Consider the following 558,415-nt stretch of genomic DNA (forward strand, 5'->3'; position numbering starts at 1 on the left):
TGCTGAGCAAAGAAGTACAAATCACATTGAAATAAAGTAAATCTGATTATCTTCAAGCATGTAATTTCAGCAGGAATTCTTTTGACTCCACCGTAATATCTGAGAGCAAGAAATGGATTTTTCCTGGATTCTCTTCTCTTTTCTGTCTACCTTGTCTCCCAAGGTCATTTCCTCCAGTCCCATGACTTTTAATACTGTCTATGTGATATATGTCACTGACAGCCAATGACTCCCAGTTTTGCTTCTGCAGTCTCAACTTGTCCTTGAGCTCACTCTGATGTTTCACTGATGCCTTCCTTGATATTGAGTAAGCATGTCAAACTTATGCGAAAAACAGAACCTGTGAGTTGCCCTCCCAAACCTCTCCTGTCCCACTCCCATACACCCTCTATCAGTAATCATTATCCAACGTTGTTCCAGCCAAAACTCAACGAATTACCCTTGATTCCTCTCCTTCCCTTACGAATCCCTCTCATACTGAGGAAAACCTGTTAGCAAGGCCCAGTAGTTCTTCCTGTAAAATATATCCCAAATCTGTCTAATTCCCTCCATCTCCATTGCCACACTGCATTTCGAGTAACACAAACCCTTCAATAGCTTCCTGTTACACAAAAAATCCAAACTTTCAGTATCCAAAAATGCAGTATACAATGGTATAGACAATGGAATGTAATCCTGCCTTAGAAAGGAAGAAAATTCTGACTCATATGTTAGATGAACCTTGATGATATTATGCTAAGTGAAATAAGCCAGTCACAAAAAGACAAATGCTGTATGATTTCCTTTATATAAGATATCTAGAATAGTAAACTTATGGAAATAGAAAGTAGAATTGTGGTTGCCAGTGGGAAGGGGCAATGGGGAGTTCTTGTTTAATGGACATAAAGCTTCAGTTTTGCAGGATAAAACAGTTCTGGAGTCTGGTTTTACAACATTGTGCAAATAATTTACTGAACTGTGCACTTAAAAATGGTTAAATGGTAAATTTTACGTATTTTGTCACAATTAAACAAATAAACAAACAAATACATGTCCTGACTGAACTCAGTGCATTTATTCCCCAATCTGCTTCTCTTCTGGTTTTCCGAATCTCAGTGACCACTACTTAGCAGTTATCCAGCCAGGAAACTGGGTGTGAACCTGGAATCCTCCCTCTATCTCATTCTCTTTGCCAACCTTCGTAACATCTTTTTATATACCCCACTCTGTCTAGCTGCTTTGTTGGTATCCTTACCTGTTCTCACCCAGAGTTGTTTCTGTGACTGTTTTCTTTTCTTTTTTTTAATATGAAATTTATTGTCAAATTGTTTTCCATACGACACCCAGTGCTCATCCCAACAGGTGCCCTCCTCAATACCCATCACCTGCTGTGACTGTTTTCTAAATAATCTCCCTGTCCTAAATCTTATCACTCAAACTGTTTTCCATTTAGAATTCTTTCCCCCCTAAAACTCCAGATGTGAACAAATTATATCCACTCCTAACAACCCTTTAACTGTACTCAATTGGCTGCTACTATTTAGAATCAAAAGTAAGACTCACTCTGATCTTGTTCCTTTTTTCTAGTTCCTAGCTCCTGTTTCAGCTTGGGCCTCTCTTCATACAATACACTCCAGCTATACAAAACTGTGTGTATTTCCAGAGAATGTGTTGTATGGTTTCATGTCTCTATACCTTTGTCCATGCAGTCTCTGCTTGGGACTGCCAGGAATGCTCCTCCCCATCCTGTCCACCTGGTGAACACCTGGTTTTCTTTGAAGACAACTCAAAACTCATGTCTTATATGCAACTTCTTCTGACCACTTCCTTTTTTCCTTAATGCAATCAAAATTTATTTTTCCTCCTTTGTAACTCTTATCCATTAAAAAAAAATTGCTTCTGTAACTGTATTGCACTTGCTTTCTTTACATGTGGGGGTCTTTTTATTTCAGATTCTTTTGAAGGCAAGGCTGTGCCTTATTTCTATTTATATGATCAATGCTTAACACAGTGTCTCAAGTACTGTACATGTCCATTAAAAGTTCGTTGACTATATCATTTATTATATGGATATGAATTGAACACTTATTGGTCATTTAATCAACATTTATTAAATACGTGTTATTTTCTAGTGTTGGATATACCAGGCCTTTAAGTGTATAATGTTGTAGGAAAACAAGATTGTTAAAAGTTACATCATGATATGGCAAATACTTAGCAGAGGTGAAAATTCTTCATGGATCAAGGAATTTATTTCATTAACCATTGTGCCTTTGTTGCCTAGGTCAGTGATTATACCTAGTAAGTGCCTAACAAATAGTGATGGAATTGAACTGAACTTGTGAAACATTCTGGGCTCAATCTATTGACTTAATTGTGCATGCATATACTGTTCTAGGCAGGGATTAGCTGGGGAGAAATTGAGAAATCATGAAGGATTTGTGCCATTACAAGGAGTCTGGCTGTATGCTATAGGCAACTGGGCCAGACTTGGTAGGACCAGCTTAGTTCATTAGGAAGAAAACTGAATTGGAGGGAAAAGAGATGTAAAACTGGGAAATGATGGGGGATCATCGCTAGTGGCCAGTTGAGTGGTGACGGTGGATTAAGCCGGTGACGCCAAGGATGGGTGGGCCGAAGGGGCTGGATTCTAGGATTTTTGAAGCAGATCCAGATTTAGTGCCAATGAAATGAGGGAAAGAAGATGGAGAAAGTGAAAACGAGACCAGTAGGTTTCTTATGAGGCTTGAGCGCTATAATGTATGTGACAGCAATCTATTAACTACAAAAATTACACATCACTTGGTTGTTTTCATCTATTGGCGGCTCTGAGTTTAGATGAGCAAACCTGCTTTTAGAGACGTGTAGAGGATCCAAGGAAAATGCCAAATTTCGGATTCGCTTTTATTATTCCAGAGATTTCTCAAGACGCAGGGAAAGGTAACCTGAGCCCAGAGGGAGAGGAAAAAAACAGTTTAGCGAGGCCCAGCCCTTCCGGATCACCCAGGAGCCACACAGCCCTGCCCTCTACTCCCCAGCCCCCACCGTCCTTCCGCAAGTTCTCCGCGCCAGCCAATCACGCTCCGCTACGTCATCAATGTGCGCGGACGCTGGACAAGTCAGAGGCAGCACCACGTGTACTGTGTTGACTGTCAAAGCCTTCAGGAGCCCAATTCCCGGAAGCTGTGAGTTCTGAAAGAAGTTCCTGCACACGAGCGCCCGGAGTCTGCGAGCCCCCAGCCATGAGCGCCCCGGGCGTGCTGTCCTTTACCCAGCAAGGCTGGGAGCAGGTGCTGGCCAAAGTGAAACGGGCTTTGGTCTACCTGGACGCCGCCTGCGCCGAGAGCCTGCACTGGGGCTGCGGATCCACGCGGCTTCTGGAGGCGGTGGGAGGTCCTGAGTGTCACCTGCGGGAGTTCGAGCCCGCCGCAGTTGGTGGTGGAGCCAAGCAGCCTAAGGCGGTGTTTGTGTTGAGCTGCCTGCTGAAAGGCCGGACCGTGGAGACCCTACGGGATATCATCTGTCGCAGTCACTTCCAGTACTGTGTGGTGGTCACAGCCGTGAACCACGCTGTCCACCTCACCGCTAATCACGTGCCGACGGCTGCAGCGGCCGAGCTGGAAGGGCAGCAGCCGGTGTTCGAGCAACTGGAGGAGAAGCTGTGTGAGTGGATGGGCAATATGAACTACACCGCCGAGGTGCTGCACGTCCCGTTGTTGCTCGCCCCTGTGGCTCCCCACCTTGCCTTGACTCCAGCCTTTGCTTCCCTTTTTCCACTGCTCCCCCAGGATGTGCATCTCCTTAACAGCGCCCGACCGGACAAGAGGAGGCTAGGAAGCCTGAGTGAGGTGGATGCCACGGCCCTGACCCCTGAGCTGTTTCTGCAGATCAGGTGCCTGGTGTCAGGCCTCAGTTCTCTGTGTGAGCATTTCGGGGTGCGGGAGGAGTGTTTTGCCGTAGGTTCCCTCAGTCGGATCATCGCTGCAGATCTGGCTAATCATGCCCCTGCCAAGAACAGGAGGAAGACTGCCACAGGCAGGGCATCAGTGGTCTTTGTGGACAGAACTCTGGATCTCACGGGTAAGTGGGGTTGCTGTGGGTCTTCCTAACCACTCTCCAAAGTTTTGGGACTTTCACTGATTCAGCATATGCTTTATTGACCTCTTACTATATGTCAAGTTGAGGATACAGAGATCAACTAGATGGATACAGCCCCTGATCCCACAGAGTTTGTCATCTAGAGGGGAATACAGACAAGCAAATTAGCAATTACAGTAGTCAATTTGTTAAACGCTGTAACGGGTAAATACATCTTTAACATGCACTGCTTTGTTAAACAACAACTACATCTAGCTAAAGATACTGGGGACATGGAATTATGCCGACATGGAGGAGAACTGTACACCTGGGAACCTTTTAGAAATGTGCAGATGCACGTGGATGGAACTGGAGAGTGTGATGCTAAGGGAAATAAGCCATACAGAGAAAGACAGATACCATATGTTTTCACTCTTATGTGGATCCTGAGAAACTTAACAGAAACCCATGGAGGAGGGGAAGGAAAAAAAAAAAAAAAAAAAGAGGTTAGAGTGGGAGAGAGCCAAAGCATAAGAGACTCTTAAAAACTGAGAACAAACTGAGGGTTGATGGGGGGTGGGAGGGAGGGGAGGGTGGGTGATGGGTATTGAGGAGGGCACCTTTTGGGATGAGCACTGGGTGTTGTATGGAAACCAATTGGACAATAAATTTCATATATTGAAAAAAAAATAAAATTTTAGCAGATTTCAAAAAAAAAAAAAAAAGAAATGTGCAGATGCCGGTATTCACAGTAATGCTTCATAAGACGGCTCTAATTTGTGGGAGAGATGTTGACAGATGAACCAGTGCAAGGGAAACTGCACAATACATGAAATTATCACAGATAGTTTAGTTTTAGGTCTCTTTAAATGAGTGTTAATAAACACTTAAATATCTTGAGATGAAATGCAATTGTATTTAATTGAATATCTTGAGATTAAATGCAATTGTATTTAATTGAATATCTTGAGATTAAATACAGTTGAGACCAACCACAATTGTAGAAAATATTTTCAAATGTTCAGTGATTGATTCTTAGCTCTCATTCTATTGAAGATTCACTTGTATTTAATTGGATATCTTGAGATTAAATACAGTTGAGACTAACCACAATTGTAGAAAATATTTTCAAATGTTCATTGATGGATTCTTAGCTCTCATTCTATTGAAGATTTGGTAGGTCATCTCAAATTTTAATAATGTATCAATCATTTATATGTGTAGAGAACAAATGTAACCCTTAAAATAGATGAAGAGAAAACACTTTCTGATAGTGACATGTGCAGATTTTCAAAGGTCAACTTTATGATTCTCTAATTAGGTAGATGTAATGTTACTAGTAGTATAGTCTGGCCACACCCAAATTCAGGGAGAATGATCATGAAACTGACCTTGGCAAGCATTCTTCTGAGGAGATCGGAAAAACAGTGGAATGAAGTTGTAAAAACCACAATATCTGTATTTGAGTCTTTGACCTTGTAAGATTAATTTTCAGATCATAAAATAGAAAATAAGCTAAATGAGAATACTGAGATGTCAGCTTAATTATGTGACCAAAAAAACAGGTGTCTAGTCTGTCAGTGCGATTTAAGTATAACTGTAACCGCCCAGAACTCTTAAAAGGATTAAAAAGCACCTGAGGAGTTTATGCTTGTTGAATTTTTGAGTGTGTGGTGTATACTGTTTATAATTCTATTTCCTTACGCCCCAAATAGGACAGATTGTTTCACAATGAACTGTCACATAGTTTTGTGCCCCTCCCCCACCGTTCTGACTTCAGTTAGGCAAACTTTAGTGTCCTGGCTGTCCAGCATCATAGCGACAGTTCTGTTAAGTCTTAGGCATCTCTTTCTTGTATATGACTCTTGAAAATATAAGCCATCAGAAAACTTCCATGCATTCCCATCACCAAATGTGGTATATCTGCACCCACATATTTTTCTTTCTTTGTATTAAAAAGAGAGGTACTGTCTCTGCTGCTATCTAATGACAACTTCTTCCCCTTTGCAGACTAGGTCCTTTCCCTTTTCACTTCTCTCAAAGATTTACCTCTGATGCGTACCCTCCCCTATTCCTAGATCATCATTAAAAAAAAATCTTTTCTACTGGATTTTTCCGGTCAATGTACAAACAGAATGTAGCATCTTTTTTCTCAGCCCCTCATGGTCCTCCAACTTGTTTTATTTCTTGCTCCATTTTATAGCAAACTTGAAAGAGTTGTCTGTACTTGCTGTCTCTACAATCATCTGCTCCAATTTTCCCTTGAGTCCCCTTCAGTTAGTCTCCTTCCCCTCTAATTGCCCCCCCCCCCAGTGCTTCCCAGCAATTTCAAATCTCCATCAAGATCACTAATGGCCTCCATATTGCCAAATCCAATGTTCAATTATCAGGATTCATTTTACTCCCTCTCAAAGCAGCATTTGACACGGTGGAGTAGAGGACGCAGAGAGTTAAAAATATAAAAAAATATTAAGACATACAAAAGATACACGGATAATACAGGTTCTTGTGTAATCACCATGAATATGGAAATCTGACATGCCATGTGCTTGCTGACCATCTTCCCACAGCCTTCCATCACACCCTCTGTCAAATCCGAATTCTTTACCATTGTTTTCAAGGCCATTACAAGACCTGCCTGCATATACCTCTCCTACCTCATCTCTCATTGATCTCCCTTCACACATTAGTCTCCCACCTCACTGGCTACCTGGCCATCCCTCAACATGCCAAGTATGTCCCAGTCTCAGGGCCTTTCAAGTTAGTTCTTCTGCAGCTCAGCTTGGAATGTTCTTCCTTCACATATCTACGTGGCTTTCTTGTTGACATTTTGGAATCTCTGCTCAGATTTCTGCTTCTCAGGCAAGGCTTCCCTGACCACCTTTTTCTAGCTACTCTGTAACCCTAATTGGGATGTTTGTTCTTGTGGTCCTAGTAATTTATAAATTAATGTCTTTTTATTTTTATTTTTAATTTTTTTAAATGTTTATTTATTTTTGACAGAGAAAGAGAGACAGTGCATGAGTGGGGGAGGGGCAGTGAGCAAGGGGGAGACACAGAATCCGAAGCAGGCTCCAGGCTCTGAGCTGTCAGCACAGAGCCTGATGCGAGGCTCGAATTCACAGACCGCGAGATGATGACCTGAGCCGAAGTCGGACGCTTAACCAACTGAGCTGAGCCACCCAGGCGCCCCAAAATTAGTCTTTTTAATGGATACCTTTTCAATAATCACTCAAATTGTCTTCCAGATGAACAGATTAATGATTCATTTGTATCAAAGATGTTTCAACATACTCTTATGACCTCCTGTTGGAAATATTCCGGACTGATTTTCAGTTGGTACATAGCTGTGTTGTCAAACCTGTTTTTTAAATATTAAAATTCTGTACTAGTGAGTAGAGAGAAATCCTTTACTTTTTGGGACTGCAAGTCCCCCACTACTGTTGCCCAGTAGAGAAGAGTGTTAGGACCTAGGAGAGTGTTGGAGTGTTGGTATGGAGACAGCTGGTCCCCCAGAGCTGCTGAGGGTACTGAGACAGCGAGGGGTGGTGGCAGTGATGGCTGTGGGAATGCAACACTTGCCCTCCTCCAAGGTGGCCCCAAACTGAATGGGGTGGTAGGTGGATGGTATTGGTGGCATTATTGTTAGCATGGGTGCTCTCTGTCGTTGGTCCAGTCTCTATGGTGTCCAGGAACATACCTGATCACCATGCTCAAATTTTTTCCTGATCTGTCTGGGATGTAACAAGAATAAGGACCTGGGAGTCATGACAATACATTTAATGGAGAAGCTGTTACAAGAGTTTGGTGTGGATTCTTACATCAGATTGTGACTTAGATTGGTGCTTTGTTTATCCAGTGATAGCTGCAGCATATAAAAGATTGCACCAGGGACACCTGGGTGGCTCAGTCGGTTAGGTGTCTGACTTTGGCTCAGGTCATGATCTCGCAGTTGATGAGTTCAAGCCCCGCGTTGGGTTCTGTGCTGACAGCTCAGGGCCTGGAGCCTGCTTCGGATTCCATGTCTCCCTCTCTCTGCCCCTACCCCACTCACGCTCTCTCTCTGTCTCAAAAATAAGTGAACATTAAAAACATTTTTTTTATAAAGATGATACCAACAATTTCTAAAAATTAAAAGATGATTGGAAATTATTGGAATGAGTTGAATACTTTGAGTTTCAATTTAAATTACTTGACAGCAGTTTTAATATAGGGATCAAAAGGAAATACGTTTTTCAGGGTTTGATTTAGGTGTTAATTTTCATGTACATGTATTAATTTTTTATTGTTTAATATTTTGGATAACATCCTTGATAATTTACCATAAGAAAATTTATATGCTTATATACCTTCTTAGAATAAATTAGCACTACCAAAAATAACCTCCAATAATTCATAAATATCTGTCATTCTTAACATCTTGCTTACAGTACAGATAAATTTCTTTCTCATCTCTTGTCATCACCTTTGTGGAGAGTAATACTAATTTGCCTAATAGTTGGTATAAACATTTATTGAAGGCCTACTACGTGCCAATTATTTTTCCAGGTATAGGGAAACAGTGATAAACAAGATAGACAATTTCCTTACTCTCCTGAAGCAGTTAATAAACACTCCACTGTAGAAACACTGAAATGCAGTAGAAATACAGAACATTTGTTGTAATTATTTGAGAAGCAAATGGCTGCTGATGTCGGTTTGCTATGATTTTGGCTTACTTTTGCCATGTCTAGACCACCCGGAAGCCTGGGTCCCTGCTTCAGGGTGCGTCAGGCATGTTTGCACAGGGCATCTAAGTACAACATTCTGTGGACTGTTCTGGCTTCCAGTTTGTTTCAAAGGAGAATTAAAAAGGTGGATGTGATTTATGAATCCCTAAAAGGTTTGAGTCTGTTTCTTTTCCATTCTTTTGTGGTTCTTAAGACTGACTAGAGTGCTTTGCTGATAATCTTCAAGTTCAAAATCAAAAGACAGGAGGTGGCAGTAAATCTGGGATTTACATTTCCTCTCCTGGTTCAGTTCTTCTAAATTTTAGTTTCATGTAAACTTTTAAAATACATCCATTCGATTAAAGATTTACTTCCAATCCAAAGGGTGGCTCTTATTCCTGGGATTATGATACACTGAAGCATTTATATTTGTTTTAAGATGTATATATTATTTGTTAAAGTATTGAAATTTGAGACTGTTAACAGCTAACATTTGAGAGCATATTACGTTTCTCACCACTCTGCATATCTCAGCTCCTTTGATTTTCACAATAGTTGTTTGAGGTATTATAATTATCCCCACTTTGCAAATGAAGAAACAGAGACATTGAGGAGTTATGTAACTTGCCCAAGATCACACAGTTAGTAAGTGGCAGTCAGGATTTGAACCTTGACAGTTAACTCCAGAGCCTGTGCTCATAACCCATCTCATATACGTTACTACAGAGAAAAGTTTGGAAACTCTTGTGCTAGGTAGTAGAGATGCTGCTGAGAGGGTATCCAGCCAGCAGCTTCAGAGACTAAACACAGTTGTTGGGCTCTGATCCTGCCATCATGTTCAGAAAAGCGATTTATTCTTTCTTCCCTCAATCTGATTTTCCACAAAATACAAAATAATCAGCGAATATTTTAGAGTTCAGAGGATATGGTTTAAAATAAAACACAAGTGTGAGGTATGATTGAGAAGACTTAGAAGACTGATGATGTTGCTGGTGTTAAATGCACATCAGTATAATAACTTCAAGTTCTGGCTTAAGTGACTTAGTTGCTGTTTGATCTTCATTGACCTTTGAGGGTTTTCTCATTTGTGAACAGGGTAAAATGGTGACCTTGAAGTGCTGTTGGAAGGATATGAAATCATTCATTCATTCATTCATTCAATATATAACTAATATAGTGGGTAAGATTAAAAAGTGATAGGATTTCCATTTTGCATAGCATAGCTGGAGAAGGCCTTTCTGAGGATGTGACATTTGAGCAGAGATGGAAAGAAGAGGAGAAGCAAGCTGTGTGGCTGTCTTGTAGAACATAAAGACCCAGTGGCAGGTGCAAAGGATCTGAGGTGGGAATATGTTTGACATGTTTGAAGAACAGTAGGAGGTCAGCGTGGATCCCTTCAGCTTGTCCTGCAAACACGGAGGGCTTGTGGTAGGAGATGAAGTTGGAGAGATCGGCAGAAGGAATGCACCGTAGGGCAGAGTAAGGACTTAGTGTAAAAGCCAAAGTATGATAGGAGAATTGGGGAGTTTCGAACTACGATGTGACGTGATCAGACTTATGTCATACGGGATCATAAACGGAAGGAGTGAGGGGATTGAGGTAGAGCCTCAACATAAGGCTGCTGCTACTGCTCCCTAGGTTGTATAATAGGCATGAGTGGTTAGGTAGGGTGGTCTTAGCTCTGCCTCTTCCTAGTCGTAGGTCCTTGGGCAAGTGCCCAACTTCTAGGTCTCAGTTTCCTGATCTGTAAAGTGAAGATACCCACTCAGAGGGTCATTGAGAGGGTAAAATAAGTTAACGCATCTATCTCCTGAAACAGTGCCTGGTATATATTGGGCAGTGGAAAATGTTTCTTACTTTTAATAATTAATGATATGCATTTAAAATGACTTAAGTTTTGGGGCGCCTGGGTGGCGCAGTCGGTTAAGCGTCCGACTTCAGCCAGGTCACGATCTCGCGGTCCGTGAGTTCGAGCCCCGCGTCGGGCTCTGGGCTGATGGCTCAGAGCCTGGAGCCTGTTTCCGATTCTGTGTCTCCCTCTCTCTCTGCCCCTCCCCCGTTCATGCTCTGTCTCTCTCTGTCCCAAAAATAAATAAACGGAAAAAAAAAAATTAAAAAAAAATAATAAATAAAATGACTTAAGTTTTATTACTTCAAATATGTGTTTTCTCCCTAAGGCTAAGAACATGAATACAAGAATGAGTTGTCACACATATAACCCAGAAGAATTCTCTTACCTGACCTCTCACCTGCTACTAAAGGACATGAGAGTTGGTAAGAGCTAGCCATTTGTCAGGAGCTGCATTCTGCCATACCTAGAGAAAAAAACAAAAAGCAGAATAAGTGAGGGGCGCCTTGGTGGCTCAGTCAGTTAAGCGTCCGACTTTGGCTCAGGTCAGGTTCATGAGTTCAAGCCCTGCATTGGGCTCCATTCTCACAGCTTGGAGCCTGGAGCCTGCTTTGGATTCTGTGTCTCCCTCTCTTTCTGCTCCTCCCCTGCTTGCACTCTGTCTCTGTCTCTCTCTCAAAAATAAATAAACATTAAAAAAAAAAAAAAAGCAGAATAAGTGAGATTTCTATGATGATTCTGCCACATCGCTACAATTTTGGTCACTTAGCAAAGTGTAAAGAATGGTATGGATGATACCTATTCATTTCATAAATGCTTGTTGAGCAATTTTTATGTGCAGCTTCTGTGCTAGGTGATAGTGACATAAAGCCTCACTACTCAGTATGTCCTGGAGACTTAAAGCCTTAGCTTAACTGAAGCTAATTAAATATGCAGAATCTCAGGCCTCACCCCACACTTATGAATCAGAATCTGTATTTTAACAGGATCTTTAGATGATTTGAAAGTGCAATAAAGTTTGAGAAGTGCTAATGGAAAGATCAGTCAAAGCTATTGTCCATGAGAGACTGAGAACCAAATGAAAATGCCCAAAGCTCAGCAAGTTAGAGTGAATGACATGTGCCTTCATAAGGTTTAGGTACAAAATTCTCCTTTAAGGGGTCACCATTTCTAGGTCAGTGGTTCTCAATCTGGTTTCACCTTCGAACCACCCCAGAAAGTCTGATTTTTAAAAATGAGTCTTCCTAAGAGACTCTTAAAAACAGAATAAACTGAGGGTTGATGGGGGGTGGGAGGGAGGGGAAAGTGGGTGATGGGCATTGAGGAGGGCACCTGTTGGGATGAGCACTGGGTGTTGTATGGAAACCAATTTGACAATAAATTTCATATTTAAAAAAAATAAAAATGGGTCTGGTGGGCAGGCTAGAATCAGAATTCTTTTAAAAGCTCCCCACGTGCAAAGATATAAGAAGGGGCATAGGTTGTTCTGGGAATCCTTTTTAGATCATTTTTTATTAAGGCTTAAGGTGCATGAAGGTTGGGATGAATGAAGGAGTGGTAAAAGATGAGAAAGGGTGATGGGGATAATGAGGAAGGAGGTTAGGGCCTTTTTCCAAAAGCCTTAAATTTAATGCTCAGTGAGGAGTCGTAAGAAATTTTTAGGCAGGCAAAGTACAGGCACACATTTCCTGTTGAATGAGTTTTCTGGTGGACAGTGTCGGGGATGGATCTATTGATTCCAAAGTGGGAACTGAGAGGTGAGTCAGACTGATGGGGTGGGTTTTTTGTTGCTGTTGTTTTGCTTGCTTTTTTTCTAGTCTAGTTTATTAAAGCATAGTTTACATATAGTAATATTCATCAGTTTTAGTGTGTAGTTTTGTCAACAACAGACAGTCGTGAAACCAACACCCACAATCAAGACATTTTGGAGATTGATCAGAAGACCATTATAACATCTAAGTGAGAAATGATGTGACTTTAAACTGAGTCAATAATGGAAAGAATGAGGAAAGGAGTCATTAAGTATTTAAATGAGAGAATTATCAGCGTGGTGGCTGATATAATGGAGAGGATTAAGAGAAGATATGCCAAGTTTTCTAGACTGGGCAGTTGCAGAATCCATTCACTGCGATAGGGAAGGTAGGAGAGGATTCAAGTTAGGGGCAGTATAATGAATGTTATGTGATTCTCTTATCCAAGATTTCTGTGTGGGGAAAGGTATTTATTGAATAAACTTGTATATATACTGCCTTATGATTATCCTACCCCCAACCCCTTCCCCTGCAAAATCCTACCTGATAGTATGGAATCCTTGAGTGGGCTTTTGACGGGTATGCAGTATCTAATACATACCCTTTGTACTCGATTTGACTGATGTGAGACAGCCATAGGTAGTGTTAAAAAACAGTGGTGCCAGTAATACTTGTAATAGTAGTATTAGAGATCTGATAATCTAACACCGCTTTCCCCATCCAGATTGTGAGTCAACTGAATATGGGATAAGAAGTTGCCAGGTGGAGGTGAAAATACTTGTTTTATTATGGATACAGTAAACATTAAGGAAGGTGGCTTATGTCTATGGACAAGTGACTTCCTAATACTGAATCCCAGAATTCAGTTTTACCCAGAAAGGTTTACCCACACAACAGCAGGACTGAACCAGAGCGAGTCTTTTACCTTCTTCCCAAGGGCAGAGCCTATCCTAGGATCTGTAAAGTAAAGTAGGATCTGTAAAGTTCTAGCAAGTAGAACAGAACCGGAGAGTCCAGGGGAAAAGTGATTGACTAAAGGACGTAAAGCAATTTTGGGAGTCTTATGCGAATTGTTGTCCTTCTACGTAGAAGGGAACGTTAGGAGTAATACATATGTTGTTCTTACAAGACAGAACTATAATAAAATACTGAAACATCTCAAAATAATGAAAGAAAGTCACAGATTCTTGAGAAGGAATGATGGGCAATCAGCAAGGAAGTGAGTCTTTGAATATCCTAATTCAAAGAGTCCAGTGACTCTATCTCAACCCAAAGGGACAATATGCACAACCTCAAAATATTCTGTTTGTGAGTATGTTAGAAAATGCTATTGTTGCATTTCTATCTTTTTAGCCTCAGTACAGTGTGACTAAGCTCTTGTGAGGGCTCATATATGTATGTGTATGTGTATATGTATATGTATACGTATATATATTTTATTTTAATTCTAGTATTATTAACATACAGTGTAAATGAGGACGTCCAAATTCTTGCTTCTCACTTTATTCTGTTTGAGTAGAGGCGAGTGAAGATGTTACCTGCCTTATGATAATGATACTAGCATATACATTCACATATGATCCACAGAATAATGCAGGATTGGTATTTTTCTGGTGCTGTTACCTAAACGAGTTTAGCCCTTGAAGCAATTGACTTAACATAGGATTTCAAGTCTTGAGGTTTGAAGATATTTAGGTGTCAGTTGGACCAACTCTGAGTTTATAGCTTGGTAAGATAGTACCACATTTATGGAAGTTGCCTCAGATTAAACAGGGAACTAGTGGACTGTGGGACCACTAGAACCCATGCCTCCAATTTCTTTTTCCTACATGCACCCTGGAAAAGATGGCATTGGGAAATAAAACACTCTGTGGCTATACTAGACCACATTGCTGTTGGCCAAAATAACTGGGTTCTGGTTGATTTCCATTCTTCAGCTTTTCAAATAATATTTTTTAATTTCTGTAATAAAGGAAAAATTAAATTCTCTGAAAATTTAACTGTGATACAAGTCTTTCCATTTTATTAATTTCATAAAAGAAGAATCTGAAGTTATTGTGACATTGAGAGGCCCTGAATTCTTAGTCTTTTTTGGGTCATATAAATAGCACTAGTTAAATGTAAAAAATGAATCTTGAACCAGAGAACTGAAGCCAGAGATGGAAGAAATTGTATTCAGAAGAGAAGGACAATTGGTTGAAAGCCCATACCTGCTTTATCTGTCATTATCAAGTATGCTAGATATACATATCCTTTTGACTAAATCTAAGAAGCTGAGTGATTATGTCTGTGTAAATTTAACATTTCATTAATTCTCTGATATAATAGTAGAGACAGTAACTGATAGAATGTAAATTATTTTTCCGGTTAGGTAAGTCTCATGTGCTCCTTCTAGAAAATATTAGGAAAAAATGATGTTTAGGTAGAGTTTATATCAACCAAAATATCCTACTATCCAAAGATAACCCTTGTTAAAATGTTGGTGTGTGTGTGTGTGTGTAACAACATATTTTTTATTCTTTTTACAACAGGAATGTATATTCACCATGGGAAGTTTAGAGGCTATAATTAGAAGAAAATAAAAATCATGATTTGAGAACTGCTTCAATATATATACCATAATTGTAAAAAAAATTCTGTTCTATTCCTTTACTTTTTCTTATTTTTAAATGTTTTATCTATTTATTTTGAGAGAGAGAGAGAGAGAGAGAGAGAGAGAGCAAGCATACAAGTGGGGAAAGAGGCAGAGAGAAAGGGAGAGAGAGAATCCCAAGCAGTCTAGGTGCTATCATCCCAGGCCCAATTCGGGACCTGATCTCACAAACCAAACCATGAGATCATGCCCTGAGCCAAAATCAAGAGTCAGATGCTTAACCCATTGAGCCACCCAGGCATCCCTCCCTCCTTTGAATGTTTAAGATGTTAAGACATAATATTTTAAGCGTATGAATGATACTTTGGCTCTGTAGAAATAACTATCAGGCTTAAAACTTGAGGAAGAATAAGTATGTTGTATTTTGACTTCTCATATTTGGAGAGTTTCAAGAGGGATGGATTAGTTAACAATTTGCAGAGGGTTTAATGTACTAAAACTTAACAAAGACCCCTGAGTTTGGCATAGGGGAGGAGTGAGAAGCAGCCAGACTGTAGAGGCTTAAGAAATTGGGGAAGAATGGTAGCATATGTATACCACTTGTGTGTGCCATGTGTCAACAAATAGCAGTTGAAAAATAAGAATAGCTTGGTGCAGGGTTCAGATTTGGGGCACCAAGTTCAAAGAAATACTATTTTAATGATGAGTGGATATTTTCGAAAATTTTTAGTGAGTGATGAGGGAACTAGTGGAGAGAGAAATTCATGATGCTATGAGGTAATCCTAGTATCTCCATTCCAGACTTAAAGATATAATTCACTTAAGGCCCTCTGACCCCCATTTGGATCTCAGGACGTTTATACTCACTAGGCATTCATTCAGCAAGAATTTATTATTAAAAAAATTTTTTTTAATGTTTATTCATTTTTTTTTAGAGAGAGACAGAGTGTGAGTGTGGGAGGGGAAGACAGAGAGGGAGACCCTGAATCTGAAGCAGGCTCCAGGCTCTGAGTTGTCAGCACAGAACCCGATGTGGGACTTGAACCCATGAACTGTGAGATCATGACCTGAGCCAAAGTCGGATGCTTAACCGACTGAGTCACCCAGGCGGCTCTCAGCAAGAATTAAGTGAGCAGCTTGTAAGTCTGAGTGCTAAGGGGACAACCATAAATCTAGATAGCATAAATAAGATATGGTTCCTTCTAAGCCTAATAAATGAATATTCTACAGATGGTACAAGAACTCTTTCCTCTTTACCATTAGAAGTCACCTTAGAAGCACTCAGTTGGCTCTGTCTTAAGTCATTTTTATGGACCTGTTTTTGTTAGTGTTTTTGTTGTTAATAGTGTGGTTTTGGTGGTTTCTGCCTCTTGAGTTTGAATTCTTGCTCTGTATCTTGCAAGTTACATATTCCTGAGCAAGTTACTTAAGCTAAATCTTCTACTCTGTACATGAGCATAATACCCATCTATTAGAGTTATTGTAAGAATTAAGTGGATAATAAATGTACGGTATGAAACTTAATACCTGGTTCATCACAGGCTCTCAGTAAATATTAGCTATTGTGATGAAGATGGTGGTAATGGTGACGAGGATTCCTTGGATTCTTGATTTGTTGTTTTCTACCTAGTTCTGTCCAATTAATGTGATGTGGCAAGAAGAACAGATAGAGGTAGAGACAGAGAGACATTAGGAAACAAGAAGTTGACTGATTTAGAACGGGTGGGATCAAAACAAGACTTGCCAAGTCCTACCCATTGTTGGAAGGAGGTCACCCAACCAATGATGGCTTTTGGAAAGATAACTTGGTTTCATGGAAAAAATATTACACTGTCTCATTAGTCTTGAATTTTAATTTGAGGTCCTCAGTCATTAGTTATTAAAAGAGTTAATGGATGTGATGTACCTAGAACCGTGTGTTGTGCACAGAAAGCACTTTATAAATGTTTGTATCATTACAAACTGTTATCATTCATTCATTTAGTTTTCCCATGATCTAACAAATATTTAGTGAGAGCCTACTAGCTGCCAAGTTGCCTGCTAGAGATGCTGGGTACAGGGTGAACTAGATAAAGAGTTGCCATTATGAAGAGGGGAGATTTGCTATTCTTGGTCAGGTCTCTAAGCCCTCTGCGTTGTGAAGTTTTCATCAGTAAAATAAAGTTTGGCTCTAAAATCTTACAATAGTATCATCCAATGACACTATTTTCTTAGCTGAATATATGGTGATTATTTATTTATATATTAAATATCTATTGATACCTACTGTATATCGGCACTGTGCTAGGTGCTAGGAATATAGTAGTAGCCAGAGAAGACCCAGTGCCTGCCCTCATGGAGCCTTAAGTCCAAAACACAAGGCATGGGTTGACTAGGTAATTGTGAGCTTGATTAGTCTTACGGAGGGCAAAATGCTAGGCTTGTGATTTATGTGACAGAAAGCATATATATGTATGTGTGTATATATATGTGTGTGTGTGTGTGTGTGTTATTCTTGATGGAAGGGCCATTATAGAGCATTAATACAGCTTTTTTTGAGTTTTGTGAGTTTATGTTCTCCATTTTGTGAGTTTATATTTTTGTGAGTTTATATTTTGTTGTCTGCTTAAACAGGAGCAACTGGACATCATGGAGACAACTTGGTAGAGAAGATCATTTCAGTGCTTCCCCAGCTCCCGGGCCACACCAACGATGTGATGGTTAACATGGTAGAGCTTACGGCACTCCAGAATGAAGAGAAGAGTCAGAGTATGGTTGCGCCAGGCTGTCTTGCACAACCCAAGTAAGATAAACAGGGATTGTTGTTTGTTTGTTTTCCCTCATCCTTCTCTCTCTTCCCCTTTGTTTTTCGCTGAGACCAACTGTTTTTGTAGGAAGGAAACAATGAAGAATTGGACTGGTTGAAAAACTCATAGCGGATAGCCTTTAGAAAAAAGCATTTTTTCCTCTAACCTTGAAATAACCATATCCATTAAACAACACTAAGGCAAAAACTATGGAGGTATCATTTACAGAGGTGTCATTTGGATATAATTGAAGTTTGTTCTGAGGATAGGTTAAGTGAATCAATTTATACATCTCCATTCCACAGACAGTTTCACTTGGAAATGAGTCCAGCCTTACTCAATTTCTTTTTCCCAGTGGACTTTTTCACATGACTAGATAATAGCCCACAAAGCTATGAAACGGCGCCATCTTTGTGCATGTTAACAATATGCTCTCGGACATCAATGACAGAAGTTTCTACTCCTATGTATGTTTTTCACATGCTTAGAGAAATCAGTAACAGAAGATGGTGTACTTTATGTTATGCAGTGTTTCAAAAACAAAAAAAAAAACATTTCTCTAGAAACATGACAATAAAAGGATAACAGTGGTTTTACCTCCTCTACTTTGACCTTCAATAATTCCTATGAGAAAAAAAAAAGGTACTAGAAGGTGAAAAAGTGTCTGCGAATCTGTTTCCCTTATTTCTCTGTTTTTAATGTTTTTTAAAAAAGAGGATCTTGTGCATTATTGTTTGAAATCTTAACAGTAACAGATACATTTGGAATTTCCTATCATATCTGGAATTAATTTTCAGCTCCTGAAGTTTTCAGCTTTTTTTTTTTTTAGATAATTAATAACATTTATTGGATGCCTGGTGTGTATAGGCCAGTGTGGGAAAAAACAGAAAGTTCTATACCCTGCCTTTTTGTATACTTAAAAAATATAGGCCACATGCTCGCTTTGGCAGTGTGTATACTAACATGTAAGCCTGTGAGCTTGCAGCGATATAAATCCAGAAGAAATTGTGATTGGAAATATTTTTAGCTGGTCATAGGGCCTATTCAAAAGTTGCTCATTAAGAACTTACTATGAGGGGCGCCTGGGTGGCTCAGTCGGTTAAGCGTCCGACTTCAGCTCAGGTCACGATCTCGCGGTCCATGAGTTCAAGCCCCGCGTCAGGCTCTGGGCTGATGGCTCGGAGCCTGGAGCCTGCTTCTGATTCTGTGTCTCCCTCTCTCTCTGCCCCTCCCCCATTCATGCTCTGTCTCTCTCTGTCCCCAAAATAAATAAACGTTAAAAAAAAAATTAAAAAAAAAAAAAAAGAACTTACTATGAGCCTTGTCTGAAGTAAGTAATATGACTAACATAAAATAACATAAAATATCATCCTTGCCTTCAGGGGATATGTTCCTTGTTGGGGTAGTCATTTTTACACACAGGTTCAATTAAAAAAAAAAAACAATAGAAATTATATGAACTCAAGACTCAGGTGTCTGTTACAGATTGTAAATACTACCAAGTATTGGTTCCACATGGTCTTTGTAGATCCATGTGGACCTTGTGGAAGTGGTTTAGTTTGACTTAATTATGTCTTGAAGAATTTAGAGAAAGATAAGGGCTAACGTGAGCATAGGTTTCGGAACGACAACGGTCAGGGCCTGATGTGGGTGTGAGGAAGGAAGACAATGTCAGCGGACCACCAGTGCCATCAGCATTAATATTTTCCAGGACTTACCATGCGCCAAGTGCACTTCTGGGTATTTTGGGAAGTCATTTAGCTTTTATAATAACCTAGTGAGGTCGGTGTTGTTATTTCCCCATTTTACAGGTAAGGAAATAGAGGCAAAGAGACCTTGAGTAACATCATTTGCAGGATGTGGAGCTAGAATTTTGAGCCCAGAATGTTTGGCTTCAGAGCCACAGTCTTAACGTCTGGGCTGCCTATGCAGGGGCCAGAGAGGAGCTAGGCTCACGAGTAGATTTAAAGAGACAGAAACAAAAATCAAGTTACTTGATGATTTAATTTGGAGAGTCCTATTCATTCAACATAGCAGTTACACTAAGAATATAATCCATTTTGGCTAATTTGAGCAGAAAAGGAGTTCCAGGGGGTCTAGAACTTGGAAAAAGCCTCTTCAGTGCCTTGACATCAGAGAGACTGACATTTAACTGTTTTGTCATGAGTCATTCTGTTTAAGATTCAGATTCCAAGGGAAGAGGTGAGATTGACCTCCCTTGGACCTTGTGCCCACCCCTTGCTCAGCGCGGGACTGGGAGCAGTTCACACTGGCTGAGAATTATGCCAACATTGTATGTGGCACGGTGGAAGGGTAGTTCTTCAAAGGAAAATGGAAACATTTATCAAAAGAAGGGGAAAGGGCTATAGGCAAGCAGAAGCAGTAGATACTGTTGAATATTAATAGCACACACTTATATGGGACTTCCTGGGTAACAGGCATTGTTCTGATCCCTTTATATGTAGCGACTGCTTAATTCTCACAACCTCTCTGGAGGTGGGTTCTACTACCATCCCCTTTTACAGATGAAGAACATCCTAGGGTGACACACACAGTTAAAAGTGGTGGGGCCCGCGTTGGAACCCCGGCAGTCCGGCTCTGAAGTCAGTGCTTGCCATTACCCTGTGCTGCCTCCACAGAAGCATAAGATAACTACAAAAAGATCAAGTGAGCAGCCCAGAGAAGTTTGCGAGAAAAGAGAAGAGGCGAATCCATCATTAATGAGCAGGAAGAAAGAAAATTTCTGACAAGTGTTGTAGGACAAACGTAAGAATCTCTTAGATCTGAAAGTTATATTGTGATTACGGACAATTTATTTACCCTTGACTCCTCGGCACTCATTCTATCTCAAGCTTAGTCCAAGGTTTAAACCAAACCAGTCTTAGAACCCCATTTCCCTTGCTGAGAAATGGGGAGGTGACAAGAAAGTCTTCTTAGGGCTTCTTGGTCAGGTTTCTTTGATTCTGATAAGAGACTCAAGAAAGAGACATGCTTTCCCCTCCTCCTCCCACTCCTCCCCCAACTCCTAGGACTCTGATGTAAGTCCTGAAACTGTCGAGGCATTCTGCTCACAACCTGAAGTTGATGCTAATGCGTGGAAGGTGGCGTGACCCCAATGTTGCCAAGAAAAGCAGGGATGGGATGCCGTGTCTGGACTTCATATTATGTAGGAGAGTGTACTTCCTTATTGTTTATGCCAAATTGAGTCTCTGTTTTCCATAACTTGCAACCAAAGGCATCCTGACTGATGTATTTTTTTGGACCACATTATTTCATCTATAAAATGATGGTGTTGGCCTAAATGACTTCTAAGCCTCTTGGTTTTAAAGCGTTTTTAAACAAACATTTATTTATTTTTTAGAGAGAGAGAGAGAACCAGGGAGGGGCAGAGAGAGAGGGGGACAGAGGATTCAAAGCAGGCTCTGTACTGACAGCAGAGAGCTCAACACAGGTCTCGAACTCATGAACCATGAGATCATGACCTCAGCCAAAGTTGGACGCTTAACCAACTAAGACTCTTGGCTTTAAAATAAAAATGGTTCCAGAGGAAGATGACAGCGTAGGGGGACGCTGGACTCATTGTGTTCTGCTGATCACTTAGATTCCACCCACACCTGCCTAAATAACCCAGAAAACCACCAGAAGACTAGCAGAACGGATTCTCCGGAGCCAAGCGTAGACAAGAAGCCCACGGAAGAGGGTAGGAAGGGCGGAGAGGTGGTGCGCTCTCCACGGACTGGCGGGAGGGAGCCGGGGCGGAGGGGCGGCCCGCCGGCCAAGCAGAGCCCCGAGTCTGGCTGGCAAAAGCGGAGGGGCCGGACGGAGTGTGTTCGGACAGCAAGCGGGACTTAACATCTGGAAGGTTATAATTTAGCAGCTCTGCTAGGAGAGCAGGAGGGCTGGAGGACAACCGGAGGGAGAGTTGTTGAGCCCCAGACAGGGACAGAGCTCAGCTTGGCAGGGAACAAAGGTGCTTGCCAGCGCCATCTCCTTCGCCCATCCCCCAGCCAAAATCCCAAAGGGAACCAGTTCCTGCCAGGGAACTTGCTTGCACCGCGCAAACACCCAACGCTGTGCTTCTGAGGATCCATGACTCCAGGTCTGACTCCTTCCTGGTGCCGCAGGGCCGCTCCCGAAGTGGATCTCCAAAGCAAAAGCGAGCTGAGCCTGCCCCTCCCGCCCCTATGCACCTTGCCAATCCACCCCAGCTAATATGCCAGATCCCTAGCACCACAAGCCTGGCAGTGTGCAAGTAGCCCAGACGGGCCATGCCACCCCACAGTGAATCCTGCTCTTAGGAGATGGGAAGAGAAGGTACACACCAGTCTGACTGTGGCCCCAGTGGTGGGCTGGGGGCAGACATCAGGTCTGACTGCGGCCCTGCCCGCCAACCCAAGTTATTCAAGACAGCACAGGGGAAGTGCCCTGCAGTTCTGCACCACTCCAGGGACTATCCAAAATGACGAAACGAAGAATTCCCCTCAAAAGAATCTCCAGGAAATAACGACAGCTAAAGAACTGATCAAAAAGGATTTAAACAATATAACAAAAAGTGAATTTAGAATAATAGTCATAAAATTAATCGCTGGGCTTGAAAACAGTATAGAGGACAGCAGAGAATCTATTGCTACAGAGATCAAGGGACTAAGGAACAGCCAGGAGGAGCTAAAAAATGCTATAATTGAGCTGCAAAATAAAATGGAGACAACCACAGCTCGGATTGAAGAGGCAGAGGAAAGAATAGGTGAACTAGAAGATAAAATTATGGAAAAAGAGGAAGCTGAGAAAAAGAGAGATAAAAAAATCCAGGAGTATGAGGGGAAAATTAGAGAACTAAGTGATGCACTGAAGAGAAATAACCTACGCATAATTGGTATTCCAGAGGAGGAAGAGAGAAGGAAAGGTACTGAAGGTGTACTTGAAGAAATAATAGCTGAGAACTTCCCTGATCTGGGGAAGGAAAAAGGCATTGAAATCCAAGAGGCACAGAGAACTCCCTTCAGACGTAACTGGAATTGATCTTCTGCACGACAATCATAGTGAAACTGGCAAAATACAAGCATAAAGAGAAAATTCTGAAAACAGCTAGAGATAAACGTACTCTAACATATAAAGGGAGACCGATAAGACTCGTGATGGATCTCTCTACTGCAACTTGGCAGGCCAGAAAGGAATGGCAGGAAATCTTCAATGTGATGAACAGAAAAAATATGCAGCCGAGAATCCTTTATCCAGCAAATCTGTCATTTGGAATAGAAGGAGAGATAAAGGTCTTCCCAAACAAACAAAAACTGAAGGAATTCATCACCACTAAACCAGCCCTACAAGAGATCCTAAGGGGGATCCTGTGAGACAAAGTACCAGAGACATCGCTACAAGCATGAAACCTACTGACATCACAGTGACTGTAAACTCATATCTTTCTATAATAACACTGAATCTAAATGGACTAAATGCTTCAACCAAAAGACATAGGGTATCAGAATGGATAAAAAAACAAGACCCATCTATTTGCTGTCTACAAGAGACTCATTTTAGACCTGAGGACACCTTCAGATTGAAAGTGAGGGGATGGAGAACTATTTATCATGCTACTGGAAGTCAAAAGAGAGCTGGAGTAGCCATACTTATATCAGACAAACTAGACTTTAAATTAAAGGCTGTAACGAGATGAAGGGCATTATATAATAATTATAGGGTCTATCCATCAAGAAGAACTAACAATTATAAATGTCTATGAGCCAAATACGGAGCCCCCAAATATATAAAACAATTACTCACAAACATAAGCAACCTTATTGATAAGAATGTGGTAATTGCAGGGGACTTTAACACCCCACTCACAGCAATGGATAGATCATCTAGACACACAGTCAATAAAGAAACAAGAGGCCTGAATGATACATTGGATCAGATGGACTTGACAGATATATTTAGAACTCTGCATCCCAAAGCAACAGAATATACTTTCTTCTCGAGTGCACATGGAACATTCTCCAAGATAGATCACATTCGGGGTGACAAAACAGCCCTTCATAAGTATACAAGAATTGAGATCATACCATGCATACTTTCAGACCACAATGCTATGAAGGTTGAAATCAACCACAGAAAAAAGTCTGGAAAACCTCCAAAAGCATGGAGGTTAAAGAACACCCTACTAAAGAATGTATGGGTCACCCAGGCAATAGAGAAGAAATTAAATATATGGAAACAAACGAAAATGAAAATACAACAATCTGAATGCTTTGGGATGCAGCAAAGGCAGTCCTGAGAGGAAAATACATTGCACTCCAGGCCTATCTCAAGAAACAAGAAAAATCCCAAATACAAAATCTAACAGAACACCTAAAGGAAATAGAAGCAGAACAGCAAAGACACCCTAAACCCAGCAGAAGAAGAGAAATAATAAAGATTAGAGGAGAAACAAACAATATAGAATCTAAAAAAACTGTAGAGCAGATCAACGAAACCAAGAGTTGGTTTTTTGAAAAAATAAACAAAATTGGTAAACCTCTAGCCAGGCTTCTCAAAAAGAAAAGGGAGATGACCCAAATAGATAAAATCATGAATGAAAATGGAAAATTACAACCAATCCCTCAGAGATACAAGCAATTATCAGGGAATACTATGAAAAACTATATGCCAACAAACTGGACAACCTGGAAGAAATGGACAAATTCCTAAACACCCACACACTTCCAAAACTCAATCAGGAGGAAATAGAAAGCTTGAACAGACCCATAATCAGCGAAGAAATGGAATCAGTTATCAAAAATCTCCCAACAAATAAGAGTCCAGGACCAGATGGCTTCCCAGGGGAGTTCTACCAGACATTTAAAGCAGAGATAATACTTATCCTTCTCAAGCTATTCAAAAAAATAGAAAGGGAAGGAAAACTTCCAGGCTCATTCTATGAAGCCAGTATTACTTTGATTCCTAAACCAGACAGAGACCCAGTAGAAAAAGAGAACTACAGGCCAATATCCCTGATGAATATGGATGCAAAAATTCTCAATAAGATACTAGCAAATCGAATTCAACAGCATGTAAAAAGAACTATTCACCATGATCAAGCGGGATTCATTCCTGGGATGCAGGGCTGGTTCAACATTTGCAAATCAATCAACGTGATGCATCACATTAATAAAAGAAAAGATAAGAACCATATGATCCTGTAAATCGATGCAGAAAGGCCTTTGACAAAATTTAGCAACCTTTCTTAACAAAAACCCTCGAGAAAGTCGGGATAGAAGGAACATACTTAAAGATCATAAAAGCCATTTATGAAAAGCCCATAGCTAACATCATCCTCAATGGGGAAAAACTGAGAGCTTTTTCCCTGAGATCAGGAACACGATAGGGATGTCCACTCTCACCGCTGTTGTTTAACATAGTGTTGGAAGTTCTAGCACCAGCAATCAGACAACAAAAGGAAATCAAAGGCATCAAAATTGGCAAAGATGAAATTAAGCTTTCACTTTTTGCAGATGACATGATATTATACATGGAAAATCCGATAGACTCCACGAAAAGTCTGCTAGAACTGATACATGAATTCAGCAAAGTCGCAGGATACAAAATCAATGTACAGAAATCAGTTGCATTCTTATACACTAACAATGAAGCAAGAGAAAGACAAAGAAACTGATCCCATTCACAATTGCACCAAGAAGCATAAAATACCTAGGAATCAATCTAACCAAAGATGTAAAAGATCTGTATGCTGGAAACTATAGAAAGCTTATGAAGGAAATTGAAGAAGATATAAAAGACATGGAAAAACATTCCATGCTCATGGGTTGGAAGAATAAATACTGTCAAAATGTCAATACTACCCAAAGCTATCTACACATTCAATGCAATCCCAATCAAAATTGCACCAGCATTCTTCTCGAAGCTAGAACAAGCAATCCTAAAATTCATATGGAACCACAAAAGGCCCCAAATAGCCAAAGTAATTTTGAAGAAGACCAAAGCAGGAGGCATCACATTCCCAGACTTTAGCCTCTACTACAAAGCTGTAATCATCAAGACAGCATGGTATTGGCACAAAAACAGACACATAGACCAATGGAATAGAATAGAAACCCCAGAACTAGGCCCACAGAAGTATGGCCAACTAATCTTTGACAAAGCAGGAAAGAACATCCAATGGAAAAAAGACAGCCTCTTTAACAAATGGTGCTGGGAGAACTGGACAGCAACATGCAGAAGGTTGAAACTAGACCACTTTCTGACACCATTCACAAAAATAAACTCAAAATGGATAAAGGACCTGAATGTGAGACAGGAAACCATCAAAACCCTAGAGGAGAAAACAGGAAAAGACCTCTCTGACCTCAGCTGTAGCAATTTCTTACTTGACACATCCCCAAAGGCAAGGGAATTAAAAGCAAAAATGAACTATTGGGACCTCATGAAGATAAAAAGCTTCTGCACAGCAAAGGAAACAATCAACAAAACTAAAAGGCAACCAACGGAATGGGAAAAGATATTTGCAAATGACATATCGGACAAAGAGCTAGTATCCAAAATCTGTAAAGAGCTCACCAAACTCCACACCCGAAAAACAAATAATCCAGTGAAGAAATGGGCAGAAAACATGAATAGACACTTCTCTAAAGAAGACATCCGGATGGCCAACAGGCACATGAAAAGATGCTCAACGTCGCTCCTCATCAGGGAAATACAAATCAAAACCACACTCAGATATCACCTCACGCCAGTCAGAGTGGCCAAAATGAACAAATCAGGAGACTATAGATGCTGGAGAGGATGTGGAGAAATGGGAACCCTCTTGCACTGTTGGTGGGAATGCAAACTGGTGTAGCCGCTCTGGAAAACAGTGTGGAGGTTCCTCAATAATTAAAAATGGACCTACCCTATGACCCAGCAATAGCACTGCTAGGAATTTACCCAAGGGATACAGGAGTGCTGATGCATAGGGGCACTTGTACCCCAATGTTTATAGCAGCACTCTCAACAATAGCCAAATTATGGAAAGAGCCTAAATGTCCATCAACTGATGAATGGATAAAGAAATTGTGGTTTACAAATTTTTTTTTCAACGTTTATTTATTTTTGGGATAGAGAGAGACAGAGCATGAACGGGGGAGGGGCAGAGAGAGAGGGAGACACAGAATCAGAAACAGGCTCCAGGCTCTGAGCCATCAGCCCAGAGCCTGATGTGGGGCTCGAACTCACGGACCACGAGATCGTGACCTGGCTGAAGTCGAATGCTTAACCGACTGCGCCACCCAGGCGCCCCAAGAAATTGTGGTTTATATACACAATGGAATACTACGTGGCAATGAGAAAGAATGAAATATGGCCCTTTGTAGCAACGTGGATGGAACTGGAAAGTGTTATGCTAAGTGAAATAAGCCATACAGAGAAAGACAGATATCATGTTTTCACTCTTAAGTGGATCCTGAGAAACTTAACAAGAACCCATGGGGGAAGGGAAGGAAAAAAAAAAAGAGAGAGAGGTTAGAATGGGAGTGAGCCAAAGCATAAGAGACTCTTAAAAACTGAGAACAAACTGAGGGTGGGTGATGGGTATTGAAGAGGGCATCTTTTGGGATGAGCACTGCGTGTTGTATGGAAACCAATTTGACAATAAATTTCATGTATTTAAAACTAAACTAAACTAAAATAAAATAAAATAAAAATGCATCCTGAGTCCTTATTGCAACTTAGCTCTGCTTCTGAGCACCTACAACTAAATTCATTCAAATCTGTATTTCCCCCACAACCTGGTCTTTATTTTCACTGGGTGCCTTTTCCTCTTATTTGACTGTGACTGAGTGTTGTCATGGAATATGAGCTTTGAGTACCATCCAGGTATGAGAGTGTGGTCATAAATGTCAAAGGCAGTGATGAGTTCTAGAAGGATCTGAATAAAGAAGAAAGTGTTCATGAGAGCAGGTTTGGTGAAATAGTAAGAGTAGGAGTTAGATTGCATAAGGTAAAGAGATAGGTGGTGAGAAAATTATAAGAAATAAAGGTTTGAAGCAATACAGAAAAAAATGGTGGTTTCTTTATAATTTTGGGGATACCGAGAGAATTGTGCTGATTAATATCTTTGCAAAAGAGGAATTGAAATAAATTACAGCTTCTGTCGTATACACTACACTTCCATCAAGATAATAACAAACCACTACTACCTCCTGCACCACCCCCTGAAACTATTCAGAGAAATGAGTGTGAGGATAAAGAAGTTAGTAGTAAAATGAAAACAGATGGGTGCCTGGCAATAAATAATGTGCCTGCAATGGAATGATCTTTGGAAAGCAAGTCTGCAACTACGATATAATCCTTGATAATCAAAATTTACTGCTAATATAATTTTTATAAAAGGCTGTTTATAATCATAGCAATTAAAGTTGCTGCCAATGCAAACGAGAAATTGATAACTGAAATTCATCATAACTTGGCTTTCTAGTCCTTATCCGTGGGTCCCTGGATCATGTGGGATATTTTATAAAAGGAGGCAGAATCTTTTCTGTTCTTATGTTTCTCTTCTGACGAAATGGGTATCTATTCTCGGCCCCAGCTCCACTCTCCCTAGGCTGTTACTCTTTCAGTTCCTTATATCCTTCAGCCGATCCCCAGCTGCATTTGCTATGTCTGTGCTTGTTCTGATTCTGGCCTAACCCAGCACCCACATTGCTGCTTGGTCCAGTGTCCACTTCTCCCAAAGCTCCTCATATGCCATCAGGTCTTTCTTTCATCTTAGCACTCCTGTTTCCCTTCCCTATTTTACTGTGTTTCTCCTCGGCCCTTTCTAATAAACTTAATTTTGTTGTAGTTTTGTATCTTCCTTCCCTAGAGAGCTGGAGAGAAAACTCCCCGCTAGAGAGTTCCCTGAGAGGAGGGAGATTTGTCTGTGTTGTTCATTACTCACTGTGATGTCCTCGGTGCCTAGAACAACACTTGGCACTCAAGGGATATATGTTGAAGTGATACAGGCAGGATCCATGCGTGGAGCGAGGCCGCTGAACTAAGAGAAGGTGAAGCCAAACCTGAGCACAGATGAGATTAATTTGCAGATGTATAGACTCTAATTATTGAATGTTTGAAATGCTCTCATTGTGTTAGGAAGCCATCGCAAAATTGGCCCCGTAATTCTACCTGTGGGACTTCTTTCGTAGATGTATCTGCATACATGTAGAATGATATGTTATATTCACTAATCACTAATTTGTGGTCGCGATGTGAAATGACTGCACCCTCAGTTCAGTAAATCGTGGGACACCTGTGATGGAATAATATTCAGCTATTAAAAGAGAATGAAGAACTAAGAAATTGTTGATATACTGATGAGCAGTGAGCTCAGTGACATCTTTCCAATGAAAGAAGTGAGGCGTAGCATGCCTCTTTGCAAAAAATGGTGAAATATATATTCATATTTGCTTTTGATGCACTAAATATATCTGGAAAATGTAGAAGGAACTGATGACATCGTCTTCCTCTGCAGGGCGATGCTGCAGGCTGGGGGCACACTGAGAAGTTAGGGAAGTGAATAAAGATGGAGGAAGGAGGGAGACGTCCGACTACCTGTATCAGTGTGTGTGCTCTGAGTTTTCAATCCTGTGCATGTATCTCCTATTAAAAATAAATAGAAATTAGATTTACGTAAAAGCTCGATTTGCTTCTTAACCACCTTAAACAACTTAAGGTGGGATTTTGTGCTCCCAGGAAGGAAAGTAGCTGCTTCCTACCTTGGAACCTCTAAAATGCTTCTTCCCCATTGTCTTCCCTCCCCAACGAACCCTCCCTTTCTTTTAAAACTTCTATTAAAACGCCCAAACGCTGCACTGTGATTATTGGTTACATGTCTGTCTCCCCTACCAGATTGTAAATTCCCTGAAGGTAGTAACTGTGCCTGCAACTCTTAAGAGGTTCTAGTAAACTGAATAAAAGGATGAATAAATGATTGAATAACTCTTCATAATCAATTTGAGACCAAGTTTTAAGGTAATGACATAAATCCATGAGAAGCCATATCCACTTGACTTCAGCACTTAAGTCACTGTCTAGCGTTGTTGATTGCTATCTATCTAATCTATCTTATTTCTTCCATTAAGCTTCTTCTTGGTGCTTCTTTGCAAATGTACCTCATTGTCTAGGTCAGTGAGAAGGAAGGAAGGCAGCACCAAATGCCTGAATTTTGTCAGGCATTATGCTAGGTGTTTTAAAATGCATCATTTAACTTAATTCTGTTAAATAACACAATTTCAAATGAGTAAATTTTAAAGAACTATGGACTTTATTAATGGATTCATGAACTGGGAGGCCTCAACCTAGCAAGTAGAGGGGAGCTCCAAAGGGCTATAGAAAAGGGAAGGTTTTAAAAGTACAAAGAGAGTGGAAAAAAGGACACTGTTAGCAAAGAATACATTGTTTTGGACAAGGTCTCCCTCCTAAGGGGAACAGGAAGGGTTTACCAGTAAATTTCCTAGTGCTGACCAGATTTCCACGTTGACTAGTGAAAGGTTACATTTCTGGGCTGTTGGAACTGCGTTTACGTTAGGTATGAAGTCTTCATTTACCAACTTAGGGCCTCAACCTGAGTGATGCTGTTTTGGGCCTCTGGTTTTCCTCTTGACAACTCTAAAAGCAACTCTACAAGGTGGATATTATTCTTTTTTTATTTTTATAGAAGTTTTGAGAAAGAGACCTAAGTAACTTGCCCTAAGCCAAACTTTCCCTAAGTGATTGAATCGGGTCATTTAATAAAATTATTTTTTAACTTCAAGGCACATTTCTTTTCTATATCATGACTCTGATACATGCTTACTTGAATGAATACATAACTAAACCAATAAATTCATAAAGAGTGGGTATCCTAGTTTATAAAAAGCAATATTTTAAGTCCAGCTTCTGTGTTTTTATTTTGGAGGTGGAAGTTTTTTTCCTAAGACTACACAGCAGGGAAATACATGGAGTAGATCTTATAGATAAGAGACAAACGCCACAGTGGTTTCAACTTAAACAATGATAAGCCCGTGTTTTTGTTAACGTTTACACTGTTAAGTAACCTGATGATGATATATGTCAAAGTCACTAACTACACCCACAAAGTCAAAAACAATTGTTAAATCACCTCTTAAGAGTCATACATCTTTCTCCTCCTTCCTGGGTTTCCAAATGCCAATTAAATATTCCTATTAGATACAACATTTTCAGAGGAAAGAAAGGTAATTTTTCCTAGGGCAGAACCAGAAGTATTACCTCTGATTTAAAAAAAAAAAAAAAAATTTTAATGTTTATTTCTGAGACAGAGCACGAGTGGGGGAGGGGCAGAGAGAGAGGGAGACACAGAATCCGAAGCAGGCTCCAGGCTCTGAGCACTCAGCACAGAGCCCGACGCAGGGCTCGAACTCACAAACTGTGAGATCATGACCTGAGCCAAAGTCTGTCGCTCAACCTACTGAGCCACCCAGGCACCCCAGTACCACCTCTGATTTTAAATTCACCTATAGATAGAATGACTGAACTTAGATGTGAACATCACATAAGGTATATTTAGTGTTAAGGTGGATGTGGAGAGCCAGCACCCAAGGGTGAAACAGGGTGCTGTCGGAAAAACCACCAGATGCTGAATAGAAGTGAGGCAAGATTTTATTCACAGCCAGGCCAAACCTGACCTCCTGATCTTAAGGAGAAAAGTGCAGAGAATGGCCCCGAAAAAAGGTAGCAGTGAGCTTACATGGATTTTAGCGAGTCAGAATATGTCATTATTTGGTTAACCAATTACAATTTACAGCATTTCATGGTAGCCAATTATATTGTGACACACAGACGTTAGTTTTGGCAGGAACCTATCAATTTAAAGGTCTTTGTCCTAAGAGGGTTTAACATGATCAATCATAGTTAGACACCTGAGATGCCGTAGGACAGCAAGTATGTGACTTTTTACATGTTGGTCTTGCCTAGGCCAGATCTTGGTAGAAGGGGTGGGGGAGCGTTTTTTGCATCCTAAGTTATCTATTTAGCAAGCAGGCGCGGTCACAGAAGCCAGAGAGGGCGGTTAGTAATTTCCGATAACCCTAATAGGGAACTACATAAGCCTTTTATCTCAATTATTCATGAAAGGTGAGTTTAAGCTGAACTTATATACAATAAGCTTTCTGATATCTTATAAGTTGACCTATTACAAAGGGGATGTGTTATCACATAGCAGTGTTGTGAATGACCTTGCCACTGGTCCAGGCTGTGGCCATCTCCTCAGCCTGTACCAAAAAACAAGTGACATTAAGAAAACTGTTTCATGGGGCGCCTGGGTGGCTCAGTGGGTGAGCGTCCGACATCGGCTCAGGTCATGATCTCACCATTTGTGAGTTCGAGCCCCACATCAGGCTGTGTGCTGACCGCTTGCTCAGAGCCTGAAGCCTGCTTCAGATTCTGCATCTCCTTCTCTCTCTGCCCCTCCCTAGCTCACGCTTTGTCTCACTCTGTTTCTCAAAAATAAATAAATGTAAAAAAAAAAAAAAAATTAAGAATAAAACTGTTTCGGGGGGCACCTGGGTGGGTTAGTCGGTTAAGTACCTGACCCTTGATTTCTGCTCAGGCCACAATCTCACTGTCGTGGGTTGAGCGCCATGCCCAGCTCTGTGCTGGGCGTGGAGACTGCTTGGTGTCTCTCTCTAAATAAACATTAAAAAAACCAAAAACATTCGGGGCACCTGGCTGGCTCTGTCGACTGGGAAGTGCATGGAGCCAACTTAATAACAACAACAAAATCCAAACCTGTTCAAGAAAACACTGCAGTTTGAGTAGGAGGAAGGCCTACCTCTTCTCAACATGCAGCTTGCTATATTTAACTTTTTGGGGGGAATTCTAAAGGTCATATGGTCTCAGTTACAGGTTTAGAAAAAAGAATTAATGAATAATTTGTGGATGGTGGGGTGAAATAAAGCAGGGCTCTTTTCTGAAAATGAAGGGATAAATGTGTCTTCTAACAAATAGTTAAATAGTTTAATATGCCAGAGATAGTTAACTTCTATTTCTTGATAAAGATTTACATTTAAGAGTTAGATTTTTTTTTTTTTAGAATTCTTTTTTTTTTAATTCATATTAAGAGAAGAGGGTTTGAAGGTAGAAACTCTTTTTCTATAATTGCTCACATATTGCAACTCTGTCATGGTATTTGTTAGTTAAGGAATGTGCAGGCAATCTCCAGAATCTTTTTCATATTGAAAAATTTTAAATGGTTTGTGGTCTCTGTGTTGTGAGAACACTGAACTCTCGGTCATTGTGGGTTTGGGATCCATAATTTAAATGGAAACTATGGCTCCTTTAGAAAAAGCTAAGAATTCTCTGAAGTTAGCTACAACAGAAAAGGAGGAATGGAAAGACTCATTACATTTGAATGACAAGTTCCTAATTAGGTTGATGTTTACTCTGCCAAGTAAAAGTCCAAAAATCTAACTCCTTGTGAGTTAACCAGCCACCGCCTTTATTGGGGTGCTTCTAAATCTTTGGTTTTATAGACCAGAATGTCTTCAGTAGCATGGCAGAATTGTCCCATATTTCTGGCTACAGCTTTTCTCCCCTATTACCTGCTGGTATTTTTGCCTGAGGATTCCTTTGCTTGCTTGCTTGCTTGCTTGCTTTGTTTGTTTGTTTCTTTTTTTAATTTAAATTTTAGTTAACATACAATGCAATATTAGTTTCAGAAGTAGAATTCAGTGATTCATCACTTACAGACAACACCCAATGCTCATCACAAGTGCCTTCCTTAATACCCATCACCCATCTAGTCCATCTCCTACCCACTTCCCTCCATCAAACAGAGTTGATGTTTGCTTAGCTATTTTGTTTGTATGCTATTTTGCTTAGCATAATACTCTCTAGCTCCATCCACATGATTGCAAATAGCAATACTTTATTCTTTTTTATGGCTGAGTAATACGTATATATGTCTGTGTGTGTGTGTACATATGTGTGTGTGTGTGTGTACATATATGTATATATGTATACCACATCTTCTTTTTCCATTCATCAGTCAGTGGACATTTGGCCTCTTTCCATAATTTGGCTATTGTTGATAATTCTCCTATAAACATCAGGGTGCATGTATCCCTTTGAATTATTTTTGTATCCTTTGGGTAAATACCTACTAGTACAATTGCTGGGTCACAGGGTAGTTCTATTTTTAACTTTTCAAGGAACTTTCATGCTGTTTTCCAGAGTGGCTGCACCAGTTTTCATTCCCACCAATAGTACAAAAGTGTTCCCCTTTCTCCACATCCTCACCAGTCTGTGTTGTTAATTTTAGCCATTCTGACTGTTGTGAGGTGATACCTCATTGTAGTTTTGATTTGTATTTCCCTGATGATGAGTGAGGTTGAGCATCTTTTTATGTATCTGTTGGCCATTTATGTATCTTCTTTGGAAAAATGTCTATTCATGTCTTCTGCCCATTTTCAAATTGAATTATTTGTTTTTGGGTGTTGGATTTTATAAGTTCTTCATATATTTTCGATACTAACACTTTATCAGATGTGTCATTTGCAAATATCTTTTCTCATTCCATTGGCTGCGTTTTAGTTTCATTGATTGTTTCCTTTGCTGTGCAGAAGCTTTTTATCTTGATGAAGTCCCAATAGTTCATTTTTGCTTTTGTTTCCCTTGCCTGAGTCATGTCTAGTAAGCAGTTGCTGTGGCCAAGGTCAAAGAGATTGCTCACCTAGGATTTTGATGGTTTTCTGTCTCACATTTAGGTCTTTCATCCATTTAGAATTTATTTTTGTGTATGGTGAAAGAAAGTGGTCCAGTTTCGTTCTTTTGCATGTTGCTGTCCAGTTTTCCCAATACCATTTGTTGAAGAGACTGTCTTTTTTTCCATTGGCTATTCTATCCTGCTTTGTTGAAGATTAATGGACCATATAGTTGTGGGTTCATTTCTGGGTTTTGTTTTCTCTTCTGATCTGTTGATCTGTGTGTCTGTTTTTGTGCCAGTACCATATTGTCTTGATCACAACAGCTTTGTAATAGAACTTGAAGTCTGGAATTGTGATGCCTCCAGCTTTGCTTTGCTTTTTCAAGATTGCTTTGACTATTCAGAGTCATTTGTGGTTCCATATAAATTTTAGGATTGTTTGTTCTAGCTCTGTGAAAGATGCTGGTGGTATTTTGATAAGAATTGCATTAAATCTGTAGATTGCTTTGGGTAGTATAGACATTTTAACAATGTTCTTGCTATCCATGAGCATGGAATGTTTTTCCATTTCTCTGTGTCTTCCATTTCTTTGTGTCTTCAGTTTCTTTCATAGTGTTCTATAGTTTTCAGAGTACAGGTCTTTTACCTCTTTGGTTAGATTTATTCCTAGGCAGCTTATGGTTTGAGGCACAATTATAAATGGGATTGATTCCCCAATTTGTGTTTCTGTTGCTTCATTATTAGTGTATAGAAATACAACAGATTTCTGCATGTTGGTTTTACATGCTGCAACTTTACCGAAATTGTGTTATCAATTTTAGCAACGTTTTGGTGGAATCTTTTGCGTTTTCCATTCAGAGTATCATGTCATCTGCAAATAGTGAAAGCTTGACTTCTTCCTTGCCAATTTGGATGCCTTTTATTTCTTTTTGTTGTCTGATTGCTGTGGCTAGGACTTCCAGTACTATGTTAAATAACAGTGGTGAGAGTGGACATCCCTGACTTATTCTTGACCGTAGAGAAAAAGCTCTCAGGTTTTCCCCATTAAGGATGGTATTACCTGTGGATTTTTTTTGTCTCTGGCCTTTCTTATTTAGAATTATGTCCCTTATAACCCTACTTTGTTGAGGGTTTTTATCATGAATGGATGTTGAACTTTGTCAAATGCTTTTTCTGCATCGATTAAAAGGATCATCTGGTTCTTATCCTTTCTTTTATTAATGTGATGTATCATGTTGATTGATTTGCAAATATTGAACCACCCCCGCATCCCAGGAATAAATCCCACTTGATTGTGGTGATTTTTTTTTTTTTTAATGAGTTGTTGGTTTTGATTTTCTAGTATTAAGAATTTTTACATCCATGTTCATCAGGGATATTGGCCTACAGTTCTCTTTTTTAGTGGAGTCTTTATCTACTTTTAGAATCAGGGTAATGCTGGCCTCATAGAATGAATTTAGAAGTTTTCCTTCTATTTCAATTTTTTGGAACAGTTTGAGAAGTCTGAGTAGGGGTTTATCAATTTTATTAATTTTTCCAAAAACCAGCTCCTGGATTCATTAATCTGTTCTATTGTTTTTTTAGTTTCTATATCATTTATTTCTTAAAAAAAATTTTTTTTTACATTTATTTATTTTTGAGAGCCAGAGTGAGACAAAGTGAGAGTGGGGGAGGAGCAGAGAGAGAAGGAGACACAGGATCGGAAGCAGGCTCCAGGCTCTGAGCTGTCAGCACAAAGCCCGATGTGGGGCTCGAACCCACAGACCGTGAGATCATGACCTGAGCTGAAGTAGGACACACAACTGACTGAGCCACCCAGGCACCCCTTTATATCATTTATTTCTGCTCTGATATTTATTATTTCCCTTCTTCTGCTGTGTTTAGGCTTCATTTGTTGTTCTTTTTGTAGCTCCTTTCAGAGTAAGGTTATGTTGTTTGAGATTTTTTCTTGCTTCTTGAGGTGGGCCTGTATTGCCATATACTTCCCTCTTATGCCTGCTTTTGTTTCATCCCAAAGGCTTTGGAGCATCTTGTTTTTGTTTTCATAAGTTTCCATATTTTTAAAAATTTCTTCTTTGATCTTCAAGTTGACCCATTCATTATTTAGTAGCACGTTGCTTAACCTCCATATATTTGTGGTCTTTCCAAAGGTTTTCTTGTGGTTGACTTCAAGTTTCATAGCATTATGATCAGAACATATGCAAGGTATGATCTCAATCTTTTTGTACTTGTTGAAACCTGACTTAGTATGTGATCTATTCCAGAGAATGTTCCATGTGGATTGAAAAGAATGTGTATTCTGCTGCTTTAGAATGAAATGTTAATATATCTGTTAAATCCATCTGTTCCAGCATGTCATTCAAAGCCATTTTTCCTTGTTGATTTTCTGCTTAGATGATCTGTCCATTGTTGTAAGTATGGTCCCCTACTATTATTGTGTTACTATCAATGAGTTCCTTTATGTTATTAATTATTTTATATATTTGGGTGTACTATGTTGGGGCCATAAATATTTATAATTGTTAGACCTTCTTGTTGATAGTACCCTATATTGTAATACAATGCCCTCCTTCATCTCTTGTTACAGTCTTTAGTTTAAAATCTAGTTTGACTGATATGTAAGTATTGCTAGTCTGGCTCTCTTTCTTGTTTTTTTTTTGTTTGTTTGTTTGGTTTTGTTTTCATTTATGTTTTGAGAAAGAGAAAGAGCATGAGCAGGAGAGGGGCAGAGAGAAAGAGGGGACAGAGAATCCGAAGTGGGCTCTGTGCCCAGAGGCTGACAGCAGTGAGCCCAATGTGGGGCTCAAACTCATGAACCCTGAGATCATAACTTGAGTCAGAGTCAACCTACGGAGTCACCCAGATGCCTCTGGCTTTCTTTTGACGTCCATTTGCATTCTAAATGTTTCTCCTCACTTTTATTCTACATGTCTCTATGTCTAAGATGAGTATCTTGTAGACAGCATATAGATGGGTCTTATTTTTTTCTAACACCCTATGTGTTTTGATTGGCACATTTAGTCCATTTATGTTCAGAGGAATTATTGATAGATGTGTGTTTAGTGCCATTTTATTACTTGTTTTGCCATTATTTCTGGAGATTTTCTCAGTTCTTTTCCTGTCTTTGTCACTTTCCACTCAAAGAGTCCCCTTTAATATTTCTTGCAGAGTTGGTTTAGTGATGATGAGCTCCTTTAGTTTTGTTTGTCTGGGAAACTCTTTATCTCTCCTCCTATTCTGAATGATATTGCTGGATAGAGTATTCTTGGCTGCAAATTTTTCCCATTCAGCACATTGAATATATCATGCCACTCCCTTCTGGCTTGCCAAGTTTCTGTGGAGAGATCTGTAGCTGGCCTTATGGGTCTCCTGTGTAAGTTAGGAACTTCTTTTGTCTTGCTTCTTTTAGGATTTTTTCTTTATCACTATATTTTGCAAATTTAATTATAATATGTCTTCGTGTTGGCCTGCTTTTGTTGATTTTGTTGGGAGTTCTCTGTGACTCCTGGATTTGGATGTCTGTGTCCTCCCCCAAATTAGGGAAGTTTTCAGCTATTATTTCCTTAAATAAATTTTCTGTCCCCTTTTTTCTCTTTTTTTCTTCTGGGACTCCTGTGATATGAATGCAATTACATTTGATGGAGTCACTGAGTTCCCTAAGTCTATTCTTGTGATCCATAATTTTTCTTTCTCTCTTTTGTTCAGCTTCATTATTGGCCATAATTCTATCTTTTCCATCACTTATTCATTCCTCTGTTTCTTTCATCCCTGTGTTCATTATATTCAGTCTGTTTTGAATCTCACTTATTTAATTTTTTCATTTATGACTGTTTTAACTCTTTTATCTTTGTGGTAAGGGTCTCCCTGATGTCTTCCATGCTTTTCTGAAGCCCAGTGAGAATTGAAAATGTTGCTTTAAATCCCCCATCTGGCTATTCCTTATATCTGTTTCAATTAGATCTCTGGCTATGATGTTATCTTGTTCTTTCATTTGGGATTAATTCTTCTGTCTTGATATTTTGTCTAAGTCTGTGTCTTCTTCTCTGTATTAGAAAAGCCTGTTATGTTTCCTGCTTCTGAGAGTAATGGCTTTATGAAGAAGCTGAATAGTGTCCAGTGTTTACTGTATTTACCTATATATTTTTGCTTATTATGTTCTTCCTTCCAGATGTTTCAAGATTTTCTTTTCTTTTTAGAGCTATTCCTTTTGTCATTCTTACAGAATACTAGGTTTTCGAGTGACAAAATCTCTTAATTTTCACTCATCTGAGAATATTTTTACCTCCCCTCACATTTGATAATATTTTCACTGGATCTAGTATTCTGGGCAAACAGTTCTTTTCTTTCAATACGTGAAAAAGGTGCCACTTTTTTTCTGGCCTCCATGGTTTCTGATGAGAAATCTACTTTCATTTGAATTTTTTCCCTCTGAAAATAAGGTATCATTTCTTTCTTACTGCTTTCAAGACACTTCCTTTCTCTTTAGATTTTTGAAGTTTAATTGCAATGTGTCTTGGTGTGGGTTTCTTTGGGATTGTGTTATTTGGGGTTCACTCAGCTTATTTATCTGTAGGTTTATATCTTTTGCTATTTGGGAAATTTTAGCCATTATTTCTCCTAGTACCTTTCCAGCCCCACCCACTTTCTTCTCTTCTGGAGCCAATGATAAGTGTATGAATTTTCTATTGCTACTGTAGTAAATTACCATAAACTTAGTGGTTTTAAAACAATACAGATTTATTCTCTAGTGCTCTGGAGGTCAGAAGTCTAGAATCAGTCTTAAAACCCTAAAATCAAGGTCTTGGCAGTTCTGGTTCATTCTGGACACGACAGGGTAGTTCCTGTTTCTTTCTTTTTACCTTTTTTAAGTTTATTTATTTTGAGAGAGAGAGAGAGAGAGAGTGTGAATGAGCAGGGAAGGAGCAGAGAGAGAGACAGAGAGAGAGAATCCCAATCAGGCCCCTTGCTGTCAATACGGAGCCTGATGTGGGGCTCAAACCCATGAACCATGAGATCATGACCTGAGCTGAAAACAAGAGTCAGATAATTAACCAAATGAGCCATCCAGGCACCCCTAGTTTCTGTTTCTTGCCTCTTTAGGTTTCTAGTGACCGCCTGCAGCCACATGATTCTAATCTTAACCTCCATTATCATGTTGCCTTTTCTTCTGACCCTCACTCCTTTTGTGTCCTTTTATAATGATGCTTATGATTACATTGGACCAACCTGGATGGGTTTTTTGGAGCAAAATTTATGACATTGTGAAATGCACAAATGGAATCATATAGTATGTACTCTTTTGTGTCAGGCTTCATTCATAGCATAATGATTTTGAGATTCACCACATTATTTGATCCCTTTTTAATGCTGAATAGTAATATTACATTGCATGAATATATCACAGTTTGTTTAGCTATTTTCCTGTTGATAGAAACCTGGTCTCTTTCCAGTTGTTTACTATTATGAATAAAATTACCATGAACATCATTGAACAAATGTTTGGGGGAAGATACACTGTCATTTATTTTTCCTTTCAGTGGAATTTCTGGGTTATTCTTTCATTTCAGTGGAATGGCTATGTCTTAGGGTTGGTATATATTTAGTTTAAGAAAACCTACTAGATGGGGGCGGCTGGGTGGCTCAGTCAGTTAAGCATCAGACTCTTGATTTCAGCTCAGGTCATGATCTCACAGTTCATGAGTTCAAGCCCTGCATCAGGCTCTGCACTGATAGTATGGAGCCTGCTTGGGATTCTCTGTCTCCCACTCTTCCTGCCCCTCCTCTGCTCACAATCTCTTTCTCTCTCTCTCTCTCTCAAAAATAAACATTAAAAAGAAAAACTAAAACCTACTGAATGGTTTTCTAAAGTCGCTGCCCTATTTTACTCTTTCACCAACAATGCATGCGTTCTGATTGATCCACATTCTTGCTAACATTTGGTATTATCCAGTGTTATAGACTGAATTGTGTCCCCCCGCCACTCAAAGTCATGTTTCTCCTCTAATCCCTACTACCTGAAAATGTAACTGTATTTGGAGAAAAGGCCTTTAGGTAATTAAGTTAAAATGAGTCCCTTAGTGTTGGTCTTAATCCAATAAGAGGATTAATCTTATAAAAGGAGAAGATTAAGACTTACTAAGGGACACCTGACACAGAGAAAAGGCCTTGTGAAGACACAATTAGAAGATTGACATCTGCAAGCCAAGTGTAGGGCCTCAGGAGAAACCAAAACTGCTGACACATTGATATTGGACTTTCAGTCTCCAAAACTGTGAGAAAATTAATTTCTGTTGTTTAAGCCAATGGTCTGTGGTATTTTGTTATGGAAGTCTGAGCAGACTTTTTATTTTTTTTTTATTTTATTTTTTTTTTTTATAATATATGAAATTTATTGTCCAAATTGGTTTCCATAAAACACCCAGTGCTCATCCCAAAAGGTGCCCTCCTCAATACCCATCACCCACCCTCTCCTTCCTCCCACCCCCCATCAACCCTCAGTTTGTTCTCAGTTTTTAACAGTCTCTTATGCTTTGGTTCTCTCCCACGCTAAACTCTTTTTTTTTTTTTCTTTTTTCCTCCCCCTCCCCCATGGGTTCCTGTTACGTTTCTCAGGATCCACATAAGAGTGAAACCATATGGTATCTGTCTTTCTCTGTATGGCTTATTTCACTTAGCATCACACTCTCCAGTTCCATCCACGTTGCTACAAAAGGCCATATTTCATTTTTTCTCATTGCCACGTAGTATTCCATTGTGTATATAAACCACAATTTCTTTATCCATTCATCAGTTGATGGACATTTAGGCTCTTTCCATAATTTGGCTATTGTTGAGAGTGCTGCTATGAACATTGGGGTACAAGTGCCCCTATGCATCAGTACTCCTGTATCCCTTGGGTAAATTCCTAGCAGTGCTATTGCTGGGTCATAAGGTAGGTCTATTTTTAATTTTCTGAGGAACCTCCACACTGCTTTCCAGAGCGGCTGCACCAATTTGCATTCCCACCAACAGTGCAAGAGGGTTCCCGTTTCTCCACATCCTCGCCAGCATCTATAGTCTCCTGATTTGTTCATTTTGGCCACTCTGACTGGCGTGAGGTGATACCTGAGTGTGGTTTTAATTTGTATTTCCCTGATAAGGAGCGACGCTGAACATCTTTTCATGTGCCTGTTGGCCATCCGGATGTCTTCTTTAGAGAAGTGTCTATTCATGTTTTCTGCCCATTTCTTCACTGGGTTATTTGTTTTTCGGGTGTGGAGTTTGGTGAGCTCTTTATAGATTCTGGATACTAGCCCTTTGTCCGATATGTCATTTGCAAATATCTTTTCCCATTCCATTGGTTGCCTTTTAGTTTTGTTGACTGTTTCCTTTGCTGTGCAGAAGCTTTTTATCTTCATAAGGTCCCAGTAATTCACTTTTGCTTTTAATTCCCTTGCCTTTGGGGATGTGTCGAGTAAGAGATTGCTACGGCTGAGGTCAGAGAGGTCTTTTCCTGCTTTCTCCTCTAAGGTTTTGATGGTTTCCTGTCTCACATTCAGGTCCTTTATCCATTTTGAGTTTATTTTTGTGAATGGTGTGAGAAAGTGGTCTAGTTTCAACCTTCTGCATGTTGCTGTCCAGTTCTCCCAGCACCATTTGTTAAAGAGGCTGTCTTTTTTCCATTGGATGTTCTTTCCTGCTTTGTCAAAGATGAGTTGACCATACGTTTGTGGGTCTAGTTCTGGGGTTTCTATTCTATTCCATTGGTCTATGTGTCTGTTTTTGTGCCAATACCATGCTGTCTTGATGATGACAGCTTTGTAGTAGAGGCTAAAGTCTGGGATTGTGATGCCTCCTGCTTTGGTCTTCTTCTTCAAAATTCCTTTGGCTATTTGGGGCCTTCTGTGGTTCCATATGAATTTTAGGATTGCTTGTTCTAGTTTCGAGAAGAATGCTGGTGCAATTTTGATTGGGATTGCATTGAATGTGTAGATAGCTTTGGGTAGTATTGACATTTTGACAATATTTATTTTTCCAATCCATGAGCAGGGAATGTCTTTCCATTTCTTTAAATCTTCTTCAATTTCCTTCGTAAGCTTTCTATAGTTTTCAGCATACAGATCCTTTACATCTTTGGTTAGATTTATTCCTAGGTATTTTATGCTTCTTGGTGCAATTGTGAATGGGATCAGTTTCTTTATTTGTCTTTCTGTTGCTTCATTGTTAGTGTATAAGAATGCAACTGATTTCTGTACATTGATTTTGTATCCTGCGACTTTGCTGAATTCATGTATCAATTCTAGCAGACTTTTGGTGGAGTCTATCGGATTTTCCATGTATAATATCATGTCATCTGCAAAAAGCGAAAGCTTGACTTCATCTTTGCCAATTTTGATGCCTTTGATTTCCTTTTGTTGTCTGATTGCTGATGCTAGAACTTCCAGCACTATGTTAAACAACAGCGGTGAGAGTGGGCATCCCTGTCGTGTTCCTGATCTCAGGGAAAAAGGTCTCAGTTTTTCCCCGTTGAGGATGATGTTAGCTGTGGGCTTTTCATAAATGGCTTTTATGATCTTTAAGTATGTTCCTTCTATCCCGACTTTCTCAAGGGTTTTTATTAAGAAAGGGTGCTGGATTTTGTCAAAGGCCTTTTCTGCATCGATTGACAGGATCATATGGTTCTTCTCTTTTTTTTTGTTAATGTGATGTATCACGTTGATTGATTTGCGAATGTTGAACCAGCCCTGCATCCCAGGAATGAATCCCACTTGATCATGGTGAATAATTCTTTTTATATGCCGTTGAATTCGATTTGCTAGTATCTTATTGAGAATTTTTGCATCCATATTCATCAGGGATATTGGCCGGTAGTTCTCTTTTTTTACTGGGTCTCTGTCTGGGTTAGGAATCAAAGTAATATTGGCTTCATAGAATGAGTCTGGAAGTTTTCCTTCCCTTTCTATTTCTTGGAATAGCTTGAGAAGGATAGGTATTATCTCTGCTTTAAACGTCTGGTAGAACTCCCCTGGGAAGCCATCTGGTCCTGGACTCTTATTTGTTGGGAGATTTTTGATAACCGATTCCATTTCTTCGCTGGTTATGGGTCTGTTCAAGCTTTCTATTTCCTCCTGATTGAGTTTTGGAAGAGTGTGGGTGTTCAGGAATTTGTCCATTTCTTCCAGGTTGTCCAATTTGTTGGCATATAATTTTTCATAGTATTCCCTGATAATTGTTTGTATCTCTGAGGGATTGGTTGTAATAATTCCATTTTCATTCATGATTTTATCTATTTGGGTCATCTCCCTTTTCTTTTTGAGAAGCCTGGCTAGAGGTTTGTCAATTTTGTTTATTTTTTCAAAAAACCAACTCTTGGTTTCGTTGATCTGCTCTACAGTTTTTTTAGACTCTATATTGTTTATTTCTGCTCCGATCTTTATTATTTCTCTTCTTCTGCTGGGTTTAGGCTGCCTTTGCTGTTCTGCTTCTATTTCCTTTAGGTGTGCTGTTAGATTTTGTATTTGGGATTTTTCTTGTTTCTTGAGATAGGCCTGGATTGCAATGTATTTTCCTCTCAGGACTGCCTTCGCCGCGTCCCAAAGCGTTTGGATTGTTGTATTTTCATTTTCGTTTGTTTCCATATATTTTTTAATTTCTTCTCTAATTGCCCGGTTGACCCACTCATTCGTTAGTAGGGTGTTCTTTAACCTCCATGCTTTTGGAGGTTTTCCAGACTTTTTTCTGTGGTTGATTTCAAGCTTCATAGCATTGTGGTCTGAAAGTATGCATGGTATAATTTCAATTCTGGTAAACTTATGGAGGGCTGTTTTGTGACCCAGTATATGATCTATCTTGGAGAATGTTCCATGTGCACTCGAGAAGAAAGTATATTCTGTTGCTTTGGGATGCAGAGTTCTAAATATATCTGTCAAGTCCATCTGATCCAATGTCTCATTCAGGGCCCTTGTTTCTTTATTGATCGTGTGTCTAGATGATCTATCCATTTCTGTAAGTGGGGTGTTAAAGTCCCCTGCAATTACCACATTCTTATCAATAAGGTTGCTTATGTTTATGAGTAGTTGTTTTATATATTTGGGGGCTCCGGTATTCGGCGCATAGACATTTATAATTGTTAGCTCTTCCTGATGGATAGACCCTGTAACTATTATATAATGTCCTTCTTCATCTCTTGTTACAGCCTTTAATTTAAAGTCTAGTTTGTCTGATATAAGTATGGCTACTCCAGCTTTCTTTTGGCTTCTAGTAGCATGATAAATAGTTCTCCATCCCCTCACTCTCAATCTAAAGGTGTCCTCAGGTCTAAAATGAGTCTCTTGTAGACAGCAAATAGATGGGTCTTGTTTTTTTATCCATTCTGATACCCTATGTCTTTTGGTTGGCGCATTTAATCCATTTACATTCAGTGTTATTATAGAAAGATACAGGTTTAGAGTCATTGTGATGTCTGTATGTTTTATGCTTGTAGCGATGTCTCTGGTATTTTGTCTCACAGGGTCCCCCTTAGGATCTCTTGTAGTGCTGGTTTAGTGGTGACAAATTCCTTCAGTTTTTGTTTGTTTGGGAAGACCTTTATCTCTCCTTCTATTCTAAACGACAGACTTGCTGGATAAAGGATTCTCGGCTGCATATTTTTTCTGTCTAGCACACTGAAAATCTCGTGCCAATTCTTTCTGGCCTCTGAGCAGACTTTTTTAAAAAAAAAATCTTTTTAATGTTTATTTATTTTTGAGAGAGAGAGGAGAGAGAGAGACAGATAGGCAGACAGACAGAGCATGAGCAGGGGAGGAACAGAGAGAGAGAGGGAGACACAGAATCCAAAGCAGGCTCCAGGCTCTGAGCTGTCAGCACAAAGCCTGACATGGGGCTTGAACCCACGAACCATGGGATCATGACCCAAGCCTGTATCAGACGCCCAGCTGACTGAACCACCCGGGTGCCCCTGAGCAGACTTTAAAATTTTAATTTTAGGCATTCTTTGGTGTGTGAAGTGGTTTCTCACTGAGCTTTGAATTTGCGTTTTCCTCATGACTAATGATACTGAGCACTTTTTCATGTAGTTATTGTGTAGAGAAATTGGAACCCTCATCCGTTGCTAGTAAGAGTATAAAATCATGCTGCAATTGTGAAAAACAGTTTGGGAGTTCCTCAAAAAGTTAAACGTAGAACTAATATATGACTTAGCAATTCTGTTTCTACATATACCACTGACCCTTGAACAAGGTGGGAGTTAGGGGTACTGACTTCAGCAGTTGGAAATCTGTGTATAAGTTTTGACTCCCCAAAAGCTTAACTACTAAGAGCTTACTGTTGACCAGAAGCCTAACTGATAATATACACAGATTAACACCTATTTTGTATGTTATATATATTATATACTGTATTCTTAGAATCAAGCAAGGTAGAGAAAAGAAAGTATTATTAAGAAAATCATAAGGAAGAGAAAATATATCTACTGTGTGAATATTTACTGAACAAAAATCCACGTATAGGTGAATTGAGACAAGTGTTAAGAGACATTATATCTCTTTTCTCTTTGCTTCAACAGCTGGCAATGTTGAGTCTAGATCCTAGAGTGGAGATGAGGCACACCATAGTAAACCTAAGACACGAGTAGAAAATACATCTTTGTTGTTGAGATTTTTGGAGTCCTTTATTACCACAATAAAGGACCGCAAGCTCTTTATTACCTTTATTACCACCATATAACCTAGCTTATCTTGATTGATATATCAGGTAATAAAATCCCAGGATGGTGGAATTTAGGTAACTTGTTTTCCTTTTTTTTTTTTTTATTTAAAAGAAAAATTTTTTTTTTTTTAATGTTTATTTATTTTTGAGACAGGGAGAGACAGAGCATGAACGGGGGAGGGTCTGAGAGAGAGGGAAACACAGAATCCGAAACAGGCTCCAGGCTCTGAGCTGTCAGCCCAGAGCCCGACGCGGGGCTTGAACTCACAGACCGTGAGATCATGACCTGAGCCGAAGTCAGACGCTTAACCGACTGAGCCACCCAGGTGCCCCCTTTTTCCTTTTATTTTTATGTATTTGAATTCTTTAAAAATAGTATATATAATTTATATATTCAGAAAAAAAATAAAATTATTTTCATTGTGGAAAAAATTTTTAAAGTTGAAAAATAATTAGAGGCAATATTTGTTGCTAGTAATCATTCATAAATTGCTAATGATGTTTTTATTGGTAACAATGAACTCATAGAGAGTAGGAACTTTATTTTATGGATTGAATGCATTATCCTCACCACTTCTGAGTTTTAATTATGATTATCTCTATTTATGATTCCAAGTTGTTTTTTTTATAGTAGTATAACTTTAGAATATCTAGAGTTTAAATTAATTAGTTAATTAATTAAATTTTTTCCATTTTTTTTCTTTTGAGAATAATTTAATTTTTATTTTTTAAAATTTACATCCAAATTAGTTAGCATCTAGTGCAACAATGATTTCAGGAGTAGATTCCTTAATGCCCCTTACCCATTTAGCCCATCCCCCCTCCCATAACCCCTCCAGTAACCCTCAGTTTGTTCTCCATAGATATGAGTCTCTTCTGTTTTGTCCCCCTCCCTGTTTTTATATGATTTTTGTTTCCCTTGCCTTATGTTCATCTGTTTTGTCTCTTAAAGTCCTCATATGTGAAGTCATATGATTTTTGTCTTTCTCTGACTAATTTCACTTAGCATAATACCCTCCAGTTCCATCCACATAGTTGCAAATGGCAAGATTTCATTCTTTTTGATTGCCGAGTAATACTCCATTGCATGTATATGTGTGTGTGTATGTGTGTGTGTGTGTGTGTGTGTGTGTGTACCACATCTTCTTTATCCATTCATCCATCAATGGACATTTGGGCTCTTTCTATACTTTGGCTATTGTTGATAGTGCTGCTATAAACATAGGGGTGCATGTGTCCCTTCGAAACAGCACACCTGTATCCCTTGGATAAATGCCTAGTAGTGCAATTGCTGGGTCATAGGATAGTTCTATTTTTAGTTTTCTGAGGAACCTCCATACTGTTTTCCAGAGCGGCTGCACCAGCTTGCATTCCCATTCATTTATTAATTTTAAGTAATTTCTATACCTAACATGGGACTTGAACTCATCGTCCTGAGATCAAGAGTCGCACCCTCTTCTGACTGAGCCAGCCAGGTGCCCCTAGACTATTTAGTTTTCTTAATGACTCAGTTTGTCAAGTATTATTTTTTCCATTTTTCTAAATGATTATGAAATAATATTCTTTGGCAGAAACACTGACCCCCAAATTTAGATGTCTCTTTATTTTTTTTTATAACTTAGATATTTTGCTCTTCTGTGAAAGAGCAAAGAATACTTCATAAAGGCTTAGTATGCATTAAGGATTAGCTACCTTACTTATGTACTTGATGTAATCACCCAATCCTTTTATTTTTTATTTTTTTTTTTATTTTTTTTAATTTTTTTTTTTTCAACGTTTATTTATTTTTTGGGACAGAGAGAGACAGAACATGAACGGGGGAGGTATAATCACCCAATCCTTAAAGTGAGTATCATTTTTATGTTAGAAGGGGCAAAACTGAGGCTCATAGAAGTTAATTACCTTGTTGAAGGTTATAAAACCAATAAGAGTACTCTGTATTTTGAGGTCAGATTCTCATTACAGAACTCATCTTTATTTTTTTTCCCCCACATTAAAAGCTGCCTCCATATTTGTACTTTATTTACAGAAGGCTGTTGCTTTTTTTTTTTTTTTTTTTTTTGAGAGAGAGAGAGCATGTGTGCAGTTGTTCATGTGTGTGTGTGTGCATGAGCAGGGGAGGAGCAGAGGGAGAGGCAAAGAGAGAATCTTAGGTGGGCTCCATGCCCAGAATTGAACCCAACCTGGGGCTCGATCTCACAGCCAAGAGATCGTGACTTGAGCCAAAATCAGGAGTTGGTTGCTTGACGCATTGAACCACCCAGGTGCCCGGCTGTCATCACTTTTCTTTTTCTGCCAGAATTATGCTTAACTTTTTCTTTTCTTCTTCTGGGACTTTATCACTGAGTACTATTGCATAACTATTCCAATTATGGCTTTTCCAATATTAGAATTAAGTTTGGATAATTGTTTTATGAACCATATTAATTGTGGGATGAGCAAAGGGATTTTCAGAATGCAGCCAAAATCCGTTCATACCCACCCCTAGTCTGTGACTAAATTTCTCCTTTGCTCTGAGGAACGCAACGTAGTCTCTGAGGGCTTTCCCAATCCAGAGTTTGGCTTTGCTTATTATTTAGGATTTTCTTTGTTTCAAGGATTCCCATGCTTTAAAAAATTGTTAGGCTTCACATGGAAGAAGCCACAGGTCCTTGGAGCATATATTTGATACAAAGATTACCCTGAGCATTTTGAATTTAAATTGTTTCAGCATCTCCCAGCGTAATTTTTAATTTAGGATAAGGGTTGTGAGCATTTAGGTGCTTGGTATTGCTGAGCTTTCTCCTTTCATTTACTTAGTGTTTCCAAACTTTTTTATTTGGAGAGCACCCTATTCATTTAGTGAACATTTTTTTTAATGTTTATTTTATTTTTTTTGAGAGACAGAAAGGGACAGAGTGTGAGTGGGGGAGGGGCAGAGAGAGAGGGAGACACAGAATCCGAAGCAGGCTCCAGGCTCTGAGCTGTCAGCACAGAGCCTGACAGGGGTCTCTAACTCTCAAACTGTGAGACGGTGACCTGAGCTGAAGTCGGACACTTAAGTGACTGAGCCACCCAGGCGCCCCTCATTTATTGAACTTTTAAAGCTGCTTGAAATTTTTCTTTGAATTGATTGATAACTTCTTAAATTTATTTCAAGTAATTTCAAGCATCCAAAAAAGTTACAAGAATAGTACAAGAAACTTTTTTCCTCCTTGAACCATTTGAGAATAATTTGCCTATACCCATCATTTCCTAATACTTTAACATGTATATCCTTCAAAGAGATATATTCCAATGTATCACTCTCACAAAATTAATATTGATACACTACCACTGTCTGATACACAAGTTTGGCCACTTATCTCCATATCCTTTACAAAAGCAAAGGGATATTGCTCAGAATCACACATTATATTTATTTGTCATATCTCTTTCATCTGTTAATCTATGACAGTTTCTTAGTCTTCCTTTGAGATTCATGACCTTGATACTTTTGAAGAATACAGGCTAGTCATCTTGTAGAATGTCCCTCAGTTCATATTTGCCTCATGTTTCCTCATGAGTAGATTCAGATTATATGCTTTTGACAAGAATATCAAACAAGTGATACTGTGTTCTCTTCATTGCATCCTATCAGGTGGCACATAATTTAACCTTGTCTACTCATGGTGATAACTTTGATCACTTGAGTGAAGGAGACATTTTGAGATTATGTGAATATGCTTTTCCTCATCAAACATTACCCCAGTGGCTTTAGCATCTATTAGTATGTTTTGGCTAAATTATTTCCATGATGGCTGTTCCTTTTGGGGTACGTTCCAGACACGTTGTACTTGTAATCCCTTCATTTTGGGTTTTTACTCCAAATTCCTATCTCCTTTTCTAACAGTGTGATTTTGGCTGCCGAAATCTAGAAGAAAACCTGAAGATTGCATATTACTCTGTTCCTTAGGTATTGAGCTTTGTGAAGTGGTTTCCAGATTTTTGCATTTCATGGAACAGAAAAATTAAACAACAACTCTACTCTTTATTAGGTGAGATCTTCTAGTTTTGCTACACAACACACACACACACACACACACACACGATTATTTATCTTACAATATTGAAAACACTTTAGGTCAAATAACTTAGCTTTATGAGAAAACCTACCTCATCCTTATTCTAAGTAAAAAGTGTGTGCTTGCTGTGCAAACGCAACTTTAAAATAAAACTTTTCTACCCCTAAACAGATGGTGGCCCCTAACCCCTCCTGTGGAAGGAACTATCATATGTCCTGCTCTCCTCAGAGTTGTGTCCCCATTAACACTTCAACACTGTTCTGTATTTCTAAGGTGTCAAGGAAGATGGGAGTTATATGGGAGTTCAGATGGTAAATAGTACGAGCAACACAAATTGACTTTCCGCCTGAACCACAACTGAAAGCAAAACTAGTGAGGAATAAAATAAGACTATAATTCTATTAAGAAATCAAGTTTTCCCAATTTAGTGTACATTTATATTCTGGAAACAATCACGCAGATTTTCTATCTATATATGTATGTATAGATAAAATGGTGTCACCAATGGTGAATAGAGTAATAAATTCTGGAATCGCTGTATAATAATAATAGAAGAAAACATTATGCTGATTTTGAAATGACCCTTCTTCATGGAGTGGTGTGGGGAAGTGATAAAGTGACCAGATGAGTTTGCTTCTAGGAGCATCTATAAAACTGTCACTACCTCCTTTTTTTTTTTTTTTTTTTTAATGTTTATTTAAACATGAGCATGAGCGGGGGAGGGGCAGAGAGCGAGGGAGACGCAGAATCCAAAGCAGGCTCCAGGCTCTGAGCTGTCAGCACAGAGCCCGACACGGGGCTCGAACTCACAGACCATGAGATCATGACCTGATCCGAAGTCAGATGCTCAACCAACTGAGCCACCTAGGCGCCTCGTTACTACCTCTTTATCTTAGAGTTTCTTGCCACATGAACCAATCCTTAACTTTTCAAGTCTGGAATTCAAACCAAAACACACAAATGTGGTCCAGCCTGGAGTTCCCCAATGGAGCCAAGTGCTAGCCTTTGAAATGGGTCATGGAAGTAACCTACAGGAACTTGAAATATATCCTCAGAGTCAGAAAAATGTGCATAGAGGGGATATGTGGTTGTTAAGTAGTCTAATTGTGTTAGTAATTTAAAATCCTCATAATTGAGTTGATCTATTTATGCATTTAGGAATCCTTATGAAAAAGTCTTTCCTATGCTTTATTGTTTGCTGTGAAAAAATATGAATAAGTTTGTGTTGATTATGGTATTATGAGTAATGAGCTGGTAGAGATAGGAATGAGAAATGTTTACCTGTGCTGAGATGAAATTCAATTACCTGTACTTATTTTATATGATGGTTAAACAGTTTTGGGGTTATGTTCTGGTCCATTTTTTCCTCCACTTCTATTATGGTCTTTATATATTTATTGGACATTGGTATTTCAATACTGTTTTCCAATTCTGCAGGATTTTTTTTTAAGTTTCTATTTTAATGACCCAGTGCCCATCATGACAAGTGCCCTCTGTAATCCCCATCAGTTCTATTCCATGTTGCAAGAGGTTTCATGGGCCCGTTGCAGTGCTGAATGAAAGCACCTCACAATGAAGGATGAAATGATGAAGTAGGGTATTCGCTGGAAAGAGATGAAGCTTTGATTATATATCAGTTGGAGATTGGTCTTTTATTCCGAGCACTATAAAGCTTGTATTTATCCTGGAATTAAACAATGGTTTATCCTGGATTTTTTTTTTTTTTTTTTTTTTGTTTCCTTAACAGGTGGTTATGATTTCTGCACTGTTAAAGACATTCCAGTACATTTATAATCTGGAAACAATCACACAGATTTTCTATTAGCTGTGAACTGAGACAGAAGGAGCATGCATTTTTAGGACATTTGTTGTTTCCGCATACCAAACCAAGAGTATATAAGTCACAACAAGATTATTATGTTAATGAAAAGTTTGTAACAGACAATACATTTATTCATGCTTTTTAAAATGACAGCTTTTTCTTCAGAACAATAAAAACCAAATTTGTATGGTGCTTTATTCTTGTTGAGCAAATAATGAAAATCACTTCTCTGTAGTCTAACGAGTCTATCGTATTAATGACTTGATGGGCGCATACCAGCGACTCTCTCCAAGTATGAGCTGCATCAGGGTCTGTATTTTTTCCAATCTACTCTGCTTCTTCCCCCCAAATATACTCCAATGTGATATTTGAATTAAACGTTTTTGAAGTGATCTTACCTCTTTCAGGAATATATTTGATAGTTACGAGGCTGTTCCTTAACAAATTTAACAGCAGATACAAAAGCTCATTGAATCAGTCTCCGCCTTTCAGTTGTGGAACCGCAGGAGACTTTCTGTTGATGTGATTTTTTTCAGTGTCCTTGAGCAGCTTCTGGGCAGTTTTCATTTTCTAGTCCTGATTGTGGCATAGTTGCTTTTCCACCAAAACCTCATGCCCTTGAACAAGGTACTGAATGTCTCACAGTCACAGTTTGCTTCTCTGTAAAAGTGAAGCACGCTAGGTGATTTGTAAGGAGCCTTTGATTTGAATTCCTCTTACTTTATGATTTCCATGTGCTGTGCTCAGAAAATAAAGTCCAGAACAGGAATTACACGAAGACAGTGGCTTTGTGTCTGTTTTGTTCACTGCTGTATCCCGTTACCCAAGAATAGGGCCTGTGCATAGTAGGAACTCATACTTGTTGCATAAATGAACAAAAGCCAACATACGAACCTCTAGTAAGAAGAAATGGATGAATTATATCTCCATTAAAATTACATTTTATGTTCACACTTTGAAAGCATTATAGTTTTAAAATTTTTTTTTTTCAACGTTTATTTATTTTTGGGACCGAGAGAGACAGAGCATGAACGGGGGAGGGGCAGAGAGAGAGGGAGACACAGAATCGGAAACAGGCTCCAGGCTCTGAGCCATCAGCCCAGAGCCTGACGCGGGGCTCGAACTCACGGACCACGAGATCGTGACCTGGCTGAAGTCGGACACTTAACCGACTGCGCCACCCAGGCGCCCCTGAAAGCATTATAGTTTTAGAGTCTAGCTGGGGGTGATTTTTGTAAGACTGACTGTGTATGTGTGCAGTGCAAGTAAGAGTACATCTGATTCTAACCCTCCCCTGATAAAATACTTCAATGGCTCTCCATTGCCTTCTGGGTAAAGACTATCACTTTTAACTTGTTTTCGAAAGCCTTCTTGAATCTGTGCTCTGCTGATTTTTCAGCCTTTATCTTGTCTATTTTTTCCCGCTCCCTCCTTCCTTTCCCTTCTATATGTTCACACGCTTGGCTGCAGCTACACTAAACTTCTTTCAGACCCTTAGTCTTCTGCTGTCCCGCCTTTTGATCATCCTACATGTTGCTCTTTCATTCGCCCCACCCCATTGTTGGCTTTGCTTCCAGAGAGGGTACCTTTTATTTCCTGTATCAGCTCATAGTGTATTATCTTAAAATTACTAGTTTAGGGGCGCCTGGGTGGCTCAGTCGGTTGAGTGTCTGACTTCGGCTCAGGTCATGATCTCACTGTTTGTGAGTTCGAGCCCCGTGTCGGGCTCTGTGCTGACAGCTCCGAGCCTGGAGCCTGCTTTGGATTCTGTGTCTCCCTCTGTCTCCGCCTCTCCCAGCTTGTGCTCTATGTGTGTCTCTCTCTCTCAAAAATAAATAAATGTTAAAAAAAAATTTTTTTTTTTTTTAATTACTAGTTTAATGTCTCTTCTGTCCAACCAGACTTTGGGAGCTTGCTCAGAAAAAGTCTGTGCCTGACCTGTTCACTGTTATACACCATTGCACCTCTAGTGCCTGGCACTGTCTGTGGCCCATGAGGTGCTGGTGGCCTGAGTGCGACGCCACCCATGCACCCAGGATGCTAACGTTCTGATAAAGCCAGAATGCTTCTGTCCTTCATACCCTGTGACCACTTTCACTCCCAACTCATGAAAACAAATTTTCTTTAATACTGCATAATTCGAGTTAGTGATAAATGTTATAAACAAAATAAAATGCGGCAAGTGGGATTTGGAATAAGAAGTGCCACGTTAGCAGGTGCCTTGGTGACTCGGTCATTAAGCATCTGACTTCGGCTCAGGTCATGATCTTATGGTTTGTGAGTTCGAGTCCCACATCGCATGAGCTCAAGTCCTGCTTCGGGTGAGCATGAGCCCCGCTTGGGGTGAACTCGGACCCTGTTTGGGGTGGGCACGAGCCCCTCTTTGGGTGAGTTTGAGCCCCACTTTGGGAGAACTCAAGCCCTGCTTCAGGTAAAGCATGAGTCCCGCTTTGGGTGAGCCCTGCTTCTCTTCCTCTCTCTCTCCCTCTGGCCCCCCTGGGATTCTCTCTCTCTCTGCACCTTGCTCAATTGCACCCTCTCTCTTTCTCTCAAAAAATGAAAAAACAAAAGGAGTGCCACATTAGCTAGCTAGAGCAGTCAAGGAGTGAACACTTGAGCGGCACCTAGAACAGAACTAGCATTTAGTAGGTGTTCAGTAAATGTTTGTTGAATGAATGAGACCTTATTAGTGAACATCTGGAAGAAAAGGGTTGTAGGCAAAGGAATGGTTGGGAATACGCTTTGACCCATTCAAGTAGCTGAAATCAGGCAGTGTGACTGAAGGCTAACAGACAAAGCTGAGAAGGTGAGAGATGAAGTTGTAGATAAGTAAGGAACTTGGATTTTAGTGTAATGGTAGTGGGAAGCATGGAAGGGTTTTGAGCAGGAGAATGATATGACCTGATGGCTTTGGGAAGTCACTCTAGGCCAAGCCATCCTCAGTTCTTGCTTGGACCGTGTGGCAGCCTCTCACCCAGAACTCAGATTCATTCTCTACAGTGAGTGATCTTTTTATTTACAAAAACAATTTTTTAGGGGCACCTGCGTGGCTCAGCCCGTTAAGCCTCTGACTTCGGCTCAGGTCATGATCTCACAGTTTCGTGGGTTTGAGCCCCAACGTTGGCTCCGTGCTGACAGCTCAGAGCCTGGAGCCTGCTTCGGATTCTGTGTCTCCCTCTCTCTCTGCCCCTCCCCCACTCATGCTCTGTCTCTCAAAAATGAATAAACGTTAAAAAACGTTTTTTTTAATGTTGATTCATTTTTGAGGGTTAAGGGAGGGGCAGAGAGAGAGGGAGACAGAGGATCCGAAGCGGGTTTTGCACTGACAGCAGAGCGCCCTATGTGGGGCTTTAACTCACGAACCTCGAGATCATGACCTGAAACTGAAACGGAGAGTTGGATGCTTAACGGACTGAGCCACCCAGGTGCCCTTATAGTGAGTGATCTTTTAATAACGCAAATGTGATCGGTCAGTTTGTTGCTAAGGACTCTTCAGTTGTCCTTGGAAGAAAGTCTACAATCCTAGTGTGGGTTTACCAGGCTTTGGGTAAGATGCCACTGCAACTGAGGGCAGTGGCATATTAGGTCTTCATGCTCCGTTCATTTCCCTGAAAAGGTCTCATATTCTCCTCTCAGGCCCCCTGCCCATGCTGTTGCTCCTGCCTGGACTGCTCTTGCTGAGGTCTTTAACTGGCCACCTCCTACTCTGCTTTGGGGGCTCCCTATTACATCCTCAGCCACCCTCTGACTGCCACCTCCACACCTAGACTGGGTTAGGTGTTGCACTCTCCCAGAGCCGCTCCCCCCCGCCCCCCCATTTCTCTGCTTTGTCACCTCTGCGGGAGCATGCTCAGTTCCAGCTTCCCTGCCAGATGGCTCGCCCCATGAGGGCAGGGCCCTGGAGGCCGCCTGCAGCTGTGGTTGCAGCGCCTTAGTGAGTGCCTGGCCCACAGCAAGAGCTTTTATTCTGAAATAAAAGGGCTGTTCTCCCGTGCCAAGGGCCTACTTCATGTGTCTTTCTGTGTTCAACTGCTTTCTCTTCTATTGAGGTGAAGGGTAATGGACTATTTTGTGAGATGTGAGGTAATTGTTTAAAAAAGAGTCGGGAGGACAGATGACTGTTGAAAGCTCTATGAATAATTTAATTAACAACCCTACCTTCAGAGCTCATTACGCTCAGCACGGATGGAAGCCATTATTCCCTGCTGTGGAGAACTATGACTCAGATTGCTCTGCGTTTCAAATTAGTTGAGGATGCTTTGTTGTTGTTGTGATTGTTATTGTTGTGTTTATGTTGGAGCACTCTGACTGTGACTGCAAATCCTGTGAGTAAGCATAACGTGCCCTGCACTCCATGAAGAAGCCATTTCTCTGAGTTTGGTCACAAGATAATGGCATGCGTTGGCATTTCACCCTTCGTCTCCTAATTGCATGCCTTCCGCTTGCTTGAAGTAGCACCGTGAGTCAACATTGAGCCATCTCTCAAAAATTAATGCTGTCCTCTTTATATTTTATTTGGTGATGAATATTTCCTGTTAGGTTCTAGCAGACTGCATTTGACATTTTGTACATGCCAAACCGAGGCAGCTTCTAAGATTTCATTCCTAGTCGAGAAATTCTGGTGAATAAAGAGCCAGGAATTAACTGAAAGGAGCGTCTCTTCATGAACAGAAGTCTCCTGACACTTAGCGCTAATTCTAGCAGGTTATTACTGTGTGTATATCGTTGGCCTGTAGTCTTCTTCAAACATGACAATTTGTCATAACAGTTTCATTTTGAAGGATACAAGATAATCGGCTTAGCAAAAAAGAGCATACATTTTGTATGTATCCAACTTTTATGTAGTTACTGACAATATTGAAGCTAATTAAATTTCATGGCAATAAAATGGATCTTTTCATAGGACACATGTTCTGCCTTGTGTTGTATATTTCAAGGCATCTATTGAAACAAAATTGTGTTCTGGTAGGTACGATCTAATACAGTTAATCTCATTGGAAAACTTGACTTTAAAAACAGAGAAAAGGGTAGAAATTGTTTAATTCTATAAGTTTTGGGGAATGTTCTTTTGTTGACTTTTTATTACTATCACTGGATTTGTGAGAAAGAAAAGGATTTTAGTAAAAGAAATAACAGCGTGGAATACTCACCCGTCTTTTACTGACTTTCACAAAGTTAATCAAATTGATACCTATGAACTTGGAGCACCAGAGCATAATGGAAACCATATAAATGTAGCTTGTTAGAAATCCAAGAAATTAGCATTCTAGTTCAAGCCTTTTATTTTACCGAATGGTGTAGGATCATGGTTAGTAAATGGATTTTGGAGTTCACCAGGGCCTGGGTTCAAATTTGCCCTCACTGGCTATGTGATTTGATCTCTTTAAGAATCTGTTTTCTCACTTATAAAATGAGGCACTGATATTTATCCCGGAGGGTTGTGATTCAATGAGATAATATAGTCATATTGCCTGTGACATAGTGAGTCCTCAGCAAATGAAACTAAGAGAGATTAATTGAATTACCTCAGGTCACGGAAGCAGTCCATAGCACTTTGGTGGCCCCAAGCTCTAAACCTTGCCTCCTTTCTTATTAACAATGGATGTTAGGCAAGTGGTTTCATTCTGTCTCTGTTTTATCAGGGGTCAAATAGATAGAGGCCATTTTTCCTCTCTTTCCCAAGGATATAATGAAAAGCAAATAAGAGCTAGATTGGAAATAATTCCTTGGGCATTTTAGACTTTAGTGTTTTGTTTGTTTATTTGTTTGTTTTTTTGCCTTTTCAGCTATATAAATGGTATTTATGCAGAATGGTTTAAAATTCAGCAAAGTCTTGGAGGGAAATGTTTAGAGAAAGCTGAATAAAAGCGGAAAGTGGCATCGTGTAGAAGAGTGACTGTCGATGTCTACAGGTGACCTACAAGGGGAATATTATGATATTGTTTATTTTTTTATTTTCTTTTTTATTTTTTAAATATGAAATTTATTGTCAAATTGGTTTCCATACAACACCCAGTGCTCATCCCAACAGGTGCCCTCCTCAATACCCATCACCAACCCTCAAAGAGAGAGAGAGGGAGACACAGAATCTGAAGCAGGCTCCAGGCTCTGAGCTGTCAGCACAGAGCCTGATGGGGGGCTCGAACTCACAAACTGAGATCGTGACCTGAGCCAAAGTCAGACGCTTAACCGACTGAGCCACCCAGGTGCCCCTGATATTGTTTAAAACAAAAAGTGGAAAATCCTGACAGTGAGCATTTCCTGCTTCATGAGTTAATATAGATCTACTTATTATACTTCCTTCTTCACTCGTTTCATTCCATCTTATGTGAGGTGCACACATAGAAGAAGAATAGAAGATGTATTAAGGATTAGAAAAGAAAACCAACATGGAAACTTTAAAATTGTTGATATTCTATAAAATCAGTTCTCTTTGATGATCTGCATAATACAGGCCTGGCATGGTTTAGTAGGTGGATGACCAAGCTCAGGAGCCAGTTGCCTGGGGGTGAGTCCTGGGTCAGCCACTTACAGGTTGAGTGTACTTAAGTAAGGTGGCTTCTCTGAGACTTTTTAAGTTGGTGTGGCCATCATGGCTTAGCTCAGGGTGTGAGGATCAAATGAGACATAAGAAGTTGTGTTGTAGATTCTGAAATGCTTCTAAAATAGAAAGTAGTGGTGGTATTTAAAATTTTTTTTAAATACTGTATTTTACTTGCCTTTCAAAAATCTCCCCTAAGTTAGCCATGAAAAAAGAAATAAGCTTTCGGGTGGGTACGATTATTAAGAGATGTTGTCCTGCTGTTCCTGAACTTAAGACAAAAGACGAAGCAAGACGAAGTAGATTGATAGACAAGCATAAAGGGTTTAGATTCAGTGTGATGGGACCTAATAGCAGTTTGATTTGTTTGGAGCCGTAGTGGTTTTCTCAGGCATATTATAGAATTTTCTTTAGGTGTCTTCGAAATCTAAAAATAGATTTCCACGTGTTTGTGTTGGGTGAGGCAGTGTCTTGATGAAGATGTAATTTACTACTACCTCTAATGTTCACTTCTACCCCAAAGTCGTACATCCGCTTGATAAGTCAGTCTGGAAATATTTATGGAATCTGAACTCCTCATAAAAGTAACAGTTCTCATTTTAAAATATCCCGTTGTGTGCATCCTGCAGAATTTCAATATAATTAATGAGGTAAGAAGCTGGCATAGAAGTCATTGCTTAAAAACCTTCCTTCCTCTTAGCCATTCTGATGGGCATGAAATGATATCTCATTGTCGTTTTGATTTGCATTTCCCTGATGATGAGTGATGTGAAGCATGTTTTCATGTGTCTGTTGGCCATCTGGATGTCTTTTTTGAAAAAACTGTCTACTCATGTCTTCCGCCCATTTTTTAAAAAAAGTTTTTTCATGTTTATTTTGAGAGAGAGAGAGAGCACAAGCAGGGGAGAGGTGGGGGTGGGGTGAGGTGCAGGGAAGAGAGAGAATCCTAAGAAGGCTCCACACTGTCAGTGCAGAGCCTGACTTGGGGCTCAAACTCACAAGCTGAGGTCATAACCTGAGCCGAAATCAAGAGTTGGACGCTTAGCTGACTCTACCACCCAGGTGCCCCAGTCTTCTGCCTGTTTTTTTTTAATGTTTATTTTTGAGAGAGAGAGAGACAGAGAAAGAGAGAGCGAGCATGGGCAGGGGAGGGGCAGAGAGAGATGGAGACATAGAATCTAGAGCAGGCTCCAGGCTGTGAGCTGTCGGCACAGAGCCTGACGTGGGGCTCGAACTCACAAACTGTGAGATCACAACCTGAGCTGCAGTCAGAGGCTTCACTGACTGAGCCATCATCCAGGCGCCCCTCTTCTGCCCATTTTTTAACTGGATTATTTGTTTAAAAAAATTTTTTTTTTGCTTTTGATAGCTGTAAGTCTTGAAGTAATCTATAGTACAGTTTCTTATTTTATTCTTGCAAATCACAATTCTGTGCATCAACATGTCATATGCGGGAGGATTGCTGGAGTTGGAGTTTTCAGTGTTTGATATGTATCATTATGAATTCTGTATTGTGTACTGTTGATCTTTTCACATTAGAAAATGAAGCTAGCGGGGGGCACCTGGATGACTCAGTCAGGTAAGTGTCTGACTTTAGCTCAGCTCAGGTAGTGATCTCAGTTTGTGAGTTCAAGCCCCACAATGGGCTCTGTGCTGACAGCTCAGAGCCTGGAGCCCGCTTCAGATTCTGTGTCTCCCTCTCTCTCTGCCCCTCCCCCACTTGTGTTCTGTCTCTGCCTCTCAAAAATAAATTAAAACCATTAAAAAATTTGTAAATACATAAATTGAAAAAAGAAAAAAAAAAAAAAGAAAATGAAGCTATTGGCAGTGTTTAGTCATATATGTATGCAAGTAGATAGAAAAGACTAATGCATTTCCCAAACAGGCTTCCTTGTATATCTTATGAGAAAATTCTAACCTTTGATTTTTTAAATTACCGTTGCTGTTGCTACTACTGCTATGTTTATTGAGCACTTAGTATGTGTTAGGCATTGTTTCAGGTGCTTTAGATATATTAACACATTCAGTTCTCATAATAATCTACTGAACATGTGCTATTATCATCCCCAGGTTAACAGAGGAAGAAACAGGTACAGAGAGGTTGAGTAACTTCCCAGTGACATAGAGCTAACAAGCAGCAGACCCAGACCCTTTATTGTTTGGTTCCAGAACCCACGCTTCTACAGTCCTGCCTCCCACTGGTCTGTTACACTGGCCCCTTTGCGATGGCACTCTGTGTATTGTTCAGTCCCTCATCAGGAAAACGGAAAATTTGTACAGTTGGAGAGGATAAATAATCGCGTAAAATACGCTATTATAATTATAGCATGGATTTCAGTCAATTTCTCTTGACTCACCAAATTTGACATCAGGAATTGATTTCAGATGAAGCTTCAATAGTGTGAAATAGTCTGTTGGATCAATTTTATGGGCAAATTAGAGCAAGACAGTGATTAACTCGTACGTTCAACTCAGGTGCTGACATAGGAGTAAGTGTGTAAACCACCACACAGCAGTCCCAGAGAGACTTGGGGAAGAGGTGAGTGCAGGACATAGAGGGGCTGCCGGTAAGTACAATGTGGTCTTCTTCGGTGCCAGTCATTCAGAGAGCCAACATCAGTTCCCGCGTGTTCGCTTGGTAAGCTTAAAGTGACCGTGTATGATGGGGGGGTTGGTTGGGTGCACTTAGGAAACTGTCTTGTTTAGGAAGTAAACATTAGAAGCTGTCACAAATATCTAGACAATCAGAATTGTTTCTATCAGCAAAACAATTTTCAAGGAAACATGACCTGACTGCATCAGTGTTAGAGATCATGGAAACCTTATGTATTTCTTGTAAAATGTTGCCGTGAAAAAAGCCAGAGAGTACAAGCTCCAAGTGACTTTAGTACGTATAAGCAAATCAGGATTGTATGGAAAAAAAAAAAAAAAAAAAAAGACTCCCTGTCATTAAGTGAATTAACTGAATATCTTACAAACCCTTGAACACATTGAATTTTAAGACAATTATCGTTCATCAGCAATAGTAACAACCATCATAATGAACACAACTACTCATATTTATTGTGAATCCGGAAAGTGCTTTCTGTGCATTATCTTTTTTAACCCTTACCACGGCGCTGTGAGGTAGTCACTATGGTTACCTCTGTCTCACAGATGAGAAAACGGAGAAAGAGAGTTACGTGCACTAGATTATACAACCAGCAAGCATTATTCGTTTGCTTATTCAGCATTTATTGAGTAGACCTCCCGTGAGACCTGGCGGTGTTCTCGGTAGTGGGGACTTTGCAATGGGTAAAACAAAACCCCTACTTTCGTAGAAGGACCTTACCTTCTGTGAGGGAGCTAGACAACAAACAGATAAACATGGAAGCCTATGATCAGTCAGATGGTAATAACGATTACATAGGACAGCAAAGCCCAGGAAGGGAGAAAAGGAATATGAGGATAAGGTGCCAGGATGGGCTCCTTAGTTTTTTATGTGTGTTTTAGTAAAGCGGGGGGGGGGGGGGGAAGGGGGGGCTCTCATAAGGCGATATTTCAGCAGACAATGGAAGAGAGAGAGAGGGGTATGTGTAAGAGGAAGAGCATTCCTGGCAAAGGAAGAGAAGGGGTCTGTGTGCTTGGACTGCCTGAGGAAGATCCAAGAGGCTGTGTAGCTCTTGGGTGGGTGGGCTAAGGGGAGAACAATCAGAGTTTGGACCCCAGAGCCCACATTTTAACCACAACACTAATCCGAGGTGGCAACCACAGCCTTGACCTAGTGTGATTTTGGAGGCACTCTGTATTAGCAAAGTACACACTCACATAGAAAAGAGGATGGCAGTGACGTTCTACTCTAGAAGTTGTGTGTAGTGTTGAGAATATGTGAGAAATCCTTGTGGTTTGGGGAGAGGTGCTTTGGAGAACAAAAGTAGGGAACGACCGTGGACCATAAACTTGGGAAACTGGGAGTATCTCTGCTCGTAATACTTTAGTGGTTCTCTATTGCCTTCAGAGCTTTGGAGAAATGGTGTAGCTTTCCCAAAGCCCCATAGGAAATAGACCTAGTTTTGAATGATGATAAAGACCGTTTTCGTTACTGCCAAGCTATGCTGCACTTTTCAGAATGTGAAATCGACTGCATACTCCTTGGCTCCCTGTCACCTACCGAATGATAAGCCTTGGCAGTGAACATGGGGCCCTTGGAGAGTAGCGCCTTCTTCTTCCCCTTTGCCCTTACATCTACTGCCCTCCTCTTGCATGTCAGCATGGAGCAAAACAATACTCTTTAGTGCCATGTACGGGGGACTTTGTACTGAAATGAAATGCCTGTAATATCCTTCTTCCCCTTGTTTTCTTGTTTTGTCATGAAGATATTATATCTCCCTTGAAGACTTTACTATTTTCTTTCCCAGACTGAGTTACAGCTTCTTGCCTTGGCTGCTTTCAGAGCTTATAGATCTCTATACTTGCTTATCATTTCTCTTGGAAATCATTCTTTGAGTCCCTGTCCTCCTACCCAGGATTAGAGCCCTTGCTCTGTGCTACCAGAAAACTCTATGCAAGCATGGATCTGCCTCTTATCACATTTTGGGGGGTAGTGTGTGTGTGTGTGTGTAAATATTTGCCTCTTCTTTCAGGCTCTAAAGTCATTGAAAACTTGTGCCTCCTTTTTATCTGTATTGCAACCACTGAGAAGAGCACTTGGCATATAGTTTACAGGCAAATTTAAATTGAACTTAGAATATTGGATGCTGAGTTATAACGATGACAGTTTCGATCAGAGCAAAACAAGGAGAATATGTTGAACAGTGATGGTGGTTCACTCAGAAAAGAATACATAGTAATAAAAACAGTACTATTTAATCAAAGATTATTGTGTGCCAGGTTTTAAAGTCAGTGCTGAAACACATCATTCCATTATTCCAAATGAAATTCAAACTTGAAAGACATACCCTATTAAGTATAACTTTAAAGCTAAATTAATGACATAAAACCAAACTATAAAAAATACATTCATTTTCAAACTGTTGCTAACTGGACCGTAGGAAGGGTGAGTGGGGCTTTAAGTGGAGGAAAAATGCCCTTAGAAAGGGACAGAAGTCATCTTTGTTTTTTTAGACTCGGTTTATAGAACGTTACTACAAATGTGTATACTTGGCTACATGCAGAGATCTTCCGGAAAGAACACTGTACTCATTTATAATTTGGAGGTGGCGTGGTGGGTGAGACAGAGGGCTGTTGGAAAAGTGAGCCCAGATGAGACCCTGCATAATGCAGTGCTTCGTGCTTTATCAATGGTTAATTGTAAAGGCTGCAGAAGTACCAGCCTTAGGACCTAAGGCCCAAAGTGGGCTACTTAAGGCCATGGTTACTTTGCCTAATTCCTGATTTTCATTCAGTAGAAAACCCATTCATTGGGAATTCTATTGAGTAGTTTTTGAACACTAATTCTCATTGCTGATTGCTTTGTGTTCCCCTGGCAAGTATGCTATCTCAAACTGACATGTTTCTAATCACCGAGAAATCATTTTTAGACATGCCTTTAACTTTGGCTTACAAATCATATATATGTTACTCTAGCAATGTTGAATTACACTCTGAAATATTTTTAAACGCAAACCTCAAACAACTTATCATATGTTTTTCTCACACTTCTCAGCACAATGTAACTTTGCTTCCCCCACTTTTTGGGGGGAGGTGGGGGCTTGATTTTATTATGTCCTTCATTTCTCAATATTTTGTGCTGATTAAAATGGATTAGATATGCTTTATTTTGTCTTAATACTTAAAGCCTATCAGTAGGAAAGACTATATTCGTGCTCGGAAGAGATATTTAAGAAGTTATTTTGTTTTCAACTCTTTTCATTATCCAGCAGAAATTTATTCTAAAGCTCTTGTGTGGTTTCACTGCAGGGACGCGGCCGCCAAAGCCTTGTGGGAAGCCTTACTGAGCACCAAGCACAAAGAGGCAGTGATGGAAGTGCGGAGACATCTAGTGGAAGCAGCAAGCAGAGAAAACCTGCCAATCAAGATGAGTATGGGTAAGCGCTTCCTCTTCTCTGAGGGCAGGAGCCACAGGCTCCAGGAAGTGGATTGAAGCTTGCTCTGAACTGCGGGCCAGCCTAGCCAGCATGGCTTCCCGAGGAGAGCATTCAAGGCATTTGTAAACGGTTGAAAGAGTAGGGAAGGAATATGGACACACTGCCCTCAGGGCTCAGCAATGACCCCTCCTGTTTTAGACTCAACTTTGGGAACTCCAGGAGAGTCCTTGCTTACAAAGACTAATTCTTCTAGTTTCTTTACTAGATCTGGGGCTGTCAAAATTGGTCTGGACCTCCTCCCCTCCATTCTATTCCATTCCTCCTCCTCCCCTAACCCCCCCCAATTCCCTTATTGTGGATGAAGAAAGGGTCTTTTATTGGTTTTCAATTAATGACTGAACTGTGCTGAGCAGGGGAGGGGCAGAGAGAGGGAGACAGAGGATCTGAAGCAGGATCTGTGCTGACAAGCAGTGAGCCAGATGTGGGCCTCGAACTCACGAACCCTGAGATCATGACCTGAGCCAAAGTCAGGTGCTCAACTGACTGAGCCACCGAGGCGCCCCAAATTTGCGTTTAAAATGGCTTTTTCCTTTTGATTAAAAAGTCAGAGAACTTGTATTTTGATCGATTTTAAAAAATGAATTTGATGTTTTACTTATTTTTAAAATTAAATAATTTTATTAATATGGAAATATTTAAAATGGATATTGAATCTGGTTAACAGGTAGAATTTAATTTTGGAAACTTGCAAAAGTTTCTTTCGCTATTTTTAAAAATAATGTTTTTCTTGGGGCACCTGGATGACTCAGTTGATGAAGCTTCGACTTAGACTCTGGTCATGATCTCATGGTTCTTGAGTTCAAGCCCTGCTTTGGGCTGTGTGCTCATAGCTCAGAGCCTGGAGCCTGCCTCGGATTCTGTTTCTCTCTCTCTCTCCCTCTCTCTCTCTCTCTCTCTTTCTCTCTCTATCCCCTCCCTCGCTTGTACTCTGTCTCTCTCAAAAATAAATAAATAAACATTTTTTAAAAATTAAAAAAAAATAATGTTTTTCTCTTGTAATCTGCTTTTAGGTATTCAATTAATATTAGTACATTTTATTGGGTGGGAAAGTTTTTCTTTGCTGAGATTCATAGTCCAAGTTCTTGATTATTTATGAGTACAAAAATCAAACTACCAAGTTGAAATAGAAGAACAAAATTTTGAAAGTGAAAGAATGTGGATGAAACTAAAAGGAAAAAAGGTACAGGATCATAATAAGAAAAAAAAATCATGATTCTGAGTGTGTTAGGTGACTCCATATGAGGGCTTTTTGGAACATAATGATGATAGAAAAATGAAGGTAACTAGTGTTTATTGAGTCAGGTTTTTATCTCTTTCCCTGTGTTAATCTTATTTAATCCTCACACTAATTCTGCCAGATGGGGACCATCAGTATCCCATTTTCGGATAAGGAAACTGGAATAGAGAAAAACTAAGTTGCTTAAGGCCATATATCTGAGAAAGGTTAGGAGAATTCACATCAGATATTCTGAGATGAGAGGATATGTTTTTTATTTATAAAATCATCCTACTTCCATATAACCAATGCCAGAGGTCTATGTGTTATTTTGGAATAGAAACAAGGTGCTACCTTGAGACTTTGAATTTAACTATTAATTTTCCTCCCTCCTTCTTTCTGCTTCCTTCCTCCCTCTTGTCCTCTCTTTCCTTCCTTCCTTCCTTCCTTCCTTCCTTCCTTCCTTCCTTCCTTCCTTCCACAGTTCTAGATACACATTAATAACAAGTGTATTTACTTTTTGGAGTTCCTTATCCATGAGAATGTTGAAACAGGAACAAATTCATATTGTGAATCAAGAAAAGTAGGATTGCACAGAGGTCTTGTGATAAGGTTCATTTATATTGCAGTTCGGTGATGTAACCTTACAATGCTATCACAGAGCATAAATCAATTTTTATTGTGCAATATAGGACTCTTGAAAGATCAACACACTTTTCTAGAGGACTATATCTTTTAAAAATAATCAAAGACAGAAATAAATGTTTTAAAAAGACAGGTAACCCCATAAGGAATTAAAATTTAAATGTTTCAGTTTTTGGTTGACCAAACAAACGAACAAACAAACAAAAAACCCACAAAAAACACCCATAAGCCTCAGATGAAATGATTTGCATTGTCCCAAAATTCCAGAAAAAAAGAAGGAAAGAAATAGATAATTGTTAGCAAATTTTGGTTGTAAGAAGGACCGAAAAGATTGGCCAAACCACACTTTATTCATGTGCCAACTATAATTTGGTAAAAGCTTAACAGTGTGACTCCCCATTTCTGCTTCATATCAACTAGTCAGAATTTGTGCTGAGTCTCATTTTCATATACCAACAAATAGATAACCATGAACAGTAAGGAAAAGATCTGGAGCTTAAACGTAATAAAACATTGGTATTTGAAAATTCCTTATCATTTAGCTTATCATAAAAAAAAATCAGGGTCTGGTGTCTTAGATGGCTGCAATGCTTTTTCCAGCATCATTTAAAACTATGAAATATGCTTTAAACTATGTACTCTTCTCCCACTCCCTACTGTAAATTCTACCAAAGTATACGTTTTTCTGTAATAGAAGCTTCTAGTACTTTTGAAACATTAAACAGAAATTTTAATTCTAGATTGAGGAGTCTCTCGTATTTAAATTCACTGAGAGGGATCCTATGATTGAAACCTCAGATCTTAAATGTAAAATTTCTCAGTACAAGTGAGTTCATATTAAAACATTATAAACACCGACAGAAAGAAACATCTTTCTGTTAAAGGAAAAAAAAACGCTTAGTTACTAAAACAAAGAAAAAATTCATTTTATCATTTCACATATAAACATATGCCATCTTTCCAAAATCTTATTAAGTTGTCAGTTAGCTAAATAAATGTGTCCCAGAAAAGTGATTTTTGAAACATCGTAAACTGAATTGCATTTTCAAAATGAAAAATGTATCCTGAAAGTACAGAAGAAATAGACTCTAAGAAACCCATTTGTTTGGATACGAAGTGACCATTTCCAGAAGAAATGACCAGAATAAGGCTGTCTCCGTTTCGACATTTTGCATTTTATTTTATTTTATTATTTTTTTTTCAACGTTTATTTATTTTTGGGACAGAGAGAGACAGAGCATGAACGGGGGAGGGGCAGAGAGAGAGGGAGACACAGAATCGGAAACAGGCTCCAGGCTCTGAGCCATCAGCCCAGAGCCTGACGCGGGGCTCGAACTCCCGGACCGCGAGATCGTGACCTGGCTGAAGTCGGACGCTTAACCGACTGCGCCACCCAGGCGCCCCAACATTTTGCATTTTAAACAGAGACTCGGTTTCTCTGGAATACGTCTGTGGTTGGAGGACCTTCACTAGTTTGCACTCTTGCTCTCTGCAGAGTGGACGTCCTCCCCAGTGTTTAACGGGGGGCAGGAAGATCACATTGGAGCTGAAGGAAAACAGATCTCTAGAACATCGTGTTTTCTTTTGCGGTCAGATTTCACGAGAAAGTATTCTTCGCTTGATGCCTCTGTGTTTTCATCGTTTTCTTGCTTATTAATGTAGTGCCGTCTGGCTTCTGACACTTCCTTGCGAAAAAGTCTCCCAGACCACTAACCATAAGGAGGTTTCCTCAGTCCTCATTCTTCTGGACTTCTTTGCAGCATTCACTGCTAGACTCACCGCTACCTTGTGCGTGTGCCTGTTCTGTGACTGTGATGGGGTGCGAAGTCAGTTATGTCTGGTTCTGCCACCAAAGAGCCAACCTTCAATTTCTATGTCTATAAACATAGGGAAAATATCTATTTCCTAGAATATGGAAGGAGGAAGAAAGCCGTGAGCAGAGTGAAGCTTCTGACTGAAGCAGTGCTGTGTGCTTCAGCTGTAGAAGCTGAAGTCTGAGTGAGTGAATCTACACGGGAACCTAACAGAAGAAGGTTGTTTGATGAGAGGGAAATCAAAGCAAACAAACCCAGTTAGATGATTTTCCCCTTTCTTTCTGGGAAATATGCTTACTCATTCTTTCCAGTTCACTTGTCCTTTTCTAGTCTTTATGCTGAGTGTCTGCCTTTTGATAATGCATTCTTTCTTCATGCAGAATTCTAAATAGTTTTCCCATGTTCAGCTTAGTTATGAATCCATTGAACTCTGTTCACTCCCCCCAAATCACCTTGCTCGTATTTGGGACTTCCAAGCTTCTGTGGTCACTTTTATAGAAAACTCTCTTGAGCTACGTTTCCAGATGACAGTGTGGGCATGGTCCGTTATATTGAGCTACTTCTTAATTGACTCTCCTGGTCCTGGGGCACAGTAGTGTCTGGTCCATATACTCATTATGAAGTGGGGTGAGTTCTTTCAACCATTTGTGAGAAGACAGGCCTTTCCCACCTTTACCATCGCAATTGCTCCAGTTCCAAGCCCCAGACAGAGCCCTGGTTTGCTAACGTCCTCCTACAATGTGATGTCCAGAGCTGAACACAGATGTCTTGGTCTTTACCTCTGTTTGGACACTAGACTTCTCCTAATGAAGCTCCAAATGAGATTGATGGTTTTTGGTTCCCACCAATGCTACACTATCATGTCCCTCTTTTACCGCATAATAAAACTGGCTTGAGAAAATTTTACTCAAATATACTTTTTTTCACCATCGTTGAGAATACTCTGCTTCCTTTATTGGTACTGGAGTTCATCCAGTTCTGACTGGATAACAACTATGTTTTGATCACGTTTATATCTTTTACCTTCATTTTGGAGAATTTTATCTGGAATTAAAGGGAACATGCACAGCTGCTGTGTGCGTGTGTGTGTGTGTGTGTGTGTGTGTGTGTGTGTGTGTGTGTGTGAAATTGTCAGACTGCACAAAGGATAGGTTAAAACCCAAATAAGACCCTCATACCATGTGATATATGGTAATTTATAAAAGATGAGAAAATCTGGATGCCTCATAGGACATACACACTGATTATTAACTCTCACACATCCTTGTCTTCATATAGACGCTGTTAACCACAATTTGGGGAATGAGGAAGTGAGTTGGTTTCTATTGAATCACTACTTTATTTCAGGTACTCTAACAGAGTTTTACATAATTTGTTTCATGTAATCCTTTCAATAATCTTACGAATTTGGTACTTTTTATTTTACTCCCATTTCACAGGCAAGGAACGCTGAGCCCCAAAAAGATGCAGTTTCTTTTCCAGGATTACTGTACCAGTTGTTGATTTGCTGTCTCTCAGATGTAAACTCACCCCTCCGCTCTGTAACGCTAACGAAGGCTGGGACTCTGCAGACCTCGTTCTGCTCTTCCTGCTGGCTCCCTGCTAGAGAGAGACAGCAAAGCAAGAGGGGATGTCCCTCTGGTCCCTTCCTCTCTGCTTCCTGTGGATTTTCCTGCTGCTTGTCAGGGTCATGCCAGCTCGACTTTACCCCTGCACCGGCAGGGTCTTCCTGTGGTAGCAGCCGAGTCTACTCTGCAGTTCTGCCATCACGTGCAGAAGCAGCTTTATGAGCCCGGGTGCCATTTAGGAGCCTGGGCGCTCCTCCGAGGTGCCAGTCCAGTCGAGGAGAGCCCCGTTCTCAGAGGACTGAGTTTTACTGCAGAGGGTCCTGGTTTCTAAGTTTTGATAATTCCAACCTCTTCCCTTTGTTCCCTCTGCCCAGTAGTGGTATCTGCTTCCAACAATTGCTATGACCACGATACCTTGGAGATTGTATTGTATTGTATTGTATTTTAGAGAGCACGAGTTGGGGAGAGGGGCAGAGGGAGAGAGAGAGAGACAGAGAGAGACAGGCCCGGTGGTGGTGGTGGAGAATCTCAAGCGGGCAGACATAGGGCTCGATCCTATAACACTGGGCTCATGACCTGAGATGAAATCAGGAATCAAACACTCAACTGACTGAGCCACCCAGGTGCCCGAGTTCTCTTTTTATCCTTTCAGTTACACAGTTAACAATTTGTATGTTAAATCTTCTCTGTTCAGATAACTGCTCTGTTTTCTGCCTTTCTGGGCCTGGACTTATATACTTTTACAGCAAGTAATCCAGGATACAAGCCTGGGTCTGTTGACTTCTGTATCAGGCTTCTCGTGAGATAGAGGACTCAAATACTGGGGGCAGGAGGAGAGCGAGAGGGGAGCGAGAGGGGAGTGGGAGGAGAGCAGGAGGGGAGCGGCTACCAAGCTACAAACACAGAGACGAGTGTGTGGTTCCTGTGCTTAAAACCCTTTGCTTTAAGATAGTGTTCAGACTCCTTACCATGCAGATTATAAAATTCTTCTGCCTTCTGGCTGGATGCTTCCCCCATCATTTCCCATTGCCTTCCCTCCCTTCTCCCCATATTCCAGCAGGAACCTCTGCAGAGCCAGGTCTTTCTTAGCTTTGCCTGAAATATTCTCCTTTGATTGTCCCTGCAGATCCATTTCATGCTTCTGTACCGTGCTTCTGGGGGGCTTACCATTTTGGACTGCCTCAGCAGCCGTTCCTGTCCTCTACCTCGCATGTGGAGTCGCGGGCGGGAGTTTGAGCGGGTGAGAGGACAGTGTGGTTGAGGTGAGGGTCGGTTATGTCCCTTTACTCTTCCCTCATTGGTTTCCTTGATATTCTTGATCTTCCTTAGCCTGCATTCTTGCCTTATTTCTGCTGTTCGAGGGTGCCGTCCTTCCTGCCAGGAGCTTGACTAATAGAACCACTCACCTTCCAGTGCGCGTGTGTGCGTGCACACACGCGCACACAGAGTATCTTTCTTGTCAAAGTCCATCTTATTTTTCATGATCTAATATAGAAGTCACTTGCTCTGCAAAACCCTATTTAATCTCCTTCTGCTCTTCTTCCTAAACCCTTCCTCGGCAGGCTGAATTGATTTCCGTGGCTTCTGAGGACCCACAGCTCTTTTTCTTGTTGCACTTACCACAGTGCGTTGCAGTTAGATGTGTGGATCTGAAACCTTTGTAGGGCGTGTCCGTGTCATATTCTTCCCTGGCTCTTGAGCTTGGCACATAGCAGGTGGCCTAGGACTTGTGAATGGATTGCTTAATGAGTGTGGATGAGTAACAGAGGGACAATGACTATTTCTGTCTTCACTTACATGCATTGGTATTTCTTTTTTTCTTTAAGTATTTATTTATTTTTGAGAGAGAGCAAGCATACATGAGAGGGAGAGGGGCGGGGGCCGGGGGACAAAGGATCCGAAGTCGGTTCAGCACTGACAGCAGAGAGCCCGATGTAGGGCTTGAGCTCATGAACTGTGAGATCATGACCTGAGCTGAAGTCGGATGCTTAACCGACTGAGCCACCCAGGCGCCTCTGCATGAATGTTTCTATTTGCAGATTTCCTTTCTGATAGTTCTTGTTCCTCTTGATGTCTGTGTGCATCTAATCATGTCTTCTCCCTCGGGTTCTTTTCCCTTTGTCACTCTGCTCTTCTGATTATCTTCCTCTTTCTGGTAGTTGTTTTGTGCCTTCTGTTCCTTACTTCTAGTTTCCTAGAAGACTATATATTTTTGTATCCCCTGTTGTACCTTGTACATAGATACTCAGTTAATGATTGCAACTGATCTCAAAGCCTTACCCTGCTTCTTTCCCCTTCCCCACCCAAACTGAAACACCCATTCAGTCTCCTGGCTTTTAAAATTCTCATCCAACACTTTTTCCATCATCTCTTTCATCCCCTTCCATCCTCTCTAATACACAACATCTTATATCCCTGTCAGTACTGTTTTTGTTCATATTGTTATTGCAGCAGTTACTAGCAAACCCTAACTAGTTGGACCTGAGAACTCTTATCTATGCTTCTTGGTATTCTCCACACCAAACCAAGACCTTGAACTTACTCTATACCCAATAAATGTTCATGAAATTAATAAGTACATTTTTAAAATTTTTCAAAAATGTTTATTTATTTTTCAGAGACAGAGACAGAGTGTGAGTGAGGGAGGAGCAGAGAGAGACAGAGACACAGAATCTGAAGCAGGCTCCAGGCTCTGAGCCGTCAGCACAGAGCTCGACCTGGGGCTTGAACTCACAAACAGTGAGATCATGACCTGAGCCAAAGCCAGATGCTTACCCGACTGAGCCACCCAGGTGCCCCTTAATAAGTACATTTTTGAATTAATTCTGTTAGTTCAGTTGATGTTTATTATGTATTTATTTAATGGATTGCTTTTTCTGTCACTCTCTTGTGGAGTCCAGGAGTGACATTGATTTAGAACATTAGTTCTCAAACTTTTGGTCTCAGGAAGTCCTTTACATTCATTTTTAAAAATTTATTTAATTTTTAGTTAACATCTAATGCTATATTAGTTTTAGGAGTGGATTCTGAGAGTAACATTGATTAGAGCATTAGTTCTCGAAACTTTTGGTCTCAGAACCACTTTAAATTCTTAAAACTTGTCTAGGACCCCACAAGCTTTTGCTTATGTGGATTATATCTGTTGTCTCTTTGAAAGGAGAAAACATTGGGGCGCCTGGGTGGCGCAGTCGGTTGAGCGTCCGACTTCAGCCAGGTCATGATCTCGCGGTCCGTGAGTTCGAGCCCCGCGTCGGGCTCTGGGCTGATGGCTCAGAGCCTGGAGCCTGCTTCCGATTCTGTGTCTCCCTCTCTCTCTGCCCCTCCCCCGTTCATGCTCTGTCTCTCTCTGTCCCAAAAATAAATAAACGTTGAAAAAAAAAAAAAAAGCGCCCGAAACAGATGACTCTGCTCGGGTGCTATTAAAAAAAAAAAAAAAAAAAAAAAGAAAGGAGAAAACATTGCATTAGAAATTCAAGCAGGGACGACTTTTTAAAATATTTATTTATTAATATAAAAATATGATAAACCTATTATATGTAAACACGAGTCACATTTTTATGAGAAATAACTGTTTTCTAAAACAAAATAATGTAGAGTAGCACTGCTTTACATTTTTGCATACCTGTGAGGTCTGGTTTAATGGAAGACAGCTGCGTTCTCATATTTGCTTCTTCAGTTAACCTGTTATGATATAGTATTTTGGATGAAATGTTTAAAAATAAAATGGCCTTACAAAGATGCATAGTTGGAAAAAGGAGGACTATTTTAATATCTTTTCAGAAAATTGAAGATATTCTTCTTTGACACCAACTTTACAAGAGGCAGTTTCTTAGATTTAATGACATTGTGGAGTATGATACCAGATCATGGAATTTTCCATCCTGTTACATTTAAACCCACTGATCTCTCTTGCACATTAAATAGATCTTTTACACATGCATTATTTTATACAACATACAACTTGGAAAATACTTGTTCTGTAAATTATGCATATCTTCCAGATATTGACACATATTATATAATATAAAAAACATACTTGTTGCTTTCCCCACTGATATCATTAGAAAATGTTTAATTATTTGGAGTGTAGAGATATAGGGGCAGATGCAAGTATTCCAGAATTGTAATTTTCATATGAAAACTTGACCTTTGTCATTGACAAGACAACTGTCATTTTCCTTGAAGTGACAGGCTCACTTCATTCATTTTTTGGGAAAATGTACAAAGAACCAGAGTTTCTCAGTTGTTTCCTCCATAAGAATTATGTGGCATGAAAACAGTGGCAACTCAAGTAATCACAGCAGTGCTTTTCCTCCAGTCATTCGCTGTATTACAGTTGGTACGAGAAGTGCTTGTCGTATATTTCCCATTTCTTTACACAGGATATTGATGTTTTCTTGAGGGTTGAGATTTGATAAAAGGGACCTCTAGTTTTCTCGTGACCATTCTGAAGTGAGACTGACCGCTTGTGTATTTTGGCACCACTGCCTGTGTTGGTGCTAAGGCCCCGGCACTTTCACCTACCATTGTTTTTGTACAATGTGTAAACACTGCGCAGTAACAAAACAAGGAGCATCTTAGTATTATTATTAAAACAACTGACTTTTTCGGCTACCCGATAGTGTCTCGGGGACCCAGAGGTCTGTGGAACACCTTTGATAACCATAATATGAAAAAATTCCATATTTCCTGGGGTACAAGATTGGCACAGTTTTCTAGAGATCATCGGAATCATAGCTGGGTGTCAAAATACAAGGAAAGAAAGCTCATTGAAATTTTTTTCTAGATACTATCCAGATCTACTGGTAATAGACAATCATGTTTGTTCATTTAAAAGGTATTTGTTATCTGCTCATATTATATATTAAGTCTTTGTAGGGAATAAGAAATGTATAAAATATTGTTTTGTCGGGGCGCCTGGGTGGCTCAGTCGGTTGAGCGTCCGACTTTGGCACAGGTCATGATCTCACGGTTTGTGAGTTCGAGCCCCATGTCGGGCTCTGTGCAGGCAGCACAGAGCCTGGAGCCTGTTTCAAATTCTGTGTCTCCCTCTCTCTCTGCTCCTCCCTCGCTCATGCTGTGTCTCTCTCTCTCCTTCAAAAAATAAATAAAAAAACATTAAAAAATTTTTAAAAATATTGTTTTGTCTTCAAATAAGTCATTTAACTTTTCTGAGTCTGTTTTTCTGTCTGCAAGATGGGGGGTTAGCAGATTATCTGCTTATCTGATAATTAGATGATTTATATGAAACATAGCATTTATGAAATTCAAAGTATTCTGTCAAAGAAGGGCATATGATGGAATTATTTATTGTCTCCTGGGCATGTAAGACACATTATAAACATAATGACCAATGGTTATGTAACTGCGTATGAAGAGTATTCTACCCAATGTAGAGGTGGAATTATTCTGTCTGAAGGATTTGTTCCCTGATCATTTCAGTTGGAAAATGTGTGGCCAGAGTAATGGTTTTCAGAAGCAAAAGTTGAGATTTGGGATTTAGTTACCTAGTGATTATCTCGAAGCCTAAGTAGTAAATTTCTAAAGGAAATAAAAGGTTGACCAACTAGAGAGAGAAGGTAGAATGGTTGAGAAGGGTGGAGGGCAGAACCCTAAACAATACCTCTGTTTAAGGGTATGAAGGAATTAGAGAATCTTAGAGAAATGGACAGAAAGTTTTCATTGAATTAAAAATAGGGGTGCCTGGGTGGCGCAGTCGGTTAAGCGTCCAACTTCAGCCAGTCACGATCTCGCGGTCCGTGAGTTCGAGCCCTGCGTCAGGCTCTGGGCTTATGGCTCGGAGCCTGGAGCCTGTTTCCGATTCTGTGTCTCCCTCTCTCTCTGCCCCTCCCCCGTTCATGCTCTGTCTCTCTCGGTCCCAAAAATAAATAAACGTTGAAAAAAAAATTATAAAAATAATGCCTGAAAGCTTTTAGGTCATTAAACAAATGCTTCCCTATTACACCTCATGTAACTTGATTTGCCTCTGTTTCTCGGTGTCCCTTATTTGCAAAATGGGAATCTGAATTTTTAATGTCCCTTCTTCAAGCATCTACCCTCTGGCCCTATATTTTTAACTTAAATTGGTGCATCTTTTTTCTCTTCTTTTTCCTTCCTCTGCCTCTTTGTCTTCTTCCTCCTTCTCTTCCTCTTCTTCCTTATTTTTATGTTTTCTTCACATAAGGGATCCTCAACAAGAGAATAAGGGCCAGGAGTTTAAAAACCCGAGAATGATATGATGAGAAGGCTCATGACTACAAGATGGGAGTTTCTTTCCATAGAGGCTCCCCTGAGAGCAGAAATTCCTTTCCAAGTGGGGGTAGACCCACCAAGGAAATGCTCCTTCCCTGGCGGCCTAGAATACTGCCCTCTAGAAAACAGGGGTAGTCTATCTGTTCCCTTCCATGCTTTCTGCTGAGTTTATAAATGTTGATGCAGTGTTTAAGTTAGCCTCAGGAAGGCTGCATTTCCAAGGAAAACCAAACCGTAAATGTTTCTGGTGGTTTTATATTTCACTGTTTTGTGTAACTTTTGGGGAAAGCTGTTTATTTCCTACTTGTGACCCCTGGTCCCACAGCAGTTATGTTTTATTCCACACCATCTTGAAAACATATCTTGCAATAAAATTCTAAATTTTGGAATGATTTGATTAAATTGATTTGCCTAATTAAAATGCTCTTTTCACATTAGTTTCTTACTCTATCTTTGTAGTGCCATAGAGCTCAAAATTTGTGTAACAAGAAACATACACGATCTAAAGGATAGCCCAAGAAACCTTCAGTATATATAGTGTGATAAAAAGGGACATCAATTTCCAGCTGGACTTTATCCAGGTTTCACTATACAGATGGCTGTATATACTGCCCTTCAGATCCTTACGGGAGAAGATTTATAATGTCTTCCCTCTCCCTTCTTTAATAACTTGTTTCAGCGTCTAATGGTCATCACGATCGTGAAGTTTGTTTCTCATTTCTGACTAATCTCTCCACCTGGATGCTGACCATATTTCTTAGCCCTTTGACCGCAGCAGAGGTGGGAAGCTGGCAGTTATTTTTACTCTTCTGTTTCTTTATCCCTTGAAAGTCAATGCTTCATCCATTGTATAAATCAGTGATAGTGATAAACTCAAATTTCCCAGACAAAAATACATATCTGTTTATTTTACCTGAGGCATACGTGATTTTATTTCAGAATTAAGAGGCTATTTAAAAAGTAATACTAGCACCTGCTTCTCGAAAATTCAAATCATAATGTACATGAACTAAAAAGTGAAGGTACACCCTCCCTCCCCACTATTGTGCTCTTCAACATAATCTTTGTTCCTAAATTACTTTCTTGCTTTCCAAGACTTTTCTATGTAACATGGGTAAGAAAGTAAGTAAATAAATATGAAAAATATTATGAGAAAAATAAAATAAAGAAGCATACTAATCATATGGCAATATAGTTTCCCTTGTGATTCTTTTCTCTCATTCTTTAAAAAAAGGTTTTTTTTAATGTTTATTTACTTTTTTTTTTTTTTATAATATATGAAATTTATTGTCCAAATTGGTTTCCATAAAACACCCAGTGCTCATCCCACAAGGTGCCCTCCTCAATACCCATCACCCACCCTCCCCTCCCTCCCACCCCCCATCAACCCTCAGTTTGTTCTCAGTTTTTAACAGTCTCTTATGCTTTGGCTCTCTCCCACTCTAACCTCTTTTTTTTTTTTTTTTTTTTCTTTTTTCCTCCCCCTCCCCCATGGGTTCCTGTTACGTTTCTCAGGATCCACATAAGAGTGAAACCATATGGTATCTGTCTTTCTCTGTATGGCTTATTTCACTTAGCATCACACTCTCCAGTTCCATCCACGTTGCTACAAAAGGCCATATTTCATTTTTTCTCATTGCCACGTAGTATTCCATTGTGTATATAAACCACAATTTCTTTATCCATTCATCAGTTGATGGACATTTAGGCTCTTTCCATAATTTGGCTATTGTTGAGAGTGCTGCTATGAACATTGGGGTACAAGTGCCCCTATGCATCAGTACTCCTGTATCCCTTGGGTAAATTCCTAGCAGTGCTATTGCTGGGTCATAGGGTAGGTCTATTTTTAATTTTCTGAGGAACCTCCACACTGCTTTCCAGAGCGGCTGCACCAATTTGCATTCCCACCAACAGTGCAAGAGGGTTCCCGTTTCTCCACATCCTCGCCAGCATCTATAGTCTCCTGATTTGTTCATTTTGGCCACTCTGACTGGCGTGAGGTGACACCTGAGTGTGGTTTTGATTTGTATTTCCCTGATAAGGAGCGACGCTGAACATCTTTTCATGTGCCTGTTGGCCATCCGGATGTCTTCTTTAGAGAAGTGTCTATTCATGTTTTCTGCCCATTTCTTCACTGGGTTATTTGTTTTTCGGGTGTGGAGTTTGGTGAGCTCTTTATAGATTCTGGATACTAGCCCTTTGTCCGATATGTCATTTGCAAATATCTTTTCCCATTCCGTTGGTTGCCTTTTAGTTTTGTTGGTTGTTTCCTTTGCTGTGCAGAAGCTTTTTATCTTCATAAGGTCCCAGTAATTCACTTTTGCTTTGAATTCCCTTGCCTTTGGGGATGTGTCGAGTAAGAGATTGCTGCGGCTGAGGTCAGAGAGGTCTTTTCCTGCTTTCTCCTCTAAGGTTTTGATGGTTTCCTGTCTCACATTCAGGTCCTTTATCCATTTTGAGTTTATTTTTGTGAATGGTGTGAGAAAGTGGTCTAGTTTCAACCTTCTGCATGTTGCTGTCCAGTTCTCCCAGCACCATTTGTTAAAGAGGCTGTCTTTTTTCCATTGGATGTTCTTTCCTGCTTTGTCAAAGATGAGTTGACCATACGTTTGTGGGTCTAGTTCTGGGGTTTCTATTCTATTCCATTGGTCTATGTGTCTGTTTTTGTGCCATGTTTATTTACTTTTGAGAGACAGAGAGTGAGCAGAGGAGGAGCAGAGAGAGAGAGAGGGAGACACAGAATCTAAAGCAGGCTCCAGGCTCTGGCTGTCAGCACAGAGTCTGAAGCAGGGCTCCAACCCATGAACGGCAAGATCATGACCTGAGCCGAGGTCAGACGCTTAACCAACTGAGCCACCCAAGCACCCCTCTTTTCTCTCGTTCTTATTAGTGTTTTGGCTACCCACCATTAAAATACCAGAAGGAAACTTAGTCATACAGTTGTGCCTTATTTTAAACATTACATGTACACTTCAAAAATTATGTAAAACTGTTAAATTTTTTTAATTAAAAAAGTTTAATGTTTATTTTTTATTTTATTTTTGAGAGAGAGAGAGAGAGAGAGAGAGAGAGAGAAAGAGAGAGAGTGGGCATGAGTAGGGAGGGGCAGAGAGAGGGAGACACAGAATCTGAAGCAGGCTCCAGGCTCTGAGCTGTCAGCCCAGACAGAGCCCAGCACGGGGTTTGATCTTGTGAACTGTGAGATCATGACCTGAGCTGAAGATGGACGCTTAAACAACGAGCCACCAATGGACGCTTGAGCCACCCAGGAGCCCCAATTAAATTGTTAAATTTAAAATGTGTGAAGATATTTCTACATCCCTAGAAAACTGTTTCAGCGAAAGCTAAATATACACCCACCCAGCAAACACATGGGCATATAGCCAGTAGAAATGAGTGCTTACATCCACCAATGAGTGCTTACGTCTAACGTATGTTAGAATGTTCATAGCATCATTATTTATAATGGCTCCAACCTGTAAAATATAAGCAGAATAGATGAAAAAACAATCAAAGCAGAATAGATGAAAAAAAACCCAGTACAATCATTTAGAGCAATAAAGCACATTAAAAAAAAAAAAAAGATTGAGATTCTGGATAATGTTGAACAAAAGCTAGACACAAAAGAGTACATATGTGTAATTTCATTTATATGAAGTTCAAAAGCAGTTAAAAAAAAAAAAGATCTGTGCTGGTAGAGGCAGAAGTAATGGTCTACCTTTGTGGGATTACTGACTGGATAGGTATACAAAGGAGTCTTCTAGAGTGTTGAACATATTCCATACCTTGATCTGAGTGGTGGTTACATGGTAGATGTATAGGTAAATATCAATTGAACTGTATACTTAATATTTGTGTGCTTTACTTTATGTTCTACTCCTCATTTTCCACCTGTTTTACCTGGTGCTCCCGAGACTGGAGTTGCTGATATCTTCTAGGGAGGTGGCTCCCTCTGTGTTGCCCTACCTTTTCATGGCAAAGCCTTTTATGGGTGGCTGAGGTTAGGAGGTTTATTTTTATTGTTTGTTTTGCTCCATCATTTAGTACACTTCCAACCCTCTTTTACCTTCCAGGAATTTATATTTTAGCTAAAATTTTTTTAATATGATAAACATGACAATCGTATAAAAATAGACAAAAATGACTATATATATATATATATTTATAAAGTTAGCGTTCACTTACAGTTATCATCACTTGAATATTCTCATTTCTGCTCTTTCTCAGTTATAACTAAGTACAGTTTTGTCTCCCAGTGGAAAATTTCATTCAGGTTATCTTCTGATTTATATGGATTTATAGCAATATCTTTTTCATAACTAAGGGAATTTGGGTATGGGCTTTCTCTTGGGGTGATGGGAATGCTCTCTAAGTGTATAGTGGTGATGGCTGTGCAATTCTGCCAAGAACTGCTGAATTGTATATTTTAAGGGTGAATTGTATGGTACGTATCCAAACAAAATTTAGCCAAAGGTTAAACATAAGTCACGAAACTCCCCTAAAATGTAGAAAGAACAGGACATTGAAAAGTTAGTAGATAAGATAAAAGATATAGAGAACCAATCTAGGAGGTCTAAGAATGATATTTGAAGTTTCAGAAAGAAAGAGACAGCAGAATATAAGAAATTAGCAAAGGAAGAATGAGACTTTCCCAGATGTGAAGAAAGTCAAACTGAATAGGCCTCCTGAGAAGAAAGTGGAAAGAATAAAAGACTTCTAAAGTAGACATAATCACTGTGAGTTCTTAGAGTACAAGAGAATAAGAGCCTGGGGGCCCCCAAATGGAAAAAAGAATCTCACCTACAAAGGAACAGGAATGAGATTGGCACACATTCTTTATTAGCAACCATGAAAACCAGGATGTAGTGAACAGCACATTATTGGCAACCTAGAATTGCAGACCCAGACAAACTATTATGAAACCCTGAGGGCCAGAAAATGCCTTTTCAGGGACACAAAAACTCTGCTTTCTTCAAAGTTTCCTTTCTGAGGAAGTTACTTGAGGATGTCCAGCAAAACAAGGCAGTATACCAAGAAAGAAAAATCAAGGATTTAATGAAACAGTTCCAACAGAGGAGAGCAATAAAAGCAGTTCCAGGCTGCTGGCTGTGCAGAAAGGCCTAGAAAACAGTCTGCCCATGTTGGAATGGGACCATGAAGGGTTTGACAGTATTCAGGAAGGAAAAAACCCCACAGACTCCAAAGGTAAGAGAGTGTATTTGAGGTTAGAAAACGTTAAAGCTTCGGTGAAGGCAGATAACGCCTTATCAGAACAGAGAGAGACAGAGAGAGAGAGGAAGGAAGGAAGGAAGGAAGGGAGGGAGGAAGGGATGGAGGGAGGGAGGGGGGAGGGGAAAAGGAAGAATGGAAGAAAAAAATATGCCATAGAGCATTTTAGGAGCAGAGTATTATATGCATAAGGAAATGTAATCATAGCACATAATTTGGCTCTGTCATTAGTAGTTATATAGTTTATAATGATGTAAGCACTATCGATTGATTTTGAACTTTTCTAAAGAAACCATAGAAAGAGCACATAAGACTATGTTATGGCTACAGAAAAAAATATAAATGCCAGTCATCGTGACAAGGTACAAATATAAGTATTGGCGATTTGAAAGATGAAAAGGGGAAATAAGTAAAGGGAAGTGTAAGGGGGGGTTGACTAATGTCCTCTTTTTAGAACATGGAAAGCTGGAGGCTACCATCTGTAGTTGACAGAACAAAAAAGAAAGTTTTAGTATATAATGTAGGTTACAAAAATAACCAACAGATGGGGGCAAAATGTTTGAAATCTTTTGTCTGCATATAGACTATCTTACAGTCTCTTTGTTGTGTGTTTCTATCCCTTTTTATTTTTTTTCTGGCATTCTGATGGAGTAAGGAAGGGATATAAGCCTATTTGTTCAGTCTACTCTCTGAGCCTTTTGTATGTTATTTACAAATCTCCTAAACCATCTTTCACGCACAAGATTCAGGCTGTCTTATGTTAACTGTTGAATTTTTCTCTGATGGTCCTGCCTACTGACCTATGGTTTCATTTTAGTAGAGCTGTTACCTTTATGTATTGTTGTGGGTGTTTTTGCTATAATGTGTATACATTCCTGGAAAAGTTGTTTTGCAGAATCACATACTAGGAATCAGGATTCATGATAAAAAAAAATACCATTAGCAGAGGCCCATTCAAAAGTCTTTGCAAATTAATAATCCGAACACTGACAAAACCAGTAGGAATCTTGATAAAATACTAGCATAGATAAAAAGATATGCTAAATTTCTATACAAAGAGAAATGTTACAGCATATACAGGACTCTATGTGAACCAGAGAGTTGAAGGTAGCTTACTGGAAGGGGATGTAAAGAGGAGGAGAGGCTGTTTAGTTGTGCCGAAGATTAGGAGAACAGGAAGCACTTCCAAGGCAGGGGCACATGGCCAGGCAGAGCCCAGAGAAGGAGCTAGAAATGCGTGCGCACTGGGTATCATGGCTTGTTTCGTCTTATGGCTTGCAGTGTTCAGCTGCTGCTATTAGGTGGCACAAAATGTTAAAATAATGAGAAAAAATGACAAATGAACAGATGTGACTTTTGTGTAATGCTGAAATTATTCCGTTTGCCAATTGTGTGTGAACAATTAAGTTTTAGCAGGACATACTGTATCTAAATATTTTAATGTACTGTGCCTTTATTATACTAGAAAAATGACTGAAGAAGAGGGAAATGTTATGCTGATTTCTGGGAATGCAAGACTTAAAACACAAAAGTTTGTTTATTCAAATTTCACACACTGGGTTTTCACGAAAATGATGAATAAAAAAACATGCAATGACAGTATTATTATTTCTCATACCAAGAGGTTTTTAAAAAATTTACTAGTTAGTATGCTGTTTTAGACAAAATTTCTGATGGTAGTTGCTTTCTACCATTAATACACAGTTCTATGATTAAATCAAACCCAGCACTGACAGAATAAGATGTGCAGGAAAGATTTACCTGACTTGCATCTAAGTTCGGCCCCGTTGCTGCCTTCTTGTCCAGTGGAGAGAATCTGGTGTTCAGGAGTTTCATCCACAGTACCGATGAATGGCAGGAATGCAGTCTGAGACCCTGGAGAATGTTAAAACACTTGAAGGACTGCTATAGGCAAAAGTTGGAGCTAGAGGCTCTGAAGGAGTGAATCTTCAACAGGCATTTTGTTTCGTTTTTCTTACAATCTCTAGTCCTTTATGAGATGGGGCTCTGGGTCTAGGTCAAGGCAACCACCCTAGTAAAAATGATGCCAAACATTTTCTTCTGATGCCTTGTCTTCCAGGTTTGTTTGTTTGTTTGTTGCCACTCCAGTTCTCCATAGGTTTTTATTTCATGTAACAGCCAGCTTTTATCTTCATGAATATTGTCATGAACCCACTGATACCAGTGATAAGGTTTTAGCTCCAGTCATAACAGATTTCTCCTCTGACTTTCTGTACACACGCGCACCATTAGAAATTTTGCCTTTTTGCTTCTTCGATTGTTATGTCCTCAGTCTTGGAGAGGCACCCTATTTTGAGCTCACCAATACTTACTGGTGTAACTTTATCTGAGAACTTATTTATGGGGCATTGTAGAATTACAGGATAAACTCTACTAGCAATATGGCCTTGGCCAGATGGCTTAACATCTGCGTCTTTACTTGTACAATGTAGGTAATAGTTTCAAATTTGCTGTTGTCACCATGTTGTTTTAAGAATCACAAAGGCTTAGGAAAGCTCGCCGTCAACTCTGAAGTTCTGCCCAGTGCAAGGCAGTAGTATTACTGATGACATTCTTCTCATGATTTCACCATTGATAAATTATTGTTTCTCCAGGGAGAGTCACTCCGGGGCAGCTCCTGTCCTATATTCATCTCTTCAAGAACAACCTCAAAGCTTTAGTGAGTCACTGTGGGCTCCTACAGCTTGGGCTGGCCACAGTTCAAACTCTGAAACACCCACAGACTGCCAAATGGGACAACTTTCTGGCTTTTGAAAGACTCCTTCTCCAGGTATGTTGCTATGGGAGTTTCTTGGGATATTAGTAGTTAAAATGTTCACTTCTGGGGGAAAAGTTGGATATTTATTGTAGTCTTAATAGTAAGTCATATTGTTGACATATGCTCTATATCATATTCTCTAAGAACCTCCAAATTAAAATTTTACTAGGAATTTTCCATACCTTTTTTTTTTTTTTTTTTGATAGTGACCTCTTTGGCTTTTCACTTAATATCAAGAATGTCTTTTGAGCATTTGACTAACCTTTAGGAACCTCTTTTCAATTTCATGCCATTTGGACCTTTCTTGATCTCCATGGCACCTTTATTCAATCTTTGCTACTTTTCTTGTAGAATATTGTTACTATTTACATTTCTTCTGACACTAATCCTCAGATAACATCTAGCATGTGGTTTAAAATGATGTTTAGTAAAAGATGAAGGAAGGCAAACTACATTTGTGAATGTGGTGAATTTGAAGCGATTTGTATTGGGTCAGGACCTTTTCATGATTGATGAAATATTTTCATGGAAAACTTAAAAAGTTATAAAGCATTTCAAACTTATATAAAATAATATGACATATCCACATATTCTCCACATAGACTCAGTTTAATCTACCATTTTATGTTTACTTTATATCCTTTTTCATTAAAGAAATAAAACTAGAAATAAAGTTGAAACATTTCTGATACTATACCCTTCCTGGCTCTGATTCTCCTTTTTGTTTTCCCAGAGGTATTCACAAACTCAATTCCTTGTTTTTATATTTTTATTAAATACTTATTTATCCATAAATAATACAGAGTATTGGGCTCTGGGTTTTACTTTTTATGTAAGTAATGTTGTATTATGAATATTCCTAAACAACTTTTGTTTTCCTCTCAACATCCTATTTTTAAGATAGTTCAAGCTGACATGTATTGATCTAGTTCATTTAAACTATACCATACTATTTGATTGTATGACTATACAACACTTTATTTATCCAATTCATATTTATCCAATTCAAATATTCCATATTTGTATGTGGGCGCGTGCGTGTGTGTGTGTGTATGGAGAGGGACAGAGAGAGTGAGAGGAAATTCAGTGGAGAGAGAGAGAGAGAGGGAGAGAGAGAGAGGGAGGAGAAATAGAGAAAAAAGAATATGGTGAATCTCCCAGGACATGTTTTTTGGTGTACATGTGAAAGAGTTTTTGTAGGATACATACCTTGGAAAGGATGTTAGATTGTTGACCATGCATATTGTTGAGTTCACTGAATATCCCAAAAGTGATCACCAAAGAGTTTGAACTAGTTGACCCTTGCACTAGGCATGGATGATATTTTGTTCCCTTACATAGTGTCCAGTACTCAGTTTTCTCAAATTAGAACATTTTTTTAAATAGCAGAGTCAGTGCTATTTCTTTATGTAAGTTTGCAATTCTGTGACTCCTGATGAGGTTGGACATCTTGTATAGTATTTATTGGCTTTTCAATCTTCCTCTTCTGTCAATTACTCATTCTTTTTTGTTTTTTTGTTTATTTATTTTGAGAGAGAGAGAGAGAGAGAGAGAGAGCGCGCGCGCAAAGGAGGGCAGAGAAAGAGGGAGAGAGAATCCCAAGCAGGCTCTATGCTGCCAGCCCAGAGCTCAGTGTGGGGCTTGATCTCATGAAATGTGAGATCATGACCTGCCAATATCAAGAGTCAAACGCCCAACTGAGTGAGCCACCCAGTCACCCCTCAATTGCCCATTCTTATATTGTGCCCATTTTTATCTATTGGGTAACAGAAAAACTGTCTCATATCATGCAAATACTTCTCCAAGGATGTGGTTTGTCTTTTAACTTTAATTCCAGTATATTGTACAGAAGTCTAAAATTTTAATGTAATCTAGCTGGTTAATATTGTCCTTTATGATCTGTGCTTATTTATGTTTTATATTAGAAACCTATTTATACCCCTAATTTCTAAACATGTTGCTCTATATCTTCCACTAAAAATTTACTTTTGACATGTGAAATTTTAATGCACATGGAATTTATTTTTGTTTATGGTATCATTCAGATCTTTCTTTTCTTGTTTTGAGAGAGAGAGGGCACAAGTGAGCAAGGGGAAGAGAGAGAGAGAGAGGGAGAGAGAGAAGTGGGGCTTATCCGGGACTCATGTTTACCCGAAGCGGGGGCACGAGCTCACCCAAAGCAGGGCTCGTGGTCACCCGTAGTGGGACTCAAACTCATGAGCTGTGAGATCATGACCTGAGCTGAAGTCAGATGCTTAACGACTGAGCCACCCAGGCGCCCCTAACTTTCTTTTCTTCCATATGGATAGTCTAGTCTCCCCACATTATTTATGAAATACTCCAAGTACCATAAATTATTTATCTAAGAGTCATTTTCCTCGTTCTCGTGTTGGCAAAGCATCAGTTTTGTTCCAGTGTCTGCTTTTTTCTCACGTGATTCAGGCAAATCCTGATTGGTCTCAGAATACATTGGCATTTTCATTTCCTTACCTGATGATTAGTTTAGCAGCTCAAGCCAAAGATAGGCGAAGGGTAGTCTGCTGGAAGTGTTTCTAGGAAAGGTTTTCTTTTGCCCTGACAGAAGATACATAATTAGGAAACAATTTCCTTTTTCTGCCTCTTGATGTATGTTTGTGACATGAGCAGTTTTGATAATGAAGGGAGCTCACTGAGATCCGAGGAAGACAGAGCCTGGATCTTTGATGACTTTGAACCTTAGCTCAAATATCTTGTTTTGTGATATAATTATTCTTCTCATTGTTTGAGTCATTTAAAAAATGTTGGTTTTCTGTTATTTGGAGCCAAAAGATATTCATCCTTTTCCTACTAATATATGATATGCTAAGACGCCACATAAAAGTGAGCGTGTTTCTGACTTTCTAGTCCGTTCCAGGTTAGTCAGTTTATCCATCACAGTATTAATACTACAATGTTTTAAAATCAGTATGTCCAGTTTTATGCTTTTCTTTATAAAAGAGAATTACAAGATTTATTTGTGGGTATTTTAAAGATTTTAATACCATTGTGAGTTGAATTTCTTAAGGTTCAATTTTCTAATCGTTTGTTGCTGGCACACAGGAATACTCTTGACTCTTGCCTGGTGATCACATGTCCAAAAACTTTGCTTTTGCATTATATTTGTTTCTTCCTTTCTACACTGGACACCATTTCTTCCTTAGTGCACTAACCAGATACGAGGACACTGCTCAATAGAGGCAGTGAAAAGAGGTATCTTCGTCTTATTCCTGAGTTTAAAGAAAATGTTCTAAAATTTTACCATTAAATATTATGTTTGCTGAGGTTTTTTTGTTTTTTTGGGTTTTTTTTGTTTTTTGTTTTTTGTTTTTTTACCTTTTTAAAAATCAGGCTAAGAATGTTCCTTCCTAAACCTGGTTTGCTACGTTGTTGTTTTGTTGCTGTTGTTTTTTATCATATGTGAGTGTTGGATTTCATTTAATACAGATTATGAATTTTTTAGATGACTATGTAGGGTTTTCTCTCCCTTAATTGTTAACGTGGTGACTTGTAGTCATAATTTTTTAATGTTAAAGAATCATTACTGTGTTCCTGGATAAGTTCAACTTGGTCCTGCCCCACTGCTGGATTTAGTTTGCGAATACTTTACTTAGCTATTTGCACTTATGCTCCTAGGTGAGATTAGCATACGATTTTTCTTTATTGTGGTGCCATTGTCTGGTTTTAAAACAAAGGTTATGGTACTTTTTTAAAAATCAGGATGAGTTTCATTTTTATATTTTCTGGAGCTATTTGTATAAGAAAGGAATAATCAGTTGCTCAACAGGGAGATATCTCTAAAGAACCACCTCCCCATAGCTTTGTTGTTGTTAGATTTAGATTTTTATTTCTGATTTAATCACTTAAATATTTCTAGATCTATTTAATTTCCTGTTTCTTCTTGAGACTTTGGTAGTTGATATTAGCTTAAGTTGGCTATTCATTTGTATTTTCAAATTTATTGGCAGAAATTGATTCATAGACTTCTCTTAAATATTTAAATCTCCTTTGAATATATAGTTATATTCCATTTTTAAATGCCTAGTATTTTATTTTTATTTATTTATTTTTATTTTGCTCACTTTGTTTTTTATTTTAGTGTTAGCGGAATTTTATTAATCATTCTAAAGATCCAGCTATCTGTATCTGCATCTGTCGATCTCATGTATACTCATACCTATAGCTATCTATTAAAGGCCATGAGTTCATACTAACCACAATTCTGATCTAATACCACAGGGTTATTGTAGCTTTTTCCCTTTCCCTATTTGTAACTTCCCTCTCTGACCATGAAGAACCTGTCTCCCCTTACCCTCAACATATTGAATGACACGATAAATTCCCCCCCATATGTAACCAATCTCCCATTAGAGTCGGCACGCCTCTCACGCCCTCCTCACCTCACCTGGGCTCTGTCTTCCTGCTGCAGGCCATGGCCAAGTCCACATAGATGTTCTCTTTCGCCTCCCACACAGGCGGTCCTCCTGAAGCTGCCACGTGCATGCCCTTCTCGCCTCGCTGGAGCTCTGACATCTTGCCCTGTGCTCCCCCTGCCTCGCCCTCGTGCATGGGTGCCCTCCTCACTCCTCTCAGGCTCTGGGACCCACCAGCAGACCCCACTGCTGCCCCCACGGCACAGACGCCTCCTCATTCTGCAGGCTCTGACCCCAGCCAGAATATTGCCTTTGCCACTCCCCTGTTCAGATGATCTCACCTCCCTGCTCAGGCTCTGACACGGTCTTTGGAGACTGCTCTTCTCCAACTTCCAGTGAGTGCTTTTTTTCACCTCCTTTGGTTCTAACAACCCTGTAGACTTGTTACTTTCCCCCTGGATCCCTGTATAGTCCTTTAGGCTCTGATAACCTGCTCCAGGCCACTGCTCCAACTCCTTCCCTCCCCACTGCCCTGCCACACAGCTTCCTCACCCTCTGCTGCCCACCACTTATGTCCTCTAAGGTGATTCTCTAGCTCCAAAGTCTAGCAAAATTGTTTTAACACAAGGCAGAGCAGTTTTCTCCCAGGAATGATCATCTTTCAACTCACTAGAGGTTTCTGAAGAAACTTGATCCAGTATTAATGCTAAGCCATCTTATATTTGTAATTAAGTTTTCGAATCCTGTTCCATATTAGACTGCCTCAGATGTGACCACAGGACTTGGTGTGGTTCTTTCAGCAAGTGGAAAGGAATAAAAACACTGGGGAAAAGAAGTAAGCGTTTAAAATGCAAAAAGCCTACTTCTTATCATAATTGCACGTTACCCGGCTAGCACTGTGTTCTCCATCATTTCTGGATCCTTGCATGTTAGTGTTGTAGCAGAGGCAAACTTGTAGACTGGCCGTCATAATTGCTCTTTGTATATGGACATGCTTATTTTATATAGTATACATTTACCCGTTAGTGTAACAAGTCCTAATATACGGTGAGCTATCCCTTTTACAGACGTTAGTTTGATAGTAGAGCATCTAAGTTTATTTTGAGGACGAAGGCAACTTCTAGCATTTCCCAAAGAGCTTGAGAGCCACTTAGATGCAAATCTCAGTCAGCACGGAGAGTTGTTTATTTCTTTGGAGACTCATTTCCACCACTTTCTACCAGGCCTTTGTCACTGGGACCTCAATGTTGACTTTATGGCCTAAGTAACATTATAGACAATCTTGGTTAAGAAAAAGAAATTGGTCCTGGAAATCTATACTTAAGTACAGGTTACTGCATTTCCTCTACACCACCATCTTTTGGTTCAGTGGTTTAGGCGATTTTATGACAAATCAGCAACAGATCTGAGTACAATTCATAAGACTTATGTTTGGCTGAGGCTTCTGAAAATGACAGAAAGATCATGTTGTGTGCTCAAGAGAGAAACTTTTTTGAGTGTTGTTGGGGAAAAATCTAATATTTATTAGCAGTGAATATGCTTTTAAAGACCAAAGGAGATAAAATAGCTTCTCAACTCCTTTTCCTCTCCCTTATCTCCAAGGTCCAATATCACAGTCTGTGTTTTAGGTGTTTGGTACACATGTGCACATTGCCAAATAATTGTTTCTGTTCCAAGTTTCAAATGTAGGAAAGAGCAGATTTAATCTGAACATGGATACATATGTGATTCTATTCATGAATGTATTCACTTGTAAGAGTAGCTTTGCTTTATTTATTTATTTATTTATTTATTTATAATATGAAATTTATTGTCAAATTGGTTTCCATACAACACCCAGTGCTCATCCCAACAGGTGCTCTCCTCAATAAAGCAAAGTACAGATTTACTTATTTTGGATAGTCGTCTACGAAGAATTCTCTTTTTAGAGTGGAGCAAGAGAGCTTGATTTCGTCACCTCATCTAATTAAGATCAAATTGCCTACCTCATAGTGTTTGCTATTGTTAGGATTGAATGCAATTATGTACGTACATCACTAAGTACAGTGCTTGACATTTAGTAAACACTCAATAAATAGTAGTTATTTATTCTTTCAGCTGAACCACAAATATTACAAATGCCAATTTATTTTATAAGAGCAATGCCTTCAACATACTCTCGCCTAGACTTTGTTTTTCTAACTTAAAGTTTGTTAAGGAAAAATGAAGTTGTTCCTTAGAACAATGTTACTGCCTTTTTGTATTTACTGTTTGATAATATTTAACAGCATTTTTCTTTAAAGCTAGATGTAAATCCCAGTGTTTCTAATCTGCATGTCTGATGTTTTTGTGCTAATTGTCACAAAGAAAAACTTTATTGACCATAATTTACTGTGGTTATGAAACAGTAGCAAGCTCTGTGGTAGAAGAGGCAGCTGTGTTTATATTTCCTAAAATAATATACTTTATACATATGTGTTACCCATCTCCAGTTATTTCTTTGGGCAGAATTTACATTTCTAAATTAAAATATCACACTTGGAAAGGGATTTTGAAATCAAATAAAATGAGTTACAAAGCCACTCAAGATAACCCAGGTACATGTTGCTTCAGTCTTAAATTTCACTTGCCTTGGCAGTGAAAAGTAGCTATACCATTTTACTAGTTGTCAAACCAGTTTTTTTATGGGTAGAATGAACTCCTTTTATGAGATACTAAATTTCAGAATACCTCTTCTGTAACAAATCACATTACCCTTAGCTAAAGAGTATGCCTGCTTGTGCTGTAACAAACTGGGGGTTCACCTTCCCAGTCCTCTAGAGCTTCTGTGAGGTCCCCAGCCATGTGGCTCAGCTTAGAAGTAATGCCTCATTTCAGTTCCATGCCTGACCACACCGACACCCTGGGAGGTCCCGTTTTGTTGTGACTTGTCACTTGCAAAAGTGCTGGTCACATCATTTGGATAAAGAGTGAGGTACGAGGCAGAAAAAGATGATTCCCAAAGCAGTCCTGAGTGTCGTTTACACATTAAGGGGATTTTTCCTGAGAAGGAAAACTGTGGAGCATGTTTAAAAGAAAATCTCTTATTTCTTTTATACTCGCCTCTCAACCGTTCTGACACCAAACATGTAGGACTCCCTACACCAACCAATCCTCCAACTCTAAACACCAACTGGGTGACCTACAGTTCAATCATGACACTAACTAAATGGAGCTAGTGCAGACCCCACAGGTTGTAGACACAGTCCCACAAGACTCCCCCCCTTCCCCCCACTTTAGACATCAATTGCAAGTCTGGGCTTCTCATACTTCTGACCAACCGGTTAGATATCAGGTCGCCCATAACCCCTTTCTCGGGCTTGATATTTGGTATAATGGCACACAAAACTCAGGGAAATATTTATTTAACTTGATCAGTATTATTATAAAGGGTATTACAAAGTATATAGGTGAACACTCAGATTAAGAGGTACATAGGGTGAGGTCTGGAAGGGTCTTAAGTGTAGGAGCTTTTGTCCCCATGTGGATGGGATGTGCCACCCTCCCAGCACATGGATGTGTTTACCAAACCAAAAGCTCACTGAACTGTATACTTGAAGTATTTTTATGGAGGCTTCATCATGTAGGCACGATTGATTATTAACTCAGTCTCTAGCCCCTCCCCTTCCCTGGAGAAGAGTGGGTAAAGCTGGAAGTTCCAAGCTTCTACTCATAGCTTGGTCTTTCTGGTGACCAGTCCTCAGGAACTATGCAGGAATCCACTAAGAGTTACCTCATTAGAACAAAAGATGCTCCTATCACCCAGGAAATTGCAAGGGATTTAGGAGTTCTGTGTACCAGGAACCAGGGTCAAAGACCAAATATTAGAACAAATGATGATTCTAGAATTTCTATCGCTCAGGAAAATATAAGGATTTTAGAAGCTGTGTGCCAGGAACTGGGGGCAGAGACTAAATATATAGTTCTTATTATGTCACAGTGTTTTTTACAGTATTACATCAAAATAACTGCAAAGGCAAGTATTAGAGAACAACAACTTTCCCCCATTCCAGATTTCCATGAGGAGGGGTCTTCGTAGGCATGCTCTTAGTCTGTCTCTGACCCTTTACATCCTCCTCTCTTGGGAAGAGGACTGTCTTTTCTAGTTGGTAAATTTGGGATGATTGAATGGGCTCAACTCTGCCTTTTCTCCTCTCGAGAGGCGCTCTGTCTGTGGAGAGCACTCTGGTACTCAGCGGTTTCAGCACCAGAATCTGCCTTCTTCTTTCTCCACTCTTCTTACTCCTTAGAGCAAGCTGGCAGCAGGGAGTAGGTGCTCTGCCCTGTGTCTCTATGGGAGGGCTCCCTGGTCAGAGCTTGCCCCTGACCCGGGGGAAAAGGCTGTCTGATTCTGGAGCTCCATAGGAACAAGCCACTTGGCTGACAGACCTAATATTCTATGACCCAGACTGGCCTTTATCACTAAAAACAGGGATGTTTCGACTCATGCCTTTACTAAGGTCTGCTTTATTTCTCAACTTGTTCAGAAGAGAGGTGTGGTTTTTTTTTTTTTGTTTGTTTGTTTTTGTTTTTGTTTTTGTTTTTTTTTGGTGGCCCCTTTGGAGAGCCCTACAGTAATCAGCAGTTGTTTTGAATGAAATGTCTTAAATATTTTGGGAGAAGAGTTAAATGGGGATTTATTAGTTATGTCTTTGGACATTTGTGTTAAGCAGTTTTGTACCTATAAAGAGATGTAGGGGGGAGATTGTAACATAATACATAGGAAAACTTTGTTTTTTAATGATTGGGTTGAAAATAACAAAGGTAATTTTCCATTCTGAAAATAAAAGGGGCAGATTTGGTCAGAAGAATACTACCATTTTTCATTGATTCTAAGATGTCAATTTTTCCCCACATTTTAGTATTTCCGAAATTGGGATGCATCCTGAAATTCATGGTATTTCTTAGTTTAATGGCAGTATTCTGTTTCTTGCTGGAAGTATATAAAATAATGGTATATATTATTTGGTAATAATGGTATATATTATAATCAGTGGTATCTTAGAGTCAATAAAATGGGGCTTTGAAGGTAGGAATTCAGACCTTAGGTCTGACTTGGTGTCTTCCTGACTGCTGTATTGCCCATTGGGTTAAAATAATGTTATTTAAATGGCAGTTTTCCTTCACTGGCCATGACTATGACAAATGCCTCGGCACATGAGGTATTCATTTCACTGTAGCACTTTTCATAAGTTGAGGAGGTTCCCCCCCCCCCCCCCCCGTAAGTTTGTGCCTAGTGGACTATGCTGTGAATACATCGTTACCTCTGGGGTAATCCTGCTGCCATGTAAGAAGTCTAATTGCCCTGAGACCTCCATATTTTTAATGTTTTTTAATGTTTATTTATTTTTGAGGGAGAGATAGAGACAGAGAGAGAGACAGAGACAGAGGGGATGGAGTTGGAGACAGAATGAGCGGGGGAGGGGCAGAGAGAGAGAGGGGGACAAAGGATCCAATGTGGGCTCTGCGCTGACAGCAGAGGGCCTTATGTGGGGCTAGACCTCATGAGCCATGAGATCACGACCTGAGCCGAAGTTGGATGCCAGACTGAGCCATCCAGGCACCCTGAGACCTCCATTTTTGTGATGACAAGGGCTCTTGTAGAATCCCCAACCTTGCCTACCAGCTGTGTGAGGGAGCCATCTTGGATGCCCAGCTCATGGAGCTTTCAGGTGGTTGTAGCTCCAGTGGACATCTGACCACAACCAACCAATGTTCCAAAACAGAACTGCTCGAGCAAGCCCTCCTCAAATTCCAGATATGACTCCAATATTGTAATTAAAATAAAGTGTTTAATTCAAGTTGAAAAAAATTATTTTTTTCTGTGTGGATTCTTGATAGCTTAAGAATGTGTTGACTTGGCTTTGGTCCCTAGAGTGAAATATAACTTGTATAATATTTTAAATATAAAAACACTGCCTTTAAATGCTAAAAATTGTGACAGATTATCTTAATTAAAATAAACCCATGATTAGTGTTTTAAATCACTACTGATACATAAAATTTAATTATTGAATTTGCCTACTTTTTACCTATCTTGCATGTAACTCATTTTGATTAAAAACATGTGAGACATTTTATTCACAACTGCTGATTACCCATTTTGAACTAACTAAAATTTAGTTAGAACAACCCACCTGAAATTAGTTAATACTATTTAAGAATATAAACACCAAGAACACTACTTAGAACAAGCGAAAAAAATAACTCCTGAATACAAAGATTGTATGTTCTCACAACTTTTCTAACCATTTGCTTTGTTTATCCTCCTTTCCCTATAAATAGCTGTAGGGCCTCTTTCTCATGGTTCTGGAGAACCACATTATGGCCACATTATGGCTAACTCCTAAGTATTAATTTCAGTATTAAGTTATAGATCTCCTTTTCCCAGCCACATGCACACGCACATGTGAACACGTGCATACACACACACACACACACACACACGCACACACACACACACATGCTTCTTCCCTGCATAACAGGTCAAAAAAAAGAAAAATAGAGCTGAAGTAACATTGATTCTGATAAATAGTGAAACTTGGGATTTTAAAATATTAGGTTTTTTTCCCCCAGCTTTTCTGATGGCTGGTCCAGATCAAAACTTCAATGTCACGTCCTCAGGAAAGCCAAGCCTTCCCTGAGTAGCTTTGTCATCACTTTAGTTTAATTTTGTTTCTCCTTTGCTGATAGTTTTTGTTTACACACTCATTGTCTCCCTTGCTAGACCGTAAGATAAGTGAGACTAGGGACTCTGTTGACCCTGTTTACAGGTATGTTCCAGAATGTACATTCTTCATTTTCATGCTGGCCATAGCAGGCTTACCTGCCTGCCTGTGGGAATTTGAGAAGTTTGTTATAAACATGGAGTTCACTTGCCACAGAATGGCACCTGAGTACAAATAACTACTTAAGTGCTTTATGAGAGCTCAGAATGATGCTTTGCATAGACACAGGACTGAAGCTTTTTATGTTAACACCTATTCTGACTTCTTACATAGCACATGGCCACCCAAAATAATGGCTGTCCTTCCCAGTCACCTTTGCAGCTAGGTTCTGGTGAATGAGACACAAGCACAAGTGAGGTGGGCCGCTTTCAGGCTGTGCGCGGAGAGGGTAGGTACACGCCTCTTACCCTTTCTTCCTGCATTCCTGCATGCTGAAATGCAGCCAGGATGGCAGGAGCCGGCGTGGCCATCTTGGGTCACGAGAGGAAGCTGTGCATTGGAGATGTTTAAATGAATGATGGGAGGACTATGGTTGGTTTGCTGAAGATGGTGTGAACACTGTACCAGCCCTGGACCACCTACCCGGACTTCACGTCACTGAGAAATACATTGTCTTCCTTGCTAGACTATAAGATAAGTGAGACTAAGGACTTCGTTGACCTTGTTTACAATATGTCCCAGAATGTACACCCTTCATTTTCATGCTTGCCTATCTTGCAAGCCACTATAATTTTGGGTCTTTGTGATAGTAGCTAACCTACATTCTGATTAACATGGTCATCTCTTGCTGCCATTTTCATAGCAGTGGTTTGTTCCGTGAGCCTTGAAATTCTGATCGTTTTATGATCTCATGAGAAAGCGGTCAAAATAATGAATTGTCTCGATGCCTGCACTCTTAAATGTCACCAGTTTCTGGGATATTTGGAAATAGTGTGTGGGATTTAGATTACTTAAATGCAGCCATAAATTATTAGAGCTTTAAAATTTTCCAAACAAATTTGCTGAATAAGTCCCAGATGAAAGACATTTGGAATTAAAGAGATCTGAATAGATTAACATGTTGGTCCCTCAGGGGCTCACATGATTAGACTCTTTATTAATTGACAACACTTCTACCCCCTCGTTCCCCCCACAATTCTGAATGCCTGGGGAGACACTGTAACTAAAACGTCTCTGGTTTTTAGAAATACAAATCATCCCTTCATCACCTTTTCTCTTCTCCCGGGGAAGCCCCTGCCTTCTAGTTCTCTGCCAAGAAAGGTGTCACTCCCCAATGGTGGAGGGAAAATCAGCTGAAAAGCCTTTTGCAAAAGAAAATATTCTATTCATTCCATGTAATAACAATCTGTTGAGTCCATGCTGCCTGCTGGGCCGCGAGGTTACCGATGGAAACATTTATGGCTTCTTGCATGTGCACAGCTTATCATGTAATGTCGATTGGCTATCAGTGCATGAGCACCATTTGTGCCATGGCCGGGGATCTGGGACCAGATGGGATTTTCTAGGCTTGTCTGAATATGTGAGTGCTGAACCTGTAGTGTTGCCACTGTGGAAAAAGTAAGTCCTAGATTCTTCTCAACCAATTTATACATACACTTTTGGAACTGCTGATGAAGACTGGGGGACTGCATAGCAGAGGCTGGACAAGTTATGAATTTGCCTATGGTCTTACTGCTAGCAAGCATTGGAGCCAGGTTAAAACCCAGATCTGATTGAAACCATGGCCTTCACTAGTATGTATGGCTGGAATATTTGTCCTGGGGCAGAACGTCCGAATAACTATGGGCCACTTAAGTCTTATATTCCACGCATTCTTGTTCCTGGGCATTCAGATCAAAAAGTTTTCAAAAACACAGTAGGATCTACATAGGCCATGAATTAAATCTTCAGTTTATATGCATTTATTTGATAGCTTTGTATGCATTTATTAGATAACTTCATCTGTGAGTACTGAGATCATTAAAATGCAACATTTCCCACTAATTTTTCTTTGATATATCCAGAAATTTGGTAACCAGCTTGGATTTTCATCTTGAGTTTTACTCCTCAGCAAACCTTTTATTGAAACCTCATGAGACCTATACGTTTCTCCATAAGGATACATAATCTTCATTTCACTTTTCTCCTGCAGAATATTTTATTTTAATGTTGTTCTTCTTCTCTATCACATTAAAGTATTTCTGAATAATAAAAAAGACAAATGGAAAACATTAAAAAAAAAATACCATGCATGAATTTCTTGTTTCTTTGCCTAGGGAGGGCACATCGCCAGATTTTGGAGTTAGGTGAATTTGTGCCAACCATCTGATTAGAAAGTGAGAGTCGAATATATGGGCTGAGGAAACTTGCTTTTAAACTGGGCTTGCCTTAGAAGCAATGATATCATATGTTATTCCAGCTGGAAGCTAGAGTTAGGGATCAGGCAAAGTAAGTTGAAGGCTAACAATTTTGGTCCTTAGTGTTTTGTGGGTCTACCAAAAAAGTTTCAAATACGCATTTGTGCCAGTGGCCAAAGACACATCTGGGTGGGTCTTTGTTTTATGAAAACCAAGAAGGGTTACAACCATTCTGGTTTGCATGACCAGAAGGGAAATAATCATGATTTGTGCTTCTCTGTGCAGACTGAGGGTTCTGTCCTGAGCCACTCCCTCTCTCTGTTTGTACTATGCTGTCCACCCCAATGCTTGCTGGGATTCTTCCCCCCTTTTTAAACATCTGGGTTCCTAAGAATGGAAGGCAGTAACACTGTTTAATTGCTTTTCTTTCTTTTTTCTTTTTTTTTTTTAATGTTAGTCAGCCTTGGAGAAACCAAGTCTTGTTTATGCTCATTCACAGGAAATCTTGGGTGTAACTGAAGGGCAGGTCTTTCTGAAGGAATCTTGTACCTAGGTTGGCTGAATATCTAGAGGATCTTAACACTTTACTTTTTTTTTCTTTTAAGTTCATTTATTTATTTTGAGAGAGAGCAAGTGCAAGTGGGGAAGGGGCAGTGAGAGAGGGAGAGGGAGAGAGAAAATCCCAAGTAGGCTCCATGCTGTCAGTGTGGAGTCCAATGCGCGGCTCGATCCCATGAACCATGAGATCATGGCCTGAGCAAAAATCAAGAGTCGGACGCTTAATAGACTGAGCCACCCAGGCACCCCCACTTTACTTCCGACTTAAAGATTCTGAGAGAGCTAGAGATTAGCTTGACATTAGTGGGTCCCTGATACCTGAGAGAAAGCTTGAGCCTGGGTATGGATTTCTCCTGCAACTTCTATTTTTTACCGTTCTCAAAGGACTAGATAGGATGAATTATTTATTGAGGGCTTATTTGTTTTTGTTTGTTTTGTTTTGTTTTGTTTTTGCCAAAGGGGCTGCTAATCCTCAAAAGTAGGAGAAATGTTTGTTCAGGATCTCAGGTTTTTTTCTAGCAAGGGACTCTGTGAGGATTTGGCCAACCTGCGCATCTTGACTAAATAACTGTGCCTTGGTACCCCCTTCTGTTCCTCCCATTCTTTACTTCTGAATCAAGGGATTTAAAGCAGAGCGGGATAGTGCTGAATGGAAGCTGACCAGTCTGTCTCTTTTTCCCCAGAATGGGTTGGCACTGGGAGCAATAAATGCTGAGTGAGGAATGTCACATGATCCAAATATCCTAAAGACATACATTCTTTAGGAGAAGCATTGTATGTGGTTTCCCTCAGCCCTCTTTCTGCAGACTTTTCCAGTAGGGGCAGTGATAGCTTATAACTTGTAGAATAGTGTTGCAGTATCATTTTACAAATATTATAGAAATACTTCTCTCCTAGAGTAATTTATGTCATTTTCTGTCTGTGCAGGAGGAAAAAAAAAAAGATCCACAGCTGGCGAATTGCATACTGGTTATACCCTATATTTTTGAAAGGGATATTTCCTAACAGCATGCAGAAACGCTGTTTTTATTTTTTCAATATCTTCATTTTGAGCTCTTTGAAAAGAAACAATTGAGCAAAACAGAATTGAAAAATGTCTAAGGGGAAAATACGTGTTAAAAATTGATAAATTATCATCCTGCCACATAGAGCTATTTCTATTATGATCCACTCCTGTGATTTTTTAAAAAAAATATTGTGGTTTGACAAGAGTACAAAAGATTCCTTTTTGTACTTAGTCCATGTAGAGTTGGTATAGTCTTTTTTTTTTTTTTTCAGTGAATTGTTTTGTTTAGTGTTGCTGTTTTGTTTGATACATTACTAAGTATTTGAAGTTTGTTTTTATTGTACCATTTTGGATCATAATTAAAAAAAATTTTTTTAATGTTTATTTTTGAGAGAGAGAGAGCAGAGAGCACACACATGAGCAAGCACATGTGCTTAAGCCCAGAGCCTGATGCGGGGCTCAAACTCATGAACCGTGAGATCATGACCTGAGCTGACGTTGGACACTCAACCAACTGAGCCACCCAGGTGCCCCTGGATTCATACTTTTTAAATAGAAAAAAAATGAGGAAATAAAACTGGAAAAATTTGGGTTTGGTATTCTTGGTTATTAACTCTTACTGAAAAGTACAGAATTTTTCTTCTTTCTTGTTGGATACATGATACCCATACTTTATAACTGCATTCTTTAACTTTAGTTTTGGTATAAAAACATTATAAAACTTATACATGTAGAGTATGTTAAGGTGTTTTGGGAGTAGAAGGAAAATACATGCCACTGTAATATATATGTAATATTGTTATTATTATTTTTTAGGTGACTTTTGTTTGATGGTTTTCTTATGCTTTGCTATATATATATATATGTATATATATATAAAGATCATAGTCTAAATGAGAAAAAGAAAAGAAAGAGGTATACTAATAGTTATCCTATAAATAAAAGATTTTAGAGGAAAGCTGCCAATTTAAATATGATAAATACACTAACCAAGGCATACTCCAGAAGCACTCTTCTCTCTACTGACCAGAATAGTTCCTAGTGGCACCCACAAGATTTAAATTCTCCTTACGGGGGCCGTTCGGTGGCTCAGTCGTTAAGCATCTGACTTTGGCTCACGTCATGATCTCACAGTTCATGAGTTCAAGTCCCACATAGGGTGAGCTTGAGCCCCGCTTCTGGTGAGTCCCACGCTCTCTCTCTGTCTCTCTGTCTCACTCTCTGCCCCTTGCTCGCTTGCGCCCTCTCTCTCAAAAATAAGTAAGTAAATAAATCGTCCTTATGAATAATTAGTATTCTGATTAGGAAAGTGTTCACACTTCAGTGTGTTCCTTCTGAACATGACAAAAGAATAAAGAAAAAAAAGAAAAGAAAATACAGACTAAAGTTTAAAAGCAAAGATACTTCACTTTTGTAGGAATGCTGAGGAAATGACTTCTAGGTGGAGATTATTTCTTATGCAGCCACCAATAAAATCCATCCTGCTAGCCAACAATATTTATTGAGCATCTACTATACACCCACACACATTCTTTGGCACCGAGGCTGCATTAGTAAATAAGAACAACAAGGTCTCTGCGATTGTGGCGCTTAATGTTATACGGTGAGCGGGGAAGCAATAAATAGTTAAATAGTAAGGACTGTGGTCAGCACAAATTTTGAGCACCTATTGGATATGAAACACCCTATTCAATATTAAAAAGGGCTTTTCAGGTGATAAAGGATGTATGTCTTAACACACGAATGATTTCTTTTTTAGTATGCCATAGCCCCTCACACATGCCTCCGTAATAACGCGTCAGTGACAGCATGGTTCACAGTTATTTGTGTCCCCCTCCGTCTGCCAGAGCTGTGTCTATACTGACAGAGCAGCCTCTTATAATTGATTTATCCATGCTTTCCCTTCCCTTGGAATACGCCTGGGGTATAAGAAACAGTGCGTGTTGGTTCAGTGAATGCGTAGTTCCTTATGGTTAGGTATTTTTATCGGATTTGTCTCAAATTGATCTACACCATACCCACACAAGAGAATAATTCTATGGTAGAAGCATAAAAAGATGAAAGAGTTTAAGTGACTATTTACAGTCAGGAGTAATCTATGTGTTTTTTATGTGCCTGTGAGAGAATCATGGATCATAGGTAACCTTGCTTTAAGAATGCTAATTTGACCTCCCATTTCCCTTGTTGTGAAAGGTCATAGAGGAGGGTACAGCTGATCCTGTCTGTAATTTGATTCAATCTTGTCAAATCTGTGAATCTCACAAGAAACATTTATCGTCTTTCCTTTGCCAAACCACTCCCACTTTGATCTTTCGCTTTGCGAATCCCTTCTCAAGTCTGTACAGGATGTTCGGACTGAAGTTATGAGGTAGCTGCTCCTCACTGCCATCTCGTCCACCTCCACTCAGCTCGGAAGTGCCAGGAGCCAGGCTTATGTGCTTTATATGCATTGTCTTATTCAAACCTTGCAATTCTGGGAACTGTTTTCCAGATGAGGAATCAGAAGCTCGGAGGTTAAGTATCTGCCTAAAGTTACGTATGAATGGCGGAGCCTGGATTCCAACCTGCCTCTGGCTGACCCCAAAGTCTGTGCACTCAATAATTACACACTGACTTAAAAGGCTCACTTGAAAAATAGTTAAGTAAATGTCATTGTCAAGCTGCATATTTAGTAGAGAAAAAGCAGCTCTGCTTATTTAGAAGAAAATCACATGCACATCAATTTATCAGGAAATATAGAGTCAGAGCCATGATTTTTATTTTTTTGCAAAAAGAATTCTTTGCTTTTGCTTTATGAATAAGTAATACAGCTTTGAATGTTTTTCAGGGAGCAGTCTCCTCCAGTACATCTAATTTATTTTATTTGCCACTTTTCAGCCAATAATGCATATGGGAAGAGAGGATTTAGGGTCCCCAGTGCAACACCCAAAGACTGGATGTTCTAGTGTAATGAGGTTTCATCCAAACAACAAACATAGGTACTGAGTTCTTGCAGAGACTTTGTGTTATTGTTATTTGCATTTTCTTCAGAAATCTCAGCCATGGTTGTATATACCAACCATGGACGCTCATTGTTGGGAAGTGCTTTAGCAGTCATCTTTGTAAGAATTCCCTCTATGGCCCATCTTCTCTAGAGACAGCTTGTGTGAGTCTATTTTAGACCCACAGTTCTTTCTACACACTGGGCACACAAATGGATTTTACCATGTGGTTTGAGGGGAAACATAATCCAGAGAGTGGCCTATTTGCTTTTTTTTTTTAACCTCTTTATTTAAAAATTTATATTGGTGTTCCTCATATACAGTGTTCTTTTCTCAAACTGTACTTAACTTTGTCGTCTTTCCGTGGCTGACATTATAGTTGGTGTTCTTTTTTACAAAATTATTGAGTGGTGATAGGAAGGATCTTTATTACTGAAGGACAGAGGATGTTCAAGAAAGAGGCCAGAAGAGGTGCTCACAGAGGTCACCCATACCAGCCATTTTTAAAATTCTGGCAGCCGTATGCTCTATTATCTTCTTTAGGAAGACAAAATGGCAAAGAAACATGAGGAGATCTAAGGCGTCCTTTACAGCTAGGAGATCTCTGAAATGTAATTCCATCAGCCTTCTGGGTTTTGTTTAGAGTGATTACGGGTAAATAACCCACAGCAAAATGTAATCACACAACAACTTCACAGAGTGTTAAAAATAATTTAGTTAGTGATAGGTTAGTGATAGTTGTAGGTTGGTTGGTTTGCGGTGGTAGAGGTGACTGTTTTAATGAGATATCTGGCCATAGTGACTTTAATATGCAAATCTGATTATTTAATTGTCCTCTGTGCTTTGCACATGCTGTTTTCTTCAGTTGGATCACTCTCGTTACCTATCCAGAGTGCTTTCTTTTATCTTGCCTGTCCAAATTAGCTGCCTTTCCTGGATGCTTCCTATCATCTCGCATGATTATCCTTTGTTTTTATTGCCTAATTTAGTTGTTCCTCAGCTTTCTGAATGTGGGGGTCCCATATGTCTTATTCATTGCTGTTTTCCACCTGACATGTATTAGATGTTAAATAAAAATTCTGCTCGACTTACGAGTTTAAAGCAATGTCAATCAGAATTCTAGAATCCTAAAAAAAAATCTTTTTTAGAATTTGATGAATTTATTCTAAAAAATAGCCAATAAAAACCCCAAAACAATAACGTCGAGTGAAAAATTTAAGCCCACATTATGATATTTATCAATATTATGTATCAACATATATCAACTATATATCAGAAATGCTTATGAATATTTTCTAGGGATTTTTTAGTTTTGGTTTTGGTTTTTCTATTTACCCTATTAATTCAGTAATAACCCCCAAACTTCCAATCAAAAATAACTACTAGTAATGTATTACTGCTACAATATAGTTAGGAGACAGGTACAGGTATTTTAGTAATTTAATAAATTTAGCGTATTTAATGTATTTAATAAAAGCAGAGGGAAATGTAGCAGAGGGATTACTGTATTAAAGGGTAAATTAAAATCCAAAAGAAATCTAATATTAATTATTGGTAACATGATTTATCTTGAAATAGGGAAGACCATTCCAGACATAAAAGCCATGGAATCAATCACAAAGGGGGAAAATCACCAGATATGATAGCAATATGGCTTAGTAGTTAAGAGAAATGACTTTAAGATGATATGGTCCTGGAACTGAATTTTGCCCCCCAACACTTACTGAGTGATCTTAATGGGAACTTATTTACTCATTAAGTCTCAGTTTCATCTGTAAATTGGAGGAGATAATAATAATAATAGGAAGCTCATTAAGCCTTTAGATTATAAAAGCTTATGTAAAGTACCTGCCCTTTGCCAATCACATAGAAAACACAATAGCCATTATTATTACCTTTAAAATTTTTACAGAGGGCGCTGATAAATCAAAATACCTTAAAAGGATGGCAGAATAGCAAAAGTATTGCCATAAAGACAAAGATTGATATACATACAGGACATGTGACGAATCCATTCATATGGATAAGAAAAACATAATTGTTCAACAGACATCGTTAAAAAAAATGTGGCCAAGCCATTTTATAGAGGAAGAAATAACGGTGGTTCATAAGATATGAAAAAATGTTCACTTTTCCTGGTCATAAATAATGTAAACTCAAACTACATTGAGAAGCTGTTACAGAACCAGGCTGGAACGCTGGCGGAAAAACCAAGGGGCACTCGGAGATCTTGGTGGATGGGAGATTTATTTAACACCAGCGGGCTCAGAGGAGACCCTTTCTCCAAAGATCTGAGCTCTGAATGAAGGGGGGAAGGGCAATTTATAGTTGCCAGCTTCCATATCTGTGGCGGGTTTTCGTGCGCACGCGGCAAACAGGGCAAGAAGAACCTGGAAGAGGGGTCTCCAAGCTAGAGACCAGAGCTTGTTTTAGTCCCGTTGGCCATCTTATGGTATAAAACTTTATTCATTTTCCCAAGAAAGCAATTTACCACTTCAAATTAGCAGAGATTGACAAATGCTGATTTAGTGTTGGGCAGAGCTTAATAGCATGGTCATCGAGACATATTACTGTTGGGAGAACGAATTTTGTCCTAGCACTTTGGCAACATATGACGAGACCCTTGAAAAGGTTTATACTTTGGGAACGTCACTTCTGACCGATCATAAGCATTAAGAACACAATCAGAGATACTCGTATGATTTACTTTGAAAGATGCTCATTACAGTTTTATTTATAATAATGAAAAATTAGGTGCAATATAAATGTTCCACCATAGGAGAATGGTAGAACACAGCATGCAAAATCATTTAAGTCAAGTTATTGAAGAATATTTTTAATGAGGTGAAGCAATGTTAATCATGCAATGTTATTAACATTTTAGGTGTATGGATGTGAAAATCAAACTGCATTTATAGTATGAACACACCTGTTAAAGAATAACAAGAAGGGAAAAGATGAGAAGTAAAGGGAGGTTAGGTACATAGATAAAATTAGAAAAAAAAATGTAGGAAAATACACGAAAATGATTGTCATTGTTTCCTCAGAATAGCGGGTTTTCCAGTTATCTATTGCCGCACAGCAACTTGCTCCAAAACTTAGTGGCTGGGTTATAATTTTGTGTGGCAGGAATTCAAGCAGAGCTCAGCTGGGCAGATCTTCAGCTCCGCGTGGTAGGTGGTGAGGTGACTTGGTGGCAGTCAGCTGGGAGAGGGGCTCATCTAGAGGACCCAAGATGGCATCAGTCATGTCTGGGCCCTGTAGGTGAAAGCTGGAACAGTGGATCCAGTTGCAATGTCCACACAAGGCCTCTCCGGCATGGCCGTCCCAGGGCAGTTAGCTTTTGAGGTGAAGGCCCGGGTCTCCCAGAGAAAGCGTTCAGAGGACCTGGTGGAAGCTGCGAGCCTTTTGATTCTTAGAACCTAGCCTCAAGAGTCCCCGAACATAACTACTATTGACCCGTTGGGGATCACGGGGAAAGAATTAGACTCCACTCCTCAAGGGGAGGAGAAGCAAATAATTTACAACCATCTTTAGTCTGCCTCAATTGGATTGGGTGATTTTTATGTGTTTCTGCACAGTCTGCGAAGTCTGTAATGCAAATGTATTATTCTTTGTACGTTTATAAGAGCTCTTTATATATAAGCCTTGAATTAGATAGTTTGCATGAAGTACTTAACATTGTGGCTGGCATAAATAAAGCCCTGTGTAAATGTCAGCTGCCATCAGTATTATCTTTATTCCTTTCTCATTAGAATAGAAATGTGTCGGTGGGTTTATTTTCAGTGGCTCATTCAAAAAGGCATTAAAAACGCATAATTTTGCCTGGGAAAGCAAACAAGATTTCATGAGCAGTTAGTTGATACTTAAACTAGGTTTTGAAGGGTGCAAGGGAATCTACCAGCTAGGAAAAGGCAGGAAAGGCTCTCCAAGTAGTCGGAGCTGCATATTTAAAGACGTGAAGTTCAGATAATGCAATGCATGTTGCAGGATCTTTTAGTGTTAGCAGGGTTCAGATATAAGATGCAAATTTGTGGAAAAAGGGCCGAAGCTTGGGGAGCAAGGATTCAATTCGAGACGTAATGCAGAAACAGAATATACAAGACTTAGTGACTGATTAACTATAACAATTCCGTGAGAGTTACTGCAAATAAAATTTATCTGTTCACGAAAGCAATCGTGCTCTCTGCTCCTGATTCAGTTTGCTTCTCTCTTTTAATTTCAACATGAATTGTATGCGAAAAGGACAGAATTCAGAACAAGTAATAAACCACACATGGATACATTTCCTTTGAAACCCCCAAAAATAAAGAGTTGGAGAAAATGACTGGCCAAGTTGTATTTCTGGGTTTAAAAATAGAGTGATTTATATGTATCCTTTTTCAGAAAGTCAACAGAACCAAACATTTGTCCGTCATCTCAGAGTGGTTGCTCCTGCCTGTTGAGCTTATTAGCTCCACTCTTACTGTCCCAGGGCTCTCATGTTCGTGTGCCATATGGCCTCCACATCTGGTGACCAGTCCAGGCTCTTTTGGGGAAAAAAACCAAAATTTCCTTTGAGGTACTACATAAATATATTTCTGTAGAATCTGCTACTGCCCACGTCTACAAATATCTGGGTCCCAAATTAAACGCACAAAGCTGAAACTTACTTTTCAGAGATAACAGTAATGAAATAAGACAGAATACAAATTAGAGCTCGAAGCTCTTTGGCACCGTTTTTTTTCTTCCAGCATATTACTTGCATTGATGTCCCTTTGATGTTTTGACGTATCTCTGAAATCATGATTAAATATGGTAACCAGAACTAGTACTGACTTATTGTACTGGGCAAGCCATTCGGAATCAATATTATAGAGGAACAAATATGCTACTTGGAATAGCTCTTCTACTTTTAATGAATCTGATTTGTGTTGAAGCTCTAAATCTTATTTTTTTCCCCTCCAGAACTGTCATTAAAGTAGTTATCTCAACAAGTTATTAAACCAAATGAAAACTGTAAATAGAAAAGTAACTTCAAGCTATTATTAGCAAATGTTTATCACTTAATATTTTTAAAATTTATTTTAGACAGATTTCCACTGTCCTGTGGATAAAAATGACAATTAAGTTTTTTGGCAACCTCTCATTTCTTCCATCAAAGGTTCAAGAAGGATGTTGGAGCACGTACATGTGCGATCCTGCGTTAGTGACACAATCAGGATTCTGTGTTTCAACACCAAGGTTTTTATTCTTTTCTTAACTCATTGAGTCATTGTTGCTTCTCTCACTGTTGGAGAACATGATTAAAATTGTACCGTTTTCCTGTGTTAAAGAAACAAAGCAAGGAAAAAAGGAAGGACATAATCCATATAAGATGGTTGTATAGGAACAGATTTTCAAAGTGTTAACTGATGTTGTGAAAAGCTGTTTTAGTAATAGGCCTAATGGGAAAACAATGTGGTCAGGAAACTCGGTGATACTGCATGTAACTCTTTCAAAGTAATGTCAGGTACCGGGAACAAAGGAACACAATGAACAGAATCAGTCCCATGTGTTGTTAAACAGTTTTTTGTTTTGTTGTGTTTTGTTCCTCTGCGGCCTCTTGTCGCCTTTCATGGTGTTGACGGTGATCAGGGACTGGAAATGTCTCCAGCTGCAATAGAGCTGCTGGGTTTTGCCTGTTCCTCAGCAGTTAATCACCAGCTTCCAGCAAAGCCATCCTGTCCTCCCTTCCTCTAACCTGTCTCCTGGCAATGCCATTTTAATCTTAATTTTTCTTTTCTAGAGCAATAGTCTTGATTTTGAAGTTCCTGTGAGTAATAAGAAATAAGAAAAAAGTAAACGAGCAATCAATGCAGTCATATTCCAAAAACTGTGGTAAAACTCTGGACAATATCCATTAGTCGTCATTGAAGATAGAGTTAGAGACGGAGAGGCATAAACATTTCAAACTATGGTACTATTGCTGAGCATAGACAGCTCCTAGCAAGGTCTTTTTAATCTATTAGATTTGGATTGAGTGGGGTTTTAATTTAATTTTACAATTTTTGTTGCAAGGCAACGAACGTCTCGGCAAAAGTAAGAACACATGGGGTAATTTAGTCTCCATTGACAAAGACTCCTGTGAATGGAAGGACCTGATTTTCAGTCTCTGAAATCCTTTGCTTCTTAGTTTCTTCATCAGTCAAATGGGGATATTTTCTTCTCTCCTTTCCTTGAGTAGATTCTGTGATGGTCAATATTACCTTACTCTCAAGTCTCCAAGGAGAGTTGCTTGATCTTTCCAAGCCCCTTTTTCTCATTTGTGCAACAGGGTGGTTCTGGGCACTAGAAATGAAGGATGCATTGCACTCTGCCCAGTGCCCGTTAGGTCATGGGTCAGAGCAACAAAACAAAACACAAAAAACACTGTTTAACAACACATGGGACTGATTCTGTTCATTGTGTTCCATTGTTCCCGGTCCCTGACATTTGACTGTTGTAGTTACTACTGTCACTTTTGCTATTCTGCTGTTACTAGTACTCATTACCTTCGTATTTGCCAATTCTTTATCAATACTAGTACTTTCCTAGGCTTAAAATAAGCACCGTGATACAGCTGAGATTCATTTCTAGCACTTTTGGCATTCAAAATTTTGTTTTGCTTTATTGGAAGGAAAGAGAAGTTAAACATTTCATATATCCCTGCATGTAATTTATATTAGGGTTTAAAATTTTTTTATTTTAGTGAGGCATATTTATTTTGGTAGGGAGATTTGCCCTCCCTAGACTCTTAGCAGCAGACTCAATCAGAACTGGGTGGAGTCTCTCGGGTTCTTGTATGTGAAGCCCTGAAGCTGACCTCTGAATCATCAAAGATACCCAGTTATGGTTAGCAAGATGTTATTACTGTTTCATTTTATCTAATGTTGTAAAATTGTACATGTGTGTACATTTATATGGTCTTTGAATAATTCATTACCACATTTAACATAAGACTATTCTGTGTACTTCTGATAAATTGTTAGAATATATTAACATATAGACACACAGCAACTACTCAGTTACTTATGTCAACAAATAATTATTAACAACTGCACTTTATACTGTGTTGCATATTTGAAAGTTGCTAAGGGAATAGAGTTTAAAAGTTTTCATCATAAGAACAAAAATTCTATAGCTATGCATGGTGACAGATGTTAACTAGACTTATTGTGGTGATCATTTTACAATTCATACAAATATCAAATCAGTATGTTATACACCTGAAACTAATATAATGTATGTCACTTATACTTCAATCAAAACCAACCAACCAAACAAACAAACAAACATATACTTACTGAGTGTCTGCTATGTGACTAATAGTCATGCTCCGTGTGGTAGGAATAGATCAGGGAATATTACAAAGTCCCTTCCCTCATAGAACTTACATTCTAGTTAAGAAGACAGAATATGTATATATTAATTATATATATATATATATATATATATATATATATATATATATGAAACATGTTGGGGTAATAGCATGTATGATAAGGAGCTTAGAAATTGATCAAGTTGTCGAGCATCTGTTCATTGATCAGTGCCTTTGCTGTAGTGGCCCCTAACTAATTTGAGTATTACTATTGTTGATAAGTGCTCTGATGAAAAAGAAATCGGGGTCATGGGGATAATAAACGGAGGGAGGTGTAGGGGAGCTACCATAGACAATGTGGTCAGGCTTGGACATTTCTAAAGATGTGACATTTGAGTGGAAACTTGAATGAAGAGAAGGAGTGAAGCTTGTGGTCATCTGGGGACAGTGTTCTAGGCAGAGGCAGTGGGAGGGTCCAAAACCCTGAGGCAGGTTGGATGACACTGCTGGGGTGTGAGGGTCAGGAAGCAGGGAGGTGTGCTCAGAGAGGTGTGCTGGGGAGGGTGGAGGACAGAGTTTGGGGACTTGCAGGCTGTGATAGTGGTGGTGGTAGTAACCGTTATTATCATTAGTTGGTATTTTGGTCTTACTACGTCTTACGATAATGTCAAGCATTGAAAAAAAAAACATGGCACTTTTATTTGGATGAATGAGAAGATTTTAAGAATGGTTTGAAGCAGAATTCCACTGGTACTCTCACATGCTGCATTATTGGGTTGCGCGTCTTAATTTTTGGATTTCCTTTTTGCTTGAACTAGCCTGCAGTTTTGTGTAAAAAAAAAAAAAAAAAAAAAAACAAAAAAAAAAAAAAAAACTCTTCAAAAGAGCTTTTTTACAGGCCTGACTGAAAGCAGGTAGGCGTAGGCTCCGGAAGAGGTCTCCCTCATTCTAGTTCTAATTTCAGCCCCCTCTTTGTACCAAAGTCAGGTCCCTAAAAAGAAATGAATCTAAGGCAGAGGTTTTTTAGAAATTTTTATTTTGATCCAATGAAGATTTTGGCGTTTTCATTTTGGCACTGTGCATCTCCAAGAGGACTTTTCCCCCCATACATCTGCAGCGATTAGATATAAAGGGATAGTGATCTTAAGTTCTATATTCCATTTATGCTAGAGACTATTATATCTAGAGTCTTCTATGCATTTAGGTTGTCTTCAGGCATTAAACTTTATAAAAAGGTAGTGCTTTTTACACTAAGACAAATAAATCTAGAGTAATCATCATTATTAGGAAGTATTTATGTGTCCCATATGTGTTTACACACACTTCATTTATCATTATTACAGAAGTGTTTCAGTATTTTAACAACTGGGATAGCTGTAGTGATACATACAAGCTGTCTTTGGCCCACTGTCTACCTACACTCAGTTATGCATAGATTTTTTAAAAAATCAACTATATTTGCTAACAGGATAGAAAAAGTAGAATATGCTGGTTAAAAAAATTAGTGATGTTGTCATTGCAAAGAGTTAAGGTTCACCCGTGAAGCAGAATTTGAATGGTTCCATCGATTTCCTTTTAAAAACTGCCATTTCAAGAGAACAAATGATCCCATGTAGCAGTTACATAAAAAACCTACTCAAAAACTGCATGTGTATGTGAGCCATCCTCCTTGTACCTTAATTAGTATTAGTCATTTGTCCATAATTCTTCACCTTCTTTCCCTCCATTGCACGCATGCTCATGTAACACACACACACACACACACACACACACACACACACACGCACACGCAAGTAGCTTTTTGCTTACTTTTGATTTGGATACTCTCTCCAGCCTGTCCTGGACTGTGTTGTTGGTTTGGGAGGTGAGATGGGCAAATACTTGCTCACAGGTGATTGCTTGCACCATGGCAATGTCAACTTGGGCACACTGAAACACCTACCTAAACATTCTTCCCAAATTTTGTATTGCTTTGACTCCTGCAAATCTTGGTCCTTTTGAAGCTATGATATGTGGTTCATTTACCAACTTGGGGGAAGGAAAGGAATACTTGTTTTTGAGGGGCATGTTTCCCCGATAGTAAATTCTGTTAGGTTCTAGAAACTTCTTCCTCACAGGAGGAACAGAAATGCCATAAATGATACTTTAAAATTCAACCAGAGGAAATTTGTCTTGGGAGTATACCATCCATCCAATATAAGGAAACTGAAGGAGGGAAAAAGATAAGTGAAGGTGAAATAGCAATAGAAAGTAGAAAATAACCTCATTAGGCCTAAAATTCAAGCTCTTTAGTTGACAGTTTTGGTTTTTTGGTAAGTAGTTTAAACCAGTGAATCTCAAACTTTTTGGTCATAGAGCCCCGTTATATTCTTGGACATTATTATGAACCCCAAGAACTTTTGTTTATATAAGTTATATCTATTAATATTAATCATCTTTGAAATTAAACCTGCAAAATTGTGAAAATACTTAATTTGTTAAAAATAATGATGATAAATTCGTTGCATGTTAATAGATATAATACATTTGTTAGGAAAAGTATACTTTTCAAAACAGAAACATTTAGTGAGAAGAGTGGCATTGTTTTACATTTTGCAAATCTCTTTAAAACGTCTGGCTTAATAGAAGACAGCTGGACTCTCCTATCTGCTTCTGCATTCAATCTGTTGTCATATCACACATTACATTACTTCTGGAAAACTTCACTGTATGCTCCTGAGAGAATAAGAGTGAAAAAAGGCAAATGATGTCTCAGTATTATTATGAAAATAATTTTGACCCTGTGGATCCGCTGAAAAAGTTCCCCAGGGGTCCCCTGACCGCAGTTTGAGAACTGTTGGCCTCAATACATCTTTCCAGTCACACTCTTGTGTCAACCCCCCATGCAGCCTTTTAGTGTCAATATTTCAGCCTGTTCTCCCCACCCCTGCCTGTTTATTCTCCTAGCTGGTTTAGAGACCAGAATCTTAAGCATTAAGTAGAAGCTATTTAGTACAGGGGAGTATCATGGAAGTGTTCAACTCAAGATATTAAGAAAATAGCCAAAGGGTTAATTGAGAATGAGCGAACCCACTTTCTGACATTAAAACTATAGCTGACGTCTTATCCATGGAACAGGCCCTGAAGATGATTAAGAAGGCAAATTGAAAAAGCATTTCAAAATAAAGTCATGAAAAAAGACCTACACGCATATCAACATTCCTTCACTTATATATAGTATATCCATTTATCCAACCTTTTGATGTAGTGCCAGATCTCTTCTGGAGTGAGGATTTGCTGATTAGAGCTTCTTAAGACCAAGGACTGTTTTGTTATATTTTTCCTAGTCTTAATACAGTGCCTGATGACAGTAGATATATTCCTGCATGGTTGCTAGTTGAGTACATAGTGAGAGCATGCATCCATGAATGAGTGAAGTAGAGACTGTGTAGTGAAATTATGTTCATTATAAATTATTTCTGACCCCATTATTAGCACTCTAGGGAGGTGTAGTCATGTGGACATTCTTAGATTCACAGAGGAACAGACCATTAGTTTTGTGCCTCCACTGGATCCTTAAAGAAGATCCCCACAGTCCTACCTCAATTCCAGCTTTGAAAGAGTACATTGGGCACAGTTATTAACCAAAAATCTGACTGTTATTCAAAGGAGAAGCCTTGGTGGCTGCCATAACCTCATCTAGAATTTTTTTTTTTTTTTAATCTGCCATGATCAAGGACCTTGTAGGATGCGTTAAGCACTAACTTTTTGGATTGCTGATATTATGTGGGTACCTATATGGACTTTGACCTCAGAGAGTGAGAGCAGAAAGGCATAGTTTTCGTTGTGTATCCCCTGCTGTGATATAACTTTCATAGGATGACCAACTTACCCTAGTTTGCCTAGGACTTTCCTGGTTTTAGTACTGAGTGTCATCCGTTTGGGGATTTCCTTCAGACCAGGCAAACTGGAAATCCAGAGTTGATTTATCAGGTTGTTAACCCTACCTCTACCCTAAATCTGTGGTTTTAGGAAATTAGGGTTTTTAGGAATACAAATATTGAATATATTACTGTGACAAATTCAAACTGCCTCTGTAGAACACATTTGTAGTAACCTCTCTCTCAGAGTCCCTTAGTTCCCCAAGGCAGACTCCCAAATGGCCAGACTTCTTCTGGTTCGTCTGTTCCACTGGAATCTTTGTTTGCCAAAGATCACAGGAACATTTCCCACTCAATTCATCATTTAACTTGAGATACACTTTTGATAAGATAATTTGTATGACTTTTCCAGGTCTTCCTTATGCTTCATTCTGAAAATGTCCAACTGCCCATTTCTTTGGAATAGTGTCAGGTGGTTATGGCTTTGATTGGGAGGCGAGGCTACTGCCATAGCTTTCGCAGCCATGGCACAGTGTGGTACACGTGGCTTGGAGTCAGGAGACTGAGTCTGCACGTTGGCTCTGTGACGAACCCAATGGTGAGGACGTTGGATTGGTGACCTGGTTTCACTGAGCCATGCTTTTCTATATAATGGCAGAGATTAGAATAGCAACATCACAGCACTGTTCTGATTGAAGAGGTAGAACTCGCAGGAAAACGCATGATATATACTGAATTATTCAATGAATATTTGTAGAACTGTTGCTGATTAAATCTGTCGTGCCCAGTTGTTATTTCAGTGATAAACTAGTTTACTGCTTCTAGTATTGTTTTTTTTTTTTTTTTCAACCTTTATTTATTTTTGGGACAGAGAGAGACAGAGCATGAACGGGGGAGGGGCAGAGAGAGAGGGAGACACAGAATCGGAAACAGGCTCCAGGCTCTGAGCCATCAGCCCAGAGCCTGACGCGGGGCTCGAACTCACGGACCGCGAGATCGTGACCTGGCTGAAGTCGGACGCTTAACCGACTGCGCCACCCAGGCGCCCCTAGTATTGTTTTAATTTTACAACATAATATATGTAAAAAGCAGTTATTTCCTGATATAGCTAATACTGACTTTCACACTGCTCAGCCACATTTTTGCTGATCCGTGATCCAAGCACTCCTGTTGTTTAAGTTTGACCTTTTCTGGACATTATGGAGTATTGGTTTTGTCAATACAGCAACTTAGAAAAGCATGAGATGTGAACATTTTTTTTAAATCCTTCCTCTTCCCTTCACAGGAAGGAATTTTTTAGCAAAAATATATTAAGTCTCCAGATTTTGCCAGGTTCAGTGTTAGGCACTGGGAATACATGGGTTAAAGGTTGCTGTCTTTTTGGAAATTTCTATCTATTTACATCCTTTGTTTTACTTATTATAAGTTTTTTAGATATTTAAGGCTTGCAGACAAAGACAATAAAGAACCAATGAAATAAAGTATGGAGAGGCAAGCGATATGGAAAGAACAAGGCTTTTGGAAGCCCAGAACTTGTATTCATGTACTTTCACCACTTCCTGGCTGTGTGGTTCTGGACACATTACTTTCACTTCACTGAGGCCTTTTTTTTAATTTGGAGAAACGAAATAAGCGCACTTGTCTGATGTAGTTGTTTGGAGCAAAAATAAATAATGCATCCAACAGCACTTTACTTATAACTAACACGTTTATCATCTTCCGAGAGCCTTACGCTGTTCTAAGTGCCTTACACAGATTAACTCATTTAACTTTCTCAAAAGCCATGAGGTGCAGATGAGGAAACTGAGGTAACAAAAGCTTAAGTGACTTGCACAAGAACATAAAGCTAGTTAATAATGGACTGGTGTTTCGAACTCAGGTAGTCTGGCTCCAAAATCCATGTTCTCAATTACTATGCTATGTTGACCTTCACAGTGCCCTCTTTAAATGTTAATCATCTAGGGGCGCCTGGGTGGCGCAGTCGGTTGGGCGTCCGACTTCAGCCAGGTCATGATCTCGCGGTCCGTGAGTTCGAGCCCCGCGTCAGGCTCTGGGCTGATGGCTCGGAGCCTGGAGCCTGTTTCCGATTCAGTGTCTCCCTCTCTCTCTGCCCCTCCCCCGTTCATGCTCTGTCTCTCTCTGTCCCAAAAATAAATAAACGTTGAAAAAGAAAAAAAATTTTAAATGTTAATTATCTAGAAAACTTTTTAAAAATTAGAGATGTCTTGAAAGGTGATGTGTTGCCTGAAAAGATTAGTGGACACCTTTTCACCAAAGCTGTTGTAGTTGTGTGAATCTTACAGAGAGAGGGTCAAGATTCATACAGAAGGAGGTCAGGATTCTATGTTGGTAGTTATTTTCTTTACACACCTTCAAAATGTTCCACTGTCTTCTGGCTTTCATTGATGCTCCTGGAAGTCAGCTGTCAGCCTACTGTCTCCTTTGAAGGTTTTTATTTTGCTTTGTTGTTCCTGGTTTCTTTAGCTTTGTGTCTACAATTTCGTTGTAATGTCTGTACATGTGGATTGTTTTGTAATGTGTACTGTTTGGAAATTATTGAGATTTTTCAATCTAAATATTGACATCTTTTTAATTTGTTCTGGAAAATTTTCAAACATTATCTCATTGAGCATTGTTTCTGTTCCATTCTCTTTTACCTCTCCTTTTGGAATTCTGATTAAGTATTTGTTAGGACTTCACATTCTATTTTTTTCCCCTTTCCCTTTTATGTATTTCTATCTCTCTGGGTTGCATTATGAATCATTCTTTGACCTATCTTACAAGTTCAAATTCTCTCTTCAGCCATGTCTAATATGCTATTTAAATGTGTCCACTGAGTTTTTCTTTAGATTACTGTATATATATTTTTTTAATCTGGAGGTTATATTTAGTTCTTTTTCAATGGGTTAGGTCACTTTTTATAGTTTTCTATCTTATACAAATACAGTAAACCTTGTCTTTTATTTCCTATGTGTGCAAACATAGTTATTTTATAGTTTGTGTTTAGTAATTCCAATCTATAAAGTGTTTTTAGGGTCTAACTCGTGAGTTTTGATTTCTAATGTTCTTATTTTTTACTCTTTACTACTCAATGTATTTGAATAATTATAATTATTTGAGGGATTTTTTTTGATGCTTTCCTGCAAAGAGAATCAGATTTGCTTCTACTAGGTACCTGAGAACACTATTCTCTGTAATACTTTAAATTAAAAATCATATATCTAGGATTTTTGGATGACCCAAATTAGTGAATTCAGACTGCCAATTTGTGCAACGACCAGCTTTTGATTATAATTTCTCACTAATATATCTCCCTTCCTGTTCTTTTCACTTATAGTCCTTTGAGGGTAGAGATAGAGTGTTGCATGTTGACTTTTGGTTTCCCCTTACATTCAGTGGGGAGCCTTCTGGGACTCCAACCTTCTCATTAAATGCTCTCTTTGACCACTCCTATGAGTGGGTTCTGGAATTTGATTTATGTCCCCACTCCCTACAAAACCATCAGATCATAGCTCAGGCATATGCCTAAAGGCAAAAGTGGCTTTTATGCTCTGCTTATATCTTTGGGTTCCCTCTTTCTTAGATTTAGGCTTGCTAAATCTGTTTCATTGGGAGAATTGATCTAAACAAACTATTGGTCCACAATATTCTTCTGGTATATATGTATTTTCAAATGTTTATTTTGTTGCCTCATTTTACTTTTCATTACTTTTCATAGTTTTGTGACCTTTAAAAATTTTATATCAAAAAATTAAAAACTCATTTATTCTTGGTTACATATATAAAAGGAAATGAATATATATTTAGCACATTGTAATTTCTTTTTAAAAATTTTTAAAAATATTTATTTATTTTTGAGAAGATAGAGAGGGAGAGCACACATATGGATGAGGGGCAGAGGGAGGGAGACAGAGGATCTGATGCAGGCTCTGCACTGTTAGCTCAGAGCCTGATGTGGGGCTCAAACTCATGAGCTGTGAGATCATGACCTCAGCCAAAATCAAGAGTCTGTGGATTAACTAACTGAGCCACACAGGTGCCCCTTTTTCTTTTCTTGTTTAAAAAAATTTTTTTTAATGTTTATTTTTGAGAGTGGGGGGCAGAGAGGGAGACACAGAATCTGAAGCAGGCTCCAGGCTCTGAGCTGTCAGCACAGAGCCCAATGCAGGGCTCAAACTCATGAACCACAAGATCATGACCTGGGCCAAAATCCAACTGAGCCACCTAGGCATCCCCCCTTTTTTTGTTTTTATTTTAATTCCAGTTAACCTACAGTGTTATATTGGTTTCAGGTGTACAGTATAGTAATTCAACAGTTCCATGCATCACCCTGTGTTCATCATGACAAGTACACTCTGTAATCCCTAACATCTATTTAACCCATCCCCTACCTACCTCCCCTTTGGTAACCATCAGATTGTTCTCGATTATTATTTCCTGCTTTGTCTATCTCTTATTTTTCCCTTTGCTTATTTGTTTTGTTTCTTATTTTTTGTAATGCTTATTTATTTATTTTGAGAGAGAGCAGGGGAGGGGCAGAGAGAGGGGGAGAGAGGATCTCAAGCAGCATCCACACTGTCAGCCTGGTGCCTGACATGGGGCTTAGTATCCCAAATGGAGAGATCATGATCTGAGCCAAAATCAAAAGTCAATGTTTAACCAACTGAGCCACCCAGGCACTTCTGGTTTGTTTCTCAAATTCCACATATGAGAGAAATCGTATGGTATTTGTCTTTCTCTGACTGACTTATTTCACTTAGCATTATACCATCTAGTTCCATTCATGTTGTTGCAAATGGCAAGATTTCATTTTTTATGGCTGAGTAATATTCCATTGTATATATACACCACCTCATTATCCATTCATCAATTGATGGACACTTGGATTGCTTCCATATCTTAGCTAGTGTAAATAATGCTGCTCTAAACATAGGGGTGCCTGTATCCCTTTGAATTAATGTTCTTGTATTCTTTGGGTAAATACCCAGTAGTACAATTGCTAGATCATAAGGTAGTTCTATTTTTAACTTTTTGAGGAGTCTCCATACTGTTTTCCACGGTGGCTGTACCTGTTTGCATTCCTACCAACAGTATGCTAGTGTTTGTTTTTCTTCACATCCTGTCCCAAACCTGTTAATTCTTGAGTTGTTGATTTTAACCATTCTGCCAGATCTAAGGTGATATCTCGTTGTAGTTTTGATTTGCATTTCCCAGATGATAAGTAATGATGAGCATCTTTTCATGTGTCTGTTGGCCATCTAGATGTCTTCTTTGGAGAAATGTCTGTTCATGTATTTTGCTTATTTTTTAATTGGATTTTTGTTTTTTGGATGTTGAGTTGTATAAATTCTTTATACATTTTGGATAATAGCCCTTTATCAGACATGTCTTTTGCAAATATCTTCTCCCAATCCATAGGTTGCCTTTTGGTTTTGTTGATTGTTTCCTTTCTTTTTATTTTGATGTGGCCCCAATAATTTATTTTTGCTTTTGTTTCCCTTACACTGTAATTAAATACATTATAAATATTGAGAATTAAAATGTATTTCTTCTTATTTTAATAAAAAAATTATCAAGAATAAATGTTGGAACATTGCTGGCTGCCTTGTCTTATAACTTAAAATATGGAGCAAGCACCTTTTCTATGACTTGGCGATACATCATCTTCCTTCCTTTCTAGGTTTGGATCAACTTCAAACATTTTATCCTTTTCACTCTGAATGTTTTGAATATGTGGTAGTTTCTACATCCCTTCCTCTGGAACATCTTCACCTCCTCATCACAACCACTTTCCTCATTTCCTCATTTACGTGGATGAGTTCACCTTCACTAAGATCCTCTGGCTGCATAAGCAGAATCTCTTGAATGGCAGCAGTGTTAACATTCTCACAGTCAGTTATTTCTCCTATAATGACGTTTGCACTCTGTTCAAATTTGACTTCCAGTGTTACCACTTTTTATTTGCTGCATTTTCTTTTCTCTTTTTCTTTTTGTTGTCTTTCTTTCTCTCTTTCTTCCTTTTTTCTTTCTTTCTTCCTTTCTTTCTTTCTTTCTTTCTTCTTCTTCTTCTTCTTCTTCTTCTTCTTCTTCTTCTTTGGCTAATTTCTGTTTTCTGTTATTCATTTTTGTGAAATGTCATGTGAGTTCATCCCTGGGAGATGAGGAGGCAACATAACTATTTTGTTGTCTGTGTGTGAGCCAAATGACAGATGTGTAGTGACCAATCACCAACAGGCTTTGGAAGAAGTGATATGGCTGGTCACTGATCATGATGCGCATCAGTTATTTATGTGGTGATTTGTGTACCTAGGAGCTAACAGTGAAGTTTGTACTTTATAATGTTACTCACAGTTAATATACCAAGGTAATGGCAATTTGAGCTATGTTTTGAGGAACTGGTGTTAACAATTAGTGTTAGTAATACCTAGACAAATATTGTTCACAGCTGAGCTTTGTAGTAGTATACTATGATTATGTTAAATTTTTGTGTTCTGGAATTAATAACTTTTTTTTATTTGTTAAGTCTGATTTTTACCTATTACTAATTCTTACACATATTACAATACCTTTCTTTTCTTTTCTTTTTTTTTTGGTTCTGTAATTTTCCATAAGATTAATCATATCAGAGTCAAGATTTTAAGCAGTGGGCTGTTTGTTTGTTTGTTTGTTTGTTTGTTTGTTTTAGCCTCATTTTCTTTCTCTCTTAGTATGCCCAGTTCTCATCCTGGGCATCATCATTCTTTGCTGTCCTCCTTTTAATAGCATTTGCTTTTTTTTCCAGGAATGGAGTCACTTTTTCTTGGATCTCTTTATATCTCTTTGTTTACTTCCTTGATATGGTGGAGCACATCCTCCAGTATTTTGTCAGGTAAAAGAATGGTTCAACAGCAAAAGCATCATGATGACAGCCTTTAAACGTGCTTGTCTCCTGAGTCATGCTGCTCCAGTCTGGATTGCTTGTCATATATGCCTAGTGCACAGTTGTGATCCTAAGTTCTTTATATACCATCAGCAGATTCTCTTCTCTGTTTAGAATCTCCTGTTTTTTCTGTATCCCATGCATTCCTCTGTTTATTTTTCCCCTGTCTTATAGAGTGCTTAATCTAGTAATTTCTTGAGAAGGAGGACATGGGTCATATATCTTGAGACCTTGAATAGCTGAAATACCTGTGTACTACCCTCCTATTATATTGATAATAATTGTTATATTGACTAAATATGCAACTTTAGCTTAGAAATTATTTTCTTTTGAAATTTTGAGACTGTTGCTCTATTGTTTTCTTGCTTCAGGTGTTGCTTTTGAGATATTTGAGCCTATTTTGATTCCTAATTCAATGTAACTTTTTTTTTTCTCCATGGAAATGTACACGATCTTATTTTTATTGTCAATATTTGAAGCTTTCACAGTTAATGTGCTATGCTGCAGATCTATTTTGCCTAGTACTCTACTTTGCCTATCCTTCAGCTCTGGGACATTTTCATGGTTTTTGTTTTTGTTTTTGTTTGTTGTAGGTTTTGGTTATTCCATTTCTCCATTTTTCCATGTTTTCTTTCTGAAATTCATATCATTTGGATGTTTACCTCCCCCCACTCTCCCCTGCTTAACTAGTCTTCTCATTTTTAAATATTTTTTTCTCTTGTTTTCTATTTCTTCTGTGTGTTTGTTTTCTTTTTTTCTCTTCTGGAAGATATTCTCAACTTTATCGTCCAAGCTTTTTATTGAGATTTTTTATTTTTGCTATCATATTTTTAATTTCAAAAGTTCTTTGCATGTTTATTGTGTACATGTGTATCCTCTATATATTAATTATTTTAAAAAATAGTATTTTGTTCTTGTTTTATGGATACAATATCTTTTCCCTGCAGGGTTTTTCCACTTTGTTTTTTTTAAGGTTTTTTTTTTCTCCATCTTCTGATGTTAGAAGCTTTCCTCAGATGTTGCATAATTCCTGATTATAAGGATTAAGAGTAGATGTCTAAAATTTCATATGCTGAACCTATGGTGAGCTTTTAGATTCGAGGTTTACAATAGGTGATCAGATGAATTGTTTGCTGGTGAACCATCAGAATTAGTATTAGGTTTTATTCTCTTGTGCTAGAGGTATTCCCCAAAGAGGAATACCTGCATATTCCTATAATTTCCTACAGAAAATAGAAAAGGTCTGGATGAGAGCCATGTAAAAGAAGGGTTGATGTCTTTGTCTGTTTGAGATGCTTTAACAAAATGCCACACACTGGGCAGCTTGTAAACAACAAAAATTCATTTCTCATAATTCTGGAGTCTGGGAAGTCCAAGATCAGGGTGCCAGCATGGTTACATTCTGGTGAAAGCTTTCTTCCAGGTTCAGAGCCAACATCTGCTGTCTTGTCTGCACACAGTAGAAAGGTTTAGGGACCTTCTGGGGCACACTAAAATCCCATATGTGAAGGCTTACCCTCATGACTTTAGCATCTCCCAAGAGTCTCCCCTCCAAATATCATCATCGCTGGAGGTTAGAATTTCAACATACGGGTTTTGGGGGATCACAAACATTCAGACCATAGCATGTGGATAGTGTCAGCATCCAGTTTTTGATATACACTCAATTAATTCCAAAGTTTTTGCCAGACAGTCCCTAGATCACAGTTCTGTGTTTTACTTTCTCCGCAGAATAAACCTCCTGTCTCCTGCCAAGGTGAGGTAGGGACAGTTGCTAAGTGATATGGAGTGCTGGAGAGGACTTAGGGATCTAACTACTTCTCAAATAGTTTCAACCCACTTATTATAAATGTACCCCAGTTTCCCCCCAACTTCAGAGGAAACTTTTGCTTCCATTTCCTGGGCCTTTTTATGGTTTCTATGGTGTAAATAGGGTTGTTTCTCTAATTTTCCTCCAGTTAGGATTTGGCTTTCTTAGTTTCTTCTATGTCTATGAACAATTAGATATTGACTTTCAAGTTTCCAAAATTTGTTGCTGTTATTTCCTCTCCAGTTTTCTTTGTATTTGTGGGTTTATTAAAAAGAAAAAAAACCTTTTTCCCCTGTTTTCTTTTTTGAATGATTTTAGTAGGCTTTTGGGAGGTAGCATATTTACATGAATATGAATATAGTCTGCCATCCAAACTATAAGTTCCTTTGATCTTTCTAAAAGTGAAAATACTAATTACAAATCTTCACCTACAATTCCCTGATCTGACTGGAGTCAAATACAAACTAAAGGGAATATCTGACTATACTTTTCTCTTTTAAAAAACTGTTTCTATTATTTATAAATGATAATATTAACTATATTTTTCCAGCAAATACTCAAACTTTAGTAAATTTTTTAACTTTTGATTTTGAGGATGGATGTATATGTTTCTAATGAATAACAGGGAAACGTGCACAGAAATGAATGACTGAAGCGAATTCACTGAGTATGTGTTTGTTGTGTGATGACATTAAGTCTGTTAGAAGCTACACATATCATAATATAACTGAAATTTATGCCGTTAAGACAAAATATACTTTTATCTACACTTATCCCTCACAAGTAAATATATAATCGGGATTTTATCTGGACACATTTTGCTGAACCAGAGACTCTGTTTCCTGGAGGAAAACTTCTTTCAGTTATTAGCAGAGCACTTACCCTATGTTTCCAAACTTTCTTATCCCAACTTTCCAAACAGGAAGCCCCAATCTTCTTTCCACATACCGATTATTGCTTTTACCTTAAGGAGAGAAAAAAAAAAAATACCTCTATGATTAGTCACAGAAACAGTGCTTACATTTTCCTTTCAAATATTATTTTATTAGGCTGCTATGGTAATTCTTTTCACTTGTAATCCACTCCAAGAGTTCAAAGTTTTCGAGATTCATGTTCATAACACTTCTTATGTGGGGTGCTTCAAGCTGGCGATGTAGGAAGATCCTGAACTCACCCCTTCCCATGGACACCCCAGATCTACAGCTGCCTATGCAACAGTTCTCTCTGCCAAAGACCTGAAAACTAGCTGAACAGCTCTACTATAACAGAGGATAAAAAGGCCACATTGAGAAGAATAAGAGAGGCAGACACATGTTCTTGCCAAAAGGCCCTGGTGTGACAACCCACAATTAGAAGGAATCTCACAAATACAGAGCTTCTTCCTAAGAAGCAAGGGGTTTATGCCCCATGTCAGGCACCCCAAGCCTTGGGACTTGCACTGACTTATGCTAGAGAGATGAGCCTGCAAAATGTCTGGCTCTGAAAATGAACAGGGCTTACATCCAGGAGACCCAGAGGGCTATAGAGAACTTAGAAATTCTCCTCTTAAAGGACTCAGGCAGACACTCACTTGCCCTGGGACCCAATGCAAAAACAGCAGTTTGGAAAGCACTTAGACTATGAAGATTAATTTGCTTATCTTCGAGTATCTGCTGGAGAGGCTTCTTGGGACTCTCTCAGGAAATCAAGGTACTGGTGGGTGCCAGTTTTGCACACTCCCACCACCTTGCTGGCATTGGTAGGTGTGTGCAGTCACAGCTTTCCCCAGCTTTCCCAGTAACCTGGGGGTGTGCCCCACCTCTGGGCTCTACTGCTCCCTTGCTGAAGACATCTGGTGTGCCCTAGCCCTGCACTCTCTCACTGCCTTGCTAAGTCAGAGGACACATCTGTCCCTGTGCTGTCCTGCTGCCTTGCCAAAGCTGGCATCTGTGTGCAGTCCGTAAGACTCTTAGAAGAAAAACAAGATGGTAAGCTTCTTGACATCATTAGTCTTGGTGATGATTTTTTTTGCATCTGACTCCAAAGGTAAAGGCAACAAAAGCAAAAATAAACAAGTGGGACTACACCGAAATCAAAAGCTTTTGCACAGCAAAGGGAACCATCAACAAAAGAAAAGGGCAACCTACTGAACAGGAGAAGATATTTGCAAATGATACGCCAGTTAAGGGATTAATATCTGAAATACATAAAGAATTTATACAGCTCAACACCAAAACAATAATCTGATTAAAAAATAGGCAGAGGACCCGGGGCTCCTGGGTGGCTCAGTCGATTAAGCATCCGACTTCAGCTCAGGTCATGATCTTGCAGTTCATGCGTTCGAGCCCCGCGTTGGGCTCTCTGCTGGCAGCTCAGAGCCTGGAGCCTGCTTTGGACTCTGTGTCTCCCTCTCTCTCTGCTCCTCTCCACTCACGTTCTGTCTCTGTCTCTCTCAAAAATAAATAAACATTAAAAAAAAAAAATAGCTAGAGGACCTCAAGAGGCATTTTTTCAAAGAGGACATACAGATGGCCAAACAGTGTATGAAAAGATGTTCAACATCACTAATCATCAGGGAAAAATGAGACATCACCTCACACACGTTGGTATGGCTATTATCAAAAAGACCACAAGTAACAAGTGTTGGCGAGAGCTAGTGTTGTGGAGAAAAGGAAATCCTTATATATTGTTGGTGGGAATAGAAATTTGTGCATCCCCTCTGGGAAACAGTATGGAGGTTCCTTAAAAATTAAAAGTAGAATTACCATATGATTCAGTAATTCCACTTCTAGGTATTTATTTGAAGAAAATGAACACTATGTTCACTGTAGCATTATTCAGAATAGTGAATATATGGAAGCAACCTGTGTCCATTGATAGATGAATAAAGAAATGTGGTGTATATATATAATGGGACACTCAACCATACTCAGCCATAAAAAAGAATGAAATCTTTCCATTTGTGACAGCACAGATGGATCTTGAGGATATTATGCTAAGTGAAGTAAGTCAGACAAAGGTCAATACCGTATAATTTCACTTATATGTGAAGTCTAAAACCCAAAATGAACAAACAACAAAAGTCATAGGTAAGAGAACAGATTGGTGTTCATCAGGAGAGAGGGGTTTGAGGGGGGTTGGCAAAATGGGTGAAGTTAAGTCAAGAGGTACAAATTTCCAGTTATAAAGTAAATAAGTCATGGGGATATAATGTACACCATTCAATAATATTGTATTGCATATTGTATTGCACATTGTATTGCATAATATTGTATTGCATATTTGCTAAGAGTAAGTCTTAAAAGTTCTTATAAGAAAAAAGTCTTGTAACTATATAAGTGTGTGTGCATGCGTGTGTGTGTGTGTGTGTGTATCTACTTTTACATCCTACAGTGAGTATTTTGTTGAGGTGAGTGTCGAGTTAGAGAAGTGGAAAGAGGAACAGAAGTTGCTAGGTAGGAATTAGATGAACCTCTGTTACAGAGAATCTAGAGTTGACTCAGTTTCTTATATCTTGGTTTAAAGGTTTTACCTGCAGAATAGTACCCACTCATGCAAAGAAATATTGCATGACTACAAGTTGTATTTCTGATTTTGGCCAACAGTTCAGTTCTATAGACTGAAGTTGTCCCCCTAAAATTTATATGTTAAAGCCCTCAAACCTCCAATATGACGGTATTTGGAGATGGGGCATTTGGGAGATTATTAAGTTTAGAAGAGATCATGAGGGTGGGACCCTCAGGATGGGATTAGTACACTTATAAGAAAGCAAAACAGGGGCGCCTGGGTGGCGCAGTCGGTTAAGCATCCGACTTCAGCCAGGTCACGATCTCGCGGTCCGTGAGTTCGAGCCCCGCGTCAGGCTCTGGGCTGATGGCTCAGAGCCTGGAGCCTGTTTCCGATTCTGTGTCTCCCTCTCTCTCTGCCCCTCCCCCATTCATGCTCTGTCTCTCTCTGTCCCAAAAATAAATAAACGTTGAAAAAAAAGAAAGCAAAACAGAGGGCATGCTGTCTTTCTTTCTGCCACATGGGGACACAATGAAAAGGCAGCCACATGCAAGCCAGGAAGAGAGTCCTCACCAAAACCCAACTGTGATGACACTCTGATCTTGGACTTCCAGCCTTCAGAACTGTGAGAAAATAAAGTTCTGTTGTTTAAGCAGTCTGGTCTATGATTTTTTATTATGGCAGTCCAAGCTGATAAGACACTTGGAAAGTCTGTGATTAGTCATATGGGAGATAGCCTGTCTTCAACGCATCCCTACTCTGGAAATATAGCTGGGGATGTTTTCTCACACCAACCAATTCTCCAATTCTTTATACACCAACTGGTTGTTCAGTCACTCAATTCAGTTCTTCCTCTCTCTACCTGGAGTTACCATTAGATCCCCCAAGGATCCTCAGTCCTACAAGATGCCAGTAGCAGGTTTCAGGCCAACCATACTTCTGACCAACGAACTACAAATAAGAGTTCCCATGATCCCTTTTCAGGTTCAGTAATTTACTAGAATGGCTTATAGAACTTAGTTTCAGCGTGAAAAGCATGTCTCGCTCTTGGCACCGTTGCAATAAAGGATTAGAGATTGGTGCACAAAGTGGAAGCAAAAAGCAGCTTTATTAAGGACAGTACACTCTTGCGGTGGGAGAGTGGGCAGGCCCTAAGATGGCAACTTCCCTGAGGCTACAGGGGTCCTTTCCTTTCATGTGAGTGGGGTCTTGTGTCTAGGACACAGGTGGTTTCTACTGGTGGCTGCTTCCAATCATTTGGAGACTCCTCCCACAGGTTGGGTGGAGGAATTTTTGACCCTACAAAGTTGGTATCAGAACCGTCCTGGCAGCCTTTCTCCATTGGGGCAAGTTGGCTATAACCACAGCGTAAATGCATTATAATGAGTCTAGGGGTTACCCTGAGGCAGACGTGGAAGAGGCGAGCTCCTATTCTGCACCCATGGCTCTTGGTTTCTTAGCACCAGGGTCTCTGAAGCCACAGTCAGGATGTTGTGCCCTTAGGCTTCTAATGTTTAATGTATTTATCATCATACTTGCCTCTAGCTCCTGCCTAACTAACTGTTTACTCATCATTCCCCACTCGGGGACTTGGGACTCTGTAATCTTTCAGGTCAAGGGATGAAGTTTCCTCAGTTCCTTTGGGTGTTCCTTCCACTGCTCGTATCTAGCTTCTACCTAACATTAGGAAAACACTTTATTTACATTTACCAATTCATTATAAAGGATACAACTCGGCAACAGCCAAGTGGAAGAACTGAGAGGGAAGAGCATGAGGGGTTTGGGAGGACACAGAGCTTCTCTGTCTTCTCCAGTGCACTATCCTCCCAGCAGGTTGATGTGTTCACCAACCCAGACACCCATCAAATCATCAAATCTTATTGTTGAAGAATTTTTATAGAGCTTTAATCTCCAGCCCCCTCCCCTTCCCTTAGGACCGTGGGTGGGGCAGAAAGTTCCAACCCTCTTATCCCATGGTCTTTCTGGTGACTAGCCTAAGTCACCTCATTAATATAAACTCAGGTGTGGCCCTATAAAGGGTCTTGTTTTGAATAGCCAAAGACATTTTTGTCACCTGGAAAATTCCTAGGGTTGTAGGAGCTCTGTGCCAGGAACCTGGGACAGAGACCAAGTACAATTCTTTATTATACTTTGCTTCCCAAAGGTCATACTCTATTGGTTGTGGATAAGCTCCTCATTCACCAGGTGTGTTAAAAGGGAAGGGGGGCATAAAAGCAAGTAAACACTTATGCGGTGTGTCAGGATGCTCTCTGACTATAGATGACAGAGAAATGGCTTCAAGAATAAGGAAAAATATGCAATTAGGAGAAAAATGCTGTCCCCTTCTCTGCCACAAATGCCAGTTTTCGAGGTGAAATAATGTTTGCCTTTGGAGGAACTGAGCGGTTACATCGGCTTTGCTACAGAACTTCAGCCCCTACGTACTACTTAAAACAACTTTGGCAGTGATATGTTGGCTGGTGAGAAACTAATTAGAAGATGGGACCATTTTACATACTCTTCAAATGACCCGGAGTTTCCACAGATGTTTCAGGGAAATGCATACCTGGTACTCTTCCATTAGCCAATTACTTTGTTGCAACTGTCACAGGCTCTTTCATACAACAATTATAAAGAATTATGTCCCCACTGGCAACTCAAATGTACACTGTTTAGCTCAATTTGAGGGAAATTTGGTGGTAATTATAGGCCCGGGTTTTTTTTTTTTTTTTTTTTAAGTCGTTAAAGGAAACTGTCACAACAATTGAGAAGGCTTTGATGCAAAGGCGTAGGCAGACCACATTCTCCAAGAAGCTTCCATGTTAGACTCTTGTAGAATCGTGTGTGCACACACACACACTCACACATACCCACACACTCCCTCACACACTCACACGCAGTCTCTCTCACACACATACACTTACACCATAAGACCAAAAAAGCCCAACTCCAAAACGATTTAAACAGAAATGGAGAAGTAGAGAAAGAGTGAGGAATAAACTATAACATAACTTAAAGTACTGTAATTTTAAGTTTATAGTGTTTAAACATTGATTACATGACTTCTTGCCTGCCTCTTATGATTTTTCAATGATGTTTTGCTTTTTAGGATCTCGTTTTGGACACTTCAAATATTAGCTTATATCACACTAAGGAATCATTTTACTATTGAATTTTTCAGTAGAATTACTAGATTGGAAAAAAATTCTTATTTGAATCCATAGTACCTCACTCTCTTAAAGTAAACCTCTGAGTTGAAATTAAAAACAAGGATAAGCATAAGTACTTATTAAGACTGTGTGAAGCTTGATTCTTTTAAAGTCAAGTAATTATTGTTTTGTTTAGCGATTTTAAGGCTTTCAAGTATTAAAGTTTTAATCACTCAAATTTATAGGATTTAGAGAAAGTCATATGGGTTATCATTATATATGATTAAAAAAAAATCCCATTATGTGTCTATAGGTTTTATTCTTGGGATCTGGCAAAGAATTTGCTTTTTCCCTCTGCAAACTCCCAAAACATTGTAAGTCATTGGAAGCCAAGCATTCAGTACAAACAGTTTCAGTTTCCATATTTCCTATCAGTCCAGCCAAGAGCCATCCTAGGCAAATGGGAAGAAAAAGTTTATTTCTGGAAAATATGAATAAATTCTTGTACTAGTAAATATTTTCTTACCCCATATTTTATATATTACCATCAATTAGCATGGGTCACATTGACTTGTGTTATAAACCAGCTCTGCATTTCATTTTAGACCAAGATAAAATATTCATTCATTTTTTTTTGCCATCTCCCAATATATTATATCTACAGTAAAAGAACATCTGGATATTTGCAGTTGGAGATGTCTTCACGCTTTTGAAATATGACATTCAATAATTAGTTCTCCTTTCACTGTTAAGTAGCCATCAGCATGTCTCAGATATTTGGGTAGGTTTTGCATAAAAAGCATTTGCTTTTTGTATCATTTAAGACATTTTAATATTATAGGTGAGTGGTGCAAAAGCAAGTTGGACTTCAGGGGGAAAAATCTAGAATTTTGTAATAAATTAGGAAATCATGCCAACATCGTTAAACCTTAATGAAGAATAATGATCTTTTCTTCCTCCTCTGGTCAGGCCTTGAGTGGTTCAAGTGTGTGCGTGATGTTCCAATACTGCCCCCTACCGTTAAGATGTCACTTGGCCCTTCCAAAGGAACGTCAAGAAAAAAATAGGAAAACTGAACAGAAGACTTGGGACAATTATATCTTCTCACATTTGGCATTTTAAGAGCGAATTCTGATGAATAGTTTAGGCCCTTTAAGCACAGAAATTGAGAATAATAGTACAATATATACTTCTGTTTCTCAGTTTGTTTTCTTTTGAATTAATGTCGTTGCCACTCTGTTCCTTTGAGTTAAACAGAGGAAACTTTCCTCCCCTGACATACTTTGAGATGATGGATCTCACTCTGGTTTTGTGAGTGTGTTTTTGTTTTAATTAGCACTGGTTTCAAGGAATTTTGCCTCTTTGAAAAAGCACACAGGGTATCTTTGAGGCTGGATAAAGAATGATGCTTTTGTCTATCTTCAGTGTAGCTTTGGTATTTTTAATAATAGGAACGAGTCCGTGGTAAAGTATATCAACTCAACAAATCATATCTTGGAATTCATCCAGTCTTAAATCTAACTGTCTGTAAACAACTTTGTGTTCTTTTGCGTTGAGCAAAACTACAAATTCACGTGAACAAAACTTTGGCATAAATAAGATTTAGACTGCCTCTTTTTTGGGGGGGGAGGAGGGTTGAAATTTTCTTCCCTTTTTTATGGGTATTGCTTTAACAAAATGATTTTGATGACATTTCTTTTGCCAATGCATGTTTTCTGACATTAAAAAACAAATCAAAAACCACTTATCATATGAATCATTGTTAAAGTCAGCAGTAATCCACTGTGTAAAATCTCCCTGTAAAGACACAGAGGCTGGGGGCTTAAACCTGGAGCACATTAAATTAGTTCCAGTCTCTCGCGAATGGGCTTTGCCTGGCTTGCTTAGGCAGGCAAAACGGAAACAGGCAGTTTATAACAAGAAGTCTGCTTTAAAAACCACGGGGTTCATTGGAGAAAGATTTATATCCCCCACTTATATAAACATTACGAATGTGGACGGCAAGTAGGAGGGAAACCTTTATCGAAATCTCTTGAAGAGGTTTTTCATTGTGAGTAGAATGGACGGCTCGCACTGTTGTTTGAAGACACGCCAGCATTTCGACAATCATCTTTTTCACTGCTTTGCCTGATTAAAATGTAACATTGTGAAGACTAACCAGACCACCTACTTTTAATTTATTTTCATGACGAGACCATGTTGGCATCAAAAGTAGAGCCAACAAACTGTGTGCCCAAGGAGAAAACTGTCATGTCGGGATTAAAGAAAAATAATAAAAGGCAATATAATTGTATAAAGTGTTGGTGAAGGGGAATCTAGATGTCAATTTATATCGTCTCCTGATTTAAAATGATTTTTATAGATAAGCGCTATTTTAGATATCATGTTATCTTTAGGATTATAATAGAACACAGATGAGGCTTGAAATGTTTGTTCCAATAAAATGAGAAAGACTGCAAGGAAAGATTACCGTGGGAGATTAGAGTAGCTATTTATTTGATATTTCACATATGGTGATTTCAGGTCCATGAGCTACATTTCTGTTTTCCTCTCATTTGTTTTTACTTCATTTTCAGTAACTTGAAAATTGCCATAGAAATGTACTTTCCTTTGCCCTGAATACGTCTAATGCTTACCAAGACTAACTATCTTTTTCTTCAGACTCGTTAGCAGTAGCCACTATTTGATTGGCCTTAGTCGCAAGAACCGGTTTTTCGTAGGATTTCTTTAGTCTGTCTAAAACATAGCACGTGTGTTTTTAGCCTCCTGAGCTGGTTCCAAACATAAGGTTATTTCAAATGCACCTTACAAATCAGGACTGACTGTAAGATGTGACATGGTGAAAGCATTTGAAGGACATAACATAAAACCAGGACCTGCAGGAGTGTGGGGGTTAACATCTCCGGGAGCTCTGCCCAGGAGGGCCAGCAAGGGCTATTTGCCCACCAGGCCTATTAGCCATGACTGCAATTAGAGACAAAGGCAGATTTCTGAAAAGGAAGAACATTCATTGGACTTCACCAGGTGTGCAGAAATGGAAGATGTGATTAGGTGCAACGTACAATTAGCTCTCTGGCTAGGAGTAATAATAATAACAACAAGAATAATAATAATAATGTTAGTGGGTCTGATTTATTAAGGTCTTATTATATGCCATGTGCCATGCTAAATACTTTACCTGTATCATTTATTTTTCATCTTTGCAACAACTTGATTTCTTGTTTGTCTGTTTTTGTTTTGTTTTGTTGTGTTTTTTTTGCAACGACTTGATTTCTTTTTGTTTTTTTTTTTTTTGATGTTTATTTTTGAGAAAGAGAGAGTGCGAGCATGAGTGGGGGAGGGGCAGAGAGAGAGAGAGGGGGGGGGGACAGACAATCCGAAGCAGGCTCTGTATTGACTGCACAGAACCTGTGGTGGGGCTTGAACTCAACAGCTGCGGGATCATGACTGGAGCTGAAGTCAGACACTCAACTGACTGAGCCACCCAGGGGCCCCACAACAACTTGATTTTTTAAATGAGAAACCCAGAATACAAAGGCTTGGATCACGTGCTCAGGGCAAAAAACTGGCCCTTGAAACCAGGCATTCTGATGTAGAGCCATGCTCTTAGCTTGCTTACCCATGATTTTTTCTTTTTTTTGAAGATATTTGGCATGTCCCTATTATATCTCTAACTTATAAGCCATAATTCTCAGATCAGTGGCCCTGAGCATAATAACAAACTTTTTTCTGTTGTGAACTGGGATGGAGGCAGGAGGGATACCGGGTGATTGGTGCCCAAGGCTGTCAGGTAATGATGTAAAGAACTCTGGTCAGGGGAGTCTTATGCTCTGTATAGAAGGCTTATGATAAAGGATGATTCTTGCTAATCTGTAGCTGGTCCATGATCTGTCCTTCCAAACAATTAAGTTATTTTAACTCTGTACTCTTTTCTAGTGATAGTTAGAATTCTGTGGAAGGCTAATTTCAAAGATAAATTGACCTGAAGTTAAAGGCATTAGTATTCTTAATCACTTACAACTACTGCTTCCTTTGTTGAGTAAAATTTGGTTGAGAAATTGGACTTATGTACCTCTGTGATATGAAGAACAGAATTTGGTTGAGAAATTGGACTTATGTACCTCTGTGATATGTTATTAGAATGAATTTTCGTAATGAATAGCAATGAATCTTGAAAAGTAAGGGAGAAATTCACCACTGACAATAACAGAATTTTAGGTTCCAAAGAGGTTGTGATAGATAATAGTGAATTTCTTCTTTACGTAATTGGAGGAAAGTGTTGACCTACAGGAAGAAAAACGCCAAAGTCCTAGCTAACATAATGGCAGTGGTACTGAGAGGAAGAAGAGAAGGAAAATCTTACTCTTGTTAGTATGTTTGCCTGAGAGGTAAGGATCTGCAGTCTATAGTTGATTAAAGGAGAAACAGAGTTGCAACTATGGTATTTATAGTATTTCAAATGAAGAAGGTAATCAGTAAAGAAGCCTAAGTTGTGATATAAATGGGTGGTGTGTGTATTTGTGGGGCTGTATGTGTAGGTGTGGGTGGCAATACCAGTGAGCTAAATTCTGTTCTGTCATAGTAGGAAGTCCATAGATAATGGCAAAAGCTTATTTATGAAAGAAGTGGCATAATTGTAACTCATTATTAAATGACTTGATGATAATCCCCATGTAAACTGAAACTAAAAATCAACCGAAGTGGTTTGCTCTGAGAAGTGGGAACAGGTTTGAGAGGGGGTGAGGCGGGAGGCTGTTGCTTTCCATTCTAAACCCTTCTGTCCCACTTGAATCAAATCTTCTGAACCATGCTCATGTTTTACTTCGATAAAAATAAACATGCTTTTGACACGATGGTGAGAGAAACAAAATAACACTCAAGGTTCTGCTTTAAAAAGAGCGAGAAGAGAAATCCCTTCATGTACCCCATTGTACTTTCCTTTCCCCCGCTAAATGGGAATCTGAAAAATTAAGTAGAATACAGCATATAAGTAACTGTTCTTGGTTTTGTTTAGTCTCAAAAATTCCCTTTGTTGGTAAGGTGAAGGTTTCCAGAGAAGACATTTTTCAAATCTGTTTGGTTAATTAGGCCAGCTTTTTTGATGACTAAATAAACCTGACCAATGACCTGTGGACCATTTGATAAATTTCTGATCCCAAATTACTGAGGTCCATACATTTAAGTGATGGATGTAGTGCTGCGATGCCTCAAGGACTTCTTAGATTATCTTTGCCTTTTCCTTACCCTTACCGGAATGCACTTGCATTCTGTAGGTCTGTTTCTTTGTAAAAGATAATCACAGTAACCTTGACTGTCTGGAATCTTAAAGCTGGTTGACCACTTATGAAATCCTGTTATGTTCTCTTTGGAGGTGGTTGGTAATCCCAGCTCATTACATACTTTTTCATATCAGCATTTGTCTTCATTTCCTTTGCAGACTATTTTTGCTCATTTCTTACATCGTCATTCCTAGATAGACTTTTTTGATCATATATATTGTTCCTGAAAACCTTATTTGGCTGAACTTATTTGACCTTAAACTTATCTTTAGTTCTCAGGAAACTTAGTCATTTCCCAGTTTAGCAATCTGACAAGTTAGATGTTATTTATGTCTATAGGGTTTTTAAATAAGGAGATGGTTTTCAGTGTCTGTGTGTGTGTGTGTGTGTGTGTGTGTGTGTGTGTGTGTGTGTGTATGTAAATATATATATGTATATATATTTCCTGAGTATGTAGTCTTAGGCTTAGTAATTTCTTTTGTGCCATAACCATGAATGGAAAATCAAGCTTTCTCAGTATACCATCCTTAAAGGTTCATATGAGATACTGTTGTTTTGTAATATTTTAAAAATGTACTATCTTAGCTAAAGATAAACGTTTACTATATGGTGACACTTTTTTCTGTAGAGCACTTTTATTTTTTTATTAAAAAAATTTTTTTTAGCATTTATTTAATGCTGAGAGACAGAGAGAGACAGAGCACCTGCAGGGGAGGAGCAGTGAGAGAGGGAGACACAGAATCCGAAGCAGGTTTCAGCTTCAAGCTGTCAGCACAGAGCCCGAAGCGGGGCTCAAACTCACAGACCGTGAGATCATGACCTGAGCCGAAGTCGGACACTTAACCGACTGAGCCACCCAGGCACCCCTGTAGAGCACTTTTATATCCTTATCCTGTTTAGTTATCACAGGACCCCTCTAAGGGAGGCCAGGGAGGAGTCATCACCCCCATTGCATAGACTGGAAGAGGAGCAGGGGAGTGATTTGCCAGCGGTCCCACAGTTGGTGGCAGAACAGCTCTGTGCTCTCTACTGGACTTCATGTTATGCAGCAGGATTTAAATCTAGTGCAGGGGCCAGGGCTTTCATGAAATAAGCTGCAGAATGCCACAGTCAGGGTTTGTGCTTAAAACCATAAGGAGTTGTGTTGGACTATGCAGAGTGGGGCTTTCAAACTGCACTAGGAGCCATGCAGGTAATATAAATGAGGTGTGTGACACTGGGGAGTTTCAAGGACGGTAGTGATACTGAATGCAGGTGCCCAGAGGGGGCAACTACTCTTTAGATCTTCCTTTTATTCAGCAGTTTAACCTCAGTGTTGCTTTAACTTGCAGTCCGAAGTTTGAATTTTTTATGGGAAGTTTCCCAATTTTCACACGCCCTTCTTGCTAAATAAAATATTTGACTCTTAGGGCCTGTAGCTTAGGACCCCTGACATAAATATTACCATTCCTGCTTAGGCACTTACAGGCAGTCAGGGCCGAGGCCATTCCAGGGGTTGAGCTCATTTTTCCGTGCACCAGGGGTGATCTTGCCTGGTAAGGAGACCAGGAAAGGGGTGCTCTTGGGACAGAAGAGGTTACCGGCTGCAGACGTAGGACCTTGATACATCCAGGAAACCCCTTTCTAATTGGTGTTTTCAGATTTTCCTATGGAAATACCTCTTTGGAGTGACAAAACATCAGCCTATTGTTTTCTAGATATTTATTTATTTCTGTTAAGAGACCACATGACTATGTTCATGTTTGATGTATCTAGGAAAAAATAATTCATGAATATTTTCAAATTTGATTTTTCTGTTAGTAAAGATTGGTCAACTTTATATTTAATATTGTTCTAGATATAAAGCAAAGTAAATGCAAACCTTATACTTTTTGTTTACCCAGTATAGTTTTTCTGTGATAACATAGTTTGGTTCTTAAATAATATTATATGTCTATTTCTGTTATGTTGAGGACCTTTTTATAGCAACTCTGGTTTTAAAAACATTTATAGCAACTCTCTGATCTCAACTGCTGGAAGAGTTCACAGACATAACCTGCTACAGTTTATTGGATAGGAAAATATTCGTATTTAATTTGAATCAGAGAATTTAATAATCCAGTTCTGGTTATATTGGTTCATATGCCTTCACCCATTTATTTGGCATCAATTATTTCCCTGTCATTGAGGGTTGAACAAAGAGCAAAAACACAGAAGAAATCGCTGCTCTCATGGAGTTTATCTTCTAGCATACAGAGAGAGATAATAAAGAAAATAAAGTAGTTAAACATGTATTGCATTAAAAGGTCAAATGCTATGAAATAGGAAGTATTAGTGGTGGTGAACTTTATGACTATAAATAGAATGTTCAAGAAGACCTCACTGAGAAGGTGACATTTGGGCAAAGAACAAAGGGAGATAAGGGAGTAAGCCCTGTAGATCATCTGCAGGCAGAAGTTATAGCAAAAGCAAAGGTCCTGAGGTGACAGGTGCCAGCTGTTTTCAAAGAAGAATGAGGAGGCCTGTGTGGCTAGAGCAAAGCAGACATGGGGAGGAGATGAAGTCAGAAAGACCCATAGGACCTTATAGGCCATGATAAGGACACATACACAACACACACACACACACACACACACACACACACACACACACAATCATCTGTCTCCAGTAAAACTTCAGAGCTGTTTCCCCAGTTGGTTAAATGGAAAAGGTCAGTGATTAGGGATTATTTTCTATTATTAAAGTATTCTGTGCCTGTTGAATGTTGGGCTAAAGAGAAGATGAAGGAATAGGTTGGCTGTATTAGGAGAGACTCGGGTTAATTAAGGGTTGGAATGTGGCTCCAGAATCTCTAGTTTTCCATATAGAATTAGACCCCACCTATGTATTTTTGTATCATGTTGCTGATACCTTCATTACAGCGTTCATTTTATTATTTATATTGAAGATAAGTGCCTAAAGAGTTAGTTAATTTGCATACTAATTTTCCAACAAATATTTATTGGGTGATGTTATGTGCCAGGCATGGGACTAGGTTTTGGGGTAAGAAGTGATTTGCACTTAAGGATATAGCCAACATTCTAGTGATGGATTCTAGCACAATGAAGGTTATGCAGATGTGCTTGAAAGTAGCATAAAATAACCTCCTGCAGTCTACCTTTTTGTGTGTCTAAAAGCAATTTACGTAGCATTATAGATTGAATGTTTGTGGCACCCACTGCCTCCATTCATGTGGTGAAGACTTAAAACCCCTAATCTGAAGCATTTGGAGATGGGGCCTTTTGGAGGTGATTAGGCTTAGACGAAATCATGATGGTGATACCCTCCTCATGGGATTAGTGCCCTGTGAGAAGAGACCTCACACCATGTGAGGATACAGCAAGAAGGCAGAAAAGTCCGCAAGCCGGGAAGAGGACCCTTACTATAACCTGGCCAAGCTAGCACCCTGACCTCAAATTTCCAACCTCTAGAACTGCAAGAAATAAATGTCTCCTGTTTAAGCCAGACAGTCCATGGTATTTTGTTAAAGCAGCCCCAGCTGACTAAGATAGGTAGACAACCCATCTAACCTTTTGCCATATTTGTTGTCTCCTTTTGGTTTCATGTGACAGAAATTTAAATCAAGTGGTGATGAATGACTTCATCATGGTTGGCTTTAGCTTTTAAAAATAGTTTATCAGGGGGCACCTGGGTGCTTCAGTTGGTTAATAAGCCTTTGACTTTGGCTCAGGTTATTATCTCATGGTCTGTGAGTTCAAGCCCCTTGTTGGGCTCCGTACTGACAGCTTAGAGCCTGGAGCCTTCTTTGGATTCTGTGTCTCCTTCTCTCTTTGCCCCTCCCCCACTCGCACTCTGTCTCTCTCTCTCTCTCTCTCTCTCTCTCAACAAATAAATAAACGTTAAACAAATTTAAATAGTTTATCAAGAGACTGTTACTGCTTCTTGGTTCTTTTCCTTTCTTTATTAATGTTTAGGTACATTCTTCCCAGGTGATAGCAAAGATGTTCCAGCAGCAACAGGGTATATTCCCTCAGTATGGAACTAGAGAAGAAAGAACATGCTTCCTTCCCAGGAACTTAAAGAAAATTTTCAATGCTGATGATCTTTGCCCTCAAAGGACCTGGCTTGGGCATTGTGGCTACTGAATATTCATTCTGTCTAGGGGGATGAATATGTTGCATGACCATTCCTGGGTTACTCTTAAGTTCCTGAAGTTAGCAAATGAAGTCAACTCTACCGTATGAGCCAAAATGTGAGCAGTTGTCCCTCAAAGGAAAACTGGGTGTTGTTAACTAGAGAAGGGGCAGTGGATACTGAGCAGGAAAACACAAGTGACCCACATCTGGGGTGGACCATGGATATCAATTTAAGCAGTTATTTACTTACTCCCATTTTTAAAATTTTTGTTTTTAGTATTTTGTGTTTTTTTGATATTTTGTGTTTAATATTTTATTTTATTAAAAAAAATTTTTTTTTTAACGTTTATTTATTTTGAGACAGAGAGAAACAGAGCATGAACGGGGGAGGGGCAGAGAGAGAGAGGGAGGCACAGAACCGGAAGCAGGCTCCAGGCTCTGAGCCATTAGCCCAGAGCCCGACGCGGGGCTGGAACTCACGGAACGTGAGATCGTGACCTGAGCTGAAGTCGGACGTTCAACCGACTGAGCCACCCAGGCGCCCCTAATTTTAGTAGATGAAATGAAGAAACTTCAATTGAATCTGTTCTCTCATTGGTTTTAAAGGGTCACATGTCAATAGGCTGCTCTCAACACTGTAATACTGTGGCTATACTCTTAACTCTTTGGATCTTTGCTCAGTAATCATTTTAAGAATCAATCAACGTACAATCTGGAAACACAGTGCTGGGCCTGCTCCCTCTTTTCCATGGCAAGCGGATGGATAGGGCTAAATGTATTCAGACTGACTTCATTATGAGATTGGACCTTTCTTAGATTTATTATGAAGTTGGAAAGCCATTAAACACACACACATGCCATTTTTGAAGCATAAGGACTTTCTCTTTTTGCCTATTACAGACTGGTTGAATGGATTGTTTTCCCTTAACCATGACCAAACATTTGAACTGTCAGCCAAGAGGTCCCTTTAAATTTGCAGAAAGCAATGAGTTATAGCATAGATAAATGCACACTGGAAGTGTTTCTAGTGTTGTAACCATGCAGATCACTAAATCTTCCATAATTAATGTTTGTTTTTGTTTTTTTCTTTTTGCTGCTGAGTAAGCATGAGATTACGGTTTTAGTTTTAGCCAGTACTGCTGAGTTTTGTTTTTTTCCCCCCCTCAATATTATTTAACCCTTAAGCATATGATGTTCCTCTGAGTTGCTTTGGTGTTTAACTGAACTTTTCCACTGAGCTACTTGAACTGCCTGCATACCCATAGAACCTGAGGGCTGATGCTCATTACCGTATGCCTCTTCTGAGAGGACAGTGCGGCCACTGTTGAGGATGTATTCTAGTCTCAGGGTATGTGAAGTATGGGGCAGGACTATCTCCTTATGTTAAATTTTTTCTGTTGGAAACAGTAATTTCTATTGTTTTCTCAATTATAAAAATATATTTATCATAAAAAATTAGAATAGGTTGTATCTTCCCAAAGTCACATATAATTTAATTATCTGGAGATAATCAATGTCAGCATTTTGTATGTTTCCTTTCTGATCTTTTTACTCTATTATTGTGGCTTTTTTAAAAATTTTATTTATTTATTTTGAGAGACAGAGAGAGACAGAGAGGGAGTGGGGGAGGGGCAGAGACAGACGGAGAGAGACAGAATCTCAAGCAGGTTCTGCAACGCCACCATGGAACCTGTCACGGGGCCTGCTCCCACGAATCATGAGATCATGACCTGAGCCAAAATCAAGAGTCAGACGCTCAACTGACTGAGCCACCCAGGCGCCCCTATTTTTTATTGAAAATGGAATCATGTAATAATGTTGTTCTGTCCTTTGTATTTTTCGTTCATGGCGTTAAATATCTTCCATGAGATCATAGTGTTCAGAGTGTTAAAAAGGTATTATAATTTACTAATCATCTTGCCGTTGAATCACTAGGTTATGTCCAGTTTTTCACTCTTATAAACAAGGTTTTAGTTTATGTATTTCTGCATATCAATAATTACTTCCTTGGTATAATACCTAGATTTCCTAGGTCAAAAGGTTTGCACGTATTAAGACCTGCTTACTTGATGCTTACTGAATTTTGTCAGTCTCTAGATATGTGCTAATTTAAGTTCTCCAAAAGCTCTAGAAGCATGCCCATTGCTTCACACCATCATCAGTATTGTTAATTTACTGTGCAATATTTTTATTTCATTTTAACAAGCACCTTCTGATCAATTAAGACAGGTGTTTTCTCATGTTTGCTCATTTCATTGTCTGTATTCATATTTTGTGAAATGCTCAATTATGCTTTCCAATTTTTTCTATTGGGGTTTGCATCTCATAATTTGTAAAAGTTCTACATGTATTTATGATATCCATCTTTTTTCATCCTGTTACTTGATATTTATTTGTATTTTTTTATAAAGTTTATTTATTTTGAGACAGTGAGAGAGAGAGCAGGGGAGGGGCAGAGCCCCTGCACTGGTCAGAGCAGAGCCTGACGCTGGGGTGAAACTCAACAAACTGGGAGATCGATGACCTGAGCCAAAATCAAGAGTCAGATGCTTAACCAACTGAGCCACCCAGGTGCCCCTATTTATTTGTATTTTTTAAGAATACAAAGACTATTTGTATACAATCAAAGCTATTTTTTCATCCTTTGTCTCATTTTTTTAACATTTATGGAATACATTGTATCAGATGTTATCATAAGAACTTTACAGTGATTATCTCATTTATACCACCCCAAAAATTGTATGAGTCAGGTATTATTATCAGTCCCATTTTACAGTGAAGAAACTGACTTCACAAATGGCAACTTGGGAATGAAACCATGCAATTTGACTCAGAGCTGGCTCTCGACCAGTTATCTAATTCCTCTCTTGCTGGATTTTGCTTTCGGTGTCATGTTTAAAAATGCCTTCTACCTCTCAAGATTATGTATCCATTCCCCTGTATTTTCATTTAGTATAATTATGGTTTAATGTTTACCTATTATTTAATCTAAATGTTTTTATCCCATAATCTCTGGATCTCTTTTGTTCTCTTATGTGCAGACACAGAGAATAATTGCTTGTTGCTTTCTTATTCAGGACTCTGTTTTTAAAGCTACTGCTAAATTCCCTTCTCCTTTCTTACAAACAAACAAACAAACAAATAAATAAATAAATAAATAGCAACTAACAGTGTTAGTTCAACAAACATTTGCTGGGCATGTACCTTGTGCAAGAATCTCTGTTAGTCACTGTCGGGATAACAAAAGTGATTAAGGCACAATTTACCTCTCCAGAAGCTTGTGATGTAATGGCAAGAAAAAGAAAGAATTTTAAGGTGAACTGTGATAAGTCTTATGAGGAAAGATACACAGAATAGCGGGAGGGGAGAAGCAGAAAATAATTTGGTGAGTAAAGAAGGAGTGATTAAGGAAGGACTTAATGAGGAAGTGGAATTTTGTTTTTTTTAAATATTTTTTATTTAAAAAAAATTTTTTTTTAACATTTATTTATTTTTGAGACAGAGAGAGACAGAGCATGAACGGGGGAGGGTCAGAGAGAGAGGGAGACACAGAATCTGAAACCAGGCTCTGAGCAGTCAGCACAGAGCCCGACGCAGGGCCCGAACTCACATACCGCGAGATCGTGACCTGAGCCGAAGTCGGACGCTTAACCGACTGAGCCACCCAGGCGCCCCTAAAATATTTTTTAAATGTTTATTTATTTTTGAGAGAGAGAAACAGAGCGTTGGTGGGGGAGGGGCAGAGAGAGAGGGAGACACAGACTCTGAAGCAGGCTCCAGGCTCTGAGCTGTCTGCACAGAGCCTGATGTGGGGCTCGAACCCACGAACCGTGAGATCATGACCTGAGCTGAAGTCAGTTGCCAACCGACTGAGCCACCCAGGTGCCCCAAGGAAATGAAATTTAAATCAGACCTTGAAGGATGGGAAAGACTCAGACTCCACTATGAGGCTGATCATGGAACCGTCTCATAGGGCTGTTGTAAAGATCAAAGGAGTTAATACCTGTAAAGTGTGTAGAACAATGTCTGGCATGCAGTCAGAACTGAACTCAATGTTGAGCAGAAGTCTTCATGATCACTACTTGAACAAAATCTTGAAAAATGCCGATTGTAGAATAAGTCCTACCTTCTAGATGTGTATTTATATGTCAGAGTAGCTCTCTTGATTTTTTTATGTTAGTAGTCGCTAGTTTGTATGTTTCGTGATTTTCTACCAAACTTTCACAGAGCAATTCATGTCGCATTTGGAGGAGGGTAGGCTGTTTATAAAGGAAAATAAGTTTAATTAACTTGGAGCCGGTTTTATTAACTCGTATATATCATACTTTTATTCTGAAAATTGTTCATTTGTTACAAATTAACCTTAGACTTCTTTTTAATTAAGAGAGTCTGATAGTCTCACTTATAGATTGTAATCACAGTTAAATTGAAATATCTTCAAACAATTTGTGTGTGTGTGTGTGTGTGTGTGTGTCTGCACATGTGCTTTATATTAGCCCTAGTAACTAAAACAATAGCTTAAAATAAGTGTATTGTAATAATTCAAGTTTAAATCAGGGAGTGCATAGAGTTTTAAAAAGCCATGTTTGACACCTTTGCTTTTAGGTCACTTGGGTGCTTGGGGGACTCTCCCAATTGGAGGTGCGCCCCTGCCGGGAAGCAACAGTCACCTCAGAGGTTAGGAAGTAGGAAGCTTGAAGCTCCGAATGGAATCTTGGGAGCAGCACTGTAGAGCTGTCTGAACCCCAGGACCAGGACTAGGTCAAATAGATGATGACTGCTAAGCCCATCTCTATCTTACTTTGAGAACAGAAGCCAGTCCCCAGGGCTTGAGGGCAGGCTAGGGCAGAAATTCAATGTAGATGGACCAAGGGCTAGTTGTAGCTTTTCATGATCTTCAACATTCATGGAGCACTTGAGTGGGACACAGTGAGAAACGATCATCTCCCTATTCCTCTTCTTTCTATCCATGCCATTAGAATCATCACTTCCTTCTTCACTGGGACTAATTGTCCTTGTACCTGTGTGGATTTGGAGAGAGAAACATGGAAGTGCCATAATGATACCTTTAGAGGAAGAAGAAAAGGCTGTTCTTCCTCAAGACTCACTTTTGCTTCTGCTGGAAAATTGTCATAATCAGAATAAAAATCTATGACGTTTATGACTTTGTGTCCTCCTTAGATGTATAGTGTACTGCTTATGGTACATGCCCTGCATGTTAGGAAAGAAGGGAGGGGAAATTATAAAGACCACTTTGAAGATACTTTTCATCCTTGTGGTCTTTTATCTTACCACATAACTTTATCTCCTCTGTCTTCCAGTAGAGGGGCAGTTGACATTGTGGACTGCACAGTTTTTTGTTGTGTACAACCGCCTTGGGCACTGAAGGATATTAAGTGTTCCTGGCCCCCTTTTCATTTCCTACACTGTATGTCTGCGTTTCTCCCCCATTATTGTCTCCGCCCAAAACACCACTCCCATTTCCAGATGCCCCCTGGAGGGAGAGTATCATTCAGGGTTGAGAACCTCTACCCTGGCCACACAGTACTATCCTTTCTTCAAGATGCCATCTATAAAGGCTCACCCTTCACATCACCCCCTCTGTGAATATTTCTGGTTTTCTCTCTAAGTAGAATTGATCCCCCCCCTCCCCCCACACACTCCTATTATATTGACACCTATTAGGGCAAATACAGAACTACATTGTGGTTGGGTTTGGGGGCCTCTCCTTCCCCATTAGAGAGGGGATTTGAGGTTGGGGATGGATAATGTTGTCATCTTGGTATCCACAGAGTCTGGCACAGTCCCGGCATCTTCTTGAGAAGCTTTTCCTCTCCTTTCTCTATCAGGTCAAGTAAAATTGTAATTTCTGAAAGCATTTTGCTTAATGAAGTACCACTTGAAATCAACCAAAAAAGACATAGTGTATTGTAATTCAAAGTATTTGGGAATTGCTTCTAATAATGTGTCTAAAATGTTAGTGTCCTATTCAGACCAGGATTTTGAAGTCTGCCAAACTGTTGGTTTGCTAATGTAAAACATTATCCTAGGTCAAAGTTGCCATGGCTCTCTACCACTTAATGCGGTAAGATGTTTTGTGATCTAGTTCCTGCATAAGCTACTTGTCTTAAACTCAATATTGAAAAGAATTATCATTTCCAGATAATTTCATCACTGTCCATACTTCCCTTTGTGTTGTGTGTTCCACTGAGTCAGTCGCTGTGGTCTGAAGTGAAGAATATTTTTCTCTTCCATCACTCTATAGTATGTGAGAGTCAATTAACTATGGGTGATATGTGAGAATCAATTAACTATGGGTGATGTCCAATGGCTTCTGTTTGGGAGGGCATTTTTATATTTCATCTGATTTGCTTTAAATGTTTTTTTTTTTTTTCCTAGCAGGAGATGAGTCAAATTCATCACAATAAATCTCTCTACAAAAAGAATCTTTGCTTATCAGGAAAGTTAATCACTTATAGCTGCTATAAAGATTATTTCATGGTTGGCGAAGGTATATTAGAGCAAGAAAAAAGTTCCCAAGCTTCTGCAAGGACTCATGATAACAAACAAAGGTTGTTCTTTCTACTTAGCGCCATTGCCATTTGACAAGAAACAAATGATAAGTACAAAAGTGAGGCATTGATGAGGTGAGTTCTGTGTTGCCAAAGTTTGCTTAGGGTTACTGCACCAGCCACCTGGAAAGGCCTTTGGACACACAGGGCAGATGACGGTTCAGTTAGTTAAGATACATCTTAGATTGCTATAATAAATAGACTTTAAAATGTAGTAGACACAAGCAAGATAGAATTGCATTCATTCTCATGTAAAAATCCTCATCAGTATTCAGGGGCTAGTATTACAGCTTCTTGGTGCTAGGGGCCTAGGCACCCTCAATTTGGTTGTTTTGCTACACACACTTTGATTTTGTGGTCTCACATAGCTGTTCCAGCTGTTGCAAGCATTTCCTTATTGCACAGATCAAAAATAGGGACAGAGAGTAAGTGATGGGTACAGCATGAGCTCTTTAAAATCGTGACCCGGGGCGCCTGGGTGGCGCAGTCGGTTAAGCGTCTGACTTCAGCCAGGTCACGATCTCGCGGTCCGTGAGTTCGAGCCCCGCGTCGGGCTCTGGGCTGATGGCTCAGGGCCTGGAGCCTGTTTCCAATTCTGTGTCTCCCTCTCTCTCTGCCCCTCCCCCGTTCATGCTCTGTCTCTCTCTGTCCCAAAAATAAATAAACGTTGAAAAAAAAAAATTTAAAATCGTGACCCAGAAGTTGCACCTGTCACCACAGTTCACCATCTCATTGGCCAGACCTTAGTGACATGGCCATACCTGGTTGCAGGGGGGACTGGGAAATGTAGTCTTTTTTCTGGGTGGCTGTGTGTGTGCCGGGCTAAATGGGTGGTCATGTTACTAAATGAAGTAAGGAAATTGAATTTGGGGCCACAGGAAACAAGGTCTGCTAAAATGGCTCTTGCCATAAGTTCTAGCACTGAAAGTCAGTGAAATGAATTACGTATTTTGATGAAACATTTCTTTGGGGTAGAATACTTTTCCTAGCTCATTTTATAATCTTTGAAAGGCTCATTTTATCAGGTAATGCTGATGAAATTGGCTACATCATTGTCCTTGCTTGGATCAACTGTTTTGTTTGCTCAAATCAACTGTGTGTGTGACTGTCATGTGGATATGAAGCCAGAAGCAGGCAGTCTGTCATACTCCCAGGCCGCCTGTGGCTGTAGAAATGGAAGCTACTACAACTTTGTTCTTAAAGGCATCATCTTCTACCTACTAAGTAATCTCCATCATCCTCATCACCAAAATATAAGGGAGATGGACGATTTCGTGAGTCCCAAAGTTTAGGCACTTATTATAATTCTATTAAATGTTAGTTTTCATTTCTTAAGGTGTTATTTTTTTTTCAGTTTTTGCTCAATTTACTTTGACTTCCAAAAAAAAAAATCTTAATCCCCTCTCCTTTCTCTTAGTTCATTCTCTGTCTCTCCGCCAGATTGTGTGGGCTTTACTTTTTCTAGCAAACTTTACTTGATCTCCCAATTCTGGATTGGGTACCCCTAATATATTCTAGCATAACACCAGGAACGCCGCTTACTGTCTTCAAACCAGCCCTTTGTATTGTAATTGTCTATTCCTATGTCACTATCCCCACTAGACTCCGCGCTGTGCAAGGGATGGACCCTGTTGTTCATTTCCCAGGATATTTCTTCTATCTAGCATGCAGTGCCTTAGACACATATTTGTTAAATAAAGGTAAGAGTGAATGGATGAAGAAAAGGAAGAAGAGGGAGGAAAATCTAACAAAGAGGGAAGAACTCAATGATACAGAACAAACTAAGGCTTGATGGAGGGAGGTGTGTGGGAGATCTGCTAGATGGGTGATGGGCTTTAAGGAGGGCATTTGTCCTGATGAGCACTGGGTGTTGTATTTAAGTGATGAATCACTGAATTCTACTCCTGAAACCAATATTGCACTGCATGTTAACTAAAATTTAAATTAAAAATAAAGGGAAGAAGAAACGGAAGAGAAGGAAGTACATTTGATTTCATTTATGTTCATATGTTTGCAAACGGTTTCTGTCCGATCCATCAGCTGGCAGCCTCCTCACAGAGCAGTGAGAACAGTGGTCTAGAAGGCTTTGTCTCTCAGGTGCCCACTCGCTTAGCATGGTAGTTGTTCCTTTTCCCCTATTCAGGGCCCTCCTCTAAGCCTGTGGTAGGAAGCAGAGATGACATCAGGTGTGGTGGGAGTGAGAACATTTCTGTGTTGGCTCACTGGCCTGCTGGCCAAGGTAATAGTGCCATTTCCTCCCCAAGCTGTCTCCTCGGGTCACTCCCGGGGGGCTCCAGGAGGATTATGGAGTGTGTAAGTGGTGTATTTCAACCATATAGTATATTCTGCTGGTTCACAAATGTAAATTTCCTTTGGCTGTCATCTGTATCTTCAAACATTACTAATTTAAAAACCTATCCAGTAGTCTCAGACTTAACAAAATATATTCGACTAGTGCTTTAAGTTGCAGACTTTTTTTTTTTTTTTTAATTTTTTTTTTTTTCAACGTTTATTTATTTTTGGGACAGAGAGAGACAGAGCATGAATGGGGGAGGGGCAGAGAGAGAGGGAGACACAGAATCGGAAACAGGCTCCAGGCTCTGAGCCATCAGCCCAGAGCCTGATGCGGGGCTCGAACTCCCGGACTGGGAGATCGTGACCTGGCTGAAGTTGGACGCTTAACCGACTGCGCCACCCAGGCGCCCCAAGTTGCAGACTTTTGAAAGAAGTTTTGTGTGTGTTTGGTGGGGGGTGGTGTGGGGTGGGCATTGTTTCTAATCTGTGTTATTTAATTTAAACTAAGTAATTTCCCTTCCCTTCCCTTCCCTTCCCTTCCCTTCCCTTCCCCTCCCCCTCCCCTCCCCCTCCCCCTCCCCCCTCCCCCTCCCCTCCCCTCCCCTCCCCTTCCCTTCCCAGAAAATGAATCCCAATGTGGGGCTTTGATCTCACAAACCATAAGATCATGACCTGAGCCAAAATCAAGAGTCGGACGCTCAACTGACTGAGCCACCCAGGCACCCTCATGTTATTTAATTTAAATCTATAAGTTTTCAATGATACATTTTAGTATAGTGCATTTCATTACTATCTTCAACATTAACAGCTGTTTCCCAGTTTAATGTGCCTGCTCTATAAAATAAAGTGAAAAAGTATAATTTGAATAGATAAAAATCATTGAAATTGGGGTATTATGTGGAAGGTAGAAAGAGATACAAAACGGGATAGGTGAAAAAACATTGCTATGGTTATGAATTCACAGCCCTGGTAATAGATTCTTAATGAATAATTAAGGAAACTGGGGCTTTGTATTGTGGGCTTGTAAAGCTGGAACTGAGAACCTTGAAATCCTCTTGTGCCGTGTTCCCATTTTACAGATCAGGAGAGAGCCCAAGTCACATATTCAATGTCCCTGAAAGCGGCTATTGTCTTTGTTGCTTGTTAAGTGCTCTTCAATTTTTAAAACTGTCATGGCCTGTAATCATGTGGCCTGATAAAGTATTCCATGGGGCAAGTTTAAAAATGCCAAAGTGTTCTATGTCCCTGCTCTTTTTCACTTTAAATCTTTTTGGGGGAAGAAAGACTTTTTAAAAAAAAAAAAAAATACACAAATGAGTGGCACCTGGGTAGCTCAGTCAGTTGGGTGTCCGACTTCAACTCAGGTCATGATCTTGTGGTTCGTGGGTTCGAGCCCCACATCGGGCTCTGTGCTGACAGCTTGAAGCCTGGAGCCTGCTTTGGATTCTGTGTCTCCTCCTCTCTCTGCCCCTCCCATGCTCATGCTCTGTCTCTCAGTAATAAATAAACGTTAAAAAAATTTTTTTTTTAATTTTTTTTATTTATTTATTTTTTTTTCAACGTTTATTTATTTTTGGGACAGAGAGAGACAGAGCATGAACGGGGGAGGGGCAGAGAGAGAGGGAGACACAGAATCGGAAACAGGCTCCAGGCTCTGAGCCATCAGCCCAGAGCCTGACGCGGGGCTCGAACTCACGGACCGCGAGATCGAGACCTGGCTGAAGTCGGACGCTTAACCGACTGCGCCACCCAGGCGCCCCAAAAAAATTTTTTTTAAATACAGAAATGAATAGTAACTATAAATTTGATTCTTGGTAGTATTTCAATCATCTTTGGAGTTAATTTTAATCTACAATGAATGCTAAAGAAAATGGAAAGATTTCATAAGAACACAGTTATCATATCACGCACTGAACTACTTGCAGATTAAACCAATTATTTAGTCTCACTCCACTCACAAATGAAATTTTAATTTAGTAAGATTTGGGGGGGTTTATATTGGAATAATTTGGAAAACATTACAAATTTGTCTCAAGTGGATTTGCGTATCCAATTTCTTAGTCCCTGAACACAGGAAATTCAAAAATTCAAATATATCACATTACATGGCTTTCTTTTAAGAAATAAAATTTATTTCTGTACTAATAATATTTGATTTTTACTTAAGTGGAAAAAATATTAACTCTAAAAGTGATTTCAGGGGACATCTGGATGGCTCCGTCAGTTAAGCGTCCAACTTGGGCTTAGGTCATGATCTTGTGGTCTGTGAGTTCGAGCCCCACGTTGGGCTCTGTGCTGACTGCTCAGAGCTTGGATCCTGCTTCAGATTCTGTGTCTCCCTCTCTCTCTGTCCCTCTCCCACTCATGCTCTCAAAAATAAATAAACATTAGAAAAAATAGAAGTGATTTTAAATATTTGCTATTTGTTAGTTATCTTATGAATTCCTGAATTGTAGTTCAAATTCCTATGCATTTCTTTGGGGACACCTAAATTATATGCAGCCATTGTTGGGGAAGAAAGTTTGATCTGCAGTCAGCAAAATGTGAAACCCCCAAAGTAAACTGAAATTGGAGTTGAGTAAGACTTTTCCTAGTCAGTATGGTACAATGGTCTGTTGCAAACATGCAGAACAATCATCTGTCTATGCTGCACAGCAGAGACAGCAACATTTTCATGGATGATATGAATCTTCATTATAAACAAAAACATTCCATGCCAACTGTACTGAATAAAAGGCATTTCTTCTGACTGAGAACAGGGGGTGAGATGTGGGGGTGTAGGGACTCACTGTTTCATATTAGCAGATGTTTTTCACTTTGTGGTGGATTTATTGGTGTATTCTCCCGCCCCAAGATTCTGAAAAAAAAAATGAAGAAATAAACCAATTTCAGATTTCATTACTGAGTCTTGTTTCATTATTCCTGGTGACTAATCATTTAATTGGAGTAGAAATGGAAAATAGAGTTGATTTATTAAACCAGCATTTTCCAAACACTTTAGGATGTACTTGGCAATATGACAGGAGCTAAGTATACAAAGATGGCTGGTACTCGGGACGTTGACAATATTTTTTGTTCTACTATATTCAGCTTCTATTGTTGCCATTGAGACATCTGTAGTCACTGTTAATATAATTCCTTTGAATGTGATCCATTTTTCTTTGGCTGATTTTCAGATGTGTGTGTGTGTATACCTGTGTGGATTTTTTTTTTTTTTACAATCTCATTACAATGTTACAGCACCTAATTTTGGATTTCTTTTTATTTGCCATGCTTGATATACATCGCATTTCCTGTGTCTGTGGATTTCACTTTTTCTTCAGCTTGGGATAATTCTCATATATTATCTCTTCCAGTACAGATCTTCCTCAACTTAGGCTGGATTACAACCCATAACCCATCGTAAAATGAAAATATCATAAGTCAGTGGGGTTCCTGGGTAGCTCAGTCGGGTAAGCATCCCACTCTTGATTTTGGCTCAGGTCATGATCTTGTGGTTCATGAGATCAAGCCCTGGATCAGGCTCTGCACTGACAGCATGGAGCCTGCTTGGGATTCTCTCTCTGCCTCTCTTTTTCTGCCCCTTCCCTGCTCAACTGCATGCATTCTGTCTCTCAAAATAAATAAATAAACGTTAAAAAAAGAAAATATCATAAATCAGAATGTATTTTCATACATGTAACCCACCAACCATCATAGCCTACTCTAGCCTACCTAGGTGCTCAAAATAATTAAATTAGCCTGTTGTTGGGTAAAATCATCTAACACAGAGCCCGTTTTATAATAAGGTGTTGAATGTGTCATGTAATTTATTGACTGTTATACTAAAAGGAAAAAGCAGAATGGCATGTAGGTACAGAATGGTTGTATGTGTATTGATTATTTACCCCCATGGTTGTGTGGCCAGCTGGGAGCTGCAACGCACTGTCCTTCCCCAGCATGACTAGAAATCTGTTACTACATATTGCTAGACCAGGAAAAGGTCAAGATTCAAACTATAGTTTCTACTAAATGGGCATGAATTTCATACCTTTGTAGTCAAAAAAATGATCAGTAAGTTGAACCACTGTAAGTTAGAGACTGTCTATATTGTCTCTTTTCTATTTTTTTTCATTCTGGAACACCACTGAAATATGTCTTAGACTTTCTCATTCAATCTTCTTTTCATATTTTTGTTTTTGCTTTCTTTGCCATATTTTTGGCAACACTTCATATTTATCCTCTAATGATTTTCATGTTTAGTGTTTGAAGTCAGCAGTTGAGTTTTTAATTTCAAATATATATATATATATATATATATATATATATATAAATATATATATATTTTTTTTTTACTTTTAAAAACTCAGTTTTATTCTTCTTTTTAAAAAAGATTTTAGGTTATTTTTGAGAGTCTGTTTTTCCCACTTTAATTTTTTGATCTTCATCTTTTGTGTTTTGAACATTTTATATAGTATTAGTTTATATTCTTTAATTGATAATTCCACTCTTGAAGTTACTGGGATCTGAATCTACTATATAGTATGTCTGCTGATTCATACATCACTTGCTTCCTCGTGTGTTTTGTAGTTTTTGGTTGTGAGCTCATATCTAGCAGAATCATCTTTTGTAATTTTACAGGTGTAAATGAAGGATATGTTCTTTCAAGGATAATTTGGCTAAGCTTTTCCCCTAGAGCTAGGGTCACTAGGGATGTTACCGATCTGTGACTGGTTTAGCCCGCTTCAGTGTCCTGACTTAATATAGAAGTTGCAGGTTCAACTCTCCTACCTTGAAGGGTTCCGAAGGCCAAAGACTTAGATTCCTACACAGAAGCCAGTGGTACACCAAGGCAGTACCAGCTTTCTGTTGGCTGTTATCCAGAGTCTAGTTTCAGCATCCTGGTTGATTTGTGTTTTAGTGTTTTTGTCTGTACAGGTTTTCTTTACCTTCTTATAAGCCAGGAATGAATTAAAAAGAAAGTTTGTTATCATACGTGATTGTATTGCATGTGTGTGTTATTGTAGCAAGAGGGCTTATCATAGTATTTATGCTGGTGTTACTCCAGGACACTGTAATACACCTTTAATTATACCCTACCAATAATCTGTGTTGGTAAGAAAAAGAAACATATGACATAATTAATCCTGAGAAATTTGAATAATGAGGCACTTTCATGTGGGGAAACACTGTCAGTTAGAGATTAGTCCCATATGAACAAAGAACTCCTCTCCTCTTGGTTTTGGTGGACAGTATATCAGTGCAAAATCTTAGCCTTTGACACTGTCTTTATGCTACGTTAACAAGGTATTTTTACATGGTTTTTAAAACAAAATAAACACCCAAATCAAGTGTCTTGGTTTACTTTCAAGATTACAGATATGGACTAGCTCATTAAGTAGCATTTAGAAATGCCTGGGAGAAACAGGCCAGCTGGGTATTTTGAAGTGAGACTGTTTCAAGGGTTGGAATTTTTTGACCTGTTATTTATACTTTGGTCATATCAGTGTTCCTGCTGAATATTTAAAAAAAAAAATTTTTATGTTTATTTTTGAGAGAGAGAAAGAGTATGTACAAACATAAACCTAGAAGTATATAAGCTTTTTAAGCATATATGATATTATAGCTTGCATATTGTTCTACAACTTTCTTTTTCTGCTTAATATGTCTTAGAGTTCTTTCCAGGTCACCACATATAGATGTGCTTCACTATATATATATATGTATATATACATATACATATGTATATACATACATATGTATACATATACATATGTATACATACATATACATATGTTATACATATGTATACATACATATACATATACATATATATATACATATTTTTTTTTTACATTTTTTTAAATGTTTATTTATTCTTGAGAGAGAGAGAGAGACAGAGCATGAGTGGCAGGGGCAGAGAGAGAGGCAGACACGGAATCTGAAGCAGGATCCAGGCTCCAAGCTGTAAGCACGTAGCCTGAAGCGAGGCTTGAACTCATGAGAACCGCAAGATCTTGATGTAAGCCAAAGTCAGACACCTAATCGACTGAGCCACCCAGGCGCCCCCCCCTCTTCCCCCGCTGAATATTTGATTGATTCTCTGTAAGTCTGTTTTGCCTCTCCCATTATTCTTCAAGTTCTGCTGGATCAATTACCATTAAATGTTAACCTACATGCAAATGAAACATGGGCCTTGGACATGGAAGTCAAATCGGAAAGTCATGTACAGAAAGAATTATAGTGCAGTAGGCTAAGTTCCAGAGTAGAAGAGGGTACAAAATATTATGGGCATCCATGGGACAAACATCTGTGCCTATGGTACAGAGGGTCTGACCAGTCTGGGAAAACTAAACAGATGAGGGGACATTTAAATTGGGTATTAAAGAATAAGTAGGATTACCAAGTAGAGAAGAGGGAGGATGACGAATTCCAAGCAAAGGGGTTGTTATTAAATAGAACAGATTAGAAACACTTTTCAGACAAAGAGGAAGAGATACTTAAAGAGATGAGTATAAAACATTCATCTTATTACAGGGAGTAAAACCCATTGACAGTCTTTTACAAAATTATAGCTCTTTTATTCCTCATATTTACCCCCTACCTCCTTTTCCCAGTGTCACTAAATACTTCATCTTTTTAGATGCACCTAGATTATGAAGAATCCACCATGTAGAGATTCTTTCTTTGTGGGCATTTACTGGTCCTTAGACTATGATCTCTGGTCTTTCTAGCTTCTTTAGGCCAAGTCTTGATCGCGGGCTGCCCTTTTTGTGAATGGGCTCCCCCTTGCTTCTTGTGTTCATTTACCATGACTTGCCGCAGGAGTAGAGAAAATACTTTGCTTTACTTCGGGTTGCCTAACCCATTTCTTTCCTTCGTTTTTAGAAACTGTGCCTTTTTGGGGCGCCTGGGTGGCGCAGTCGGTTGAGCGTCCGACTTCAGCCAGGTCACGATCTCGCGGTCCGTGAGTTCGAGCCCCGCGTCAGGCTCTGGGCTGATGGCTCAGAGCCTGGAGCCTGTTTCCGATTCTGTGTCTCCCTCTCTCTCTGCCCCTCCCCCGTTCATGCTCTGTCTCTCTCTGTCCCAAAAATAAATAAACGTTGAAAAAAAAAATGTAAAAAAAAAAAGAAACTGCCTTTTTCAAGCTGGAGAATGACTTTTGTCTCAGTTTATTTTCTCTTTTTTTTTTAATTTCGTTTTTTAACATTTATTATTTTTGAGAGACAGAGAGAGACAGAGTGTGAGCAGGGGAGGGGCAGAGAGAGAGGGAGACACAGAATCCACAGCAGGCTCCAGGCTCTGAGCTGTCAGTACAGAGCCTGATGCGGAGCTTGAGCCCACAAACCATGAGATCATGACCTGAGCTGAAGTTGGATGCTTAACCAACCGAGCCACCACCCAGGTGCCCCTCAGTTTATTTTCTTATAACTTTTCTCTTTCCAATATGTCCTCTAGCCTTCATCCCACTCTGTGTACCTTGTCATAGAATAGGCCTATTTCACAAGCTTGAAGGAGAAAAGTATACCAGGCATTACCAAGGCAAAATTAATACTTTCTATTCTTCAAGTAGTTTATTTTGCTTCACAGATGTTTGTGTGTGTGTGTGTGTGTGCTGCTAAGGCAAAGAAAAGATATTAGCACATTGACTTCTAAGGCCTCATCCTGTTTTACTTGCTATGAAAAGTGCACCCTGATACACCCTTGTTCGTAGTAGCATTGTTCACACTAGCCAAAAAGTGGAAACAACACAAATGTCTCTCAACAGATGAGCAGATTTTTGTTTAATGTTGTATATACATGCAACGGAATATTATTCAGCCTCAAAAAGGAAGGAAATTCTGACACATGCCGTAGCACCAATGAATATTAAAGACTCTATGCTAAATGAAATTAGCCAGACACAAAAGGACACATTATTGTATGATTTCATTTATATGTGGTACATGGAGTAGTCAAATTCATAAAGATAGAAATGAGAATTGTGGTTTCTAGGGCTTGGGGGAGTGGGGGGTGAAGGGCTATTGTTTAATGGGTATAGTTTCAGTTTGGGAAAATGGAAAATTCTGGAGACGGATGGTGGTGATGGTTGCACAACAGTGTGAGCGAACTTTATGTCATTGAGCTGTACACTTAAAAATGTTAATTGAATGCCATGTATATTTTGTCACAGTGAAAAAAAGGGACATGTGACAAAAGGTGGCTTGGAGGAAATCATATTATGTCAGGGGTCACTGTTTCAGAGACTTCATTGATTCAGTCACTCATCCATTCAACAAATACTGAGTTCCTACCAAGTACCACTTATGTTTTAGACACTAGGGATACAACAATGAACAAAACAGACAACGGTCCTAGCCTCCCTGAGCATTTTTGTGAGGTGAGAAAGAGAGTGAACAAAGTAAATCGGTTAAAAAAAGAACTGGAGAAAAGTTCTGTGGAGAAATATAAAACTGAGAAGGAGGATAGGATGAGTTGGGATTAGGTGAGATCTGTTAAAATATGTCAGGTTATTTCTGAGAAGTGGCTTTTAAGTGCAGACTTGAAGCTGGTGTGGGGTCAGCCATATGAATATTTGGGGGAAAAGTATTCCAGGCAGAAGGAACAGCAAGGATAGAGGCCCTGAGATGGACTTACAGTAGTAATAATAGATTTAACTTGCTGAACACTAGTTTTATATAACTATTAATCTTTAGAACAATTCCGCAAGTAGTCTTATTTTCCAAATTGAAGTTCGTATAAGTTAACACAATTTGTGCAAGGTCACTTAGCATGTAGCAAAGCAGGAATTTGCAACTATGTGTGTCTGACTAAATATCCCTGTCTTTCTGCTTTTTCATATAGTCTTCTATGGCAGAAAGGTAACAATATTAATTGGGCGTCCTCAATGAATCAGTTGCTCCACATTTTAAAACATTCCCTTAGAATATCATGTGAACACTTTTAAATTATAGTTTGTGATCAGGATGATAAAAATCACACAAACAGACTTCCAGCTTCTGTTTCCACAAGTAAGGAGCTTGGAAACTGCCCCTGTATCCTAACAAGTAAGAAGCTAAAGAGACTGAAAAATCAACGACTCTTCTTGGATCCCCAAGAGAGGAGCGCACACAGGGCAAACTGTGCCCTAAGATTGGAGAGAGAGAGACAAATACAGGAAGTCCCAGCTTCTCAGAGCAGAGATGCACAGTGAAAACTCTCACAAGAACCAGTCTAGGTAAGGAAACCTGAAGTGTAATTGATGAATTGCTAGAGGCTCAGTGCAAACAGTTCTGAGAGTTAAGAACTCTGGGGGGGACCCAGTTAGAGGGGGGACCCCACAGCATTGTGAGATTCACCTCCAGGTGAACTTGACTGCATTCACACAGTAAATGCAGAAAAAAAAAAATCCCCTCAGGCTTCTGAGAGGGAAAAGGAACTATTTTGAAATATACCAGAGCACTCTCTTCTTCTCAGCAAGACCTAACCTCAGGGGAAACTAGTTAACCAGAGCACAACCTGCTGGGGTTTTGTCAAAGCCTAACTGACCTGGGAAAGTGAAATATCCAACTCCAGCCCACTTCAGCCATCCTGTCCCAACAAAGAGGAAAGAAAAAACAAAACAAAACAAAAAAAACAAAAAACACAACAACCTGAGAAACACTTGTGAAATTTACAGTTCAGAGGCATAGGCTCACTAAAACCCTGAGACCTAATCATAGAATTATAGAATACTTCTCTAAACCCCACACCTCACTACCACATTATGAAAGGTCAATTTATAGCAGTTCCTTTTATCCGGTACTTCATATGTGGCTATCACAAAAAAATTACAAATGTGCCAAAAGGTGAAAACACAATTTAAAGAGACAGGTCAAGCATCAGAACCAGACGTGGCAGGGATGTTGGAATCATCAGATTAGGACTTTAAAACAACTATGATTAATATACTGAGGGCTGTAATGAATAAAGTAGATAGCATACAAGATCAGATAAGCAGTGTAAGCATAGGGATGGAAATTCTAAAATGCTAAAGATAAAAAAAATACTGTAACAGCAATGAAGAATGCCTTTGATGGGCTTATTAGTAGACTGGAGGTGACTGAGGAGAGGATCTCTGAGCTAGAGAATTTATCAACAGAATCCTTGAAAACTGAAAAGTGAAAAGAAAAAAGAATAAGAAATAAAACAAATAAACCAAAATCAGAAGAGAATATCAAACGACTGGGGGATGACTACAAAAGTAACACATATGTACAATTGGAATATCAGAAGGAGAAGAAAGAAAAGAAGAGAAGAAACATTTGTAAGAGTAGTGACTGTGAATTTCCCCCAAATTAATGTCTGACAACAAACCGCAGATCCAGGAAACTCAGAGACCACCAAACAAGATAAATTCAAAAACAAAAACAAAACAACCCTGAGCATTTTCAAATTATAGAAAATTTAAGATACAGAAAATAAAATCCTGAAAGAAGCCAGAGGGGACAAAACCCACCTTACCTTTAAAGGAACAAAGTATTATATCTAACTTTTCCTCGGAAACCACACAAATAAGAAAAGAGTGGAATGAAGTATTTAAAGTGTTGAAAGAAAAAGACCCATCAACCCAGAATTCTGTAACTCCATGAAATTTTCCTTCAAAAGTGAAAGAGAAGTAAAGATTTTCTTTTCAGACAAAACTTGAGGGCATTTGTTGCCTGTAGACTACCGTGCAAGAAATCATAAAAGAAGTTGTGTAGAGAGAAGGAAAATGATATAGGTCAGAAAGTCTGATACATAAAGAAAAGCTTCAAAGAAGGAATAAGCCAAGGTAAAAGGATATTTCTTATTTCTAATTGATGTAAGTAGTAACAGTTTGTTCAAAAAGATAGTAGCAATATATCAAATTTTGTATGCTTATGCATAATTATATTTATGTATGCTTATATATATGTGAGATAAATGATAACAATGATACAAGGGAGGAAAAGAAAGAAGAATTAGGGTTATTTTGTTATTATAATGTACTACCCATAAAGTGGTGTAGTGCTATTTGAAAGTAGACTTGTGTTAGTTGTGAAAAGAACTTTTTTTTTTTAATTTTAGAGAGAGAGAGAAAGAGAGAGTGTGTGTGTGTGGGGGGGGGGAAGAGGAGCAGAGGAAGAGAAGGAGAGAATCTTAATTCTTCATGCTCAGTGTGGAGCCCAATGCTCCCAATGCAGGGCTCGATCCCATGACCATAGGTTCATAAAAGTAGACTTGTATTAGTTGTAAATATATATTGGAAACTCTAAGACAACCACTAAAAAAGGTAAAAAGAAAAAGAAAAGCCTAACTGATATGCTAATAAAGAGAAAAAATTGAATCATGTAAAACGTTCAATTAAAAGCAAATGGCAGAAAAAGATTAGAAAATAAAAATAGGAAGAAGAAAGGCATCAAATAGAAAACAGTAGTGAATATGGTAGATATTAATCCAACTGTATCCATAATCACTTTGAATGTCAATGGTCTCAATGCACCAATTAAGAGAGATTGTCAGAGTGAATCAAAAAACATATGACTCAACTATATGTTCTTTACAGGAAGCCCACTTTAAATATAAAGACCCATATGAATTAAAATAAGTGGATGGAGAAAAATATATCATTCTAACACTATTCAAAAGAAAGTAACAGTAGTTATATTAATTTCAGACAGAGCAGAATTCAGACTAAGGGCAGTTATCAAGTATAAAGGTGATTATGTAATGATAAAGGGGTCAGTTTCCTAAGAAAACATAACAATTCTTAATGTGTATGTGATAACAATAGAGCATTAAACTATATAAGGCCAACTGAGAACTGGAAGGAGAAATAGATGAATCCACTATCATAGTTGGAGACTTCAACACCCTTCTCTCAGAAATGAACAGATCTGGGACGCATCAGTGGCTCAGCTGTTTGATCATCCAACTCTTGATTTCAGCTCAGGTCATGATCCCAGGGTTGTGGGATCGAGCCCTTCATTGGGCTCCACACTGTGCTTGGAGCCTGCCTAAGATTCTCTCTCTCTCTTTCCTTTGCCCCTCCCCGCCCCCCCACATTCTCTCTCCCTCTCTAAAATAAAATAAAATAAAATAGGGGCTGCTGGGTGGCTCAGTCAGTTGAGCGTCCGTCTTCCGCTCAGGTCATGATCTCCCAGTCTGTGAGTTCGAGCCCCGCGTCGGGCTCTGTGCTGACAGCTGAGAGCCTGTAGCCTGCTTCGGATTCTGTGTCTCCCTCTCTCTCTGCCCTTCTCCCGCTCATGCTCTATCTCTCTCTCTGTCAAAAATAAATAAACATTAAAAAAACTTTTAAATAAAATAAAATAGAAACAGATGCAGTGCAGGAAATCAGTAAGAATATAGTTGAACTCTACAACATCATCAATCAACAGGATATAATTGAAATTTGTAGACTACTACACATTTTTCTCAAGCTTACATGGAAAGTTCACACATCTGAGTGTTAGACCACAATCTGGGCCATAAAACATATCTTAACAAATTTAAGAGAATAGACATCATATAGAGGTGCCTAGGTGGCTCAGTCAGTTGAGCATCTGACTCTTGATTTTGGCTCAGGTCATGATCTCATGGTTTGTGGGTTGGAGCCCCATGTTGGGCTACTTGCTGACAGTGCGGAGTCTGCTTAGGATTCTCTTTCCCTCTTTCTCTGCCTCGTTCACTCTCTCAAAATAAATAAATAATAATAATAGAAATCATATAATGTCTGCTTTCAAACCACAATGGGATGAAACTAGAAATCAATAACAGAAAGATAACTGGAAAATCCCCAAATACATGAAGAGTAGAGAACACATTTCTAAATAACACATGGGGTAAAAAGAAATCTCAAGAGAAATTTAAAAATAAAGCACAACTTATTAAAATTTGTGAGATGCAGCAAAAGCAGTGGTTAGAAGGAATTTATAGCTTTGAAGGCATATACTAGTAAAGAAGAAAGATCCAAGATCAATAATCTAAGTTTCCATTTTAGGAAAGTAGGAAAAGAAGAACAAATTAAATCCAAAGTAAGCAGAAGAAAAGAAATAATAATGAGAACAAAAGCTAGTGAAGTTGAAAATAGGAAAGCAATAGAGAAAAATAAATGAAACCAAAGTTGGTTTTTTGAAAAGATCAATAAAAGTGATAGAGCTGTAGCCAGGCTAATTAAGAAAAAGAGGTAAGACAAGAATTACTAATACCAGAAATGAAAGAGGAGACATCACTACAGATCCCATGGAAATTAAAAGAATAATAAAGGAATACTATGAACAACTCTGTGCCTACTAATTTGATAACCTTGGTTGAAGTGGACCAATTCCTTGAAAGATACAATGTGTCAAATTTCACACAAGAACAAATAGATGATCTGAATAGGGTTGTACCTGCTAAAGAAATTGAATCAATAATTAATAATTTTCCAAAACAGAAAGCACCATGCCTAGATGGGTTAACTGGTGAAGTCTACCAAACCCTGAAGGAAGAAATTGTACCAATTCCCTACAATTTCTATCAGAGGATAGAAGCAGAAGGAATACTTTCTAACTAACTTCATAAGGCCAGCATCACCTTAATATCAAACCAAACAAATATATTATGAGAAAACTGGCAATATCTCTTATGAACATGGATGAAAAAATCTTCAACAGAATAGTATTAGCAAATCTACCCAAAAATGTATAAAATGAGTTACAATTTAGGATTGATCCTAGGTGTGCAAGACTGATTCAACATTTGAAAATCAATTATATAATCCATAACAACATTGAAAAATCAATTATATGATCGTATCAATAGATACAGAAAAGCATTTGATGAAATCCAATACTCATTCATGAAAAAAAAATTTCCAGTAAACTAGGAAAAGAGGGGAACTTTCTCAACTTGATAAAGACAATTGACCCCAAATCCTACAACTAACATCATACTTAATGTTGAGAAACTTGAGGCTTTCCCACTAAGATCAGATAGAAAGCAAAGATGTCCTCTCTAACTACTTCTTTTCAACATTCTACTGGAAGTCCTTGCTAGTACAAGGCAAGAAAAGGAAATAAAAGGTATACAGGTTGAGGAGGAAGATGTAAAAGTGTCATTGTTTGCAGTAAAAAGTCAGAAATAATTGACAAAACACTCCTGGAACTAATAAGCGATTATAGCAAAGCTGCAGAATGCAAAGTTAGTATCTAAAAGTCAGTTGCTTTCCTATATAGTAAAAATGAATAAGTGGAGTTTGAAATTAAAAACACAATACTATTTACATTAATACCCCCCAGAATGTAATACTTATGTATAAATCTGATCAAATATAGACAAGATCTATATGAGGAAAGCTACAAAACTCTAATGAATCAAATCAAGGAAGAACTAAATAAATGAAAAGATATTCTTTGTTCATGGGTAAGAAGACTCAATACTTCTAAGATGTCAGTTTTTCCCAAATTCATCCATGGATTCAATGCAATTCTAATCAAAATCCCAGCAAGTTATTTTATGGCTATCAACAAAGTGATTCTAAAGTTTATATGGAGAGACAAAAGACCCAGAATATCTAACACAATATTGAAGAAGAACAAAGTTGGAAGACTGATGCTACCTGACTTCAAGTCTTACTATAAAGCTACAATAATCAATATGTGTGGTGTTGGTGAAAAAACAGACAAATAGATCAATGGAACAGAATAGAGAGCCCAGAAAAAGACCCCCCATAAATATAATCTGATCTTTGACAAAGGAACAATGGCAATGCAGTAGAGCAAAGGTCGTCTTTTTAACAAATGGTGCTGGGACAACTGGACATTCACATGTGCCCCCCCCCCCAAAAATCTAGATACAGACCCTACACTCTTCACAAAAATGAGCACGAAATGGATCATAGGTCTAACTATAAGCTACAAAACTTTAAAATTCCTAGAAGATGAAATACAAGAAAACCTAGATGACCTTGGGATGATGATGACTTTTTAGGTACAACATCAAAGACACAATCCATGAAAGAAATAATTGATAAGCTATACTTAATTAAAATTAAAAACTTTCTTGTGAAAAATAGTATCAAAAGAATTAGAAGACAAGCCACAGACTGGGAGAAAATATTTGCAAAAGACTCATCTGTTAAAGGATTATTATCCAGGGGTGCCTGGGTGGCTTGGTCAGTTAAGCGTCTGACTTCGTCTCAGGTCATGATCTCACGGTCCGTGAGTTTGAGCCCTGCGTCGGGCTCTGTGCTGACAGCTCAGAGCCTGGAGCCTATTTCAGATTCTGTGTCTCCCTCTCTCTCTGCCCCTCCCCTGTTCATGCTCTGTCTCTCTCCGTCTCAAAAATAAGTAAACATTAAAAAAAAGGATTATTATCCAAAACACATAAAGAACTCTTAAAACTCAACAATATGAGAATGGGTTGAAGACACCTCACCAAATAAGATACACAGGTGGCATGTAAGCATATTAAAAGATGCTCTATGTCAAATTTCATCAGGAAAATGAGAATTAAAACAACAATGAGATAGCACTACACCCCTGTTAGAACTGCCAACTTCTGGAACAATGACGACACCTAATGCTGGTAAGGATGTGGGGTATACATTGTTGGTGGGAATGGAAAATGGTATAGCCACTTTAAAAGTCAGTTTAGCAGTTTCTTAGAAAACTAACCCTATTTTTGCCATACCATCCAGCAATCATGTTCCTTGGTATTTATGCAAAGAAGTTGAAAAAAGGTACATAAATACATCTGGTATAGTAGGTCCGTTTTCTAAATAGAAGCATTGTTTTGGAGAGGAAGGTAATAAAATAGTAATAAATATAGTAGTAGAAATGAATATGGACTCTTTTATAGTTTATAAAATAACCATCTCATTTATATCCCACAAAAGTCTGAGACATGAGCTGAAAGTCTGAGGTGAGGTATTATCCTCCTTTTTACCATGAACTTGAGGCCCAGAAATGTCAAATGCCTTGCTACAGTTAAGGGGTAAGGTGGGACTTAAATTACACCCTTTCACACTGGGCCTTTAAGGAAATGAGATGTTTACTTTCTGAACTATTCTAGTGCATTTTCAAAAGAGGAGGAAAAAATAGTAATATCTTGCAGTTAATTTCTGTAAAATGTGATTTGAGGTGCTCCAGAAAGGCTTTCTAAGACAAATTTCTGCCCAACTACCCCTGAACCCAAAATTTAACCATTAGTCATCTCACTCCCTCCTAGATTCTGTCTCTCTTCTCTGCTAAAATGCAGAATTCTCTTGGAAAAGTTGAGCCATTGAGTCATTCATTTCTTAGAGGAGGAATGCCTCATTTACTGGTGCTGGCAAGAGGCCAGTGAGTTCTGATTCTTGGTCGGGACAAGGGAGGGGCAAAGTCAGAGAAAGGAAAGTAGAGACCACTAAAGTCAAATTTGCTGCCTTTATGATTGTGCCTTTGGGCCCCCACTCTGGCATTAGGCCTTCTCTGGAGTTTATCCAAACTTCCCCTCCAGAGCAGAGTGTTCCGGAATCGCTTCTGAGTAAGATGGCCCAGCCTGCTGAGATTCTGGCTGGGATGCTTGTAGGAGAAGGGGCTCTGGAGCCTTGTCCCAGATCCACTGAGCTCGCACGGTGGTGCAGGCAGGTCACGAATGGGAGCAATGCTGCTTTGTTCCTGCATAGAATTTCCATGCTGCTGGTCACTCATGAGAGAGCCTGAGGCCTTGGGCAGCGCAGTGCCCTTCTTTTTCTTAATTCCTGTCAAGTGGTATGAAATGTTTGAAATAGTACTTAAGATAAACTGTTGTGGTTTTCACAGACAACCTTTGAGCTGGCCTCTCTTAGTGGTGCCTTTACCATCTTTCTCTTCCTCCTCCCTATTCGGTAGGCTTTGCTTTGCTCTGTGGATCCTGGAAGTCAAATTCTATCACAGGTTTGGATATCACATTCTCCATGAAGATAGCTAAAATTTGTAGTTTCCTCTTCTCACATATCCCTGATTTGCCAAAATGTTACTCCTTTGCAGGAGTCAGCAAAATGACATCATTTCAGTTGTCTGCTAAGAGTTGTGAAATTGTCACTTAGCCAAATTAAAAAGAAAACAAGCAAGGAAGGAAGGAGGAAAGGAGAAAAAAGATGAGTTCTTAGATAATATATACATTCTATAGAATATTTGTTATTAGAGGCAGAATTTACTAAGAGCTCAAGCAAAGAATGGACATATTGAGTTGGTGCTGATTGGAGGAGTGTGGATATTTTTATACAGGCTTCAGAAAGCCCAACATTGACCTGTTTTTATTATTTTTATTGGCTCCCTTGATGATAGACAAACTGGCCTAACCTGGGGCCAACAGAGCCAGCAGGAAATTTAGGTCACGGATAGTTGCATTTTAAAAACTCCAGTTTTTAGAGGCTGCTCAATCATTGTAATTGATTGATGATAACATGGCAAAGAGAGCTCTTAAATCATTAAAGGTGGCCCGATAAAGACACATGGCTAAAGATTTTGCTAGATGCACCGTTCCCAACTCTCTGTGGTGTTCTGTTCTGCTTTCTGAAGAAGTAGTTTGTCTCTCATTTTGTGTGACTTACGGCCCAGCTGGCCTGTTTACAGAAAACAACCTTTTAAACTTGGCCGTTCTGTTTGAAACGTAGTGTAACATCATTTCCCGAGAGATGGGAGGAAAAAAACATTACAAAAAAAGTTTGTTTCCCTCCTAAAACATATGTGTGTTTTAAACTGAAGAGCCATTGAAAGTTGCTCTTTTTGTCTTTCTCTGAAATCAAGGCCTTAGCCTTTCCTTCTAGCTGAAGTTAAGGGTGGCTGAATTAGATTATTTGATAACTCCTGTAAGCTTCTTGTATGTTCCTGCTCTTGCTTTGGATAAATGCTAATCTGTAATAAAAACTCTAAGTAGATAGCTCTGTTCTTCCCAGGACACAGGAAATGTGGCCCAGTGTAATGGCATTTTAAAAAGATTTTATTGAAATAAATATAATATGGAAAAGTACAGCTCAACGAAGTTTTACTAACTGAAGACATCTGTGTAATCAGCACCCAGATCAGGAAACAGAAAATTACCGGCAATCCTGAAAGCCCCACTTTTGCTGCCTCCAAGTTACTCCTTCCTTCCAGTGGGTAGAGACTTCAGAAAGTATAGATTGGTTTTCTCTGGTTTTTGTGTTTTACGTAAATGGAATCATACAATGTGTTCTTTCTCTATGGCCTTTTTCGTTCATCATTGTCTTTGTGAGATGAAACTGTATTGTTGTTTTATAAAACTATGGGTCACTCTTTATAGTCGCTATGTAGTATTCTATTGTGTGACTACAGCATAATTTTTCTGTAAGGGCATTTTCAGGGGGAGAGAATGTAGAACCTGTTTTCACTTCCACTAAGGACTTTGCCATTTCTCAGCCCCATTGAATCATCTGCCCCACAGACACAGAATGCAAGCTACTTTCAAGTGCCTCTTATAGGGATAAATTTGGGGAAATACTTTCTGTGTTATATTACATTGCTTTTTCTTTCTATTAAGCCTTCTTGATACATTCTTCTAGCTTTCTCACGAATCACTCGTGCCATTATTTTGCTCACTCTAGAATCTTCCATTCATTCTGGGCCTCTTTTTCACTGTCCTGAGTTTAGACATCCCCCTTTCTGAAATACTTACATCTGTCCCATTCTTACATTTTTCTCCAATTCTACCCTCTCTGTTGTCTCCTTTGAATCACCTTGTTTTACTCTGAACCTCCTTTCAAAAACTTTGGAATAATTCTATACTTGTCTTTTCTCTCATACTGTGTATCTAATCCATCAGCATAGCGTGCTGGCTTTAGCTTCAAAATATTTCCAGATCTAAGCATTTCACATTACTTGCAATGTGCCACTGCAGACTAAGCCCCATTGTTTTGCTTGGATTACTGATTGCTTCCTAACTGTGTCCCTGCTTCTAGCCTTGCCCCTCCGTAGTCTGTTCTTTCAACACACCTTGAATGATAGCCTTTTCCAACATATATCTGATCATACTATTCCTCTGCTCCAAACTCCTTTCATCTGGGAACAAAGGCAAAATTTCTAAGAGTGGGCTCTGTGGCCCTGAACCATCCGCATTCTTCTTTGCCTCATCTTACCACCTTCCCACTTCTCTTGCAAAGGCAACTGAACCTGTCCATACAACTTCCACGTCATTGGTCTATCACACTCTCTGCTGCTCCTCATCTGAAGCCCATGCTGTAGTCCAGATCTACTGTCTTTAAATCAGCTGCTCCTGGAGACCATTTCTGCCCTCTTTGACAGCTTTGGCATCTGATTCCTTTTTGCGCATATCTCTTCAGTGCATCCTATCCTTTTCTTCACATAGTGGTAGGTACACATAGAAAACTATACTGTTTGTACAGGAAATGCTGGGTTAACAGCTACACAGCACTGGAGGCCACTTGCCCAGTGGTCTGGCTGCTTCAGGTTCCAGCCAGTTGTCACTAGGGCTTGGAGTGTAAGGTAAACATGGCATGGTGACACCCTGGATGAAAAATTCTGCCTTAACATTTGTGGCCAGAACTACATATCCCTCTACCAGAGCTGTTTAACCTTGAATGAGGTTCTAGAACCTGTGATGTACCTTTTTGGGGGACTCTAAGGAGTTGCAAGTCAATAGATCACCTCTGATTTATCTCATCTACTGGGTTCCCCTGATGATTTGTCCTAGTCAGAATCCTGGTATCATACTTTGTCTCAAGCGTCTGGATTTCCCTTCCTCACAAACTCTGGATTCCCTCTGACTGGGAAGCACTGGAGAGTAAACGCGTGGTAGCCAGATACAGGTTTTGGAGAAAGACAGTCCTGAGCTGGAGTCTAGCTCAACCACCCACTAGCTGATGTCCTTGACAAGTAACCTTTCTCATCCTCAATTTCTGCCTCTGAAATAATAATACCTGTGTTACAGGGTAATCAGGAAGATTAAATGAGATCATCTATAATTGTATCTTTGTAAGTGTTCATTTCTCTTATTGTGGTGTCAGCTATTTCGTCATAGAGGTAAGTATGCTGTTGATACTATGTTGAAAGGAGTGAATTAGGTCCTGGAGATAGCATTAGGAATAAGTTGTGCTTCTTGCCACCAAGGATTTTTCAGTCTTAGAAGAGAGCTAGACGTGGATAATTAAATTCAGGGTGATAAGAGCCATGGTAGAGGGAAATAGAAGCTTCTCTAGGATCACAAAGTAGGCGTATTTAACACATCTAGGGAAGCTCTGAGGAGATAACACTTGAGTTGAATCAGGAGACCAGGTGGAGAAGAGGGAAAAGAATTTTCCAGGCAGAGAGATAAGCACAGAGGCAAATGCAAGTAGTTCAGGCAAACCTGTAAGGAAAGGACTCATGATAGATGAGGTTGAACAGCTATGTGAGCTATGAAGCTAAGACAATAACAACAACAAAAACAACAACAAAAACCCCATGTCATATTCAAGGCTTTATCATTAAGGCAGTGAAAACCATGAAATAATTTTAGGGAGATCAACTTTTTGGCTTAGAATGAGATAAATCATAGCTAGAGAAAAGGGTAGTTGCAATTTAGGGCATCGAGGAAGGAATAAAGAAGAGATGGATATATCAAGTTGTGGGGACTTGGTGGCTGATTTGATGTGGCAGGGACAAGAGAGAGCTGCAGTAGAGCCCAGGTTTCTGTCTTGGTCCACTGGAAGAATAATGGTCCCACAAAACAGTATAGGGTACACAGAATGAAGAGCAGATTTGGCAGTAAAAATATTCATTTCAGTTTTAGATATGTTGAGTTCAATTTGCAGATGAGATATATAAGTGGAGAAGGCCAATGGACAATTGACTCTATGGGTAGGGAGCAAAGGATGGAAATTTGGCTGAAGATACAGGTATATAAGTTGTATTAGTTAGTATTCAGATTAAGGTGAGATACCAAAGGAATCCACAAATACAGTGACTCAGATAGGATATTTCATTTCCCATACACACAGCCATCTAGAAGTTCTTGGTTGGTCCAGTCCAGATGCCGCTCAAATGTGGTCCACCTGACCAGCAGCATTCGTGTCACCTGAGAAGCGGTACAAAGTACAGAATCTTCAGGCCCCATCCCAAACCTAATGAGTCAGCATCTGCATTTGACAGATTATCTACATGCACATTACATTTTGAGAAGCTCTGATTTAAAGAAGCATGTTGTTCTGCGTTTCTCTCAAAGAACGTAGTGGAAGCAATCTTGCCACTGCTTTATCTGCATTTTAGCCATGATAAGGGGAAAAGAGAGTAGAAAATAATGAGCTTTCTTTTTAGGATATGATATCTTTAAATTGGTAATTATTGGTATATACCATATTCGAAGTTAAAACTGAGAAAATTTTGTTTTTAATTCCTTTAAAAATAACAAACCTGTTAACATGCTAACATAAATAACATATTTTTGTGAAGAATAGCTATACTTCTCAAACCAGAAAGAGTAAGAATGGCGTTGGTTTTATTTTTGCAAATCTCTTTAATGTGTCACTGAGTAGAAAACAGCTGGGTTCTCATATTTGCCTCCTCATTCGGTATGCTGCCATATGTTGTTTTGGTTGAAATTTATGAAGAAAATCCAGCTTCATGCAGATACAGAGCTGGAAAAGGGAAGAATATTTTGATAGCTTTTCAGATATTCTTTTGTGATACATGCCTAGACTCTACAAGCAGTGATTTCTTTCAAGGGTAAATTGTAATGTGGAATCTGAAAGCATATAAATGAGCTTTTTGTACTCTTTTACATTAAAATCCACTGGTCTACCCTGTATTTTGGATAGATCGTTTGTATATTCCTGATTTTCTTACATCATACGTTGGTTATTTGCAAATATTGGCTCACTAATGTATGCAAATCTTCCAAATGTTGACACAATGCATTATGCAATTGAAAATAATCACATTTTTTAATGTCACCATTGATCTCATTGTGTAAGTGCAGAGAATCTGCCAGTGGTAGATACACATTTTCCAGAATTTGAATTTTTGATTAAAAGCCAGAATTTTATCATTGGCAATAAATATATCGATTGCTTTTCTTAAAGGAGCAAGATTACTTTGTTCATTTTTGAGAAAATGTTTGCCAAATACATGAGTCTTAATAATCATAATTTCTCTGTCATTCTTTCAAGTAACAACGGTTTTACATGACAGAAATAATTAGTTCGGTTCACACCCCAAATAATTGCATAGGTGTTTTTCCTTAAGATAGCCATTGTGCTTTAGGGTACAGGAGAAGTGCTTTGTGCATAGTTCCTACTTTGTTACATAAGATATTCAAGAAACATTTATTTAAAGGTTGAAATTTTTTAAGAGTAATAATTTTTACTTCTTACTCCATGGCATTCTTCAGTGAAGCTGGCTTTTCAAAAATTCCATCTGTGAATACATAGTATAGTGGCAAAGAATACAATGACTGTTAGCGTAGTTTGGAACCATTTTCCTTGGTCTGTTAAGATCCCAGCAGTTTTATCCACCATTATTTTTACACTCTTGATACAAATGTCCACATAGTCAAAAAGGCAAAGAATGTCTTAGTATTGTTATAAGAGTAGTTTTGACATCCTGAAAAGGTCACTGGGATCTTGGGTCTATAGACCACACTTTGAAAACCACTGTCTCATATGATTATTCTGAGCTTGATGTATATTGGCTTATATGAGATTGCATGGTTTTTGGACTGCTTAGTTCTAGAAAAAATTGTAAAGTAGAAAATTTTAAGTTTGGTGTGTGTCTATTTTTTTCCTTTCTGTGACAGCCCTGGAGGCACTCCCCAGCACCCTAGTGGGACAGAGGGAATGAGTACCGAGGGACCTTTTCATGCTTGCTCTTGTTCGTCTGGCTAGTCGTTGGACAAGTATTGATGGAGCCCTCTCATGGACCAAGTTCTTTGTCTGGCCTCTGGCCCTGATGCAGAGCTTCTCATGCCCTACCTCACAAAACCGCCTGTATTCGCTTCCTATTGCTACTATAGCAAATCAAAACAAACCTAGATGCTTAAAACAACATAAGTGTACTACCTTACAGCTCTGTAGGTCAGGAGTCCAACACCGGTCTCACCAGGCAAAAATCGAGGTATTGGCAGCATTGCATTCCTTTTTGGAGGCTTTAGGGGGGCATCTACCTCGTCACCTTTTCCAGTCTAGAGGCCCCTGCATTCCTTGGCTCGTGGCCCCCTTCCTCCACCTTCAAAACTGGCAGCATTATATTTCTCTCTGACCATAGCCAGGAAAGGTTCTCTACTTTAGGGACTCATGTAAGTAGACCAGACCCACCCAGATCATGCAGGATCATCTCCATCGCAAGATCTGTAACCTTAATCACACTGGCAGAGTCCCTTCTGCCCTATTTGCTTATGACATATTCTGGGAATTAGAATATGGGCCTTTCTTGGGGGGGTCATTATTCTACCTACTACACACTCTTCGTAAGTGTGTGTTAAATATTTGTTGAAGGAGTAAAGGAACTATCTTATCCCATTGGTCATTTCTCAGAGCTTTGTTCCTCCCTGATATTGTTCATTATTTAAGGCTCGGTTGAGGTACCGTCTCTTCTGGGACTTGGTGTTCCTCTGCTGTCTTTTCAAAGTGAATGAAAACTTCTACTAAAGCACTTACTTACTGCTTCTCCACTACTGTTTACTCCTACCCCTACCCACCTGTAAGCTCCTTGACTCTTGTGTCTCGCCTTGTTCTTTGTATGCCCAGATTATAGCACAATGTCTGGCACTTAGTATGTGTACGATAAACATTTGTTGATGAATTCCTGAGTGCATCAATGAATTATCCTCACACATACCAAGTTAACCAAGTTACATTTTTGCATTTTGCCTGGGGCATATACCAGAAGTCCATTTCCCTCAAATAAGCAGAATGACTTTCATCATGGGCATTTAAAACCTGTGTTAATGGCAAAACATAAGAGACTCTTAAAGATAGAGAACAAACAGAGGATTACTGGAGGGGTTGTGGGAGGGGGGATGAGCCAAATGGGTAAGGGGCATCTACTCCTGAAATTGTTGTTGCACTATATGCTAACTGACTTGGATGTAAATTAAACAATAGATGAATTAAAAAAAAAAAACAAACCTGTATTAATGGCATTAATGTAGGGATGGCCAGTGATGTTTTGGGGTAGAAGGGTCTTAGGCACTCCCTCAAGCCCCTGGCAACATTTACTAGGCTGCATCCAGGGACCCAACTATACCTGGGAGGAGTTGCAGAGATGGGTTCTCCCGCCTCAGGTTAGAGTGGCTTTGAGTTTCACTGAGGTTCTGCAGGCTGCACCGCAGAGGAGCGAGGACGGAGCCAGCCCTGCCCGCTCTGTAGCCACAAAGCAGATGGCCTGTGTGCTCCCGTGCCTGCAGACGTAGCCCCCACAGAGCCTGACTCTGACTCTGCAGAGGTGTTTCAATTCAGCCAAGAAAAAAAAAAGGCCTTTCTAAAGACAACATGCATTTTACAGAGAGCCTTTTGTATGGAGTTACTGGGGACTCACTCAAAAATAACAGGAGCTCCAGACTTGCAGAATTAAAATTAAAAGAAAGTTCTGTCACTCTAGACACAGCTCTAGTCTCCCACCTCCTACTAGTTGGCTCATTTATATCAAAATGAGTGAGAAATTTAATCCCTGGTACTTTATAAAGAAGCTTTTTTTTTTTGCTTTGGTTGTGGTTTGCTCTGTGTGTGTGTGTGTGTGTGTGTGTGTGTGTGTGTGTGTTAATGGCAGTGTTTAATAATGTTTATATTGCCTTTAACCTTTGACTAACTTTGCAGTTACGTTCCCAGATGTGGTGTCACATCCAGTACTGGTAGGCTGCCCCTCTCTCCTTCGAGACTACGAACTTCTTATTCCTAGAAGGTTTTGAATTCCCTACCAGTCATCTTAATCACTTCTACTGGGTAGGAAAGGAGTCCATGGGGTAGGAGGTCATAGTAGTAGCAATCGGTTCATATGTGTCAGGGGCCATGCACCAGGCACTGTGCTTGGTGACTTACTTCTGTTATTAAATCTGGAGAGCAACCTTGTGAAGCAAAAGCTATGGTTGTCTCTCTTCAAATGTAAGGTCAAGTGTTTTCCCCAAAAGTAACCCTCAGAAAAGAGGGTGTCCTCTTATGCCTGAGTCCTCACCAACACAATCCCCCATTGTGGGGATTACTCTATTTTAAATCACGAAGTAGTTTACTGTTTGGGCATTTGTGGTATTTTGCCCATTTTGCAGGTGAGGAACCTGGGACTTGGAGAAGTTACATTAAGTTGCCCCAGGTCACCTAGCTGGTAAGTGCAGGCATTTATTTTTATTCCCATACTCTCATTATTAATCCTACTCAGATTCTTTCTTTCACCTTTAGAAAGGTTTCAATTCAGGGTCTCACTGATCTTTTCCTTCTTCTTGTTGAGGTTTCATTCTAAAAGCAGAGAATATCAGAAAATGGATATATATCCAGTCTGGAGCCATGCTTTTATGGGTAGTACTAGGAGGGTCTAGTTCTAAGCCAATGTGCATAGGATTCCCTCTGGTTCATCCTTGCCAGACAATCCCCCTGCCTCCCTTTGCCATTGATGAAAAGTTCATTGCTTCCTGAGCCAGTCCCTTATCTTGGCTGATGGCTCTGTTTGTGAGGAATTCTTATCAGCTGAAATTGTCTTTCCTGGAATTTTCAGTCTGACTGAAGGAGATCCAAAAGTACCTGGATTTGTCTCCCTTCCCTCGAACTCCCTTCTCCTCCCCTCTCCTCCTCTTGCCCTCCCCTTGCCAATAAATGTTTCACTTTAGAATATTTTTAGATTTATAGAAAAGTTGTCAAGATAGTAGAGAGTTCTGTATATCCTCACTATATTGTTAAGATCTTACAGTACTTAGCAAAACAAAGAAGCCAATATTGGTACATTATTATTATTAACTGTAAACTCCAGATTTTATTCTCATTTCACCTAGTGGTTTTTTGTCCCCCTAACATTCTTTTTCTGTTCCAGGAACATTTTGTAGAATGTTCCTCAGTTGGTATTTATGTGATGTTTTTCTTGTGGGGTTATGTGTTTGGGAGAAGAATACCACAAAAGTGAAGTGCCATTTTCATCATATCATATTAGGGGCACATAATATCATTTGAGTTTATCACTGGTGATGTTAACCTTGATCTTCTAGGGTAAACTTCTCCTCCCTCTTCTTTCCATACACAATTTTTTAGAAGCAAGTCACTATGTACAGCCCACACTTAAGAAGAGGAGGGATTAAGCTCTACCTTCTGGAGGGGGCAGTATCTACATAAGTTATTTGGAATTCTGTAAAAAAACATCTATCTGTTCTGTATGTATGCATGCATCTAATTCATAAGTTGTTTGGAATTCTGTAAAAAACATCTATCTGTTCTGTATGTATGCTTGCATGCATGCATGTATGTATGTATTTATGCCATCACTTATTTATATCAGTATGGCACAAAGCACATTTATTTTGGACTTTGAGTTATAATCCATTACTACTTTATTTTCTTGCTCAAAGTGTTTCAGCTTTGGCCACGGGAGGCCTTCCAGTTGTCTCTTGTGTCCTTTTGACATGCCCCATCCTTTTGTTTTTTATGGACTTCCTTACTTTCTGGCACAACAAGATCTTCCAAGTTCTTCTCACATTTTCCCTACCTTATCCCTAGAATCAGCCATTTCTCTGAGGACTCCTGATTCCTTTTATTTGAGAATGATGTTAGAAACCAAGATCTGACCCCTGGCTGTGCTCATTGCTACCAGGGTATCATTACTTCTAGATTCTCACAGTGGCAGAATTAGGAAAGAGATGTATGTATATCAGCCCATGTCATACACATATCTATGATATTTCTCTATCTACATTTGTTTCTGCAGGAAAGCTTTTCTTTTTTGAGCATTGATATTTTTCTGGGTAGCCAATAAGGAAATATGATTCATTACCTACTATCACCAATGATAATGTTTTTTAAAAAAAAAAAAAAAAAAAAAAACGGAGAAAAAGGTGAAAATGGAGACCTTGGCATAAATATGGCTTAAGAACTGAGCCATCTCTAGTCACATCATGTCATTTCAGAGATGAAGAGATACGAGTTCACTGGGACCCTACGAGGTTAAGGAGCTAGTTAGTGGTACAGTCAGGTTTGGATCTGGGTGTTTGAAATGGAGTCTCTATTTCCACCACATCACATGCCTCTTTAAGACTGATTAGCAAATATTCTTGGCTTTGTATCCAACTCAATAATTAGCTTTTGGGAATGCTTGAAGCAGATTAGAATGTAATTTTAGAAATTAGGGTGCACAGGTAGTACCTAGCTAACAGAAGTTTGCTAGAGTGTCATTAGTGAGGGAGCTTGTTCTCTGGCAATATATTTTAGATCAACAACTTGAAAATGATGCTCTCATGGCCAGATGTTAGTGGGTAAATCTTTTCAAATGATTATGGTGATTACTCTATGTTGTTTTACTTTTTATAACTATCTTTTAAAAAATCCTTTTGCTCTGGGAAAAGACTTAAAAGGGCTCCCGTAGGCTAGATACTTGATGCATATACCTGTTTTTTAGAAATGGGATATAAAGCAATGAAGGAATCTGCTTAATGTTATCCAAGATGTTGGTGATAGGGTAAAAAGGAAAAATGAAAGCTGTAGCCCCCATGGCCCCACTTCTAACAGGCCAACCACACAGCTCCTTTATTATAAATTGCTCTGGGCAGCTTGTAAAGCAAAGAACACTTGAATGTTTGTCTCCAGAGACTCCTGAGGCAATAGGACGGTCCTAGGATGCCTTCAAATGTTTCAGCCATTTCCTTTGAGAAGTGGGTGTGTTTATACTTGGTAAATCATGTCTTGTCACCATGTAGCAGTAAAATCTTCCTGTTCTTTTCCATTTGAACCTATTCATTCCAAAGACTTATCATTTTGTTTTTGTTTGGTGCATTGTGAACATCCAAGTTTTTTAGAGGAAATAAATGGTAACAGCTGTTTTTCGTGTACCAAATAATATAATTGTGAACCTTAACCTTGAGATGATATATCCAAATTTTTCCAGGTGTGGAAATGACTTGACTAGAAAAGTTCATTTTGGAGTAATCATCCCAATATAGAATCACATCCAGCTGCTCGCCATCAACTTCATTCAAAGAGAGAACATTTCTATAGGCCATTTTTTTATTCCAACACTCCCTTCATAACCTGGCTTTTCCTTTTAAAATATTGCATTTTCACACACTTAAACACACACACGCACACACACACCCTAAAGTCCCATCTTTCTTCTCTTCTGCTTTACTCTTCTCCATAGCTGTGCCCACCATCTAGTATACTATATATTTTACTTCTTTAGATTTTTAATTGTCTGTTTCACCCAACTAGAATGTAAGCTGTGTGAGAGCAGGGAATTTGTTTTCTTCACTGCTGCATCCCTAGACCCAGAATAGTACCTGGAATATAGTAAGTGCTTAATGAACCCTTTTGAATGAATGGCATGAAAGTTGCAAGTTGTAGTCATTTGCTCCCTGATTTTAATATAAGTACAAGTAGTTGAGTTTATTTTATAGGATTATTTTATATTATAGGTTAAATAAAACATATTATTTAAAATGGGGATTTATCTGTTTATGAAAAATCTCAGAATTTGTATGAGACATGGTATAGTTACTTGGAAGTTATTAGGTGACTTCAGAAATGCAGTACTGTTATCATATGCAAGGAATTTTGAAATTCTCTGCTAAATATCACTCGTGAAATTAGTGGAAGAGCTAAAAGGAAAAACATTTTAAGTTTTAAGATAAATTATCTTCAGATCCACCCAAAGATACCTTAAACCTTAAGTGACATTGCCCAGTTTGATCCCTTATTCTATTCACCAGATTTAGCAGAAAATGACTTTTCATTGTTATAAAAAAAATCCTATGATCCAGTAATTGCACTAGTGGGTATTTACCCAAAGAATAAAAAATATTAATTTGGAAGCATATATGCACCCCTATGTTTATTGCAGCATTATTTACAATAGCGAAATTATGGAAGCAAGCCAAGTGTCCACTGATAGATGAGTGGATAAAGAAAATGTGGTGTATATATACAGTGGAATATTACTCAGCCATAAAAAGAATGAAATCTTAACATTTGCATTGACATGGACAGAGCAAGAGACTATAATGCTAAGCAAAATAAGTCAGTCAGAGAAAGACAGATGCCATATGATTTCACTTATGTGTGGAACTTAAGAAATAAAACAAAGAAAGAAACCAAAAAAACCAGACTCTTAACTATAGAGAACAAACTGATGGTTACCAGAGGGGAGGTGGGTGGAGGGATGGGTGAAATAGGTAAAAGGGATTAAGAGTACACTTTAATCATGATGAGCACTGAGTAATGTAGAGAATTGTTGAATCACTGTATTGTACACTGAAACTAATATAACACTGTATGTTAACTATTAGGAATCAAACTGTTAAAAATTTAAAGACTACATGAAAATAAAAACAAACTTTGATTTTGGAATTAAAAAATCTATTCTCTAAAAAATTTTTTTTTAATGTTTACTATTTATTTTTGAGAGAGAGAGATACAGAGACAGAGTGAGAGTGGGGGAGGGTTAGAGAGAGAGGGAGACACAGAATCCGAAGCAGGCTCCAGGCTCTGTCTGAGCTGTCAGCACAGGGCTCGATGTAGGGCTTGAACTCACGAATGATGAGATCATGACCTGAGCCGAAGTCAGACGCCCAACCAACTGAGCCACCCAGACGCCCCTAAAAAAATCTATTCTTGACTACTATTTGCCAAACATAGAGAATATGAAAAAGAATATGCTGTAAAATTTAAGGCAATTCCTCTGAATGTCAGCATGTGTTTACATATATAGATGCTGACATGTTTTTGTTTTTAATCATTGCTTTAAAAATACATTTTTTAACTTAAAATTCTAGTATCTGAAGTACTTACACTTATAAAACTAATGGATTCTTATTTGTTTAAGCAATATGTGAGATAATATAAAAGGTTCTGCAACTTGACTAGTGCAGTGTTATGAACTAGATCATTCCAAACAATCAATCTAATGCCAAATTTCTTGCAGCTTTCTCTCCAGGACAAGAAGCAAACAAATAAAAGGCAACATAGTCAGTGAACATCACAAACTTGTTTGCAAGATATCTTTGGACTGATGCGATGCATAAATTACATCTTTGTATAAGAATGATGTATTTTCATATTACCACCTTTTATTCCAGAGCATTGGGGAGTCAACCATGTCTGTTGTGTTAAATCAGCTGCTGCCCATGATGAAGCCTTTGAACCAAAGGACCGACAATGATTACAGCCCTGAAGAATTGTTGATCCTCCTGATATATATTTACTCTGTTGGTGGAGAGTTTACAGTGGACAAAGACCTGGGGGAAGCCGAAGAAAAAGTGAAGAAAGCATTGGCTCAGGTCTTCTGTGAAGAGTCTGAATTGTCACCTTTGCTGCAAAAAATCACAGGTGAGTGTTTAATAAAAAATACAGGACATAAAAATCACTGACACAGAAAAGGGTTTAAAAATAAAGGCATTTTAGGAAGAGGATGTAACCATGTTCATTGGAGTTGTCTGGAATTTTACGAGGCCTGATGAACGCTAGCCAGCCTTTAGGACTAGGTTTTCATTGCAGTGTCCGCCCCCCCCCCCCCCACACCAGTTGTAGTGAAATGGCCTTCTAGTTGCCTGCCACAGCTTCTATTTTTAGAGCCTTGTTAAAATAGCAAAATTCTCACGGGGTATAATATCTTTAAGAAAAAATAAAATGCAGGGAAGCCTATTCAAAAAGGTTTCTGTTGACATATTTTCTTTGAAATAGTCATTTCAAGCTTTAAAAAAACACACACCGATGCACAAACCTGCCCTAAGATGCTACCCAATGTCATAGGATTGAAAATAGCAATTTTCAAGGGTACTTTCATACTTTTGACTTCTCATCTTTCGTTTTGAATCTGAATTAATTGGTAGTATCTCAAATAATATCTAAAAGATACTATTAGTGGCTGATTTGGGGAAAATATATAGTTAAATATCACAAAATGTAACCATTTTACTATGATGTAACTCATGGAGACATTCATTTCTGTGTTTCTTATCAAACTCCATATCATTTATGGGTTTTTTTTGTTTTTGTTTTTGTTTTTGTGGGTTTTTTTGTACAAAGTTTATTTCCATTGGTATGGATTGAGCCCAGGTCTGTTTAAGAGTGAGAAATTGTTGAAGCTTACATGCAAAACTTAAATCCTTTAAAAACCTACCGAGTTTCCATGCATTCATGAATGTGTGCGTATAGGTGTGTGTAGACCTCTCCATTCAGGAAGGCTCCGCGGAGGCACAGTATGTATTTTCCAACTTTTCCTCCTGTTGCCTGTTGTGCCTCCCTGACAGAATTTTCCAGATGGCTCAGCAAGAGCCTGTGTAGTTGTTGACCTTGGTGCTCTATGCACGTGTGCATACCTGCCAACCTTTTCTGTGTTTGGTTATGGCAAACAAAACCCTGACAAGATGGAAACCCAGTGAAGTTTCCACAAAAATAAAACATTTTCTTGCTTCGCATAGAACGTATCTGCCAACTTAAAAACGTGCTTAAGGAAAACTTGTGGAATTCGCTCACATTTCATTAAGTTATAGCACTATATGTGATTACGTGTGTTTGTTGGGCTATAAATGAAGATTGACTTAGAAAAGTTTAATATGGTTTATATAGTGCCTTGAATAGTAGTTTGATTCAGAGTAAATTTCAAAGCTGGGAGAATTTAGTTGGAAATTATTCTTAAAATGCATAATTTCAGAAACAGACAACAAAGATGGTTTGTTTTAGCTGAGGTTATTTGGATGGCTTTTCTGTAACGTTAGTATGTTACTATATTATTTTGGGAATTGAAATCATGCTGTAAGAGTATTCATTTAATATTTGTTCAAGGTGTTTATTGACCCAGCAGTTCACTCTTTATTAGTTTCTCTATTTATGATTGCTTAGGATATTGCATTTTCTTGCTTTTAAATGTGACTTCACATTTAAAAACACTTCTGTACATTCATGTTTGTATCAAGGAAATGAGTAGGTTTAGCAAATGAAGCTTCAAAATAAGAATTTGTGAGAGTTTCAGTATATTTAAACAATTTAGAGACATTATTTTGCAATACAAAGTATACATTCCTACCCAGATTAACTTTGCATGTAAAGTTTAAACAGAGTGGATAAGATGCACTATTTAAATTTGGCATAAGTGAACTTACCAGTGGAATACATATGTGTTGATCAACCTCTGTGGACACCAAAAGGCTTTATTTATGACGATAGACTTTTCCTTGGCCATAGATCTGCCCCTTATTAAGTATGTTGGCTAGTCAGATGTCCTGAGAAGTGTAGTGTTTATGTTACCAGGTAGCTACTGACGAGACTCTTTATATCTCAGGACAAAAAGCACTAGGATGGTGTTGGAGTAGCAGTGACTCAATCTTGTAGAAGAAGGTGGGATATTCCAGTATACATTGAAAGAACAGAATTGCCTTCCAGATTGCGTTCCACACGCTTGGCCTGTTGTGGATCTAGGTTGACCTGGCGTTTACCATGAACTTGCAGACAGTGTTGCGTTTATGTTATTCCAGTTTATGGTCTTGGCTCACTTGTTACTGGGTGGCGGAATTTCTTTTATGCCTTGTGCACGTTTTGGGGTTGGTGACATTTGGTTTAAAAGTATTATTGAAAGCAGGCAATTAACCAGTAGAATTCCACATTTTATATTGTAATTTTACTAATCTCAATGTTGAGAGAATCAAGAAAACAATACTTTTTCTGTACTGAAAATTCAAGTAGGTGATCATCACCCAAAAGTGAAAGGATCAGGATTTGGACCCAGGTGTTCTAGATCTGGAGCCCAGGCCTTTAAACAAGAGATTCTAAGTCTGCCACAGGCTCACTTCCATAACCATTGCGTTTATTATATCTTGTAACTCACGCTTGCTTACACGTACCGTTGTATGCCATGCATGCTCAATCATTCCATCATGTTATTTTATGAACGCTGAATTAATATTTGGTTAATAATGTAGATATTTGCATGTGCTTTTTACTCTGTCTATAACAGCTGCTGATAGATGTTTCATCATACCTTCCTATTTCTGTGCATGTATCCTCTTTGTTTCTGCATTGCTATGAAGAAATGAAGATGTTATTTCTAGCCATTGAACTCTATTGGCTGTCTAGCTTTCAAAAATAGGAGTAGCAAACTTAAATTCTTTATCTTTCAATAATATCTCTTGATAATAACTGCCCTGTTTGAAGTTCATGTGTTTTATATGTTGAATATGTAATTTGCTTTTGGCAATTTCTTTCATTTCTCCCTCTTCTCCCCTTTTATGGAAAGGACAATGAGAAATTGTAGTTGGCAAAACAAACCAAAACTTAAGCATGGTCAATGGCAGCATACTATTTTCCTTTTGATAGCTATGTTTTAGGGGGGGTGGTGGGCAAAAACTCTCTTTTCTACTCACACAAAATAACCAGGACTGGCTCTCTGGGTGTCAGGAGTAGAATCTGTAAAAAGAAAATTGGTATGGCCTGAAAATGTCAGTTAGTGTGCTTTCTGAGTCTCGCTGAGTTCAAAGAGAATATCAGTTTCCAAATACGCTAGTGTTTGCATAGCAGTCACAAGAGAAAACAAAGGAAAACCATTTGAACTTTCTTCAGAGAATGAAGTCAAAATTCTAATTTTAAAGATCTGTATCAACTTGGAATGTCATCATACAATGGGGTATATCAGATAAAGCGTAGAGCTAAGCTGCAGAAATCCTTGATTCAGAAGTCCTGGCTCTGTCATTTCCTAGCAGTGTGTCTTAGTCGGCATATCATCCGTCTTTGAACCTTGATAATAAACATAAGTGCCCTATTGACCACTCAGTGAATTTACTAAAAATAAAAGGATGCTATACGTGTGAGTTAATTTCCAATCCATACGCACTGTAAATAAGTAGCTTTCTCCCACTGCTGTTGTTATTTGTATAACATCTAGGTGTCACGTAGGGCAGTGCTTCCCAACCATATTCCCATTGTGACACACATAGACAACGAGTATGTTTGCATAGTGTACCCAGGTAAGTGGACAGAACTTTTTCGTTAGAAGCAACCACTCCCAGGAGCTTTGACCCCTTCAATGCCTCCCTACCTGACCTGTGAACTGAAATGAAACAGCTTGGCATACATACTATTAGGAGCTATAGGAGCTATTAGGAGCAAATCAGTGCTCCTAATCAGGTGTGTTGTTCAGAAGGCTCTGGAATCAGAAAACAAAGAAAAAACAAAACTTGCATATAGTTTTGACACCCAAAACCCCAAATGGATAAAGGACCTGAGTGTGAGACAGGAAACCATCAGAACCCTAGAGGAGAGAGCAGGAAAAAACCTCTCTGACCTCAGCCGCAGCAGTTTCTTACTTGACACATCTCCAAAGGCAAGGGAATTAAAAGCAAAAATGAACTACTGGGACCTCATCAAGATAAAAAGCTTCTGCACTGCAAAGGAAACAATCAACAAAACTAAAAGGCAACTGATGGAATGGGAAAAGATACTTGCAAATGACGTATCAGATAAAGGGCTAGTATCCAAAATCTATAAAGAACTCACCAAACTCCATACCCGAAAAACTGGAAAGCACTGTTCTTAAGGACACTGGGTAGGTAAACATAATCTAGTGAGCTTTCAACTGGGTTCCCTGCATCCCCCAGAGGAAACCTAATAGAGGAGAGTTTCTTCATCAACTTCAAATGAGGAAGCAGTTAAGAATTTGTTTTTCCTTTTTTTAAAATGTTTTATTTTTGAGAGAGAGAGAGAGCGAGCAAGCATGAGCAGGGGAGGGGCAGAGAGAGAGGGAGACAGTGGATCTGAAGCAGGCCCTGCGCCAGACAGGAGAGGGCATGATGTGGGGTGTGAACCCATGAACCGCAAAATCCTGACCTGAGCCGAAGTCAGACGCTCAACCGATTGAGCCAGGCTGGTGCCCCAAGAATTTGTTTTTCAACGGGTTGTGGAAGATACCTCATGGTACTTTCAGATCTACTTTCCAAATGGAAAGCATTTTTGTGCCCTTAACCATAGTGAAACAAAGCCACATTCTACAACCAACAGTGAAATTCTAGTTGCAATGATTTATGACAGCTTTCCTCTTTTGAAAAGCTCAGGTAAATACAGACCATATAAAATTATTATTGCTATTCGTGTCTGCCACTTTATTATAAAAACTTTCATCTCTGTTACCACAGGCAGAGACATTTTAGGATGTTAGTGGAGATATATCTTTCAAACAAAGCATTTTTCATAGTTGGCCAAGTGCTTTTCCCAGCCTTGTAGAAAGTTAGTCTTCGTAATAAAATATGAAGTACTTCCAAACAGAAAATTGTAAAAGATGAGGAGTCAACAAGAAGTTCTCCTCTTACGCTTCCTTTACTCTATCACCTCTGCACTTTTTTCCTCATCTCATGGGTTTACCTCAGTAATTAATCAAATTTCAGACTATGCATTTCTGCAGATTACTGCTCCTAAGGGCACTATTCCAATTGAAAAATAGTTTTCAAATTTTCAAAACTCGTTCCCTTGAGAAGTTGTTCCTTAGACCTTCAGCATCCCTCCTGGTTTGGCAATGACAAGGCTGTTGCTATAGTAACTGGAAGAGTGATCCTAAAAGCTCATCACCAATCTTCACGTTACCCACACTTGAATGAAAACTTTAGCTCATTACAGTAGGTGATAGTGTATAAAACCATGATTACAGAATTCACCCATTCAGCTGAAGGAGTTCAGGAAGTAAGGTAAAATTTATTTTAGAAGAGATTCTACCTTCATTCTGATTTATGGATTCTCAGTTATTGTGGCGTTATTAGACTTTTCATTAAGGAATACACCTTCATTTCTACTGTTTCAGATTTTTTTTGTTTCAGGGCTGTCAAAACAAAACAAAACAAAAAACAACTTTAAGACTGTTGTTTTCTATTATGGTTTGCAACACTCTTTGGTATAATAAGGTCTATTTTTCCTCTTGATTTCTAAGATTTCTGCTGGAAACTCTGATGAAGAACACATGTCTGCCCTAAATCTCTCCCATGAGAAATGTTGGAACTGTTACATTTAGTTTTACTGTCCAACATATTAGAATAGTTAACCACAGCACATATTACAAAACAGCTATATCAAGTGAGGTTTAAAATGTTTATTTCATATTTAAAATACATCATAAGCTATGTAGAAAGATATTTAGATCTGCCTATTAAGGTAGCTAACCAGTTAAGTAATGTTGCTAAATATTAAAGGATCACTACAAATTTCTTTCTTAAGTACTTAATTTTTTTCATGTCACATTGTAAAAACTCTCATTCTTAACTAAGACCCTGGAACAGATATTCTTGCATTAATGTGTATATATGCGCAAATGTATAAGTCGTACTGTCCATCTCACTAATTTTTGTGTGTGCACGTGAGGTCAATAGTAACAATTGTTAACGTGACATTTGGAGATTAATTATTGCTGATTCTTATTAATTGCACATTACATGGGGTATAAATTTCTCAATTATGAAAGAGAAAAAATGGAGTGCATGGAGTACAAGAATAGTTTTCTTGAACGTGTAGCATGGATGAAATAGGAGAGATGGGGTCATGTGGTTGAAAAGAGTACAGCTGTGAGGGGTGCTAGTTTTTACTCCTAAATATGCCTGTATCATAAAGCTATATGAAGGTTAAATGACAAATATAGTAAAAATAACTATGATTGAAATGACACTCAAGATAAAAAGATGTTAAATGTGATATCAAAAACATAAAATGAAAAAAGAGAAAAGAGAGAAACAAACCACAAGAGACTCTTTATGACAGAGAACAAACTATGGATTGACAGAGGGGAGGTGGGTGGGAAATGGGCAAGATGGGTGATGGGTACTAATGAGGGCACTCGTTAGTGTGATGAGCACTGGGTATTGTATGGAAGTGATGAATCACTGAATTTGACTCCTGAAATGAATATTGTACTGTATGTTAACTAAAATTTAAATTTAAAAAAGAAAAAAAGGAGAAAAATGGTCAACCCTCCCCCCCCAAAAAAAAAGAAAATGGAGTGGGGGAGAGTAAAAATGTTGAGTTTTAGAATAGGATCAAACGTAAGTTGTCATCAACTTAAAATAGACTGCTATAGATACAAGTTGTTAGATGTAAGCTTCATGTTATATGTAAGCTTCATGGTAACCACAAAGCAAAACCTATAGTAAATACATAAAAGATGAAGAGAAAGGAATATAAACATACCTCTAAACAACATCACCAGTCAACAAAGGAAGACACCAAGAGGAGATGAAAGGAACAAGGAGGAGCTACAAAAATAGACAATAAACAGTGAACAAAATGGCAATAAGTAATACTTATCAATAAGTACTTTAAATGTAAATGGACTAAATTCTCCAAAAAAAAAGGCATAGAGTGGCTGAATTGATAAACAACAACAGTAACAACAAAACCAAACAAGCAAACAAGCAAACAGAAACAAGACCCCTGTCTACATGCTGCCTGTACGAGACTCGCGTTAGATGTAAGGACACACACAGATTGGAAATGAAGGAATAGAAAAAGATATTTTATGAAAACGGGAACCAAAAGAAAGCTGTAGTAATTGTACTTACATCAAACAAAATAGACTTTAAAACAAACTTTAAAGAGACAAAGATGGACTTACATAATGATAAATTGGTCAGTCCATCAAGAGGATATAACATTTGTAAATATTTATGCACCTGACACAGATGCACCTAAATATATAAAGCAAATGTTAACAGACCTAAAGGAAGAAGTGGACAGCAAGACAGTATGGAATTTTAATACCCTACTTACATCAACAGATAGATCATCCAGACAGAAAATCAATAGGGAAATACTAGCATTAAGTAACACATTAGAACAGATGGGCTTTACAGATATATGCAGAACGTTTCATCCAAAAGCAGCAGAAAACACATTCTCCTCAAGTGCATATGAAACTTTTCAGGGTAGATCATGTGTTAAGCAACAAAACAAATCTTAATAAATTTAAGAGGATCAAAATAATTTCAAACATATTTTTCCAATCAAAATGGTAGGAAACTAGCAATCAATTACAAGATGGAAACTCAAAAATCACAAATATGTAGAGGCTGAACAACATGCTACTGAATGACTAGTGAGCCAATGAAGAAATCAAAGGAGAAATTTTAAAAAAGAAATTAAAAAAAATACATAGAGACAAATGAAAATAATATATCAAAATTTATGGGATATAGCAAAAACAATTCTAAGAGGGAAGTTCATTATGATGTATGCTTCAAGAAATAAGAGAAGTCTCAAACAATGTAATTTCAGACCTCAAGGAATAGAAATAGAAGAACAAATGAAGTCCAAAGTTAGTAAAAGGAGGGAAATAACAAAGATTAGACTAAAAAGTGATTAAAAAGACATTAGAGAAGATTGGTGAAACCAAGAGCTGGTTCATTGAAAAGGTAAAGATATTTGACAAGACTTTAGGTAGACTCACCAAGAAAAGAAAAAGAGAGGACTCAAATAAATAAAAGTCAGAAATGAAAGAGGAGACGTTACAATTGATACCATAGGAATACAAAGGATTATAAGAGATTACTGTGAACAACTATATGCCAAAATATTGGAGAACCTACAAGTAATGGATAAATTCCTAGAAACGTACAATCTGAATCATAATGAAACATACAAGACTGAATCATAATGAAATAGAAAACTGGAATACACCAATTACTAGTAAGGAAGTTGAATCAGTAATCAAAAACCTTTCCCAAAACAGAAGTCCAGGACCAGACACCTTCTCTGTTGAATTCTACCAAACATTTAGAATTAACACCAATCCTCAAATTCTTCCAAAAAATAGAAAAGGAAAGAACTCTTCCAGACTCATTTTGCAACGTAAACATTACCCTGATACCAAAAGGAGACAAGGACACCACAAGAAAATTAAAGGCCATATAATATTCCTGATAAACTTAGATGTAAAAACTCTCAACAAATGTTAGCAAACTGAATTCAACAATACATTAAAAGGATCACATGCCACTGTCAAGTGGGATTTATTCCAGGAATGCAAGGATGGTTCAACATCCACAATGTGATACACCACATTAACAAAATGAAGGATAAAAATTGATATGATCATCTCAACAGATGCAGAAAAAGTATTTGGCAGAATTCAACACCCATTTATGATAAAAATTCTCAACAAAGTGGGTAGAGAGGGAATGTACCTCAACATAATAAAGGCCATATGTGACAAGTCCACAGCTAATATTATACCCAACGGGAAAAGCTGAAACTTTCCTTTAAGATCAAGAACAAGACAAGGATGCATACCTTCGCTGCTTCATTATACATAATATTGGAACTCCTAGGCAGAACAATTAGGGAAAAAAGAAAGCATCCAAATTAGAAAGGAAGAAGTAAAGCTGTCACTATTTGCAGATAGATAACATATTATATATAAAAACCCCTAAAGACTCCATCAAAAAACTGTTAGAACTAATAAACAAATTCATTAAAGTTGCAGGATACAAAATCAATACACAAAATCTCTTATATTTCTATACACTAATAACAAACTATTGGAAAGAGAAATTAAGAAAATTATCCCATTAATAATTGTGTCAAAAAGAATAAAATACCTAGGAATAAATTTAACTGAGGAGGTGAAAGACTTGTTATATTGAAAATTATAAGACATTAATGAAAGATTGAAGAAGAAACAAACGAATGAAAAGACATTCTGTGCTCATTGATTGGGAGAATCAATATTCTTAACATGTCCATACTACCCCAACCTACAAATTCAGTGCAATCCCTAACAAAATTCCAATGGCATTTTTCAAAGAAATATAACAAATAATCCTAAAATTTGTATAGAAACATAACAAAACCAGAATAGCCAAAGCTATTCTTGAGAAAGAACAAAGCAAGAGGTATCATGCGTTTTTATTTCAAACTACATTACAATGCTCCAGTAATTAAAACAGTATGATATTGGTGGAAAAACAGACACATAGGCCAATGGAACAGAATAGAGAGCCTAGAAATATACCTATGCATATGTGATCAATTAATTTACAACAAAGGAGCCAAGTATATACACTGGGGGAGGACAGTCTCTTCAATAACTGTTGTTAGGAAAACTGGACAGCTGCATGCAAAAGAATGAAACTTGACCAGTATCTTACATATACACAAAAATTAGCTCAAAATAGATTAAAAATTTGAACATTAGATCTGAAACCATAAAACTCCTGGTAGAAAACATAGGCAGAAGCTTCTTGATGTAGATCTTGGTAATGATATTTTTAATCTGACACCAAACTCAACAAAAGCAAAAATAAATAAGTAGGACTCCATGATACTGAAAGCTTCTGCATAGCAAAGGCAGCCATCAACAAAATAAAAAACACAATTTATTGAGTTGAGAAAGTATTTCAAATTATGTATATGACAAGGGACTAATATCCAATATATATAAAGAACTCATACAACTCAATAGCAAAAAAAAAAAAAAAAAAATCAGATTAAAAAATGGGCAGAATACCTGAATAGACATTTTTCTCCAAAAGAGACATGCAGATGGTTATTAGGTACATGAAGTAATGCCCAACATCATTACTCATCTGGGAAAGGCAAATCAAAGCCATGATGAGATATCATCTCATACCCTTTAGGATGGCTATCATCAAAAAGATAAGAAATGAAAAGAAAGAGAATAAGGGAATTCTTGTGCATTATTGATGGGTATGTAAATTGCTGCAGCCACTATGGAAAACAGTGTGGAGGTTCCTCAAAAAATTAAGAATAGAACTACAATATAAGCCAGCAATTCCAGTTCTGGGTATTTATCCTAAGAAAATGAAAACACTGACTTGAAAAGGTATATGTACCCCTATGTTCATTGCAGCATTATTCAGAATAGTGAGGATATAGAAACAAACTAAGTGTCCGTTGGCAGATGAATGGATAAAGAAATTGTGTATACATATATATACAATGCAATATTATTCAGCCACAAAGGAATGAAATCTTGCCATTTGTGATAGCATTGATGGACCTCATGGACATTACGCTAAGTGCAATAAGACAGAAAAATATCTCTCTTATATCCAGAACCTAAACAAACAAACACAAAAAGACAAGCTTATAGATATAGAGATTGGTGGTTGCCAGAGGTGGGGGTTAGGAGGTGGGAGAAATGGGTGAAGGGGATCAAAAGGTAAAAACTGAAAAGAAAAAAAAGAAGAGAGTACAGTGGGGAGAGGGCCTGATTTTTAATGCCTAAATATGCCCATAGGTATGTAACCTGAAAGTAAGTCACTTATCTTGCTTTAGATTCAGGATCCTCATCATAAAATGAGAGTCTTATTAGGTGACTCTAAGGTCTCTTCTTTTCCTACAATTCTGTGGTTCAAAATTTATATGGTTTTTATTTTAACTGAATCAGTATACTCCCTTCCCTACTTCTAAATCAGCTTCTCCTGCATACCATTCTGTCTTTTTTAGGATATCACTGTCATCTCAGGAGGAAAGCAGTGGAGTCACTGACTCAACTTCACCCTCTATATGAGTTGGCTACTCCTGCAGTCCACCTCTATTGTCTTTGAGATGCTGTTTACATCTGTCCAAAGATGCTCTCTTATTCCCAGGCACATATTGGCCATGGCCTTCACTTTATGCCTACCCACCCATCTGAATGCCATCTGATGCCAGGCTAACATTCTTTAATTTTACATTTTAAAATCTGTAAGGGTTTTCCTCTGCTATTGAAGTCAGATTTTCTCATTGTAGAAAATTTGGAAATAAAAAGAACAATGTAGAGGCCACATATAAATTTCATTTTATTGAGTAGTGATGAAAAACAGATTTTGCCATTTGCATTTAATCTTTTGTGAATTGCCTGTTCATGGTCCTTTCCTTTTTTTTTTTCTACTGTATTATTCATTTTATCCTTAATGATTTGAAATCAGAGCATTTGGATTATTAAGGTTATTAACACTTAATCGTGTATTTTGCTAATATGTTTTCCTAGTTGGTATTTGTTTTTCATATTGGTTCATCTGGGAAGTCCAAAATTAGAACTATATTTAGGAGAGTTGGGGTAGGGACTCCAACAAGTGTGATTAGGATTCTTTGCATCATCTTTTTTTGGCCTCATTCTTTCAAATTACAGCTGTCTCTGTGGACCTCTCATCTCCCCAGGCCATTCCTGGCTTATGTCATTCCAGAATAGCAACCCAGGAAAAAAAAAAAAAGGCTTTTCTGATCAATCCTAGGAAACAAAGCTGACTGAATTTCAACCACTGTCGCCAAGGGACTGGGGTTCCCTCTGGCCACATTGGGTCATGTGACCATAACTGTTTTGGGAGATAGAAGGGAGGAAGGCAGGAGCAAGGACTTGGAGAAATGTACAGTGGACTATGATTGACGGTCAATCATTGCCTCCTAGAGTGGGGATTAGAGTGATTCTACAAGGAAAGGGATACTGACTTACAGGACCGACATACTGACATATGCTTCTTGAGAACATTCACTGATAAACCAGTTTTACATCCTTAGAATTACAAAAATACAACTATCTTGTCTTCTGGCTCTTGAGTTTGGTATTTTACCTGTGAATGGAAGAAGATGTCATTGACAACTGAATAAGTCATTTTGAGAGTAAGACTTTGTATACTGAAAAGTAATTGTCCAGAATTGTCACTAGTATCTTAGAAAACATCATCAGAGCAACTACCAACTAAAGTAATTCTTAGACATAAAGTTGCTTTCACCATATGATTACCCCTCCACACTCAAGTCATGCATAGCTGCGTAATTATTTATATTGCTTTGAATATAAGCTTTAGAAGGGTAGGGATTGTCATTTGGATGAATTATAAAGTTCCATTTATGTTATATGTTCCTTAAACTATCTACAATTGGATTTTTCCTGACTTCAGTAATCATTTGTTCATTGTAGAATACTTTAAAGAGCGTTTGCATCTTAACCAACAGAATAAAATTAAATATTACCCATAAACCCACTACCCAGAGAAAATACTCTTAGTATTTTGATGTGTATTTGATGATCTGCTGACTAGAAATTCAGATTCTGCATATGCCTCACAAGTAAAGGTATCAGGTAGGATTTTGTTTTAAATCTCTTAGGCAGTTTATCTATTAAGGTCATAGTGCCCAGAATAAGGAAGGTGTAGGTATATTGTCAACATAAGGTTTTTAAAAGCTAACATTGGAAAGGAAGTTGTTGAGAGTGTTCGTGCTGAATCCCTGTCCCAGGTTCTAGGAAACTGTGTCTCTCTCGAAAGTAAAATTACTTTTAATCAGAATGTAAAGGAAGGTCCTGTGAGACCAAAAGGGGTTCTTAAAGACCTATTTTACCTTGGGTAGAAATAAAAACATTTAGGTACAAGCAGTTCAGCCTACTATTGCAGAAGAAAATTAAAAAGGGACACAACAGGCTGTAGGCTTTGACTTATATTAGTTTATTATGTGAGAACAAAAGATTAATATTTAAGAAACCAGAAGGAGAACATATGTGCATAGCCATGGCGATAGTGATTTGTATTTTGAAATTTAGTTTTAAATGTAACCAAGAATGTAATTCCCATAGAAGCCTGACTTTTTCTGCCTTCATGTGTTGCCTGTTTATTCTGTCTTTAGCACCTGGACTGAATTGGTCCCAAAAGGAATGGTAATTTTCACTGAAGTGTTTATAAAACAAAGCCCCCTTCTCCTTTTTTTCCTCCTTTCATTTTAAACACAAGACATATGCCTGCACCTCTTCGTCAGGCTCTTGACTTGTTGCCAACCCAACAGAGAGCCATCTGGAACAGGAAACTGATATGATGCAGTGTTCATTAACAATTTACATTTTCCACCATGCAAATGTTTTGGGGTTTTAATTTTAGAAGCTGTGGTTTTGTCCAAACTATACTCTAATATAATTGGACTCTTTATTTCCTTATTTTTGTTGTGGTAATGAAGAAAAACAGTTAACTCTGGTTTGTTCTTTTCATACTGCATTTGGGGTTTCTTCACTACAAATCACCGACTCGCAAAGAATTTAGTCCTTGGCCAACAAAGGTTTCTTCCTAGTTAAGATGTAGTTGGACACTTCCTAACCGGGAGTGCAGACCCTTTCTGTCAAAGTATAGAAACCATGCACGAAGTAAACAAGAACACTTTAGTTAGAGCTCACAGTAAGTTTGGAAATGTCTTTGATGTACAAGAAGTGAAGCATATGTTTTCATCTATTTAAAAAGCTTAGAATGCTTTCTTCAAATGCCTAGAATTTCATTCTGATTTCAAGGCAGAAACTGATTTCAAGGCACGAATTGATTCTGTAATTGTATCTTTTTTATTAAACTTTAATCTCTTGCTCACCATCCCCTTTCTTCCTTCCTTCCTCCCAATCTCACACATCTATGAGAGAAATCAGAAAGCTGGTCACCTTGGGACTAATATTCCTTATTACTTCACGTTGTTCTCCTTGAGAATGCAGAAGCCCAGACAAAATGACATCATCTGAGATGAGTGTAACCTTTTATTGCAGAAATGGATATGTAATGGCTTTTGACTTTAGAATGATTATAGCATTTCAGAGCAGTGGCCCTTCCAGATATTAGAATGCAAGTGCTGAAGCTGTTAGATGTCCAGAGAGCAATGTACAGAGTTCGGAACAGAACAAAAGCCACCAGGGTATATTCCTTGGAACTTTTTGGTGGTGTATGTGCAACTTAACATTGAAATATCAAATTCCTATTACTTTCCTATTGGTAGTATCTTTGCAGTTCTTTCTTGAGCCAATTTATGCCTACATTTATTTATTTCAAATTCAGATTCAACGTGAAAAATCAGTGAAAAAAAATCTGGGAGTGTGTGTGAGTGTGTGTGTGTGTGAGTGTGTGAGTGTGTGTGTGTGTGAGTGTGTGTGTTCATTGGCTTTTTTTTAAGGCCATGGCTCTTGTTTAGAAGTTTGGCAGTGAAAAAAATAATCTGTATTTTGCTTAAAATAATAGAATAGCAAAAGTGGACATGATCATGCTGAAAAAAATCTGGGTCATTACTCTCCTGGGTAGGGAGGAGCTCGAAATGATTACCAAATAGTGAGCTACACCCATGGTATTCTCTGTGTCTGGACGAGAGCGACACATCCTCTGCACTGTACTTTTCAGAGCAGTAGAATGTCATTTTTCCCTGATCACCTTTTCACTCAGGAGGCTGCTTTATTCTTTCATACCTTTTGTTCCAGCCACAGGCTTTTCAGTTCCTCAAACACATTACAGTCCCTCTACACTTGAGGTCCTTGCAAGAGCAGTTCTCTCTAGCTAACTCCCCCACCACAAGCCCCGTTAACCCCTTCTTTTTTAAAAATTATTTTTATTATTTTTAATTTTTTAAAATTTACATCCAAATTAGGTAGCATATAGTGCAACAATGATTTCAGGAGTAGATTCCTTAATGCCCTTTACCCATTTAGCCCATCCCCCCCTCCCACAATCCCTCCAGTAACCCCTTCTGAGCTCAGACCAGACTGCAGGGCCTGGGGTCAGCCTCCTCTGACTCTCCACACGAGCTCAGAGTCCCTCACCTCCATCGTGTGTCTAAAGTGAACAGTTTGTTATATATTTGTGCACTCATTTGATTAGCGTCTGCCTTCCCTCCCAGACAATAACCTCCATCGGTTTTGCCCACTGTTGTATCTCGAGGGGAGGCTGTGTTTGGGGGCACGTGGAAGGCTCCTCGGGATTTATCGCATGAATGCGGGATTAGGGAAGACTCTAACTCACCTGCCCCCTTTCATCTGACACTTTGCCACTTGGCAGACATGTTGCAGCTTTACCAGAGGAACTCAGAGATGGAGAGTAGAAAGGTTGGCTGAAGAAGAGAATGGAACACGAAAAGAAGCCAATGCATAGAAATAAGAGTTTTGAAATCCCATTGTTTGAAATGCAGCAAAGATAATATTTCACACAGTGAAAACAAATATCAGCCATTACTAAGGAGCTGTTGTTTCTTGTTTTAGGATCTTTATGCTACCGGATTTTAAAATTTGGAGGGTTTTGGTTTCATTGTTCCTTGCCCCCATTTCCCCTTATTTTTTTTTTTTTTTCATCTTTATTGCTTTGCTCTTTGTCTCTTTTGTCCCCTCGTCTTGTTTTCGTAGCCAGCTACCAAGCATGCCATTCAGCCACTCCTGGGATGCAAAACGTGTTTATAAGCATAGCTTTTCAACCTCTGGGTCTCTCACAGCCCTTCTCCAACCTGAGTGTAACAAAAATGAACTTCGGCCTGTGGAAGGAGCCATGGGGAACAGGGGAGCTTCCTCTCAAGATGGCGTTTCTCGGGAACCCCGCTTTCTCTTCCACACAGCTCATGCTCTATAGTTAGGTGGGCAAATGATTTGTCCTACAGCGTATGGTGGCTTCAAAGGGCCCATTATGTGAAGGAAAGTAAGCCGTGTGTAGGCACCATCATTTGAGAGGATATAACCTAACACAATCTACCTTCGCCCCCTCCTCTCTTCCTTTCTTCTTTCTCCCAGTTACGATGCAAGAGTGACTTGTGTGTCCGAGGTCGTGCTGAGTATAAGCAGTGCCGGAAGGACCGGGGAGGGAAGGTGTGTGTGGTTCTGGGGTTTATTTTAAGCGGGGAGTATCTCTCTTCCATGCCACAGAGACCCCTTAGTTTTGGCTTAATTTCCCTCAGACCCCCTCAGCATGATTCCCGGACAGTAGGAATGCCTGTTGGGAATTTCCAGTTGTAGCCTCTAGCTAACTTCCTAGCAAATCTCTGCTCATCCGGCTTCTGTAGTCCTTTCTGGCTGCTCTCCCAAACCCTCCCAACCTGGACGGAACCATTTTTCCAGAAATGTTTTCTAAAACAACTTCTTTTTGTACAACATCTGCACCCCCACCCCCAACCAGTATCAGGTCCTAAACCATAGGAGTCAATCATGAAATTAGCATTCCTATATTATGGCATTGTATTTTATATAAAGACTTAGAGTATATAATGTTTAATATAAAGTGGAGGAGAGTGTTTGCCCTTAGCCCCATGTATCTCTTTGTCGCCTTATGTGTAACTTGGGGCCCCATCATTAGGCATCCATATCCATCGATAGAACCGTGAGCATGCGTCCTGGCTTCTGAGGTTAGCTTCTCAACAGCAGGAGTTGACTAGCCTGAGCACCACCTTTTGCTTTTTTCATGCACATAGGAGAATATGTGATAACTATTTGTTGCCTACAACAAATTGTGAAATTAACAAAATTCTAGTGAGGGAGAGGAGAATGAGAAAGGTTTTAGATCTGGGTAAACAATATATTTAAGAAGTCTTTGGTTTTCTCTTCCAGGGTTTAAGTAATTTTATTTCCATCTCTACAATAAAGTATTTTCCAACTGTGCTATATTTTAATACCATTTCCTATACCCAAAATACACCTCCTGCTCCCCATTCTTACCTGTGAAGCTCCCACCTATTCTTTAAGCTGTAACACATCATTGCCTTTCTTATTCCTCCCCTAATCTTCCCAACCCACAGTGACCCTTGTCCCTCAGTACTGATTTGTGACCATCCTAGGACACTTGTACTGGTGTTGCATCATTCGGTTGATATTTGTACATGTGTGTTCTTCCTACGTGGTGATCTTGAACAAGCTACTTAATCTCTCTTTGCCTCCACTGCTCTGTCCTTAAAATGTAATATAATTTTATATTATATAATATATATAATACCTATCTCATGAGGTTGCTTTATGTAGCATTGAGCTGTATACAGCCATTGTTGGTTATCTCTTCTATCACATTAAGCTCCTTGAGGGCAGCAACCATTCATTATTCACCCTTGCATTCTAGTTCCCCTTGTGAAATGGTGTTGCTCAATGAAGAAAGGGATGCATACCGGGTTTTGACATTTTCATGATGCTCTTCACGTTTCCTCTTTTCCTTGACTTGGTTCAAACTGAATGGAGACTTTGTACTAATAGCTTACTTTTCAGGGTCTAGAACTGGTTCTGAGATGTATACGCAGTGATAGAAGTATTTCATAAGGATTCTTGTTTGTAAAGTCTCCTTTCTTTATAAAACTCTGTTTGCTGCATTGCAGAAAAATTTTCCTTCTATTCCTGAGAAACCAAATACTATAAACCATATATCATCTTCTTGGCAGTAAATCTAGATATTCTTTCCCAAAGCCACTTTGCTCATCTAGAAATTGAGTCTCTTGTTTTTCTTTCACACATACATATTTGGAACTGAAATATATATTTGTTTAATTTCATAAGAAAAAAACATTTAACCAATGCCTAGTTAAGATGAACGTACTTTCTGTTCTCTGAAGAAAACCTTATAGTTGGGTTATAATCACCTGACCCTCAGCTTTCATTTGCCCAGCCAGGTATAGTTGGATTATCAGACACCAGTGCAGTTGCTTACATGAGAAAAACAGCAATGATAGAGTTAGTCTCTCTTTCTCGAACACACTTGGTCCCATGTTCCTAGCACACCAACCAGTACTCATAGGAATTAATATTTATTTTATACCAAAAATGTCTAGGCATAGCACCGAAACTATGTTGTGGGATGATCTAGCTCATTGGGCTCATAGTCTAAACAATAAATTAAGGTGTTGGGCCTCTGAGAAGACAAAGCCCTATTCCAACAATATTCTATTACAATAGGCTTATCATTGAGGCACACAAGCCTTTGGTCTCCTGCTCCCCAGGATGGGAATTCTTAGATTGCTGTTACCACAGATATACCTGTGAAGATCCATTTGACTTCTTCCCTAGAGTTGTTTCCAAGCACCGTTCTGCAAACCAGTTATGTTAGAATAACCTGAGAGAACTGTTCCAACATGGAGCTCTGCAGATCCTACCCTAGACCTACTGACACAGAAGGTTGAGTGAGGGGTCAGCTCTGGGGATCCATATGGAAATGGAGCAGTGTTTCTATCTGGAGCCTCCTCAATCAGGCATGGGAAGGGGTTTCCCTTGAGATACCATCCCACTCAAGGGTATCTAGGACCTTATTCTCTTCTCTGAAACACTTAAACATGGTCCCGGGCTATCAAATGGGGTAGGAATTAGCCACTTGGAGTGTGTCAGTTGCCAGAATCTTGGGTATAAGCAAGCATCACTTCATACAGGCACTGAACTGGTTGTATCCATCAGTGCCCATCACAGAGCTATTGAGGGAAGGAGCTAGAATTCAAACCTAGGCCCCTCTGGGGACAAGGCCAGACTTCTTCATGTCTGTACATGTCTGTACATGTTGCCTACAAATTCCAGACTACTCTGCTCCAGCCACTCCTTCCCACCTATTTATTCTGCGTATTTCTCATTGTTTACTGTGACATCGCTGTTCCATTTAATGGCTGAAGTTGTTGCCAGGACAGAGCTTTGCTGGAACTCTTCCTTCCTGTTTATGGTGAGTGAACTGGAGCTTGTCAGCATGTCAGGGTTCAGAAGTCACAGGCCAGGATTCTTTTTTTTATTTGGCACCAAAGTAAGTGAGTCTTGGGAAGTTATTCCTTGGGTGATCCCATTAGGTCAGAACCTGGTTTAAATGGATAATAGGATGTGATGATGGCAGCTGAAATAGTAAAACAACAACACATTTTGGAAAAGAAGATAAGAAAAACGAGAGCAATCTTTGTAGCTACTTATATGAGTGCTCTTGATTAATGTCTGCTTTTAAAAGAATCAAATTGCTAATGCATCTCTAATCGCTGTACCAGTCATAGCCACAGAGTTCTGTTTATGTAATATTAAACAGTACACAGGCAGGGCTGGCTGGAATGTCACTTTCTTCCATGAAGGGGGTCAGGATTACATGCCTTGCTTCTGTTCTCCATACCTCGTCTTTGTAGCACACCATTCTGGTTGTGACCGGGTCACAGCATGGCACTCACTCAACTCACTCAGTCTCACACAGCATGGCACTCACTCACTCAGCCAGTAATTCACAGTTGATTCTTTTGTGGACTTGGACGGGAAACGGAATTGCCCATGACAGCATTCTTCCAAGTCAGGCCGCTTCTTTCCTGCTACACCTCAGAAGCAAACTGAATTGCAGATGCATAACTAGCAAGCCTTAGCTGTTCTGTGGCACTGTTTTGTTTGGCCTATTCAGTGTTTGTGAAAACTTTCAAGTGAAAGCCAAATTGGAACCCCAGAGAGACCTCACATTGCTGGAGACATAGATTTATATTGATTTCTCTTTGAAAAATGTGAAGAATGGCAGGAATTGGAGCTGAGTCATGGCTGCCCCCTGAAAAGGAGCCTGTGTGCTCCAGCTGTCCTACCACCCATCCCTTGCCTCATTCTCTTGTGTGACCTGGGGGCCACAGACACACAGCCGTTTGTGGCCCCCGCTACCTTCACTGCCTTGTTCTTACCCCACCTCCCTGTTAGTGGAATGAAAGAACAGAAAGAATAGTGGTTCTGACCAATTTGCAAATGGTTTGCTTATCATTGTGCATTGTGACTTCACTTTTTTGTGAATGGAAACTCAAGATGCACACATTTCTGAGGGTCCTTAGAGGCCTAGAAACATATCAAGCACAGACCGTGGCTCAGAGTAGCCCCTTAGTAAACACCTGCTGAATGATTGAATCTGCAACTACAAGTCCCAGGTGTGTGGGGACTCAGGGCCATTTGTTTGGCTGGAAGAGGAGACATCATAGGGCAGCTTGGGGATATTAATGGCACTCTTAAAATACACACAGAGCTTGGATGACAGCTAGCGATTTTTCAGTTTCCATGAAATACAGGACTTTATTTTTATTTTGTGATGGAATACCTTGGCCACTTCATATGTAAGCCTGGGGACATTAAACTTTAGTGACCTTATAAAATGTCAGTAAATTTTCTTTCTTCTCATCCAAGCAAACAAGTCCTCTTGGATTCAGTTGGGTCTGACAGTTTCCCTAACCTGATACTGTCTGTTTCTCCCAGTGTAGGCTATGAAACAGGGACTGCATTCCCCATCTCTCTTATCTTTATGGCTCCAGAGACATTTGGAGTTAACCATGAATTCTTGTTGTGTTACTAATACCCAGGCTCTGCCCCACCAGGCCACACACATGTTATTGATGCCCCTATCACAGTACTTTAGGACTAGGTTAGAATCCTGGTTCTGCTACTTATTCATTGTGTGGCTATGCAAGTTATGTGTCATTTCTGTGTCTTCATTTTTTTCACCTGCAAAATGAGTATCCTGGTAGCGCCTACATTGTAGCATTGTTTAGAACACATTGTGAGTGCTCAATAAACAAGAGCTTTTGTTTTGGTGGTGGTAGTGACAGCAGCAATAATATCCATCTTAAATTATAAGAATGTAGCCACTAAGAACTTTTGTATGATTTAGCTTTGTCTTAAATGCATTTAATACTTTGAGAGTTACAAAGTCCTTTTGTCTCCAGACTATAAAAGTGTCAAACAATATGGAGGTTCCTCAAAAAATTAAAAATAGAACTACTCTACAACCCAGGAATTGCACTATTTAGGTATTTATCCAAAGGATACAAAAATGCTGATTCAGAGGGGCACATGCACCCCAATGTTGATAGCAGTGCTATCAACAATAGCCAAACTATGGAAAGAGCCCAAATGTCCATCAATTGATGAATGTATAAGGAATATGTGGGAGATACACACACACACACACACACACACACACACACACACACACACACATACCATGGAATACTACTCAGCAATCAAAAAGAATGAAATCTTGCCATTTGCAACAATGTTGATGGAAGTAGAGTGTATTATGATAAGCGAAATAAATAAGTCAAACAGAGAAAGACAAATATATGATTTCATTCATATGTGGCATTTAAGAAACACAACAGATGAACATAGGGGAAGGTAAGGAAAAGTAAGATAAAAAGAGAGAAGGACTCTTAAATACAGAGAGCAAACTGGGGGTTGTTAGAGGGGAAGTGGGTAGGGGAATGGGCTAAATGGGTGATGTAAGGAGGGCACCTGTTGGGATGAGCAGTTCTGCTCCTGAAACCAATACTACACTGTATGTTAGCTAACTTGAATTTAAAAATAAATTTAAAAAATTAAAAATAAAATAAAAATTATCAAATACTTTTTTCCCCTTAATGTATGATCAGGTTTTATTTGATAAAACAGGAACCTTTCAACTATGCTTACAAGGCATCCACAGCTTTCCTGGTGATGAAAGTCAGATGAAGCCTGTATGAGGGAAGGTAATTCTCTTTCCATAGTCATTACAATTCTATAAAACCCACCATTCTCTCAGGCCTGATTACTGGAGGAAAACAAGACTCTGGTTTCCTTGGGAGCTCCTTGTAGTAAAGGCTACCTTTGGAATGTGCTGTGATGTCTCTGCTGATTGGCCACAGGGATCTGGGTTTCATCTGTGTTGTTGGAATACCTCAGTTTATCTGCTTTCTACAGGGAATTATAGTGCTCCTTGGGGGTTTGGAAAGTTCTAGAATGAAAGCATCCTTCAGGGGTAAGACATGCCTATTGCAAACACTGGCAGTCCCCAGAAGTTTAACAGTATGTGTTAACCCTAAGGAACTATCTTTTTCTTAGTCATCAAAGCACAGGACTTTTATTTTAAAAAAAAAATTTTTTTTTTCAACGTTTATTCATTTTTGGGACAGAGAGAGACAAAGCATGAACAGGGGAGGGGCAGAGAGAGAGGGAGACACAGAACCGGAAACAGGCTCCAGGCTCCGAGCCATCAGCCCAGAGCCTGACGCGGGGCTCGAACTCACGGACCGCGAGATCGTGACCTGGCTGAAGTCGGACGCCCAACCGACTACGCCACCCAGGCGCCCCTCTTTTTTATTTTTTATTTTTTTTTAAATTTCCCAAAGCACAGGACTTTTAAACTGGCTTTATTTATTTATCTTCTATAATGTCTATTAATTTGGTATGTTTAGACCATTTATATTTATTGTAATTCTTGAAATGTTTAGATTTAGGTCTACCACTATATTGTTTGTTTTCTGATTTTCCGTTATGTATTTCATAATACTGTTTTCCCTTTCCTTCATTTTGGGTGGTTTGAACATTTTTTTAATATTCTATTTGTATAGTGTTTTTAGGTCGCTCTAGAGATTACAATATGCATATCTAATTATCAATATTTTGCTACAAATGGAACATAAAATACTATTCATATATCTTAGTCCTTTTATGTTTTAGTTCTCATGTAAGAAAAGTACTTACATCAATGTACATTAAAAACTTCATCAGATGTTATAATATTTTATTTTAATCATCAAATATATTTTAAAGAGCTCAATACATCAAATGTATTTTAAAGAGCTCAATAGGAAATGTATTTTAAAGAACTCAGTAGGACTCTATTGTATCTACCTATTTACCATTTGCAAGGTTCTTCCTTTATTACTGATGTTCTAAGTTTTCTTCTGATTATCATTTCCATCTGGTACCAAGTTTCATTCTCTCTGAAAACTTCCTTTAGCGGTTAAAAACAGGTCTGTCAGAAAGGAATTCTCTTAATTTTCTTTCATCTAATAATATTGATTTCACCTTCCATCCTGAAGAATATTTTCACTGAAATCAAAGTTCTTTTGGCATTAAAAAAAAAGTTTCACTTCTTTCTAGCCTCCATGGTTTCTGATGAGAAAACTACAGCTATTCTAATTGAATTTCTGGGTTTGGGACAGTGTTGAGTTCAAGCTGGAGGAAACAAGAGTAGGGGATACTTACCATCAGGTTGATAGGATTTCAGAGTCTAGTCTCTCACATTCTGGTTTCATGCGTTCTGTGCAGGTTTTGTAGTTGCATGCAGTGGGAGAGAAATAATGGAGTGTGTTTAACTCATCTGACCCGGATCTTCTCTATGCATCTCTTTTGGGGAGGACTGGATATGTAGTTCTATGGGAGCTGCTGAACCCCTTTTAATATTAAGAAATTGTGTGTGGTATGTATGCATATATATATTTAACAAACGTGTATTACTTACTATGTGTCAAGCATAGTTTTAGTTGTATTACAATTTATTTAATCCTTATGACAGTCCTGTGAGGTGTATACAGTTATTGTCCCATACTTTACAGGTAAGGAAATTGAGGGTCAGAAAGCTTAAGTTAGTTGTCCAAGGCCACATAGCTAGTAACTGGGGGAGCCAGTTAGATTTAGATCCCCAGGGAGTCTGGTTTCAGAGTTCAAATCTTAATTGCTACACTAAACTGTCTCTAATGAAACTGTTATAATTATGTAATAAAATAATAAATGAAAACAAGAATAAGAAAAGAAGAAATAATATATCATCATTTTTGAGCACTTTCTATATCTTTGTTCTATACTAATAATTGTATACACATTATCTTATAGAATTAATTTGCTCATCGTTCCAGTTTTTATTGAAAATTATGTTCAGTACTATGCTAGGTGCTTGGGCCCCAAAAGTAAACAAGAAAACAGTTCCCTGCCCTATTGGAGGTTATATCTCAGCAGGAAGAGAGTCATTAAACAAATGACTCCCAAATAAGTATGTGATTGCAGTTATGAAAAGTGTCACAGAGGAGACTGTTAGTGGGGAGGACATTCTAGTGGGGTTTCTAACTTAAATCTACCAGTAAGTATATGATATATTATTTTGAAAGAACAGACAACCTCAAAATTTTAGTGGCAGAAAGCAATGAAAATTTATTTCTTGCTTATACTACACGTACATCAGGAGTGGGCTGACGGCTCTGTTCTACATCATTATTTTTGTCCGCCTCAATCTAAGACACAAGCTGACAGAACATCCACCAGCAATCACATCATCATTCTTAGAAGAAGAGAAAAAGAGCACAGTAAACAGGACTGGCTATCAAACCTTCTACCAAGAAATAACACAGTAGCTTCTGCTCACATTTCATTGGCCAGAGTAAGGGTATGGATGACTCCTAACTCACAGGGTCTAGGAAAAGTGCAGTCCTACCATGACCTAAAAGAAGGAAACCCACAAATCTTTGGGGAACAGCACTAAGAGCTACCAGGCTGGTCTTGAGGTCAGGGGAGGTTTCCTTAGGAGATGATATTTGGGTTGAATTCTGAGGCAAAGGGCAAAAGGATTAGGGTTGGGAAATAGATGGAAAGGCGAATGTGGCCAAAGGGATGAAAGGAAATGGGATTGCACAAGGCCTTGTAAGCTAGTTTAAGGGCTTGGGATTTTGTCCTAAGAGCTATGGGAAGCCAACAAGAGGTTTTGAGTAAAGATAATAATGATATTTATATTTGAGATGGGATCCTATGACTGGTGTGGAAATGGATGGAATGGGAGGGGGTGGAAGATGAATCAGGATAAGCCAGTGGAGAAGCTGTTGTCCTACTATGGGCTAGAGAAGATGATAACTTGGTTTAGGCAGTAACAATTGACAGAAGGGGGTGGTATGGAGAAATGGGGCCTGGAGATTGTTGGGATAATCCTCCAAGATCCCTTGAGGTGTTACTGTTATCTCCATTTGAAAACTAAAGTCTGAAGAAATAACAAAACTTTGCTAGTGAGTGGCAAACCACGAATCCAAACCTGACCTGATTCTAAAACTTGTACTCTTAACCACTGTGTCATACTGCTTCAGGGGAATGTATTGACAACATTTTATGCCCCTATAATGGAGAAAGGATGAGAGAGAGTATAGTGCAAATTTTCAGGGCTCCCACTTGGCCCAGTACAGCTTGCAGACCTTTTGATGGCAGATTCCAGGACTCTTATTGTTCTCTGCTTGCCTTATAAACCTGGGATCCTAAGCCCGACCAGCTATGCAGTAAATCCCAGTCAGGTTTATGCTGGTGTGATGTGAAAGTCAAAGTTAATAATAATCTTATGTAAATGCTTTCATTTAAATTAATGTATGCATTAATGCTAGAGGTATGACGTTTTAAAGTTGGTTAAGGTACTTTAGAAATTTTAGTGTATCCTAAGTTCTTCCTTCCCTCATCCTTCCCTTCTTCTATTCTGTGTTCCTTTTTTCCTTCTTTTATCCATTCACGTGGTCATCGGTCATTTTCTGAGTGACATTTATTGCAGGCAATATAGCAAAGTGATTCATAACTTGGACCCTAAAGTCCTTCCTTAAAAACCATTTCCTTACCTTCCATTGACACCAGAATTCCAGGCCTACCTCAGTATCTACCAGTCCATGAGGCCTTTTCAGCCTCTGTCAACCAGTTTCAAAAGACTTTCACTTGTAGTTATATTAAGTGCAATTTGTCTTAGACTAACCCCCTACTGCTTTCTGTAGTCTGTTCTCCTTGAGAATGGGGAGTTCATTCTTTTTTTTTTTTTTTTTTTTTTTTTTTTTAAATTTTTTTTTTTCAATGTTTATTTATTTTTGGGACAGAGAGAGACAGAGCATGAACAGGGGAGGGTCAGAGAGAGAGGGAGACACAGAATCGGAAACAGGCTCCAGGCTCTGAGCCATCAACCCAGAGCCTGACGCGGGGCTCGAACCCACAGACCGCGAGATCGTGACCTGGCTGAAGTCGGACGCTTAACCGACTGCGCCACCCAGGCGCCCCGGGGAGTTCATTCTTTATACTTCCCTCACTTTCCCAAATGTACTGATCACGGTGCTAAGTACACAGTTATTTCCTAATGCACTCGAGAATAGAAGAATGAAGGATGTTTTATCTTAATCTTTATGTGGCATTGACTTTGGAACATGATAAGCTGTGAAACACAAGTGGTCTTAAAATATAATCAGTGATAGAATTTCCTATAACACAGATCAGAAACCAAACTAATATATTTAAATATGAAAAAGTTTAAGTGGTAAAATTTTATCAGTGTTGCCTAGTATCCTTTTTCGGTTCCAGGATCCCATGCAGGATACCATATTACATTTAGCCATCACAGGTTTCCCTTGGCTGTGACAGTTGCTTAGACTTTCAGTATTTTTGATGACCTTGACAGTCTTAAGTACTGCTCAGATATTTTGTAGGATGTACCTGAACTGGGATTTTTCTAATATTTTTCTGATGATTAGTTTGGCATTATGGGTTTTGAGGAGAAAGACCACAAAGATAAAGTGTCTTTTTCATCACATGGTGTCAAGGGTGCATACTGTCAACATGATGTTGACCAGGTGGCTAAGATAGTATTTCTCCTATTTCCCAACTGTAGTTACTGTCTTCTAACCCTTCATGTATTGACCTCTTTGGAAGAAGTCCTATATGCAAGAGGGGGGAGTTATTATGCTCCACCTCCTTGAGGGCAAATTATCTACATAAATTACTTTAAATTCTTCTATACAAGAGATTTTCTCTTCTCCATGTGTCTATTTATTCACTTATTTATTTATATTGATATGTACTAATGGATATTTATTTTATATTTGTGGTTATAATCCAATACCACTTCATTTTTTTTTGTTGTTTGCTCACATTGTTCCAGTTGGGCCATTGGGAGCTCTTTTAGTTGGCTCCTTGGATACACCTTTATGAGATTTATTTTGTTTTGTTTTTTGAGCTCTTCCCTACTTTCTGACACTATAAGATTATCCAGACTCATCTTTACATGTCATTCCCTAGTCTTAGAATCAGCTATTGCTTCAAAGAGCTCTGGTTCTTTTTACTGAAATAATATTAGAAATCAAGATCTGGTGCCAGATAAGTTAGTTGCTATTGGGATGCCATTGGTCTTTTAGACCGTCTTGGCTAACAGAGTAAGGAAATACGTGTATGTATACAAATCCATGTAAACATACATATTTATAAATATTTCTATTAGGAGACCATCAGTATTCCGATTAAGCTAAACATTTGTTTACACTGATGTCACTAGCTCAAATCCATTACCACATGCATCATTCTGACTCCACTCCCTTGTTTATGTGTATACTTCCACACCAGCAGTTAGAAACTTGGCTCTTAGTATCCACTTACTTAATTGTTTAAATTCAGTTTACACAGCTCTTCCTCTAACCAGAATACTACATAAGTGAAGTTGTAACATTCTCAGAGTAACATATCCAGAGACATCCTTTTTCAGTTGTAATGTTAATTTTGATCTCCATGTCAAGGTATTTTTTGGATTCTTCCCATAATGTAATTACTATGTTCTCTCTTGCAACTGATAAGCAATTTATGGCCATTTACTTGTGAGACCATACAGATCTACTACTCCACATAAACTTTCACCATTGACTCTTGCCCAAACCAATCTTACAATGACGGTTGTAAAAGAATGATTTTCAACTCCACTATTCATCAGTTGACATTGTATTAGAAAGAAAAGCTCTCTTTTCCCATAGCTATCTATGTATATATTTATTTATTATGAGTATGGGCTTATGGATTCTTATTTAATTAAATGTGTTGTAATTCATGAGTTTTGGTGCCCAGTTGACTGAGATCTAGCAAGTGTTAGCGTCTTCAAGCTGGCTTCCCTATGCATTTGACATGCCCCATTATTTGTGGACAACTTCTTTACTTTCTGGTACAATAGATGTTCCAGGCTCATCTTATTACCTTTCTTCCTTCATCCCTGGAATCAGCCATTTTTCAAAATTCTCTGGTTCCTTTCAGTGGGGAGTGGTGTATAGAAACCAAGATCTAGTCACTAGGTGTATTCATTGTAATTGGGGTGTCACTGTGTGTGTGTGTGTGTGTGTGTGTGTGTGTGTGTGTGTGTGTGATATTGTATTTCACTTTTTCACAGTAAGAGCCTTGGCTCTCAGCAATGTCAACATATTTACTCCATTTGCTTAATCCTACAGCATACAAAGAAAAAGTAGTTTCAGAATTGCTGTAGTCATACCACTGTGAAAAAGAAGCCTACTAAAAATAGATCAGGATTTACTTACAGTTCTTTTTTTCCTAGACCAAGGGTATTTACCAAAGCATTGTGTTCTAAAGTTACTTGGATCAGTTCTTCCCTAGTCTCCCCCTACCCCCATGTGGTTCTGTTATTCAGTTGGGATCATTTATTGATTTCTGTTTGCATTCAACTTTTAAGAGTTATTTCCCGTGGTTATTAGTTTAGTTGTATTTTTTCAATATATGCAACATTAACATTCTCCCAAATTTAAACTTACATAAAAAGTTGTATTCAGAAATGTCACTCACTCCTCTATCCCTTCCTTGTTCCTCGTGCTTCATTTATCTCTTTGTAGGTGAACAATTTCATTGGTTTATGGTTTATTATTCCTCTGTTTCTGCTTGCAAAAATAAGTTGGGAAATGTGTGGTTTCTTATTTCTCCCTTTTTCTAACTCAAAGGCAGCATACTATATGTATTCTTTTGTACTGTGCTTTATTTACTTAATATAGCCTTGAAATTATTTTGTATTGGTTCATCAGGAACTTTCCTGCCTTTTATGATATTTGTCTAGTATTTCATTGTTGGAATCTAGGTAGTTTCCAATACTTTATGACTACAGATAATCATGCAGTAGATAAGCCCTGTGTATGTGTGTTAGAGATATCTGATCAGGATAAATTCCTAGTTGTGTTACTGTAGTCATGGATTTTCTGGCTCAGGAATAAATGCATCTAGTTCTATTAGAGATTGCCAAATTCCCTTCTATAGGGGTAGTACCCTTTTGCCTTTCTACCAGCCATGTATGAGAGGGACTGTTTTCTTTCAGCCTCACAACAGATAGTATTGTCAAGCTTTTGATTTTTGTTAGTCTGATGAGTGAGAAATGGTATTTTAATTTTTTAATATGCATTTCTCTTTAATTGAAGTTGAACATTTTATCCTATTATAATGTCATTTATATCTTCTATGGGAACTTTTTATTCGTGTCCTTTATGCATTTTTCTATAGTATTTTTGGACTTATTTTCAACAATTTTTTAAAGTTCTTTGTAAATCAGGGACATCAGTTCTTTAGGATATATTCACACATACTTGCTTCCAATTTGTTGTCATTCAATTTTGCCATGAATTGCCATGTATTTCTTTTAGATGGTCAAATATATCAATCCCTTTTTTTGCCATGTATTTCTTTTAGATGGTCAAATATATCAATCCCTTTTTTTGCCATGTATTTCTTTTAGATGGTCAAATATATCAATCCCTTTTTTTGCCATGTATTTCTTTTAGATGGTCAAGTATATCAATCCCTTTTTTCAGCATCTGGATGTTTTAGTCATAACTACAAAGCCTTTTTAACCTTTAGATTATAGAAAAATTATAGAGGCATTTACACATTTAAAATTGTTTAGTATTATTTTTAAAATATCTAGTCAGTTTGGAGTTTATGCTGATGAACAGCATGAAGAATGAGCCAAAATTTATCATTTCTCAAATGGCTATCCAGTTGTCCCTCCACCATATATGAAAAAGTACACCTTTGCCCTCACATATTGAGAAGCACCTGTATCACATACTAATTTCCATCTGTGGTCACATCTCTTTCTGGACTTGCTGTTGTGTTTCACTGGTCTGTGTACTCATGCTCCATGACCATACTGTTTTAATTATAGAGACTTCGTAGTAGGTTTTAATATTTTGTGTGGTTATTCCTCTTTCACAGCTCTTCCTTTACATTACTTTCCTTAGATAATTTTGTCTTGTTATTTTTTCTTCCATATGAACTTTAGTATTTAGTAAGGTCAGTTTGTTTATTTCCAGGGGGAAAAAAAAGTTTCTTGGTAATTTTATTGGGATTTCACAAAATTTAGAAATGACCTTGGAGAGCACAGACATCTTTGATGATATTGAGCCATCCTCACCAAGAACCAGGGATGTTTCTCTATTTGTTCAAGTCTACAATTGTGTTTTACAGGGGTGCTTTAGACGAGTGTTTTTCATATGAGTTCTACACTCTTCTTTTTAAGCTTATTTCTAAGTATTGTATCTTTTTCATTGTTATTGTCAATAGGATTTTCTCTACTATCAGCCCTCTTAATTTCAACCAGTGTTTTTAAAAATTCTGTCTAAAAGTACTGCTTAACACGTTTTTGTTTTTCATCTTAAACAACTGTCTCAGCACAGCCAGACTGTGTGCTATGGATCACAGATACTTGTTCCATGAGTAACTTCCTCTATGTCAGCAAAAAAGTTTAAAACTTTACACATGTATTGTGGACTAGAACCCCCTGGAACCGTCACCACCCAGAATCTAGAAGATCAGTTGTTATCAAAAGGAGAATAATTCTGGAAGCTCTGTGAGTTGCACTGTGGGTTAGTACAACAGGAATGTTGTAACCATGGTCAGTCCATCAATCAATCAATCAGTCAGTCCATCAATCCATCAGAGATCAGCAGCAGGTCTCATTGGGACATCAGCATTTGGACGTGCAGCTTTCCTGCTGGGTTTCTGTACAACATATGAGTGACCAGTGCAGCCCCATAAAGTCCCTCATCCTGAGTTTCTGCAAGCCAATCCTTTTCATAATGCGTGAGGGTGAAGTGTGTTAAGTATTTCACCAGACAGGACATGTTGGTAGTTTCTTGCTTGTCCATGGGAGCTGCAGTGCTTCAGTGTGAACTTTGTGTTTGACATATTTCTGTCTCCAATGAGGCATTTGAAGTGGTGCCAGGAGTGAAGATCTGTCTTTTCTATACTTAATCTCACAGCTGTGGGTTTTCGGGATTCATTCTACAACACAGTTGGGCGGGGTGGGGGGGGGGGGGGGTGGTGGTGATTATTTATGCTGAGGTTCTGAATATTTGCGTAGTCGTGAGATTTTAATGGAAACTTACAAACCACTTTTTACAAATGACTCCCAGCATTGACATATTTTATACTCACTGGAAAACACAGATACTAGAAAATACTAAAAAAAGAAAGCAGATTTTCAGGGCTCCGAATAATGCTGAAGTAAAAGCAGAGGTTCAATTTCTGTAATCTCTTGATATTTGCTGAGTTTGGGCTGAGGCCATATGTGATTCCATAGGGAACCTTGTGTATCTGTTCATCTATGTGTATTCATCTCTTGTCCAAATCTTATTCTCACAGGATACTTTGTCAGAATGTCTATTAAAGCATCTTTTTCATAATAACAACTTGTAATATAGTTCTAATGACCTTTCGATACCTAATTTAGTGAAGGCAATTACATTTTGCTATCTTGCAGGGATAGATAATGGCTATTATCACTAATTAAAGAATTAGATTAATAAAACATTTGTCTTTTCGTATATACACACATGCATGTGCATAGCTTTATTTATTTATTTATTTATTTATTTATTTATTTATTTATATAATCTATTTAGTCTTTCACAAGTGTGATAGAATTTCTGATTCCTAGTAACCTCAGGACCATCACCAAATATGCTAATATTTTTAGAATATAATAAATAATAATAAGAGATCATATTTATTGTACATGTCTGTGCCAGGCACTATTCCGGGCAACGTATTTATTTCTCATAGGGACCCTATTAAGTTGTTGCTATTATTATCCTGCATTGAACAAATGAGGACACTGAGGCCAGCTTACCCAGGTAGTGAGTATTGGTAATGTAGTTACTGGGCTCTTCACCAGCATAAAAGTAAGCACTTAGCAGAAGTGAAGGTTAAGAGTTCGGGGTGTCAATCAGTGAAAAAGCCAAAATCCATGCAGCTTCCTACAAGGCCCTTCGTGATCTGCCCTCCTTGTTTTCTCCACCTTCTCAGCCTTTCATCAGTATCTCCTGCTCCTCTCTCCTCCCTTATCCAGCTGCGCTGATTCAAACACACGGGGCATCTGAGCATGCTCCTGCCCGGGGCCTTGCCCTCCCATCCTCTTGTGCTCACAACCCACTCAGCTAACTCTGACTTCCTTCCAAGCAGCCTTTCTGACCATCCTATAAAAAAAGAACGATAGCCCTCTCCCCATATGAGCCCTCTGCTTTGTTTTTTCAGTCTGCTTTATTTTTTCCCACTGTACTTATCTGACATAGTATAGTTTTACTTTTATCATGTCTACCTTATGTCAACCATTAATCCGTTTTCTGCCTTTGTAGTTTTATCATTTCAAGAATTGTGTATAAATGGAATCATAAAGTAAGTGAGCTTTTGAGACTGGCTTTCTTTGTTCAAATGGACTTGAGATCTAACTTGTGGCATGTATCAATAGTTCATTTCATTTTATTTCTGAGTAGTATCCCACGGCATATATGTTTCACTTACGAATGGTCATATGGGTTGTTTCCAGCTTGGGGCTATTACAAATAAAGCTGCTATGAACATTCATGTACAGGTTTTTCTTTGGGTATACATTTTTATTTCTCTAGGATACATGCCTGCCAGTATAATTGCTAGGTTGTAGGAGAAGTGTGCATTTAGTTTTAAAATAAATTGCCAAACTATTTTCCAAAATGGCTGTACCATTTTACATTTCCACTAGCCATGTAAGGCCATTTCCTTTTTAAGATGTAGAATATCCATGGAAGTTTTTACGGTGTGTTGTATTATTATGTGTTTTATCAGACAAATTGTAATGTAAATCCATCAGAGGCTGGGACTGTGCCACTCTGTCTCTATCTACATGTTTGTAGCACAAAGCCTGACATATTGCACTCTGCAAATATTCGTTGGATGAAATGAAGCACAAATATGGCTGCAATTTACACAGTGCATCACATGGCAATTTCTAATTTAGCTTTTGATTCCCTGGGATTTAACATTCTGTCGTAATTTTTGATGTCTCCTTTTTCGCCACACATATTAAAAACCTGCAGTGATGTTGACTTTGGCTCTGAAGGATTTATATTTCTTTAATTATAGAGTCATTGCATCTTTTGAGACTTTTGATATCCCAGCAGAATATAAACTAAAAGAAATGCTTTTAAGAGAAAAGCTATAAATTATTAGAATTGGAAAAGAAACCCCGAGCTACCATGTCTTAATAGTGAAGATGTGACATTGCTAAAATGGATTAAAAAGTCCCAGACTCCTTAGTCATATACTGCAGAGTGTATCTTTTCTCACAGAAGTCCTCAAGTCTGTTGTGCTGTATCACAGGTCACCTAAGCAGTCTTTATGAAAGCTATGCCCACGAGACTCAGGAGGGACTTTCAGTGTTCTAAATTTGAACTGTTGAAGGTTGAACTAAACTGACATTAGATGGAACAATAACTTGTAATTAGTTTTTTTTAATCTAGCAATAAGATTTGTGTAGATCTTCCTGGAGGGTTATGTTAATATAAGGTGTTTTCCAGAGTCTGAATTACTGAAAGACCATCAGAAATAATGTACAGTTGAATGGTTTTTCAGGTTTTTTTTTACATCCCCAACCTCTCGTTAGTAATCACTTTGTGACTTACACACCTCCCCAGCATAGAGTTTGCCCAATTTCTTCTTTTACCTCTTTTCCTCTTTTCCCTGCGTGCAAAAGGTCAATTTTTTGTCCCTAATGAGAAATAGCACTTTTCCATCTTAGAAAAACTCAGCATCACTCCTTCCCCACATAAACATTTCTTTTAACTCCGTATCTCATAACTCCCTCCTCTCTCCTTTCAACAACCATCAGAGACACAGAGTTCCCTTTCTGACTTCCACGGATTCAAACTTTACAAATCTCGAGGCTTTCTTTCTCATCTATAAATGACAATAGCGCTGTAATGTGGGGCATGATGGTCTATCACTCATTTGTCTCATTGCCTTCCCAAATTAAACATGACATAGCAACTATAAGATTGTGGTGTTAGAGTCACAGGGTGAACCTCTGCTGGAGGAAAGATGAGAGGGTCAGTGGTTAGCAGAGCTGCTTTTGAGTCACCGGCTCCTGGTTCCCAGCAAGTCTCTGGACCTAAACCTCAGTTGTTCCATCTGTAAATCAAACAATAGGACTTATGTGAAGATCAAAGGAGATAATACATATCTCCTGAAGACAACGCTTGGCACAGTTCTGTGCCTCCTGAGTATTCGCTTTTAACTGTAAATTCCGTGAGGGTGGGGATTCGGTCTGTTTTGTATATAGCTGTATCCCCAGCACCTAAGACGATACCCATTGTAAGTTCACTAATATGTGCTGAATGAGTGAAGGAATGGTCAATAAAGACCTCACTCTGAAATACCGCTTCCACCGGCACTATGCATCCCTAATCCCTAATCACATACTGTAGGTATTTTCATTCCAGCTTATTTCTCTCCTCTCTGGACCATACCATCCATGGTATGGACCATACCCTAAGATAAGGACCATACCTTCTCTTAACGTACTTACCCTGAGACTGTAAGACTACAGAGTGAAGAAGACAATCTCTACCCTCAAGGAACTTCTGTCTTATGAGGAGCACAACTAAACAGACAGGTTGTTTTCCTGGTTCCCTTTCATCCTTCATTCTCTCTCTTTTGGCATTTTTAGTGAGTTTAGCGTGTGTGCAGTTTCTAAGCGTTATTGTCATGTACGATTTGAATCCACCAGAAAATCTGTTTATGGGGAGATGTTTGTTTTGGGTTTCTTTTTTTTGTTGTTGTTTGGTTGCCAAATAGTTTTCACTTGTTATCCTCTTTTGACCGGCTTCCAGTAGAATTTCAGATACAAAGCAACAGATGGCTGGGAAGAGGGTTTCACAATGTCCCCTGGGCCTAGCGAAATCCCACTTGCCACCCCAGGCATTGTAGTTTCTGACAAGCCTTCAAAGCTTCTCCAGCTTGTTTTCCATTGCAAAAGTATACAGGGCTTGGAAGTCACCATAGCATATTTTATTATTACCCTAGCGAAGTTCTGGTTATTGCAGCTCTCTGTAGAAGAAGCGAATATATCATAGATATTGGCACAGATGTCTTTAAAATTGATTTTCTTTTAATGATTGAGAATGTTTTGAAATGTCACAGGGGACATGTGTTTGTATAACTCCACATCTTCAGAAATGATGCCAAGAAGTGTTCTGTGAATTAATAAAATTAGCATTTAGTTTAGATACAGATTCCAAAACATTGAAAAATATGGAAATTCTACCACAAGGCCATCTACAGATGGCCTAACTTCTATCCATCATCAAAGAAGTTGCTCAGATTTATTTTGATGTCTTGTCAAGCAATTTTACCCTAATTTGTACAGAAAAACATTTTTTAAAAATTTCTGTGTCTCATGAAAAAATGCATTTGGTGTCTTATGACTACTTAATCTGTAATTTGTCTACTTCATAGATACTGTCTCTTTTATAACTATAGGATTAAACAGAAAATAAATTAAACCAGAATCCTGATCATTAGCATATCTCTTAATTGAATAAATCAACACAATTGGACTTAGTCAAAATTAAAACTTGTTTGTTTCAAATCAAGAAAGTGAAAATACAGTCCACAGAATTGGGAGAAAATGTGTGCAAATCATATATTTGATGATAGTCTAGAATTCAGGATATATAAAGAACCCTTACAGTTCAATAATAAAGAAGACAAATAACCCAATCAAAAAGTGGGCAAAAGAGTTTCATAGACATTTTGCAAAGAAAATGACCAATAAGCATATGAAAAGATGCTCAACTTCACTAGCCATTAGGGAAATGCAAATCAAAACCATGTTGAGATATCCCTTTACACCCACCAGAATGACTATATTAAAAAAGGCACAGTAACAAATGTTGATGAGGATGTGGAGAAATTGGAACCTTTATACTTTGCTGGTGGGAATGTAAAATGGTGTAGCCTCTTTGGAAAACACTTGGCGGTTCCTCAGAAAGTTAAACATAAAGTTATCACGTGACCCAGAAATTCCACTCAAGAGAGTTGAGGACATACGTTCACACAAAAATTGAAGACATCTGTTCACATAAAAATTACTAACTGTTGTTAGTAATAACACTTATAGTTGCCCCAAAGTAGAAACAACCCAAATGTTCACCAACTGATGAATGGTTTGACAAAATGTGATGCATCCATGCAATGGAATATTATTCAGTCCTAAAAACAGATGCAGTACCGACACACTCTACAACCTGGGTAAACCTTGGAAACGTTATACTGAAAGAAGGCAAACACACACACACACACAAAAAAAAAAAGAAAGAAAAAAAAAAGAAGGCAAACACAAAGGGCCACATATTGTATGGTTCCATTTTAGGAAATATCTGGAATAGGAAAATCTATAGAGATACAAAGCAGATTAGTGGTTGCCGGGGGCTGGTGGAGTGGGGAAAAGGGAGGACAGAAGGGAATAGGGAGTGGCTGCTAAAGAGTCTGGATTTCTTTATGCAGTGATGAAAATGTTCTGGACTTAGATAGTTGGTGACAGTTGCATAACCTTGTGACGATACTAAAATCCACTGGATTGCATGCCATAAAATGGCGAATTTTATGGTATGTGAACTGTGTCCCAACTTTAAAACATTAGCTCAGAAGACCTATTAAAAATTGCTTAACAAGCTAAAAATCAACTGATATGAGAATACAATCGTCCAAAGTTGTGATTTTCTCTTTGAGATCTTATTAAAAAATTGTTTATGTCCACAAACATCCCCCCTCTAAGGATCTAAAGAACAGATTTTATAAAAATCAACCAAAACTTTATTAACCCTCACCCTCAGATAATTGCCTAAAATTCTGCTTTAAGGGTGGTCAAGTGTCCATGTCAACGTGTGTTGCATTTATAGGGCGTTAGGAGGTAGACTGTAGTTTGCAGTACTAATTGAAATAAGATAGTGGATAACCCCTGAGACTACTGAGACTAGAACTATCACATACTTAATGTACTTCATATACCCAAAGACATACTTTTTTTTTTTTTTTTTTCCAAATTTTAACATCTTTGGAATGTATCTTTCAAGTGATGGTGTCTTGGATTTGAGGAAAGATGGAGGTTTTGTATTGTGTGTGTTTGCTTTTAATGCCTCTCCAGAGTGGTTAGCCATACAAGATTAACTTTGCTCTTCCCTAGGGGGCTATTTACATTAAAATATCATTGCCAGAGCACCCCCAGCGGTATGTTTATTTGGAGGGTTTGAAACTCAGTTGTTGACGTATCTCCTAATTGCATAAAAAATAGTTCTCAGATGTTAAATGAAAACTTCCCACAACACTCCCTCCCTATCTTTTTGTATTATGAGTACTAAGAGTGGTCTCCCTCCTTTGTTTCTTTACGAACTAGAAAGAGAAAGTCCTCTCAAGTTGTCCAACCTTCTTATTCCCTTCTGTCATGTTGGGCCATTTGAAGGAAGTGAAAACTTGAATTAATCAGACATTAAAAAAAAATCCTGTCTCTCTATATGATATTTTGATTTGAAACTTGGAGAATAAAGTCTTCAAAGCTTCTATAATAGACCATAATGTAATAGTTTTTAAAACATTGCTGTGTGACCTCTTCTAATCATCCGATAACATCCTACAATAGAGGATAGTCCAACTTTTGCCCAAGTATCTTCTCTAAGGTCTTTGGAGCCAGAAGGTTTTGGATTCCTGAGTGGAGATTGGGAGGATATTGTTAATCCATAGTTTATGAAATGTTTGTTTTACCCCTAAACACAGAGAGAACCTGATAATTACAAATGGCGATACTTCTTAAAAATATAAACATGAGATGAAAACTCAGAGCATACTAAGCCTAAGAAGCAGTTGTCAAAGGGAATAGAGAGGGAGGGGATATTTTCATTATTAGAGCGCCTGGTTCTGTGTGATAGTATCCTTTTACAAAGGCAAAGCTTTGCTGACATTGCCTTTAAACAAATATGTTAATCCTAACCATCTGTCTATATGTGTTATACAACAGGAGTACCTAACTATTCCCATAGTGAAGAAAGGAATTTCTTCATGTATATATTAAAATGTATATTTATGAATATAAATATATTTTCATGTATGCTTTTTATATAGCACAGATATTTATCTATGTATGCCTTATAGCCATTAAATATTCTCTGGGGTCTTAGCCCAATGGTGATTTGTAATGGAGAGAGTGACTTTCTCATGCTCTTGGTTGAGGATTTGAAATTGGTTAGTGCGTCCAAGGTACAAAGCATAGTGTGAGGGGAAGAGAAGCATTTAGTAAGAGCCTAATAATTGCTTTGCCAAAACCATATGATAATTATTACTGGGTATTCCGAATACTCTTTTCAGTCTGGATTCCTGTTGTTCAAAATTTTTTTGTGTGCTTGGATGAGCAGTCTCTCGTCTGGACAGTCTCTCCTCTCCCACTTTCTTTCCAGCACTGTTCAAACCTCTCCTGGTAAAAGAGGAGTAGCTTTTAGAGGACAGGTTCAACTACAAGAAGTCAATGAACTCTCAGTTTTTTGTTTTTTGATTTTTGTTTTTGAGAGAAAGAGAGAGAAAGAAAGAGAGAGCGAACAGGGGAGGAGCAGAGAGAGAGAGAGAGAGGGAGAATCCCAAGCAGGCTCTGCAATGTCAGCACAGAGCCTGCTGCAGGACTTGAACTCACAAACCGTGAGATCGTGATCTGAGCCAAAAATCAAGAGTTGGATGCTTAATGACTGAGCTACCCAGGGGCCCCAGCAAACTCTCAGTTCTGTATCTATCTGGCTACCTATGCCTAGGCATTATAGCCAGTGATGGCACACATGGCCTAATTGCAGGATATCTTCTTGAAAAACTCACTTCAGACCCAAGATAAGGCAGTGTTCCTGCTTTACTTACGCCTCATTCTGTGTCTCATCTTTACTCAGTGAGTACATATAGAAGAATGGGTTGTTGGGGCACCCGGGTGGCTCAGTTGGTTAAGCGGCTGACTCTTGATTTCAGCTCAGGTCATGATCTCATGGTTTGTGAGTGTGAGTCCCTCATCGGACTCTGTGCTGATGGTGCAGAACCTGCTTGGGATCCTTTCTCTTCTTCTCTCTCTGCCCCTTCCCCTCTTCCTTTCTCTCTCTCTCTCTCTCTCTCTCAAAAGTAAATAAACTTAAAAAAAATATATAGGTTGTAGCCATTTGACACATTGATTGTGTTACTACATTAGGCAATACAGCATTGTGGATAAGACCACAGACAGTGGAATCAGATCAAATGGGTTTATATTCTTTTTTTCAACGTTTATTTATTTTTGGGACAGAGAGAGACAGAGCATGAACGGGGGAGGGGCAGAGAGAGAGGGAGACACAGAATCGGAAACAGGCTCTAGGCTCTGAGCCATCAGCCCAGAGCCTGATGCGGGGCTCGAACTCACGGACCGCGAGATCGTGACCTGGCTGAAGTCGGACGCTCAACTGCGCCACCCAGGCGCCCCTCAAATGGGTTTATATTCTGATTCTACCATTTACTAGCTGTGTGACTTTGGGTAAGTCATGTAACCTCTCTGTACCTTTGGATTCTTATCTATACCGTATGGCTAGCAATATAGCATGTGCCATGTAGCCGTATCATCATAATGAAGTGAGATTATATATGTGAACGACTTAGAATATTACCAGCACACAGAGTAAATTGCTTCTTGATTTGCTATAGAAAATAGGATTTCTAATGTAGACCTTATTGTTTAGAGAAGTACTCAATGTGCAGAATAAAACTTGAAACCTTGGAAATGTTTTCTCACCCAAGTTTTAAAAAATGACGTAAAACTATAAATTTTCTTTTTGTCAGAATGGAACCTTTAAGATCAGGCTTCGCAAAAAAAAAAAAAAAAAAGTTTATTAATTAACCAGTTATGACTGCTCTCTTTCCATTTCTAGAACTAAAATAGATTTCTGACCTATGAGTGCTTTGGTAATTTGAATTATTTGCTATTAAGTAAAGGATAAGTAAGGCTAAAGGCAACTAACTTAGTGTAGTAGAAAGAAAATGAGCTTGAGAGATATGAAGACCTGGTTGTAGAATTCCATTTCACCGCTTACTGCTTTGTGATCCCAGCCAAGCACTTAACTTCTCTGAGCCTTGGCTCCCAGATTGCAAAATGACACTAATAAGGCATTTGGTCTGTCATAGCTCAAGGGAAGTGATGGCGCTCAGAAAAAAAGTTCTTGTAATTCAACCAACAACTGGTTTCTATTAACCACGCAAAAGATTTTGAAAAATCAGCAAAGTCTTATGATAGTTCTAGTGGTGGTGATGCTTTATCATTATTATTATTATTACTATTATTATTGAAGTATAGTTGACATACAGTATTATGTTAGTTTCAGGTGTACAACTTAGTCATGTGACAGTTACATGCATTACAAAGTGCTCACCACAATAAGCATAATTACCATCTGTCACCATACAAAGTCAGTATGATATTATTGACTATATTCCCTATGCTGTACTTTTCATCCCCATGACTTATTTATCTTATAACTGGAAGTTTGTACTTCTAAATTCCCTTCACCTGTTTTGCCCACATCCCCGCTCCCTCTCCTCTGGCAACCACCAGTTTGTTCTCTGTATTTATGACTCTGTTCCTGTTTTTGTTTGTTTTGGTTTTCAGATTCCGCATATAAGTAAACACATACGGTATTTGTCTTTTTCTGTCTGACTTATTTCACTTAGCATAATACCCTCTAGGTCCATTCGTGGTGCCATAAATGGCAAGATTCCTCTCTTTTCTATTGCTGGGTAATATTCCATGGTGTGTGTGTGTATGTGTGTGTGCACGCGTACACGTGCGCATGTGTGTGAGTACACGCTACATCTTCTTTATCCATTCAGTTATTGATGGACACTTAAGTTGCTTCCATGCCTTGGCTATTGTAAATAAGGCTGCAACAAGCGTAAGGGTGCATGTATCTTTTCAAATTAGTGTTTCTGTTTACTTCAGGTAACTACCCAGCAATGGATATTTACCCAGCAATTCCAGTGGTGATGATCTTGATCTTACAATGCTCCTAAACATGCTGGTGATTAACAATGATCATGGTGCATCGGGCTGAACCTGATGTACACAAGCTCTCATGTAGTATTTTGGCCTGAAAAGGGAGACAAAGTATATCACAAAGAAAACTGGTATATATTTTACGGGTAAACTAATAATGATAGCTGATTATGTGAACTGGTGCAGGTTACTTAATTGTTGTGTGTCTCATTCTTGATAAGAGATGATTGGCCTAGATGGCTTTTGAGAAGCAAATGTCCATGAAAGATGGAATAAGCTTTAATACCATAGGGATGACTGAGCATTTATCAAACTAGGATGCTGGAGTTCTCCATGATTTTTTTTCAGAAAACATGTGGGTATGAAGAAGGGAGGAGTGATAATTGGATCTTAAAACTGATTCTAAACTGTGAAACAGTCAAGCATGTAAAGGAATCCTATGAATAAAGTTTTGAAAGCACTGATCTAACGTTGAAATAACTACATGTAGAAAACTTCTATTTTTATGTTGTTATTTTTACTGTCATATTGTGATATCTTAAAATTAGATGTGATCACACTTAGGGTGATTAGCTACATACGTACCTCACAATACTAGATTTCCTCAGAAGGACAAAGGAAAGTTCTTTCTTATAGGAAGAAAATCCGCATAAGTTCCGTGATGGTTGTGTTGGATGTTAGGACAATCTTATAGCTGAAATGTATCCCTATACCTTTTCTTGGCAAAGTTTGAGCAATAAACAAAATGTTTTCTGGTGCATTTAAAAAGGGTAGTTACCAAGCCTATTCTTCCTGGTTCTACTCGGCTGGTGAAGGAAGAAATAATTGGTTCTCAAAAAAAAAAAAAAAGGCAAATAGGGACAATGAGTCCTGTGGGATAACCCCAGGGTGCCAGCAGCCTGCTCTGGGCCAGCAGAGACAAGCATTGCTGAGGAGCCCTTGTTTGTCACTGTTAAAAGGTTCGTCAAATTTGATGAAGAATTATATTTAAATGCTTAGAGTTGCCAGGTCTTCTTTCCTCACAGCTTTTAAAATTACTTATTTTGCCACTGATTGGTCCATCCACCTCATTTTCCTCCTAATATTTCACTAGCACCTCTGCCCCTGACAGTTATGAGGACTCAACGCCAGCCAGATATCAGTAGGCTCACTCAGCCCGACAGTGGCTCTGGAAGGAGTCTGGCCAGAGTGGGATGCAGAGGATTTGCATGAATAATGCTGTGTTCTTGTCAGTGGCTTGGGTCCTGGGAGGATGCTAACACGTTTCCATAGCAGATGGGTCAGCTCTTGCCTGCCATTCTGTCTTTTGAACTTCCTGTTCAAGGGTATGGTTTTCATCAATCTTGATGCTATAGAGAACACCTACTTTATAAGATTGGATTTTTTTTTTTTTTTTTTAGCTAAAAGAAAATAACTGAATGTTTTTGTGTATAAGAGGTTTTTTAGAAAAGATTAAAAGGGGGTGGAGTAACCAGCCCAGATGTCCAAGTGAAAAGTTGTAACTGTGATAGAAGCTTTTTTTTTTTTTTTTTGTAATGCCTGAAAATTAAGACTGAGGAGAACAATCTTCCAGGCTCAGATTTCATGAAATGCCATTAAGAAATTAAACCTTTTGCTATAAAACTGCTTTGCCTTATTTTTTTTGTAAACAGTCCCTGCACATATATGTCACTTTGCCCTGCTCATGTCTACAAATCTTTTGGCAGGAAAAATAATGTCTTCACCTTTTCTTTCCAGCATCTTGATCTCATTTTCAGAGGGACAATCCAAATGTGGTGTTTGTAGGGTGAGCAGAATTTGGAATGCTTGGTATGCTGGCCTCATTCAGATGGTATTTGCTGCTGGGGGCTAAACATGGCTCAGGTAAATTATAGGGACCAATCAACCTTATTAAACCCATAAAATTAGCTTTATTCAAGCAGTGGAAAGTGAATAAATCTCAAAGCTTTGTACATCTCCAGAGGGAAAAATAACATTTCTGTCATGTCTGTGTGGTAGAAACACAAGTATGTCCTACTTTAAGGAACTCTAATAAGTAAAAATAGAGACAGTAAAAACATATAAAGTAGGTAGTGATTATATACCCTTCTGCATTTACGTTGAGATTATTATTACTTGACAATAAGTGGCAAGTAATACATGATACAGTAAGAATGTATAACACAATCAGAAAGAACTGATTTTATTGTGTTTTTTGATAGCAAAGGTCTGTATGAGATTTTAAGGTCAAACAAATCTGAGGGAAAATACACCCGTTAATTAAAATATGATTCACGTGTGATTTTTGAAGCAAAGACACATCTGTCTCTGCAGTGGTAGTCTGCTGACCACCAAGAGCCCCAGCCTGATCTGCTATGCCTGATTGGCCTAAAAAGGACCCCACACTACAGATCTGATATGGAACCATTAAGGAAGGCAATGGTAGTCACTTCAGGGGTGAATTTTTGTTGCTCTTGTGTTTGGATATTTAGCAGAAGGGATGAGAAGCCTAAGTCCTGAATAGGCATTTACTGAACACGTTGTATGCCGTAGACTCTATGCCTGGTGTACTGGAGGTACAAAGCAGTGGTGGAGAGTAATTATAGGAGAATTACTACTAATCACAGAAAAAGGAAGAGTTAGTAGCAAGAAGCAGAAACCCATCCAAACTAGATTACATGAAAAGGGGATTGATCATAAGCAAAGATGGGAAATATGGAATCCAATTGCACGAAATACAGCCAAGCTTAAGACAAGCTAAAACATCTTTGAGTGTTGGATCTTATTCAGACAGCCCTGCTGTCACAGTCTCTTGTCTTGCTTCTCTGCACACATCTTCCTGTCCTTTTCCTGGCAGATCGTTATCTTTTGCCCTGCTCTTGGTTTCTGCATCTCTGTAAGCTTAGTCAACACAGAGCTTTGATGCGCCAGGTAGAACTCTGTGGCTGTGGTCTATACAACACTTCACTTACTTAGAGCTTACGCTTCTCTTTCCCACAGCTAACTAATTCAGTTTTTGCATCTTAATTTCAAATTCCCAAGAAAGAGAATCTTACTGAGCCCAGTCTCTCAATTTAGTTGGCCTTGGACCCACATTATACAAAAAAAAAATCACTATGTATTGAGGGTTTTACTGTGCCTGGTCCTGGGTTAAACACTCTACAGATCCGTCCTGTCTCATAGAACTCTCAACTCTTCTGTCTGCAGCCTCTCATTTAGTCCTGCAAAAATAATACGTGCCTCATGTGGTTTTGGAGGAAATAAAATGAGATGATGATGTATGTCTGTATAGTACATTTCACAGAATCTGACCTTCATTAATAAGGGCTTCATTAACATTAACTAACAATCAGAGTGGTATGAATGAATGAAATCTGGCTGCATTAAGGCTCTGAGGACTTTCTTGTTGTGGTTTTTGCTAGCAACTCTCTCTCTACGATCAGAATATAAGAAATGATTTTTTTTTATAAGTAACATACTGGTATTATGATTGTGTTTTTAAAAGTCCTTATCTTTTAAGCAGATGTACTAAAATATTTCTGGATAAAATCATATGATATCTAGAATTTACTTCAAAATAATTTGAGAGGAGTTGGTTTGAGGTGAAAAAGATTGGCCATGAGTTATAATTGTTGAAACCTTGTCAGATTTTATTACACCAGTCTTTCTACTTTTGTATAGGCTTGAGATTTTCCTTTTTTTTTTTTTTTTACTTTCTTTTTTTTTTTTAAAGTTTTTATTTAAATTCCTGTTAGTTAACATCCAGTGTAATATTATTAGTTTCAGGTGTAGAGCTTAGTGACGCAACACTTCCACACATCACCTGCGGCTCATCACAACATGTGCACTCCTTAACCCCCACCACCTGTTTCACCCATCCCACCACCCACCTGCCCTCTGGTAACCATCAGTTTGTCCTCTGTAGTCTGTTTCTTGGTTTGCCTCTCTCTCTCTTTTTCCTATGATCATTTGTTTTGTTTCTTAAACCCCACATATGAGTGAAATCATACCGTATTTATCTTTCCCTGATTGACTTATTTTGCTCAGTGTAATACACTCTAGCTCCATCCACGTTGTTGCAAATGGCAAGATTTTGTTCTTTTCTATGGCTGAGCGATATTCTTTATGTATGTATGTATGTATGTCTTCTTTATTCATCAGTCTATGGACACTGGGTCACTGTTTCCATAATTTGGCTATTGTAGATAATGCTGCTATAAACACTGGAGTGCATGTATCTCTTTGAATTCATATTTTTGTATTCTTTGGGTAAATACCTAATAGTGCAATTGCTGGGTCATAGGGTAGTTCTACTCTTAATTTTTTGAGGAACTTCCATACTGTTTTCCAGAATGGCTGTACCAGTTTGCGTTCCCACCAACGGTGTGAGAGGGTTCCTCTTTCTCCACATCCTCACCGACACCTGTGGTTTCTCACGCTGTTGATGTTAGCCATTCTGACAGAAATTTTCTGTAATAAAAAGTAAAATAAAAAAAAAAAAGAAAGACATAGACTGGAATAAAATCACAAAAGTCTTTCCAACTGCTTTTTTTTTATTCCACCATTTAGAACAATATAACTCCTAGCCGGTGTTTACTCTGAATATTTAGTTCATAAAACTTGTCTTTGAGTTTTATACAACTAATATTTTTTAATTCTACGTGTAATGTGAGATAATTAGAAATACTACTAACCTCCACCATCCCCATTCCCAAATTCCCACTGTTCCTACAGTAATCACGTTATCTTTACACACTTTTTTTCTGTGGTCATAACATTTCTGTACAACATAGGCTTTTGTGTATTTTTGTTTGTTTTGTTTTAAAAATTTTGGGCTACTTATTTATCACTTTATTACCTAACACATCAAGGGAGGGTGTCTCTAATAAATAGGCATGGATCTAACTTGTTCTTAAAAAGAGCTGCAAAGGGGCGCCTGGGTGGCGCAGTCGGTTAAGCGTCCAACTTCAGCCAGGTCACGATCTCACGGTCCGTGAGTTCGAGCCCCACGTCGGGCTCTGGGCTGATGGCTCAGAGCCTGGAGCCTGTTTCCGATTCTATGTCTCCCTCTCTCTCTGCCCCTCCCCCGTTCATGCTCTGTCTCTCTCTGTCCCAAAAATAAAATAAACGTTGAAAAAAATTAAAAAAAAAAAAAAAAAAGAGCTGCAAAATATTCCATGGCCTATGTATGAATGGGGATATACATTTGATTTCTCTAATATTGGCTTAAACTATCATAGAAACTTCTCTTTCAGGTAACAGTTCAGAAGAGCAGTCAGGATTGGACAGCAGCTCCAGCATGTTAGGGGTCTAGGCTGCTTCTGATGCATTGTTCTGCCATTTCTGGGGTGTTTTCTTCATCCTTGTGCTTAAGGATGGCTCACATTGTGTTCTAACCAGTTAGAGGGAGGGCTGGGGCAGGGGAAGACACGATCCTTCCCTTTAATGACCACAGCCAGAAATTACAATCATTGCCTTTATTCATGTCACAGAATGTAATCATGTGGCCACAGTCTTCCCTTACTGACAGATACTCAAGTGATTTTCATTTGTTTTCTTGCCATTACAGACAATGCTGTATTAACACTCTTGTACATAGATGCTATGTAGTTGCATTGTTATTTCAATAAGATAGATCCCCAAAAGTGGAATTGCTATAAATCTGCATTTTTCACATTATGAAGTAAAACGCTTAAAGGAAATTTGTCATTAGATTCATATTTTAGTTGATAAAGATCTCTAACTCTTGACGGCATTGTCTTATACTGAGCAATCCTGTTTTGACAATATCACCAGATTTGTTCAGCCATGTTTTGACAATTATTTGAATATTTTATTGTGTGTCATTACTTATAAATATTAATGAGCAATGAAAAAATGAAAGTTTTGCTGTTAGTGAGATTGCTGCTGGAATTTAATAGAATATGAAATTCTGAGAGCTGGGGATTTTGTCTTTTTTGTTCTCTGCTTTATAACTGACACCTAAAGAAGCATGACATATAATAGACTCTCAGTACATATTTGTTGAATGAATGAAGAAAAAATCAATGAATGAATTTTCATTGAGGCAAATTGGAAATGATTAGAAGCACTAAAAATAGTAAATGTTTAGGCTCATTTAGATACTATCCTTAATTGATCACCTGAGTGTTCATTTGTTAAAGAACAGAACAGGAAAGAAGAGAAAAGAGAAGAAAAGAAAAGAGAAAAGAAAAGAAAAGAAAAGGAAAAAGAAAAGAAGGTACACAAAATGCTAGAAAGATGTCATTGAAGATATGGTGATTGAGGGGGGGCTTAGCTAACTTGACAATAAATTATATTAAAAAATAAAATAGGTAAAAAATAAATTATGGATTCAAAATGTCGCTTTAGTGTTTCAAATGCTGAAAGAAGTTAATGGAATCATGGCATGTTGATAAGGATATGGTCCACTGTAGAATATTTTGCTGAGAAAAGAAGGTAGTTCAACATTTTCATGACAAAATTTTAGAGAAGGTTAAAATTATCAGAGCCAACATCACAAAATTCCCATCAGCAAGTTCCAAGTCTCAAAATTATAATGTTCTTTTCTTACTTTGTGTCTATTTTGTCCTTGAAACTGTTTATTTCTGTAAGGTCAGGCACCATGTCTGTTTGGCTTACTATGGTATCTTCAGCTCCTAGCCCAGTACCTGGTATACAGTTGGTGCCTAATAAATGTTTAGTGAGTACAAGAATGAACACTTAGGAATTTAACTTAAATTATGCTTAACATTTTTATTAGTATTCTTTTGCTGGCACGTAACAGAAACCCAACTCCAACCAACTACACAAAGAAGTTCTTACTGGAGGAGACTCAGTCTAATTGAAGACTATAGAAGCTGGGGCAGCCTAGACATCTTGGGCACTAAAACTGGGGTCTGGATTGCTGGCAGGACTCTTTCTTTCTCTCTCCCTCTCCATCTCCTTCTCATTCTTTGGTCTCAGTGTCTTCTTACCTGAAATTTTCTTTAAATATCTGAATCCCTGGACTTACATCCTAGGAACTCACCCACCAGAGAAGAAATGTTTTCCTACCAGCCACTTTTAACGTTGGATTGGTCTTGTCATGTGCTTTATGCCATTGAGGAAAACATCTATCACCAGAAGAAAGGGGAGCAGTGGTGTTGGGGAAGCATTGCACATTAAACAAAGATTTTGTTTTTGTTTTTGTTTTTTGTTTTTTGTTTTGTTTTGTTTTGTTTTTTGCTTTTTGTATTTTAAATAATCATATGCAGGGGCACTTGGGTGATTCAGTCGATTCAGCATCTGACTCTTGATTTTGGCTCAGGTCATGATCTCATGGTTTGTGAGTTTGAGCTCCCTGTCAGGCTCTGCTCTGACAGTACACAGCCTGCTTGGGACCCTCTCATTCCCTCTCCTAAAAAAATAATCATATGCAAATTGTATGAATACCTGGTGCTTGAAAAAGTAGAAATGGGCACCTGGGTGGCTCAGTCGGCTAAACTTCCGACTTCAGCTCAGGTCATGATCTCACGGTTTGAGCTCCGTGTTGGGCTCTGTGCTGACAGCTCAGAGCCTAGAGCCTGCTTTGGAATCTGTGACTCCCTCTCTCTCCGCCTCTCCCCCCCCCCCCCCCCCCCCCGTCACGCTCTGTCTCTTTCTGTCTCTCAGAAAAAAAATAAAGGTTAAAAAACTTTTTTAAAAAAGTAGAAGCAATTTGAACAGAATTAAGAAGTTTATAATGCCTAAAATTTTGTTTCGTTATATGAGAAAAGAATCACCCCTTTAGAACGTAACTCTTACTCTTAAGTTATATATATTTAATATCCTTCTATGTTTTTATGAATGATTTTTTACAGAAGTGGGGGATGCTTGCACATGTAATATAGTCATTGGAATAGTGGTAAGGGTGTGGGGTTTGGAAATATTCTCCTTGGTTATAGTTTTTACTCTATTACTAATTTTGGGCAAAAGATGTACCCTGAGCCTCAATTTTGTGTTTCTTCTTGCTTGTGAATCAACTTTGTGGGTGTTTGTTCGTTTGTTTTTAAATCTATACACTGTTGGGGCGCCTGGGTGGCGCAGTTGGTTAAGCGTCCGACTTCAGCCAGGTCACGATCTCGCGGTCCGTGAGTTCGAGCCCCGCGTCAGGCTCTGGGCTGATGGCTCAGAGCCTGGAGCCTGTTTCCGATTCTGTGTCTCCCTCTCTCTCTGCCCCTCCCCTGTTCATGCTCTGTCTCTCTCTGTCCCAAAAATAAATAAACGTTGAAAAAAAAAATTTTTTTTTAAATAAATCTATACACTGATGAGATTAAAAATAATATTTACAGGATGATTGTGAAGATCAAGAAAGATAATGGATGTGAAAAAATTTTGTTACAGAGTACAAACATGAAGTGATTATATTGTGTCATATATATGTATATATATATATATATATATATATATATATATATTTACTATTTATTGGCAAAATTTTTTTTATGTGAGTGTTTCATTAGGATTCTTATAATGAATTTAATCTTTATCAGTCAAATAGATTTACTTATAGAACTAGGAATTGTCAATAATTATACCTTTTTAAGATATTTTTAATTACAATCACTAATATTTTCTCCATTTATTTAGGTGAGCATTGAGTAATGTATAGAATTGCTGAATCAATATGTTGTATACCTGAAACTAATATAACATTGACTGTTAATTGCACTTCAATAAAAAAATTAAGCCCAAGCCTTCTATATCACTCTAAAATATTAGTGAAAAAAATATATATATTATGTAAATATACATATATATATATATTGTGTGTGTGTGTGTGTATATATATATATATATATAGTGATATTCTTAAATTGGGATCTATGGACCCTCCCACCTCCGAAATTACATGTAAACTTGTGTTTATACTTGTATCAGTTAATACTAGTTTTAGCTGTGAGTAACAGAACACAAAGTAATTGTGGCTTAACAAAATATAAGTTTATTTCCTTCTCAAATATACAAAAACTCCAGAGATAAGCCATCCAGGACAAAGTATAGCAGTTTCATAATCATTAATGGCCCAGGCCCCTTTCCTCTTATTGTTTTGCTTTACTACAAGACGCTGATTTTCTCCTCACAGTCCAAAATCACAGTTAAGCATTCAAGAAAGCGGAGGAGTAGGAAGAGGTCATGATCCTTACCTTTAGGAATACTTCCTGGAAGTTGAGCATGACAATTTTGCTTGTATCTCATTGGCCAGAACTTAATCACATGACCACATGTAGCTAGAAGAGCAACTAGGAAATATCTTCTTTATTCTGGGGGTTTCATTACTAAAGCAAGAAAGGAGAGTGCCTAATGGGAGACTCTTGTATGTCTGCAATACTATGGATACATACTGTATATAGGGAGAGAATCTATAACTTTCATCAGAATCAAAGAGATCTATTATAATGCATAAACACTAAAAACAAAACAAAACACTGTTCAAAGTGGAATCAGGCATTTTATTATGGGAACTTATAGATAAGGATATCTTTCTAGATCATATTCTATCTGTGCTGTGAGCAAGAAAGTACGAAATAATCAGTCAAAAAGCATAGATTTGGTGCTCTTGCCTGCACAGTGTAGATAACATTTGATAATGATGGTGTATCATTTTAATTCACCCTCTTAAATCACTTTATATATCATAAGTCATTGACTTCTTTTTCATAAACTCTACTTATAATGTATCACTTAAAAGATTTTTAAACAATTTAAAATTTTGTCTATACTCTTTTCTTCTTTCATCATTTTGGATACTAATCATGATTCTTTTTGAGAATTAATTGACTTTTGTTTTTCATAATTAATTTAATTGCAAATTAATAAAGCCTAGTAAACATCTTTCTTAGTTTAATTGAATTTTTGCTTTTAAGCTTTTGCTTTGTACAAATCATTTCATCTTTTTGTTTTTACCTCGTTTTAAGTAGCACATGTTGAGCAACACATAAAATGTCAAAAATTCTGATTTAATTCATTTCAAAAGTAAACAACTGATAAAACCAACTCTAAGAAAATAAACAGTCTTAAGACATTTTAATAGTTTTATTTTTGCTTTTATTGTGCATAGTCTTTGCTTATGCAGTCATTTGTAGCTATAAATGGTTGGGTTATTTATTTTAATTAATGTCTACTAAGAAGTTTCTCTGTTTAGAAACAAGTCAGATGTCAACATTAAACACATGACCAAAAAAAGGTCTTAACTGTCAAAGTAAAAATATGTCAGGATTTTTTAAAGGAATAAAAACAGTTAATTATGCAGCTATAAAAAAATCAATCTTGATTGACACAGGAAGATGTACATTTATGTTGCTGAAACGGAATGGAAGCTTATAAAGCAAGTATGTCTCATGTGTTTTTTTAAATATTCAAGTGTCAGGGAAAAAACTATCTCTCACAATAAACCTGCTATCCAACCATTTAGTAGCATCTATCTTTGGATGATGGGATTAAAGGTGGTTTTTACATTCTGGAGTACTCCTTTCCATGTTGTATGGATTTTTAGAATATCATGTTGCATTATGTTTATTTCTGCAGGGGAGTGGGGGAACTAACTAGCAAGCTTTTCTAATTTTGGAGAAAAGTTAGTTATAATAAAATGAATAAACAAAGGTAGCATTATTTTCACCACAGGGCTCTATCTTTAAAAATAAAATCGTCACTTAGAAGGTAAAATTATATACTCGTGACTGACTAGTGCAATTTTGGAGCATAGCATTTGGGAAATTTCCCAGGAAATTTGATATATTGCTACTTTTGTTGAAGAAGCTTCTTTGCATTGCCTGTGGTGGGCTGATAGCTGCCCTGAATTGCAATGGGATATGAAAATGTAGTAACTCAATGTGAATTAGAAATTTAGTCTCCTGGATACCCTTCCCTTCAGAATCACTGACTCAATGTTAATGAGGATGTGTGTGTATTACTTATCTCAAGGTGTGAGATTAGCAGATGACTGCTGGGTAAATGAGTAAAGCTTTTGTGCACTGTGCAAGCAAGAATAAGCCAGCTATTTTAACCCAAGCTCAGGCATTGCCTTCTCTGGATTCCCTAGCGGATCTTTCAGCTGAATCTGAGCCTTAAAAATAAAGCCACTTTCTATGCTTCTCTGTGCATACTGAGAATCTTGCCAAAGCCTTCTATGAGGTATCTGTGAATTTACCCTGGGAGAACACCACACAGTGTCCTTGGCTTCCTGTTCTAAATGATCCACTCCAATGACACACTGTAATACTACTCAAGGTAGGGAGAATGAGCTGCCAAAACCTATTTATCACTTTGCTGGCCTTGAACTGGGCACATCCGTCCAAAGTTACACAAGGGTCATAGGAAGAGCTTTTCTTCTCTCCCGCCTTGCCAACACTAGTATCTTGTATAAAGATTAAAATGAATTGTCTAGTGTTTCACTGCATTGGTTTTCCTACCCTACAAAGTGCCATTCTTTAAAGATGTATACGATAGTGAATTTGGGAAAATGGATGCTGGCACTTTCACAAATAAATATTGACTGTCCAAAGCTACAAGGCATTGGTGAAATAGATGATGGTTATTCATAAAATGGAATATTATGCTACCATTAAAAATAATTGTGAAGAATATGCCATAAATATGCCCAGCATATTCTATTGGATGGATGTGTTTGGCTAAATAATCATGTGTTTAACTAAAATAATGTGTAGAATATTATCCCAGTTTTTAAAATTAAAAATATATACACAGGAAAAAAGTATAGAAAGATACACACCAATACATGTTTTGTAGCTACTGTTGAGTGAAAGGATTATGTTTGAAATTTTCTTTCCTTTCCTTTCCCCTTTCCTTTCCTTCCCTCTTTTCTTTTCTTCTTTTCTCTTCCTTCCATCTCTCATCAGTATTTAAATTTTCTACTGCTGAAATAAACTGAAAAGTTGTTTAAAATAAGTTAATTAGGGGCACCTGGGTGGCTCAGTTGGTTGAGCATTCAATTGCTCACCTTGGCTCAGGTCATGATCTCATGGTTCATGAGACTGAGTCCCGTGTCAGGCTCCGTGCGATTCCCTCTCTCCCTATCTCTCTGCTCCTCCCCTATGTGCTCTCTAAATAAATAAACAAACAAACAAGCAAATAAATAAACTTAAAAAAATAAAAAATAAAATAAGTTAATTAGTGTTGATCCTTACCTACAATAGAAAGTTTGCCAATTAACATGAAACAAAGGGGATGGATTTTAGAGCAATTTTGTTTCTGACATTTAAATTTATATTTTAAAAAATATGTTTTAGAAACCAGGGAGGGGAGGCAGGGGTGATATAGGAACTCTGTACTTTGTCCTTGATTTTCCTCTAAACCTAAAACTTCTCTAAAAATAAAATATATTAATTAAAATTTTAAAATCCCCTTTACACTTACACTACTTGGCCATCTTTTATTTTGTCACCTTCTCAGGTTATGTTGGTTAGCCCCTGTTACAGTGATACTTGAATTTGAACAAGCCGCAGGGCAGTGTTTATGAACAACATGGTTCTGGCTCTAGTCTGGAAAGCAATGAGGGCTCGCTGAGCCCTCCAAAGACTGTAGAGCCAGATACTGTGGATTTCTCCCTCTGACTGACTGACTTCTCCTGGCTGTTGAACCTCAAACTCTATCAGCCTCCTCCCCATGCTAGTCATAGACCAAAGCAGACTTTTTACCCCCTGGATTTCTGTATGAAATGGTGATGACTCCTGTCCTTGCCCCCATCATCAGTGGCTTTACTGAGAAATCAGTTCAACACCCACATGGGTTCCCAAAGATTGCCACAGTGCCATTACAGCTTTTTAAATTTTTTTTGGTTATGATCCAGCCTCCAGAAAACCTTTATTGAAATGTAAGTATGAATACTGACTATATTTGGCCAAGAGCAAGGTGTGAGGTCCAGGATGACCTGGATGAGTTTGAGAGGAGTATAGGAGCAAGATGGCCAAGATACATAGGATTGAGATCTCCATCCCAATCCTGTATATCTTGGTCCATGTTCCCTGTGGCATGAGGCTACAGGGAGAAGGAAGAGAAAAGAAGGTAGAAGGAAGCCAAGTAACATTGGTGAGGGGGATACCACTCTCCTGTGCTTGGCTTAGAGTAGAATCCTGGTCATTATTTTTACCTAACCAACCAGTAGTAACAACCTTACCAACTAACTATAGTTACTTCATCCCTTTCCCTTTCATCATTCCATAAACACATATTAGAACAAATATTTGTTAGAACAAATATTTATAACCCCCTTCCCTTATGAGGCTTACAATTTAAGGGAGAGAACTGGTCAAATAGCCACACATAAAAACGCATCGTTGCAGCTGTGACAAGTGATGTGGAGGAGAGCTGCATTTACTGAGGGGGAAGGGGTGAATCTAGAAAGTCAGGCAAGACACCCACAAGGAGGTAACACTTCAGCTGAGATCTGAAGGATGAGTTGAGTGAAGGAGGCAGGGAGAGTGAAGGGTTTTCCAGACAGAATGAACAGCGTGTGCTAAAAGCTCTACTTAATGTTTGGTAGGGGGCTACGAGAGCACTGAGAAAAGCCTTCAATTTTTAATGTTCTGACTACTGGACACCCCAGGGGACTCGTTCAGGTGCAACCGAATGTTCTTCTAAACCTATGATACTCATTTTTTGTGTGTTTTGCTTCAGCTCTAAACTTTGTTTTTGCAGCTGCACTTTCTGGTACAGAATTTGAACCCGTATCATAAAACGGTCACAAGGAAAGAGTACACACACTGATTGTTCTGATTCTGATTACTAAATGGCCGCTGTCACCCAGCAGTTATTTCGTCACCTTGATAACTGTAAAATAAGCACCAAAGGTCAGGCTCTCAAATTGAGACTGTCTTAATAGCATGGTTCTCATACACTTTTTAATTTTGCTCAACGTTGCAGCTTTAATTTTAGGTACAAACTAAATTAGACCGAGCTTTGCCTGCAAGTTGTTTTCTTTGTAATTTCTTGATAAGGTGAAGAGTTTTGTCAAGCACTGTTTTTAATGCTGGAATTGAGAGAACTTCAAAGACAATTAGTCCTGGTCAGAACCTTCATCCGTGATTATTTTCGTGGTGCAATGGTAGTATTAAATCTCCTGATGTTAAGAGAATGATTTTACTTCAAAGCACAGTTCCAGATTATTCTGTCTGGTCTTGCCACAAGTTCATGTTCCTTAAGGTTTTATTCTTGTAAGAGCTGTTCAGTGAATACAGTAGCAAGAAAATGGATGAAAAACATATGGTGTTCTTGTTCAAGGGCTTGGTTGGTCATTTTCTTTCTTTAAACCTTCAGTCAGTAACCTTATTCATTTCTCCAGTGTATAGCATGGTACTGGCCTGTGTTGAAACTGCTGAAAAATGATGAAGCATATAGTATGGTAATGGGGTGGCAACAGGAAGCATTATGTATATTTAATTATTTGAGTTAGAAAGACACCAAACTCTGTCTTGATAAGATATGGTAACAGAAACCAAATGAAAAGAGAGAAAATTATTATAAAATAACCTTTTTAAGGCAAAAAAAAAAATTGGTGTAGAATGGTAATGTTTTTGAATAACGTTGACCTAAAAGGTAATATGACATATTTTGAAGTATGACATTACTAATATAAATGCAAAATAACAGTTAATGTCTTTAAATACAACTAAGTGTAGTTGAAGAAAAACAATAAACTCTGTTAGATGAACCAGAGTATTATTGATGGTTTGCTGGGATAGTTTCTCAGCAGGATTGCAAAGATTTTCCATGCTTTCTCCAAATATGACATCTGACTTATTGTTTGCATTATAAGCGTTCTTACAGTAGAAGTATTCATTTTCTTTCCAGACTTCCCTTTTGTATTTAGACCATAGTTTGTCTCTGTTATCCTTTTCCCCAGGTTACTTCCCTGATCTATATCCTTGAATTAATTTATATACGGCATAAATTTCCCAGCTCATAAGAGCCATATTTAATTTATTGTGCTAACTGGTATAAGCAACCTATGACCACTGCCAGTTATATGCCTGTCACTCATGTAGTAATATTCTACTGAGTGGAAGCTTCACTGCCACTCTCAAGGTATCTGTTGCCATGACTAGAGTTCTCTTCTCTCCCTTTCTTTCTATTTTTGCCCCCCCCCCCCTTTTTTTTTGCCTTCTGTAATGATTGGGAAAATGAGTTGGTCATTTTCTAAAAAAGAAACATGCTTACATAAGTAAGCTTCTAGAAACACTCATCCTTATGGAAAATTATAGATGGCCCCCAAGAATATATTTATAATATTCTAAATTATAAATCATAATTTATTAAGCATTTCCTATGTGCCAGGCACTAACCTAATACTTTACATGATTATCTAACTGAACCTATGAAATTAGTGCCTTTTGAGTGCCTACTTTTCAAATAAGGAAATTGAAGCTCAGGTAAGTTAAGAAACTTACTCAGGGTTTCATAAACAATAAATAGTGGTTCTAGAATACAAACCTCATACAGGCATATTTTAAAGCTGTGGTTGTTTCTTTTTCCACGTAAATATGTCACACTTCATTGCATTAAGGTATCTTCTGAAAAAAAGCTTCTTCAATAACAGAGTTTTTACCCCCAGCCATTACAGCCACTGTCTCATGTCTGCTTTCAAAGACTTCAGTGAGCTAGGAGTTTCTCCTGAATTGTTCTCAGAGTTTCCCGAGATTGATGTTGAAAGTAAATAATGTTGTTTTTTGAAGATGAGGCATGAGTGGGCTCTGTGATATCTTTAGGACATCTGCCCAAGTAATAAATCCCTCCCTCCATTTGTAATTTCTACAACTTCATTTGCATTACAGGATATTGTTAGAAGTGTAATAACAGCTTTCCCACTGCATTCAAGTGTTTGATCAGAAATGGATGTGTTGGGAGCTATTGCCAAAAGAAGGCAAATTTGAGATAATGCTGATACTGTATATAAAGAACAAACTTCTTAATGAAGGAGGGAAAAAGGAGGATGTGATTGCAATTTGTCTCAAAATTAGCCACAAATGGTAAAAATCCAGGATAGAGAGCTGATGCCTTCAGCTTAGCTAGAATAAAATTTTGATAAGCAGAGAATTTGCCATAGGCACCCTTGTCTAAGAACTATTTATATTCATCTGGGGTGGTCCTAGAGGGTTAATTCAATCAAGTAAATCTAATTTTAGTGATTAAGGAAGTCGTTTGAGATGAAGAGACCTTGAATAAATTCTGAGCACCTTCATCGAATAACAGTGAATCTTATTCAAATCATATATCAGTCTTTCACTTGAGGCATAAGCAGTCATGTCCTAGAATCAGACAGATATGGATTTGAATTCTAACTTCCCTGTTTGTCAGGTTTGAGAATTTGGACAAAGAATTTCACCTCTCTGAACTTGACTTTTTTATCTGTTAAAAGGAAAAATAGTATTTGCTCCTAAGGATCATTAGATAAATTTGTGAATGTGAGATCAGACTCCTCTCCTTTGTTTTCTTTGCGTCTCCTTATAAAATGAGAATTATTTTCAATGTAATGTATGATACCTTTTCTCTAAGGAACTAGGACTCTCTTACTAGCTCTGAGGAACTGTTTCACTAGGGGATAAATTGCATACAGAATAATTTCTCTGGGTCTCTTTTTAAATTAGGGCTTCAAATATAAAGATTGATTATACCATTTTATACTTTTAAAGTGCAAAGTCATAAAATCAGTCTTTATAAGTAAATTATGAATTAAGCCTAACAAAAACATTATTCCAAATCCTATTTCCAATTGTGAAGATGAAATTTCAAATTAATTTTCACTGTCTTATTAAAACATGTGTTAAGCTCCCATTACTATATGCAAGACTTTATCGTCTGTATTTTAAGGATGAACATAGATTTTTATAAACATAGATTTTTATAAATGAAGCTTCCATTTATGTCATCTCAATATGAACTCAGAATATTACCAGATGAATGATTCTTTTTAGTAGGCCAAGCTCATTTCACATTTGTAATTGTGTTTTCATATCACTGTGCTTCTGTTACATTATGTGTATTCCGTACAACGATAGCAGCCTTGTTTTTCAAGAGACTAAATTCCTGGAGTGCACCCAAAAAGCAAGTTTTGTTCTGTCTAATCACACGTGTGATATTACATCTCTCACTTGAAGCAAAAATACTTTCTTTTACTGTGTGTCAGAGTTGAATCATAATTTTATCTTGTAATTTTATTACATTTATATCATGGTAGGAGAAAAGTTGTAATATTTGAATAAACTTTTAAAAACATAGGTAGGCAGAGCTCATGATTTGGGGTATCAATCAGAATATCATTCTTCCCATTCCTCAGTTCCCCAACTGACTTGAAATATATTTTTGCTACTAGGTATGTATGTTATAATACTTAAGCAAAAATTACCTATCATTTAAAAAACTTTTTTCTAACTTTTTTTTTTTTTTTTTTTTTTTTTTTGGAGAGAGAAAGAGAGTGCGTGCACAAGTTGGGGAGGGGCAGAGAGAGGGAGACAGAGGATCCGAAGCAGGCCCGGTCCTGTGAGCCCAAGGTGGGGCTCGACCCCACGGATCATGAGATTGTGACCTGAGCCAAAATCAAGAGTCGGCTGCTTAACCAGCTGAACCACCCAGGCGTGCCATAAAATACCTATCATTCTTTGTTTGGTTCTCCGATAACTAGAAGCTGAGTTTGAACAGAAATGAACAAAATTTCCAAGTCAGCTGTTGTGTACACAGAACTAAATGGACTCACAGAAGAGACTCTCTTGTATCATTGTATACTAGTATTGCATTTCCTTTTGACGTGCTGAGGAAGGACGGAGAAAAGCGATCAGATTTGCATAATGGAAATAGGGGGGCATATTGCCTTTATGAGAATTTCTTGCGACACACCTCCCCAGGGAAAAAGCCCTTAGAAACTACCATCTGATCTCCCGCCCTGAAGCACTTCACACATAGGGGTTATTTTCCAAATGAATAAATAACACAACTGCAGTAAGCAGAACTCTGCCCTAGAGGAACCCACGATGGAAAGGCAACAGAAGGCAGAACCATGGACTCTCATCCACATCCCATCATACTCTGAAAAGTCTTGCTGGTTTGTATTTCCCGTTTCATTTGTGCTTACATTGCCTTCTCTTCTGTAAAGTAGGAGAAGAAGGTTCCCAAGACAGGAGTGGGCTGGGTACGTCCTAGTGGTTTAGAGCAGGGGCTCTGAAAACAGACTACCTGGGTCCAATCTCAGCTCTCCCACTTACCCGAAGTCTGAGCTTGGACAAGTCATTCTCTGTATCGTGGTGAGGACTCGCTGAGAGAACAGGCGGAAAACGCTTAGAAATGGGCCCAGCACAGAGTAAGAGCTCAATAAACATTAACCATTAGAATTGGCAATGCCAAAATGTAGGAGTTCAAGTTTGTGTTTTCTTCACTGGTGGGTGTTCGGAATTCAAGAAAAGCCTAATGTTTTAAAAGCTTTCAGCACATGTGAAATAGAGAAATGTCAAAACAGGCCTCTAAAACTTATAGCATGTTTTAAATATTGATATTTCTATTATATTCTATTTCTATAAAAGCACTTGGTTGATGTTTTTAACCAAAAATATAATGCAGTGTATTTTTGCTACTCACAAAATAATTACAGGATAGGTTCTGAATTCATAGTGCACTCTACGTGTTATGACCCAATAAGGCAGCAGTTCTTGAACTTTATGGCCTTTTGGGACCTCTTGACATTTTTATAAATAATTCAGAAACCACAGAGAGCTTTGTGTATGTAAGTTTTATCAATTAGAAATTAAACTGGACAATAACCAACCCATTATGTGTTAACGTATAACGTATATTTCCAAAAATAACTATATTTTCAGTAACTTATATATATCTATATAGATATATGGATATAATGGAGTGGCATTATTTTAAATTTTTCCAAATTTCTTTTAATGTCTTGCTCAGTGAAAGGCCACTGGGTTGTCCTGTCTCCTTGTGCACTAAGTCTGTTGCATTATCCCAGCAGGCAGCCACTGTGTTCTCATGAGACAATGAGAATGAAAAAATAATAATAATAACGTGTCATGCCACATATCCACATTTAGAGGTCCTTCATAAGTCAAAGGCTGCACCAAATGGCCCTTCACAGTAGCCCTGTGACAGCTTTGGGTAATACAGAGCACAGTAAGTTTTTCATAGAGGAAGTAGAATTACCTAGGCTTCTATTTCCTTAGCACTCTGACGTAACTCTACAACTCTTTTTTTTAATTAAAAAAAAATTGTCCATTCTTCATGAATTACTGAGCAAGGCATATTGTGTTGGTCTAAGTATTATGGAAAAAATTTTTTCTGGCTCATTTGAAGGAATTATTTTTGTGGACCTCAGTGTCCCCATTTGTAAACAAAGAAGAAAATTACACGAAATGAGCCCAAGAATCATTTTGGTGTGAAACTCTGTTTTTCTCACTGAAAGTGGAAAGATTATCATTAAAAAAGGAAGCAAGTGGGGCGCCTGGGTGGTGCAGTCGGTTAAGCGTCCGACTTCAGCCAGGTCACGATCTCGCGGTCCGTGAGTTCGAGCCCCGCGTCAGGCTCTGGGCTGATGGCTCAGAGCCTGGAGCCTGTTTCCGATTCTGTGTCTCCCTCTCTCTCTGCCCCTCCCCCGTTCACGCTCTGTCTCTCTCTGTCCCAAAAATAAATAAATGTTGAAAAAAATAATAATAATAAAAAAAAAAGGAAGAAAGAGCTTGCTTAATGTGTCTAGTTACTGTAGATCTAGGGATTTCTTACCACATAACATTTCAGGTTATAAAATTGCAAGGAGCAATAGGTTTGTTCTGAGAGTTACTGAAATCACACTCAGCCTCCTGCCACGACAAGGAGTCTTGAATCGAGTTACACTGCCCTGAATTAGCTTTTGAAACTCAGCTATATGGAAGAAGGGGCTTACACATTACCCCTTCCCGGTCTGTCAAGAAAAAGAAAAGGAGATTTACCAAAAGTCATTTGCAAAATGGAGATGAGTCAACTGAGCTCTGCTTGGTTTATTCGTCAGTGGGTAAGTGATCAGGCAGGCTCTGAAGTCCGACACAACCAGATCCACTCTGCCACGCGGCACTTACGGGACCTCCGTTTCCGCATCTCTAAAATGCCTACTTCGTATGGTCGCTGTGAACGCTGGATGAGACAAGATGTTGTCGTGCTAGGCCCATAGGGGTTCCAAATGGTGGCTCTCTGCTTTACTGAGTTTCTTCGTCTGTAGAATGGAGCTAATGACACCTCCCTTTTTCACAGTTGTGGGAGGATTTAACCAGCACAAGGCCTAGCGTATGGTAAGAGTTTAATCAATAATAATAAGACTTAATTTATATATTATAATATATAATTTACATACTAATATTATAATAATTATAATATATAATAACATAATATATATAAATAATATAATAATACATAATATAATAGACAATAAATTATATGTTATTACTCTTATTTACACAAGTATTCTGCAACACCTGAAGCATTATGCTATTGTGTACCATACAAAAGACATCTTATTCACCACTTAGTGTGTTTGTTTATTTGTCTGTTGTGGCAGACAAATCCCCAAACTGGGGCTAGGTGAGATCCCAGATGTGGGCTAAGAGAAGGTGGAGCTATAATATAGGTCCCAGGGTGGTCTAGTGGGCTCTGAAAGCTGGACAGTCTCCTCCATTCATCTGTTGCTGTTCAGTTTCATTCCCCTGCAGGGAGCTGAGGCTGGTCAGAGACTGTTTGGTTTTCTTGAGTAAAAGGAACATTTGTATTTCTCCTTGGGCCCCCCGCCTTCCTGTCTGCCGCTATCTACCAGACAGCTGCCCACTGCTCCTTCATTCACCCCCCACTCACCTCCAAAATTACTTCTTCACTTTGCTCCTTCTGCCCACCAGGTGAATGCTCAGCAAGATAACCTAGAGATTCTTTATAGTGGCAAACATTTTGCAGTTGTTACTACTTGAATGATTTATCCGACTGTAAGTGAATGGCATCTAGAGACAGTGGGATGTTCAACGTTTTGCCAAAGCAGGGTGTCTGTTCACCCTGCTCTGGAAATGTTAACTCAGATGAACAGAAAAAGACCCACCCATTCAACTGAGTGAAAAAAATCTTTCTCAGGATTGCTTAGGGAATTCTGTTTTCATCCAATAAGCTGTATGTTTCTGCGGTAACTATCTGGAAGCGTGTTCTTCATTCTTGTATTATTTCTTTGATACTTGCCACATTTTTTTTTTCATCTCTTATTGTTCACGTATTGAACTTCCTGGATGATTCTCTAAGGATTTTTTTCTTTCTACTTCATTTCCCTTTTTTTCTAGGTGTAAGATCACTTCGGCTTTACCTTTCAACCCTTCTTTTGGCTTTTCAAATGATTTCTGTTATCATTTTGAAATTGTGAGAGCTCTTTCTTGTTCTCTGAATGTTATAAGGCATCCTCTCCTTTTTAAAAAATTTTTTTTTCAATATTTATTTATTTATTTTGAGGGAGAGAGAGAGAAAGAAAGAGAGAGCCAGAGAGGGGCAGAGAGAAGGAGAGAGAATCCCAAGCAGGCTCTGTGCTGTCATGCAGAGCCTGACGTGGGGCTCATTCCCACAAACCGTGAGATCATAACCTGAGCAGAAATTGGGAGTCAGTCGCTCAATTGACTGAGCCACCCAGGTGCCCCAGGCATCCTGTTCTTATTACACTGATGTAATTCTCTTCTCTCTGAAGATATTCCTTATCATTTTGGTAATGCCCTGCATTATTTGTATATCCTCTGAATTGCTTTATTCTGTTTGTTTTGATCTCTGTCTTTATGTTGGAGGCTTGTCTTAGATTTTTGGTAACCTTATTCCTATTTAATGGTTCTGTGCATGGGTAGGACTCTGCTTTTGGTGCCTGGTGGGCTGTACCAACTAGCCAACAGGCCCCTGAACCTGAGCAGAAGTATCTGTGGGCCTTTTCTCTCACGTTGGTCCAGTCCTCCAGAGTGGACTCTTCCGGCCCAAGTCTTCTTAGGTCTGTAATCTAAGGTCTACTTTTTGTATTTATATATATATTTTTTTACCAATAGCAATCAAGGTATGTTTAATTATGGTATTGTTGTTGCAGGTATCTTGAGGGATTATTCATACTCATTGCTAACTTGAAATATAGCAGTTTGGGACCTAACACTAGACCGTATTATTTTATAGGGCAATAAAAAAAACGCATATATCACAGTTTTTGTCCATTTGGGGAATTGCATTTCAATATAATTAGTTTTCTTAGCAATCTTATTTATTTTGTTTTATGCATTCAAAAACATCATTCTGCACATGTTTCCATAGGCTTCACCAGACTGCCAGAGATGCCTGTGGCACACAGGGACAGACAAAGTGGTCAAGAATTCCTTTGCGGTTAAAAAAAAAAAAAAAAGAATTCCCTTTCATTCGCCTTTCTGAAGGTTTAAGCCTTACCACCAGCATTCCCAGAGCTATTCCAGGACGAGGGGCAAGCTAGGTATCACCTTCCAGTATCCCCCTGTTTTCCTTGCCTCAGCCTCACTCTGCTATTTTTGGTGTCCTGGGTTTTGGGGGCTCAGTATTTCATTTTATCCAAGATCAATCTCCTTTTCCTTGGAGGGAAGGGAGAGATCCATCACCTCGCGGGAGTTGGTCTAGGGAAGATATCTGATAGTCTTTCAATCACTTGTCGCCATTACCACTTACCTCCACTCTATACCCTGGCCTACAGCGGTTTCTGGTCCCCCGATTTCCTGAATGTTTCTGAGCTGTTGTGGCTGAATGACTTGCTACTCAATGTTTTTCTCGCCATGTGCTTTTTATCTTGAATCAGGCGCATCTCCTGTCTGTCCTATTTTGTGTCCTTGTGAGTTAGTACCTTTTTTACTGCTTTACTGTCAGTTTTAGAAGCTTGTTAGACAAGCCAGTATAAACTTGTATATTCAGTCTTCAACATATAACTGCAAGTTCTCAGCAATTATTTCTTTTTTTTTTTTAATTTTTTTTAATGTTTATTTATTTTTGAGACAGAGAGAGACAGAGCGTGAACGGGGGAGGGGCAGAGAGAGAGGGAGACACAGAATCGGAAGCAGGCTCCAGGCTCTGAGCCATCAGCCCAGAGCCCGATGCGGGGCTCAAACTCACAGACCTCGAGATCGTGACCCGAGCCGAAGTTGGACGCTCAACCGACTGAACCACCCAGGCGCCCCATCAGCAATTATTTCTTAAGCAATTGATAAAGAATGCAAACTCAGACATCCAAGCTGAAAGATTCATTAAGGGCAGCAGGTTAGGGGTAATCTTGCATTCTATTTTGACAGTAGTTTTGAATTTGACTGCAAATCGGAATCACCTGAGGAGTTTTAAAACTATTGGTGCCTTCATGAAAACATGCTCAACATCACTCATCAGGGAAATACAGATCAAAACCACAATGAGATACCACCTGACACCTGTCAGAATGGCTAACATTAAGAACTCAGGCAACAACAGATGTTGGTGAGGATGCGGAGAATCCTCTGCTGCACTGCTGCACTGCTGGTCGGAATGCAAGCTGGTGCAACCACTCTGGAAAACAGTATGGAGGTTCCTCAAAAAACTAAAAATAGAACTACTCTACGACTCAGCAATTGCACTACTAGGCATTTATCCAAGGGATACAGGTGTGCTGTTTCGAAGGGACACATGCACCCCCATGTTTATAGCAGCACTATCAACAATAGCCAAAGTATGGAAAAAGCCCAAATGTCCATCAATAGATGAATGGATAAAGAAGATGTGGTATATATATACAATGGAGTATTACTCGGCAATCAAAAAGAATGAACTCTTGCCATTTGCAACTACATGGATGGAACTGGAGGTTATTATGCTAAGCGAAATTAATCAGAGAAAGACAAATATCAATATGACTTCACTCATATGAGGACTTTAAGATACAAAACAGATGAACATAAAGGAAGGGAAGCAAAAATAATATAAAAACAGGGAGGGGACAAAACATAAGAGGTTCTTAAATATAGAGAACAAACAGATGGTTACTGGAGGGGTTGTGGGAGGGGGGATGGGCTAAATGGGTAAGGGGCACTAAGGAATCTACTCCTGAAATCATTGTTGCACTATATGCTAACTAACTTGGATATAAAATAAAATATCAATTAATTAATTAATTTTAAAAAAAAGAAAAGAAAAAGAAACACACACAAAAACAAAAACAAAACGAAAACAAAACTACTGGTGCCTGATTCCACCTTGAGAGATTCTGATGTTATTGGCCTAAGGTGTGGCCTGGGAATAACAAATTTTAAAACTCTCCAGGTCACTGTAATATGCATCTAGTCCACTGCTAATTTAGGCTTTGGTCCTGAAATTCTGCATCTATTAAAAAAAGCCATTTTCCCTGAGACATTAAGTGTATTGGAACCCAAGACACAGTCAGCTATCTGTGTGGTTATCTGACTGACTTGAGTAGTAAAAGCATACATTATTATTAATTTTTTTACTAAATGTAAGCTCAATTCGTATGTTTTCTGAAAATAAATGAATCTCCTCTACCCTCCAAAATTATGTAAAAACATACTAGTGAAGAATTACTTATAAATGAAATAGGACTCTATTATTTAAATAATATATTTAATAGCAATAGCATGGAATTCTAAAATTACCAGCTCTGTCTCAGCATTGTTATTGAAAGTAGACTGTTAAAATTCATCCTATTTGTGGGGCACCTGGGTGGCTCAGTCTGTTAAATGTTAGACTTCAGCTCAGGTCATGATCTTATGGTTCATGAGTTCAAGCCCCACATAGGGCTCTCTGCTGTCAGCACAAAGCCCACTTTGGATCCTCTATCCCCCTATCTCTTTGCCCGGCCTCCACTGGTTCTCTCTCTCAAAATAAACTTAAAAAAATATTTCAAAAAAAATTCATCATATTTGTAACTATGTTTGTAGTTAACTTAGTAATAAATCCAACTGTCTGTTGAATGGTCAGATTTCATCTGATGACATTAGTGACACTCGGAAGTTAGGTGCTGAGGACGGGGGGGGGGGGGGGGGGGGGGAGGGGGGAGGGGAGATGTCTTTTGCTTGAATTCCAGAGATGGCTCGTAGCATAGTAATGAGTGCTTCTCCACTTGCTAAGCTACCTCCACTCTCTACTCTGGGGTCAAGTTCCTGCTAGTCTCTGCACTGCCAGTTAGCTGCTTTGTATCCATGTTGATAACTTTCTGGCTACAAACACAGCACAAGGTATTGTATGACTTTACGTTTATGCTCTATCACATTGGAAAACTAATGAGAGGCTTCTATTACCCTCCCTCTCAGCCTTAGGTACCACATATCTTCTCCCAGCTTTACTGAGCTTTAATTCTGCTGTAATTCCTCTTCCCCTTTCATCACTGTGTTCCAGTATATGGAAGGATCTAGAACTGAAGGAGAGAGAGGAATGAATAGAAACATAAATTATTACTGGCTAACCATAGCTCTTTACGAGAGCAGCTGAACAGTTAGAAACACGCCATATATTATGGAAGATCCTGCCTCGAGGAGGGAGTCACGATAGTTCCCACTACTCGTTAGCGTTCAGATTGTATTTCATGTGTGATTGTGCAATTTAATTGAATAATATTTAGGAAAAAATATTAAATATCAGTCTCTTTGTGGTGGATAAAACAGAATCAGCACTTTCCTATAAAATCTGCTCTTTTTCCTTCACTTAAGTCCAAGAGCTGTCATTTCTTTGAAGGCCAAAACATACATTTGACGTTAACATTTCAGAGTCATCACGGGACCCCAATCTAAACTGTGGCTGAGGCTGAGTGCTCGAGAATTGCCGTAAGAATGGACATCCCCCGGGCCTTCACCTGAGGTCATTAAATTGATTTAGTCTGGGCCCACTGGTTGTATTTTAATGCAGCTTAGCTGTAAAAATACAAGGCCCCTTTGTGTAATACAGGCAGCGCATTGTTATTTTTCTAGGCCTGTCAATGTAAAAAATGTGTCTGTTTGCCTTCCCTTATGACCTGAAAAAAAATTTTTTTTTTTTTTTTAGCTATATTACAGAGTATCGGGACACCCTGGAAATGTTGGTTTTGGAAGGTCCCTTGAGGAATAACATTAAAAAAAAAATCTGGCAGCATCATTTGGCGCGGGTGCCAGGGATACACACGTGCGTTTGGGGGTACTTTATTACCCTTTCCTTTTAGTTAAGTACCAGGACCAGGAGCGAACCACATGAAGAGTCTCTTACAAGGCTGGTGGTTCTTCTGATGGTGGTCTGCCGTGGCCAGAGCAGTCGTTTTGCTTGTAGCCAGCCAGGAAAGAAGCCAAGCAAAGGGACACATGCTCCAATACCCAGAACCCTAGGAAGCCACACTAAATACACTGTGCCCAGCATTTGCCCAAAATAAAGCAGATGGCATCTGGCTTGCCAGGGCATTGGCACAGTTTGTTGTGGGTTACTCCAGGACCCTCGTGTCTATCATAAGCTTCTGTCGCGACCCGGTGTTTCTTCCACCCCCCCCCTCCTTTTTTTTCTTTTTGGCATGGAGACGTCGGTAGCCACTGCTTTAAATATGTCTTCTTGTGGGTTCCTTTAGGGTGGTTCTGTTTTATCCTAGTAGGTATTGGGATGAAGACCTTACAGGAAATTGCCACACACCCTCATATGTGGTTTTGTAACGGACCTGCCGTTTGGCTACTTTCCATACCTCTGGGACTCCCAGGCATTCTTTCCTCAAGGGTCGGTCTCTGGCTGTGGACATTTCAGTGCTATGAGTGGACACAGGGGAGAAAGGCCATGTTACTTTTCTGTCGGTCACCCTGCTGTGGTGTGGCCTCTGAGACGTTCTTCTCAGAGTGTCCTTGGTCCCAGTCTCACTGCCTCAGGCTCCGGAGTTTTGCAGGCTTCAGTTGGAATCCGAACTCCGCCGTCTCCTGGCTGTGTGATCACCAGCAGGCTACTTGACGTCTTGGAACATCAGTGTCCTAATGTGTAAGATGGAGATTAATAGCAGTCCTTCAAGGGGGTGCTTTGAAGATTAAATCCAGTAATGGATGCAAATTGCCTAGTCGATAGTAAGTGTTCAATAAATGTTAGATACCATAATTAAGTGTCATTACTGCTATTACTCTGAATATCCTGACCTTAACCCATGCCCTACACCCACAAATACAAAACCCCTAAATTATCCTCATTGCCACTTCCCTTAACCCGTTAAGTTTAACTTTTTAAAGTTGGACTTAAACAAAAAGCTTCATTTTTGATGACCAAGCTACTCATTGTAATTCGTTACCCCACCCATCTCTGGCTTCTTAAACTCTCAGAGGCTAATTTAGTTTGTTTGAAATAACATTGGTTAAAATGTCCTCTTGTGCTTTGCTACCTGTTAGATGGATTTTGGTATATTTTTCGATTCAAGATTCTTGCCCTTGAGGAATCTTAAATTTAGTGGGGCAGCAGACGTGTAAAAACTTAACTAAAGTACAGAATTATAGGAGAGATGAAAAGTATACAGGGCACCAGGGGGAAGATGCTCCTGGCTAAGCCCCAAGGAAAGCCAGGGAGTGTTCCGCAAGGGGGCAGAGCCGAGCTATTTTCTTTCTTTTTTTTTTTTTTTTCAACGTTTATTTATTTTGGGGACAGAGAGAGACAGAGCATGAACAGGGGAGGGGCAGAGAGAGAGGGAGACACAGAATCAGAAACAGGCTCCAGGCTCTGAGCCACCAGCCCAGAGCCTGACGCGGGGCTCGAACTCACGGACCGCGAGATCGTGACCTGGCTGAAGTCGGACGCTTAACCGACTGCGCCACCCAGGCGCCCCGCAGAGCTATTTTCTGAGGCGTAGGAGGGTGCCAGGTACACAGCAGGCCAATTCCTCTCTAGGCAAGGGAACAGCAGATGGCGGTGAGCAGTAGAGCAGCATCCTTAAGAGTTTCAGGAGAACCACGTGACTAGAGCACATTGTGCAGGCGTGGAGCCCCTGGACTGAGACAAGAGCTTCTGGGGGTGGGGCAGGGCTGGATTACAAAGGGCTTTGCGTCCCCTCCTGAGGAATGTAGGCCTGGTCCTGTAGACCGGTAGTAGAGTGAAGGGGGGGGGGGGGTGGGGTTTTCAGCAGTGAACTCCTGGTTTTCCTGTTCATTAAAGTACCACCTACGTAAAGTGCGCCAACCAGAAGTCTGTAGCCTAATGAATTTTGCACAGGTGTGCACCTACGTGTACAGGCCGTGTTTCCAGCAGCAGCTTCGTACATCCTTCCATCGGTCCCCCAAGAGGTAACTGCCATTCTGACCGCCACCATCACACATAAGTTTTATGTAGCTGGACTCAGACACTCTGTGCTCCTTTGTGCCTGGCTTCTCTTCTTCAACATTTTGTCTGTGAGACCCATCCCTCTTATTGCATATGGCGGTCGCCTGCCTTTTTGAGTGCTGTGTAGTGGTGCATTGTACAGAAATACCTCTGTGGTCACTTGTGACTACTGTTTTTTTTCCAGTTCTTATCCTAAAATTACCTGAAAGTGGATCAAGAATGGACTCCTTCCCCTCTTTCATTTTTGCCCTTTTCACAAAATGTTCATTGTGTAAGTCCCAATTACCATTTGTCTTTAAGTTGGGGCTGTCCCACTATCTCACCTGAAGGACCAAAGATCTGTCAGTAGCTGCAACATTAACACCTTGAACATCTCAAATAAACATGGCTCAATGATGTCCTAGTTCATAATGTAAGGCTTTTATTTTTTTTATTCTTTATTGCCTCCCATGACCTTCTACCTTATCAGTTAACAACTGATTATTGAGAACTTACTGTGTGCCAGACATTAGGACATATGACAAGAAGTTTGTAATTAGTCAAGCAATTGTCTTGCAATTAGTCAAGATTCTGCCCTAATATGGAGGGTTGGAAAATGCTTCCTTTAAAAAAAAATTTTTTTAATGTTTATTTATTTTTGAGAGAGAGAGAGAGGGAGAGGGAGAGAAAGAGAGACAGAGCATGAGTGGGGGAGGAGCACAAAGAGAGGGAGACAGAATCCGAAGCAGGCTTCAGGCTCCGAACTGTCAGCACAGAGCCTGACATGGGGCTCAAACCCATGAGCCATGAGATCATGACCTGAGCCAAAGTCGGATGCTTAACCAACTGAACCACTCAGGTGCGCATGGAAAATGCTTTCTTAGGGAAATGACAACGGATCTGAGAACTGGAGGGTAAGCAGGAGTTAGCTAGGAGAAAGGAGGGGAACAGCATAGGCAAAGGCCTTAGGGTGGGAAGACACCCTTAAAGTCCCAGAAACTAAAAGAAAGCTGGTATATCTGGAATGAAGAAGGAAGCGGGGAAAGGTGACAGAGTTGGAGCTGGAGATGTAGACAGTGACCCAGTTGTGTGAGAGCTTGTGGTCCCTTAAGGATCTTGGATTTTATTATAAAGGCATTGTAGGGGCGCCCGGGTGGCTCAGTCAGTTGAGCGTCCGACTTCAGCTCAGGTCATGATCTCACAGCTCATGGGTTTGAGCCCCACGTCAGTCTCAGTGCTGACAGCTCGGAGCCTGGAGCCTGCTTCGGATCCTGTATCTCCCTCTCTCTCTGTCCCTAACCCACTCACATTCTGTCTCTGTCTCTCTCAAAAATAAATAAACATTAAAAAAAATTTTAAAGGCATTGTAAAGCCTTTGAAAGATTTTAAGAAGGGGAGTGCTATGATCTGTTTCATATTTTTTTAAATAATTAGATTCCCTAGGGCACTTTTATTAAAAGAAAGGGGGCCTACTGCCAAATATCTATCTGGCCTATAGGTTTGGGCCCCATAGGAAAATTAGCTCTAATTGAGGGACCAGTCATTATTCTTTGATGGCTTCATCTCCCTTCCAACATGTTTGTGTCGCTTCTGTGTGTTTTTTTTTTCCTCCTCCCATCCTAGACTTTCAGAACTTCCTGCCTTGTGATGAGGACATGAGGGGAAGAGGTTGGCAGGACTAATTTTAAAATCCTTACTTTCCTCTTTAATTGAAATCTTCTTTTAAAGGTGGTGCTTCAGGATCTTAACTTTAGAGGGGATAAACTTTGATACGTCTCTAGTCTACTTCAGTGTCATTAGCTTTACTCTGTATCCAGCCAGAGAAACGATTTAGTTACATAAGCAATTGTATTAACCAGAGTAATCCTAGCCACTGTAATTAAGCGCACACACACACACACACACACACACACACACACACACACGTACACATACACAAAACATTCCCATGACTTACTCATTAATGTAGTCAATGGTGTTATAATAGCATTGCATGATGGCAGGTTGCAGCTGTACCTGTGGTGAGCATACATAATGTATAAAGAAGTTGAATCACTATGGTGTATACTTGGATATAGGTATATAAATATATATAGGTATATATACAAGGATATATATAAATATAAATATATATATAGGATATATATATATAAATAAGGATATATATAAATACATATAAGGATATATATAAATATATATAAGGATATATATAAATATAAATATATATAAGGATATATATAAATATATATATAAGGATATATATAAATATAAATATATATAGGATATATATATACAAATAAGGATATATATATATATATATATATAAGGATATATATAAATATATATATAAGGATATATATAAGTATAAATATATATAGGATATATATATATAAATAAGGATATATATAAATATATATGTAAGGCTATATATAAGGATATATATAAATATATATATAAGGATATATATAAATATATATATATATAAATATATATAGGTATATATACAAGGCATATATACAAGGTGTATATATAAATATAAATATATATAGGTATATATACAAGGATACTTGTATATAGGACATCACCATGTTGTATACTTGAAGCTAATGTAACATTGTGTGACAGCTCTATTCAAATAAAAAAAATTAAAGAATAAAAAACATATAAAACCCCAAATCAAATGGCATAACCTAACTACTCATTTTCTCTACTCATTTTCTCACTCACCCAGGCCCAGTATAGTTGTGATAACCCTCCTCCGAGAAGTCACTCAGAGACCTGGGCTCCTTCCCCGAAGTGCTTCCTCAGAGTCTCAGAGCCTTTAGCTTCCAACCACACTGCTGGGGAGAAGAGTGGTGCAGAAGATTGTGTGGGCTGTTATGTTGCTGGTCCTCAGTGGGGCGACCATCATGTCTGCTCACTTCCATTGGCCAGAGCATAGTCACATGGCCCTAGAACCCAGCTAGAAGGAAGGGAGGCTGCGAAATGTCCTTTTCCGTACCAGGAAGAAAAGGTAGAAGGAGTCAGCATCTAGCCAGTCTGCTGCAGTGATAAATAAAATGTGCCAAAAGTTTGTTGCCTTTTGTAAATTAGACTCATGCATCCTTTTAGTCACTAAGTGTCATGAGTACCCTACAGTGCCAGGCTCTAGGAATACACTGGGGAGCAGGAGAGCCAGTGGTTTCTGCTTCATGGAGCTAGCGGTTTAACCAAGAGACAGACAGAAATAAAACAATCACACAAATGGGTATTTAATTATAACATTGTAACAAGGGCTGTGAAGGAAAATAGCCTGATGTTATGAGAGAGCACATACCAGAAGAGACCTGCCCTAGTTGAGAAGGGTTTGGACGGGGCCCCTCCAAGGAGGAGACAGTTAAGATGCCACCTGACAGATGACAGGAAGTGGAGAGACCGAAAAAATGAGCAGGTTTCAGAGGGAGCAAAAAGGGGCACTGGCAATTCCAGGAATTGAAGGAGTCATGGCTGAGGCCCAAAGAGAATGGGGAGCCAGGAGCCAGATGATCCAGAGCCTGTGGGCCGTGAAAAGAAAACAGCTGGGGAAAGAAAGCAGTAGGAAGCCATTGAAGGATTTTTCAGCCCCAGAATAACATGATCATATCTGTGTTTTATAAAACACCGGCCTCAATGTAGAGAATGGATTGGAGCGAGGCCAGAGATGGTGTTGGCAATCGGGAGCATTATCTGTGTGGCTTTTTCCTGGTTTCTGTTCTTCCTTCAAGCCTCCCACCACTGTACGTAAAACTATCAGGCTCCAATGGGAGGGCTGTAATTTTCAGTTCCAGACATCGAGATGTTATCTGTATTATTGAAGTAGAATAATCTAATCTAGTTCTGAGCTCTTTGTCATCTTGAAATATTCCTCATGGCCACTGGTGTCTGCTTGAGTCAGTTAATCATCTCAGCTATTTAGCCAGACTGTTGCTGGCAAGGTTTGTCGCCACTTAATCTGGAGCTGGTAGAAAGCAGTGCCCATGACTTCTCCGTCTGCCATTTTGAAACTGTCCGAGCAGCACCTCATTTGTCCAGTGTTATTGGGAAAAAGCTGTCCCTCATAAGATCTTGTGTCTCTTAAGGACTTAGAGTTCCTTTTAAGACTTTAAAAATTTTCTGATTTCAAAAGTGGATATAGAAACAATATTAAAGGTAGAACTTTAAAGGAAAAACTTCACTTAACTCCCTTATATGACATTTTTACTTTTGTGTATCACATCAGAGTAATTGTGGACCTGTGTACGTATATCGAAATATCTTCTGTTATTTTTTCTTTTTTAATCAATACGGTGTCTTCTGGTCTATAGCAGAAGTAAATAAATACTTGTTGGCTGAGTCAATGAACATATGAATGAATACATGTTAAGTGAAGAACTTTTTTAAATGCTGAAAAACTACAAGAAAAAATTTGAATGACCTAAAATAAACTCAACAACAGCAGCTAAAGCACCCATAATCCCTCCCCTGAAAGACAGATTCTGCTTGTGCATTTTTACACAGTTATAATAGACCATTTTGTATTCTGAGTTTGTAATGAAACATATCAATGGCCTTTTTCCTAAAGTATTTTGTATAATTTTCTGACATGAGGTAGAGCAGATACCCTTATCAGAAATGAGACCGAGATAAACTCAGACTTAGATTCGATGGTGAGGTGCAAGGGCAGAGCCAGGCAAGGTCCCCTGATTACAAACGACACATTCCTCCCACTCGCCATGTACTGCTGCCTCTCTGTTTACTCTTGTATGTCATCCTGTCACTTGGGGACAAAATGAGGATGGGGAGGTGGCTAATGGCAGTGACACATAGTGGTTTAGAGTACCGGGAAGCCAGACTGCCTGGGTGTCGATCCAGTTCCTCTGCGTGAGCTTGCACAAGGTACTTAACCTCTGGAGACCTACAGCTTCAGACTGTCCTGAGGATTAAATAAGTTACTACAGGATATGAAAAGTACACGGCACACACGTGGCACGTGGTGTGCACTATGTGAGTGTTCGTTATTGCTGTTATTATTACTCCCGGTGATCTGTATCCAGATCACTGTATATTCCTCATCGCCAGCCACCTACATACATTAAGGTTATGAGTATGCCAGACAGAGCTCCATGCCATCAGATTCCTAATGGCAATGATGGGCGGACGTTGTTGATAGCTTGGGTGTGTTTTTGCCCTCCCTGGTGAATTCCAGATTCACAAAGGTAAACATTTGTCCCTTTCTGTGTGGAAATCCACATGTGATGTCTCTTAGGCTAAATAAACTGAACTCGGATAAAAGCAGGTACTCTACTCCTTGGGACTCATTCTTTGGGACATGTCTTTGAATTCTCAGTTAGGTGTTCATCTGACTCACTCTGCCAGCTAAAAGTGTTCCCCAAGATTGTTATGATGGCTTCTTCTTTCTTTCTTTCTCTCTCTCTTTTTTTTTCTTTCTTTTTTTTTTTTTTTTTTTAGGTCAAGACAACACCACAAAGGTTAAAGTAAGCCACTAAGTTTTTATCAGACTGTTTGATCAGAGTAATTTCAAGCCCTCATCCTAGAAGCCCTGGCTGCATGCCTGGCCCACATTCAGTAATGTATACTTCCTTGGTATACTTCCATGTGTATACTTAATGTACATTAATATACATTAATACTTAATGTATACTTCCAGTGTGTATACTTCCTTGGATGCCATCATTCAGAGCAGGAGGCCTGTCAGGGCTAGACAAGCTACCTGTCCCATTTGCAGAATTAGACACCTCTGTAGACTAGTATCGGTTTAAATCCAGGAGGGTACCCACCCTGAGATGTCCATTTCAGAGAACATTTCAACCTCATTTCTCTAAGGAGCCAAAATAGCAAAACATTCCATGGGGCCCTTGGGAAGAAATAAATGTGTCTCACGGCTTTCTTTGGGTGTCAACAACCTAAGTAGAACCCCAGAGTCTAAAGATAGGAGAAGGTTTTAGTCGCAATTTCAAAATTGTGAGAAGGTGGGTGGGAATGTGCGCATGTGCGTGCACATGTGTGTGCATTGAGGGGTGTGCGTACATGTGAACAAATGAGGGTTACGGTTGGGAGAGAGAGTTGAAGGGTCGGGAGGAAACATAACCTATAAAGAAAATGCTTGGAAGAGAATTGTTTTTACTATTTTGAGAATAACAGGGAAGAAGTGTAATGACACATTCATATTAGGTGGGTCTTACTTTGCACAAAGCACTGGGTAATAAGCTCCATGGGAGCAAGAAATTTGGCTTTTTGGAAAATTCACTATCTTTAAGTTCTAAAAGAATTCTGGAAGTATAGTAGGCATTCAACAAATATTTGCTGAATACGAAATACGAAAAGAAATAAAGGCTTGGGTAATAATTACCACACACATCATGGTGAGCACACCCAGCACTGAAGTGAAAGTGTCCGGTGCCACTAAAACCGGAACTTTCTAGTTCCTTTTAAAATGTTATTTTCTGGGGCGCCTGGGTGGCACAGTCGGTTAAGCGTCCGACTTCAGCCAGGTCACAATCTCGCGGTCTGTGAGTTCGAGCCCCGCGTCGGGCTCTGGGCTGATGGCTCAGAGCCTGGAGCCTGTTTCCAATTCTGTGTCTCCCTCTCTCTCTGCCCTCCCCCGTTCATGCTCTGTCTCTCTCTGTCCCAAAAATAAATAAACGTTGAAAAAAAAAAATAAATAAATAAATAAAATGTTATTTTCTATTTTCTTATTTTATAATCTTCTGGATATCACAAGAAAATTGTATGCGCTAAAAAAAAATGACATATAATTTAGTATCCTCTATGCCACTGCTGAAAATTTGTTCTGAGAAGTTTTTTCAGTATGTATTTTTCAACCATAGAATAGAAGTAAAAACTGAACTGAAACTCTGGAGAACTAGATTCTGGTCCCACTTCTGCCCCCTAGTAGCTGTGTGACCTTGTATAGTTAAGTGACCTCTCTGATCTTTAGCTTTCTCATCATTAAAAAAAACAATTTTTAAGTAGGCTGCACGCCCAATGTGGGCTTGAATCCACGACCCTGAGATCCACGACCGACTGAGCCAGCCGAGCACCCCTCATTTTCTCATCTTTAAAATGGGGTGGTCAGCTAAATGATTTTGGGGAGACTTGCCAGCTCTACAAAGCTGTGATTTTTTTTTATTCTGTGGATAGTCAGTAAACATTTATATTTTAAGAAGTTGGATTAAAACAATGAATTAGTCTCTGAAGAGCATTTCAAGGCGTATTAAAGTTTTTCTTTGTTGATAGGAACTTAAGTTGAAATAACCATAGGCTATTTTTTATTTTCCAAAATGTGGAAGTAATTAGTAGATAGATCAATTCGTTTACTCCTTCAGTAAGCATTTTTGAATACTTGCTGTATATATGCCAGGTATGATGTGCAAGCATACAAAGAAAAATACATCATTTGGCGGAATATAAGATGTATACATGTATATGATGCAATCTAATTTTACAAAGAAATTTGAGGGTAAATACAATTTTAAGTATGTTTTACTATACAGAGTGGACAAAGATATTATTTTATTCGTATGTATATATTTCCATAGTGTATGAAATCATAAGTTCTGGATATATGGTAATATGTTACCAACCCTCAAAATTGTACTTTTAGAGCTAAATTACATATCTAATAAATATATTGGCCATGGAGTGTTTAATCAGTGCTTTATCATGAAGGGTATTTATCAGTGCAATTTGCAAGCGTCCTAATGGGGCTAGCAAAGCAAACACCAATACCACACTGAAGACGAGTGACTAGAAAGTCACCCAGTACAACAGAGGTGAATGACTTCTAGAAGGCATGCAGTCAAAGCAACAATATGAGTAAAATCTAGTACAAGGGAAACGGTAACGTGCTATAAATGTGCCTGAATGATTCTCCGGGTAACCTCCTTGTGCAAGTCACCTCTTTGCAGCGATGTGTGGGGGCACACGCTCTGCTGTGGGGGCAGCCTGGCGCTTCTGCTACTATCCACCGAATACAGCTGGCAGACTGCCAGTTAAATTTTCTATTGCAGTAAGTAACTTGGCGGGGTTTTAGTAGCGTAGTTTCGTACCACATGAAGTATAAGCTAACGCAGCTCGGTCCAGACCCAAGGCAGGTCTGCTTTTGTGGGGAGAGGACGTAGAAGTTGGTGTGGGGAGGCAGGTGGATGTAGTGTATGTTCTGGCAAAAACAAAACAAAAAAGGGACCATAAGAAATGTTCTTGCCTCCTACTGCCCTCACTGTCCAGGAGGGGGTCAGAACCGTAAGCGTATAGTGTGATAACCGGCCTCTCTAACCCTGGCTGCGCTGAGTCTCTGAGGGAGCTTTGTAAAATTCAAAAGAAGGCAGAGAAGGAAAAGGGAGAAGGGGGAATGAAATCTAAGACCTACTGAATCACGATTTCGGCAGTTAGGGTATTTTGAACCGCTTTTCCACGAAGGCTAGATAGGATATGTGAGCGCAATAGTGAGAGCCGAACCTGAATGGCTAAACAAAATCTACTTTGTGAAGAGCCTTGTGCGTCCTGCTAAGCAGAATCGATTTCGTCCTGTAAACTGTGGGGAATCATAGACGCTGATGACTACCGTGATCGTATTTGTGTCTCGAAAAAGTTGCCGTTCCTGAGAGGCCAAACTAGAAACAAGGCCCCCTGTGAGATGGAGAAAAGGTGCCGGCTTCCAAAGGTGCTGAAGGGGAAGGTCGGCAGGCCCTGCTGTGAGTTGTAAAAGGTTTCTGGATTGGGCAACGAGGTGTCAAGATTCCCAGCTAGGTGTTAAGAAGGAAAGAATAGTAGAGTAATCCAGTGTGGAAAGGGCATAGTGGCTAAATGGAATGACTGTAGAACATTCGTCTAACAGGAGTAATGATATTATCTCCAAACCGGTCTCCCTGCTCCTGCCTTTGTTCCTTAGTAATCTTTCCTTACCACAGCAGGCCAGATTGTCTTTTAAAAACATAATTCAGAGGATCTCATTCCTCTGCTCAAAAGATTCTATAGCAGCTTCTCACCTCACTCAGTAAAAACCGGTCTGTCCGTCTGTCAGCCCCACTTGCCATGTTCTCTCTGACTTCACCGTCTATTCTTACCTCGTTCACTTCACTTTAACTACATAGACATCCATATCGTCCCTCAAAAGGACCAGGACTCTGCTCCTGCGTCAGGACCTTTGCACTTGCTGTTGTTTTGGACTATGTTGAAGCCAAAAACAGGCACTGGCACCTCAGCAAGTGAAAGAATGGCTCTTTCCCTTACTTGCTTCAGGTCTTTGCTGGAATGTCTCCTGCCCTATTTAAAATTACAAATGCGCCTCTCTTGGCACGCACTATACCAAAATTTTCGTACTTAAATCTCCAGCCTACATAGCTTTTCTGAAGGCAAAACTGTATTTAGAATACCACTCATTCATTCATTCATTCATTCATTCGTCCAACAAGTATTTATCAAGTACCTACTGTGTGCAGGACACTGTTGTAAGCACTGGAGATGCAACAGTGAACAAAACACAAACACCCGTGCCCTGGTGGAGATACATTCGAGCTGGGGGGAGACAGACAATGAGCAAGTAAGTGTAATATCTATTATTATGGCATAGTACTTTTTATGTCATCTTCTCAACAGACCTGACACAGGACCAGGAGGAGAGGAGAAGGGACTTAACTCCAGTTCAGATTTAGCAGGAGAAGGTAGTGACAAGGATGAGGAGAAGAGCTAAAATACTGGATGATGAGGCTTGGGCTGGAGAAGGAAGAAAGCCACTTCCTCGAGACCACAAAAAAGTGTAAAGAAGAGAGAAGAATAAATCATGCTCCTTTTGCCCACACAATTAAACATTTTCACTTACTTCTAAAGGCTCAAAAATGTCCTTCCAGTTCTTCCTGAGGAAGACACGGTGCCAGACACTGTCACAGTCTCTAGAGAAACAGTGCTGGGAACACCGTGGAATTACAGGGTTGGAAAGGACCTTTGAAATAGGTTAGTCTGAAATCACCATATTTTATAAATCACAAAACCAAGCCCCCGAAAAAGCGAAGCAATTTGACGAGTGTCCCAAAACCAGTTAATCGCAAAGCTGGAATTCGAAATGGTCTTCAGAGTCCAAGCCAGTGCTCAGTCTCCAACGCCATACTGTTCTCCTTTCTTGGGATCAAGCCTTTGAGAGACATGAAACCTTTTAAAGACATAAACCTGTCATTTTATGATGAAAATGACTGGGGAGATGATATTTTCCTTATACATACTTTCTTTTCAGCTTGCTTTTCAGGAACCTCCGTAAAATATAGTGCACGAGTGGTCTAGAAATGAGAGACCCGGTCGTTGATTCTCTTAGTTAAGAATTGTAGTTATAATTAATAGAAATCTACTCGAGCTAGCATACACAATATAAAGGGGCCAGCCAGAAAAATTTGTTAAAGGTTGCCATAATGATTGATGTAGCTTGGAGTGGGGGTCTGCTCCCTATACAAACAATAATGCCAGGACAAAGCTATATGGTAAAAACAAAGCTTGGCAAGGGATTATGGGGGGAGGGTGGAGAGAAGAGTTCACCAAACAAGAAGAGTCCTTGTAAAGTGTATAGAACCCCAAAAGATGTTTCTGTTGATTGGCTCCTCCAGGAAGCAGGTGCTGAGACGGAGTTAGAGTGCAAGAGCTTTATGGGGTAAGGCGTAATAACTTTAAAAGATACAGAGGGGGGCGCCTGGGTGGCGCAGTCGGTTAAGCGTCCGACTTCAGCCAGGTCACGATCTCGCGGTCCGTGAGTTCGAGCCCCGCGTCGGGCTCTGGGCTGACGGCTCAGAGCCTGGAGCCTGTTTCCGATTCTGTGTCTCCCTCTCTCTCTGCCCCTCCCCCATTCATGCTCTGTCTCTCTCTGTCCCAAAAATAAAATAAACGTTGAAATAAATAAATAAATAAATAAATAAATAAATAAATAAATAAAATAAAAGATACAGAGGGAAGGGAACAGAAAGGAGCAGGGAAAGCCTTTGACTAATAGGTAGCTCTGAAAAACTTCGGCATGGAAGAAGGGGAGGCAGCCTGGAGAGGGAGAGCCTGACACCATGATGCGGGTCTGACAAAGGTGAGACCGACCCAAGGGGGGAATTTGGGAGTACAGATTGCCTGTCAGATTTCTAGGAGAAAATGGCCAGGCCCTGGATGATCATGCCTGCACCATCCTCAGCCATTGGCTGGTAATGTCCACGATGAACGCACTTGGCCTTGGCTCAGACCAAGGAGTTTGCCAATGATGTAAGAGCTGAAGGCTACCCATTAATTGCACTCCTTGCAGCTCAAAGGCAAGTTCTTTCTTGAAGGGAGATCACAGTGACGCCCCAGGATGGCCACAATGTCTAACATTAACTGTGGCGTGTTTTACTTACAAAATGCAGGAAGTGTATGATCTGCATATCAATGTCAAAAAATAAGAGATTCCATACTTTACAAAAATACATTTGGGGAAATTTGCTTTTATTTATTTGTTTGTTTGTTTATATATTTGTTTATTTATGCAAAAAGCTGTTTCTGTTGAAGTACTGGGACAGGATCCATGGGCAGAAATGCTATTTTTTAAAGTTTTTATTTACAAAGGGTATGGTTTCAAAGGGTTGTTTTTTTTTTTTTTTTATAATTTAAACATGGAAGCACTCAAATGTTCTCTCAGTTACCACTTCAAACATCTGATATGTGTCCTAACAAAGTTTTTTCTCTGCCATGTATATTTGTATACTTTCTATATACAAAAGTGGAACAATATTAAGAGTGATATTAAAAGTGATATTGTGCTAGATAATATCTCTAGCACACTTTAACATCTTTCCTTTGCCCTAAGCCCCATGTTTTGTTATAATTGTCTAGAAATTTTCTTCCGGATAATTGTTATCGTTCCATTTTATATTTCTTCGATGTAATTAATCTTTCTTTATAAATGCATGAAATTTCACACAATATGGCCAACAATTATTTAGAGTTTAAGCATGATGGGTTTCTTTTCTCAACAGTCCTTCTTATATGCCCAGTCGCCCTAATTCATTTGTATTTGTTAGTTGACAGCCACCTAAGATCTCCAGACTAATCAGATGCTTTAATTTTCTGCCATCTGTTTTCAGCCTCTTTTTTGGCTCGAAGCCATCACTTTCACTTCCCTCTGCGCTGGTGTGGGCTTCATCTGACTTCCCCACAGCGCCTTTCCTGGTTCCATTTGATCTGCTCTTGCCTTCAGCATTTTGAAGCAGAGCTTTACAGAGATGTTTTCCTAGCTTCCTTCCCTCTCAGACATGTTTTCTTTAATAGGATGCCAGTTGATTAATTTATATTAAAATTGTTTTTTTGTTGTTGACAGCTAAGCCCGCTGCCATGGTCAGAAATGGTGAGGTGGTATTTATTTTCAGAAATAGTGCCTGTGACCCCATTATTGTTCTAACTTACGGAGTAGGTGCTTTCTTGTTTCTCTGTCCCGAAAGACAGAAGTCCTAATATCTCAAGTTGTGAGTATTGTGCCCAACCTTGCTCCAAGACAAACCAGAAAGAGCATTCAGATAACTATCATGTAGTCCTGAGAAGAAGCTTTAGGAGACCGCTCCAAGAAAGGAGGTGGTCAGCTCAGAGTGATTCTGGGGTTCCATTGGGTTCCTATGTCGGGAAACCTAATATCTGCATAAATGGGTGAAATTAGGATAAAAGGTAATATTCACTGGAAAAAAAAAAAGGCTGGGAAAATATAAAGAGGAAACTACTTTTGAATGTGTTTTATTCCCCCTAAGAGTGTTTTGTCTTATGCTAGAAATTTTCCATGTATGTTTTCCGGGATACATTATTTTATTTATTTATTATGCTATTTAGATCCTGCCTTAAAGTTTCAATCTCTAGGAAATTCGGTACATACTGCCTTTCTTTTCTGTTGGATTGAGAAAGGCAAAGGACATAATGTGTTCAGCCAAGCTGAAAAGTTTCTTTGTTTTAATTGGATATCAGTACATAAGAAGATTAATAACAGACTCACTATGTCAACAAGATGTTTCTGGTTCTTTTTAACTATATATGTCCCAGTAGAAAGTCTTTTGTTTGGAGGCCAACAAAATTCTCATGAAAAATTCTCTAGTGTTTTCCTTCAAATGTGACATTTTTTGAAATGCATGATTAAGGTCAACATATTTGGAGGGACATTTCACTCCTTACTGATCAGTTATCCTTACTGATAAATACAATTTGAAGAGTGTCCACTATACATGTTAAATTATGGATAAGGCTTTCCTCTTTGACATGTGGTAGCCAGCCTTCAAGATGGTGCTCAGTGATTCCCACTTCCTGGTATTCACGCCCTTGTGTGACTACCCACACTAAAAAGGACAGACCTACTAACTAACAGGGTATTGCAGAAATGACGCAGTGTGAGTTCTGAGGCTAGGTCGTAAAAAATGTTGTGACTTCCGCCTTGTCCTCCCTCGATCATTCCCTCTTAAGGAAGCCAGGCATCACATCATGAGGACAGTCAGTGATGAGGGAGGTCTACATGGAGAGGAACTGAATCCTCCTGTCATACTCAGCACCAACTTGCCGGCAAGGTGAATACACTATCTTGGAAGCAGAGTCCGCAGAGCCAGAACTCCCAGCGAAGCCACTCCTGAATTCTCGACCTATAGACACCGTGAAATAAAATATTGGTTATTATTTCAGCCTCTAAATTTTGAGGTAACTTATTATCCAGAAACAGGTAACTAACACAGGTAATGTCAAACTCCTGACATGTGGAATTGAGACACAGAAGTGTGGCCACATGTTTTAAGTCCATGTTTTAGCCCCACACGTTATTGTGAGTTCTATGATTTATCGCCTCATGTTCCTTTTCTAAAAACTGGATAAAAAAAACAGGATTCGGGATGCCTGAGTTGCTCAGTTGGTTGAGTGTCTGACCCTTGATTTCAGCTCAGGTCATGATTCCAGGGTCATGGGATCGAGCCCTGCATTGGGTTCTTCTGCACTGAGAACAGAGCCTGCTTAAGATTCTTTCTCCCTCTCTCTCTCTCTTTCTCTCTCTCTCTTTCTCTCTCTCTCTCTCTCCCACTTGCGCTCTCTTTTTCTCTCTCTAAACATAAATCTTTAAAAAAATATATATCAGGATTCATCCATTCTTTTAGGATTTCTACCGCTCCTGGGAATTCTTACCTATTATACCTATGGAATGAAATCAATGAAATAGCATGGATTTTATAGCTATGGTTTCTACTTCTTTGTGGCTTCAAGGCAGTGGTCTTCCTTTTGTTGTGTCAAGGGAAATACTGAACTTATTATTGAATTTTATGATTTTATGGATCCCTTCATATAATCTAGTCTAGTGATTTTCCACCACTTTTAGAAGTGGAATCTTTTTTATTCCACACAAATTTTACCTGGAGCCCTAATACCTGAACAGAATAGATTACTGTTTCATTAGTATAAATATATTTTATAACTTGAAACATGAATATATTACAAAAACAATCAGTAATATCAATGAGGCATTTAAGAATTCATAAATTTAAGGGGCGCCTGGGTGGCTCAGTCAGTTGAGTGTCCGACTTCAGCTCAGGTCATGATCTCACAGTTCGTGAGTTCGAGCCCCGCGTTGGGCTCTGTGCTGACAGCTCAGAGCCTTGAGCCTGCTTAAGATTCTGTGTCTCCCTCTGTCTGCCCCTTCCCCACTCATGCTCTGCCTCTCTCTGTCTCTCAAAAATGAATAAATGTTAAAAAAAATTTTTTTAAAGAATTAGTAAGTTTAATCTAAGCTTACTATGATGCTTGTAATGAATTAAGGCATTTCGATGACTACAAAAACTTGAAGTTATGCATTATGGATGGCAGTTGCTGTCATCTCTGGCACACAATTTACTTGTTCATCTTGTGTTAGTTGTTGTATTAAAGCTAAGTTACACTGTGATAACCAGTGAATCCTGTAGCCGCAGTGGCTTGCTGCAACAGAAGCTTGTTTCTCACTCACATCGAAATCTGACATGGTTAGATTCCCCACCTTCCCTTTAATTAGTGACTTGGGGACCCAAGTGCCGCCATCTTGAGACTCCACCAACTTATCCTTGCAGCAGGCAAATGAGGGAGAAGGAGTGAGGAGCAAGGGAGACAGAAAGTGAAGAAGGAACACATACCCTTAATCATATTAGCCAAGAAATTACCCAAATAACCTTCACTAATTTTGGTCAGAATTAGTCACGTGGCCAACCTAGCTCAAGGGAGGCTAGGGAATGTAAAAGAGCATGTTGGTACTGTTGAAAAGCAACAATTTCTGCTAAAATTGCAAAATATTGCCAAAACACTGATACACATAGGCAAGCAAATGTGTGTGTGAGCTTGCGTATACATATATACATATATATACACATGTATATACATATATATACATATACATTTTGTTGGTGGCTTTTCTTACAATACCTGAATACTCTTCAACTAAACACTAGTACTCTTTTTTTAATGTTTATTTTTGACAGAGAGAGAGAGACAGAGCATGAGCAGGGCAGGGGCAGAGAGAGAGAGAGAGAGAGAGAGAGACAGAATCTAAGCAGGCTCCAGGCTCTGAGCTGTCAGCACAGAGCCTGATGCGGGGCTCGAACTCACAGACCGCGAGATCATGACCTGAGCCAAAGTCGAACACTAAACTGACTGAGCCACCCAGATGCCCTGTCTTTTTTTTTTTTTTTTAATGAGGAATGAACTTTTATTTTCACCCAAGTACAAAATTAAATCAGAATCACACTGATTGCATATGTCAGAGAACAAAGATGTTAGTTGCAAGCTCACGATGGGCAAATTATTTGCATTATATATTTCATTATGTAGCAATATGCTTATTATGGGAGAGTTTAACCGCATAAATAAACATAAAGAAAATATAAAAATCATCATTATTCCTACCACACTTACATAATCATGGTTAACCATAGTCTGTATCCTTTGAGAATTTATACACACATATATATGGATAAGTGAATACATATGACAAATAAAGACTATATACAGCTATACTATGTGTGTATATACACTATGTATATATACTATGTGTATATATATACTATGTATATATGTGTATATATGTGTGTATATATATACTATGTATATATGTGTATATATGTATGTATATATGTACATATGTGTATATATATGTATATATATACTATGTATATATACTATGTGTGTATATATGTATATTTGTCTATGTCAAGTTTATTGTCTATATGTTATTTGTCTATGTCAAATTTAAACATGTCATATCTGGCAATATATATGTGTGTATGCAAGTATACATATATGTATGTGTATTGATATTTTCTGTGTAGGACTAACTCTTTTATCTATGTGGCACATATAGGTGCTTTGGTGAATTCCAGTTGGCATGCAATACTTACATATTTTGCTTTTTTCTGGACTTCCTATGTTTTGATAACATAAATCAGATACTTACGGACTCCTTGAAAACTAAGGCCTAGAAATGAGACTAATGGAACCAAGACAAGAACTTGGCATCTCAGCCAATCTTGTGCTTTTTCCTCTGCTTTATTCTCCTGTGTTCTCAAACACATTTATGCATTCAATGGCATTCTAAAATTAGTCATAGATCCTGGTAAAAGCCAGGTTTGGTCTGATTTATACAAATATGGAAATCATAAGAGTATAAGGCCTTGTGCAATGTATCTTACCCTAAATTCTGCAGAGATTACGGAGTCAAATGCCTGCAGGGACCAGACAGGTAATGACACAGGAGAAGGGGACCTGAGTCATGCCACAGAAGCCGGACACTCCTGCTCGCCTCTAGCTGATGGTGGCCTTGCAGGAGTCAGACCCCAGTGTGCTCAGATCTTGGTGGGGGGAAGGTGGTTTCTTGTTTTTGTTTTTTGGCTTTGTTTTTGTTTTTAGGAGAAGCCTTATACTATCTACATAGAAATAATGTCTCTAATATCAGGTTGTTGAAACCAGAGCGATTTTGTGCACTTCCCGATTTGGGCTGGGGAACTGATGGCAGTTTCTCTGCCGTGGCATATAAGGAACCAGAGAAAATCATGGTTGATGCTTGTGAACCACGTCAAGGTTCTCACTGACCGAAGGGCCTAGAAGCCATCAGAAGTACTATATGGCTCTGCTGAGAAAACCCTGTCCATGAGATCGGACGTAAGAGACATTTTATCTTTTTGACATAGTCTGTTTGTCCTTCAGCTCATCTTAACAAAGTAGAGTGCCTGCCGCGTGCTATAATATTGAAAAAGGACAAATCCAGAAAGAAGGAAATTCTTGAGGGCAGCAGATGATAGAAATGAAGAGCTAGGTAAGGCCTGGGAAAGAGAGCCCAGCTGCGGAATACTTGACAAGAATGAAACTCAAGTACTTTGGCACCATCAGGGGCAAGTAATTTTACTACTACTGAAACAGCGAAGCTTGTTTTTGTTTTTTTTTTTTTTTTTCAACGTTTTTATTTATTTTTTGGGGGACAGAGAGAGACAGAGCATGAACGGGGGAGGGGCAGAGAGAGAGGGAGACACAGAATCGGAAACAGGCTCCAGGCTCTGAGCCATCAGCCCAGAGCCTGACACGGGGCTCGAACTCACGGACTGCGAGATCGTGACCTGGCTGAAGTCGGACGCTTAACCGACTGTGCCACCCAGGCGCCCCTAAGCTTGGTTTTTGAAGCCGCAATTTGTGCCTATCTCAAGAGCTATGCAGAGCCAACCCTAAACCACATGTACAAAGCCGCCTCTTCCATTTTCAAAACCAGACACAACGTGTCTCATTCTCTTTGTTCCTCTCATCTTCACCCAATACTTACTGTAGCAAAACGAAATTCTTATACTTCCCAAAGTGCTGGTCCAACGCGCATCCGTTATTCACTTAGTTACTTACACGGGACATCTCATCGCCTGATATAAATGCTGTTTTACTGTGCACAAGTGTGGTAAATAGGTAAATGTAACGCGATGTTAGTATAGTCTGCATAGGTTTGGCATTAGAGTAACTTGACTCCATAGAAACTCTTGAAGTTTACCAAATTAGGTGCAATGACTATAAATCCCTATTGAGTGTAGAACGTGGTTTACGTATCCTCTAGACTCACCAACACCTTTGTTTCCATCATCATCAGTGAGAAAGTCAAGCCTCTGTAAAGCTATTAGAGACAACATAAGATGCAGCAGTGCTGAGGGTTCTGGAAACAACCCCCTACTATTAGGGATCCCACAGATGGTTGCACAACCCCTTTTAATGATCATATCATTGACCCAATATTAGCTTCTTCCGAGGGATGTGTTTTATATTCCAGCCTACCAGCTGGCATGGATATGCTGCTTGAGGATCGCATAAAAGTCTTTATGAAAATGCACACAGCATCTGTCTGGTAGCAGATTTATAGATGGAATACTCCCTGTGGTTCTCTCTCTCTCTCTGTCTCTCTCCTTACCAAATAAGGGAAATGAATAAACGCCCAAAACCTGAGCAAATATTAGGATTCAGCAAGGGTTTTATCTTTCTCACTCATTCTCCTCTCCACAAGTTTAAAATCTTAACCTCTGTTTTCAAAATTGGTTGTCTTCACTCTTGGTAAAGATCATTTACAAAATTCATTAGTAAGAGATGAGCCACTAAAGAGGCACAGTGCAGGGGCGCCTGGCTGGCTCAGTCGTTTAAGCCTCTGACTTCGGCTCAGGTCATGATCTCACAGCGTGTGGGTTCGAGCCCCGCGTCGGGCTCTGTGCTGACAGCTCGGAGCCCGGAGCCTGCTTCAGATTCTGTGTCTCCCTCTCTCTCTACCCCTCCCCCCGCTCACGCCCTGTCTCTCCTTCAAAAATAAATAAACGTTAAGGAAAAAAAAAAAGGCACAGTGCTTGTTGGCAATGCTGGAAGTTCCATAATGAATTTGCTACTAAGAGGCAACCAGCAAGCAGTGTGCATTGGAAGAACTTAACGTGGCTGTGGTTTGCAGAAAAGGTAGGAAACTCAAAGAACAGAGATATTTATCATTGCTTGCACAATTTAGAGCCTTTTACATGTGATCTTAGCCAAAGGCCAAGAAGTGATACAATTTAGAGCATTTTATTTTATGTTTTTTTTTTTTTTTTAACATTTATTTATTTTTGGGACAGAGAGAGACAAAGCATGAACGGGGGAGGGGCAGAGAGAGAGGGAGACACAGAATCGGAAACAGGCTCCAGGCTCTGAGCCATCAGCCCAGAGCCTGACGCGGGGCTCGAACTCCCGGACCGCGAGATCGTGACCTGGCTGAAGTTGGACGCTTAACCGACTGCGCCACCCAGGCACCCCACAATTTAGAGCATTTTAAAGAAACTTTCAGCCAAAGTAGTCAGGGCAAAATATCTATGTTAAACACAGCTATATGCTTTCCATTTTTCACACTAGCAAGCTTCCATAATGAAATGTTTTGAATCTCAAATCATTTCCTTTTGATTGCAGTGTAGAAAATTAAATTTTGGTTTGAGTGAACCCCATATTATGAGATTGACGTGTGGTTAGAGAAAAATATATCAAGTGCCAAAGTGGATTGTTCCTAAATAACGATCCTTCAGATTATTTACTTATTCTGTGTATTCATTCATTACTTTATTAATTCTAGAAAACTGATATTAGAGCAAAGCTCATCTCTCTCGTCATATCCTTTATGAGTCACCCTCCCTGGCAGATATATAGGCTAAAGACAGAAAATATATTACTTCATCTGATAGCATTAACTCAGCAAAGAGTGCTTTTAACAGAAGTAGGAAGCCAGGGGAGAATCTAGTTCAAAAGGGAATACATATGTAGGATTTCAGGCCACGCCCACCCATCGAGTCCTTGTGACATGTCCGCAGACAGCACTGTGCTAGATGCTGGTGGCGGTGGGTTGTTAGTAGGGTGAGGTCACTGTCCTCTAGCACCCACGTCGAGAAAATAAGCACAAGTGGACATGTCATTAGGCACTCAAGATAGAATGAGACTAAGCGTCAAATAAGGGATGCCAATGTAAGTCTGGACAAGGTTCTGAGCAGAAGAGGTAGATGAAGGCAACACAGAGACAGGGAGAGAGAAGCGGCTCTACAGTCAGAGAATCTTGTTCTCACCATTCTGTAATAGCAGTATGGTCTTCAGCCAGTCTCACTGAGTTCCAATTTCCCTGCCGATAAAATAGAGATCAAAATAACTTCTTTACCAGTTGTTTTGATGGTGAAAATAGATAATGCATGGGAAGTGCATGACTGGTGCAGGAGGACCGAGTACTTGGCAGCTATTGCTGTGGTTCTTGTGACCTAGCAGAAGCAGGAGTGGGGCAGCCAGTCCTCATGCAGAAGGTATGCTTTATCAGGAGGGCAGTGAAGGATTTGCTTCGGGCCTGCCATTTAAAGACAGGAATCAGTGAGAAGGCTGGTTTACTAGAAGTTCGTCTAAAAAATAAGCTAGAGTCAGAGTGGAGTCAGATTACAGGGGGCTGCCACTACATATTAGAGTATACCAGAGTCAGATTACAGAGAGCCTTGAATGCCAGGAAGAAAAGTTCAGACTACATTTTATGGGCAGTTGGGAGCCACTGGAAAATTGCCGGATGAAATTGATGTTCTAATGGTCTTATTTTGAAAGATCTGATAATTGGATATGCAACCTGGATTGGAAGTTAAGAGAGTCAAGAGCTGGGGCACTTGGATGGCTCAGTCGGTTGAGCATCCGACTTTGTCTCAGGTCACGATCTCGCAGTTCACGAGTTCGAGCCCCGCATCGGACTCTATGCTGACAGCTCATTGCTGGAGGCTGCTTCAGGTTCTGTGTCTCCCTCTCTCTCTGACCCTCCCCCACTTGTGCTCACTGTCTCTCTCTCCCTCAAAAATAAATAAACATTAAAAAATTTTTTAAAAAGAAAGAGGCAAGAGGTAAGGGTGAGGCAGAGAGAGAGAGAGAATGAATATTTATTAAACACCTATTGTATATGTTTTAGACCGTGGCCTGAAAACCAATCTCTGATTCCAAATGGATTCTCCACTAAGGAAGAATCAGGCAATTTCTCTTCCTCTTTAACGAAATGGAAAGTGAAAACATAGAGGGGCTTTTGAGAATTCTGAGGGGAGTAGACTAGAGCAACCAAACTATCATCTTTAGTGGAATGAGAGAGAACCGTGGTGCTGGAAGAAGGAAATTGCAGAATGCAAATTGTTTGAAGGAATACTTTGGACAGTATTAAAATAGTATAAATATATGGGTTTTTTTCTTATAACAACTGAGCATTTTCTATGTTCTCTCCCCCTATCCTTTGGTACTTAGAGTAAAAAATCATAATGGAGAAGATTCAGAGGCTTCAGATGTAAGGCATGATTGCCACATAAAACTCTCCATTCAAATCCATAGTCATTAAAATCAAACTGTAATAAAACGGAAGCTATTTAGGACACGCTCTTCTGTGAACACTTGAACATCTGTAAGGAAATAGAGAGGAGCCCAATTATCAACCTGAAAATTGCGTCCAAGTTGCCTTTACAGTTGAGGGTGAGCCAAGGAAAAGTGACTTCATTTTGGCAGACGCCCTGGTCTATGGAATCCTCTTGTGACTCATGAAAAGATCGACCAGCTCTGGAGTTGGGGGCACAGGAGAGGGTGGTGAAGGGGATATGGAGCACCCACAACTGTATCGTTAGAGTTCTCTTACTGGATTCCCGTTAATCCCAATAAATAGCTTGGCAAATCAGAAAGCAGGAATTTTTCTAGATTTGTATTCATTCTTCTTTTCAGAAGTATCTCTTCAACATGCTGTTCTTGTTAAGAAAAATTCTGGGAACCGTGTGACTCTCGAAGAGCCAGTTTGTGCTTCCAATTAACATTTCCAAAAAATGTTACACCTAAAGCCTAACATTGGCCAACACTCTTAAAAATTTCATAGTACCGCCATTTTATTTTCACTGAATGCAATCTTAATAAAAACTTCCATATTCTGGCTTCCACGGAAGTGGAATGTTCCAAGAAAATACCCAAGGTCCCACGGTTTGGTTGAACTGTGACATTATGTTCATTGTTGGATTGTTCTGATGTTTATCGTAGATTTTCTTGCCTCGCTTGGCCAGGGTGAGTTCTCTGGCCTGTAACAGATAGATGTGGTTTTGAAGCGATTAGACATTTTTCTGTGAAGAGACAATTTTATAACTGAGAGAACGTTAAGTGTTTACAAAGCCCTCAAGTTCGGACACTGTAAAAAGCTTTGACTTTACGTGCATTAGCGCTTATAGGATGTGTCTTGTGTTGGTTTGCCTTTTTCATTTGGTTACATAAAATGTTCTTTTCAACCTGGCAGGCAATTGCTGATCGGCAACACAGATGCTGACTCAAAGGGAAATAAATGGCGAATCTTACCTTCTGATAGGACTCTAAACTCAGAATAGAGCTGCCTGGAAGAAAAAATCACTTAAATTCTGTGCTCTTATGGGAAAATAACATGAATATCTTTAGCTCAAGACATCAGATTTTATATCTTTATGATTTTGTATTACGAAAAAAAAAATCTGTTTAAAAACTCCATAAATTATTAGAGTATGGAAATCATAGGAAATGAAAGTCCTTTATCATTCTCTTACATTCTCAAATACCTTTCTCTGACTGTTTTGGGGAGTATTTCTCTGCATTTTTTTTCTAGAGTTACTAATGCATATGCATGTATTCATTAAAATGGATTGAATTCACCATACGGCTATACTTCTACAACTTCTTTTTCTCTCACACATGTTTTCTTGCTAGTATGTACAAACCTACCTTATTCTTTTTTGGTATAAATGTTTTAGTGGGCCACTTTATGAAGTGGACCATAATTTATTTGAATAATCCTCTGTTGGGGCGCCTGGGTGGCGCAGTCGGTTAAGCGTCCGACTTCAGCCAGGTCACGATCTCGCGGTCCGTGAGTTCGAGCCCCGCATCGGGCTCTGGGCTGATGGCTCAGTGCCTGGAGCCTGTTTCCGATTCTGTGTCTCCCTCTCTCTCTGCCCCTCCCCCATTCATGCTCTGTCTCTCTCTGTCCCCAAAATAAATAAACGTTGAAAAAAAAAATGAATAATCCTCTGTTGATGGACATTTACATGGGATGTTCTTCGTTTACTTTTTAATTCACATACAGGAAAGTTCACTGTTCTTGGCGTAAAGCTGTATGAGTTTTGATGAATGAGTACAGTCACGTGACTACCACGACAATGGAAATGCAGCATGTGCCTCAGTCTAGCACTTTCCCTGTACTTTCCTTTTGTGGTCAAGCCTCTCCCTCCTCACCCACCATCCCCCTCCCACCAGCCCCTGGCAATCACTGATCTATTTTCTGTTTCTATAATCTCACTACCTCTAGAATATCATACAAATGGAATCATGCAGGATGTAGCCTTTTGAATATGGCTTCTTGCACTTAGCATAACGTGTCTTCTATCCATCACTGTCACTATGTGTACCTACCTGTAGTTCATTTATTTTCATTGCTGGATATATCGTCTTCCTTTGTGTAGAGGTGCCAGTTTCTTTATCCATTCACCAGCTGAAGGACCTTTGGGTTGTTTCTAGTTTGTGAAATTATGAATAAAGCCACTATCAATATTCATGTGTAGGTTTTGGTGTTAATGTAAGCTTTAATTTCATTTGGATAAATGCTCAGGACTGAGATTACTGGGTCACGTGATAAGTGTATGTTTACCTTTATAAGAAACTGCCAGATTGTTTCCAAAGTACCTGTACCATTTTGCATTCCCACCAGCAGTATGTGAGCATTCTAGTTTTGTGTATCCTCACGAGCACTTCGAATTGTCAGGTTTTTGTTTTGTTTTGTTTTGTGAACCATTCTGATAGGTGTATAATAGTGTCTCTTTCTGGTTTGAATTTGCATTTCCCTAGTGGCTGATGATATTGGGTAACTTTTCATGTATTTCTTTGCCATTCATGTATCCTCTTAGGTAAAATGTTCAAATCTTTTCCCATTTTCTCATTGGATTGTTTTTTTTATTTTTTATTTTTATTTGTACTTTTTTTAAATGTTTATTTATTGTTGAGATAGACAGAATGTGAGCTGGGGAGGGGCAGAGAGAGAGGGAGACACAGAATCAGAAGCAGGCTCCAGGCTCCAAGCTGTCAGCACAGAGCCCGACACAGGGCTCGAACTCACAAACTGTGAGATCATGACCTGAGCCGAAGTCGGACGCTTAACTGACTGAGCCACCCAGGCGCCTGATTGTTTTTTTATTCTTGAGTTTTAAGCATACTTTGTATTTTCTGGGTACAAGTTCTTTATCAGATTTTGTTTTGCAAATATTTCTCCCAGATTATATTTGTCTTTCAGACTGTATCTTTTTACAGATCAGAAGCTTTGTATTTTGATGATGTGCAATTTATCTCTTTTGAAGATTATGATTTTGTTGTCATATCTGAATCTTTGCCTAACCTAAGACCTCAACAATTTTCTCCTGTTTTCTTCTAAAAGTTGTATAGTTTTATCTCTTACATGCAGATCTTTGATCCTTGTAGAGTTACTTTTCATATAAGATACAAGGTATTGCAGTTCATCTTTTTACTTAAGAATGTCCAATAGTTTCAGCATCATTCACTGAAAGAGTATCCTTTGTCCATTGAACTGCTTGCCCATTTACCAAAATCAATTGATCGCATGTATGTGGTTATATTTTTAGACACTTTATTCTCTTCCCAAGTTATGAATTTTAAAGGTCTGCCATATTGCTGCTAAATCCACCCCAAGAAATGAAGCTACCAAATCCCATTTAAACTATGCATTTGTTTGTAGCCTAATGAAGTCAAAGTGAACACATTTCATAATTAAATTCAGGTCATTAAACACTTGCATTGTTTATGGCAGAACTGGGAGAACAAAGTTAATGAGAAATAATGTGTGCAGCCTTTGGTTTAAATAGTTTAGTAGTGTTTTTCCAATGATGAAGATTGGTGTTAAACTTCTCCAGATTGTTCCTAATAGGGAGTGTGTAAAATTCCAAAAATGATTTCCCCTTACATTCAAACACACACATGCACACACACATACACATCATGCATCAGAACGAAAATTTTATAGCTTGAAAACGTTTGATAGTTGTGTAAACTCAAAATAATAGACTCTTTTTATTACTAAAAGCTTGACTTTCTTCCTATATTGGGACAGAGTATTAGAAACTGCCTTGTTTGTTTGTTGTTCGTTCGTTTCAACCAACAGGATCCTGAAGCAAGGTATAAAATATACATAACATGTCTTTATCAATGAAATGGTTCAGAAAACACCCCCCGTCCCATCTGTCTCTCCTCTCCAGATTGCTAGCTTACTATATGCTAGCCTACCTAACCCTCAAAAGCCCTGAGGACATTTCATCAAGTAAGTGAACCAACACTGTGGTAGAGAAATTAAAAAAAAAAAAACAAAAAAACAAAAAAACAAAAAAACTAGCAAACCTGAAAAGAGCCAGTCAGGCATTCCCCATATATTAACCCATAAAATGCCTGACCAGGGAAAAGTTAGAACCCTGGGGAAGACCTTTCTTCCTTTTCCTTCTTTTTCCCTTCCTGTATCCTTCCCTCCCTTTTTTTTTCTTTCATCCATATCAGAATAGGTGACATTGAGCCATGTCAAGAAGGAATATGACAATTTCCCTCTGATAATTTAATTGCACAGAGAATATGTATCTGTAGAGCATAGAGTATGATTCACAAAGAATTCTACAGAACCAAGTTTCACCATGACACATTGATATTTTTTTTACCAGTAAAATAAGATAGTGGCAGTCTTTGTCTAATTAGCCCCCCCAAAAGGAAGTTAATATATAAAATTTTCTCTCATATATTTTTTTAAAACTTTAATGCTTGCTACCATTAGTCTATCTTAGAAAAACTGCAATCTGCATTAGCACAAAAGTATACTTTGTTTTCATTAAATATACATATAATAATTATTCGTCCTTTTCTACAAATCACCCCCAGATTCCAGGTAAAGAATTTAAAGAACTATCAGGGTGCCTGGGTAGCTCTGTCGGTTAAACGTCAGACTTCGGCTCAGGTCATGATCTCACGGTTTGTGGGTTTGAGCCCCGTGTCGCGTTCTGTGCTGACACTTCAGAGCCTGGAGTGTGCTTCGGACTCTGTGTCTCCCTCCCTCTCTCTGCTCCTCCCCTGCTTGCTCTCTCTCTCTCTCTCTCTCTCTCTCTCAAAAATAAAGTGATGAAGCCCAAGAATGCATGGAATCATAGACATTGGGGGCTGGGAGGGAATCTACTCAAGCATGTCAGGACACCAACACTGGGCAGCCTCACCCATCTTACTGAGGTCACTGCCAGGACACTTCACAGCTGGACCAATTCTTTCCCTTAAGTAACTGCATAAAGAGTACCCCAGACCATCTTAAAGGAGAATGTGGGCCTGAGTGATGGAGCAGGCCCCAAGAAGGAGCAGACAGAGGCAGCTTGGAAGTGGGGAAGCTGGGTAGGCTGGTGATGTGTTTGCAGAGCTCTTGAGTTTGGAGCACTCCAGACCAACAAGTGCACGGTTTTGGACGAGACTGGCCCCGATTAGAGACTGGCCCTCTCAATGCTGCTCTGGTCAATAGGGACTTAAGAGCCTCTATTATGTTGGCTTACATTGATTCTGTCAGGTCATTAGAGCCACAGTTAATAATACACTGCTGTTTCAAAAGAGTGAAGTGTGTACCTCTCATTTGGTCAGAGAAGTCACAACTTCACACTCTTACTAGCAGGAAAAGTCTGGAAGAGTTTAGTAACCATTTTCAACTTTGGAATTTGTCCTTCCCCATTCCTGGCTTTTTTTTTTTCTTTTTAAATGGGTTACATTAGAAAGTTTGCATTTCATTAGGTTTCTTCTGTTACCATGGACCCCACCCTCTTCCAGTGACCCTGAAGAAGCAATTGTCACTATGCTGGTTGCCTGGAAGTTATGGCGTGGTTCAGACAACAAAAAGGATCTGGCTAAAAATTAGAAGTGAGGAAACAGCAATGTAATGGTAAGCCAGTAACGACTTGTAGGCTTCTCAATATAAATTCATCCTTGTATCCACAACCAGCAGGAGATTAATTCAGCCCTGGAGATGCCCTGATGTCCTTATTTCCCATTTAGTGTTTCACTGCAAAACTGGTCTCGTGGCTTGGTCATGGTGCTGTAGAAGGACTGGTCAGGGAACTCAGAGATGGCATTTTTAGCTCCTGGCAAGTTCTCTGTTTCTCCATAGGTATCTATTGAATGTCGATCGTGTGCCACGTATCGTGTGAGAGGTTGGGAACATGGTGTTAGTTCCTGCCCTAGTGGAGCTTCAGTTACACTCAAATTAGCAGTGAGCTTTGGGCAAGTTTCCCCTTCTGTAAATGAAGAACCAGGACTGGATGTTCTCAGAAGGTCCTTTACAACTAGAATATTCTATCCCTGAAAGCAGAGCATTCCCAGTATCTCTAGGTGAACTGACCTGCAACTTAAGCAGTAGGGAAATTGAACTCGTAGTATAAGAATTTAACACAAAGAAGTGGGGGGAGAGTAATTTTGTTTTAGTGGTGACAGCTTACTTTCTGGGAAGATTTTATAGAATTATCCTGAGAAAAAGAAAGAAGAAAACGAAAAATCTTTGTGGTTTTATCATCCTTGTTAATTCAAGTAGATGTTGAGCACATAATTCAGTCTAAGTAAAAAGATTTTCTTGAAATATTTCATATATGGAATTGTCTTTGTGCCAATCAAATCCATTTACACTTATATTTAACAAAAGTTAGATTTTGACAAACTGCTATTTAAAAATTAGATCTATGAACCCAATAATACTACCCCAATTAACAGATTCAGTGTCTCCTATGGGACAGCAGGCCACATGGGCCATGAGAGGTGAATGAGGAGGCACAGTCCTTGTTTTCAAAGAGCTCACAGTATGGTAGTTTCTCCTGCATGAACTGAGTAGCTTTATTAAATTCTTTATATATATACATACATATATATATATATATATATATATATATATATATGTATGTATATATATACACACGCACACACATATACATATACATATACATACACATATATATACATATACATATACATATATATATATATATATATATATATATATATATATATATATATATACATACACTCAAATCTTTAGCATTTATAATGGAAATATGATGACCTTGGCCATATCAGTAGGGGTATGGGAGGTGTGATACCGAAATAGAACATGCCAGGAAGGCTTTGGAAGTGAAAACTTTGACTAAATCATTGGAGATTGGAAGAAGCTGTCTCCCTCCTGGAAGGGTGAACTCTACATTGTACTTCCTAGGGATTTTCTGTCAGCGGCAGAGAGAACATTCAGTTTTCTTTGATATATTTCTTGGTTTGGAAGTATCAGTGCCGTTTGGCATCAATTAAACGAAAAAATGTTTTTTTGTGGACTAACAGAAATGTTAACTTTAGTGTTGATTTTCTAATTCTGGTTTAAAATAGATACCCCATCTGTGTTTCATCCAGGACAACTTGGAAATAAAGATATTTTTAAGTGTATAAATGTGATTTGAGAATTTGAAAAACTTAGTGTGGTGTTTATATAAGCAAGTATAGATTTCTTTTTCAGAGGTGGCCACCCAGAAGGGCTAAGCCACCTTCCCCTCTGTTCTCCCCCTTCTCCTTTTCATTCCATTCCTCTGATTCCTAACGACAATCATAGAAGCTTCCAGCAGAGCAAATGCAGCAGGGCTGTGGAGATGCTCGCAGGATAGATCAATCACAGGTGCCCTGCTCAGCCATGAAGAGATAAGGTACACAGCATAACCAGTGGGTCCAATGTACCAGATACAGAGTCTAAGCAGATATTCTGAGAGGAGGGAAAAAACCCAGAATTTTAGAAGCTGTATTAATGCCTCGGTTACCGAGGACTGCCATCTTCAAACTGCTTGGGCTTGGGATAACGTGGGCCACTGTGTGATTGTTCAAGTGGTGACAGGACAGAGGCAAAGGGATACTGGAACTCTTCTGTGGTAACATAATTCCGTAGGTCAACTAAGAACCGTACTTGGAGTGACTAAAGGAAAAGGAAATGGCTATAGGCATTTCAAATAAACTTTTAATGAAAATAGTATTGGTGATTGCTGGGGGAAAAATGGAATATTATATTTTTATAATAAAATTTATAAAATTTTCACAGAAAGCGGTGGTCCCAGTTTGGCATTAGATAGCCATTCTTCAAAACAGGCCAAACTAAGAGTTTATAAAGAACCGATGGTGTCCTAGCCTACCATTTATTCATTCAACCTTTTATTCACCAACTATTTATTAATTGGCGACTTTATGTCACTTTGCCTCAACCTTCCCCACCACCCCCCCCCCCCACATCTTTTTCTTCAATATATTCCTCCAAGTCAATCTTGCCATTTTTTAAACAGGGCTTTAAATCTTGTTACCCCATTGCCTGGAACATGTTAGGTAAAAGGCCTTTGGTTTTCAATGTTTGTTAGCCTCTTTGAATTGAATAAGAAAAGAATTGAGGCAGCTATCACCACTCCAGAGAACTCTTTTGGCGCCAAAATTTAGCCCAGAATCCTTCATGTTGGGGAAGTTAATTAATCTTCAAGTCTTCATGTTTCCTTATGAAGGCTAAGACCTGCCATTATGGCTTTAGAAACACAGCTGCAAGTATTTAATGAAAGCAGACATCTTGAAAGCAGGATTCCATTGGTTGGTTGTTTCCACATGCACAAGAACAATGCTGCTTGCTGACTGTGGCATTTATGTTCCAACTTGGCCTCAGATTCATTGGAAGAACTCTAGAACTCTGACGTGTCATCAGCAGGGCTCCCCCCCCCCCCCACCACCACCTACAGTCTCCCACCTGAACAGAGAGATGTTTTCTATGTTGGGGGTGAAGTTTTCCCTTGAGTGACTAACTTCACGTGGTAAGGGTGTGCCATAGCCAGGGGTGATGGAGCGCACACACTACAGGTTCACACTCATCAGGTTTCACTCCACACCGGCAGTTGGAGTAGCATCTATGAACATTATGCTGAAAGAGATCCAAAGTGGTTTTCAGAGAAACATGCTACAAAAGCAGTGGTAATTCCAGGGCAAAAAGAAAATAAGAGTGGAAAATAAAATGAAGCTAAAGGTAAGATAATCATTGCTATACACTCTAAAAGAAAAGCCACAAGGTCCTGTATAGTTGATATTGGTCTACATTTGGCACAGGGCTTCCTAACAGACAAAGAAACACGAGAACTAAGATGAGTTAGAATTTGGAAGAGGAGACTGATGTCCTAGCATTCTGCCCACCCAGACTCCACCTTCTCAGTAAGGGCTACGTCTCCTAGATTCCTGGAACATCCTGTAGCCACACTGTTATTTTCAGGGCCAGGTTCACATGGGTCTGTAATTCCTTTTCCCAGAGTATGCTTTCGTAAACTAGGGTCCCGATGGTCCCAATGTACTGTAAGAGTCGGGAGTTCGTCGAACTGGAGCCGTAGCTGCAGTTTTCCACTCATGTCAGCAGTTCTCATCTTTTGGTGAGCAAATTCAAATCAGAAAGAAGGAATGGGAAGTAGGGAAGTGAACTAGTTGTTTGAAATGAGGTGTAGTGTCACCAGAAAGGATTTTTCCTCTCTGGAGTCTAATTCCACATCTAGATCCATGTACCCATGGATCTAAATATTTATTGGGCTCTCTATGCACAAAGGTCTCAAGAAGACACAACTACCCACGTGCACCATAAATTAAATCAGTTGCCTATGATGTACTACAGAAGTTTCATGCATCTTTCTTTCCCCTGTTGGGTAGTTTTCAAAAGGCACTGCTTAATCTACAGATTTACCTGGCCCCATTTTTTTATCACTTACACAATAAATAATTCTTGCCCTCCAACTTTGTGCCAGGCACTATGCCAGGCACTGGGGATAAAGCAGTGAGTAAAAATGTCAGAGTCTCTAGACACATACAGTTTCTAATTATTATTTTGCTGTTGTTACTTAATGTTAAGAAGAAAAACTTTACTCTTGCATTTTTTCTAGCTGACCCATCAGTCTCTTAAGTATTGTCTCATTTCTATTTTGATCTCTAAATTACCCTGTGAGGTAGTTTGGCAGGAATTAATCCCCCCTTTAGAGATCAGGAAAAAGTTTAAACTTGCCAAAGTCATACAGAACTGGGATTCAAAACCAGGTCTCCCAGCTCTAATGCCTAACCTTTCTTGAATACACCATTCTCTTGATTAGGTATTTTCACTTAATTTTCTGACCTCCAGTTTGCTAGATGGAAAAAAAGATACGCCGTTCTCTGTGACACTATAGATATAGACATATACGTTTCTCAGAAAACCAAGCAAGTCAGGAGAAATAATCAGAACACAGAGTTTCGTGGATTTGTTGGCTGATTTAATGTCAGCCTCCAATAGCCTCGGAGGCACTGTTTGCATTGGCTCGGGCACATTTTCAGGGCTACCTTTTGGGTAGAGAAGACAGAAAGATAACTGTGTTCTTAGTCCTTGTCACTATCAATTTTAAAAATTCAGGCCCCAGTAAAAGAAAATAACATTTTTCATTGTCTGTTCCTTTTTGTATGCGCCTCTCAGTAGTTAACTTGCTTTCGACATCTTTTTGCTGTGCAACCTCCTTTCCCAACCTACCGGAGATCATATCCTTCCTACCCCCAAACTGAAAGAATAAGAAACTGTGGTAGAATTTCCGACAACACCACAAATCACTTGATGACAGCGTCCCCAGTGGCGTTAACCATCATGCTTTATGATACATGGACCTACGGCCCCTCCTCGTTTTTCACATTGGGATGCTGGCATCCAGTCACCGGATTAGAATTGGCCGGTAATGGTTTCCATCTGCTCGCCTGGCACCGATGTCACCTGGGCTCTGTCTGACGGTCTCTAGGGCCAAGGCTAGAGACACTACAGAAGAACAACTACCTTACTCATCTGTCGGCACTGTTTAGTTGAACAAAACAAGATTTTCCTGAAGTATATAAAAGAAATTTGCTGGAAAGGAAAAACCTAGTCAAAAAGGCCTGAAACGCTTTTCCCCACCATCTCTCTTCCTCTCCTCTCCCCAGCATCTTCACATTCTGACGGATCTCCAATGTTGCCTTCTCTGATGACCTTTTCCCAACACCCTCACCCTCCGCCTGCCCCTGGAGAACTTATTTCATCCTGCATTATATTGCCATTATTTATTTGTATTTCTGTCTCTCCCACCCGACTGCAAACTCTTCAAAGGAGAACAGGCACTACTGTATCTTTTAAAGCCCATCATACCATACAGCGTGTTTCCATTCAGGGGATGATTTGCAAGTTTAGAAAAAAATCAGTAATCTCAGTTTTAAACTAAATCTATAGGAATAAAATATGGCGAAAGTTGCCGTTCTAAATAATGAATTAGTTAAAACCCTTTTCCCTTTTATAAAAAGTTAGGAAGAGGAAGTGTGGTGTTAGGGTTTTAAGATCTCCGTTTAAAGACAATTGTTAAAAACAACTGAGAGTTGTTATTGTGGAAAACCAACAGGACATTTGAAAGCATTTGACATACTTTAAAAGTGACTTTACACATTTGACAGGTCTATCATCAATTAAGTAGCCCAATAAGTTAATGCTTATGGCTCTAAAATGGGTTTCTGCTTTAATTAGAAAACACTATGCATAATATGAAAACATTATGAGGGCTTCATCATCTAAGTGAAACATAGGTTAGTCTTGGTAGAAATTATTTCTAAGAGAATAAAGTGCTTTTTAAGTGTATCATGTTAATGCAGAGTTTGAGTTTAGGGAAAGACGATGATGGGGCTACAAGAGAAATTCTGGAAGGAAGAATGTCTGGGACACAATTTCAACTCAAACGAAAGCCAGACCATCTACCCTGGCCTTAGGACCCTCCACACCAACTTTTCATCAAAAGGCCAAGACAAGTATCCGTGATTGGTTCTCTGAATAGTGACCTAGACACCCAGGCTCCATGTTCTTCAATGCCTGGTTACTATGGTCACATCTGGAGGTCTCTGTGGGCGAGGCATGGCAGTGGTACACATCACTTGTGCCCAGGAAGGAAAGGAAAGTACTCTGGGGAACAGCTATCTTCCTCTGAGATCTGAATTTATCTCTGTAGGAACCTAAACCCTAGCACAGAAGAGTGGCAGGGAGCTGGAGCTATTTGCACGGGAATTCCTAGGACTTGGTGACTGACTGGACAGGGAACTATAAAAGCACGAATAGTCCTGACTGTTGCCTCACTTCTCCCTGTGTCTGCCCTTTGTGTCTTTAGGCTCTCTGAAAATTATTTCTGAAAAGTAACTGGACAGAGTTCTGAATAGTTTGTCTGTTATTTAGTTCTGCATGAGTGACCCGTGAATTCGCAAGATGTGTAAATTGGCTTTTTACACCTACTCTAGACCATAGGAATGTGTAGCGGCACCGTAGTCTGATTTGAAAGAGAGTATTTCGTGTAATTAATGTGAATCAACATTAGCAAGGATAGTACTGTTACAAATGCATTAAAGGCCTTTACAGTGAAGGAAAGTCATGAAATGGCATGCTAATTTAGTGTGTGGGCCCCAGAAAAACTATTATCTATTCAAAAATAGTTGTGAAAGAAAAGAATCAACCAAGACAAGCTGGTTGCTAATGGTTTTGGCGTGGGAGGGAGAACGGCATTGCAATTCTTGGCTCTGAGGTAGGGTCAGGAAGGTCAGTAGCCCAGCGTTGACCTTTGTGTTTGGAATCTTTCATATTGACTCACCAGACTCTTGTAATTTAGTAAGGCAAATAGCAGAAATGTAGACGGTGGTCTCTCGCCTGAACTTTAAACCTCCCCGGTCGCTAGTCCTTTATGATAATAATTAGCATTGCTTGCGATCCAAAGCAGGGTAGCCACGTTAAGACCTACTGTATTAATCTAAATTAAATCAAGGAGTGGCCACCAGAGAACCCTCCAGGAAGATGGGGGTGGGCAGCTGAGCAACAGAGCTGCATAAACTTGTATTTGGTTTCTTTGGAAGCTTGTTGGAGGTGAGTTTTTACAAGAGTGATATGTCTGAGAGAATGAGAATTTCAGCCACGGAGATACGATCACAAGCTTATCAAGTGAGGGGGTTTCTCCACCCCCTTTAAATCCAAGCAGGCTTTGTACTCCTTATGTCTTCTCCTGATGATGTCACTTGATAGTCCTTTGGTATTTTTTTTTTTCAAAATTAAGACATACCTGTTTATGGTAGTACACTATGAAGCCAAAAAATTTGAATCAACTTTAAGCCCATCACTGGAGATAATCGCTGTAAATATTTTGGTAGGTTTCTCTCAATTCATAGGCATGTGTATATATAAATATATGTATACCTACCTATACAAATAAAACTTAAATGCAAATTAACCTTGATATCAGGAGTTCTCATCAAGTTAGTCTCAAAAATTTCCCTTTAATAGTTGCATTATATTTTAAGAGCTCCTATTATTTATTTAAGCATTTCCTATTTTTGGACGTTTCAGTTGTTTCCAGATTTTGAACACATCCTTCTGCATAAATCTTCGTCCTTATCTTTAATTACTTCCTTAGGATAAAGTCATAGAAATGGAATTACTAGGTCAAAGGCCACAATTCTTTTTAAGACCCCCGATGAATATGAGTCACACTGCACCCCAGGAAATTTGCTGCAGTTTATTCCTATCATCTGGGTGTCAGAGAGCCTGTGTGACTGCAGTCATCTCAGTATTGAGTATTATTCTTGCCTCAGCAAGCGAGGGTTGGAACATTGCACTGGACTATCACGTCCGTAGCTTTGTTGGCTGTTCTCCTTAACAACCGGCCATCTTGAGAACATCGTGCAAGAGGTTGTTACAACAAGACGTATTGTGGCTGCCCTTAGTCTAAAGGCTAGTAAGAATGGACACAGAAAACCTGAGGTGTGTCCCGCATGAGCGCATGCATTACATAGTTCTTAATGAGCAAAGTCAGGCAGGTATGGGTTTTGTGATATTTATGTGTCCTAAGCATCCTTTGGGAGGGCTGTGTTTGGTCTACAGAGTCAGTGTGCTGGGACTCTTCCCCAGAAATGTCTGTCTAGCAGTGAAGGAAATTATAAGCATGAAACCTGCACATCATGGGCCCAGTGGAGTTTTCCTGCTGACAAAGAATTGATCGACTGAATATAAATCCCTCTGACTTGAGTGATTCTGTCTACTCAGGATGAATTGGGGAGAAATCACCAGAAGGAAATTGGCCTCTCAAGTGTGAGAACATTGGATTATTGCCGTCAGGAGCAATGCTTGTCAGGAGCATTGCAATTTTGCCTTATTTTGCAACTCATGTTATTTGGAGCAGTGTTGGAGTACTGTAAGATTTAGGTCTAACTTTCTGTAGGTGTACATGATCTACGTGTATCGTTTTCCAGTTCAGAAATCTACGAACAATAGATTTATAACAGTTGATTTAAGTTTTTAAGGCTTGGTTTATTCTGTAACGATATCAAAATTTCACCAGTGCTTAACAGTGTCATATAAATGCTTTTTTAATGCTTAACAGTGTCATATAAATCAATTAAATCATTCAATGAATGTTGAGTGGCTGGGGCTATCACCCTTCCTGGGCTTAGGACAATGAATGTAGCCAGCAAATCTCTGCCACCATAGAGCTTACATTCTGGTGTGGGAAGTCCATAAACACAGAGTATGTCACATGCTGATTATAGCTTTGGAGAAAAATAGAGCAGGGAAAGTGGGTAGGGAGGGCACTGAGTGGGATATATGGGTATGCCATTTTAAATGGGATGGCCAGGAGAGGCCTCCCTGAAAAGGAGATGTTTGAGCAGATCAAAAGACAGCAAGGCAGTGAGCCTTTTTGATATTTAGGGGAAGGACTTGCCAGGTAGGAGAAACAGCAGATGTAAAGGTCCCGAAGCCATTGCTTGCTTGGTCTATTCCAGGCACCACAGCCAGAGGGTTGGGAATGAGCAAGTGGGGGCAGGAGGAGAGACGGCCGAGTGCAGAGCAACGACCTGGTCAGCCTTCATAGAGACTTTGGCTTTGGCTCTGCGTGAGAACAGGGTCTCAGGGGTTTTGAGTAGAGAAGGCATATGATTTGCCTTCCGTTTTTGCTGACAGCAGAGGTGGCTTATTCACCAAAGCAGGAGGGAAGCCAGAGTATTGTGGGCACAGGTGCAGAGCCTGTAAGGTGGGAGGTGGGAACTGGTGGAGGGCCTCCCTGATGGTTTCTGGTTCCCAGTGAAGGAGGAAGTCAGGCCGCCCGCCAGCAGCAAGGTTGAGGGAGGAAGCCCTGGAGGGTTGAGGAAAGGAGAGGGTTTGAAGCTACAGGTCTGGAAGGATGGGAGACTGAATGGAGAAATGTGGGAGGAGTAAGAATTGATATGGCCATGAGCACGATGATGATTAATAACTTGAGTAAAGGACCAGCTGTATAAATTTTTTCTTGAAATTGTTTTCAAATTTTCCTCTAGCCAGTCGCCTGTCCAGTCTTCAACCTGTAGCCTTGGCTGATTCTCTTTGCCAGTCATGGTACATTACAACTCTAAGAGTCTGATTATGAGAACTAAAATCCTGGACTGATAGAGCTGGAAAGGGCCTCAGAAGTCACGTGGTCCAACCCCTTCATTTTACAGAAAATCCACCAGTGAAATGAAGCGACCTGCCAAGGGCACAGGACTCATGCGTTGTGAAGCTGACCTCAGATCCTGTCTCCTGATTCCTAATCCAGGGCTTTTCATATTATAACAAATTGCTCTTTATTTTTTCCACCAAATTAGTTATTTATTTTGAGAGAGAACGCAAGTGGGGGAGGGGGAAGAGAGAGGGAGAGAGAGAGAGAGAGAGAGAGAGAGAGAAAGAAAATCTCAAGCAGGCTCCACACTGCCAGCACAAAGCCCAACCCGGGGCTCAGACCCACAAACCACACAATCATGACCTGAGCCAAAATCAAGTCAGACACTTAACTGACTGAGCTACCCAGGTGCCCCCCCCCCAAATTAATTTTAAAAGAACTTAATCTTACTATTGTTGAGTATTTTAAAGTCCTTATTCTGATGGACTCTAACTGGTTTAACTTTAAAAAATAAAAGAAAGGGCAAATACTTTTTAAAAATTGGATCGAGGTTTGTACAACCCATATATCACTTACTATAGATGTAAACAGCATCATCATCATCCTCAGGAATTTGGGCGAGTTGCTTTGCTATTTTGCACAGCATGTTTTTATTCATCCTGTCTCTCCTGTCTTTTTTACATGTGATTGAAATGTTTTCCACATTTGCTTCCAGCGGGTGAAGTGTGGTCCATGTGGTACCATTGCATAACCACCCGTACCCCTGGATAATTGCCCTTCTTATTTTTAGGAAGCAGAAAATAGCCTATTGTGTTATAATTAGTCAATGGTGCCCACCCAAACTTGAATATTATGCAAGAACTTTTGCTTCTTTTCTCTTTTAGAAGAGAATGGGGACGGATGCAGGAGGGAGGATAAGATTTTGATCATTTTTTAATGTCCTGAAATACCATCTTGGGAAAGATGTGCGGTTTTCAGGTTCCCTAAGATACTTAAAAAAAAAAAAAAAAATCCACACCAACCCAATTTAAAACTAAATGTTTCAGAAAGTAACAAGTATGTGTTTTTGTTCAACCATCTTCTAATTAGAACCTCTTACTCATTTCCAACGCAATTCACTTATGTTGTCTAGTTCAAAGAAAATTTAGTAAATGCACTCATGGCTAAAGACCCCAGGAGTTTTAGCTAGATTAAAATCCTGTGGAGTTTTGAAAATCTACATAAAGATTGGAATATTTCTTAAGGATGCATATTATAACAGTATACGGTTTGTCCAATATTTCTTAACCTCTTAACCCCTAAGAAATGAAAATGTTAGCTCAGGACAGATAGGATTTTCTTGGCTCTCTGCTCCTGTATGATCCAGGATGGTAACCGCAAAGCTAAATTTGCGACATTAAATTGATTTCCATGACAACCGACTGGAATATCACAGATACTGGATTATTGACTGATTCAGGATGGAGGTTAAGGAAGATTCCTGTTCGAACAGGATCATCCAAAACCAGCAGCAAAGAGAATATCAGAACTGCTTCCATGCTTCCAGCCGTGTGTCCTTTTCAAAAATGTTCTCATTATCCTGGGAGCTTTGTTTTCTTTTACGAGGCTTGTTGTTGTCGTTGTTATTGTTGAATGTTTTAATTTTGTCTGTTATTTATTTATTCCCTTACTCCCCCAGAGGTGATCGGGTGGAAAAATGGTTATTTTTAGTAATAGAAGCCCCCTCTCTTAAGAAGCAGTCTCTGCCTTCATTTAATTTTTCCTGCGTAAATAAGATTTATTTTGGCCCCGCAGTCAAACACATCTGTACTTTGTGCAGGACACATCTGCCTTTCTACAAGAGCGGCTGGTCCCCCTGGTGTTAGATAAGCCCCCGTTGCTCTCTAAAAACCCCTCACGGAGAAGAGAAGGGAATGTTCAGTGGGAAAGAAAAGCCCCCTCATTCTTTAGCCCAGAGTGCCTCTTTGTGGCCTGAACCAGTTATTACAGCAGGAAGATGAAAGAATCCAAACTCTTTACCACTTTGCTCTTCATTTCCCCACCTCCCCCAAACTTAATACGTTTTTAAAGGCAAATGTACTTCGATCAGAATATTATTTGATGAAGTCGTCTGAATACAAAGCTTCTGAGATCACACGGCGCTGCGTTACCACCTCAGAAGATAAGCCAGCGTGAGCGCTCTGACTCGAGTTATTTTGCTAATAGTGATGGAAAACATGTGCTGGTCAGTTTGCAAAGTCTTATCTGAACTGCCTGCTGATTGACAACACTCACTGGAGAGACCTAGCTTCTCCTGGGAAGCCCGCCCTCACTCTCATGCTGCTTCCTGCAAAGGCTGGGTTAGTTGCAGTCTTTTAAAACTTAACTTCTCTGTATCCTTTACCAGGTTGTAAATTCCCTCAAGGTAGAGCTGTCCTATTCCTCACCTATGTATTCCCAGGGCATAGTGCAGTGCCAGGCACATAGTAGGTCTGCAATAAACCCTGCATGAATGATAGGTGTTTAAGCACTAACTGTAGTGGATCAGAGCCATAAAATCCATAATCTTGGTCTGTGTCCTGACCATCTGAGTATACGGTTAGTCTTTATTACTGGGTTTTTCCGTACTTACGCTTTGAAAACTGCCTTAAACATAGTGAGTTTTGCTTAATGAAAAACTGAGGTAGCAAATAGTAGACCCTGTAATAATGCTGGATGTTTTGACATAGTTCCTGTTCTCCCTCCCGAATTGCTGGCTTTGGGTTTGTTTTGCTAAATCATTAGCTTGTAATGTCTGCTTTTTATTCAAAACATCTGCCACCCAGTACACCAGGAAAATTTTCTAGTGGATACTATAAGCTTAGAGAAAGAAATAGTGCATGTGCCCTAATTGCAGGGAATGCTGAGTTATGCTAGTTTGCGGTAAACAGGGACCCCTAACCATTTTTTGGTTGTCCACTTACCATCTGCATTGAAACATGCTATGTAGGAAGCCCTTTTCTTTTTCTTTTCTTTTTTTTTTTTTTTTTCTTTTTGGTGTGCTTAACTATATTTTGAGAATGGAGCTAGGTCCCACCGAACACGTACGTATCATTCACAAACTTCTGTTGATTTCCTACTCTGTGTTTGGCATTGTGCTAGGATTACAGAAGTAGGTAGGATTGAACCCGGCCTCCCTGGACCTCAGAGGAAGGCTGAGGAGCCCAAATGCAGCGTGAGCCATGCTCTAACCGAACTACGTCCTGTGAGAGCGGAGGTAGCACAGTACAGAGAGTAGTGCATATGAGGTGCTTGATAAATGCTGGATGGATTGAATTCAGGGCCTTTTTAAGGTAAATGGAAGCACCCTTGTGTATGGCAAAGCTGAACAGAGAATAGTGTCTTGGGTTACAGGGCGAATAGCCAGGCAGATAATGTTGCATACCACACTTAAAAACATTGAACTTGGGCAAGGCAAGGAAGGAACGCTTGGATTTTAGGTGTGGCTGGTAAAAATCAGAGACTCTAGCTATAATCCCTTTCTTACCTCCCCACCAGTGTGGACCACTAATATCGACTCTCCAAAAACTCTGAGACTTTCTTCCCCAGGCTTTTATAAAGCCTTCTTTATAAAGGCTTTTATAAAGCCTTCTTCCTTCTGCCTGGAAGAGTCACTGTCACTCTGTCTCCAGAGCAAGCGTCCCCTTCATCCTGGAGGATCCTCCCTTCTCTCACAGAGCCTGTGTTCCTGCATCTGAGCACCTATACCGTTCTGTAACGTGAACACATTCACCCATTTCTCTGCCTTCCTCCCCTCCATGACCCGGAACCACGTGGGAAAACGTGTGCGCCTTGCTTTCCTCAGGGCCTCCCACTTGCTTGGCACAAGGCTTCATAAAGGTGCATTGATCAAAATAGTTAACCGATGAATTCCCAATAGCGCTCTGGTATATTGGATCCCTGTATGTGACTTCAGAAGACCAGGCACTTTTCAGTTGACCTTTTTGATTTTATGCTGGAAGAAGAGACAAACCCTTCTCATATAGATGAGGGGAATATAAAATCCCTCACTGCCTAGAATCCAAGCAATAATATCCTTCCCTGCAATGGGAAACAGGGGAAGTTGCTTAGAGTATTGGAAAGTATGTTTTTTTAAATAAAAAGGATTTACCCTTGAGCCTGTTTCCTCATCTATAAACAAGGGGTTGGGCCTGATGATCTCAGAGGACCTTCCAGCAAAAGTTGTTCTAGGAAGCCACACCGTAAATACTATAAAACCATCTGATTCCTGCCAAAGTTCCACATAATGTTTATTAAGACTTTGTAGAGTGCTGAAGAGTAGTTTAGAAAGAAAGTGAAGAGACTAACCCTCCAGTAGCTGCTATCTAGTACACAAGAACTAAGCGATTTTTGTTGGCTGAATGAATGAGAAAACAAAGCAAAACAAAACACATGGGGGGGAAAAACAACCCCAATAGTTAAATAAGAAGTATACTTACTGTTGATGAGATTTTCAAGAAGGAAAGGGAGAATTGTCTGCAAGGGCACAAGTGGACATTTATTGTGAAAACATGTCATTTAAACAGTTCCGTTATTTGTTTACATGGGAAAGAGCCCATGAATCCACAGTGAAAAATCCTCATGATAAAGGAATTAGGCCATGAAACTAGCATAGCTGTAGGTACAGGCCAGTACTTGATAAATGTCACCAACTCATGACCTGGTGAAGTACCTTTTTGCAATTTAGTAATACGGAGTGCCAGGAAGGTGCTAGAAAGGTGTGAGGGGAAAACGGTGCATTCTCAATGGGTTCCTTTTCTCGTCCCTATTCAGACGGCTGTTTTTCTGGGGCTTCTGAGAGCTTCCAAACCCAGAACCGCGAATGTGTTTGTTGTCAGTGAGGCCGCCATTTGGAACTGGTGCTGGAGCTCTGCAGCTCCTTTTCTGTGTAACAGCCCAAGTGTGGTGCGGTTCAGTCTAGCGAGGGCCCCTTCCTGTCATAAATAAGATTACTTTCATTTCACTTGTGGAGTGTGCTATTCCTCAGAGTAATGAATTTCCTCTGTGCCTTTGAGCACATAAACATGGTTTGCATTAGCTTTCTCTCTTTAAAAAAGAAAAAAAAAAAAAGGGATAGGGAGGTGGAAGGAGGAGAGAGAATCTGAGCAAAATTAATAGACATCAATTAACTCCATAAATGCAGATGGATATTTTGCTGACTGGCTGGAAACAGGCTTGTGAACAGTACCAGGAAATCGCTAGTTTGTCTCTTCTGGAAAGCTATGAAAATGAACAAATTTTATTCTACATGAGCAAAAAGGAACAGAGAAAGAGAGACAATATGCTTTTTTGAATCTCGTTTTTAAGAATTGTATCAAAAAGTCCATCAGAGTGGCCATGAAGTCCTGACAAATTGCCCTGGGTTCTTCTGGAATTACCAAGTACATCACAGAGGACAATTTACGTGGCCAGGATTGTAGAGCGGTTTCTGCTTCTACCTTCCCTGCCTTTGCCCTTTGTGTGTGTGTGTGTGTGTGTGTGTGTGTGTGTGTGTGTGATTTTAGACTAAAAAGATATCCCAGCCTTTCCCAATTTCAAATTTTCCCCATTGAGATTTGTAAGTTATGTAGTTCATAGCACTAAATACACAGTTGTTCATTTTTATGGCTGGGAATCTCTTGTCAAGAGGTGATTCATTATAACGTGGCTGGACATTTCTCATTGTTGGAGGTGCATACTTGAGCCTGAAAGCTATTTAGGACCCATTGACCCTTTGACTTCTGCCAGGATCTTTTTTTACTGTTGTTTTTGGAAATTTGCGGGCAGAGAGTTGGGGCATGGGGTATTTTCAAATCATCCAGGAGGAGTTATATCATTAAGGTGGTGGGGGGGAGTCTAAGATTGGTTTTCCAAATTACTTACTCTTAATGGAAAATCCACAGATTTGTCTTTTCAGAACCTTTTTCTGTCTCTCCGAATCAATGTCTATTTCAACCCCCAATTCATAGTATATTATGTGCTCATTTAGATCTCCAGGGAGGAAGAAATAATAATGCCCTGAGAGCATCAAGGAACTGAATTTCAGGCCACAGGTTGTCACTGACAGTTCACTACAGATAGACTTTAACTGAAATAAAGATACTTGATGCATTTCACAGGGAGGTGTCGTCCAGCTCAGCGTTGACCTCCTGCATAGGTGCTCTTGTTACAGTTGAGTAGTGCAGCTGGTTTCCATTTGAAATGGAAAGCATGGAGTCCTTGAAGGAGCCAGTGCCTCTTATAGGTGAAGGTTGCTTTGCTGAAATGTGTACAACACACGACAAGGAACCTCAAAAACAAGTTTCCATTTCACTTGACTGTAGCACAGGAAATTGTTCCTGGCTTGTTTTTGTTATGAACAGAGAGAGCATTGCATATTAAAAGTTCCCCGTAGTTGTTTAATATTTGCTTGGTAGTGTGCTAGTCCCTAATCAGTCCTTCTCCCCCGTAAATCATGTCAACTCTGTCACTGTTTTCATTGGAAGCATGAATTGTCACGTTGAAAATCTCCCAGGACGGTAAACCTCTGCAGCTGTGGGAGGCTGGAGCCATTTACTGGTATTATTAAAGGAACCTGACTGACTTCTTGGCGGGGGGAGCTGAGATGGAGTGAAATTCATAAGGTGCACAGAAATTTAGAATGAAGGTTCTATTATGAGCACAGCTCCTAACAGTATCCTCACAGAAATAGATACATAATAGTAGCAACTGTTCCATGAATTGGCACACATAATATTTTGCTATCTTTGTGCCTTTTTTAGAGGGAAAAATAGAATCCAAATGTGAAGTATAAAATTAGACATATCTGATGCTGTAGAACAGTGTTTGAATTGAATGCTTTTTAAAGGTATTCTGTACACAGAAATGTCACCTTTGTTTCCTAAAGGCATTTTGAAAGGTTTGCCACTAATGGCTTTATAGTCTTAATTCTCCTTGGAAATTGAAAATTTTCATTATCCAAAGATGTGACTGACTAGATCACCTCCTGCTTTGTGGGGATCTGAGGAATGTCCTTAGAGTAACAAAGGATGTGTTAAAGGGGCTGGATTTCCAGGAATGGGAAAAAGAACAAAAGACACTGGCTTGGCTGCTGAGACCAACACCATGCCTAAGACATTTCTTTTCCAGGATGTTTCTTTGTTCGTTCGTTTGTTCCTTTATTCAATCATTTGTTCCTTTAAAAAATGTTTATTGAGCATCTACTCTGAGCCCAGAACGATACCGGCTACTGGGAAGTCTAATTTAAAGACAAATTGCCCACAAGCACAGGGCTCTCAGCCAAGAATGTTCTGTCCTCATTACTGTAGTATAAGAAGCAGCTGGATTCCCCAATTCAGCCTTGACATTCAGCCCAATTCAGCCTTGACATTCAGCAGAACTCAGTATGTCTGCATCTAAGAGCACAAACCTGTTTTTATTTTTGTAATTCAAGTATAATTAACACTGTGTTATATTAGTTTCAGGTGTAAAATATAATGATTCAACAATTCTATAGCTCACTCGGTTAAAAGCACAAACCTGTTTGTTTGGCTGTTCTTTTCATTACCAGCATTTTTGCTATTGTGTAAAAGCCATCGTTTGTTTTAAAGGCGATTTCCTAATTGGATAGAAATCTTTGTCATATCTAGAAGAAGCAGACAAGGACCTAAGATACAGTTTATAGAAAATATTTTGAAGTCATTTAAAGAAAGTAACTGTAAATTTGGAATAATTCTAAAGTTAGCTGTCAGGAATAAGTATCAAGATCCTGCAAAGCTATAGAAATCAGTGAATGTGTTTTCTTTGGGGCAAGAACAGGATAATAATTAGGGAAGGAATTCTAAAATACCAACTGAGCAAAGCAAATGGAAGACTTTTGGGGAATCATATGGGGGGGTGGACACCGTGGGAGATACGGGGTGGGATAGATGATCTCTAGCCTAATCTAGGGCAGGAAGTGAAACATAAGCCCTTGACTTAGAAGATGATGTCCTCCAAGCTATGGTGCAGCCCCAGAAAGTACGATGAACACTACAGTGAACACTCAGTTCCTCTAGGTCAGAAGACCAATGAAATGTTGGGTCCTTGGCCGAGTTATAGGAAAGCAGGCTGAAGACATGTACAGAGCCATCCTGTGTTCCTACCTGGAATGTGCATGATGTTTCTGGCCTTGTTCCTCAAGAAAGACAGTTGGGCAAGGTTCAGAGAAAGGCAGCTGAGATGCTGAAGGGAGCAAGAGGTGATGGCAAGACAGGACCTGTGCGATATTAGGAGACAACAAAAGGGATGAGAGGTCAGATGGCTTATGGCTATAAAAGAAGGTTGCAGGGGCGCCTGGGTGGCGCAGTCGGTTAGGCGTCCGACTTCAGCCAGGTCACGATCTCGCGGTCCGGGAGTTCGAGCCCCGCGTCGGGCCCTGGGCTGATGGCTCAGAGCCTGGAGCCTGTTTCCGATTCTGTGTCTCCCTCTCTCTCTGCCCCTCCCCCGTTCATGCTCTGTCTCTCTCTGTCCCAAAAATAAATAAACGTTGAAAAAAAAAATTAAAAAAAAAAAAAAAAGAAGGTTGCATATGAGGTCAGCAGTGAATCTCAGTACTGCTAGAACCAGGGAGCACATCAGTTGGGAGCACAGTCCCCTTCTCTGGACCCCAGTTACTTCTTTTGTAGCCCACATTCTACAGTGTGTTCAACAGCACATCTGTCCCGCAAGAGCTCGCTGAAAGGAAGGTATTCTTTCACCAAGTAAGTTTGAAAATCTCTGCTTACCGTATCTTCCTCCGGTAGATTTGCCATTGGCACTTGATATGAAAAGCTTTTCCTTAAGGGAAACCTATTTAACTTCTGTGAATCTCAACCAGTATTTCCCAAACTCTTTTGACCATGGAACCCTTTGTTCATTTAGTGCCTATTAGGGCTTTTAGAAATGTTTTTGGGAACACTGGACTCCAGGATCTTGGAGGTCCCTGGAAAGAAGTTAGTCCCAGCCAGAGCAAGTGCTCCCTGACAGGGTGCAACTTGTTACTTTTAGAGCCCACACAGGAAGAACGTCATAGTTGGCAAGGAGGAGTTTATAGCTGCTTATGGGCGAAGGCAGGTTTATCAAAGGTACTTGGGAGGTGAGGTTCTCAGTCCAAAGGAAAGCCACTGCACTGCACACAGTGCTTTTTAGTGCTGCTATTGAGACCCAGGGCTTCGTGTTAGGGCTCAGATTGTTCTATCAGAACATCATACGCACCATCAAATGAAAAAGTATGTAAAGCGGCTCATTTAAGTTTTGGCTGAATTAAGCTGATAGTTCTGCATGATTTTTTTTTTAATTATAGACAATTGGAAAACACTTTTCTGGGGCTTTTGGGCCAGTCACTTTCCATTATTTAAATTTTGAGGGCATGTCCATTAAGACAATATCATCTACTTTCTATAGCTTATCTCCAAAAACCCGGCTCAGTCTTCAACACTTCTGTAGACTTGTGTGCCTGTTTTTTCTTTCTCTAGAAACCTTACGCTATTTTGAAAAATGTTTTATACATGCTCCTCCCCATCCCCTGAGCTTCTGGCCGACTGTTCCTCCTCTCTCTTACTTCTCCACCTCACCGAGCATGTGTGTATAGCCTCAGTGTCCTTCCAACATTGTAAAACGCTTTCCTGTTATTTATTGGACTTCAGGGACAGCAAATGAATGTGATAGATTGAAAAACGAAAGCTTGAATAGCTTTCTTGCTCTCTAACACATTTTAAGCCTGACTTTCTTTTTTAATGTTTATTTATTTTTGAGAGAGAGACAGAGACAGAGACAGAGAAGAAGTGGGGGAGGGGCAGAGAGAGACGGAGACACAGAATTCCAAGCAGGCTCCAGGCTCTGAGCTGTCAGTGCAGAGCCCGATGCAGGGCTCAAACTCCCAAACCGTGAGATCATGTCCTGAGCCACAGTCAGACGCTTAACTGACTGAGCCACCCAGGCGTCCCTGGCCTCTGTTTCTTTTACTTCATCTTTCCCATTTTGCTAGGTATTGTCCTCACTCTTCACTCTGCTTTGTGCAGGGATGGGGAAGGAGAGGGGGAGGAGGGAGGGTCATCCTGTATTGCCTGTTTCAGTGGGCTCCCTTGCCTGTGGCTCCTGGTTGGCACCAGCTAATGGAGAGGCATCAGCTGGAGATTTTAGGAGAATGAAGTTTGGGTATTTATCGCCCCACCTGCTGTGAGACCACCCCACCTCCCACCCCCAGCTCCTTTGTCATGTTCAGGATGCTGCCTCCCTCCGATTCCTCTTCAGGCCTGGGCATGGCCTCTGTGGCTACTAGCCCTGGAGTGCTATACTTCCTTGTTCATTTCCTTAAGCCCTGCCCACTCTTTGCAAATAGCTCTTTTATTAAACTCTTCTCACATTTCCCAGTTGGAGTGTGGCATCTGTTTCCTGCAGAGACAGAGATTCTGACTGAAATCCCCACTTTTCTTTAACCTTCTCTGTCTTTTCGCTGTCCAGCCAATAGCACTGTTCAGTAGAGCCCAGCTCAGGTTCACCCTCAAGAAGCCTCTCCATTCCGCATTATTCTCTTCTTGTGATGTCCTGGCTCTTATATTCTGCCCTATTTATAAGCACCTAAAAATGCTCTTTTGTATGTGGACTTAAATGCCCTAAGACTGATGTTCTTTATGCTTACAGCTGATGTTTCATGGGTGTGCAAGAAGGCTGGCTACTGTTGGCCAGTTATCAAACTTGTATAGAGTGCTTCCAGACATCTCAAGCAGGTTAGAGTTAGGAGGTGGGTACTATTATTATCTCCATTTTATAAGTGCAGATGCTGACACAGAAAAGTTCACTAGTGTGCCCAGAACCCATAGTGAATTCTGGAACTAGGATTTGAACCTAGGCAGTTTAGCTCCAGAATCCATGCTCTTAACACTACACTAAGCCACCTCTCACAGTGTTTTTAAATGTGTTGAGTTATCAATTATTTAAAATTCAGATTCCACTTTACAATGTGCATTTCTAATATCTCTTGAGAAAATGGACCGTCTGACTATTAGGACCCGTAAGCCATTGCAACACTGGGCCAGAGGTAAGTGGAAACTGCCCTGTTCAGCTATGGGAGTGCTCTCCAGCTTTTGAGAGTCTCTACCCATCCTGGTCCTGCCTTCATGCTCCTTCCAGACATCTGCACGACAGTGATTTTTGTGTGTGGCCTTTTGGAAACCACTCACATGCCCTGAGTCTTTATCCCACACAAACTCCGGTTTCCCCAGGTAGATAAGGTTTGAGGAGGGTAGCATCTGTATTTCAGGCTTCTCATAACACCTAGCACAGACTAGGTTGTACCTGATTAAAAAAAGAAAATCTGTGAGTTTGGAGAAAACAGTGTGCTCAAGTCTACCACGTTAGCTAAGCACGGTGATTCAGCAAGGACATGGCGGGCATCCTTGCACTTGGATTGGGTTTAATCCCTTAAAACAGTTTGCCTATAAAGCCTAGCAAGTAAAATCTCTCATATTCCTACAACATAGCTGCTGATGTCAATATTGCTACTACTGCTGACTAAAGAATATCAGCTTCACCTCCGGCCCCAGTGGCTTGAAGTTTGTGGCAGAGAAAATAGCCACTACTTGCGAGAGCTGTCGGGGAGGGGAGAGCAAGAAGGTAAAGGGAGGTTTCGAAGAAGCTGAGAACACAGGGGATCTTAGTGCCGATGGACATGAGTTCCAGAAGGCACAGAGATTTGGAAATTGGGCAGGGGGAACTGGAGGCCGAGAAGGGATGTGCAGAGCCATCTTGAGAGCAGGAGTGATCAGGAGTGACCTTGGGTGACAGGTGTGAAAAGGAGTGCAGGGCATGTTGGCCTTGTCCTGATGCTCTCCAAGGCAGAGTGTTGTGGCAAGACTGTGCGCGCTGAAGGAGAGGTGGGTATGGGGGAAGGGAAGGGCTTTCTCAGAAGCACACAGACCTCTGGGCCCCTCTCCCTTCCTCTTTCCTCCTGGAGCAAATGGTGGATGTGTGACGTACAGAAGTACCTGCTCAAAGGCAGGTGCCACTGTGAGTGTGCAGCAGAAGACCCCGTGCAGGGTGATGCTTTTTATGTTTGTGAATGCACACAAGATCTGGAAGGTTTCAGTGGAGTTTGGATGTTGCTATAAAACACAGCTACGAAGCTTGCTTCGGTCGTGTTAAGAGCATATCCTATCTTTTTCAATGTGCTGCTCTATCCAGAGCAGCACATTGAAACTTGTCTCTGATCACAAGTTTTCTTATTACCTGCTATTATAGTTTCACCTGTCCTTATGGGACCAAAGGATCTCAAGAAATAGATGCCAATTTAAGAAAATGAGTCATCTTTCCTAAGACAGGGGGCTGGTGCATTTATCATGGTATAATGGACATACGTGCTGAGTTTGCAGATGTCTCTTTGGTGTAATGCCTGAGGAAAGGGGGCCTCACAAACCCTTCCTCACGAGCAAGAAACACTGTTGGTGGTTGGGGGCCCAGAGTTGGCCAAGACTTGGGGCTCTTAGTACTTGCCGAGCGGGGTCAGGTGCCTGACCTTGGGCAGGCAAGCCAGGGACTTTCCCATCAGCAGAGGTCCACTGTGGTGGGTCACGCTTGTTCCCTCCCCTTGGGGTTTCATGGAAAAGTACAGAATTTGAAGATCTCTTCAACGTCTCTTGCATCGGCCTCTATGGATTTGGGGAGGGGAGTCATAGCAAAAGTTAAGAGTAGAAATCCCCATCTCCCAAGAGCAGGGAGCTTTCAGGAAAAAAAAAAAAAAAAAAAAGATACTTAAACCCTGAAAATGTGCCCAACAGTGAGCAGTGTTCCTGACTCTCCACCCTTCTCACTTCCAGGGCTGTGTCAGGGTGTCAAGAAGGTCACCTTGAGAAGTTTCTGTGATGCCCCCAAAAGCTTAAGCTAGGGTTGAACCTTCCCACCTCCTGCCCCCTCCATGGCCCTTCTGCCTCCAACCACACTTGGCATATGACCAGTGCTCACTACCACTTACTAGTTAGTTGTGTGACCTTGGGCGAGTTATATACCCTCCCTTGTGCCTTAGTTCCTTCATCTGTCAAAAGGAATCATCATGATACCCATCTTGTAGGGCTGCTATAAGAATTCAGCGAATTCAACAGTGCCTGGCATGTAATAAGAGCTATCTTAAGTGTTAGTTGTGGGGTTTGCTTGGATGACAATGACAGTGGGGCCCTGACCAGCCACCAAGTCACCTTTAAGTAAGATGTAACCAGGTTTGCCCTGATGCTTCCCTGTAAGCAGACGTTGGTAATTGAAGTCGGCCTGACCTGGCCTCCGCACAGCCCTTGTTTACGTCTCTTTCCACACTCTCCAATCTTCTGGTTCTCAAGGAGCTGAGATCCCCACTGGATTGGCCAGCCCCAGACCAGAGCGAGCCCGAACCAGACCCCAGAGGTCTCCATCACTGACCACATACCGTGTGTATGTTGTTATTCAGTTTCCTTTCGTGGCTAAGGGATGGACACCTAAGTACTGTTTCTTTTTATAGAAGGCTCTGACTAGCATATTTGCTGATTAAAAGGGAGGCTTCACAGAACACTCATTTTGAAGAGCATGGTAATAGTTACGAACGAGGACTATTTCAGGCCTTTACTGCAAAATGTTTACTTCCTAAAATAAAGAGGGCATGCATTCTGTTTACTTCCTCCTAATGAGAATTCGTCAGGAGTTTGAAGGCTGTTTTTGTGCCCCCTCTCTCTTCCCCCACGTTTCAGCCTTCCCCGTCCAAGAAGCAGCTGACCGGTGCTACCATTAAAGTTGGCATTTGACTTTGAAAGGAATGCTCTGCCACTCTCCCATTAGAACGGTAGCAAGCTGCCTTCGTTGACCAAACGTATATCAGAACCTTTAATGTCTTTCAAATCCTGTCACTGATTCCTCTCTCCTCGGGGAAGGTGTTCCTTGACCCCATCCTACTGTGTAAAATAATTCCTCCTCTCTGCTCTTTCTCCACTGGCTCGTGCCTTCATCGCTGGGCTTATTGCACGACTTTGACATTTAACGACTACTTAGTGATACCTATTATATGCCAGGCACGGTGCTAGATCCTAAAGATCTAACTACAAATGGGATTTGAGAACAGTGTTATCTGATAGAACTTTCAGTGGTGATGGAAGTGTTCTGTATCTGCCCTCTCCGCTGTGGTAGTCACTAGGCACATGTGGCTATTGAGCACCTGCTGTGTGGCTAGTACAACTGAGCAACCGAATGTGTGATCTTGTTCATTTAAATTCACATCGAAATAGTTAGGTGTGACTAGTGACTACTCTATTGGACAACATGGCTCAAGATCATAGCCCCGTAAAAACAAAGCCCTTCTGTTTATCACTGTGCTCCCAGCACCCAAAACAGTGCCTGGCATTTGGTATTAAGGAAGGAGGGAAGGGAGAGGGGAATGGGCGGAGAGAGGGAAAGAGATAAGGTCTCTGTCCTCACAGAGCTCAAGATATAGTAGGGACCTATTTGTTTACAGATCTTGAAGTCCAGAAGGCAGGGATTGTCTTTTCGTTGCCTGTACCCTTAAACCTATGGTCTAGAACCGTATCAAGGCCACTGGAGGTGCTCAAGAAATGTAAGTATAAGGGCGCTTAGGTGGCTCAGTCGGTTGAGCATCCGACTTCAGCTCAGGTCATGATCTCACAATTCACAAGTTTGAGCCCCACGTCGGGCTCTGTGCCGACAGCTCAGAGCCTGATGCCTGCTTCAGATTCTGTGTCTCCCTCTCTCTCTGTCCCTCCCCCGCTCACGTGCTCACTCTTGTTCTCTCTCTCTCTCTCTCTGTCTGTCTCTCAAAAATAAATAAAAAAAAAATTAAAAAATTAAAAAAATTTAAAAAATTAAAAAAATTAATTTAAAATTTTAAATTTTAAAAATTTAAAAAATTAAAAAAAAAAAAAGAAATGTAAATTCAATTGAACCAGATGCTGAAACAGTGGAAGGGTGGCAATGATGGGAATACTAGTCACCGTAGTGGTTATTGCTGTTAAGAGGAGAAAACGGCATAACCGTGTGCTGCTCTGTCTGACAAGCGGTGTTGGTGCCTCGCTGTCGTATCCCCTCCAGACCTTCTAAGCCAGCAGGCAAATCTGACTCTTCTGGCATGTCCTCGCCTTTGGCTCCCTGCGACTTGGACCTCCAGCCACATACCAATTAAACCTTTATGGAGAGAAAGGAGGAAGGTGATAGCACGGCCTCCCTGGGGGCCTCTCCCTGCTCGGAAGCTGCCTTTGTGGCATCACAGAATTCTGGCCTTCCTCTCCTTCCCTTCCTGGCAGCCAGACTGGTCGGCCGATTATTCAGCGGTCCCATTGACTGCAACAGCCTATAGCAGAAAGAACGCTGACTTCAGAGTTAGACCCCTTAGATTCAAAAATTAGCTGTACGACAGACTGCCTGTGTGAACTTGGGCCACTTATAACACTCTTAGACCTTCAGTTTCCTCATCCATAACATGGCGGTAACAATGCATTTCTCGTAAATTTGCTGTGAAGATTAAGTGAGATGTTGTCTGTAAGTACCTAGCACAACGCTTGGTGTTCAGAAACTGTTTGGTCTCTCTTCCCTCTAAGAACATACCTACATACACACATTCTTTAACATATCACTAGTATGAATGTAAAGCCAATTTGGGGTGCTCGAGTTTTAATTACACTTCACCCTTTTGGATTCTCCTATGTACATTTTCCACTATTAAAAGATTAAATTACTAAGATAATAAGCTAAATAGTTTACCCTTCATCTGGAAAACTGGTTTAATTATTATAATAAAGGTAAGCCTCGTCTGAGTGCAGCATAGTGGAAACCCCATTCACAAGTAAATAAAAGTCAAATCTTCTTCTTTTTTCTCTACTGCAAATCAAGCAAACCATGTAATTAAGCCAAACAAACAGAGAAAGAGGAATGAAACAATGGAAAACCAGTCAGTAAAAGGCTGGAAAGTAAGTAATTAGGGTTAATTTCTATTCCACTGTGCACTGTCTTTGCTGTCCTGGTAGAACGGGCAACAATTGACTCACATAAATGATCACTGTAGGACAGCCCTGCGAGGGAGCTTATCTATGGCTCTCCACGGCTACCATGTTGTCCCTCCCCCCCCCCCCGCCTCAAAACAGCATGAACACCAAACAGCCCTTCAGCAAACTTAGTCCTTGAGGAAGCCACACCGTACCACACAACTGCAGTTAGTTTTGATTACTATCTTGCAAGATTATATTTGAGGAGTAACAAAAATGCTAGTGTTTTGTGGGGTTTGGTTTTTTTTTTTTTTTTTTTTTTTTTTGGTTTTTGGTTTTTTTTTTTATTTTGCAGTGAAGGCAGCCAATGTCATAGCATTTACGGCAACATCCGAGATTTAATGAAGAATTCTAGACCCTTTCAGATGAATGCTGGACAGGCTTAGTTCTAGTCTCAGTTCTGCCATCAATTAGCTGTGTGCACTAGGAAAGCTCTTTAGGCTTCAGTTTCCTCATCTGTCAACTGAGGGGGCTGGGAGTGTAGCTGTGCACTATATAATCTCTCATATGGCATATCTTTGTGACACTATACTGTGGTTACTCCGAATGTGCAATTGTAGTGTAGATCACCTGCAGATGTTTCTTTAAAAAATATTCATAACTGATACAGACTAGGTTATTGGACAACTTCCGTGTTCACATTGAAAGGCAGCTTAGGAGTTACAGTCCATTTGCAGGCACGGGAAGTAAAGAAATGGGTTATCTTCATCTTGGGATGGAGAATTATTTTCATGTTTCCCTTTTCCCTTTTTAGAACCTTAATGACTTTGCAAAGTTTACTCATACAGGGGCGCCTGGGTGGCTCAGTCAGTTAAGTGTCCGACTTCAGTTCAGGTCATGATCACACAGTTCGTGAGTTCAAGCCCCGCATCAGGCTCTGTGCTGACAGCTCAGAGCCTGGAGCCTGTTTCGGATTCTGTGTCTCCCTCTCTCTCTCTGCCCCTCCCTCGCTCACACTCTGTCTCTGTCTCTCAAAAATAAATAAATATTAAAAAAAAATTTTTTTTTTAAAAACAACAAAGTTTATTCATGCAATAAATACGTATGACATTCCCTGTATGGCCTAAAGCAGGGTGCTGAGCGGTGTGGAGTTTAAGATGAGAGCACAGCCCTGTCCACAGGGGCTCAAAGGCCAGAACAAGAGATCAACAAAGCGCCCTAAAGCCCTGCCCTTGAAGTCAGTGATGTTCTCCCCGGGGGGGTGGAGTCTTGGTGACTGAGTTTTCCAGGCAGACAGGGTGTTGGAACACATGGCACATTTAGGGCGGTGCAAGTTGCTAAGTACTGGTGTGGTTTTCGTGTGTGTGTGTGTGTGTGTGTGTGTGTGTGTGTGTGTGTGAGAGACAGGAGGTGTGGCTCACAAAAGGCCTTATATGTCAAATCAAGGGCTTTATTCTGGAAGCAGTATAGAGCTGCTGAAGGCTTAAATAAGAGGAAGGGCCTGGTTGGATTCTCAGGGCCTTGGTAAAAGTGGAACCTTTCTTTTTAGAATTTGTCCACTTTGGCTTTTAGTGCCTCAGCCACACATCTCCAAAGAGAAGCATTACCTCTTCTGAAATAGGACCTCGAATTCTTCTCTTTTACCCTGTGTGTGATTTTTATTAAATACTAGAGATATTGCCTCAATGTAAAAGCATCTATCCAATGTAAGAAAGTCAAGAATGTGATGCAATGTGCATATTTTATCTATTTTAGCACAAGGAGATATTTATCATTCAACAAAGTTATGTTGAGTAGTTACTATGTTAATATACTATGTTAGTAAAACAGTCCTATAATAACTAGTTGCCGTTCCCTTGAGGGGACCCTTCCTTCTCTCTGCTGGCATCATTCTACCAATGCTGCTCAAAGGATGCAGGAAGCCAGGACCAGGTTAGCCTGGAAGATAGGCCAGAATTCTAGGTGTTGTGATGCTTGGTATTATACCTGGGAACTTCAGAACTCAGGTTTCGGCTTTCAGTTCTCCTGGCCCCTCTGTGCACAATCCAGCTGGGCCCCTAACCTGTCCTCCAGTAGAAAAGGGCACACTCAGATGCCTCAGGGACCGCACAGGTAGTATGAACACAAAAGGTGGGTGGTATCCCATCTCAAAGGGGTGACTGCTGCCCGGCTCCAGCTGATTGTTGCCAAGCTAGAATTGGGCCCAATGATAACAAGATCTAACTTCTTAGAAGAAGATGGAAATCCCTATTTGTATATGAAATCTTTCAATTTTGTGTAAATAGTGGAGGCAAAATGGTGTTGTGACCCCTGGTAGAACTCGAGTATTTATCACCTGACTACTTAATAAGCCTTGCAGGTATGGACCTCCTCTGGCCTTTCCCACCCTGTGCTGTCCTCACACGGGGTTCACAGGGGGCACCCCGTGAAAGCACTTGCATTCGGAGGCCCCACCTCCCCAGCATTCACGGAGGCTGTGCTGTGCCTCAAGCACTGTGCTGGGGTTTTGATGCTGAAAGAAGGGCAGAGATTTGAAAAATGCAGTCCCTTATGTGGAACACACAGGTAAACAGACCATTTGTGACACGCTGGTCAAAGGAGGGTATGTAGTGTTCTGGAAGTTCAGGGACTGCTGTGAGGGAACAGCCCAGCAGGGACCAGAGAGGGCATTGAGGAATTCATCTCCAACACCCTTCTAGACTATCTGCGGTGACTTGACTGAGTCATGCTGACCATCAGCAGGTGGCCTTTCAGGTGATTCCAGAAAAGCTTAGTTGACTCAAGAATTACAGAAGCAGAGTGACGAAGGTCAAATGGACCAGAACATGACACAGAGACTCTTCCAGTGTTAGATGGCAATAAAACAAATCAAGAGGACTCATTTGTATTTCTGGTGCCTTTTGTAAAATAAATTTTTCTTTTGCAATATGTGTGAGAGGTGTAGAGGCAAAAACTCCTGGAGTATAACTTTAGTGTTCCTCTTTATTATCCACATGCCAGGGCCACCATAAGATTTCTGCCAAAGGCTGCAGCATAGGCTTCACACAGGTGAGAGCCGTATATGAGAGATGAGGGGACTCTAGCCTCACACCTGGAATGAGGGGAACAAACAAAAACATGGAAACCAGCTAGCTACTCTCAACCAGATTATTACACAAAGCGTGACTTGCTTTGCAGAGGGAAAAGAAGGCTCTTGAATTTCCCTGGCATCTGAGTTTGCCAACCTTTAAGAAATAAAAACCCTTTCTACTTTCTGTTGGCTTCCATGCACTTCAGAACGTCAGTTCTCCTCTCAAGAGAAGGTGCGTGGTTTCCCACACAGCCCTGGCACCTCTTGGGGCCACAGAGTGAGTCAAAATCAGTGACCGGTGGTGTAGGTGGCACACTATTAGTTAACAGTGTACTTGTTGAGCACAATGTCTGTGGGAACCGTTGGTGCAAACTCTGGTTAAGATCTTTCCAGTGGGTTCAGCTATATTCAGAACTTAATGAGACCTGGGGTCCATGGAAGGCTTCCTGGAAGAAGTGACATCAAAACTGAACTTGACCAGGGGCAGGGTGGGGGTGGGGGCGGTTGCCTGGATGGCTCCGTCGGTTAAGTGTCTGACTCGACTTTGGCTCAGGTCATGATCTCACAGTTCGTGAGTTTGATCCCCAGATCAGGCGCTGCACTGACAGCAAAGAACCTGCTTTGGATTCTTTATATCTCCCTCTCTCTGTGCCCCTCCCCTGCTTACTCTCTGTCTCTCTCTCAAAATAAAATAAAAATAAACTTAAAAAAGAACTGAACTCAGCGGGTAAGTAGGAGTTAGCCAGATGTAGAGGATAAAGAAAAGAATGTTCTGGGTAGTGGAAATAGCATGGCAAAGACCCTCTGAGGGGAGAAAGTTCAGAGCTGGCCACAATTTGAATGTGGGTTAGAGAGAAGTGAGTGGTAAAGCTGAGTGTGTAACCAAAGGGAAGCTCATGAAGGGCTTCCATAAGGCACCCAGAGTTTACCCTGAGGCTTCCCACCTTCCCTTTGAATAGGAACAGAGCACAAATGTTACAGTACATGGGGGCGGTGGGGGGGGGGGTGGGGTTGGTTAGTGGGGGAAATGGCCTCTTCCACATGAAAACATGATGTTCCCCTGCTTCCAGGATCCAGAGACGAAAATGTGACCGTGAGACATATCTGTGTATGCAGTCAGCTATGTTGAATACGAAATATAAGTCTTTGTCCTATTTGTTTTTACCTACCTTGTTTTTCATCAAGGTAGAAACCAAAGCAAAGAAAAATAACGGGCCCATCTCATGAATAGACCTCCCACAATTCCTTCAGATTGGTGCTACCTCCCCCGACCCAGCCCTTTTATTAATGCTGTGCCTCTGACAGGGAGAATGGAACTATCCTGCAACCTAATGAGAATTATTAAATAGAATACAAATGAGTTAATCCACAATCTAGTAATTTTGAAACTGTGGAAATTCATATTAGTAATGGACTGAATTTTCCTTCATTCTCTGAAATAAGGGATTCAAAACAGTGTAAACAGAGTCTTAGGGCACAGGTGACTGAGATGCTAACTCTATGTAGTCCTTGTCAACTTAGCCAGTCCCCATAGATTTTGCTTGCCAACATTCTTGTCAACTTGGAACGGTCATCTAATGTTTTTGAAAGTAATAATAATTCAATTATTTATTTAAAACATTTGTTTAAGTTTATTTTTATTTATTTTTGAGAGAGAGTGTGTGCGCAAGCATGGGGGAGAGGTAGAGAGAAAGGGAGAGAGAGAGTCAGGTGCTCAACTGACTGAGCCACCCGGGCACCCCAGTCATTCAATTCTTTAGAAATCAATTCCTGATTATTATTCCTTTATTGTTAATTCAAGTTTCCATTCAAATTAAATTTCAGAGGGAAACTGTAGGAAGCATAATCATGGTTGGATTTACAGAAGAGGGTAAGGTACTTTTTGCCCCAGATGAGGATTTGTCTTCTGGACATCTTTTCTCCAGCCCTGTGACTCAGGGACAGTTGGAAGGGGTTGTGATGCCCAGAATGTGTTTATTGGGCCAAACAGTCTTTAATCACAGTGTATATCATTATGATTCTTTTTATTATTATTACCGCTACTATTATTCAAAGACATTTCAAATAGAATTTTAAAACATCTACATTTTCAACTATTGCAGAGTCAAAATGCATGGCCCATTTGTGACTCTGTCCATGTCAGTGATGGCCGAGTATCTGTCTTCTTTTTGTGGGATCCCGCCAGAAAGGAATTCCTGATGATGGAGAAGGGTGGCTCTCATCTACGGTTATTCCCTTGGCTGAAGATGGAGTGGTAGGCACCAGGAAAGCCGAGTTAGCTCTTCTGAAATTAATACTCCTTTTCCTTCTTCATGAATCCGAGACTACACATTTGAGAATGAACAAGAGGGATTTAATCTCTTACCACTTGGAGACTCCAATAGCTGAGTGTGACCTCAGCCCAGTGGCTACAACTTTCTTGTGATGTGAAGTGCTCAGAGGGACACCCTGCAGATAAATTGATTCCTTCTGGAAATACAGCGAGCCTTGCTGCCATTTCCCATTGTTTGGTAACATCTCTTGGGAGGTCAGAGGCCATGTCTGTCTTACTCGGCACTGCAGCCCCACAGTGCCTGGTACGTAGGAGGCCCTGGCTAAATATCTGATGAATGATTGCTAAGACTTTACCTCTTCGGTGTCAAATGCTTGTTGATGACCCCAGCCCTTGCTAATAACCATAGGTTTCTTTGCACATTAGTCTCAGTTTCACTACTAACTAACAATGTGACCTGGTTAGGTAATCTCTCTGGATCCTAAACTCATTTATCTCCAAAATGAAGAAATTGAGTTTCACCCACTCAAAAGTCCCTTGGATTTATACCAATATTCTACCGAGTGTTTGAAAGGATTAGATGGTCTAATAAGGAAGAATATAGGGAAAATAACATTATTTACTATTGTTCTTCATTAGCAGACCAAGATATCATCTGAACCTTTAATTGTGTCTCTCTTGACAAGAGAATTTACCAGCATCCAAGACCTCAGAATCCAAGAGCTGCCAGGGATCGAGGCATAGGAGATCCTGTGGGTAAAGGCATTCTCTTCCCGAAATAGTTGGGCTTTGGCCGCAATTTCTTATCTGACCATCTACACTGGTGACCCAGTTGCACCATACAGGAATCTCTCTGAGTCTCTTTCTGCTTAAGGCCTATTTCCCAAGAAAGGGGCCTCTTTTCCCCAGGCCAAAACACTGGGCTTGGCCTTTTCTACATTTTACCACGTAGAAAATTGAGAAAGTGATGGCAGGGACGTCAGACAGCCTTTGTCTGAAGGCTACAGGGCACTCGCATGCATGGTCTCCTCCAGACCCCCTCCTCCTCCTGGTTCTGCTCCAGAGTGGGCCCCAGGTAAGCAGGAGGCTTCTCTCCATACCTGCTCCTGGGAAAGACCAGAGAACATACCACAAAAGGCTTTTTGTCTTTTTATTCCTGCCGTGGAAAGTTCCAAATGCCCCTACCACCAGGGCCCACCCATGTTCTCCCAAAGCTCTTTTATTCCTTGATCCCACTCCAGGGGGCCCCTGTCTTGGGGGTCGAGTGGGAGGAGGGGAGCCTGGAGCTCTCTTCCAAAGCTCATTTGGAGCCAACGATAACAACCTGCTATGTACAGGCAAGGGTACAGGGAAAAGTTGCAGAGCCGGCTCAGAGGGATACAATCCTAAAAGTCTCCAGTGCTGCAGCATAGAGAGGTCCTCGCTTTGGGGAAAGAAGGTCACGGTCCCCTGAGCCAAAACTAGTCAATACTTGCCCTGAAGTTATGCATACCCCCTGAAGCAAGATAAAAGTTAAACATTTGAAAGGTCCCCAATGGCACTGCTATTCTGATTTTTTAGACACACAAATGCAACCCGGTGCTTGTTCTGGATTTTGAAAAAAAGATTTGATTGTGCTTCCAATGAGCAGCTTTTCCAGTAGAAGCTCTGGAATGCAGCCTTATCTCCCCCTTCTCTTGGACTGATCCTTTGTCCTGGCTGCTGACCTCTCTCCTTCCTCACAGGAGGCAGTCGCTTGATTGAGAACAGTAACAGATGCAGACAAGCCTAATTTGTCCTTGGCAAGAACCACAATCTGCATTTCTGTGGGGTCAGGAGAATCGTAAATAATTCATAGGGTTCTGGTTTTCTGAGATGGGATGGGCCAAATTAGCCAGAGTTTCATTCTGTTCTCCCCAAACCCCATGCACTCCTGAAGCTGCTTTATCCCCTGAGCCCGCATCTCCCCTTTTATTCCTTAGAAGGGGGAGGGAGGAGAGCTCTCTCCAGATGAACATAAAACACATTGAGTTGGTATGCGAAGATGCTGTGATGCAGAAACAAGGACATCTTGAAAGACGAAACGTAAAACAGCGTCTTTAAAAGGGAAAATAGCTCCAATGTGTTTCCAGTATGGGCCGCACAGGAAACGGGAAGGAGGCTCCAGCTGGGGGGCTTTTATCGTTGCTCTGTGATCATCCGGGCACCAGGTCTCCAAGATCTTTTTGTTCCAGCTCCAGGAGACAGCGGGTCCTGATGGCCAAAGAGACTTGGAATGCCAGCGCGACCCTGTGGGCCCCTCTGTCTCTTTGGCATTTAAAAATTCAAGTAATAAGCCTGGTCCGACTCAGAGCTGTGAATGTGTGAACAAGCCCTTCCGCAGTCCGGAGCGACTTTTATTTGAGACTTAATGTCTTTTAACCAGAGACTGGGGAAGAAAGTGGCTCAAAAGGCAGACCTCAGTCTTCTGTTTAATGTCACGTAGTCACCAAGCGGTGGCTAAATAGGATCAGAGCGCCACTTTGGCCAGATCTGGGGTGGAGAGAGACCCCAGCTAAGTCTCTACAGCCATCCACGGGGACATCCACAGTCCCGGCTGCTGAGCCCTCAAGCATGGGGGTGGGGTGACCTCCGGCGGTACGTGTGGGAGACGAGTCAGCAGTGGAATGCACAGGGACTCCCGCGGTCATCCGCTTCTGTCTGCCCTCTCTACTTCAGGCTTTGAGTTTGTCCAACACGGGCCTCCCCCACCTCTCCCCTCTGGCACGCTCCCCTCGCCTCTTCCTTGGAGACAGAGTCAAGAGAGGGGTCAGTCCCTCAATGCGGGCAGTGCTTAGCCCTTTTCCACAAAGCTTTCTTGGGAAAGGCTGAAGGAGAAGAAAGGTTCTGGGATTATTGATGAACTTTATTTCTCTCCCCATTTTACTGAGGTCAGGCATCGTGCCAATCACGCGCTGCTCCAACAGCATCTAGAAAGGAGACCCAGCAAACACAGTAGTCACTCTGTGGCATCAGTTTGCTTCCTCTCTTACAATAGGTGTCATTGGGGGGTATGTTAACTTCTTCTCCAGCAACAGATGTGGGTGGGATCATTAACACAGTGGACCTTTGTAAAGTTTTTTACAACGTCGATGACAGCGATAAATATGCTTCCTGATATTATGCGGCATCTCTCATTCTTTGCTAGCATTGATGAGGGGAATGCCTTTGCATTGCCAACAGTGAGGGCAGAGAGGACGTCAACTTCCCGGGCTCTGTGGAAGCTTGCAGGCAGACAGGGATGGAACCGGGCAGCAGCACGTGAATGAGGACCCTGGGGTGGAGGAGGGGCGAGCGGGGGAGACAGCACACGGTTCCCACCACCTGAGGTTCCCACGGCTGATGCGTGCCTACCCGGCTCTCCAGACCCGCCCCTGTGTCCGTGGGCCACATCATCTCTTAAGTTCCTCACTGAACACTGGGCCTTGCGGCTCAGCCTCTACCTTTGACGGATAAAGACGCTGTTGCCGGAGAGTTTAGTCACCTCGTCCGAGGGCAATACTAGCAGAGCCAGATGTAGAACCCAGTTCTCTGGCTCCAAGTCCCCTGTTCTCTCCACGTCCCCTCCATCATTTCAGGGCGGCCAAAGGCAGTGTAAGATAATGGCAAAATGCTGGGGCTTTGCGGAGCAGTAAAGTAGCAAGGCAATGTGAAGGAAAAGTCAGCATTCTTGGAGTCTGGACACAGTCCACCCACAGTGTGGCCAGAACACCTGAGCTCTCTGGTACATCCTGCTGTGATCCGCGGCCCTTGCGGTTCTTGTCGCCTCCCTCCCAACCATTCAGGGCAGTCACCCGCCTGAGGGTGCCAAACCCAGCTGTCCCGGGCCAGGCCAGCCTTGGGACAGGGGGACGGACGGGGGTGCCAGACAGGCACGTCTGTACCCCAGCTCCCTCACCGTGGCACTCCCAGCAGACCCACGTTGGGCCACTACTCATCTTTTTTGGCAAGCCCACGTGTTTTCCATGCTTCCTTCTGTCCCCAGCTCCTTTTTTGAGAGTACAGCTCTTTTTCTGTCAGGTACAAAGCAGCCCATGAATAATTTCAGCGTCGGGGGGGTGGGAGGGAAGGTACCCGTCTTCGTTAAAAATGGCATTTTGTTGGGGCGCCTGGGTGGCTCAGTTGGTTAAGCGTCCTACTTCGGCTCAGGTCATGATCTTGCGGTCTGTGAGTTCGAGCCCCACGTCAGGCTCTGTGCTGACAGTTCAGAGCCTGGAGCCTGCTTCTGATTCTGTGTCTTCCTCTCTCTCTGACCCTCCCCCGTTCATGCTCTGTCTCTCTCTGTCTCAAAAATAAATAAATTAAAAAAAAAAATGGCATTTTGTTTTCACCAAACAACCCGTATGTTCCAGCCCCTCGCCACTGTCACTGTTCTTTCAGTTTTCTTGAAGTAGTCATTTCGAGGAGAGAGACAGCATATGTAAAAAATTACACAGAGCCGATAAACATACATAAAGCCAAAGCATCGAGCTGCTTTCAGACGTGCATCCCAGCAAGCCACTGAAAGTCTTTTGATGATTTAGTTGCAATATGTAAATAAAAGATCTGATTAAAGAAAAAATACACACATTTGTTAAGGCTGCTTGGAGAAATGTATCCACTTGTACAGAGATGTACATTGTTTAAGTGTGTACCCTACCTCATTCCAAAAGGATTTAAGATAGCTCCGGGTCACATATTGGCAGATAGAACAATCTGAACTCAACATCTTAATGCCAGCATTAAATGTCCTGCCTGCACAAGGCACGCATTTCCACAGCTACAACACCACCCCAGGTTCTGGAACCAGAGAGAATTAAAGGTGCTTCCTTCACAGGGCAGTTGGGTGGAACATTGCAAAGTCACCTTGAGGCTGGTTCTGTTCCGATGTGGGGCGGTGGTTAGCAGGCTCTTAATCTGTCTCCCACGATCAAGTCCTTTTGCCCGACCTCAACCAAAGTTCTGTCTCCGTGCCAGTGTTATTCGCCCAAGCTGAGCTCTTCCTCAAAAACCGGTGTGAATGTCCTCACCCTGCAGGCTTGAAAGGCTTCCATCTTCTCGCTAGTTCTCTTCTTCTCCCTCTGAACCCTGATTCCCAAGGATCTTCCCTTGAGCTGCAATCTCTCCTCCTAAGATAGAAGGGCAAGAATGTGAATTTTGGAATCAGCAGATCTGGGACTGAATCTAGAGTCTGCCTTTTACTATCCTTAAAACCCTGACAACTCACTTCGCTTCAGTTTGCTTCCTTTGAAATGGGAGGGATCATAGGACCAACCCCAGAGGTTTGGTAAGGATGAAATGAGACAAGTCTATAACACTCAGGACCTGCCTGACACAGAAGTATTTAATGCATGGTTGCCATTGTTATTAACTTACATCTCCCATGCACGCTGGACATCAGCCGTCAACCTCCTGAACCCCCAGTGTTGCCTATAAACAAGCAGGCCAGATCAACTCGGTCCTCCCAAGATACCCCCCAGCACTCCTTACTGAACCTCCCTCCTTCCTCCAGCCCATTCTCTACCCTAATCAGTATGATGTCCCGATTCTGCACACCAGGGGCCTGCCTTGCATTGCTTTCCCACACGCACGTCTGCCCCACAATGTCAGGTGTGTGTGCCCAGGCTCTAACACACTCTTGCCACCACCTCAGCCCTGTTCTGATGGAAGTGAAGGAAGAAATAACGCTTAAGAATTAAAACAGTGGGCTTTTTCTTCTAGATCCCTGTATGTCTCCTTTGTTGGAAAAACCAATCCTTTGGGTGCTTCATGATTTGCACCCTCTATGTTTTCATTCATTCTCAAAAGGGTACTTCTCCAGGGATAAGCAAGGTAGGCACAGCACCTGCCCTCAGTTTGCTTACAGTTTAGTAAAGGAATAGTCTTCAAGTGGTAGATTACATGTTTGTCAAATTTACATGGTTCTTCCACTTGGGCAAGTTGCTTAACTCATCTGAGCCTCATTTTCTTCATCTGAAAAATGGAACAATGAGAGTCTCCACCTATGGTTTGACAAGCAGCCTCAGCTCACCCCTCTGCCAGACCCCTAAGGCAGTGCACAAACCTCACAACTGCATGAAGAGCCCTGAATTAGTTCACTTTAAGTCACTAAAACGAGGCTGGCACCTTGTAGGTGCACAAGAGTAAGTCGTTATTGATTGTGAAGGTAACACGGGGCTAACACAACACACTGGGCTTACAGGGGTCACTATCATTCAGTGCCTTGTGTATCTTAGCAGCGGCTTTGTCCCTTGAACATATTTGTGGTCATTCTTAGACACAAGAAGACAGCTCTCTTATTAACTGTTGCCAGTTCCTTTTTCAGGAGCTGCTGAATAGGTAAGATGTTTCTTTCAGTTGTGACCCCTGCTTCAGCACTCCTTCTAAGAGGATAATAAATGAGCATGGTAAATTTTCCTGCTGCAGTTAACTACTGTCTGCGAGCTGTGTCACGAGATTATCTGAGAGCGTTGGGATAAATGATAGATTGCTTGGAGGCTATTTATAAATACGGCATAATGAGGAACCATTGAAAGAGGCATGAAGGATGCGCAGGAGGGAGGCAAGGGAGGTGATGCCAGAATGTTAACAGTGAAGACAGAGGAGGAGGGTCAGAGGAGGGAAACATACAGGGAGGTGAACAACTGGCCTGGACACATGAGAGCAGAGAGGGCAGGAAGGGGGTGCCGGGAGGTGAGGGGACAGGAACATACAGGGAAGGAGAGATCATTGTCAACCAACAGGAAAGGATGCAGTTTGAATAAACAAAATGCATGAGGCAGGTTGGGAAGAAGGCAGAATAAAAGAAATGGAAAAAGAAACTCAGGCTGAATATAATTCAGTGCAGAAATGGAAAACATACATTAGATTATGATTATTTTGTTTAAACAAAGGAGCAAAAGTTTTGCCTGATAGAGGTTACTGAGCTTCTCTGAGGTCACTACTGTGAACATTCCGTGGCGGTTTTATCCCCTCCCACACCTTTTTGTTTTTGTTTTTGTTTCTTTGCATTATATTTGAAATGGACACACAAGGGAAACTTAGAGTGTCTTTATCAGAGTTGAACTCCTAAGTTACAGCACTTCAAGTACAGAAATCGTAATATGATATGATGATAAGAAAACCATCAAAGAAATGATAGTATGGATGAAGACAAAACAGAAGTCCTACTGATACTAAAACTAAGATTTCCGTTGCCTATCCTTAGAATGCTTGATCAATAATGGCATATCCATCTCATATCGTAATCCTTTAAGATAAATAGAGGGAGGTAGTGTGGTTTTTATTCCACCAAAAAAGATTAAAGGGCTTACTTTAATCCAAAATAATCCCAAGTAATTTTAAATTATTTATGGGGCGCCTGGGTGGCTCAGTCGGTTAAGCCTCCGACTTCAGCTCGGGTCACGATCTCGCGGTCCATGAGTTCGAGCCCCGCATCGGGCTCTGGGCTGATGGCTCGGAGCCTGGAGCCTGCTTCTGATTCTGTGTCTCCCTCTCTCTCTGCCCCTCCCCCGTTCATGCTCTGTCTCTCTCTGTCTCAAAAATAAATAAAACGTTAAGAAAAATTTTTTTTAATTATTTAATTAATAATCATTCAGTCCAAATAATCCCTAAGTCCCTTGCAGAACTAGTTTCCTGGCCCATTCTTACAGTGATCACTCACTCTGTCCAGCCTTCAGAAGCAAATGGACCGAGGGATCGGACACGCTCAGGTGAGAGTCTGGGCTCCCTGATGCCCAGACTTTATAAACTAGGGAGCAACTAACTTGACCTCTCCGAGATTCCATTTCCTCCTTGTGCAAAATGGGGGTCCTGCTACTTCCCCCCCCCAAGGTTATTATAACTATTAGAGATAAAATATATAAAGCATTTGGAGCAAGTAGATGGCCAACAAATTTTAGCTATTATTTTCATGCAAGAGAAAATAGTAATATGCATCTTTATAGCTAAGAAAAAGTATCATTGCATTAGCAAAAAAGGTAGGGGAAGTAGGGTGGAAGATTAAATTGAGAAAGAGAAAGAAAATAGTCACACGAGAAAGTATGCTGGCGTCAACCTATTATATGATGAAGGGAAATGTATTCCTCTGCTGCCTCTGGGTCACTGTGCCTAAATGGAAATAAGTACAGAAATGGAATAAATCCCGCCCTAGACTTCATGAGCTGCTAGTAACATGGGGGCCCAGCATCCCTCAGAAGTTATTTTGATTTGTACTTGAAGGTAATGAGATAAGTGGGAACCACACTGTAAAAAACAGCGTTACGCAGATAGAAGCCTGGGGTTTTGATGTTAAAAAACCTGAGAATTAGCAGCAGCCACACCCTCCTGGACTTGACGGCTGAACTTAAGTCCTTTCTAGAGCCCCAGGACACACAGGCCTTCTATATTATGTTTGGAACTAGCATGTTGGATAAACGTGGCTCATCAAGTCCAATCAAGAAGCAACCCATTTTGTGTCTCAGTGTTACTTTATTCAATAGGGGTTTGGTTCTTCCCCTATCCCTGGGTGAATATTTGGGCGAGTTCATAACTTTTCTGGTCACCCTTGAGAAATACAGTCTTGGGGCGCCTGGGTGGCTCAGTTGGTTAAGGGCCCACTTCAGCTCAGGTCATGACCTTGCGGTTGGTGGGTTCGAGTCCTGTGTCGGGCTCTGTGCTGCCAGCTCAGAGCCTGGAGCCTGCTTCCGATTCTGTGTCTCCCTCTCTCTCTGCCCCTCCCCTGTTCATGCTCCGTCTCTCTCTGTCTCAAAAATAAATAAACATTAAAAAAATTTTTTTAAAAAAGAAGAGAAATACAGTCGGAACTTAGTAATTGGTATGTCCAACCCCATGTAATAGGGCACACCTTCAAGCTTGAATGAACAGTAAGGCAATTCTCTCTCTCCCAGCGTCTGTCTGCTGCAGCTGAAGAAGGGATGTGTGACTGGCTCTCTCTCTTCCCTCCTGGGAGGTTTCTCCTCCTCCTCCTCCTCTTCCTCCTCCTCCTCCTCCTCCTCCTCCTTCTTCTCCTCCTCCTCCTCCTTCTCCTCCTCCTCCTCCTTCTCCTCCTCCTCCTCCTTCTCCTCCTCCTCCTCCTTCTCCTCCTCCTCCTCCTTCTCCTCCTCCTCCTCCTTCTCCTCCTCCTCCTTTTCCTCCTCCTTCTCCTCCTCCCCTTCCTCCTCCCAGAACTTAGATAAACTGCAGTTTCCACCCTTCGCAAGGTTTGAGTTCAGAGCGACAGGAGAGGAGTGAAGGGGAGGAAAGTCCCTTACCTTCCTGACACTGTGTGAGCCAGCATGACACTGTCTGCTCGTGGCAGATGTCTCAACCTGCTTGTTCTCTTATACGCACGATGGTGGGGTCTGTGGAGACACCCACATCACCAGTGACTCCCGTCTGCAGTTTCTTCTGTCCTAGCTACTCCCGTCAGTCAGTTTGATGAGCGGGGATTGCACCGTGGTGTTTATTTTTCATTCTGGTAAAAACAGGTAGTTGCGTGCCATCACCTTCTCAGTTAACAGTATAAAAACCATGAGGGATCATTCAAGTAAATGAAAAGATGGAGGTAAGTAAATCCGAGCAGAAATACTACTGCTTGGAGTCACTTCAGTGCAGAACTTATCACTTATTACAATTTATAGGAGGCTCTGATGACACTTGGCAGATTGCCAGTCCCCAATGTGATAGGTTCCCCTTCTCAGATGGGATGGCTCGCTTCTCCATGAGCTCTCTTTATTTTTTTTATTTACTTATTTTTTATAAATGTTTAAATGTTAAATTTATGTTTGAGAGAGAGAGAGACAGAACGCCAGAAGGGTAGGGACAGAGAGAGAGAGAAACACAGAATCCGAAGCAGGCTCCAGGCTCCAAGCCGTCAGCACAGAGCCCGATGCGGGGCTCGAACTCACAGACTGTGAGATCATGACCCGAGCCAAAGTCCGTCGCTCAAACGACTGAGCCACCTAGGCGCCCCATAGAAGAGTGTTGTTTTGAAGAGGAAAACACTTGTGAAGAAAGAGAGGGCCATTGAAAATGAGTTCATTCATCTGTATTTTAGAAAAATAAGTCATAATACAGTAAAGGGAGAAATGGAGTGACAACAACTGTTCATTTTAAAATCATTTCAAACCGTTGTGAGTTTGCAACTCAGTCACAAAGCATTATGTCTCAAGCTCTAAATTCTCACCAAGTACTAGGCCAAGTAATATGAAATTGCAATTCTATACATTTTTAAAATGTTCAAATGTTGGCCATTTCATTTGGTTCAGACTTTTCTTAACCTCTCACCACTACTACTGAATTTCACCTTGTAGTTGAGAAATTGTGAAACTTAGATCAGGTGCCTGTGTAACCCCACAACCAGACCCTAAGCTTCTGGAGGTGAGCGGCGTCGACTTGCTCACTCTTACGTTCCCTGCAGTTCCCGGTGCCCAACAGAGCTGAGAGAATACTCACTAACTCTTAGCACAGACTCAGACTCGTGCTTGAAATGGAGCCATCAAGTTATTAGCCACCAAATGGCGCAATTAGATCCTAATCATCGGTCCTCCCCTCGATACACAAAGTGGAAGGTTATGAGAAGTTTACGAACCGTACACGTGATCAGCAACTTCAAGAAAACTTTACAATTTCTCCCCTCTAAATTGCCCAGGGAAAGGAGAAGGACGGGAAAAGTGACCTCTCCTCCAGGATGCAAAGCGGGTCAGCTCTGGAGGGAAGAGGTGAGGTTCAGCCTCCAGTCCCAGACTCCTGCCAAATCCACGGGAGGCAGCCGTCTTGCCCATGCCCCTCCCCTGATGTCAGGCAGGGACAAGAGCTAAAGCAGGGCATCCAGAGGAGTCATACACCACTTCTGCCCACTCAGTGTCTAAGGAGAGATTATTTCTTGGCAGTTGCTTCAGCATTTTTAAAACTCCCAGCCAGAGCCCGCTCCCTCTGGTGTTCTTCTGGTCTGACTGGAAATTCCCAGATGTGTTTAGGGCTTTGTTCTAGAACGGGTGAACACTCTGGATTTGCAGAGTATCATCTGTTGAATATTCGGAGAGAATTTTTTTTAATGTTTTTTATTTATTTTTGAGAGAGTGAGAGACAGAGCGTGAGCAGGGAAGGGGCAGAGAAAGAGGGAGACACCGAATCCAAAGCAGGCTCCAGGCTCTGAGCTGTCAGCGCAGAGCCTCACGCGGGGCTCAAACTCACGAACCGTGAGATCATGATCTGAGCTGAAGTCAGATGCTTAACCAACTAACCACCCAAAAGCTCCGAGAGAGTTTTTCAACCTAACTCAACATTAACTCTGCTGACTCTGACATAGAATTTCGATCAGATATGTGGGTCTTCTAAAATCATAAAGTCTTCTAGGGGCGCCTGGGTGGCGCAGTCGGTTGAGCGTCCAACTTCAGCCAGGTCACGATCTCGCGGTCCGTGAGTTCGAGCCCCGCGTCGGGCCCTGGGCTGATGGCTCAGAGCCTGGAGCCTGTTTCCGATTCTGTGTCTCCCTCTCTCTCTGCCCCTCCCCCGTTCATGCTCTGTCTCTCTCTCTCCCAAAAAATAAATAAACGTTGAAAAAAAAATTAAAAAAAAAAATAAAATCATAAAGTCTTCTAAAAAAAAAAAGTCATTTGATGTTTGTGTTCCTGAATTATTGTTTTATGTTTTTAATTTAAAAAAAATATTTATTTATTTATTTTGAGAGGGAGAGAGAGGCAGCAAAGCAGGGGAGAGGCAGAGAGAGAGAGGAGGAGAGCGAGAATCCCCAGCAGGCTTCACGCAGAGTGTCGAGTCTGATGTGGACCTCGATCTCATGGCTGTGAGATCATGACCTAAAGCCGAAATCAAGTCAGATGCTTAGCTGACTGAGCCACCCAGGCGCCCCCTGAATTATTGTTTTAGTGCAAAAATATTTACATCTGGCATTTTGAAATCTTCTAAAGGAAGTTTTTCAGACACCTTGGGGGATGTGATTTCTTAATAGAAGAAAACTGCCACGGTTTTGTATAAGGCATTAGACACCATTCCAAAACACCCTCAAATTTATCAACACCCAAATTCCCAAAGTCACAAAGACCATATTAGCATTTCCTTATAAATGCATTTGGGATCCTCGGTAACTTGAAAGACTTCTATTTTAGTATTTAGGATGAAACAGAAAGCTAATTAATAAAATATGGAGCTAAGCATCGTGCCAAATGAAATCAATATTTATTGTAAATAACTAAAACAACTTTGCTGTAGGAGAAAGGTCCTAAAACTGTGCTCGGAAAGATGCTGAATACGTTCCTATATTTTCACAAACACATGCTGGGTATTATGTCCAGCCTCAGGGCTGCATTGGAGAAAAGCAAGGATCACCCCTAATGCCAGGGAGCAGTCACACAGCCGAACAACATTGAATAAGCATTTTATAATCGATATCCCTAAAGCCCCAAGAGAAATTTTTTTTTTTTAATTTTTTTTTTCAACGTTTATTTATTTTTGGGACAGAGAGAGACAGAGCATGAACGGGGGAGGGGCAGAGAGAGAGGGAGACACAGAATCGGAAACAGGCTCCAGGCTCTGAGCCATCAGCCCAGAGCCCGACGCGGGGCTCGAACTCACGGACCGCGAGATCGTGACCTGGCTGAAGTCGGACGCCTAACCGACTGCGCCACCCAGGCGCCCCCCCAAGAGAAATTTTAAAACTTAAGTTGTCTGAGGCTTAGCTGTATGGCTCCCAATTAACGGAATGAGTTGTGTTTTTAAATACTCGTGTCCTGCTGAAAAGTCCCCATGGCTTTTTTAAAAAGCTATAAAATGTGTTTCTGGCGACAGAATTCACCTTAATAAGTTTCAGAAGGTTTGATAGTTCATTCACACGTTAGCTTATAAATGATGTAGGCAAATAAGCAAAATCCCTTTTCCCATCTTCTGCATTGTTGGGAGGAGTACAAAACCCAGCTGCATTTCATTACAGTGATTTTGGAAAGCCCAAGACAGTGCATGAGGACAAGAGGACTCAAAATTCAGTACTTGAGGGGTGCCTGGGTGGCTCAGTAGGTTGAGTTTCCGACTTCAGCTCGGGTCATGATGTCACGGTCTGTGAGTTCGAGCCCCGCATCGGGCTCTGGGCTGACGGCTCGGAGCCTGGAGCCTGCTTTGGATTCTGTGTCTCCTCCTCTCTCTGCGCCTCCCCAACTTGTGCTCTTTCTCTCTGTGTCTCTCAAAAAAATAAATAAATGTAAAAAAAAATTCAGTACGTGGAACCTGAGGTTACACGTTGCATATGGTTCTCTGTGCTTCTCCCTCTCTCTGTATCAAATGCTAATTTTAAGCCTCTGCTGACCTAAGAGTTTGTCACTGATGATTCAACAACAAGAACTATTTAGACCTGTTTAGCATTTAGAGTTTATAAGCCACTTTCTATTCATTCTATCGCATGATGGTAACTTTGAGTTCGTCTGTGCCCCCAAAGGACCTTGATTTCAGAGCAACTTAAACCTCTGTAAGCTCTTTTAGGAGTCTGATCCCATCGGAAAGCATTGGATTCCAGTGACAATCACCTTGTGGCTCTTTTGTTTCCCTGATAAAGAATTAAAAGCAGGTTGGATCCTCCTAGCAGTGTTCGCAGCGCACCCTTGACAATAGTGGCTTTGTGGCAGTGTTGAGGTCATCATTTTATAAAGCAGCACAAAAATGTGCTCTTAGCAGCAAGCCAACACTCAAATTCTTCAACTGGCCATGTCGTGACTTTAATTTTATGCACGTTTCCTCATTTTGTTTCAGTATGAATACGGTATATTCCACACAGCCTGTGCCGCTCAGTTTTACAAAAAAAAAAAAAAAAAACAAAAAAAAACAAAAACGCCTTTGAAGTAACTCACCAAGCGGGGTCATATTTACAGTGTATTTCACTGGCTTCCTGTTTGGGGACCTGGCAGAGGCAACAATGAGTAGGCCTAAGACATGCTTTGAGAAGGTCCCTGGTTCCCCTTCTTCACGCACGCGAGGCACTTCAGATGCTTTGCAAAGAAAGGGTGAGCTAATAACCCTGTTTATGCAGTCACAACGCTAGGTGGAGTCCAGATTTGGAGAGAGACTTTATCTTAGGAAAGCAGATGTCCAACGAAACAGCCTAAATTCTCCAGGATAGGTGAGATCAGATGGAGTATCAATTTTAATGAGTGTCTATCTAGTAGCAGGCTAGGCTACTGGGTTCCCTCCTGAAGCAAATCTGAATATTGCTTTTTCCATGTTCCAAGTGATGGAACCAAACCAGAGAACAGGAGAGGGTTTGTGACTCCAGTTCGTCTTGAATTTTCCCAGCGGAGGTCACCTTTTTCACGATATAGATGGGTTTCAAGGTCTTAAGCAGGTTAGTTTATAAATTACAACTGACGAATTATCAAAAGGAGTCCTCAGTTTCTGGAACTGAGAACAGACCCTTTACAAGCCACTTTATTCTGACAAGAAAGAAAAATAGCAGTTGTTTAGAAAATGTAGGTCATTTGGGGCGCCTGGGTGGCTCGGTCGGTTAAGCATCCGACTTCGGTCCAGGTCATGATCTCACAGATCGGGAGTTCGAGCCCTGCATCAGGTTCTGTGCTGACAGCTTGGAGCCTGGAGCCTGCTTCGGATTCTGTGTCTCCCTCGCTCTCTGCCCCTCCCCAGCTCATGCTCGCACTCTGTCTCTGTCAAAAATCAATAAACTTAAAAGAAAATGTAGGTCATTTAATATAGATCTTGGTACGTGAGGTAAGTCTCCTAAACTAAATACATCTCTTTTAAACCTTTGTGCACACATGCACACACACACACACAACTATTGTTGTAAAGTTATTTTGTCTGCTTTAAAATAGGGCTTTTCTCCATTTAAGATATTTCATACAGAAGAAGAGTCATAAGTATTACTTTTCGGAAATCTCTGCGGTACTGTGATCTTAGTTGTAGCTACCTCTGAAGCCAATTTTATAGACATTGAAAATGACAAGTGCATATATTGAACATTTGAATTTAGTTTTATGGGATCTGGTGCCCTTAACTGGCTAGGCAGAGTTGTCATTCCCTTTTTTCCCCTTCACTTGTGAACTTTCGTAGACTTTTATCTGGCAAGCATCCAGGACTTATGGTAAAGGCATTAAAACAATACCTTGTGTAGGTTGAACCGTAACATTCTCGAAAGCCTTTATAATAAAGCAAGGAATCAAGTAGTTCACACTGTAAGTCAATAAAAATACCTTCTTTAAGAGAGAAGAGGGAGTAACGATGATAAATAGTGCCCAATGGAAATCCTTGAAAACGGATTGTCTAAAAAACATTCGTTGCCCCACATGGATCATTATTTTGACTATTTCTGTCATATAAATCTCTCTAAAATAAATTGGGATGAAGCGCAGAGAGTAAAGGTTGCTACTTGTGCCCCAGTGGATTGCTATGTGTGCAGTTAGCCAGCTGCTGAATAATGTTGACCAGTAGGGAGCAGTAGAGGAGTGTCGGAGCACAGACCTGGCCAAAAATCAAGATCCTGGAAAACAAAATAAAGACGTCTTCTCTTAAAATGATGTCAAGTTTCCCCTGACAGTGAAAGACATTTTTGAACTATGTTGCAAACGTATCCGTTTTCAGAGAATGGATAAAGAACATCCAAACAATAAGCAATATCAAACGTGAATACCAGTAGTTGTACTGATGTTTATTATAAGTTGAAGCTCTTTACTTTGGAGGAGTGGAAAAACTCAGCAACAAATTCTGTACAAGCTTCAGATCACCATTAACAGCTCTAACCCAAAGCAGGTCTCAGACTTGTCCTATAGGAGAGTCACCAAAATCAATGTCGCTTCTACGAATGCCAATTTATACCGAACATTCACGACACTCACATCGATTTACCGATAAGTGTGTGTGTCACTCACTACACAGTCAACTAGCCTGTGTACGAACTACACCAGAGTTTACAATATAAATCTCTTTTCTCCTTGGCCTTAGTAACCCCATTGGTGTGGTACTGAAAATGCCAGTGATAAAAACAACACTATCAAGGCCACCACGCTTACTCTGTGCCAACACTGTGCATTTCACATCTATTACACTGTTTCCATTTCAAGCCTGACTTTACTACATGTTCAAAACTGAATTCTTGGTTCCCCGTTCGTATACCTGCCCATCTCATATAGAGTACCCCCTCGACCCAAGCCACAAACATAACAGTCACCCTTGATCCCTCCTTCCTTACCGCCCACAAGTCCTCTTGATTCTGATTCCAAAGTGTATTTCATCCCCGATTCTAAAATATATTTCATCCTCATTCTCTTCTTTCCAAGTCCACTGTCACACCTTCACCTGGGTCCCTATCATCTCACAGCTGCATCACAGTAAAAGCCTCCAGCTGGTCTTTATCCTTCCAGCAGAAGTTTGGTCTTTATATTAGAAAACACGGGTCAGATGCCAGCATTTCCCTGCATGAAACCCTTCAACTGCTGCCCATTGAATGTGAAATGCAATCCAAACCCCTTCACATGGCCCCCCAGTCCCTGGCCATCCATTCTGCCTCACCCCACACCCACTCCAGGTTCTCTGACTCAGGACCTTCCCACATGATGCTGCCTCCGCCTGAAGGCTGTGTGATTTTGGGAAGTCACCTCACCTTCTGGGCCTTGGTTTTCTCCTCCATAAAAGAGGGAGCTTGGTCTTTTTCCAGCAGTGACCTTCCTGTTCCCTTTGAAAAGACAGAAGTTCTCTTGAATTTATCTTTTAATAAATTCTACCAAGCACTGATCCTGAAGTCATATGAGAGATTAGCCACATGCCCATTGGAAAATATTTTCCAAGTGTAGTACAGAATATAAAACACTTTGAAATTGAGATGTATATGTTAACCAGCAATGTTTCCAATTAATAGAGGGATGTTTATACCATGTGAGGAGCCTTAAAGCCTAAATTACAGCTGGGTAGGAGACTTAATCCTTAGAAAGTAAATTTCCTTTCCTCTTACTAGGTTCTGTCTGAACGCACCAGCTATGTGCTAAATTGGCATTCTAGCCACCCTTTATTAAAAGTGCATTTTCAAGGTTTATGCTGTTGTCATCAGCAGGACAGTGTTTCCAATTTCCTATTGTCGGGCACCCGAACTGGGGTTCCGGGCCAAATGTCCTTTCTTCCATTGCCTGTAGGAGATCATTAATAATAAGATGCTCCTAAGTCAGTGCACCACAGAAAGGAAAGATGAATTCTTGACATATGTCTGTTTATAAACTGAGCCAACCCCACCCCAATCCAATCCAGTTCTGCAAGCGTGCTTGAATTTCTACTAGATGCCGGGTCAGGTTCCAGGTTGCGGTGAGTAGATCCCGGGCTACACGCCGCAGCAGGCAGACTCAGACAGAAACAGATCGTGTCAGAGATCTGGTGAAATAACAGAGGACAGGCTCTAGGCTCTGGGGCAACCAAGTGCTTGTCTCAGTGTGGGAGGATCAGGCAAAATGTGATAGACGAATAGTGTTTACCTGTTAAAGAAGAAAAAAGCATTCCAGAAAAGGGAGTCAGGTAGGCGGACAAATAGGGCTGCATCAGCAGTGTCCTTTGGGCCAACAGCCAGGGCTCAAGAGGGTCTGTGGTCAGAGACAGAGCTGGAAAGAGAGGCAGGCAGGCACCGTGCTGTGAAGAGGCTAGTGCGAGCCGCCTGCTTTCCATACAGCCTAACGGCATCCGGACGTACCCATGATAATAGCCACACTAGATAACGTACTCAGACCTCACGAAATGCCACTTTCCACGAAATAACTCACGCCATGCCCTGTAGCCAAGCTCTCTTCCGCCCTGCTGTGCACCACCGCGTAGAGAAAAGGAGACTTAAAACTGCGTGACCCGGGGCAAGTCACTCAACACCTCTGAACTTCACTTCCTCATCTGTAAAACGGGGACGACTGAGTTGTTGCGAGAACTAGCCAAGTTGAGAAATGCGAAAGATTTCGTTGGCACCATGCCTAGCACATGGGTGTACCTGCTGCCATTCTCGTGTTCAACGGCGTCATCGGGATTCATTTCTAAGATTGTGAGAAATGGAACAAGCTGACCAGATTTGCGTCTTCAAAGGTGTCTCAGGGGGCCGAGCCGCCTTATTGCCAGCTCCAAGGGACACCGTGCACTCTGAGGTCAGTATAATGTGCCCTTCGGATGTGGGCCGTGCAACAGCTCTGAGAACAAGACAGGAAGTAATCCGGAGATGATGAAAACTCGAACTGGGGGGGAGCAGTAGGGGTGCAGAGACTAGTGACCGAGCAGGTAGGGACTCTAAGGAACCACCAGGTTTCTGGCCCGAGTGGGTGTGTGGAGGGAAGACGTGGGCTGTGGGAATTGACTCCGATTAGGGTGTTTCTGAAGATGCCTCTCCTACTTCTTTGCAAAGGCAAAACAAACACAATTTTGGACTAGCGATTTCTTCCCATGAAGTGTGAGTTCCTCTCAGGAGTATAAAGAACGGGGATCGAGTGTGTTCTCAGTAACCTACCCCAGGGAGGCACAGTGCCAGGGCCAATGTCAGAATCCTGTCGTGATTTGCCGTTCTAGCAGTCTTGTCCGGCGAGACTATTTCTGCATTAATGATTGCAATCCCCTGAGGCACCTTTTCGGTGAAATGAGGTACCTACAGCTGAAGTCTCCTAGTAGCTGGGAGCAAGTTCTTCACTTTGCTCATGTCTGTTCAAATGTACGTCAACACAGCGTGCGTGAGTGTGGCGCTTTAATGACACAGAAGAAGAAAAATCTGTACGTGTGTCCTTCTGTAAAGACAACCTCAGCACATCCTGAAAATGAGAGAGACGGCAAAGAGCCCAGCTTGTGTCGCTGCCTTGGCTGGGGCAAGCCTGCACAGTGGCTCTAGAACTCACACCCGCAGGCCCCGGGGATGGCTCCATCTCCCGGAGCAGGCGGGCGTAGGGCTGCAGGGAGAATTTCTTTTGCCCCTGTTGGGTCCCCAAATGTCTTTTCTAGTTTACCTTCCTATCAACCACTTTCAAAGAAAAACAGAGTTCGTTTAATAGCTCACATGAAATACATTTTTGGAGGGGATTTCATTTTTACTCCCGCTCTCCCCAAGTGCCATACCTATCAGATATGCGTGCCACATTGTATGTGTAGCTTCCCTTCTGGGGGCCCAGGCCGAGAGCGCTGTTGACACCTTGATCGTCCAGGGTCCCCTCCGCAGAGCACACGTTTGAGCTGAGATTGATGTCACACTGTTTATCCTTTAGCCACCGTTCCTTCCTTTTCTTTAAGTTAAAAAAAAAAAAACAATTTAATGTTTATTTTATTTTGGGGAGAGAGAGAGGCAGAAGGGAGACAGAGAGAGAGACACAGAATCGGAAACAGGCTCCAGGCTCCGAGCTGTCAGCACAGGGCCCGTTGCAGGGCTCGAACTCACAAACCTTGAGATCATGATCTGAGCCGAAGTCTGCCACTTAACCGACTGAGCCACCCAGGCACCCTGTTCCTTTTCTTTGTTTTAAACCAAAATATACTCTTATATTTTTCAAAACAACTACTCATAATAAACATCCAATAATTTGGGTCAAAAATCTAAAAACAAACTTTAAAGAAATAAACCATGTGTACAATTTGATACTTTAGTAATAATTAATGGGGCGCCTGGGTGGCTCAGTCGGTTGCGCGTCCGACTTCAGCTCGGGTCATGATCTTGCAGTCCATGGGTTCGAGCCCCGCATCGGGCTCTGTGCTGACAGCTCAGAGCCTGGAGCCTGCTTCGGATTCTGTGTCTCCCTCTCTCTCTGCCCCTCCCCTGCTCATGCTCTGTCTGTCTCTGTCTCAAAAATAAATAAAAACATTTTTAAAAAGTTAAAAACAATAAGAACAGTGGCTACCATTTGTTGAGCCCTGATCATATATAAGTGTTATGCTATGAACATTATAGCTGTTACTGTGTTTAATCCTTACAACCACCATGGAAGATATATTCCTTCCAGGGCTCACTTGAGAAGGCTGGGCTCAAATGGACGTAACCGGAGCCTTACTCCCAGACACTGAATAGAAGGTCTGTTGGAAATGCCTAGAGGCCTGAGAGTCGGAACAAAGGCCAGGGAGCCCAGTGGCCCATGACTCCCTTGCTCCAGAGGGACTTCCCATTACTGCCTCAGCCTGATCGTTTATAGCTTCTGGAGCAAACTTCCACGTTGGGCTGTTGGCCTTGAGCCTTGTGGTTGAGTTCCTCCTCCATTACGATGACCCTTTGCTCTACCCTCCCAGTGCCCTCCCCCCAGTCCTGCTTTCACCCCTGCATTTCCTCTCTTCTGGTCACTACTGAGCGCTTTCCATGTGCCAAGCACTGATCTGAGAACTGGACTCACAGCAGTGAGTAAAAACAACTGTTTTGTGTAGGGCTCTGTTCTGTGGAGCTCAACTCTACTGGGCACAGACCCAAAATAAACAAGAAATAAGAAATCACCTGAATCTGGCTTTGAAATCAAACCCCTTTCCATCTCAGACGTGACTCCGGGGTTCTGACCAACCACACACCAAAGCCCCTTGCAGGGGCTCTTCCCCTCCGTGGGAGGCAGTCTGGTTCTCCTTCTTGGGCTGTTAGAATTCACTGAAGGGATAGCCCTGGCCTCAGTGTGCCTCATTCACAAGCCCGGATAATGAACAAGGTCGTGTCAGTCTAATTCCACCCTAGCAAATTCCTCTTTGTTATATGTTCAGCCTCCCAGTAGCTACCAGAGAAACTAGCCAGCTATACAGTCTTTACTCCTGAACTGTCTGCTTCAGATCTATCTTTAACTGGGTGGAATAATCTAGAAGGACACCTGATGCCCTCTCTTTTAGTCCTTCCTTGCCAGATGCCTGCGTCTTTCTTCTGTCCTATGGTCTGGCCCCTTGAGCTCTGGAGACCCAAAGGCACCCTCTGCTGCTATGGTTATCCTCTAATGATCCTGGATTGTCACTCTTCCCACAAAGTTCTCATCTCCTCAGCCTTGTAAAGGGCAAGGAGGTGTGACTGCTTCTCCACCTTAGGGTGGAATATGGCAGACCCTTAATATTCTTACAAACCAGTCCCTAAGCCCTTAGCCCGTGTTCAGGTTCATAAACGATGCCGTAATAGCACATAATTTCTCCCATAAAGTGCAGTCAAATGTGAAGTGGCCTCTTCAAAACCTTAATGATGCTATAAATATTAGACAAAAATATTTGAATTTCTTCTAAGAATTGTCAGATGAATACAACTCCCGCTTCTCTCCACTTCCAGCACAAGGAGTGCACTCCTGGGGGCAGTTTTGTTCCAAGCAAAGCGTCGCCACCTCACAGGGGTTACAGGGACTGCAGGCAGAGTAATAACAGCAGTAGGGTAATGAAAACTGACCCAGCGCTCCCCTCACGGTGTGGGAGGGGCTCCATGCTGAGAGCTTTACGTATGTAACTCTCAATCCTCCAACAACTTGTGAGATGTTTCAGAGGAGAAAACTAAAGCACAGAGAGATTGTGTAACTCACCCCAATTTCCAGCCAGTAAGTAGTGGAACAAGGATACAGATTCAGGCTGCCTGTCCCCAGAGTCAATGCTGAAATCTCAAGTCTATGATCTCTCTCAACATGAACCAATAATAAAGCTGGGATGAGCCGTGGGTACAGAGTGGTTGGCTGGGCTCACTCACTGTTGAGTGGCGCTCCCATATCCGCCGCTGCTGTGTGGCATTCAGATCCATGCTTTGGTCAATGGCAGATTGTCACATGTCTTAGGTGTTTGGGTCCCTAAGAATGTGAGCTCCTTCAGTGCCAGGGGCATGTTGGCATTCCAAGGTCACTGAACCTGCTTCCTGCCCAGCTCAGCAAGCTTTATATTTCTAGTTTGTGGCAATCCCCTTCCCGTCCACCAGACTTTTCCATATTTCAGGAGGAGGTTAAGCCCTGGGAGAGAGATCTGAGTCTGGAGATAATACTTCTGATTCAAGAGAAGGCTGTGGGGACAGAAGCAACAATTTCCTGTGACTTAAAAGGATGAAATTAGGGTGGAGGAGAGGGGAAAATGGGTGATGGGCATTGAGGAGGGCACTTGTTGGGATGAACACTGGGTGTTGTATATAAGTGATGAACCACGGGAATCTACCCCCAGAACCAAGAGCACACTTTACACGCTGCATGTTAGCCAATTTGACAATAACTTATATTTAATTTTTTTTTTCAACGTTTATTTATTTTTGGGACAGAGAGAGACAGAGCATGAACGGGGGAGGGGCAGAGAGAGAGGGAGACACAGAATCGGAAACAGGCTCCAGGCTCTGAGCCATCCGCCCAGAGCCCGACGCGGGGCTCGAACTCAGGGACCGCGAGATCGTGACCCGGCTGAAGTCGGACGCTTAACCGACTGCGCCACCCAGGCGCCCCGACGATAACTTATATTTAAAAAAAAAAAAAAAAAAAGGACGAAATCATTCTTTACCTGACTCTGGAAGACAAGGGAAATGTCTTCCCCTAACAAATTGTGTTTATTGAAGCTGCTAGGTGAGGGTTACTTAATTTAAATACAATAGCACCCTTCGGCAGAATATCTGGAATGTATTTCCAGTGCTTTCTTGCATAAAGTCTTCTGCTATAAATTCAAATTTGTATGAGAATAGAATCTTAGAAACAATCCATTGTTTCTTTCACGTTCCTTGAGCTTTCTATCCTCTTTGTAAGTGAAAAAGAAAAACGAACCCTGCCTTTCATTTTTGCCTGTTGTCTTCCCTTCCAGGCTCAGATTATTAATGTGTTTCCTTAGTGTCCTTGCAGCGCGTGTTAGTAGAATAACTCCCACAGCTCAGGGGCTAAACACGACTCAGTCACATCTTACTCACTGTGCATCTCTAGTTCAGGTCAGCAGAGGGCTCTGCTTCTCATCGTCGCTCAGGCACCCGCCCGCCCGCCCACAGGATCGAGACACACACTCCCACCATCACTGAGGCAGGTAAGGGGGGACAGCAGATCACAGACAGGCTGTTACAACTCTGTATGGAAGTAGCCCGTTCCCCCGTTCCCTCAGCAACTCAGCCAAAGAAGTCCCATAGCCAAGGCAGCTTCGGGGAGGATGGGGTTGTACATGTGCTAGGTGCCTAGAAGGACAAGAAATGAAATGTTAGAGAACAGCCCTTATGAATTCCATAACTGTGTTATATTCTACCATGAACTATTTTTTGCTAAACTGTGTTTCTATTGTTAAATATTTTGGCCGGAAGCAATGAATTTATATATGATTTTAGAATATGTATTTGAATGTATTCTATGGCACTATCCCCCAGTAACATTTGGCTGCTCCTATATGAGGTCCTTTGTACATGTGCACACACATGCACACATATACACATACACACACAGCCTGCTACCAATCCCCACACCAGCAGCTTCCTCCCTCCCGCTTTCCAGTAAGGTTTAGTAGCAAGAGAAGTATAAAGCAGAGGTCCCGTCTTACTCACTTTCCTGTATCTGGGTTCTTGACCACCTCTGTGCAGCGTTCCTCTTTTGTGGTAAAGAATTTGTAACAGTGTCTATCTTGCATGCCAGCCAGCTGCGCAAATGCTGAACACACACACACACACACACACACACACACACACACACACGCACACGCACGCCTGATCACCTGTTTGCCCTGAGGCCACAGATTGGAAGATCAGACCCAAACAAAGCTTAGCTCAGCAATACAACCAAATGTGCCTGCATGTTCTGATTTGCTCCCAGTTAAGCTCAGATTGCTGTCCTGTGTACCTTGTCTCCTCCCTGCTGCAGCCTCTGACTCTGTGCCTTTTTCTAAGAATGCCTTTTGTGCCCAGCATGTAAAAAGCGTACTCGACACAGCTAAGTGACAGCAACCTGTACCCTTGGCCCTTGGCACACAGCAGTCACGTCCACACGAGAACAGAGATAGATGACTTTAGACGTGAAATGAGGATATGTGAAAGGTGGAGCCACAACCCAGTTATAAAATTTTGTCTATGAATCCAGGTCATACGACCACTGTGGCTTTTGAATTGAATTATCGTGTATTGCCAGCCTTGCAGATTATAAGGTAAAATGTTAGTGGGACATGAGAGCCACCTGCCCTGTAGTTGAAACTTACGTTTAACATAAAGATTAGTGACTGAGAGGCTCTGGCTGAAGATGTACTGGCACTGGAAGCAACTCGACACCCATGGGAGGAAGACAGGGAAGGGGAAGGGACAGAATGGCACACAGCACGAGCCAGAGGCTCCAGAGCCTAGGCGGTCCACAGAACTAGGGGACAGAGGGCTTCAGGAGCTCAGACCAGGCTCAGGAAAACACTGGTACCACCAGGCCCCAACTGGCAAACAGGGCAACAGAGAGAGAGAGAGAGAGTCCATGAAAAGTCAGCAGCAGCTGAGGAAATGTGTTCATTTGTGAGCATATTAGGAGTAGAGAGAACTGAACGCTTCCCTGATGGAAGGAAAGCCAGGGTTGGCAGGAAGTAAGAAACATTAGAGGATGTTCTAGGGGTGCCTAGGTTCTAATTCTGGGACTGTCATGTGTTAACTGTATTCCCTTGACAAGTTACTTTAACCTCCCTATGCTTATTTCCTAATCTGTGGAATGGAATTAATGATACCTACCTCAGGGGGATATTGTGAAGAGTCGACAAAAGACTATGTGTATCTTATTGTTATAAATATTGTATATGTGTATAACATTACACATATTATATAATATGTATATATTGCTTAGAATGAGAGCTGAAGCATAATAACTGCTTTAGAAAAGTTCGTTCTAGCAGAGGGTCTTGGGCCCCAAATGCTAAATAGTATTTAGGACAAAGTCCCAGAAATAGAGGCAAGCTAGGATTCCTTGTAGAAGAGACCCAACTCCACACTAGAGAATCAGAACGTAGATAAGCCATGGCAGAAAGATTAGAATATGCAGGGACATACCTTTTTGAAGTTGGTTGAAGACGGATGACGATGGACAATATAGACAAGCCTTGAAAACATTATGCTAAGTGAAATAACATCACAAAGGTACAAATTCTGGATGATTGCACGTATACGACATATCTAGCAATAGTCAAATTCACAGATACAGAACTTAGAATGGTACTTGTCAAGGGGTGGGGGCAGGGGGGAGTGGGGAGTCAGTGTTTGTTTAATGGGCACAGACTTTCAGTTTTGCAAGATGGAAAGAACTCTGGAGGTGGCTGGTGGTGACGTTTGCACAACAATGTGAATGTGCTCACTGCCACTGGACCACACACTTAGACATGGTTATAATGGTGAATGCTATGCTATATGTATATATATATATATATATATATATATATATATATATATATTTAGCACAATCTTTTAAAACCTAAGTGAATGCTATGCTATATGTATATATATATGTTATATATATATATACAATATATATTTTTTTTTAATTTTTTTTTCAACGTTTATTTATTTTTGGGACAGAGAGAGACAGAGCATGAACGGGGGAGGGGCTGAGAGAGAGGGAGACACAGAATCGGAAACAGGCTCCAGGCTCTGAGCCATCAGCCCAGAGCCCGACGCGGGGCTCGAACTCACAGACCGCGAGATCGTGACCTGGCTGAAGTCGGACGCTTAACCGACTGCGCCACCCAGGCGCCCCTACAATATATATATATTTAGCACAATCTTTTATTTTTTTTTATTTTTTTTTTTCAACGTTTATTTATTTTTGGGACAGAGAGAGAGACAGAGCATGAACGGGGGAGGGTCAGAGAGAGAGAGGGAGACACAGAATCGGAAACAGGCTCCAGGCTCTGGGCCATCAGCCCAGAGCCCGACGCGGGGCTCGAACTCACGGACCGCGAGATCGTGACCTGGCTGAAGTCGGACGCTTAACCGACTGCGCCACCCAGGCGCCCCTTAGCACAATCTTTTAAAAACTAAGGAAGTCTCTATAAAATATGGACTTTAGTAACAATAATGTATCAGTTTTGGTTCATTAATAACAACGAATATATCATACTAAATATAAGATGCCACTAGTAAGGGAAACTAGATTCAGGGGCATGTGAGAAATCTCTGTATGTACTATTTTCATAATTTTTTTGTAAGTCTAAAACTGTTCTACAAAATTGAGTTGATTAAAAAAAAAAAATAGCTGTAGAAGATGGTAAGAACAGAAGCAGAGAAAGAGCTGCTTTGGCTAGAGTCAGTGATGGCTGAGATTGCCGGAATGATGATTATGAGTCTAAAAACGGATCGTTAGTATACTATGGCGAGGTAATATGAAGGTATTATGGTGAGCGGGGAAGGTACTGAAGATTGGGAGATTGGTCACAGTGTCCAGGGAGCAGATAGATGACTGGATGACCATGATAATGACTGGGAAGGGATTTAGGTCATCATGGACCTGTACTCACAACGATCCCACTTTACACGTGTGCAGGGAAAAGCCATATAAACACACATCTAATCAGCTGAGCATGTTTCCGATTCCAAATAAGGAAGGTTACTAAGCCCACATTCTTGGACGTTTCCTCAAAGCCAAACAACAAGCAGACAAGTAGGAGTGCATAGAATGGCATAGAGCAGGGCATGAGGCATTGGCCCCAAAGCCCAGGTGGTCAGATATGTAAACATGTCAGGACTGAACTGTCCAGTGTTGATATTAGGAATTAGATGTCATTTTAAAAATCAGATTTACCCTTTTTAAATTCTTGTCGTCTCTAAAAGTTCCTAAAAAGCCTTTATGAATCAGATCCAAGTTCAACACATTTTTAGCACCCGTGAAGGTCTGTACTGGAGCATTTACCCACGCTGTTTTAATTCTCGTAACTACTAGTGGTTTTACCGTGGAGTGTTATATGAAAAGATTCGCATCAAATCATTTGAGTGTTAAATGATAAAGGAAGGAATCAAACTAAGATCTTCTCACCATAACTGAAAGAATGAAGGGTGAGTGGCTAGGCTCCTTCTATAACACTGTCAAATCAAAGGAAATCGAATCCTATGCGGTGGTGAGATGTTTGCCTAGAGGCGTGATCCGGCCAGACATCCTGGCTACAGAAAGAGGTGCTAGAGGGGGCATCGAAGAGCAGAAGTGGGCACAGAACAGCCCTTTTTGCAGACCGTGTGCCCTGCTCTACCCCCAGCAGCACCAGGTACTCTCACGTCAGCAGCATTGACATCATGTTGAACAAGTGAGCGTGCAGCAATTCTGACCAGTCTACGTGGGAAGAGGGTGAAGAAGCCATAATCCATGTCGCCGTGTAGGCAGAGTGACGGGGAAATGACGGGGGCCTAGTGTGACGGGGCCGGAATGAAGGGAACAGACGCTCAGCAGCAGGAGGAAAGTGAGCATTGGGGTGGGCCGCCAGAAGGACCCAGGGCCTTGGGCTGAGGCAGATCGGAAATACTGCCTATGCTAGAAACAAAGAACTCTTTAAAAGCCAGTCACATGCTATGAAAATGTCAGTGTGAGATCCTTCCTGTTTTTTGAGCTTTCGTAGTCCACGCCATTTATTGGGATACTTTTAATATGGCTCCCAGAGAGGGGAAGATGTGCAGCAGGGTGCAAGAAAAGTGTGGAAAGATCAGTGTGAAACGTAGCAGTCTCCAGCTTGGACTCCACTGCTCATGATGGCTATGGCACACAGGAGGTGTTCAGGAAGTGCTTTTTGAATAGTTGCAACATGGAATTAATGCCATTAACACTCGTGTGTGTGCGCGTGTGTGTGCGCGTGTGTGTGTATCTTTGTGCAACTTCGGTTACTATGTGAAATTTTTTTCTAATGCATCTATTTACCATGTGTCTTCTGCCTTTGCGGTCAAGAATCATGTAATTAATGCCATCTTTGCAAGTGTTAATAGCTTCTGTGAGGCTTTTTCCGTCGTGGTATGAAATCTGAACTGTACAGTTTTCTAAATTACGGACTAAGGTTACACGGTGTTATTTTGTTTAAAATGCTTACCTTAGACCATCATTTTTCATGCTGGCCCATCATTCGAAGCCCTGAAGTAAAGACTGGACAACCAGCTACAGTAGCCCCCCTTATCTGCGGTTTCGCCTTCCATAGATCCATTTCCCTGCGGTGAACCACGGTCCAGAAGTGGATGATCCTTCTGATGTATCGTCAGAAGGTCAATAATAGCCTAACACTATGTCACAGCACCTACATTATTCACCTCACTTCATCTCATCACATGGGCATTTTATCACTTCACATCATCACAAGAAGAAGGGCGAGAACCATACAGTAAGATATTTTGAGTGAGAGAGAGAGAGAGACCACATTCACACAACTTTATTACAGTGTATTGTTACAGTTGTTCTATTATTAGGTGTTGTTGGTAATATCTTACGGTGCCTAAATGATAAATTAAAGTTTATCATAAGTATGCATATATAGGAAAAAACATAACACATAGAGGGTTTGACACTTTTTATGGTTTCAGACGTCTACTGGAGGTCTTACTACAGACCCCATCCCCATAACGGGGATGACTATACAGTGGATGGGAGCTGGGATTAAAAGATTCAAGGACCCCTTCTGACTCTGAGCCCATATTTCTGTGACCCCCGTATCTTCCAAGGTCAACATTCTCTTTGCAATATGAGGTGGGTTGTAGTACTTGGGTACCTCGTCTTCACATCACAAACCAGTATTGTTTAGCCTGAACCATTCAGTCGGTGAAATGGAAACTCAACACACTCAGTTGCACTCTTGTAGAATGTGCCTGGGAACGTGGATGCAGGTAAGTCGTGTGCTCCAGGGGCCACTGGAAAAGGCTTTGGTGTTAGGAAAGTGTAAGGCTGCTCTTAGTATAATACAGTATCTTTCTGTAATATTTTGGAAATCTTGGACCTCACGGCTAAAGCCATTAGTAGTCACTACTAATGACTTAACACTGAACAATTCCAATCTGATGGTATATACTCTTCATCCTCTACTAACTTCTTGTACCTTCAACCAGTCCCAAACTTAAATAACAAAAGGCAAAAAAATTCCTGACCTAGTTTTTGAATCTTTTACATGATGCATAGATAAAAATAATTTCTTTGCACTAATTAACTGAAAAGTCTTGGAACGTAACAGCTTGGAAGCTTTCCATTTCTAAATTTGGTGCCCAGAACATTGCTAAGTGGTTCATTTGAAGGAAAGATGTGTTAGTTTTAATTAACCCATCCTTGAGCCTTTCAATGGAAATAATTCAATAAAATCTTTGTATTACTCTTTCTTCCAATAATCACAAGAGAATAATGTAATTTGAGAAAGACAAATGTAAGACTAATCCTTCACTCCCATGCCTAATTTTTCTTATACAGCTTTTAATTTCCATGTATTAGATTAACCATTCAGATAACAACACGACATGGGACTTCAAAGTTCATAGTTATTGCTTCTTCTCTTGTCCAACTTACGAAATCAGAAAGCAGTATTTTCTCCTGACCACCACCTCTGTTCTTATCAATAGCATATCTCGTGGAGGGTGGAACAAAGGTTGGAGAGAAGAGACAGCTCCTCATTGGGTTTACAGAAGAGATACATGTCTCAGAGAAGCCCCTCTCCCCTCTTCCTAAGAAAAACAAATAGATAGTCATGGTCAGAAGGGAGAGGATTTGATTTCATTTGGGGGATAGACTTTTGAACACAGCTGAATTTGTAACTGTACCTTAGATACTTGTATCTGAAGTAGTTCAACGTAGGATAAGGAACACTGGGCCCCGGGGGGGACAGGATCACAGAAATGAAACGTCAAGTCAAGATCATGGGTACTCTCAGAAAGATAAAGTGCCTTTTAGAACCTGGCTCTGAGAAATGAGGACAATGCAGTTCAAGGACCTTACAGCAAATGCAAAAGAACTAAGTGTATATAAACATTTTTAAAGCAGTAGGGTGAGTGACCCTAAATATTCCTGCTGCTCCTCTGACCTTATGTTGCATCAGAAGAAAACAGCAATAGCAAAAATAATGATGATGGAGAGAAATATTTTCTTTTTTCTTTTTTTTATTAAAATTTTTTTTAACATTTATTCATTTTTGAGAGAGCACAAACAGGGGAGGGGCAGAGAGAGGGAGACACAAAATCCAAAGCAAGCTCCGGGCTTTGAGCTGTCAGCACAGAGCCCGACACGGGGCTCAAACCCACAAACTGCAAGATCATCACCTGAGCCGAAGTCGGACACTTAACTGACTGAGCCACCCAGGCACCCCAATATTTTCTTTATTCAATCCAGAAAGCAGATGAACTTGTATGATCCCAGTAGTAATCTCACTTGTAATTTTCTTTCTTGATTAGTGACCAGGGCATTTCTGATAAGTTGCAAACTCAGGAAAATACACTTGTTCTTTTAAAGGAGGGTAATTAGGGCACCTGGGTGGCTCAGTCAGTTAAGCATCCAACTTTGGCTCAGATTCTCATGGTTGGTGAGTTCAAGCCCCATGTTGGGCTCTGTGCTGACAGCTGGGAGCCTGAAGCCTGCTTCAGATTCTGTGTCTCCCTCTCTTTCTGCCCCTCCCCCACTCATTCATTTTCTCTCTCTCTCTCTCTCTTTCTCTCTCTCTTTCTCAAAAATAAATATTTTGAAAAATATATTTTTTTTTTTAAATTTTTTTTTCAACGTTTATTTATTTTTGGGACAGAGAGAGACAGAGCATGAACGGGGGAGGGGCAGAGAGAGAGGGAGACCCAGAATCGGAAACAGGCTCCAGGCTCTGAGCCATCAGCCCAGAGCCCGACGCGGGGCTCGAACTCACAGACCGCGAGATCGTGACCTGGCTGAAGTCGGACGCTTAACCGACTGCGCCACCCAGGCGCCCCTGAAAAATATTTTGAAAAGGGGTGTGGTAATTAAAATGCTTCAGCTGCTTACTTTGGAGATTTAAACTTGGTCAAACCCGTGTTTGTTTAGTAAATTCTTGTTTTAAACAAAGCCATTATGTGTGTGTGTGTGTGTGTGTGCGCGCGCTCACGCACGTGCATGGTGCTGTGGGAGGAGGAAGAAGGAAGCCAATGAGCTTGTGTATAAACAAGTCACTTTTATGTGAATTTGAGGCCTGGGGCCTCCTTTTTATTCTCTCTCCTTTTGGGATCTCATCCAAGCTCGGAACCTCAGCAATATTATACGTGGAGATAGTTAATTTGGAAAAGTAAGGTTCACAACGACCGTGATAGTAAAATTGTGGATAGTCTGTTCTGGGTAAAAGGGATTAGGCTTCATTTCAGAGCCCAATTCCATCATCTGGGAAGTCAGCCTGGGGAAGGGGCATGTTCCCCACCAGTGATTAAAGGAGAGGGAGAAGATACAAGACTCTACAACTTCTGACTCTTTTCTTTCTCTGTCTCATGGTCATGCTGGTTCCCCCAACCTGTTTTCATCATTCTTAACACTGCTGTCATTTTAACATATCACTTGTAGAAGAAGAAGCAGACAGGAGGAGGGCCACTTTTTAGAGTGTGGCCAAGGAAAATGACCTCGGCCATGCTGTTTTCCAGCCCAGCTGTGTTCTTCTTAGCTGTGTCACCTGCAAGCAGAAATACTACAACCTGTGGCTTGAACCTACAGGGGAGTCCTTTTCAGCCCCCCTGAAAGGAATCGTTTTATGTTAAAGGCACCTGGAAACGAACTTGATGTCCTTAAGAGCTTGTAAGGTGCCGGAGTAAAAAGTATCCAAGGTGAATGGCCGTCTTTCAGAACGTCTGGAAAGGAGATCCCTGCTTTGGGTCAGAGCTTATGCTCGGGACTCTACGAGGTCACTAAGAACTGTGAGTTTCCGTCACTGCGGAGTCTGCACTTCGAGTCCTGACCTTCCTACTGGAATCGGCAAGCTGTAGAATTGTCCATGACTTCGGAGGCTATTTTCCCCAACCCTGTTCAGAGAGGCTAAGGGAGTACCATGGCCCCACTTGAGCTCCAGCCCCACTCCTTTGAATGCTGCCCCCTTGTGTCCCAGGGGGAGAATTCATCCCCCCTTTCAAACCAGTTCCACCGCTACTTTCCATCAGTGGAACCATCCCATCTCAGAGGTACAGACGCTCGCTCTGCCGCAGCTCGTCACCAAAGCGATAGTTCTTTTCCAGTGTCATCCCAGGCCTCCTTCCCTCCTTCCTGCCAGCCCCTCTGCGGCATCTCCTGTCAGCAACTGCCTTGGGAACATCCCTAATTCCAGTCTCACCCCCTCTATGCCATACCGCAGACTATCCCCAAGTACTGTCATCTGCACACAATCCCGAGGTTGGAAGAAACCAGAGAATCCGTCTTGTTCTGCCACCTATCTCATGTGTGACCCGTCCTGGAGCACTCCCCTTTTCCTCAGCCTTCCCTCTGTCCGCAGTCATCAGTGGCTTCTCTTGTCTGTAGGATATAAAGCTCTTACGCCTTAGCTTGTGTTCATGCCTCTCCCTTCCCATCTCCTGCCAAGTCTGCCCTCAATTCACCCTTCCAGCTGGTCTCCCAGCATCAACCAGTGAGGCTGGTGTTCCCACTCCTCCAAGGACACCATTACACACTTCTGCCTCCGAGTTGCAAACGAGAGCTGGTCAACCATATTAGCTTTAAAAAACAAAAACAAAATCAGTTTTCCTCAAGCAAAGAGTCCAGAGATCGAGCTGATTTCCTCAGTCTTTGTCCTCAGGACTCTGTCTGTATCTTGGTTCTGCTTTCCTCCATGTTGGTTTCACTCCCAGGTCACCCCCTCCATGCAGTAGCAAGAAGACTGACAGTAGCTCCAGGATTATATCCTCTGAGCAAATCACCAGGGGGAAAGGAGAGCTGCTCTTTACCCATGGTTCCTGCCAAAGTCTCCAGATCAAGTCTCATTGGACTGATCTGGATCGTGTACCCATTCTGAACCCTCATGGTGACCAGATGGATAAGGTGCTTTGGTTTCATCAGTTCAAGTTCAGCCCCACCTGAATCACAAGAGCTAAAGGTAAAGTTCAAGAAAATTAGGGTGCTGTTATCAAAAGAAGGAGGAATGGAGACTGCAGTCATTCCTTCTACCCAACGGGTCCAGCCCAGTCTCCTCAGCTTCTCCTCCACAGTCCAGCCCAGGTCCCACTTCTATCAGGCCACTTTGTAACCAGCCTATGCGCTATGACTCCTACAGTCTTACCATACCTGCTTTCTGGAGCATTCCGAGTCTCCATGGGTGCTAAGGTGCTTGAAGGCTGGGGCCACATCTTATGCGTCTTTCCATTGTAGTTTTCCTCATTGCACCTAGGACTGTGCTTTGCATAACTGATACATAACAGACTTTTGTTGTGGTGGCGGTGTGCCTGCCTCTGTGTGTGCGTGCATGTGTGTGTGTGTGTGTGTGTCACAAAGTGGGCTGAGGTGCATGGGAAAAGCAGATGTGCATCTCCATGGAAACGGATCAGCAGGCAGCCCCTGGGCCTGGTGGCCGCATGGCTGATGCAGGCATTTGGCCATCTTGGTAGTCAGGGTTGAGGCTTCAGCTGGGGGGATTTGCATCATTCCATGCTAGGCAGTAAGATGATGAAGTTACAAGGTGCACCGAATGCAGGCTCTTTTGTCGCCCTGACCTCAACTTCAGCAGGAAAGGACAAAACAAACAGACCAAAAGGCAAATTAGAGTTAAGAATGAGGACAGAGCGGTAAGAGGGGCATTTTGAGGGGAAATAAGGCCATCAATTAGAAGAAAAAGTCAAGACCATGGCCAAAGGTGAGACGACCTACTCGTTCTCAGTGAAAATAAAGCCCGTGTGCTCTTACACTCTTTGCTCACAGCCTAATTTTACCTGATTTCCTTTGTGTGTATGATCTGAGTGTATGTGTCTGTGCGTGCACGTGCACACACACACATGTGTTTCTAAAATTTAGCCATCTCTCTCTCTCTCTGTCTCTGTCTCTGTCTCCCTCTCGCTTCCTCCCCTCCTCTCATTTACTGTCAGTGTTCTCTGATCCGGTGACCCTTTTCTTAGTAACTAGTTCCATGTGTTTATTGGCTTCTATTTGTAAAATAACTTAATTAACTAAGGTCATGTCATCTTGTCCTTGCATTCCTTATAAATGGGAGGAATTTGTTTGGTATGGTTTAAACATTTTAGGGAAGGGAGAATTTGCTTGTGTCATATAAGAAACAAGATCTTGTGTAAAGCTGATCTAAAGAAGATGTTCAGGATACTTGGGGGTTAACTCTGGGTCCAGGGAAAGAGAAAAGCTTGCATTCTTGAAGAGTCTCTAACAAAGGGAAACCATGGGCCATTGTAACAGAGCTGGCAACGGTTTTGGAATCCTATACCTGGGTTTCTCAGACTTTAATATGCTTAAAAATCACCTGGGGTTCTTGTTAGACAGATAGATTCCTGGGCCTTACCCCCAGGAATTCTGATTTCGTAGATCTGGGGTGGAGCCAGGAGCCTGCAATTTTTGCTTGCACCCCACGTGACTCTTCAGAATGGTCCATGCACCACACTTTGGGAAATACTGACCCAAGGCCAATCTCCTGCTTTTAGGCATGAATAAACTTCAGCCACGAGTTGTGAAGTGACCCACTGGGTATCCCACCGCTATGATGGGCTTGCCTTCTTTCTGTGAGCCCTGGTTCCTTCCTCAGTAAAGCAGGAGTGTAGCGTTATCTATTTCCAAGAGTTATTGGGAGGATTACATATGATAATACGTGTAAGGCACTTTGTATAACACCTAATACATAGTAAGTTCAGATTAATGCTTAAGTATTATGATCAGCTTGTCGTTATTATTTACGGCAAATTAGTTCCCCGCTTGAACTGTATTCACCAGTAGAGTTTGCCAAAAGGTACATGGGCCATTTGGGATGGACTGCCAAGATGTCTCTGGGTAACACGAGGGGCTCTCCAGAGCCGCACAGAGGGATACCTTCCTCAGCTCTAGCCACGCTTGGTCCCGCAGTTCTCTCAGTGGGTGACGGACGTAGGACTCGACCGTCTCCAAGGGAAGGCTGCCCACCTGGGAGCTTTTCCTCTGTCCCGCGGTGGCCGTGAGGGAGGTGGTCTGTCATAGACACAGAGATTTTGGATCAGATGGTAAGCGGACAAAAGTCAGTTGTTGGGTGGGGGTGACACCCCAACGAAGGGTCAGTAACGAGAACTTCTCAAGCACATAAAAAATGGCGCCGCATTGCAGGATTGTTAGTGCTGAAAGGAACCTCAGCAAACATCTTACCCAGCACCCTTGCCTTCTCAGTTAATAAGTGAGAAAAGTATCTGGTTTGAGAGCTGGGATAAGAACCCAGTTAATTCCCTTCCTGGCCAGAAATAAACAAACACGTAGTACCTGCCTTATAATATTAACAAAAGGGCCTCACAGCCCCGCCGGATTTTAATATGTAAGCCCAAGTTCATAACCTTGTAATAAAGACCAGGATCGCGTGTTTATGCATGGGCCTACTTTCTAATTGCTCTGAGCGTCACGGCTTTTCCTCCCCACCTTGGGGAGCAAAAATAGCCCTTTTTAGTCTGAAGGATCAATTTTGATGCAATGGGAGAAAATGGGCCTTTTTTCCCCTTTGTGTCTGACTTCGTTTCTCACGTACAAAGAACTTGTGTTTCGAGTAGTGCCTGGAGATGGCTATTGGGATCATAACAATCACGTTTACTGTTCAACTGCACAAGGGGGCCGTCTGTCAGGTTTAATGGTACTCTCTTAAAAACAGCAACAACCCGCCAGTTAATAAAAAACAGCCTGTGCCGAGTCCTGCTTGAGCTGGTTAACACAGATTCATATTAACAAGTGAACATACAAGTATAACCTCGGTGTGATGTGAGCACATACCTCTAGCAGATTTGGGGTTGCACCTCATCCCGGGGCGCCTGGCCCAGCACTTCGCGCCGCGTGTTGAAGTCTGGTCCCTGCGGACACGATCAAATGAGGACTGAGTCAAAGAAGTCAGGCGCAAGGAGAATACTTCTGCTGAGCTCGCCGCCGGGAGCCTTCTCTCTCTCTTCCTCTGTTTGTGGGACCTGGTGTGTGCCTGCATTGTGAGGCTGCGGAGGAGAGGGAACAAAGTCTCATAAACGTGCTTGGTGAGCGGTGGCCATTGGAGCCGCTTGGTATGTGGGCCTCAGCCTTTGTGACAGGGTCAGCCAGGATTTGTGAGAGCCCGTAAACTGCCACGTCAGGAAGAACCCGCTGCTATTCTCAGCGGCCGAGGGCGGGTAGCAGCTGCCAGTAGTGTTGTTTTAAACCCAGACCCCATACGGCTTCTACCCTGCTGATTCTTTCCGTGTTCCTCTCAGACTGGCAGATGGTGACAGTTCCCCAGATGCTGCGGCTTTCATGTTCATCTGATGTTTATATGGCGTGCCAGCGTTATTTATGTCCGTGGAATTGCACACCCGGAGCGTGCAGACCCAGGTGGCGCACTCCCCAGGCCGGCCATCGGCGTGGGCTCTGAGCTACGTGGGCGGAGATGCTGAGTCTGGGCAGGGTCCCTTACGGTTTCCAGCCCTCCTGCCATATTGTGGTTGCATCCCACTCCTCTGGAAGGATGACATTTGCACTTGAACCCCCAGAACGGTTTCTGCAACTGTGGGCTATCACTGATCCTCTTGCCTTCTCCCTTATAGGACTTTAGCCCCCCCAGGCCGTGTGAGCTCCCCAGAACCTTGAAGGCCTGAGATGTGAAGAAGTGTTTCATTCTGACCTCCGAGCCGTTTTGGTTTTCTTTTAAGTAAACCTTACCCCTGATGCGGAACTCGGACGTATAACCCTGAGATCAAGAGTCCTGTGCTCTACCAGCTGAGCCAGCCAGGCACCCCTTCTCCCAGCCAGTTTTGCTAGGACTTCGGCAACTCTGTCTCCTTTGTTGCTTCCCCCTTGGCCATCCCTCCGTTTGCTCACCCTGCGGCAGCTCCCTGGAGGACCGCAGAGGCCGGAGGGCCCAGGACGGCAAGGTCCATCTGTAGACATCTGTGATTGTCCTCCTTCATGAAGAGCTGCTCTTCCTTTATTTACTTTCAGTGAGGGCAAGCTATCATACAACTTCAACTTATTGGCCACAGAACTGAGCCAGTTGGATTTCCTATCCAGGAGGTCATTAATTGCCGTGAAAGGAAGAGCCTACCTTCTTAGCCATGGAGCTAGGAAGACATGACAGCTGCTGGCAGCCACATTTGCACGTTTCATAGACGATGCCAGTCTGCAGGGGAATGAAGCTGATCATCAGAGCGAAGAGACAAGAGGCAGAAGGGGCGTGGTGGGTTCCAGGTCCTGTCCCAGGACCCAGCTGGCCACCTACTCTTCCTTTGGCTTGGTTACTTGACCCAAAAAATTCCCCTCTTTGCCTTAAGATATTTAAGTTGGATTTCTGTCACTTGCGACCAAGAGTCCGGTCTACTGTAGTGCCCTTGATCTCTGTTATGAAGTCACCCACTCTCCTCTGGCCCCTCAGCAGCACTTCCCCTTCCAATCTACAAGGGAGAGAGGTTTTCCTTCCGGGGGTGACGGGTGGATCTGACATACTGCTGGGGAGACAGCCACTGTTTCCAGAGATGACAGTTCTTTGAGCTCCTAAAGATGGTCTTGGGCTTCTTTCAGACTCAGAACTCTGGCTGTGGAGAAGCGTATTCCAAGGCCCCTCGTGATATCTCAGAGACCTTGAGGCCAGGAAGGAGACTGGGCCCCCCCATCACCTTCACTTCACCAACAAATCTGAAGTCCCTATAGCGTTGCCGACCATAGCGGCAGGTATGCGAACCTAGTGCGGGACACCAGGATGATATGCTCATTTATCTTCCATGCTTGGGAAGTGTTCCCGCAGCCAAATAGCTGCCTGTCCTTGAACACAGCATCCTATTTTTCTCAGCCCCAAATCATTATGGTTGACCATTGCCTTTGTCCTGAAGTACCATCATGGAAAGAGCGTATGGTTTTCTGCTTCTGGGTATGGAAGTAGGTTATGTTTTCCATTCCAGATCTTGAGGTGGATTGAAGTGGACTCTGTTGCCAGAGTCTTTTCATGAATATCCCACAAGGTTATGGCAAACAAGACCGATTCTCAATGGTATTTCGAGTAAGGCTGAGATCAGGGGCTCTGGAGTCCAGCTGCTTCAGTGGACTCCCAGCTCTGTCACCTACCAATGGCCCCTTAAGCAGATCACTTAACCCTTCTGTGGCTCAGTTCCCACATGTGGAAAATGGGAATAATAATATGATAATAGCACCTGTTTTATAGGGCCATTGTGAAGAGTGAATGTTCTAAAAGACTTCGAAGGCCTGGCATAGGTTCTATCGCATTAGTAATCATTCAAAAATAGTAGCAATAGGGGCGCCCGGGTGGCTCAGTCAGTTAAGCGTCCGACTTCGACCCGGCTCATGATCCCACACTTTGTGGGCTCGAGCCCCGCGTCGGGCTCTGGGCTGACAGCTCGGAGCCTGGAGCCTGCTTCGGATTCTGTGTCTCCTTCTCTCTCTGCCCCTCCCCTGCTTGCACTCTGTCTCTCTGTCTTCCCAAAATAAATAAGCATTTAAAAAAAATTTTTTTTAATAGTAGCAATAATAATAATAGTTGTTTCACATGGAGCCCGTGGGAACTGGTTTCTTATACGGTGGCCATATATTTTGTTTCTGGGAATGGGCGTGGCGAAGCTGGCGATGAGAAGACCAGTGGGTATAGGAAGAGAAAGATGCTGCCATGATCTCTTGCTTGTGTTGACACCCACCACCCTACGCCCTGCCGTCCAGTACAAGTGCAAAGGGAAAATCCTCGAACACCAGCTGCTAAGTAGGGAAGGCCTGGCCGTGTATCTGCTCACTGCTTCCTCCTCAACAGAGCTGCCTCTGTGGGAGAGAGGGGGTGGAAGGTGAGCCTTGAGGGCGGGAGGCAAGTAGCCGACAGATGGAGTGAGGAAGTCTCCAGAAGAGCATACAGCGTGGGAGAAGGTTTGACGTCAGGAGCAGGAGGGGTGGGTGAAGAGGGTGGGTTGAGATTCTCTTTTGTGGATCAAAAGGAGCGGGGAAGAAAAGCAGCGGATGAAAGAGGAGTATGTGACCATGCAGATAGGAGCGGGCTCCTCAGGGGAGGAGAGAGAGCCCCTTCCGTGTCTCTTTTATGGCCCTAAAAAAAAAAAATCCCTCCTCTTCCCACTTCTTAGTCAGATATGTACATCCGCAAACCCACCGGCCCCTTGAGCTAATGTTTGTGTTTAAAGGACATGATTAGATCCTGGACTTAATTTATGCGCTTCTTTGAGACTGAGGCAGCTGTGTAAGCCTCGGTTATTTTATTTACGTTTCTTCAGACTCTCCTTTTATGATTTTTACTAGACTGCTTGTTCCTGTTTTCTTTTTTCTTTCTTTTTTGCTGCTTTCTGAGCCTTAGATCTGTTTGCCCATATGTATTAGGTTGTCGTATATGAATCTGCCAATCCCTCCCCCCCCCCATTTTGCCTATAAAACAGCAGTTTCGTATGCTTCAACTGAATTTTTTCAAGTTTAGGCTATAACTGTAAGTTTCCATAGGAGTCAGACCATAGCCACCTGCACTGAGTACCTCCGCTGAGGTATAGCCTTAGTGTGACAGAAAGGTGCCTAACTGTCAAGATCAAAGAATGGGGGTACCCGGGTGGCTCGGCCAGTTAAGCATCGGGCTCTTGGTTTTGGCTCAGGTCATGATTTCATGGTTCACGGGTTCAAGCCTGGGTTGGTCTCTGTGCTGACAGCATGGGACCTGGTTGAGATTCTCTCTCTCCATCTCTCTCTCTCTCTGCCCCTCCCCTGTTCATTGCTGTCTGTCTCTCTCAAAACTAAATAAACTTTTAAAAAAAGATCCAAGAACAGACATGAGACCAGCTCACATTAGACGGTGGCCTACCATGCCAGGCACTGCTCATGTGTTCATGCTCGAAATCCTCCCGCCAGCTGGTGGCATAGGCATAGGTCCCCAGAACATCCCCATCTACGATTAGATTAGGAAGCAGAGTGGGGCGCCTGGGTGGCGCAGTCGGTTAAGCGTCCGACTTCAGCCAGGTCACGATCTCGCGGTCGGTGAGTTCGAGCCCCGCGTCAGGCTCTGGGCTGATGGCTCAGAGCCTGGAGCCTGTTTCCGATTCTGTGTCTCCCTCTCTCTCTGCCCCTCCCCCGTTCATGCTCTGTCTCTCTCTGTCCCAAAAATAAATAAAAAAACGTTGAAAAAAATAAAATTAAAAAAAAAATAAAAAAATAATAAAAAAATAGATTAGGAAGCAGAGGCACAGAGAGGTAAGGGAGCTTGCCCACAGTTACATAGCCAATAGGCGGCAGAACTGGGATTTGAACCCGGACAGCTTGGCTGGGAGTCATCAAACGACCACACTACAGAACGTTTGACTAGTCAGTAGTCGACAGTACTCATCTGTCTGTTGTTGACCGCTACTGTTATCATTCACTAAATCTTCCTGCCCAGGCTTTTCAGCTGTTAGATATCCTGATATTGTTGTTGGCTTGGATGAAGCTGTTTTTCTTTTATTTGTTTATTAGTGCTTATTTATTTATTTTTGAGAGAGCGAGAGCGTGTGCACCCACAGTGGAGGAGGGGCAGAGAGAGAAAAGGAGACACAGAATACGAGGCGCACAGAACCTGACGATGGCTTGAACTCACTAACCGTGAGACCCTGACTGGGCCACCCAGGTGCCCCTGAGGTGGTTTTTCTGAATAAACTCTGATACAAATCCATTAGGAATTACCTACTTCGGGTTTTTGTTTTTAGTTGGTATTTTACTGCCTGCGTCCCGCACCACCTTTCCTGTCTTCATGTGCGTGGTTCCTGAGACTTCACAGAGCCTTTCCATATTCCTCTCCTCATTCACCCCCACACGTCCCCGTCTCCCGGATGAGGACGTCCCCAGGTCACGCAGGTGACTTCTATCTGCAGACCAGCATTGGCCGTGATCCCGTGTGAGGCTCTCCCCAGAACTCACCTGGTAGTGTTGAAGACCTGTGAGCCCCCCCCTCCCCTCCCCCCACTCCACCGCTTAGGACTGTGTGAGGTGATCCACCCTCTCTGAGCTTCTATTTTTTTATTTTTAGAAAGATTGGAAGTATTTATTCCTGGAAGGACTGGCATCCAACACTGTCCGTGAACTTCTTTACATAGTAGACATACTAGAGGTTTCCTTCCTTCATTTCTGTGCCACTCGAGGCCGGCTGCCCTGATACTCAAGTCATGGTCATTGGCGTAAACTGACACCAGGACTGTAGGGTGTGAAACAAACCAACCTAGATGCACATTCTCTCCCACTCTGTTGTTGTAAACTATTCTAGTGAAATGACTGCTTTTAGAGATTTTCATTTGTCAGATGGGGACAATTATACTGATAACTCCCTCCAAGGTTCCTTTTGAGGTTTGAAGGAGATGGCGGGTCCTGGCGCTCTCCAAGCACTCAGATGAGGTAGCTGTTGTAGTTGTTCCTGTTACTTGTGCTCGTGGTACTTTTCCAACAGGCTTTTAGAGTCGACCTAACCCGCAGAGTACGTGCTGGTCCTGTGGGACCTTGTAGGGTGGTAAACACTTTTCTGTTATTCTATGGCTACTAAACAGAAACTTTTACTAGATTTCGAGATGTCAGTCGTCATTTTATCATTGGTTGCCTGCTCTTTGATGACTTTCCCAGGGACTAGTTAGGTCACACGAAGATTTCTGTTCTTATCTGGGGAAAAAAAGTGGGGGAGAACGTAAGTAACGTTTTAGGGAATGGAAGGATTTCCATTTTTCTAATGGACCTGTTTCCAGCATGTGTCCCCCTTATCACTAACAGATTGTAAAGCTGTAGACCTTCCTGCTCCACACTAAATCATGAGGTGCGTATCAGGAAAGAAAAATACCTTTAGCAATCTGTACAGCAGCTCCCTAATGCTTGGTTCACTTAGATGGTGCCCATATGTGGTTACTGCTTACTTCAGACGATATTTTAAAATTAGCTGTTGCACTAATAATGGAAATATTTTAAAGTCTACAGTTAGTATTTGGGAGGGGGAGGAGAAGATAAACTTCATTCCAGAGGAGGATTAACCTGGCCTTGTTTGCTTCTTTGCTTTGTTTCTCTCACAAGGTTGTTAGCCTTCAAAGGCACTAAGTCTGAAGCAAGGCGTTCCTTTGGAGTAGACCCCAGGGGGGCTGCGGACTGGAAAGCAGCTACCTTTAGATTGCCCCCCAGAGAGATCCCTGGCTGTGGTGTGTTACCGGCTGGGCCCCACATGGGAAGCCCTGGGGTAGGGGGTGGGGGGGTGGGGGTAGGGAGCAGCTTTTGGCCTTTACTCAGGGAGGCTGACAGGAAGAGGAGGTGTGGCCTCCCTGCCTTCCTGCTCTTTCCTGCGCCCAGTTAAGGCTTCTTTTTACCAACCTGGCTCCCGAACCCACGTCTAGGTACTCTCTGTACAGCTACCACACTACTGCCTGTCACCCCACCGTCTCTGCCAGGAGGTTGTTCTCGAAACACTGGCCACCTGGGCGCAGAGAGCCTTCTTTTCTGAACAGTGTCGGAATGCGTTTTTAAAAAACCCAACTCTAGGCGCCTGGGTGGCGCAGTCGGTTAAGCATCCGACTTCAGCCAGGTCACGATCTCGCGGTCCGTGAGTTCGAGCCCCGCGTCGGGCTTTGGGCTGATGGCTCAGAGCCTGGAGCCTGTTTCCGATTCTGTGTCTCCCTCTCTCTCTGCCCCTCCCCCATTCATGCTCTGTCTCTCTCTGTCCCAAAAATAAATAAAACGTTGAAAAAAAAAAATTAAAAAAAAAAAAAACCCAACTCCCCCTTCTCGTCCATCATCATTATCGCCGACCTTCAGGGTGTTCTGTTTTGCTGTAGGAACGAATGACCCCAGAGTTCAGAGAGGTAATTCAGTTAGGAACTCACTTCCTGCCCCCGTCACACGTTCAGTGTGGCTTGGTGACGTCACTCTTCCCCACGTCTCGTCAAAGACCCAGGCTGACGGAGGCTCAGACGTCTTGAAGCTACACCCCCGGAAGGAGGAGACCTCTGTGGACATGATGGTGAGGAAGGACCAGAGCTGAGCTGGAAGGCCACGCAAGCTCTAGGAGTCTCCCTTCGCACAGCATATTGGCAAAAAACAGCCATGTGGCCTCTCCTAACGTCAAGAGGGCCCCTCCCCCTCCTAGCTAAATTACCCAATCTTGATGGTAGAAAACAGGGGCTTGGAGTTTAAAAAAAAAAAAAAAGTATTGCTAGAATTCAGCAGAGTACCTGGCTGTCTGGCGGGTCAGGGAGAGAAGGAGGGAGAGAAGGCAGAAAGGAAGGGAATAAAGCCACCTCTTAGAATGAGTTAGTCATAAACTAGACTCATCTCCTCCGGGTTGATCTTTACCCGCATAGTGGGCGCCAATCTCAGGATAAACGTTTAGGGATATACCCAATGCAACCACACAACTTTTTCTCTAACTTTTGATTTGCACTGCGCCCCCATTCCCCTAGTGGCGGAAACTTACTGTCCAGCCATGCCATGCCTAAGTTCTGGGGGCCGAGGCTCTAAGAAGCTGGTACCTGTTCCACAGGTCCTCTCTGTCCCCGAAGGCATCCCCCAGCAACATCCTTCAGCCCCCCCCCCCCCCCCCCGCTGCATCCCCACCCACTGTCAGTCCACAAGGTTCTGGCAGGTGGCTGTTGGGAAGCTTTCTGTGCCCTTGAGCAAGGACCCAAAGACCTCTACGAGTCTGTTGGAAGCGTCATCTATAGCCATGCCACTCTGGGCCGTGTGCAGTGCTGGGCCGGGGAAAACTCTTGTGACCTCGCCTGGCACATGACGTAGCCATTTCTGCTCTGGGTCCTCTGCTTTCTTGGGCTCCACTCAGGAGGTGATGTTCTGTAAACCCACAAATGTGTCCAAGATTCTCTCACTCTTTCCCAGGGACCCTTCTGCAGCCTTGGGAGCTGGAAGCCTACCTCTGCCATTTTCCATCCCCTGGGTATCTTCAGGCCTAACTTCCAAAGCTCAACCCAGCTGACTAAGAGGAGACGGAGTGTAGGGTCAAAAGAAATGTGATTTTGTGCACGTGTATGACCCATTAATATTTAAAATATTCTCTTGCCATGCTAATGGCACTCTCAGGGGTAACTCACTTCTTTTGTCCCTGTATGTAATCTATCTAGGGCCATTTTCAGTCTTGTCCCATATCCTGTCCACTGGTGTCTGCCATCCCGTTGGGTGTACAGATGTATTTGTTGAGGCCCCCACTTCTGCCCAGAGCAGACTCACACTCAGCTTCACAGAGCACATTTGAGAGCCTGCTGCAGTTGCCAGACTACACCTGCCCAGTGTGAGACTCTCCCCAGAAGCTGGACTTCCCACTGCCCTCCTGGATTCTGCACCAAAGTTCAAAGACATCTTGCCCAACCTGACATTTTGGTGGCACAGACCTGGCATATTTAGGCCCTACACCAAAGGGTGAAAGCGTTGCACCTGCATTGTTTCCATGGACTATTTAGGTCTGGCTCTTATGGTTTGCCCACGTACCCCTGCATCTTCCAAGAAGCAGGAAATGTCGAGAAGTCAGGGTGGTCGCAACAGACTGCAGTTCCAACAGCGGAGCCGGGGGAGCCAGGAAAATATATTTCTCTGTGCCTCTCGGTAATCATTTAAGAAAAACTCCCATCTGCCTGGAACCCCGAGGGAAGACAGCCCATCACGAAAAGAGTCCGAGAACACCTGTTGGTTAAGTCAAAAATGAAAGTAATGGGTCTCAGACATCAAAAGGGAAAGTGACTGATTTTGGAAACAGCTGGAGATGAGGACAGTGTACCCAGAAAGAGCGGTCCTGGGCAGTTCCGGGGCTCCTTGGCTCTGAAACCTGAGCCAGAGTTTCATAATGTACATATTGGAAAAGATCCCACCCCAGTGTTAAAACATAAACATATAAATGTGAGTGTTAAATATAAATGTGTGTGCGCAGAGTGAACTAGTGTTCTGAGGGCCTTTTCATGTCCTATAAGAACTTAGGATGAGAAGGTGGGGCCCCAAAGAGGTCATGTGGCTTTGCCTCGGGTCCCATAGACAGCTGTTGGCTCAGCAACATCTAGCAAAGTCCAGCCTCCTGGCTGCTTGTCCTGTGTTTCTCCTCCAGAAGCCTTTGTGCTTGGAATTTTAACTCAGCCTAATGATGCAAGAGACTCTTTTTAAGCCGGATCTTAAATTACCTGTTTTTTAATAAATTGGTATTAAAAGTGCCTTGTAGAGGGAAGGAAATAGAAGGCAGGATGTGGGAGAAAGAGAGTGTACATTACAGCTCTGGAAATAGACACAGAGGAAGAGTCAACCTGCCCCTTGTTTGAAATCTAGCCTGTCCACCCCCATGAAGGTTACACACTGGCAGGAAAAAAGACTAGAGCCGCCATTTTCTCCTATTGGTTGCTTGCGCTGGTGGGGTCCTGATTCCTCCACGCAAGCAGGAGTTGGAAAGGCTGATGCTCTTTCTGGGCGAGAACCATTGATTGCAATGAAGAGACCTGGCACGTGACCCCCAGCAGTGGGGCATTAGTGCTGACTCCCCTTTGTGTGCCTCTGTCCAGTTTAAGCTGCAGTTTCACTGGCCCGTTGGCATCAGCGGGGGTCACGTCAAGGTCGCTGTAGTTATCTCTCTGCAGAAGAGGAAACCGATGCAGAGTCAAAGAACAAAGAACCTGTGCAGAGGTCCACAGTAAGTCCGGGTCCTCTGACTGAAAGCACCCCCTTCCTCCGTGGCACTGTGGCTGCCTCTGTCGTGGCTTCTGTGTTTTAGAGAGGATGGGCCACGTGAGAGTCCTAGGGAGGCAGGAGCCCGAGCCATGAGGGGAAGAGAGCGCATGTCCGGAGCACCTGCTGTATTCGGGGCACTGACTTCCTCTGATCTCTCCGTTGTGTGTATGGCATTGCACAGCCTCTGATGTGGCTTCCCTGATGGACCTGGCTGGTACCAGACTTTTAAGTCCCTGTCTTCTCCTTTCTCTGATTACGCAGCAAGTCACACATATATGCTTGTTCTTCCCGCGATTTTCTTCTGTGATTTGCCTTCTGTGATTTGTTCGGAGCCTTTGCCTATTTTTCGACATGCTTGTTTGCCTTTTTCCCATCGATTTTCTTATTGCTTTCTTCATTTGTCCATGTAATCCTTTCCTGGTTTTATATGTTACAAATATCCTCCACTAGCTTCAGGCTTGTCTCTTCACCTTGCTTGTGGGAGCTTTCAGTTTTTCTAAAGATGTGAAAATTGTGGTTTTTCATATTTAGGCCTTTGAATACCCTGGGATTTGGTTTTTTTGCATACAATTTATGCTAGGGATCAAAGTTTATATTGATTACATCCAAACACCACCGTGAGTAGTTCATTCCTTCTCCACTAGATTTCAGCATCATCTTTTTGGGGCATGTGGCACTGTTTTCGGTACCCACGTGGCACTGTTAGTGACACTCTGTTTTATTTCATTCTTCTGTCCATCCCTGCACCAGGGCCACACTGTCTAAGTTACTTGCATGTATAAGGAGCCTTGTTAGTCTCCCAGTTTGTCTTGGTTCTCTTAACCCTTTGCTCTCCCGTAGAAGTTTTAGAATCAGATTGTTAAATTTCACATACGCGGGGCGCCTGGGTGGCTCGGTCGGTTGAGCGTCCGACTTCGGCTCAGGTCATGATCTCACGGTCTGTGAGTTTGAGCCCCACGTCAGGCTCTGTGCTGACAGCTCAGAGCCTGGAGCCTGCTTCAGATTCTGTGTCTCGCTCTCTCTCTGCCCCTCCCCTGTTCATGCTCTGTCTCTCTCTGTCTCAAAAATAAATAAATTTAAAAAATAAATTAAAAAAAAATTTCACATACGCAGACGCCCTCACTTTTGTGATTTTCACTGAAGGTGCGCTGAGTTAACAGATTGATTTGGAGAGAAGTGCTAGTTTTGCGGTCTTAATCCCTAATGGAACTCAAGTCTGATCTGCCACAGGTACATGAAGACCAGAGCTCGCTCTGAATAATACGATGGCACCCGGCGTCTCTCTGGCAGTTTCCCTGTGAATGGAGAGTCCTTTCCAAATGGCCACCCTTGACTGAACTTTGGGTGCATTACAACAGATATTTTTTTTTTTTTTCCATGGTGAGCCAAGGCGGGAAATGATTATTCTAGTGCAATTTGCCAAGATATTTTTTTCTAGCTGAGTGATCAAATATATGTAACTAGGGAAAAGAGAGCATGTGAGAACAGTACCAGGGTCCATCTGATAACGGGCCTCCCGTCACAGCCTGCCTGAGAGCATCCATATACACCAGGGCACGGTGAGTAGTCCTCACAGGCTGGAAACTCTGCCAGCAAGACAGAGATGCAGAAGAGAATACTGAGAAACAAGAAAGTGTCTTCAAGCCTGCTGAGTTTCCCATGTCCCAGCCAATTGCTTTCCAAAGATTATTACTCTTTCCTGTCTGATGAGTACTTCCTGTCCCTTCCAGCTCTCCTACCATAAATACCTAAGCTACAAAGAAAAACAATCTCTGAATTCTGAAGAACAGGAACGCTAATCCTCTCTTCTGGAAGTCTCTCGTACTGTTACATGGGGCTTTTTAAAGGATGACAGCCTATTCCTTTTGATCTTAAGATTTTTCAAGAAAATGAAATAAGTAGCCTTATTACGTTAAACTACAAAAACACATATAATATTTCTAAGGGTGGGGATGAAAACTGATTGCTCATGACTTCCGTCACGGTCACTGTCACAGTAAATCATTTGTAGTTCCAGTTATCATGAGAATCGTAATACTCCCTTCTCTTTGTTCAAAAAAGAGTAATGAGTTTGAGGTTTGGACACCAAATATGTTTTTTAGAAGCAAGGGAGACAGATACTCCCAACCTTTCTGGAGTTGGAATACTAGAGCCTTTGTTAATTTGAAACACAGTGTTTCCAATTCTTCTGAAAATACACAATGGAATATATTTATTTTTTAAAAGGAAAAAATTTTTAATATTTTGCTATGAGATTGTGAGGGCATTTGGGGAATCTTTCTGAGATAAACCTGTGGTATCCATGAGTGATCATGATGGCTTTGAAAGATGCATTTTATACCAAGAAGGAGAATGGACCCAGCTGACCATCAGAACCTACTATGGCTAAAAGTGCAGATCCCCAGGTCCTACCCCAGGAGACAGGCCATTTGTGACAATTGTCTATGCTTTTAAAGTGAGTCTCTTGGGGCGCCTGGGTGGCGCAGTCGGTTAAGCGTCCGACTTCAGCCAGGTCACGATCTCGCGGTCCGTGAGTTCGAGCCCCGCGTCAGGCTCTGGGCTGATGGCTCAGAGCCTGGAGCCTGTTTCCGATTCTGTGTCTCCCTCTCTCTCTGCCCCTCCCCCGTTCATGCTCCGTCTCTCTCTGTCCCAAAAATAAATAAACGTTGAAAAAAAAAATTAAAAAAAAAAAAAAAGTGAGTCTCTTATTCTCTCAACTTCTTACAAGTAAAGGATTCCACTATTCCAAATTCAGTTTTGCCTGAGTTCCAAATGTATATGTTGAGGGGGAAAGAGAATTTAAGGAAAGAAAATCTTTTTTTTTTAATTTTTTTAATGTTTATTTTTGAGAGAGAGAGACAGACAGACAGAGTGTGAGTGGAGGAGGGGCAGAGAGAGAGGGAGACACAGAATCTGAAGCAGGATCCAGGATCTGAGCTGTCAGTACAGAGCCCAATGTGGGGCTTGAACTCATGAACTGTAAGATCATGACCTGAACCAAAGTCAGACGCTCAACGAACTGAGCCACCCAGGCGCCCCTAAGAAAGAAAATCTTAAGTGGGGGCTCAGGCTATAGAAATAAGAAGACGATCAGATTTTTCTGAGTTAGGCTTTTAGTTCTGTAAAGAAAGATAAGTTAAATGTATAATTAAATAAAAGTCAACCTCCAAATTCCAAAATCCACATGCTTTTATTTTCTCCTTTATTAGATCTGGAAGATGATTTACAAGGATGAAGCATTTGCTTTTAAAATCCAGTTAGTTTAAGAATAAGAGAAGAATAGGATAAAAAATACTGGATACATAAATTCCAAACTCATTCTTCCTTCTTGAAAAGGGAAAAAAGAATATTATAATTCTCATGAGTCTTTCTATAAGTGAAAGGTTGGGGGAAAAAAAGAGAGAGCGAGAGAATGAAGTTTAAAGCCACAAAGGAATCACTCCATTTGAAATTTGTATAGTTTTACATTTCTTGGAAAATATGCCCAGGAATATGTGATTACTGAAGCCTGTGAGAACGCCATGTTCTATTAGGAGCTCTGACTTTTGTTGATAAGGAATTCTGTCCCCTTGGTTTTGTTTATTAGTGGTGGTGTTTTTGGATTTGAGATTTTTGCCCTTGACTTTAGCAGAAACACAACTCATTTTCTCATGCATTAATACTAAGATGAAAAAAGAAACATTTATGAAAAGCTCTGCATTACATCCTCATATTTATTTCCATGACAAGAATCCAGGATAATTTTGCTTAAGTTCCAAATGTATGTGGGACGGGGGGAGGATTTAAGGAAAGAAAATCTTTTAAAAAAAAATTGTTTTAACATTTATTTATTTTCAAGAGACAGAGACAGAGTGCGAGTGGGGAAGGGGCAGAGAGAGAGGGAGACACAGAATCCGAAGCAGTCTCTAGGCCCTGAGCTGTAACACAGAGCCCGACACGGGGCTTGAACCCACCAACAGTGAGATCATGACCTGAGCTGAAGTCAGATGCTTAACCAACTGAGCCACCCAGATGCCCCATAAAGAAAATCTTAAATGGGGGCTCAGGCTATAGAAATAAGGTGGCAACCAGATTTTTCTGGGCTAGACTTTTAGTTCTGTAAAGACAGATAAGTCAAATGTATAATTAAATAAAATTCATAACACTGTAATATATGAATACAGTCTCATTGAACAAAAGTTAAACAATACAGATAAAAGTAGAAGTTCCTCTTGATGACGTTTTATCTAATTCCATTCGTCTTTCCATGAGCGGCCCTTGTCATCAGTTTGGATACAATCTTCCACACCCATTTCTAAGTATTCACATATAAATATGTGTGCAGGGGCGCCTGGGTGGCGCAGTCGGTTAAGCGTCCGACTTCAGCCAGGTCACGATCTCGCGGCCCGTGAGTTCGAGCCCCACATCGGGCTCTGGGCTGATGGCTCAGAGCCTGGAGCCTGTTTCCAATTCTGTGCCTCCCTCTCTCTCTGCCCCTCCCCCGTTCATGCTCTGTCTCTCTCTGTCCCAAAAATGAATAAACGTTGAAAAAATAAATAAATAAATAAATAAAATAAAATAAAATAAAATAAATAAATAAATAAATAAATATGTGTGCAAACATATACCAAGAAGTATATAGGCTTTTTAAGCATATGATATTATAGCTTACATATTGTTCTGCAACTTTCTTTTTCCACTTAATATGTCTTAGAGTTCTTTCCAGGTCACCACATATAGATCTGCCTTACTATATGCATTTTTTACACCTTTTTTAAAAAATATTTTTTTATTCTTGAGAGAGAAAAACAGAGCATGAGGTGGGAGGGGGCAGAGTGAGAGAGAGAGACACAGAATCCGAAGCAGGCTCCAGGCTCTGAGCTGTCAGCACAGAGCCCGACACGGGGCTTGAACTCATGAGCCGTGAGATCATGACCTGAGCCAAAGTCGGACGCTTAACCGCCTGAGCCACCCTGGCACACCAGCCTCACTATATTTTTAATGGCTGCGTAATATTCCGTGCTATTAATCTAATCATATTTCACACATTAAATAATCGTCTCAAAGGTCGGATCACCTTTGGGTCGTGCAAGACAGTGACTAACCGTGGGAAGGGACATGGGCAGGAGGACAGTTGACCTGGAAGTTACCTCGCCTCACATCCCCAGAGGGATGTGTCTGATCAAGCCGACAGAACCCAGCTAACCAACGAAACTGTGTCTTGAAGGAGCTGAAATAGCCCTTTGATAATGATTAAGACCCATGAGAAGTAAGGCCGACAAATTGTCACTGAGAGCAAAGTTCAGATGAGAAATGTGTCATTAGAACAACAGATACGGGCAATTAGACTTTCTTTTACAGAAGAGTCATAGCATCTATTTCTTTGTGTTGCACGGTTCTCTGAAAGGGACTCTGAAAGACAGGAAAAATACAGGTCGGTGTTATTCTTTTTGCTTTATGGTCTCTTCCTTCAGAGTTTAAACCTATTCGTCAAGGCTCTACTCTTAAATTCTAGATATATGTGGCACGAGAGGAAGCTGAACATTTTCAAGACACGGTTTTTATAAAACAGTATCATTTTCAATGTCCTCCCCCCCACCCCTGCCCCCTGCCCCGACCCCCCTACCCCCGGCTATCCTCCTGGGTGTTGAATTCTATAACATTGTTGCAGCCTAGAGATCTTTTAAAAATGAGACAAATAGTAATACGTCATTGGTGTGAATAAAGAAGTAAAAAGAATTCTCAGTCTTGGTCTCAACTGACAAAAGAAGTACTGAGAGGTCTTACGCTTAATTAATGCAGACACAACCAGGGAGACAGAATGTGTTTAAAATGGCAAGTGCTATCGCTCAATCACGTGCTTTCGGAATATTTTTAGTGCGCATCGTCCTTATCCGTTTCTAAGGTTTATCTGCTGAATAATTGTCCGCACCACTGACATTTTGACATCCTGGAGCTTTTACGTTTAAGCAATCCTTTCGTCGTATTGTTTGGTAAATAAAATGTTCTGAATAGGCTAAAAATAAAGGTGCGCCATGGACCTGAATTCACCCCTCCCTGTGGTTCTATTTTAGGCACCCCGAAGGGTTGGAAAGATCAGGGGAGATGAGGTGGACCACCAGAGCCATTGCACTGTGAGCTCAGGGACTTCTTCATCCCAGCCCTGTTACACCAGGTTTGGGCTGGTGAATAAACCCAATGCCTGCGTTCAACAGGGCTTTTTTTTTTTTTTTTTTTAACAAAACTGTGAGTGACTAACTTGGTTTCTGTCGTATCAGATGTTTAGAATTCAGCACACCGTCAGGCATACTCTAGATCACTGCCAGGGAAGCTGGGGCGGCAGGCCGCCTTCTCGTGTTAGGAGCAGCATCTTTAATCACTGAGCTACTCTTCGTTTGCTTTTCATTATTCTTTACTATTTTAGAAGATTTTCTTTAGCAGCAGCAGGGTAATCTCAAATTCAAATAATGCCAAATTCCCTTCTGCTTCACGCTTTTATTTTTCGGCTTTCCCCTTCCTTGGTAGATTTACGTGAGCCGTATCCTTGGCTACATGTACGCTGTGTTATGTAGGCACATCTTATTCTGATGAGGAACGCTCTCGTATGAAAATGCTCGGGAGAGCTAAAATATCTCCAAGGCCAAACCACTGCCTCACTTATTTTGAGTAGTATTCAGGAGAGGGAGATGCTTCATCCCTGGACTGCAGCCCTCTCCCTTCTCTACCACTCACCCTGACGCTCACTGAGTACCGCTGGAAGGCAGTAATAGCGATAGCTGCCTTTCGTCGAACATCAGGCACTCTTTCAAAACCTTCCATGTATTCACTCATTTATTCCCCTCAACAACCCTCTGAAGGAGGCCCTGGGATCACTCGTGTTTGATTGATGAAGCCCCTAGAAGTTAGGTGCATTGTCCAGGCCCACGCTTGCTAGTGCTTGATGGAACCAGGAATCACACTGGTCTCCCTCTTTCCGGAGCCCATGCTCCCAACGGCCACATGAGCCCTCCCCTCCTAATGCGGCTCACCCAGCCAAGATGCTCGTATCTCTCCACATCAGCTCCCAGCAACTCTCGGATAGCATTAGCTCTAGATTCAGAGCTCCCAGCTTCCTTCAAAGTAGAATACGCTTTCTCACTTCTCCATCAGGCCTCACGTCCCGCCTGCCGCTTAGGGAGTTAGTTCAGAAGCCAGTCTTTTTGCCAATCTTCTGCAGTGTCTGCTCTCCACTTTCCTTTTTCTCTGGCTACCAACTTTCTACTATCTAGAATCAGTATTTTATTTATATATATTTATTTATTTGTTATTTATTTATTGAGCCAATATTTTAACCCTTCACCTCCACCTCCTGTGCACTCTAGTCCTTACACACAGGGACACTAGAAAATATTTCCTGTCACATCCTATTTTCATCAAACTCTCCCCCCTGCCGAATTACCAGCAGTGGCCTCTCTTTAATCTACAATGTTAACATGGCCTCCTACCATTCACCGTCCAGTGGGTAACTTGTTCTCATGACCTAACTTTCTGAATTGCCCTCACCCCTACTAGAGCAGGTCTTCTGTTTAAGCCAGGCAGCACGTCTCACATGGAGCCATTTATTCTGCAAGCATTTGGCATGTGCCTCCTGTGTGCCAGATAAGCAAACCAATGTGAGTGCCTGACTTCTAGAAGCTCCATGTCCGATGATGGGAACAGTTGGGTTCAACACAATGGGATGATGTTCTGATGTGCTGTTTCTGGGAGCTTTGATCTACCGTAGAATAGCATGTAAGCGAGTGGGAAAGAGGCCCTGAGAAGTGAAACATTTCGTTTTCCAGCCTCTCCTATACAGAAAACCCACCAAAAGAAGCCGGGAGAGATGTCAGAAAAGCAACCCACCCCATCTGCCATACACTGCTTTGTTGTACTCATAGCATTTATTACATCCAAACATTTGTTGTGGGTCTATTTGTTTATAGTCTATCTCCTTAATTGGAACGTAAGAAGACTTAACTAGAACGTAAGCATACTCCAGGAAGCAGGAGTGTTGTGCTTGTTCATAAATGCATCTCCTGGAAACTGCACCTAGTTCATAGTAAGTTCTCTGTAAATATGTGTTTAATTTGATCAGCTGGAAGTAGCTTTCTGGGACTGTGCTAAGAAGGGGTGTGAGGCTACCTCTCGCTTCTGCAGGGAAAAAGAAAAGAAAAAAAAAAGCCAGGATTTAGAAGTGCCGTTCATGGGCTTGGAGAGAGGGTCTCAGCACCCAGGTTATACAACTGCAGTCTGGGGCCTGGGGGGAATTAAGGGAGACTGCATGGGAAAGGTGATGTTGGAGCCAGCACATCAAAGAGAAACCTAGTTAACCAGGCACAGGATCCTGAAGGATGTTTCTAACAGAGGGAAGAGCATGCCTGAAGCTCTATAGAACGTGCTCATCCCCCCGCCCCTTCCCATAGAGCGACATGTCTCTTTCCACCGTTTGAAACCCCCTTTCCTCCCCAATTTTCCATCAGTTTGTTTTCTCCTCCTTAGTCTTTGGTCCTACAACAAGAAGCCTCTTGCCTGTGGCCTCAGGACAGACTGCCGCCCGCCCTCAGAGATCATAAGGCTTAGGGACACTAAGGTGGCCTTCTGAAATTTAAACATGAAACAGAGCTTCATGTTTCTTCTTTCAGCTACATGCCTCCTTCTAACTGCAGTTAGAATCTCCACATTGTAAGAGCCCTTCCAGATTATCTTTAGTCTCCTATTTGATGCGCTAAACCTTCTATAGCTGGATTTTTAAATTGCCCAAAGTCAGAGACTATACCATGAACTTCCACAATAGGATTTGTTTCTCTCCCTAAATCCCATGGGCCTGGACTGTGGCCTAGCAGTCTCTACCCTGACACATCCACCCGGGAGAGCCATTTATTTCCAAATTTCCAAATGGGAGAGATCTCCTTCTGAAGCTCAGAGTTCAGCCCTGCGTTGCTGAGATAGTCAGAAGGAGCCTGAGCGAATCTGAGGTCCGTGACTCATTGTCGAGTGCTGTTGTTCCTCAGTGGCCTCTCAGTTTCCTTAAAGGCCTCTTTGCCTCCACTGCTTCTGTTCATTCTCTGTGAGGTGACCAGTCAACACTGAGTGACTATTGCCTGCCAGGCACTGTACATGGCTGATGAGTATGACCAAGTGTCGCAGAGGAGCAGGGAAGACCAGAGAGCCACTTGCCCTCGGTCGTCCTGAATTGGGCTGCCAGCCACCCCCGGGAATGTGTGTCGCCTGCTTGGGTTTGCATTCCTGAGCCAGCTGGATGGGGGGGCTATGGTTATCAGAAAGGCAGAGCTGCCTCTCTCGGCTCTCAAGGCTGCCTTTGATGTCATCAGCCAGTGGCTATGTGCCGCCATAATTGCGCATGCCGGGAAGAGGCCTATGGCATATTCATGCCAATTGTGTGCAAAGCTGAGCAAGACTAGAATTATGCGGATGATACTTCTTTGTATGGCCGTTATCTCTCATTTGCTTTCCCTTCTCTGCTGCCCGCCCAAATATGCAAAACAAAAGTAACACTTACTTCTCAGTGTTGCCAAGATGATTATTGTGATAACATGCAAATATCAAATCTACAGTAATGATCTGTGTTTGATTTCATTTCCCTTCTAATCGGCTAGGTAGCTTTTTTTATTCATTTTCCTTTTTCACTCAAAATTTGGAGGCTTGGCATTTGAATCAGTTAGGTTGAGCTAAAAATATCTCAAATATCTCAAAATATATCTCAAATATATAACCCCAAATATCTCCGTGGCTCAAAATAACAATGGTTAGTTTCTTCTTTGGGCTTTATGTCCACATCAGGTTCATGGGGGCTCTGCCAGACAGCCAAAGACCTCCTCTTGACACAGTCTTCCTTGATCACCAAAGAAGGGGCAGTGGTAAATTACATACTGGCTTTATAGGTTTTTTTTGTTTGTTTGTTTTTATGTTTATTTGAGAGAGAGGTGGGGGCAGGGAAGAAAGAGAGGAAGACAAAGTATCCAAAGCAGGCTCTGCACTAACGGTGCAGAGCCTGATGTGGGGCTCAAACCCACGCACCATAAGATCATGACCTGAGCCGAAGTCGGATGCTTAACCGACTGAGCCATCCGGGTGCCCCCATGCTGGCTTTTAAAGGCTTCTGCTCAGAAGCAGCACGTTTTCTGCCACTCATATTCTAGGGCCCAAAGTGAATCCTATGGCCCCATCTCACCTAGGAAAGCATGTAATCCTACCACACGCCAGACAGAGGAGAACTGGTTGGTATATTGTTGAACACCAGAGACTACCCCAAAAAAATCTAAGGTGAGTTGACTTTAAATTACAATGACCTTGACGTAGATTGAGAGTGAGGACTTCAGAGCAAATGAATAAGTAAGCAAATGAATCAGTAAGATTGTAATGGCGACTGTAAGGCCTTCTTGAGAGAACAAATCACTTGAACGATATTAAGTGTTCATTATTAGTACAGGCACTGAGTTGCAATCCAGTCTTAAATATTCATCACAACAGGCAGCGAGCAAGCTGCTTGTTAGTAGATTACCAATCAGCCCTAGTGTCAATATGCACTTGGAAGTAATAAAAGCACATTTCTTTCTAAATAAACTGGAATCTAAGCTTGTCATAATTTAAAATGACCTTTCTCCTGGCTACTTGCTTAACTTTGGATTATTTTACTATGTTTATACTGCATTTATCATCACTCAGTTGTTTATTGATTGCTTGCTCTGGTAAAAATGCAACATCTAGGCTCTGGATCTGGACTGCCCGGGTGCAAATTATGATTCTGCCATTGTCTATATGGCCTTGGGCAAGTTACTCAACTCTCTGTGCCTCTTCTCTCACCTGTGAAATGGGGATGATGCTAACACATACCTCATAGGATGGTTCTGAGGATTAAATCAATTACTACATAGAGTACTTAGAATAGTACTTGGCATACACTAAGTAAGTGCTTGATAAATATTAAATATCATCATCGTTTTTAGGCACAGTGGAGAAATGCAAAGGAAGTTTGATGCAGGCAGAAATTTTTATATTTTGTTTGCTATTGTATCCCATGTTTAGAACAACCACGTATCAGGCACTCAGTAAATATTTACTGAGTGAATCAGTGAATGGGCTCTACCCTCATGGAATTTAAACACCAGACTAATCCTTGATTCCTTTCTTGGATAATAAGAGAACTCCCTTCTCTTTAAACTATCTTGACCAACCTTGAACTTTCAGTTAGAACCAGGCCCTGACCTTGCCGACTGAGGGTTTGAATTTCCCCTTCACTTGCTAACTCACTCAAACAAATTTTGGCCACGAAGCCACTCTCGAGTTTTGCTGACTTCTCTTCATACCCTCAATTGATGATGCTGGCGTTACAATATCGAACCTCTCACAGCAGAGGCTGGTGACAATGAAGTCACGCTAATGACGATCTGGATGGTTATGATGTTATTTAATGTAGCTTTTTGCCCTGCTGAGTTTCCTGTGTTCTTACTGTCAGGAAGGGATGGGGAGACACTGAAAATGTTTGGGCATGTGAACTTCAAAGCTTATGTGCTCTCTCCCCCCAACCAGCCCCCCTTCCAGACGACCTCTGCTCTCCCAGACCCACACATTTCACCCAAATCCACTCATCAGCGCGCGCGTGTGTGTGCGCACGCACACACACACACACACACACACACACACCCTCCTTTCCAATCTTCATCTGTGTGTGTGCTCTCTCCTCTTCCCCCTTGCGCTGTGGACTCTGTAGAAGGCCACACATGATCTGGCTCTGCCTGCCAGACCTTTCTCTGACTTCCTCCACCTCCCTTTTCCTCTTACTACTCCACTCCAGCCACTCAGCTTTCTGGTTCTCTGAAGTGTCCCAAGCACCTTTCTGCCTTCTGCACTTGCCGCTTCTCTGCTTAGAAAGCTCTTTCCCAGGTACCTGCCCACTCACTTCAGAAAGGTTTCTGCTAAAATGCGACCTCTTCCAAGAAGCCGTTCTTGACCATGTCCAGAATAGCTCCTGGCTCCATTTTCCTTCTGAGCACTTATCTCTAATGACACATTATGCTTTGTTACTTATATATTGTCTGTCTCCCCCATTGAAATGTAGGCTCTATGAGAACAGACACTGAATCTTGAGTCCCTAGTTAGCACTCAGTAGGTGTTTATTGACTGGAAAGAAGGAGGAGAGGAAAGGGAGGAGGAGGAAGGGAGGGGAGGAGGGAGAAAGAACAAACAAGGAAATGAATGTGTATGTATTTATAAATGTTGATAAAGTGCTTTAAGAGAGACTAAAAGTAAACCTGATATAGATGGGGAGATCAGAAAAGCCTTCTTTGAGGAGATGCTACTTACTTACTTATTTTTAATGTTTATCTAATTTTGAGAGAGAGAACATGCAGGAGTGGGGGAGGGGCAGGGAGCGAGGGGGGCAGAGGATCCGAATCAGGCTCTGCACTGACAACAGCAAGCCTGACGTGGGGCTCGGACTCACAAATCATGAGATGGTGACCTGAGCCAGAGTCAGACACTTAACCGACTGAGCCACCCAGGTGGCCCAAGGAAATGCTGTTTAAAACAGAGACCTAATGTGTGGTGAAGACCAGAGCAGGTGGAGGCGAAAGAATGTGCAAGGTCCCCAAGCTTGAGGTCTGCTGGGGCACGAGAAGGGCAAGTGGGCGGGGGAGACATGGGCCTGGTCACAGTGCTATAACACAGCGACAGCCCTAATGGGGCTCATCTGGAACAAAGCAGGTTTGCACAAAGGTGCATTTCGAGGGTCGGGGGGGGTCATGAAGGAGACGGGAAAGCAGAACCATTCTGTAAGGCACCTGCCTCCATGGACTTCGGAAACCGCGAGGCTCTTTCCCAGCTCCTTTGTGGGTTGCTCGCCAAACAAGCCACCACAGCTTCTGTTCCGTCATCTGAACGGTGAGCATGATGACACCTACTCCTGTTGTCGTCAGCGCGGTCCCTGGCACCTGGGAGCCACCTCATCACCGTTGGCGCACTCTAGATTTCCCACACGCAGCGCTCACAGGGGAGAGGACCCTGCCACTGAGTAGCACAGGGACGTCTTATGGAAGGACGCGTGCTCCTGACCCGCGTGAGAAGAACGTCCTGGGGCCGGGTATCCGAGGGGCGCACTGGCGGTCTGCAAGAGGAATTCAGGCAGATGCAGAGGAACATTTTCGTTTTCACAGTTATGGGTTTTCTGATGCATGTTAAAATAAGTATTAGCACATCAGGTCAGCTGCCAGAGAACTAATAAAGAAGTTGGTTTGAAGTTAGCTCACAGGAAAAGGCCGTGGATACTGGAACACGCAGCAGAAGTGAAGGTGACGAAGGGTCGGCTGACGTTCGAGAAGCACAGACTCAGCAGACCCAGGGTCTGTGAGCTGAAGGAGGCAGAGGAGCGGAGTGGCCTTGAACCACTTTCAAAGTCAGACTCTGCAGAAGAACCGCTAGGATGTGGGCTGGAGGGGCCTGACGTGGGAAGCCAGGCAGTGGCACTCCCACGGCTTGTGGAGAAAACTGAGTGGGACTTGGCAGGACCCAGAAGGGCAAGCAGACCTGACGGTGCCCAGGGGGAAGAAAAGAGCGATCTTAGGGTCTTTTTCTAAGACGTCCATCGACAGAAAGGTTGTCTAAATCAGGGCTATGGCTGAGCTTGTAAATAACAAGGAAGAATGTGCCTGAGCCCACATTTAATGGCAGAGTCAGTCTTGTCTGTCAGGTTTTCTTCCCCACTAGAAATACACACTCTGCTGCTGACCTTGTCAGAGATAGGGAAACCCTGAAGACTGTGTTGAAGGTTGAAAAGTAAGATTGAGTGTGTGATTTCTGCCATGAATCAGCGGCAAGGGGACGAGGTTAGGCGGGTGGGACTGTGGCACTCAGGCATGTGCATTTGGAGAAGGTCAATTCAAGGAGCCAAGAATAAATGACACCGCTGCCCAGGGGCCAGCCTTCTTCCTCGCCAGCCAAAGGGAGAGGCATTTGGGGCAGCCAAGGAAAAGAAAAGGATGTGTGCTGCTTTTCCGAATGGGAATACCTTTATCGTTTTGCTAATGTGAAGCTTAAAGTACGTGCTTATTTGAAAAATCAAAATGACACAGAAGTACATAAAGTGAAAAGTTGAAGTCTCTCATAATTCTATAGATAACAACTCCTAACATCCAACAGCTGTTTATAGAGCACCTACCACATGGCAGGCACAAACATGATTTTAGGAGCTTCAAATATATCCATAATTACAACAAAGATCTTTGTCCTTATTGGGCTTATAGTCTAGAGCTGTGCTGTCCAATACAGTAGCCACTCGCCACAGGTAGCAATTAAATTAATTAAAAGGAAGTACAAATTAAAAATTAAAGTTCTCCAGCCAGACCAGCCACATGTACATAGCCAGGTATACATAGATTTGTGTGCATACATATGTGTATATATACATGTGCATATACACATACACTTGTGTTTGTATGCACGTGTGTGTGTATACTTTGTGCAATTATGTGTGCATGTGTATAGATATACCTGTATGTGTGTATGCATGTGTGTATATATATGTATACCTATGCATATATGTATCCATGTTTATATACATACTTGTGTGTGGATGTATGTATGTGTGTGGGGTATATGTATGCATGTATGGATATATGTAAGTGTGTGTGTGCATATATATTATATATATACTCATGGAGCACCTGGGTGGCTCAGTCCATTAAGCGTCTGACTTCAGTTCAGGTCATGATCTCACAGTTTGTGAGTTCAAGCCCCACGTTGGGCTCTGTGCTGACAGTGCAGAGCCTGCCTGGGATTCTCTCTCTCCCTCTCTCTGCCCTTCTCCCACTTGCACTCCCCCCCTCCCCTCTGTCTCTCTCTCTCAAAATAAATAAACTTTTAGAAATGTATGTATAGGTGTACCTGGGTGGCTCAGTCGGTTAATCGTCCGACTTCGGCTCAGGTCATGATCTCACAGTCCGTGAGTTTGAGCCCCACATCGGACTCTGTGCTGACAGCTCGGAGCCTGGAGCCTGCTTTGGATTCTGTGTCTGCCCTTCTCTCTGCCCATCCCTCACTAGTACTCTGAGAGAGACTAGTACTAGTCTGTCTGTCTGTCTCTCTCTCTCTCTCAAAAATAAATAAAAACATTAAAAAAAGTTTTTAAAATAAGAATATATGTATATTCTTGTGTGTATTTATATGCATGCACGTGTATATATATTTGTGTATATACGTGTGTGCCTATGTGTATGTATATGGACATATCTAGCATATGATAGTATATAGATTATATTGCATATATGCTGTACCTACTGTTCAGAAACCTACTCTTATCACTTACCAATCCAGTATGGGAATCTTCCTTTATCAGTAAGTAGATCAATCACATTAGTGTTTATCCTCATATTGTTAGATGCTTCATTTCAATTTTCCACTGCTATAAACAGTATAACTGTGACCGCCCTTGGAACTTCTATCCTTGTACATTTCTCTTAACATGACTTCTTAACATGACTTCTGTGAAGTGGACAGACACGATGCGTGTAACCTGTGGAGCACCCAGTGAGAGCTCGGTGCCAGGAGGACTGTGCCAGGCGGTGCAGAAGGCCCTAGAGTGGCCATTTCAAGGAGCCGCTGCCCCCTCCCTAGAAGGGGCCCTGAGGCTTTTCACAGCCCGCAGAGCAGACTGCCATCCTTGCCCCTGCAAACGTAATGCCCAAAGCTACAGCCAACAATTCTCCATGGCGTTTTGGCTTGGTTGTTTGCTTCAGAAGACTCCCACGGTCTGGATGCCGTGGTGCATTTACTAGCTACCTCCTGGGTACCTGACTCCGCATGAGGCGCCAAACCTGTTGAGTTCTGAGAACTCTGAGTTTTACGAGCTCACAAAAAAGCCTTTGTGGCAGCGCGACTGTTCATTAAACCTGGATCTGAGCTATCCACGCGGTTTTGTTCTGTTTGTTTGTTAACAAACAAGAGGCCAGGATTGGCGTGGAAAGGACGGCAGTTGTGGGGTGGTGTGTGAAGAGCGAATGCAGTGTTATCAACCTGGACAATCTGGGTTGACTGGTTTTTGTTTCCCCAGTGGAAGCCCAAAAGAAACTCCAACCATTTGGGAGTTTTTATTCCTAAACTAACTCCCAGCTCCCTTGCCCTTTCTGAGCCGAGGAAGCGGAGACGCCCCGCTGTTAAATGTATAAATTCTGCCTTCAGATCAGGGAGCTCACCAGCTCTCCGACCCCTCCCCCTCCCCACCCTTCCGGGGAAAGAGCTCCCACTCACTCCCCCTCCATGACACGTGGTGGGTATAGAGTCACCGCTAACACAGCTGTGGGCTCAGGAATGTCCCTACCTACAAGCAAGTGAAAGTCTAGAAACCCTAAGGCTTTGTGATCATTTTTGTCACCCTGTAGACATGCAATCCACCTGAGCTGTCTCCATCAGAGGCTGAATGGGATGACTGAGAGACACGGTAGGAGCCTAAATCTGGACTGGGGTCGGGACTCATACAAAGCAACTAGAAGGCTTTGTACGGCCCACTCCAGGATGGGGAAGCCTGGCCCCATCCTCTGGGTAAATATATGGATGTGTGTGTGTGGATATATATATATATATATATATATATATATATATATATATATATACATACTTGTGGAGTACCTGGGTGGCTCAGTTGGTTAAGCATAGGCAGGGAGGAGGCAGGGAGAGCAGCCGCCTTCCCTCCTGCCCCTTCCAGGCTCCCTCCAACTTCAGTGTGACCCGAGCCCTGAGTTGCAGGAGGCAGACATCCGCCTGTACACTTGCCTGAGTTCTCTGCATGCGTTCTCTGCGGTCCACCCTCACGGTTCCTCCTTGCCTCAAAGAGAGATGAAGGAAACACGGTCCTTCTCCCCTTCCCCCTCCTGCCCCGGGCCCCCTGGCAGCCCTCTCTGGACTTCGCCCCGTCTCTGACTCAGGCATGGCTAACCCACACACTAATCCACACTGCCTCCGAAACAAAGTACAGAAAAGTGATAGATCAGAGGCCTCATTTAATGGGAGCTTAAATTTCAGGCGTGGTGCTGCTGGCTCGGTTCAATGGAGATTTACAACAGCAGGTGCAGGGGAAGCTTAGATTGAGGCAGAGGGATTTTGTGTGTTGGGGGAGGGGGAAAGGAGAGGGCTCATTTGATCTGTCTGCTACTGGAAGAGAAATAAACTCCATTTGCTCTTTTATTCTTTTAAGAAACAAAAGGGATAAAAGAAATTTTAGGCCAGTAAGCTTCCCTTTTATTCTTCCCTATTTCTCAAATAGATCAGAAAATGATCCGTATTATTAACCACCTAGTCTTCCCCCAAAATATAAATTAAAAAAAAAAAAACATTAATGTTCCTCCATACTTACAGATCTCATGATAGCAAGCTCAGCAAGGCTGGAGCTCAAGAAACACAATGGAAAAGAAAAGACTTAGGTTTTTAAAAAGCTCCTCTGAATGACTATGAGAACAAGAGGCAGACAGTAATTTGAGAGGCTTTTAAATGTGCCGTGAGTTCGACTTTTGATTCCATCCTTTTCTACACATGGACAATTAGCCATAGCACGGGTTTGTGTGATTAGCAGACAAGCCGAACCCTGAGTGATTTAGCCATTGTAACTTGGGTAAGAACGCGTTTCCCAGTGACCCATCCCAGCCAGAAATGACCCCATGTTATTCCCACACTGTCAGTTTTTTTGGCATTTCTAAAATAAAGTACAACTTTGCCTTTTAAAAACTCCCTCATGGGCAAGGAACCTTCGGTACTATTTTTAAAACCAGCGACAAGACTGGACCTGGGCCAAGATTCTGAAAGGAGCAGAAATAGTATAGCTCGGTGTGGTGTCTCCCAGCTTCCTTCTTGGCCTGTACCTCCAGGAAGCCTTCTGAGCGATCTTCTGGGTGGAGCTCTGGGCCTGGCCCCCCAACACTGAGGGATAGGGAGGGTCACGGGTACAGGGCTGGCTTCAGGTGGTAGCATGTCAGACACACGTCTTGGGGGACAGATGGCCTCCGGCGGGTCCTGGAACAACTATCCATGGAAGGAGCATCTGGGCTTCTATTTCCCGTTCTTTCTGAAATGTTAGATTGGACCATTGGTTCTGAAACTGCACAGTCCCCTGCTAGAATAAAATGATGGCCGTCTTTCCCCATGCGAAGAAAAATCAATGAAGCAGATCAAATTTTCCCCATCGTAAGTTTATCGAGCTATTCAAAACCACCAGAAATGTCAGCACTTTGAGAGGGGACTTTGAGTAGAAATGGCAAGTTTATAATTCAGTAGAATGGATTCAACAGGGTGAAAACGATGAGCCTGTTGGGAAATGCTCGTATTGAGACATGCTGGTCCGTGCACTTGTCTGCGATCACTGTCAGGAGCCCATGTGCTCCTTGGGAACAGGAGGGTTTGTGAACACGAGCTCTGGTGTCAGTGGCTCTGTGGGCACTTCCCGCACTGGTGGACAGGTCTCATTCCTGGAAAAGGGGCCCGGAGTCAAAATGACAGGAGAGAGATCTGATGTTCCAATAACAGGAGATTATATAACTGATCAAAACTCACTGCCTGCCCTCCCTCTCTCTCTGCACCTCCCCCATTCGCACTTTGTCTGTCTCTCTCTCTCTCTCTCTCTCAAAAGTAAACACTACAGGGGCGCCTGGGTGGCGCAGTCGGTTAAGCGTCCGACTTCGGCCAGGTCACGATCTCGCGGTCCGTGAGTTCGAGCCCCGCGTCGGGCTCTGGGTTGATGGCTCGGAGCCTGGAGCCTGTTTCCGATTCTGTGTCTCCCTCTCTCTCTGCCCCTCCCCCGTTCATGCTGTGTCTCTCTCTGTCCCAAAAATAAATAAACGTTGAAAAAAAAAATAAAAAAAATAAATTAAATAAACACTACAAAAAGGGGGGGGGGCATATGGGTGGCTCAGGTGGTTGAGCCTACGACTTCGGCTCAGGTCATGATCTTGTGGTCCATGAGTTTGAGCCCCATGTCGGGCGGGCTCTGTGCTGACAGCTCAGAGCCTGGAGCCTGCTTCGGATTCTGTGTCTCCCTCTCTCTCTCTGCCCCTCCCCCAATCACCCTTTGTCTGTCTGTCTCTCTCTCTCAAAAATAAACATTAAAAAAAAAAATCAATGCCTGCCTTTTTAAAGAAATAGCCTCAAACATGATATTTCAGTTACTCTGAATGCTGAACTTCAGGATCTCTTTGTCCAAGGTGATTTGGCTTGATTTAATAGGGGAACGTATTACCCACATATGAAATCCTATTACTTAATATGATACAGTATTTACAAAGTCCTTGGTGCCCCCCTCTGTAACCACATAATCTGAAGATAAAGAAACTATGATAGTAGAGCTAGGGCAGTCAGAAGAGCTGCCGTGGAGAGATTTTTCGGAGGCATCTTAGAGGAAACGTTTCAGAACAGTAGCGGCTGTTTCCTCGTTTCAGTGATGAACCAGGGCTGTCCGTTTCGCCACCTCCTTGGCACTTCCCGAAGCCGCGCACACGCTCAGCACCAAGAGCTGTTTTCCCACCGGCTGCATCCTGCTTTCTGGGCGTCACTGCCAGCTTGACCTTCCACCCTGCTATTAAAAATGCAAGATCCAAAGCATATTCCTGACCGGTTTTCTTCCTTCAGGCTTTCCCCCAACGTGTTTTCACACACACACACACACACACACACACACACACACAGACGCCTCAGATCTCAGCTAGAATTCTGGGTAGTCCCATCCTCTCGTGACCGTGCAAGTCCTTCCCAGTCCACGACACATCCCAAACCCGCCTGATGATAAAAGATCACAGCTGTCATCTCTTCCTTTTGTCAACTGTTTTCCAAAACCGAGTTTGCTGGAGGCTTCAAAAGCAGTGTGACTGGTTTTCGTCTTATTTTTTAAGATGGTGGCTGACACATGTAAAAGATCATATGATGCATATGTTATAAAGCACAACTGCGTAATAAATACCCACGGACCCAGTGCTGGCACCTACTCCCACCCTCAGAGGTAACCACTTTCCTGACGTGTGTATTTATCATTCTTTCTTTTTAGAACTGTTTCTTCTCATACGTATGGCTGTCGAAACCATGTAGCGTTCAGTTTTGCTTGTTAAACAAACAATTTACGTGGCCAACTGAAGCTGCTCTTGTGAAGTAGCCTTTTTGGGACTCGATGCGCTTCCACACGTAGGGCCGAAGTCGCTCAAAACCATCAGGGAGCTGTCTGTCTGGCATTTCCTGCAGAGACAGTTTATTGGCTCCTCAAGAATCAGCGCTATTGCTTTACAGCACATTTGGTCTGATTCAACTCTTTTTTTCCTATTACATCCCTGTTTCCGCCATTCACATATTGGAGAAATACATAGTGGGTGCCTTCTACGAGCCAGGCGCTGGGCTAGAGATCAGCGGCAAGCCAGGGGGAGCCCCCGCTCCCGCTGGAGCTCACGGCCAGCCTCGTCTCCTTCCCTCCTCTGTCACGTGAGCCGTAAGTGCAGGCCGCAGGCTAGGAGAGTCCAGGCCCTTGAGCCACATACGGCGAACAAAGGGGCCATGGGACCAGTGGGCTGAGAGCCCAAGGGGAGGTTTATAGAAGGACTTCAGGAAGTGGTCAGCCTCCATGGGCCCCATCCTGGGCCCTCTGTGGCCTCACCTGGATATTCCTGACTCTGGGTTTCTTTGATACGCTCACACACTCTCCCAAGCATATTCCTGTCATTAGCACCACACCTGCACAGGAGGCCCCGCCGCGGGGTATAGACCTAGGGCTCTACAGTGAAAGAGGAAATCAGCCCTGTCAGCGCTAGAGTCTGACAGATGACAAAGATACAATTGCCTGGGTACAAAAAGATACAATGGAACCTCGCGAATATATATACTTTGTAATTTTTATATGATATAATGTAGAATATAAATATAAAGAATCCAAAGGATGTATGTATAATTCATGTATTCTCACCCAGCTTCCACACGGGCCACCCACCAGAATAACTGACATCCTGCAATCCCTCTATAAAATAACACGGCTAATGCCAAAACCCTGACCCCCCTCAGCCCTGGGGCCCATCTCCACATGCCGGCATATCTGTTCTTCCTACTTGCCTTGTGTGATTCCCCAGAGTCCGAAGCCTGTGCTAGCCACTTGTACTCACTATCGAGTCGCAAGCTTGAATTAAATGTTCCTGCATACTGATGAAATACGAATTCAGAAAGAAAATCATGTCAGTGAAAACTGAATTGAATGCTTTTGAAAGACTTCAGTCAAGATGAGTCACTTAAAAAATGCTTTTGAATTAGGTGTGAACAAATTGAGTGTAAAAGACTGAAGGGAAAAAAGTTAAAATGTAGAAGAATTCTGCTCTCCGATTGTGCAACGGGTGTCTTTAACTTCTTATTCCCCTTGAAATGGACTAAAAATGGAAATTGTGCATGGTACATACTGTTTTTTTTTCTTTTTAAGACAAGTCTGTTCAGCAGACAGTACTCAAGGAAAACACCTGAGCTTTCCCTCAAACATTAGTGAATAAATGGACATTTATGTTTTAATTCTAAATAACATTTTATGCATATGTGAATATACAACATACAATGTAAACTATGTGTGTGTGAGAGAAATTGATTTTTTATGATCCCCTTCTTTGAATGACTCTCAATCACCTTCAGTCCCAAGCACATTTGAAAAAGAGGACTTCTATTATAGTTTTGCCTATGCACTTACCAGGACTGCCCTACTCAAGGGTGGATTTATGGTCAGCCAACCTCCCTAAAAGATTTCTGATGTGATGGCACTTGCTGAGGATGATTTGGCTTTTTATTTTGTTTGGTTTTGTTTTCACTTGCCAAACATTTATTGAGAGCCATGAGAAAAGACCCTATTTTAGAAACAACGGTTTGAAGAGAGAGAGAAAAGGCAATGTCAGACTGCTGGATGGATGAGGGAGGTCATGACCTCCCAAAGCTCTGCCCTTTCTGACCAGTCACACTCCCAGTCGACCTTTTCTCTAACCACCCCGGGAGCCAATGGAGCCAGGACCCCTGCTCCAGGGCTTTGCTGGGCGGCAGGAGGGCAGGGATGTGACCTGGAAGGTGGCCGGATGTTCCCAAACTGCAGGCAAGCAGAAGGATGAAAAGGCTAGCCTCGAGTAACTTGGGTCCAGATGAGAAAAGGGCCTCTTGACTAGGCTCAAATTATATTTTTTGACCCTAGTTCTTCCCAATCAGTTGTGAGGAGCCTTTCGAGCTGTGAACAGTATCACTTAAAAGGGAAACATTTCAAATCCTGTTCTAGCATGCCCCCCCCCACCATGTATCCAGCCATGCAAGTGACGTGCTTCTGCTTGAGTGAACGCATGCTCACATGTGTACGTGTGTGTGTGTGTGCGTGTGTCCTCTCATGTGTGTGCTTTGGAAGGCCTCCGATGAGGGCTGCTTCAGCACCAGTCCAGACAAAGGCCTTGGACACAGCGGCCTCCTGGGACGACATGCTTGATTTTGCTCAGCACCTAAGGAATAAAGCCAACCTTACGGAAAATAGGTTCTTTAGAAAAGGTTCCCCGAGCACCAGAATGATTCAAGCTTGCTCCCTGAGAGAACACACAGAAGAGAAGTAGGCAGACTGGAGTAGGAGTACAACTTCATTTCAGCCGTCCCGGGAGGATCATGTGCTATTCAGCCATCTCTCCATCTCCACTTTGTTGTTGCTGGAAACGTGGGTCCCTGCAGGGTACAGAGCCATGGAAACCACTCTTGCACTCTGCTCAAGTGCAGGGACTTCAGTAAGTGGAGACGGGGAGAAGGGAGCAGAGAGAGAGGCAGCATGGACACAGGAGCCCTATTTTGTTGCTCCAAGGAGTAACTGGACCCCTGCCCAAGAGATCCCCAAGCCCTCCAGAGAAAGAAATTGCAGGGGCATGAGTCATCCCCCATTTTAGAAGAACACAGGGGTTCCAACCCTGGGGGGGTTGGGGGCCTCCCTTATCAAGACTGGGCAACTGGAGTACTCAGATCGTGCTTGGTTAAAGGCTGGGATCAGCTTCTGGCTTATTATCTATTTAACTAAGTGGATTAAATGAGAATTGACTGGAATTGTACACTTCGAGTTCCCTTACAAAACACCGTTATCTCATAAGCTGGCTTAATGGAACAGGCTGTCAGGGGCTTATTAGAAGTAACTGAATACAACGCCTCACAGAGCAATGATCCAAAGGAGGGTATACAGAAGGCTGGGAGACCTCACACCTTGTGTGGCTACAAAAGACAGGCCTGAGGTGTGACTGCAAACCACACTGTTTAGCATCCACACCGGGGGACAGGCCCAGGTCTTCCCAAGAAGAAAGGCATTTGCCACTCACCTCACTTGGTTTAAAAGCATTTCTTCCAGGGGTGCCTGGGTGGCTCAGGTGGTTAAGCATCTGACTTCAGCTCAGGTCATGATCTTGCAGTTTGTGGGTTTGAGCCCCATGTCGGGCTCTGTGCTGCCAGCTCAGAATCTAGAGCCTGCTTCAGATTCTGTGTCTCCCCCTCTCTTTCTTCTCCTCCCCGCCTTATACTCTGTCTCTCTCTCAAAAAAAAAAAAAAAAAAAAAAAAAAAAATTTAAAAGCATTTCCTCCATGTTATGGCTGAATTAAGTCTTTCATTGATCTTTTATATGTGTGGCCTCAGCACATATGAAAGATACCAGAATGGAGTGGCTAACAGGATCCTCTTTGGAGTTAGACTGCAAAACTTTGAACCTCAGCTTTGCCACTTACTAGCTGAGTGACGCTGTGTTCCTTAACTTCTCTCTGGCTCAGTTTCCCCAGCTGCAAAGTGGGTTTCTGCAGAGATGCAACAAGCTGATATGTATACACTTCTTAGCATAGTGCCTGGAATAAGCGATGATCTAAGTGACCGTTCAGTGATGGTAACCGTTACTCTTGTCACAGAAAAAACTTCATCGCATTTCATAGCTTTTGTGCCCACATCTCCTTCCGCTGTTAATTGCAGCGTGAATTTGGAATGAGCCACGTTCATGGAGGAGATTCTGGATGGGAGGCATTGGGTGTGGAGGAGCTCAGGTCTGTGATCAGCAGGACATTTTGAACCCTGACTTTGCCAGGAATGGCAATGGGACCTTACACAAGTCATGTATCTTCTCTGATCCACATTTCTAAAGTGTGTGTGTGTGTGTGTGTGTGTGTGTGTGTGTGTGTGTATAACTTTCACTACAGACTTTGGGTAAATGAATGTAACTCCTGCTTTGGGTGAATGCTGATGTAATTATGAATAATGCTCAGAGACTGGCGTGCTCTCCCAGAAACATGCACATTGTAGAATACTTGCGTTGAGGGTGACAGATATGTTGGAAAGAGTTGATGATTTGGATGGAGGTCGCTCTTGTGCAGTTCTTTGTGCACAATGTGCACAATGGAAACAATGGACTCTTTTTGAGGAAAGTTTTACTTTATTTGTGAATTTAGGACATTTTATTTTCCACCCAGCATTTGATAGCCTTATTTTCCTGTTGTGTCCATTTGAGTTTAATTTACCAGTAATCTGTAAACACTTCTGTCAAACAACCTGCTCTACAGTTGACCTCTTTGCAATTATACGGCCTTTGCTTCATTATCTCCAAAGCATAATGTACAATTGCCATGAATAATCTATAAGTTTCAGGAATCTATAGTCCAGTAGATGATTCTCTTTCATTCAGTCTAGTGGATGAACATCATATTACTCACTTTCCAAAAAAAAAAAAAAAATTGAAATAAACCATATGAAAAATTGGATGAATCCTTCTGTTTGACAGAAAATGAATTACTTTAAATAAAAAATTTAGCCTGTTTGGGGTGCCTGGGTGGCTCAGTCGGTTAAGCGGTTGACTTCAGCTCAGGTCATGATCTCGTAGTCTGTGAGTTCAAGTCCCACATCGGGCTCTGTGCTGACAGCTCAGAGCCTGGAGCCTGCTTCCATTCTGTGTCTCCCTCTCTCTCTCTGCTACTCCCCCGCTCATGCTCTGTCTCTCTCTCTGTCAAAAATAAGTAAACATTAAAAAAAAATTTATCCTGTTAGGTGAATTGTGCACCTTGTGTCTTCTTATTTTCATGCCTTTTTTTGTTTGAAAGACTAGTAGGGAATATTCAACACTCAGATATAATTGATATAATTTCTCATATTTTAAATGGCTTAGAGTGAGGGTTTAAGGAAAGAAGTTAACATGGTTGAGTGAAAAGCCATAACTTTCCAGGGCTTCTTCTGGTTGGTTATTGACTAGAGTGAAAAGCCATAACCTTCCAGGGCTTCTTCTGGTTGGTTATTGACTAAAGCACAAGCTGGCATAGCTCAGGTACGGTTGCAATGCCAAGGGTAAGCATAGTGTGATATCAATCCCTATACCTGTGGATCTCAACTCTTTTTGGTTATGGGCCCCTGTAAGAATCAGGAGGAAGTTATGAACATGCTCCTCAGAAAACAACACATTCTCTCCTTTCCACAAAGGTTGGCATAGAATTCTGGGGAATTCACATGAGCTCCTGACTTCCCTCCATCCACTCCACTATCACCACAGTTCACGGAACATGGGGAGGCTTCCTCTCACTGCTCTTGACCATGCTGATTTTTTTTTAATGGCATGAATTGGACATTTCTGGAAACCAGAAGTTTAAAACTAGTCAGAGAATTTTTATGATACAATAAGAAATATACATATTGGCCTTTGTCCCCAGTTCCTGGCACACAGCTATTAGAAGCCTTGGAATCTCCAGAGTGATAAGAGTGTCCAGTATGCTAGGGGGATGACTGGTGGTAAGGGCCACCCCTCAGCTGCAGGATGGAGGGCTGGTTGCCAGAAAGACAGAGGCAAGGCATCTCCTCATTTCACACCCACTAGGACTGATCCAGATGATAACCACAAGCAGCGTTGAGGATGTGGAAAAATCGCAATCCTCTCACACTGCTGGTAGGAATGTCAAATGGTGCGGCCACTTTGGACAACAGCCTGGCAGTTCCTCAATAGGGTCAACATAGAGCTTCCAATTCTATAATTTCACTCCTAGGTATATACCCAAGAGAAACGGAAATATATGTCTCTACAAAAATTTGTATATGTAAAACTAGCAGCATTATTCATAATAGCCAAAATGTGAAAATAACCTAAATGCCCATCAATTGGTGAATGCATATGTGAAATGTGGTATATCCACACAGTGAATATTAGTCAGCAATAAAAAGAAAGGAAGCAATGGGGCGCCTGGGTGGCGCAGTCGGTTAGGCGTCCGACTTCAGCTCGGGTCACGATCTCTCGGTCCGTGAGTTCGAGCCCCGCGTCGGGCTCTGGGCTGATGGCTCAGAGCCTGGAGCCTGTTTCCGATTCTGTGTCTCCCTCTCTCTCTGCCCCTCCCCCGTTCGTGCTCTGTCTCTCTCTGTCCCAAAAATAAGTAAACGTTGAAAAAAAAAATTAAAAAAAAAAAAAAAAAAAGAAAGGAAGCACTGATGCATATATACTACAACTCGGATGAACCTTGGAAACCTTACGCTAAGTAAAAGAAGCCTGACACAAAAGATCATATATTCTCTGGGTCCATTTATATGAAATGTCCAGAAATGGCAAATCCATAAAGACAGAAAGAAAGCAGATTAATGGTGCCAGGGACTTGGGGTAGAGTGAGAAAGTTAACAAGTATGGGGTTTCTTACTGAGGCGATAGGAATATTCTAAAATGGATCATGGTGATGATGGTCGTACGACGATGTGAATATACTAACAGCTATTGGATTGTATGCTTTAAATGGGTTCAGTGTATGGTATATGAATTATATCTCAATAAAGCTGCTCCCAAAACAGAATACAGGCTCTGGATCCAGGCTGTCTGTGTTTAACCCCCGTGGAATTTCTGGTGTCCTGAGACAAGGATTCGGGTGCAGGTACTATATTCGGAAAGATGTTTCAGGAAGCATAGTCAGGAAGTAGGGAAGTGAGCCAGGGAAGGAAGGAAAGCCAGTGAAGGGGCATTAATGAGTGAGTTATTCTTGTGGGCAGCTGGAGCTCCATCCTCCCGGGACTGAGCAAAGGCTTTGGAGACCACACTTCGGAATTGTCCCCCACCAGGGGGTAAGGAAGCGGGGCTGTGCCCACAAGTGCTAACTTCCTAGCACACAAAGGCCAAGCATGCTTCTATAACCAGAGAAAGCCCTCAGACAGGAAGAGAGACAGACAGAGAGAAACAAAGAGACAGAGAGCGAGAGCCATGCAGGTACTTGAGGTAGGAAGCAGTCAGAGTTTGTTCCGCAGACCGACAGGTGACATCCAGGGTGACTGAGTGGGTATGGACAGGGCGTTGGCAAGGTCTGCTCACAGGGGTATTACTTAACCTCTCTGTACCTTGGTTCCTTCATCCTTAAGATGGGAAAATAATAGCTCCAATCTCATAAGGGTACTGCAAGGATCAATGAGTTCATGTATCTGAGTATTGGAGACAGCCAGAAATACTCATCTTGAACCTTTCTCTTTTAAACTTCTGACTTATCTGTGATCATTTCACTTCTGAATTGGCTTCTAACAAGATAGAGAATAAATCCAGCTATTATAAGTGTCAAAGAAAAATAGAAGCCTTGCCGAGAATAGTCTTCTTATTAGGCTGTCTTTGTGTGTTATCAGCTTTGAATGGCTGCCTTTTGAAATACACCATATGCTTTGTTAGCACATTAGGCAGATGCCCAGCCCAGCAAGTTCTGTTACTGGAGCAGCTCTGTAATCTCTCATTCTTGCTATTCTATTTTACGGAAACTGTTGGTGGGATTCAAGCAAGAGAGGTTCATCATAGCCCTCTCTGGTACTTTTCTTTGTGTCTCCCCATTTTTGCCCAAAGCTATGTTCTGAGGATAGTAGACCCCAGGGAGCTCTCTCTCTGTGAAACTTTTACAGAGAGGGACTGAAGCCAGTGGCTGCCATCCCAGGCAATTCTGAGTTCTACGTCTATCAAAGGCATTTATACTCAGTATGTTTCATTGCTCATGGATGATTGAAACAGCCCAGTTGGGGAACAGCCAGGGAAAAATAGGGTTAAAAAAAAACCCAACTGTGTTACATCGAGCTCAAGCTGTCATGATTAAAATTTAATTTAAAGATTTGTTCACCCAAGAAAATATCTCTGGATTGTTTCAGGCTGTGACTCTTCAATTAAGCTGACTTTTCACAAATCCAAAATTGCCGTGGATGAGCTCTTTACTTCGCTTCGGGATATTGCTGGAGCTCGGAATCTCATGAAACAGTTTAAGTCTGTGTATGTTCCTGGAAATCATACCCACCAGGCAAGTACATATGTTTTAAAGTAACTGTCTAATCTGTGTTGTATTTTTAGGATTCAGAGACCACAAAAAAAAAAAAAAAAAAAAAAAAAAAAGTTTCCATTTAGCCTCTCTAAAATGAGGGATTTGTTCTAGATGAACTCCAAGCCCCCTTCTAGTTGAGAGTTCTGGGTTCCCCTGAATCTGAAAGCTTCTTGATTCGTTTGTACCACAGGCTTGATGCAGGGAGATGAGCAATGGACTGGGGGGTCAGTCCCTGCTCTATAACTGTCACATACCTATTTTATAACCTTAGGCAAGTCCCTTCCCTTCACTGGGCCCCAGTTACTATAGGTGCAGGTAAGGGGCTGGCCTTATGTGATTCCCAAGCTTCTAGATCTAAGCAGTCCCTAAACATCCTGAACAATTAGAACAATAAAATTACCTAATAATATCATAGCAAGGAAAAAAGAAGTTGGTCATCGCAAAATCTTTGTTATTTATAATCCCCTCACCACTTCCTAAGGACGGTAGGGGAACTCTAGAAGGATGTTTTGACTGGTGACCAGGAAGGTAGTATCAGAACCCAAGATTAAAAGCTCAGTGAGGGAGGGGCCCCAGAAAGAGCCAGGAAGGTTAAGGAGCGAAGAAAGGCTGGAGTCGTTGAGGCTGGGTAGTGTCCGTCGGACAAGGATGGAGACAGAACTAAGGTTCCTCGTGGTCAAAGATGAGCCTTCCAGGAAGAACACATGTTCCTGACGGAAAAGATGATTCGTGGGGCGTGTGCAAGCATCTCCTCCTACGTATCCCTGTGAAATCTCAGGAAAAGCCACTCCATTTGCCAAGGCTCTTTGGGAAGTTGAATGTGCTGTCAGTGAGGGTCAAGTTCAGCATCCAGATGCTGATGCTTTAAGGTGGGCATGTAGACAAGAGCTAAGGTTATCTGCCATAGCCTAGCAAAATCCGGACTCTTCCTGCCATGTATCCTTACAGTAGCTGATACCTGAAGAGTGCTCTCACATTTGGTTTGTCCTTTGATCTTTGCAGCAACTAAGCTAGGGAAGCGTTATTATCCTGAGATCTAGGAAGGCCATGTGACTTGCCACAGGCACACAGGTGACCAGGGCCGGATGCCAAGTTTTGGCTGCCAACATAAAACCTCCTCCCTTCTATACCGTGGATCTCACAGAGACTCTGGAAATACTGATTGATAGTGCTGACGGGCATCTGAAATCACCCACCAACATATGAAAGATCTTAGAAACTGGCACTCAACTTGGTAACATAAATTCCCGTTGGTTCAATGATCTGAGGACACCACTACCACGAAATACAGATAAAATCACTCACAGAATTAATCGTATACAGTTTGGTTGTTAAAAAAAATCACCAATCTTGGGGCGCCTGGATGGCTCAGTCGGTTAAGCGTCTGACTTGGGCCCAGGTCATGATCTTGCGGTTCACAGGTTCGAGCCCCGCATTGGGCTCTGTGCTGACAGCTCAGAGCCTGGAGCCTGCTTCACGGATTCTGTCTCCCTCTCTCTCTGCGCCTCACCTGCTCATTGTCTCTCTGTCTCAAAAATAAATAAAAAACATTTTAAAAAATCATCAATCTTAAATACAGCAATATGGACTAGTTCTAGAAGACACAGAACTGGTGATGCATGATGAGATTTAGACCAAAGAATTCCAAGAAGCAAGTTGCTGCTGCATTTGGCAAAGTGCAAATAAAACACTAGATTAATAAGCTCTTTTCAGCTTATTTCAGTATTCAGCACTGTGACTAATTTAGCCAAATTCACATAAATGTGTATTAGCTATAAATCTTGGGCATGATAAGGACAACGACATATTTTCTAGACTTTATGGCCCTGCTGCCAACACTGCTGTCATTTCTCCAGACCTCAGAACCCTGTCCTGCAACCATGGCCTTCACAAAAAGAAATTTCCCCTTGTTGTATAGACTCCCTTACGGTGAGTCAATGACGTCAACCCACTCACTGAAAATCCTAAATGTCAGTGAGCGGGATGTGGGGGGCAAGGTGGGGAGTGTGTGTGTATCTTCAGGGGATTTAGTAAATAATGATACAGACACAGGCTGTGAAATACTGTGAAACAATTGAAATGAATGGGGCAACTCTAATGTGCTTGTTAGCGGGACTGTGAGTAAACCCTCGTCTCAGGTTCTGCTTCTTGGAGAACTCAAACTAAAATGGAGGTTTCTGATCTATTAGATGGGGGGAAAAACACATGTAATGTAGATCATTCTGTGAAGTTTTTTCTATCTTTGTTTGAAAAACAAAACAAAATAAAATAAAAAGTATATGGGTGTGTATATTTCATAAATTTTTCAAACTAAGAAAAAATTTGTGATGGTTATCTTGTAGGGGTTGAGAAGGGTTGGATGGATAAGGAAGAACTCTTTTGACTTCTTGCTTTATATTTATGGGGATAGGGAAAGAGTTTTTGATGGGATTATGGGTCAGTTTTACTTGTTTGGGTGTTTTTTTTTTTTTTTTAATATTTTTTGAATTTAAAGTTCTCAGTCATAGAGGAAAGCCCAGTAAGGACAGGGGTTTTGATCTGGTTTGCTCACTGCCATATCCTCAGTGTCTAGAAGACACTTAGCTATAGTGAAAGCTTAATAAATATTTGTTGAGGGCATCTTGAATGCAATACCTATATCTTTATCATATAGCAGAGGATTTGTTGGCATACAGGGTATGTATAATGAGAAAAAGACAAATGTCCAAACTAGACTCAGAGTCCAGCTGTGTCTAGTTTTGAAGATGGGCCTTGACTGGGCAACTTTCTATCCATCTCTTCTCCCAACTTGGTCCTCAGCCCTAGATAGAAAGTGTGCTTTTGGGGCGCCTGGGTGGCGCAGTCGGTGAAGCGTCCGACTTCAGCCAGGTCACGATCTCGCGGTCCGTGAGTTCGAGCCCCGCGTCAGGCTCTGGGTTGATGGCTCAGAGCCTGGAGCCTGTTTCCGATTCTGTGTCTCCCTCTCTCTCCGACCCTCCCCCGTTCATGCTCTGTCTCTCTCTGTCCCAAAAATAAATAAACATTGAAAAAAAAAAAATTAAAAAAAAAAAAAAAAAAAGAAAGTGTGCTTTCTATCTAGCTCCATGCTGTTTGTATACAGAGTCTAGCTGAGATGCTTTGGGCTCCCTGGGACACCCAGGAAAACACTAGACCTGGTCTACCTCCAGATTCCTTTTCTAGCTCTAAGCAGCGCTGCACATCTGGGCTCTCTTCCCTGGATCCCAGGCCCCCTCCCAGAAGCCCTCTCTCCTGCTCCAGTGCACAAGCTGGCTCTCAGAGCTACTCCGGTACCCCTGCTAGCACTGGAGACACCTCTTAGTTCACCTTCATCCTTTGGTCTTTTCGGAAGATGTGTCAGCCACAGCCCCGAGAACACCACTCTCGTCATTTTAAGGGAATGTGATTTCATACAAGAAATGAAGTACATATAAAATCTCTGGAAGAGCTGGGAGGAGTGGGAGCTAGAATGTATCTCCAGAAATGAGCCCAGAAGATCGCCACACACCTGGCCCTCCCAGGGAGCCAGGACCTCAGCTAGAGCCAGGAGAGTGGGCATGACTGGGGATCATGAGGCTGCCATTGAAGCTGTTGAATTGCAGAACATACTACCAAAGCTGGAGATAGCATCCATGTTTGTTCACCATGGTATCTGCAGAGCTCAGCTCAATACTTGCCACCTAGTGGGTGGGTGGATGGATGGATGGATGGATGGATGAATGGATGGACAGACAGAAGGCTTCTGGACTGTAGGAACAGACGGTTCCATCCACAATGGTATTTCTTATACTCTTAATGCTTGGTGAGATGGATGTTAGCAAGGAGGGTAACAGCAGCATTGGGTTCATAGCCCAGCATAGCAGCATTGGGGTCATAGGTCCATAGTCCTATTGACTGTGTGGTTTTATTTTTTTTATTATTTTTTATTTTGCATTTTTTTAATGTTTATATTTAAGAGAGAGAAAGGGCGGGGGCGGGGGAAGGAACAGAGAGAGAAAGGGACAGAATCTGAGGCAGACTCCAGGCTCTGAGCTGTCAGCAGAGAGCCCGACACAGGCGTGACCCCATGAGCTGTGAGACCATGACCTGAGCCACAGTCGGACGCCCCACCGACTGAGTCACCCAGGCACCCTCAACTGTGTGATTTTAGGCAGGTTACTTCACCTCTCTGTGCCCACTTCCTCCTCTGTGCAAAGAAGCTAATAATCGTACCTCCCTCATAAAGATGCTCCGATGATTAGGTGAGTTGGTACCTGTGAAGCTCTTAGGGCAGGAGCTGACACAAACAGCCCTATGTAAGCATTTGCTGTAACAGTTGTAGGGAAGGACAAAATACGCCTTTTCTTAGTCCTCTTTCGTAGCATTTCACCTTTCCCTTTGCTAGGAAAAGAGCCACATAGAAGGGGAGTCGTTCTCAAGCTGACTGCACCATTAGCTGCTGTGTCTGGTAAGAGTTTGTTGCTGACTCCCATTTGTCGGAGGAGTTTGTGTTCATAGACTGTGTTGAGTGGAAACCGAAGCCCCCAGTTTTGCTTGTGAAGCAAGTCTTCTGCTCTCGTTTCTTACTGCAAACGGTCCAGTTCGGGGGGGAGGTTTCACCTCCTCCCTGAATGCCACAGTGTTTGATGTGCTGCTTTTCCTCAGCTGCAGCATCAGGAGGCTATTAGGCCGATGTCTCAGGGCGAAGAGCGTCTGCGCCCTTTCAGACAAAATACTGTATGACTCTCACATGACTTGCTTTGGCAGAAGTCTCAAAGTGCTGTGCTGGGCTGCGCTGGAGAAAACTTTCCACAGATGTGTACTGTCTCCTGTGCCTCTGGCACACTGAGCAAGAGCATTGAGAACCAGCAGTGCCCAAGGAGGCTTGATTCATCTGGTGCCTGGTGAAATACGGATCTCTGAACAGTCCGTAGGACCAGTCTCTTTGTCAACAATCCCCAGCCCCGGCAGCCCGAGTTCTTTCCAAGTGCTAAGCTCTCTTCTTCCTCCTGATTCTATCTACCAAACTCCAGACCTGCTAGCGTCCTTTTTGAAAGAATCAACACAAGATGGGACCACGTTGGGGACCAGGAAACTTGTCTCTGTCCTGTAGTCTCCTTCTAACTGCCTGGGTGAACTCAAGCAGATTAGTTAATAGCTTCGGGCTTAGGTTTTTTTCGTATTGAAGTTAAAGGGACTACACTCAAAATTTTACAAAGTAATCTGCTTTTGGGTTTGAAGGAAGGAAGGAAGGATGGATGGATGGATGGATGGATGAACAGATAGGCAAATGAACCACTTTTCAATCTTCAGAGCAACCCATTTCCTTTTAAGAAGATGAAAGGAGAAAAAAAAATCAGTCATAGTGTAGCAAAATATAAAAATAAATAAGCCATGGAACAGACAAAGCCATCAGCAGTTTTGAACAGATGTTTTTCTGTACAGTCATGGATTGAAACAAAATGAACAGTCTCTCTACAAGTCTAGTTTTCCTGAGAAGTTGGCTGTTGCGAATCAAGTCTGCATAAAAGGGAGAGGCATCTTCAGTAACAGGACTGAGAGGGTCCGTGGCTGCACCAACACCAATCAACAAAGCCAAGGGCAGCAGTGCTGATTGATGGGGATGTGGTTGTGGCAACAGCTTAGGTTTTCTTGGATTCTGATTATCTTGGACCATCTTTAAGGTGCACCAAATTCAAGAAGATGTTGGAGTTGGACCGTTTTCTCAAAATGGTCTCTGACTTACGTATAATGTCTGCGACTGCTGCTGTGCTCAATACGTTCGTTCAAGAACTCCAATCAGGTCAATAAAAGAGTCTTCTGGACCTTCTCATACATTAAATCTACCATAAAAGAGTAACCAGAGACATAGACACAAATATTTTATTTTTCATATTTTGATTAAATACAATATTTTTAAGAGTCCAGTTTGTTCTGGAAGACATACTGGCTATTTAAAGAGAGGGTTTCTGGTATAAGACCAATTTTTTTGAAACTTCCAACTTTTTCATGTATAATACCAATCAGAGATCTCATTAGGCTCTACCAACTCTACCAAACCTTCAGGCTATCTCCATGAGCCTGTCATAAAGGGCCATGTTGTGATGTACGTGGCCCTAGTCACTTTTACCTTTATGGACCCGTTCCTCTATAAAAATAAAAAATATTAAAATTTGTATGGGGGTGCTGGGTGGCTCAGTCGGTTAAGCATCCTCCTCTTGGTTTCAGATCAGGTCACGATCTCCCGGTTTGTGAGATTGAGCCCCATGTCGGGCTGCACGCTGACAGCATGGAGCCTGCTTGGGATTCTCTCTTTCCCTGTCTCTCTGCCCCTCCCCTGTTCACACTCTCTCTCTCAAGATAAATAAATAAACTAAAAAAAAAAACGTTTTAATTGTATTGTACAATTGAATTGGTATAGAGACAATATTATATATCAAAACATCTTTGACCTAAAAGTTCATTTTTTTCTTTCCTTCTGATTTTAAACTAATACATTTTCATGGGTCCCTGCAAGTCTGGTGGGCTCTAGGCATTGTGTCTTCTGTGCCTAATGGATTAGCTGGCCATGTGGTCAAGGCCCCCACTTGGCACCAGTCTGCCTAGGACAGGGACATAGCTGGCCCTCAGGGAGCACTAGGCGATTTTCTTCTCTGGAGTAGTCCTTGTGACCATTCAGGAAGCAGTCCTTGCAGTTCCCTGGGAGCTACTCAGTTTGGTCCCAAGGTAACAGCTCAGAAGTAAGGGAACTAGACTCATGGGGGGCGGGGGGGGGGGGGTGGGCAGAAGTCCCCTGGCTTGAAAACTTCACATCCTATAGGAGCCAGTTTCTCTGGAACAATTCCACAGGCAGCCTCCAGCGTTCCTCCAAGGGACATGCCCAGTTATGCAAGAATCATCGTACTCAGACGAGCCCAAAGCTCTGGCTTTCTATCCAACATTTAGAGCTTTCTCCAGTCTAATGCAATTCACTAAGCAGGGGTCAATTTTATCATAAGCCATCTCGCCTGGCTACAGTTTGACATTCTTCTCTTATCAGGTTTCCAGGGAAACAGAGCTAGAAAGTCAACCAAAGGTCAAATTCTTACGCAGAAGAAGGGAAAAGGGTTTAATAATCCTTTGCCTATAACATGCAACTTGCCAGTTACGGAAATAATTATATTAAGGTTTCAATACAGACTTTACAGGGTGTCTGTGGCAGAGACAATGCTCTGTGTTCCCCAAACTCCATTTCCTTTTCCTCCTGGGCGCAGTTAGGCCACATTTTCCAGATTCCCTTCTGGGTAAATGTAGGTTTGTGACTAATTCTGGCCAATAAACGGTGGGTAGAAGTGATACAGAACACTTTCAGCCTAGGCCCCTAAAATCTCCCCGGAGGTCCTCCACGGTCCCTCTCTTCCTTCATCTGCTGATGAGATGCATAGGCTTCCGTGTGGGATTCCAGTGCCCTAGAGAATGGTGGAGCCACTCAACAGAAGGGACCTGGCGAGTACCTATATGGTTGGGGGGTGGGGCAGAGACCCTCCACTACCAACACGCACCAGATGTGATATAAGCAAGAAATAAATGACCCGCAAGAAAAGGAAAGAACAAATTTGCCTGTGTTCTTAACTCCTCTCCTCCCTACCTGCCAAAGGGGAACTGACAGAGATTGTTTGACTGGGAAAGTTAAATTACTATGCCCTACTCTCTTAATGTGGAGGCAAGCCACACAACGGATCTCCCCTCCAGCCCTCTCTAGCATGGGAGGAAAACTTTGAGCCGAGCACTAGGGGAACACATCTGTTTCCCCTATCACCACCTTCTACGTGGTCCTTTGCTGAGAAGTGGGTGGCTTCTGGCTAAATAGAAAATTCCATGACAGTCAGAGGTCTCATCGAAGAAGCCATTGCTGAAGCAGTGCATTCCGATCAGATTTCAAAGACATGATTTGAGACACAAAGCAATCCAACCTAAGTGGCTGAGAGGAAGGAGCCAAAAGCTTTCATCATTAAAACCCTAATTGGAAAAACTAAGAAATGGGTTTGCTAAGAAGTCAGGAGGCCAGTACTGTGTTATGCCTGAGAAAGTCTTTCCCAAATTGTCCTCTTTAAGTGGACAAAGTTAGGGGCGCCTGAGTGGCTCAGTTGGTTGGGCATCCAACTTCGCCTCAGGTCACGATCCCACGGTTTGTGGGTTCGAGCCTCCCATCAGGCCCTGTGCTGACAGCTCAGAGCCTGGAGCCTGCTTCAGAGTCTGTGTCTCCCTCTCTCTCTGCCCCTCCCCCACTCAATCTGGCGCGTGCGCGTGCATGCTGTCTCTCTCAAAAATGAATACACATTTTTTAAAAATTTTTAATGGACAGTGTTATTTTGTTGTTCTGTGCTTAGTAGTTTTAGTAAAGAATTAGAGGTCTTCTCCTATATATCTAAGCGAGAAAACCTGACCAACGTCTCTTTAATGAAACATGGGTTAGTGTGCTTTTTGTTACAAGGGAAAATAGGAAATAAAAGAAAGAAGCTCAAACTGGCTTAAACGAGAAGGTAATTTATTGGATCCTGTGACTTAAAAGTCGAGAGAAGGGACAGCATCCAGTAGTGAGGAACCATCAAGGGGGTGATGCTGGTGGGCACAGCGAATCAACGGGGAAGAGCTCATGCTTTGCTCTTCCTGCCTCCGGCATCCCTCTAGTGCCCCCTGTTGGCGGAGTCCAGCAGGTCTAGATGGCAAAGCACACATGTAGTCTATGGAGTCACAGGCCAGCGTCACAGAATTAAGTACAGAAGACAGGGTTTGGAGTGGAGACACAATAGCTTAATCACTGCCACATCTCTATAGCAAATGATTTTTCAAAATTGCTGTCAAATGAAAAGATAATCCGAGAGAATGCAGTCAAGAGATCTAAGAAATGAGTATCATGGAGATACATCAAGCAGTTAATTAATAAAAGCACCTATGCTATTTTGCTAGATCATGTGCGTGTTTGCTGTTATTTTCCGTGTTGAAGTTGAAATTTCTCTTTGCACTCTAAATAAATGTTACCTACGTACTTTAGGGAAAAAAAAAATAAAATAAAAAGGGTTTACAATCTTCCCCAGTAACATCCAATGATCACAAAATCCCAAGAATGAAACTATTAAGGGAATAGCCCTTCCAAACCTCTGCTCACCCCCCAAGGGGAACCCCAGCTCAATGGGTATCTTCTCCCGGGTGCTTCATTCCCCAGAGCTTAGCTGAAAGTGGAAAAGGGGAGAAGACGAGGTCCCCGGGCCCTCCAGGCTTCCTTGTCTCTGCTGTTTGCACAGACTGCACTGGAGAGAACCATCCCATCATGCCTGGCCCACGGCTTCTTGCACAGAGGAGGTACTGAGTCAGCATTTTAGCTGGATTACAGACTTTTTCCTGTCTGAGCTCCTCCCACCATCCTGCTCTTTCCCCCTGCAGGAAGTGCATCCTTTGGAGAGCAACAACCTTTTTGTGTTTTTTTGTAGGTTGCGGGGGAGAGGGGGGGCATACTCTCTCCCCTCTTAATCATGACAGCCTAAATGTTATTTGTCTGGGTTTCTGTTCAAGTTATTCTATATAACTGTATATAGGCTCATAAAATAAATAAATGTAAGCTCCTGGAGGGAAGGCATGGCCTGTTTCTTTATATTCCCTTTGCACTTCGTATCAGTTAGAATTTCATTCCATTGCAAGGAACAGAGATCTGAAAAATAATGGCTTGAACATAGGACATTTTGCATCGTCATGTAGAGTAGGTCGATTTAGTCTGTTCATGTTATGGCCCTGCCAGCCGTCACCAGCTAAGGTTTCTTCCAGCTCTCTGCTCCAGCATCTCGAAGGAATGGATGGCCCTGTATGCCACTGTGGCTGTCGGAGCTCCAGACATCACTTCCATGTTCCAAGCAGCAGAACAGAGGAAGGGAAAGAGCATACCCCTCCCTTTTAAAAAAGGAGACCTTTGCAAGTCCGAGTACCCTTCTGCTTATATCTCGTTTTCCAGAACTTAGTTGCATGGCTGTACCCAGCTGTAAGGAAGGCTAGAGAATGCAGTCTTTTAGCCAGTGGAAGATATGCCGAGCTACAAATGAGATGATATTACTAAGGAAGAAGGTGATGAATATTTGATGATATTGCTGAAAAAGGTAACAGAATATTGGTAAAGGACTTCTCCTTGGGGAGCAGTTTAAAGAGATTAAAGTTTAAGTTGAAGATTAAAGTAAAATTTAAACATCCAGAAAGGCTGAGATGACAAAAGGGCTCTCAAGACAGTTTACTCAGAGAGGAAGATTTGCAACATTCAGAGGCCGTTCCCCGCCCTTGGTTTTTTTAACATTGAAAATATCGATTGGATTATCTTATGATTCCAGAAGTCTATCTGTGAACTTTAGAAAATTTAGAAAAAGAAAAAAATAATGCCCGTTACTCCCGGGACCTAGAGACAACCCTAATTAACATTTCAGTGTGCTCTACGTAAGTCTCCTCCAGGCATAAATAACGTTAATTTTTAACAAGTAAAAGAAAAACTCACTCTTGTTATTTGTAGCGGTGGGGTTGTTTTGTTTTATTTTGTTTTGTTTTGTTTTGTTTTGAGAGAGAGAGAGAGAGCACGAGTGAGCAAGGGGGCAGAGAAAAAGGGAGAGACAGAGAATCCGAGGGGCAGAGAGAGAGGGAGAGAGAGAGTATAGAGCCCAAAGTAGGGCTCAAGCTCACCAACCTTGAGATCATGACCTGAGTCGAAGCAGGATGCTTAACCAACTGCACCACCCAGGCGCCCCTGTCGTAGTGTTTTAACTGTGTTTTTTTGAAAAAGAGGTATCTTGAAGTGTTCCCCAACCCCCCACACTGCCTTCGTTCCTTGTCCTGCCCTCCACTCCATAATCACTGCTCATGGCAGTCTCAGTAAATCACATCGCAATTTATCTTTCGCGTATTTCCGCAGCTACAAGCTTCCAAATCCCCTGTGACACGTTTTATACAAATGCCGGCCCAGCACACACTCTGTTCCTCACCTTGCTTTTCCCACCCACACTTTATTCTGCCCTTTGCTTTTTGCCAGATCAACACGAGAGCGTCCCTCTCTGCTTTCGTGGCATTTCTTGCAGTGGAGTTACCCCATTTATTAAACAGCTCCTACCAATGGGCACGGGAGTCGTTTCCAATCTTCTCCACGACAGACAACACACAGCCCGTTATGGGTCTCATTTGCGTGTGGTAACATATTTATAGGATAAATTCCTAGAGGTGGGCTTGCCAGGTCAAACGCACTTGTCATTGTGATGGGAACTGCCAATCGCTCCCCACACTGACTGCAACAACTTGCGCTCCCACCAGCAGCACGTGAGAGGGTCTGGTTCCCCGCGGCCGCATCAAAAGTGCGTGTTTTCAAACCTTTCCCTTTTTGCCTGGGTGATAAATTTTTAAGACAGATCTTAAACAGCTTTATCACGGGGAAAGTAGACTCCTTGTTTTTGCTTTTGTGTTTTTAAATTTCTGTCTTTTAAATTCCTGCTCAGTGCTTTACCTTTCATGAATATTTACCTGTGAGATCTCTGGGTTAGATCAGTAGTCAGACGGACTAATAAATATGAAGGCTGCTCCCCTCAGCTGAGTAGTTGCTATTTCTCCCTGTTTTAGCCCTGATAAATGCGCCTGTTATGTCCCAGCTAAATAATTATTTTTTTACCATTTGATTTTTAAGTAATGTCTACACATAACATGGGGCTTGAACCTACAACCCGCGATCAAGAGCCACATGCTCCACTAACTGAGCCAGCCGGGCGCCCCTAAATAATTGTTTATTATTTTGATGGTTTATACCCTGCTTTAGTTCAAAGCATTTTTTTTTTAATTTTTTTTTTCAGCGTTTATTTATTTTTGGGACAGAGAGAGACAGAGCATGAACGGGGGAGGGGCAGAGAGAGAGGGAGACAACAGAATCGGAAACAGGCTCCAGGCTCTGAGCCATCAGCCCAGAGCCTGACGCGGGGCTCGAACTCACGGACCGCGAGATCGTGACCTGGCTGAAGTCGGACGCTTAACCGACTGCGCCACCCAGGCGCCCCTCAAAGCATTTTTTTAAGTTTATTTATTTGTTTTGAGAGAGAGACAGTATGAGTGGGGGAGGGGCAGAGAGAGAAAGAGAGAGAGAGGGCGAGAGAGAATCCCAAGTAGGCTCTGCACTGTCAGCACAGAGTCGGATGCGGGGCTCGAACTCAGGAAACCCTGAGATCATGACCCGAGCCGAAACGGAGAGGTGGGCGCTCAACCGACTGAGCCACCCAGGCACCCCTATTCCTAAAACATTTTTAGGTAAGAAAATTGGAATAAAGGGAAAATAAGAGTAAAAACAAACAAACCCCCCCCCCCAAAAAAAAAAAAAAAAGAAAAGGCTGTAAGAAAAGCAAGATGAAGCCAGAAATGAAGTCAGCTCACCAAGTAGCCTCAACACTTGCCAGAGTCTGGTCACGGATTCGGCCAATGCAAAGAGACAAGGAGTTCGAAACATCTAGGCAGGGCTCTGTCAGAGCCTGGCTTTTCTGAGGCTGTGGTAGTCATCAGACTGTGTGGGGAGGAGGCATTCCTGCTTTTGGCTTTCACGCTCCAGACTCCGGTGCCCTGTGGGACTAGAGCAGCCGAGACGGCAGCAGGAGGGAGGAAGGTGGTCAGCCGATGGGAAGAACAGAGGCGGAGAAAGAGCATGGTAGGAAGGAGATCAAGGCAGGGGGGGAAACATGCTCAGAAAGCACAGCGGTCAGGGGCGCCTGGGTGGCTCAGTGGGTTAGGTGTCCGACTTCTGCTCAGGTCATGATCTCACGGCTCATGAGTTCAAGCCCCGAGTCGGGCTCTGTGCTGACAGCTCAGAGCGCGGACCCTACTTCAGATTCTGTGTCTCCCTCTGTCTCTCTTCCCCTCCCCCGCTCATGCGCTCACACACTCTCTCTCTCTCTCTCTCTCTCTCTCTCTCTCTCCTCTCAAAAGTAAATAAACGTATAAAAGAAAAAAAAAGTGCACTGGTCAGAGGCTTCCAAACATTATCTAAACGTGCACAGTCGGAGCACCATTTTATCAAACTGTAGGAGCCGTGGCAAATCAACATCAGCTTCATTCTACCGAAATTCTTATGGTGCCATGTCGCCTGCTTTGTCTAAGCCCTGACCTTGGTCAGATTCCTGTTTGGCACCTTGGCTTCATTTTCTGGCCAAGTCCTACTTGGAGATGAGCTCCACAGAGGAAGAAGGGATTGCTTGAGGCTGCGTTCATGACGAGACGTCGTGAGAAAACATTCCAGTTCCTCGCCCAGGGACGCATAGGTCTGAGGATGTCGAGGAAAACCGGAGACCCTCGTCGTGTCTGTATCAAATGACAATACGTTGCTTTCCTGTGTTTTTCGTACGTAACATTGTCACTTTAAACCCTGATGAAAAAACTAGTTGTACGAGGCTTACAGCTCTGGTAAGAGATACTTGCTTGTGGGAAGGGCTAAGAACAAAAAAAAAAAAAAAAAAAAAAAAAAAAAAAACAGTGCCAGAGTATCAGGGTGAACGTTACCAAAAAACAAAACAAAACAAAACAGTGTTGTTCTAATTGTCTTTTCATACACACAAAATCACCGCCCTTGCCTGATGTCAAAATAAACTTGTTGTGTTTCATCTGGTGCAGATAAAGCTGTCTTTGCTCCAGACAAACCAAACAAACCCTTTCACCGACAGCACAATATTTTGTCTTTCCAGGCATCCTATAAGCCATTGCTGAGGCAGGTTGTGGAGGAAATATTTAATCCTGAGAAGCCAGATCCGGTGGATATCGAACACATGTCTTCAGGCCTCACGGATCTCCTTAAAACTGGATTTAGCATGTTTATGAAGGTAAAGTAACCATGAAGAGGTAATCCTGACTGCAATGCTCTCTTTGATGGGCACAAAAATGTGGGCACCTTGCTTACCCTGGTGAGGACCATATAAGATAACAGCCAGTGTTTTGGCTCTTCTGAAATCAGGTACAATCTTTATTTAACTTTGGTTATAAACAGCCTGACCTGCCGGCCTCATCCAGCTTCTTTTGACCTAAGCGCTGTGGTCTTTTCCAATAAGAATACAAGCCCTCCAGGATAGCACTAATGAAAACCTTTCTCCTCCTGGCCCACAGTTTCACTTAATCCATATACTAGTCACAGGTCTTACCGATGGTCTATTGCTCTTAATTCCAGAACTTAGGTAGGATAATGAATAACTCTGCTCGGTCATATGACTAGCATCACCCCAAAATCCATTTGAAAATGACTTTTGTCTTAGCCCAGCAGACTCCCAGGTGGCAAGTGCTAGACTTTCTCTGGCTAATATCAAGGGCAGGTCAAAAATGACTGAACTGCCTTTGCCATGGGGATAAAAGGATGGAAAGTACACAAATGAGACCTATTTTTAACTTACTATAAAGTTTCTAAATTTAAAAGGATCTAAACAAGATTACAGGCTGGCCTCCCAGTCTACACCAGGATTTCAGTTGTAATAACTCTTGGAAATAACAGAATGTTTTGCCTACTTCAAAGCGTCTTTGAAATCATGAATTAATCTACATAGAAGATCTGGCCTTTTCAGAGTTCAATAAATGCATATGCCAGGAAAACTGGTCTACTCTAAAAGCCAGAGGACAGAAGCCAGACAATCAGACTCTAGACAAAGCAGTAAACAGGCTGGAGGGGCCGCCCGGGTCTCCTTCCTGCTGCCCCCAGTTATCAGCTGTGTCTGCTGCACCCATGGCTGGTGGATTTTCCCTTCTTTCTTTTTTTTTTTTTTTTTAAATAACGTATTACAGATCAGCTTCTGGAACATGTTCGGGGGCTCCCGTGTTGAATGTAAGTCCAAGGTTGTCCAGTAACCCTTCACGATGGCCAGTTTGTGGAGAAACTTCCAGGCTAGGCATGGTCTCCGAAACCTCCTCCAGTCGAGCACCCTCTTCCTTCATTCACAAGCTTGGACTTGGCCCTGAGGAGAGGCTGAAATAACACGTGTGGACTTTCAGGCCCTGGTGAGTGAGGTCTGAGGATGGCCCGACGGGCTGCAGCATTCATGTTCGTGGTTGGCCAAGGGCATAGTGAAGGCTCCAACCCGTCTGCACCCTGCTCACCATACGTGTTTCCAGATTGCCCAGTGGCATGGTACAGGCCAGAGGAGGCCTTCCAACTCGCTCTTGTCCAGCGATGTTCCATAGAAACAACTGTTTCTTAGCAAAAGGATCCTGTGACCAAATATGTTTGGGGAACACAGAGTGAGACAACAAATGAAATTGCTTCGGAAGGCACAGTGCCTTTAATATGCTAATGGACTTCGCAACTGTCAGGCCAACAGAGAGCCTCCCTTGGGAGAGACCAGCCACTTGCGTTTTCCATTACTGTTTCATAAACTGCGACACATCACGTTTTTAAATTACCCTTTTAAACTCTGCAGAGTGTTTTCTGCAGCTCTTCCTGGAATCAGAAGCTTCACTGTCCTAAGGATTTGGCCTGGGAAGGTGTTTGGAGCCGTCCTGGGCTGCTCTGTTTCTCTCCATTCATATCCCTGGAGTTAGGGCCCGTGAAGAAATGCTCTGGCCCCTTGAGACAGATCTCAAAAGGAGGTTTCCAAGTAATGGATTTCAGAAAAAGGGGGAATTCGTGTTTTCCCGGCAGCTGTCAGAATCCATTCCACACCACCAGCTGCCAGGCCTCTGCTGTCAGTTGCCAGGGGATGTCATCTGTCTGCAGGGGGCGGGAAGAGTCTCAGTGGGCTGGCCACAAAGCCCTCCTCACCCTGGCACCCCAAGGGAGGGTCCTTTTGTTCTGTTTCTACACGGACTTCAATGGCTTCCCACCACACCGTAGAACCTGAAAGGGAAAATTACCTCTGGCTCACACGTTAAGGGCTTCAATCAAATAAGTGGAAGAAATGTAAAGAGGAACATCCAGGTGGGCTCTGAGGAATAACTGTGATTTCCCAAGGAGCTATGTCTTTGAGATGGAGGGAAGCCATCAGAAGAGAGCGTCTTCTACTCTGCTTAAAGTCCCGTGGAGAGAAGAGGGTACAAGATGTGCATCTAAGAATCTCTGCATCAAACCAAAACTGTGAGGGGGAAGTCAAGGCTGCTGGATTTTGCCCTTACTAAAGTCAAAACCTCATTTGCATCCTCTGGGGGCGCCTGGGTGGCTCAGTCGGTTGGGTCTGACTTCGGCTCAGGTCATGATCTCCCAGTTTGTAAGTTCGAGGCCCACATCGGGCTCTGTGCTGACAGCTCGGAGCCTGGAGCCGGCTTCGGATTCTGTGTCTCCCTCTCTCTCTGCCCCTCCTCCAATCACACTCTGTCGCTTTCTCTCTCAAAAATAAATAAACATTTAAAAACAAAAAAAAAAAAAACAAAAAAACCCTCATTTGCATCCTACGGCAGCTTGTTACCGCGACGTTCCCACATTGCTTTAGTGTACTTCCCTGCATACAGACTGTCCAGAGAAGTCTTCCAACCCCACCTGTTCTGGTCGTCTCCTGCTGCATGAGAAGCCATCCCAACACATTGACTTAACATGTGTTGTTAAGTCTGCACTTAATCTGCACTCTGTGCACAGCTCGACAGAGAAGGAGTCACCTTTAAGATGGCCTAGTCACGTGGTCAGCAAGTTGATGCGGACCATCAGCCGGTAGCTCAGCCTGGCCGGTGAGCTGAGGCACGCAGTTCCTCTCCATGGCCTGAACTTCCTCACAGCATGGCGGCTGCATTCCAAGGGCAAGCATCCTGAAAGAGAGCCAGACAGGAGCCTCAGAAGTCGCACGACATCCCCTCCACAATGCTCTGTTTGTCGAGGCAGTCACACATACCCACCTGTGTTCAGGGAGAAGGGACTTACTCTCTTCCTCTTGAAAATATGTTGTGGCCCCTTTTGCAAAGCACAGTCTGCATTCAGCCTACATCTGCCCTTGGCTGTCCAGCCTGACCGGGCAGTGTTGGGCCACGTGTAACAAGTTTTTCCTCCAGTCCAGAGGACAGAAAACTCACTCATGCTCCTGACCTGGTTTCAGAAGAAGCGCTTCCAGAAAGGCTTGAACGATGGAAGACCTGCCTGTTTGCCCTCATTTGTTTGGACAACAGAATCTCAAAGCCGACCAAACAAACAAAAACGAAACCAAACCTTCCTGAGTGCTTAGAACGCTGCACAACTTTCCTCTCCTACTTCCCTCTCTGTCCACTGTGTCAGGCCCTGGAAGGGAAGGCCCACAAGCTGGGGAGAAGAGGGAGTATGCCCACAAGATCATTCTTCAGGCAGTCCCGAGAAAGTGTTTCAAGACAGCCGAAGTCACTCCTCAACCGGAGGGTAGACTGGTGCTTAGCCACAGAAAGCTCTGGGCTTCAAAGGGCAATGCCTGCGGGGGGAGGGGGACCCTCAAACTGGGGAGAAACGGCTTTGTCAGAACCTGGCATTCGTCAAGCAGCCAAGCATCTCTCTAAGACGCTTGTGCACGGATCACCTTGATCTCCTTACGGGAAAGCTTGATAGTGATCTAATACATAAATCGAAACATACCTTACCCCTCTCGCTTCAACGTTAATTTAATTTAAAACTAGCATGTCTAATAGGCAGCACTCTTAAAATGCATTTCTGGAATTTGCGGTCTGGAGTTCAGCCTCCTGAAAATAACATATCTTGTATCTACTCCATGGGTTTGGCCCCCAACTTGTTTTGACTAAAGGACACGATTTGTCAAGATGTTTTCTCTGTTGGGATTGGCATGAGGAGGGTGGGTTTTAACTAATGAAATTGCATGAGGCCCTTTTACCTCCTGTCATGTGTTTTTTAAGAAGGCTTTTGTTGTTGTTGTTCCATTTCCTACGTGGCCGTGCTTAATTGGAAAAAAATGAGGAGATTTGTGAAAAAGACTCGAAGAAGACCCAGAGCTTGCCTCTGGGCCTTTCTCTGAATTGATATGAGAGCTCCATTGCCTTGGGTCCACAGGAAAAGTGGCTCAACAAGCCCGGAAACGCTGGTAGTGGAGAGGGGATCAGAACTGAAACTCTTCCAGTTGAAGTGAAGATGTTTGATGGAATCATTTACTGGGGATCATTTATTGTGAAGACCAAGGAGTGTCTCAGAGAACTCAAGGCAGCAATGTGGTGGGCCTCAGGAAGGGTTGGGACTGACATCAGGGAAGCCCCTGGAAACCAGACAGTTCTTTGAGACTCGCCCTGGTAGGTGCTCGGGATTCGTCGAATGAATGGCCAGGGAGCTGTGCCACAGCTTTGGGCTCAGCTTTGACTGAGCCTCATCTACCTCGGGTCAATGGCCCAGCCTCGGTCAGTGGCCCGTTCCTGAACCAGTCTGAGAGGCAGGATCACACCCCTCAGTCACAACATGGCTGCCGGGAGCCCACCCCACAACCGTGAGGACAAAAGAGGCCATTCACGTGTGTGTTGGACGGACACCTGTGGAGGCACCCACAGCAGGGGTGGAGGATGCCGTGGGGGCTGAAGGGCAAAAACGATGAGCCTCAGGTGAGACCGGATGTCAGACCCTTGGACTATAAGAGCTAGGCATGCCTGTCGATCATCTAGTCCAGCTCTTCATTGTTTGCACAGGAAAATGAGACGGAGAGATGAACTGTTGGCCGAGGTCCATTCTACTTGACGGCATTTCTGACAAGAAGAAACCCTGTTGGCATCCGTTGATTAAATCAGCACATGGCCTGGAAGTTCTGTCTGCGACACTATTTATAACCATTGTTTATGTTTTCTCCTTATTAACTATGCTTCATACTATGAAGTGAGGCTTGATTTTTTTGGTCTAACACTAGCTACATACGATCCGTAAGGTCTAGTGAGATGGATTCTCTCACGGTAGGAATCATTAAGCAAAAACAAAAACTTGGTTCGGGCAGTCTACGATCTTTGTCTGCCTGTGAGCAATTATCGAGGGCCCCTCTTGTGTGTTCGCCGCTGTTGTGGGCAAGGGAGTCATGGAGACAGACGAGATGCCCCGCCGGCCCTGGCAGAGCTCACCTTGTGAGGCCTGTAGTTTGTTAGGGAGATGGACAAGAAAACTGAGGAGTGCGGGGAGGAGGGAGAAGCGGTGTGCCAGATGGGATGGGAGGGCACAGAGAAGGAGGAGCCAGGCAGGGAGTCAGAGAAGGCTTCCCAGAGGAGTTGAATGCCGTCAGAGCAACAGAAGTTAGGAACAGAGCCATCAGTGCCATTGAAGGAATCGTGGATGGCTCCCAAGGGCTGGAGCTGAGGGTGGATGGAGGGAGTGGAAGATGTGAAAAGCAGAGAGATAAGCAAAAGCCAGATCAGGAAAGACTAGAGGTCTGAAATTTGACCAAAACACTGAGGTGCCATCGAATGGTTCACAGGAACGTATAACCAATTTGTATTTTACAAGGGTGGCCCTGGCGATGGCAAGTGAGGGGGGAAATGTGGCCAGACCCGCATCGGGCAGCAGAGGGAAAGTGAGAAGATGGGGAGATCCGGGGGTCTCAAGCTGGGCTGGGGGCCTGAGGGCAGGGACACAGTGCTGGTGGGTTCCACAGGACAGGGTGTTACTTAGATGTGGAAGCAAATGAGAAGACACCGTCTAGGGTCGTTCACCTGGGGTGGGGAGACTGGATGAGTGGTGTTAACGTTCCTGAGAAGCAGGAAGGGAGAGCAAGATGAGTTGCATTTGAGGGTTTAGCTTTGCAGCTCAGCAGAGCCTGGGCCGACAGTAGCAATCTGGGGTCGCTGGTGCAGGCGACCCATGAACCATGGGCAGGGCCCGGGGCACCCAGGGGGGTGTTTGGGAGAAGAGCAGAGACCAGAGGCCCGAGCAGTCAGGGACACGATATGTAATGGAGCAGGCCAAGCAAGCAGAGCCCTCTAAGGAGAGAAACCTAGGGGGCTTAGAAACAGGACGGAGTGGGGGAAGTTTCGGGAAAGAGGAAACCACCCACCGCAGCAAATGTGACAGGGGGGTGAAGCCACACCACAGAGTGGCTCTGGGAGCGTGGAGACCTTCTGCAGTGTGATCCAACGAGCAAGTTCCACCGGGAACCTGGTCATTGGCTGATGCCGCTGAAGAATGAAGAGTGCGGCCTTAAGAGATGAAAGCTAATAAAAATGCTTTCAGTCTGAAGAATCCCTTTGTAAATGAGAGTGTGTGGAGCGGTCTGACTCCGCGGTGAGGCAGACGTGGATTTCAGCCTCAGCCCTCCAGCTTGGGACGAGTTACTCAGCCCCTTCAAGCCTCACTGTCTCTGTCTGTAAACCGGAGCCTCTATCTACTTCACAGGTTCTCGGTGTTACATCGAGTCACGCTGGCCCCGCCCCCTGCTCTATTTCCTTCCGGAGCCCTTACCACCTTCCCTCCTTGCCAGTTTCCTTACCTCCTTTGTCATTCTCCCCGGCCGAAGTATAAACTGAACACCAGCAGGGATTCTTCTCTGGTCCGTCCACTGCTGAATCCCAGAACTCCCGGAGGGCGCCAGGGACACCGGAAGCAGAGGAAACCCTGCTCGGGGAAACCAATCAGGACATCAAGGAGCTCTCTCGGGGCCCAGAGCTGCGCAGAAGGTTTTGGCAGCCTGCACTTCGGAGGCTTCGACGGATGGACGGTGGACAGAGACTGTCTTCTCCGTCCAGAACCCATGCCGGAAAATCACAGCCAGCAAAGGCTTGGAAAGTGAAGAGAGCGGGGAGACTGACTCGCCTTACTAATCTGTACATTTTCGAGGGCAAAAACAATGCTTAGAGCTTTTAGCTTCAATGCTCCTTACACCACGAACTCACATGCATGCGGGATGCAGCCGTGGAGGGCCGGTTATAAGGAACGTGTTATTCTGATGGAAAAGACTTTGAGAGACCCCGCCTCCCAATAGCCTGCCCACTCGACATGTTCTAGAAGGAAAGTCTGGTATCAAAACATAAATCTAAACAGAAACCACAAGAGCAAACGGCAACGCGTATGCATCGGACCCTTTTATTTGTACCAAAACCAACATTCCCTCAACTCTTTGGCCCCAGGGTATTGTTCTTTGTTGTTACTGTTCTTTGTTTCCTTTACATCTTTCAATATATCCTTCCAAGACTCTTGCCAGTGTACTTCAGAGTCCAGACTCTCTTATGGAAAGCATATGTTTTGGGGAACATACTGTACCACTTGAAGTTCTGGAGCCAGTTGTATTTCTGTTCCAGGATCAAGTGAGAAACCGTTATTTACAGGGCGAGAAGGAACCTCAGGTTAGCTATTCAGCCGCAAGACCCACACTTGAAGCAAAGAAAGACTTTCGAAAAGATCTCTAAGAACTAAGAAGGGCATCTCCAGCTAACCCATGCGTCTCATTCATTCATCTATCCACTTATTTTATTCATGCAACCTCTGTGGAAAGTTTACCACGAGCAAGGTCTATGCTCAAAGCCAAATACCAAATGCTCAAATATGTTCAAATCTTGAGCAAGGTCTATGCTCAAATACCAAAATCCCAAGATAAATATGATAGGTCCTCCCCCTCCAGCAGCTCACTGACCAGGAGAGGAGACAGGCAGGTATATCAAGGCAGCAGTCCAGCTGGACAAGGCCAAGGCAGAGGTGTGTGTCAGATTCGGGTCATGGGACAGGAGTCAAGAGACAATTAGAACTTTCCAGAGGAAGGGATGCTTTTTAAAGAGACTAAGAGGGGGGCGCCTGGGTGGCGCAGTCGGTTAAGCGTCCGACTTCAGCCAGGTCACGATCTCGCGGTCCGTGAGTTCGAGCCCCGCGTCGGGCTCTGGGCTGATGGCTCAGAGCCTGGAGCCTGTTTCCGATTCTGTGTCTCCCTCTCTCTCTGCCCCTCCCCCGTTCATGCTCTGTCTCTCTCTGTCCCAAAAATAAATAAACAATATTTAAAAAAAAAAAAAAAAAGAGACTAAGAGGGAAGGAGGTAAAGAAGAGAAGGAGAGGGTACTTTACACAGAGGAAACTACACGTGCTACATAAAACAGTATGATGCAGTGATAGTCAAGATATTTAGTAACCGTAGTTCCACGGCACAGAGGCCAAAACCCACTGGTATGGTCCCAACCAGTGCCTGTGGCCCACGATCTTTCCTACTAACATGGAGAATCTCCAGGGTTTGTAGAAAAAAAAAAAAAAAAAAAAAAAGTACAATGTTGAGTGCTAGAAGTCAGGGTGGTAGTTACCCTTGGTGAGGCCATGACAGCAGGGGGGGCCAAAGTGGGGCTCAGGGTGCTGGCTTTCCGTTTCTTGATGGCTTTGTTTACCTTATGAAAATAACTCAGACCAAACACTGTGATAAATGCAATTTTCAGTGCCAGTGTTCCATAAAGGGACATATATTTACCAAAATGTTCAAAAAACCCCTCAAATACCATGCAGTCAGGCACAGCTCAAATTCTTGTGAATGACTCCAGGAAACAGTATACACCTGAAGATGGAAATAGAGACGCGAAGCAAAGCCACATTGAAAGAGCCACGTATGCTGCGTTAAGGAGTTTGAACTCCGTCCTCAGAGACTCGCGGGGAAAGGAAGCACAGGAGAGGGCTGAGGGGCGTTTTCAGAGCGTGGCCTCTGGAGCTTGGCTCCTGGTGCCACAGTTGAGTTATCGCGTGTAAACTTAAAACTCTCCACCTGCCAAACGCGGCCGTGATTGCGTTTGCCTCCAAAAGATATTTTGAGGATTGAATAAGGTACTGCACAAAAATATTTAGTGGAGTGCTCACTATATTCCACAATAAATGTGTGCATTTTAGAAAGCTTCCTCAGGCAGGAATGAGGAGAATGAATGGGGGGGAGGGGGTGGCCACATGGGCACAGGGAGATGAACCAGAAGGCTGTGGCAGTGACCTAGTAAGACGGAGTGAGGGCCCGACCACAATAGGGACAGTGGAACTCAAGGGGATCAAGGAGAGATCCACAAATTTGGAGGGGGAGGGGGGCGGGTACAAATTAACAGGCTTGATCTGGGAAATGAAAGGGAGTCAAGTCCAAGGTGACCATCAGGTGTCGGGCTGAGGGGACTGTGAAGATGGTGATACTGTTAGAAAGTCAGCATGGGCAGGGGCACCTGGGTGGTTCAGTTGGTTAAGTGCCCAACTTTGGCTCAGGTCATGAGTTCACGGTCCGTAGGTTCAAGCCCTGCATTAGGCTCCGTGCTGACAGAGTGACAGAGAGTGTCTCCCCCACTCGCACGCTGTCTCTCTCAAAAATGAATAAACATTAAAAAAAAAATTTTTTTTTAAAAGTCAACATGGGCAATAGACAAGGGGGAAGATCATGCATCAAATGTGAAATCTGTTGGGTTTAGGGTCCTGGGAGACACCCAGGTGGGCATGTCCACAGGAACTCAGTACAGGTGTTTGTGCTAAGGACATACATTTGGGAAGTATATAGAAGATTGTGGAAGGCCAAGAGTGGTGAGGTCCTCATCTCAGGGATGCTGCAATGGAGTGAGAAGAGCCAAGGGCCAAGATGGAACCCTGAGGTACATGGACATTGAGAGGGGCAGACCAAGAAAAGAGACTCATGAAGAAATTGGAGGAGAAAATGATCAGAAAGGTTGAAGAGCCGCCAACAGAGAGTGCTATTGGAGTAGCCAAGCAGGGTGTCATCGATTGTGACAGATGCCACAGAAATGACCTGTTAGATGAAACCAAAGTAGTGTTCCTTGACTCTTACATGTGCTTGCCGTGATGGCCTCAGTGAGAGCAAATCCAGGAGAATAGGGTGACGAAAGCAGGATTGTCTTGGGTCTATGTTACGCGGCTCGGAAGAAAGCAGTCAACAGATGCATTCCAGGGCAAGCTACAGGGCAAGAAGCTAGGGGGGGGATGAGGAGGCCATCTTTCTGGAGATCAGAGCTCCCAGTATTCACCACCACCCGTTTCGGCGGGAAAGGTTAGATTTCTCTCTCTCTCCCCTTCCCTTTCCCTCTCCCTGTTCTTCTCCCTCTCCTTCTCTCCCTCTCTCTCTCTCCCTTCCTTCTTTCCATTCTGAGTTTCCTCTCCAGAAGCCAAAGAGTAACTTATATAACTGGAAACGCTGAATGTATTACCTTTTTAAATGTTTTTAAAATAAGATGTTGAGAAGTGGGTATATTCAGGCAAGGGAGCCAGAGGAACCCAGCCGAGGAAGGAGCTGAAGCAGGGGCAGGAGAACGGGCCTCCTCCGGGGCTGCTGGCCACCCTGCTGCTCCTGGGGACCGTCTGCATGGCCAGAAGAGGGGTTGGGAATTCGTGTGAATGAGTGTATACGCCCCCCGCCTCCGTCGACCCTCCTTCGTGGAGTCAAAGCCTGTTTCTCCCGCCTCTGGCTGAGGTGGCCGTGAGGGCAGTTGGCCACATGCTTCCTGCAATGACGCCACGCGGACACCTGCAATGATGCCAGGAGCAGGCCCCCAGCCTGCTCCACCCAGCGGATGACCATTGGCCCCTAGAACTTGGGTCACACCACTTCTCCTGCCCACTCCTCCCCAGACCTGCGCGGGTTTCCAGGTAGGGCTCAAAACATAGTGTCTTCGGAAACTTCCAGGTGGGCCCTTCCATTGGTCACTAAGCCTATGTGTTGGTCATCTTGCATTTCCCGGGAGGTTCTGCAAGTCATTCTAATTTTCGTGTATAAGACTTGGCCTTATGGGTGAAATCATAAGGCATCCGGAGAATTCTCCACGACATCTGGGGCGCCATTCCACACACCGTAGGTTCTCAGCTAAGGTTGGCTTGCGGAAGTAAAGGGTGCAACGCCTGCACTGGACTATAAGCTCCCAGGCCAGGTGCTGGGCCCGTGACTCTTTTTACCCTCTCCACCACCAGCCCCCCGGGGCTCTGACCATCCGTCCATCCCACAGGCATTTACTAAGCACCTCCCATGTACCAGACTAGGTCAGCTGAGAATTCAGCAGTGAACCAGACCCCCAGTTCCAGAAGAGGAGACGGCCAATATGGAAACAAACCAACCAATCCGATAACCACAGGCTGTGGCCAGCTCTTCGGAGGAAATAAACAGAGCTCTGTGACGACTGGGAGGCATGTTTATGCTGACACCTGAGAGCTGCCAAGGAAGGAGTGAATAAGTTGCCCCTCAGCCTTCTCTTCCTATTTAATAGCCCCACTACCTTAACCTTTCTTTCAACAACGTATTCAAAGGGGTATGACACGGTGACGCGGTCTGCGTTCTTCTGGTCAGTGGGTTCACCGCGCGCTAACATACCTGATCCCTAATGAATTGCCCTCTCTCGGAGGCTTGTTTGCGTCCCCTGCCCGAGGGGGCGGCAGCCCTGGGGTCCCCGCGGAGGGACAAGGGGCAAGGCCCCCAGCTGCTCAGCGCTCTGCCACTGATGCCCGTGGGGGTTTGTTTTGCAGGTGAGCCGGCCCCATCCCAGCGACCACCCTCTCCTGATCCTCTTTGTGGTGGGCGGGGTCACAGTCTCAGAAGCCAAAATGATCAAAGACCTCGTGCCGTCCTTGAAGCCAGGAACCCAGGTACTGAGACCTCTGTGAATGAGGGCCCTGAGGCAGAAACAAGAGGGTGGGTGGGGGCCCTTCCTTCGGCTCCCTGGCGCCTCTCCCTGTCTCCGTCCCGCCTTTCATGTCCCACCCACCCCTCCCTGTCACGTTCCCCCTCCCTCTACTCCAGGGCCAGCTGTCCTCCGGTTGGGGGTGGAGGGAGAAGAGCTGTCACCTATGGTCCTCTCTTCTGCCTCTGGGCTTCAAGGGCTAAGGTGCTATTGTCCCCGGTCCTGATTCCTGAGGGGCATATATTCTCGTGTGTCCCCCGAGGGGTATATAAACCTTTAACTACTCAAGAGTTTTCACTGCTTTCCAGGCTCCAGATAACGAGGGCTGCTCCCAGGGACCATCTCCCCACCGTGGCAGTTAGAGGCACGTTGTCGAGGCAGTGACAAATGTGGTCTCTTTCTCCTCTGTCGCCTCCTGCCAGGTGCCTCTCATTCCCCCTTGTAAGTGGCCCCGTGGTTAAGAACACCGGCCTCTTGATCTTCTAGGTCTGTCTTTGAGTCCTACCTCTGTCCTTCACTAGCCAGCTGATCTGGGAGAGCAAAGCCTTCAGTTTTCTCGCTGATGGAACAGGGCCAGGGTGGCTGTGAATCTTAGATCAGGTAAGGGGAGAGGGTGTCATTCCTAGCACAGTGCCTGACCCTTAGCTCTCAGTAAAGGGTGGCTACTGTTGTGAGCAGCAGCCCCCTGCCTTGCGGGAGGGGTGTTAGCCACTGGCCTGAGGCCGGGAGCCCAAGGGGAGAGAGGCTTCGGGAGAAGGCGAGCCCCCTGCCTGCGGATTTCCCCGGGGAGGCAGAACCTGCAAGTCAGTAAGACTCCAAGTCCTTGCCTTACTGGGCTCCCCAACACAGGCCATGTGACAGGGACGTGAGAGCAGGTGGCTCACATGATCCCAAGAAGCAGAAGTGAGGGAATCTGAAAAGAGACCATAGAGAGAGAAAAGCCAGAGAAGCGCGAACTGCTGGGCTGGTTCGCACCAGGGGCAGCTGAGGCTCTGTCCTCTGGGAACCCGAGGAGCCCCTGGACGGCATACGTCATCTTCCCGTTGCCTCTGCCCCCTCGCCCCCGTTTAAGACTCGCCCCTGGGGGGGGGGGGTCATCTTCGGCTTTGTGCCACCTCTGCAGGCCACTGAGCGGCAGTGTCGAGGATCCGTTTCGTGAGCAATTGTCTTTTCGAGCAAGACGTTTTTAAAATCCGAAAGCACGCTTCTCGCTGCCCCTAACGAGGTGAACCGGATGCTTAGCTCTCTGGAACGGTGCTGCGCTGTGACACCCCGACAGACATGTGAACCCCCGCTCTGAAAGGATGAAGTGCAGACGTTTCCAAAGCTGTGTGACCTGCGTTTGACAACCTGGACCTGGAAGCTGCAGTGGCTTGGCTATAATCTGACCGTGTGCTCAGACCTCCGCAAAGGGAGCTTCTCAAAGAATTTGGAGCTTAAGGAGCAGCCTGGTTTGCTCCGTTGCCCTTGTGCCACAAGTTCCCCCGAAGAGCTAAGGGGCCCCCAGGAAGACCCCAAGGGCAGCAGGGAAGACCAGTGGAAGAGGCAGGGGCACCAGAGTGCCGTGCATCTCCGAGCTTCTGCAAGGAGGTGGGTCAGCTAGATGTTTGTGGAGCGACACGCCTCAGAGGCAGATCTCCCTTTCTCGCCCTCAAAAGACACAGCTGCCCTACTTCTGCAGCCAACTCTGCCCAGATCTGGGACATGAGCAGCTAGCTTTCTGCTTTTACAAGAACAGCGGACGTTAGGCCTCGCTGCTCTAGCCGTACACGAGATGGCACGCCGACTGGTGCCATTGTCGGCTCAGACTTCCTCGTCTGCTGGAGAAACAGGCGAACGGATTGAAAGGAACAGGTTCTACCGAATCTATGTCCCCAACAAACCCTCAGCCAAGAAACTAACTTGGCTTGACTGTCGACGTAAGCAGCGATAATATACCGGACGCTTTTTTTTTTTTTTTTAACGTTTATTTATTTTTGAGACAGAGAGAGGCAGAGCATGAACGGGGGAGGGTCAGAGAGAGAGGGAGACACAGAATCCGAAGCAGGCTCCAGGCTCTGAGCCGTCAGCACAGAGCCCGACCCGACGCGGGGCTCGAACTCACGGACCGCAAGATCATGACCTGAGCCGAAGTCGGCCGCTTAACCGACTGAGCCACCCAGGCGCCCCGCCTATCTGACACTTATATTCTGTCTTTCCCATCCAGCCTACACTTGAACATCTCCAGAGATGAGGGTGTGCCCCCTCCCCCTGCAGCCTGCCTGAGTCTCGGCGGCCCTTACTGTCTCCCCTGGATGCATCCAAATCTGCCTTCTAGAGCCTCACTCACTAGCGCTGGTTCTAGCTCCTGGGCCCCGCAGAATTTACAGGCAAATCAGGCTCGTCCCTCTTCCACATGGTCTCCCCTGGCTCTGCTCTTCTCCAAACCGAGGCTTTTCGGTCCCACGATACTCATCTGGGGGTGCCCTGACGGTTGTGGTGGCTCTCCTCAGCCCCACTCCGTCTCTCCTTCTCGCACTCGGTTGGAACGGAGAGCCATGCCTCAGTGTGGACTGGCCAGTGCAGAGACAGATGGGGCCGCCTCCTCCCTGTCCCCACCACAGCCTACAAGGCCCAGCACGCAGTCTGCAGGATGGATTCTTTTGGCTCGGTTGTCACTGTTCTAGATATACCGACATCAACTGAGCCTATAGCCTTTTCTCTCCACGTTCCTCAGTCCTGCCAGCAAGACTTAAGCATCCTGGGAGACTCCTGCTAGCCCTTACCCTTGCCTGCCGTTTTGGCTCTGGAAGGACCACGGGGGCCGGCAGTGGTGCAGGGAACCGGCAAGTCATGAGGGCAGGCGAGGGGCCTTTGGCCCATTGGCCACACAGGCCTCTACCGCCTCACAAGAGTGGACTGCCTCCCTTCGGGTCTTTTCCTACCACTCTTCGGCCTGCTTGCTCCCCTCCAGCGTCAGGACTTTGGGCTTTTCTTACTATTTATTCCCAGCACCGCAAACAGGGTCAGGATTGCTGAGTGTCATGATTATTCATTCAATGTTGAATCTTGAACGCTAGAAACTTCACGTACAGTATTGTAGTATGAGACAAAAGTAGCTCTTCTGGAGAATTCACCAACCTGTCAATTCATTCTGAGATTACGGACAACTAAAACCAGCCTGACTTTGGTACCAGCAGCTGTTAATCCATACCTTCTCTATATCTACATGGGTGCTCTTGGGACTCAAGTGCAGGACTCTGAAATCACATCTACTAAGTGGGATTAGTTGATTATCCCGTGAACATTTGTTGAATGGCTGCTGTTGTGCCAAGCACTGTTCTTGTGCTAAAAATAGAGCAGGGAGCAAGCCAGACTTGTGCCTGCTCTCATGGAACTTACGTTCTAATAACGAATGACTGATGTCAAACATGAAAACTCCAGCCACAGATAAGTGTACTGAGAAGACAGGTGCTGTGGTGGGAATAAGTAGGGGTGAGGGGTGGTTCCTTCATCTGGCACAGCTCCTTATGGAGGAGAAGGCCCGTGGGCTGAGGTTTGAAAGGCATTCAGCGACCAGCTCTTCAAAGGAAACACAACCCATTCAAGGCACATCTAGAAATGAATTCTCTTCCACAAACAGTGACAAGGGGAGCGTGAAACAAGGAATCCAGAAACCACACCTGCCACCTGCTAGTCTTACGGGACTGTTGTCACACTCTAAAACTCCACTCCCTGCCCGTGGTTGTTGGACAACGTGCCGAGGAGAAAATTGGGCCGCTGCAGAGGCCCTCTGCTCCGACTACGAATAAAAGAGGGATCCAAGAGTCAACTCCCCCCACCTCACGCCCACCCCGAGCAGCCACCGCCGGGAGGTGGGAAGCTTGGTAGGCTTCCCCTCGCTCTGGAGTGCGCGCGCCTGGCACCGGCCTCTGTCTCGTTCGCCGCCTGGTGTGGGGCCCCGTGCCCAGACGGCTCTGCAGGCGAAACTCTGGTTGGATGGTGGCCAAGAGGCCTGCAGAAGCCTGAGATTATGGGAGGAAAATAACAGCGAAGGACCCTTCCAGAAAACACAGGGAAAGGCCAGCTCAGGAGACAGAGGAAGGCCGTGTGGGCAGGTCAGCCCCTCCGTCCCCTGCTTTTCATAGGCAGTGCACGTTGCCCCCCACGCACGCTTTCTAGCGGTTCTCCATTTCTGGAGCTGAGTATTTAGTGAGAATGTGCTAGGACAAAAAGGAGGCTGAGAAATATGCTCCTACACACAGGGTTTTGCATAACTTCAGGGTTCAGGATACCTAAATCTTGGCTCTAAAAACCTCGCTCCAGGTTATACTAAACTCGATTGAAAGCCCCAAGGAGAGGAGTCCTGTGACCTCCCTTTTTTTTTTTTTTTTCTCTTTTCAGTTTAGATATATTTTATTCTGAAGCTTCTTACTGTGAGGAAAACATCCGTGGGATTTTAAGTTTATCTTTTTTTTTTTTTTTTTTAGTTTAATGTTTATTTATTTTTGAGAGAGAGACAGAGACAGAGTGTGTGCTGGGGAGGGGCAGAGAGAGGGGGAAACACGGAATCCGAGGCAGGCTCCAGGCTCCGAGCCGTCAGCCCAGAGACCGACACAGGGCTTAAACCCACGAACTACGAAATCGTGACCTGAGCCGAAGTCAGACGCTTAGCCGACTGAGCCACCCAGCCACCTCAGAGTCTCCCAAGTTTAAAAGAAAAAAGGAGAATAACCATTGTTATCCCCTGCTTCTTTCAATGCACAGTGTGAAAAATCAGCTGGATGTGGAATCTAAATCCCGGACTGCCCCGCTTCCTCCGTGTTCAGCAGAAATAGAACAGGAAGATGCTGGCACCTACAAATTATAGTGGTGGCCTGCAGGAGTGGAAAATGGAAAGAAAGCCAGAGGGCTGGGTCAGTGTCGCAGGCTGGCCTGCGCCTGCGGGAGCCCCAGCCCATCTGAGAACAGAGACTGAACCCTCCTCTTCCCGCTGGAGTGCAAAGGGCTCTAGGGCTTGCTCGGAGGCTCTGGGGGCCCTGGTGTCACCCCCCCCCCCAATCTCATGGATGAAATCCTCATCAGGGCGCTCGGCTGCCTGGGAGAAAACTAGTTCTCTTAAAGGAATTCTCTCGTGCTTAGTCTGCCTGATACCACACATCTGATGGTAGTTTATACAATTTTAATTTTATGTCTAACAGGCCGATTTCGGGCTCTCTTAAGGATTCTCTTTCTCATTTTTGACTGCCTTTTTGTCCCCCATTCGGCTAATTCTTTAGAACGTTTAGAACTATTTTAATCAAGTAATGCAGAAATGCCTTAGACTAAAAACCTCTAACAGTGCTCTGATGAGTCTGGAGACCGAAAGATCGCTGAGATGTGAAAATGCTTAAGGACCATCAACCGTTACAGTATAAATGTCGTGTTAGCCATGCAGTCCTGCTTGGCTTCCCAGTGAGAGCTTTAGACAAATAGTTGAACTGATCTGGAACAATTTTCCCGGAGCTATTTGAGCTTTTACTAACGCCTCCCAGCGTGAAAAGATTCCTGCCGACCCTCACCAAACTCACTGCCTCCTTCCTTGTCCGACCGTCTTTGTTCGTTCATGTAATCATTCGCTAAGTCACTCTATCAAGGACCTGCTATGTTTTCGGCACCGTGTTCAGACACAGCGGAAAGACTAGGCTAAGGCAACAAGGAATATGGTGTGAAACCAACAGCCATTGGGAACACACTCCGTCTTTGGGGAGGGGTGGGCTTGGAAGGCTTCCTGGAGGTGGTGATGCACAAATAGATCGATGAAGGACTGCGAGGTCTTCAGGCAAAGAGTAGGGTAGGAAAGCATTCCCAAAGTTCCACTGGCGAAACTGCGAATAGTGGAGGGTGGCCGCAACGTAAAACTCTTGCGGGGGGGGGGGGGGGGGGGTGCTGTGGCAGGGAGGGGTTGACATCTGGAGTGCTGAGCAGCCATCGGATTCTACAGTCCCGGGATGCTCTCTAGGAGGGTTGGGTTTATCAGAGGACAGGGAGGAGGCAGTCAGGATTTTAAGCCGATGAGTAATACGGTCAGATTTACACTTGGGTAAGATGGCTTTGGCACCTCTTCTCCCCGGCACTGGCCCCGGGGACTGCTGTGAGCTGGAGGAAGGGAGTGCGGCAGAGGACGAGAATAGCCCGGATGGTGATGATAATGAAAACGATAATAGCGGGGACCATTTTAAGCCCCTCTAGAATCTGTCAGCTGTGCTAAATATTTTATGTATATGTTCACGTGCGATCTGCGTAATTATCCTGTTGGGGGAGGGGTGTCATTCCCACTTTGCCGATGAGGAAATTGAGGCTCAGAGTGATTAAGCAACGTCTCCAGAGTCATTCCTCCAGCAAGGGGCCCAGCTAGGTTCCAAGTCAGATTAGGCACTCCTAAGCCTGTGCTCTTAACCACTGTACCATCCGGCAAGGGTCCTTGGTCTCAGCTTTCTCCTCTTCTCAGAGACCCCCTAGCTCACTTCACACACAGATTTGGTTTTCCGTATGTTTCTTTTCAGCCCTCCACGAAACATGTCCCAGACACCCTCTGGTTCAGCCCTCATGCTAAATACTTGCCTGTTTAGATATCAGAGGCCTGGTCTTTGGTTCCAGCTCAGTGGAGGTCAGGGAACCCCCACCCCACCCCCCACCCCCGTCTCTGTCAGCCGTGGCTGGAGGCCCAGCACCCGATCTGAGGGATGGATTCTTTCGGCCTGGTTCTCACTGCTCTAGAAGTGTCGACATCAGTGGAGTCTATAGCCTTTTTTCTCCCAAGTTCCTCATTCCTGCCAGCAAGACTTAAGCATCCTGGGAGACTCCTGCTAGCCCTTACCCTTGCCTGCCATTTTGGCTCAGGAAGGACCACGGGGGCCGGCAGTGGTGGGGGGAACCGGCAAGTCATGAGGGCAGGAGAGGGGCCTTTGGCCCATTGGCCACACCGGCCTCTACTGCCTCACAAGAGTCGACCCCTAGAGAGCATGCAAAGCACTTTGGTTTCCGTGCACACACTCTTAAAAATGTCTGAAGAAGGGTTTCTTACCTTGCGGTCTATGAACCCTAGTTGTACACAAACCTCACCTAAAACTATATTCAGAATCTCGTGTGTGTAAACAGACACGTATTTTTCTAGAGCGTTCTTAGCTTTTATAACATTCAAAAGGAGACCTATGACCCAGTCACAAAACCACAATAAAAGAGCAGCTCACAACTGCTGGGCACCCCCTGTGTCCTACGCACTTGACTTTATGTAATCCTTGCCACGACGCTGCCAGCTCAGGGCTGTTGTTTTCCTCCCGGGACACGGAGTGTGAGGCTCCAAGTGAAGTGACTTTCCCTGGGGCATAGAGCCAAGCAGCAGCGGAGCCGGACTCAGCGGGGGTCTGGGGAGTGGGCGGGCCTGGGACCCAGCATTCTTCGCCACCTAATGGCTCGGCGTGGAAGACGCCGAGGAGTCAGTGGAGACCCTCGCCAGAGCCACGTGTTGAAATGGCGTCTACACCACGCGTGCAGACGACAGGGGATGCTACTATTCACTTGCTGCTCACAAACTCTCATCACCTGGCTTTCAGGGACAAGTGTGAGCACAGATTTCAGTGTATTTTTCTCCCCCGCCCGAAATATACCTTGGCTGACGTGAGCCATGTATTGTTTCAGACCGTTCCCTTTCGAGCAAAAGTAAAACAGCAGCTTTCAAAGGCTAATTGTTGCTTTAAACAGAAAACTTGTTAATAATCCCCACTTCTTTAACAAGAAGACGAAGAAGAAAATGACAAAATGCTTTCTTCTCTCCTTCCTCCCCTAACTTGGGCCCCGTCTGCCTTTCTTCCACACTGGGGTACGGGCTCCGTTCTTGACCAGTGAGCTGGCAATTGGTTAAGTCCTTGGTTTAGGTGCACCCGGAACAGTTTTGGGCGGCAGGAGGGGAGATGGTGGGATGTGTGGCACCGAAAGGCACGTGACCGGTGGCAGGTGGCTGGGCGAAGCCCCGTCCCGCCGCCAGCCTGGCAGTCCCCTTTGCTCAGGCGCTGGGCGATGGGATTCCAGCTCTAGCCTCCCTCCCCATGTCACAGTCACCTCCTCACCTAGTCGCCTGTGCAAACCTCACCAGCCCTTACACGGCGCATCACGGAGCCAGCTCAGCCCTGGGGAACAAGTCGTTCCGGTGCTACAGAGAGAAAGCCACCCCGGAGGAAAGGTCCAGAATGAAGGAAGCAGGAAGGGTCACCACAGCGACAGGCCAGAAAAAGGGGAGTAAAGTGGCCTGGCCCAGACCCCTTGACAGGACAGAAGTGACCAGATAGGCACTTGGGCCCTGCCTGGGTTGGAATCCTCACTCAGCTATCTCCTGTCTGTCCTTGGACAAGTGATTGAACCTCTCTGTACTTTATTTTCCTTATCTGCAAAATAGGAATACTACCCCTGTTTCATAAGATTGTGAGGAAGATGAAACGGATATCAAATGAGATCATCCTGAGTGCCTGGCATGTCATAAGACCCGATAAACATTAGCTGCTAGCATCATTATTCCATCATTGTTATGGGTTGAATCGTGTCCCCCTCCCAAAAGATATTGAAGTCCGAACACTGTGAGGGTGACCTTATTGGAAATAGGTCTTTGCAGGTGATCAGATTGAGATGAGGTCATTAGGGTGAGCTCTAATCCAATATGACAGTGTCTTTATAAAAAGGGGAAATTTGGACAGAGAGACAGACATGCATAGATAGAGGATGGGGTGAAGACACAAGGAAGCTGAGAGGGGAGCATGAACTGATTTTCCCTCACAACCCTTGGGAGGAACTAACCTTGCCAACACCTTGATCTTGGACTTCTGGCATTCAGAACTATGAGACAATAAATTTCAGTTATTTAAACCACCCAGTTTGGGGTACTAGGAAATGAACAGAGTCACCATCATTAGCACCCACAAGGACATCCACCTCTTGGGTGTGCCTTCTCGGGGGCCCTGAAGGAGCAAAGGCTTCCTGGAGAAGAGAGAAACTTCTATATTGAGGTCAAATTACTGGATCACAAAGCTACGGTATGACTGGATTCAGTTCAGCAGTAAGGCGGCGGCGGCTGGGCACGGCCACTCTCGGTGCCAAGCGGTCAAAGGCTCAATAAACACAGCCCCGCTGTCCCACGGGCCATCTCTTCCCAGGCTGTGCACCCTTCCTTCCGCCCAGGACTCTAGTGGCGTTCAAGCGGCCGCCTTCTGCCTTATCGCCACGGTATTCCCCTCCGTGCCTTTCCCCATGGAAACACACTGCATTTTATTTCTTGTCATCCGATAACCTGGGATTGGTATCCCTAATTGTCTGTGGTGTGTTTGTCCCCTCCTGCTGATAGGTTATCGTGCTGTCCACGCGACTCCTGAAGCCATTTAACATTCCTGAGCTGTTATTTGCGACTGACCGGCTGCATCCAGACCTTGGCTTCTGAGCATCTGCAAGGATGAGACTTACCTGAGCTGGAAATACCGATACCGTTATCCTGTCACCGTTCAAGATACGCCTCCCAAACCGGTGTCCCCTTGCTAGCGGTGGCTGTGACAGAATTCTGCCTGAAGGGTCTTGGCAACCATGCGGTGAAGTACTTTGCTCGGATTCCCAACAACTTAAAAAAAAAAATTACTTTCATTTTTCTAAAGGTATCAAACTGTCTTTCAGCTGGCCACGTTTGACATAATCCCCGTTTCTCCTCAACCCTCTCTTTGTGGTCCTGATTCCTGTGATCCTGGATTCTGTGATCCTGGAATCTTCCTGATTCCAGCCGCAAGCTCACTGTTTCTAAATAAACGCCTGTTGGCGAGTGTTGGTAGATTACAAGCCATTTGATCTGCAGTTGCTCAAGAAATTAGACATGCTTCACATCAGGAGTGTGAAAAAAGTTTGGTTTTCCTTAAGATTACGTAACTGGGGAGGGGACACTGCAAATGGGATCTGAGACCTTGCTGAAGAGGCGAGGAAGGGAGGGGCGGGCAGCAGTTAGGACCGGGCTGGTGGTCACGAAGTCCGGCGCCCTCCCGGCGTGCTCACCAGGCCGGCCCACATGTCTACTCGGAACAGAGGTGGGAGACAGGCTGACTGGAGGCCTGTCCCTGCCTGTAAAAGGTGTCCTCCCCTCCCAAAGGAAGGCCCCATAAAGATCACCTGGTCCAGGGAGTCGAGACTAGAACCCCATCCCCTGGGACTTGTATTCAGTAGTGTTGCTGTCGAAATAGAGAGCTCTCTTTTCTGTTTGCCTAACTTTCCCTTCTGGTCATATCAGAAAAACCCAGTGAAACTGTTTAAGAACTCTGGCAAAAAGCAACTGCTTAATCCACCCACTCGCAGGTGTGTGGTTCACGGACCTTTCTGGCATCTCCAAAAGATGTTTGTAATAAAGAGGGAAAGCTGACAAACAGTTCGAGAGAGGGCGGAACACGTAGAGGAAGTCAAATGTAGATCAAAACCCTCACGTGCCTCTGATTCTAGTTCTCTATAAAATAATGTTATTTTAGGAAAAAAACTGTGAAGTTGGAAATCATTCTGAGATGCAATCAAAGCAAAGTTTTTATAGACACCGATGTTTTGGGGGGTGGTTTTTTGTTTGTTTGTTTGTTTGTTTGTGATCCAAGTGTGTTTTCCACCTGAAACCGGTTCTTTCATGGTGCTGAAATACGGAGACCCCAGATGCTTCTTTCATTCCCCTAACCCAGAAGTCTGAACTTGAATAAGGAAGCAGATGGCAAGCCCAAAAGAAATGATCATCAAAGCAGACATCGCTATTTTCTAAAATTAAAAAATCGTGTGCCCTGTTCTCTGTCTCGATGTACATTCATTCATCTGTTCGGCCATTCATTCATTCATTTCCAAATACTGAGAGGCACGTCCCGGGCACCCCGCTAGGTTCCGGGCCATGCTCCTGAAGGAGCCAGCCGTGCCCCCTGACTCTGTGGCTCTCACAGAACCAGCAGCTGGGCCTTCTCCCGGTGCCCCCGCCCTGTGTGAGCATCTGCTCCAGGTTAAGTGGTAAGCCATATGTCCGTATGCAAAGGAAACTTTCTGGAAATCCAAAAACCAAACTGCTAACAAGTAGTTACCTCTGGGAAGGAGTCTGGGTGGGAGGGCTAAGAAAAGGGGGAGTCTCACTCTTGGTAGACTTCTGTGTGGTTCGCATTTTCTTCACGGCAAACGTGTAGTTGTGTACTACTTTTGAGGCTTTAATGTATTCTTACAAGTTAATTTTGTCTCTAAAAAAAGAATGTTCAAAAGCTGCTAGTCTGGAATTAACAAAAGAAGGGCGTTCCTGATTGTAAATGTTGTCCGTTAGCATTTACCATGCCCCCCAGATGCCCTCAGTACTATATTAAATATGGTCAAAGGCAGTCTCTGTGTGTGGGGAATGTCACAAGTTAGGTTTATCACCATCTTTTTTCCATCTCTGTGGTCACTGGTTGGAGGAACTGAGCGAGACAGGCAATCAGGTAGCGGGAGGCTTTGGAGAAAAGAGGAAGTTCATGGTGGCCGGAATTTGGTTTGAATAAGAAGGTAGGAGACACAGGACAGAACCGTGTCCCTTGCATTAAAAAAGCAGGAACCTAATGGAGACTTGGTACAAATCCTGCAAAGGGCCTTCGTCAGATAAGGAAAAAGAAGGGACTCAGGAAATGGCACGTCGGCCCCCTTGTTAGAACCTCCTAAAACCTCCCTGGTGTTGCCTTCTTCTTGTGCTCACTGCCGGGGAGTGGGAGAGGACAAGGGAGAAAGGGATTGTGTTCTTGACCTCCTGTGAAGGTCGGTGAACAGAGTTCCAAAGTCTTCCCTGGGTTCGGTCTCATCTGTGCTCACAAACAGCGGTTGTGGGCCTCGCGGAGCCTCAGTGCCTCCATCTGGAAATTACGCATGCTCACGGAAGGTACCTACCTCACGAGAGAAGCTGCTGTGGACGGAAGCCAGCCCCGACACAGCAGCTAGCACGTGATGGCAAGGACTGGGCCTTTACCAGCGAGGACAGCAAAGAGGTCTCCTCGCAACATGATAAAGTCTCAACAGGAGAATAATGTCAAACGAAGAGAAAGTTCAGAGGCATTGCTGGGAGCCACGAGATGAGGAAATAGAGGAGGAAGAACGCGTTGGTGCCACAGATTTCCAAGACAGGAGAGCCCAGAGGCCGGGCGCCGATGGCCTGGGTTCCAATCCCACCTCTTCCACGCTGCAGTTCACTTCTTTGGTTCTCAGCGGACCGTGGAATCGGATCATAGGGCCGACCTCATCAGGTTGGCGTGAGAAGTAAAATAATAAATCCGTGTGAAGCACTTAGGACATGGCACATGGCAAAGCTGGCCAAGAGCCTGTAGGAATCCCCATTATTGGTGGTAAATGTCTAATGACGGTTCATTCAGGGCCTCATGTTGTCTCCGACAGCAGCTTCTCCATCACGAATGAACATTAGCCCCGAAGTCTGGGTGGATTCTGAGCTTGACCTCCTTGAGGCTGACACCCGATTCAACCACATGCCAATGTGCCAATTCTAAAGGGATCTGGGCTGCCTGAAGGTGGCTTACAAGACGGCCGGGCTGTCGTGCTGGTTTCTTCTCTCTCGGGCCTGGGTCTGAGTGTTGCCACCTGAACTCTGGCTGGCAGAGACAAAACGAGCACACACAGATGCGGCCCTTCTGCCAAGGACCTCACAGGCCACTCTCTCCAAACACAGTTGATAGAGGTGTAAATACTGTGCAGCAATTGACTTCTGCCGTGGTGAACCTTCCGTCTGGAGTCTGCTTTGCGGCAAACAGCGCGGGCTCGCCGAGCGTTTGGAAGCACCCCGGGGGCCGTGTCCACCAAAGGTTGTCCCCAGAGGGCCAGGGCTATGGAAATGGCTCTGTTTACACCAGGGCCCCTTCCATTCCAGTGTTATCCCAGTAACAAAGAATTCCGTCAAGCTCCCCTCAAGACCACTCTTGTTTATTTTACCTTGGTTAGCAGAACCAGAATTTCAGTAACAAATAATCCAGTATTATAAATGTCTGCCATCCCTCCTTAAGAAACATTAAAGAACTCCTCGGTCTCTCTCTCAAAAGGAATGTTAAAAGACAAAACCAGGGGCGCCTGGGTGGCTCAGTCGGTTAAGCGTCCGACTTCAGCTCAGGTCACGATCTCGCGGTCTGTGAGTTCGAGCCCCGCGTCGGGCTCTGGGCTGATGGCTCAGAGCCTGGAGCCTGTTTCTGATTCTGTGTCTCCCTCTCTCTCTGCCCCTCCCCCGTTCATGCTCTGTCTCTCTCTGTCCCAAAAATAAATAAACATTGAAAAAAATTTTTGAAAAAAAAAAAAAAGACAAAACCAGATGATGGAGGGTATTTGAGAAGGGAGAGGGGGTGGCTGGGATCTTGCCACAATCAGTAACAACCCTAAGCCTGTTCTCTTCACACCAAGTTAGGGAAGTGAGGAGGACACGGTAAGAACTTCCCGGAAACTTCTAAAGGGAGTGCAGAAAACATCAGGTCTCCTAGTGTAGTTACTGTAATAAATAAAGCCCTATGATTCGGTCTTGGCCATCCCCTGAGGGCCTGCGTTAACTTACCGGCAGAGACTCTGCAGGGCAATCCCCACGCCCCACCCCTGCAGGGGCAGGACCAAGAGTTACCCAACTGCTCTCCTGTGAGGGATCTGCCCACAAGCCTTTTCGGAAAACGCCTTTGTTTTCTCCCTCGGGGTGTAAAACGAATGTCCAAGTGGCCCGTGTCTCCAGAACGAGGGGCGCCCCGTGGGCACGCCCACCTTCCAAGCAGGCTGGGGGCTGGCAGGAGCTCCGGGGAAGGCAGGAAGGTTCTCCCACCCGGCACACCACGCAGCCGGCGGGCCGCAGAGCGCTCCGAATGGTTTTGATTTGCGGCGGGGAGGAAACTGGAAAGCCAGACAGCAAGACAGGCCCGGATCCGGGCGGTCGTGAGGCTGACGGGCTGTGGGCGGTGCTGTCCCCCCACCCCCCAGCCCCTGCCTGCGTCTTTATTACCGAGCTGGGACTGGAGGCCAGTGAGCCAGGCTGATGGCCACAGCAGATGTGGCCAGCCAGGGGGCCTGGGGCCGGGGAGGAGCCCCAAACCCAAGGCTGCCACAGGGGGATGGAGGAAAGTGGGCCCGGGCAGGGAGGACCAGGGTCCGCCAAAGAAGAGGAGAGCACGGGGGGGGGGGGGGGGGGCACTTTGCTTGGAGGAGGGGAGCGGGGAAGCTGGGGCCGGCTGCCCAGGGGCTGGGCTGTGGCTCCAGACGGGCGTGGGGGGCGGGGGAGTCCTGAATCCGCTCCTTAGGAGCTGGACCAGCTCCTTCATTCTTCAGCGCCTCCCTTCCGCCTACCTGTAGAAGGGACTAAAAGTCGTCTGTGGGGAACATTATTTCCGATACCCGCTACAGCCTGACACAGGTTTCAATAAACAGAAACATTCACTGTTACTACTTGCGTGGCCCAAGCAGGTGATGTACCCTGAGCCTCAGTTTCCCCATCTTTAAGATGGGAGTGCTAGTATTACCTTCCTCAGAGGACTCTTCAAAAGATGAAAGGAGAGCATTTATAATCGGGCACATTACAAATGCTCAATGAACTTTAATTCCCTTCCTTTCTCCATCACCCCCCCACCACCACCGATCCCTCCCTTTCCTTCCCCTGGTGGCCAAGGAGGCGTCCCCGTCCTAGGTGGGAGACGCGGTTTCTCAGTGCCATATGGTTGCAGTTCAGAAATGTTAACACCAACACAGAGGGATTAAGAAACACTAATAATGAAAGAGATGCGCAAAGGTAATGAAACATGAAGCTAAATTCGTGAGGAGAAAATATGGTGTGTTCCTTCCAGAACTATAAATATTTAAGTTAGCCTGAGACGCTGCACAGAACTGGGGCCTGGGAGGTTTCCCAGCAGGGTCTCTCTCACAGACACTTCATCCCCCTGGATGGAGGGCAGCTCTGAGACCCCCTTCCCACCCTAACTTCCGAGGTAAAGAGCGACGGAGTCCAGCATAGTGGGAAAGTGAGGGGCAACCATGAAGTGCCAGGAGGTCAGGACGTGAAGCTCACAGGGAGGAGAGGACGGCCCAGACGTCTGCAGGCTCGGAGAGCAGATGGACGGGGGTGGGGAAGGAAACGGTGTGCCTGTAAATGGATGGCGGGGCAGCGCTACTCAGCACCTTTCCCAGATAAAGCCCCCAGGAAAACTTTGTGTCTTCGTTAATTCCAGAACATGGGTAGAGGACCTCTGCTAGGTATATAAAGTTTAACCTCTTGGTCACTGGACATTGTTAATAGAACCACAGAAAACGAATGAAACCAAAAGCAAGCAGAAAGCCCCTGGAGATGATCGTCAGTGCCTTTGAACTGAGGCGTTTTTAGACTCTCACGCGAATACCATTCCTCGCCCTGCCCCCCCACACCCATCACCTTCTCAGAGGTTAGGTTATGGGTAAGTGTGGACAACTGCCCTCCCTATCAGGCAGGTTTGGGGTGTCATCAGAAGCCCTGTCAAGAGCAGGCAGGAGATCTACCCTGTGGGAAAAGAGATTTGGAAGTCTGGTATCATAACGCAGTAGGCCCTCAACAGCCGGCCATTTTGACTGCTTGCCTTGGTCCCATGGCCAAGCAGTGCCCTGTGCATGAAACATTATGAAGAAATAAGAACATGGCATACATTCAGAAGACGTTGACTCCCGTCCTTTGTGCCACCTTGCGGACATCGCTCAAAACTCAGAGCCTGTTTTCCTCACCTGTAAGTGGTGGTATTTCCTCCCCTCCCTCCTCACAGGGGTACCCTGAGGATTCAGTGAGGTCATGTACGTGAAGGCCCTCCTCAGAGGTGTTGTTACGGGCCCGTAAAGATGGCAACTCAACGTGGCCTGCATGAAAGGTCTCCCAGTCCCAGATGGAAGCAGGGGAGAGAAGCCCGGCGGTTTCGGCACCTACGTTTGTGGCAGCAGCAGACGCAGGAAGGGCTCCCGACCGGCCCCAGATCAACAGCTCCGAGCTTCTACAATGGGAACAAAGCACACTTTTTGAAAGCACCATACCCCAAGGAGTTTGCCAAATAAGCCACGTGTCTAGAGAGAAGCCGTTATCTTGTACAGAAGTGTGTTATCTTCGAGGCCTCGCCGACCTGTCCTAACAGCCTAAGACACAGAGCTGGACGCTTGTCTTCGCTTTACCTGGAGGGTTGTGAAGGAAATGAATAGGAGACACGCTACTCTTGGCTAGAAAGCGGCAAAATACAGTTCCAGCGCACCCAAAGGTGGGGCCTTTGACAAGTTGGTTGGCTGGTCTGTAAGCCTGTTTCCTCCTCTGTAAAAGGGGGTGAAGAGAAGGCATCTCGTCGGTTGGCTGTGAAACCAAGAGGTAACCCTAGGAGGCCGTAACGCCTCACTCAAAGTGCCCAGTAAGGACAAGTCACTGAGGGACACTCTGTCTGAAGGACAGAAAGTGAACATTTCAATGGAGACCAAGCCAGAGGTCTACGCTTTTAAAATGAGATTTATTGTACATAAAATAAATTAATTACAGTTTAAGCCAAAGCATGAGTGGCTTCTTAAAGTGCGTCTGTGTACGGGATTTGGCGGTCGCCCCTGTATCCGTGCACTCGCTGTAAGACAGTGTTTTCCGTACTCAAGCCACACTCGGCCAGGCCTAGGAAACAACCCAACGTCATTGCTGTGTGCCATTTACACAGATCACATCAAAATCAATGAACACGGTTTTTTTTTTTTCCTGTACCTGATGCAACAGCTAAAAAAAAAAAAAAAAAAAAAAAATTATACAGTCTCACAATTACTCAAAGTCTGGGGCTGAAGAGTTTTGAGTTCTCAACCATTTAACACATGCTCAACTGAACATACTCCTCCTGTGTCCGGAGGAAGCAGCCCTTCCTGCAAGCCATATAAGCTTCCGGATGTCCATCCATATACATAACATCTGGCCCATAAACCCCACCCTTTATTGGGGGTGGGGGTAGTATTTTCCTCCTTGTTCTTTAAAGAAGAAATCTCGGGTGTCCTTCAGGTTAGAAAGGCATTCTGTAAGGAACAGTGCTCCAGAGATGCGAATCAGACTCGTAAGAGGAAAAAGCAGTCCCTTCCTCTTGGGGGGGCAGGGAGAAAAGGGAAAAAAGAAAGAAGAGAGAAAACGTGGAAAGGCTGGGAGTGGTTAAGCTGTTCTCTCGTTCCCACCATCAACCACATCCATATAGTTGCGGAAACTACAACTGACCGTCATTTACAAGGTCAAGAACAAAATCCAAAGCGGTTACGCCGCCCTCCCCACTCCAAAGGAAAAGACGTGGAGCACATTTCCCATACTCAGAGTGGCTCAGTGGGCTCATTCCAGCCTCATCAATCCTGTCCCCCCCCCTCCCCGGCTCAGAACGGAAGTTTCTGTAGCAGTCCCACAGACCCTCCTGGCCGCTCTGCTCCGGCTCCTGCTGGAACCGTGAATGACTGCCAGCACCCATCATTCCTGTGCTGCAAGAACCTCAGGCCCTCTTCCTGGGAAGACCAAACCCCCCCCCCCCAAGTGTCCCTGCTTCAGACGGAGGTGACAGTCCTCACTTTGGCAGAGAGGGCTTGCTTGAACCTCCTCTTCAGGTCCTGCATGTTGGGGGACTTGGGCCTGGGAATGAGGGAGGTTCTCCGCTTCTCTGGTGTGCTGCTGGGCTGCTGTTTGTGACTCACTTCCTTGCACAGGACGTGGAAAGCGTTGTAGACGTCGTTGTAGTTTTCGCTGACCGACACTTCATAGAACGAGCAGCCCAGCACGCTGGCCAGCTGCAGTCCGAGCTGAGGGTCGACCTGCTTGATGTGCAGCAGGTCAGCTTTGTTGGCCACGACCACCACGGGCAGCCGGGCGCCCAGGTGTAGCTGCTGCACGTGCTGGTGGAGCTGGCCGATGAGTTCATAGCTCTTGTAGTCAGTGACGGAGAACACGATCACCACGGCATCTGCCCAGCGAATGCACCGATTCAGCTGCTCGCTGCAGCTCAGGCTGTTCTCGTGGACCTGAAAGACAGGGGGTGACGGCAAGGCGAACGGTGAGGGCCGGAAAGAGCCCTGGCCTGGCTGGGCAGCGGGTTCAAAAGCGCCCTCGACGGTAACGCCAGGCTGCAGGCCATCAACAAGTTATATCCGCACACAGTCCGGCTTTCTTGACAATATGTTGATCCAGCTGCACACGGTTGGAATAAATAACAGTGCAGCTCACCACACTCGAGTGGAAAATTGACCTGCAGAGAACTCCGTGCAGAGAGACTTTGTAGTTGCACAAAATGGGAAATTAACTGGCTAGACAGTAAGTCTGGGGAAGTAAAGATAGGAGCTGGAAGCATTTAAACCTGGAGAACTGCCCAGTTCAAGAGGGAAAAAAACACACACATACACCAGCATGGCTCTTTTGTCTATAGAGTAACTTTCCACAATATAAAAGTGACCCCAAGCATTTGCAGACTACACCTAAATGTTTGATTTTTAATACCAAATACACACATGTAAAAACCACTCTTTTTAAGCACAGCAAGGAAACTTTGCCAATTCCAAGCGTGGTTTGGTCTTTCCTCCCAGACAGAATCCGCCTAACAGAAGATCTGTGCCCCTGAGCCAAATCTCCCAAATTAAGCCAGGCAAAGACTGACCAACGGCCAAATAACACGGAAGTGACAAGCAACATGGAAAGGCCTAGATGGGACTCCCCCAAATTTCTCTCCTCTTTAGCATGAGGCATCCTGAGAACTGAACAATCCCACAGCCTGACTTAGTCCCAAACCTCAGAGCTTCTTACCTGAATACCTGGCGTGTCTTGAACCTGAATAGCCAGGGTTTCACCTTCTATTTGGACTTGTCTGGTATAGAGATTACCTGTAAAGGCAAAAAAAAAAAAAAAAAAAAAAAAAAGTTTTTCCTTCTTGTACGACTTTTAAAACATGGTGGGATTTTTTAAATAGAAAAGACAATATAACTTGAACCAATGCACAAAAATAAGCTATAGTTTATTCTACTTAATGAGCTCATCTCAGTTATTTTTTTTTTTAACTGCAATGTTAACCCCAGATTTGTGGCTTTATTAAATCCAAGGCAAGGTTTGCAGGATTTTGGAAACTGATTTGTCAAATTTCTTCCGTATCTAAAGTATTTCCTTGAAGTAAATCTTCTTGTTCAGCATGCATGGCATTTGTTTTTGTTTTAGTACTTCACTACTCTTTGATGTAAATTTAATCATTAAGTACAATAGCTTGGTAGGCAAATATTGTTCGTAAATGCACAGCCAACGTTACCAGTTGGAATAAAAACGTGACATGATGGTAGCCAAATCTACATCAAAGCAGAAGGCTGCAATGCCTTATCTTGGGATGGTTTATGCAGCACAGTTCGAATAATCCCCTTAGGTACTAAATATGGTCTAAGGATTTAAGCAATTTGCTAACAGAGCATAGGTAGAAAGCCCTTAAGCCTCCCCAGTGGCCATCCTTAATCAGAGACATTGAAATAGTGTCTTCTCATTTATTCGGGAGCCCTCCTCCTCAAATTCTACCATCCAGTTATTTTTTCTTTGTTAAGAAAAAAGAACTTTAGGTTTACAACTGCTTCCTTTGGCCTTTGCTTTAAAAGGTCACCTCTGAAAGGCAGCCAACAGAGAGGGAGAGGGGTGGGGGGAGGAGTTGGCCATCTTTTTTTTTTTTTTTTTTATGACTTTTGCAGGAGTGTTTTGAAGGGGGAGGCTCTTGAGTACAAAGGGTGCTTCCAACTGGGGTCCCTATAGTTAAAACATACCAAGGAGAATACTTTCAGGCACTTGATAAAATGATGAATGGGCTTGGAATGGAATGAGGCCAGATGGCAGTTATGGGGGGGGGGCGGGGAGCACGGGAGGGGGCAAGCAAAATTGGAAGTGGCAGGATCCTGTCGCCCAGACTGTCACTGTGAAGGAGCCTGCCTGGGAGACCCCGCAGTACTGTGCAAGCTGAGAGGGCTCTCCCCAAATTTTGCATCTGCTCACCTGCGTTCCTTTCGTAGTCACCAATGAATCGTTTGGTGAGGAAGCGGACCACCAGAGCTGCAGGGCAGAAGAGAAAAAGGAGAGTTCACTCTGGCATGAGAAGTTACATTGGTCTCCACCCCACCCCCAGCCCGGGAAACAGCTCTCCCAGAGAAAGCAAGCCGGGCGACCACCAAGTGAAATTCCTACCCTGCAGCTCCTCGACCCTTCTTCCAGACACAACGGAGAGGGGCTAGAAGGCATCATGAATTATGGCTCTGTCCAGCTGGAAGGGTCATTTGGCCCACCCGCCTCCTCTGAGCCCGCCTGAGCCACACCTAAGCCTTCCAAGAGACGAATGTCTTTCCCAACCTTAAAGTCCTCCAGGAGGGCTTCCGTTCACTAAGTTCCCTTTCAGTTCCAGGCACTGCCAGAGGTTCAAAACCCCCAAAGTTCTAATCCCAGTTGCGCCGGTGGTGCCCAGAAGGTGGCCTGGCCATTCAGGATCCCCGTGTCCCTCATCTGTCCAAGAAGGGAGTTGGAGGCAAGGCTGGCTCAGGTCCTTCCGGAGGGGCAGCGGATCAGGAGGAGGGGACGGGCGGTCAGCTGCAGCTCCCACCTCTCCCCCACGCCTCGGTCACACGCAACTCCTAGGGGGCCGCCCCCGTCCAGCCCCCGGGACTGCCGAGCACGAAGACTCACCGGTCTTGCCCACACCACTGGCCCCCACCACCGCGATCTTGACCAGGCGGCGGCCCGCCGCCCCCAGGCAGCAGTCGGCGGCGGCGGCGCTGCCCGGGGCGGGATACTCGGCGATGGTGCACATGTTCTGAATGAGGCGCATCGCCGCTCCAGCCGGGGCTGCACCACGCGGCACCTGCGGGGCGGGAGGACGCGTGTGCTGCGCTGGAGCCAGTGGGAGGACCCTGCCCGAGGGGTCCGCGGAATAAAGGCACCAAAGCGCAGCCGCGCAGCTGCTCGGACTAGCTCCAGATCGGGACTGGGACGGCCTCCGGGCTGCGCGCGCGCTGTTTTCTCCGGGGCTCGCCCCGCCCGCTGCCTCCCGCGGCCAATCCCGGGGCGCCCCCGCGAGGCTCCGCCCCCGGCGCCGCTCAGCGCGCCCCGCGCCCCTAGGGGCGCCGGGAGCCAGTGTGGGGCCCCGTGAGGAGTGCGGAAAATGGGGCTGCGGACCCGAGACTGGGCAACGTGTGGGCGCGAGCCGAAGGCGCAACCAGTGGCGGGCGCGGAGGAAGGCAGCGCCGGTGCCGACCGGGGTCCCGCTGAGCGGGCACGCGGCCGATGCTGTGGCTGCGTGGTTGGGGGCGCCTCGGGTTCCGGGAACCGGACGGGGCTGGGCCTCTGGGCGGGCGCGGGGGATGCGGCGGCGGCGGCGAGCAGGGCCCTCCAAGAGCAGATCCTGGGCAGCCCCCCCCCCCCCCGGGTCCCCATCCCGTGCGCCTGCTTCTCGAAGCACGCTGCGGGGCCTCCGGCCTGCACGCCCACGCGCGGTGGGGAACGTGCTGGCCAGGGCCTCGGGGGTGTGAGCGCTTGGGATCGGAAAGCGCGCGTCCTGCTGCCTGGCCCCGTGCAGTCTCCTTCATTTGAGGCGTGGTTGCACTGACTTGACTGCGTCCGGATCGTAGATTTGGCTGTGATGGCAATTAGTTACAAAGACCCCGTATCCACTCCCCTGAGATGTGACATTTACCATTGGGACAAAGTCACGTCACCCATTTTGTTGTAGACCCACGTTCTCCGACCCCAGCGCGCAGGGTCGTGAACACACGCAGCGCGTGAACACACAGCCGGTCGGGTGGGTGTACTGCGCGCTCAGAGGCAAATCAGAAGGTAATTATAGAACAAGCTTTCTAGCGCTTCACACACAGTCACACCTCCTCAGAGAGCTGTGAAATGGAAAGAAAACGGTAACCCCAGCTGTCTCTGGATACCGACTGGGTTGGGAGACAGAACCCGGAAAGGGTCCGTAGCCCTTAGTTTGTGGTTATAAGGAAAGGCAAGACTCTTGGTTAACTGACTTGATGCCAAGGAAGACGTGGGCTGGCACTCCTTAAATCCCAAGCTCAAGCCCCTTACGTTCTTTTTAGGGGAAGTCTTCAGTGGCAGACCCCATCCGGGCGACATTCTGTAGCTGGAACTGACTGCAGAATGTCACCGAACACTCCCTCTCCCTCTCTCGGCTAACGGCTCTCCTCCCCACCGTTCTAACCTTGTGGGCCCCCAGCTGTTCCAGAGGCTTTTATCCTGGGGGCATATGGCAGCCAACGGTGTGGCTTTGTGTCCAGGCCTCCACTAAAGATTTAAATACAAAAAGTAAAATAAACCCATTCCTTTATATGTGTCAGGCATCTAGTTTGATTGCCCCTCATGCCCTGAACTTAACTGACCAGGTATTTGACAGTTCATTAAACTGACCCAGCTCAGACTCTGAGATGAACCCTCTTGCCTTTCCGTTTAGGTGTTTGTGGGAATTCGACGGGGAGTTAGAGGGGGTAATCTCAAACTGCCTTGGTAGCAAGTGGAGGAGGGGAAGCTTTACCAAGACACACAACCTTGGCAATAAACATGATAAAAGGTTGACTTCTAGGAAGATCACAAGAATGAAGTTAATTCGCCATTTGAGTTGGAAGGAAAAAGAGCATTTCCGATATGCATGAGGTCTTTCTGCGCGGTTTAAATCAAACTTGAATTTTGTTTTCTATAAAAGCAAACTGTAGCAAGACTATAATTACAGGGAATCGTGTACTTTTTAACCGCTCCCCCGAAGAAGCCTGTAATTCTATGATGCTTACATCGTTAAATAATTGCATCAAGTTTTTAACTGCTTTTTGCACACACACGCACACTCATACACAGACATGACAAAAATTGTCAGGGGAATTTTGCTTTGGATCATTTTCACTTCTGGAGCTTGATTTTCATGACCACGAGCCTGTACTAAACCTACGATTTTTCTGTCTGAAAAATCACACACACAAAAGGCTGGATTTGGTATTCTTATTTTAGGTCTAAATGATCTGGCTGTGCTTTAAAGAACACAGAAAAGAAAGACACAAGAGAAAGTTAGAAAAAGAAAAGGGAGCTCTTCAAATTAAAAAAAAAAAAAACAACAAAAAACGCCTAGCAAATCGCCCACCTCCACCCTGCTTGCTTCAGATAAGGACACTGAGAGTTACCCCTTCTTGGAAATGGGTAGAACTGATAAAAAGGAAGGGGGAGGGGCAGGGGAATTGATACTTACTGAAAGCTTGTTTTTATTCCAGGCAGCAGACTAGGGATTCAGCATATAAGAATCTCACTTTACCTTCACAGCAGTCCCAGGAGGTAGATATGATCATTTCTTCCACTTGCAGTTCTGCATTGCTCTTAGTAAACCACACCAGACCTTAGTGGCTCACGGTTCTGTGGGCTGACTGTGCCCTGCTGGGCAGTCCTCACCTGGGGCCTCTCATGTTGTGTAGTTGGATGGCAGCTTTGGCTGGAGTCATCTGAAGGCTCATCGGGGCTGGGTGTCCAAGATAGCTTCTTCATCCACACATCTGCATTTCAGCTAGAGTGGCTGGGGCAGCTGGAACTAGCTGGTGTCTCTCTCTCACCATCTGACCTCTCTCTGTGGTTAGCTCGGGCTCCCCCACAGCATGGCGGGTAGCTTCCCTTAGTATTCTAAGACAGGAAGCGGAAGTTGCCAGTCTCTCTCTCTCTTTTTTTTTTAATGTTTATTTATTTTTGAGAGAGAGGGAAACACAGCATGAGCAGGGGAGGGGCAGAGAGAAAGAGAGACACAGAATCCCAAACAGGCTCCAGGCTCTGAGCTGTCAGCACAGAGCTGGATGCGAGGCTCGAACTCCTGAACCGGGGGGATCATGACCTGAGCCGAAACCAGACACTTAACCTACTGAGCCATCCAGGCACCCCAGGAAGCTGCCAGTCTCTTAAGGGCTGTGCAACAGATCTCTTCTGCTATATTCCATTGGTCAAGGTGCAGAGACACAGATCCCACCTTAAGATGGGAATAGTGCGAAGGAATTTGCGGCCATCTGTAAGGCCCCATGCTTCCAAATGAGAAAACAGAGTCTTAGATTAAAAATTCCTCTAAGACCACGTATCATATAAGGGACAGGGCCAAAGTCGAAGAAGGATGAATAACAGAAAATAGCCAGGATGTTCACAGTGAGATGGTCTCCTGTGACACAATGCAGCAAAGTGGTCTGAACTGCTCTCTCTCTCACTGTTTGTTTGCTTGTTTGTTTGTTCCGGTTGAGCTAAAAGAGATGAGGATGGGAGGTGGGGAACATGAGAGACCTAGGGAGGAAAAGAAACATTTTGCCAAGTCCCAGTTTTGCCTCAGCACCTGGAGTTTCTATCACCTCCTTTGATCTTTAGAGCTGATCTTTGATCTGAGAGCTTCTGAGACAATCCAATTTCTGCAAGCCCTTACAACAGAAGAATATAGGGGCTCCTGAGTGGCTCGGTCGGTTGAGCGTCCAACTTCAGCTCGGGTCACGATCTCGCGGTTCATGGGTTCGGGCCCCGTGTCGGGCTCTGTGCTGATAGCTCGGAGCCTGGAGCCTGCTTGGATTCTGTGTCTCCCTCTCTCTGCCCCTCCCCTGCTTGTGCTTTGTCTCTCACTCTGTCTCTCAAAAATAAATGTAAAAAAAAAAAAATTTTTTTTAATTAAAAAAAACAAAACAGAAGAATATAAATTCAATGTTAAATGTCTGGGACATGGGTATAGCAGGCACTATGCCGGGTCCTGGGTCTACACCGGCAAACAAGGCAGACACGGTCTTTGCCATCACTGCAGTTACATTTAACATGGGAGACAGAGAAGTGAATGAGCAATTTCAATACAATGTGAGAAAATGCTTTGAGAGGGAAAATTCGGGAGCCAGACAATTACATGATGGATCAAAACACCTGGACTGTGGGAGTCAAGGAAGAATGTGAAAAAATTCAAGTCGTTGAAAATGTTGTGTATTGTGTACAGGCACGTGTGCGTGTGCAAGTGCACGTATGCACCTGTTTGAGCGAGTGTGAAAGAGACCTCAGAGGTAGGGAGTGTGGACTGACATGGGTTAGTCTGCAGGGGAAACAGCACTGGCCAGTAGACAGTAGGTGCTCGGTAATAAAAGCAAAAGCCTTACCTTGAGAGAATCCCGACGTTCAGAGGGAAGACTCCTGGTGATTTCCAAGGACAGGCACAGTTATTGACAAAAAAAAAAAAAAAAAAAAAGCCCCAGAAGTAGCGTGTGTTCCTCCCTTCTTGCGTGGGACCACACCCCAGGGAAGTCAAATGCCCTTCTCCTCTGCTCATGTCAGCAAGGGCTGCTCTCAAATCAGATCTCCCTGAGCATCCAGACCTATGTTTTAGACTTTTGTCAACTCCGCCTGTTTAGATCCAATAAACAGACGCCTCTTTAGCAATTTATACAGAAAAATCATCAATGTGGGGAGTTACCTGCATTCGATGTTGTCAGAAGGCCTAGAGTCCTAGCCGGCAGAAATGATGCCCAGAGCTGTGGAACTCGCCCACCCAGGGAGCCCTACGTCTTCCACTCTACTGTTTCTCAAAAACCACACAGCTAGTGACTGGACAGGGCAGAAAAGCCCAGCATCTCCACAATGGAGCCTGACAGCAGAAAACAACCAAGCCACAGAGAGATGGCGTCCTCCCTGCTTCTGCCTTGCAAATCTCATCTGAGAGCATCTAGTTTGATAGGGAAAAATCTGTTATAAGATGGCCGACGGGGCTGATAGGGAAATAAAATGACCCCTGGCAAGTTATCAGTCCCTAACTGAAGACCCCCCCCCCATTCTTCTTCCCACCCCACTTGCCGCAGGCACCAAATTACTACTAATGCGGAATGCGGAAGTAACAGACTAGAAATTGTCCCACGTGCTTGTGCTCAGGCCTCAGACCTCTGGAGAGTGATCTCCTCTGAGCGGGTTGGTGTGAAATAAACCTCCTGCCTTCCAAGATCCCCGAGCGCCACTTGGTTCTTTCGCCGGGTGATCCAGACCAGGTTCTGTAACATTTGGTTCCCTGACCGGGAAACCCAAACGTGTTGGCCTTTTGTTGCCACCGGTTTGGGAAATTGGCAAGGTGGTGACAGAACAAGGAATCTCAATGGACAAGGCGAGCTCTGCTTGATTTTTGGCAGTCTTCCGCTGGGTCGCCTCAGGCCGGCCCCACTCCACAGTTTCCCCCAGACTCAGGAGACTTGGCAGGTGAGGACCTGGACCCGACAGACATCGGAACTGGTAAGGCCCAGGGCCCCACTTCAGTCTGGCCCACCCATTGGGGTGGAAGGGGGACCTGATCACTCCCTGGAGACCTCAGTGGTCTCACAGGTAGAAATTCTGTGGGAAGGAGTGTGATAACCTCTGGTATGTATGTGAGTGTGAATGTGCAACTCGGTCTGGCTTGCCTGCCAAGTTCGATTCTGTGGCTCCACAGGTGGGCACCCTTAAGGTCCCCAAAAGCCCAGGGAGTCTGAGTGGGCCCCGCGGGTCTGCGATTCCGTGGTGAACAGCACACAGTCTATCGTAGCATCGGAATCGTTTTCTGATTGTAAAAGTTACAAAGCTGAGACCGCTATGACTAAGCGTCACCTGAATTCCTCCGGGACACGGCCAGGCGGGCATCTGACTGGTCTCCTCATTAGAGGGGGCACCCCTACCACTCTGTCTGTCTTTGCGACGCTGTCTCACGGGAACATTATGGGGTCGGGACAGAGCAAAGAAGGGGTTTTCGGGAGACTGTGGAATTAAAATGACCCCCAGCAAGTTAAGGACCCTATGTGAGTTAGAATGGCACACTTTTGGTGTAGGATGGCCCTTGGAGGGAACCTTAGGTGTCCCAATGGTCCGCCGTGTCTGGAATGTTGTCACCAGACACCCAGGTTACTCTGATCAGTTCCCGTATACAGACTCCTGGTTGGAGGTTGCCCAAACCCTTCCCCCTTGGGTGCGATTTACCTGCAACAAACAGGGACAGACTAGGGTCTTAGTGGCCTCGACAAAGTGGCCCAAGGAAGGTCAACAGAAGTCTCGACCTCCACAAATTCTCACTGGTGATCCGGGGGAAGAACCAATCTTGCCCCCACCATATGAATCCCCTGGTTCCCAATACTCCGCCACCTTCGGTCTCCCCACCACATCCGGACTTGGAAGATCCTCTCTCCCCTGGACCAGTGGCCAGATTGTGCCCTCAGCCAGGCACAGGCACTCTCCAGATGCCAGTCCACAGCCACCGGTACCAAGAGGCTCTCCTCTGGGGGATCCAACAAGGGGCTAAGAAGCCCATGAACATGCCCAGCAGCAAGGGAAGTCCCCCAGGGATTATTATGAAAGGCTATGCGATGCTTATACCCCGTGGCACAAGAGTGCCACGACAAAAAGACGGGGAAGGTCCAGCCACCAAAAGGGGGAAGGCCCAAAACCTCCTTAGCAAGGGATCACTGCACCTACTGCAAGGAGAAAGGACATTAAAAGAATAAATGTCCCAACCGGGGAAATGTCCCCAAAACCCAGCGATACGCACAAGAACCCTACAAAAAAAGACATCACAGGCCTAGCAGAAATAGATTCGGACTGAGGGGGACCAGGCTCACTTCTTGGCCCCCATGAGCCCACAGTCAAAATAAAAGTAAGGGGCCAAACTATGACTTTTATGTGAACCTGGGGGCCACACAGTACGGCATGAATTCCTATACTTACCTGAGTGCCCTATCCCTCTCCTCGGCCAGGATATATTCTCAAAGCTGGGGGCCCAAATAACCTTTGAGCCAACAGGAGGCACCAGCCTCCGATTGGATCCAAATGGAGGCTATTCTGTACCCAGGCCCAGCCAAGTGGCCCACCCGAATTCAGGACTGCCTTCCCTACTGTGTGGGCCAAGGACAACCCCCCCGGAATTGCCCACACCCAGGCCCCTGTCATTGTAGAGTTAATCCCAGGGGCTCAACCGCAGAGACAGTGGCAATACCTCCCTCCCCACAAGAGGCAAGGGCAGGCATCCAAGAACACCTGACCAGCCTCAAAGAAGCAGGCATTCTGGTTGAATGCCAATCACCCTGGAACACCCCACTCTTGCAGTCAAGAAGCCGGTAGGAGGATACCGACCAGTTTAAGCTCCTTGCACCCAGTGGTCCCGAACCCGTACACCCTCCTCAGCCAGATCCCAGGCTCTGCCAGATGGTTTACCTGCCTAGACTTAAAGGATGCCTTCTTCTGCCTCTGCTTGGCCCCCTGAATCAACCTTTGTTTGCCTTCGAATGAACCAAAGCAGACACAGGGCATCAGATACAACTGACTTGGACGCGCCTCCCACAGGGATTTAAAAACTCGCCTGCCCTCTTTGGGGAGGCACTGGCCAGAGACCTCGCCGGCTTGCCAAGGGAGGCCACACGCTGCACCCTTCTCCAGTATGTGGATGATGTCCTCTTTGCAGCAATACCCGAGAGAATTGTACAGAGGGCACAAGCGTCCTCCTCCAGCTCCTTTCGGACTCAGGGTATCGGGTCTCATGAAAAAAGGCACAGATCTGCCAAGAGCAAATCTGATACTCAGGCTTCCTCCTCACCCAAGGAAAAAAAGCACCAGGGCCAGAGAAAAAGAAGGTCATCACCTCCCTACCCCAGCCCCAAACTAAAAGGGGGCTATGAGAATTCCTGAGGGCTGTGGGATTCTGCCAAATCTGGATTCCCAGATTCCCAGCAATAGCGAGAATCTCTTGGTAGGGCCAGATCGAGAACCCCCTGCCTGAACAGAGGAGGCCAAAGCCACTTTTCTAGAGATAAAGGCCACCTTGGGGCAGGCACCAGTCCTTGGCCTGCCAAATATAGAAAAGCCTTTTAATCTCTTTGTGCATGAGAAGGAAAAGGTCGCAGACTGTTGGCCCTTGGCAAGGCCAGTAGCGGTCGAAGAGGCTGGACCCAGCAGCAACAGGATGGCCACAGTTCTGCTCATTAAAGAAACAGATAAACTCACCCTGGGACACAAACTAAATGTCAAGGTCCCTCATGCTGTCGTGTCTCTCGTGACCACTCAAGGACACCGCTTCCTCTCCAACTCTCGGCTAGCACAATACCAGGGGATCCTCTGCGAAAATCCACGGGTCGCTCTTGAAACAGTGCGGATGCTAAACCCCGCAACTTTCCTATCTTCTGAGGCAGGGAAACCAGACCATGACTGTTCTAAAGTGACTGATAAAGTATTCGCAAGCCGCTCAGATCTTTGTGACCAGGCCCTACAGAACCCAGACTTCACCTTGTTCCATGATGGTAGCAGTTTCATCACAGAGGGCGTTTGAAAGGCAGGGTATGCAGTGACAACCACAGATGAAGTCCTAGAGGCCAATGCCCTACCTGTGGGATGGTCAGCCCAACGGGCTGAATCACATGCCTTAATCCGAGCCCTCACCATCAGCAAAGACAAGCAAGTCAACGTCTACACTGACTAGTGTCCCTGCAGAGCCAAATAAGAGTTGCCTTTGCCATACACTGTATGGATACATGGGGCAATCTACAAGGAGAGGCGTCTCCTCACCGCAGTGGGAAAAGCCATCAAAAATAACACTAAATATTCTAAATATTAAATACTAAAACTCCCCGAGGCTGACTGGCTCCCAAAAAAGGTTGCAGTTCTACACAGCAAAGGACACCAGAAAGGAGACGACCCTACGGCAGGAGGAAATCGCCTGGCGGTCATTAGGGAGGCAGACAATGTCCCCTCCCTTACCATGGCCCTGACACCCCCGGCAGATACCCCTCCACCAAAATATACTAAAAAAGAAAATAAATGGGCCAAAATCGAGGGGGCCACCCAGACCAATGAAGGATGGCGGAAACTGCTAGATGGGCGCATCTTCGTCCCAGCGGCCCTAGGAGGGCATCTAGTAGGCGAAAACCATCGACTTACCCATCTAGGAAAAACTGCATTAGAGGCCCTCCTCAAAAAGCAATACTACATCAGCCAGCTGCCAGCGTTATGTCGAGCAATAAGCGAATGGTGTGTGATTTGCGCCAGGAATAATGCCCCATCTGCACCACGACCCCTGCCGGGTGTCCAAAGGGTAGGAGCTACCCCCTTTGAAGATCTAGAAATAGACTTCACAGATGTCCAGCCAAGCCGAGGATTTAGATACCTCCTGGTAATAGTCTGTACGTACTCTGGATGGGTCGAAGCTTTCCCTACCAGGACAGAACAGAGCCGGGAAGTAGCTAAAGTGCTCCTGAGAGAGACTGTCCCCAGTTCAGCCTACCGGCCACAATCCACAGTGATAACGGACCTGCGTTCGTGGCGGACGTTACGCAAACTTTAACCAACTCCCTCAACATCCCTTGGAAGCTTCACACTGGTTACCGGCCTCAAAGCTCAGGGAAAGTAGAGCGAATGAATCACACCCTCAAGGGAAGCTTAGCCAAGTTCTGTCAGGAAACAGATGTCCCGTGGCCGGACCTGTTGCCCCTGGCCCTCCTGCATGTCCCATCGCACACCAGGAACTCAAGGTTCCTCCCCTTTTGAACTAATATATGGGAGGCCCCCTCCGTGTCTAGGGAGCCTCCCAGGAAACCTACACCAAATAGAGGATAGGGGATTAAGAAAACAACTCAAGCTTTAGGGGCCACCCTAATAGAGTTACAACGATATACCGTAGAGAGGGACTCAATCTCTTTAGGATCCCCCGTACAGCCTTCTCAGTCTGTACAGGGGACTCAGTCTGGGTCAACGATTGGAAAAAAAGACCCTCTCAAACCACAATGGACTGGGCCTCATACCATTATTCCAACCACCCCTACTGCCCTCAAGGTCACAGGTATCATTCCATGGGTCCACCACTCCAGAGTCAAGAGGGCCAATCCCGAGAAGCCCCAGACTTGAAAGACTGACCCAAGTCCGACAAACCCACTCAAAGCGATCTTCTGGAGAGCCTTAGATTCTTAGGACCTTCAGCCCTGCTCCAGCCATACCCCGGAAGCTGACTGGTCTACACACAGCAGAAGCTTGAGGAATCACTGGTCTGATAAAATAAATAGACTGTCCTTACTCCTTGCCATCGGATTGGCAGAGGTTGCCCCAGAAAGCTGGGGAAACAGCGAGAGGTTCCTGTTCTCACTCACCTTCCTCTTATGGGTAGGATGTTTTGTCGGTATTGGTTGCCTCTAGTCTGGGCCTCATTTGTAAACCTTCAGCCCTAACGCCCAGGCTAAATGAGTGTGTTGCCACCAGTCCTCCTAGGGACAGGAATAGCCATGGGGACAGAGACTGGCATAGGAGGCACAGGCTCTTCTGTGGGACTAAGGAGTGGCTGACTCCCTAGTGTCCCTGCAGAGCCAAATAAGTTCCCTGGCAGGAGTTGCCCTCCAGAACAGACGGGCACTTGACCTCCTCACTGACGAGAAAGGGGGCACCTGCATCTTCCTCAGAGAAAAATGCCGTTACTTTGTAAACCAGTCGGGAACCGTCACAACCAAAGTCAGAGAACTAAGGGAAAGAACCAGCCCATAATAAATGAAGATGATGCCCTCTAATACAGCCTAGATCTGTTTAAAGGGGCATCAAAGAGGGGAATGATAGGGAAAAGTCTGTTATAAGATGGCCGACAGGACTGACAGGGATATTTCAGTCCCTGACCGAAGACTCCCCTTCTGGGTTCTTCTTCCTGCCCCGCTTGCTGCGCGCGTGCTCGCCAAATTACTACTAATGCAGAATGCAGAAGTAACAGACTAGAAATTGTCCCCCATACTTGTGCTCAAGACGCAGATCTTTGCAGAGTGATCTCCTCTGAGCCCGCCAGTGTAAAATAAACCTCCTGCCTTCCAAGACCTCCGAGTGCCTCTTGGTTTTTCTGCCAGGTGGTCCAGACCAAGTTCTGTAACAAGTTAATGAAATTAATTTGTATCCGTTACCCTAGATGAGTCTGGGAGATGTGCTTAGCTTCCTAGTCTCAGCAGCACACGAGAAATGGACGGAAGTGAAGCTGAGAGCCCGTTTCCTCCCTACTACTCCGGCAGCCTAAAGAACTTATAGGCCTGCAAAAAGAGAGACCAGGCTCCCCCAGACATTTAATTTTCAATTATAAAAGAGTATAATGAAGTTTTCAATTGATTGCTTTGAAACCACTGTTTTCCTTGCTTCTGTGTATCTACACCCATCTCTGCTTGTTTAAAATGTTTTTCTATAGTCCAACACAGGGAACATCCATTGATTTCACTTGCACAGAATTCTTTTCCATTCTTTAGTAAGAGCTCACCAATATTCCCTTTGATATGTCCCCTACCCACTCTCATGTTGCTCTGGTAATGGTAGTTGGGGGGGGGGGGATGGTTACCAGTCCCTACTTTCAGAAATGGATAACAATAAACCCCAGGGATTCACTCGGGACTGGGCCAATGAAATCCCTCCCTGAGAGTTTGGCTGGTAAAAGGATGCTTCATTTGCCCTGATGTTAATCAGCTGGTAGAAAGTGAGCCCCAAGTTCCAGGTAGCCATCACAGCAGCCTTGGGAGGGAGTCTGCTTGAGAACAATGCCAACCCAGAAGAAAGCATGGTGACCAGCACACTGATGGAATCTTTTCTAGCCCTGTATTAAGTCAGGCCCAAAAATCCAGACTTGCCCATTGAAATTCCCAGCCATAAGAGTCAAAAACGGTCACTTTTGAGTCACTTTAAGTTGGTTTGAGTTAGATCTCCGCCACTTGTACCCAACAAGCCTTCACACATCCTGTTTGCATGGAGTCCTGGTCTCTGCCCAGGCCACATTGAGACTGACCCCTAGTATCAGCAACATCCCTCCTTCAGAACTCTGAGGCTCAGCCGCTCCTCCGTTGCTGAAAGTCACAGCTATCAAGCAAGCTGTGCCTTCCTTTTTATTTCATCTCTGTGGATACTCTATCAGTGCTATCCTGCAAACTCTAGAAACAAACACACAATTGAAAAGGATATTAGTACATCCAGACAATGGAACTGTCAGCACTAAAAAAAAAAAAAAAAAAAAAAAAAAAAGAGCTGTCACAACACAAAAAGACATGGAGGAAACTTAAATGCATACTATTAAGTGAAAGAAAACAATCTGAAAAGATTGCATACTATTTATTCCAACTATATGACATTGTGGAAAATGTAAAACCAAGAAGGTAAAAAAGATCAGTGGTTGCCCGGGGCGGGGCAGGGGGGGGGGGTGGGGACAGAGATGGAGGGATGAATAGGTGTAGCACAGGTGACTTTTAAGGCAGTGAAACTACTCTGTGTGATACTGTAACAGTGGATACAAGTCACTATACATTTGTCCAAACCCATAGAATACACAACGCCAAGAGTGAAACCCAATATAAACGTTGGGTTTTGGGTGATAGTGATGCATCAGTTGAAACTAACATACCGCTTTGATGGGGGATGTTTAGAGTGGGAGAGCTATGCATAGGTGGGGGCAGGGGCTATATATGGGAAACCTGTGCCTTCTGCTCAATTTTGACATGAATCTAAAACTGTATATACAATAAAGTATCTAGTCCAATTCCATTTTTACAATATTCCTACTAAGAGATTGTCCAGCCTACTCGTGGATGCTTCCAGTGATGGGGGGACTCCCCACATTTATGCTGATTTTGTATCTTTTCTCCTGTAGCTTCCTACCAGGGAGACTGACGTTGACTCGCCACTCAGGAGCTTTCCAAACCCCTGATCTATGGCTCCTTTGTCATTTTCCTTTGGGAAGGACTAAAGCACTGGTAAGGGAAAAGGAAAGGCAGATGCCTGTGACATGGAATTGTGAAGGAACCGCAAACACAGGAGGCATGTCTCCTGCATCTGTGTTGAGGGTGACTAGTGTTTTTAACGTTCAGTTTTAAAAATTAAGGGGCGCCTGGGTGGCGCAGTCGGTTAAGCGTCCGACTTCAGCCAGGTCACGATCTCGCGGTCCGTGAGTTCGAGCCCCGCGTCAGGCTCTGGGCTGATGGCTCAGAGCCTGGAGCCTGTTTCCGATTCTGTGTCTCCCTCTCTCTCTGCCTCTCCCCCGTTCATGCTCTGTCTCTCTCTGTCCCAAAAATAAATAAACGTTGAAAAAAAAATTAAAAAAAAAAAAAAAGAAAAAAAAAATTAAAACGACCTGGCTGAAAGGGGGAGGAAATAAACTTAAAACTGCTTACTTTCTAAGAGATCTCTGAGTACACAAATAGAAATAGATATAACTATCTGCATAATATAAGGTTTCACCCAGTGGCTCTATGCAGTGTGTTAGATGTCTCCACTACGTAGAGCTATGCCTGGTACACAGCGGATGTTCAATGATTTTTTTTTTTTAATTGTCAACTTTCCCTTTAGTTGAAGCTGTACTGAAAGAATCACTAGATTCAAAAGGCAAAGTAGGAGGGAAGGCAAGTTGGAACTCGAAACTCGATTAAATAAAAAGGATACACACACTCACACACACACACACACACACACACACACACCCCTCTTGCCATCACAAAGATCACCTATTGACCAGAACACTTTAACTCTGAAACAAGTAAGAACCTTAAGTTCCTGGAATGGGCCTCCCCTCCCCCTCCCACATACTTTGGTTGGTTTCCATGGTAGCAAATGGCCCACATTTCCCCCTTTCCACACTCAGGGAAAAAAGAGGGACTAGTGTTCTACAATTATATTCCCTTGCTACTCTATCAGATGTTATCTTTCTTACTCTGGACGGTTTCCTCCACCCTCTTTCTTTTTTTCAACGCAATATATAAGCAGAAAGTAAAAGAAAAGGTGAAAAATCATCCTTTTTTCATTCAGGGCAAAGTCTGATATTTTCTTCCCCTTTCACTGATTCCAGTCTTAACAACCCAAGTCATTTTTCTGGGAATCTAGATGATGAATTTGATAAGAAATCTGATGACCATAACCCAGAATAAATTCAAGTCTTAAAAATTACTTGGAACAGCTAGTGAATCTCCGCTGTGTTTTCACTGAAAGCAAGAAAGCTCATGGCGCCCATTTTCCCAAAGAACATGGAACATCAATGTCCAATGTCATTGTCAATGACAATGTCCAATGACATTATGCATTATTAATAAAACCACTGTTAGGAGTTCCTTTAGTTAAATGAAACGTGATAGTGCTAATGTTCTTGTAGGTAATTTCCTTCTTTTCATGCCTACAAGCGCGCCCATCTGCCCGTTCCCATTTCTCACTCATCCTCTATGCAGAAAACAAAGGAACAGACAGAAATAAGTATCAGCCTTGGCTCCCCAGGAATGAGCACTCTTGGGACACTCGACAAGATACTGTGATCAGGAAATAACGCCCAAGCAGAAAGGTTCAGAAAGATTCAGACAATTGAGCCAATTGTTTGACAGAATCTTGGGTTTCAAATTCCTAAGTAGATTGGACACACCTAATATTTGCCCTCGAACTTCTCCTCAGGGTGCCTTAGAGGTCGCCAAAGGACACCCTAGCCATCCTTATTTGTCTATGCACGGAGGGCAAAGCCTCTCCCCGCAGCCTCAGCTCATTAGCATACTATGCAAAACTGAAAGGAAATCACAACTCTCCATAACTATCCACCTGCGTTAGGAGGAAAGACCCAGCTTCCCTTCCCTCCATTCCTCAAATCCTCTAGCCAGTGGAATGGAGAGGAATGAAGTCTTGTTTGGTCCCAAAGACACTGATTCTCATTGCTTTATCTAGCTCTTAGAAATACAGTAACCACCAAATACTTTCTAAGCCCTGATTAGCACCACTGTGTCAGGCCATTCAGCAATGTCCAAAGCATCACAGGCTATGGTGTGAATTACAGAAGCAGAACCCCAAGTTCGCAGAGATACAGGTTACCTGGTCAGTGAAAATGCAGATGGTGTCGTGATCATTTCTTAAAGGACTGTGAAACTTGGCCACCGCCAAAAAGTATTACCATTCTCACCGTAGTCTGTGAAAATTTAGGATTTTCATCAAGATACTTCCTTCCAATTAAAAAAGAAAAGAGACTAGCAGAGGAGAAAAATTTGATGCGATGGCTTTCAGGATATGCACAAATGACTCATGTACTCACTTGATTTGACAAGGTTTCTATATAAAGAAACAACTTCGCCCCAGAATAGAAGTTGCCCACAGCAGAATGTAGCTCGTAGAGGAATTCTACATCCAAAGCATGAGGAACACGAAGATGGGCCGGAGCATTTCTGCCTGGGACGTTATGTGAAGCCCATTAATGATTCATCTGGAATGTAAAACTACCCAATCCACGTCCTTAAGTTTTATAAGACAGGAAAACTCCAGTGTAGTCTGAGAGATTTCGTAACTGGCTCGAAAACCAAACAACAACAAAAATGTACCTTTTTTTTTTTTTTTTTTTTTTTTGCACGGAATGTGTACCCCCATGCTAACTGGAAAATATATTTAGCTCAATGGCAAAAGAATTAGAACAGATGTTGTGACATACGATACGTTAACTATCCAACGAGATCAGGCCTATGAAAGTGCCTTTGATTATAGAGCTTTGATATCTTCAGCATGAGAATGAAGTGAAGAGTTCTTGCTTCAGCTGGATTGTCCTTTGATCAGTTATGGGAAGTAGCGTATTTATAACTGAGTCAAATCCTCTCCCAAATTCTTCCTTACCTGGGCCCAGATGAAGAGATAGATGAAGAGATAGGCTGGAAAGAGCAAGAGGCAGCCTTTCTTGTGTTCATTCGCCAAAACGCGCAGGAGAGCCAAGAGCTGGGACCCTCCCCTGCTCCCTATCCGCAGGCAAGAGATGGAATGATTTCTTTTAGACAGACTAGTGCACTGCATTAGCAACCAGCCGCACCACGGGTCTTAGGGCAGGAAGCGCAGGTTCCTTGGGGTCACAGGGCCCATCAGGCCCAGGAAGGGGCCAGAGAGCGATATTGGGACTGCTGCCCTGTGCACTGCAGGCTCGGGGAGATTCTCTCTCCCCGTGATGACACAGCGTGACCCTGAGCAGGCCCCTTCCTTAGCACAGGCTGCCGTGCTCTTTCCCTCCATCCTTCCCCTTCAGTTCACTCCCCGCCCCCGCCAGTGCACTTGATTATATGCTCCAAGCTCCTTATGCCCTTCACCATTTGACATGCTGCATTACTTGTTTGTTTATCGCCCAGCTCTCCGCGCTAGAGTGTAAGCTCCATGAGAGTCGGGATCTTGTTTTCTTCTCTGCTCTAACTCCGGAACCTAGAAACGTGCTTAGTTCAGGGCACGTAGTAGCACTTAATGGGTGCTTGTGAATGAGTGAGTGAATGAACGAATGATTGAATGAACGAATCTGTGCATTTCGTATGCCTCGAGAAAGGCAGCAGTGGAGAGGGCCTGAGGAAGCTAGACGTGTGGCCAGGGAGGCCTGGGGGAGTCAGGACTGGAGGGATGGGGACGAGAGCACAGAGGTGAGAGAGGATCTTGGGCTGCTCCACGCACGGGCTCAGTCTTGGCTCACTCCTGCCGCTGATGCCAGCGGACGGACAAAGAGGATGGGCTCGCGGTTCTAGGTGATGTCGAGGTGTAGGTGGACAGGGGGCTGCCGATGGCCAGCTCGGGTATCAGGGGAGCGGACTTAGGTCAAGGGCCCAGGATGGGAGGCAGGACTCGGAAGTGGCAGAGGGGAAGTGGGGAAGGCTTGGGAGACACCGAGCAGGCCAGTTACATGCACCAAGCATGCCTTGGAGACGAACCACAGCACGAGCCGAAATGACAGAACAGGAATATAGAGTGTGTTTGACGTACCAACGTGCTCTTTGGGGAGGTGGGAGCAGAGAAAGGGAGTGGTGTCTCAGGGAGCCAAGGAGGTGACTTTATCAGGATTTGGGTGGGTGCCTGATTCTGGAATCTAAGTGGGGAGTGAATCAAGGATGTCCGTGAGGAGCCTGCCTGGAGGGAGAGCACTGGGAAATAATTCCTGAAGCTTCCTGTGGGCCAGCCACAGTGCTACATGCCAAGCGACCAGCGGCTGCCCACCGCACACGAAGACAGTTAAGGGACAAGCAGGCTGGACTGTAAGCTCACAAGGGCAAATACTATGATTTTTTTCCCCACCCCTGTATTCTCTGCATCTAGCAAGTGCCTGGCAGATACCAGGTCAACAAATAGTTGTTGACTAATATAAATGAACAGAGAAGATTCTGTGTAAGAACTGGCAGATGTGGTTTTCCATTGTTCGCGGTCTCATGTGGGTCTTGGGGGACTTGCATGCCTTCCCCTACAAGGAGAATTAATACTGATGATGCACATACGGCATCCCAGGCACTGTTCCAAGTGCTGTCTACATACTGACTCATTTCATCGTTCCCACAAACCTACAAGACAAGGTCGATACCGTTGTCACGCCTGCTCGCAGATGTGGAACTCAGACCCAGGAAAGACAGGCGGTTTGCTCAAGATGACACGGGCGGGAAGCGGGAAGAGCTGCATTTGAACCTAGACAGTCTGGCTCCAGAACCCCACAGCTCACAACCTGCTGCCCACTTCTCAATAGGTTCTACTGTCTAGTTACCCTGGGCAAAGTCCCCACTACCCTCTGCCTTTATCTCACCTTTTCATCTTTGCTGCAGCTTGCAGGTGGAGGAGGTTGTACTTGGAATGGAATGTGTGAAATGTAAGGATGAGGAGGGCAGCAGGTTGGCAGAGGGCTGGCGTCCCCAGCTGTGCGTAGAGGGGGGAGCTGGGTAGAGGCTGCAGTTGTTAAAAGTGACTTCACATATAACCTGTCGGGGTAAGAGCATGTCTGCCCAAAGCCGTGTGGATCACAGCTACAGGACCGTGATTTGACCAGGAGGTTACCTACGTGGATTTTGGGTCAGAGCATAGGAAGCTTAGGACCAGCTACCAGGAAAAGCAATGCCAAAGCCAAGAATTTCAGCTTATTCCTAGTCGGGGAGGAGAAAAGAGTATCACTTCTTGAATTTAACTTAAGCATTTGATTCAATCAGCTCTTCATTTTGCCCAGGAGTCTCAAGGCCAGAAAAAGAAATCACTCAGAATCAAGTCTGCAGAGTGGAGTTCAATTTAACTCCAAGGTACTCTGCCAAGTTGCAAAAATGCTTTAAAAAAAAAAAAAAAAAAAAGGGCACCTGCTTGGCTCAGTCGGTTGAGCGTTTGACTTCGGCTCAGGTCATGATCTCGTGGTCTGTGAGTTCGAGCCCCCTATCGGGCTCTGTGCTGACAGCTCAGAGCCTGGAACCTCTTTGGATTCTGTGTCTCCCTCTCTCTGCCCCACTCATGCTCTGTCTGTCTCTCCATCAAAAATAAATAAACATTAAAAAAAAATAAAGTCTGTGTCTTGGTGTTTTGCTTTTCCACCTTCTGTCTTTCTATTACATAACAGCAGCTCCATTCAGAGTAGGGATAATGCTTCACAATAAGCCCGGCACAGTGACCAGCAGCACATTTGCAACACTGGTGGCTGTTGACAAATGCCACAGCTCCACTTGAGCATTTAATCATCCACAAAACCTCCGATTGCTTCGTATGTTCTGCCCATGTGACCATTATGTATAGAGAACGCGTTCCAGCAGGGGGTTGGAAGAGAGGATTCTATTTCTGTCATAGGCAGAAAGTTCGTTCTACTTCCCCTGCAAACTTACTTACCTTCACTTGTCCTTATCAACATGATGTTGAAAAGTTGATAAAGTTGGTGCTTTTGCAAATACTAAAAGTTTAAAAAGAAGATACTCCAGAGATACTAGGTGTTTAGCTATGAAGTAGGGTTAGTCAAGTTCATTGGCTCAGTTGCCACGTGTATGAGGCCATGTGAACATCGTTGAAATTATTTGACACAATTCCTGCCTCCAAGGAATGGGTAGTCTAGCTAGGAAGACAAGATCTACAGGGGAAAGAATGGATGATTTGCCATGATGCATAAAAATCTTGTCAAGTCGAGGGTACCTGGGTGGCTCAGTCGGTTAAGCATCTAACTTCGGTTCAGGTCATGATCTCACTGTTCGTGAGTTCAGACTCTGCATTGGGCTCTGCGCTGACAGCTCAGAGCCTGGAGCCTGCTTTGGATTCTGTGTCTCCCTCTCTCTCTTTCCCTCCCCTGCTCATGCTCTATCTCTCTCTGTCTCTCTCTCTCTGTCTCTCTCAAAAAATGAATAAAGCATTAATTTTTTTTTTAATCATGCCAAGTTGTACTTAAGGAGAAAGAGGAAAATCAATAGGGCTGGAGTAGCCATGGGAGGCTCTTTGGAAGAGCTGGACGTTGAGTTAGACCTTGAAGGAGAAGTAGGGACAGATGAGGGATTGCATTTGAAGGAGGAATTAACATGGCCTCATGGAGAAAGTGGAGGAGGCTTCACTGATGGAATGAATCATGTTGGGATGGGCAGGGGGAACTCAGAGGGATGAGTAAAATGACACCAGATTATGGAAGGATTTGGAAGCTAGAGAGCAGAGCATTTAGACTTGAGTGTTTGGTATGTGGTAGGGCCCAAACTCAGTGGTGAACCCCTCTCACAGTAGCCAGCTACCCCGACTGGCAAGACAGGGGCCCTCCAGAGCCAGCGAGAACCAAAGGGTTTGAGGGACCAAAGGAACCAAGAAAAGAAACGTTGTGGCCGCAGCTAATGTCAGGAATGGACCATGATGCAATGACTGACTTGAATCATGGTCCATTTCTGACATTTGTTACTGCACGAGAAACAAGGAAGCTAACGCTACTGATCCCGGTGCCTTGATGTTCCAGGGGCAGAAGTCCCTGCAGTATCAAGCAGGAGTAAAAGAAAGATGGGGGAGAGAAGGTAAAAAGTGGCCCCCAATCTGGAGAAGGGGGATGATGAGGGCCAGGAGCCTAAGGAATTGGCTGATTGAGCAGAACTTGCCCAGAGGCTAGAAGAATCAGTGAAATTACTTACATGGAAAGCAGTTAGATATGGGAACAGAATTAATCCAGAGGCTGATAACTTTTAGCCACTACTTATAAATAGAATTTAAAGGCAAGCTAGGAAAAAGGAGAGCCCTGGGTGTCCAAATAGGGAAGCCAAAGTATGACCAACCAGGATTTCTTTCATTCATTCATCCATCTATTCATCAACAAAATTAAGTGCAGTTGCCTAGTTGTCCAATTCCAAGGGACCCCATTCACCTTGTTTTCTATATAAATGGCTCCCCTCGAGTACTGTGTAGAGGAAACTTAATGGTGACTTTGGAGCTGTGTACCCGGGCGGCTGGATTCCATGCCCACCACGTGCCTGGCATTGCTATGAGTGGAGATGAATATGGGTTTCAGGGTGAGTCCAAGAATAGGAACCAGCCAACCAGCCAAGGTTGGAGGTTGGAAGGGCAGAGAAAGACAAAAAAGCAAGACACATGTGCACACAGCCCCCAGGCAAATCCTGCCAGACCCCAGGACTGGGCCGGTCTTATTTGCGCCCACTCATTCTTGTCCTCCTGCTTAGAACAGATGTGAAGAAAGCTGAAGCCAAAGAGGTCCAAAGAAAGAGACGAAAATTGGAGCATATTTATAGACACATGCTAGATTCATAAAATCTCCTCCAACCGGGTGGCCTTCCTTCCATGATGAAAGGTCAGCATGTGTACAAATGGGATCAGCCCCCCAGGAGACAGACCAGACATCAGAAATGGCTTGATTGCCAAGCCCGTGCTGTGGAATAGATAAATGGCTTTACTCCCCCTGGAAGGCTGATGGTGGAGAATAATTTCAGACCTGTGATGACACCTTTCTCTCTACCTCATTAAACACTTACTTGACTGAGAAAGGTGAAGTCAGTAAAAATTTATGGACTGCCTTGCCCTAATTTCTGCAAAACTTCAACTCTGCCTTCTCATCGGCTGCATGATTTACTGAACATGAGCTAACAGCCACCAAGCCTGCTACCCGGAGAGCACAGGGATGCTTTCTGGAAGTCGATAATAATGGCACGTTGATGGCTTATATAGTAGTGACCTGGACATAATACCACAGCGGATGTCTAATTGCTTAAAACGATGAAAAGAGATTTCATTGAATAGAAAGCCTGAGCCAGCAAAGCAATAGAAAGCCTGAGTGTTTTCCACAGAAAGCCTCTGCTCACAGCTGTCTCTTACTCAAGCTGAGATCCCTCGATCCTTGGGTCATTGTGGGAGATGGGGTCAGTCACAGTGTCAACCTTTGCTGCTGAAGAATAGTCCACGATGCCATTAGCTAAGAGAGCGGGACTGGTCTCAGCTAGGGAGCAGAGGAACAACAAAGCTGGTTGGAATGGTTTTCATTTTATCTAGGGAGGAGAGAAAAGAATCTCTCTTTTCAAATTAGTCAGAATACTTCCTGCAGAAAAAAAAAAAAAGGCAGAAACTTAATTCAAACTGCTTAAAGGATCAAAATGGAATTTCTGGGCTTGTGTAACTGGAAAATCCAAAGGTACATTTGGTGGTTTCAAACATGGCTGGATTTATGGGCTCCAACAACATCCATAGGTCCACAGCTCTCCTGTCGGCTTCTCTTCCCTTGCCTGCCTGCCTTCCCAGGCAGGCTCTGGCCAAGTGTTTGTCCTTGGAAGCTCCAGGCTTACATCAGCCACACAGCTAGAGACTCTTGGCCGAAAGAGAAGACCTCTTTTCCAGTAACGCCAACAGAACTTCCAGAACTGTGGGGCGCCTGGGTGGCGCAGTCGGTTAAGCGTCCGACTTCAGCCAGGTCAGGATCTCGCGGTCCGTGAGTTCGAGCCCCGCGTCAGGCTATGGGCTGATGGCTCAGAGCCTGGAGCCTGTTTCCGTTTCTGTGTCTCCCTCTCTCTCTGCCCCTCCCCCGTTCATGCTTTGTCTCTCTCTGTCCCAAAAATAAAAAAAAAAGAACTTCCAGAACTGAGTCTATTTGGCCTGGCTCAGGTTACACGCCCAACCCAAAATCAATCCTCTTGGCCAAGAGGATAGAAAATGTGAATTGTCCAGGTCTAGACCACATGCCAGCCCTGCAGCATCGTGGGTGGGGTCAGCCCCTCTGAATTGCCTGCACCAGGGGTGAGAACACTCCTGGTCATAAATGGGAAGATGGACGCCCAGGCAAGTCAAAGAGCAGATCTCCAACTTATGCCCTCCTCCCTACATAAATGGATCATCTCTTCTGGGGTCCTGCCTCCTGATGGTGAAACAGAATGGGGTCTACCCAGGCCAGGATGTGCTGCCATGGAGCCCTCAGGGAGCTTTCTGATTCTCTTGCTTGCATTTAGGTGTGTGTCTCTGAAAGACAGGAAAGTGGAATTAGATGGCATTTCTAACGGCCGGCCCACAGGCACTGGACAGCCAAACTGCATGAGGCAGTGAGGGAGGTGATGTTTGCGTCTCCAAATCTAAGTCCCACCTCTACCACCTGCTTCCCCTGCGATCTTAGGTTAGTATGAGGAATTACTATAGACTCCCTATCTCCAAGACCGGTGAGGGCGTGAACACTTGAAATTTATGAGAAAGTGCTGGATGGATTATTAGTAGTAACAACAATAGCTGCAATTCTCTGAGCCCCTACTCTGTGTCAGACAATACATACATTATTGATATTACTTGCACTTTATTTTTATTAAGATTTATTTATTTACTTATTTATTTTGAGAGGCAGAAAAGGCGCATGTATGCAGGAAAGAGAGAGAGAGAGAGAGAGAGAGAATGGGGGAGGGTCAGAGAGAGAGGGAGACAGAGAATCCCAAGCAGGCTCCACACAGAGCCCAAGGTGGGGCTTGATCTCACGACCTGTGAGATCATGACCTGAGCCAAAATCCAGGGTCTGACACTCAATGGACTGAGCCACCAGGGTGCCACTATCACTTGCCTTTCAAGTTAGGAAAATGGGCAAGCCACTGTAGAGCTGGATTTGAACCCGGGTCTTTTTTGACCCCGAAGCCTACCTTCCTTCCACCAAGCTCCGTGATCTCTGTGGCAGATTCTACAAGTTGTCCCTACACACCATATTCTTCCCCCACGACCCTTTCTTCCTAACCAACAAGATCCTATTTTGTTCTGAGTAGAAGTGTGCCCAGCCTGAAAGAGTGCATCATGATAAATCATTGCCAGCCATAAGTATCCCATTTCCTTCTGCTAGGTATTTACTTTCCCAGGCTCCCTTGCCACCAAGAGTGGCCAATGAGAGATAACAGAAAGCTTTTTGGAATCATCTTTTAGCTGGATAAAAGAAATATACTTTTGTTTCTCGCCCACTCCTGCCCCATTCTTTTCTGCATGAGACACTGATGTGATGTCAAAATGCTTGGAGCTGTGGCAACCATCTGGTGATCAGAAGGCAGCAAGCACGAGGATAAAAAGTTAACTCGGTGGCAATGCGAAGGCTGGCCCTTTGTTGTTAGCTTTGGGCCAGTGAGGAAGGAATGAAAGCATCTCTCTCCAAGACTTTCTATAAGTAACTAGTAAGACATGTCCTTCCATTTTAAATGATTGCTGCCAAGGGCAATCCAAACTGGTATGGCCTCAAGTTTTCATCTGGATCTGAAGAGTGAAGGAATAGAGCAAACAACACAGAGATAAATTGGGATGACAGAGATGTGAGAGTAAAGAGACAAGAATTCTGGTCGCACTGACTGCATAGTAACATTGGTGGTCACGTCTCTGTACCTCACCCTTCTCGTCTGTAAAATAAAGTTGTTGGATTAGAACATTTCTAAGATGTCCCCATGACTCTGACTTTCCCTGATCCTCAGACCACTGACCCAGGGCTGTTTGGGGGCCCTGGTGAACATGGGGTTGGTCCAACAGAAGGAAGGAGGGATACTTAGGGATATTTCCAGAGGCCTTGGCCTAAAGAGGCATACTGTGAAATATGGCCCAGGGGGCCAGGTACTGCTCGGCTGAGTTGACAAATCTATTTTAATCAGGAATGACATTGGAAATATTTATCAACCTGAGGCATCAGAGTGACCTGTCAGGAGGGACCCTGGCTGCCACACAGGACACACAGGACGCCTGTCAGCCCTGACTGAAACGCAGCTTCCCTGTCACATCTGCTGCCCTCCGCTCCCACCAACACTTGTTTTCAGCAGAGATTAAAATCTCTTGGGGGCGCCTGGGTGGCGCAGTCGGTTAAGCGTCCGACTTCAGAAAGGTCACGATCTCGCGGTCCGTGAGTTCGAGCCCCACGCCAGGCTCTGGGCTGATGGCTCAGAGCCTGGAGCCTGTTTCCGATTCTGTGTCTCCCTCTCTCTCTGCCCCTCCCCCGTTCATACTCTGTCTCTCTCTGTCCCAAAAATAAATAAACGTTGAAAAAAAAATTTTTTTTTAAATAAAAAAAAGTTAAAAAACAAAAAAATCTCTTGCCCCTACCCCAGCTACCTGGTCCTTTCCCGAAAAAAAAAAAAAAAAAAAAAAAAAAAAAGTTTTTTGAAGATTAATTGTTTCTTAAAATTGCTTTGTAGCTTCTATGACCTCCATCATTTCCATGTCCATTCACCCTCTCTGCCACCACTGTATCTCATCTCCTCTACAGCTGCCATTAAAACCGCCATAACCGCTGAAATGAGCAACAGGTGATGTATGGAAGTGTTGAATCACCGTATGGTACGCCTGAACCTAATATTACATTCTGTGTTAACCAACTGGAATTTAAATAAAAACTAAAAAAAAAAAAAAGTATAATTTAAAAAAAAAACAAAACACCCTAACCACTGAAGCTTTTGCCCATCAGGAAAGTGGTTCCATCAAAACCATAACTCAAGCACCACTGAAGAGTCCACCTTGGGCTGGATGAAGCGTTGGCCAACCCTCAGACAATGCTCCCTTCACTTCACAGCTGGGGTACTTCTGTGGCCATTTGCTATGTGGTCCTGAATAATAGCTGGATTGACAGAATTATGCTCAGTGAAGGTTACCAAAACTATGGCATCTCTCTCATGACTTCAATTACTTTGATCTTCTCATACTGCTAAAAAGAAACTCATGAGAGGGGCTCTTCAGGGTCTTCCTTAACCAAAGACCTTTTGTGCAGGTCAATGGGCCTTTGAGAGTCTTCTTTTGAGACAGGCCTCTTTGGCTCGCCCAGAGGGTTTCTTGTCCATCCACCTTTGTGCATGCATGGCTGCCTTTTCTTCTTACACGGTGGCATCGTGACAAAGGCAATGCCCTTGGAGTGCTTGTTGTCTGCCTCTTGTAAAACCTCACAGTTGGTGAACGTTCCCCAGTCGTTCGCAATGGCTCCTCAGGTTCCCATTCATCACCTCCTACTTCCGGTCTCTAGTGAAGATCTTCTGCAGCCGTGTGGCTTGTTCATGATACCAGTTAGAGTAGACACTGCCATGAGCCTTCCTTGGGGGTTTCCTTGACAGAAAGAAGCTGACCAAGATGCAGATCTCAAACTTTGCAGATTTTATGAACCACGTCAATGGACTGGTGAGACACCCTTTCATTCTTTAATGACAACCACACACCATCACACACCCTAAGAAGTCCAGCTCTGAGACTGAAGGTTAACAGGATGCATATTCCTTTTCCTGAATATTCCGGTGTAATTATTTCACATCTTCATTGCTAAGCTTTTGTTCTCTTATCATTGCTTTAATCAGTTCACTGTTTCAATGCATCTGTGTCTCTTTTAATAAACCAGTCTAAATTCCCAATATTAAGAAGGAGTTGAAGGAATAAGAGGAAATATCCAGGAATCCTGAAGAAAAAACATAAAACCCAACCCACACACTCACGTTCAGTGTGCAGGGATTGAGACTGAGACATTGGATAAAGTAGTAGTTAGAATGTCCATTAAGGTTGACCTGTTGAGCTGGGGTTGGGAAGTCGAAAGGCCTGGAATAGCTGCACCACTCCCCTTAGCCTGGCTAGAAAGCACTCCGGCACCACGCATGACTGTGTCCATGGGGGCCCCACACTTTGAAAATGGAGGGAACCTCCAGGAGAACAACATACTATACAGGAAACCACTCTGATGGCATGAACGAGTCTCAGAATAAGTCTGTCCTTGAGGCAGACACTACTGGCCGTTATCCAGCGGCCAGTCCCAGCCCCCTCCCCTTGCCGCTTCTGCCAAGGAAGCAGAAAAGGCTAACCTCTCATTTCTGAGTGTCCTTTGCAGCGAGGAAGATCTAACACATTTCCAGCCGATGCAATAAAGGAAGTGGAAGTTTGTTGAGAGTTTCAGGAAAACCTTTTGCCTTGATGCCGCTGACATTGCCTCTCCCTCCTGAACAGGGGTAGGTCAGCACCTCGGTAGCAAAGCAGGGAGGGGAGGGTGCAGGTGGGGGAACATGTGGAGTATTGTTCCAATGGCTCCATTCTGGCAGTGAGGCAGGAAGCAAGACCATCGCCTGAGCGTAAGGATAGAGAAGGAGGTGTTGGGGAACGGAGGAGGGAGGCGGAAGTGTGACTCAGTCACGGGGCAGCTGGGGGAGGTCCTAGCAACACATACGGGGATTACCGAGCAGACTCAGGCTGACCTGAGGTTAGTGACCAAGAATGTACAGGGAAAGTAGCCTCCATGGATGAGTGCTTTTCTCTAGCCTTCTTCATCAGCCTGATGTGGACATGGAATAGGATTTAAGTAGGGTTTGTTTTTGCCAGGAAAGTCCAATGAAAAGAGAGAGAGGAGGAAAGGGGTTGAGGGGTTTTCTACGGAAGTGACTATAAACATGGACCGTGGATATTAAGCGGGAGGCAGAATTTGGAAGAGGAGTGAAGTGGGGCAGTAAACTGCCTAACGGAGTCTCTACCCCCAGAGGCCAAAGAACAGTTTGAGATGAGCTACTGGAGGAAGGGAGCAGAAGTGGAAAGTGGTGGTCAGAGCGGGACTTGAAATGGAGATGAAGGAGGTGAAGTTGTTGGTCACGTGACCAGATTGTGATAAAATACGGCGTCCAGTGTTGAAAATGCAGGCAAAAGACTTAACGTTCTCCTCCTTCCTGGAATCTCCATATCCAGACCTAAGGCCTCAAACCCCAAAGGCGCTATCCTTCCATTTCCCACCAAATTGACCCATGTATGCCATTAACTGGAAGCTCTTCTCCAAGTAGAGGAGCTTCAAAACCCTTCTTCTTTCTTCCCTATCCCTGGTAGCGAACTCCCAGCAGGAGCCTGGCTCTGGACGAATCCCAGTGCCAGAAGGAGCAGCAGGGAAGGGCCTTGGATGAGGAGGACCTCAGGGGGTGGAGGGGTGGTTCTGGTGGAAATGGAGGCTTAGTCCCAGAACAAGGTGAGGGCTCAGGAGTGAGAAGCGGTTGCAAGATCAGGCACAGCCAGGCCTCCTAGGCCGAGGGCGTGTTCTTCAGGGCGGAGAATCCCTCCTGTTGCTTCAGCTGGGGAAAGTCCTGAGTCCAGGGGGGTGGTGAAAGCCAAGGGATGGGGTAGAGCTGTGTCCGGCTGTAAAGGTTAGAAGCTGGTGCATTGTGTTCATAATCAGGATTCCAGAGCTGGAAGGAACTTTACAGAGCAGCAGTTATGGTTAGATGTGGCTACGCACAACAGAAGTCTTGAGGTGGCCATCTCAGGTGGGCTACACTGGACGGTCAAGGTCACTCCACGGCTGTCAGGGCCCTGGGCTCATTTGTTGCCCAAATGCACCACCATACCTGTGGCTTCCGTTCTAGTGATGTTATCTGGGGCAAGTAGCTTTGTCTTTCTGAACCTCTGTTGCTTCATCTGAAGAATAGGACTCATAACAGGATCTACCTCATGACGCCAATGAGCGAATGAACTAAGGTAACTGATAAAAAGTGCTTTGTGCCAGGGCCAACACGAGAGAGCTTAGCTGTTACTTATTTTGTTCAGAACCAGTCCAGTGCCGGGTATAGAGTTGGAGCTCAATAAACACGGAGCTCCCTACATCTTTGTGGCATCGAACAGTAATTATTGTCATTATTGTTGTGGACTTGATTCAGTACTCACAAGCTATGTCCAGACCCGCTCCATTTACACAGCACTTAGGAAGGACCCGTCTTTACTTCTGGATGACCATCGCCTGAGTCGAAACGGGCCCGGGGAGCAGTTGTTGAAGGGCAGTTGACGGACGGACCAGCCCACATCTGCCCAGCAGAGTCCAAGGACAGCCGCTTCAGCCAGACCAGACGCTGCTAATGGCTTTGGTTCGCCTGCCAGATTCCCCCTCCCGTCCTCCTATGGGAAAGAAGCAGACAGGAGACATGACTGAGTCCTTGGGAAGACAGGGCATGCCAGAGGCTGGGAGGCTGGGAGGCTGGGAAGGAGGGCAAGGAGGTGGGCACCGGAGGGAGCTGTTCACGCAGGTTCTGCACTGACCCGGGAGGCTTTCTCCTTCCTTGTACCCTTGACTGCCTCCGGGTGTGCAACCTAAACTTCAGATGGCCTGCACTTCCTTTCTCCCGGAGTCACAGAGGGATTGTGGCGAGAAAGCTCACGGAAGTCAACACAAGCCTGGTAATATGAAAACCATATGAAAACTTGGCGGGGCCCCATGTCAGCCTAATGGGCTTTTCCAGACGTCCCGAGCCCACAGACATTGGCCCTTTGTGAGGTCGGCGGGAGAGGGGGGCGCCTGGCTCCCTCGATCCCATTCCACGAAGACATAATTGAAAAGGAAAGAGAAACAAGGAAGGCTGCCAGACTCTTCTCTCTCATCTCTGTGCTTCGAAGGCCTTAGACACAGGGCGACGTCAGGCGCCTTAAAGGATGAATATACATGGCGCGCTTGCTGCCTGCCAGGCTCGCCCACAGTGGTTCTCGTTACTCTCACTTGATCCCGGTGATACACCTTACGCCCGTTTCAAACCCAGGTCTGTGAGGTTTGTGCGGGTCAAGTAACCATGGTGACACAGCCAAGACCTGGTGGGGCCCGTGCAGGCCCATCTGGCTGAAAAATCTGATCTTCCATTATTCAGAGCTGCGTCCCAGATGACCTTCCGGTTATTTCAAACGAATTTACCAACATTCAAAATTTTGCCTCAAGGCTGAGCTCTCAGAAAAAGACGTTTCCAAAATCCAGAGAGAAGCTGAGACATCATTGTTTTGTCTCAGCCTTATTAATCTTTGAGCCACCCTCTGACGTGCCATTGTTATTTATACCTGAAGTTACTGCATCGCAAAGCCTGTTGGGGTGGAAGGGAGACTATTTCTTAGAGCTGTCGTTATGTGGTGCTAAAATTAAACGTTCTTCCAGGGCAACCGGGAGGGAAAAAAAAAAAAAAAAAAAAAACAATGAAATCAGAAAGTGAGATAAATGGCTGTGTAAGTTTAGTGGCTTGTTCTTTAGATTCCCAAAGACCAGAAAAAGCGAGCTCGATGTGCACGTAAGTACGCAGACCATAATCTGCCTGTAATCTACAACTGTTCATACATCCAAATATATCTCCTTGGGGTGGTGTCTTGAAAATAACTTAAAGCTATTTTGAATGTTTATTTGAGACAGAGTGCAGGCAGAGGAGGGGCAGAGAGGGAGGGGAACAGCAGGCTCCACACTGACAGCAGCGAGCCCGATGTGGGGCTCGAACTCGTGACCCCGGAGACCATGAGCTGAGCCCAAGGCGGCCGCCCGACCCACTGAGCCATGCAGGCACCCCTGAATGATTGTAAAACTCGACCAACCTGTGTAAGACCAACCAGCCCCAGGCGTTCCAAATTTCTTGCCCTTGGACTTGGGGGACCGCCCCCTGGAGATAAAGCCTGCTGCCGCCAGGGTTCACCTGAGCCCGGACCATCTCAGGGCACACGAGGATCTGCTTCCACTTCTTCATGAAAAGATTCATGAAGGAGTCTTGTGCCGAACTGGGAAGAGGGAAGGAAAAAGAGCGGCGGGAGCCAAAGCTGTCAAAATACAGGGGGTGAAACCACCCAAGGGCCCCGCGGCAGGAGCCCCATTTAAGGAATCTCCGCACCGCTGACAGAGGGGCGCTATTCAGCTGTTAAGAAGGAGCTCGACCTACAAGGATTAGTGGAGAATGAGGTTTCTTATTGTTTTTCCATTTATAACACATCTTTCTATTGCACATTTTTAAAAAATTTTTTTAACGTTTATTTATTTTTGAGACAGAGAGAGACAGAGCATGAACAGGGGAGGGTCAGAGAGAGAGGGAGACACAGAATCCGAAACAGGCTCCAGGCTCTGGGCTGTCAGCACAGAGCCCGACGCGGGGCTCGAACTCACGGACCATGAGATCATGACCTGAGCCAAAGTCGGCCGCTTAACCGACTGAGCCACCCAGGCGCCCCTCTATTGCACATTTTTTAAAAAGTGTTTATTATTTTAGAGAGAGAGAGAAAGAGCGCGTGGGGGAGGGGCAGAGAGAGAAGGAGAGAGAGAGAATCCTGAGGCAGGCTCCACTCTATCAGCACAGAGCCTGACACGGGCCTCAAACTCACAAACCGTGAGATCATGACCTGAGCCGCAGCAGGATGCTTAACCGACTGGGCACCCAGGTTCCCCTCTGTTGTACATTGTTTAAAAGTACCGACTAATATATAACATCTACTGTGGGTTTTTTTTTTTAATTGGAAGTTACCTGTATCTATAGCTCTCTGTCTTTCCATTTGTGCATATCTATATCAGTATCTATATACACGCACATGCTTTGACCATCCCTTGATCCATAGCTAATAAGCTGGTAACGATGGTTGTTTCTAGAGAAATTAGACTTTGTAGAGAAATTTGACTTTAGAGGTCAAAAAAAAATTTGCTTTCCACTACACATACCCATTTATGATATTTGAATTGTAAAGCTTTTTAAAAGTGATCGCTAACGGTTTTGGCACATATTCCGTACCGGATACTATTCTAAGCCCTTCACGTGTATAACCTCATTTAATCCTCGCTATACCCCTAAGAGGGAGGAATATTATTGTGACAATTTTACAGATGAGAAAACAGGTGCAGAGAAGCTCTACCTGTTGTAAGTGGTACAGCTGGGCCTCTGACACCAAGCAGAGAGGCTCCAAATACCGTGGGCATGTAACACTTTTAAAATAAAATCAAGCCACTAAGTTTTTATATGTCAGGGGGAGTCCTTGCAGCCATTTCTGACCTGGAGGGTGGTGCCACCCCTGGGTCCATGACTGCCGGGTCCAGGTCCCAACAGGTACAGGGAGGGGTGGGCGGGATTTGGAAGGAGGTGGGAGTGGTGAGGACCCTGTACCCAGCGCCCAGGTTCCCCAGGCTCCTCAGAGAAGCAGCTGGGGATTCATTTTCCGGCAGCCCTTGATCCCCATTATTCTATTGCTAATTTAAAAATAAATAAGGGAGGGGCGCCTGGGTGGCACAGTCAGTTAAGCGTCCGACTTCAGCCAGGTCACGATCTCGCGGTCCGTGAGTTCGAGCCCCGCGTCAGGCTCTGGGCTGATGGCTCAGAGCCTGAGGCCTGTTTCCGATTCTGTGTCTCCCTCTCTCTCTGCCCCTCCCCCGTTCATGCTCTGTCTCTCTCTGTCCCAAAAATAAATAAACGTTGAAAAAAAAAAAATTAAAAAAAAGAATAAATAGATAAGGGAGATTTTGCTTTAAACCTCCATTATGTTAGCATACCAAGAGAAGGAAATTAAAGGAGAGCCCCGCCTGGTCCCCAATGGATGGAGGGAAACTGAAACCCACCACCGTTTCCCCCACCGCATTAAAGAAGCACATTGTGTTGTCTAAACTGGTCTGGGCCACAGTGAGAATGGCACTCTCCCCAAAGTCACCGCAGCCCTGAATCGGGTCCGGCTGGCAGGCCATCTGGCCGCAAACCCCACAGTACTCTACTTACGTTCAAAGCCGTACTAATTGCCTTGTTAACAAAGCTCCTCTCAAGAGAATGAAATTTAAGCAGAGGAATATCAGAGCATGATTTCAAGAGAAGTGAGCTGATCCAGAGACTGATAGTATTTCCAGCAACCGAGTCTCCGAAGGCCCACAGAGGAAATAAAGAACATTTTAATGGTGCTGTCAGGAGGATACGACTTGTCAAGGCAGATTTGCAAACAGGAAAGGGGCAGGGACCATTCTTGTCTAGACATCTGATTAGTGGGAAATTGTAGGCTTATGAGGAGTGTGGATTTTTCTGGCCGCTGTTTCTGAGGAGGTCAGGTTTTCCTGTGCAAAGGGCTGGATGAGAGAAACATTTGTCTGTGGGAGAAAATGTTGACTGGTCCTCATCCTCCCTTGGGTTCCAGCAGCCTATTTGGGACAAAGAGAATGCACGGGTAGATTTAAACCTGCTGCTGCTTGGGGTGGGGCAGCGTGTGGGGAGGGGTCTGGGGCTCCGACAGGCTCTGAAAATCCCAACCTCTTCCTGACCTTCATCATCAGCCTCAGCTTGCCTCCTGATCATGCTAGTGGATGTCTGGTTCTGCTAAATAACAGTCCACCTTTTGTCCCACCCCCACCCCCCACGGTGCCCCAGAATACCACGGGAGCCACAGCACTGCCGGGGTGGCATGTGGAGGGGGGATGGGCAGACAAATAATGCTCGCTGGGGTAGCAATGAGGCCAGGTGAACTGGGTGTGTGTGTGGAATAATCACATGGCCTGGGCAATGGGGGGCAACTCTGGAGGTGACCAGTGGGTTCTAAAAGGAATAGAATCACGGGACGCCTGAGTGGTTCAGTCGGTTAAGCCTCCGACTCTTGATTTCGCCTCAGGTCATGATCTCACATGTGGTGGGATTGAGCCCCACGTCGGGCTCCCCACTGAGGGTGGAGACTGCTTGGGATTCTCTCTCTCTCTTTCTCTCTCTCTCTCTTTCTCTGCCCTCTGCCTCTCCCCCTGCTTGTGTTCTCTCTCTCCAAATAAATACATAAACATTAAAAAAAAAATAAAATGAAAGGAATGCACTCAAACCGAGAAACTTGGGGTTCTAGGATAGGTTCCTCATCTCAGAAGTGAGGGTATTAGCCTCACTATCCCTGTCCCTGTGCCACCTGAGTTCTTACCATCCTCCATCACTGCCTTCAGCCCTGGGCTGCATACTTTGGCTGTGACCTAAGACAGGGCCAGCCAAGCACAGCATGGACGCCTTTTGTGGTCCCTCCCCACATTGAATACGGCTGTCCTGATCTGAGTGCTTGATATATATTAACTTATTTAATCCTTCCAATAATCTTGTCAAGCAGGTACCCGTGAGCCTTGTTATTATCTACATCTTAACACAGGAAATAGAGGTCTGAGAGCTTAAGCTGACGCAGCCGAAGATCACAAGACTAGCCACCCCCTCGCTCCCACTGTCTCCCTGCTCCTGTCTCAGTCATATGGTAAACAAGGGAAATCTATTCATCTGCATACAGGTGCAATTTGAAAACTAGCTGCATGAGGAAAGGTAAAAGGTGGAAGGGCATCCACACAAGCCATTCTTCCTTGTTGGGGTGAGCGATCAGAATGTGTGATAGAGATGGAAATGGCCAAGGACAAAGGGGAAAGTTCCTTTTCTCTCCGGGTTGTAATCCTGCCAAAGCAAGCCGAGAGCCATTGGCTAACTCATTCTAAAGGTTAAGTCGGGCACAACTTCACAGGGGGTGCTGGGGTTGTGTTCCAGCCAGGAGTGACTACGGGGCTGGAGCTGCAGAATGAGACCATCCAGGCAGGGCTCAGATCGGGAGGGTTCCGCACTACTGACTCATCAGGGACCTACTTGCCTCTCTGGGCTTGGTTTCTAGTCTGTCCATGTTGTTTGGCTTTCATAACTGCAAATGCTTTCCATGAGGGCATTCCTGGCTATGGGCATGCAGAAGCGAGTGAGGAAGGGGCTGCAAGGGCAGGGCAGCCAGCACCTGTTCATTGAAGGCAATTCTCCAGAGAAGTAGGGCATCTGGGAGCCATCGGCAGCCGACGTTCACAGCAGCTTGGGGTGGGTGCAGGGCTGGGAGAAGAGTCGGAGTGGGGCAACAGTGGCATCTACCTTGGAGGGGAAAGGGCAAAGTGTGGGCGGAAGGTAAAATTCTAGATAAGATGGACAGGAAGAGCTCACTGAGAAAGTACCTAAAGGAAGTGAGGGAGCTGGCTGTGTGGCCAAGGTGGGGAGGGATGTGTTGGGGAGACATTCAGGAAGAGGAAAGAGTTTCAATCAATGCAAGGGCTCTGGTGTGATAGTGGCCCCGGGTGCTGAAGCAGAAGCAAGGAGTCTAGAGCAGAGCAGCATCAGGGGATGGGAGCAGAAGATGAGGTTTGCCATGTTGTGGGGAGGAGAGGCACATCATGGGGGTGTTTGTGGATCCTAGCTAGGACTATGGCTCTCTTCCGAGGGTCAAGAGGCCACTGGAAGTTTCTGGACAGGGGACTGACATATTCCCACTTGTATTTTAACAAGTTCATTCTGGCTAACGTGTTGAGTGTAGACAGAAGAGGCCAAGATGGAAGCTGGGAGACCAATTAGGAGGTCACGCAATAATCCAAGTGAGAGAAGAAAGCGACATGGATGGACCAAGGCAGTGGCAGTGAGGGTGGTGAGAGCGGTCAAATACTGGAAATAGCTTGAAAGTTGGACCAACAAGAATTTCTGAGAGTCTGAACACTGGGTATGAGACAGAGGGAAGTCAAGGGTGGCTCCAAAGCTTTGGACCTGAAATATTGAACGATGGTTTCCATTAACTGAGAAAGGGAAGCTGTGGGTGAGGTCTTTGCAAGGGGGTGACCTGAAGTTCTATGTGAACATGCTGAGTTCATGGTGTCCATTGTCCATGTCAAGATGTCGACGGAGTGACAATTGGACATACGTGCGGGAGTCAGAGGCAAAAAGATGGTACGGGCGCCTGGGTGGCTCAGTCGGTTAGGCATCCGACTTCAGCTCAGGTCATGATCTCACGGTTTGTGAGTTCGAGCCCCGTGTCGGGCTCTGTGCTGACAGCTCGGAAGCCTAGAGCCTGCTTCGGATTCTGCGTCTCCCTCGCTCTCTGCCCCGCCCCCATTCACGCTTTGTCTCCCCTCCATCTCTCAAAAATGAATAAACGTTAAAAAAAATTAAAAAAAAAAGATGGTACGAAAGCAATGAGATCATACAGGGCATGAAAAGAAATAAAAAGGAAAAAGCAGCCACTGGTGTTTGCTGACATGAAGCACAGCCGAGCTTGGGGCCCCCCATGGGATATAGGGGTGTCTCCCTAACGGCCCAGGCCACATCTACTTTGATGCCCCCAGAGCACTCACCTATGGTGATGTCACAAGGGGCACTACTGATCCTCAGAAGCCCCCGCCCTCAGAGCATCAGAATATGTTTCAGAATCATAAAGAAAGAGGTATTCAGATTTAAACAATACTAATATCAAAAACTTACATTTTCAAGAAAGAGAAGGTAGAAGGTGGACGGTTGACAGCCGGTTTTGTAGATGTGTCGCCACAGACCTGCTCTCAGTCAAGCTGCACACACAGAGCTCTCAAGCATCAAACAGGATCCCGTCTGTAAAAATAATGCACCAGCTTTTTATCAGGGCACCTGTTGCCTAGTGTTTCACCTGTGTAGATACTCAAGGGTCCTCCACTCACATCACCCCTGGGGAACGTGTCACCTGCCAAGCTGCCCATCAAGGCCCTCCCTGCCCGGGCAGAAGAGAACAGAGCGGGGACCGAGGGAGCAGTTTCTCCTGCCTCTGGCACCCTGTCCCCCAACACCACGTGTGACACCATCGTGTCCCTGAAGCCTCTCTCTTCCGGTAACACACAGATGGAAGCACACCACTGCAGGAAGACACTAAAGAAAAGAAGTGCCTTTCCAAAAATTGCTCTCATTTGGAAACCTTTCTGAAAGCCCCTGTGCTGTGGTAGAAAGAACATGGAACTGAGTGGCCCTCCACCCAAGTTCTGCTGTGAACCGGCCAGGTGACTCCGAGTGTGTGTTTAACCTACTTGTGTCTTTGTCCCCACATCTAGAACACCGGAATCTGACCGTCCCCTGTGGTTGTTCTGAGGACGAAAGGGCAAGGAAGAACATCACAGAATGAGCTATTATTTTATTGCGTGTTATGTTAACGACATAACTCTTAGTTGTTGTTATTATTGCTGTTGTCATTCTTGTTACTGAATTGGCTCTGTGCCGAGTCGCTCTGTGATCTTGGGCAAGTCAGTTCACTTCCCGAAGCCCTGGGCTCCTGTGTCCCACAGAATAGACGCAGTGCACCCCATTCCAGGGTTGGAGACCAGGGGGAACCCACATTGCACATTCAGGTGGCACAGCGGCCAATGAGGCGCACGTGTGAGGGAAATATGAAGGCGCCATCGGAAGCAGGAGTGTTGGTACGGGAAGGCCAGGGATTTGGGGACTGGCGTGCCTGCCACGTCCTGCTCTGTCTCCCTTCCACGCTGGAAGGGTATCTTCTCCATTTTCCTCCGTGTCTCCCTTGAAGCCCGGATCCCTGGAAGAGCTGTACAAAGGGCTCGGAACATCCTATTCTGGTGCTGTTCTTGTCCATCATTTCAAGGAAACAATCACGTCTCATCAACTTATTCCAGGAAGCAAGTTCCGCGATGAACCAAAAGGTCCAACTTCCTGAGAGTCTCCATTTGCGGTGTGTTAGGGTCTTGCTTATGGTTCAGTTTCCCCTGCTGATAACTCTTTTGGCACTCCAGTCTCCTGTTGCATGCAGATGCATTACCTGAGACTGAGTGCACCTTGCTAAGTTAGGAGGGAATCGCACATGGGCAGCCCACAGGAATCATTGGGTACCTGGGGCTCTGCCAACATGGGAAGATAAAGCAGAGGAAGGTGGAGTAAGGAGAGTTCTGGGGTAAGGGCCAGGAGCAGAGCCAGCTGAGGCATACAGCAACCCAGGCAAGCTAAACATTTGGCCCCAACTCAATTGCAAATAGTATTTAGTTGCTAGTATCAGAGACCTGACCATGATACCTTCAGCAAGAGGTTTATTCCTCTCTCACTTAACAGTCTAGAGGGCTTCTGTAGTGGCTCCACAAACTCAATAGGACCCAAGTTCCTTGTAGCTTTCTGCTCCACTATCCTAGTTCATTGCTTTGATCCTTCAAGCCAGCCTCATGATCCAACATGGCTGCTGGGAGCTCCGGCCATTACATTCATATTCCAGGCAACCAGAAGGAGGAATCAAGGCAGGGCAAAAAGAGGGGCGCCCGGGTGGCTCAGTCAGTTAAGCGTCCGACTTCGGCTCAGGTCATGATCTCACGGTTCGTGGGTTCAAGCCCCGCATAGGGCTCTGTGCTGACAGCTCTGAGCCTGCTTCCGGTTCTGTGTCTCCCTCTCTCTCTGCCCCTCCCCTGCTCACGTTCTGTCTCAAAAATAAATAAACATTTAAAAAATTAAAAAAAAAAAAAGGAAGGGCAAAAAGAGTCTGCATCCCCTCTACTTTTTATTCAGCCCTCCCAGAAGTCCCATAGCAACACTATTCACATCTCAATGGCCAGAGTCCAGCCACACAGCCGCTCCTGACTGCAGAGGAAGCTGTGTTATACATGAAGACACCGAAGGTGGTTTGCAGGAAAGGAGAGAGTGAGGACTGTTAGTAGTAGCTCAGCCTCCAGTTTACTGTCCTGAGCAATTCTTCTCCGGCCCCAAACTTGCATGCCCACCTACCAAACAAAAGAAAACAAAACAAAAAACACGCCATGAAGCAGCATACTTAACCTGTTACTCCAATGTCTCCTAGAGAATATCAAAAGATAGTTTCCAACCATGTTATACTATACTCCTCCTCCAGAGGAGTTCTAGTAAATTGAGTTTGCTCCATGTTGCTACATTTCCAAGGATGCTTTAGGTTAACAGCAATGTTTAAACTCTCTTCAAAACCCAGTGGTCTGAGAAGTTACCTGGGAGGTGCACTCAGAAGTCTGGCTTTGGCTAGAAGATCGAGGCCTTAGTCTTAGCAATGGTAACATCTGTCTGGACCCTTTATCCATCCCACAAATATTTGCTGAACATCTAACCTGCCTAAGACATTGTGCTAGACGTTGTGGACCCAAGAACCAACACAGTGCTCACAGTCCAGTGGGGCTTCTAGAAAATTCACAGGCACCTGTAATGTATGGTGGGGATGTGCTGAGGGGCCAAGTGTGAGGCTTCCTGGTAGTCCACTGGCAGCAACCTTGACCCTATGTGGGAGTGTCACAGAAGACTTCCCCAGAGGTGACCTCCAAGTTGAGAGCCAGAGGCCAAGCAGAGGTTATTCAGAGTGTGAATAATAAAGGAGCCACCAGATCAGAGCACGAAAGAACCTTCTAGCAAGAATGCAGAGAATGAATTGGAGAGGGGCAAGTATCGAGGCGGGTGTAGCTTCATCCAGGAGAGCAGAAGAGAGCAGAGACGGCTGGATGAAGAGAGGGAGAGAATGCAAACTTGGAGAGTAGTTGATGGGGAAGATCAGTTTGGGCTGGGAGGAGGGGTTCGAACATGATGGCGGGTTTCTGGTTTCAGGAACTCCGGATGGTGATGTATAGCGGAGCTGGAGAACGCAGGGGGACCAGTGGCCAAAGCCTGCACTCCACCTGCACCATGAAGAGCCCAGCCCGCAAGCCCAGCTCCCCCGTGCCCTCCCACAGCTGCCCCTGCAGCGGAGTGCACCCTCCACGGGACTGACCGGGGCCGGGGGCCTGCACGACCCTGGGAGAAGTTCAGAGCTGTGTGGGCAGGAAAATCTGGGGTCCTGGAACATAAGCAGGGTTGGTGTGGGCGCTGGGTGAGCATGTCCCTGAGGGAAGGGGCCTAGCCCCAAGACAGCAGGAGAGAAGGGTTCCAAGTGTCCCTGGGGCAGGGGCCCGGTACAGTCTAAGGGCAAGAGGAGGGAGCAGGAAGATGCTGAGCTGAGTTCTGGGCAGGCTTCATTTGAAAGACCCATCGGGATGACCAGAAGGCAGGCAGACATGTCATTCCGGGCCACGAAAAGAGATTTGGGACTCACAAGTTGTCCTGTCCGTTTGCCACCCTCGGTGTCACGTTTATAAAACAGGACCGTGCTAGGCTGTGTGATGTGGTCCCTGAGCCACCTTTCTCGGCCCAACATTCTCTGTGCCACAAGCTTCCCAGACCTCAGTGCCTTGCCCCAGGGCCAGTGCACCATGTAGGGGCAAAGCATGAGGAAGTCAGTCCCAGGCGCCCAGCCTTGGCCTGATTCACCAAATTCTTGTAATCAGTTTAGTTACACAACAAAATTCAGATCAGAGTGAGGATTAGCAGAGGCAGTTTGCGAAGGTGCTTTGAACTTCACAGAGGAAAGCCCCCTCCCCCATTCACACAAAGAAATCCCGAGGCATTAAAGGTGACATAAACACATCGCCACCTCCTGGCCCCACCGCAGGCCCCCGGGCAGCCGGCTGGGTGATCAGTTGGCATCCCGAATTGCCTTCCCCCCATGACATTCCACCTGGGTCTCCCAGAGTGGGGGAAATGGATTCTGTCCTCAGCCTGCTGGTCCTGGAATTGCAAACATTCAGTGAGCTGACCCCCCAGAAGGCCCGCCTTCTCCAAAATTCCCAAGTGCAGCCCAAAGGGGGGGACGAGCATTTCCCCACCACCTCCCCAGCTCAGTGGGAGCCCAGAGCAGAGGGGAAGAAGAGGGGGCCAGAGCCGGGAGGCAGAGCAACCTTCCTCCCGGCCTGGTCTGCAGCTCGCAGGTTATTGTTCCCAGATGGAGACTGTCAAACCCTGTCAGCCTCAGATACACGCCGAGAGCGCCACATCCGCATTCCTGGAATGTGTAACTGCCCGGCTTCACCTTCTGTGGCCCCCAATTCAATAACATGTCAAGTTCCTTCAGTCTCACCAGAGCTAAAATCCTCTCACCTACTCACAGGCTTTGCATTCGAAGCATACATGCACTGTGGCTGTCTAAATATTTAAGCTGGGCTGAGGGGAGGCATATTTCCTCAGAACTGATTACACTGAGTCGTCTGAGCCAAGTGGGTCTCACCTGTTTGTGCTGCTTTCACGATGAGCTTTGGAAGCCAAGGGCCACGGACTGTGCTTATGAGGCCTTAGGACCGATGGTCATGAATGCTGTCCCCCCGCGGTTGGCAGGTTGTGGTACTTCGGGAGAAGGAACTGGCCACTTGGCTGACTGCTCTTTATTTCAGGGCCTGGCTGTCGGCATCACAGGGGTCCTGCCAGAGACTGCTGGAGGGATCCCGCACCCTTCGTTCCCCATTCAACATACCCAATCCGCCATGATAGGAAGCCCTCTCCTGTCCTGGCATGGCCTCTGAGTTGTGATGCTGCTTCTCCCCTGGTAGACCCTTTCTACCGTGAGTATATTCACTGACTAAGCAGAAACAAATTGGGCTCTTGTTCAAACTGCACTGAGTCTGCAGGCCACAAGGGTTCCTGTGGGGACAGATGAGGGTACCTGGGGCCCAGGGATGGTAAGTGACTTGTTCAGGATCACACAGCAATAGGTGATAAAACTGGATCTATAGTCCTAGGCCTTTGGCTTTCGATCCATTATGGGTTGAACTGTGTCCCTAGAAAGGTATGTTGAAGTCATAGCCCCTGGAGCCCGTGAATATGATCTTACCTGGAAACAGAATGTTTGTGGACGTAATCAAGTTGAGATGAGGTCATTAGGATGGACCCTAATTCAATATGACTGGTTTCCTATAAGAGGAGGGAGATGTGGACCGAGCCACACACGTGGAGGAAAGATGGCCACGTGAAGATGAGACAGAGATCAGAGTTTTGCAGTCCCGGGCCGAGGAACACCCATATGAAGCCGCTCCAAGCTGGAGGGAGCAAGCAAGGTAGGGTCCTCCTTTGAGGCTTCAGAGAGAGGGTAGCCTCGCCAACTCCTGGAATGCACACTTCCAAGCTCCAGAACTATGAGAGCACACGTTTCTGTTGTTCGGAGTCATCAGTTTACGGTACGTGGTCACAGTAGCCCCTAGGAAAGCGACACGCCATCCAAGAGCATTTCTGAAGCAAGGACCGGGTGAAATGCTGGATGCAAACGGAGTTCCTTGGAAGCTAATGAGAGATGGCTCAGTTATGGGTGTAGGACTTTAGAAGACCTGGCAGGTCATGTGCTGTGTACAAGTCCTCTCTGGGGAAAGACCCACCACTCTGTGCCTCCTCTTATCCTGAGACATGCCCTCCTCCATCAAAGCCCAACGATACGGGCTCCTTATCCATTTTTAAACTTTCATTTATGAGTTGATGTAAAATCAGAGGGACTTTTCCTCTAAATCCTTCTCTAAGCTGCCCAGCATAACACTGGTCATTTGCTTTTAAGCGGCCTTCCCATCTGAGGAATTTCAAGGCACTTACCAAACTCTGTGACCCATGGGGAGTGTCCTCTGGGGTTAGGAATATCTGGTTTACATCTGCCTTCTGACCTCACCCTGTCCCAATGACTCCATTAAACGGAGTCATTTAGTTCAGTGCATTCAGTAAAGATAAGAGCTAGTATAAAAAAATACCGTGGCTCGGGCTTAGGGCTGACTGTGGGTTATGGGTTTGGGGAAGTGGATGCTTTGCAATTAACCTTCATTGTCTATCCTAATTCTCAAGAGATGGAGATTATGAGCTGGCAGTTTTCTGAGAATCCATCGGCCAAATACTTGAGTCTGTAACAATATTGCTTACAAGGCATCAGTTGGTGGTTTGCCTCCAAGGATGTCTGTGTTCATAACCTAAAACCCAACAAAACCAATCCAAGAGAACCCTTAAGCCCACTACCTTCTGTTAACTTCACACATTGGCTGAGGTTGGTTGCCCAAACCCAAATCTCTTGATTGCATAACTGTGGGAGTGACTGTCCTAATAAACATGTTCTATTTTCTTGCCCCACTGCTCTTCTCTGAAGCTTCTTGTTTACTATGGAATTGCTAGGAATCTAAACACGTCAAGGGACAGTTTTCCCTGCCCCTCAAGGCATGAATTCAACTAAGTGGAACCATACCTTTGCTTTCTTCCCAAATCCACGGGCGGAACCAATTTAAACCTCATGATCATGCAACGCATATACGGAAACTCCCCTGTGTTGTTTTCATGTTTCCCCGAGGACATAATGTTCTTGCCTGAGTTTTATCTACCAAAGACAGGCCCCGCTCTCCAAGGACTATTGGAACTAAGCATTGGCCACTGCTTAAATCGATTATGGTACCCCTATGCAGCCACAGAAAGTCATGCTTTGGAAGCAAATTTAATGACATGGGGAAACATTTATGGCCTTCTATTAAGTGGAAAAGGCTGCTTACAAAACAGAGTGTACAGTATGAAAGCAATTATGTAAAAATTATGTATATATCCATAGAAAATCTGAAAAGCTATATTCCAAAACATAAACACTGATGAAATACTCAGGGCTGTGAATGTGCAGGGGCTATTTGTGCAAAAGGGCATCCACTTGAGAGAACAGCAGTGGTAGGACACAGAGCTGTGCCTACTGAGAAGGTCCGTCTTTTTCTTTTTCTTTTTCTTTTTCTTTTTGATGTTTTTATTTATTTCTGAGACAGAGAGAGACAGAGCATGAGCAGGGGAGGGGCAGAGAGAGAGGAAGACACAGAATCCGAAGCGGGCTCCAGGCTCCAAGCTGTCAGCACAGAGCCCGACGCGGGGCTCGAACTCACGAGCTGTGAGATCATGACCCGAGCCGAAGTCGGACACCCAACCGACTGAGCCACCCAGGTGCCCCGGTCCGTCTTTTTCTAATCATGCCCGGCACCAGATAGATTGGCAGCAGCCTCTGGGATGATGAATGAGTCTAAGTTTTCTTCTATGTGCTTTTTCATATTTTGCAAGAGCTCCTCCATGAGTATGTGCTACTTTTGTGCCAAGTTCAAAAGCTGTAATTCAGCCAATGTTTAGGAGATAATTGTTGGAAATATGAGCGCTGACTGCATATTTGACGATATTACAGAATTATCTTTAAGTATGCTAGTAATATTGTTGCTATACTTTTAAAAGACTCATTAGCTTTTAGAAATGCAAACTGAAATGTATGTAGATGACATAACGTGATGTCTGAGTTTATTTCAAAATAATATGGGAAGTAGTTAAGTGGGTAGGAGTAGAACATAAAAAAATGTCGTGAATTATTCATTGTTAAAGCTGAGTGCTGGGTATATGGGGAATTGTAATACTATTCCATTTTAGTATATGGTTTAAATTGCCGTAATACAAAGTTTAAATAAAACCGGAAAACTAGTGTGGGTCATGTGGCTGAGAGTGACCTGAAGTTTTCCGTATCTTTGCTTCTGATAGAATGGTGCAAGTCCACAGGCTTCCTGCGTGTGTCTTCCCATAAGGGGAGGGGGGGCAGGGGTATGGCGGCTAGTGGGGGTACAATGCCAGTGAGGCCAAGAAGGAAAGCAGCAGGACACATGTCACCTAACCACTTCTGCCAAAACTGCCCGGATTTGGCAAAGTAGTGACATTGTCACCATCCCAACTGAAGACAGGCAAATAGGTTCCATAAACTGGATTCCCAAGCAGCTTTACAACAGCTGTCACATGTTTAATGGGCTTAATTGTGCAAAGGTTGGTAACCAACAAGTCTTTGTCTCCGCTGAGGGAAAATAAGAGGGAAAAGGATTAATTTACAGTGGAAGAAACTGGATTTAGCTGCATGGACAAACTAAGTACTAGTAAGAAAATGTTAAATACCCATAGGGCTATTGTATGATCTAAGAATGATTTCAGCGGCCACAAAAGATTTGTCATTAGTTAACAGGTAGTCAACGTTTACTCCCAGGGTTGGTTCTGCAGCCAATAATGATATCAAGAAGCCAGGTGCCTTGTTCCTTGTTTCTGTCTTTGTTTTTTTTAAGCAGTTTTTTTTTTTTTAACAGTGGGCTTGTTGCCTCATGGTTACAAGATGGCTGCAGGACCTCCAGACATCACAGTCTTATGTGAGCATGTCTTATGTGAGCAGAAGGAGGAGAGCAAAAAAATAATAAAATAAAATAAAATAAAATAAAATAAAATATATCTCCTGTGTAGCTTGCTCTTTTCTTTCTTTCGTTCTTTCTTTCTTCCTTCCTTCCTTCCTCTCTCTCTCCCTTTCTTTCTTTCCCTCTCCCTCTTTTTCTCTTTCTCCCCTCCTCCCTTCCTTCCTTCCTCCCTTCCTCCCTTCCCCCCTTCCTCCCTTTCTCTCTTTCTTCCTTTCCCAGAAAGGAAAACTCTTGCCTTTGTATCTTACTGGATGGTACTTTGTTGCCTGGTCACCTCCAGCTGCAAGGGGACTAGGAAAATGAGTATCTGGCTCTTTAAGGCCCAACAGGAAAGATGCAAAGGACTGAGAGTGGCTGGGTGCAGCCCACCAACAGTGGCTCCTGTCACTTGGAGAAAGAAGGTGTGGAGACCTCAAGGCTATCCCCTGGAGGGAGAGGACACCACAGGAGGAACAGTGGCTCCCATAGTTACAGAAGAGAGCTACATAGAGTATCTTTCCTCATTACTGAAGCAGTTTTTACTCATTCTGGGAAAACTGAACAAATGCAGGAAACTGCCTATAACTACATCACCCGAAGAAATGCACTGATAACATTTTAGTGTCAGGAATAGCTTCTAATGGAGCTGGATCTCCTAAGCCAAGTAGAGACATTCAGAGGGTCTTCAACCGAGGCCTTCCGGGTCTGTCCTAGATCTGTGAGTCGAAGTACAAGGTTCCATCTTGACTCCTTACACTCCTCAGGAACGGAGAGAGGGGACGCGGCCAGTTTATCAGTTACATATTGCTGCACAATGAGCCACCCAAAACTTGGTCACTTTAACAGCTCTTCATTATTGCCATGATGCTGTGGGTCAGGAATCTGGGCAGGGCTCAGCGCGAGTACTCGAAGAACCTGTCACAGTACTCGTCATGTCACAGAGGCTCAGTAGTGGTGTTTTTATGGTTCATTCCACATGCACCACTATTCCAAAGGTTTTGCAATGCCCTAGGAGGCCCCACATGCTCTGTCAGCCCGCTTTGGTTTCTCTGTTACTTCCTTGTCCTTGTCGCTCCCTATTCCCCTTCCTCTGACCCCTCCTGCACCCCTTCCCTGATAGCGGGTCATTCCCTAGGTCCACAGTCCTGCCCCTGGATATTCACACAGCAGACTTCCCATATCCTTTAAGACTTCCTCAGACACTACTTTTCCATGGAATCTACTCTTGCCATCTGTATTCATGCCCTAGGACTACCAATTACCACAACCTGGGTGGCTTAAAGACAGCAGACATCTATTTTCGAACAGTTTGTGGGGCCAGAAGCCCCATGTCAAGATGCTGACAGGCCCACACTTCCTCCGCAGGCCCTAGGGGAGGATCCTTCTTTGTCTCTTCCAGCCTCTGGTGGCTGCAAGCATTCCTTGGCTCGGGGTTGCCAACTTCTGCTTGTGGACTCTTTACCTGTCTACCTGTCTCATACTTCTCTCTGCCTTTTCCTGTCCTCCTAAGGACATCTGTCATTGGATTTATGCCACTGGAGAATCCAGGACGATCTTATCCCAAGACTTGTGATGGTTAACTTCCTGCATCAACTTGACTGGGCTCAGGGAGGCTCGGGGAGCTGGTAAACCATCACTTCTGGGTGCGTCCACGAGGTTGTATCTGGAAGAGAGCAGCATTTGAATTGGAGGACTGAACAAAGCAGACGGCCCTCCCCAACACAGGTGGGCATCATCCAATCCACTGAAAGCCTGACTAGAACAAAACTGCAGAGAAAGGCAGATTTGCTCTCTCTCTGCTTGAGCTGACACATCCGGCTTCTGCCCTTGAACTCTGGTGCTTCAGTGCTTAGGATTCTGGACATACACCAGGCTTTACACTATCAGCCCCTTGATTTTCAGGCCTTTGGACTCAGACTGAATTACACTACCAGCTTTCCTGGTTCTCCAGCTCGTGGAGAGTGATCATGGAACTTCTTGGCGTTTATAACTGCGTAAACCAATTCCTACAATAAATCTACTCTCCTATCTGTCTGTCTGTCTCTCTATCTATCCATCCATCTATCCTACAGGTTCTATTTCTCTGGAGAATCCTCATACAAGACCCTTAACTGAATTACAGCTGCAAATATGGTCACTTTTTTACCAAATATGGTCACTTTCACAGATTCCAGCGGTTAGGACTCAGACATACCTCTGGGGACCATTATTCTACGCACCATACCACCCTATTTAATAATTACAAAATTAAGGGTGCCTGGGTGACTCAGTTGGTTAAGCATCTGACTTCGACTCAGGTCATGATCTCGCGGTTCATGGGTTCAAGCCCCACATTGGGCTCTGTGCTGACAGCTTGGAGCCTGGAGCCTGCTTCAGATTCTGTGTCTCCCTCTCTCTCTGCCCCTCCCCTGCTCATGCTCTGCCTCTCTCTCCTTCAAAAATAAATAAACATTAAAAAAAATTTTTTTAGGGGTGGCTGGGTGGCTCAGTCAGTAAAGCGTCCAACTTCGGCTCCAGTAATGATCTCGTGGTTTGTGAGTTCCAGCCCCACGTCGGGCGGGCTCTGTGCTGACGGCTCAGATCCTGGAGCCTGCTTCAGATTCTGTGTCTCTGCCCCTCCCATGCTCATGCTCTGCCTGTCTCTGTCTCTCAGTAATAAATAAATGTTACAAAAAAATTTTTTTTTAAATAATTACAAAATTGTGTCTACACACATGTGGTCCTCCTGATGCGCCTTCCCGGTTTTTATGTTCCAGCATACTTGAAACCTTCTAACATACTATATCATTTGCTTATGGATAACTTTAAGGTTCTTCTCCCCTTGCACTGGAATGTAATCTCCCACTAGAGTGAAAGTTTTGTTCATTGATGTAACCCACGAATCTAGGCCTACAGTAATGTTTGGCACACAGTAGGGGCTCACTAAACACTTAACTGAATAAATGAACGAATGAGTGCCACATGTTATGGTGAACCAGTGGCCTACATAGCTACTGGCATCCAGGCAGAAGTCAATAAACTCCTGTCGAATGAAGTGAGAGTAAACAGTCGTGAACCTGCCATTAGGAGAACCCTGCTAGGTCCTATCTGGAAAAGCAGAGCTACTCCCTTCCCAAGCTTACTTACCTAGTTTTTAATGTCTTTTCCTCCTCATATTTCCAAACCCTGTGCTGCCCACTTTAGGAGCAGTGATTCTGTCCTGGTGATTCAATGTTAAAACAGTTCCTGAGCTGGGTGAGCTGAAAATTACTCCTTCCAAATTAGAAAAGGTTACACTTCCAGAGAATAAATTCTGGTCTCCTAATAAGGTATAATTAATCACACCAATGAGCATATTGACCAAAAATAGTTTCCAAACAGCAACTTAATGCCAGTTAATTATAAATCAGAGGGTTTGATAAATCCAAGATACTGCTAGATGAAGCATTGATGACCCAAGAAGAGCAAATCAAATATTCCATGGAAAGATAAAAATGGGAATGTGCTGTGTGCCTGCTTTCCAGAATGCAGCCGCCCTGGGCAACCCACTCATGCTTACTCTCACTGTCCTGTATAAGCTACTCTGGGATGCACTCATTTCTTTATTTCCTGAAATGATGACCTTTAAAACTAAAAAAAAATAAAATTACTGACTGCTAAGAATGCAGTGTGGGAGTTTGGGTTTTTTGGTTGTTTCATCTTATTTCAATTTGGCTTGGGTTTGGTTTTTTGGGGTTTTTTTTTTTTCTGCCTTCTATAGAGTTCACAGCACAACTGAAATCTTTAAATAAAAGTTTATTTCTTATTTTTAATAAAGGAGTAGGAAATGTTTTGAAGGATGTTTAGAACACTTGGATGAGCAAAAGGAAGAAAGTAGGGTTTTGTGTGTTTGTTTGTTTTGGTTTTTTGGTGTTTTTGGTCCTGAGATCCAGAGTCACATGCTCTATGGAGTGTGCCCATAGGCGCCCCAGGCGCCCCAGGAAGAAAGTGTTTTAATTGCCTATAACCCCACTGCCCCGGGACATCTGCGGACATCTCGCACACTGTGTGCCATCTCTATCTTTTTGCATCTCATGACCTCCCTCGCGTCTTGCCCATCTCACTCTGTTCCCATGTTTTAGCTGTGTTTATTATGGCGATTTAAAGGTGACACATGCCACAGCAAGCAAACTAACCAGTGACGCCCCGCTGACCCTCCTACCCTTTCTCTCATGCTGTGTCCTCAACTCCTGGGGTCACTCCTGCGGGAGAAGCCATCTTCTGCTTGCATTTGTCTTGCAAGCATTAAATCACAAGCCTCCAGTAAGGGTGGGGTGGCTCAGGGCGGGAACTGCACCCCGGAAGCCACGGTGGCTCTAGGCCTGTCTCAGACGTACTGTGGGTATTTAGCTGCAACGATCAAATAACGAAAAGAATAAAATCCAGGGGCGCCTGGGTGGCGCAGTCGGTTAAGCGTCCGACTTCAGCCAGGTCACGATCTCGCGGTCCATGAGTTCGAGCCCCGCGTCGGGCTCTGGGCTGATGGCTCAGAGCCTGGAGCCTGTTTCCGATTCTGTGTCTCCCTCTCTCTCTGCCCCTCCCCCGTTCATGCTCTGTCTCTCTCTGTCCCAAAAATAAATAAACGTTGAAAAAAAAAATTAAAAAAAGGAATAAAATCCAGCCATCATCCATCGTTACAGACTGCCTACCCATGCCAGTGTTCACATTATCTATTGCTGGCTGGCAGGTTATCCTTTTGAGTTTCTCATGGTTGCCAGTGGACCGTGGCTGGGCCTGGAGTCATCCAAAGGCGCATCTGGGCTGAACCACCAAAGACTCCCTCACATAGCAGGTGACATGGTGCTCCACGGACTCTCCTTCCCTCTTCATGTAGTGTTTTACCCTCTAGGCCTTCTCCACTTGCCTGGGGCTTTGCAAGGCATGGTGTCCGCAGGGGACTTGCGCTTCTCACGTGGCAACTGGCCTCAAAGTGGAAAGCAGAACGTGGAAAGCTGGGCCAGGTGAAGGCCATACCTTGAACCGGGACTGGGTCACATCTGCCACGTTCTAGGAGTGAAAGCTGTCACCAGGCCTACCCAGATTCCAAGAGGCAGAGAAACAGACCCTACCTCTTGCGGCAGGCCGCCCTGCAAAAGGGGATGTGGGATGGGAAATATTGTTGCCGACATCTTTGGAAACTATGGTCTGCCACAGCTGAGCCCTGTGTATGACCAGAGTATAGCCCTCAGTCCTTAGAGCTAGCATCCAGTAGGCAAGGAAGACATGAAACAAATAACCACGCAAGGAAATACCTATTTCCACAGTGAAAAGCTACAAGGGAAAGGAACAATGAGAGAGGTGTTTGGCCAAGGAGTGTCTCTCTAAAAATGGAGCACATCGACCGAGACTCCAATGATGAGGAGGAACTCTCCAGGGCAATAGCATCCTAAGCAAAAGGAACAGTGTGTGGGAAATAAGAGTAGGGTTAAAGTGTAGGGGGCCAGAGGAAGATGGGTGCAAAGTGAGGTTGAAAAGGTAAGCCAGGGATAGGCTGTATATGGCCCGACAGCCCTCATTGAATAATCTGGGATTTTTTTTTTTTTTCTTGGTACAAAAGAAAAAGGTTAGGCTTGTTTAGGTTAGGCTCAGCTATAAATAACAGAAACCCAAAATAATAACTCTATTAAACTAGGCACAAATATATCTTTCTCTCACATGTGCTAAGTTTCGTGTAATCCATCAGAGGCAAGGATGCCTGTCCATAGTTTCAGAGACTAGCATCTTCTGTCTTCCATTGGCCAACCACAGAACACAGTTTACCCCACCTCATGGTTCATGAAGGCTGCTTGAACTCCAGCCATCACATCCACATGGCAGCGGGCAGAAAGGAGGAAGGAAGATATGTTTTCTCCCTTTCAGGATACGCATCATTTCCACCAACTCTCATTGGCCAGAACTTAGTCACTTAATCATGTAGCCAAACTTGTCTGTTAGGGAGACTGGAGAATGGAGGGCATCTATGTGCCTTGTTAAAATTAGATACTTTATTATAAAGGAGGACAGAGAAAGTGGATAAACAGCAGCCTCTGCTATAGTGCTGGAAGACTTTAAGGAAGGGAATCTTTCTTACATTGCCAAGATGTGTTATAACATAGGACACTGGCTTCATTGTCAAAGGTCCTAAGTTCCAGTGCCCCTCCAACACACATAACTGTTCTCTGGGTGACCTTGAGAATTTTCTTAACTTCTCTGGGCCTTCGATTCTCCATTTGCAAAAGGGAGGCTATCTTGCCCGCGTCCTAAAAGTATTATGTTAACTAATGAGGCCATGATAATAAAAGGGCTTAGCGGGAGTAGAAGTCATCATTTTTACGGAGGATGTTAATTTTATCCATTCTGTGAACTATTTAAAGATTTGGAAATAAACAGCGCTCTGTCTTTCTGATGTTCATCCTGTAACCTGGCAACCAGTAAGAAATTTTTAAGCGCACAAAGTGGAATGATGCTCACTGCCCTGGCGTGGACAGAAGTAGGCTTCCTCAGAAATGCCAGAGTTAAACTGACCTGCGCCCTGAGCAGAGAGCGGTCATGAGCCTTTGGTCTCAGAGCTCAGATTTCCGAAATAAGGGACCAGAATGTGGTTTCCAGTAAAGCCGGACGTGTTCATACGTCGCATAGAGAGAAGCAGGATTTAGGACGAGTCGGTCTCTAAATTCTGGATTAGAGGCAAAGTAGAGACAGAACTAGAGCCCATTTGTTCTTGTTCTGAAAAGCTCCCTCTACCAAATAATATAGTAAGATTAGCTATTGTTTATGAACTGCCTACTAAGCTAAGCAGCAGACTCCAGGCTAAGCTCTTTAAATAATTCTCATTCATCACTCAACAGTCCCAAGAGGCGAGTACCAATCACGCCTCCATTTTCCAGATGAGAAAACTGGGGTGTAGGAGGCCACAGTTAGTGTAGGCTAACAGCAGGATCTGTCCCAAGAAGTCTGGCTCCATAACCCTTGAATGCAAACCACTAATCACCCTGCCGCCAACTACCTAGAGTCTTAAGATGCTGCACTTGCAATTCAGCACACAAGTCTTGAAGGCCTCTATGCGCCAGGCTCTGGACTGGATGTTGGTGTTGTAGAGGAAAAAAAAAAAAAAGACACAATCCTAATAATCCTCAAGGAGTTCACAAGTTGGTGAGGACGGACACTGGGTAAAGTCCTGCTGGGCATGCTGAGTGGTTGCTGCATATATTGGAGGAAGGCCTAACCTGTTCTGGAGGCCATGCAAGAAGCAGTCGGGGAGGGCTTCCTGGAGGAGGCAATACCTGAACTGAGTCTGATGTCTCTGATTTAAATACCCTCGAATGTGTCTGAAATAGTATACATCACACACACACACACACACACACACACACGCTACTGCTTTATAATTACTCCTTTTGATCTATCAGTTTGATCCCAATTTATTTACAAACAGAGCTGCAGTACCATTAGTAAGGATGGCTGGGTGGGCTTTCTTGAAAGTCAGCCCACCTATTTTATGGCTCAGGTGTTTCATTTTAGGTTCCAGCAGATTTTAGAGAAAAGGCAGCCTCGCATAAGAGTTCAGAGGATGACAGAGGCCAGGCCCACATCTGCTCCCGCCCCACCCCTGTCTGGAGAGCTGGGTCCCTGCTGTGATCCAGGTCATTCTTTCTTCCGCTCACACTTCCTTACCACGGGCCTGTTATGACCCATCTTTTATCCCCACGAAAATTGTTTCCATGGAGAACGTTTTGTTCTATTGGAAAATGGAAACCTTGAAACAGAAAACAACTAAAGCACGTGTTCAGTTTTTTATCGCTTTTCTGGGGGTCGTCACATGGGAGGGTCTGTGTCCTGCCTGTACCCATCTGAATACTCTTTCTCTCCCTTTTTTTCCTCATGGGGTAAGAAAAATGAAAACGGGACTCCATCCCATTGCAAGGAAGTAAGATCCAGAAAGAGTGCGGCGGGAATGGTGGGGGCGGCCTGGGTCCCTGGCCTTGCCTCCCGAGAGGTGTGGTGTTCTGGATATTCAGCTAGTAGTTACTAGATGCACAAGAACGTGGGCTTGGCACAGAACTTGTGCAGTGGATGGCAGTACAGAAGGGGTGTGGCCAGGGCACCTGCTTGGAGCCTGCACTTGACATTCATGGAGAAAATTTCACAGGTTGCTGTCAGAGATGATGGCAGGCTGGATATGGTAAGGAAGGAGTTAAAGGCTTCCTTCAAGTTTCGAAGAAAGAAAAGATCAAGGGAGTGGAGGGAAAGAATGAGTGGACAGAAGAGAGAAAAAGAAAAAGCAAAGTTAAGAACTAGGGTTCCCAAAACCAGCTTCTCCCAGAAATTCTTGTCACCATTTGTTAAAGGTCTAAAACCCACATTTCGTGAAAAACTGTCAACGTTTACCATTAAGACTAGAACTCCTATGTGCCATGACAGTGTGGGTTAAAGCATCTGAGTCTTGGGGAAAAGCAGAGTTATTATTATTTATTTTTTTGGTAGGCTTCATGCCCAGTGAGGAGCCCAGTGCGGGGCCTGAACTGCTAAATCAAGACCTGAGTTGAGATCAAGAGTCAGATGCTTAACTCTCTGAGCCACCCAGGCTCCCCAAAGCAGAATTAATTTTAAATTCCTGATGGTACTGCTTCTTAGCTGAGTAACTAAGTAACTAGACCTCAGTTTTCCTTGTGAGTAAAATGGGTATGAAAATACCTGAGTAGAGGCAAAAATGGCTGGGTCCATGGGTTGCAGGCAGGGGCTCTGAGAGAACTGTGGGCCTTTCCTTCTCTTGCAAGATTAGAAAACCTGATGGCCTGGCCTGACTGCTCCCTACAGTCATTCAGTGAGAGAGGTCTCCAAGGAAGGCAGGTCTGGCTGCTGAAGGGCTGGAGCAGGGCCTGCCTGAGGGGAGAGTGGCCCGGTCCTGACAGCACAGGAAGAAATGTGTAGGGGGAGTGTGGGTGAAAACGGAGGTAGGTGACCACCAGTCTTCCAGCTCCGCTCAGGCATTCCACTGATAATCTCTGGTCCATGGGGTTCTCACATGTTAATTACTTTTCTTCTCTTATCCCTGTGTATAGCCTTGTGATACTCTGGAAAACAATGCACCTGTCCATGAATTTATGCCCTATATTCCTGATGTGGAGCTTTCATGCCAACGTACCCAGTTTTTTTTAAGCAAGCTCAACGCCCAACACAGGGCTTGGACGCATGACTCCAAGAGTCACATGCTTTACCAACTGAGCCAGCCAGGCACCTTTGTCCACATTTTTGAAGTTGATGGCATTTATGTTCTTTCTTCAATAGTTGTCCCTTTCTCTTAGGTTATGTTGACCTGTGTGAACTCACCCCCTTGAGCAGGCATTTAATGGCTCATCTTCAAGTTCTCAGAACTGAGCCCAGTTTGCTGTAGGGACTGTGTGAATAGTTGGGTGTGTGTGCACACATGCACGTGTGCACGTGTGAATGTGTGCATGTGTATGCATGCATGTGTGTACATGCAACCGTGCATGCACGAATGTGTGTGCATGTGTATGTACCTGTGAATACATGTGCATTATGTGTACAGGCATCTGTGCACACATGAATGTGTGTGGATGTGTGTGCATCTGTGTGTGTACTTGTATACATGTGCACACACGTGTGCATGCATCTGTGCACGCCTGAATGTGTGTGTGTGCATGCATGTGCATGTATGTGTACACGCATCTGTGCGTGCGTGTGTGTGTGTGTGTGTGTGTGTGTGTGTGTTCCCACCCAGCGTGGCACCTTCTGTCAGCTCTTACACTCTATTACCAACCTCTCTTTTAATCAATTCATCCCAATCCTTTGACATATTTCATCTTTAAACCCACAAGAATGTTAAGATTCTATCTGGGCTTCAGAAAGTATATATTTAAAAAGTCACTTCAAATTGCATGATCATTAATCTGGGAACATTATCCTTTTTGAATCGTTCAAGTTGTTTCATAAGCAAATGTGTCCTTTTCCCTCTCTGTTTAGTAAGTTAACTAATCATTCTGGCATTGTCCTGATTTTTGATGTTTAGAAGCCCCCACAGTACTTCCTTGCATTATGTAGATTTCTGACAGCTCTTAAAATAGCTTGTAATCAGAAAACAAAATGATATTCTCCAAGATAGGCTTTAAAGAATACATTCTCCAGGAGTGGCATTAAAAGAAAAACTTATATATGTAAGCAATTGCTTAGGAATGCACTTTAGTACAGTAATTTCTTAATGTGATGACACGGTCTAAATATGTTTTACTGGCAAAGTACTTGAAACAACTTATCAAGGTACTTTGTGCTGTGGAATGAGTTACTTCTCTCCAAGTCAAGAGATCCAAGTGCTCTATGGAGAAATAGAATGTAATGCTTATTTGGGGGGATAGCTCCAAAAAGAAAGGAAAAGAAACACTAAACCTTACTAAAACTTGGAAAATGTAGTGTGCTTAAGGGAAATGGTTCATTACAGTTGATCATGATAAAGATATCATAATGCAGTGAAACTACTTTAGTCTTGGGTATAATTGTAACATTCTGACTTCTTAGAACCCATTCAGTATTTCACAGGAATCTAATCGTTGATTCAGCTATTCAGGTATGTTTAGTTTTGTCATAAAATTTACTAATGTATCATATACATAGAAAAGTACATTTTAATGTTGAGGCAGTGTTTCCTTGTAAAGACAACATTTTTCCCATTATGAAATGTTACACACACACATGCACACACACACACACACACAGTTACACAGAAATGTCTAGAGATAATAAGAATCACCCATAATCACACATTTAAGGACAACCACTATTAACATTCTGGTGTATTCCTTCCAGCCATCTTCTCTGCATAAATAATGTAATTTTTCAAAATTAGGGCATCATAACACGTCTACAATTCTGCATCCTGGTATGTTGTCCCTGGTGTTTCTTCCAGACACATGCTGGGGAGCTTTCTCCACTTCAGCATACATCCTTTCACACCGTCAGCAGCGTTGGCTACATCGTCTTCCATTGAATGAATATACCATGATTTAAAAAAAAAAAAATCAGTTCCCAGGTATGCACTGCTTGTACAAACAATGGTGTAGATAGGTCTCTGGGCACATCTGTGACTAGTTCTCTGGACCAAAGGGTATGAATATCTGTAAAGCTGTTCCCATATAAGGCTGAACTGCCCTGCAGAAAACCTGTGCCAATTAATGTACCGGGAATGTGTAAGGACAGTGGGGAAGGTGAACGTGTACACGTGTACACGTGTACACATTCGCGTGTACACGCGAACGTGGGTTCGCGTCTTGCCTCTGCCCCCTCCAGTTATGTGATATTCCTCAGACCTTCTGAAAAATGGAGGAGATAAACATATGTCGTGCGGCTCCTTTGAGGATCCAATGAGATGGAGTGCTTTGGCCGGCAAATGGCACCTCATGACCACCAGCAGGAGACCCTGACAACCAGATTCTTCCACTTGCTGATTCAATTCTCTCAGCAAACACTTGCGAGTGTTCTCTGGATGTCGGGATCCATTCCTGGTACTTGGGGTGCATCCGTGGACAGACCGATGAAGATCGTGTCCCTAGCAGACCTCCTGTTCTAGTGGGGGGAGGAGACAGACAGCAAACAACATGAAAGCAAGCAGACGAATCAAACAAGTAATTGCACAGTATACGAAGGCAGTGGGCACGCTGTGGGGGAAGAAGCAGAGCACAGTGAGGATTTCCAGGAATTCAGAGGGCTCAGGTTGGAATTTTAAGAAGGGTAATCAGAATAGGCGCCAGTGAGAAGGTGACAGTTGAGGGAAGACTGGAAGGGGGTGAGGGGGTTAGAGCGGCAGATAACAGGAGGACGCGCTGTAAGCAGGAGCGTGCCCGGAGCCTTCCAGGCAGGTGAGGGGCAGCGTGGGTGGAACCCAGGGCTGAAGGGGAGGCTGGGAGGAGATGACGTCAGAGACGTCCACAGACCACATAGGTCTTGCGGGGGGCTGGGGGGTGAGGAGCCACTGCACGGTTCTGAGTACGGGAGTAACGTGATGCTTCACGTTTTGTAAAAATCACTCCGGCCGCTGTGTTGAGAACAGACTACAAGGGTCAAGGGTAGAAACAGGGAGGCTGTTAAGGGGCCTCTGCCGTGGCAGGTCTTGGTGACTCCACCCAGGGTGGGAGTAGCTAAGATGACCACCGTGGTCTGATTCTGGACATGCTGTGAAGGTACCACCAGCAGGATTTCCTGTGGGGCATGAAGGGAGTGTGGGGTAGGAGAGAAATAGGAGTCAAGGATGTATTCCATGGCTTTGACCTGAGCGCCTGGAAGGATGGAATTGCCTTTGAGAGGAGTGAAGATGAGGACTTGAGCTGGGGAAGTGCTGGGTTTGAGGAGGCTGCCAGACAGCCAAGTGGGGATCCTGAGAAGGCAGCCAGGTAGATGGATGTCTGGAGTCTGGGAGAGAGGGCTGGCATGAAGATATAAATTCATGAGCCATCGGCATATGCATGGTCATTTTACAGCTCCAAGATTAAAGAAAATCTCTAAGGGCACGTATTTGGAAAGAAAAGAGGAAAGGGTCAACGACTGAACTCTGTGGGGGTTCCAACTTTCAAAGATGAGAGCAAGAGGGGAAAACCGCAAAGGGGACTGAGAAAAGACAAAGGCTAGCCCCGAGATGGGCTGAAAGCTAGGACAGTCTGACTGATGTCCTGGAAGCCACGTGAAAGAGGAGGAGGAGTTGGGGTGCCTGGGTGACTCAGGAGGTTGAGTGGCCCACTCTTGATATCGGGTCAGGTCGTGGTCTCCCGGTCATGGGATGGAGCCCCGCGTTGGGCTCTGTACTCACAGCCCAGAGCCTGCTTGGGATTCTCTCTCTCACTCAATCTCTGCCCCCACTGGCGATCTCTCTCTCTCTCTCAAAATAAATAAATAAACATTAAAAAAGAAACAAAGAGAGAAGACTTGGAGGCAATGAGTACAGACAAGTCTTTCAGGAAGTTGGCTCTAAAATACATGCGGAGCCAGCCTGGGCCTCCTGTTCGTGGTGCACTCTCCGTAGCTGGTGCTGCCACCCTGGCCGTGGCCACTCACCCCGACTCACCCTCAGGGCTGCAGCCGGACAGCCACCTGCTGCGGAAGGCGGGGCCCTGCACCCTGCAGGCACCCGGCTGCCCCCCACCCTACCCCAACGCCTGGGATCTCCCCGGCCACCAGACGGCCAGCGCACCGCGCCCAAGTGGGCCACTACCAGCACCAGAGGCAGATACGGTAAAAAGAGTGATAAAAAGAGCTGCCCAAGGAGCTGGGTCGTTGTCCTTGGACAAGAACGGAGACAGGGACTTCACTGTGTAGACCGGAGAGATGGAGGTCTAGAACCTGATGTTTGCCCACTCCTCGCTGCCCCTACGCCTGCTGCAGGGACCCGAAGTCTGCCGCCCACCGTCTCCCGCATCGCATGGCCCACGGGGACCTTCTCTTTCCCTTTGCACCTGCCCTCTTGAGACTGAACCCCTAAGTGAGGTGATGAGAGACCAGGTATGGGTGAGGAATCCTGGAGACAAAACCAATTACATTTCAAACCCACCAAAAGAGAGAGAGAGAGAGAGAATGAGAATGAGAGAGGGTCCCCCTGGCTCAGGAGGCCAGCGTTCGGCGAGGCCTCCTTAAAGAGCTGACCCCGGAGCGTATGGCTGTGGCTCTCTTCAGTGGTTGAGGAAGTATAATGAAAAGAAGGTGGTGTGTGTGTGTGTGTGTGTGTGTCTGTGCGCGCGCACGCATTACAAATGGGAAAGATAATGGCATGTGTGCAAGTGTATGGAAAGGGTCTTGGAAAGAGAGAAAACTTTCTTATGTAGGAGAGGGGAGAGCTGCGGGAACAGCATCTTAAGTAGGCAAGAGTGAATGCAAGTGGAAAAATCCGTCTGAGATTGAAGCATAGGAAATTCACCTACACCAAGGCGTGGCTTCAGGCTCTGGTAAGTGGTAAAGGAAGTCTGTGAACACTGTCTTCCCATTGCCACACGTCCTCATGCATATACTGAGCATCTACCGAATGCCCAGCACTAGGTTGTTCATTAGGTCATTTTACCAGCTCCTTACGTTATTGGCATGCCTTTACCTCTCCAGAATAGTCAGGAATGTTTAGAGGATTCACAGGGTTTCAAGTGGCAGGGGTAATAGTCCCCATGGTAGCCTGAAGGGATAAGCATCTTTCCAAAGCCCTCCCTGACTACATGAGCCCTTCCTGGGGTCAGGAATTTGAAGCAGTTGCCCTATCATCCATCCCTAAGCACTGATAGAAGCTTGAGCTAAAAATAGTTGTGCTAAATATAAGAAGTCCAGTCTTTGTCTGAATTTTGTCAACTAAAAAGCCAACATCTACATCTACATATTTGGAGACAGTTGCAGAAACCCTTGGATATTTGGAAACATCAGAAACCTTGGCATCATTTGGCATTTGCCAAGCTTTATACTCCTTATCTAGGTATTTTGGTTTTGTGTAGACAGAGCCAGGCAGCGTGAATGATCCATTTAAAATCAAGCCTCTGTCCACAAAGGTCTGTTTCCATCCTCCTGGAAGCCCTCACTAAGGAAGACGACAGTGCTCACGGAACCATGAGAAACAAAACGTCATCTCTGTTTGACCTTGATATTGTCCATGAGAATAAACACACCCTTCTATTTAGGGGTAAACTCTTTCACCAAATTTTCATTTTGTGCTTTCACTCTCATGCTAAGCAATGAAACTATTTTGGTTTCTTCCATTAACTCAAGCAATTGCATCTTTCTCCCATCTTCTTTCTAAAGTTTGATGAAATCTTAAACCTGTTGTGGCTGACGTGTACTATTCGGGTTCTTATCAGGCCTCGTGGTTAAAGTCAGTGCTGCCTTTGTTGCCTTTGGATGAGGTTACTGCAGTTCGTTATGAGTTTTTGGATAAGATACTGCAACATAACCGACTGGAAATTAAATCCAACGCACCGTTCGGCTTTTCAAAACACCTGTGAGTCTTTGTAGTCAATTAGGTATTAAGTTCAGCTTCCCTTATTTTTTCAAGGTATCATGATAAAAGATAGGCAGATGTTTTACCCACTTTTCTTTCCGTCCTTAATAGCACTTTGTAATCCGTCGCCCCATGTTTATACATACTTATTATGTATGAAATGCCCTTCAAATCAAGAAAAAGCAAACTTCTCAGTAGCTAGCTTCAGAATCTCTGATACCTCTTTGTCCCTCTGGTGTAGTAATAATTCAAGGATGTTTCAATGACTTTCTATATATGGTCAGATTCCACGTGAACGAAAATGTTCAGAGGCAGCTAGTGAATCTGCCAGCTTCTTACTCCTTCGTCTGTGGTTCCTACAATATCCTTGATGTGATGTGTATTTTGAGAGTTAAAAATCTGTGAGATTGCTCATTGCTGTAGCTAAACCTTTGAATCTCAGAAATGTTATATTTTGTCATCACATATGTATAAAAAGAAGAGGGTAAAATTATAATTATTGATGACTATGTATAATTGAGTTGTATTACATAGAGTAACCCTATTAGTTGAATCAGATAGAATGCTGTAACATGGGGTGCCTGGGTGGCTCAGTCGGTTGAGCGTCCGACTTTGGCTCAGGTCATGATCGCACACTCTGTGAGTTCAAGCCCCGCATCGGGCTCTGTGCTGATGGCTCAGAGCCTGGAGCCTACTTCAGATTCTGTGTCTCCCTCTCTCTCTCTGCCCCTCCCCTGCTCATGCTCTGTCTCTCTCTGTTTCAAAAATAAATAAAAACAGTAAGAAAAAAAAAATTCTTTAAGAATGCTGTAACAAACCCCAAATGTCTGTGACATAGTGTTACAGAAGTTCATTTCTTCCTCATCATTGTAGGTGTCTTGCTCAACCAGTAGCCGTTCGTCCCCATGGTCATTCAGGAACCTGGGCTCCTTCCAAATTGTGGGTTCAAGAGGCCCTGTTAATTTGGAGTCCTCTGAACCTGGATACCAGATGGTGGAGGGAGCATAAAAAAGGCACACCCCATTTCTTACAGGTCCCAGTTTTTTTTTTTTTATGTTTATTTATTCTTGAGAGAAAGAGAGACAGAGTGTGAGCAGGAGAGGGGCAGAGAGAGAGGGAGACACAGAATCTGAAGCAGGCTGCAGGCTCCGAGCTGTCAGCATAGAGCCCGATGTGGGGTTTGAAGTCACTAACTGCAAGATCATGACCACAACCAAAGCTGGATGCTTAAGCAACTGAGCCATCCCAGTGCCCCTAAAAGTCTCAGTTTAGAAGAGATACACCACTCTATTCATACTCCATGGGTGAGAATTAGCCATACATCCTGATTTGGATGCAAAGGAGGCTGGGAAATGTAGCTTCTGGTAGGGCAACTGCATCTAAGTGATAACTCTAAGGTAAGGAAGGGGGTAACATGAGTGTTAGCCAGCCATCTCTGTCATACTTGTATAACGTAATTACATTCAAAAAGTATATTCCAGGGGCTCCTGGGTGGCTCAGTCGGTTAAGCAGCTGACTTCGGCTCAGGTCATGATCTCGCGGTCCGCGGGTTTGAGCCCCGCGTCAGGCTCTGTGCTGACAGCTCGGAGCCTGGAGCCTGTTTCGGATTCTGTGTCTCCCTCTCTCTGACCCTCCCCCGTTCATGCTCTGTCTCTCTCTGTCTCAAAAATAAATAAACGGTAAAAAAAAAAAAAAAAAGTATATTCCATAATGACTCCTACTATTAAACATTGGAAATACAGTTAACAGAGTCATGCTATACATACTGGTTTATTAACTAGCTTTTTATTAACAATATATTGAATCATACAGCTGTCACATGTATTTTGGATGTCTATCATTTATATGAACAGAGCATGGTTACAATTAGCAGCCAAAGCATTTTCTGGTCTGTCTGTTTGGCAGTTAATATCACAAAGACAGAGACCAGTATGGAACTGTGTAGTACAAGAGGGTGACTTCAGGGCTCGGGGTCAAGCATATCTGGGCTCATGTCCCAACCCTTGTATTTACTAGCTTGTAATGATAAGGAAGCACTTTCCTTAGCCTGTAAAATGGGGATAGGAACTTCAGTTTTTCTATCTGTAAAATGAGGACAGTAACTTTTTTAATTAGGTTTCTGTGAGGGCTCCAATACTAACGACTATATTTTTCAAATATTATACATGACTTTATACGATTTATATGGTTTTTATTGAGACGTAGTTGATGAAACATTCTATGAGTTATGTTAGTTTCAGGTGTACAAAGGGATGGTTTGGTATTTGTATAAATTGTGAGATGATCACCACAATAAGTCTAGTTAACATCCACACTGCATATAGTTATTTTTTTCTTTGTGATAAGAACTTCTATCATCTATTTTTTAGCCACTTTCAAATATAATACAGTGTTATTAACTGTGGTCACCATGCTGTATGTATATTACATCCCCAGGGCTTATAACTGGAAGTTTGTGTCTTTTGACCACCTTCACCCCTTTCACCCACCTCCCCCACACCCCACACCACCTCTGGCAACCACCACTTCTTTGTTCTCTGCATCTGTGACTTTCAAGTCTCATAAGAAAACTTTTATACTGTCAGCATTTTACGGCCTGGTGAGGTGAACGAACAAGTAAAGCCAAGTTTAGACTGTATCGCATCACTGGGGATCTTGATGCTGATGCAGTAGGTCTGGAGCAAGACGATGAATCTACATTTTTAGCAATTCCCCAGGGTGATTAATATTGTCCAAAATTAAGGAACACTGATATAAAGACTCTATCCAGACAGTATCTCAAGAGGCAATTTGGGTGAGACAAATTTTCATCGTAGGGGATCATCCCAAGCACTGTAGGCATTTTGCATCTCTGTCCCCTGCCTACCAAATACTGTGATAATGAAAATGCCCCACATTTTCCCAAATATCTCTTATGGGAGCAGGACCACTCATGGTTGAGGACAACTGATCTAGTTCAAAAGCTTCACCTTTTCAGATGAGGAAGGTGAGTCCCAGAGAGGTGAAGGGACTTGCTTATGGTCACACAGCCAACGGGTCAAAAACCAAGTATTCTGCTTCACGCTGAGGGCTAGTTCCACCACGTGACCATATCAGTTTAAGATGCGTTTAACTGCAAGTCAGAAAGTCCAATTTGATCTTACTTAAATAACAGGGAAATTGATTGGCACACTTCACTGGAAGTCCAATGGTAGAGCCCATTCAGAATTATCTGAATCCTGTGGCTATGATTCTATATGCTTGTGGCTTAACTGGCTTTGCCTTCCTCTGTGTCAGTTTCATCCTCAACCTGCAACAAGATGCTGGGCAGTTCCCCCCGGGTGAGAAGGAGAATAAACTCAACTAGTCACAGAGAAGAGTCAAGGACCCAAGCAAACAAAAGGAGTGGCCATTCAAGTGTAGACTGTCCATTGGGGCGCATACTGCCAAAATGAACATTAAGCACACTCAAAGAAAAAAAGTCTGGGAACAAGAAAGTAATTAAAAAGTAACAGTAGTCACTAATTGTATTTTCAAAGGCCAATATAGGAACCTGAGTCAGATACCACAGGGATACTTCCTTATGGTCTCAGGGCTCCTACTCATCCATAGTCTGACACTACTTCAGAATCGTTATGTTTCTCTTTCCTGGAAGCTTTATTATCTTTTCTCTTTCTTCCCTTGTCTCCTGCCCTGTCACTCACACACATTCTCTCCATGTTGAGTGCCAAAGACCCAGAAAACAACAAGCCAAGACAGGACTCACCACACAGTTGGAGGTAGGAGAAAAGCTGAGCAGACAAAGGCAAAATCATGCCATAATTGGAGAGGGCACCATTCTGCTAGACACTGCTATTTGTAGACATTTGATGCTATTTCTCATACCATTGCCACACACACACACACACACACACACTCTCTCTCTCTCTCTCTCCTCTCTCTCTCTCTCCAGCGTCCTTGATTCTTTGCTGATTTGCTTCAGGCTTAAGATCCTAGGCAGGAGAGTCCCTTTAGCTGAACCAACAGCATATTCCCATGTCCTGGATGCTAAAGGGCAGAGGAAAGTATATGTTTGAGACAGGTGCTGCCTTTGGCCAAGATTCATACAATAGGGAATTCTCCAAACAGGAAGGTAACTCCGATGCTGGGCAGGCATCTGAACATGGCAGTGGATGGATGGTTGGTTGGTTGGTTGGTTGGATGGATGGATGGATGCAAGGATGAATTTGGTTGTTCTGATGGGCCACACAGAATTCCTCCCCCCCACCTTTTTTTTTAACATTTATTTATTATTGAGAGACAGAGCCAGACAGAGCATGAGCATGGGATGGGCAGACAGAGAGAGACACAGAATCCGAAGCAGGCTCCAGGCTCTGAGCTGTTAGCACAGAGCCCAATGCGGGGCTCAAACTCCCACACCGCAAGATCATGACCTGAGCTGAAGTCGGACGTTTTACCGACTGAGCTACCCAGGCGCCCCAAGTTCCTCCCCTTTTTAATTCCCTATTCTTTTCTCCTGAGGCTTTAAAGCACAGCAGGACTTTCCCAGGGATCGGGCAACCATTCTATCGTTCAAAGTCTAAGTACTACTTTCACCTCCTTCTATGTATAAAGAGAGGATAAATTAAATTAAGGAGAGGATAATGTTTGTGAGAGAGCCAGAAATCATCCGTGCCTTTGTTAATCTAACATGTAAAATAACTGTAGTTATGTGTGTGAATAAACAGGTCCTCAGGTTCTCCCCCAGATCTCCTCCACAACCTTTGATGAGTCATGTCTGACATCTTCAGACATCTGTGGCCACGAGGATAGACGTAAGCCAGTATTACATGAGGACGACCTGGGCAAGCAAGGCATTTAGTACATTCAAAGCCAAGACATATACCTTGAGACTTCAGAATCAAAATTTTGTGAAATGACTATTTTGCTCAAGATCAATGTGTCTACAGTTCTGAGCACACTTATATATGAGGCACCTTAACTACGTCATTGCACTTAATCCTGACAACAATGTCAATATCCCCCTTTTGTTTATAAGGAAGCTGAGAGGATGTACTTCTCTTGAGGGCACACCACTAGTAAATAACAGAGCTGGGATTCCAAGCTGCGCCTGTCCAGGTGCAAAGCCTCAGCCTTGTCCAGGACACCCAGCGGTCAGACTCACAGCCTCATTCCCTCCCACACCAACTGGACTAAAGCGAGTCCTTTCTTTGCCTCTTTGATGCATTTGACTGCAGTCAGTTAACCCGCTTTTTTACATAGACTTTCTTAATGGATGTTAATGCTGCTGTTCTAGAACTAGTTTTCCCTCTCAGGATACCCAGGAACGTTTCAAAGTCACACTGAGCAGTAGCAAATTACATTTTCCTCAACAAATTTCTCACGTGGTCATAAAATGATTGTGGATGTTGCCTGTGTATGTTGGTGTTTATGACCTGGCTGTGAGCAGTAATTCAGGAAAACATCAAAGTTTTGTGGGTGACAAAGAATCACCTCTGATCTTCACTTCAAAGACAACCAAACAAAAACACCTTCCCAGCAACACCTTTGAGATTAATGTCAATCAGGTTTTTCCTCAACTTGTTGATACAAGTATGTGCATTATAATGAACGAAGCTTGTTAGAAAACTGTAAGCCTCCTCTAAAATGGCAGTAAAAATGCCCACAGGACACACACAATTTTTTTCCTGATGTATTATAAGAGAATTTAGCAAATGGACACTTTTTTACCCCTTAGCCCTGATTCTTTAACACCTATTTTAAAAGGGTTCCAGCAAGTTTCCATCACAAAGAGGGCTGGTGCTCTTTCTAAGCCCGAAAGTCTAAACACCTGACATTCTCTGTACTGTCTGCAGAACTTTCCTTTCCTTCCTCCTCTCCAGAACCCACAACTAATTATCCCTCTTCTCCTGACTACATGCTCAGCTTCACAGCGCCTTTTGGTCTGGGTCTGGGGCCTATTTGAAATTCTCAGTTCAATCTCCAGCTCTTCTGGAACGTGGCAACTTGAGAAAGGAGGCCTTGCTCCTGGCGCACTTCCCAGGCTGCTTCAATGCCTCATTTCGGTGCCCCACAAGTGCTCAGTGCGACCTCAACCACATCACTGACTGTACAACATCATCTATGAGCTCTCAGAGAGGTAAGACCACGTCTGGATCATTTTTGTAGCCCAGACACATAGCCCAGTGCCCAACACACAGTGGGTGCTCAGTTAGTGGCTTCCGTCCAATTACGTGAATGAATGGAAATACAGACCACCCTTCCTGCATATGGCTGAAAAAGAGAGTCCCCAGGGGTCTAGGAAAGGAGAGGAAGCATGTTGGGGATAGGTCAGCTGGAGCAAGGATGGGCAGTTGGAGTATGTGACATGGAGAGGTCCAGGGAGTCAGAAGAAGTACACTTACTAGAAAGGAGTGCATTAGGCACAGGCTAACGGTGACAGAGATGATAATACAGCCATTGTAGGGCCCGGGATAGAGCTTCAGGCCCCAGAGGGCTGGTGGTATTTTCTGCGTAATCAGTGTCCAGATGGACTCTATCCTTTTTCACTCTTTCCATCCAGAAGTGTGTGGCTGGGATTTCGTATTTCTTTGCTATGTGTTTATGTGAGGTCCAGGCTAATGTGGTAGCACCCTCAATTGGGGGACAGCTTCCTCAGTTCTGCACACCCATGGCCTCCATGATGAGTCTGGCCCAGTATGAGCTGGATAACACCCCCTGGGGCTTGACAAGATCATCTGTGAGTAACCGACTCTGCTATTGATTGAGGGCACTATGAAATACCTGAAAATGGTTTCGAGACATTTTCAGTCTCAATACCCTGAACTTAGTCATTCATTACTCAACAAATATGTGCCGAGTTTCAAATACATGTTAGCTACTGTGCTAGATCAAATGATACGGCCTCACACAGATCACAGTTGTAATGAAAGCAACAGCAATGGTCAAATGTAAAAACATTACACTTTTCACATTCACTCTGTGCTTCCACAGCCACAGGAGAATGTGAGCAAGAGCAAAAGACAGAATATTTGTTATGTTCAATTTCATCTGAATTCCAGCACATATTAAAAGGGCAATTTCTACGCTGAGTTACTGAAATGAGGTGAGAGTTGATTTGGGAGAATTTTATGAAGAGAGATTATTTTCAATTTTTATGTAACATTCATCCCAGAGTCCAAATAACAACCATGGGGATCCACACAGCCAGAAGCATGAAGCAAATATATTAGAGGGATTCAGTTGCAAAAAACAAAATTCACATTATGTCTTACAGGTCGGCCGGTCTCAGAGTCGTGGGGGGAGGCTGCCCATCGTAGCCCAGTTCCGTCTTCAGACTCATCAGTGAGAGAAGGGACTCCTTCCTCCCTGGAGAAGAGTGAGGAAGGGGGCAGAGACAGACAGGTATGTTATCCTACTGGAAACACCTCTACCTGGAACCTGGAGGCGTGGGGAATCGCGCACTTTCCAGGAACCAGCTCCGTATTTGAAGTAATCGATTTCATTCCTTGTGACGCTGACCTGGATGCTGTCTTTCAAAACCAAGTCAATCACACGTGTGCCTGACCTAATCACCGCAATAAGGGCTGCCCCTGCCCACAGCATGTAGACCAGTAATAGTCGCCTAGGATGGATACAAGAAGCTTCTGACGAGCTGGAGCTGTGCAAAATCCCCAAGTGCAAGAGTGTCTTCTTGCCTCTTGTACCGTCAATCCCAGGTCCACCGCGTCAGCATTGGGATCCATAGAAAGATCCCAGAGTGGTCAGCAATCACTCTAAAAAGCATATTATCACAAACTTCTCAAACTGGTAAACATGCACGGATACCACATCCTGACACATCAACTCTTGACATTATTGTTTTCCAGCAAGTCAGCTCCATTCAACACAGGCTTTAATAATGTATTTCAGATATTCTTACTCATCTTACTGAAAACAGAGTGCAATTTTGAAAACAAAATGAACAGACCTCCATTTACAAGGCGACTCTTTCACTTCCTTTCTACTGTTTTGATTATCACTTGAAAGATTTATCTTATTCTCCTTTTGTTTGAATTTGGAAACTGGAATGTTGAAGAGCAGCTGACAAAGCACATATTCCAGACTTTAAAGTTTTAGCTTAATATTAACTCATCAGGGGGAAAAAAAAAAGTATGAAACTAACCGATCTCCATTTGTCATGAAAATATGGCAATAAAAATGCACCTGCAGTTACAAAACAGGTCAAGGTCATTTGTGGCGCTTATTAATCCTGCCACTCCTGTGAAAAAGGCTAAAAGCACTGCCTACCTTTATTTTGCAAATGGAAAAAAAGTAACAGGTTTCGTCTTGCTCTGGGTATAATAGCAAAGCCCGTGGTAGAGCCAAAAATAGAACCTGAAAGCATTCGTGTTCCTTTTTTGATATAGAACAGGACTCAACCCAAGCAGTCTCATTAAAATTGTGCTACAGAAGAAGGAGGCTGCCTCTTCATTCAATTTTCCTTAATAGAATTAAATAGTTCATCATGGCTGTACTTTCAAGTGGATACCTAATGCTAATTAGTTTAACTGACCAACCAAAACTCATTTATACAGTAAGTTCACAGGCTCCATTGGATGCTAAACAACATAGGTAGCATGTAATCACTTTAAAGAATTCTTTTAAGAAAAAGCAGTATTTAAAATCCAATATAATCAAACACGATAGGACCGCAGCACGATTGCTTAGGGTCAGCTGGTCAACATGCAACCTCTAACATAGCTGCCTTACTACAACTCTGGATTTTAAAAGAGTTCTAAATTAAATCCCGCAATCACTTTTAAGAAAAAGCACCTTCCAAGTTTCAGAAGTTGAGAATTCCATGCTGCCATCCTGTGTCCACCATCTGGCCACTGCAGCTATGATTTTCGTTTCCTCCCCTACGTTTGTGCGTTAATGTACGAGTGTTGCAGTGGAACTTAAGTCAGTGTTGCTAGTGTTTCGCATGTGCTTAGAAACCCTAACGTGTCCAGCAGCCATCTATACTACTAGACTGGGAACAGAGTAGTTCTCACAAAATATTAGCAATATGCGGATCCTCAGGAACAAAATGAGGAACTTCATCACGCCTGCTGCACCCAGTGGGCAGGTAAAAGGATTAAATGAGATCATCTATGCGGCTCAATACACATACAGAGCAGGTAGTAAAGGGCGCCATGAAGGTTAGCTCTTAATATCTTTAACACGCTGGCCTGACACACGCCAGCCTTGCCAACAGCAATGTTTTATTGACATACAGCTATAAAACACATTATCAATAAGCATCATTTACGGACTTCAGGCTCTGGCATGTTCTGGCAGCCACCAGCATCTCCGGCCACATCCCCCACTGCAGCCCAATTTATATCATGCCTCGTCCTGTATTTCTCTCCACACACACACCCCCGCCCCCCCCCGCCCTTGGCGTTTTGTGCAGAAGTCACAGCAGCCTTCCTGCAATTCCATGAAAGCACTGAGCTCTTTCCTAGAACACACACTCTGCACATGCATTCCCCTCTGTGTGGAACTATACCCGAGGGTCCTCTCCTTTGCCCCATAAACTTGTCTTCAGTTTTCTGCTTAATCAAAAGCTGAGTCTTTGATTACTATTGTAACTCTTGTTAAGTGCTAATTTTACATTTTTGATGTGATTCTTGTATTAATGTCTATTTTACCCACTAGACCCTTCCACCAGGGCGAGGTTCACATTTTGGGGTTTTTTTTTTCCCCCTCACTATCTGTATACCTCCAGGTCTAGCGCAGCGTTTGGCCTATGTTAGGTTCTCAACTCATATGGGTTCTATAAATAAATAAACAAACACATCCCAATAGGAGGCTACGGCTCCCAAGGACTGAGCATGTCTCTTTCCACTTTATTTCATATTCGCTGTTCCCCTTACCCCTGGCCTTAACTCTATTATGAAAATATGCATGTTTTACGAGGTTAAAAGAACTTGGGAAAAATAAAATGTAAATTTAAGTTTAAAAAGAGAGGGAAGAAAAGAGATAACGAGATAATCACAGAAATGGCTGGTTGGTCAACATTAGCAAGGGGCAGTTTGGATAGCAGTTAAACCACTGCTGCAGGCTCATTCAGGGACTGGGAGGAAGGACTGGGAAGCTGAAGGGTTTGAAAAGCCCTATTCCCATCCCCCACAACATTCTTCTTCTTAATAATAAAATACTTACGTTTTTCTCCTTAGCATTTGTCACCCTAAGATATATTGGGTATTTTTGTCTTGATTTTTCTTCTCCACTGTAACATCTAAGGCTTTTGTTTCATCCATTTAAGGATTAGAAACGTGCATGGCACACAGCAGGCACTCAAATGTGATAAAAATGTGGCACAGTAAAGAACAGCTCAGGATTTTAGGAGGCTGTATGACCCAGAGCTGTGGCCCAGGGGCTGAGCTGGGGAGAGGTAAGGGCCAAAGCCTCTCCAGGACAGTCCCCGAGGAAGGAACGTTGGCCTGAGAGAACCACATCCACGAGGGTCTTGAGGGACGCCATTCTCCCGCCCTGGTTCTCAAGCTCCAAAAAGGAACTAGACTAGTCTCCCAGTCTAAGCCAGAGAGGAAAGTCCCACGCGCTGAGGCCTTGGGCGCCAATGACAGGGCCCGCCCCTTTCCGCCCCCGCCCTCTCGAGGATTGGCTGCTCTCCCTGCCACCCCGCCCCAGGCCTCCCTAGGATTGGCTGCTCTCCCCCACCGCCTCGTCCTTTCCCCGCCCCCTTCCCGGGGATTGGCTGCCTACTTTCTAGCCCGGGCCTCTGGCTGGGTCTCTGGTGTTCGCGGGCTTTTGTGTCTCACGCAGTGCGGCGGTGAGTGGGGCTCGATTCTCAGGTCCCTTGCTGGGGGGAGAACGCCCGGCCTCCGGGCCCGGGTGGGGCTGCGCTCGCCGCGCGTCCCCTCGAGCTTTGCCCGCCCGGAGCTCCGCTGCTCCCGGCGGCCAGAACGGAGGGGTAGAGCAGCCCTCGGCGGCCCAGGGGGCGGGCCGTCCAGCCCGTCCCGGGGCCACGCGAGGCATAGACGCCGCGCGGAGCCGCCGGGAGGCTTCCCCGCGGGCAGGCCCGGGCGCCCTAACCATCTTGCGCTTTGCTCCCCCAGGGCGCGGCTGCGGCCGCTTTGCGGAGGGTTCGGGGCCCGGCCCGCCTGCGGCTGTGGGAGCCCGACCTGGAGCCTGCGGAGTCGGTCTCCGACGTGTGCGGGGCTGCAGCGGCCTGACTTCCAGGCGCAGGTATGTCCCGGCCCTGGAGGGAAAAGCGAGGCGCTCGGCCCGGAGCACGTGGCCAATGGCGACCGGGGGTTCCCACGTGCTTGGTTCCAAGGCCCCCCAATTGGCTGCCCCTCCGGATAGAGGGCATGTAAGTTCCCGGCTCCCCCACCCCCTGCAGGACAACTGCTTCCGGTGGGTGTTCGGACTTGGCCCCAGAAACCACTGAAGTTCAGGGGGTGTTGTCGGGAGAGGAGAGCAGGGGTCGTAGAGAAGCCTGTAAAACCCCAGACGCGCCCTTTCCTGTGCCCTTTTAAGGTTGACGCAGTGCCTTAAGAGGCTAACACAGAAGGGTAAAGTAAGTCTCCATAAAACCCAGGGATGAGACTAAAACTCCTCTCTGGATCCTGTCTGGAGTCACAGCGGAACCAGAGGAAATTTTTCTTTCGGTTCAAGCACCCTTGTGATATTTTAACACATCTCAGAGCACAAATGGTGGATTCAAACTTAACCTTAACATTGATGGTACATTCAGTTCAAGTGTTGGTATTTGTCACTGAAGGCAGGAACAGCCTATGAGAATGAGACTGTAAATTGAGAACATCTGAAGACACTGGCTCACAAAGGTCATAAAGCCTCTGGAAGCCACACCTCACTGGGTAGAAACAACAGGTCCAGAATACTTGAAATTGACCCATTTTTGGTCACCCCAGGGCTGCTTCCATTCCTTGTTTGGGTGAGCATTATGGGCCCTTGAGCGAACAGTACTTAGACAGTTATGTAGAGAGAACTATTGGAGCATATCATCAACAGGTGAAAAACACATGATCTTCACTTACTAAATAGCCTTGCCATACCTTTCTACCAGGGGTTGGAGCATCCATCAAAGTTTTTAGAAGAAAATATGCATTATGACCTCACTGGGAAGAGGCCTTAGAAGGACTGCTAACACTGCCCTCGAAATAAAAATCTTCCTGGATTCACATGAGACACACCAAGCAAGATCCAGATCAACACCTACATGATAGTGAGAAGGCCATCCATACAAGTGACCTCAGGTTGAGGATTCCCAGGCTCCAGAAGCAGATGACACCATGAAGTAGGCAGCTTTGTTCAAGATCTTGAATCAAGAACGTTGTCTTCATTTATCTTCCCTTGAAGCCTCTCTCCCGGACTTGGGAAGTTCTCTGACCTAGAAATTAAAAACAAAAACAAACCTCTTTTATTTATAGAAAGATTGGGTGGAGCTTGCTTGTCTTAATCTTGTCTCCCTCTCTCCCTCCACTATGGGCTCCCTTTCAAACTGTGTCTTGCTTCAGCTAACTGTTCCTGCTTTTTTCAACAATTCTAGCACGATCCCAGTACCCACTCCCACCCCTCTTCCAAACCCTGGCCACCTTAGCTAATTTATCTGACTGCTGGTTATGTCAACACCTAGATAACGCACAAGAACCTGAATTAGTTTTTGTTCCTGCCCATGCAAGCGCCTGGTGGACCCATTCTGGACAGTGGATGCATAAAAGGGAATGGCATCCACAAACAAGAGGACACAATCACTCTACGTCCTCCTATGGTAGAGTACTTTGGCATTGGGAAACTTCTGCGGAAGCTCAAGGTCTATCATTAACTCAGGTGAGACTTTTGGAGGGAAATTTTTCTGTTTGCATTGAAAACAAAAATGGCACTGGACCCTTCCTAGGTGACGTACCAAAACAATACTGTAATCAAACAGTATGGTTTGATTCCACAGATGGCACCTTCAGACCTTCTATAGATGTTGCAAATGAGTCCAAGACTGATTATTATGATGCAAATGTTTGCCTAGTCACTGGACAATATTCCTGGTTTGCAGGCCACACGACTGGGACCTGGAACAGCTCACCTTTTCCCCTAGTCGGTCTGCCCAATACCCAAGACTACATATGGGTGGACCAAAATTCTGGAATGACCTGGTTAGGTAATGACACCTATCTCTATAGCTGCCAGAATCAAACCACAGGTCTTCTATACCAGATATTTCGCAACTTGTTTTGTTCTTATAGGCTGACAGAGGCACATGGTAAATGGAGATGTGCAGATGCCAACATAACTAATGACAAAGGTCATGGTGGACACCCGATGCCAGCCTGGTGGGTCACACGTTCCACTCTGACCTTGTCCGTGAACAACTCTGGTCTTTTTATCTTATGTGGTAATAAAGTATATAAGGAGTTCCCACCTAACTGGTCAGGGCGATGTGGACTCGGATACCTGGCACCTTCCGTCAGCCAGTATCCCGCTTTCAATGGGAGCCAAATTACAGATGTGGGCTCCTTAATACATAAAGTAGCACCACACAGACGTACCCAACGAGACGTCATAGACCATCCACCCGTGTATCACAACCCCAATTCGTTAAGGGCCCCTTTTTCAAGATTGGGAACTTCTGATCTAGAAGAAGCAATTCTAAACATTTCCAAAGCCACCGAACAGGGATTGGCTGCCACGGTGCAGACCTCGGAGGCGCGCCAGTCAAGAGTTAGCAGCTTACTCTCTGCACTCCAAAATCACCATCTGGATGTATCGGCTGCTCAACAAGGAAGAACGTGTACGATCGTTGGCACCCAGTGCTGCCTCTATGTAAACAAGTCAAAAGAAGTGAGGTTTCTTTTGAACAGTGTGAAGGAACGGATCGACAGTCGACGTCGAATGACGGAATTAGCCTTGAATTGGACTGACCTCGTCTCAGGAGTGAGAGACTGGTTCAGTGGACATTGGGGCCACATGTTTGGATTTGTTCCGCTCGGCTTCATCATTGTTCTCATCTGTGTTGCCGTTTGCAGATCTCTCACCTCCCGAGGTCCTGCCCAAGTGTCCTCTTCACAGCACTACACGGGGCTCCTTGCCTGTGGAACTTCATGTGAGGTTTCAAACAAGGAAACCAGGGGACCAGCCCAACCGGAAGGGCATAAAGACTCCTTTGCACTGACAGCATCTGAACAAACAGCAGCTGCAGAAAGAGGCCTACTTCAGACTGCTCTTTGATGAGTAAAGCAGGCCTTTCTGAGAATTCAGCTGTCCTAACCCTCTCTCCAGGGAGCCTTTTGTAAGGGAGGAGCCTGACTTGGTATCTGGGCATCCGAAGAATTGTGTAAATAAGTCCTAACTGCACCTTCCATACTTTCCACTGAAGCCTTAATACCCACTCCCCATCCCATTAAGCTGGTATATAAAACCTTATCCCTGGCTGTCCAGTGGCGGCCCTTTACATGCTTCCACATACATATATGATAAATGTTGCTCCTATCAATCTGTTAATTTGTAGGCCCTCAACCATTTGAACCTGTGTGTTTAATAACTGAAGACTTTCCCTTCAGGAGGAAGCTGTAAACCATTTAATAGCTGGGAGGATTTGATGTGCTCTCCTGGTTGCCCGTGTACGTTTAATCTCCAGTCTAAAGGGGAGGTTTGTCTGGGGTGAATGGTAGCCGTCTGATTTCCCATGGGCAGAGGCAGGGGCTAGGATTGTAGAGACGGGGCAGCATTTACTGTATTGAACGCGTCATCTGCCCAGTCCTGTGGTGAGGTCCTTACATTTTTCTATAGAATCCTCTCCAGTTTGTAGGTGAATAAACTCCAAGGGTAGATGACATGTTAAAGATTACATTATTACTAAAAACAAGAGCAAGGTGCACAACAGGGTATCTGGTGCACTGCCGTTCATAAAGCAGAGGAAATAAAGCATACATGTGTATACATGTAGATTTACTCAGTTTTGCAAATAGACCACTCAGAAAGGATAAGTCAGAAGCTAATGAAGGTGATTACGTATAAGAGGCATGGGCAGGGGCGCCTGGGTGGCTCAGTCGGTTAAGCGTCCGACTTCGGCTCAGGTCATGATCTCACAGTTTGTGGGTTCGAGCCCCACGTCGGGCTCTGTGCTGACAGCTCAGAGCCTGGAGCCTGCTTCAGATTCTGTGTCTCTCCATCTCTTCGGTCCCTCGCCTGCTCATGCTCTATGTCTCTCTGTCTCTCAATAATAAATAAACATTAAAAAAATTAAAAAAAAAAAAAAGAGGCATGGGCAGTGAGAGTCTCACCCCCTTTTTAAAAAGTTGAATATAAACAAACTGATGAACACTTTAGCAAATTGACAGCTTTTTCATAGACAGAAAATAATTCTTACAAGTTATGCAACATAAACCCAGTAATTCTGGGTACATCTTAGAAGTGGGTTTATTGTTCATAGTCGTGTTGTCAAAAGATTGAAGAAACAGCCTAGTCCAGTGAGACAGAGCGTAATAGCAGTTCCTTCCCTGTGTGTGTTAAGCAAAATGTGGCTGAACTGTTGGCATTGAAACGAGAGAAGCCACTGGAAGATAAGCATGCAGGGCTCAGCATCCGGTGTGGTATGTGGATCATAAGGCAGATGACGGATGCAGGGTGCTATGTTAGAGTGGCACAAGTGTTAAGCCGTCAAGGGGAAATATGGGGAAAAGAAATCTAGATTCATAGTAACCTCAATTTTCTTCTGTAAAATGGAATTTAACAGTAAGGGTGGGTAGGGCCAGTACTGCTTACGTACCTTTTTTGGCCATAAAAATGAGTCTGTTACTAATTTCATAATAGAAGGTTGATAGCCACTGGCCCTTGGATTCAGTGTTCATAGTGTTAAAGAGGTTTAAGACAAAGCTAGATTATTTGTTTGCTTGTGTGCCTGCTGTCTGCTCCCTGCCAGAATGTAAGCTTCACAAAGACAGGTGTATTTGTGGAATCACAGTGAAGAGGGTTGTGGTGAGATGAAAGAATGCATGCAAAGCCCTCACAGTTGACCATGGGCATTGCTTAACTAAATGTAAGATTGAGTTCACCTCTAGCCAATATGCGTCTCTGGCAGATTGGAACTTTTGCATTGACTTTTGTCAGGTGTAAATTTGAAAACTTTTGAATAAAGTTGATTATAAAAGTTGGAGTTCTTGTTCTGGCTTGCTTTGTTCCCTTCAAGTAGTCAGGTACATCCGAAACCTCATAGGTACATGCAAATGTATTTATTGAACGCTTATTCCACAATGCCAATGACTAAGTGAAAGGAGAGTGCGGTCACTGGCATGGTAGAAAATGTCTGTTGGAAAGATAGTCTTATCAAATAGCATGAATGGTTCTGAGATGTGTTAAGCCCCACATTATTGGGTTAGAAGATAGGCTTTCCTGCTTCCATATTTAAAGTTTGTAGGGGATGGACAGTCCTAGAAAATAGTTTCAAGTTTACTAATGATGGACCCAAAGACATTTTTGATATGTGAAACTTACAGGGAAAATATCCATTATTCAGCCGAACACAATACATTGGTTGGGAAAAGAGTTCATTATTTTTTTTTTATTTTTTTTTTTTTAACATTTATTTATTTTTGAGACAGAGAGAGAAAGAGCATGAACAGGGGAGGGTCAGAGGAAGAGAAGACACAGAACCTGAAACAGGCTCCAGGCTCTGAGCTGTCAGCACAGAGCCCGACACAGGGCTCGAACCTACAGACCGCGAGATCATGACCTGAGCCGAAGTCGGCCCCTTAACCGACTGAGCCACCCAGGCGCCCCAAGAGTTCATTATTTATTAGCCAACTCAAAAGGCTCACCGGATGTTTTAGCAATTCACTGAATTATTTATCAACATTTACTGAGACTCAAAGATGCCACAAATCAAGAGCCATTGTAATCAATTATTTTAGTATTAACACTAATCCTCCAAATGATTGTTACACTGGTGAATGATTTCAATGTCTTAAATCTACAAATAGGACTAAGGTGGCTCTCCAAAAGACCTTGCTCTTAAGTGTTTTGTTTGCAAATTGATACCATTTTAGAAGTTTTGGTAGCCTGAATTGAAAACATCAAAATTGAAGTATTGTGCAAATGCCCTGTTTCTTTTTAAAGTTGAACTGTCAAAATTGTAGCATTAACAGTAGATCATGCCACTGCAATTATCACTGTGGCCTTTACGTGGTGGTTTTCTACTTCTCTGTTTATTAGTTGAAATTCTACTGCCAGTAAGATTTATTTCAGTCATTTTTATCAGTATGGACTCTTGGATATATACATTGTTCTTTGGTTGTAATGCAGGACTGTCATTTTTACTATTGCTCAAATTGTCCCAGCTATGCCCTCTGAGAGCTCTTTCAAGTTGGCTCCCGCATCCTTTTGACATACTCCTGTCCTTTGTTTTGTTTTATGTTTCACACTTCCTTCCTGGAGCATCAAGATGCTCCAGCCTCACCTTACGGTTTTCCTGCCCAGCCTCAGGACCCATCATATTCCAAGGAACTATGGTTCCTTTTCCTATAATGTTCTTGAGAAACCAAAAGCAGGGTACGAGGTATGCTCATTGCCACTGCTATTAGGGTGCCCACCCTTGATGGACAAAGCTAGAAATCTGTGTCCATGAATCCATGTATATGCGTTGGTACCTATATTTCTATGTCTAGACATAGTAAAATAAATTAGTTCATACTGATTTCTTCAACTCCTCTGTGATGTGGAGAACAAAGGCAAAAGAAATATAGAAAAAATTAAACTTCCTTATAACTTGCAGCCCATTGACAAGTACTTGGGACAGGCAGAGTGACCTTCCTCAAGGAGCTAAGCTGCCTCGATGTTAATACTTTGCTGGAGGAAAAAGGCAACTTTAGCTTGACATTAGCCCAACCTCCAGGATCATGTAAAAAAAAAAAAAAAAAAATCCCTTTAGAAACTTCCTTTAACTCTATCCACCCCACCAAGATATATGTTAGCAATCATCCTCCATGTACATGTATATGTATATGGCCCACTGATACACATCTGAAGGGTCTCATGACTAAGGTTTTGCTACAGTAATAAATTATCTTTTCCCAACAACACCCAGCCCCTCAAGGTCCTGGAAACCTTGCTTCCAAATTCCTTAGAGACTTATGCTATCCCTAACCCCCTCCTAACTTAAAAGTGTATAATCAGCCACTCCTCACATCCCCAGTGCAGCTCTTCCTGTCCCCTTTAGGAAGACCAACTTTTTGCACCAAAGATGTCTCAAGAATTCTTTCTTGACCACTCACTCCTGAACCCCAGCTTTTCACATCAGTCTATTTTTTTTTTTCCGGAAACAATGAACTATTTTATCATATATGAACAGGTATATACACACACATACATATATATATCATAAATGAATAGGTATATAGATAACCTCTTTAAAAGTTGATCCATCATTGGGATCTAGATATTCTAAGTACAAAATGAAAGTGATCAAGAAAACCACTTAAATTACTTAAAGGAAATGAAGTCAGTTCCTCACTCAATTCTGTGTTACACAGATGGAAGACTGGGGAACAAATACTTTTTACTGTGATGATTACATTGTGACTTTATAGAAGATAAAGTATTTAAATGTAGCAGTCTTAACCAGCACTCCTGCAAAGGAATATTTCAGGAGGAACAGTTGCATTATTACCTTGCAACAATTTTGTAGAATGTAACTTTCAAACCAAGAGATCTGCAGAAATCAAAGATTAAGAGGATGTCCATTGAGTATTAGAAAAAATTATAGCACAAAGTAATAACAACTGTGGGAAAACATGTATAATAAAAATAATTGTTGGGGCACCTGGGTGGCTCAGTCAGTTGGGCAGCTGACCACAGCTCAGGTCATGATCTTGCGGTCTGTGAGTTCGAGCCCCGCGTCAGGCTCTGTCCTGAGTGCTCAGAGCCTGGAGCCTGCTCCCGATTCTGTGTCTCCCTCTCTCTCTGCCCCTTCCCTGCTTGCTCTCTGTCTCTCTCTCCCTCAAAAATAATAAACAATAAAAAAATAATAATAATAATTGTTAAGGAAAATGTGGATGATTTTCTCCATTTTCCAAAATTTCCAAATTTTTCCAAATATTATTATATTTTCAAAATAATCTATTTTTGAAGGAGATCCTTGTGGTGACATAATTCCGTGTCTTGCTTGTGACGGTGGTTACATGAATCTACACATGACAAAACACACAAAACCATGGAACACTGTCATGCATATACCAATGTTAATTTTCTTTTTTCTAAATTTTTTTTAATATTTATTTTTAAGAGAGTGAGCATGCGAGCCACAAGTGGGGGAGAGGCAGAGAGAAAGGGAGACACAGAACCTGAGGCAGGCTCCAGGCTCTGAGCTGTCAGCACAGAGTCTGACTTGGGGCTCCAACACACGAGCTGTGAGATCATGACCTGAGCAGAAGTCAGACACTCAACAGACCGAGCCACCCAGGCGCCCCCCAATGTTAATTTCCTGGTTTTGATATTATAGTTTTGCTACTGGGGGAATGTGGGTGAATATTTTTGCAACTTTCTGTGAATCTATAATTCAGAGTAAAAAGGTGGGCTTTTTTTTTTTCAGAGTAAACGTTTGAACGAGAATTTTAAAACGATCCTTTTGTCCTTTCGTAATCCTGTATGTTTTCTTCATCAAGTTCAGCAATTTCCTAATTATCTGCTTATTTACTCATCCATTCATTCAACAAACGGTAGTTGAGTATGTGCTAGCCATTGTTTTAGGTCCAGAACACACGGCAGTGAACAGAACAGAATTAAGGCTCACATTCGATCAAGAGAAGAAAAACAAACAAACAAATCACACTTCAAAAAAGTAAAAATAAAAACAGAGTGATGTGATTATGAGTAGTTGGCAGGCTACCTTATACCCAGCAGAGCAATTAAGTGAAATCTGCAACAAGCTAGTCTTTCAGTTATATCGGGATCTTTGCATACCTTTGCTGGGGATTCAGTTTCCTTACTATAAGATGGGAATGATAATAAAAATAAAATCCAGCTTCTCGCCAAATGCCGCCAGCACAGCATTTCATGGAGATTGGCCAGGTTGGCCTACGTCTCCCTTGGGCCTCACGCTGGGAAGCTGTTCATGATCGTAGATGTTATTGACCAGAACAGGGCTTTGGCTGATGGACCTTTGTGTCAGGGGAGGAGACAGGCTGTGCCTTTCAAGTGCATGCCACTCACTGACTCTGTCGTCAAGTTCCCTCACAGTGCCTGCCAGAAGTATGTCTGACAAGGCTGGCAGAAGGCAGATATCAAACAGGGGCAGCCACGAGATGGGCCAAGAAAATTGAAACCAGAGAAAGGAAAGCCAAGATGACAGATTCTGATCATTACAAAGTCATGAAGGCAAAGAAAATGAGGAACAGAATAACCAAGCTTGAAGTTAGGAAGCTACAAAAAGCAACTCTCCTGAAAGCTTCTCCCCAAAAAAGCAGTTGCTGCTAAGGGTGCGGCTTCAGCAGCTGCTGCAAGGGTGCCAGCAAAAAAGATGGCTGCTGTGGGCAAGAAGGTTCCAGCCTAGAATGTTCCTGCCCTGAACACTGCAGGCCAGAAGGCAGTGCCTCTAAAGGCTCTGAAGGGTCAGAAAGCACCTGTTCCGAAGGCATCTGGCAAGAAAGCATAAAAGCATAAGAGGCTATTATAAATAAGTAATAATAAATGCTGTTTTTGACAAATAATAAACTATCTCACTGGGTTTTTGTGAGATAGTATGAGCTTTGCAGACAAAGTGTCAGAAAATGCCTGACATATAGAAGAATAATTTATAAATGTTAGTTTCATTATTACTTTAAGCTGGGGTCTCAGATAAGGTTTTGTGGAGGAAGAAAAATTTAAGCTGAGGTCCAGAGGACAAAAAGGATCCAGCCTTATGGAGATGGGGGCCAGGAAGAGTATTCCAGGCAGAGGAAACAGCTGGTATAAAGGATTCAAGTGGGACAGTTCAGCCACTGAAACTAGGTAGGAGACGGTAGAGTGGTCATGTGCTGTGTCAGCCTGACTAGGGGTTGTGACTCTTATTTAAGTGCTTCAGAAAAGCAATGATCCTTTAAAAAGGATCACTCAGGGGGCACCTGGGTGGCCTAGTCAGTTGAGCACCCGACTTCAGCTCAGGTCATGATCTCAGGGTTTGTGAGTTCGAGCCCCGTGTCGGGCTCTCTGCTGTCGGCGCAGAGCCGGCTTTGGATCCTCTGTCTCCCTCTCTCTCTCCGCCTCTCCCCCACTGGTGCATGCCCTCTGTCTCAAAAATAAATAGACATTTAAAAAGTAACAAAATAAAAAAAATTAAAAGGATCACCCAGCCTGTCTTGCCGAGAAAGGAGGCAGCAGAGACACCAGCTGGAGGAAGGGTTATTTCAGAGGCCAAGGTAAGAGATTCTATAGCCAGGATTGTAGAAGTGGAGATAAAGAGAAGTGAGGGATTAACTTTGTGTCAAACTTGATTTTCAAACCTCCCGTTCTGCTATTGTGCTTTTCTTTTTCCATTTTATAGATATTTAAAGTTGTAATAGATATTCAGATATTCCAGCCCTTTCTGTTGAGTTCTTCAAAGCAGAGAGAAATGGACTTTTCTTCCACAGATGTGTTTCAAAAATTGTCTACTAAGAATTCTCCATAAATTTAAGCTTTTAGATTTAATTTCTTACCTATAGACTATTTGTTTTCAAATTTTGAATCAGTTATCAAAATATATTCATTAGTTTTCCTTACCTTTGTGATTTTGAAAAATCTTATACAACCAGGTTTTCTGTTTCTCTTTTAAATTGGAGCTGTGATGGGGCACCCGGGTGGCTCAGTCCATTAAGCGTCCGACTTCAGCTCAGGTCATGATCTCGTGGTCCATGGGTTCGAGCCCAGCGTCGGGCTCTGTGCTGAGCGCTCAGAGCCTTGAACCTGCTTCGGATTCTGGGTCTCCTTCTCTCTCTGCCCCTCTTCCATTTGCTCTCTCTCTCTCTCTCTCAAAAGTAAATAAACATTAAAAATAATATTACAAAAATAAGTAAGTAAATAAATAAATAAATAAACTTTAAAAAAGTTTAAATTGGAGTTGCATCTCTTTCTGGATTCTTTTTCACTGAAGCAGACTTCTGCTATACCACTGCTATTCTGAAATGGCTCCATAATAGGTTGTAAAAGCTGATAACAGCCCTCCGCTCCTCTGGGCATTCTTTTATATTCTAATCCACGTGAATTAAAAAATAAATTTTCGGGGCACCTGGATGGCTCAGTCGGTTAAGCGGCCAACTTTGGCTCAGGTCATGATCTGGCGGTCCGTGAGTTCGAGCCCCACATCAGGCTCTGTGCTGACAGCTCACAGCCTGGAACCTGTTTCAGATTCTGTGTCTCCCTCTCTCTGACCCTCCCCCATTCATGCTCTGTCTCTCTCTGTCTCAAAAATAAATAAACGTTAAAAAAAAATTTTTTTTAATAAATAAATAAATTTTTAAAAAAAATAAAAAAAATAAATTTTCTCTTTATATTTAGCATTCTCTATATACTCAATTGGGCTTACAGGAAAATAAAAATTGCATAATTTATACACATGTATGCAGTGATAAATTCAAAAGGGAAAACAGACATAAAAATATTTAGCATCAAGTTTCAGAACCTATTTCTTACATACCTGGTCATCCGATGTTTATTTATTTTCTGTCTCCCTCCATCCTTTATTCCTGTAAACTCACTCTATTTAAGAACATGCTGTGTGAAGCACCTGGCAGCTCAGTTGGTTAAGCGTCGGACTTGATCTCCACTCAGGTCATGATCTCGTGGCTCATGGGAACAATTCTGCCTCCCTCAAGCTCTGTGCTGACAGCAAGCTGCCTGCTTGGGATTCTCCCTCTCCCTCTCTCTCTGCCACTCCCCTGCTTGTGCTCCTGTTCCCGCTCTCGCTCTCTCTCAAAAAAAAAAACAAACAAAAAAAAAAGTTACAGGTCTCCATCTATTCAATTCCTTTTTCAAAAGACTCCCAGTAATAAAGTTAAAAGCTAACACTGAAAGGATACTTACTATGTAGCAGGGACTGTTTTAAGCGCTCTACATTTTCAACTTGTAATTTTCCCGGCTCTGTGAGGTAGGCACTATTGTTATCTCAATGTTACAGATAGATAAACTAAATCACAGAGAGGTTAAGTAAATTCCCAGTTTCTACAGCCACTAGGGTGGCAGCCTGATTTACAGGCCAATCTCTGAGGCACTCCCCAATATGGTTTATAACTACACGAATATATACTACATCTTTTGTTGTTTGAAGTATTTTATATTTTTGTGACTGTTATAGATTAGATCTCTTATTGGTCTCTTACTGGTCATACCAGGATCCTATTGACTTTTATCTTTTTTTTTTATTGCCATTTACCTATTTGTATATCTCCAGGATATTTTCCAGCTGATTCCTTTGGATTTTCTAGGAATATTACCTACATCACATATGAATAATGGTGCTTTTCTCTTTTCATGTTTCATTATATTAACACGGAATTTCCAAAGCGATATTGAATCATTGTGTCAGTGGGAATACACCTTGAGTCCTGAAGTTAAAGAGGATGTGTCTAGGGTTTCATTATTGGATCAAATTGCGTAAGTGTTTTTAAAACATATTTGAATATATTCATCTTGTCTCCGATAGGAGCAAACATTCCTTTAATAATGATAGGTAGATCTGAGATTTCCCTCCCATTCAGACTTAAATTATTTTGTTAATTAATGAATTAATTAATTATTAATTGAAAGTAGGCTCCACGCCCAACGTGGGGGTTGAACTCATAACCCTGAGATCAAGAGTTGCGTGCTCTACTGACTGAGCCAGCCAGGCACCCTTCACACTTAAATTACAAAGTGAAGTGCTTTGGCTTAGCAGATCTTGAAAATACAAAAATGAAGTTAATTCAGCTAAATTGGATTTGAAGGTCTAGGAAAGCCTAAGTATGATTTAGAGATTATAGGGAAGGGAAACGAGCTTGAGGTGAAACTATGTTTACCAATACACTGTTCAGGGCACTGGTTCTCAAGCTTGGCTGCACATTAGAATCAACTGGTAAGATTTACACAAGATACTGATTCCTGGGTCCCATTTCCAGGTAATCTGATATCAGTCTGGAGTGCAGTATGGGCATTGGGAATTTTGTTTTTTAATTTTTTTTTTTTTTTTTACATTTATTCATTTTTGAGAGACAGAGAGAGACAGAGCACAAGCAGGGGAGGGGCAGAGAGAGAGGGAGACACAGAATCCGAAGCGGGCTCCAGGCTCCGAGCTGTCCGCACAGAGCCCGACGCAGGGCTCAAACTCACAAACTGCGAGATCATGACCTGAGCCGAAGTCGGATGCACAACCGACTGAGAATGGGGAATTTTTTAAAACATCCCAGGTGCTTCTAATGGGTGGCCAAGTTTATAACCACAAATTTAGGGGAGACTTTAAACCTGTTTCTCCCACTGTGCAATTTCTGGTTATTGGGGTTTTGTAGGCTCCTACTAAAACACATCAGTGTGTACAGCAATTTTCATAGCAGTGTTATTCACAATAGTGAGAAGATGGAAACAACCCAGTGACCACGGATGGATGTGAATGGATGAAGAAAATGTGGTGTGTACATCCTGCGGGAGATTATTCAACATTAAAAAGGAATAAAAGTCTGCTAGATACTACCGCATGTATGGACCCGGAAGACATCATGCTGAGTGAAATAAGTCAGAGGACAAGTACCGTAGGATTCCACTTGTATGAAGTTCCTAGAATAGATTCATAGAGACGGAAAGTAGAACAGAGATTACCAGGGGCTGGGAGGAGAGTGGATGGGGAGTTATTCTTTAACGGGTTCAGAGTTTCAGCTTGGGAAGATGAAAAATTTCTGGGAGCAGATAGTAATGATGGTTGGACAACATTGTGAAAGTTCCTAATGCCACTGAATGATACGCTGAAAATGGTAAAAAGTGGTAAAATTTTGTGTCATGTATATATTCCAACAATAAAATAATTCAAGCAAAAAGAGTTGCCAGTGGTGGGATATGAGCCACCTTTTCCAGCTAGGTTTAGAGTGTTAATGTTAAGGAGTATAATTCAAGGTGGTTTAGTAATTGGCTTAATAGAGTTTGTCTGGTGGTACTTCCCCATTCCCCACCCCCCCCCCCACCCTCCACGCACACCATTTTCAAAGAAGTTTGCCCCTTACTTTCTGAACAGTTGGCTGTCCTAAAACCTTCCCACGCGTGCAGACAGGTGGAGGCACGATGCTGAAACCGGCAGCACAGCACTGGGTGGCCTATTGTGTGGGACCTTTTAAAGCAAAGATCAGAGGCTCCCGCCTGGACTGCGCATGGACCAAACAAAACCGAGACATCAAAATCACCATTTTTATTAAGTGAGACGTTTATCAAGAGGGGTATCATTTGTATCTGACTTGATAATGCTTTTAGTGTTCCAAAGAGAAAGATGAATTGAATGGAAGCATCTCTGATTGCCGTCAATTTTCATGAGGTAAACGAGGCCATTTAGAAATGGTCTCGACTGAAAGAAACGGATCACAATATCAGAGAAAGGCTTTTATTCACAGTAGTTGTGATGATGTGCTTCAACAGAAGATACGTGAGCTTTCTTGGCTTGGTTTTCCTATGCAAAAGAATCGCATCCCAAACCCATGTTGGATACAAGTAGCAAATCACTAATATTTAGAATTTCTAAATTTTGAAAGATGCGGTGTCTAGATCTATCATAGATACTTCTCACCAAGCAGAGGATTCTAGAACTGCACTGTCCAGCAGCGTGCTCCTGAAACATGACTAGTGCCACTGTGTGTATGAATTTCCTACAACTGCTGTAAGAAAATACCACACACACAAGGGCTTAAAACAATGCATGTTTATTGTCTTACAGTTTGAAATCAGTTTCACGGGCTAACACTAAGCTGTCTGCAGGGCACACGTCTTTTGTTGTCTCTAGGGAAAAACCCATTTCTTTGCCTTTTCCAGCTTCCAAAGCTTCCTTCCCTGCAGTCCTTCCTCCATCTTCAAAGCCAGCAGCATAGCCTCAGCTGGAGCGCTATTTTCTTCTGTTCGGCTGTCCAGTCACTCTGTGTCTCCTTCTTATAAAGACACCTGTAATTACGTTTAGGGTCCACTCAGATCAGCCAGGATCATTTCTCCATCTCAAGATTTTTAGTTTAGCCACATCTGCAAAGTCCCTTTTACCACATAAGTTCACAGGTTCTGGAGATTAGGATGTGGATATGTTTGGAAGCCATTAGTCAACCTACCATATTGAGAAACTGCACTTCGAATGGAATGAAATTTGATTTTATTGGCCGCGTGGATAGTGGCTACCATATTGGACAGTACATTTCCAAACTCACAATAAGTTCTATAGACCCCACTGCTTTACAAGTCATCTGAAAGCCAATATCAGTTATAAAATAAATAAGTCACAGAGATGAAAAGTACAGCATAGGGATTATAGTCAATAATATCGTGATAATGTTGTGTGGGGACAGATGGCGCATACACTTGCCATGGTGAGCACCGTGTAATGTATAGAACTGTTGAACCGCTATGTTATGCACCCCAAACTAATACAACATTGTATGTCAACTATACTTAAATAACTAAAAAAAAAATGTTTCAAGCTACCATGACTAAAATGGAAAAAAAAAAAAAAGGGGTCAATCCCAGATGCTTCATTTCATAGCCATCTTGAGTTTATTGTTGGTCTGCTCTTCAAAAAAAAAATAAATAAAATCTACATAAGTTTGTTTTTTAGAGATTTGGAACACATCCTCCCATCGATAGCATGAGGAAAACTCTTAGTGATCCTTCACCATGGAGCAAAATTTAATGAGTATTTATGATGGGCCTCAGGCACCGAACTCCAAAAGTAGTTCACAGTCTACAACATAACGGATCTACATTGTGATAGCAGGAAGCACTGGGAGCATGAGATCAGAAACTGACCCCAGGGAGGTCCAGGAAGGAATTCTGGAGGATGTGAAACCTAAGTAAAGAGATGGCCAAGCCAAGAAGGATAAGAAAGAACACAGGCAGAGAGAAAGGGGTGAGAAAGCTACTACGAGGAGAGGAGGAAGCACGCACAGAGGAAAGAGGTTAAGAGGGGGATCTGGGAGGACAGTAGTGCTATATGACTGAATGTGTGGGGTCAGAAGGGGCAAGGCAGGAGAGAAGGAGGGGGCCAAATCTTGATGGGCCTGGTAGGTCATGATAAGGAGTTTGGACTTTATCCTGAGTGTCAGTTAGTATTGGCTTTAATGCAGATAAGACACAGCCAGTATGTACCTAAAACAAGGCAGATGATTATCTTTATAGACACCAAGGCTGGTGGGGATTGTGCTCCCTAAAGCACCTCGGGGGCTCAGATTCCTTCCACCTCATTTCTTTGCCATCCCTAGTGTATTTATTTGTTAGGGCTGTCATAAAAAAGTACCACAAACTGGGTGGCTTAAACAACAGAAATTTATTGTCTCACAGTTCTGGTGGCCAGACACCCAGGATGAAGGGGCTGACAGGGTCAGTTTCTTCTGAGGACTATAAGGACGAATCTGTTCTAGGCCTCTCCCACAGCTTCCGGTGGATCTCTAGAAACCTTTGGCGTTCCTTGGTTTGTAGAGGCACCTCTGCCTTCATCTTCATGTTCATATAGTGTTCTCCCTGTGTGTGTATGTCTCTGTGTCCAAATTTCCCTTTTATATAAGTATACCAGTCATATTAGATTAGGATGATACTTCAGTACGACCTCATCTTAACCAATTTACATCTGCAATGACCCTGTAAGATCACATTCCAAATAAGGTCACATTCTAAGATACTGGAGGTTAGGACTTCAACATATAAATATGGGGGGGCAGGGGATGGACAGAATTCAACCCATCACACCTAGGATGTGGTCCTTATCCTTATGGTCCAAGACAGCACTAGAGACCCAGCCACTCTGTTCAGAGGCAGAATCTCCTTTAAGGGCCCATCCTTGTGGGTCCTTTTTCCACATTGACTCAGAGGTTTGCTCTGGAGGTGCTAACAGATTCTGGTTCTGAGCGATCATTGGAGTGTTGTACTCCTAAAGAGGGCACTGACCATTTATTAGCAATGCCTCTTCCTCAGACGTAGGGTCAGAGAATAGCTTGGCTGCAGAATGAAGACAGGGAGAGGAAATGTTACTTCTCAGATCATTCTAAAAGGAGTTCAGGAAGAAGAAGAGATTTCAGGACACATTCACAAGACCAAGTTGCTGGGCAATGTGGCTCATTTCCCACAGGTTGACTACATGTACATCCCCCTGCCTTTTGTAATGTCTGTTCTCCTGTGGGTTGTGGTTATCATGTTTGTCTCCTTTACAAGACAAGGTGTTCCTTGAGAGGAAACAAAGCTCCTTTGAAGTCTGAAGGGTCTCACAGAGGTGGGAGAGAGGTTAGGGATTCAAAGCTTAAATCTCAGCTCTAGCACCTACTGGCTGCAGAAATTTGACCTCCCAAAACCTTAGCTTTATCGCCTGAAAAATGAGGTAACAGTATTTACCTTATAGTATTGTTATGATCATTAAAAATAACAAATGCGTGGGGCGCCTGGGTGGCGCAGTCGGTTAAGCGTCCGACTTCAGCTCAGGTCATGATCTCGCGGTCCGTGAGTTCGAGCCCCGCGTCAGGCTCTGGGCTGATGGCTCAGAGCCTGGAGCCTGTTTCCAATTCTGTGTCTCCCTCTCTCTCTGCCCCTCCCCCGTTCATGCTCTGTCTCTCTCTGTCCCCAAAAAAATAAATAAACGTTGAAAAAAAAATTAAAAAAAAAAATAACAAATGCGAGAGCTCTCATAGATGCTCAGTGGTAACTATTATCTATTATTCATCCTAGTGTCTCTCCAGGGCCTCTCTCAGGGCACCTCGCAGAGTAGGTGCTCCATAAATACTCGTTGCCCCAGTGGAAATGTAGACTGCCAGTAGAGCCTTGTGCTATGCTCAAGTCTGGAAATTGAAGACAAATTAAAATAACCATCACAGGAGGCACCTGGGTGGCTCAGTCAGTTCAGGGTCCAACTCTTGATTTCAGCTCAGGTCATGATCTCATGGGTCGTGAGTTCGAGCCCTGCATTAAACTGTCAGCACAGAGCCTGCTTGGGATTCTCTCTCTCTCTCTCTCTCTGTCCCTCCCCTGCTCACACACACATTCTCTCTCTCTCTCAATAAATAAATAAACATTAAAAAAATAAAATAAAATAGCCATCACAGTACTATAAAACCAAAGACATTAAAAAAGAAAGTTTTCAAATTCAAGCATTGTAGGGAGAAATAAATACATCTACTGTAAAAAGTAACACCTGAAGTACCTAAAAAGTACATGTGCATCATTTTATGTCACAAGACTGGTGGAATAAACAGGACAAAATGGTTTGAGGAATTCCTTACACACAGGAGCCGGATCTGACTCAGCTTTCTGATGGCAGGTGTAAGGGCAAACTCTCTCAAACACAGCTGTGACAGCCCAGAAAAGACCTCCAAAAGAGAATTAAGTGTGACCTTGGACCAGAACAGATAGTAAACTACATGTAATGGTACTACAGCAGGCATCTTTTCATATGATTTGGGGCTACATATTTTATGGTGTCTCACCATAGGAAATGTCCCCCAAAGCATATTTTCATCGCTGAAAGTGCAAGGTCAAAAGAGCTGGGTGTCTTACCTACATGTGGGAAGATGTGTTTTGAATTTCTCAAATGCGATTATACACAGATATTTTTGAAGAGCAGTCCAGCAATAAACTCAAAATGGCCTGTCTGATATGAAGGATCTGGTATTGGGCTCTAGATGTCTTCCAAAGCAGTACTATCAACAGGACCTCCCATGGGGATGGAAGTGTTCTGTATCTGTGCTGTCCAATTTGGTGGTCACTAGCCTCATGGCTATTTAGATCAAATTTAATTAAATCGAAATTTCAGTTCAGTGATGTACTATAAAGGGTCATTATACAGCAAATAGTAATGAAGACTGGGTGGTCTTAATGCAAAGATAGACAAAGCAAATGGACCAAACACAATAGCAGTGCAAAATAGGTCTACACATGGCTACCTGATTTATGACACTGCAAGTGGGGAAAATGATCTTTTATTTTTTTTAAAAAATTTTTTAACGTTTATTTATTTTTGAGACAGAGAGAGACAAAGCATGAACGGGGGAGGGTCAGAGAGAGAGGGAGACACAGAATCCGAAACAGGCTCCGGGCTCTGAGCGGTCAGCACAGAGCCCGACACGGGGCTCAAACTCACGGACCGCGAGATCATGACCTGAGCCGAAGTCGGACGCCCAACGACTGAGCCACCCAGGCACCCGGAAAATGATCTTTTAAATTAACACGTTGGATTAATTGGATATCCACACGGAAGAAAAAGCATCTGGATCAACTTCTAAATCCCACGACTTACAACAGTCAATTCCAAATAGTTTACTGTTCTTAATGGGCAAATTAAAATAGTAAAAATTTTTAGAAGAAAACACAGGAGAAATCTTAATGACCTGGAGTAAGCAAAGACTTCTTACATCAGAAACAGTTAACATAGAAATCAACAAACTGGAAGATTACAATGAAGAACTTGTTTATTTCTCAAAAGACTTCATTTACTGAAAGAATGAAAAGAAACCCAGAATTGAAGACGATATTTGCAACACATATACCTGACAAAGGATGCATACAAGAAAATCGCTTACATATCAACAGACTGTGGTATATGTGTCCAGTGGAATACCACTCAGCAATTAAATAGATTACTGACATATGCAACAACATGGAATGAGAAATACAGTATGCTGAGTGAAAGCAGGCTTACACAGGAGTACACACTGTTCAATTCCAGGATTATGAAATTTTGAAACACATAAAGCTATATAGTGGAGAATAAATCAGAATGGAGGTTGTGCCCAGGAAAGTGGAAATGAAGATTGACTGGGAGGAGGCATAGAACTCAAGACTCACTTGCTCAAAACTCAGCAAATATACAATAAAGATTTGTGAATTTAATTTCACATAAGTGATATACAGGCTAAAGTATTTAGAGGACATGTATTGCTATCTGCAATTTACTTTGAAATGCAACAACATTCAGATGGATAAAGGATAGAAATGTAATAAAGCATGTTTCATAAAATGTTATTCATAGAATCTATATGGCAGATTTATGTATGTTCACTGTAAAATTCTTTAAACTTTGCTAAGTATTTGAAATTTTTTGTAATCAAACGTTAGGAAAAATACAAATAAAAAAGACACTCAGCTGACAAAAATGAGTAAAATTTTAACAGACACCTCATAAAATTATAAACAACTAATAAACATATGTAAAGGTGCTCAACCTCCTTAATCATCAGGGAGATGCACATTAAACTCGCATGAGACATGATTATCATCCACCAAAATTGCCAAAATGAAAAAAGATGAAAAATACCAAGTGTTGATGAGAATGTGGAAAAGATGGAACTGTCATATTTTGCTGATAGGAATGTAATTGGTGTACTTTGGAAAAGTTTAAAAATACCTAAATTTGAACACGGCACAACCTATGGCCCAACATTTCCATTTCTAGGTATATATCCAAGGGTAATGCATTCATCATGTTCATCAAAAGATTTCTATTAGAATGTCCATAGCAGCAATATTTTTAATAGCGCCAAAATATACACTATTCCAATGTCTATCAACAATTGATTGGGCAAATTGTGGTGTATTCACACAGTGAAATGCAATACAGCATCCTCATGAACAAAGTATAAATGTAGTTAACATATGGATGAACCTGATGAACATAAAAGTGAGTTAGAGAAACTAGACATAAAAGATTACATGCTGTAATGGACCCCTTTGTATAATGTACAAACACAAGGATGCTACTCTACTGACCACTTAAACAATTCTAAGGATAGTGGATAACTCTGAGCAGGGAAGGAAGTGGTTAGTGATTAGAAACACTTCTGGGATGCTGGTTACGTTGTTTCTTGAGCTGGCTGCTAGTGTGATCTATTTGTGAAATTTTAGCAGGCTGCACATTTATGATTTGTGTACTTACCATAGATATGTAATATTTTGATAAAAAGCAGCTTCTGCCAGAACCTGTGGACACCACAGGGCCACAGAAGGATTGACATTTGAGAGACCTGAGAAGGATTTGAGACATGATTAGATTTGCATTAGAAAGTTTAATCCTCGGCTTTGTAGAGGATAGCAAGGAGAGGAGCTAAGGGGCTGTTTGTAGAAGTAATCCAGGCAAGCAATTATGAAGGCGTGAATTAAAGTAGGGCAATAGGGCTGACAATGACAGTAATAGTACCTACTTCACTGGGGCTCTTCTGATGAGTTAATGGGAAGGCACAATGGGTTTAATTATTGTTCCAAATCAAACAAACAAATCAATGCTCCTTGCATACCATGCAGAGCAAGATATAAAGTATTCGGATTAGAAAGCTTTAAGGGAAACATCTTAATTAGTCCATGCAACCTTGCCTTCTTTCAAGCACAGGTAAAAGGCACAGGCACCTCCCTGCCTAAGACCGGATAGTGTGGAATACAGAGTAAATGGCCGAAGTAAGGAACAACACGGAACATGTCAGAATCTGAGCGTGACCTGTTCCTATGGTGCCCCAGGTTAAGGGTTAGGACCATTCGGGCGCCTGAGCTCCAGCACCTGGAACCCAGCGCTACTGTAGGCGTTTCCCCTCCTCCCTACCCACTCAGCTCAGAGGTGGGGCCATTGAAGGGGGCGGGCATTCCGGTCGAGGGGTGGAGTTGGGGCCAGAAAAGATGCCAATGGGACGCGAGCTTTCCCACGGTTAGCCAATTGAACGCGCTCTGGGACCGCCCCCATCCGCTGATTGGCACGACGAACCTCTCAGTAGTCTTGTGTCTCGCGAGAGTTCCGGTTTTCGGCGGTGCTTTGTCAATTGGTCTGGCTCCTCCGACACTTGGAGCCTTTTGCCGGGTCGAGGCTGGCGGAGGGGGGGTTGCTGTCTGGTGTCGTGGGTACGGCCAGGGACCTTGACGAGGCGCAGGCTGGGAGCTGCGTCTCCTGCCACCCTGGAGCCCGAGGCCCAGGTGAGGAGCGGCCCGGGCACTGGGTTCTCGGGCTGGACCTTTACCTGCCTTCTCCTCCGCAGGAGCGGAGATGGGCTGGCAGAGACGCTCTGCTGCCACTTGGCAGAAGGACCCCGTGGTAGGAAAGCGAGACCCGATTAAGCCCTGCCAGGTACTGACTCACTCCACCTATGTGGAAGGGTGTGCAACCTTGAAAGGAACATTTGGATTAAAAATAGTGGGTGAACTTGTGGTTCTAATGCTAACGCCCTTTTTAGTTCATGGGGTACAGTACAGTATACTATGCTTCTAGGGTTTAACCGCCTTAAGTGTCCCAGCCCGTTTTTAACACGTGCTTTTTCTGCTAATTTACAGAGTTCAAGTGGAGTCACACTTAACATTTTGAACTTCGTTTCTAATGCAGACACTTAAAGCAGCTCTGTTCACCTCCTAAAAAGGTAATGCGGATTCTTCCAGTAAAGGAGCATATCAGTATTTATTGAATTCTTGTGCTTGTCAAAAACCACAACATTATCTGTGTTTTCACTGAAGGAAAAGCATTGCCAAAAAAGCGGGGGGGGGGCCTGGGGAGATGGGGAGGCAAAGGAGGATTGGGAAGCAAATACTTAACCCTGTAGATACCGGAATTTTCACCCACCGGTGTGAAAGTTTGTAGAAAATAATTGTTGGTGAGGATATGGAGGAATTGGAACCCTTGTGCATTGCTTGTGGGCATGCAAAATGGTGTAGTTGCTTTGGAAAACCGTTTGATGATTTCTCAAAAAATGAAACACAGAGTTACCATATGATCCCGCAATTCCACTTACTCCTATATACCCCAGAAAACTGAAAGCAGGCACTCAGTTACTGGTACATCCATGCTCACAGTAACATTGTTTCCAATAGCCAAAGGGTAGAAACAACCCAAGTAAATGTAGAAAGGAATGGATAAACAAAATGTGGTCTGTACATGCAATGGAGTATTTAGTCAACCTTAAGGAGTCAGTAATACCTGCTACAACATAGGATAATCTTGAAAACATGTTAAGTGAAATAAGCCAGACACAAAGACAAATACTGTATGATTCCACCGATATGAGGAACTTAGTCAAGTTCATACAGACAAAAAGTGAAACAGAGTTTACCAGGGTCCAGGGAGAGGAGAGAATGGGGAGTTACTATTTAATAGGTACAGAATTTCCGTTTGGGATGATGGAAACGTCCTGGAAATGTGATGGTTGTACAACATTATGAATGTAAGTAACGCCTCTGAATTACACACTTACAAATGGTTTATGGCCTGTATATTTCACCATACACACACACACACACACACACACACACACACAGCAGAACTCATCAAATACAGTCTATATTTGCAACCAATCATTGGATAACTTTAATTCCAGCATTTGGGTTGTACAAACATAATTTGTGAAACCCTTTCAAGTTTTGATTTGAGAACTAAATGAGAGAAATTCATGTTCAAAGCTTACAAGATGCTGTTTTTCAGTGTATGTGTGTTTGTTTTAAATTCTGAATACACTAGATAGTATGTGCAGGATGAATATAGGTAACGTTTAAATGTTAGAATTCCTAAACACTCAACTACATACATTGTATTATACACACTGGAGACAACCAAATCTATTCTCGTTATGTATTTGGAAATAAACTACTTTGATATCTTACATTTGACCTATCAATCAACATCATTAGAAAAACCATAATTTCAGGGCACCTGGGTGGCTCAGTTGGTTAAGCGTCTGACTCTTGGTTTCAGCTCAGGTCATGATCCCATGGTCATGAGATCAAGCCCCACATCAGGCCCTGGGCTGAGTGTGGAGCCTGCTTAAGATCCTCTCTTTCCCTCTGCCCCTCTTCCCTGCTCACACTCAAAATAAATAAACTTAAAAAAATAAAGTGTTAAAAAAAAAAAGCCCCATAATTTCTTTTTTTTTTTTTTTTTAATTTTTTTTTTCAACGTTTATTTATTTTTGGGACAGAGAGAGACAGAGCATGAACGGGGGAGGGGCAGTGAGAGAGGGAGACACAGAATCGGAAACAGGCTCCATGGAGGCTCTGAGCCATCAGCCCAGAGCCTGACGCGGGGCTCGAACTCACGGACCGCGAGATCGTGACCTGGCTGAAGTCGGACGCTTAACCGACTGCGCCACCCAGGCGCCCCAAAAAAGCCCCATAATTTCAAACTAGCTCTTTCTTAACATACAGCCAGGACAAATGGCATCTTCCATACTGTTATTCGGATGGATTTTATCTTAGGGTTTTTTTTTGGGAGGTGGGGAGGCTAAATGCTCCCTGTGCATAGTTCATATATTTCAAATATCATTTTCTTAGCCATTCGACAAGAAAATGCTGATTTATTTTCTCCCCTTTTGTATATGGGAAAATACAAGGTGTTCAAGCTGAGATGGTATATATACGATGCCGAAACCTTCATCAACTCCTCCAAAGATTGTTTGCACTCTTCTGTTTGGACTGTTTTTCCATGTGTGGCTTGTGAAATCACAGGAGGAGTGACTGTTGCCCAGGTACATGTTTAGCTGGCACAGCAGCGCTTTCCAGGTTGCCCACTAACCTTGTGAGTACATGTGAATAGAATTATTCTTTTTTCCACCATCAAAATGAGTGACCATTATTTAGAGCAACGAATTCATGTTAAGTTTTGTGTGAAGTTAAATAAATCTGCAAGTGAGACACTTGAGATGTTACAAGTAGTTTATGGTGAAGAAGTAATGTCGAGAGCAAGAGTTTTTGACTGGCACAAAAGGTTTAAAGAAGGCAGAGATGATATCCATGGTGATGTGAAAAGTGGCTGTCCAGTTATCCACAGAACACAGGAAAACATTGAGAAGGTCAGAAATCGGGTTGGCTCAGACAGCTGAAAAGTGAAATGTAGACTAAGAAACAAACTCATGCTGAAAGAAAACTTGCACATGAGGAAAGTTTCTAGGAGGATTATATCTCATTCTGTTGTGGTTCAGGACCCTGCCGAGGCCAAACGATAACAGAGCTGCACATGAACCTGACAATTGGGTATATATTCATGGCACAATCCTACATACAGTTTAGTTTCACTGGTCTTGGAGTAACTTGTATCTGAATCTCAAGTGAGCTGAGCTTTTTCAAACGTGTTCCGTTGGCTCTGTAGGTACATGATTTGAGCAGAGTCAAACCTGTGGAGTTGAGTGTGACAAAGGAGAGAGCGTGGAGCCTAGAGGTTTATTGGGAACCTGGCCCTCTGTTACCGCAGTAGCTAAATTTCTACCTGGTCTTTTCAGGGTGAGCTCATTTGAATAATCAGTAGGTTACCTACAGTCTGGGCAGTTAAACTTTCAACAGGGAGCTGGACATCAGTGTTACTCTGTATGGAAATACTTCATGTTATTTTTTTAATGTTTATTTATTTTTGAGGGAGAGAGTGTGAGCGGGGCAAAGAGACAATGGGGGGACAGAGGATGCAAAGCGGGCTCTGCACTGACAGCAGTGAGCCCGATGCGGGACTTGAATTCATGAACCCTGAGATCATAATCTTAGCTGAAGTCGGATGCTCAACCAACTGAGCCTCCCAGGTGCCCCTTTGTGGTACTATTTCAACAACGATAAGAAAAGAATGGCCATCTTTAGGCAGAAATATTCAGACTTGTAATAATGGAATTTTTGTGGTGGGAGATTGAGGTCAGATGTTGGAAACTGGAATTCAAATCTGTCAGCAAGAATGAAACAGAAGAGGCTGTAGGAATAGTGGGCAGTTTTAGTAAAAATATACTCTTCCCTTCCACTCCCCCCACCCCCAAATCAGGACCTGATTTTGGTCAAAAACCCACAAAACTTTCTATTCTTTATGTAATCTAAATTTTAGTTTCAAATGGATTCTTATATATAAACTGTTTGGTTCTGGAATTTGGCATGAAGGGTAGACAAATAGAGTTCAATTTTGTTCCTAACTTCTTTCACCAGGAGAACGAGATTCCATGCTTCGAGTTTTGAAAGGCATGACTGCAATTAGCAACGTGTGAATAACAACATACACAATCTCTTCATCAACAACAAGGAACTGCATTCTGACCTTCACATTGTCTACGTGTGCTACTGAGTGTGGGGTCATATCCTAAGCTTCAGCTCTAATAAGCATTCATCAAAGGGCAGGTATGATCTTGGATATTCAGTTGGCCACAAATAGCTTTAAGTACATTTATGGTCAAGTCAAATGGTAGCTTTGCTGAAACATTAATAGAAAAGCATTGGTAATTCATGTCAGAATGAGATACAAAATAATAGGTGAAAAATGATTTCACATAAAAGAAATTTTGATAAACCTAGAAAACAATTTGTTATTTTTGTCCATTAACATTAGCATTTTAAAGAGCTACTTGAATCACATGTTGTTCCTTCCCATAAGAAGAGATTTTGAGTACAGCAGGATGAATTTCTCATTGAGAAACTTGTTTTTGCCCCAGTTTCCTTTCTAGTCTCCAGTAGGACACTGTCATCATTCAGTATTGGTATTGTAGCAACTTAGATGCACCAAATTGCAACATATAGGACTTAAGTCAGAGCCCCATGGCAGTGACTCTGAAAAGACTAGTTTTATTAGTTATACTATTAAGGGTTTTTTGTTGCTGTTTTAAAAGATTCCCAGAAATCCAAATTTACATTTTGTGGAACATGAGCCAAAACTAATTGAGGTTGTTATGGAAAAATGGTCTCATTTTAATGGTCTATATTACCTCTGGGACCCTGCTGGTCAAAGCTGTGTGGCCCACAAGGCAAAAATTAGAATGATGTTTTTCATATTGTCTTAATTTTTTATTACTGACTTTGTCACAGCTTGATCTTTGGAGGTGCTTTGTACTGTGTAAATGAAATTTACTGAAAATGTACATAAATAACTGACGTCCCAATAAACCATAAATTGATTTTTTTTATATTAGTGTTGATCATCTGTGTTGTTTAATGAGGCATTTGCTAATCCTCCATACTTTAGCCACCTGCTCATGTCTCTAATGGTTTTAATCTAAATAAAGTTTAACTTCATTGCCATACCTCAAATTTTTAAAAAATCGACTAATGGATAGATATGATCTAACCCCCCCTGACCCGCAGACCCATAACCCATAATAAAAACACAGCATAGGAGGCAATGTGGTGAGGTTCCAGCTCCAGCTAGACTTGTGATCTGAAGCTTTCAGTCTAAAGTATTAGTTACCAGAGGCTAGCTACTGCAACTGATTACAAGCTCGGTGGCTTAGAACAACAGAAGTTTATTCTGTCAGTTTTTGAGCCCCAGAAATCAAGTATATGCTCTGGGGAGGAGGGGGTCAGTTCCTTGAGTCTCCCAGTTTCTGGCGGCTGCCAGCCTTACCTAGCCTGAAGTTGTATCTACATCATCTTCAAGGCCAAAATCAAATCTTTTTAAAAGAAAATTTTTTTTAAATATTTATTTTTGAGAGAGAGAGAGAGTGAGCAGGGAAGGGGCAGAGAGAGAGGGAGACACAGAATCCGAAGCAGGCTCCAGGCTCTGAGCTGTCAGCACAGAGCCGAGGTGGGGGTCAAACCCACAAACCGTGAGATCATGACCTGAGCCAGTCAGTTGCTTAACCAACTGAGCCACCCAGGCGTCCCTAATCTCTTTCTACTTGTCTTCACACAGCCTCCTCCTTTGAGCATGGAATCTTCTGCCTCCCTCTTACAAAGGCATTTGTGATTAGACTTAGGGCTCACAGATTATCTAGGATAATCTTCCCATCTCCAGATTCCTAATCTAATCACATCTGCAAATCACCTTTTCCAAATACAGTAACATTTACAGGTTTGAGAGTAGGACTCGATTATCTTTGGGAGTCATTATTCAGTCCACTATCCCATAGATTTTTCTCTTCTGTAAAACACCCTATAACCTCTAGAACAGTACTGCCAATGAAACTTTCTGTAGTGATGGACATGTTCTGTCTCTGTTGCTAGTACAGTAGCTTCTAGCCACTTGTGACTACTGAGCATTTGAAATGTGGCTGACACAACTGAGGAGCCACATTTTTCATTTTATTCAGTTTTGATTTAAATTTAAATAGCCCCATGTGACTAATGGCTATCACACCGGACAGTGTCTATAGTTCTAAATCCTGGGCTCTGTGGCACCTTAAAAAAAAAAATGAGTTCCCTATTTTTCCGCACTGTTTCACTGCCTGGCTTAAGACTGCTTACATTTTTCACCCAACTACACACACACACACACCCACATCATCTCCTTCAGGTTTTTTATCATCAGCACTCCCTGGCCAGCCCTGTCTGAACTTATAAATGTCCTCCGGTCAGTGCAAATACATGTATTTCCTATCCCCCCTCCCACTTTTTCCCCTCTAGCAATTTTGGCTTTCTAACACATTTGTTGTGTAAATTACCTAAAAATCACAAGGCTGGGTTTTACAATGTAATAGGTAATATTTAAAAATGCAATTTAGATACAAAGGCTGCAACAGTGTTATGAAATAAGCATTAAGAGGGATTCCAAGGTGGGGATGCCCGGGTGGCTCAGTGGGTTCAGCATCCAACTCTTGATTTCAGCCCAGGGCTGTGGGATCAAGCCCCGCGTGGAGATCCGAGCTAAGCATGGAAAGTGCTTGAGAATCTCTCCCCATCTGCCCCTCAAAAAAAAAAAAAAAAAAAATACTCCAAGGTGAATATTAATTATCTTTATTTAAAATTACTGGAAAATGAGGTATTTACAGACAATCAGGGCAGGTCAGAAGGAAGAACTAGCTGATACTAGGCTCTGTTCATCTTGCTACAGTTACATTTCTCCCCATACAAAACCTTCCCCCATCACTCCAGTCCAATACTTTCACGTTCTAACAATCTAGCACCGTCCTGCCCTTTAAATCCCCCCTTCTTAGCCGTTCTGCTCATTCATCAAAACCACCTAACATGCTGACAGATGCTCCCTTTGTGCCAAACTGCAACTTCTGTAGGTTCAATGTAACTAAATACTATGAAGAGCTTACATTCTTAATACCTCTGTGCTCTCCCCTGACCAAACTGGCCTCATCTGTTTCAGCATTTCTACAGTTACACTACAACCTGAAATGCCAAGAGAGGGAAGTAACTTTCCAAGAGGTCACATAGCCAGAACGTTACATGAGGATCCGTGTTCAGGGCTACACATGTGACAGGACCTTGAGTCAGTACCTAACCTGTGGTTGCTTCATCTGTAAAATGAGAGCACAGCGTCACCTTCACAAAGTTGTAAGAACTAAATGACAAGATGAGAAATCGAACACCTGCTGTGCTGTCCTCACTGCCAGCACTGTCCTGCACTGGATACATGGTTGCTACAAGTGAGAGAATATTTGACCTCATTAGAGGCATGTGTATGTTGTAACCTGCAGAGTTGGGATAAATCAGTTAAAATACCAGCATTACAGTATTCCAGCTTCCATGGCTTGTGCCTGTAGTTTTCAACCTACAAAAAAGAAAAATTTTCAAATGACCTTTTACATTTTAAACAGAAAGCAAATTTTGAGGTACATTCTTTTCAGTCTGTCTCAAAGGAGGCGCAGAAAAAAGCCTTGTATGCGCTGTTCCAATACCTGGGTTTTTCACCTTTAAAAATAAGCTGCCCTTGGGGCACCTGGGCGGCTCAGTTGGTTAAGCATGGGGGTCAAGATTTTGGCTCAGATCATGATCTCACCATTTGTGAGCTTGAGCCCCACTTCCGGCTCTGCGCTGGCAGCGGAGAGCCTGCTTGGGATGTTCTCTCTCTCTCTCTCTCTCTCTCTCTCTCTCAAAATAAATAATCGTCAATAAATAAATAAATAAATAAATAAATAAATAAAAGGCATCTCTGAAGGTATTGTCAAAACTAAGGTTAAGGTTAAATTTATCACTGTGCTATTATTAACCGTATAAAAATATCACAAAGGTGCTGAAACTTCAAGAAAAATTTCCTCTGGTTCCGCTGTGACTCCAGACAGGATCCAGAGAGGAGTTTTAGTCTCATCCCTGGGTTTTATGGAGACTTACTTTACCCTTCTGTGTTAGCCTCTTAAGGCACTGCGTCAACCTTAAAAGGGCACAGGAAAGGGCGCGTCTGGGGTTTTACAGGCTTCTCTACGACCCCTGCTCTCCTCTCCCGACAACACCCCCTGAACCTCAGTGGTTTCCAGGGCCAAGTCCGAAAACCCACCGGAAGCAGTTGTCCTGCAGGGGGTGGGGGAGCCGGGAACTTACATGCCCTCTATCCGGAGGGGCAGCCAATTGGGGGGCCTTGGAACCAAGCACGTGGGAACCCCCGGTCGCCATTGGCCACGTGCTCCGGGCCGAGCGCCTCGCTTTTCCCTCCAGGACGGGGACATACCTGAGCCTGGAAGTCAGGCCGCTGCAGCCCCGCACACGTCGGAGACCGACTCCGCAGGCCCCGGGTCGGGCTCCTACATTCGCAGGCGGGGGCCGGGCCCCGAACCCGCCGCAAAGCAGCCGCCACTGCGGCCGCGCCCTGGGGGAGCAAAGCGCAAGATGGTTAGGGCGCCCGGGCCTGCCCGCGGGGAAGCCTCCCGGCGGCTCCGCGCGGCGTCTGTGCCTCGCGCGGCTCCGGGACGGGCTGGACCGCCCGCCCCCCGGGCCGCCGAGGGCTGCTCTACCCCTCTGTTCTGGCCGCCGGGAGCAGCGGAGCTCCGGGCGGGCAAAGCTCGAGGGGACGCGGGGCGAGCGCAGCCCCACCCGAGCCCGGAGGCCTGGCACCCTCCCCCATGCCCACCGACACTTACGGCTCAGCTCCGCGGGACAGAAGCCGACGACTCGCGTGCGGCCCAGAGAACCCGGCGGTGGCGCGGCGACGAGGTCAGCGGCGCAGCGGGAGGCGGGCAGCCAATCCCCTCAAGTCTCCGGCCAGGGGGCGGGGCGGGCCCGGCCATTGGCGCCCGCGGTTCTCGGCCCGCCCCGGTCTTTCGGGCTCCTTCGGGCTCCTTCGGGCTCCTCCGGGCTCCTTCGGGCTCCCCCGGGCTCCTCCGGGCTTCTTCGGGCTCCTTCGGGCACCTCCGCGCTCCTCCGCGCTCTTGCGCGGGCGGAGGATGCGCTAGGCCTGCCGGAGCATCTTTCTCGGAAGCTCCGGAGCCCTAGCGCCTCCCCTTGGCCCTGAAGGACGTGGTTCTCGCAGGCGCTGTGCCTTCCTAGGGCCCCCTCCTAGGGAGAGTTCGTGGTTACTTTAGGGCTGTGCCAGGATCCAGATTCCCTTTCGTACAACTACACCAGTCCAGTATGTGTCTTGAGTCTGTCCTGCTAATCTGGAAGCTTAAAGAGAAGCCGGACCTTGTCTCTTTGACCAGGCTCACCCAGCGGCTCCTCCTAAACCTGAAAGGACCACTGTTCCTTCATTAGTTAACCGCGTTCAAAGAGCGGACTTCAATCAGCAAGCGGTTGGGGAGCACCATAAACCTTCCCTAGGTGACAGACTCACACTTGACAAACAAGTGGAATAAAATAGGAGTATGTGCTAAAGTAACTTGTATTACAGTCCTGAGTTTACCATCCGTTGTCAAATTTAGTCCTCAAAATATCAGCCCCACATTTTAAGTGGATAAACAGACACACTGAGTAACTTTCCAAGGTGACAAATTAGCTAGTAAGTGGTGGATCGGGGATTTCAACTCAAAAAGTCTGGAAGTATAGCCCCTTAAAACACCACACTGCCTTTCCACAGGTGTGTAAGGTGGGGCGGGAAGGGAAACGTAGCATCTACATTTGATGGGCTGATCAAGATAGGCCATCTATGTGGTTGGGGTCCAACAGGCACGAAGAACAGCTTGTGGAAGAACAGGAAAGCACTTGACCCGTTTAAGGAGCCCAGAATGTAAATGGAACTTAAGGATGTAGGAGCAGAGTGGTCTGAGATGAGGGTGGCTCCGGGCCAGACGAAGCTTGAGGCCCTGGTGGAAGGCATATGACATGCTAAGAACAATGGAAAGCTCTTCTAGCAGTTTTTAGGAGTGGAAATGATAGGATCTGATGGAGGGTGTGGTTTAAGAGTCAGTAAGTTGCTTTTGCCGAGAAGAAAAGGAGTAAATTTTATTAATACATCGTGGCAGCCAGCCGCTACTTTGCAGATATTCATAAGATCAATGTAAAATGGGTTAAAGTGGCAGAGGGAACACCGGTTTGCTCGTGCGTTTACCTTTCTTATCTCAGATTCTTCTAAACATGTCTCTGGTTTCAAACCTGTTCTTGTTTTAGTCCTTTTGGATGTCTGAGAGGCATTAACCTTTCCTTGGATTATGTCAGTGAATGTGGACAAGTTGCATGGTAAGAATCTTGGGACAGAGAAAGAAAATCTCAATAAAGAGACTAATGTAGGAATCCAGTGGCGATCTAGTGGGGCTGGCAGTAGTTGTGCAGAATGTCTTCCTCCCCAACCAGGTGATAAAAACTGAAAGAGGTTATGAAATCAGTACAAAGAGTGTTTAACTTGAACTCAGGGAGAAACCCACCTCAGTCCGAAGGCTTCACACAACCCTGGCCAAATGACAACTGCAGCTCATTGGAAAAGGCGAAACCATTCATTGTGTGTAGAGGAAAGATGGCTTCTCAACTATTAAAAAAATTACTTAATTAAAATTAATACAGGGGCGCCTGGGTGGCGCAGTCGGTTAAGCGTCCGACTTCAGCCAGGTCACGATCTCGCGGTCCGTGAGTTCGAGCCCCGCGTCAGGCTCTGGGCTGATGGCTCAGAGCCTGGAGCCTGTTTCCGATTCTGTGTCTCCCTCTCTCTCTGCCCCTCCCCCGTTCATGCTGTGTCTCTCTCTGTCCCAAAAATAAATAAACGTTGAAAAAAATTTTTTTTAAATTAATACAGAGATGATGGAGTGAAATTAACTCATTGTATACATTCAGGGTAATCTGTATGTGGTATTAAAAATGCTTCTAATTCGGTTTAAAGAAAATGGAACCAATTGGCTTTATTACCAGATCTAATTGAGAGAAATCTGTTCCATCTGAGAGAACTTAGCTTGACCCAGAGGACCAGGGATCCAGGTGGAAAGGCACAGGAGACCTGATGGGCTTCTGCTGTCTTCCTGGTTCCCCAAACTCCCTCCTCAATAAATAGGTCCATCTTCCCTAGACCACCCTGAAGTCCCTGCGCCTGAGCTCCAGGCTCCATTCTTGCCAGCCTGCCACAGCCTCACAAGCTATCCATTATTTTGGGGTTTTTCCCCTTCCTGTCTCTTCTCTTACTTCTGCCTGGCTCTTAGCTTCTCTATGTATATATACTCTCTCTCTGTCCCAACCTGAATAAACCTTCCCTCCGTCAAATGTCCCCCAGTCCCCCAAACCACACTCTCCTCCCCTTCCTAAGAGACCTTCAGAAAGACCACACCAACACAGGTCTCTAGCCTTATTCGGCCTCAGCCTCATGCAGCCCTCAGGTCAGTGTAGTCTGACTTTCCTCTTCCCAATTTCCCTGACACTACTCTCCAAGGTCACCAGTGACCTCTCAGCGACCAGATCCAATGCTCCTTATCTCCTCTAGCTTCTCTGTGGCATTGGGCATAGCCGACCACTCCTTCCTTGATTCCTTCTTCCCTCTGGTTTCTAAGTCTCCACTCTTCCCTGCCTTTCCTCCTACACCTTCCTCCTCCCTCTTCTGTCCTACCCTTTCCGGCGACATTCTCTCTCAACTCTCTTGCCTTTTCGCTGTTTGCTCTTGGTGACCCACCTCCCAGGAATGACAGTGATACAACTCATTAATTGAGTATCAGACACTTTATACATGCCATCTCTAATTCATAAGACAATTCTGCAAGGGAGATAATGAGAATATTATTAGTATCACTGAATGAGCTTATGAACCAGTCATGATGTTTAGTCTTTTACATAAAAATATCATTATCATCACTTTAGAGATCATAAACTGAGACCAAGAAAGCTTGAGTGATTTTCCTAGACTGCACAACTTTGGCAGAGCTAGGATCCCCATGCTGGGCTCCCAGCCTGCCTGCTTTCCCCACCCCCCCACCCCACCCCCCATGCAGAGGTGATCCCTCAGCCAAGACTGCTCTCCCCAGCTTCAGGTACCAAATACCCACAAGCCCTGCACACATCCTCATCCGGTGGACCCAGAGACACCACGGGTCAGCTTGTCTCAAGCAGTTCATTCTCTTCTTCCAACCCCACACTTTTGCATCCTCTTGATGAATAACACTTCCTTAGCCCCCGCGGTCCAGGATTCAGCCCAGATGACTTCCTCTTTCTGCCTCCTCTCCAATTCTCAGCACCCTGCTTCCTCACCTCCTTTCATTCGGTCAGTTCTCTCTATAGATCATCCCTTGAGTCTACCCACTCCCTGTTAAACTTTAGTTCTAGCTTACATCATCTGCTTTCTGGCCCACTGCGGCAGCCTCCATTCAGCCTCCCTCCCTCCGGTCTTCCCTCCCCCAGTATAACCCCCACACTGCTATCATCTCCATTGGAAATCCTTAAATGGCTCCACACTGCCACCAGGATCAAGACCAATGCCCTGTCTATCTTTCTACCTCCCTCCATCCCACACACCTGTTATGATCCAGCCATACTGAACTATCTGTATTTCCCTGAATGTTCTGTCCAGCACTGTTCCATACAACTCTCTGTGATCATGGAAATGTTCTATAACTGTGCTGTCCATTATGGCAGCCACAAGTGGCTAGTCAGTCCTTGAAATGTGACTAGTACAACAAAGGAATGATTTAAAATTTTTATTTACTTTTAACTAATTTATTTTTAAATGTTTTTGTTTATGTTTCAAGAGAGAGAAAGCATGCAACGGTGTGAGCGGGCCAGGCGCAGAGAGAGAGGCGGTCAGAGGATGTGAATCAGGCTCTGCACTGTCAGCAGAGAGCCCAATGCGGGCCTCGAACTCACAAACCATGAGATCGCGATCCGGGCCAAAGTCAGATGCCTAACAGACCACCCAGGCGCCCCTACTTTTAACTAATTTGAATTTTTTTTAACGTTTATTTATTTTTGAGAGACAGAGACAGAGAGCCCATGGGGGAGGGACAGAGAGAGAGGGAGACAGAATCTGAAGGCTTCAGGCTGTCAGCACAGAGCCCAATGCAAGGCTGGAGCCCACGAACCTTGAGATCTTGACCTGAGGGATGCTTAACCGACTGAGCCACCCAGGCGCCCCTGATTTAAATTTAAATAGTCATGTGTGACTGGTAGATACCATGTTGCATAGCACAGCAATTTGTATTTCAAAGATGACCAGCAGCGTGGACATCACCTGAAATCTTGTCAGCAGTAAAGGCTCTCAAAAAAACAAACAAACAAACAAAAGGATCTCAGGCCTGATCCCTGATCTGCTGATTCATAATCTGCATTTCAACCAATGTAATTTATACGCACGTTGAAGTTTCAGGAAGCACTGCTCTAAGAGCTCTTGCTTCCTTGCCTTTGCACATGCTGTTTTGTCTGGACTGCCCATCACGTCTCCTCCTTTGCTCCTTAATTCCTATTTGTCCCTCAAGACTCATCATCTGCAAGCACAACCTATTCTTAGTATGGTTATCTGGAGGACAGAGAGTGGTGGGGAGGAGTGAGAAGGAGAGAGAAAATGTCTATGATAAAACTACATGTGTCTTGTAATCCCAAGTATCTATGTATCTGTATCTATGCTCATATATACACATATTATATATAGTGTGTCTACATGAAAAGATGGTTACTGTTGGTAGTGCTTCTCTCAAGATGGTGGGATTTCACGTAATTTTTTTCTTTCAAATATTTCTGAGGTGTCATTCAAATTCTTTACAATGAGTATATATTATTTGTAATCAGAAAATAAAATAATAATCATGGGGTGCCTGGGTGGCTCAGTCGGTTGAGCATCTGACTCTTGGTTTTGGCTCAGGTCGTGATCTCATGGTTCTTGAGTCCGAGTCCTGGGCTCTCTGCTGGCAGAGTGAAGCCTGCTTGGGATTCTCTCTCTCTCTCTCTCTCTCTCTCTCTCTCTCTCTCTCTCTTTTTCTCTTTCTGCCCCTCCCCCACTTGTTCTCCCTCTCTCTCTCTCCTTCTCTCTGAAAAATAAATATTAAAAAATTGTTTAAAAATAAAACAATCATTTTCATTACAGAAAATAAAGCCTATTTTACCCTTCTGTAGACACCTGTATGAACGTGATATCAGAATAGAGTACAGTGGAACCTTGAACGATGTGGGGGTTAGACGCACTGACCCCAGCATGGTCAAAAATCTGCATATAACTTTTGACTCTTCCAAAACTTAACTACTAATAGCCTACTGTTGACTGGAAGTCTTACGGATAACATAGTCCATTAACACAATCCTGTATACTATAGGTTTAAATATACTGTATTCTTAAAATAAAGCTAGAGAAAAATGTTACTAAGAAAATCGTAAGGAAGAGAAATACGTGAACAGTATCACACTGTATTTATTTCAAAAGTCCGCACAGAGGCAGCCCTGGGCAGGCCAAACCTGTGTTGGTGAAGGGACACCTGTATAGTGCTTTTCAAAAGGACAGCTGACACCTTCCACAGTTAGAGACGCTCATTTGATTAATGGCTGGGAGCAGCAGGGCAACTGCTCACTGAAATCAGATGAAGAAAACATCATGGTCTCCCTTGCGACGCATTTGCTGTTCTCTCATGTCTACCCTTGTGCCCCAATAGACATGATCCTAACAGGATAAAGACAATCACTGCATCCCCTGCCTGGGTTCCTCTCTATGGCTGCAGCCTCAAAGCGGGGTCAAGTGTCCCGAGATGGTCACCTAGACTCATTACAGGTATCTGCAGAGGCATTTGGGCACCTTGGGTGGCATCTTAGCTGGCCCGAAGCATCATGGATTTGCTCTATTAAGAACCGGTGTTTTGGGGCGCCTGGGTGGCGCAGTCAGTTAAGCGTCCGACTTCAGCCAGGTCACGGTCTCGCGGTCTGTGAGTTCGAGCCCCGCGTCGGGCTCTGGGCTGATGGCTCGGAGCCTGGAGCCTGTTTCCGATTCTGTGTCTCCCTCTCTCTCTGCCCCTCCCCCATTCATGCTCTGTCTCTCTCTGTCCCAAAAATAAATAAACGTTGGAAAAAAAAAAAGAAAGAAAGAACCGGTGTTTTTGTATATTGCATTCCATTCTTTTCTAAGTTTTGGCGATGTTTTCTTCACTGGAAACAGTGTGACAGTTACCTGTAGAGGTTATTTTAAATTCGTGGCAAAATGTGTTTGCTGAGCAGTGGGAGGCAATTTCTGTAAGGCTTAGTGGGATCAGCTGTGGAAATCAATGGGGTCCAGTTATAGAGTAGGGCCACAAAAAGCCATCAGCGCAAACAGAGGAGGCAACGTAGCCTGGAGCCAAAACATTCTGCACAGCAATTAATCTGCAAAGTCAGAGAATATTGTGAAATTTGATTAAGCAGCAAGATGAAAGTGGCATTTTTTAGACTAGAGAGCTACCTATTTAGCATTGAACATTCATTCAATTCTAAAGACAGATTAGAAGAAAATTTATAGTCTTTATTTTGGAGCAAAGGTGTGTCATCTAAGCGAATGACACCATTTAAAGTCAGCCTTTTTAACGTGTACGATCATATTTATAAGTCTATACCCATTTATCAATTTCCCTGCTGTCAGCACCCATCTGGCCATATCGTGGTGGCTCCAGAGATATAATATGACTTGGGTACCAGATGAAGCCAGACTTTCGGAGGCCTGACAATGAGACAATTTGAGTGGTCCTTCTTATGGAAAAGAAGGCAAAAACACCCTACTCTTATGCATTGAACAAAAATACTCAAACATGCAAACACATTGTAGGGCCCCTCCCAGGCCTGGAACCTAAACTTTAGCAGCTTCATTCTAAACCGGCCTGTGTTGCTCGGACGCGTGAGAAAAGGTAAGCTTTGGCTCTCCTTCAACAACATCCCTAGCACGGCACAGCTAGGGAGAAAATTCCGTGTTCGTACCGCAAGGCCTTCTTGCTGAATCATCAGAATAATGGCCAGCTTTTATTGCACACTTATTATTATGTGTCGGGCACTGTTCTAGGTTTTTGACACATGTTGTCTCCTTGAATCCTCACGCTAACACTGAGAAATAGGTAATGTGATGGTTTCATTTCATACATGTAGAAACTGCGACCCAGACAGGTGATCACTTGCCCCAGAAGATGAACCAACTGTGCGTTGAAACGCAAGTAGAGGCGGGAACTGGTTTCTAGCTTTGGAATTCCTGCTGCAGCGCTCTCTCTGCCTGACTCCAGAACTGGTGGGAGAGAGCACACTGGGTCACCACGCTGAGACTGACCACGTGACCCTGGCTCTAGGAAGAATTTGGTAAGAACGGGCAGGTCTCCAAGTGACCAGATAGGTCACTAGAAGGTGGACCCAGTTACCGGAACTGGGCAGAAGGTCTCAGCCAAGTTTGGAAGGCAGGTGTGGAGAAGCTTGGTTTTGAGCTCCAGGAATCTCTCCTACACAAAATGAGATTGGTTTTAGAGACTTCGAAAAGATGAGCCAACCTGCAGAAAGGTTCCCTGACAGCCACAACCTCAAGCATAAAAATGGTCAACTGCCTATACTCTCTGAACAGCCACCAAGCCCTCTGGATAAAAAAGCTGCTGGGAATGATTGGGGAAGAGTCTGACACTGCTTTTCTCTGCTGTTTGGGATGGAACATACCTCACACGCTCATCTTGCATGCACATGCGCACATGCGCGCGCGCGCACACACACACACACACACACACACACACACACACACAAAATTACTCTCTCAGACCATCTCTGTAAGGCATGCTTTTGGTTTCCCAATGTAGGAAAGTCCTAATAATATATCGAAAGCCCTCTGAGTCTTGCTCTCTCTCCATTCTTTTTTTTTTTTATGCTTATTTATTTTTGAGCGAGAGAGGGAGAGGGACAGAGTGAGTGAGGGAGGGGCAGAGAGAGAGACACACACACAGAATCTTGAAGCAGGCTCCAGGCTCTGAGCTGTCAGCACAGAGTCTGACGTGGGGCTCGAACTCAGGAACCTCGAGATCACGACCTGAGCCAAAGTCAGATGCTTAACCAACTGCGCCACCCAGGTGCCCCTACATTCGTGACATTTGTGGTAAACCCCAGCTCTGTTCACAGGTGATAAATGTCAGAAGGGAGCCAGACATCCATATATAAAGGAAGAAGGCAGTAGTACATGTTAAAAAGTGAAATGGTGTTAACCAAGTACTTGAGAACAACCTGTAGTTATTTGTAATATTTTTTGTATTTGTTTTTGTATTTGCTTATTTGTAATTTATTCTCTTTTTTTCTTGTTTATACCCCCATGTTAGTCCAAAGAGGACATGGCTGTAGTTTACAAGAATACATTGCAATGAGATTTAAAAAGGAAAAAAAAAAAGTGAGGAAATTGGAGTGCGGGGTCTAGCACACAAAATATACCCATGAGGCTCTGTACATGGAGGCTTCCTTTGCTGGAAGAAGGCCAAAAGTTTTGCTCTGCACTGCCTGGCAGTTGATGCAAAAATCAGAAAATAGAAACCATTCACTCAAGAGAAACACAAATATTCCTGAAACAATTTCCTCCACGGCTCTTCATAAAGAGGGCACTGGAACCAGCCTCCTCAGTATCAATAACCTGAAAAGAATGTCTATGATCTCTCAAACTTACACATGTCCAAGATTTTTGGTGTCCAGGTAGAGTATTTCCTAGTCGATGTTTTTTTTTCCAAAGCCTAATTAACATGTGGCAAGAGGGTTATCAGTCAGGCCAGATGACATTGGAGAAGAATCTGGGATTTTGATTTCGAAGCACATAGGCCACCCTCCCCTGGCACATTGAAATCAGGGGCTGAAGACACATGGTATGCTCCCATACGAAAGATACGATAATCTGGGTGAATTCCCTGGTCAAAAGCCAGCCTTAAGTTATATATATACACATATATAATTTTATATAATATTAAGTTATATATGCGTGTGTGTGTGTGTGTGTGTGTGTGTGTGTGTGTGTGTATACAGTGGCAGGCAGATCTCTGAGGCACGTAAATGTCTCTAAGATTGTAAGAGTAAAATTCAGTTCTGAAGCAATCGATCACCACAGGAAGTCTTACACAATAAAATGTGGAGCCCAACCAATTAGACACAAATTGATTTTCATGTGAAATTAACTCGTTGCTTAAAGTATTAACTGAATAGTTAACAATAATTTCATCCTCTTAGAACTTCAAGAGGCTTGGGAGGAATGTGAATAGGTGTTTTCTTTTTTAAAATGACCAGAGAACTTTGAGCCCAGTGCCTTTCTATTTTGTCCATTCATTTCTCTGAATTCAAGGAGGTATTCAAATTCTCCCTTTGGCCTTTCCTTGCTGGAAAGTTCAAAACTAAAGACTTACCTCTAATATTTTCCCTTTAATCTCATCCTGACACTGTAGTGTGTAATCCTACAACTGAAAGTTTTGGAATAAAAAAAAGTGAAGATGATCAAGAAACCCCGAGTTCCTTTATTCTTAACTTTTTATCGTGAAAATATCCAGGGGTGCCTGAGTGGCTCAGTCAATTGAGCGTCCCACTTTGGCTCAGGTCATGATCTCACAGCTCATGGGTTTGAGCCCCGAGACGGGTTCTGTGCTGACAGCTTGGAGCCGGAGCCTGTTTCAGATTCTGTGTCTCCTTCTCCCTCTGCCCCTGCCCTCCCCCCCCTTGTGTGCTCTCTCTCTCTCTCTCTCTCTCAAAAATAAATAAACATTAAAAAAATTAAAAAAAAAAAAAGAAATATCCAACTATGCACAAAAATAAAATTCAACACACCCCTGTGTATTTATTTTTAAGCCAACAACTATCAACTAAAACCATTCATTTTGCAGGCTAATTTGCGAAATTATTTTAAAGAAAACCCAGATATCATGTTATTTCACCCCTAACTATTTCAGTATTCATCTCAAAAGAAAAGACATAATCATACCTAACAATACCAGTATGATTGCTAAGAAAATAAACAATAATTCCAAACTATATTCAACTTTCCCCATTGCCTAAAATTGTCTATTTTACAATTTGTTTGGATCAAGATCCAAACAAGGTCCACTCACTGTATTTGGTTATATTTCGTTTCTTTTAAGCCTCCTTTAGTCAAGAAAAAAAATGCCCTTTTTTTCCACAACACCTTTGTCAAATGACAAAATCAAAACAATTTATTTGTTTTCTAATTTTTTTTTTAACATTTATTCATTTTTGAAAGGCAGAGAGAGACAGAGTGCAAATGGGGGAGGGGCAGAGAGAGAGGGAGACACAGAAATAGAAGCAGGCTCCAGGCTCCAGGCTCCGAGCTGTCAGCACAGAGCCCGACACGGGGCTTGAACTCACGGACTGTGAGATCATGACCTGAGCCAAAGTCGGCTGCTCAACCAACGGAGCCACCCAGGTGCCCCCAAATCAAAACAATTTAGTAACAAGTTTGATGTCCTTTGTTCAAGGGAACACTGTCCATGGTTTGGGGGAGTACAAGAGTGGGGCACTCTTCCCGAAGGATTTTGGGCAAAAGTGAGTTTTATACAGCCTTAGAAGGGGCAATAGAAACAGGGCATGAGTGGCTAGGAAGTCAGAGATTTTAAATAAGACTAGCAGGTCCTATTTTGTAGGATAAGGTAAGCTCACTGAGCCCGAGTTGGAGGGTGATGACTAGAGTGGCCGTTTACGTTAGGTTTCTTTGACAGGTGCTTCCTTATGTAAGTGCAGGTTGACCTAGGTTTAGATTCATGAGGAGGGCCAGGCCCCTGGGGTGGCTCCCGTTCTGTGGGTCCTGATACAGGAACCGACTTTATCAATTTCAGCTTTTCTATCGAACGGTTTTTGAGACATAACTCAGATACAATAAAATTTATCCCTTTAAGGTGCACAATTCAGTGGGTTTTAGTATATTCATAGACGTGGGCAATCATCAGCATTATTTGATTCCAGAACATTTTTATCACTCCAAAAAACAGACTGATCCATTAGCAGCCACTCCCCACTCTCCCTCCCCGTATCTTCTGGCAACCACTAATCTACTTTCTGTCTCTATGGATCTGTGTCGGACATCTCACATAAATGGAATTACACAACATGTGGTCTTTGGTGTCTAGCTTTTTTTACTTAGCCTGATGTTTTCAAGGCCCAACAGACAAGAGTACTGCTAGGCAGTGCTGGACTCCTTCGTCCCTACTGATGGCTGCGTTGATTGGATATACGGCATTTTAAAATGTATTTACCGTGTTGTATGGAAACCAATTTGACAATACATTTCATATATTAAAAAAATAATAAATAAATAAATAAATAAATAAATAAATAAAAATAAATAAATAAATAAATAAATAAATAAAAGGTATTTACCAGCCGGTGGCTACGCCTTTGGCTTTTTCTAGAAACCAGGCCAGTTGTCTCGCAGAGTGTTCGGCCAGCTGGCTGACTGCCTCCTCTTGATACTGGTTCACTTGTTTCTCTACCCTCTGTTCTTCTCATAAACTTGAAGAGCCACCTCCATTCTGGAAAGTCTCGTTGTCAAATTGTGTGTGGAAGAACCACCGGGCACTCTTGCTTTAAGGAGCAGAAATCTAGGCCCCAGCAGCAGCAGAAAGTCTCACTTAGTAGACTTGAGAGGGGGCCCAGATTCTGCAGTTTTGAACACACTGGTTGATCCCGATGAGGGTATTACCAGAACACATTCTGCGAAACTCTGCTCATGTCCTTAGAACGTGGCTTTAACGGCACTAGATGCCATAAAAGCAACCGGTAGGTCATTGGCTGAGATTTTTAAAAAAACAAAGTTGGAGGTATTATGGAAGTGCTCAAAAGAGCCTAGGTTAACATCCTAGCTGATGTCTGGTGGCTTGGAGATAGGCATTTGAAGGAATCCTGGCCAAGAGAATTGTGCTGTGGGTGTTAATTAGCCGCCCCGAGTGAGCGAAGCTGCCAAATGTGGCTGTAAAGGCAATGAGTGCCAGAGAGCCTTTCAGAATTAAAGGACTGCACGCATCTTTACAGTATTGAGCTCAAAATTTACAAGTGTGCCCAGATAATTAGAGTACTTTTTGGTTCAGGGATTTTTAATTCTTAATCTGAAGCTATCGTCTTTTTGGTGACCAAGAGGAAAGTCCGTTGTGTATATTCTAAGGCGGCTCTCCGTGTGCTCTAGAAAAAGAGCTACAACAAAGCACGAACACTTTTGCTTCACCCTTTTCATTATCTAGTGCATTTTACACCCAAAACTCCTGAGTGGGAAGAGTTGTTTTCCCTTAACTTAATGATGAGTTTTCTTTCACTTAACAGATGAGTGATGCTTTTAAAGGTCTTTTAATGGTTCTCTAGCAGTCAAAGCAGCAAATGAACTTCCATTTATGCTCTTCGCCTCATCAAGCTATCACAGAAGAGGGTAATGTGGCCGAGGAAACACCGCTGTGCTTTGCTGGGCCGTGAGAGGGGAAAGAAAATGGACTTCTGGATATGAAAACTGAGTTTTGACTTTCAAATGCCCTTCTAGGAGCGTTTACAGGGGAGTTATCCTTAGAAAGGAATGTTAATTCCTAAATAATAATCACCCCTGCTTCTTGACTTAGTAGCCTGACTTATACGGGGTGAGTGCCGACAGCAAAAGTATGTGTTTTTTTTTTAACGTTTATTCATTTTTTTTTTTTTTTTTTTTTTTTTTCAACGTTTATTTATTTTTGGGACAGAGAGAGACAGAGCATGAACGGGGGAGGGGCAGAGAGAGAGGGAGACACAGAATTGGAAACAGGCTCCAGGCTCTGAGCCATCAGCCCAGAGCCTGACGCGGGGCTCGAACTCACGGGCTGCGAGATCGTGACCTGGCTGAAGTCGGACGCTTAACCGACTGCGCCACCCAGGCGCCCCTATTCATTTTTTTGAGAGATAGAGACAGAGCATGAGCAGGGAAGGGGCAGAGACAGAGAGGGAGACACAGAATCCAAAGCAGACTCCAGGCTCTGAGCTGTCAGCACAGAGCCCAACGTGGGGCTTGAACCCACCAACCACGAGATCATGACCTGAACTGAAGTTCTATGTTTAGCTGACTGAGCCACCCAGGCATCCCAGCAAAAGTATGTTTTTAAAAAACTTGTTATGGTGGAAAATTTCAAGTATTCCCAATAAGGAGAATATTGTAAAGCTTCACATACCCAGCATCAGGCTTCCGCAATTAGCCATGTTTTGCCAATCTCGTTTCATCCACCCAAGGATTTAGCTTTGCTCAAGCATTTTCAGGAAAATCCCACACATTGTGTCATTTCACTTGTAAAAACTTTAGTATGCATTTCTAATCTATAAAAACATTCTTTTTTTTTTTTTTTTTTTTTTTTTGAGGGAGAGAGAGACCGAGTGTGAAGAGGACAGGGTCAGAGAGAGAGGGAGACACAGAATATGAAGCAGGTTTCAGGCTCTGAGCTGTCAGCACAGAGCCCGACGCGGGCCTCGAACTGACGAATCATGAGATCATGACCTGAGCCGAAGTTGGATGCTCCACCGACTGAGCCACCCAGGCGCCCCTTGATAAAAACATTCTTGAATGTAATTATATGTTACTTCCACACCTAACCATACTCATTTTTATCATCGAATACCAGGTCCATACTTAGATTTCCCCTATCGTCTCTGAGCAGTCTTTTTACAGTTAGCTTCTTCTAATGGGAATCCAAACACGACCTATTTGGTTATGTCTTTAAGTCTCTTTTATTCTATAACAATCCTCCTTCCTCACCTGACCGCTGATTTGTCACAGAAATTGAGTAATTTGTCCTGTAAAACGATGGCACTTTCCGGATTTGTCTTCTTTCTTCCCTTCGGTGTCACTTAACTTGTTTCTTTATTTCCTATAAACCGGCTTGATGAGATTTGAGTTGAATGTTGGGGCAAGAAAACTTCACACTTCCTAGTGAATCACATCATGAGGCACATAATGGCACAGTTGTGCCATTTTTCTAGGCTTCCTTTGTGGGTCCGGATGGTGTCCATGTGATTCCTCTGTTACAAGGTCAACGATCACCCTTTACTTCATGTCTTAAGCTCCCACTTATGTTCATTCCTTAAACTCTCTATCCCATTAGTTATAAAATAGTGATCAGAAATTGCTAAAAAATAACTTCTTCTGCATTTTATTAGCTGGACTATAAAGAACAACTTTCTCTCAAACACTATTTGCTTACCGCCGCCCCCCCCCCCCCCGACAAAAAAAACAGTTCATACAGGAAAGGCAGAATACGATCTTTTTCTTCGTCTTTTTATTTTTCAAATTTCAAAGTAATACAACCTTTAATAAGAACAAGGAGATTTCATACTATTATGAATTCAGGATTTTTATGTTTTACATTTCTTCAAAAGTAAGTTTTGAAATTGTTGCTGGGGATGGAATCCTGAAATGTTGGCATCAGCCTTCTACGATAGCATTTCTTAAGGTATGGCCATAGACCATACATACATCAGAGTCCCCTGGGACATTATGTAAATACCCGGTCCCCGCCAAGACCTCCTGGGTTCGAGTCTTTGGGAATAAACCCTGGAATCTGCATTCCTAAAAAAAACTCCTCTAGGGATTTCTAAAATAGCTATGGAATGGATAGCCTTTTGGGAGCACCTCATCAGAGTTTGGGGACAAAGCATCAAAGTGGGTACACACCTAAGCAGTTACTCCAAAATAAGAGCATGAGATTAACCACTGATAATTCAGGAGAAGGGAAGGTGGGGTAAATTAAGTCCTTGAAGAAGGGCTCGGCAAACACGAGGAGTGCTAGGCAGTGCTGGCCTCCCTACACAGCTTTATCTTGGTTGAGACAGTCTGGGTTCAGACTACAACTTATAATTAGGACTCTGGGAAACTTTCATAACCCTAAATCCTGGTTCTACATGGCATTGAACTAATTCCTCCTGTGGATTCCCGTGGACCTCTGTTGTTCACACCCACAGCCTCAGATCCTACACAGCTGCTGTCCACTGGGCCCCCGAGATTCCCCCTCTGTGATTTGTGTCATCTCATCAGGGAACACAATTCCTCATCCATTAGGACATGGAGTGCCATTCATATTTGAAGTATCAATTAGCACTGTCCTCATATGTTCTATTTTTGAATTGCTCATCTCCTCCAGGGAACTCACTTTTAATATTTTATTAAAGTCCCCCAGTGCCTGACATTTTAAGCAAAACATTTGTTTAGTTGGTTTTCCATAAAAGTGATGATCCATTTTTGTAATTTCATTTGCCTCGATTTCTTGAATATTAAATAGCGTTGTGGAATGCACTGACCCACGGGGCGGAAAATACAGATGTTTGAAAGAAGAAGCAAACTTGTCTGTCAATTGAATTTTTCTGCAGATTTGGAGACCATTAAAACACATCACTCAGCACTTTTCTGTCCTTGTATTTGGAAAGAGAGAATGGGAATCAGGGTCCTAGAGCACAGCGGAAGTCCCAGATCTCCCTCTGAATGAAATCCCACTGTATGCCGGTGAAGCTCTGTGTTGTGCCAGTATCCTGCCAATAGAAAGGGTGTGGCAAAGGACAGGGTTGAGCGATCCTGCAGAGAACCAGAATATGCAGCCTGTATGGAGATTCTTCCAGCTGCTGCCCATGTCTAGCATTGTTGCCTCCAGGCAGAATCCTGGGCTTCGGAGGCTATTTGATGAGGGCAGGCTTCGTAAACCCAAATGCCTATGGGGGCCAGGAATAATGTAAAGGAGTGAAGAGACTTGGATAGGAGACTGGTGAGTTATGGAGACTTGTCTCTGCTGAAGCGGGTTACTCCATTCAATTTCTTCTGGCTGTGGCCCGGAATGTGGACCCCGAATGGCTAGGGCTTTTGACATTTTGAGAGAAGCCAATATTCTGAATTTTTATGAGAACTGTCTAGATTTCAAATGTTGGCATTAATTCAAACAGGTTTTAAACATAGCGATGATTAAAGTAAATATACCCATGGGCCACTATTTTCGGGCTTGTGATTTAGGGGATACAGTACTTTAAATTAATACCACGGTGAAATAGAAGAGAACTTCTGTTTCCCAGATCAAGACGAGTAAAAGTTAAGAGTCTAAAGCCAGTTTGCTGATGCCATTAGCAGAGACTTAAACCATAAATCTTACAGGGATAAATTAGCTCTATTCTGGTGAGTGGCCAGAGGCTTGAATTTTGCAGTTGTGTGCCATTTGTCACCTAGAAGCTCTGGATGAATGCTTATGGATCAGGGCAGAGCCATGACTCAAAGTTCACACTCTAATGATTGTGGGTCAGGGGTGACCTCTTCCTACAAGGAAGCGATCATTACAGAGTTGGCCCCGCTTTTTGAATCCTCGCAGGAAAACAGAGCTGAGCATGTAGGCTGCTTTCTTAAAACCCAAAGGTCTGACTTGCAGGAAAAGAAGGTAGTGGGAATTTAGACGGAGTGCCTTCCTCTTTCTGAAGAGTGATAGCCAGATAGTGTGTTCTGCTGGGAGTAGATTTCGGTGTCAAGTTGTCTTCTACTTAGAAAGAGAAAGCGTGACTATATAATTACTGCATATGGACTGTTGAAAAGAAGCAACAGGTCCAAAATGGAGTCGCTAACATTGAGCCCCACCAAGACTTAATACCTTAATACTTAGTGCAGTTTTGGCCTCTCCTTGGAGTAGAATTTAAAACTCATCAGTCTGGAATTTCCTGATCAGCATTAGTGAGGTAATCTGCCTAAGACCCCCTGTTCTTCTCCCTAAGGGAAGGTGACCTTGCCTGAAACAATCCTTTTTTTTTTTTTTTTTTCTTTTGCAGATAACTTTCTTGTCCTGCCCTATTTGTGTGTATGAAAGCCTCCCATTTTCTATAGCTCCTTGGAGCACCCTTCTAAGGGATGCTGCCCGATTCACGAAACATTGAATAAATCCAATTAGATCTTTTAATTTCCTAGGTTGAATTTTTTTTTTTTAATTTTTTTTTTCAACGTTTATTTATTTTTGGGACAGAGAGAGACAGAGCATGAACGGGGGAGGGGCAGAGAGAGAGGGAGACACAGTATTGGAAACAGGCTCCAGGCTCTGAGCCATCAGCCCAGAGCCCGACGCGGGGCTCGAACTCACGGACCGCGAGATCGTGACCTGGCTGAAGTCGGACGCTTAACCGACTGCGCCACCCAGGCGCCCCCTAGGTTGAATTTTTATTCTTTACCTGATTTGGTGGCAGGGGTGGGACTGAAGAGAACTGGCAGATTTGGGAACAAGAAACACAGGCGTGGCACCTGCAAACCCTTTGAGTTCTCCTCCTGTTTCCAAGGGCTATTGCTAAGTTCTCTGTTCTGATCTCTTTTCTCTTTGCATTGAGCTCCTGATCTAATTGACTTTCCACAGTTCTCTATTTGATTGGAAACCCCAGTCATTGGTTCTAGCCCTTGACCCCACACTGAGACCTGTTGGTGGCAGCTGTCTGGAATCAGTCCACAGTCCTGTTCTTTGGGATCTGCTGGTTCCAATCTTTCCCCAGTTCCTAGGTTCCATACACGAAACTGTTACTGGTTACAGTTGGACTGGGTCCAGGATCAGACTGGGTCCAATTTTGGCTAGACTGGGTCCAGTGGGAGGCCTTACGTGAATATTACACAAGGGCTAATTGCTAATGGGAATTTCAGAAGTCAATAAAGTTGGTGGGCACAGATCCAGCATGTAAAGGTGGTTAGAGGATGTGCCACCTCAAGGACTCCTATGATAGACCCTCTTCGGTATTAGTTTGGCTCCAGGAAATACAAAGACCTAGCGAAGTTAAGCAATGGGATCCTTGGGATGCTTAGGTGGCTCAATGGGTTAAGCATCCAACTTCGGCTCAGGTCACGATCTCATGCTTTGTCAGTTTGAGCCCTGCATCCAACTCTGTGCTGACAGCTCAGAGCCGGGAGCCTGCTTCAGATTCTCCCTCTCTCTGCCCCTTCCCTGCTTGCACTCTGTCTCTCTCTCTCTCAAAAATAAACAAACATTAAAAAAAAAAAGAAGAAGAAGAATATTTAAACAACAAAAAAGGAAATTGGATCCTTTAGGGGCACCTAGGTGGCTCTGTTGGTTAAGCATCTGGCTCTTGATCTCGGCTCAGATCATGATCTCAGAGTCCATGAGAGAGAGCCTTGCGTCAGACTCTGTGCTGACAGCATAGGGTCTACTTGGGATTCTCCCTCTCTTTCTCTCTCTCTCTCTCTCTCTCTCTCTCTGCCACGCCCCCCCCCAATAAATAAATAAACTTGAAAGAAAATAAAAGAAAGAAATGGGATCCTTTATATCCAAAGAGTTGAGGGCACCAGCTTATGGTACACCTGGTGATTTTGTGTTTAAGAGCTATAATCCTAGAAGCTGCACATATCTAGCAAAATGGCAAAACTTTACTATCGATAACCTAGAATTACAATCGCCACTACAGGGAACATCCCAATGAGACAAGATAGCTCATTTAAGAAACACACTTGAGAGCGAGGGATCCCAAGTTGAACAAACAGAATGGGATGCCTAATTTAATTGGTGAGCAGAAGCTTTCAAAAGGCTTTAAGATTCCAAAGTAACTTCATTAAAATACTTTTTACAAGGGCTAATAAAAAATTGAAGACACAAGAGGCACCTTAAAAAGATAAAAAGACTGATGTGACCCCCCTCATCCTTTTTTCCCTGAGAACCCACATTTCACTAATTGTCTGATCTACCCTTCCATTCTGAAGAGATTATCCGACAGTTACCTTTTAAAATAAAACTTTGCGGTTGCAGGTGAACCTCTTCAGGTACCTTTCACCCCTTGGCCAAAGACTGAACGAACGGCCATTGTTAAAGAATGTCCTTAACCTGGGGAGGAGCCCCAAAAGTTGTTTGAAGAATTTAGAGTCATTATCAGGGTCTATGACCCCAGGTGTATACAGCTCGTATACATGTTGGTAGGACCTGGTAAAGGCCAACTATGGATGCAGGAAGCAAGATGGCAAGACGCCAAAGATGATATTTGAGATCTTTGGTCTACAAGGTCTCAGGGCCCAGCAAAAGCTCACAAAATAGCAGCTGAACTTTTACAAGCCACTCCTAGAGTCTTTCCTGCCCGTCCTCATTGGTCTATTATACAAACTTGCAAACCAAAAAAAAACCCAATGAATCTCTGGCAGACTTTGAAGGCTGTAGCTCTTTCTCTATGGCATTTGGGGTTCCATGCAATAAATAGGGTCACCCAACCTGTTTTGGCTGCCCTCTTTGTACATGGATTATCTCTTGAGATTAGTGGATCAATAAAGAGGCAGAAAATAGGATGGGAAGCCACTACTCTACCTGAACTCATGACTATAGCTGAGTATTTTGAAAGCACCCTGGAGCAAGATCATAAACAGAAATCCGCCAAGCTATTAGCTTTACAGCTCCAAGGCCAGAGACCCAAACAACACCTGGGCGTCTAGCACTGCACCTTCCTAGGGGTCCATTATCAAAACTCTGGTCCAAAGATTGATGTCTCAGCTGTAATCAACTGGGGCACTGGAAAAGAGATTGTCCTCAAAGGTCCCATGCAAATTCTTCTCAAATGCCCTCATACTTACCTTCAAAGGGGGGCCCCTCACAGAGTTGAAGGGACTCAGAGGGGTTCTCTGCTAAACTATTACCAGAAATTCCCTTAAATAGCCAAGGGAAAACTAATGTTAAAATTAATAGGAAACCTTGCCAAATTGTAATAGATACCGGAGTTACACGTTATACCTTAAACCCTACCCTCAAAGCAAAGAGGAGGTTTCCACAGTTGGAGGAGAGGGGGTCCAATAAAGTTCAGAGAGAATTTTTTTCTCAACCAGTACAAATGATTCTGGGACCTTTTATTGACAAACATTCCTTTTTACTGTGCCAGTCAGTTCCAGATGATCTATTAGGTAGGGCTCTCCTTTCTAAACTAAAAGAGCTAATATATTTTGCCTCCAATGGAGACTTTGTCTTAGAATTTCCTGACCCACCAGAACCTGATCTTTTATGCTCCTTATAGTCTGTCCTTGACACAGGAAAGGAAGAATTCCAACAAAAGTCCCCGAATTTAATGGAGGAGCCTGAAAATCTGTGGACTACTTCTGATACTGACACTGGAAGAATAAGAAGTATAGAACCCATAATGATTCAGACAGATATAAATAAAACTCTCCCTATGTTGTCTCAATGTCCCTTCAAGCATGAGGCCATCCAAGGCCTCACCCCACCTAATAGAAGGCCTAACTGCCCAGGGGCTTATCATTCCCTGTACCAGTTACTATAGATTTCGTCTGTTCCGAAACCCTCAACGGACAGAGAGGGCAATTCGTTCAGGATTTGAGAGCTATGAATACGATGGTCATTCCTGGTTTCCCACTTGTTCCAAACCCGAACACCCTCATGTCCCAAGTTCCACGTGACTCTGTTACATTGCTGCTTTTGGGGCATCTCTGGAGACATCATCAGCCAGTTATCTATTTGCCTTTACTTGAAACTATCAACACTGGACCCGGGTAGTTATGCCTGAAAGGCTCACCCAGGCCCCTTATTTCTCTCAACTAGCTTCACTGAGCTCTAAGTACCCTCCAGTTCCCCGGGAAACCGAGCCTTTTATGGTATGTAGACAAACTTTTTGCTGTGCGTGGTTACCAAAGAGGGATCCTCTATCTATTTGCTGCAACAGGGTAGCTGAAAAGGGACAGCAAGTCTCTAAGGAAAAATTACAACGATCTCTAGACATTGTTCAGTACCTAGGTCGTGATCTAAGCTCTGATGGAATTCAGCTGTCTCCAAAAAGAACTAGGCCAATTCGGGAATCTTTTAGACTTACAAGTTAAGTGACAGCTTTGTGGATTTATTGCAGACTATGGGTTCCTAATCATCCTCTTTTAACTTCTCCAACTCCGTGAACTCCCTAAAATTTCAGTCCCTGAACCCTTTGCTTGGAAAGACAAATGTGAGAAGATTTTTATAAGACTAAAACAAGCTCTGTAGGAACCGCCTGCCTCAGGGTCACCTAACTATTCAGAACACTTCACCTTATTTGTACAAGGAGGGGATAATGAAGTCCTGGGAATGCTCACACACGGACGTAGTGGTAACGTAGGCCTGCCGCCTAGGACAGCATACAGTGTGGCTCAGTTGCTCGCCCCTGTCCCAGCTGATGTGAAGCTAGAGCCACAGCTGCTAGGGGAGTGGAAGCCTGCGTGGGCCTGACCCAGGGGAACGACATCTACTTGGAAACTTCACACTTTGTCCAAAGTCTTCCTCGCTCTGCACTGACTCAACGTTTCTCTGCAAGTCGACTGACTTCCTGAGGTCCTTCTGCTTTGACCACCTAAACTACATCTTCTACGTTGCGACACCCTTAATTTGGCTCCGTGACTACCTCTATCCGATGAAGGTGAGCCCCCGGACTGAGGTCTTAGCTCCCGTTTTGTGACGCCTCATCCTGACTTACGAGATGCCCCTTTAATCCTGGTCTAATCTCGCTTAATTGATGGGTCATCCCGAAGAGGCAAAAAAAGGAAATTTTCAGGCAGGTCGTGCTGTTATTCCTCAATACGACCAACCAGAAAGCAGAAACCTGTCACGAGCCAGATCCACAGAGCTCCACACCTCACCTGAGCTCGCCAGTTATCCGAAGGACAAACTGTTAATATTGATATGGAGAGCTGGTGTGCCTTTGGAGTCATCCATGATTTTAGAACGTTCCGGAGACAAAGGGATTTTTCTTGCGTCCTCCGGGACTCCGGTCAAAAATGGGCGGCCAGTAAATGATGTTCTTAGTGCTTGCTATTCTGCCATTCTCTTACCTTCTGGAATTGCTGTTATCAAAACTGAGGCTCACCCTGAAGGCACGGAGTATCGGAGCATGCCCTGGCTGGCTCTCGTGCAAAGGCAGAAGCCGCTGAGTGTACAGATTGTGGCACATGTGGAGGAAGTCCATTCTGCTTCTGTGAGAAATGGCTCGGCATCGCCATAGTCTTGCCATCCCGATGTCCTTGTAACATGGCAGCGGTCTGCTCCTGAATCAGAGAAATGGAGATGGGTAAATGATGGCTGTAGATTAAACAAACAGTTGGAGCTAAATAAACCAAACCCCGTTTTTCGGTTTCTGTATTCCTTCGCCCACCTTAGCGCCTTTAGGATGACTCAAGTTATAAATTGATATTGGTAGGGACGCTTCTGCAAGATTGCAAAAAACAGTCTACCAGCAACGCCTGGCCTGCCATGGCCATAATCCTGGCAAGATATTTTTGTCCCCGGAAGCCTCAGCCCTCCTTCCTCTGGACTCTGAACACCCGCAGCTGCTCTCCATTCAACTGCTACTTGGTACGGGTTATCGATACGTTGTTATCCTAAGCGTGTTTTCCAGGTGTGCGGAAGCCATCCCCTGACATCGGTTGGTGACCTCACAGCGGCAAAGAAATTGCTGGAAAATGTGTTTCCCACTTGGGTTATACCTTCTATAACTCCAGTGATCGAGGCACCCACGTCACTGGGTAAACTATATGAGCCTTAATGAATACCTTGCAGACCTCTTCAGATACCACTGTCTCTATCCCCCTCGATCGTCGGGCAAGGTTGAGAGAACCAATGGATCCTCAAATGTAAAATGTCTAAACTTGCAGAAACCACTGGATTTCCATAGCCTACAGTATTGTCTTTGGTCTTGCTGACTGTTCACAGCACTCCCTTCGGGAAAATCCGTCTACACAAGATAGTCATCGGCACACCAGTGTCTATTGGTATACAACCTTCTGCTGAAGATACACAACTTTCAGGCTAGTATGACCAGCCACAGTAAGTCTTAGGTTTGTCTTATGTTTAAGCATATCGTCAACAGATTAAAGAAGCTTTCCCGGATCCCATTTCAAGGGATCCTGTAGTTCACAGTCTAGACCCTGTTGATTATTCTGGAAATGTCATCAGAGGAAGACAACCCCATTGTTCCTCATTGGAAAGGACCTTAGCAAGTGCTCCCAATCACACACTACTGCAAAACTAGAACACACTGAGCCCTGGGTACATGTCTCACCGATAAAGAAGGCTCCGCCTGACATGTGGGCAGATGATGCAGACCTACAAGTCGAACTGACAAGGAAGAGAGGTAGCTGACATGGAGGTAGACTGCCTTCACTTCACCCAAGATGCTGGATCAAGATTTTATACTTTAACTAAACATGAAACCCTTTCTCCTTTTTCTTTTCTTTACTCTGGCATTGGCATGGAGAGACAATGCTCTCATTCGTACCCCCCAGGCCATTGCTAAGGGGGGTAAACTCTCAGACTGCAACATTTGTCAGGATGCAAGAGATCCTCCCTGTGACCAATTTCTCTTCAATTCCCAATGCCAATGCAAACTATGTCTGAGACACCCCCCTCCCCCACCACTTAGAAGTATGTACCAATTAGACATGTTTACCTATGTGAATCTTAGCACATTTGGACCCTATGTTCCCATGATTATCTAGACCAGATCTGCCCCCGGTCACCGAGAGATCTCACCAGCAGCACCCGTCTTTCTAAGGCACTTAGGATGACTATTTCAGGGTTGGAGATTCTCTTCCTACACAGGCTAAAAACCTGACTGACCCCTAGTTTAGGAGTAAATACAAGAAAAGGGTTTGAGCCCTCTCCTTAACTCTTGGACACACTGTAGGTTCTGTTGCTAAGATGCTAGCTGCCCAGCAAAGACCCTTATACTCTCTGGCCAAAGCTCTTCTGAGCAAGGAGGTGTCAGTGCTGTAGCCAACACAACGTGCTGTACCTGGATTAACACTCCTGTGGAGGCTGCAACTCTGTTATGTAAGATCAGTGGGCAAGCCACATGACTTAAAAGGGGGACTTCTTCAATGGGGTCATTCTTTGATTGGTTTGCTCTTGGGGACCATGGCTCTGAAGTGCACTCCAAATGTTGGGACTTACCCTGCTTAGAGTTATAATGATCTCCCTGTATGCTTCATCCTCCTGAAAGCCTTACATGTGTGTTTGCAGCCACTAGCCACCAAGGAAACGATGTCCCTAAGATTGGGATAACAAAAAAGGAACAAAGAAAATGAGCAACTGAAAAATCGCGAGCCTGAAGTCATGACCTGTGAGTACCACAGAGTCAGCAAAATCCAGGATGAATGAACGCTTCGAGAACTAGAGCGGCCACTGAGAGAAGCGCTAATGCCTTAAATTTTGATCACCTCTCTCAGTGAGGCTGAGAGTTTGATCAAAAGGGGGGAACGGTTAAAAAGAAGCAACGGGCCCCAAATGGAGTCGCTGGTGTTAAAGCTGCACCAAGACTTCATGTCTAACCTGCCGCTTCAGCCTCTCTTGGTTTTAAACTCAGTCTGGAATTTCCTGATCAGCACTAGGGAGGTGATCCACCTAAGATCCCCCTGCCCTTCCCCCTAAGGGAAGGTGACCTTGCCAGAAACAACCCTTCCTTTTCTTTTGGTGGGAACTTCCTTGTCCAACCCCGGTTCTGCCTATCAAAGCCTTCCATTTTATGCAAGTCCTTGGAATACCCTTCTGTTAGTTAGATGGGATGTGAATCTTAGATAAAGCCACGTAGATGTTTCAACTTACTCCACTGAATTCTGTTCTTTAACAAGATATGGTGGTCTTTTTCATGGTTAACTTAGCGCACCTAAGAAATAAATCTGAAGTTGGGGAAATGAAATTTAGTTTAAAGAGTAAGTTTAGATTTCAGAAAGTACATTAAATAAAATTCTAGGTATCCTATAAAAGGCTAAGGGTGTACGGACCAGAATTTTACTTCTGGCTCTGTCTGCAACTGAACCAGAATAGTAACAAAACAGCATACAGCATCTTTAACTATTTAAGTAGGACTCTTGAAAGTTTTGAATTCATTTGCTTGGTTCATGCAAGGTCTATTCGATGAATACAGCATTCTAAGCCAAGCAGTTGCTCACGGCCTATCTCTGTTAGGCCATCCTGATGGTAAGTGATAGGTAGGATGTGGACGGTGTTTTACGAGGTAACAGCATCACATCCACTGCCATGCTGCTCAGGTGGCTTTGTCAGTGGCACCCTGAATCTGGCCCCCTGACTCTGTTCTCTAAAAAGGAATGGAAGAGTAGAGCCTCTTTGTCCCTGAATGGGGACCAAGCTGTACAGTAAGCGAGTTCAGGATGGTCGTGTCTTGTTTTCAGTGGCTGCCAACTCTCTAGAAGGACAGGACCAAAGAGGAGAATTATAGGTACTGCCCCTTGAAAGAAAACTCATTTCGGGTGCCACATGTGAATCCCTGCCCTCCCACCAGGTGGTGGTGGCAGTGGGGTTTGTTAAAGCTATGGAAGTGATCACACATGGGCTGCTAGGGCAGGAGGGTATAATTTGGCAAAAAGACCTATGTTCCCTTTATCGAAAATAGTGTTTATGAATGGAAGGGATGTAAATGCCCCCAACAAAAGCCTGTTCTAAGTCTGATCAGACTATAGAACAAATCACCTGACTTCAAGAGTCCATACTTGGACGTCTTCCAGTCTTCTTTCGAACACATTCAATCCTATCCCCACTCAACACTTTATTGATCACCTACTATGTCCGTTACTGTTCTGAGGGATATGGCAGTGAACAAAGCAGTCAAAACCTCTTAAAAGTGATGGAGCTTATATTACTCCTTACTTTACTAAGAAGATGGGGGTTATTTCATGTTAATTTCCGCAACCTAATAGATGGATTTTCCAAAGCCCTAAGGCTGCTGATCTGTCCCTCTACCCTTCGAATAACTACCTTCATCAAGCTGCACTGCTGGGTTCACTAGCCCCTCATTTTTTGATGACAAACATACACAGGGTCTCCCCGGACTAATAGTCATGAAAAAAGGGACAAATAATATGATCGAAACTTTCCACTGTTCTCTTGCCTCCCTTAAGCTGCTGAGATCTCTCCTTATTTTATCACCAAATCTCTCTAGAAAATCTCATTTCTAAGGGAGGCTCATTTGCTTCAACTTCTTTACCGCCCACTTACCTTCCAAACTCTGCCTTCCCCACACCCAGTGAAGGCGGTTGGTTCTATAGAGTTCAGATCAGAACCTGGAGAAAAGAGAAAACCACCAGGAACACAGGATGGTGAGGAAACCGTTCTGACCAAGTGAGCCAAGGGTTTCAGGTACAATAATTACCTGCTAATTATCTGAGAGCCTCCTGTTGTATGCCAGGCATTGTGCCAGGAATGTTAGGTTTCTAGCGAAATACAAAAAGTGACCTTTGATGAAAAGTTACAAGGAAGACGCGGCTGAGGAGACTTCCTCTGGAAGTAACGTTCGAGCTGAGTTTTTGGGAATGGGTGGACTTGGAACTGAAAGAAGAATAATTGGCTGAGGGAGGGTAGAGGGGAGCCATGAGCCTGAGGACCTGGAAGCAGGAAATGGGAATGATGTGCTAGTTTGGTTTAAAAATTTGGCAGAGGTGGGGCCGAGCCACATTAGGAAAGTCCTTGCGAACCAGGCAGAGCCACTCATTAAAGGTACCTCTGAGCGCTTCAATCTTCTACTCCTCCATCTCTCTTTCCCTTCAAAGCCAAACGTCTTTATCTTCTCACTTCCCTTTCACTCACCACCCGGTTCCAGTATGTGTTCTCTCCTAATCATTCCCTGCAAACTGCCCTTGAGACAATTCAAAGGACTCCTGAGTAACAGGTCCTGCTGAGAGAATACGTACACGAATCAGGGCACATTACTTAACACTCTCGGAGCCTCAGTTTGCTCTAAAATGGGGATTATAATATTGCCTTCCTCAAAGGGTTGTCGGAAGGATTAAATATATCTTAAAGCCTTGCTCAAGAATTGACCATTGCTACTATTTTTATCTTCCTTGATCCCTTAGCTCTCTCTGATGCATTTGACTGCTCCCTCCATCTTGAAACACTCTTTGGCTTTTGCAATGTTGCACATTTGTTTGCTTTCACTCTACCGCTTTAGTTTAGTTTAGTTTGTGTTAGTTTTCTTTGGGTCCTCTTCCTCCACCTGGTCCTTCCATGGTGGAGCCCTTCCTGACTTTCCCCTTGTCTATTCTCACTCTAGACACTCTCCCTACACAATTTCACCCATAAATGCATGTCCTGCATTATCTTCTACGTATTAATTACTTTTAGATGTATCTCCTCCAGTACAGACATTTCTTCTGAGCCCCAGATTTGTACTTGATGTAACTATTCAGGTTTTTCATGGTTATCTGAAACTCAACACCTGTGAAACCAATGTCACTTCTTCCCAACCATCTACCCCTGAACCTTCTCCATCAGCATTCCCTACCGTTAAAAAAAAAAAAAAAAAAAAAAAGACATTCTTTTTTATCCTGGTCGGAAACTTGGGACCCATCTTTGACTCATGCTCATCTCTCATCCCAGTCCATCACCAAATTCAGCCAACTACCTCCCAAAAGCATCTGCAATCTGTCCACTTTTCTGTTTTTCCACTGCTGCTACTTACGTGGACTCAGGCTACCAACAACTTTCTTGCCACAGATTTCTTTTCTTTCTATCTTTCTTTTAAAGTTTATTTATTTTGAGAGAGAGAAAGAGAGAGAGAGCACACATGAGCAGGGGAGGGGCAGAGAGAGAGAGAGAGAGAGAGACCCAAGTAGGCTGTGGGCTGTCGGCACAGAGCCCAATGCTGGGCTTGGTCTCATGAACCCTGAGATCATGACCTGAGCCAAAATCAAGAGTCAGATGCTTAACCAACTGAGCCACCCAGGTGCCCCTTGCCACAAATTTCTAAATAGCCTCACAAAGAGAGCTTTTGCTCTCCTTCGACCCTTTCTCCAGATGGTAGCCAGCTTTCTTTCAGTCAATCAAAATGTATAAGCAAATAGCAATCTAATCATGTTCCAACCTAGTTTAAAAACCCATCCGTGGAGTTTTCATTTGGCACTTCAAAATAAGCCAGTTGTTCCAAAGGCTTAGGGAATCTTAACCACCCATAGATACACTCATGATCTTCGATGCACTTTCCCTCTTGTAGGAACTCTAAATTGATCTTCACTCCAAAGTTAGCTTGTCCTCATGTTATACTAATTGCATGCAAAAAGTAGCAAAGACATCCATAAACAGTGCCAATGAACACTGCATCAGAAATCAAACAGTGCAAACACTGTGACTGGCTTCTTTTATCCTAGGATCACCAGTGGCTCACAAAGCTTCTGGCACAAGGTATGCGTTTAGTAAACAGGTGTCTGATACATGGTGAAAAAGGAAAAAGGCTGCCATAAAGTTCCTCACAGAACTGAAATATAATCCACAGAAACCACTTTGGTTGCAAACTCTACAGGCAGCAAAATATTTTCCCCGTGGACAGCCAAGTGTTTACTAGCATTTGCATAGCAAATGAGCTGCAATAACCTATTTGGCAATGAGGAAAAAAAGAAAGGAAAGAAAGCACCAGGCACAGTGCCTGAGGCCGGATGAGATTTTTACAAACTTGCAGACGAGCCTCCTCCCCTCCAGGAGCTTCCAGACCACTTGGAGAGAGGCAATCGCCCCAAAATTTAATATTCACTCTCTTGACTCTCCCTATGGATAAGGCATTGTGTCTTTCTTTGGGTGTAAAACGGTGAATGAAAACAGGTCTGTCTCTCAGTCTCTTTGTGTCTGATAAGGACTGGGAATTGGACATTAATCAAACAATCACATGTGCAATAATAGCAACTATTCTATACGGTGGTGAGTATGTGCCAGGCATATTTTTAGTAGTCTACATAAATTAATGCAGTCACAGTCTATGAGGGGTACTCTTACCACCTTCATTTTATAGAGACAGAAATTGCAGCAAAGAGAGGTGAAGAAACTTACCCAATGTCATACAGCCAATGCCATACAATGTCCAGGCAGTCTGGATTCAGGGGTCATTTTGTTTTTAATTTTTTTTTTTAACGTTTATTTATTTTTGAGACAGAGAGAGACAAAGCATGAACGGGGGAGGGTCAGAGAGAGGGAGACACAGAATCTGGAACAGGTTCCAGGCTCTGGGCTGTCAGCACAGAGCCCGACACGGGGCTCGAACTCACGGACTGCGAGATCATGACCTGAGCCGAAGTCGGCCGCTTAGCCGACTGAGCCACCCAGGCGCCCCAAGGGGTCATTTTTTTTAGCCACCCATTCTACTGCCCCCATGCTGTGTGCTATACAGCAAAGACATATTTACAAATATGAGGTCCATGAAGGGAAGATGGATGGTGCTATAAGGACATGTAACAGGGCATCTCATTTTTTCTTGGCTTATCTGAAGGCTGAGTAGTGATTGTTTTTTAAAATTTTAAAATTTTATTTTTAGATAAAGAGAGTGAGAGAGTACGAGAGGGGATAGAGGGGGAGAGGGAGAGAGAATTCCAAGCAGGCTCCAAGCTCAGTGGCGGAGCCCCATTTGGGGCTCCATCCCATGGCCCTGGGATCATGACCTGAGCCAAAATCAAGAGTGGGAGGCTCAACCGAGTGAGTGGCCCAGGCACCCCTGAGGGCTCAGTAGTGTCAACCAAGCAAAAAGGGGAAGTGGGAGAGGGAAAGACATGAAACTGGTCACAACAGGGGGGGAGACTATGGAACCACCTGGATATAGTGTGGTTCATTGGTAGCGGTAGTGGGTGGGAGGAAGGGATCTGGAAGGCCTCATGGAGGAGGCAGAGCTGAAGGAAGACCTTGAAATATTGGTTTAGTTTGTAGGGCAGGAAACATGAATGCAGATTGAACCTAATTAATTTGGGGGACAGGAAGACACTGGTTTTTAGGATTCTTTCAGTTGCGAATAGCAGACACTCAATTTAAACTGGCCAAAGCAATGGCTTTACTAGCCTAAATTGCTGAATAGTCCAGATTATAGGTCTAGCAGCAGGTAGATAAAGATGTTGTTAGGTTCTCTCTTACATTCCTCAGTTCCATTTTTCTACGTTGGCTTCAGTCTCAGGCATGGAAATATGGAAGCTCTAGACTTTATCCTATCAGTTCAGCAAACTCAGGAAGGGGAGTACTTATTTTTCCAAAGGCCCGGGTAGACTCTCATTGGCTCTGTATCTATTACATTCTCCTTGTTGAACCAATCACTGTGGCTGGGCCATGAGGTGCTCTCATTGGCCAGCCCTGGATCATGTGCTTTCCTCTGGAGCCAGGGGGCAGGGGCAGCCACACTTGAACCTTAGGTTCTGAAAATGAGAAAGTTTCCCGAAGTAGAATCTAGAAGGCACCACAAGTGACTGGCTGGAGCAGTGCTCCTCACACTTCATTTAAAAAAAAAAAAAAATTTTTTTAATGTTTATTTATTTTTGAGAGAGAGGGAGACACAGAATCTGAAGCAGGTTGCATGCTCCGAGCTGTCAGCACAGAGCCTGTCGCGGGGCTCAAACTCACCAACCGGGAGATCATGACTTGAGCAGAAGTTGGACACTTAACGGACTGAGTCACCCAGGAGCCCCATCTCCTTGCATTTTATATGAAGAGTCTCATTTAGTAGGTCTGGGATGGGAACCTAGAGTCTATGCTTCTTTCTAACAGCCTCCCAGGTGAGACTAGTGCTATTGGTTTATGGACCACACTTTGTGGAGCAGGGCCATACGATCTGGAGTGACTGCCTCCCTCAAATTTACTTAGACTGTTTAGGACTAGCCTGTATCCCATCCTTCCATTTGCCCACTCTCCTGTTTTAACTCCATACCTTCATATTGGCTGGCCTATATGTGAAATGCTTTTCCTCAAATTTCTCTCATTAATTTGTCAACATTTTTATGACTTTACCTCTATCACCTCCAAATGTCTCCTCGATGAGTGACGCTGAGGTTAGGATTCTTCTTCAACTGATGCCTTTTCCAATTTAGACCTGTGAACACTAACCTTGTGGCAGTATAAAAATACATTTAATTATTCATGAGTCTGACAAGATCTGCGGTGTTCATTGATCTGTTGTGTATGTAATTCACTGCCTGAGTTTCAATCTGGGTGTTGGTCTGTATCGAACACTTCAGTTTTAGGCTATAGGCTGTTAAAAGGCATGCAAAAGATCCTTGGAACTTGCTGATATAGCACTCAGTAACCGGATGATGTTCAATTCTCATTATGTCATTGGTGTTTTCAATCCTCTGGCCTTTGCAATCCACTGTGCCGATGTTGGCAGAAATAATGCCTCTAGTATGGTATAAAATTTCCATATCATGTAAGGCTTTGGATTAATGCCTTTAGAATGGAATGTCTGTGAAATTGAGTCCTGAGGCCTGAGTTTTAGCCTCAAGTCTGCTTCTTGCACTTATTTTGTGACTTCCTCCAAGCCTTCAAACCTCTTTGGGCCTTTTACCCAACTGGCCATATGGGGTGTCTTGTGGTCCTCTTCTCTCCCATGGTGCTCTGACAGCTTTTCAGACCTGCTTCATTTGTGACGCGTGGGTGACACCGTGGCGGTAGGATACTTGACCCTCTGAGTCTTATTTTACCCACCTGCAAGAGGCAATAATCATCATCTGATAGCTATGGTGGTGACTGACGGCCATGACTGCATAGAAGATCATGGCTGACGATGGTACGACGTCATGGTCGGCTATTGCCATCATCAGGATCCGTTTGGAAACAAGATGCTGCCAGGATGACTTAACATAAGCAGGAATATTATTCCTTAAATCCATTGAAATATACAGAGCATGAGGGGGGGGAGGGGGGGTGCCTGGGTGGCTCAGCTGGTTAAGCATCTGACTTCATCTCAGCTCAGGTCATGATGTCACCACTTCTGAGTCCAACCCCAATGTCCGGCTCTGCCCTGACAGCCTGGAACCTGCTTGGGATTCTGTCTCTCCCTCTTTTTCTCTCAAAATAAATAAACAAATAAATAAACTTAAAAAAAAAAAAGAACTAAACAGAGCCAACAGGATCCCACAGAACTTCTGGCAGCAGTTGTCCGTGTTCTATTTCCACCTCAGGTCCTCGAGATCCCAGCCCTCAATGTTCTCATCCAGGGCAGCGTAACACTACGGAAATAATGGAGGTTTGGAGGCATGATATTTTGCCAGTATGTCAGCCTTGGTTAGTAAAAAGCTACCTTCAATTGTATTCGTTTCTAATTCGATCTGTCATTAAATACATCGGTTTCAGAATTATCACGGGTTCCACCTCTGTAACTTCTCTCTTGAAAGCACTGAACAGCAACTCTGTAGAATTGTTTCACTCCTTCGGAAAGCGGCTCCCCCACTATAGGCGAACAAATCGGCTAAGCGGTGTAGATCCGCATTTTGAGCCACAAGCCACGACCTTTTATGCCGGAAACGAGGCAGCACCCTCACCAAAGCCTAAAGAGGCTGCGTGCCCGAGAGGTCTGTGTTTCCTGAAGATGCGTAAAAGTTTGGTTCCCATTCTATCCGTATTCAAATCGCTCCTTGGGCAGTCTCTAGTCCTCGGCCAGAACCCAGACTTCTCTTTTGTACCTGCTAATGTCACAAATTGCCCGAGCGCGCCGTGGCTGGCCTCCGCCCAGCCCCAGATTCTTGTCCCCTCCCGGCGCCTTTTACCAGGCGGCCGGCCCGCTGCCGGCCAGGGCTTTCCAACAACCCCATGACCTGACCCCATTTACTTCTTGGGTCCCCGCCGGTGCCATCTGGCTGGAACCATGGGGAGAAACCAACAGTTGGACGTGGTCATCCCTGCCCCTGGCTTTCTCCACTCGCCCCAAATGAAAAACCCGGGGCTGTTGCGGGGGGGGGGGGGGGACGAGCGGCAGGAAGGAAAAAGCGAAGACGGGAAACGGCCCCGGGTCCCCGCCGGCCCTCTAGGCAGCCCCCGCCTCCCCGGCCCTCGGA

General features: G+C 42.6%; 3 protein-coding genes, 8 long non-coding RNA genes, 2 other non-coding genes and 1 pseudogene across 19 annotated transcripts; 6 read left to right on the plus strand and 8 right to left on the minus strand.

Moving 5' to 3' along the window:
• The first annotated feature begins 3,069 nt into the window (after positions 1–3,069).
• SCFD2 (sec1 family domain containing 2) lies at positions 3,070–414,770 on the plus strand. Of its 3 annotated transcripts, XM_045474074.1 has the most exons (9): positions 3,070–4,059; positions 17,572–17,740; positions 64,406–64,533; positions 83,933–84,108; positions 177,089–177,338; positions 378,344–378,489; positions 392,202–392,336; positions 403,814–403,933; positions 413,321–414,770. In XM_045474074.1, exons 1-9 carry the CDS (start codon positions 3,222–3,224, stop codon positions 413,411–413,413), a joined length of 2,055 nt encoding a protein of 684 aa, XP_045330030.1. In that variant the 5' UTR covers positions 3,070–3,221; the 3' UTR covers positions 413,414–414,770. The 3 variants fall into 3 exon arrangements, with proteins under 3 accessions (XP_045330030.1, XP_045330032.1, XP_045330031.1); XM_045474075.1 differs by lacking the exon at positions 403,814–403,933 and having other exon boundaries at positions 3,075–4,059; XM_045474076.1 differs by lacking the exons at positions 378,344–378,489; positions 392,202–392,336; positions 403,814–403,933; positions 413,321–414,770 and adding an exon at positions 296,688–297,696 and having other exon boundaries at positions 3,074–4,059.
• On the minus strand, positions 309,243–315,762 carry LOC123595992. The gene is made up of 2 exons (XR_006711467.1): positions 315,219–315,762; positions 309,243–309,777 (listed from the first exon to the last, which is right to left on the minus strand). It is a non-coding gene; the product is annotated as an uncharacterized LOC123595992 (long non-coding RNA).
• LOC123595990 lies at positions 319,309–329,080 on the minus strand. 2 transcript variants are annotated; one of them, XR_006711465.1, is made up of 4 exons: positions 328,056–329,080; positions 327,441–327,695; positions 323,702–323,865; positions 319,309–320,123 (listed from the first exon to the last, which is right to left on the minus strand). It is a non-coding gene; the product is annotated as an uncharacterized LOC123595990 (long non-coding RNA). The 2 variants fall into 2 exon arrangements; XR_006711464.1 differs by lacking the exon at positions 319,309–320,123 and adding an exon at positions 320,843–322,101 and having other exon boundaries at positions 328,056–329,079.
• LOC123595991 lies at positions 335,385–341,828 on the minus strand. The gene is made up of 2 exons (XR_006711466.1): positions 340,339–341,828; positions 335,385–339,558 (listed from the first exon to the last, which is right to left on the minus strand). It is a non-coding gene; the product is annotated as an uncharacterized LOC123595991 (long non-coding RNA).
• On the minus strand, positions 345,547–348,396 carry LOC123595993. The gene is made up of 2 exons (XR_006711468.1): positions 347,394–348,396; positions 345,547–346,191 (listed from the first exon to the last, which is right to left on the minus strand). It is a non-coding gene; the product is annotated as an uncharacterized LOC123595993 (long non-coding RNA).
• A 5,675-nt stretch (positions 414,771–420,445) lies between the features above and the next one.
• RASL11B (RAS like family 11 member B) lies at positions 420,446–424,973 on the minus strand. Its single transcript, XM_045474078.1, has 4 exons — positions 424,652–424,973; positions 423,971–424,027; positions 422,756–422,832; positions 420,446–421,980 (listed from the first exon to the last, which is right to left on the minus strand). The coding sequence occupies exons 1-4, from the start codon at positions 424,791–424,793 to the stop codon at positions 421,510–421,512; spliced, it is 747 nt and encodes a 248-aa protein (XP_045330034.1). The 5' UTR covers positions 424,794–424,973; the 3' UTR covers positions 420,446–421,509.
• Positions 424,974–469,923: 44,950 nt separating this feature from the next.
• Positions 469,924–494,159, minus strand: LOC123595995. 2 transcript variants are annotated; one of them, XR_006711469.1, is made up of 3 exons: positions 493,774–494,159; positions 490,860–490,953; positions 469,924–470,301 (listed from the first exon to the last, which is right to left on the minus strand). It is a non-coding gene; the product is annotated as an uncharacterized LOC123595995 (long non-coding RNA). The 2 variants fall into 2 exon arrangements; XR_006711470.1 differs by lacking the exon at positions 469,924–470,301 and having other exon boundaries at positions 490,796–490,953.
• A 549-nt stretch (positions 494,160–494,708) lies between these two features.
• Positions 494,709–498,612, plus strand: ERVMER34-1 (endogenous retrovirus group MER34 member 1, envelope). Its single transcript, XM_045474079.1, has 2 exons — positions 494,709–494,820; positions 495,665–498,612. Exon 2 carries the CDS (start codon positions 496,309–496,311, stop codon positions 497,818–497,820), a length of 1,512 nt encoding a protein of 503 aa, XP_045330035.1. The 5' UTR covers positions 494,709–494,820; positions 495,665–496,308; the 3' UTR covers positions 497,821–498,612.
• LOC123596636 lies at positions 495,102–495,221 on the plus strand. Its single transcript, XR_006711792.1, has one exon. It is a non-coding gene; the product is annotated as a small nucleolar RNA SNORA26 (small nucleolar RNA).
• A 1,045-nt stretch (positions 498,613–499,657) lies between the features above and the next one.
• On the plus strand, positions 499,658–504,290 carry LOC123596468 (annotated as a pseudogene).
• A 12,183-nt stretch (positions 504,291–516,473) lies between these two features.
• LOC123595997 lies at positions 516,474–521,607 on the plus strand. Of its 3 annotated transcripts, none has more exons than XR_006711473.1 (5): positions 516,474–516,609; positions 516,744–516,832; positions 517,036–517,118; positions 519,078–519,212; positions 520,642–521,607. It is a non-coding gene; the product is annotated as an uncharacterized LOC123595997 (long non-coding RNA). The 3 variants fall into 3 exon arrangements; XR_006711472.1 differs by adding an exon at positions 519,833–519,963 and having other exon boundaries at positions 516,494–516,832; XR_006711471.1 differs by having other exon boundaries at positions 516,499–516,832.
• A 1,751-nt stretch (positions 521,608–523,358) lies between these two features.
• Positions 523,359–526,085, minus strand: LOC123595998. The gene is made up of 3 exons (XR_006711474.1): positions 525,444–526,085; positions 525,035–525,172; positions 523,359–524,140 (listed from the first exon to the last, which is right to left on the minus strand). It is a non-coding gene; the product is annotated as an uncharacterized LOC123595998 (long non-coding RNA).
• Positions 524,634–524,753, minus strand: LOC123596637. The gene has a single exon (XR_006711793.1). It is a non-coding gene; the product is annotated as a small nucleolar RNA SNORA26 (small nucleolar RNA).
• Positions 526,086–542,480: 16,395 nt separating the features above from the next.
• On the plus strand, positions 542,481–542,912 carry LOC123596000. The gene is made up of 2 exons (XR_006711475.1): positions 542,481–542,578; positions 542,816–542,912. It is a non-coding gene; the product is annotated as an uncharacterized LOC123596000 (long non-coding RNA).
• The last annotated feature ends 15,503 nt before the right edge of the window (positions 542,913–558,415 follow it).

The sequence above is a fragment of the Leopardus geoffroyi genome, chromosome B1 (assembly GCF_018350155.1).
Source record: "Leopardus geoffroyi isolate Oge1 chromosome B1, O.geoffroyi_Oge1_pat1.0, whole genome shotgun sequence".
NCBI classification, from domain to species: domain Eukaryota; kingdom Metazoa; phylum Chordata; class Mammalia; order Carnivora; family Felidae; genus Leopardus; species Leopardus geoffroyi.

Excerpts from the sequence above, each read along its gene's own strand:
- SCFD2 (XM_045474074.1), top strand. The coding sequence starts at position 3,222 with ATGAGCGCCCCGGGCGTGCTGTCCTTTACCCAGCAAGGCTGGGAGCAG. Across the intron at positions 4,060-17,571 it reads CAGAACTCTGGATCTCACGG|GAGCAACTGGACATCATGGA; the intron begins GTAAGTGGGGTT and ends CTGCTTAAACAG. Across the intron at positions 392,337-403,813 it reads GATTTAGCATGTTTATGAAG|GTGAGCCGGCCCCATCCCAG; the intron begins GTAAAGTAACCA and ends TTTGTTTTGCAG.
- RASL11B (XM_045474078.1), bottom strand. The coding sequence starts at position 424,793 with ATGCGCCTCATTCAGAACATGTGCACCATCGCCGAGTATCCCGCCCCG. Across the intron at positions 422,833-423,970 it reads TGACTACGAAAGGAACGCAG|GTAATCTCTATACCAGACAA; the intron begins GTGAGCAGATGC and ends TTGCCTTTACAG. Across the intron at positions 421,981-422,755 it reads AAGACACGCCAGGTATTCAG|GTCCACGAGAACAGCCTGAG; the intron begins GTAAGAAGCTCT and ends CCTGTCTTTCAG.
- ERVMER34-1 (XM_045474079.1), top strand. The coding sequence starts at position 496,309 with ATGCATAAAAGGGAATGGCATCCACAAACAAGAGGACACAATCACTCT.